The 576,716-nt window shown below is 40.4% G+C and overlaps 2 protein-coding genes and 2 long non-coding RNA genes across 18 annotated transcripts; 1 reads left to right on the forward strand and 3 right to left on the reverse strand.

Annotated features, from left to right (window-relative positions):
• Positions 1–14,923: 14,923 nt before the first annotated feature.
• LOC138110226 (uncharacterized) lies at positions 14,924–17,362 on the forward strand. 2 transcript variants are annotated; one of them, XR_011150830.1, is made up of 3 exons: positions 14,924–15,171; positions 15,911–15,986; positions 16,728–17,362. It is a non-coding gene; the product is annotated as an uncharacterized lncRNA (long non-coding RNA). The 2 variants fall into 2 exon arrangements; XR_011150831.1 differs by having other exon boundaries at positions 15,911–15,961.
• Positions 17,363–30,370: 13,008 nt separating this feature from the next.
• On the reverse strand, positions 30,371–476,674 carry AFF2 (ALF transcription elongation factor 2). 10 transcript variants are annotated; one of them, XM_069015464.1, is made up of 23 exons: positions 476,602–476,674; positions 403,512–403,730; positions 281,116–281,236; positions 273,677–274,567; positions 187,774–187,818; positions 165,715–165,801; positions 162,678–162,714; positions 162,375–162,426; positions 127,433–127,484; positions 111,519–111,556; positions 71,644–71,806; positions 70,108–71,127; positions 67,812–67,936; positions 61,815–62,049; positions 59,784–59,923; positions 59,176–59,239; positions 55,695–55,831; positions 52,390–52,461; positions 51,936–52,029; positions 49,154–49,201; positions 48,600–48,649; positions 44,074–44,288; positions 30,371–39,627 (listed from the first exon to the last, which is right to left on the reverse strand). In XM_069015464.1, the coding sequence occupies exons 2-23, from the start codon at positions 403,532–403,534 to the stop codon at positions 39,506–39,508; spliced, it is 3,831 nt and encodes a 1,276-aa protein (XP_068871565.1). In that variant the 5' UTR covers positions 403,535–403,730; positions 476,602–476,674; the 3' UTR covers positions 30,371–39,505. The 10 variants fall into 10 exon arrangements, with proteins under 10 accessions (XP_068871565.1, XP_068871564.1, XP_068871570.1 ...); XM_069015463.1 differs by lacking the exon at positions 476,602–476,674 and adding an exon at positions 476,408–476,591; XM_069015469.1 differs by lacking the exons at positions 403,512–403,730; positions 476,602–476,674 and adding exons at positions 384,798–384,923; positions 403,224–403,447.
• LOC138110494 (uncharacterized) lies at positions 433,796–450,542 on the reverse strand. Of its 2 annotated transcripts, none has more exons than XR_011150951.1 (4): positions 450,476–450,542; positions 440,504–440,582; positions 438,784–438,930; positions 433,796–437,753 (listed from the first exon to the last, which is right to left on the reverse strand). It is a non-coding gene; the product is annotated as an uncharacterized lncRNA (long non-coding RNA). The 2 variants fall into 2 exon arrangements; XR_011150952.1 differs by lacking the exon at positions 450,476–450,542 and adding an exon at positions 442,935–442,980.
• Positions 476,675–500,616: 23,942 nt separating the features above from the next.
• Positions 500,617–531,734, reverse strand: FMR1 (fragile X messenger ribonucleoprotein 1). Of its 4 annotated transcripts, XM_069015475.1 has the most exons (16): positions 531,533–531,734; positions 527,788–527,843; positions 523,324–523,376; positions 522,411–522,504; positions 521,325–521,396; positions 520,903–521,051; positions 519,816–519,909; positions 519,611–519,727; positions 516,051–516,221; positions 515,871–515,949; positions 513,416–513,525; positions 509,980–510,066; positions 506,887–507,082; positions 505,359–505,538; positions 504,317–504,399; positions 500,617–502,579 (listed from the first exon to the last, which is right to left on the reverse strand). In XM_069015475.1, exons 5-16 carry the CDS (start codon positions 521,337–521,339, stop codon positions 502,418–502,420), a joined length of 1,443 nt encoding a protein of 480 aa, XP_068871576.1. In that variant the 5' UTR covers positions 521,340–521,396; positions 522,411–522,504; positions 523,324–523,376; positions 527,788–527,843; positions 531,533–531,734; the 3' UTR covers positions 500,617–502,417. The 4 variants fall into 4 exon arrangements, with proteins under 4 accessions (XP_068871576.1, XP_068871574.1, XP_068871575.1 ...); XM_069015473.1 differs by lacking the exon at positions 527,788–527,843 and having other exon boundaries at positions 505,359–505,502; positions 531,533–531,670; XM_069015474.1 differs by lacking the exon at positions 527,788–527,843 and having other exon boundaries at positions 500,617–502,528; positions 531,533–531,670.
• Between the last annotated feature and the right edge of the window lie 44,982 nt (positions 531,735–576,716).

Below are 576,716 nucleotides of genomic sequence, written 5' to 3' on the forward strand. Positions count from 1 at the left end.
ATTCCCAGAATGTATGGAGTGTTTGTGATGAGTGCACATATCTCTGCCTGGGCACTGGAGCCTCCTCGGTTGGTGCAAAGGGAGCAAATGTGGAGTACAGCTCCATCTCCTGCTCACTGGATTGCTCTCTGCAAAGAGGTGATGCCTCTTTTTCTAGGAGGAGAGGCCTCCTAGAAACAGAGATTAGACAGGAGTAAGGGAATAAAAGAGGTGTTTATTTGAAAGGCCCTCAAAGGTACACCCTGGGGAGCCTGAAGCTATTCTCAAAAATGGACCCCAAGATGGATGACAGGTCACGAGTTCTTCCCCCTTTTATAGGTTTGGTTCATTTGCATAGCAGGGTTAGTTCTTCAATTAAAACTTCAGTTTTCCCCTCAGCTTATGCCCCCCCCAGAGGCTCTTTGGTTTATACTTTTGGCCTAGGACAGTCTTGGCGTCCTTGAAGAGCAGGCCCGGAGAGGCTTTGTTATGTCTACCCAGCACGAGAGAGCAGAAATTAACAGGATGCAAGAAACTTCACAGTCACACACCAAGCAGTACAGGACTTGAAAAATGTAAAGGTTAAAACCTAAGGCATCAGAGGGAATGATGGAAATGTGGTGTTACCACTCACATTGGATGCTTGCACCAGTAGCACTGTTTGGTAAAAAAGCCTCCTTTTGAAACATTCCCAGAACTCCTGATTTTGCAAACCTCCTGATGTCTGCCAACACACATGCACTTCTAGTCCCACAGAAGCCAGAAATCACTGAATCGTGCAGAGACATCTCTAGAGGATCATCTTTGGCATATAAATGTTCATACAGAATGTGAGAATGGGAAAAACAAATGTGGCACCCTCTTGAACGGGTTGATTTATGATAGCAGAGGAGTTGGGAAGTACAAAGCAGCCTTCCAGGACCAGCTAATTTCATGTTTTAGTTGCTTGTAAATAAGTGAGTTTCAGATAAATGCACCCATCTAGCTGACTGCACGTTTCATTACTGGGAGGATTAAGCCAGTTTAAAAGATTTAGGAGACTACTGCGCCAAGTTCATGTTTTTTAAGAGTGAGGACTGCCAAGCCCAGTGGGTGTAAGAGCTACTTTGGAAGCACTTTTATGAACTATTCCTGATGCATATCTTCAAAATATTTAAAGCAACACCTGTCATAGGCCGTTCTCCCTTTATCCTCTCCTCATGCCAAGTCATGGTGCCGCGTGGTTTCTACAACTGAAATAACTCTTGGAATACAACATCCTGCTGCTCAGTGTGCAGTATATGTTGGCAGGACTTCTCTTTTTCCTTTTTTTCCCCTCCAGGATTTCTACATATTGGGTATGAGTGCTAATAAACTGCTTGGGAGCCACCATTATTGTGTTAATCTGGATTTGGCATTGTAAGGATATTAAAGCTATTCCATTATCAGCCTTGTGAATATAAAATGCCATGGACTTTTAAATATTTACATTATTGCAAGGTTCAGGCCCAGAGGTATGAGGGGTTGTATTCAGGCCTCCCACGATGGAGTCTTGGGTGTAAAGAGGGATTTAGCTTCCTGACTATGCAGGATTATCACATCCTGTCTCCCTATATAATGAAGGGAGAATAAGCAATTGTGTTGGCTAAATTATGTGCTTATAGCAAATGATATTTTTTTCCCACTGGTTTTAGAGGGAAGTGGTGTCTGAACAATACGTTAGGCCCTTCTTGTTATTCTGAATGCAGCCACCTGAAAATCTTCTCACTTGGTATCCCTGAGTTCAGGTCTGTACCAAGGTCAGGCTGTGCAGAGCTTCAGTGTGGGGTCCCCTGAGCCCAGACTTCAGGCTGTTTTACCTGTTTTTCTCAAAGAGCACTTAAAATAAAAAAGGAAAGCTCTTCTGGGACAGTTGTTCATACCAACATCATGATGTTCTTTTAGGGCATGTCTAGGCATTTTATCCAAGAATTATTTTTGTTGCTCTCTGTACCTGGTGGTGCAGGCTGGGGGTTGCTGCCACAGCCCGACGTCGCTTTCCTGTGCTGTGCAGAACCTCAGAACACACTGCAGGCCATGTGAGCAGTAATATGTAAATCATCATTAGCAGATGTTTATTGTTTCTTTTCAGAAAATCAGATTTGACTAATCAGCCTAAGTGAAACATATGCTGAAATTAATTAAAGTTTGTTTTAAAATAATTTGCATGCTTATTGCTTTTAACTGATTGTAATTGGGGCTTTTGAATACTTTTTAACAGAGTCACCTAGGTTGAGCTTTTCAAAGCACTGACTGGCATGTCGCCATCCATCTTCCACTGCTGGCTAAATGATCTGTATTGCACTGAGTTCCCAATCCCACCGAATCACAGCGAAAAACAAGGAGCATGTCATTGTTTTCCATTTTGCTATGGTGGTTTTGTAATGAGTACAATTGCTGAGATATGTGTGCCATGATGAAAGATGTGATGATTACAGAGTAACTGAAGACAGCAGATCTTTTATGAATAATACACGGAGTTGACAGCATTGCTTGAGCATCGTGTGTGGTGGAAGTTCTCATTGTTTTGGCAAGATTGCTCACCTACAGACATAAATTCCAGCCACCTCTAGCATCCCCCCTGGACAGCACTGGGGATGTCAAGACTGTCAGAGATGCCCATGGTGCGGGGTGGCCCTACAGGTAAGTGCCCTGGCCAGCCAGGCTGTGCAGGAGCTGTCTGACACTCTTCTTTGGGCCTGGAGGGAGCCAGCTGGCTCTGCAGGCAGGGACATTTAGGGTGGGGAGGGACTGGCATCCTCTCAAGTTCTGCCCCAATACACAGCATGGCTCAACTGGCTCAACCCATTTGTCTCTGGGAACCCAGCAGAAGAGCCAAAGGCAGCAGCAGCCCTGCCAGAGCACGCTGGTGTCTCGCTTGCAGGCCTAGCCAACACGCCTAGGTTCTGTGTCTGGTGCTGCTGTTGACTTACTGCTGAGCACTGGGCAAGTCACTTCTGTTTTGCTCTCCATGCATTTTTAGCTGAAGGAAATAGCTGGGTCTGAGAACTGTCTCTTTGATAACAGCAGGTTATACAATAGGGCTCTGAACAGGACATGCTTTTAACTCTGGGCTTCTCACTGTGAGCCAATGAATCATGTGCTCCAGGTTTTACATGGGCTTCTTAATGGTCTCCAGGTGGAGATGAAGGTGTGGGTTATGACCTATAACTTCCTAAATAGCCTGGGGCTGGCCTGGCCGTGCCTTTCTCTGCATTGTGTCCTGCCATGGTAGGCAGAAATGTGCTCTGTAATGGAAATAACAAGGTCACCAGCAGTCTGCAGCCAGTCTTCAGGAAGGGGTCCCTTTTCCCCCACCTCCACTTCCTTGGTTTGAAATTATCAAGGAAGAAATTTTCAAGAATGGCCCTGAGAAAAAAAGTATTTGAGTGAATCTGTGGCTCTTAGGGGCAAAAGGCCACCTAGTCAACCAGGTGAGCTCCAGAGAAAGGCCTCTCAGTAAGGTGAAAGTTAAATTTATTTGCAGTTAAGTTTAATTGTATTTAATCTCGTACATCCAACTGCCCTCATCTGGAGAATCTAAGCAGACCTGGACTCGGGCTCCTGTATGCAAAGTGGGCCCGTCAGTGGAGCCATGTATCAGCATCCTGCCACTGATAAATACTGTTCATCCCAGCAGAGGATTTGTCTCACTAGCACTGCTTACCCTGCAGCAGAGCTTGCAGGATTAGTGCAGGACTTGGGTTGTTCTTTTCATTCATTAGCTCGCTTAGATCTTCCTCAGACCACACTGAAGACAAGAGGCACTTATTAAGAGCAGCAGTTTGTTTCAAGTGCTTTCTCATAAGTTTTCAAATCTTCCTGCTTTAATGTCACAGCATCACTGGCTCCTGTGATGGAGAATAACAGTGGTTCATTAAGCTCATAAATCCAAAAGGAAGAAAGACTCTCCTGGAGACATGAGTAGCTTTATAACAAACAGAGCAGCAGGAGAGCCTGCAAATTATCAGCCCAATGCTTTATAAGCATTTTATCATCAGTTGGGGGAAATTACAATAAAGAGCAATGAGTAAGTGAAACGTAAACTATGGCATAAACATGCCCCATGTTCCCTTCTGTCCACGTTTCATGTAAAACCTTATTTGAAGTCATAGCACCAGGGTGAGAATCCAGGACTGTGTCAGAAGCTCTTTCTCATCCAGAGATTAGCCCAGGCTGGAAATTACACAGGGTTATATGTTATGTGTACAAATTCTGCCAGAAGAGTGAAAATATATACAACATTTAACAATATCTCCCCCATAATTCCAATGCAAGTGCTGCATGACAATGAGCTTGATGATGTTTACACCCTATCCAACAGTTTTGTCACTACCACATTTTTAAGTGTGCAGCTTTGATTTATGACTAGTGATACTAGGATCCCAGCCTGTAAATTTTTACAGCAAGCAGACTTGAATTATGTGTTGAGTCTGCTGCACTGGATCAAAAATGTTCAAAATCCTCTCTGGGAAGATTTAAATGTATACAGTCTCTAAGCCATGAAAATATTGCTCTAATGTGCCTATGTGATTTTTAACAGGTTGTGAGTTCAAATCCATTTATCAGCTGATGTCTAATGAGTTTGGCAGGCCCCTACTACATTAAGTATACAAAAAACTATAAGCATAATGATGTAGACTGAGGAGAATTTAATGAACAAATGTGACCTTCATGTTTATGTGAGATAAAGATTTCATGCCAAATTTTGCATAATATACGCTGCAGATAATGGAGTATTTATTAGATTTCTTCTCTCCTTTATCCTCTTCTTTACACACTGTTTTTTGCACAGCAGACCTGTGTCACCCATGGTATGTGACAGGGAATAGTGCAGCTGGCCTGCAGAGGCTAAACCTTTTAATTCTACTTGGGGGAATCTGACTGGACAAAATAAAGAAGTAAGTCATCCAAGGCCTGTTTCAGGGTGGCAGCTCTTCTGGGGGTCAGCACATGGTTGCCACATGTCCTGGGGTTCACCTTGGTGCCTACACTGACATCACTGCTTGTCACTTCTGCAAAATCATGTCACCAATTTTGATGCTTGAGCATGTATTTAGGAGCTTAATTACAGGCATTTTTCTCTGAAAAATGCATCCCAGCATTCTGGCCTGAATCTCACAGTGTTTCCTGACAAGTGACCATTAGGGACTGGCTCCAGTGTCTTTGAAGAAAGGACTGTCCTTTGGATGAGGAAATCTTGAGCCTGAGGATGTACTTAAAGCTGGCTGATCTGGGCATTGTTTTTAGGGCTGCTTTGAATGATGAGGCTTGGAAGAGCAGGGTAAGGCTCCAAAGGTCTCCCCATCCTCCTGCCTTGCCATCTCTAGTTAAGCTCAACTGCTAACTGTTATTTAAAAGTTGCTTTCTCCCTTTAAATGTCATGCCCTGCATGGTAAGTTCCTGGATGTTGTGTCGCCCCAGGGCAGAGCACTGACTGCACAGGCTGCTGGACAGCAATGAAGGTGGCAGACCTGCGTGTCTGGGTGGTCCTTTGCAGTCCCTGCCCTAAGCCCACCACACACCCACTCATGGCAAGCACCTTCTGCATCCAGACCAGCTGTAGCTGTGCCTCCATCCACACTGCATGACTGCAGACCCAGCCACGGCCCTGTTTCCATACAGGTGGGTGGGTGAAATGCTGCTAGATCAATAGGTGCTGCCTCCACAGCTCATCCCATGTCCCATGGGAGCAGCTGGTGCTGTGTCTGTCCCAGTGCACTGACTGGAGACCAGCAAGCATGAAGGACAACCTGCACTTTTCCTTGCCTGGGCTTCTACCTTTCCACTAAAAGTGTCTGGTGTCTGCTGCCTGCCCATGGAAATCCTGACAAAGAGACCACTTACAACAGTCCTGCTTGTAACAGTGAGCTAGACTGGCAGAAAAAATACTTTGCTGTTTCTTGAGTCTGTGACATTGTACTTTCATTAAAAAGTAACCAATTCTGAGGATATTCCCACCAGAAGCAACGGGAGGTTTTGCTGAGGCAGTCCAACTTGGTGGAGAGAATCATAACCTGGTAATTAAAAAGGGAACCGGGCAGAGGGGCAGTGTTCTGAAACAAACGGATTGAGACAAGTGGTAGGAAAAAATGTATCTTATTTACCTTTCCCCCACCCCATCCTTGTTTTTGTTTATGCAGGAGCAGCAAAACCTGATTTCATTTTTCTAGTTGAAGTGATCCGTGGCTTTGCTGTGTGTCCTGTAACTCGGCAGGTATTACAAACTGTATTCCTAACTAATGAACTGAGTGAATAATTTATTTAATGTGTCAGACATGGCAGAAGGTGCTGCAGCCAGTCACTGCTCAAGAAGCTAATTGCTGCACTAAGAAAACAAATCTGTGCAAGTCCTCATTTCAGAGTTATTTCCGAACATTAACTCAAAAGTTATTTCAATAACGAGGCCTCTTAAAAGAAGCATCACTTTTCACAGCACATGGCACAGCTCTGCTGACCCTCAAGCACTGCTCAGCTGGGAGAAGCATAGTTCAAACAAAACTTCAACCATAAAACTTGGGCAAGAGGGAGGCTGTGTAAAGTCTGTGATTAATTAGCAGTTAGCAATATTGAAATGCAGTGAGAAGGGAAAGAATTGGTTCTGTGAAGAGATTTTGGAATCCCTGTTTGTGGTCTGGATGATAAGATATATGACAGGCAGAATTCCCCACTCTTTCTGTCCGATTTTTTTTAGATCTTACCAGATCTCTGCCTACTTAAAGTCACTCTTGGCTTATCCTGGAGAGGTTTTAGGGGTATTTCCCAAATCATTCCTTAACCTCCTACCTTGCTGAAAGGAATACATATGAAAGAGAAATCCTGGGTAAATTAATTTTTCCAGAAAACACCTAGGAGCAGATAGCAGGTAACTGGAAAATGATGAGCTGGTAGCCTGCTCCTGCTCACCATAGCTGTTCCTGGGAAGCACCACAGAGAGCTGAGGTTTGCCTCCCTTTGCTCTATGGCAAGGGATGTGTCAGCCTTGGTGTGAGTGAATGCAACTCCATTAATTTCCGTTTGCATTTAATTACACCAAGACTGAAGTTAGTCCATGGTGTTTTATTGTATTCCTTTATTTGATTTTATTTCATTTATTCTTCCCATACCATAGAGCTGACCAGTTGAAGCCCACAGCATTTAGCAATTTATGGTAAACTGTCCTTGTTCTGCTCTGTAATGGATGGAAACAATTCCAAAGTTAGTGGTATTAGTGAGGAAATACAGTCATTCTTACCCAATCTTGTAATGCCCTTTTGGAAAAATGATACTTAAGACTACTTTTATAATTCGATTTACAAGTCACAGATTTGTGCAAGAAACTTGACTTTAAGTCAGTCACACACCTTATAAACTGTGCAGGGCCAGTTCACAAATGGTTTTACAGCTCCATACACTCCCTGGAGGAGCCATCTCCTTCCTGCTGGCCAGACATGTTGCCTTGAAATGGCTGCCAACTTTTTAAGAGTTCCTTTTTGGCTATATTCTTCTTTCATAGCACCATTCATGGCCCCAGCCCAGGTTCATAAGGAACAAAGTGTAAAATTAATCAATGGATTGATGCACTGTTTAGAATAAAAACAGCCTGGTTTTGGCTACATTTTCTGCCCTTCCAGCCAAAAGAGTGCATGTGTATACATGAAATGTAATTTAGTTTTTCCTTTGCTGCCTGTTGATTTTCCCCTAATTCATTTTCCTTTTGCCTCTTATTGAGTCTCCTCTTGTCTGAGTAAGCTTAACCATGTAGTGCCTGGTGTGTAGAGCACAGAACAATCCAAGGGACCCTGTAGGTGGGCCCTGGGATGGTTACAGGCTTCATTAGCCCCTGGAAGGGATATGACAATATGCAGGAAAAGGGCCATGTGAACTCAGCAAGCCACAAGTGACGCCTTTGGTAGGTAAAATCTACCTGGAGTTTTAATGACTTGTAAAGCCCTGAGAAAACCTCTCACTTGGTATTTATTGCCTTGAATGTCTTCCAACTGAACTTTATCTAAAATGTAGCTCAGCCCTTTTGGAAGCGTGCATGGCTCGGTTGGAGCTGTTAACACACCAAGCAGTTCTGCCCTTCCATGGACAGAAACCACAGCCCAGCCACAACGGGATGTAACTGGAGACTCTGTGTTACAGGGCTTTAGTGCATAAACATGCACATTCACACTTTGAAATAACACTAGCAAATATTGATCAAACATCTTGAAGCAGAATGTAAGCCCATGTAGTGTCTGAAGCAGGAGGAGGGTTTGGGTGGGCTGATGGATAATTGCATACATCAAACAGACTCCAGTGAGCCCTTTGCAGCCAGGGGAAAGTTGACAACAGCTGTGTTGGTAACCTTAATTTCAGAAGTAGCTGGTCTGGGAAAAAGTTAATCATATTTTAGGCACTGCCTACCGCCACTCAATCTCATTTCTATCACTCTCAAAGTCATGTATTTTTAAAAATACCAAAAGCAATTTAAAAATACATCTAACAGTAATCACTTCATTGGAAACAACACAGTGCAATAACATAAAACAGCAGCTACTTTCCTGTGAAGATTTATGAGACAGACTAGTTTTCTCACGACTTATGTTATTCCTGCCTTATTGTTTTGTCAGCATTGGATATGGAAAGTGGATGATATGTGAACACTCTCCAGCACTAGAAAGCTTCAGAGTTTTGATTAGGTAACAAAATTGAAAAAGTGAGTTTGCTTTCCCTGTTCAATCTCTGTGATTTAAATTTCAGTCTAACAAAGATGCCTAAGCAGTGAGCTGCCCTCTCCCAAACTCTCACTGGCTCTCGCAGTTCCTATCCAGAGCCTGATTCTGAATTTCCACTGCTGGGTCTGGAAATCCAAAGGGATTTTAAATGTCAGTCAGACACTGACTCTGCAGTGCAATGAGAGGTAAAATGATAGCAATGGTGAACAAATGGATACATGAAGATATTTCAGGGCATGTAAAACCACATTGAGACAGACCTTGTGATCACATCAGCGTGTTCGGCTCATGCCATGCCCAAGGAGAATCTGTCCCATGTTTGTGATGGCTGGCTGCAGCTGTCCCCTAGAAATCAACAGTGTGAGATGACAGTGATGGGCCAGAAACGAGGAGCCTGCACACAAAAAGCTCAGTAGTTAATGGGGGAATTTACACCCTGTGAAAACCTGGAGAATTCAGTGCAGAGTCCATCGCTTTGGAGATGGAAGGGTGCTCAGTGAGACACAGGCTGCCAGCTTTCAAAGGGACAACAGAAACCTCTGGGTTCGTTCCCCCACCTATTGCACTGAACCAGAATGTCTGCCCTGCATGCAGATACCAGCCTCTGTTAGACACTCAGCACCCCCTTTTACAGACATGCTCTCATCACTTGCACCTTCTTACACCAAATGCCTGCTTCATCTGCAGCAGTAATGCAAAGAGACAGCTCTCTGTGGCTTTTAAATCTAGAACAGTCATAGAAGTGAAATTTTATTCATACATATATTATATATATATCTACAGAGAGAAAATGTATAACTAATAAAATGGGGCTTTCTATATGCAGTTTTGCACCCTGTACATATTACAGAGCACTTTTATTATAATCAAACTAGAGCCAATTACATGAAACAGCACTAGTCTGGTATTATTGCTCTTGGTTTCTCACACCTTTTAGTCTACTTCCCCAATGGCACTCCCAATGGCATCTTGTCTGTTGTGTTTGTAAATTAATTGTGAGATTCTGAAACAAAAATTTATTCTGGAATTGTCATAATTCAATGTATTCTCTACTGGCATGCTGCATGTCCCAAGTTCCTTGGGTAGATCTGCTGGCTGCACAGCTGGCTGACATCTACCAGACACACTTGCTGATGAGAAACCATTTTGTAGGCTCAGGCCATATATTCATTATAATTTGTAGCAATTCAATAAAAATAAGTTGTCTGTATTCCTAACAGAACAGCAATTAATGTATATTGAAATAGTGATTGCTTTGCTGTAGTTCATTAGGAAGTCAAATTTTAATTCCTATTTAATTACAATTCAGTTACTACCATTTATTACCAATAATTCTAATGAGGTAAAGTAAGAGGTGTACTGAGGACTAATGAAAATGTTACAAAGGTTCATTTGAAATTCACACAAAAATTCCAATTTAATTACAATGGAATTACTTCTGTTTCACTCACATGGAGGGGGATGTGGTGTGATTCTTGCTGGAGGATCAGCCTCTGCCAGTCATGGGTGTTTGTTCATGATCCTCTGGGCTTCTGCACACGGGGCTGTGTCTGCTGGATGTTGATGTGCCAGGATGCAGCAGGGTGGGAGGAAGGGCACCTGCTCTGCTCTGCCTCACACAGAATCTGCTTCTGCACTTTGGTGCTGTGCAGGGCTGCACGTGCCCAAAGCCCCTGTCCACCCACGGCGCTCTCTTCCAAGGCCACCAGCTTTTAGGCAGAGCTCTAAAGGCAGGGCTGTGGTCAGACTGAAGGAACTGCAGAGTCAGGAGGAGAGGTGCAGAGGAGGATGTGGTGGTAAGTTCCCTCTGCCTTGGGTCTTCTGCAAGGAGATGGAGGTCGGGAGATGAAATGGAGAACAGCCCTCCTGACCAGCATCCATGTGGGAAGCATTTCTGAGTCACAATGAGATGGGAGTGGTTGTATGTAATGGAGGAGAGACTGAGATGTGTGTAAGAGGGCACAGTGAATTCAACAGGGATGTAAAGCTGGACAAAAAGGTGGAAAAATGGTGTCTTTGATTTTGACCTGAGCCTGGCAGGGACTCCACATGGTAATGGGGCTGGTAATGAGGCTTTTCTCTGGTAAGAGCTCTGCTGTGCTCTGCCTTTGGAGGCACCAGGACTGCAGATCATGAGATGTTGAAGTGAATTGCCCACTGATCTCTTAAAAATTGTTTTCAGAGGAGGCTGGGATGTATTAAAAAACAAGCCTAACAAGGAAGGGTAACAAGCCCCAGGCAGGCTTCTGAAGCCTGGCTTTGAGGGTCTGCCTTTTGCTTTTTCAGAAATGGGGATGCTGTTCCATATGTAAAACCAAGAGAGTGCATGGGTTTTCTTCCTCTTCCCATCTCCAGGAAAGATAGGCTCCAGTCTAAGCTGAGACTCACCTTTTGTTAGAAAATTACAGGGTCATTTCTCATTTAGCAAAGCAAGGCAAACTGATAAAGGGGAATTTGAGGACAGTAATTTTTGCTTTGAGTTATACAGCCTGAAGTGTTTGTGGGAAGTTACCATGTGCTTCCCTTGCTGGCATTAAGGTTTGATATCTAAAATTCCCCTTAAAAGCAATGAACCAAGTCTGTCCCTGGTGTAAGCTGTTTGCTGCACTCATAGGCACTCCACCAGGGACTGATTTGGTCAGATGTGCCTGATGCCACAGTCCTAACTCAGCAAAAGTATTCCTGTTCTGTATTCATCCCAAGGCACAGGATATTTATAACACCCACTTACTTAGGCCCTCATATTTTCCCTCATTCTAATTTCCCCCTTCTCTGTACTTCTGTGTGTGTCTATCACCTTTTTTCATGTCTCTCCAGATACATTTCCCAGCATAAGATAATTGAAAGTCAGTGAACTGAGTTCCAGGTTATTTTGCTAAAAGATGCCTATTATTTTGATGAAGCAGGTGCACAGAATTAAAAAAAACCCTCCATAATTGCTACTTTACTATCAGGCTTCTGCTGCCTAATCTTCTTTGATGTTGGTAGAACAAGCTTTCCATCTCTTCTAGGATGATTACAGGGAACATTGCTCTGTTCCTCCTACAGAATCCAATCCTGATGGATATTAAAGCTAGGTTATCAATTAAAGTTTCTTTATGTGCCGAGTGATTAGAGTCAGGATTGTGTGTGATTTCTAGCATAAAGCAAGTTTGAAGTGATTTCTGCCATTAATATTAATTAATCACTGATATGCCCAGTGCTCACAAATGAATGCACAAGGTGAGCATGTGTAATTTAGCACAGTAACCTGGGATTGAAATAACAACTGAACTGCTCCAATTTTAAACATTTGGCAACAGTTTTTATAAAATCTTCTTGGTATAATTAACTAAAAAAAAAAAATTAAAAGGAGAAGCCAAATGAGTAACTGGGATGTTAAAAGTGTGGCTGTAGTACTGAATCTTACCAAAATGGCTGGCTCTTGCCCTCTTATGCTCTGCTCTCACTTATGGCTCTGGCAAGCTTCAAATCATTAATAAAATTTAGTAAAAAATTAGTAAAAAAAGTAGTAAAATTTTTTATGCTGGTTGCTAGCTTTTCTGTGTGCAAACAATACCCAAATAGATGCATGCTGAAAGTATTAAAATGCATGTGGTAAAGAGAGAAAGGGCTTGAGGGAGGGTACTTGAGACAGTGTATGTGTTTGTACAGATTCAGTTTTGGCAGAGTGAAAATCTAAAAAGCATCTAATCTCACATCACTCACATCTCAACCTCCCTATGGGACTGGGCTACCCCTGAACTTGCTGGGGACTTGCAGGTGGGCATGTCAAACATCACAGATGTGAAACAGCCTCAGAAATGGGCATCCATTGGCAATTTAGGCCCTCACTGTGTATGAGTAAATAGCTTGCTTGCATTGAGGGAGAGGGTAGTGGCTGCTTTTTCATCCAGGGTGAGACAGGCATGTTTACACGTATTGAAACAGCTCTTAATCTGCAGTGTCTGATTGCCTCCTAAAGGGCAATGAAATTGAGCAAGGAATCATTAAAGGTCTTTTCCAACCTAAATGATTCCATGATTATTCCTGTCTTGGAGATGGAAAAGATGAGGACAAAAAAGTTAAGTTACACCAAAAACCAAAAGCAAAGTTGGAATAAATAATCTCCTCAGTCAGTCCTACACTTTAGATGATCCTGAAGTCAAAAAGTGATAGGACCATATGATTGACATAATGGCAAACAGGCACAGCGATGACCATTGCACCTCTGACAGATGAAAAGCTGGCAAATGGGATTTCATTATCCCACAACACTAATCACACAGTCCATTCCCACTTTTACTCTTGGCAGGAGCATGAACAGTGCTGCCAGGCATTAAGGGCCTATTTTTTACCTCCAGGCATGTGATGTTCTTTGCACATACAACATCATCAGGTGCAGGTGGCAAAAGAACGTGCTACTGCTTAATCAGCTGCACAGCTGCACCCAGGGCATCTTCCAGATGCTGTCAGGGTCCTCTTTTCAGCTGTGAACTGTTAACATGACTCATCTCTAAGACCCAAATTTACTGCTAGAGCTGATGCAGTACCTTTGGCCTCCCTGGAGCTGTATGTATTTACACCAGCAGTGAGTATAGCCAAGTGCATGTGGTAACTTGTGGCTTTTGCAAACACTTTCGAATTTCTCCCAAGAAATGCATCTCCTAGTTGGCCACTTCCTCATTTGCATCAGCACATCTTAAATCTGAGTCTTGTTCAGCAAATGCCCAGTTTATTCGTTACTCACATTGTCATAAATCTTACAGAAAAGCAATTATGAGGAAATCATATTTCATACTTTTATGGAATTCCTTAAAGCTGATGAGAGCAGCCAGATGGTTATTTTCATCAATGAACCTTCGATAGAGCATTAGGAAACAGAGATGGTGTCTTTTAATAGACCATTATTACCTGCCTTGGGTGCAAGGAGCTCTCATGCATTCCAAAAGTATATTAATGGCAGAGTAAAACACGACTTAGGAATAATATCTCCAGAAAGGGCCTTATTTTCCCTCTTAAAATGATTTTAAATGTATTTAGCTTTCACTAGCTGCTGCACTCACGTTCAGCATGGGAGGCCTGTGAGGTGAAACTACATTTCCAGCCCCCTGATACAGAGTCATGGGGCTCCTGCCCTGCACATGAACCACTGCAGATACTCAGTGTAGGTGCCAAGCATAGCTCAGGGCTGTGCAGAGGTGAGGGCACTCAGAGCCCAAAGGGCAGACACAGATCCTCTCATAGCTGGAGCAGGCAATGACACAATAAACCAGCAGAGGACCCTTGGCAAAGTGTTTTGCCTCCCTCTCCAACTCCTTTCCCCTCCAGCTTTCCTGCCCCAGCTGTTGGGCTCCAAAGGGGAAAGATGGGAATGGAGTTATTTCCAGGACAATGAGGTAACAGACATTTGGGAAGCTATGAGTGCTACTGCAGAGCAGGTTTTGCTCTCACCTATTTCTGACCATACTGAGCTTACTTTATCCATCTCCCATGTGAGGGTGGACTAGGAGAGTGGGATGGGATGGGATGGGATGGGATGGGATGGGATGGGATGGGATGGATACTGTGTCCTGCTGGACTCAATTTTGAGTTCAGCAACTCCTGGATGGAGCACACAGGCAAAGGAGCACCTTCCAAAGAGCTTCCCTACAGCAAACAATGAGGAAATATTCTCCAGACACTGAAGCTGAGGGAGAAGAGGTTCAAGCAAGGGAATATTAAAAAAGGAATGTAATGGAGGTTAACTGGGATAATGGACAGGCACTTTTGGTTTTAAAGAAAGCTGCTGTCTATGGGAGATGCTGATTCCAGGGAAGGCCAAGACAAAAGCTTTGGGGAAACCCAAGACAAGATTTGGCTGCAGCAAGGGGTAAATGGGAAATTCTGTGCTGCTTCCACAGGGTGTTTGAAGGAAAGAGGTTGACAGAAAAATGGATTTCTCTGTTTTACGAGAGATAAAGCATAAATGTTTCAAAGTCTAAAGGAGGGAATGATGAGAAATGCTTACAGAAGTGCTTGCCATAGTTATGGAGCACGGTGTGCACAAGCACCCACGGTGGCTGTGCTGTGCTGTGCTCCTCCTGCAGCAGCAGAAGGGATCAGTCCAGCCACAGGGCTCCTCGGGGCCTTCACCTCCATCCATGGGCAAGCAGCAAGGAGGTGAGCAGCCTGTGATTCAGGAGATGAACCTGTGTCTGCCAACAAACATACATTAATGCCATTATCTCCCAAAACAGGAAGGCTGCAGTTTCCCAGCTTAGCAACAACAGGGCAACAGCTTCACCCAGGGTTGTGTCTGAGGCTTGTGCTGCTGCAGATCAGCCCCGGGTGCTGCCCCAGGAGCTCCTGCAGGCTCTGCTCCCCTGGCCCCAGGCACCTGTGTGCCCCAGTGACACCTCAGGGAGCAAAGCTGTGAGACACAGGGCATTTGGAGCAAATTAACAAAATCAACAGAATAATATTCACTCCCTTCCATCACTACTGATTGAAGGTAAATTAAGTTGAGCTCTAAACCAGTCTTAAAGCCTTTCCACATGTGACTCTTAATTAAAGTTATGAATTTTATAGGGTTGTTTTTTCTTTTGGCTGAATAACATGAATTCTTCCTCCTCCTTTCTGCTCAGGTAGCTTTTCCTTTAACAATCTTCACAGATCATCTTTAAGGAAAAGGAGAGCAAGCAATTAATAAAAGTGTGAACAGGTGGTTGCTCTGCTACTAAAAAAGATCAGCAGTGCAATAATTTCCTAATTATTATTATACCTTTTAAAGGGTTTTAGATACAGTATAATATATTTCCCCATTGCTTCTTCTGGCACCCCTCTTGCTCCTGGCATTATTTCTTATTCAGAATAATAATTAATGAGAATTGAGGTATCTAATATATATTTTATTCCTTTTGTTTCAGTCCCTTAAGTAACCATCTTGTCACATTTGTTATGCAAATTTTCACACATTGCTTGTAATTTCAGCAATATGTGAGAATGCCTCTCAAAAACGCCTTGAGTATTTTATTTCATATATTTGTAAAAAATTATTGGGTTTTTTTCTTGAAAGCAACATTTTTCCAGAGCTCTTGAGAGAAATGGGTGAAGCTTGCATAATTGCTCTTGCTTTATTGAAGTAAAGGAAAGCAAAGGAACATTTCTAAGCATAAGGTAGTGATAGCAACAACATGATAATGATAATGATGATGATGATGATGATGATAATATTTTGTTTTCTTTTTAAGAGAGCACCCTGGTCTTGCTTAAGGGCTGCAAAATGTACAACTATAAACAAAGTAAGTACAGTCTCCACTTGGATAGGTAAGTATTGTGCATGTTTTTAACTGAAGTTATTTAATGCAGATGATGGACCACATCAAAGACACAATGCTCTAGTGAGAGTGCAGCACATCCACTGTGCGTTTGTCAGCTTGGTCTGTTTGCTTCTAAAAGTTTTGTTGTCTAACAGAAATCATCCTCCCTGTGGGCTGAGTAAAGGGATATTTAGGCACAAAAATCCGGAGGGGCTAATGGAGCTTCTGAGTGATGGAGCAGCTTTTGGAGCAGAGCAAGGCACGGGAGCTTTGCTCAGCCCCCTTGCAGGTCACGGTGCAGGACACCAGTGTGGCAGGAGCCTGTCCATCCCTGGCCCTGGGCTCAGGCTCACAGCTGCTGGAGCTGGGGCTGTGTGAGGAGAGCCAGGCATGGCACCTGTGAGGGCAGACTGCAGCCTGCTGGCGCTGGCACAGTGCTTGAGGTTTGGCTGATAAGCCCTGCTTTCCTTCACAACTTCAGGTTTAGAGCTGGTCAGTTGAGGCAGGTGATATCCAGGCTTGGACTTAAGTGTTCAAATATCCCAAATATTCCTGGCTGAGCTGTGCAGATGCCCTGCAGATGCACTCCCTCTCTACTTCTCATCACCTAGGAAAAGGAAAGGCACTGACTGCCTGGTTTTACCTGCCCCATCTGTTCTTCCAACAACCACCTCAGGTAGGACTTTCTGCTGTGCTGATGATGGGTCTGTCCCAATGGACCAAATGATAGAATTCCCATTCCTTGCAGCAGGAGCAGGATGAAAACTCAGTGAACTTCTGAAAGCATTTCCTCACAGACTGTCCTGGACCAAGGATTACTTCAAACTTAGAGAACTGAAGAACAAGTGGTTGATCTGGGAATTCATCTCTCATGTAGTCCATGTAATTTATTTTCACTCATTCTGGATGTCCACCAGGCATGTCCACCACCCATTCCTTGGGATCTGCAGCTGTACCTGTGCACTTGAGATAGGAGTGTCCCAGGTTCAAAACATAGATGGATGGGCTCAAGCCAACCTGTTTTCCTGCTGAGTTCAGCTGTACTTTTCCTGCATGAAGCTACAGATGTCCCTGTTAAGTTGCAGATGTGCACAAAGCAGAGCACTCATCTATTAGGGCTGCATTTTGGATTTTGCAGCCAGCAAGTGTCCATCTGTGGGATGGCATAAGGTAATTTGTCCTGAGCCTGTTTAATTTTAAACATGTGTGGGCAGAAAAAATACTTTCCTGGATTAAACTACTGTATTGAGCACCTCACAGAATTGGTCCTTACTTGGAAAGACAGTGTAGATTCATGTGGGATATCTTAGCATACAGTCCAGAAGGGGAGAGGAACAGAAATCTCTTACCTGAGTGGCCAGTGGGACCCTGTGTGCATGCATGTATGAGGACTCAGACTTTCATTCCTGAAGGGAAGCCTTCCATGTGCTTGCGTTGCTTGCAGCCATGGAAAAATAAGGAAACTTGGGCTTCTTATGTGGCAGACTAATAGGGGTATTATGAATCTATCAGTGCTGTACAACTCAGTGAGCAGAATTTTTCCTTAAAGATTCCATATATTATCTTCCAAAAGGAGTCAGTAGGCCTGGAGTACTTACTGAATGTTTTCACTATGGTTTTATACTGGCAAGGATCCTGGGGTCATGCAACTCTCCCACCTGGGTCTCTCTTTTACCTTTAATCATATTTTTACAGTGTTGGATAGTGGCAGCCATTTGTCCACAGAGTCCCTTCAAGGCCTTGGCAATGTATTCCTGGTGACCTTTTCCATACTTTGTTGGAGATGTGGTCAATGCTAGCCTCAAATTAACCTATGAATAGAATGATTAATTAGGCAAATTTGAGGGAAAGTCAGATCTATTTTTAAACTGTTCCACCTTGCTGAAGAGTGGAAATTCTCTGTAGAAAAAGAGTGATTCCTTTCTATACCAAAATATCCAGGGTGGTTATATGGAATGAAAGCTGTGAAATGTGATATTTTCAGTGCTGTAATGGGTGGATATGGGGAGCTGAGGTTTGAGTTTGGGCTTTTGTGCCCTCTCTGCTCAAGTTCAAAACCATAATTTATTGTGAAATTAAAGATGACTTTGTTTTGGACAACTACAGAAAATGTCTTTCAACATTAACAATTTGGGTAGTGAGGGAGGGTGAAGGGTGGCATGACTGTGCATGTGTGTGCCAGCAGCAGTGGGAAGTAGCTCTTTTTCACCCTCCTGCAGTCTCCAAGCCTGGCATCCCTCAGGTGGCCCGAAATTACTCCAGCAGTCCATCCTGTGAAGGATGCTGAGTGCCACACACACCTTTGACTCCTGCCTCACACTGCCCTGCAGCCGGCCCGGTCTCTCTGGCACTTCAGAGGCAGCGCTGTCCCTGTCCACTCCAAGTTACTTGTGGTCAATGCCCAGTGCCTTTGAGGGCCAACATCAGGGATCAGTGACTCTTTTAGCACCACTGATAGATTTTCCTCCTGCAAAAGAGTGAGAAGTAGCAGGTCCTGAGCATCTGAATGCCAGCTTCTGCTGGGAACCATCACTGCCTCTGAAACAAGCCCTGGAGTCGCAACAGCTGAACTTGGAGCAGAGCCTGGTGTGGGATACTCTCATTTAAACTGGGAGAATCAGGAGGTGTAACTCTGGGACTTCTTAGTCTGGTGTTTTCTATGTAGGAAAAAAACCGAATATAGCAAACCACTTATTCCCAAAGATTCGAAAAGCTAATTGGGAGGGAGCTAAAACCAGCCTTGTATGTAAATAAGGAACGATAGTTTGCCCTCCCCATCCTAAAAAAGCCATGCAATAAAAATGTAAATATCTCCCTTAAAGGCTTTCTTAATAAACCCTGTAATTTCCTTAAAATTCTTTCTATAATATCAAAATCCTAAACCACTTTGAGATGAGCTATTTTAGACTGTAATTGGGCTATTCATTCCCTATGCATACAGTGATCCTAATCTAATATGTAACAAGAACTTAAAAGCTAATCAATAATGGAACACGATTCTCTATCAGTAGAGCTGCCTGTTGACTCCTGTGAGAGGGATCTTCACAAGACAGCTCAGCTCTGATGACAGCCTAATATTTATTTTAAACATGAAGTTGAAACATCATCTTTCTCTGTATTGTCACTTCCAATTATTTTTGGAACAAAAACACCAGGGGAAATGAGATCCTCATCCTGAAGAGTACATTCATATTTGATAAATAGCCACAGATTCTGGAGAATGTTTACTGAAATGTGGGCTTGGAATGCTTTCATGTACATTTTACTAGAGCCATTGAGTATCTGCTGCAACATGTGTCCAGGTAATTTTACCAAGCTGCCCCTTTCCTACGCCTTAGAGGTTAAGAAAGAAAAAGGGCTGATTATCCTGGTGTGGGCTTCCATGTTTTCCCTGAATAAAACTAAGGTAAAATTAGCATTGAGAGGAAATCGAAGTGAACTGTTCTTCAGTGGAAGTCAATAAGCTCTTTATACCCTCACGTACAAAAGACAAATTCCCACTTTTTATGTCTAGGCAGTGGTTTGAGATGGAGAGGGTGGAGGGAAGGGTTAAGTGAGTACACAGATGTGCCTAAACCATATCAATCATAGCATGAGAAATGCTGTCCTTTTAACAGGCAGACCGAACCAACCCGCACAGCTGGATTTTGAATTTTATAAGCTCCCTCAATAAAATGCAAGTGGAAGACATCTTGCATCATTCCCACAGCTCTGACCATTTGGGCATTGCACCACTTTCCCTCGGAGCCACCCTGGGGAGGGAGGAGCTGGAGCCCCACGGCTGGAGCCGTGTACAGCCCCCTTGCCGCTGTCTGGAGACAATTAACATGCACTGCAGAAATACAGGGCAGGGTTCTGATGTCACATACACTTCCACAAAGTCTGTGGGTTTAATCTGGAATTACTCAGGGTATGAGGGATCAGGAGCCGGCTGGGAAAGCTCCTCTCTAGAGGGTCCTAAATGCCAGCAATTTCACGTGATTATTTATTGAGCTTCATAATAGTGCATATATCCTCATGCACACCCTTTCTCCTACAAATTACCCTACAACTTTCCAGCTTTCATTACATTGTAGAGGTTAAAGCTTTCCTAAGTAATCAAAACATCCAGGAAGGAAAGCTTGCTAAATGCTGAGCTAAGCTTAAACACTGACCCTATCTCTTAACTGTAAAAAGAACTTTATGTACACCGTAAAAAGTAATAATTGCTGTGGTAACTGCTCGTTCATATTAACTGAAGGCGTAAATAGAGTTGTGTAACACAGACTGGGCTAATGTTGGGAGCACAAGGGATGTGTGCCCATTGAAAGGTTTAATTGATACGTGTCCTAAAGGAAAATTTGCTTTTTTACCCCCATAATAGGTATATTTAACGTCTTTAAGGCAGTTCTCTTTCATCCTGCTCCCACTCTTGCCTTGCAAACCCTTTGAGTATAGAAGGCAATTAGACAGTTGCAAGAAGATGACAAATCAAACATGAGCTGTGTTTACCCTTGTTTCACTCCTGGTTTTAACAGTGCAATAACTCAACCCTGTCCTTTTCTCAGGTGATGCCCCATATTTCAGCTGTGCCACACAGAGGGAGGGAGTTAAAGTATGAGTTCCTCCTTTTTGTGGTGGATTATTCCCAAGCTTGGACTCTGCTATCATTGATTCTTTGTCACATCCTTTTGCCAGTATTTTGATCACTTCCATAGTAAAAAATAATTTAATTTTAGGTGCCATGAGAGGTCTGTAGGAAACAACGCCAATGGAATGACTGGGAATTTTATACAAGCCAGCTCTGGACCTGCAACTACACTGGGCTGGGACAATGCATTTACCCCACCTGCTCAATGAGACACTATGGGTTAATTCCCCGGGCAGTTGGGAAAGTCACACCCTATGCATCCAGCCCAAGAAGCATAATGAATGTACTTAGATTGCAAAAGATATCTCCTATCTTTACACAAACACACTCTCCATAAGCCTTAGTTTAGAATTTTCCCTTTGCCTCACTGAAGCTCAGTCTGCACCTTGAATAATACATGTAAGTTTTTGATTGACATGCAGTTCTAAGCATTTAGCTATCTTGATGTCTTGTCAAGTCATCCTTTGATAAAAGCATTTTAGGTGCCATGAAATGTAATCACTTCACTGCAGCATTCTACATTGCAGATTCAAGTTTCTCTGCACATTTTTCAGCTGAAGATCTTGGCAACGTCAATAGATCTGTTCCATGGGCGATTTTGGATGGATCTATTAATATTGCCTCTAAGAGTAATAAGTCCCACTCCTTTACAAAGTGAATCATCTGTCTCTCCTGTGGACAAGTGAAATTCTCTCTCATTGGAGTCGTAGTCCACAAGTTGGCAGGGTTTCCTGTTTTGTTAATAGTCTTCATACAGCAATGAAGTCATTTCAAAAGATGTTCAGCCCAGTTTTGGGGCCAAGTAGTACGTCTTGGCTATTTGTTCTTCTAGACAGGCCATGTCACCATTAGTCATACTTCAGAGTGATGGTTTACTTTCATTATTCACTGACTGCACTGCTTCTGATTCAATGCTTTCCAACTCAGCAAGATTTTCCTGTGCTAATTCATCTGAATCATTTCTAGAAGAGTTTATATCAAAGGACACATTCTCAATGTTAATAAAGTGCAGTGGCTTTGAAACAGCTTGCAATTCTGGTTCTTTAAAAGTGTGCTTTTTAGGGATGTTTATGCTATGTGTGTGAGCACAGTGTGGGCCAGTAGGTGTCTTAACGTGATTGATAGTCCTTTCCCTTTTTATTTACGTTCTATTTGGGACCTCTAGCACACACTCACTGTGCAACCAGGACTGGGCTAACGTGGCTCCAGACTTAGCACTGAGGCTACTGCAGCAAAACCAGCAGCCCCAGACTGGTTTAGGACATGACTCCCAGAGGCCACCACTCACAAGACTCTAAACCTGGCCACCTGACAGGATTGTTTTACCTGATCACTCACTTCAAATGAGGATAACTGAGATCGCCTGGAATGGCTCAATACTGCAGATTTTTGGTAGGGCTCAAGTGCTTTGTGTGTGCTGATGTGGGCCCATCTCCTCTCAGTTTATTTGGGACAGACAGTTTCTATGGTACACATCTGGATCTATATACCTGGAACTCAGGACAGGGGCTTTCTTTTTTTGAAATAGTGTCATTTCTGAATGAGTTTTCATTCACTTGAGGGCTTCTTGGTTTGGTTGCCATTTCTGAACTTCCCCCACAAACAGAAGTCTATCAGGTTTCCTGTACTCTCACATTCCTGGGTTGACATCATCTGGTGTGTCCTACTTTACTGAAGCCATCTCAGAACTTAAGGAAACAGAATAAAGGACATGCTGTAACTCAGGCTGAAGTTTTCTGAGTGCTCTGGGGAGAACCTAGAGAAGTTACCCTAAAATTGGGGAACGTCTGTGGTCAGAGTGAAGAGAAGGAGAATTTTGACAATTGAGGGAAAAAAAAGTTGCTTTGGAACTAGAACAAGAGTTGCTCAAGTGTTCACAAGAAACAGAAATTCTGTTATTTTAAAATTTTCCAACTAATGCTAATTACCAAGAGTATGTTGAGCATGTGATTCCACGGCAGGCCCCAAAGACCCTTAGGACTGATGTTACCACACTAACTTAACCCTTTATAATCACATCCCTTGAATTTCTATAGAGTCAATGAAAAGAAAGGGGATGTAACATCTGGTCAATAATAGTTATTTTTAGGCCTGAGTATAGACTTGTATTCAGACTGCTTTGAGTGGCCTCTTATCTTGAAAAAAAAGCCAAACTCAAGTATCAGATTGGTTAGGGTGAAACAGATTCTCTGAAGTTGCCAAGTTTCTTCTCTTCGTGATCAGTGGAAGGACTCGTGCTTCCAGTCAATAAATTTGGGATGTTTTTCTGAATACCTGGACAGGTTTTGTCTTGAATTTGGAGGTGCCTGTTGATTTTAGATGCCTGGAGGCTTATGTGTGTTTGCAGGGTGGGAGGTCTGCTCAGCTCAGCAGCTTCAAAGAGAGAAAACACAAATCTCAGCTCTGCCCATCACTGCCCATCCTTGATAACCTGGCATTTTCCTCTGGTAATGCTTGAAACTGTGCCACTTTTCCCTCACCTTTCCATCTCCCCTCTCCCACCTCAGAACACTTTTTGGGTTTTCTGATTCCCATTTGGCATGGCTGACATCTGAGCCCTGGGATTACTGATTGTTCTTGTTGCTGTTCAGATCCCTTCAAGCTCCAAACCAGTACAAAGCTCTGGGCTTTCAGCCAATTTACTCACAGGTTTATCATATGCTGACATTGTTTCTCTATAAATAGGTCTACCTTTACTGACATTATGGATTCAACTGCCTCTCTTCTCACTAATTCTCTTTTTAATGTATCTAAACTGTCTTCGTATTTCACCTAATGAAAGGCTGAAGTCAGAGGGGTAGAGGTTGAAGAGGTTAAACTGTGAGCATAAAGGTCTTGGGCTTTAAAGTCAAAGTTTGCTATGGGAGACCCACAAGCTTGTCAGTGGAGCAAATCTGCAAGTCCAAGCTCTCTTTTCCCCTAGAAAATATAAGCCATCAAGTCAATTTCACATTTTATTACTAATAATCTGAAATAAAAGGAGATTATTTTGCAAACTGCTCCATCTGATACATTTATGTGTTAACAAAGACCCTAATCTGCCCATCTTTGGTAAGAAAGAGCAAATTATCCCTCAGAGATAGGAACACAACTCACTTGCTGTTTGTCTTGGAGTAAATCCAAATGAACAGACCAAACATGTAGTTGTGCTGCTTGTATATTAAATTCAGCTTTAATAGATCATTTGTGCATTTTCTATATATAGGGTTGGGTTTTTTGGTGACAGTTGTGGCACTGTCTGTATACAGCACAGCCCTCCAGTGCTGTGGCAGCAGAAGTGCTCAGCAGTGCATCATTCATGCAGGCAGCGGCACTGTCCTGCAAGGTGGAGGGACAGTGCTGCACCCTCACCACAGGGAAGGACCAGTGGCCCACCCGGGCAGCGTGGCAGCCACTGGGCCATGCATTGTGCCCTGCAGACAGCTGCAAGGCTGGAAATTCATTGCACCCTTGCAGAAAACAAGTTCTCCACAGGCAGGTCTTTGGAGACGGCAGCAGCAGCAGATCCCAGGCTGCAGAGCGGTGCTGAGTGCCCAGGGAGGTGCTGAGGGCCGGGATCAGGGCTGTGCAGGGAGGAGAAAGAGAAGGCTGAAGAATGAGATTGGTGTGGGGAAAAGTCCACTGGCACACAGGACTAAGAGCCATTCAAGATGAGCAAACATGGTAGCAGCTCTGCTGAGGGCTCCAGAAAGCTCCAGAGGTGCGGGGGAAGCTGCACTGACCCACAGCTGCACAGGCCTGACAGACCTCCAGGGACAGGGTCAACCTGAGGATGTGGCTGGCAGCTCAGCATCTTCACAGCACAGCTGTGTCCTGTCCTCACTGTGCATCCGTGCCAGGCTGGCAGAGCAAAAGCCCTCCTTTGCTTCCTGGTTGATCTTGTGACATTTGGGCTGCTGGACTCAGCTCTGGCATGGCTCACCCAGGCCACGGAGGCCACTGGCAGCCACCCCTTCCTCTGCCAGGCTGGGAGCCCTCGTTCTCCTGGTGGCACCTCGGAACTGCCTTCAGGCAAATGTCCTCAGCAGGGCAGGAGAGTGAATTAAACACTCCGGGCTGGCAAGGGAAGCTGCCAAGGCTGCCAGAACAATATGTCATCAAATTCCATACTGAAACCAAACAGCTTCTCCCTCCCCAAATAAATCATAAGAAAGAAGAAAATGTTTCACATTTTTAAAAGTTTAGACTATCTCTGACTTCAGACATGTTGCCATTAACCTAGGATTTAATCAGGGATTTTCATTTGCTCCTCGTTCTGAACTATAATGAGCCCTTTAACAGTGTAAATAAAAAGATCTAAAGATTCAATAAACTATAATGTCACAAACAGCAATCAGCTACATTGTGAGGCCTCAGTGTTAAAAAGCATCTCACAGCTGGAAACAAATGCTTCTATATAACATTGTAAATAACCTCTAAGCCCACTACTAATTAAACTGAAGCCTCTCTTCTCCTGGGCATTGAATATATGAACCAATTAAGAAAATATAATTTGTTTTTTGAGAGACCTGTGCTGTACCTCTTAAAAAAAAAAAAAGAGGAGGGGGAGAGATATGGAAAGACCCAGTGACAGAGAAAGAAAGGGAAAGGAAAGAGGGGAAAGAAAAGAAGAAAAGAGTTCCACAGGAGGGACCACACTGATGTGCTGGGGTTACAATAATGAGACATTTCTGCTTTAAGCAAATTTTGCACCTGTAACCTGCAGAAATATAGCCATAGCACTTGAAAAATTACTTCAATGCTGCACAGTGCCATGAAAATTTATCTTTGAGATGATTTTATTGCATGGTTACCCTAGGCAATTAAATCAATAAATCTTAACTGTCAGAGAGGTTGGCCCACTGCCAGGAATAAATGAAATGCGCCGAATCAGTAAATAAAAGGTTTCTGACAACTCATTCTAGGAATTATTTAGCAGTTGGGCTTTTTGTTGGTAGTGGTGTTGGTGTTCCTTTTGTCTCCAGCATTTATTGACATTCTCCATGAGAAATGATTATGCTAACATAAACAATGTAACCCAGGGGTGTAGATGGATGGGAGAGAAGAGTCAGGCTCTTCAGGGTAATAAATTACCCTCCTGGAATTGCACACAAACAGCAACTTTGGGGGGCTGATAGCACCGGCAGAGGCAATTAGAGAGCTGGGGCCTGAGCCATGGGCTGGCAACGCATCGGCAGCCCCAGTGCCAGGCACTGGGAGCTTTGTGTGCTGGCCCACGGCGGTGCCTCATTATTAACATAGATGTGCTCTTTTCATTGATTGATTCAGAGATGATTGAGATTGAAATGCCTCCTTGAGACACAGAGGTGACATTTCTGTTGATCCAGAGTCCAGTGTTCACCACAGGAGATGCCAGTTTTGACAGTGAAATCATAGTTACGCCTGTGTAAACCCTGAGTGGTCAATGCAGCTGCATTGTTTTTCATGCTGGTGTTATAAAACTGAAGGCCCAAGTCTGTTTTCACTTACCCTGGGATTTGACATTTTAAGTTAGTGTGGAATAACCTGTAGTTAGGCTTAGGCTCTCTCTCCCTGTGGTGAGATCAGGTGACCTGATATAAACAGATGGATTTTTAGTCACTGTGGTCATCTACTTCTAATACAAACAGGCCACCAAGTTCACCTGCTAAGTCCTGGTTCAATCTTCCTTTACTGGCTGAACAAGCCCACTCCTCCAGCAGGGCAGCAGCTGCTGGGATAATGATGGGGGCAGCCCTGGCCACAGGGGATCGGCATATTCCCAATGCCACTGGTGACAGGGACACCAATGTCAGAGCAATCTGCTGTGCTGAGCACTGAAGGAGGCCTTGCCTGCCTAGACTAGAACTAATTAGATGGTTTGCAGGGCCAGTCCCTCACCACCATCACATTGGGACAGTCTGGAGAATATGGGTCTTTCCTTGAGTCAACACCAGCTCTATGGATCCAGCCAAGGAGGGATTTATCTGAGTAGTGTGGAAAAGAGCCTGCTGTCAAAATGTCTGTATCCAGTCTCTGGACACCCAAGTGACCTTCAGTCATGGGAGCCCTTAGGGAGAAACTCATGTCTCTGCCTGAAGCTGGCAGAGGCTCACCGAAGCCTGGTCCAAGCCAGAGACATCATGTCATCTTGGCTGGGGAATATTTCATTTGAAAGTATTTCCTTCAAGGTCCTCTATGGTTCCTCAATGCCAATGTCAGAGTTTCCTGGCCATATTGCTCCACTGACATGTCCTGTCCAAGCCATGATTTTGCAGCCTTTGTGCTCTCCTGGGGCAAATTTGCTGCTTCCCACTGCGGGTGTGTGGAACCAGGCAGGAGGACACTGAGGAACAGCAGCTCAGCCTCAGGGCTTCAGCAGTGCTGGGTGGTGGCCGGGGCACTGGAAATGCCCTGGACACCCATCTGGAGGAGGCTTCTCTTGGCTTATCAGCTCCCAGACCATAAACAGCATGAGAGATCTGAGTGCTGTGCTTAAGTGAATGAGCTGCCTCCACTTCCAGGTACAGATAAAGCCAATGGAGTTTCACAAGGCTGATTGGCAAGCAGCTTCTCATTGCAGATAATTCCCTGCCAGCATATCCTGAACACACAGGTGATTACTCTTAAATTGATGGCTTAAAGCCTTTTTATTTAGCTCCTGCTTGATAGGCAGCAAATGTAGATTTGCAAGAAAAAAAACCCCAAACTACACACACACAAACCCCCGGCAAAAATCAAAAACCAAAACAAATCCTAAAAAGAAAAAAGTGCTGCAGAATTTGCTCTCTCCTACACCCAAGGATGAAATTACTTGGAGAGTTAAACAAAACTCCTGATGCTCCTCAAATCCTCGGATCAGCACTAAGGGGTACTCGGGACGTGCCGAGTTTTCCAGCAGCCCCTGTCACAGTTGGGAATTGCCCTTCAAACACAGCAGGCATTTGAGGGCTTCATTCTCCCAGCAGATTAGAGCTGGCATGCTGAGTCTGAGAGGGAAGCTGGCACCCTGGTACTCTGGCAGCATGACTCAGCTCTCTTAGCAGAAAATGGAGCATTTTTCATGTGGCTTCATCACTTCCAGCCGCACACATTTCTCACAGTACCCCTTGCCAAAAGGGTGAACCCCACATGCTTGGAGCTGGCTGAGAAATGGGGAACAACTGGTGGTGGTGGTAGTGGTGGCTGTTGGGTATTTGTTTTATTTTTTCACTCAAATTTGCCTTTTAAAATGTAAGTTCTTGAGCAAATAATCCTACAAATAGCTACAGTTGGATTCTGATGATCGTGATGGGTCCCTTCTAACTCAGCCTATTCTATGATTCTATGAGAGTGTCTTCTTCTGCAGTCCAGTTCCTGAGGTGTGATGTACTAACTCACGTCTTGTGTTAGCTGGTCTCATGTGCTCACAGGTGTACAGGTCCCTAAAAGAGAGAAGAACACGTCTCTTTCACAAGGCCACTCTACACATATGCCTAAAAAATATCAAGAGGGGCTCTTCTGTTGCTCATATGACCAGAACTTTTGCTCAACATTAACTTGATGTGTGGTTTGTTTGCTGAACACATTTACTTTAGCTATAATAAAGTCCTTCCAAACGTGTGGACGCAGTATGGAGGGAAAAAATCCCCCCATGCACATGTGCTTTTTTCAATAAAAAGCTATCTAAAATCACTTTGAAATGCAGCTGGTAAGTGAAATTCCTCCCTACTATGTAGAGCTGATGTTGCATTGCTTTCCTTCTGGACCATGTGTGTAGGAGGGGCAGAGGAGTCTCAGCATTTCAGTGACAGTATTTGGGCTGTGCTTTCTACTCCTTAGCTCTACAGACCACAGGAAGCTGCAGCCAGACTCTTCAGATATAAATAAGGCTTCACAAGCTCTTCATCTTTCGTGCTGGCAATGAAACATCCTGTGGTCTAGAGCAGCTTGTCATGGGCCAAACTCATCCCTGAGGGACTTGTGCAGTTAAATCATCTTAACTGGCTGCCAGACTGTAGTGCTTCCTTCTCTCACTTGAGCCTTTCGTAGCTCTTGTGAACATCCTACTCCATTGCCTCAGCCTCAGCCAGGGAGGGAGGGAAGATGTCTCCCTGGCTGTGGAACGGGCACACAGTACCTTGCCCAAGGTTGTTGTGAAATTGTGTATAAAAATGAGCGTCCAAATGCCCATCTTCCATTATCCCTGTCACTGCCACACTTGGAGGAGACGTTTCTCCCTCTTCTCAGCAGGGTGGCATCTTTTGCTCCTGTGGGAATCCCACATACTGGCTGTATGAAAAATTATCCCTTTTTTATTTCCAGAGGTTTTGGTTTTTTTTTTTCTGAATTGAGCAGTCACACTAACAGTGCTGTATAGCACAGGTTTATGTGGAGCCATTCATCATTCATAGCTGGGATCACAGAACACTTCACAGCTGATTACAAGGTTACACATGCAGGGAATGACATGAGCTGCCAGTCTGAAGTCAAGCTTCAAGCTGGTTTCTGGGCACACCCAGAGGATGAAAAGAACTCAGGGAGTGAATGGCACACGGGGCCTCAAACCTGCCCTCCCTCCTGCTGACCCAAAAGACATCTCTCTGACATAGCCACAGAAGATGTTTTCTGTCTCCCTGGACACAAAATGGGCACCCGTGACACACACTGTGCTCCAAACACCCCATTCGAGATTTCCTTCTGAAGTGACTTATGCCTAAGAAGCACTGGGGCTCCAGCACCCATTTTACAGGTAACCATTCACACAAGTGGGATGATGAACTGGAAAAGCTGTAACCTGGTCAGACCAGAGAGTTTTAAGCTGCTTCATGAGGTCAGAGTGGTGCTGAGAAGCTGGAAGCTATCACCTTCTGGCCCTTTGTTCTAAGGGGGACATTACTACAGATAGTCAGCCTCAAATCCAGACTAACACCTACTGGTGTGGCTCTCCAGGCATCCTTCTGTGACACCATCTGTACCCCGGGATGAGATGTCCCCGCCAGCCGCCGCCCAGCCGTGCCTTCCTGCAGCACCTCCGGCGCACGCAGCGCTCCAGACGGAGATGAAAATGTTTTCAGCAGGACTGTGAGCGTGAGGGGCCGCAGAGCAAACCACAGCGATGGCTTCTTTTGCTTGGAGACAGCGGCCCGAGACGGACTCTGTCGGGAGAGCCGCGCTCGTCTCTCCCCGCGGGCACCTCGACCTCAGCTGCTCCGCGAGCAGCGGCCCCGAGCGCTCCGCCCTGCGCTGGCACACGCGGCTCTGCACCTCCGGAGAGCCCTTCACATCTCCGCGGAGCTGCTACTCCTGGCACCGCCTCTCAGAGCTGTTCCTGCAGTGATGATATAAAACCTGGCGTTCCCAGTTTTGTCATGCCAGGAAGCCCCCGGGGACCGAGGCACCCCAGAGCGGGCAGCGGCGCTGAGCGGCAGCGCTGCAGCCACGCTGGGCTGCCTGTCCAAAAACCTGTCCAAAAACCTGTCCAAAAACCTGTCCAAAAACCCCCTCCTGGCAAGCCTGGCCCCTCTGCTCTCTGGGTTAGGTTTGGGACAGACAGGATTTAAGCTGCTGTCTTGCAGCTGAGGCCCCTCAGGGATGGGGAAAGCACATTATTGATCCCGTTACCTCACAGCTGGTATCAGCACTACATTATTTTCTAACATCAAGTCATTTTAAGTCGCCGCAATGACACAAACACATTGATTAAAAATTAAAACCAATGACAGCTCTCCCACAAACAGTACTTACTGTACCATACTTTTTGTATCCTGGGAGGAGAATGAGAAAATAGCAGAAGACAGAATAATTTATAATGATAAAATGGGTTACATTTTCATAAAAATTTTATTTTACTTTTTTTTTTTTTAAATAATTCAATGCACTGGCAGTATAATTAATCCCTCTATGAGAGACACGAATGTACCAGTTCAACCAATATTATTTATACAGAGACATTGTGTTTAAAAACAACAAAAGTACATTTAAAATGTTTGTACATAAAGTATTACTGTTATTTTTTTTTTCTGAAGAAGGAACAAATGTAAACAAAATGCATAATTGTGCAACACGTTGGAAATACAAAGCAAAACAGGCAAGATACAATTTTATACATATAAAGCAAAAGAAATCAAACTTTTGTAACTATACAACATTTCAGTAATTGCTTGACATTTTAACAGTTACCTTGGTCTGTACAAAACATCTTAACTTATACTTAAAACTTTACAAGAATAACATGCTTGTTCAGAACAAAGACACCTTGTGGAATTGTAATGATTATTGATATGATACTTGCACACATGAGGAAAAAAAAGAGGCTACTTCAATAGTAAATAAAAAGTAAGAACATAAGAACGTAAGGTAAAAGGCCATTTAGTAAACCATAATCTAATTCCAATAGCTAATTAAGTTGCACTGCAATGCAGAAATTAAATCTGACTTTTGCTGGAAGACCATAAGGTCATAATGTTGCTCTATTTCCAGGAACCAGAAGAAAGCATATATAAATTTTCCTGATATTTTGGTTAATTATACATGCGCACGCACACACACACACAAAAGAAAAAAAAGGAAAAAAAAATAGTATTTGCCACAACAGCCAGAAATGGTGGGTGAGAGAACCCACACACTAGACTACTCCCAACATGGCAGGGTTAAAAAACCACGACAGCTAGGGAGAGCAAACCCCCACTGAGTTTGCCAGGACTGCTTTTCCTGAACCTTAGTTGTATTTTGCTTTTTTCTTTCCCCAAAAGACAGGAAGAAACTTGAATTGAGTTGAGCCATTTCAAAAATTCTGGGAGTACCACAGCCAAGCCAAAACACAAACCAAAGGAGAGCTCAAAACCTAAGCAAAACATCACAAGATCTTTGACTTGTTTTCATATTCTGTGATGATATGTCCTAGACCTTTTGAATGTGGATTTTAAAAAAAACAGCATTTAAGATTCAGTAGAAGATATGCAATCCAGAGATGTCAAAAATACAGACAGGAATAAATTATACAATATTTTATGGAAATAAAAGGACTGTCAGCTTGGATAAAGTGTACATAATTTTTAAGTGTCCTCAAATGATACATATGGCTAAAATTAAACCCCTGATTGCAGCAACCTAACATATTCAGCGCCTGCGTCTGCAATCTGTGTGCTGAGCACCAATTCACAGTTACTTCTGTGGACTTCAGTGGAGCAACCTGCCGACCAGGCTGCTCAGGGGAAGAACAGCAGAATTGGGCCTAGATAAATATTTGCCATGACTTCTAAATGTACAGAACCCATTTGGCTTAGAAAACCCTCTTTAGCCTGCTGCAATGTCTTTGAACTAAAGTAACAGATTCCATCTCTAGACTGAGAGCATTTATGACATGTTTGACTTTATTTGCCATTTTTCTATGCAAGCTAATGCTGATGGCAGTAAATATTTAAACTGGGAGGTAATGAAATTGCAACATGCCTTTAGTTAAAACCAAAACATATGCAAGCCTAGACGGCAGGCAGAAATTACCCTCTGATTTTTTAGCAGGGATTATCTGGTGCTGAATCAGAATAGTTCAATATCCGCTCAGCCTCAGTGTGCATTTATAAAGCTGCATTAGGGCACGCAGCGCAGTATGAAAAGGGAGAGGACTGGTTTTTCAGCTGCTGTAAATCAGCACTGACATCCACAGAGCCACTTAGAGGCACATCAGCTGAAGCTCTGGCCCACAGTCATCAGAAAACATGCAGCCATCACTCAGTCTGGTTGAAAAACTCAAGTGTGGAAGTGCAGAGTGAGGTGTAATCGACATCAGATCCAAAGATGCTCTGTTAGTCTCATTCCTGATAACGCCTCTCCAGGCTGGGTGGTCTAAAGCAGTTTTGTGATGTGCTGTACACTGCATAGCTTTGCAAAGTACAGTATTTCCTCACAGGCAAGGATTATGGTACATTAATCATTTCAATGGCATGATCAGTAAAAAGGCATGACGATAAAAGCTTTGGGAGTTTATCTGCATAGAGATATATTGGCAAAAATTGGTCTGGGGTTAGAGGGTTTGCTCCTTGGTGTGTGCATATTGGATTAACTCCACTGAAACCAGTACTCCTATACCAGTTTACACCAGCTGAGGATCTTGTACTCTACCCTGTTATAAATAAAACATTTGTGTTGCTATCCACTATTCAGTTCTTTCATAATTCAAGGGTAAATGTCTCCTGCCAGTGTGTCAAAGCTTCTCCGTGTCCATAACGTGTTACTTGTCACTGAAGTCAATGGTGGTTTCCCTGAGCAAGGGCTGAGTCAACACATGGTCTGATCGAAGAGCAAATCTGCTTGCAGTTATTCCAGCTCTAGTCCAGAGACCTTCAACTACTTGCAGGAGATGAGTGCCCAGCCAGAACAAAAATGGATGGGATTCCAGTCAATTAATTGGGTTAATGCAACTGAAGTTCTGGCCTAATACACTTAACTCCAGTAAGACTATGTCATTTTTGTTATCCAGCTTCTCCTTCAATAAACAGTACTCAGCAAGCTCCCTAAGACTTGCACTACTGCCATGTGACAACAGAATTTGGTGCCATGAATTCCAACAGTTGAGCCAAGTTACTTTACATTTGCTTAGCTGAAATTTTGGTCCACTGTAGTTACTGTTGTTCAATAAAACAAATTCACCTCAGAATCTGACCTTCCTTTGAATTCTGAGAAGAAAATAACTGAGTGGAAATTAGGGCTATCTATACTTCAAGGGTCTTTCAACAGTATTACAACAGGGTGACACTCTGTGAGTGAACTTATATCCAGCACAGAGAGCTTACAGAACTTGCAGACAGAAGAACTCAGTTAAAATCAAAGAAGAAAACAAGTCTCAAACAGCTGCATTGTCCACTCATGTGACTTTTTAGACTGGTATCAGTGGGATTCAGTTGGAGTCCTGTAAGCATGAGTGGTCCTGTGGACACTACAGTTTAAATTCCAATTCTGTGTACAGTGGGTATTGACTGAGCCCTACACTGTCACCGTGTGCACGGCTTCTGTCAACTTGATTGGCATTTCCAGACGCAGTGCAAGTACGAGTGAGTGCTCAAATCCCAGTCCATCTGCAGCTGCAGAGGACCAAGACCTGAAAGCAATGCAGAGCCACATCTCTGCTCACCCAGGCGGTGGGGCTGGGGTCCCTCAATCCCCCTGGGCACAGCACTGGTCCCCCAGTGCAGTGGACAGGGCCATGTGGGGATTCACACCACACAGACCTGTAGCAGTCCACCACCCAGTGCAAGCTGAGGGCTCAGGAGCTCTGTGTGGCTCCACAGCCTGTGGGAGGCAACATCAGGTCACACAATGCTGCCTGAGGTGGCCACTGGGCCTTTGGGCTTGGCCCTTGCTCCTGTTGTAAAAATAATGTAAAAATATTGGTTTAACTGGATGGTGACTCGAGGACAGTGACAAGAATTAGCTCTCTGTGACATGAGGTGGCACTCTGAGGTGGACCGAAGAATTGGATGTGGTGGTGCTGTATTCTGATTTCACAGGATACCACGGTATAGGTATTATTTTGCAGGAATATCCAAGTAATGTCCCCTTTCCCAAGAAGCACACTCAGCTTAAATTCACAATGCCAGACCACAGCAGCTTGCCCCAGTTTCTTTAAACCACTCTTGACATCTTTACCATTGCCTAAGACAATTAGAGTGAGCTAGCTGCCTGATGTGTCATGACACACCCTGTGGTTCTGGGAACAGCATCTCCTTACAGTATTTCTGTTGTGGTGCCTCCTGATGAGGCCAGGTTTGATTCCCATCTGACACCAGTTTTATGCAGTAACTCATCTGCACCTGAACTTGCTCTTGTCTCTATAGAGTCACGTCCTCCCCCGAGCTGTACACAAAATCTGAACTCAATCTATCCTGACTTCAGCAGCCACCACAAGGGGTTTAAACTGGTGTGAGATGATCAGAATCACTGATCTTGGAAGACAAAACATCTCTGAAACAAAATGGCTTAAGTAAAGCTACCAAGTTCATCGGAAAGGCAGGTCTGACAAGGATACCAGGGAGAAGATGACTACTCTCTAAGTCAGGCAGGAACATTTTGCATTCAGTGGCAGAGAGGTTTCAATAATGAAGGAGACCCTAACGGCTTTTAGCCTATACATTTAGGCTAAATATCAAGTGATATAACCAAAATATGCCCCTATATAGACATATCTCATTAGACAATAGAGAATGCCTATATGCATTGGTGTGCTCTGGTTATATCATGGAAGTTCAGGAGGATTATTGGAAACAGGAATTGAGCTCTCCCAACATTAAGACTTGTTTTATTTGCATTTATAAAATAGCATGTAAAGTAAAGCTGGAAGATGTCATAAGGACAGTGGATTGGTTTCCCATCTTCATCCCCTTTGCCTCACTCCCAGTGCATTCAGGTGAGGTCAGGGAGATGCTGAGAGGGAAAGGCCTTTTGCAAAGACTCCTTGGTCTGCAGCCTGCCTACAGTTGGGACACTTCTACACTTGCTTCAGAATGACAACTGAATTTTTTTGGTGACTTGTTAAATATTTTGTCTTTCTTAAAACTTCAAGACACTGCTCTATGGCAAATGAGTTAACCTGAAAAACCGCACATGGACAGCACATTCTTACACTGACTTTAGGGACCACAGGACTAAGATGACAGAGTTGTTGCTACTTTCTGCCACACCTTCACTGTCTGCAGGAGGCAGCAGATGCAAACAGGACTATGCACAAACTACAGAAGAACACTTGAATAATGCCACTGCCACCAGCAGTGGTAGAAGTGTTTTCTGTTTACAGCTACCATATATTTTCTCCTGTGCTATGAAGTAATGAGCAGGGACTTTCTGCTGCAAATCCACACATAAATCCACACAGATGTGTACACACACTCACACTCATGGGCTTGCTTCAATGCTGCATGGAGTTTCTCCTGAACTCCAAGTAATGAAGTATGTTAATACTTAAGTCAGAATCCTTACCAGCCCCATTTTTGTTATCTGTTAAGTTACACTCACAAAACTAATAATTGGATTTAGACAGCATTAAATGCTGATTAAAAAAATCACTGAAAAAGTTTTTTCCAAAGTAACTAAAAACATCAGTGAATCTAAACTGTCATAATAGAAGAACATAATAAAATCTGTGAAATTAAAAAATGTATGGAAATTCCAGATTCAATTGTCTTATTTTGTTTCTATAGGAGGAATGAAGATCTCAAATCCTATTTTTTAAAACCCCCCACATAACTATCAACAGATCTGTCTCTACCTTTCAAAGGAGATAATTTATAAATGAGGCGATCTGTTCACAAAGAGAATACTTAAATAATTGAAAGTCCAAGGAACATGTAAGAAAAAGTAAAATTAAGCTGTAAGAAGCAAGTTGTAAAAGTTGCCACCAACACTATCACACAAAGGCTTTCCCTCTGCTCCCTGTTCTGAGCACCCAACACACATCACGTGGCTGGAGATGTTCACTGCACTCGGAGCTGGAAATTCTGCCTGCACATTGTCAAATACTTAAGACCTGCTGCAGCCCTTGAAGTGGAGGTTAAGTGCTATGTAAATGCCTCTCTTGGGCGTTTAGGACTTTGCTGCCCTTGTGTCTTGCACCCCAAATGCCTGAGTTTAGCTCTTTACTGGCCTGCTCTCTTCACTGCTGAACTCTTGGTATTGCTCCAAACCTCCTCAGGCATGGGTCACAAACAACAGTCTTGTCAGTTCTGGCAATGTTTTACGAAGCTTGGTGTCCTTCTTAAATCCCAGCTACAGAAGTCAAGAGACTACATCACTGTTCCAGTTTATCACTATTAAAAACAAATGCGCCAGTTCCAGCCCTTGGCATGCTTCTAAAATGCCTGAAAATGAGTCATGACATCAGTCCCAAAGCTCAGCATCCAGAAGGCAATACAAGAACCACCAAAGAGTTTATTTAAAAAAAAACCAAAACCAAACCAAACCACAATTTTAAGCCGATCTTGTAATTTTTGGTGCTTGGTTCATGAGTTTGAAAGCCTGAATGTGGCAGTTTTAAGTGCAGACATTGCAAACACCTAAGCACAGACATGCTGCTTCCCCATGGATTGAAACAAACAAACAATCTCATTTGATTAGCTCTGCTGGAAGTAATATTTTAAGGGGTAAAATGATTCCACAAAGAGGACATGTTGGCAACTGAAATGAGATGAATATAGTGCCTGTAAAAGTGCAATAATCCTTAATAACTAACCCAAAAGAAGCATCATCCCCAGGGATAAGACAGTAATTTACTCTCCATATTTAATTTGTTTCTAAGCCGCTTTTGAAACAAGACTGCTAAATAGTAAGTTGGCTTGTGATCCCAGACTTGACTGCTGGACTTATTATCATCATGCCATTGATTCAGCATACATTTCAACCTAAGTTACAGGATACAAAATCAGGTGGGCTAATTCCTTAAGCTGTTTAAGCATGAGGTTGTGAACATGGGGTAAATTTAGAGATAGGAGCCTGTTTACCACAAGCAACAGGGGAAAGATAAAACATGGGGATCACTGAGCGACTGCAGCTAACTCTGAGGAGTCCTGTGTCTGAAGACTGTCTTTTAAGACATGGCTATCCCTTGTAAATGCATGGAAGTCTTGGATTTCAATCTACATTAAAGGAGCAAGTGGTGAAAATGCACTTAATTAAACTGAATAGTTACTTGCAATAAGAATGGAAAACTCTGGCTTATGACAAAACCAGCCCAACCCTACTTCACCTGTTAAAAAAATCATTTCAAATGTTTCCTTTTCTTTTTCTTAAAAAAAACCCCCAACCACCACCTTTCATCTACATTTCTGAATAGTTCTCACTGCCCTGGTTTTATTCATTAGCTACTGGGGCCAGAGTTGGCGTGACTAATGTGTCAGATTCTGGTTTCAGCCGTGTTACTGAAACCTTCAGAGAACAGATAAGGGTGAATCGACCACTTCAGCAACAGGAATGTGCAGATAATACAGGATGTGCATGTTCTGCAAATGTCCTTTGCAGAAAACCCTACACTGGATGATTTCTCTAATGATGCACATTGGCTATGTTTACATTACAGTCTTGTGGAACAAAATGTTAGGAATTATTGATTTTTAAGAAAAGGTAGTACTACAGGGAGCTAATATACAACAGCTACAGAAATGTTTGTCTTAAATGTGCACTGGGCAGAGTCCTTAAACTGCTCTTATTGCAAATATCCAAGGCCTGCTCTAAAAATCTTAACAGTCTGAACCTTTTAAATGCAAATTTGTCCTATTTATCTGGTCACAACCCAGTGAGTAGAATCCAATAACTCACCAGATTAAAGAATATACAGGTTTATATAGCAGAAGGTAATTGCAATTAACTAATATCTGGGTGGCATTTAATACATATATTGTATTATTTCAATGAGATGAGACAGAATAATATTTACATTGCTATGAGCATTTTCTGTTTATAGAAATGGAATTTACAGCTCAGTAAGGTATGCAGGCGTTATATCAAGAATGAGATGAGACCATTTAAAGTCTTGTGAATTATTGATATAAATTCATTTTGTTTTGTTTCATGCACCAGCGCTTCTTGCAGTGGCACCAGAAGAGCAGTGCAGTTTATAACAGGGAAAAAAATAAGAGGAAAGAGCAAATGTGAAATGGTGCAATTTATTCACAATTGCTTTGAAATTCTATCTGAATTGTCTCATTATTATTCACGCATTAGAAGAATGGTCCAAAACATGACAGCATGGGTAAACAGATGCAGAGCTTGGAAAATAGGTAATCTGACTGAAGTATTCATGGCCATTATTAGACAAATGTTATATTGCTTTTGGGTAAATCTGGTGATTTTATTTAATTTGACATTGTTTTCAAGATAGCAAGATAATACTGTTCGTTTCTAATGCTCTGAAATGAACAAAACAGGTGAAAATTGATGCCACATGGAATTATAATGTTTCAACAGTAGCTGGTTAGTTAAACTTCTAGACAGTTCATGAAGAATCTGCATACACTTATTAATGGACTTTTACATACAATATCAATGCTTAGAGTGCAGCAGCCCTGTTAAAATCTGCTTTCAGTGAGTCACTATGCAAGGAGAGATTGTTCTATGAAGAAAAATCTTGGATAAGTATTTGCTTGAGACTAAACAGTAAAACAGAAAGAAAATTCACAGATTTAGTGCAGGAATGGTAGATAAGACTAAGAAAGCTAATATTTTGGAACTGCCTAAAAACTGCAATAAATTCTGCTGCCTACTGAAATTATTAAGCCAACAATAAACAGGAAGAATGGAATATCAAAACCTCATTGCATAGTGTGTCATCATTCTTTAATGAGGCATTCCTTCAACCTTTTACCTCTTAACACCTTTGGTGATCTTACATTAGGTACCTGTAAGATATTCAATGTTCTCTTTTAGAGATTTAACCTATAGGAAGTATGAAATCTTAGGAATGTACTGAGTCAGGTAATGATGCCAGAATTAAGCGTCGAAAAGCTTGGTTCAGGTTCAGAAGATGATTTTGAATGAATAGCTAAAACTTCTACTAATTTATTTCAGAAGGGACTTCTCATATATACCCTCAAATATTTAAGACGCTTTGTACTATTTCTCAGGAATCCATATCTTCTCAAAGTGCTTTTTTTGTTTTCACTTGAAGGCAGCATGGACTTAAAACAATACTGCAGGGAATGTACCGTTCCATAAAGCACATAAGGATGGCAGGATCCAGGAGACACAAGGCATAGAAAATTGTCAAAAATGATTAGATGGTACAACACATACTGCTCTTGAGTCATAAGTTTCATTTATGGTGACTTCTACTTCGAATAGATAGGATATTAAAAAAGGCAATAAAAATGAAGTTACATGAATAAACTTCCAAAAATGAGTGGAGTTCCACCAGTGATCGTCTCTGTGCTGGTAGAGGTAGAAGAATGGGGATGTCATGAACAGGGCAGCAGTCACTACAACAAATGAGCCTCAATGCGGAGCCAGTGGAGTCCCTGGCGAACGTAACGAACCAGATTGGTCATACTGCTGTGTTGTGTTAAGGGTCCCATCACTGAGTCCAGGTCTACAAAGAACTCTGCAATACACAAGAAACAGAAGCAATTGTTTCAGGCAATGGTACAGAAATACAGGTATTACCACGATTTCCCACTCGGAAGCAGCACAGTGCAGTTAGTGAGTTCTCAAGACAGTTGTGCACATGAGCTCATGGTCCGTAAGAAAGAATTTGAACAACAACAATATACTGAAACAAAACAAATTAGATTATCCATGCTGGAAGTCTACCACAGCATGGTATGAGTGGTTGCCAGTAGTCTTCCTTTAACTCCACTGTTGGTTTTTTGAGATTAGGTTTGCTGACTGTATGATTTAAATAGCTGGCAATTAAATCTTGCATTACTTTTCCATACTGTGCTCTCTCACAGACATGAAGGGCTAGACTGGATCTTTCCAGACTAGAAGACCTTTCTTGCTCTTTTCCCCACCCTCTAATTTCTCTTACTGCCATTGCAGCAGTTTTGGCCCTCTGCTCATCCTGCTGCCACTGCAGGCCCCAGAGGATAAGTGTGGGGTGGGAGGGGAAGAGGAAGAGGAGAGAGAACACAGCAGGAAAATAACACCTTGGAGATGGGAACCTATAAGTGGGAAAGAATCCCAACCCTGGGATTAAGGGTTAACAGGAGGTCACTAAACAGAGAGCCCCAGTTAGGAAGCGACATACCAGTTTACTTTACGTCATGTGTTAGATGCTCTCTGGGTGAAAGACTAATCCTGTTAGGGCCAACAGACCTCTCCTAATTGCTGTCAATGGAGAACTGAATTGTGCCCTGTATGCTCCCACAGCTCTTTATGCTCGCTGGGGCACAGGCATTCCCACATATACAACCCTTGCACTATATTTAGGCAAGTGGGAACCCGCTCTCAGTTAAAGCCCCTCAGAGCTCAGATAACAACCAACAATCACAGTAAGGAATGGCTGAGCCCTCACATTCTCACCCTGTCTGCAATCCAGTGCACCGAGCCAGCCAGCACTGCATTGGCTGCACTTCAGGAGAGCAGATGCTGGGTACAAAATCATTATCAGTACTTTCTTCAGCAAGTAAGTGCTGCTTTGAGGTCTTCTATCCAAGTATTGACAGCCTGACCCTGGTCAGCTTGGGAGCTACAGCAGTATCAGAGCACAAAATGATTTGGCTGGAGGCAAGCATAATGAGAGCTCAGGGCTAGCACCAGTGCTGTTCAGATGCTGCAGCCAGCAGCTACTTTTAATCTTCCTTCCTCTGTCTCTCATCCCCCTCCTCCAGTGTAAAATCAATACATTTAGAAATTAAATAATGCACTATCTTGCTTGCGTTCTAGAGATCTCGTTCTAGGCTCAAATAAACAATAATTTCTTTAAGCACTGAGAATTCACCTTAAAGCCTAATTTCAAGTTAATATTTCTTGAAAAAGCTACAAGCACTGAAGCCACTTAATAAATTTATGTGTGAGAGAACAGGTCTTGCTCCCTACAGAGCTGAGTTTTCTACTGTAGAGAAAAAGTCCTGCTTTCTTCAGAAGCATAAGAAAATGATCTGATCTTGTAAAGTCAGCTGAGAGTTTGATGTTACAGATGGTGAACAACACCACTTTAGGTGATCCAACACAAACCATCCCATGGGCTTTGGGAAATCTACAGTTTAGTTTGGCCTGCTACAGACACAGATTTATGCCAACTCCATCTATTCTCCCCCCACTCTCAACTCCACTGACCAGGGGAAATTCCACCAGAGGTACATGGCAGTATGTTCCTGCTTTCCTTTTCAAACCAGATCAGCTTGGCAGGTCACAGTTCTGCTGTTCTCCCTCTTGCTATGCATTTTTATTTTAATGGCACATCTTTTATCAGGCTGACAAAGAAAGGCTTCTGTCTGCTGCTCTGAGCCAGCTGGACATGAGTCAAGTCCAAACTGGGAGCATGCAGGCAGACTCAGGAGCACAAAGCTAAGCTGACAGCCGTGGACAAGGGGAGGCTGCACAGCTCCTACAGTGTGAAGGAAATTTCTTGTGACTACATGGGCATGACCTAAGAAACATTTATGACAGCAGTAGGACCCAGAGGTAATTGCTATTAGGCCACAGTTTTATACCCATCTCAGGACAGATCATCAAGGACATATTCTTATGCAAGACACACCCTGTGATTCAGAAGACAACAGAAATAATGAGAGCTGACCACAAAACCCCACAAAAATGACTGAATCTGGTTGGTTTTGTTTTCTTTTAGGAACTAAATTTTTATCTTAATCATGGTTTCTTGGCAGGTTTGTGGGGGTTTTTTTTGGTTTTGAGATCATTCTTATTTCAAGGGGAGAGGGGAAAATCTCATTTTTTATAATGAACTGATTGCCCAAGCTCCTGGGAGAGAGGCCAAGTGATGTGTCCTGTACCTGGGACTCACGGCAGAGTTTGGGGTTTGCACTGTCCTGTTTGCTGTCACGGGGCAGTTTTGAACCCCCATTCCACAGGTCAGTGCACCAGAGCTTGGGCAGTGCACAGAGCTGAGACAGCTGGCAAAGGTGGACTGGAGATCACTATGGAGAAAGGGGCGAGTCCTGTTCCAGCCAACAAGATAAAGGTGCTTTGAATTATTTGAGAGGTGCAGATGACATCTACTAAAACAATTACAACAAGGTTTCATGAAACACTGTAACCTTTCTCATATCAAAGTGTCTTGAATACATCCTTTTTTAAAGAGAATCCCTCATGTGGTATGATGAACACCTGCAGAATACCACAACAGTTCTCATATACTTTTTGCTACACCATGAATTTTTTCAAATTGCAGTTTGTGTTTAAGCATGCAACTTTAAATCAAGTACTTAATTAGAAATGAGGTATCTTTCCATACAAAATATAAAGATGTTATAGCATGTATGAAACTCTGATCTCTCTCCAGTGGTTTATAACACTTAAATGAAATTTGAAGTAACATGAACTTTGCATTCCCTGTAACATGTCTGCAGGTTGTGAAACAAGATATGAAAGAACAGGTCACAACCTTAAATGTCTTGCTCATGTGAGAAACCCTTATTCATGCATCTAGTCCCAGTAAAGTCAAAGGGACTGCTCATCTGAATAAAGAGTATTCCTATATGGCTTTGCAGAATTGGGTTTATTTGATCGTAAATCAAAATGAGAACAAAGAAGAGAGCAGGGAGGAAAATGCAGAAAGAGAGTCAGCAGGTTTTTTCTCATCCAGCTCTAGGACTGATAACAGCAGTGGCTGGGTACATTTTCTGTCTGCTGGCTGAATGCCTGAGCTATTTTGATTTAATACCAAGTAGAACATTTAACAACTCCACAACACACAGGGCTAATTACAAGATTATCGCCATCTCTTCCTCCTATCAGGGCATCCTTCTGCATTCCCACTGTAACATTCTGCATTACATTTGACAGGGAATCGCTTTCACATTTTGTGAAAATGGATGCAGCTATGGAAAAAATCCAAAATGACTGCACTGCTACTAAATTAATCAATGTGAACAAAGACAAGCAGCAGTGGGGAGGACTGGACAGAACTTCTATTATTGTTCCTCATCCAGGGATAGATCATTATGACCCACCATTCAGACATAAAACTCTATAAATCTCAAGCTCAGTTTCTCTAAATCAGTGGAAATTTGCCACTGACATTAATGGGAGTAAGATCAAACTGCATACAGCAAGCACATTTGTCAGGACAAGTCGGCCATCTGAAATCTCACTATAATTTAAGAGAATGAGCCAACTCATGATGAGAGTATTTCCTAGCTAGGCTCTGCACCTCTAGTGTCAAAGGAAGCTTTCTCAGTGATTTGTGTAAGCCCAAAGCTGGAATCTGAATAATTACATTGTCATGGGGAAGCTCACAGCTGGCCAGCAATAGGCCAAATTTGTCCCTTAGTTATATCTCAGCCACTCCACTATACTTGATATAACCCAGTCACAAACTGCTTGCCAAAACTCCTTTGAAATGACTGTGGTAAAGACTTACATTTTGTTGTTAGGAATAAACAAGCAGATTTCCAATCCAATCATAGGAGAGTCAAGGTCATGGCTTTCAGTGGACATCTCCTAATCGGACTTCCCGCATAAACATAACATCTAATGTTTGCTTATTATCCTAGCTAGCATTTTAATAGTCTTAAACCCGTTGACAGAGCAGTCTGAAAATAACCTCGGTGCTCTACGAGAGGCTGAAACTGCGAACGAATTTGCAGACTTAAAAGCTCCCATCACTTGGGGCTCGTGTTCGCTAAATTATTTGCCAGCTGCTCTGATAACCCCATGTTCAGCGTGTGTTACACATCCCCCTCTGTGCCTGACAAGAGAAGATACGCATTGGCTACAGCCACCAGCAAGCAGATTTGGTCTGTTTGCTCAAGCTGTCACAGTTGTGCTCTTAGATGCGGTGGTTCTGAGTCCAAATCCAGAGAGCACGGGGAAAGCTAAAGCTGGGGAGCCAAAGGGGACAAAGGAAAAGCAGAGAGTGGGGCACCTTTGTTCTCCTTGGTCAGCTTGTCAGCCATGTCCCAGTGCTCGTAGCTGCGCAGGACGTTGTTGGTGATGTTGACGTGGCTGGCAGCCATGTGGTGGATGCGCTGGGGGATGGTGATGGTCCCCGCCGAGGACGAGCCGGCGGTGCCCGTGCTGCTTCCAGCAGAGCTGACGGGGGACGGGCTCAGGGACATGGGCGAGGGGGTTTCTGTGCTCCTGCAAGAGGGAGAGAGAGAGAGTGAGGCCCCCTCACACCCCCCCACTTCACTGCCATCCTAAATGCACTTGAAAAGTTAACTCTGCACCCCAGTCAAGGGAGAATGTGCAGTGGTACCTCCTGACTTTATGAGAAAGGACAGCTTATAAACTGGGAATGACTGAAAATAAAAAGGGATTTAATTCTCCCTTTAAATGAACCTGTTATTTAAAAAAAAAATAAAAATCTATCATAAAAATTGAGCAATCTTTCAGAGAAAGAAGCATCTCACAGCTGTAATGATTTTTCTACCTGCTGCCAGAAGCTGCAGTGGCAGTTAGAAAACACTCAATGTGCAATATTGGCTTATTATCAAAGTATTTTCTGGAAACCACAATGACAGTTTGCTCCAAAAACAGTCACCACAATAAGTAAAGAGCAAGTCTTAAAAGCACCCTGCAGAGCAGTATTAGGACCTGAGGGTACTGTAGGATTATGAATATCTCCATAGGATTCTTTAAGGCTATGGAGATTTGTTCTAATTGCCTACAGTTCATCCACACAGTTCTGCACAGAGCAGTGTTTTAAGTTACCTACTTAGTGAGGCACTAATGTCCTAATATAGATTTTCCGTTAATTCTAACACCATCAATTAGGAATCACCTGCTGGCTGCAGGCAGTGTGGTGGTCAGCACAGCACGCTCTTGTTTAGAGCTGTGCAGTGCTGAATGCTCACAGAACAGCTATTCTCTTTAAAAATTTGTAGGATCATGGAACTGTTCAGGTTAGAAAACACCTTTAAGATCATTGAGTCAAAACAGTTAACCCAGAACTATCAAGTCTACCAGTAACCCACGTCCCCATGCACCATGTCTACACCAAGATACTTTTAAATACCGCCAGGGAAGGTGACTCAACCAAGTCCCTGGGCAGCCTATTCCAGTGTTTGACAACCCTTTTGGTGAAGAAATTATTCCTAATCTCCATCTAAGCCTCCCCTGGTGCAACTTGAGGCCATTTCCTCTTGCACTATCACTTGTTACTTGGGAGAAGTAAAAAGAGCCATCCTTCGGCACATCCACACTCTTGCCCAACTTGGTGTCATCCACAAACTGACTGAGGGTACCCCTGATCCCCTTCAAGATCAAGGGGGCTTCAGATCATCAGTAAAGATATGAAACAGTACCAAGCCCTAGGGAACACCACTGGCGCCCAGCCCCAGCTGGATGTAACTCCATTCAGCCATTTGGAAGCACTTGCCTGAACAAAAGCATTCTATTTGCTGTGGAATACACTTGAGATGCAGGGCCAAGGCATCTCCTGGCACTCTCTGCATGAAGCAAAGAGACCAAAACTCTCCAGACAGGGATGTTGCAATCCCTCCCTGGACATGCAGCTGTAGATGCCTCGTGCTGTGCAACAGCATCAAGCTCAGTCACTGTGTCTGATCCAAAGCCCAGGACAGAAGGGCTTGGCCTCTTGGGTTTAAAGGCCACTGTCAGTGGCCCTGCCTGGGCACAGACCTGCTGACACCTCAGAGGTGCTGCAGGACTGACACCACAGCACAGCCTTGGGCTGATATGCACCGATGGCAACAGCTTTTGCTGCACATTTTCCAGCAGTGCCCTGCTATTACCTGTGCTCAACAACAGGCTCATGTGATACGTTCTTTTTCCAGAGCTAGAAATCACATTGATTTGGCAGCTTGTAGCTTTTTACCCAGCTTATGGGTTAGAGTTTAAGCATGTCCTAATGCACAAACGCTTTATTTTTAAGTCTCAAAACATCCTGGTTACCTGACTTGCCACAGTGTCTTTAATGCACAGAAGAGCTGAACTATACTAGATTAGGTCTGGGAGCAGTTAAAAATGATAAGTATCTGAGGTGACCAAGAGTATTTTGTTAGAGCCACTTACTACCAGCTGACGCACTTCTGCCAAATAAAGCACATTGTTCATTGGATTTACCCTGTTGTGCACAGCCATTATTACTGTGGTGAGTCTACTAAATCTCTGTATTTTGTGCTTTCTGTCGCTAGAGGTGGGAAACATTTCTGTAATGAAACCAGGGAAAATTTGTTTCATTGCCAGGCTGGAACCCGGGCCAACTTTGTAGAGGTTCACAACCCTTTCAAACGAGTAGGCAGAAATTCCAGTAAGCCAAGCTGTGATTTTTGATGGATCTGAGATCCTGAGTAGACTACACTCCATGGCAATGGATAAACTCTGCTTTGTTAAAAAAAAAATCTTTGAGATTACCCCACTGCCTCCCCATCCTGCATCAGGCTACTGCTCCATCTCCAGTGGTGCCATACACTGGATGGTGTTTGGTCTTTTTTTCTGTGGGGTGTGAATTCTCTTCCCATCTGACACAAATTTCCAGGGGATTAAGAGAAAACCATAGAATGAATAGCCCTGGGGAAGGCAGAGCACAAGCTGCCAATAGCAGCACCAGGCCTGTGACAAACCTTGGAGCCACTGGGAGCTCCCAGAGATAGATGGCAGCTCTGAGCCAGCTGGAGAGAGATTTTCTTCTGAGACTCCACACAGAGGGGACACAAGACCTGAGTGTGGACTGTGGTCTTTGTGTGTTGGGTCACAGGTGTCACAATAATGCTGTTATAACAAGGCCTTGTCACTCAGTCACTCTCACATGTCAAGTGCTTCCTGCTCTGAATAAAAGACAGAGATGTGCACTTTCAGAGCTTTCCTTCCTTATCTCCAAAGTTAGTGGGAAGAGACTGATCAGCTGGGTGTTATGTTAGAAGTGATGCTGACCTGAAGGCTGGGTTTCTGCTGCCTACTTTGTGGCCAGACAAGAATTTTCTCCTCCAGTCAAAACCCACTTATTCTCAATCCTGGACACCTAATAGCTCCTTTAAATAGCGAGGGAGATGTCATCACCTGCAGAGCACACACTTCATAGGGGTCTATTATAGGACAGGAATAAAAGGATAACTTCTGCTCCATGAAATGTTTATGTACAAGCCCCTTCTTAAGGAACAAAAGAGATGTTATGCTCCAGTGGTCTATTTGATCACTAAAACTTTATGTTAACATTTATGTATTTTTATTACAATACAAGGTTTCACTGACATTTAAATGCCTGGAAAAACTGGCAGATAATGAATAATTTAATTTAGTAGTTGCTTTTCCAGTGTTACAATATCTTTTCAATTTTTATTTAAAGTGATTTCTTATTTCATCACTTTAGTTTCTGTTTATAATCTATACTTAAATAGCTCTATACATGCATACTCAAAATAACTTTGAGTATTTGGGGTGTGTATATATACCTATCTATACCCCAAAATATTTTGAATTATTTGACAATATTTCACTTCAAGAAAAATGTTGGACTATTGGTTCTGCACTGATGGAGAACAAAGTCTGTTTGAAAATTCCAGTTCTTTGTGTGCTAAACTTCAACCCATCCTACAGTTTTACAGCTTTGTTTCCTTGGCATGTCTAATAGTCATTTCTTCTTCTGAACCACCAGAAAAGAGACCATTAACAATAATAATTTTCAACTAGAATTTAACCTACTCATATAAAGATGAAAAAACCCCCTTTGTTTTACCTGTATCTGGCTGTGACCAGGACAAAAGACAAGGAGAAATGTCAGCTGGCAACAGCCATTGCAAGATAAATACAAGGATGCAGCAGCAATGCACCTCCACTGCACAGCAGATCATGACTGCATTACCCTGACTTCATATCTGAGGTGAGGGTGTTTTAACATTAATATGAAGCCACTGATAATTGGCTAAGTGCCCTCGCATTTTCACCACTATTATACCTTCAGTTTTATTAAACAGCACTTACCATATATCAATGAAATATTCATTGGTCTTTCATTGCTGAACGAATCATTGAAAAATCATTGCAATGAAGGTTAACTTTACTTTGGCTTCCTAAAGTGACATGGTACTTGCTAGCTAATTAACTGATATTTTTATGGCCTTCATTTGGCTTGAGAAGCAAACTGTCAAAGAATTCAGCACTGACCCACCGTGTCTGATTTTAGACTTAAGGAGGCTTTGCACAGAGGAAGGTGTGATTCAGCTCTTCCTTCCTACCCACACTGGGTGGCTCACATGGGGATCTGACTTAGTCCAGTGGGAGCCCCTCAGCCCCACATGCCCAAGGCAGCTGTATGATCAAATTTGTAGCCCAGAACAGTTTCTACCTGATACATACTTGAAATATACCTGTAGCTCCCAAAACACTCATCCCACGACCTGTTCTTTGCCTTTAGAGGCACAAAACCACTTCCCCTCTTCTTGGAACCACTTGTTCCCAGACAAAAGTACTCAGCAGTAAAATACTCACTTTCCATTGCCGCCCCAAGGTGAGGGGGCCTGTGAGGCTTTTGAAGAGTTCTGTAAGTACAAAACCAAAATGTAAATACAGGTGATGCAAGTACATGAATACTGATGACACAAGGCTCAACACTTCCCCTTTTCCTTGCAAGAGCTACAGTGCATGGAGCAGAACAGCTCTGCACATCGGTCCCATAATTAAGTGGCTGGTGGATGATTGGTAGGTTCCAACCAGTAGCTTGAAAATCAGTTGATGAAAGAGGGAATAAGTTCCAGTAAAAGCAGATATAGGTCACAAAGAAGTGGTTCAATTACCACTGAAACTTATTCTACAAAGTAAGTTCTTCAGAGTGCAAATGACTGCTTATCTTTAGGGGGACCTTCAATATTTTAATAAGAAACAAAAATAATTTGGCTTGATGCTTTAATGAAATTGATCCCTCCCAAGTTGCTAGGGAAGGTGGCTTGGGATTCAGACAGTAGTATAAATAAAATTTTTAGTAAGGATCTGCTTGAATGCCTTTGTTTTTATATATTTTAGTTGCACAAATTGACTTTCCTTACCTGCTTACTCATTCTGCCTTTCACGTCTGTGTAGCACCTTGTAAAACCCTGTACAAAAAGATTGCCGAGCAACAATAAAGCCCAGGTTTTTCCAGCCTTGCTCAGACTGAGTGGTATCTTAGTTCCCATACAAAGTGGCAGTATCACAGCTGAGGCTATCTATGTGTGCCCTCTGAAAACAATCACTCAGCTCCCTTGCTGAGAAGCACGCACAGTGAAAATTCAATCAAGTTTTACAAGTTCTCTGCAAAGTATTACCCACATTATTACAACACTCATCTGGTTACTGTAATCGCTGTTTTGCATGGGAGGCACACAGATTCAGTGGAGCACAGAGAGTGCCCTTGACTTCTAAACCACAGCTCACAGCCCAGCATTTCTGACCAAAGCAGAAAACATTGTCCAAACCATAGCACTGGCCTGGCCTGGGCATTCCTGCACAGCAGCCACTGCTTGTCACTGAGGATGTGAGCATGACTTGGGGTGTTTCACAGCACAGAGCATATGGAGTATGTATTTTTGCCAGCCACACATATGTAGGAAAGAGGGAGATCCTAAACTGCTCTGGAATGTCTTCAGAAATGGAGAAGCTTTCATTGTTAACTTCTCATGTCTGGGGATTGTTCCCAACAGTGTCTGAAGACAAATAATAGATCTGTCAAGATTAAGACAAGATCTCAATTGGAAGCAGTTACTTGATAATGAAAATATTTACCAAAAATATTTCATTGACTACTGACATTTTAAAAACCATATAAATCTTCCTCAAACTTTCAGATGAAATATATCACAGGATGTCACTTTTTCTAATCAAAAAAGGTTTGATTTCAATTTAAAAAAATTATCACTTTGGTGGTATTTTACTGCAAGTTGTCTCTAAATTTCAAAAATTCTTTCATGATTACATGGTTTTATTCGGGTTTGAAATGTCAAAAATGTAATTTTGAAGCTTTTAATTGGAAATTAATCAGAACCAGTTCTGTCTATAAATGGTTTCAATTTGGACAAAGTGGCATTTGTGAAGAAAAATATAAAGAACAATTTGGCCAAAAAATTCCTCCCCAGCTCTGCTGTAAACAGTGGGCTGCTTTTCACAGTTAAAATTGTGTAAAATTTTGAGTAACAACTCTATCCAGTTAATCTGTTTCATTTGTATTACAGATTCTTGCTAGTGAACACAGAGAACATGGTGCAGCAATAAAAACTAACACATAGATAACAGCTCCCATTCTTTTCTTCTCTTTTCTCCTCCTGTGCCTTTATTACAGAAAGAACCTGAACATATAATCTGTATACACTCAAACACTGCTTCTAGCAAACGAGCTACAGTGCCCATGGCACACACACTGTAACATCAACTGAAACACTTAGCTTCAACTGGATGCTTATGCCCAGCATTCCTGATTTGTCTATTTTATTGCATTTTTATTTTTTTAATCTTATTTTAATTTACATTTAAAGACATTTTCTTATGCTGGGAGTAGTAAATATGTTCTTCATTTTACCTACTTGCACAGCTAGAGAAAATAAAGTGGCTTTAAGGCAAGAGAATCTCCCCTGCTCCTGCCTCTTTTTTTTTTTAAGAAATCATTACTTTCTGCAGAAAAGCTTTATTTGACTAATAATCCTTTTTTAAAGATACAATCTACATTCATTCTGGATAAAATCTGAAGTGGGTGGAATACATTTCATGAAAATGCTGAGGTTACAAACGTGTGTAGTTCAAATTTAATTTGTTGTGCAAATCCCTGACTGAAAACTCCAAAAGCACAACAGAGGCACTCCTAATGGTACAAGAGAGCCTCCATTTAAGCACAAGATTAGGACTAACATTACTGAAGTTGCACAGAGACACACACAGAGGAGACATTGGTAGCCAGGACTACGGCTACTACCATGACAGTATTGGAGTCTTACAGCAGAAGGAACATTTTACACCATTTACATGAACATAGGAAAACTGCAGTGTTAGAGGTTTTTACTGGTTTGCAGTACCAGTATGTCAAAGCCTGGAACAAATTCACAGAGGCTGAAAACACCAACAAAAAAAGACTGATGGGCTGACAAGCCAGTATAATTACATAATTATAGAATAATACGTAGTAATAAAGTAAAAGAATTAATGTATGCTTCAAACAGCATTAACCAGTGAAATATAAATATCAAAACCTCAGCAGAGCTGAAGAAAGATTCTATTTCTCTCTTAATCTAGGAACAGTGAGGATTTGTCATTCTTACTCTGGGTAAACAGCATTTGACAAGGTAAAACAAAACATCCCCAAGTCATGACCATCGGATCTCCACTCAGTTTAAGGTAAAGACAAACCTTCAAGATGTAGATAAGGTAATTGGAAGTTCCACAGGAATAAAAGGAGAAATCTCTGAAACTGCAATAAGCTTCAGGAAATCTCACTGAATCTAAAATCTAAACTTAACTAACTATAACCTAAATAATTGCTTTATTATGGTTCATTGGGGGTCAGTTCATAATCACTTGCACATTGAAACCTTGAAAGAACCAGAAACTTGCATAAACATTACATGGTGTTGAGAATAATGTTATTTTAGTAGAATTACAGAGCATGGTCCTTTGAATCAAGTGACTAATCCAAAAATCCCCCAAATCACTTCTGTCCCCACTCCCTGGTAGCCATCCTGCCTCCATTTCCCAGGGGAGGGGTTAAATGTGGGACTTTTAAGTCATGCAGTTACACTTGTGAGAGCTCTCAGTGCTGGTATGAATTTCATTTCACATCAATAAATTAAACAGAACAAAGATTACCTTAAAATATTCCATCAGAGATCTGGAGTACTTCATAGCATGGTCCTTCTTTAGTTTAAACATTCTCAAGTAGAGAAGTGATAAGCATCGGTAGCTGTGGTAATTAGGAAAGGATTATGTTAATTCCATTGCTTAATGAAACCTATAAACTGGAAAAAAAAAAAAAAAAGCTGACCTATTTTTTGCAGTTCTGGTCTAAGGTTACATTTTGAAACATAAGCAAATGCAGAAAGAAAAAAAAACTGGTCAAAAGCATTAAAATCCCATCTTGATAAGAGTATAAATTAGAAGAATAAATGTTTAGTCAGCTGCTGAAGAAATCCATTAGTTATCCTTTAATAGTTTAATGGAAAACAAGAATAATGATCTTCTGTAAGCTGCTTAAGTAATTCAGTACTTTTAAAGTCCTCCTTAAGATTTTAGCTGCTTCTCTCATGGTCACAAAGGGACTTACCATAAAACTGCTAATTTCTTGTCCCCTTCTGTGGCAGAAGAGCCTGTGAAATTCTTGAGTCTCATTGCATACCTTGTCAGAAAGGTGAGAGATAAGAAACTGAGAGTTAAGATGTTTACAAAAATAACAGTAACACCAAAAAACAACAGCCACAGAGATATTCTTCTCCAACTGCATGAGTTAATGGTCACAGTGTTCTGTAATGAAGAGATCAATGTAAAATTCAACAGAAAGCATCACTTAAAACCTGAAGGCCTAAAGTAAATCACCAACCAATTTTTGGGCCAACATGGTGAACTATTCTTGGGCATATTAATGATATTATATCCAACCAATTAGGCTGAGTCATGCAAACATTTGGGATGTGTTGAACAGAAGCATAAGATCTTGGCCCTGTATGTACTGAAGTGTAAAGTAATATATAATAAGGTTTTACATATAATACTTTGGGCTTGAAAAATATCTTCAAGATCCTTCTCATAAATTCTTCTTCAAAGCTTTTAATATATTTTGTACAGAAAATGGTTTTAAATACAGGAAAGGTCACGTTCACAGCTTTCTTAATTCTCGAGTTCATTCATTTATGAGTCTTGTGTACTTGGTCTTCCCTCTCTATTTAATTGCTGCCATCCAGCATTTGGATGATCAAGGACTGAATATTCCTACCTCCTCTGTCTTTGTTTTCCTTTAACTGAGCACACTCCATTCTGTGCATTAGTTTCTTGAAAATCAATTCATCGCATAAAATCATTGTTCTGAGCCCTAATGCAATTTCACAGGTACTTGTGTTGGAATAAGTAATAGGGTTCAGCGTTGCGTAAGAAAGTTTTAAGGTATCCAGGCAATCTCGATGAGTTCTCATTTACAAGGAGGTAATGGAGTGCAGGCAGCTGTGCTGCTCTCCCCTGCCTCGCTCCCACCACCCATCCTGAGCCCCAGCCTGCAGCTGCACCACCCCACCTGGAGTCTTCCTCCATGTCCTGTCCCACCTGCTCTTGGGAACCGTGGTTCTAGTCAGACTGGATGAATGTGTTCAAGCACAAAGATCTATGTCTCTTTGGGATTTTACCATTACCATTAACTTAAAACAGATTTGACAGTCAGATCTCTGATATTCCCCATCTCTTTGATGCTCCACTTGCTTTCACAAATAGGTGTCTGATGCAGATAGTCAGGGCAGACACCACTAATGCAAAAGGGGAAAATTGTGCTTCTGATGAAGGGAGGAGTAAAAGTGAGAAAAATCTCCTTCTATTTGTTATCTCACAGTAAAAATCTATGTTAATATTAGCAGCTACACTGAGAAAGCGTTGTGCGCACAGTCACATACTTTGTACATCCAGCACCCACTGTAGCCCACAAGAACTGGTTTTTTGTCCATGGAGTTTTACTGAGCCTGTACCAGCCTGCTGCTCACCTGGGCAATCACCTTTTGTCCAGGTCTGGCCACTGACAGCAATTAAATGGACAAATCAGTCTCACTGGCTGCTACAGGATGCTGCATGCAACAATTGGTGAATTAAACTCTACCTCTGGTGGTAGGTGATGGAATTAATCTCACATGACTTAAGCTGTTTATATATTGGAGATCTACTATAACAAATTCTCCAGATTCTTCTACAGCCAAAAGCAGTTCCAGAAGGAGTTCAGCTGCTGCTTCCATGGCAAGATCTATTTGTCCCAGAGCCTGCAGCAGGACTGTGCCAGGAGCAGCAAGGCAGCAGGGCTGTTGATGCTCAGGACTGCCAGTCACTCCAGGACACAGCCGTGCCCTCACCTGACTCCTGCCCTTTTGTGAGCCACTCCTGGGGCTGCCGTTCCCTGATTGAAGTGGTTCACGTGTTGGGGCTCCTGGGTAAACAAGCTTTTTGGTCTGTGCACTCAGAACAGACAGACTGCTGGACTGAGCAGCAACACTTTCAACTGGGCTGTGTGATTTTCTTAAAAAATCAAAAACAAACTCAGGCTCCTGTGAAGAAGCGCTCCCCTCTTTACAGAATATTTCTTTAAATACAATTTATTCTGCCATGCAGCTGCAGCTGTGTAGTTCAGAAGACGCTGTCAGGCTGCAGGATGATTTGGGCACAGCAGAGCAGAGGCAGGTGGCTCCTTTTCCAAGTCCTCTGCTCTCCAGGGTTTAACATGGATCAAGTGTTGAGTGAACATAATTTTTTTCTTGAGTGATTTCTTTAGATTTTCTTCTTCTCTTTATGAAGTGTAGAATGTAAAAAACATGTTTTTAAATATTTAACAGGCATATTATTTACCTGAGAGTAAGAGCTTAAGATTTGATACATTTTATTATGCAAATACCTCAATATTCAAAATGTAAAACATGCATTATCTTGGCAGTCCCTAATAGCTAATCTGGCATGTTATAAAAACCACCGTTGACATATAAAAAACCAAATATTTAGAGCCTGATTTGCCTCTTCTTCTTTCTCTTGTGCAAACTGCCAGTAATTACACTGACATTAACAAGGATATTCCCAGCATACACTGGGGAAAGCAAAGGTGCATCACAGTGAAGAGGAAAAATCCTGTTCTACTTACAGGTAAATCTAATCCTGCTTGATTTCACTTTGATAATTTGCTCAAGTAAAGCAAACTTAGTTACTCAGGAGACTATTATTTCTATGGAGCCAACACCGAAACAGATATAAGGAACAGTAGCAGATTTTAGAATAATAACTCAGACATTTTATTAGTATGTAAAGGCTCTCTCATCCATATTCTAGCCTACGAACCTACTGTATTAAACTGTATTAAAATTAATTCAGCTGGTTCCCATCCCTTTAACATTAAAAATACATTGTTTTCAAGACAATATATGCAGAAGCTTCCTCTCTGGCTATGATCGTATGTCCCAAGTTTCAGCTTTTCTCTTTTTTAACAGCCAAGTTATAAACCTCTAAAACCAGGGTTTGTAATAGAAATCCTGATAGACTCCCTTTAATGTTTTGAATTATAAAACTACACCTTTTAAAAGACAAGTGTCATTGCCAAACAGTGAAATTACTATACTTTACTTCCACCCACTACATTTCAATTTTAATTTTATGAATATTGCAAATTATAACACTCACATTATAACCTCTAAAGGGGATAATTTATAAAAGCAGTGTCCATCAATTATAAATTTTCCATGACATTAATAAAATGGCAAGAACTAATTATGATGACTTCTGAGATGAAGATGCCTTGGACAAATCATTAATACGTTGAAATGGTATTTTTTAAAACATAGCAGGTTCTAATTATGACTGAAATGAGATGATGAAAACGATCACAGAAAGGACATTAACCTGATGAGTTCCACAGTCTCTGAGTACATGGTGTATGGAGATTTAGCTTCTAATGGATCTCGCTCCATAGCGTTCCCACACTCGATGAAGGAGAGGGCAGCATCAGCATAATTCACTGCTTTACCGAACTTCTCCAGCTGAAATGGGAATGACACTGTCAAAAAAATCCTTCAGCTTTGATTTCAAGGTAGGCAGATTATTCTACAAAGCAACACCAGCATCAGGATGAAAGCAAAGCGACACCGGTAGTTAAGAATGAATTCATACAGTAATTAAGGCAGGGACTCTGTTTTCACCAAATCTTTTCAGAGTAGTATGTGACTGGATGCTCCACAGAGGAAAGTCAGTGTATATCCACTGACAACAGGGATTTACACAGGCAAGAAAGAGTACCAAGCATGTTTGTGCACATCCATATTGCTCCTGACAGATGAACTAAGTTTGAATGTCACTATGCAAGGGTTAAGTAACAACCCCATGCCATTTGACTGATGTCATATTCTGTGTTAACTGTTGGTCAAAAAAAAAAATCTCATCACTTACATGATGAGTGAAAGAGCAGGAAAAAAAAAAGGGAGACAATATAGCACTGCTTAATATTTCATTTAACTGGGATTTTATTGCAAAAGGTTTTAGCCCTCATAATGGTTGTGATTAAACTGACTTAGACATACTGATTTCTTTTTTTATGTGTAATGAATATTATATATGACATTTTTATAGTACGTACTTTATAATAGTATTTAACATTTTCAGTTTTTGATAGCTGAATGTAAGAATTCTACTAATGTGGCATTTGCTATAGGACATCCAATATACTTTAAATAATTTTAAAATGTCTTTCTATGTCTCTATCAAAATATTTTTGATGCATCTGCATATGTTTCCATTCACAAAACAGAAGACTATTCTAGCAACATATTAAGCATAGCATTTATTATTAGTCCAAGATAACTGTATACTTATCTTTGTGGCTCCTTCTGAGCCATAACTAGTTCTCTCTGCACACACCTTTAATTTCAAGTTCTGCTCTTGTGCATTGATTACGTACAAAGCCTTTGTATAATTGACAGGTATTAACAGAAGGATCAGAAAAGGGGAAATGTTTCTGACTGCTCTCTCTCTGTTCCAGTGGCTGCTTCTCAGCATATTCTTCAAATTCCTTTTTTCACTTTGAAAGAATTTCCATTCATTTTGGAAGACAAAAAGTCTTCCAAAGATGACTTTTTGTGGTATGGAAAAAAGAATCTGGCTGCAAGCAGATTTAGTACAGACACAGAGTTTGAGCCAGCAATGGGATCCGATTCTCTGGAGTAGGTGGAATTATTCCAGCTCGTCACGTCTCAGACAGGGACACAGTGAGGTCTCCAAGATCTCTTCCATATGGTACAGCCAGTTGCCACTGCAGCAGCCCACCCAAATTAGCTGATCCCTTACTGCAGCTCCAGACAAGGAGAGGTTTCCATGGGGTCGCTCCCGTAAGACATGAAATGTCCTGCCCTTCACCAGAAATCTATTTTCTCTACAAGCTCAGGAACAGCGCTGCCACAAATCCCATTAACATTTGCTGACACATTTTGAGGTCACATGCATTATCTTTCTAGCCACTGCAACACATCTTTCAATGTTGCCTGTGCTCTGTCATGTCAGCACCAAGTAACTAGCAGCAATTGTTTCCATAGGACAAGTAACACTACAGGATTGCACACCAAATGTGTTACATGGAGATAATTTGTGTGCAGCTGCACTGGGTGGGAAAAAAAAAAAGACTTGAGATCTAAATAGCAGAAGGAAGAAGCAGATACTTTGTTCATGGATATTTATGCCTGCCAACAAGTTGATCACAGCGGATGGCCTCACATTGGGGCACTCGGGGTGTCAAATGGCAGGTGACAGGCAGGGCCTGCCCACGGCATCAGTGGGATGTGCTGTGCCTGCTCCTCTTAGTGCTGCTTGAGAAACACCCCTGATCCTGCAGGCACAGCCAAAGGTGAGAGCAGGGGAGATGGGACAACACCTTGTGAGTGTGTCCGGCTGCAGAGGGAGGGGAATTGACAGAGCGTGTTGAGATCATCGGGAGCCTGAGCCTGTAAATATTTGCTAGTGTGGAGCAGGTATCCCTGTGCCAGCACCATGTGTGTTTTGTTTAAATGTCACCCAGCTGTGGGAGGTGTTGTGAGCCTGCAGATGCCAGGCTGTGGCTGGATGTGCTCTGCCGAGCCGGCTGGAAGCCATCAGGCCACCTCCTGTAAATGGGCACATTGGGAGGGATGACTGTCACCTTGCTGACAGTCAGAACAGGTGCCAAAACCCTGAACCCCCCACACACAGAAAACACACACGGAAACACTGTGCCCTGAGCCAAAACAGAGCCAGGAGAGCTGAAGCAGACAGCTTGAAATGTCAGCTCTCCTTCAGCTCACCGATGGCAGAGACACTTTTTTGTTTGGCTAGTTTGCTTTTTTAAAACACAGCATGTGATTGTCTTGGGGTGGAATTTTTTTGGACAAACACAGATTTATAAGCACAAAATCTCTAATGTGGAATGACAGAATATACCTGCAAAATAATAAAGTTTGGAGGTGAATAATCACCCAGCTCTTTGAGGGGCAAAGTGAACGGCCACACTCCATTTTAGACATTTTAGTTAAATTAAGTTGAGGAGTCAAGTTCCACTAAGCCTGCCTAAATGAGCCACTGTTCTGCACCCTATGTAACATAGAGGAGCAAAGTCCCTACCTACAAAACAAATGTTTATTAAGGACACTTCAGAACTGGCAATAGTTTGTGCAGAACAAACCACGGTAGAATATAATCTGTCAGATTATGTAGTTTTATAAAAATAAAAACACTTGGCAAAATTAGGCCAACCTAACTGGAATTTCATCTGGGGTAAAGCCAGTGAAAAAGCTTTCCCAGCATTGAAATACCTCACTGCCAGATTTTTTGGGAATAAGTGTTTTGAGACTTTATCGGCCTAAAACCATGCAATAAAAATGAATGCACTACATAAAAATGAATTGTTTCAGATTTTAAACAATTGGATGGGAAATATCAAACAGTTTTACCACATGATAATGGGGTGTGGGGTGATTTGCCTGTCTTTCTGCTATGGAATATTTCAACACTTCTGTTTCAGGCTCAAAGTGAATAGGAAAAACCAATTTCAAATACACATCAACTTCAATAAAACCATCTTACATACTTCATAAACAGCATGATTGTTGCTCCCCCTTGGAAGAAACACCAGCTATTGTAAGCAGTTCTTTTTTTGGGAACTAAAACTTAAAAGTTAGGAATGGTGCTCAGGCTTTAACTTGTGCACAGTGTGTTTATGGAGCACAAACTGAAGCACATTTTAGTCAATAGCAGTGTTCCTCTTGGTTTGAGAGGCTTTAGATCATGGGCAGAATGCCCATTTTTTAACACAGAGTTCCACAGTGGAAAGAGACAAAAAAACCCAAAACCTGTGACAACCTACCAATGCATCTGCTTTATGCTTCAGCTTCTTAGCCTCTTGCATGTAATAATCTGCATTGTGAAGCCTAAAGAGACATAATCAATTAATTGAAGTCTTTGCTTTCATACAGTTGGAGAAAAACTTTTGAAAAAATTGCTGACTGCAAAAAAGAACAATTTTGACATATATGCCCCCTTATCTCTTTAAATCTTAACCTGATATCAATCTGAAGCTGCTGTATGCAGAGATATGATGGCTGACCAGAATGTAAAATAAGTAGCTATAGAAACTGGCCACCCAAAGGACCCATTAATGTGTGCTGAACAGAGGAAAAGGAAAAATATTTTAAACTAATTAAGTATAAGAAGTTTCCATTAGAGGAGCTAAATAAAAAAATGAAGAAGAATTACCATGAACCAACATTCATGATCTGAAAACATTTATCAACAGAATCTTCATTAATCAGTGACAACAGTTCATTTGCCAAGATTAAAACTGTGTGTGCCTTTGTGCAGCACTATCCACACAGGTGCCCAATGCCAGCACTGTAATCAAAGCTATTCTCTTTCACTGGGACCTCTGCTTGCACGAAAATCCCAATCACAGAGCACAAAGTCAATAAAACTTACACATCATCAAATGTTATTTTGGGTCTTCTGGGCTCAGAATTCCCATTGGAAAGCGTTGGCATTGCAGACCAGATGTCTGGTTCTAGATGGCTGGTGTCAAGAAGAGTGTTGGCTGTGGGTGTATTGTGAGATTCTTCCTCCTAGGAAACACAGGACTGTTACTCACAGTTCAACCAAACACCTTCCAACAATGTAAGTGCTCACCCTCCCTGCCAAAAACCCTTCCCAACAAGCACAAAGCAGCCCTCATCTATACCCATCTACATTCATGTCACCTCACCAAACCACCCTTCTTTTCTTTGTAACAGGAGGCTAAGAGATGAATTAGGGAGTGTGACTCCATTTCTGAGCTCTCACCTGAACTCAGTAACTCACAGTTTTACCTGTAAATTTTAGGTGTTACTGACTATAGATACTGGTTAAAGCAAGGGTGGGGAGATCTAATGTGCCAGGGCTAGATGCAAACTCAACTTCCTTCAAGGTGTATCACACTAATGAAACCTTTTTTTTCTACATTATTAGGAACTAACTGTTAATGTGACTGAAGAGTCTGTCTGGATTTCAGCAGGGAGCAATTTCCTTACTCTTGCTACAGAGAGAATGAAAAGCACAAGTCAGGAGTTGTGACTTTGCAACGATTAAAACCAGAAACATAACAGAAGATTTTAAATTGGGCACTTGAATTTGCATGCTTGGTCCCCAACCAGATAAACTAAATTACAGATGAACCAATGAACTAGGGAAAGAAGTCAAACATATTTTAGGGGAAAATATTTCATGTATCAAGATAATAGATCAACCAAGGATAAATCTGACTAGAGATGCTGGGATGAGAGGAAGAGACCCTGCTGTTTACATAGCACTGTTTATTTGCTGACATATGCAGTTCATTTTGGCATTGATTTCAGTTGAAGGCGTGTGTATTACTGGCGCAGCTTGAAGTGACACAATGATATCAGAAAGCAACAGGGATGAATGAATAAGGTGAAGTGATTTGTCACCTACAATCCAATGCAACTTGTGAGTTTTACTATTACAGTGCAGGGTAACAACCTCTCTCAAAGTGGTGAACTGTGAAAAATGGGGCTATGCATGGCCTTTTCTGTGGCAGAATTTTATACTTGCCTTTTAATTTTGACAGTGATACTGAGATACAGTTTGATACTATAAAAGTAAGGATGTGTTTGAAACTCCAGAGGAAGGACTATTTTTTAAAATGAGCCAAAACCCTGGAGTTTCCCTGTTTAACCTAAAAAGAGGATAACAAACTAATACGAAATTTTATGTTTTTTTTCAGTGAACTTGCTATGGAGTTTTGGCTATTTTTGTGTATTTTCAGCAAAAAACCCCACCTGAATCTGGTGAAAAGCAAGCAACAAAGAACTGTCTCTGTGAGAACTATTGATGGGGAGAGGGCCCTAACAGAGTGATAATTTTCTGGGGGGGGGGGAGGGAAATAAACCCTATTTACACAGTGTCTAAAAGCTTACACCTAATTAATGGAGCTTAGGTGTAAATAAACCTGACAGTTGTGAGCCTGCAAACCTAAGAGAAGTTATTAACATGCTGAGTGTACTATGGACAGGTAGTGTTTTGTTATATTGCTATTGTCTGTTTAGTTTAGGTCATAATATTCAGTATGACTACAGTGCTTAATTCTGGCTGAGAATTCGGGGCAGTTATTCAGGTGATACTCTGGAAGCTTTATTTTCAAAATGTGTATGTTGCAGCTACAGAGTTAAGGGACTAACTGCAGCTAGTTGGTGGCTGCAAAGGCTCTTCTCTGAGGCTCAGGGTCCAAGTGCTTTAGGGAATGATAGACAACACCAAGTAGATGCCTTATGCTGATCTAAAAATGGAGCTTGCAAGAGCTGTTTATGCCTGGCTCTGCAAAGATCCACTCCCCTTGAGTGGGGCTACATAAGCACTTAGGAATAGGTACTGTGTGGAAAAAAAAAACCCTAACAGAATAAAGCTGAATTAATTTCATTTTATCTTGTTCACCTCCACCAGCTGAGGCTGGTTACTTACACAGATTCCTTTGGGGTTTGAAGAAGATTTATTTTCATTTTTTCTGTGTTTAGACACAGAGGAGGAAGAGCTGCTGGTCTGTGAGGTGTTTGTGACAGTGGGCTCCTGGCTGAAGGAGCTGTTGTCACTGCTGTGCCGCCGGTGCACAGGCTCGTCCAAGAGTGGGGACAACGGAGGAGGGAACAGCTTCTCTTCTCTTTTCTTTGTCACCTTCTTCACCGAGCTACTGCTGCTCCTGGGACACAGAGATAAACCAGTTGCACTTCAAAAATATTGGTTAATCCCCCACAGCACAAAACTCTAGATTTTATTTACTGGGAAGCCAGCTCTGCCCTCCAATCTGTCCTGCAGTCCCGTGCCCTCCTTGGTAAGGCACAAGGGGACAGCAGTGAAAACAGAAGAGCTGCCTCTGCCTTTTCAATGACTGCAGAAACCTTCTGCTTTGGAGGACAACTTGCAGTCCATTAGTACAAATTGCACCCAATTTAAATGCTAATTTGAGTCAGTCTTTATTTGAGAGGTCATAGAGGTTCTGACTCAGCAAAGTGCTGGAAAGTTTTATGCACAGGGTTAGTTCCTTTGACATCAAGTATGACTATTTATGTGTTTAACATTAAGCATCTTTTTAAGAGGTGGATTAGGGCCCACATAAGCAACCTTTGCAAAAAAACCCAAACAGCACATGGCAGCATATGAACCAAAAACAGAATTTATAACAACTATAAAATGATAACCATAACAAGATAAAAATTATTTAACCTCTAGAATAAAACCAATGTTCAGCACTATATTAAAATGATACATTGTAGCTGGCAAAAGCCCTTGAGCAAATATTGGTTGATGAATTGAACGTGATTCAGAAAATGAATGTGGTTTTGACATGAAATCTCAAGTAATATGATAAACTATTGTCTGTTTTATGTACAGAAATTGTTAGCTGGCTAGAAACAGCAGCTGTGATGCACAGTAAAAACAGAAAAAAACCCTGGTAGACTTTTCTCCACTTAAATTCATCAAAAAAGAAAAAACCAAACCAAACACCTCACTGACTGCTTAATATGTTACTCTACTCATAGATTTTTATTTCAGGTTCTGTCCCAGCTCAGTCAATGAAGACAACCTGAATTTTAATCTTTTGTTAGACATCTAATATTGTACTACATGATCATTTACTTTTCATGATTATTGACTAAAATTTCAATAACAAATCAAGTCAACAAGAATTTATGTTTTGTTCCCACTTTCGGTCACTGTCAGGAATTATAGATCTACTTTGCCTCAAAGTAACCTGGGAAAGAGGAGAAGGCGACCCAGGTTTCCTTACTTCTCATTTTGGTGCTCTCTCTCATTTCAGTCTGGCCTTTTCTGCAGTTTCACTGACAGTATCAGTATCTACACCTTGGTCACTGCCCTACTTGGGACCTTTGATGATACAGAAATATTTTAGGGTTATCTGTGAAACCACAGAGTGAAATCAAACAAGCCCCTCATGTTTTAAAGCTCCTCTACCCAAAACTACTTTAATTCAGCTGAAGCAGAGTTAAAAATATCTTATTTGAAACCCACTGATATTAAAGATCTTAGACTGAAGAAATAAAACAAGCTCAAATTCATATTGCCTTACTAGGATGGATGCTGTCCTGCTTGGAAAACACATGGGTCTGAAGAAGATCAAAGACAAAGAACCATGTTGGAGTAGACTGGCAGTTCTTCAAGGAGATGGATTTTGTGCACATGTGGTCCTGCAATATGTCCTCCAAAAGGTCTCACTCAAAGCTCCATCTGTTCGCTTTCTGACCCCCAAAGGGCATTTTGGAACTCAGACAAGCTACCATAGTTATAGCACAGCAACACTCTGAACTTTTTCCAGAGGAAAGTTTTCCAGAGGAGGGTGAGCACTGCCCTGACAAAGCCTGCAAGTGTTCTCGGATTGTACAGCAGCAAAGACACAGTTAATGAAACACCTGGGAGCAGAACCCAAACCCTCTGCCTCCCAAGCACATGGCCTGCACAGGGCACCCTGAACATGCACTCAGGGGTGGGAACACAGAGCAAAGTGGTTTTCTGTGCCACTGTGCACGGAGCAGTTTGGAGCTCTTCACTGTTTTAAACTTCACCAGTTCACTTCATCTTTGGGCTCGGACATAAGATGGGGCAAACCAAGGAACAGGTGCAGCTACTCAACTCTGGCACATAAATCATTCTGTGGGTTGGAAGAATTAACCACAAAAGAAAAGGCACTGGAGGATATTTCTTCTATGTAACTTACATTTAACTCCACCCCCCCAACAATACAGTTTTAATTGTCTGTTGGTTTTTTCTTTCTTTTCTTCCCCTATCGGCCACTTAATCCTATGAGTTTTTGCAGGAATTAAGCCGATAATTTATTTAGCAATGTTACCTCCCTTAGATTTACGCTAAAGCATTTATGTTAACAATAACCTCCATGAAATAGGTTGTTACCAGCAGTTAACCAGATTGTCACTTTGCTTTGGGCTGTTAATGGCCTAAGAAACTGGTCTTTGATTGCAGGAATCGCTAATTTTGAATGAATTTATTGCAATAATTACTGAGACTCAATGGTTTAATTTGCTGACATGATTGTTAGTTAAAATATATTTAAAATCTAGGGAGAAACACAATAAAAGTGCACGGAAAAACTACAAGCAGAACTGATGGTCTTGTGGCTGCAGGGTTTAATTTTTTGTGTCTAAAAAAGGCCAATTATCAAAGAAGGAGAAGGTTCCCCATCTGCTTTTTTTTTCCCCCAGCCTGGTTTCTTTTAGGGTAGAAAGCAAGCAAGCAAGTAGGCAACAAGAGGTCAGTGCATGAAGAAGGGAGAATTTCCAGCTACTCTCATGTTTCAAGCTGCCTTTCTTTGCCCTTTCTTTATCCACTCCTTGTGGTATGCAGTGGTGTCTCTGGCCTGTTAGTGACACAAAGCCACTGTCTGTACCAGACACTTGGCTTTCCTTTGCCTCTACTCCCCTGGCCCACAATGAAATGCTGCACATTGATGGTGTATCTGACTTTCTGCACGGGGCTTGCAGGGAAAGGTCACTCCCACATTAGCCTGGACCATATGGCAGCACCTGAATGGAGCTAAAGTCATTGTCATAGATGTAAAGGCTGCCTGTGCCATGAAGGAACCCCAATGAATGCTGCTGTGGCTACCCAAGGGATCGACTTATACATATTGCCAAATAAGGTGCATCTTCAACTAAAGGTCAAACAAAAGGGAACAGGAAATTTCAAAAAACAGAAATGCAGAAATGCTTGTCTCAGACAGATTTCTAGCAGGCCTGCTAGATGGTGGGCATGTTTCACTGGTACGAGTCCAGTTTGACTCACAGTTTGCACCAGCAAACAACTCCCTGTGTTGTTACAAAAAGCCAAACACTGGTGGGTAGTGCTCTGTCTGGACTGGGTCTACCACTCAAATATTCAGATAGAAATGGTATTTAGCAGCACATCAAATTAGTGCTTAAATTAAAATTAGTCTGTCAAGCAAGTAAATAAAAGTAAGTAATCCTCTGTTGCAAAGCAGGCAGCTGATCTTGACAAAAATTCAGCTTCACAGATGTGTTTCAGCATATTCCTATGAAAACACTGAAACACCTATTCCTTCATTTGCTGTAAGCATCAGAAATAAGGGAAATACAGTGGCAATAGTTTGAATACTATATTTTAAGTGTCAGGTCAGATTTTGGGAAAGGCATCAGCCCCTGAGGATGTGAGGGAAGGAACAGAGAGGTAACTATGGCTTATACAATGACTACCTAATACAAACCTGCTCTCTGGTTGTGAAAGCGCTTTTTGAGTTCACAACTGACCATTTGAAATTTCTGAACTCAAACTGTACATGTAGTCATAGAAACTTGTGGAAATTAGGCATAGAACTGCCCTTATTAGACACTTGACCCTTTAAAGATTAACTGTGCATCTTTGCTTGCTTTATTGAGCCCATATATTTAGGGAAAGACGATGATAGAAATGTATCCAAATGCCTAAACTATAGCAAGGCAGACAATGGGAGCTGTGAAAGCACAGGTGTGACCTATCCCTCCCTGATTCCTCCAGACTCCTGAATGCCTCGAAATTTTGGCCCAGAGATCATCATCTTTCTGTCAAAACACTCTTGTACCTATAAAAGAGCCTAATAAAAATCTCAAGTTCCTGTCTTGGGGAACTTGGCTTAGTGGCACAGTGATCAAGTTCTACTGGGAGAGATCTACATTTCCTACGAAGTGACAACATCCACCATGAGACTTAACACCTTCTTAAGGGATGAAGATCATCATCACACCTGTAGCTGACTCACCCTCATTTCTCAAAGTCCTTATATAGAGTTCTAAAAGAAAACTTAGAACTTTTGGGAATAAAAGACCAAATGGCAAAGCCTGTCTTTCAACCTTTTACCCCTGAAGTTTTATTTTCCCCCATGCCCTAGAACAGTGGACTTTCTTCTGCCTCCCCTTAAAATTTTACTTAACTCTCTGGAGAACAGAACCACTCCTGACTGCTTAAAAATGAAAATTTTCAATTTCTAGAAATTTGTCTTCACACAGTTCATTCAGGTCCCTGATCTTTTGGGAAATACATTGATCTGTACTCAGTTGCATGTCTCTGGGAGTTGAAAACCTGAACTATTAAAAAGTATTGCAATTTTTTCAAGCAAACTCAGAAAACACTAGTAAAAAGTGCAGTGTGATCCAGGCCTCAGTTACCGCCGTGGAAAAGAAGTCAGAAAATTTTGTTTCAAAACTTCAGGCAGATGAGGGAAAAAGCCAGCATATGGAAATAACTATTGATGGACACAATTATGTTTTAAGAGAGAATACCAAAGGGTTGAAAGCTCTGAGGAATCAAATTAATGACCTGGAAAACAAGCTCAAATTAAGAAACATCAGGTTGGGGGGGATGCTTAGGGCCTGATGGTGACAAGAATAGAAAGATTTTTTTTTTAATGGATTGTGGAGGTGTTGGGGATAGATAATCCTTGATTCCCTCTGCAATATATCTCTGCTCATTGTATTTCTAGCAACGACAATCAGGCAACACCCATCACGATGTTTATCAAATGTGCAACATGTTACAGATCCCACTGCAACTTTTAACTCATCTTCTTTTTCCAGACTCCAACTCTGATTTTTCTCAGTGGCTGAATGAGGGGCTAGTCCACAGTCTGAAGTTACTGCATAATAACACCAGAATAAACAAAATGATGCTCAACCTTCTTTAGGGATTTTAAAATTAGTGTGCTATTTCATAAATTATTTCTGAACTTAATCTAAATTTTGCTATCCTCACAGTGTTTTCAGAAGCACATTGTGATTTTGATTCTTCACTTCTAGTGCAAAGCAGAAAGAAGTACTCATCTCAAAATCATAAAAGCACAAAATTGGTAACAGAAGGGAATTGGACTCTTCGGCTATTTATAGAATGTTAACCTTGTGACTCTGTAATCAGAATCAATATTTATGTGGCACCTGTTTGCTCAAGCATTATAGCCATCTCTGAAAGACACTCTGAAAGGCACAAACTATTGGATGGCGTGCCTGCTGAGACACAAAGCACATATCTAAGACACTTGGGATGGTTACCCCTGGCATTGCTCTGCACACAGTTAAAACAAAGAGGCAATGAACATGAGGCAAAGTCACTATTTTGTTCAATAAAACTGGGAACTGTCTGTTAGGCAAATGATTTAAAAAAAATAATTCCAGGCAATCAAATAAATCCCACTTTTAGCAGGATTCTCTATCCATAGAATTTAAAGGTGAGAGGCAAGAAAGAACATTGGAAGGGGGTTGAAGAGTACACCAGGATTGTGGTGGCATCCTGAAGTCCTGCAGTCCATCAGGAGGAATAATCTCCTCCAAAACCATTTGGATTCTCTTCCTGATGGATGGGAATACCAAACCCATCTGACTCTACAGACAAAGACATACAGAACAGCACTGTGAAATGCCTCAAGAATGTCAAAAATCCACTTACTCTTTAGTGCTGCTTATTCTGTGGTTCGGTATTGGAGAAATACAAGGTGGGAGCAGGCAGGAAGCCGGAGGGTCCTCCAGGCGCTGCTTCTTGCTTTCAACAAAGGTATCCAGGCTTTCCGTCTGCTTTAATAAAAAAGATGGAGAATAAAAGATCCAGCATTTATGCACAACTTCACTGGCCATTGAGAGGGCCTGAGGAATCTCAGTGTATTTCCTTTATAGCAGCAGCAGTTAAACTACTGATCGAAGAGAAGTGAAAGTCACCTGAAATCAGGGCTAAACGTGCTCCGAACACATGACATGAAGTTATGTAACAAGTAACATAGGAGATAATTAGGAAGCAAAATGTCTCATGTGCTGAAGCTATCTTCTCTACTGCACTGGAATTTAATTAATAATTCAGATGCAATGACTTGATAGCACCAAACCTTATTCAAGTAAATAGCTTTTACTCATTGACCTAATAGATGTTGATGGGAAAACTTCTCTGAGTAAGTATTCCTCACAGGACTAGGAGTAGAGGACTGAGCTGGGGTAGTCATTAACAGCAGTAGCTCATTTGAAATTTGCTTTGGAAGACTCCCTGATGCATGACTTTTGTGCCTGAACTAGGATGACACAAGCAAAGCTGATTATTGCTCTGTCGCTGGAACCTTCATATCAGCCTTCAAGCCCACCAGTAGATGGCTAAAATAAATCTTTTAATAGCATGATTTAGAAACACAAATTAGTCTCTCCCTACCCTGCTTTAACTCTTGGTATACCCTCAAGTTATCCTAACTGGCTTGTTTCCCCTTGGCTAGCGTGAACAATCACATTGCAACTGAAGGGGCTGATCAGAGTCCAGCTTATGCTTGCACAGGCCCAGAGCAAGATTCTGCATTTTGTTACTTTCTGAATCAAAGTCTCAGTTAAGGAAATTATGAGGCTCCAACTTTCATATAACCCCCCCCTTATTGTTTTTTCCCCTGGGAGCCCTCACTTTAGTTGCCAATACTACAGTTGTGTTTTAGTCAAGATTCCTTCTCCATGATACAGACACTCCACTAAGTTACCCAGCAACAATTATTTATATATAAATTTATATATCTATATCTATATATATTTATATATATTTATATTTATATTATTAATATATAGTTAATATGCACCCCGGTGTACTTATACATACACATAAGTATGGACATTTATACATCCCTCTCCTCTTTTTTTCTCCTTCCTTCTTGCGTCTCTGTAGTGTACAGCTAGAAGATATATTGAATAAAAACCTGCTGAGTTTACTCATGTGATTATTTCCACTTAATTCAACAGGGAAGGAGCCAGTGCAGTGACTCATTTAGGCAGGGGTGCAGACCCTGTGTCTGCCTGGCATCGTCTGTCATTGTCTTACATTAATTCTCTTGTACCATTGGACTGCTCAAACCCAGGATTTCAAGAAGTCCATCAGAACAGAGAGCTGAAGTCATATTCACAATGATTTATAAAATTTGGGGTATAAAAAAAATACATTTTGATGACTTCTCACAGGCAGACCAGAGTACAAGCATTTCAGCTGGAAAAACTGACTACAAAAATTCATTTAGGACATAAAACTTCAGTTTCTTTTCTGAAAACACATTTAGTTTGAAGTGCAATGTCATATCCCACAAGATAGGGTACCCTTGGGCATAAATAACATAAAACACATGATAAAACATAATGCCTTCAGTCAAAATATATTTGCTTTTTCAGGTAGCTGTGTAGAGAAAGCAGCTAGTTAAGTAAATTATATTTCTATGAATCACATTTGTTTTTACCACAAAACAATATAAAAACTAAATTCACCAGGAGCATAAGCAAGCACCATTCCATTGACTTTGATGAAGCCTGTTTAAACCAGCAGTGAAAATGCCTGAATTCTGCAGACAATAAACCCCTCCCTTCCAAACAGAAGCCACATTTTCTGAGTATGGCTGAAACTGTACCAATATGAAATCACCACTTTCTGCAGATTACAGAGCACTGGAAACTAACAGGCGAGAGAGCAAATACAGTGAAAAGGCTTGTAAGACAAATCTCAAAAAATACATTGTTTATTGATTTTGTCAGCTGGGGTTTGCTTTTTACTAGTTTCTGATGTTAATTTGGAGTGCACTTGTAAATGTCTGTCCTTTGTAAAACCAATAAAGCCTCAGTGCTGTGATGCCTCCCCATAGCCCAGCTGCAGGTGCAGTGATGAATCACTGCCTGTGGTCCTGACCTGCAGGGTGCACAGAAACTCAAGTGTTTTCCTTTAAATAATGAAAGTGACTTACCTTGTGTTTCCTTTTGGATTTTGTGGAGGGTTTTTCAGCTGCTGGGGTAGGGGACTCTCGAGATGGTCGCCTGTGTTTCACATTTGCCTCTCTTGGTTCACTTTTCACAGACGTGGTCTCAAAAGTTTCCTGTCCAGGTATCCTAGAGAGTAAACTAAGGTCTATTTTCACCCACAGAGATTTGAGTTCTTCATATTCTCTCAGTGGGGACAGAAGTTCATTTTGTACAATTGGGATAGGAGAAAAGAGCTGCTCCTCCAGGTCATTGCTGGTCTGGTCGATGGATGTGTTGCTGCCATTGCTCGTTAAGCTACTTACGCTGAGGATGTTACTGCCAGAGTCCTTCACTTTGACACCACTGCCAGACCCCGTGCAGGCTGGCAGCACCTTTGCCTGCAAGCTCTCCTCCTGGTCTGTGTTTGAGTCGGAAGTAGATGAATCCGTTTCAATGAATTCCCGGGACTTCGGAACAATTTTGCTGGGGCCTCTGTACTTTTTCTTCTCTGAAGTGAGACCTGTGCTAGTTCGTGGTTCTTTCCTTGGAGCTGTCTTCCCAACTGCTGCTTTAGTTCGAACCTTTGGCTGCTCGGGGGGTTCCTGTGTGTCTTTTTCTTTGGGAGTGTTGCTGGTATTATTTGGTTTGGGCCAGTTATACTCTTCTACACTGGAAGTCCTTTCTACCTTTTTGGGTTGCTTTTTCCCAGTAGTCCTTTGTGAAGCTGGCTCATTATGAGCTGGTGACTTCTGCTTGGAGCTTTTTGCCTCTGGGGTTTTCTGGGCAACCCGTGGTTTGGCTTTCTCTCGGATGGGACTGAGGATCGCCCGGTCTTTGGAATCGCTCGGGGGCAGGCTGCTGTTGAGCTTCCCTTTGTTTGGCCCTTCGGCCTGCTGGTTGCTCTGGGCCTGGGAGCTGCTCTCGCTGTGAGGCTCATTTTGATTGTTGATGATGGTCTTGTTGTGGGGGTTCACCTTATTTAGCCATTTATCCAGCTGCCATTTGTTTGTTGAGGGGGGTTCGGGCTGCAGATTGAAGGACGACAAGGAACAAATCTCAGACAGAAGCAGTGCTTTTCCCTTTAAAAGAGAACTTTTTTAATGTACCCTTTTATTTCAGTCAACTAGTGGTGACTGCTAGTTTTATGGGAGTATTTATGGAGTATTTATGGTTAATTAGGCTTCCTTATCTGGTTTACAATGTGGCCCTGGAGAAATTTAATACAACTGAAAAGTTTAGCTAGTCCCTGAAGACATAGTTTTGTCATGTTGCCTTTCCTTAGTCCCAGCTGAATACTGTGTCAATAAAATCTTCTCTAGCTACTGGCAAAAATCTAAATATTTCTTTAAAGCAATTCAAATGTAGGCCAGAAAGATTCTTCCAAAACCTAGAATGAGTATGTGGGCCACACATGTGAAACAGCAAAGGGAAAAGAAGTCAACAGCATCAAACAGCACAGAACTCCAACATCCCCCTAACAGGGAGCGGGACTTTGCTCCCCTCCACGCCTCCCCCTCTGGGGAGAGCCGCCATGGCCGTACCTCTGGCGTGGCACTGCGCGACTCCTCGTTGCACTCGCTGTCGCTGGAGCTGCTCTCGCTGTCGGAGTCGGACTCAGAGCTGCTCTCGGACTCGCTGGAGCTGCCGGAGCCGCCGCTGGAATGGGCCAAGCCGGTGGCGTGTGCCGCTGGCACGGGCAGGCTGCTGTGGGGACAAGAGCCTCTCTTAGTGAGCTCCTGGCTTTTTGCAAGTGCTGCCCTGGGGGAGCCACCCAGTGAACCCCGACTCACACTGAATGTCCTCAGTGTCACCTCCCTCTCCTGCAGTGCAGACCCAGGAGAGCTCCAGGGGCTGTGCCACCGTGGAGTCACCAGAGGAGCTGGTTTGGTTTGTGACTCATGGGACACATTGATTATGTTAATAACATTACCATCATCATCACCCTCCAGTAAGAAACACTTCAGTGTCACAAGCCTGAGCTTATTAGGCCAATGTATGCAAAAACTAACAATCACACTTAAATAATTCAATAATGGAATCATGGTTTCTTCATTTTTTGCCAGTTCATTTATAATTTATGACCAAAGGAAGGACATCAGGCAACTAATATTGGACAGGACATTTTAAAAATTAATTTTAATGAATACTTTTACACTGCAGTGTACAAAAACTAGGTACTTTTGACAAGCCTCCAGGGAGTGCCCAAGAATTTTTTATTTATAGCTTTTTTCCCTCTCATATTTATGATAATGCAGTGAGAAAATAGCCTTCATGCTGAAAATAAGCCTCTCTGTGAAACCTATTTTTCTGCGTGTTCAACTGTCCTCCAAGATGTATTTGTTAGCAGTGCACTGAGTGTCATTGTTTTTCTTCAGCATTTGTTTCTAATCTGAGGTCAGATGACCCCAGCTTTTAGCACTACAGAATTCTGCCAGTCTGAGTCTTTATAAACTCATCTTTAATTTCAACTTTTTTGTCAGAGAGATAACCATAAGGTTTTATGTCTCCTCAGCTGATCTATACAGGGACTTTTTGATGATTGATTTTAAATTTGTGAAGCTGACAAAGCAAAGTGTTTGAAAATTGACACCATTTGCTAGTACACCTTTATGGATATTCAATACTTCACCTTAATATATCATACACTGTGTGTGTCCCATACTGAGTGATCCATAGATGCCTACAAGATATAATACAGCTTTGCCTCTGTTTCTATCTGCTTTTCTATTTTCCTCCAAGAAGGATTCAACTAAGCCAAGTACACGCCTTCCTTCCCTTTTTAAACCAAGATGCTGTGTGCATCAAGATGCCCTCTTAAAAAACCACAGTAACCAAGAAACTGGAAAAGCCAGGAAAAAAAGAAAAAAACTGGAAAAGCCAGAACAAACTGATGCGTGACCCTGCTCTGCTAGAATCTTTACAAGCATTGCCATTGGCTTCTGTGACAATAATAGATGGACTTTAATTTTCTTCTTACACTAAGCTACTTTCTCTCCCTCCTTGTTGGTAAAACCTATCGCTTACACCGCAGTTGGTAACAAAACTGTCTCTTTGAGCCTTGCAATGGCCCTGCAGTGCCCATTGACAAAACAGCTTGGTGCTTTAGGGTGCATTAATGAAACAAAATTACTCACTTGGTAATTGCTACAGATCACTAACTTTGTTGCTCATTAAGTCCATACACTTTTTTATTTTTTTTTAATTCTTCTAGAGGCTCCTTACTCAACTGACTCAAGTAGAGCTCCTCAGAAAATTTCAACTGGAAGTAAAAAGCAATTCAAAGAACAGATGATGAAAACATATAGGTATTTCCAAAAGTATTACGGGAAACTAACGACTGCTGAATTAAAATGGATCTTACATTTTGTATTTAATGTAATTATTTCTGAAAACCATTTGTGCACTTGTATTTCTTCCTTTACCCCTCCTTTTCAGTGAAGCTTGAGAAAGTGTAAGAAAACACATTTTTCATGCAATTTTTTAACAGTAAACAAGGAAACAGAAAAGTGGAGAAATGTTTTTGTAAGGGTGTTTGCCTTTCACATCAGTATCTTGTAATTTTGGTCTTCTATTTTCTACTTGGAAAACTCTAATAATAGATGAAAACTGAGCTTTTCTATTTCATTGCAAATATTTCCAAGAAGAATAAAACAGAAAATACCACAAGGATACCCAAACTGAGGAGACAAACATGGCAATTCCATTCTATAATGCCAGAATGAAGCACCAGCCTTGAAAAAAAAGTGTTATTTATGGAATTATCAGAAGACTGAAGTTTTGATTTAAAAACAACTTCTCCCCTAAATCTGAGAGCTTCTCTGCAGTGGTTTGTGCCCAGGCGACCTCCACACAGAGGGGTGTGTGTGGGGCTGCTCACACATCTGTGCACATCTGCCTAAGGACATGCTCTGCTCTCAGGGCTGGCACGTCTGCTCTCATTAGGACAACTGATGTAAAGAATAACACCTCTTATATTAGATCAAAGAAGGCAAAGGCAGTGCCCCAGCCAGACCTTTCCAGCCTTTAAACACAACCTACTGGTTGTGCACGCTGGGACTAACATTGTAGCTGGGATGTGCTCACAAAACAACAGGAGTTGTTCTGGAGCAGACTGCAACTGTCTGACAAAGAACTCAAAGGGCAGAATAAAACCATGGAAATAGATAGCAGCTCCAATCTGGCCTTATTTTCTTTCTTTCTGCACACCAGCCTCAGAAAAAGCTACCGTGTGCCAAACATTACTGAGTAACACAGCTCAGCAAGCATGCAGGAACCAGACAGGCTCAAAATAATGTTTTTCATACAAAATACAATGAGGTCATATTTGTCTTTCATCTGGGATAATAAAATTATGCCTTGGCTACACTGGGCAGTTTCATGCTGAAGGCATCATTGCTGATCCTCATTACTAAAGTAGAAGCATTCATTTTCATCATGTGCTTTGGGTTGAGAGCAACTGTGTATGCTTTGCAAAACAATTAGATAAGACCCAAAATGCCTTTCCTAGCATCTCACCATACTAAAGATAGATCCTTGTACATAGATGCAAGCACAATCAACTTCTTACAATGCAGTTCAGCAGAGAAGAAAAGAAGTACACATACATTTCACAAACAAGTGCATGAAAAAAAAATCTTTGCTTCCAATAAAATGCATTTAGTAGATATTCTGGATTGCCTTTTGTGATTTTTTTTCCTTAAATAAAATGCATCTCTTAGTTCAAAAATACTTGGTTTGAACTCTTTCCAGAGATTTCTGCAGATTTAAAGTTTAATCATGCTTTGAAAGATGTTGGGCTAGATTCTGCAATTCAAGCAGCTGTTATACAAATAAACTGGGCTTCCTCACATAGATATCAACTACATGAACTGGGGGTTGCCTCTTGAAGAGACTTTCAAAGCAAGTTTTGTTACGTTGCTAAGATCCAGACAAGGAATGCCAGACCAGACAAGGTTTAAAACGGATTTAAAGCATTTTATCATCAGACACAAGTCCTCAAAGTGACTAAAGGGGGCAGGAAGGACTGGTATTTGGAACTATTGAATTTTTATTTCCCAGCAGGAGATGAGCACTCATATTGTTCCTCAGTGTTTGGGTGGACAATGTTTTTATTTCATGTAAACTGGAAAAAAAAATTAATAAAAACAATGCTGCACAATGGAACACAGCATTGTTTGGGTAAATAACACTTAGAAGAAAGCCAGTTCATTATTATCACTTGAGATTGGAGGCCCCTACTGCGACCAGTGACCTGCTGTGCTGGATCTGTGTAAATACATGATGAGGCACAGTCCTTGGGCCAAAGAGCTTGCAAGGCAAACACATAAAGCAAACAGCTGAGGTATTACAGCCATCCTCATACTCAGTGTGGGCCTGTCACATTCTCTAAGTGCAAGGCCTCTTTGCAGTTAATAGAAACATCAGTTTTGCCCTCCTTTTAAGTTTGTTCTCCTCATTTTCCAAGCCCTGTGCTCAGCACTTGAGCTGAGTCCTGCAGGGCAGTCAGACGAGCTCTGCCCTGGGCCAGAGCAGAGATGCGCAATGACTTGGCACGGAGACCCCCTGACTCAGGCCAGCTGGATCAGTGCCTGCTCACCCCTGTCCCGAGGAGCTCCTCCTGTGCTGTGGAGATGAGAGCCCTGGAGTGACACCCACACTGCAGGGGGAAGGGGAACGAGGCCTCTGTCCCTTGTGGAGGTCACCATGATGATGTCTCCAGCTGCCTGCAGACTGGTAAGCTGGGATCCTTTCTGACAGAGGAGACCTGCACATCTGGAAGCAATCTGGAAGGAAGCTCTTCTGCAGCACCTTCACCCATCTCCCTTCTTGTGCTTTCACAGAGCAAGTGTTTCCATTGTCCCTGATGATTGTGCACAGCATGGCCACAAAGTATGAGACAAAAAATGCCTTGAAGGAGGGGACAAACACCAGTACCACCAGTACCCAGAGCAGTTTTCAGCTCTTGCTGAGCTCAAGCTTCACTACAGAGCAGCTGAGACTTGCAGGTGTGCGGCTGCTGATGGCTCCTGGCGAGGAGCTGCACTGACCTCATCACATACCAACCATCTTTCTTTCACTGCACTTCACTGGTACGGGTGATCTGCCCAAATTCAAATGTCAGCCTGAAGCTCGTCTGTTTTTCAAGTCATGGGTTGTTTTTCCAAAGCCAATTAAAGCAGACATAGAATTATTATGTGTCTGGATCATTATGCTGCATAGAGAACCAAAGGCCTGATACACAGCTTATGCTTTTTTTGTTCTTGTTGTCATCTAGACCATTATATTGTTTTCAACATATAATTTACTCTACTGTTGTTATAAATGATCTTCAAAATTAAACCTGCTAGCTACAACAAAGATAATGTGAAATACTCAAGCTCATTAACCTCTAATAAGAAAAATAATAAACTTTTAACCTTGTAAATACAGATGTAAAAAAAAAAAAAAAAAAGAGGTATAATTCAGACTACTGCAGTAAAACTCATCAAGGAACAAAGGAACAAAACTTCCTAACAAGCCCTTAGCTATCTCCCTGAACCTTCTCCCGATTAGATGTAGTCATGTTAATTGCTGTGAGGAGAATCTGGCAAATAGATGCTGCTCTCCAACAATAGGTTTATTCATTCCAACCCTTCCTTTTTAGGGTAATGATGAATTGGCCACTTATTCCACTGCTCTACTCAGAAATCAAAATGTAAACTTAGAGAAAGCAGAGTGTTGCTGGGCAGTGGAAAATTGTAGATAGGAACTGACCAGTGAGTCAACAGTACATCCATGCTGGTAATGTATTTCCATTAGAAGCAGCACTCTACAAAGGTTGCTTTACTGCACAAGCCTGTATTTAGGGAAAATTCAACCAATGAAATCTGGAAAGGGCAAGGTCTATGCCAGAAAACTGACTACAGGCTTGACAGAGTGCCTGATCTTCCTGTTGAGGCACTGGATTGGGACTGAGATGAATTTTGCTTTGTGTCTGAGAAGAAAATATGTCTGTGCATCAGTTCCTGCTGAGTAAAAGAGAGGCTATGTGGCCTATCCTTAATCTGGCTTGCCTATTTAAAATGCAGATTCCTGAGAACAAAGAGTCTGATTACAAAGGGCACTGAAAATTGGGCACCCAGCTCTGATCAAGACTTTTGTGCACACAACCACACTGCAGCATCTACCAGAGCAGACAGCACTTGCTCTTGTTTGCATACTGTTGTAGTTCCACTCCCTACATTTTATTTGAAGAGACAGAAGAACAAACCCTCTCAAGCTGTTTAGAAGCCAGCCCTATCTCTCCTTTGGATCTATTTCTACAGAAAACCTGCAAATCTGATGGGCATTACTTGGGAGTTACGGGACTCACTGAATTCTGAATAAAAAAGGCTGTTTCATTATTCTAGCAGATAATAATAGAGCAGCACCTAGCAGATTAATATTTAGTGTCAGAATTTAATACCATAACTGTTCAATAACGAAGTTTTATTTCTCTTCTATTCTTACACCATTATCAGGAAGTAATATTCTCTTCTAATTTGAAAGCGAGCTGCCATTTTCTTTATAATGAATTGTTCATATCTTTATCTTCAAACTTATATACGACTGCCATTAGATTGCTTTTTAAAGAAAAGGATTGCTCTGGGTGATTTGTTCACTGCCTTTCCACTGGTTAGTATTAAATTATTTAACATCAGGCTGGTAGAATTCAAATCTAAACTTTCAAAGATTGGGTTGACACAGGAACTGAAAACCTGTATCAAGGCTTTTAAAATATTAATCAGCACCCAGGTCAATGAAATGAAATAAGGTGTGGAAATTGTTGCTTCAGCTAACATTAGCACATGTAGTAAGACATCACTTATGATGGCTCTCTCATGTCAAAACACATGGAAAGGGAAAACCTCTCTAATATGTTATTCAGGATGTGGCAGCTGATCTGCCTGTATCAATCCTGAGCACTGTAACGCAAGTAGCAGTTCTGATTTATTTTGAGGGGGAGGGTAATTTACAAGATGTTGTATGTAAAAAGCCACAGCCTCATTTTACTGTGTTCAAAAGTAACTGTTTTAATCAAAGACTGTTTATAACAAGGTTGATAGAGTTACTGAAACAGATTTTTTTCATATACATATAACCCTTTTATACTTCCAGCTTTAAAGACCATAAAAAAGGATAGTAAAGATGAAAGAAATAAAAAGAATGACAGAGCTAACTCCTATGAGCCACAATCTATGTCAAAGCAGAACTAAAGTGATTGACAGCTTGCATTAGTAATGAATAGAGTGGGGAAAAGCTGCCAAGAATCCGTAACAAGGTCAAAGCCTTCCAATAAAGAATTACATTAGCCACAAATCCTAGGTGGAACTGTGTATATACATCTGCAATGTGACTTTAACCAAGGCACTGTTTCTCCTATCCTATTCTGACTCTTTTCCAGGTTTTATTCCTGGTCTTCAGTAAGTTCTGACTCCATCACACCTGTGATAAAGAACAGGTGTAACATACCAAACTATGACATTATAAAAAACAAACAGAAGAGGAGGAATTTTAATGCCACATCTCTAATGGTGCACATAAAAAACTTTCTGAACTATTGGTATGGTAATCACTCTCCTTCCAATATCACAGCGCTGTTATACACACTTGATGTGGAAGAGAAGGGGATTTTGCATATTAAAAGCAATATTGTATCCATGATTCGTGCATGCATCACTCCACTCACCTCAGAGTTTAGAAACAATTTTGTGAGCACGATATTATTCAGGGAATGCAATGTATGTAGGCTTTTTGATGTACAATATTTTTGTGAATAGATTCAAGTGTCAGAGAGCATTATTTGTAGTGTGCCCTGATGTGCTACTGTTTGCCTGGCATCTGGAAGAACAAGAATATTCTCTCTTCCTGTGAGACTCCAAAGGGTCTCATTTGATGTAAATGGAACCACTTTATTATATCAATATTGCCCCACTGAATCAAGCTAGATATGAGGATTGATACACAGGAACTTCTTTATTTTCCGCAAAGGAAATCCTGGAATACTGCATCTTTCAGTACACTTTGTGAATCTTCTGTGGAAGTGTAGAAGCACATATTTGTCCCTCTACTGTTCACAATTTCAAGTTAACATAAAATGGTTTTTAATGAGTCAGTTATTTACACTTTGATTTTCTTTACTACAGCAGAAAGTCCAAGTGTGGTCACGATAAAAACCATCCAAAGAGAACCTCTAAAAGCAAAGTGTTGTGTTTTTTCTCATTCACGTATGGCAGAAACTTGGGCACGTAACATTCTAAAAGAACTACCCTTCTCATTTTAACTCAGTTCTGCTTCAGTTCTAACTGAAAACAGAATACAGCTTGCAGAGCCCAGTGGGAAGAGAACTGTGGGCTATGGCACCAAATCACACTGGTGCAGATGAATCCACATGACACCTCCAACTCTTCAACATTTCCAGTCTCATCTGTTATCTGAGGAAAGCTAATTTTACTATGCTGAGCAACCAAGGAGTAAGAAAACATTAGAAAGTAGGAGGTTTTCTTCTTTCCCCATGTAAAACAACTCCTCTGAGCTTGAAAAGGTGCCAAGAGGCATATCCTTATCTTCCAGATCTTTACAGCACACATGCAGTCATTTACACCTGTGCACTGAACAAGTGTCCTACATGAGCTCATGAAACCATTGGAGGATCTCCTCTCTAGGGGAATCCCTTGGGAGCAGATCAGCAGTACAACCAGTTTCAGACCAGAGCAAAGGGGAGGAATTGGGAACACAAGCCAGAGGAGGAAAAAAAGCCTGTTGCAGGATATTAATGCTGTCTTTATTTAGAAAAGACCCAAGATTGCTCCAACTGTGGTTATTGTCAGGAGCACGATGAGTAGAACAAGCAATACAGAAAGGGGCAGAGATAAAAACTGAGTACAATCAGAACAAATTGGGTAATATTCTACTCAATGAGCTTCAGCTGCTCACAAACTGGTAGCAATCTCCATGCATTATGCACTGTAGAAGGCATGAAACAGCAGGATTGGTGCTACAGGCATGAGTGGCTCATAGGCATGTACTCAAATGACTAAGGCACAAATAATCCACCTCTGTGGAGATGACTGCTGCACCTTTGTAAAGAGAGACAGCCCCGTGGTTATAGAACCAGTCCCACACTTCAGAATACTGGTTCAATTCCTGTGTCTCCCTGGGATTCAATGGGCAAAATAATTGAATTCCTGGCACTTTGCCCTGTTATTAATACATACAGTATTGTGAGACTCCAAGCATATTTACGTTCATCAGATTGAATTTGTAATAACAGGGACCACAGAAGTACACAGGCACTCATGAAAACCACAAGTAGACACTTCGTTTCACTGCTACTGCCATAACAGTAAAAAGGAATCATCATTATTAATAATGGGCAATTACTCTGAAATAGTTTTTGAAGAAGTATTCCTAAAGGCACATGATGAATTTATGGCACACCACCAGAGCCTTTCATGGATATAAAGATGTACTTCAGCACACATGACTTGTTTTTTGAACAAGGAGAAAGCTGTCTAGTAAAATATTAATAAAGCTGAATGCTGAAACATAGGTGTCTTCCTTAAAATTCATTGTAAAATAGGGTAAAAGTCTCCATTTGGAGTGAAAAATCTTAACCTTTTGTATATTTCTTTTTATATGATCTCCTTTTAATGCTGCTGATTTTAGCCAGTTACATAATACTTTGCTTTATAGACTTAAAAAAAGGTATCAAAGCTACTTAGGATTAAATATCATCTTGAAGGATGTTAAGCACAGAGCTAAATCTTTAAGCAGCATCCACCCTTAATTATGACATACATAGGTATTAAGGAAAAAAAGGTGCTTCTCTGAGTGATAAATGGACCTGAAAATCCTTCACAACATTCACTATAAATCACAAAAGACCATTAATAAACAGTCAGAAAAAAAATGACAGTTGCTACAAGTATCTGCTCTCATACTTTGCCTAATACTATCACTGTCATGTTTAAACCTGACATCTTAAATCTTTGACATGAAAACCCTTTAAGTCAAAAGGCTCATCTATTTTAAACAGAATTTTCTATGCTTGTTATTTTGAATGACAGCAAAAGGAAACAGAGAATCTTTAATTCTGTAACCTTATCTGGCTGAAAATCTTTCCTTTCCACCTTTTACATCAATCCCAAAATAAAAGGAAGTTCCTAATAGAGTCTGCACTTACTTGCTGGGATCTTGTGGGTAAACAGAGCTCCATGTCTGCCAGAGGGAGCTGGTGGTGCTCAGCACCACTTGACTCTGCAGAAGCCAAGCCAAAACAGTGCAAACACAGGGACTGCACTGCCTGTGTGCAGGATGAGGACAAGTTTGAAGCCAGCTTTCATTTAGACAGGAAAGAGCAACTGGGACTGCCAGAATTAACACTGGATGTCTTCCTGAAGTGTCACGCTGCCTTCTTTCTTAACCCAGGCTGAGAAACTGGGATGCCTGGCAGAGGCACTTAACATCTGCCTGGGAGGGTGCAAACACTGTATTCCCCAAGAGAGCTTCAGGAAAAGTGTGACCATAATCCTGAGCATAAAGTGGGTTCTGTCAAGGGAGTGCTGAAAAACATGACCTTTCAATATGGACAAAACTATTTAGATCTTTAGGATTAGTTATATTATTATTTCTTAAAAACCTTCCACCTAAGATGCTTTAAGATGCTTTCTTTCTGGACATTTATGTTCCTGAGTGACCAGAAATGGACTTTTCAACATTACCACCACCCATTTTCCCCAGACTCAGGAAGGGTTATTGAATCAGCAATGATTTGGTGAAGGTTTGCCAACAAGCAAAGGTCAGGAAAACCCAAACCCCTCACAGATACAGAGGTAAATAGGCAAAGTTCAATCACTCTTGCACTTTCTATTATTTTCTACTTGATAAGCATTCCTTTAGCAAGGTGCAAATGTGCTCTTCACACATCTGCCTAGACAGCCACAACCTCTTAATGTTCTAGTGTGGCATGGAGGTTACTGATTACATGAAACTCTTTTGCTCATTAATTACAAAAATCAGTAGCGAGATGTCACTCTACCAACAGGGAAGTGGAGAAGTAGTGACTAATTTTACACTTTAAAAAATACCCCACCCTCTAGAATTTTACCTGCACTATTTGGGATATCACAGACAATAAAGCTACATTAATGAAGGACAGTGTTCCAAAGTCAGCCCCTACAGCAGGTTGTAACAGAAATGGTCCAAGGTTGAGCACAACCAATTGCTTCAACAGCAAGGTCTGAGGTGAACATCATCAGTGCTTGCATCCCTGAAGAAACGCAGGGACAGACACAGACACTCTGGTCCAGGGCTAAAAAGCTCACCCTGAATTTCAGATCAGTACTAAGTTGGATCTTGCCCAGTAATAACACTGTTTGCCTGATCCCTCTTTTTTTGCAGAGCAAAATCTACAAGGCCAGTCAGTAAATTCAGATGATGCCTTCAAAATACGGGAGCAGTTCAGCTCCTATTCACTACTCCGTTTCCTCCTTTGCTTTTTAAGTGAAGCAATGTCCCTCAATGTTTTTATAAGTGATTTGTGCAGAGAATGCTGAGAGAAAGCATAGTGTGGCAGCATGTTCCTCCCACCACAGTCAGGCTGGATTCCTGCACCAACACACTGTCAATGGAGTTTGACATGGGCAAAGTTTTGAAGCTGAAAGCTCTACTTGCGAGTTTTGGAGAGGCTGTTATTTTTGAATCTGAATTCATACAACATCACTTAACGTCTAGGTTACAGATGGACTCAGGATCCCACACTTGGCTCCTGAGTGTAGATAACTCACACTGCATATCTGGGGTTTGGGTTCAAGCCCATCTTGAATGTAAGTTTAGAATGAAAGAAATACATGCAAATAGCAGGCAAATTATAAGGCACTGCCAGCTGTTTTCTTCCACTTACAAGGCTGTTTCTGAGAAAGCAAAGTATTTTTTTAAGTATAGGGTGGAATATGGGAGTGATGACAAGCTGGTATCCCTGAGTTCAATGTGAACCTGACATTCTCAGGTTTAGGGTGTCTCTTGTTTCTGACACATGCCTTCCTAGGCCTCTGAGGCTACATTCTTTATTAAATTTGTTGAGAAATGGAACAGTATGCTCACAACCCTTTTTTGGATCTCTCCTTGAGAAATATCTGTGTTCTATCTGTGCTTTAATAGACAGCCCTCTGCTCATTTTCCAAGAAAATCCATGCCAAAAGTCCGGATAACACTTAACTCACAGGCTGGTATACACAGAGCTGGCCTTGCAGGTCATGTTCCCAACTGAGTAATGGACTCATTATATTATCCCTGGCAAGTCTTGCAGGTTGGAATTTTCAAACAAAAGCAAACAAAATCAACTTTTGTTTTGTGATTTGATTATTTTTTAATGCCACAGCTTATTCATTTTGGTTTATTAATTTGTTGGTCCAATGGTTTTTATGTGCTGCAATTCAGAATAGGTCTCTCTCTAGTATCATGTTTTATATAGATATGGGAAATGAAATGTAAGTCTGATACAATTACGGTTGTATGCCATGCAAGACAATACTGTAAACACGACGACAGCCTGGAAAGCTGCTTAGCAAAATGATCTTAATATACAAGGCAGTGTGAAAATGTAAAAAGAATCTATAATGACAACAAAGATTAGCCATTTGCTCTCTAACCTTATTTACAGAAGCAATCAGAGGTATTCAGGTCGAGTTAATGACCCTGTCTCCAATTAATTCAATTGTCTACAAACAACACTGATGCAGTGGTTGTCTCAGAGTCTGCCACATAGTCTCTGAGGGAATACATAAGACTCCATTAAAAGTGACAATAATAATGCATTTATTACTGTAACACTATTGTATTATAAATAAATTCCTGATGTTAAATTATGCTCCACGCTTTAACAGAAATTCAATTACTGAAATAATAAAAAAGATGGTGTATTTGCCAAGTGCATGGACTATAATTTGGCTGCTTAGTTACCAGCAGTTGGCTGTTTTGCAATTTCTTGTTCATAGAGTATTTCTTTTGAATAAATGCCAGACTTTTTCATACAAATTTCATGAACAAGTTGCAAAATGAAATTTTGAGCTTTTGAATCCAATTATGAAAGACATAACTAAATCTATTATTGAAAAAATATTCTTGAAAGCCCTTCTTGCTGTTGTTCAGCTCTGTGTAGTAATTGAGGTAAGCACAGGTGCTGTTCATTATGGGCCATTGTGCACCATCTGAATTCTGGGAACTGAGGAATTCAGACAGTTTCAACTCTGTTTGTGTGAATAACAAACAGGCGTGATTCGGAGGTTGTTTGTACAAGCTTGCACATCGCTCTTCTGGGACTCCTAAGACACCTGCTTACCCTTTAGAAGCCAAAACAGTATCATTTATGTTCTGGCTATTCTTCCTACAGTGATTTTTGCAGAAGCAACATAATACCCCACCCCTCTTCCCTCAGGCTGCTGTCAATAGCGGAAGTAGGAACAAAAGAAAACAAAGGATGAAACCATTATGTAGTGGGGACAAGAAGCCTTAGAGAAGCTCTTTTGGGCTTGATGAGATTCAGGCAGAGAAAACCTTGTGAAAAAAGAACTGCTTCTCACAGTTAGCATCACTCCCCCTCTCAACCAGTTTCCTGTGGTAGGCTGTTAAGCATAAAATATAATTAATTATTTTCTCCTAAAACCAATCTGTATTCTCTCTTTGGGGTTTGGCCATGTATTTATCTTGCTAATGCCTCTCCCATTGTCTTCAGATGTTTTACAGGGAATACATGAAGAGATGCACGCACCTTGCAAATGAAAAACTGCTGACAGTCTTCTTACTGGATCCCACAGGTGCCTGCAGCCATATGGCAGTGTGTACGTGGGTCTGGGCTCTTCGAGGATGACAAACTCTCACCTCTGCATATTTCAAAACGTGCTGTCTCAACCATATATTTCTGGTGACAGTGATTATTTACTTTGCACTTTTATTTGTTGATATATTGCTAGTACTTATCAGCAGAGATGTTATCAAAACATCTGGGGATGGAGTACGTGGAGAGCAGCCGCCAGGCAGCCCAAAGGCTGGAAGGAAACATGGAAGGGAAGTTCCTCCAGTCTCAGTGTTAAAGGCACTTTTTTTTTACCCCCCCCCACCCCCACTGATTGCAGTGCAACTAAAAGTGCCTCAGTTCAAGTACTCCTGGGAATATATTGAGCTGTTAGGAGATGCTATCGGACTACACTTTGCAGAAGTCAGCAGGCACAAAAATCCCTTGAGCATGTCAAAGATTCAGCTATAATTCAACACCTGCAATATGATTTCTCAAAACTCACAGCAACCAAAGTTAGATTACTTATTCTCTGAATTAACCTCTGTCAAAAGCCATGTACAATTAAAACAGCAGATCTTACTGCCACCTGAAAGTCAAGTTAAGACCTGGGAAGAGGAAATAATCCTATACAACAAACAAAAAATTGAAGAAAGACAACTACTTTCCTGAACTTCAGCAAAAACAGACCTTCAAGAAAGGCTTGGGATTTCACTGGGCTGCAGGGCTGAGGGTTTTATTACATTAGAAACTGGCTGGAAACACTGAAGGGGACCATACTTACACAGGATAATCCTACAGACTTCTAAAGGGGGTTGAGCTCGCAGTGAGGGACAAAGTGGCATCCCATTCACAGTGTCTGACTTAGTGATGAATGGCAGAATCCTCCTCCCAGCCAGGGAACCCGAAGGAATCTGAGCAGAAGTAGATAATTTCTTCCAGATGTGTGGTCAATTAGCCACACATGGATAAAGGAAAAGGAGAAGGAAAAGGAGAAGAAGAAAGAGGAATAAAAGTAGAATAAGAAAAAAGGAAAAAAAAGGAAGAGGAAGAGGAAGAGGAGAATGATGAAGAAGTTGAAGGAAGTTGAGAGCACTTATCAGTCCAAATCCACTTCAGGAACTTGAGGTGAAGGCAATATTATCACAACAGATTACAGATGGAATTAAGTTCAACAGCAAAACAACATATGCAAGGATGAAGAACAAAAGGAGTTCTGCTGGGGAAGGTGGAGACCAAAATTATGCCGGCCTTCAAGCTCCAAGTCTAACATGGAGACCAGTTCCAAGAGCAACCACAAAGCTACAGAGTTTATATACAGGTACTGTGTTTCCCTGGGAGTCTTAATACACAGGTGTCAATTATTTGTTGAGGTTTGGGCTGCAACATGTAAGCAAGCAGTAAACTAAATTCCCAGAAAATGTATCAACTCTGAGATAAATAGTTCAAATCTCTGGGACTAGGTACAGTCCTGATTTTTGCTGTATTTTGTCTGACTTGTACAAACACGCACTTAGTGCAGCCATCCCTGCACTTCTGTACTGCAATAAAAGAGACTCAGGAGAAAGACATTTTCTGTGCATCTTGCTCAGCTTAGTCACTGCTGGTCACACCTGGGGGAGCTGCTCATCATCTGAAGAACAGATATTTAAGTGGGATAGGCAAGACAACTTGCCACTGCCATTTCTTTCTTCTCAGTAAAGCTGGCCAACATATGAGGGGAAATAGAATCTATGCTTTAAGAGAAGGGGAGTGTGAGCACTGGCTTGGTGTGGGTATGGGGTACCTTCCCAGCCTCTGTGGCACACCTCAAACCTGTGACAACAGTGCTCCAGTGCTGGGTTGTGCAAGACCCACGATGCTACATGTGGGGGGCATTGAACACAAAAAAGAGATCATTTTCAAGTGTGGCTTTAAGGAAGAATTCACAAGAGAAAAGAAAATGAGAGCTTAAGGAAGCAACTGATGAAAGGGGCAGTGAGACAAAGTCTGAAATAGGACAGAAAAATTGTGAGGTCTTGAGAGGAGAGCTGAGGACATAGAAGAACACAAGTAGCCACAGCCAGGGCAGGAGAAGTAGAGACTCAATTTGCCATTTTTGTTTGGATAGGAAGGAGTAGCCCAGAGTTTGTGGACTAAAGATGGCCTTACATTTTACATGGCACTTGACCACACGATTTTTTATAAGTATTACCATTAGGTAACACTATGAAAGGTATAAACATTTGGCCCAGCAAAAGCTATAGGAAGACTTACTAGGCCCTCAGATTCCTGCTAGGGACACTTAACAGGTCACTCTATCACTCCTTACTTCTGCTGAAGACTCTCCCTACTCTGCAGAAATTTAATTCACTGAAAATCTCAACGCAAGCAGAGGAAGCAATGTCTGACCATCATCATCTTTATGTCAGCATTATTCTATACAGTTCTTGGTAGAGCAGAGCTAGGACCACTGCATGACGGAGAGGATGAGTTATTTAAATGTTGGATCTAAAATAAGGCTTGAGATGCAGAGGGATAATGGGAGGAGGGTGACACTAACAGCAGTACAGGCAGATTATAATTACTTAAGTGGCAATTTGGCTGGGACACCAGGATTAACACCCTTCACTCAAATTCTTATGAGAAGGCAATGAAATCTTAAATGGGAGGACCTTTGCTTCATACCAAATCTGAAGCAGCAACTCTTAGGTCATTGTTTCAAAGGTGGCACAGGGACAGCAGCCACTTTGTCAGCCCCTACCAGCATCTGCAGAACCCGAGGCACCCCGAGGGTGCATCTTCCCCAGCCCTGCCAAACCCAGCTCTACACAGCCTCAGAAACAGGCTGGAGGAGAACAGCACAGGTGGGCATGGCTGGGGGCCAGCAGAGCATTTAGCTGTCATTATTCCTACAGCAGATTCCCATGTACTGCAAAGTAGGCCTAATGAGGGAATGTTAATTTATATCCACTCACAAGAGCATAATGGGGCTCACACACTGACCAATCGGGGGCCTACCAGGCTTTAAAACCTGGATACGCTGTGGGATCAGAGAAAGGTATAGACATGATAACGTCTAATAAATCAAATAAAAATGGATAGCAGCCAAAGTAAGTTCCTGCATGTCAGATATTAAATATGACTAATGTTGTTTGACAGTGTTCCACAGAATGTGCATTGGAGTCTCGCTTCTTCCTTATCATTATCACAGAAAGAGAAAGGTAAAGCACTGCAGGAATATAAATAATTTGAAAAGCCTCATAGACAATATTCTACTGTGCGCCTCATTTGCACTTAAAAAAACCTGCCCTACAGACCTTATGTACTTTTAAGATTCATCTGAAAGATACATGAAGAAGTCTTCCAGTCAAAAATGTACATATTTAATGGAATTAGATCTCTAGGCAAGAAAATGTCAGAAGAAAAGGAGAAATATTAAAGTGAATGCAGGGTGCTCCTTTCTAGTGCTTTCCTGCTTTGATAAATATCTTCTGGGATGTCATTTACTAGAAAGTCATGATTTAACAAAAAGAAAAACTGCAGTATAAAATATACTCTCTTTATTGCTGAAGTAAGTTGCTATTTTCATATTTTCCCTCTGTATTCAGCTTTTGTCAGCCAGAGGCCTTGATATTTGCTTTTATATCATCCCCATTGAAAATGCAGTGATTATTGCAAAATATTCAATTGCAGAGCTCTTCTGATTACATGGCAAGGGGAGATCACAGGAATCTGTACTGCCACAGCCCTTTCTCTGCCTTCCAGCCTCATGCAAGGGCAATCAAACTTAAAAAAAAAAGAAAAAGAAAAAGACCCTGATTGTAGTGTTCAGTAATCACCCCAGGCCCAATGGGCTAGAAAGAAATCCTCTTTATTCTGTCACATCAGCTCCAGCTGCCTGAGCTGAGCAGCAGCTGAGCATCTGCAGAGCTCCTCACCCTCCACTGCTGGCAAAGCGGAATCACCTGAAAGCTCTGCCCCAATTCCCAGCCTGGAAAGGCTCCTGGCCTGATCCTGTGTCACAGCCAGGGGTCCTGCCATCTTGGGAAGTACAATCCTAATTAGCTCTTCTATGGAAATCATAGCAGAGCTCTTAGAAATTCTCCCCCAGGATAACCTGACAAAAACAAATTCTCATTAAAATCAGAGTTACTACGCACAGGAAAATTTCAAACTCCCATCCAAAGTAATGCATTTCTATTGGGAAAATTCAAGTAAAATATTTTGAGTTAATTTCATCTGCAATGAAATATTTTGTTTCATTAAAATGACTGAAAATGTTTTATGTAATCAGTTAAGCCCAGAGTGCAGTCCCTGCTGAGAGCCTTAACTTGGCTGCATCCTGTCTGTGAGGGATGTCTTGTGCCGTGCAATGCAAAGCCAGTGGAACCTTTCGATCAATTTAATAAAAGTGTGTTGCTTTCAAGTCTGTCAAAATATTTGATTTCGTTGGAGATATTTATGAAAAAGCACTTAATATAGCTGAATTCATACGTTTCTGTTTCTTTTCTGTAAAAAGTTGTCAATTTTTCAGACTACACTAGAATTTTCCTCATTCTTATGCATGACCATGCATAGTTATAGGTTTTTTCACACACTTTCACAAGAAGACCAAGAGGAATCTGCTAAGAGTTTCTAGGCTCTTCTCTACATCTAGGTTTTGCAGTGATGTAACTATTCAAGAATTTTTCTTGTGCACACTGGCATGTCATGCAGAATGTATGTATTACTCATATATGAGAACACACTCATATATGAAGTCTTCAACAAAATGCTTTATTCCAAATTCCTTTGCATTTCCCACAAAATTCACCAAATCCCAAGTAAATATTTTAGTACTTCCTGTTTCTGTATGGATTTTTAGGATGTCTACATCTTGGCACACAGGCTGGAAAGTTCTGAATTGTCTGACCAATACTACAGAGATTATTGGGAAAAAAGGCAAGCATGGAAAATTAGGATTCTTATTTCAAGTATTGCTTGTAGGCCACTGGACTAGACTTTTCCAGTTTCTCCTACTTTGTAAATACAGAATGCTGCTGCAGTAAAATGCAACCAGGGACATCCAGGATACCATTTATATCTTGTTAAATGCCTGCACATGTTCCTCTCCAATTCTCCCACACATGTACCTACCATACTGATATTTCCCACAGATTTACTTCCCACAGCACAGGGGGAACTCACCCTAAAAATGCCCACACTATCTCCTGGAGAGATGTTCCCTCCTTTCTGGCCATGCAGACCAGGGTAACAGATGTTGATCCCTGAAACATCCCTGTCACCATCTCTATCAGCCCGCACTGCACTGCCCAGTATTGTTTGCCGCTCAGAGAAAAATGGTTTCAGGCTATTCACAACCCAGCCAGACACTTCTGTATCAGTTATACTCACTTCACATTTTAAAGACTTTTTTTAAGTGCTTAGTGAAGAGCTGCCTTTTGCAAAATGTGAAGTGTGAAGGTCCCGCCGTAGCTGCCTGGGATGTGTTCCATCACATTTGCTTGTTTCCACACAGAACTGAACTACAACTGCTTGTTGTGGAGGAACTGATCCAGCTCACATTAACTTGACTGAGGGCTGGAGCTGATCCCAAATCATACCCCCAAAGTGCTGCTGCTCTGAAGTACAAAACAGTAATGCAAAACCACCAAACTTCCACAACTTCATAGGGAAGCATCGGACCCTTGTTCTTTGTTTCAGTTCAGCTTTACTGGAAGTATTCACAGCTTTACGAGAAGATATCTCCAAATCCTTCTGGTGGCTGTAAAGTGGCTAACCTTTACCTCAAAACATGAACAACAGATTCATGTCATTGACACAGGCCCTTAGGCCCATTCCTCACTGTCAATACTGTCTCTAGAAGTCAATGTTAGTACTAAGAAGTTTATTTTTACTCAAGTCCTAACACTGAGTTAGAAATAAGCATTTTTTAAAATGTAATAGATATTTCCTTCACTAAACTTGAATTGTTTTGGATTATACCATCTTGACTCCTGTGACTCCTGGCCCTACTCTGAAAGTCTAATGCTATAAGCTTAGCTATGCGAGGCAAAATTTTATTTACATTAAATAAGTAGGATTAAAAACCCAAACCCTTTCATTGGAGAATTAGCTCACTTACCCCAAAGTCACAAACTGTCTGTCTTCTCTCTATGTCTTCTACCTCATGGCTTCAGCTGTTATTCCTTCTTATCATCTTGTCAGCTTTCTCTATTTTTAGAATGTTTTGGAGCAAAATTCTCTGCTGGGGCAACTCCAAAGAAATTAATAGAGATACACCAGAAACGGTTTTGATTCATGGGGCAAACCGTTAATTGGTGTAAAATGATGCTGACCTAAAGAAGGAAATGCATTAGATGTGTAATGACAGACCAACTATCAGTAGCAGCTGTGGTCCTTTGTGTCCAGCCTGTGGACAAGTTAAATAGTCAGGAGAATTTGCTGCTATTAAACACTGTGAACTTCTCTCACATGGTGGTTAGCCCAGGTGCAGCGTTGCACTGACCTTCGCCCTGATGTGGCCAACAGAGATTGAGTGTTCTGGCTCCCTAAAAACCAGGGCAAAGGATTTTCTAGTGGCATCTAAGGTTTCCTTTTTTTTCAGCCTGCAACAAGGGACACTGCTAGAAGTGGTAGCGATGATGCACACCAGCCTCCTGCTCATTAACATTCACTTGGGGAAAGGGATAATTTGCCTTTGTCTTTCTGAGCCATGTTGAGAAATTTATTTCAGTAGCATCAGTCACATAAGGTGATAAAAATGGTGCAAATCATGTAAAGGAAAAGAAGCTGCCTTAGCATGATTTGAGTGTATACGATGAATAAGGTTACTAATTAATTGGTAAAGTGCTATTTGTAATTGCTCCTCTCTGATAAATGGATCAGAACAGATGTTTTAATGTCATTTTTTTTTTCTCATTGCTTCAGACACAAAAATATGTGTAGAACTGAAATAAAAAAGTGGCGATGCAGAAAGCAGGCTCTTGGAGATAAATGGAGGGTTACGTAAGACAAAAAAATGCCACACTCGCTGGAACAGAAGTTGCCCAAAGAGCCCAATAACTTTCCCAGTATGTGCAGTAAATGATGACATAAATGAAATGCATTGTTCATAAACACAGATAAATAATGCCTAATCACTTCAAGCACTCATTCAGTGTTCTACAGCCCAGGACTTGAACTGCTGAGGAGTGAACAGCAGCAGCTCCTATAGGAAATCAGAAGCACAACTCTGTGTTATCCTGATCCCAGGGCAATACTTGTCCCACTGTGGAGCTGCTGGAGGCCTGTTCTGCCTCACGCCTGCTTCCTGCAGAGTCCCAGCATGGCAGCGACTGGGAATCTGCATGGAGAAGAGACTGGCAATGCCACACAGGGGCAGGCAGCAAAAACCTGTAGTGCTGCCACAACTGGGCAGCCACATGGTCTCCCAGAGCTGGTGAGCCGGGTGTCCTCGCTGTAGTGGCCATCCAGAAAGGAAGTGGAAAAGTGCAGCCTCTGTGGTTTTGTTCCATTGTAGAGATGGGAACTCTTCAGGACTGACATCACTTAAAACACTGCGGTCAGAACCTGATCCTGCATAACTGAATAATCCTTCATGATCTCCTGGATCATACTAGGCAGCACCGTGGCGACCATCCCTGGGCATGAGGCACACTCATGCACAGCCCCTTGCTCAGCCCAGCCCTGGCTTGCTCCCTGCCCTGGGCTCTGGGTTCTCCTGAGGTGGCAGCAGTGAGGAAAAGTGGAAGTGTCCCAGTCTGGCAGCATGTTATCCCTGCACCTCCAGTGCCCACAGCTCAGCACTGAGAGATCTCCCAGCGACACAGCACAGGGTGTCACAAAAGGGTAAAGGCATCTAATGGCCAGTGCATGGCCATCTGAAAAGAATCCTGCAATATCCATCCTTCTAATGGTATTAAAGGAGGCACCATTACTTTTCATTTGTACAAAGTAATCTGATTGAGTGCAACATAGCTAAAATTTCATTTCCTATATCTTCATTAAAGCAGTACCACTCTTTAAAGAGAAAGGTTAGCAGAAGAATAAACAGAAACTATTTTTATTGTCTAGGTTTTTTTTTTTTTTTTAAAGAAGAAAAGAAGAAGGTAGACTGGCTCCATATTAGCTTCTAATCAACCATGAATCATGAAGGCTTTTTAGAAAAATAGTAAAGGACTTGCCACTGCAATGTAATTAAGTTTTCAACCTTTGGGGGAATTTAAGTCTGACCTGAACCATTCTCAATGGCCAGGCCATCTGTTAGCTCTTACCAAAGGACAAAGATTATACATTAAGTCAAAGGGTGTGTACAAGACACTTGTAGAATTTACTGGGCGTGACAAAATTAGTTGTGGTTTTTTTTTGTTTTGTGACATATTACTTCCTCCAGTATGCTCTGCTTCTATTACCCTGCACTGAAACACAATCACCTTTTAAGAAATATGTAGTTTTGTGATACAAACATGTGTGAAACATGGTGGCATGCCCAGGTGGCATTTGCTCACAGAAACATTCCTTTTAATGCTTTCATTGGTGTCCTTACTGTGCATAAAGTATGAAAACTTCACTGAAGAAGTATTATGAGAATATAGGAAGGCAAGCCTCAAAAGATGCTCAGATTATTACTGACAAATGCCACTGTGTGACACCACCTTGTTCAGTAGTAAATGAACTAAAGAAGTGCTAATTGCATTGAAGTTAATGAAGACTATATTGCCTTTCAATAATTGGTGTTTGTTTAGCTACTATGATTATAGCTATCTCTTTCTCATTGAGCAATGTAAGATGGCAGAAGTTCCACCTTTTACAAGTCTTAAATCCCTGTAGAATTGACTGAAAAAGCTGTAACCACAAATTGGTTTGCAATTTTCCTCTTTCTTCCCAGCAAGCTCTGTATGGTTATATTATGAACCTAGCTTCAAACAAACTGCTTCTGACTTTTATGATCCTTTTGTGATCTAAATGGCTATCTCATAAGATATTCCACTGCAGCTTCTTTTTCAATTGCTTTTACTGTGAAATGGCATTCTGGAGATTTCTGGGGACCATTTCACACTCTTGTGGTATTGATTTGCTAAACCTGATGATAGGTTTATATTTAAGATGCAGTCTAGTATACGAACAAAGTGTAAAGCTTATGAAGAGGAGATTCAGGACTTTCAATAACCCCATTTTCTTGATGGGGTTTTCCTCTTTAAAGAAGGTTAGTGTTTTACCCCAAATTTCTGAAGGCAGGTTGCTGTATGGACTGTGTTTCTAATTGTCTTGGAATGTTTCCATTCCACTGAATTATGGTCACAGAAAAAGTATGGAGAAGATGACTGCCAGTAACTTGTAAATCTTCCCAACATAAGGTCAGAGCAAATATACAAAAGCACATGGGAACCTAAATGGAAAAATGTATGTGAGATTGTTCCCAGAGTTCCCACTTGAGAGGATGGCAGAGGATAGATTTACTCCTGGGGACACTAAAAAACTGATAACAAAACGAACTTCTTTGGGCTTTGGTGTTGGAGATACGCACTTTTCCTTAATAGTCTGATCATTGTAAAATGGTTACAGGCCAAGAAAAAACAGTCTTTGATGGAGTTACAGCATAAAAATGAGTCAGGAAGGCCTTTATGCACAGAAGGACAATTTTTTTGGGGGGCCAAACCACAAGCCCATGGCTCTACCTTTACTTTGACGAATGTTATGAATTTAAGACATGGACCCAGGTAACTCAGCCACAGCAAAATAAAACAATCAGGTATTCACAAATGTAGTGAGGAACACCCAGCGAGGAGGGAAGTGTTCCAATGAGAGTTCCAGGACATTTTGTTTAGAAGATGAAGCAAAATAAATGCTATAAATATGAACATCAGTGTACATATACCCAAGACAATGTCTGTTCCAGTTTTCCCCAAATGCAAGTGAACTTCCTGCAGGATGGCACAGAAGTAGGAGAATGAGGGTCTGCGACAGCTCTGGACTGGAGGCAGTATTTTAGGTCTCTATAGACTATGTGGCAAATTAGGGAGAGGAATTGAGAAATTCACAGCAGTGGAATGTACAGAACAGAGAGAGTGGGGAATCCTTCATCTTGTAGCCAAGACACTTAGAGCAGTGATTGGAGATCATTGCACTATAGCACCATCATATGCCAAAAAAAAGAATTAAATGGTCCCTTTTAAAAGAGAAGCTGGAGAACATATGCTGGAGTATATGTGTGGAACAACTCACTACATATATTATCAGATGCATGGCTTTATTATTGAAATGTGTGGACGTATTTTGTACTATGTGCCTGAGTGATGATATGATTGCATATGACTGCTGAGTGAAGTCTACATGAATTGCTTGTTGATATTAAACAAATGAAGAAATTCCTCTAGCAATATCTGGAATAAGTGAAGATAACACTAGTTAGAGCAGACCAGGGTCAGCTTTTGCTTACACAACAACAATCTTGCATGCTCATTTCTAAGTCTGGCCTAATGTCTGACTTCTTTCTCTCTGCTTCCCTTATTTATTTTTTTGCTTCTCTGCCCCTCAGCAGTGTAGGATCTGCACTAATCTCTTAAATGTCACGTAGACTAGAAATCTGGGATTTTTCTCAATACAATTTTCATGACAAAATAGGTACACATAAAACTAAAGAATTGCCAAGTGCTGCAAGAACATTGACAGTGGGCAGTATTTCATGAAATTCATATGTGGTAGGTTAGAAAACAGAGCTACAGAGCCTTTAATTGCTGGTGAGGGACTTTGAAATGTATTGCAGGGAGTCATTTGTGTATTTCTGCAGCTTGCTAAATGTAAGTTTCACATATGTGCAAAAAAGCTGAGAATTTCATACCCTCCAGGATCTTCAGACTTCCGTAAGAAGTCCTGTAAGATTTGCAGCCATTTCAAGAGTTTTAAGAGTTGATCCATTCCTGTAAACTTCCATTATAGAACACATAAATCACCCAAATCATCATCAGTATTATATCTCTTTGTTATTATAGATCTGGCAAGAAACATCTGCCAAGACTACAGCCTAGCTACTGCCACAGTAACTATACAATAAACATGAACATTTTAAAACACCATGAATAGTTTGCATGGGAGAACAGCTTGCTAAATTAGCAAATAACCATGTGAGAAGGTGTACAAATATTTTGGAGGATGGGTCAGAATATAAAAAGATCCTGATGAAGTGGAGCTGAGATCTAAAGAAACTGGGTAAAATTCAGTGTGGGCAAGCAGAAAACACAACAGTTTATCACAAAAATTCAACAGCAAAAATACAAGATAGGGAATGACCAGTGAGGTAGTTTTCTACCAAAAGATCAGATGGTTATAATGGATTACACACTACACATCAGTCAACAGTATCAGGTGGTTGCAGAAAAGGCAACATCCATCCTTTTGGCATGAATAAATAGAAAGTGTAGCTTCCAAAATCTGTGGTATAGTTCTTCTATCCGATAGCACAGGTATGGCTTAAGCTGAAGAACCTGTTTGCCTGGGAAATAAAACTAAATTTTGCCTCCCTGCTTGTAAAACAGAACCAGGTTCTGTTTTGGAGGTGGTACATGAAATCTGCCTCTGTGCAAAGATGGGAACTACTGTCCAGGGCAAGAAGATGCGTCCAGGTCTGTGCTATGGTATCCCCATAGATGCTGAGGAAGATTTCTGCTCAACCATAATTAGCAATTTTTCTTGTTAGCAGATAATATTTAATTCTTCATGTTTCTCCCATTTGCCTTGTTTTATCAAACAAAAAAAAAAAAAAAAGAAAAAAGAAAAAAGAAAAGAAAGAAAAAAGTCTTAGAAGAACACCTATATGCCCTAATGTCCCATTGGTCTGGCACACCTTTATCTAATACCCATATCTACCTGTCTGACTGACTGACTGCCCATCTGCTTGTCTATCTGGCTTTATAGAGATCTGTACAAAGCAGACCTATACAACTGGATACACTGGAAATAGCAGCGTACAGTGTTTCTGTAACACATCTAAAACTTTCACCTTACTCTTCATCTCAGACCTTTTTTCACCAGATTAAAATTCATAGTGCACTGAGATAATTTTTTTCCTTAATTTTCTTAATTTATTTTTTGCCCCAACAGTTTTTACTGATTTTTCATACAAAGCACCTTGGGCTGTGTGTAGTTAAAGATGTCTTTGTCCTGTGCAGATGCGAGTTGTGCACTACAGCACTGCTGAAGGCACATTTCAGAACAGGCATTAAGGTACTATATCCCCTGGGTCAGCTGAGAATAAACTCAAAGTAGAGTTGGCAAGAATTATTCCGTGATTTCCTCTGTGAAATATTTCAACATGGTCTTTAAAGACTCAACCAAACACTCCCAAAGCAAATTAAGCAGATGACATTATCCTTCCCTCTTGACTTCATGCCCTTAAACACTGAATGGAGACATTGCCAGGGTCAGATTCCCAGCTCCAGTGGAAATACAGTGACTGAAAAATCAGTGCTTGTCAGCAGAATAAGAATAAACAACACTCTATCAAGGAGGGACTCAACATCCTGGCTTTGAGAACACCACTTTACAAAGAATCACACTGTCTGTAACAGGAGGAAGGCAGTTTGGACAACCAACCTGCAAAATTTCTTCAAGCAAATTCGCATGTAAGAGTCTCTTTCATCGCAATGCCTTTGTCTGGATGTGCTGGCTGTCCTTATTTTAGGAAATCATACTCCAATTATGCTTCTTAAAATAACCAAAGACAGAGCATAAAAGCTTTACCTTTCAGATCAAAAAACTTTATGCAAATACACCAAGAGGAAACTGAACAACCCAAAATACACAATGTTAATTTTCTATGGCTATTCCAGATAAACATTAGCAATACATGGGCTACTTTTCAATGTTGGTATCAATATCAAAAGACTGGAAAATCTTAAAACACTGAAAGACCATCTGTGCATGCTAGCAACTGCCAAATTTGCAACTGTGGTTTCTTCCCTGCTAATTCCATATTTTCCTGATAGATTAATGGGCACCATTTATCCAGAATAAATAAATGTGGAAGGCCCGCCTTCCCCCTTCACTGTACCTCATCATATTACTGATTTCCCCCAGACCACTGAGCACATTAATGCAAGTAAGCCTCTGCCTGGATTCAGAAATTATCACATTTGGTAGAGAAGAAATGCTTGACATACCCAGTTTCTTTATGTTGAAGTTAAAAAGAAATACATTCAGAGAACTCCAGACTACAATCAACACAGATAAAGTGCAGTTGAAGGATTTTCCTTTCCATTCTCTAACTTAAATGTAACCTATGTGCAAGAAAGCATAGATACTTTACACATACAACTACTCCTGTTTCACCATGTGCATTTATCTTATTTCTTTTGAGAGGCACGTCAGACACGTATATTTAGACTCCTAGCTTGCTAATTTATGCCAGCTAGTGTAAAATTATACGGTAGAAAATAAAGTTGCAGAATCAAACCTTTATATGTGCTTTGAAGGAAAATTTTCTACTATATACAGTCAGACTTCCACAATCCATAATTTGCTAATCTTTCCACTTAGCAATTTGCATTCCTGCGTGCACACACACGCATTCACAAACATACATCCTTCACACAAGAGAATGGTATTTCAATGAGCTCTCACATTATTCAGACTACACTGATGCCTATAAAATGTATTACTGTAGCTGTGCCTCCTTACATCTAACAGCATGTTTAATCTACAAAAAGTCTGACTACATATATCTCACACATTATCTGTCACTTGGATGATTTCACTGTGTGTTCATGGGGTGATAATTGCAAATTTGGAATGCAAATAGTATATAACCTTGTTAAACACATTTCTTTTAAGAGGAAGAGATATGCCTTTGCTGTATGTCTGCTGTCCCCACTCACTGTAGCTCCAGGTTTTGCTAAGAGGTATAAGCTGATAAAGCCTGTTGGTGCATTTGCTGACATATCTTATCCTGAATGACATTATCATGACATATTATAACTAAAAAAAATAAATTGCAAAGGACTGGGCATCCCATTGGCAAGACACGAGCTTGCCACATGCCAAGAGCAGCATGCACTCCATGGATTTGTAGGAGCAAGGCAGAGCACTGCTGCTGTGCAAGCTCTGACAGGGATGTCTGTTGAAGTTCTTTGCTACCTTCATAACAGTCTCTGTCGTCTCTTGTTCCTTGTAAACACTTATTAGTTTAGAAACAAAGCCTGGAAATTCCTCCAAGTGAAGCACAAGTGAGGAGCCACACAAGCTCCCTAATCCTAAGAAAAGGAAGGTAGAGCAGCATAGGTTCACCTTCAGCCCAAAGAAATAGCAAATGAAATATTTTGGTTATATTTTCTACTAAGCAGTATTCCACTACACCACTCTCTAATATGCTAAATTAGCAGTACAAAGGTTAAATTACCCTAAAAGAAATTAATAAAATAATCAAGGGAAATCTCTCCAAGATGCTTTTCTCGACCTTATTTATTTTCCTAAAGATAGATGCAAGAAGAGGCAGTCTTATGCTTTCCAAATGGCTTTTGAAAGACTGGACTTCTCTGGAAACCTTTTGGTTTTTTATTCCATTGCATGAAACACTCTGTGTTAGATTTACTTGCTATTTGCTTAATTTTTGCATATATAAATTGATTTTTTCTGGATGCAATTTCTCTATATTTACATCAGCGTGATGAGCAAAGTCAATCACATATATCCATAAATTAATGAGAATATGAAATAGGAACTTTAATTATTACTTAAGTAATAAACTCTGATATTAGTTAAGTGAAAACTTAATGGGGCTTAGTGGGATTTAAGGAGATGATGAAGTATTTTTGAAACAGGGTTATTTCCTGTAGACCGTGCATGGCTTTTACAGCCCTGACTGGGTCTAAAGTGACAAGCACCAAGCTGTAACATTCAAAAAGTTGAAGAAATAATATATTCACAGCTTCAGAAACACTGACTGCACCTGCTTGTTCATGCACACAGTGGCAATGTCATCATTTTGAAGGGAACTGGTTATTCAGTTAAACAAATACACCAAGAACCAGGAAGAAGAAGAAAAAAATCCAACAACCCAGAAGGCAGTTTAAAAAAAATTAAAATCTGTCAAAAAAAATGGAAGTCCTCAGTTATAGCTTATCCAAGATTTTATGGAGGAAAGAAAGCTTGACTCCTTTGAGCCAATACTGTTTACAGTTGCTGCAATGAAAATTCTAATTTTGTGCTCTAATGAACACAAAACGATCCATAGTCAACCTTGGCAAAACTTATAATGACTGTGTAATTGAAGTGACTTTGTCACATTTAAAAAATATTTCACAAAATTATAGGAAACTGCCAAGAAATAAAACTCTGGGATGGGCAGTCTTGGGTATGTGACACAGGCAGCCATATCATCTTTGCTGCTTGGTACATGTTGGGATTATAAAGCTGTGAGGTATTTGTCTGCATTGCTCTTCTTACTGCATATTAAGACTAATTGTGAATTACAGCAAGTGCTTTGTGGTGAATGTGTGACCCAGAATTTTTTTTTTAAAGACACTGCTTGTGCTGTTCCACTCTCTGGCACAATTCACCTGCCTGGAACATGCTATAGGGAAAGCTGCCAGGTGAATCTTGATACACAAGTTGTGTGTGTGACACTGGTGGAGCTTGAAAGAATTCCTCCATTTTGTAAATTTACAGAGTAAGGGCAACAAAGAGATAATGGGGTCGGCCCATTAGGGGGAGTACAGCTTCAAGTCCTGGAATGGGCAGAACATTCTCCAAGACACCAGATTTCTCCAGAAATATCCCTGGCAGAAAAGGTGAAGACTTGTCTTGCAGGTTCATGCTCACCATGATGTGTGGTCTGGGCTTTTTACTCTTTGAATTCTTCCCACCCTTCTCCATACCCTGACCTCCAGCAGGGTCTATGCCTTCATCCTCCAGCAGGCAAAGCCCTTGGCTCCCTCCATCTGCCTGCAAGGACATCTCTCCACTGCCTGGGGATGGGCCAGAGCTGATGCAGAGAAGGTAAGGACTAGACAAACAGCAGTTCTGTGTTAGTGAAGCATGTTCATATTTAACAGATGCCATGCTGAAATACAGAGGGATCAATTAATATTTGAAGTCCAAATTATTCTCCTCTAATCTAACTCCACTTACACAGAACTTGGCATTAATTATCATAGTTTTGATTTCAAATACGACTGACCAAATATTTTCTATTTACTTATCATGACAACAACTTCAGCAAGCACCTGGGTAAATCCTGTGAAGCACTCACTCTAAGACCATCCCCAAATGCAATACTAAAGCCTTGTTTTTGAGTTTTCCTGAATGATCTGGGGATTGGGCACCTAAGCGTCTTTAGGAGAAATAAATAAAAAATCTCTCCCCATTTTCACTGTGGTAGGATTTTTTCCAGAGATCAGTATTTCAGAAGACTTTTTACAGCCCTCTTTCACTTGAAGGACAAATCTGACTCGACATGGAGTTCCATTACAAAGAAACTGCTACATGTGATGACACTGGTTATTGAAAATTGAAATGAAGCGAGAGGAAGCTAACACCAACTTGTATGAAATTCTGCTGTCTTTGAATGACACAGGGAACTCAATATATCTAATCATCAAAGTGAAACCCATTGGGAACCAAACTACAGTTGTATTGCAGGAGGTTGCTACTTGATTGCTAGACCCAAAAGCGCTAAGCCATATGCCACTTATTTCTGTGTCTAAATAGCTTACTGTGATTGATACTGAGAGTGGCTCTCCTCTTCACAGTGAAACAATCATGAAAACAACAGGAATTAGGGTACAGCGGATACAGATTATTTTTTACAATCCTAATTTTCAACTCTGTCGCTTCCCTGAGCTTAATGTAATTTATTCTTTAATAAATTCTAGCACATGCTCTGTATTTTCCCAGCAGAACACTAGCTTTTGCACAGACCTTAGTGTGCAAGCTGCATCCAGTATTTTTCTCTCTTGCTGCTGTTGGTGTGTGGCCAGATGAGCCTGATTATAAGGGTTCACTGTTGGCCTTGAGTGCAAAAAAATTTCCCTTCTTTCTTTAGAAAGATTTTTTTTTCCACTGTCCTTGTGCCAATCTCCTTGATTTTTCTTCCTCACTAATCTGTCTCACTGAATCAGCCTTTTCCCAGCGCTCCTGCAGCCTCCCCATGCTCAAAGTCGCTCCAAGGTCAGCGGCGGGCCCTGGTCCGCGGCGCTCCACGTGTCCCCGCTCCCAGCTGGAGGCAGAGCGCGCTCTGTTTACAATATGCTCACTTTCCACTTGACGAGGCCTGGGAGCTGCTGCACAGATCTGAACTCGGCTCCCATGGCCAGAGAGCGCCGTGCTGTCACGACACGGCCCTTCCACAGTGGCAGGGCTGCTGGAGGAGCTGCTGGAGGAGCTGCTGCTCCCATTACAGGGTAATCGGAGAGCTGTGCAGCGCAACAGCCCCGGCGCAGAACACAACGCCGAAATCAGCCCCGGCATCACAAGCAGCCCCGCTCCAGCTATGCTAATCTCTTCTTTCATCCATGATCTCTGCTAGACACATAGTGTTACAGCAAAGTGCTCTGCACTTAAAGGAATATCTGCAGCTTCCCTGCCACTATTAATAAAAATGTTTAATACTCGTGTTAGGAGGCGCAATTTGATTACCGAACTGTTATCCAACAAATCCTGAAAACAATTCAAAGTAAATTTCCCTAATATGTCTATTTTTCTATCCTGCCAGAAGGGTTGCTAATGAATTTGCTGCTTGAATGCACAGACAGATTGGGAACTATAACTGTGCTGGCCTGGGCAACATGGCACTGGCACCAAAAACCTATTTGTACCCATGCAAAGTTCTCTCTAGAGTATGTCTTTCATCCAGAGGTGATTTTCCAATAAAATCAGCCTCGATTATTGCAAGCGCAGGAGCAATCCCTGAGGGAGTATATCAGGCAATTCAATACTAGGAAATGTTGTACTAGGCAAAATTAACCTTGTAGCAGTGTTATTTCCTGAAACATTATCTAGCTTTGCCTTTCTTTCGTATTCATTGATCATAAATGACTGGAATTTTTTCTACTTCTTTCACTTAGCACAAGATCATTATTTTTTGTAGTTCTACTTAAAAAAAATTAAATGCTTGGAAGACACCTGTTTTTTCTTTTATTTCACTTCCTCACTGCCAAAGTAAAGGACCTTTTGCTGTATAACAGCATGTTTTTTGGGGCATATAAAAGGTGATAACAAGGAGGACCACGTTTACTCAGTCCTATTTTCTTGATCATGCTAAACAGAGGAACCCTACTAGATATATTACCATGAGGCCACAAGCCAGAAAGAAAAGGAAACTTCATTGTCCCCTCGCACACCAAGGAGAAGTAGGAGAAATGAAATTGGTAGAGTTTTACAGTCCAAAGGACAGCAGACACAGGCCCACAGATTTCAAAGATGCAGCTGGCAGCTTCAGTGAAATCCCACTGCACTGTACCTTTATCCACTGCTCTTACCAAGCTCTCCAAGGCAGGGATCTTCATCTGGAGAGTGTCTATAACACGCTTGACTCTAACTAAACCATATAGCCTTATACATACTCTAACACTGCTTACAGTTTTGCTATGGTTATTTCTCTTCCAGCAACACAAAAATGGTATGAAATCTGAATGCTGGTTCCTATGCTGGATTTACCAGCTGTACTGAAACCAGCAGCACAGGTTCTCCCAATTATACCAAGATCAGGACTTTCCTTCAGTTTTCCTAGCATTTGTTGATGGTTGCAAGATTGGAAGCACATTTTTAAAGCATTAATATAAAAAAGATCACAGGTAGTTAGAAAATAGTTGTTATTTGATGCAACGCCCAAAGCAAACACTTGGAATAATGGTTTGAATAAATGCTAAGTAACTTAAAATTAAAAATAATATCCAGGAAGGTATCTAAAATGATCAAAACCACAGGATGAGTGAGGAGGAACAAATAGGTACTCCTTTGATCAACAGCAGATACATGCTAAAACTGGAAAAAAAAATATTGACCTTAACTAATTTTTTTTTCTCATTAAAAAGAGTCAGGCAAAACAAGGTTTTGTTTGGCTCTAACTTTCATTTTTTCAGAACTTTTAAAAATGGACCTAAATTTAATTCTGACAAGCTGCATCACAATGAAGGTGTAAAAATGTTTTGAAAAATAACAAAAGTGACCCAGTTAAAATGAAAACACTTTTTTTTCCTCCAGCTGCAAGACTCCTGACAAACTTTACAGAAATGTGTGATTAGCCTTGATTTACTGGCATATACATGTCTCTGTAAATACAAAGATCCAAATATAACAATTCTCTAGGTGTCTGAAGTTCTGTGATGGCCACCCAGCGCCTTGGCAGCTGAGGGGCATCTCATGGCTGGATACAGCCAGTGGTGCTTGATATTGATGGTGTGCATTCAGGTTTGTAGGAGATGAGATGAATGAGCTCTCAGGGTCTGTCCATCTCATTGTCTTGTAAGCAAACGCTGTGCACTATGCAGGCCATGTGGTAATTTAACCATCCCCTATAAATTACACCATCAACTCGGAAGCGTTTCACCATAAAAGTGCATTGTGCCCATTTGAAAAACATGTGCTCTCTCCAGGTAGCTGTTGTGGTGGTAGCTGAAAACCTTAATAAAGCACTACCTGTTCTATATTTCAGGACTTAGCCAATGTGACTCATTTGTACAGTTTTAAGTCCAAACAAACTGCTAGTCAACTAAATTATAACTTATTACTACAGGCTACAGACTTTTAATACATTCTGTGGTTGGAACAGGACTGATTTACTGCTTTGGGCCCTGCCAGTAGTTATCATGCATCATTTCCCTAGAAATAAAAATAGCCCTACTGTGGTTATCCTTTGGACTGATAAAAATTTATCTAACAAGATGTGTCAGAGGAACAAATTCAGAAAATAAAGGTAAAATATTAAATAGACTTATTATTTTATGTCTAAAGTACTACATCTTCTAGCTGCTGTGATGACTTTGGAATAAAGCAAAAGGTACTGCAAAAAGGAAAAAAGATCTAAAGGAGCAATTGAGCTCTGATAAAACCACATGGGGACAGCTGAATTGTCAGAGCTTTGCAAGAGTCAAAATTTACATAAAAATCAGTATTTAGGGATTAATGCAATATCATAAAAAAAGATTTAATATGTGCGTTTCTTTGCAAACAGTTTAAAAGCAGGAGTTCTATAATCCATTTCTAACACTAACCTTTAACTTGTGAGAGTAAAGTAATCCTTTGCAACATTTCTAGAGTTCACATTCTGCTGAGGAAACGCAGCCCCTAAATAAAGCTGACTGGAGATCAGCAGCAGCCTGTGCCTCTTGGTTCCACAGCAACACTGCAGGTGCTGACCCTGCTGTGAGTGTGGTCGGTCTGCACAGACTCCACCACGGGGCCCAGCTGGCAAAGCCTGGGGCATTTGGGAGTTTTGTGAAATTTTGGAGGGGCTTTATTGCTGGTGCAATAAACTAATCCCATTGACCAATCACTGCACCTGTGCAGATGCTGAAGTGGACAGACTAGGAGGATCAGGGGCTAAAGAACATTGTCTATAATTGCCTGTAAGAGGCCTTTTTCCTGGATTTCTGCTGGGGATTTGAGTGCTTTTGCATGCTAGACTTAAAGTATTAAAACATAAATATGAATGGATTTCTTTGAGAAATGAATATGGGCAGGCAGTTTAGGCACTATGTTATAATGGATTTTTAGAACTAATTGAATTGGTGCTGTCTGATTTAGTAGTTCGCCAGAAATAGTCTGAGGAGAAATGTCAGGAAGGAAGGTTTAGAATCAGAGACAAACAGGTGGCACGTGGAAATTGCTTGGCAGTTTTACTGAGAATGAGTTATACCAGGTTTGGGTTTTTTGTTTCTTTAAAAGTGGTTTAAGTCCTTTAGCAAATGTCCTCTAGGTACATACAGACAAATGTCCATAGGTACCTATGGTCCACAGGTGCCTATGTATCCATGTATGTACATACATACACACAGAATGATGGAAGAGTTTGGGTTGGAAAGAACCTTTCAAAGGTCATCTGGTCCAACCCCCCTGCACTGAGCAGGGACATCTTCGACTAGATCAGGTTGCTCAGAACCCTGTCCAACCCTCCCTTGAATGCTTCCAGGGAAGGGGGATCCCCACGCCTCTGGGCAACATGTGCCCGCATTTCACAACCCTCATGTTAAAAACTTTTTCCTTATATTGAATTTAAACTGACCCTCTTTCACATACATATATGTGGCCAGCTTCCCATACAACGGGAGGCTTTTCAACCTCGTCATGACACACTTTTTTCATCCCTTTTTAAGCACAGGCCAGGAGATACCCTGCAGTGGAAGAGCTGCATGTGTACCAATAGTATGCTGCCTCTTCTCTATTTCTATTGGGTACAAGTGCCTGATCTGCCTCGTCAAAAAAACCCAACTTTCAGAGACAGCCCACTGGCCTTCATTTTTGCCAGTGGGAGCAGGAGATCTGTTTATGGTTACTGCTATTACTGCATACATTAACTGACCCTCGGAGCCTGACCTGCTCGCCCTCCTGCTTAGTGAGTCAATAAGAAAATCCTTTGGCTCTGCATGACTTGCTTAGACCTCAGACCTTCCATGCAGAATAAGGTCTAGCCAGGGAAGCAAAAACAAGGTGCCACTCCAGCTGGTAAAACAAAGATATTTTTAAAGTGCAGTCAGGAGAAACAGGCACTCCTATCCCATGTATAATCAAGGATGAAAAGGCCACGAAAAATACCACTGCGCTTTGCAAATGAGAGGTCAATTGAAATGTCAAGATATCAAATGTTAATGGATTGCATTTCCAGTGATGGTTGGGACAGAAAACCATACCAAGTCAAGTCAAGTCAGATGCCCTTCAGAGGATAAGATGAATTTTATGGCAGGAAAAGGCAATAAACACCAGAAATCTTGCTGGTTAACAAACTTGTGGCTCATGGAAAACAAATATATTTTGAAAATATAAAAAGCAGCGGGATTTTAACACAAGCTATAACCTCAAAACATGTATCTGGAAGTCATTAAAACTACAGCAAATTTAAGCATATGCAGGTGTTTGGGGAAAATGCCATTACTTTCTATCGAAGATTTTAAAAGGTACTATAAAAGAAGGGAGTATAAAGGACATTCAAGTAAGGCAATGTTTTCTTCCCTGAAGCAAGAAGTCACTTCCAATATTTTCACAGTTCTATAGAATTTCAGGGATTACATGACTACACTCCTAAAAGCTTTCATTTTCCATTTAAAAATTTTAATTTCTTTCTTACAAAACCCTGGTAATTTCATAGTGTTGGATGACATCAGGTTTTAACCAAATCATTCTTTCACCTGCCCACATATTCCCAAGGAATCCATCTGGCCATTTTCTTAAAGGACTGTAATCTGAGACATTTGTTTAGAGTGACATTATATCCAGTCCTTAGTCAGAAGGTCATTGCCATGCAAAGAACTCATCTCTTTGTATGGAAAACCTGAAAAGAACACGTTTATCTTCCTAACATTGTCTCTGCCCAACTGAGCAGACATAGAGCCTTCCTTTCTACTTGCATAGAGACTTGCCTTGTGTCTATATTAGCTCACTGGTGGGCTAATCCACATTATTAGTGGATCTGGAGTAGGAAGACTTCTTGGTCTATACAACAGAGGCATGTAATATCAGGAATAAGAACAGTGACTAATCATTTGCTCCTTTCTGAAAGAATAACTACTTGAGTGGATTCCAGAGAAAATATGAGGGGAAGTGTTTAAAACAAACAAAAGACTGTTTTTCCCCACACTATGGTGCTCAGTGTCACACGACGTTGTGGGGACAGGAGGTTTCTGGTAAACTGATTTCAGGAAAGACTTTGCAAGGACAGTAAGTCCATTGGTGCCTCCCAAACACAGGATGTGTGTTTCTGGAAGTGCAAAACGCTGTGTGCAGGAAGGTGGGAGGATACTCCCCATGCAGGACGCCTCTGTAATTGCTGTTCTTCGCCCCCCACCTTCTGCTGCTGGCAGAGAGAAAGCACTGTGCTGGTTGACCTCCAGCCCACGCTGATGTAGAAGCTGCCAAGCCAAGTGCATTTGTACTTGAGAGTGAGGACTACCCTGGATATGAGGGGATCCTGCAGCTCAACCCACCTATACAGGACAAGTGATGTGATCCAAGCCAACATGAACATGATTCCTCCAGGCTTTGTGTTGATGTGGGCTTCCATTGTCCACACAAGTTTTGAAAAAATCTGCATTTCAGAACAAAGCTATTGTGGGGTTTTAATGATACCACTGTTTTTTCCCTCTTGCATCAAATAATAGGGTGTATAAAAGATTAATTCCTCTGGATGTGCCCTAATTCAAAAACATCTCTCATGTAACAGCTCTTTAGAAATCATAAACCTTCCACAGAATGAAATTGTTTAAGTCATGTTACTTCTTTCAGATGCAGGGATAGGAACAGCTTGATAAGGACCAGCAAATAAATAAGCATGTAGGACTTTACATCCAAGAAATCCCTTTTGTACCACAGATTCTCAGTGTAAACATGGATAAAACCAATGGGAGAAAGCAAGTGCTCCTTACATAACAAGGTCAGGAGAGCATAAATCAGTTAAATGTCATGGATTCAGCAGTTATGGGGCCCACCTTGGTGTCACACACAGACAGAAAAGGGTCTTACGTTTTTGGGAAAGTTAACTACACTATTTCCACCAAAAAAAAAAAAAAAAAAAAAAATCAGTTCTGCAGACACAGAGATTTCTTAGCTATTTTCTGTGTGCTTATTTATAGTAATATTATGTCAGATGATGCTACCATTACATAAAGATGAGTTCTGAGGATGCCTTGTGCCTTCCAGTACTACAAACACCACGGAATTGAGACCAAGCCTTCTGAAGGAGCCAAGTGCCACTGCACCTACTTGGGCCATCAGGAAGTTCACACAAGATAGTCTGAGCACCAACACACACTTGGACATTAAGAAACCAGCTGCTTGGTTGCTTTACTGAACTGCAAAAAGAAAACTTCCTTGTTTTCCCCCTTTCCTTGTATTTCTCCCTTGTTTAATGCTGGAGGGATTCAAGAGAACATAAAGGAACAGTAAACTTCCTGCCAAACATTACAGCAGCAACATTAATGAACTGAGCAATGAAAAGTAAATAGACCATTCCTACAGAAATCTTCATCATGCTCCTAAACTAATACGTTAAATGGTGGCAGTATTAGGCTCTGTCCAAGGACTTTATATAACCTACAGTCTTTAAAAGGGAGTAATTTCTGCTTCCAGTTTTGGAACACAAGAACATGTCAGCATAATGTAAAAACAAGGAAATTTTTTATGCTAATGACAACTGCGAACATTTTATATATATATATTTATATATGTAAAAAAAAATATATATATTATAGCAGATGTCAAATGCAGTTAGATTCAACTCTACTTATTAGTGCATGGCTTTTAGCCAAAAGCAATTCACATTTGCAGAAGTGTACTATCACATATGTCTTAATAACAAAAATGTGTTTTTAAAAATGTATGTGATAAGTCACATATGGTAGAAGGAATCTGTACAGCTTTCAGCCCTTATGACAATGGAAGCTACTAACTTTATTTTGCATAGCTGAAGAACATTAAAATTCAAGTGAAATTCTTCTTGACATTTGAGAGCTACAAAAGCAGCAAGTAAAAGCTGGCCAAGCCGGAGCTGTACTAAGTGTGGCTCTGACACTTATATAAATGCAATCCAGGGCTACTACTGCTATCTTGAAGACACTGTTCTTTCTTTTGCCCTGAGAGCTTTCGCATACAATCATAATTGTATACAGGTACCTTAAATAGTTACATGTCACTGAACAAAACTAGGCAGATTTTTCAGCTGTTTTGTTATGCAGAGTGTAATTAATATGTATAATGGATCCCCTAGGGTACTAATTGAAGCTGCCACTATGAACATAGTCAAAGAGAAGTTAAACAACCAGTTGGGGGAAACATGACAGGGTGAAATACACACATGTAGGTGGAAAGAGCGAGACCGTCCATCTGGCCTTCTTCCATCTCAAAATGTTACACTTACTCAAGTCCTGTAAAAAACTACTTAACCTAAATCACCCTTTCCCCCCATCTCCCAAATCTTTCTGGTGGATTAATTTGGCATCAGTGTCACATACATGCTGTTTAATAACTGCAGTGCTCAATGTTTCTGTTATAAGTGGGAAGACACAATTCAGTTGAGTCGTTCTTGAGAATTTGACTCAAAATACATTAAAAAGTGGATGAATGATAAATGATTATTTTGGAGCTGTTCCCCAGGAATTTCATCACCGTGCAAGTCCTGGATCCTGTGTAATGTGAGGTGAAAACATAGCTCATTTCACTCTCTATTAAACAACCACCAGCTAACAATGACTTTAATTCAGCTTGCTCTGAATTTGAACTAGCCCTATAGGCAAGAAAGGTCCCTTGTCTTATTACAAGTTTCACATGCTATCAGGTCCCTGCTGGATCCTATTTCTAATTTTTATCAGACTGAATGAAACATAAAGAGAGAGTGATTTATGGTCATCTGACATACGGCCTAATCACTCCAAGGAGTGTTCATACACATTTTGTGTTCACTTTATAAGGTGTAAATGACTATACATGATGGAAGCCAAGTGAGAAATAGAACTGTACTCTTCTGTTATGTCTTATGCTAGAACACACTGGTCAGGGAGTCCTGTCAGTGCATGTTCTTATAAACACAAACCCATTCCAGTCTAAAAGTCAGCATGATCAGAAAACTACTATAAAAATAAGAACATTTCCTCTGTCTGTAACAGGAATATACAGTTACTGGGACGTAGTTAAACTGCTATGATCACCTACTGAAGTCAAAATACGTGTTTTTATTGGTACATAAGAGCCCATTAGGACTGGAGTGTTCATTATTTAAACAGAATAACTGATGCTGTTAGCTTCAACTGAAAATGCTTTTCCTCAAAGAGCCAAGACATCTATATAGCAACTTTCTTAATTCAATGATATATGGCTGAGTGTTGCTGCTAGTGTCCTAAGATTTAAGAACTTATCATAAAATGCCCTTGAAATTGCTCCCTGGTAGCTTGCTCATCCTTCACAAAGCCCTGCTGCAAAGAGCAGAAACATGCATGTGTGAATGGTGTGAGAGGCGCACGCACAGAGGGAGAAAGAGCTCTTAATCAACAGGATGGCAAAGCCTTGATACATAGGTGCAAAATATTCCCATGTGTCTAGAAATTATTTGGCACATTCCTAGTTATTTCCCCCCTGTCAGACCTTCTCGAGAATTGCAATTAAAAATCATAATCTTTTTAGCATGTACAAACCTCCTCAAGGCTAGGAGCACTATGTATTGAGTATGATTGTGATTATTTGGCAGCTATTCATAGACAACACATTAATTTATGGAAACTGGATGAAACTTGAGGAGTGCAGTCATTAGGGACACACGAGAAATCGAAAGCTTTCCTCAATGATACTGACCTTTTTATAGCTCTATGATTAGAGGCAACATGAATTCTATTATCTCCTTCATCACCCTTCTTACTGTCTTTTTAGTCATAGTATACAACCATGTCGTTAAACTTGCATTTTCAAAGGGATATAAAAATAACTTACTTTACAGGAATGTTTCTCAATTTTGTCTTTTCGGCAGCCTGTAAACACAAGAGGGGTGGGGGAAAAAAATCATTAAGCAAGAGCCACACCAAAGCAAGCAAACATTAGCTCATGGGAGCTCTTCATCAGTGACATCCCAGAGCTGGGGCATGGGCTGTAAGACCATTCAGAGAGATAGTGCTGGGTCTGAAATTTGTGGTATCAGTGGGGTTTGTTTATTTTAATGGCCACGAGTGTTTAGGAACTGCTTATTCAGGGCTGTGACTTCATTTCCCACTCCGAGGTCTGGCCCCTTTGTCACAAGCTATCTGTCCCTATCTGGAGCAAGAACAACATGAAAAAATAGAGGGAAGAACAGACTCCATTTCCAAAACTGTTTTTATTCACCAGCAACAGAAAAGGGCAAGAGATGACCAAATGTTCAGATCAATTTCCTCTTGTGAAACCTTTGAGAAAACACACTCCAAATCATCTAAATGAGTAAATCTTTGGGCCTCTCGGCCTGCACCACCTCAGACATGGAGCCTGGTTCCAGTTTATTGCTGAACCCATTGATCTGTGTACAGTCCATTTATCATTCATGAAAAGAGCCAGTGATCTTCACAGTATATTAGAAGAAACAACTCAGATCATCTGTCAACGGCCCTCTTATTTCTGTTTCCCTCTCCACGGGGATTTCATCTCCTTCGATTCTTCTTGAATTAAAATGTTGCTAAGCAACACAGCTGGGGGCACCGATGGCAGAGCTGCGCCAGTCTATCACACTGGTTAAGCCGCTCGAGATGTTAGTGGAGACTTTTCCCTTTAATGCTTCTCTGGCATAATTATGTAATCTGAACCGACCTTGCATCCCACTCTAGCTTTGTTCAGAATAGGTAAATAATATTTTAAAGGAAAAGGGCTGGAAATATCACTGGCAGAAAAAGCTAGTGTTGCAACATTTCAGAGAATTCCTCCTGGTGTTTGCAGAACAAGGCTGTAATAGATTTAAATGTGGAAAGCAGTCAGATGGTTGGTGAGATTACAAGCACAGAGAGCGGTGAAAGGCAGAATTAAGACAACTGATCCATAAACCCATTATAGAAAGGAAAGTTTTAGTGCCTAATTACCTCCATAGGTATTTTTACAAAGCCTGCCAACATTTAAGAGAAGGGTTTTGGTGAGGAACTTTAACCTCTGCTATACTTAGGGATGGAAATAAAATGGTTCCTACACAGGAAGTGCTAATATTAGTGGTTCAGAAAAATGCTCATACAAGCCCTTGACAAATTAAATCCTTTATGAAAGCTGATGAACTTTTGAAACCTCTGAGATCTGCACAACTGGGTTTCAAATCTTGCCAGAATGAATTTTCCCTTGGGCTCTATGATGGGGCTAGTTTTCAAAATACCTGCTGTTTTGGCACTTTTGCCTCCCATCATAGCAATATCTGTGTTTAAATCCATGGAAATCCCTAATAAAGAATTTAAAATTTGGGAGAAAGAATGAGAGCTTGTGAGAGCTTGCATGAGGGAACAGCAATCCTCAGGGCTGGCTCCCAGTGTGCAAAGAAAAATGTGCTTGTTTCATTTGGATTATATTTTCCATCTAAAGAATAAATCAACAAATGCATGATAGGAATCAATTATATTAATTGTACAGTAGGGGTGCTAGATAAAACACTTAAAACTCAGGAAATGCTTAATTTCAGATTGCACAAGTAATTGTGACAAACCCAAGCCTAATTATGCCTTCTCAAACAAGCCTATGATGAAATGGGGTCCCTGCCTCAACTGTGAGCTAATGTGATTATGTCTCTTTCCAATAGTTCTCTCCCAAATCTCCCTTTTTCAGTGGCCATATGCAAATGCAGAGTCAGAAGCATGCTATTAAGAAACTTTCTAAGTAATAAACCACACGTAACAACACAAAATGCTTCATTTAAAATGAACTGAAACACCATCAAAAATGACATTTCAGTTTCCCAAGCTTCCCACTAAATGCCAAGTTTCAGTCCCATCCTGCAGGAAAATAAAATTATTTTTAAAGCTCATAAACATTCTTCCACAATGTCAGATTTTTTTTTTGACTCTAGAGTGCTATTTTCCTTAACTCTTCTATATACCAAATAGCTGGGCTGTAACAATTCTGAGTTCAAGCACGTGAAGCCTGCAACTAAATCAAGGTTTTTTTCCTGAATTATTTAAAAATCACTACACAAAAACAGATATCAAATTACAGATATAGAAGAGGAAACAGCAGAGTGGAGAGTGTCTAGGATCACAAATAAATAATGATAATGCAGCTGATTTAATACAAAGCACAGCAGAACATATTCTGGAGAGCACGTGCGTGATGGTGTGAGCTAAACTGTTTACATGAAAGATTAAAGAAGATGAAGATATTTCAGAGAGTGAGAACTGGCAATGTCAAAGTCACAGAATATTAAAGAGCAGGGTCTCTAAACTGCATGTTTGATTTTTGACCACTTAGCTACGTCAATTGCAACTGTTTACCCTGAAAGAAATGTAGCAGCTTCAGGAAGAAAGAATTATAGATATATTTTGTTTTCTTGGACCATGAACATTCTAGTACATATCTTTTCCTAGAATTTTACATGGAGAATTTCCATATTTTTTTTTTGTTTTTCCTTTGTTACCAGAAAAAGGCACTCTCCTAATTCTTAAGGAAATGCACATGCTGGAAGAACAGTGTCCTTCACACATGTGCCTGCTTATACAAAACTGAAAAAAACCATTTCTAGTGCTCAGGTTAATCTACATACCAGCCCAGTTTAAAGTTGGATCATTAGACAACTGGTCATTTCCTATTACAAAGGATTCACTTTGAATGGGATCACAGGGATGTTAAACACAGCACACAATATGTCAGGGCTTCTGTCTGAGAAAGAAATGCAGGATCTGTCCTTCTGCTTTTATTTGTCTTGTAGGTATTGCTCATTCATTTTTCAAAGCGTATTTGTTGCGATATCATGAGCATGCCCAGTGGCAGAAGATAAAGGAAGGCAAAATCAAAGTGACATTGAGTAACTCTACACATTAAGCTTTGATGCAGAAACATATTGTTTGAAAATATTTGGTGTGCAGCAGGTCTGTCAATTAGAGCTAATTATTTTTCTCTGATCAGGAAGAATGCAATCTTGTTTTAGGCAGGTTTCTTTGAAATGTACGTCTTTTATAAACCTTCATTATAGGAAAATACTTCTTCCAAATTACTTCTTTTCTCGCCTGCTTAGCTATTGACTCAAATTGTCTGTGTTGAGTAGTTCTCTCTGCTTTGATAATTAACTTTTGATCATTACTGAATTTAGCAGCTCTAGTCAGATGTGTTCATAGCTATCCTCCTCAACTATTTCAGTGTTCATCGCCTTTAATCTTTGAACAAAATGATCTCATTGAGCCTCCATCAGCCTTGCTACTCAGTTAATAATTCCTGTTTCTCATCTTCATGACTGAGTTTGATTTGTTTTAGACTTGATGCAAGCTTTTGATTATTAATTTAAGATATTTCAAAGACAAACATGTTTTAAGAGTTATTTTTTGAATCTTATATTCCTAGGCCTTTACAATGTCCTGGGTTGCAGTGTATTCTATTACCATCCTCATGAGCTGTGGAAATCAGGTGGGGCAGTGTTTCCTTGCCTCCTCCCCCCAGACTATCTTGCTGTTCATGGCCCATCATTGTCCTGCCCATGACTCAGAGATAACTCCCTCCGGACTATCTTCTGTTAACGAGCCTAATCAACACTTGGCCTCATCACTCATTACCCCATTGTGAGATGCTCCACCCAGAGGGAGGAACCAAGCATCCCATCCTGGATATAATCTGCGATTCCGAACACCAGAGACACTCTTTCCACTGGATTTCCAGAGGACAGGAGCTACACAGCCACCACTGGACCTTCTGAGGAAGAGCAGACCTTTTTTACAGGATCACTGCTTCAACAGAACCACATCCACCACTTCAGGACTGCAGCCACCATTCTACCAGACTGCTACCGCCACCCTGACTAACAGGGTGTCAGGCTGTATCCTGACTCTGTCAGTTTGAACCAGTGTTTTCTTTTTTTTTCCTTTTCTTTTATTTCCCTATTAAATTGTTATTCTGACTTGGTGCCTCCCACTGGTTTGTTTTCAAACTAGTACAACAAGTAAGAAACTGGTTTTGACTTCACAATGATTCCTAAACTTCATGTATTAAAAGTATTACCTAGAAACAGAACAGGTGGGAGGTCCCTGAACCACCATGTATGTGCCCTGAGTGACAGATGCTGCTGCCAAAGATTGAAATGAAATTGGACTGGTATAATGTAATATTCAATGGGTGTTAGGAGAATTACATCATGGGACCTTTGCTAATTTTGAGCTTGAAAACATGCATTAAAATAATTTAGGATGATTAGAAAATGAAAGCCAGAGTGAACCAGACAATCATTCCACTTTAATTTGTAATTTTCTTCTGACTTTTTTTAAACAATTATGGCCTCTCCATAATTGTGCTTTTGCTCCCTAAGACCTTATTTCAACAGCTGACTCCAGTGTTGAATAAGAAAGAAGAAGATGAGGAATATGTGAAAAACAGTGAGACACAGAGGCTCATCCCTCAGAGAATTTTTGCCCAGAGATGTTTTACCCTGATTCTTGTAGCTATGAATGACTCTTACCTCTACACCTGATTTTGCTGCTAGTTGTTTTACCATTATCTGAAGAGGCACTTGCACCATGCTGTACTACACACTCTGTAGTGTGGATTTACCCATAAACTTACTGTGTTAGAAGGTATTTAATTATTACACAGAAGATTAAACATGGGAATAAGGACAAACTGCTTCTAGATTGTGCACAAGGACTGCAAAATGTGAAAATGATGCTTTTCTTCATCACTATCAATTACGTGACTGGCTTTTGGATTGAATGAACCAGAAAAAGTACTCCAGTCAGTACAACTTTCCTACATCACAAAGGAGAGGAGAATGAACTGACAAGAGCATAGCTCAAAAAATAACCAAGTAAAATAGTTGGCATCTGCAAAAGGCAAATTGTATTTCTGGTGAAGTGTTACAGGGGAAGTGTCTGCTATCCAAAGAAAAGATATATCTTCCATTGCATAACTGAAAATCCAGGATTTTCGTCGAGAAGTATTTGACTTTAAGAAAGTGAAATTAGATACAAAACTTCTCCCAAGAATGCCCCCTCACCCTCTTGACTCAGAAGTACTGGTGAGCCAGCTAAGAAGGCAATTGCTGAGCCTCAAAGCATCTCTTAGGGTGAGACAGATGACACTTCATGCCATCATATGTCTTGGCAGAAGAAGGCAGACCTTCATGCTCAAACTTTTCCCCTTTTTCCAGGAGCTGCTGCAACTCTAACTGAGGTTTATCTCTCAGTTTCTAACCAGCTTTGTCTGCTTGGGTGAACAGCCAAGTGGCTCTACACAAAAACGTTTACAACTCACCACACTCTTCTGTGCTGTAGGTATAGAAGAGACTCCTCAGAGACTCAATTCAACAGTACCGTAAAAACAAAGACACTTTCCACATTAGTTAAGTTATATATATATATAGCATTTATATCTCCTCCTAGATTATAATTTGCTTTGGAAGTTATGCCATGCTCTTATTTATACAGAATGCCTTCTCTATGATCCTCAGTAGTCAACTGAGAACCACGACTTATCGACTGTGCTGTGCTCTGATTTCTCCAGTTATATAGTTGGTGTTAAATACAACTTCCCGTGGAGGAGAACATGGTGTGCAGCAAACAAACCATCCAGGACTGTGCTGGGAATCTGAAAGCCAAACCCCAAGGCCTGAAGTATCAGTATGTGTATGTGTAAATATGTGTGTTGTGTTCCTTATTTTTTTTTTCTTTTTTACTTCACTGGTTACATTCTCCTCTACCTGTCCCCTAACGTCAGCAGAGGAGATTGTATTTCTTTCTTGCTAATTGCCTTTGACATGAAGTTGGCAACCTTGTATTTGAGATTCTGTGTGTGATGTTCCCAGTCAGTCTCACCTCGAGGACAAAAAGCCAGTGTTACTGTATCTAGGACCAAAAACAATGGAGAAGATACTGTCACAGTTTTAAAAATTAGTATTTTTCCTTCAGGATTCAAATGTGTGGAATGGATTAGCCAAAAACCATTTTTTGAAATATCAAGTCACCAAGCATGTGGTTATCTGCAAATCAGAATGGTTCATTGAGCCCTCGCTGTGTATGAACCACAGAGAGCTCCCATCATTGCTGTGAGCGATGCAGTAACCTTCACGGCTTCACAGAGGGATGCTCAGGAGTACTTGAAATACCACAAATTTCATTTCAATTGTTGCAGTGGAGGTTGGGTGAAACAAAACAAGTGTTTAAGTGACCAAATCTAAACCAGTCTGCCTTTGGTTTAGGAGTCACGCTCATCCTTGATGAAAGTGAACTGCTTTTAACTGAGATACAACACAGATGTATTTGGGCTTCTACTAGCAATTTTTTCCAAATCCCTGTTTTCCATCAGGCTAACAGTCGAAATCAAACTGAGAAAGTGTGCAATTAAAAAATGTGGCCACTTCCAATTCTTGAAGAACTATTCTATAATTTATATTTTTTTTAAAAGAGCTACACACACTGAGCACACACTGCACTCTGAGGAGTGCCTGGCTCTTGTGTAGACATATCTGAGCTGGCTTTAAATTAGCTGGTGTGGTTTCTGTGAACATTGTTGCTTTTGCCACACAGGTTTCAGTTTACTCAGTGTCTTTGGTGAACTTTACAATACAAACTGTTACAGCTATCTGTCAGTGAGCAGCCGTACTACAAAAATAACTCACATAACATGTTTGCTTATTTTAGGACTTCAGTTCTAATGTACCTAGACAAAAGAGGCTTGAAACAGTGTCTTCCTTTCCCATAAAAAATGCTCTTGATGGGAAGTCGCTACCTGTACTAATTTTGAGTCCTCAATCCAACAAAGGAGAAATTTTAACATGACATTACAAATTCTACTTATTCTGCTTTTGCAGCCCTATGAACCATTGTAACCTACCCCAGGTGACTCTGACTTCTCAGGGGAGTTGGACTCGGCCTCCTGAGATCTCTTCCAACCCTAACTATTCTGTGATCCTGAAATTCTGTGATTGTCAAGTTAATTTAAAAATGCTAACCAGTGTCTCACGAAACTCAGTAGATTTAAGTGTTCTGACAGCGCCAGTTGACTACAGGAGAGAACAGAACTCTATCTAGAGCTAGGCCTGATTTTTCATAAGAATTGTTTTATTTGGAGAACAACTATACATCCCTGGTGACAGAAGTTCAGAAAACTGTACTGAATGGTCCATTTTTAAGAAAAAAATTCCACACTGAAATTCTGGTTTGGAACATCCTTTCCTACCAAATAATTAGTTTCAAAATGATTACAAATGACCAAGGCTTAGTGGACGATAGTCCTATTGTGAAAATATAAAGGATCTACCTGTAACTAAAACTCAGTATTTACCATTGTCTTATTTACTGATGATTTTTCTAAAATGTGTGTTTGGTTCAACCCTCCAGAAGGGTAATAAATAATAAAAAAATCCATTCCTTGTTGGGTATACTCTATAGCTTCATCATGTTAATCACATGATTCAAAAATTGAGGAGGCAGAAGAAACATAGAAAAGGTCAAGAATCATTTATAAGAGAAATAAAAAGTCTTCCCTAAACTTCCTCCAAGGAATAAGCAGCAAAAGGCTTGTTTCAAAGAATATCCTGTGACCTTACTGTCCAGCTACAGACAGTCACCACGATCTGTGTATTCTTCAGTTTCCCAGTTCTAGCAGGAGAACCATCTTTTGTATCCCTGAAACTCATCTCAAGAGTGCTGATATTTTGTGGTCTATTGTTAAGGTCTCTCTCTGTACAAGCTGTAGTTTTAGAGTACAGTGCCTGATTGTTACTTTTGCAATGTTCACTTGCTCTGCCACAATGGACAGGCGGACACCTCAAGACACAGCCCCTTGTACTCCTGCTCATTTGCACTTCATGCCCTTAGGTTTTCCTTTGTGATAAAGGCCTTTATCTCATTCCTTTGGGAATCCAACCCACCCTTAGTCTTCTCCCTACTTTAAATAAATGAATAGTTCCCTAGACTTGAGAAGCAAAAGGGCAGAGTCACAGAGTACCAGCAGTGGCAGTAAATTGATGTTTCTGCTGTTCATGCTACCCATTTATTTCCTGTGTAGGACTAAAGACTTTGAGGATTTTAATTTATACTGAACATTACATCTATACTGAATGTTAAAGGTATTACAAACAGGCAGCAGACACAACAGAGGTAAAAACACACAAAATAACTCTTTGCTGACCTTGGTCTGGTTTAGTACATTGCTCAGATGACTTAGTTAATTACTAAATTGCACAGTTCCAAAAATTATACTTAATTGTATTGCCATGAAATTGGTAATTTTGCAAAGCAGGCACACTCTCCATGAGAACACCCTGCTCAAATAAATTGCACTGTCACACTGTGGTCCTGACCTGTCCCTGTGTGCAGGCAGATCTGTTCTGGGAAGATTCATCCTGCCAGCACAGAACAGAGCACCTACAACCCCAGCAAACCTTGCAGTGGCAGATGAATTCATCCTAAGAAAAATTAAGGTGTTTAGTTTTCATTACTGTTCTCTTTCTGGAATACCTCCAGGGGAGATCAAATTTCACTTCTCTCCTTATTCTGGCTGACAGAGGCTAATTACTGGATTTATCATGCCCTTTTCAGCACCCACTTTACACTTTTTCTGGCCACCTATGAGTCTCTCCTTCAGCCTTTTGCAACCCTGCCTGTCTCAAACCCAGAACTAGCACTATCCTCTATTGGTGTAAAAAACTCACAGGAATTCAGATTTTGAAGTTCATAGATGGTTACTTAGGCTTTTACAGAAGAGCAACTGCAGATGGCCAGTGTAAGAAAACCAGACACTTTCTTCACCAAAATGCTTCATGAGACATTCATGATAAAAATCACACTCTCCTTCTGAGGAGAAAAGGGAGATAAATGTGTCCTATGTGGTCAGATTAGTGAGTGTTGAGCACTGAGATGGCCTGCAGGTATCACAGACTTCAGATTTATTTTACAGGATAGTCTGGCTAAGTCTGGCTTTTCTCTTAGCAACAACAATGCTGGGGTTGATCAATTCTCTCACCTGCTGCTGCCTCTGCTTTGTTGCCAAAACACTACAGGGCTTTTGCATAAGTAGCATACATAGCAAGAGGCTCTGGGGAAATATATTTTCCTCTGTGCTTATAATAAAGACTCCTTTACAAAAAATTGTGCGTACAACCATGCACACACACACAGAGTACATGGCCTGTCCTGTGGACTGAAAGCCTCATCTCCCTCCTCTCTCCCAACCCAAAAAGGTTGGCAGATCTCCAGCATCAGGTTCTTATGGCTACACTGAGGAACAACCTCTATTTAACTAGTGACAAAGGCATCAGGGGTTCTAAAGCTTCTCCCTCACTTGAATGATGTCTTACAGAGCTTGGCAGCTTCAGGCTGGTGGCAGGAGAAGTGAATGCAGGAGCAGCCCCTCTTAAAGAGAGTTCTGGGGGATTATGGAGTGCTTGCTTACTTGTGGGGAAGAGAAGAGAGGGCTTCTTGAGGATGTATCATGTAAAACTTCTTTTCAACTACGGCATTTCATTCCCACTTTGTTAGGGCTGCCTAACAGGCATGTCAGCATTTCTTTTCCTCTGTTGTTTTCTCTACTGCAGTGGAGGGTGTTTGACACTGAGCTGCCAGTGTCAACCCTTGGAAACACTTGGAAAAGGTGAAGCAGTGGGAGGGATGGAGTTCCTCCAGCTCCTGTGCTGGTCTGGGCAGCTGCTGCCCCAGAGCCCAGGTAAGATCACAGCTGCAACCTGCAGGGGCAAAGTCCTTCTTTGATCTGTAGTCCTCTGCACTCTACAGCAACCATTTTTGCTGAGGGTTGTGTTAATCCCCTTCCTCACTGATGGATGACCTCCACAACAACAACATGTGTGAAAAAAAATTACATGTGATTCTGTGAATTTGAACAAGTTAAAAGCTTTTGATAACACAGTGTATTTTAGTTGTGTGCTATGCTCTTTGCAGAAAGCTCAGCCCAGATCTCAGGGTGGCTACTGAAAGCTTCTGCTGATAATAAACAAATGATATGAACCTATGTCATTGCCATGTGAATTAGAACCTTAGATATGTCAGTCATCAAATCTCTTAGAAGCAAAGCTTTGCCTAACAGAAACTGGAGTAATAATTTACACAGTTGATGATATATTGTTGTTTCAACCAGGGTTGTGCACAATAAAATAATTCAAATAACAATTAAAATGGACTGAGGTAGCAAGAAGGGACATATATCCATGACAGATTTTTCATGGTTAGAGGCTGACAAGGTTGGAGAATGACTGTATTATCCTAATAGCTTCTGTTTTCATTAATAGCTTAATGGAAACATTTCCCTACAATTATAAAGCATGACTGCAGATCTTAAACACTGCAATGTGTGTTCTTTATCAAACACATGCTGCTGTGGCTACAACTGATGCTGCACCACTCTGGGATTTCAGTGGAACCCAATGACAGATAAACTGTTTACATTAGAAGACTCTATCAAAGTTATTTTGCACCTAGTTTCATCCTAATCCATCTGATTTTTCTATAGCTTTGACAAGATGACCTCTCTCACTGTGTGTGCAGTATTGATGTCATTACTGAAGAGCTGTTCTTCAGCCTTTCTGCTGATAACAAAGTAAATGGAAATGTAGAGAAACCTTGGGGAGGTAAACAGCTTGTTCAGGATCTAGCTAAAAAATGGGAAAAATACAACAGGAAAGGATATCTATTGTTACAAGGAAAGTGATCACTGTTGCACTTTAAAAAGTGATTACATGATACGATGAAGGCATATTATGCCTTAGAACATCATAAACTTAAAAAAAATTAACTTGAATAAAGGCAATGAAAGCTCAGCATGTAGTATAAGAATTCAAGGCTCAGCCTATGGCTGATTACCTTTTTAGACTCAGCTAAAAAGTCAAACATTTTGAATTCCATTACCTTATACTGACCTATCAAAAAAGAATTATGTTTATGTAAAATACAAACAATAGAGTGGGGCCATGGATTACATGCATGTCTTGTGTTTCTAGAGTTTTCAGAGAAGTGGCAATCACTAAGGGGAGAAGAAAAAAAAATCAAATAGAAAAGAAAAACATCTTAGTGATTTGTTCTGCCAAAACCACTATATACATGAAATACTGAAAATGGAGCAGGTCTGTAACGAGTATCAAAGTTTCTTTGGTTCAAAAACACACAGAACACTACCAATGTGCTTTAAATTAAGTACACATTTAAAAGGTTAACGGGACTATTCCTTAGGCAGAAGAACAAAGAGGAGCTGGTTAAAGAAAATTGGGTACACTACAGCTACTTAAAGTACTGTATCCAGGCACAACTCATTTGGATGCCTTTGAGCTCAAAGCTAATTTGAATTATACAGAGGTGTTTCAGAGAACAAAAATACCAACCTGTGTTTTATCTCAGCTCTTTCAGCTGAACTGAGCTACTAATTAAAAATCTTCACTACTCTTCCTAATTTCTGATGTACTTTTTTAACAGAGTAATAAAGCCATCTAAAAAGCTGTGTCCTTCCTCAGAGAAGAGTGTTAACATTAGCATCTCTGAAATACCTTGTCATCTCCTGGTTTTACTAATAGCATGTCTGTCATCTGCCTTGATTGTACCTCTGGTAGCCAGTCTGAACATCCTGTGCCATACTGAATGCAATACTGATGCATGTGCCAATGTTGCTCTCAGTGGCAACACCAAAAGAGTTCACAATCCAGGCAATGCTTACATGTAACAGTACCTCTCAAATAATACATTAAACAGATGTGTACCTGATATTATAAATATGTGACATAAAAATCTATTGGGTTGGTCAGCGTGCATATTAAAAACCATTCAAGTAGGTCAAATTGTGGATAACTTAAAACTTTAAAGACAGCAATTTTAATAAAACTGTCAATACAATTTTCTTTGTAAAAACATTTGACACTGATTATGCTGCTTATATTGAAAGAGAAACACAAGGTCTATATCTTCAGATCTTTTATTGAACTGTGAGCGCAGCATCAATAACTGCTTCTCAGCTGTAAATGAAAATTGATTCCAGATCTAACCCACCATTTTCTGTGTGTCTTTAATCCCAAATCACCCACAAATGACATAAGAATCAGCATTTTTATCTATGGGACAAAGCATGTGTCACATGGGCAGCTCCACAGTGTCTGCACTGGAGGCACTGTGGTTGTGTTTACACGTGTAAGATGCAGGAGGTAAATGCAGCCTCTCCTTGCGAGGGCCAAAAGGTGGGACCAGGAGTTTGCAGCTGGGGTGGAGTCATTGTACCTTGCCTCATGCTCTACTGCAATGACCAACATGGTCCAAAGCTTTACAGATCTGAAATCTGAAGGGACCTACAGTGAATATCTCACTGGACCTCCTGCAGGTCACAGCCCAAAAAAATTCACTCAACAATTTCTGCACCAAGCCCACAGCTGCCAGAAGGCTAAATGGAAAAGAAACCCACAAAATTTCTATGCAATTTGCAGCAGTTTGGAACAAGTAGGTTGAATTTGCAGTCAGCTCTCACTTGCTGAAGCCTCTTAAGCCCTCTGGGGTGAAATTAAAGTGTACAGCCTCCTTCATCTTTTCTTGGTGATGTGTTGCTAGGCCATCAGCATGTGTGCCTTAACCAAAATAGACATTTCACTTCCATTAAGGAGGATTCTCCAAATCATATTTATAACTTTCAGGAGCAATTTCCACTTATTCAAAATTCTGTTTGAAAAGGCAATGCCAAAACTGGGCAGCACACTGTAACAGCCTTGCTGATGCTATCTGTAGAATAAATACCTTCCATTGACTTCAACCTGGTAGTTCCTATCCTATCCAGAAATGAAGGTCAACTTCTCAGTTACATGACTGACTGGAGCTATTGTGTGTTGTGCTCCTCCTCAGCAGTGGGGAGAAAAGGAAGGAGATCTGTAACACCTGAAACAGTACAAGGCCACAGACCCCTGAGTAAATGCAATCCAGTTCATAAATAAGGCTGCTTGGTCATAGGAGTGAGGGAGGAAAACAGAAGAGCTTTGTTTCTTGCAGCAAGTTTCTAACAATCTTCCACCATGACAAATGCACTACTGGTAGTCTCAGAAGATGGGCTGATAGATCAAACTCTCTCCACGTACTATAGACTTTCACTAAAAGTTGATATCCAAGTGCATTTATGGATCAGTGTCACTACTGTCCTGCCATGTAAAAACTGAAGGGTTCCTAGCAATTCCCAAAGGACAAATCCTAGGGCTCCCTATCATACCACTGATCTCAACAAATTTCCATTTCCTTGAAATTAGAGTAGAAATAAAGAAAAAACCCTTGGTTTTTACATTCTGTGTTGGGGTTTTTTGAATACAAATGAGTAAATGCCAGCTCATGCTTCACACTGGCTGCAGGCTTATAGAAGAAAAAATCATAAACACTGTAAAGACAATGATTCCATTTCCTTATAGAAATGCTGCATAAACTGCTAGAATGGTTTTGAGCTGAGAGTTTTAATCTTTTCCTGCCAGAATGAGCACATGTGTACACCTGAATAACAATCATCATTTGACTGCAAAATATTTAGGTTAAAAAAGCCCTTGAAGTTACTTTGTTGATGTTTATGTGTCTGACCAGTGGGCCAGATCAACCTTTCTTCCAATTTCCAATCCCCTCTCCTCAAAGAGATGTGGCAGAGGCTGCTGAAGTGTAATGAGTGAGAGATGCAGCAGAATCATGCTGCTCAGCATTGCAAGGCCTTAGCCTGCCAAAAATATAAAGGCAGACACTTACAGTCATTCATTCAGGTAACCTAAAAAGCTGTGAGCTGTATAATTTTGTCTATACCCTATTTGTAACACAAATAGAAGAGATGCAACCATACATATATGGGGTACACAGGAAAGCTGAAGGTTCCCTTGAAGTGCAGGGCATTTAAGAAATGTTCTCAGTGTGCCCCTGTGTCCAGTTACTTTACTTGGAATCCCTAAGGATACAGGTCAGTTTATAGATGACACCAAGTTGGGTGGTCAGTGGTGGGCTTGGTAGTGCTCAGTTTGAGTTGGACTTGATGATCTTAAGAGATATTTTCTAACTGAAATGATTGTATGAAAAAAGCCCAGAAATTTTCTAAGTAGTACAAAATTTTAAGAAACTACATGAATGGTCCCTATGGTGCTCTCTTGTTTGTCTGCAGCCTATGCTGTGAATGGTATCACTGAGAAGACATGTGGAACTTTGGTGCAGTCTGAGGCTTCCTGCAGCTCGGGCACATCCCCACCACAGAAGGGCCCAGGCTGCACCCCTGTCCTGGGAGCAGTGTGACACTGCTCACACACATGAGGCATATCCCACACTGACAGCAGTGACATTCCAGAGCTGTCAGTACCCTCTGTGCACTGTATTCTTTCCTGCTCAGGATTAACATCAGAGATGACATCTGCTCAAGTCAGTGAGGGCTTTTCATTTGATGTCAGCAAACACTGGTCCAGGCATTTGCTTCTTCATTCACCAGTGATAAGGGATTTCATCCTAGCAGTATAAACTGTGTAAACTCAGAATTCTGCAAATTCTACTTAAGTCACTAGGAAACTGTTACTGTGGGAAAACAACAGTAACTGCTACCTGACAATGTATTTCCATTCCTGTATTTTAGGCATCTCAGGATCACAGTGTCATTTTACAGGACCATTTGGGCCATCACCATATTTGCACAACACTGCATTGCACAAGCACAGGATTTCGACCCTTTGGCGTCAGAAGACAGCGCTAAAAAATACTGACTTGTATGACTAAGGGGTCAACTTTCACCAGAAGGTAAATCTTTCCTGGCATGATCCTAAAGGATGGATTAGGCAGGCTGAAGGAGAACATTTAGGTGGTTTAAAAATAAATAAGAAAGAACTATTGGCCTATAATTAACATTTCCCAGACTGAGCAGATGATCTTATGCTGAATTATAGCATCACCTTCCTCTCTATTGCAGACGTTTAAACATTTGAGCCTGCCGCATATATGAAGGAAAATGAAGGATGAATTTAACACAAAGTTTCATTTTTTTCCCTGATAAGAATGTTGGGAATATGAATTTCACCAGCTTTCTTTCCCAGCATTATCCATACATATTTATAAATGGGAAGGATAGAGAATGACATGAGCCAGTTTTCTGAAAATGATTCTTCATTAACATCCCAAGTACGTGGAGAAACTTTCAGTATTGATTTAGAGCTACATGCTGAGGGCTTTCCCTTTCACAAACGGGAATCACTGGATTACTGTGGACTCCCAGCCCTTCACTCTCTGACTGGAACAAAATATTACCAACAAAATTTTCTTGTGTGGGATTGTATAAATGGATTAAAAACTGGAAACCAACTCTGTAGTTGTGTTGGTGCTCTGATGTGGTCATTTTACACACACTTCCAAAAAGCTCATCAAGTCAGAAAATGGGTGCAAAGCAAGGGGAGGCTGTTCCACAGTTAGCTTGGTAGAATGGAGGACAGAGATTCAGACCACATTAGCTGTTCCTGAGTGATGCTCTGTGTGGTCTCTAATTCAAAGGTTAGTAAGTCATATTTTGGTTTAGTTTAATCCACTTCACAAAGTTAACCAACAAAACTGAAATGCATTCCTGTTTGAGAGTAAGTTTCCTCCAATGAGAAGGAAGCAAACAAGGTTTAAGCCAATGGATTCTGCAGCACACCAAAATGCTTTTCATGCAAATATAGTAAGTCAACACACAAACAGATCCAACCTATGAAAAACTTTGTCAGATGAAATGGTCTGTGCACTTATATCAGATGTATTTACCTGTTCATTGTCATCTTCATCACTGCTAAGTTTTAGATCATCCTCAAGCATTCTGAAAAAAAAAGAGAAACAATACAGAATGACATTTAATGAATTATCTTCATGTACAATGGGCCAAATCTACACCTCAGCAAAGTCAAAGGTAAAACTCTCTTTCAATTCAAAACAGCAAAATCAGACCTGAGGTAAGTAAACTGATGAATACTCCATATATGTATGTATTAGTGCTTCTTTGTGATGCTAGGGAAGAACAAATGACTTTCAGACTCATTCATCATGAAGTTTGGCAGCCAGCTGCTCTTTCATGTCCTCTTTTATTGTCTCACAGGGATTAGTCCATATACACCTACATGTATTTCTAAATCAGAAGAGAAATTCAGCTTCAAGACTGCTAAAAACTGAGAAAAAGTCATCCATGTTTCATTCTCAATCTGGGGCACCACCAATTTCCTTTCTGGTACCAATCCCTACCTTATCAAACTGAGAATGCAAAGTGGAAAACAGCAAGAAGAGGAGGTGCTTGTTTGAGGTTTGATGGGACCTCGCAGTTGTTAGTATCCAAAGGCAGAGCAAACCTTTTCCAATCTGGGAACTTGCCAGTTCATACCCCCATTTTTATGTATTTATTTTTTAATACAGGGAAATCCCACAGTTCTGTGAGATTTTCTGTGCCCTGCACTTGGTTAAAGGGGAAGGACACTCCTAAAAGATGTGGCTGGCCCTATACCTCCTTCCCTTCTTTTGGCAGAAGAGAGTTGAATTGCACATTACTATATTAACACCCATATGACTTCTTCTTCTTTTAATCCAAGACTTGGATATGGGAAAATTCATGGGGCAAGAAACCATGTTATTTGCTGCTGCAGAGACAGAAAAGGTCTCTTCTTTGGGGGTCTGTCTAATTAAAAAGATGAGCAGTCACCGAATACACTCCCATATAGTCACGCTTTTATCTGAGCTGATAATCATCTGGGCACACTTCTACCTCACACCCATCTTTTCACCTTGACAAGCTGTCTTATCCCAGGATGACGTATGAATGAATCAGCACATCTCCCTCCCATCTGCTGTGACAGCCACTAAAATTGCAGATCTTCCTTTCTGCCAGCCCCAGCTCCTTTACCCACGGCAGGAGGCATGCAAATTGCAATTATTGTTTCCTTTCTGCCTTGATAGAGACTGAAGTCTATGATTTTTTATTGTTAGCCTTTAAATAACTCTAGCAATCAATGGATGTTCTGTTTGGAAGGTTTTTTTTTTTTTTTTTTTTGTTTGAAGACTACCAGTAAATCATGGAAGCCTCCTGATACATGGAATTTTAGGGAGGGGACAATAATCCTAAATGTGCAAATATCAGAACATTCGAAGCCCTAATGGTGGCCTCAAAAAGAGAAAGTGAAGGAGATCTTTAAACTGGTTTGTGAGTCATCTGTCTTTCAGTGACCTCTGTCATCAGGCAACCCAGTGGTTACAAAGTATCTGGACACATAACTACCAGTCATTAGCATCCTGATAAATGGTGATGCCTCCCTGTAATACGTGAACCCATAAAAGTACGTCTGCAGCATGGATAAAAAAAAAAAATTCTTCTAAAAGTTAGGATTTGCGGTGGGTTGACCTTGGCTGGATGCCAGGTGCCCACTAAAGCTGCTCTATCTCTGCTCTCTTCATCTGGACAGGAGAGAGAAAATGTAACAGAAGGCTCGTGGGTCGAGAAAAGGACAGGGAGAGATCACTCAGCAATTACTGTCGTGGGCAAAACAGACTCGATTTGGGGAAATTAATTGGAAGTATTGCCAATGAAATCAGAGTAGGGCAATTAGAAATAAAACCAAATGATAAAACATCTTCCCCCCACCCTTCCCTTCTTCCTGGGCTGGACTTCACTTGCAGTTTTCTCTGCCTCCCCCTCACAGCGGTGCAGGGGGATGGGGAATGGGGGTTATGGTCAGTTCATTATATGCTGTCTCTGCAGGTTCCTCCTCCTCAGGGAGAGGACTCCTCCCATGCTTCCCCTCTTCTTCCAGCATGGGGTGCCTCCTGCAGGAGCCGGCCCCTCACAAACTTCTCCAACTCGAGCCCTTCCCACAGGCTGAACTTCTTGAGGAACTGTCCCAGAGTGGGTCCTTTCTGTGGGCACATCCTCCAGGCACAGGCTGCTCAAGCGTGGGTCCCCCAGGGGGTCACAAGTGCTGGCAGCAAACCTGCTCCAGCGTGGGCTCCTCTCTCTACAGGGACAAGGTCCTGCCAGTGCAGGCTTCCCATGGGGTCCCAGCCTCCTTCGGGCATCCCCCTGCTCTGGCCTGGGCTCCTCTCTGGGCTGCAGCTGCATCTCTGCTCCCCACGGAGCCCCTGGGCTGCAGGGGCACAGCTGCCTCTCCATGGGCAGCACCAGGGGCTCTCTGCTCGGGCACCTGGAGCACCTCCTGCCCCTCCTGCACTGACCTGGGTGTCTGCAGGGCTGTTCCTCTCACATATTCTCTCTCCTCTCTTCCAGCTGCTGTTGCACAGCAGTTTTTTTTCCCTTTTTCAAATCTGTTATGCCAGAGGCACTGCCACTGCCACTGCTGGGCTCAGCCTTGGCCAGTGGCAGTCCATCCTGGAGCTGAATGGTGTTGGCTGTGTTGGAAATGGGGGGAAGCTTCCAGCAGCTTCCCACAGAAGCCAACCCTGCAGCCCCCCTGCCACCAAAACCTTGCCATTCAAACCCAATACTCAATTTTTCAGGAATTATTAATCTTTAGAGGCCGGGACTCTGGTGATGAACAGAAACTTTTAATGCTGTTTATCTAGCAGACACATTCATTTGTTTCCCCAGAGCTATTACTTGCTGTGCCATTCTCAATGTATCGCTGTGCCTTGATCTATCCACAGTCCCTGATTGTTATCTGCAAGTCTCATTACACCAGAAGGACAATACCCCCAGGAAACCGAGACCATTTTCATACAGGACTATATCATTTTGACTCTTAACTCTAATTCAATCCTACACTCCTACTTTTAAACCTACATTTCACTTTAATGTGTAAATTATCCACTGCTTTAAAGAATCACTGCTAGATAATGCATTCTATTGTTATTTTTTAATGCAGATTTAAGTGGACATAATGCAAAGATCTTTTCATGAATGAAACCCAAAGGGTGGTATGGTTTTTTTTTCTTTCAGCTATTGGGTGGTTTGGTTTTTGGTTTTGGGGTTTTTTTTTCATTTGTTACATGTTAAATTCCTTTTTGACATACCCTGGTAGAAATAAACCAAAAGGACAAAAGAAATTCCACATTGGATAAATGGAAAGAACAAAGAAGAAAACATAAAAAAGATAAATGGATACACTTACTAAACTAACCCTACAGCCATCTGAAATGGCTGATTAATAACTGTCCTCATACAGCCTATACTGCAGATACTTCCTAGCAAGTACAGTAAGCGCAAGACATGTTTATTGAATATTGAAAAATATAAAATTGATATAAAACATGATTAGTAGGAAGGACAACTGTTAGAGTTGGTTTCAGAGAAACTAAATTTGCAGGATTTATGAATTCCCTTCATGAGACTAATAGATGTTTAGACGACTAGAGAGAGGAAACAAATTGGATTTTGGCATTTCTTCAGTAGTTCCAAGCTCATCACTTGGAGTATATAATTCTTTTCAGCCCGTTCTGCTAAATGAAGAATATGTCATCCCATTCAGTTCCAAAACTCAAAGCTGAAACAACTAAACCAACCAGCTTCTAAAATGCATCATGCTCTTCTGGCAGATGGAATAATTAAAGAGAAACTGAGTTAGTATCAACCAGAAATATATGGTAGCCAGAGAAGCAAGGAAATAAATTAAAAATACACAGTGTGTGCAAGTGTAGAATGCCGAACACTTCAAATAACATGCTCCCAGAGAATAATGGTTAGAAAAAGCAGTATTTTACAGAATGCAGAGGACTAGGTACCACAATTTAAAAACGTGCTTAATATTCTGAAGACATGGGTCACAGTAGCTTGTACTGTTTAATGTTTCTATTAACTCTCATTTATAAGCAAGTACCATCTGATTGCACTCAAAGCCCAACAAGGACTTTTTAGATTGCCAGAAACCTTAATTCAAGGTGACTATTTCACTATCACATCTAGAAAGGTATTTCAGCTTCAAAGCCCTGAGACAGAAGAGCTCTGTATCTTCAGCTCTCCAAAACACCGTCTGGATGGTGTGAACATGAAATTAGGCACTCTTGAGTGAAAGGTCCCTGGAAATACCCATATGATCTATTCTGCTCTGTGTAATTGCTCATCTCAGAAGCACCCAGACTGGAGATTACAGAGTATATTTGCTATTAAGATCAGGACAGCTATTAATAAAGGCCAATTTGGAGGCTATGTTAAAATTACAATGAATACTGTCAATGAGGGCAAATCAAAGAGAAAACTGCCTGTATCAGAAAGCTATCTCCAGGGGTGTTATGAATTCATTTTATTTCCTATTCTTCTCTGACCCAGCTGACATTATTATTGAATATACATGTACTTGTTTGTCTTTTCATCCATAGCTAATGCAAAACACCACTTTAGGGAAAGAACAGGATTAAGAAGGATTTTTTATTTCATTATTAGAGCAATGCCATTTACTCTAACAGTAGAAGTTGTGTCAGCACATTTATTATAATCTACAATTTTCAGAGGTTTATAATTTGGAATTTGAAATTACTGCAAAGCAGAAATGTTGGGACAAAGCAACACATTTATCTGCGGTGTAAGTAGGGGCAATCTCATTGACTGACTACAATATCCACTTCCTCCAGGGATGAATTTGCTCCCAAAGCAGATTGTTCCTACATTACAAATTTAGCTAGACAAATGGCTGAACAAGGGCTTTATTAGGATGAGTTCTCTAAAAGTCGCACTAGAAATAGTAAGAACATGATCACTGAAATGGGACTTGTAGCCCATCCTGACTTCTAAGTTCAGCAGATGTTTTGTGCACACCAGGCCTGCTGGTTTGGGATCCTGTCAACGAGCAAGTGAAGATTTGATTAGGAGACATGAGAGAATTCACCCCCTGAAAAAGCACTACCACAGTATCCCTCCATTTCAGTTATTTTTATAGAAGACTCTGAACTTCTTAAAGGAGGATTTTCATGGCATCCTTTTTTTTTGTTTGTTTGTTTAATGTATAACATATTTAAATGTTTTTAACAAATGAATAAGGTCCTGATTGCTGGTAGACATCTGGGAATGCTATGCATTTGTTCCTGATCTGGTTGTGGAGGGCTGGGATGGGAGTCTGCTGTGTTTATAGTAACATGTTTGGTGATACAGCTTCCTTAAGGAGGAGGCATTTAAAAGGCAGCATGGACAGGACAAGGTTCTGCATGTCTAATTTGCTCTGGGATCAGCTCACCACTGCACTGGGGCTCACTCCACTGTGAAAAAAGTCTTGTGAGAATGAAAAGGATGAAGGAAAGTGATGAGGGTGTTGCAAGCAGACAGCCAAGGGAATACTGGGCAATTCCCTGATCCTGAGCTGCCCAGAAAATTAACTCACTCACGTCAAACCACATCTGTACAAAATGCATATCCCATCTGAGTCACACCACAACAAACACAAGTGTTGCTTCTGCAGGAAGGAGGACAGGCAGTGGTGTTAACCAGACATACAGACATGCCGTTCTTTTCTTGCCAGGTTTGTCTCTGGTAAAATGGGAATACATGTAAGATTTCTGTGCTACTAGTTATTCCATTCAATATTAAAGAGACAGCTTAGACTGTTATAGCAAGTTTCAAACTTGTAAAACTTAATAAGACTTAATCCAGAACAGGCAGGAATCTAATAAATGTCTTTGAGGTTAAGAAAGTGGTACATTGCAGCCTGAGCTATGATGCCCTTGTCACTCCTGTTAGCAGCAATATTCCTGTGGAGGGAACACGGTCCATGCAAATATTGACTAGCACTGAGATGCAACCTTTTCTACATCTGCACTTGCATGGAAATAAGGCCATCAGTTCAACACAATCTCCGCTGGTTTACCCCATGGACTTCATACCCAACTTGTTTTTCATTTTCCTAGTGCATTTCTCTGTAGTATATAAGGCTTCTCCGAGAGTGGTAACTCAAAAGGTATCATGCAAATGACAAACTGTGTAATGGAATTCAGATGTATTTCAAGAATGTGTTGCACACACTGGAGCACAATTTTATCATTTATCAAGGGGGAAGAAGGGGGCCTATGTCTGTGAAAACATCTAACAATAGATTTCCCCAGAGAAGTTCATAATACAGTGAACAAAAAACTGAGGAAATGAAAATAAACGGTAGAGTAATTCCAAAGGAAAAAAGAGGATCTTTTGTTTTAAAACATCCCATCAATAAATCTTGAAACCTTATATTTATTCTTTTGCTGAAATGTGCAAGTCATCCTTACCTTATTTCCTCTGAGATACTGTAAGAGTTATGGTAAAAGGAAAATCTCAGAAGATTAAATGGAATTTACAAGCACCATTTACCTTAATAGTCAGGACCATTTGTCCAGCAATTTTATACATACTTAAATAAAATGTATTAATTTTTCCCTTCTCCTCATCCACCATTTTCTTTCACTGCATTTTTGTCAATGATGATGAAGTCAGTCTTGCAAACTGTTACTCACAGAAGTAACTTCTGCTCATTAACTCATAGTTTCAGTGGCCTGAATAGGGCTAATTTGCTGAAGGTATAGATCAACTCCTCAGTGTATGGCCTGAAATCACCTCCCCTTAGAAAGGACTGAAGTCGAGTTTTGTGTCTTCATTGCTAAACAACCTGTGAGCAATAAAGGTGCCTGTTCTCTTTCCTGCCACAGGGAAGGCACTCATTATCCTGCTGACATGGTCAGCCTCCCTCTGACCAGTGATGGAGAACGATGGCTTGCTAGGACACCCTCCATTGTGTGTTGTCACATGCAGCCTGCCTTAGTGTTCCTGGCACCATATCAGTAATTAGTGTAATTACAGCTGGTGAGAGAGAAGTAACCCCTGTGGTTTTCTATTAGGTACCTCACAATTAGAGAGTGCACTTCATTACTCATCTCTCTGTATCATCTCTTAATTTCAAAAGGATTAAGCAAAATTAATTCTTTCAGTAGAAGAATTTCTTTATCCAGCCATCCATTAATGTCTATGTACAAAAAGCTCTTCAAGGCAACTAAGATATTAAGTTGCTACTAACTGCATTGTAACTACTGCTCTGTTGACAGACATTTTGTGTTTCATTAAAGCTGAGACAAGAACTTTTGGAGGAAGGAGAAACTGGCTGCCAACTTTTATGGGAATCTGTATGTTTAGCACAAATAATAATACTCTATTATAATAATACTAATTAATAATACTAATAATACTAAATAATACTAATAATACAAATAATACTCTGGTATATCCAATAACTTCACAGCTCTATTGAGCTTCAATCCTGCTTGCAAACAATGCTTCCAACAGAATGGGATCAGAATGGGGTCAAAATATTTTAACAGTGTAATGGGAAGTGGCAAAAAAAAATCACAGAAAGCAGTAGCCTTTTGTTTCAAGTTGGTGAATTGATACTTCTGTCTTAAACACTAATACCACTGGGTTTGCCTTCTGCCTTAGCAAAGCTCCATCTCCTTCACCTTGTGTTTCCCTCACTGCACAGTGACTCTTTAGTACAATGCACATCTCTGTTTGCTAAGTTCAGAGTATGATGTATCACTGAAGCAAAAAGGGGGAAAAATGAGAGAAAAGAGAGGCAAGAACAAAGAAAAGTATGGGTCCAGGAAAAACACTGGGAGGGACTAATAGTTTCTAAAAATGCCAGTATAAAATGTGCATTCTTAAAGTTTGTGAAGAATAAAAATGAGTACCCCACTTTTTTTAGTGTGTTCAATTCTGACAGTGTGCACAAAGCTTTTACTATTTTCCCCTTGATAAACTGCAATGGCTGATATAATTCTGGGTTCTGCTATTTATCAAGAGCAATATATAGTCCAAGAGTCATTTCTGTGATACATACTCATTTCCAATACATTCCACATGAAAAACACCTGCTTACTCCAACGATATTTGATTAAAACTGTCTCCTAGCCAGAGCACCAGTATTTTCTCTGGTAAACAAGCCTTCAGCTGGCATATTTACACACAAGGGCTATAGGAACTTAGCACACAGTTAAACAATGATTGATAATTCTACCACCACTTGCAAAGGTGACTTTAAAAAATCATACCAGAAAATATAATAAAGAAATTTGTTCAACAAGGAATGAAATAACACAGGACTGGCTCATCTATCCAGTGCTCCACAGTGCATATGGAAGGACATTAGTTTTATTCATTGATGATATTCTTTTATCTTTCATTTTATTCCTTTTTTTAATCTGGCAAAAAAGTGAGTCCTTCAAGGAGCTGTTTGATGAGCTGCCAGTACTAACATGACATTCACAAATCTTTCTCTGTGCACTCTTTTCCCCTTACGTAGACCAATCTTGTATCTGAAGAGCAGAGTTCTTTTGTTTCTGCAGATTGGAAATCAGTTGTGTCTGGTAATCTGAAGCTTCACTAACCTGTTCCAGAGTGGAAGAAGCTTTTTTTGTTCATGAAAACCTTTCTACTGGTGTATTTTTGCATTTCTTTCTGCCATTTGAACTACTTGCCTCTAATTTCCACCTGCTGCCTGCAAAGTTCAGTGCCATGAAGAGAGACCACAATTCAGTGTTAGTGATGGGAATGACACTGAGACCTGAAGGCCCTTTGCAGAGGCAGCACAGACTGAGATGAACTCTGCTCTTCTGGCTTTAGGACTGTGTGGAGCTGGGCAGGGGGTGATGAGGAGAAGAAATTCCTCCATGCCTGCTGTGGAGTAAGGCAACACAGCAGCTCACCAGGTGACTGCAGGAATAGCAACAAAGACCCCCTGACAGTGTCCTGAGGCTGAGAGGTGTTTAAATCCCTGGAGTCAGTTAGTCCTTAAGAATGAATTGTTGGGGAGGAGTGGTCCTGTGACCCTGTGAGTGGGTCTGGCTTCTTCATTTCTGTGCAAAAGAACAACAACGTAATAAAACGGTAAAGTAATTCTTTACTTGTTCAAAAGGAAGACTCAAGATGTTTAATAAAGACTGGTAGAAGGAGGTCTTCCACAGGCAGATACTGAAAAGGCCACACAATGCAGTCATGACAGGGCTTTCAGTGATATGTTATGGAGAATGGGACCTTTAGCTTCAGAAACAGTCCTTGTGCATATGGAGGAAAGTGAAATTTGTCATGTCCGATTTTAAAGAAGGCTGTAAGCTTAGTGGCTGACTTACAGATTTTCTGGGGTGTGCATTACCAAAGCAGAATTCCAAGCAGGAATCCAAGTCCTCTGTTATGGCCTTCTGATGGTGTATGGTGAATAAAAAGCAGGGGTCAGCCATAGAGAAGATGAGCAAGTATCAGGGGCTTGTGTGTGCATGGGAGAACTGACCAGGCCTTTCAGGGCTGCAAAGGCACTACACCTCTACAAAAAGTACTGCTGGACCATGCTGGGTACACAGGGTAGTTCAGGGATGATCATCAGCAAAAATCCCCACAGAAAGCAAGCATAACGTGATCTTGGGGAAGGTGAGCTTCATTTTCACTGCCCTAATTTGTGATCAGTTTTTAAAGTTACTTTTGTACCTGCAAAATCCTACATCAAGAATCCACAGCTATCCCACTGATCTGATACAGACTTTGCAAAGAGAAATGCATCTTCAGTAAGACTGTTCACTTCTATCCCTAAATGAACATTCTGTTGATCAGTCTAAAAATGTATAAACAGATTAATCCAAGCAGTACTAAAACTAATGTAAATAGAGGGGATAAAACCAAGCAAGACTAAAACTAATATAAATAGATCGGATAAATGAAAAAAATACTTAAATGATTTCTGAATCTGGATGATTTATAAGGCACTGCATATGCATGAGAGAAATCAAGTACTAAGCACAGTCCTGAAAACACTGACTCATGCAAATAATCCTTGCTCCTGCAAGCACTATTTTTCAGGCTCAGATCCAAACACAATGCCTGACACTGTTTGCTCTGATAATCACTCTAAGATAAACAGATATGAATAACTGCAAATACTTCCAAGCATTTCCTCTCACTTATAATGTAAAAAGAAAAATTAGAGGATAAAATGAAAATGTATGTTTCCACTTCCAGATTTCATACATCATTAATTCTGTAAAAATATATTCATCTTCATGCTGATAGTTCTCTTTGCTTGGCAAGCTTGAAGAATGCAATATGCTAGATAACCTGATTGAAAATTTGATCCTATTGTTTAACAAAATGAAGATTGTTTCATAAGGGGCTCCACCATGTCTGTGCACATTTTCCCCTAAGTAACAGTGTAAGACTTGCATTTCCCCAGACAGCTGAACATTTACGTTGATGTACTTGGCTACAGATCCAATCTTGCTCTGGCTATAATACAGGAGAATTTTCCTCAGCATTTTGAATTATGGCACTGAAATAATTTAACAGTGCCTTCTGTGCATGTTACACAAGTTTTCTGATACAGTTAGCTCTTACTGAAAGTTTGCTTACCCTATAAATTGTGCCACATGGTTAAATCATTCTTTGTCCTGAAAATTGAGGGTATTTTTTTCAGTATCACTGCAAATGGTGTAACTCTGGAGAAGCCAGCATTTCCCCACAGCCATGCATACCCTTTGTACACACACCCTCCAATCTTTATATTCCCTAGGAAGCCCAGGTTACTTCTGAGCTCTCTGCTAATTCGTGCTTGCAGAGCCCTCTACAGTGTTGGAAGAATGAAGCTGTGAGGAACCAAGAAAGGAACATTCTGTGGTTGGTTCAAATGGAGGCATTAGAGATACTCACAGACATGATTTATGTCCAATTACAGAATCACAGATGGCTGGGGTGGGAAGTACCTCTGGGGATCATCTAGTTTAAACCCCCCTGCTAAAGCAGGTTCACCCAGAGCAGGTTGCACAGGATCACATCCAGACAGGTTTTGAATATCTCCAGTGAGGGAGGGAGACTCCACAACTTCTCTGGGCAGTCTGTTCCAATGTTCAGTCACCCTCACACTAAAATTTCTTCTCCTATTCAGATGGAATTTTCTGTGTTTCAGTTTGTATCCACTGTCCCTTGCCCTCTCTGCTTTAATATTTCTCTCCCAAATTCATCTTGAGACCACCCTGGTCTTCCTTTACCACAAAGCCTTTGAGGAACATCAGGGTTGATTCTCTGAGAGGTAGGTTAATTTTATTTTCATACCAAATTAGTTATGAGATGAAATACATGTTACCACTGGAAAAAAACTCAAAATATGGTTCTCAGTGCTAAAAACACTCTAAAAAAGAAAATTCAAGACTACCAATTTTTTGCCTTTCTTTTTGACCGTTTATATCATGTCTGGCACTTGATTTCTTTGTCCATGACCTCAGTACCTCAATGTTATTATCAGACAAATAAACAAGAAAATTAGTACATAAAATTGATAGATGGATACCCCATGTTTTTCTTCAAAGGGCAAAACTTAGGGATGATGCAGACTAAATTTAATTGATGAAGTCTAGTGACATCATGACTTTTACAAAGACAAACAATAGAATAATAACATGTCAAAATTGTCAGACTGGATCAGGTCCACGGTACATCTAGTTCTACATCTTGTCAGAGGAGGTTCTTCAATGGAACCATTTGTTAGTACTGAACTATTTTTCCTAATATAGCTGGAATGAGACACCGGTTCATTATGCTCCTGAAGCACATATGTCTCCCCAAATTCTTCATTACAATTTTTTTCAGAGCTTCTTTGAACCCTGGCTCCACTGTTGGCAGGAACCTGAGTCTTAACTTTCGGCTGTGTAAGAACCTATTTGTTTTTCCTGGCCTTTTTATCCAAAAAAATTAAATTATGAGAAAATAAATGGGAATTTCATAAGTTCTAAGTGAGTCTACGTGCTTGCCTCCCATCAAATTTCAAAACTTCATTTTCTGTCAGAATAGTTATAAGGACATAACACATCTTTTTTCCTTAGACTGTTCTTTTGTACTTTCTCATCTTACTCTACACATCTGCCATAGCAAAGTCTAAATCTTAGTGACAATGATCTTCTGAGGAACAAGTGTGTACATTCACCTTATGCCTGACTTGCAAGCTGCAAAGCCCTCCCCACGTTTGCTGAGTTTTGATGTTAGTTCCATTGAAAAAGGATGAGTCCCACCAAGAGGAAATTGCACAATACACCTTGTACTTGGTGCATGAGCTGCTAATCCACAGACTAATCCAGTTGATACATATGGTTAGGCAGTTGGGTAACTATCAGGGCACAACACCACCTTTCATCTCCTAAGGTAATGCAGAAGTTATATCTCAAATCCAATTTAAATTGGTACTCCCTTGAGCTCAAAGATAATTTCTCTCTAATCCTCTTCTGGTTGTCTATAGGGTAACCTTCAAAATCCCAGAAATGACACTGTAAAAAAATGATCAAGCCATAATTTTTTAGCACAAAACCTAGCTATTTTTCCTGGTAGCACTATGTCCCAGCTGTTATCAGATTCAAGAATTCTTCAACTGCCTTGAACTCTGCATTTATTTTACTTTTCCAGATTTTTGCCAATGAAAATACCTCAGCACTGCTTGAAGAGAAAATAATCTTGTCAGTTTTATTGTGCCATATCTGAGATGATGAAGGTCATGCTAACTACAAGTCTGTTCCAATTGCTACGGGGTTGGGTGAGGTGGGCTTTTTATTTTATTTTTGGTTTTCCCCTAGCTCCTACCACAAAGTAATAGGGATTTTCCCCTTTCATTCATCTTGCCTTTTGTTGTTTTTAATCGACCACCCATCAGTGCCGAATTGCCTTGTAACTGTCTGCTGAGCTTTCATTTGACAGAGATAGCTGCTATTGTTAGCAGGAGCCTTCACTTCAGCCCATTTAACTTTCCTCAGTTTGACAGCTTCACAATAGCCACCTTCCATCTAAAGAAAACTGTGATTTAGTAGAAAGGGAATGTGGGACAACAGCCTGATCTGTCACTCAGTCTCCAGTGAGTTCTCTTGGCATAAAGTTCCCCCACAAAGCTGGAGGATGAAATACTACATGAAAATAAGACGGTCATGAGACATGTTCTGTTATATATTCTGGCAAAATCTAAACAGCAATCACATTTAAAAATACAGCCCTTTCCTGTCATTAATACCCCACACTGGACAGCAAAATAAATATTTTGACTAATTCTAAATTTCCATTTTTTACTTACATTCCAGAGTAATACTTGACTTTCCCCCCCCCCTTTTATTCACCTAGTAATTGTTCTCAGATTGATCTACAACAGCTCTTAGTGGAAACAATATGTCACAAGTAAATTAAAGCTTTCATTGGACCAGTCGTTGGTCCTACTCCATGTAAGCCTACATGAAAAGATGTTGATGAATTAAGAGCCTGGATGTCCTCCCTTATTGACAATTTAAAAAGTCAAATTATATCTGCTTTAGCACAGCCTCTGAATACTTCCCAGCTCAGTTCCACACTCAGCTTTCCTTTCATATGCGCTGTGGAAATACATTTGTAGCTGATTTTTAGCTCTTGTGCATTTATGCCTAATGGCCTTATGCATTTAAGCTTAAATCTGGTTTTATCATCTGGCATAAATGACAAGCTGTAGATGTCCCACTATTAGATTTTCCAGTGCCATTTTTTTTCCTAGCCAGTTAAATAGCATTATTTTCTTGTCCAAAATCTCAGTTCCCAGTTTGATGAATGCTCTCTTGCTAAAAAAAAAAGTCTAGAAAATTGAATTTGATTACCATAAAGCATAATTTATTTCAGTCTATGTATATGTCTTTCTTTAACTCTCATTTAACTTCATCAGAAGAAGCAGGAGAAAACAGAGTTGGTAGAGCTGCATGCTGGAAAACGAACCCACTAAACTGAATTCCATATTCACCTGAGTTTAAGAATAATTTCCTGATATTTAAAATAAATAAGTTACTTTGGTAGTGGTGCCTAAACACTGAGCAACACAGGAAATTTTGTTTTGCCCCAGCCATTCAAAACTGCATGAAGACATTACCACAACTATATAGAAAGGTGTGTACAGAAATGGAGACAGCAAATCAGATAACAGATAAACTCCAGTAAAAAGACAGATAATAGTTACTAGAGAAGAATCTATTGCCCAGAGTTTACTTGTGAGAGTACCCACGAGGCTGCAACTCGGAAGAACACCAGACTGCTCCACTGTTTCTAATTAGAGAGGACATCCTTCATTTTATAGCTCCTGTGGTCTAATTTGTAGAGAGTCATATCCCCTAAAGCTTTCTGTAAACCAAATTAAAACTCATTCCATCAAGGAGTTCTAGCAATCTATGGTCTCTGATCACAATACATACTCATGGTCATGGAGCTGCTGCAGGCAGTCAGCTGGGGGGTGCTGTCTTTTTTTCTTTTTTTTTTTTAATTTTAATTTTTTTAAAGAAAACAACAAATTTCTTCTAGAAAAAAAAAACATTTTAAAGACCAGAGAATCTGGTTCTGTTTAAACAGTCATTCATGAGAAGGAACAGTACACACAGTCTCTCTGTACTGATTTTCCTGGTATTCTCTGACTTTTAATTAAAACATTTTTCTTCCTCCTTTTTTTACTCAAGACACCTCAAAGCTTCAGCTCAACAAACATTGCTAGCAATATTTTTTTCTCTAAATTAAAAAAAGTTAGCTTAGGGCATTTTGGAAGCCTTAAGACTCCATGAATGCTTTTGAAGTTTGCAGTCCCTTCTCAACCCAGAAAACATTCATATCATGTGCAGCAGTAACACAAACACCCTACTGGTCTTTAACCCAGCTCTGGACAGGGAGAGGAAATTCTGTCTTTATGTCCATTCAGCCTTTGGTCTCTATGCCACCACTATCAAGAGTGCCAATTAGCATTCCAGCTCGTGGATTTGGACGTGAGTTAGACTCCAAGAGAGAACTTCATTTCACAAAGACACTGACTAGCTCTGAGAGTGGGATTACTTTTGTTCCCTACAAACCTGCCTTGAATTTGAATGGGTAATCTGAAGGTGAAAGTATCCATCAGCCTTATCATCAGGGCAGCCCGTGCCAGCCAGAGTACCCTTTACACCAAGAATTTGGTGTCACTTGGTGGTTGAACTTCTTGGACACACACAATTCCCTGAAAACACACCCCTCTTCCATCCCTGTGGGATCTGATATAAGCACAGAAATTTATGTGCTTGTATCAATCAACACTGCAAACACCAAGATAGATGCTTGTTTCCTCCCACATGCAAAGGGACTGAGCTAAATTTCTTCAAGCAAGCTTTCAAGAAAGTATTTATCACAGCTGGTGTAATTACAGAATTACCTGTGAAAACCCACAAAGGCTGAGGGATCTAATGAATAAGTGGAAAACTACAGCATAATATCAAACAAAATGTCTACTGTCAAAATATTCCACTTGGTAAAGGTCACATACTCCCTGCCTTGAGGAACAGCAGAGCACACTTTGCATGCAGGCAGGTGAGAGCTTTGCCTATATTATGTGAAGAGATTTTGATAAACATTCCAACCTATTTTGACAACGGGTGGCCAATATGGCAAAGTGGTTCACTGTGGTTCACAGTAGCAGTTTGATATTAAGAACTGACCAGAAAGAAATTTGATAGGCTGGCCCAAAGTGCTGAGAGTTATTAACCTTGAGAAGCTTCTGGAAATGGGATGCCCTGGGCAGGCACCACTGCCAGGGAGAGTCCCCACATCCCCAGGAGGGGGCTGCTGACCACTCCACTCTGCCTGCTACACACAGCTCCTTTCTCCCCACTCTCTGTACTCGTCTCTTCCATAAGCCTTTATCTGCTCATTTCAAACAAAACAAATATATTCACTGTTGTTTAAAGGCTCATCTACATTTCCTGCGAGCTATTTTCATCAGCAGCACTCTATTAAAGTTATTTCAAAGTAAACTAGAGAGAGAGGGAGCAGAGACTGTGTAGCACTATATCATGTGTCTTCTCAAACCAGTTAAATCTCAGCAAGAAGTAAAAAAAAAAAAAAGAGATCTATTTAAAACTAGATTAAGCTCAAGCTGCTAAAGCATAATAAATTGCTCTATTTTAACTGACTGAACTGTGCACACTTAGAATACAAGGGCATATTTCATTTGGGTTTATGCAATTGTTCAGTCTACTTTTCTACCATTTCACCCATCACCAGATGAGAGAACTTGTCAGGTAAAATTGTAGTTAATGATGTTTAATGGTGGCTAAGCCCAATAGACTTGTTTATTTCTTTTCTTCTTTTTTGTTGCTTTACTCTCACAGAAATAATGAAAATATTACATGAAAAACTTCTATATTATTTGCAGGAAAAGCTTCCATTACCAATGCTAGGTAACATAAAGCTTTATCTGATTTATACAGCAATCTATATAAATCTACTTTTATGTTTTATTTGATTCCAGCCATTAGGCTGTGCTAGGAAGTAATTCTAAAATATATATCATAGTGGCAATTCACTGTACTATACCAAATTAATCTACATAAATCTATACCTGTGTGCAGGGAACCAGCATGGTAACATCACCAGTATGGAGGAGGAATGGATGCCAGTAATTCTACTTGTAGTCTTTCTAGGAAGTTCAAGCTTTCTTTAAGTACTGAGCAGAATATAAATGTCCCCCGTTGAAAAAATTCCTCCATCTAAATTAACTGTACCATCATTAACATAGCTCTTACATTCTAAATTTCAGAATATGAAACTGCATATTAGGAGAGGTATTTCCTCTTTATGACTGATCTGAAGTCAGAGAGCTGGAGCACGAATGGGCTGTTTGGAACAGCATATCCTTTTAAAAACCTGTATTCCTTACTGATTTAAGTTCCTTACATAGCTGAAGCCAGTGTGCTCTGCACAGCTGAATGAGGCCAGCTGGCAGAGTAGGAGCGTATCAGCTCTGACTGCTTTTCTTTTGTTTGAATATTACCTCAGTGGCCGCACACTAAACGATGTGAACTTGATGGGCTTGACTATGACCTCAGCTAAACTGAACAATATGAAGCTGGCACATCTGTAATCTCAGGCTTGCTATTTTTCAATTTATTTTTCACCTGATTTGTATTAAGATGTGGTTCAAATTTTAAAATAAAAATAAAAAGGGTCCTTCTGCATTCCAAATCAATCAGCAAATGCTGGCATGCCAGAAGGCAGGCTTCATCTGCCTCTTCACACCACATTTGGTGGATCCCTGACTTATGAGAGCTTGATTTCTAAATGTTTATGCAGAAAGAAATGCTTTACACATCCGCTCCTTCTCAGATAGCCTACAGGGATTTCTGGCAATACTTTTTTTTTTTTTTTCCCCTGCCTTCCAGGTTTTCTCCCTGTGGATACATAAAGACAGAGTGACAGCAGGAGTAGGCTCAACTTGCAGCGAGCAGCATCCGTGCTTATTATTGATATTGACTACATGAGATAAGCTGGACATCTGTCTTTACTTTTAGCAAGTTCTACAAGGATAAACATGAACATGAATGTGGGCTGCCCATGGACAGTGTACTGGTGCTCTTTTATACTCCCAACCCATCGCTGGGCTTCTGTCACTTTTGTCTGAGCTACATTACAGCCTCGGGTCACAAGAGTTCAAAACATAGTCAATTAATCAAATGGCTTCTATGAACATAACACTGCAGTTCAATAACTGTTTCCTATTCAACATAACCAAGGAAATGAAAGCAGGAGGTTAATGTGAAGATAGCTAGGTTACATGTGGAGCTTTAAGCAGCAATCCTTGATTAGCCATCATCAGACAGTGCATTTTATCGGAGCAGTTATTTTATGTGAGACAAAAGAACAAACCCAGAACGTTTATGGCCTGATCCTGCTCTCAATAAAGTCAAGTCAAGCTCTTCTGTTGACTTATGCCTACTAGTTCAGGATCTTTGATCTTGGCAATAAAATTAACACAGCAACAGAAAACAACAGAGAGAGACAGAAAAATTCTCTCTTAGAATGCTCTGTGTTTACACTAAGGAAGATAAAGGATTCAAGTCTGAGGTGAAATAACTGCTCCCAAGAGGAGAGGAACTGGATATGGGACATGGCAGTCAATATAATGAAGTGATGGGGACAAGGGTGTTACATCAGTGCAACAGGTTTACATGTGTTGTATCAGTTGTATGAGGTGGGGTTTGCAAAGCTGCTGATTCCAGTGGGTGAGAGTGGAAGGCCCAAATTCCTCAGTCTTTGCTGCCCAGACATGCCCTGTCAAATGGGGTGGGAAACAGTGTGCTTAGCCTGCCAGCCACCCCTTTAGGAGGGCTTTTCTCTGTCTCAGCTTTAGAAAAGTGCTGCAATTCTGCTTCGTATCGCCCAACTCTTCTAAAAAGGGGCTGAAAAAACCCCTCTAAGCAGTGTGAGAATTCTTTTTGATGCGATAAAAACCGTAAATATGTGTTTCTAACCACTGAAGACAGCAAGCTTTGGAGGGCTTAAATGGAAAAAGCTAGTTTAGATTGAGCCAATTCTGGGTATTGCCACACATGTCAAATAGCACTTCACTTGACAAATGGTCCCAAAGAAATCTATGGAGCTATTCAGGGGGTATGGTGATGTTTGGTATGAGTAAGAAGATTAGAATCTGGCCCTTGCTTTATTTTCAGAGAGATTTCAAACATGTGTTTGTTCTAATTTTCCCTTCCTTCTAGGATTGCTGGTATTCACTTGGCTTGGCTTTAGAGGCAGAGGGATGTGAAAAACAGCACCAGTAAAAAAAATTATAAACTCTCTAATATATGACCAAAATAGCTTTTTCCCCGGTAAAATATGTGGCATAAATGAATTCCATAATGATGCTATGTGTTATAAAATTTTTATTGGCACTCATTTGGGATTACCCGCATAACTCACTTGTGAGTTCACTACTCGTGGGTAATGCACTCATCCCAAATGCATGCTAAACCTCAGCTTATGTAAAAAGTCCTATTAGAGTTTAACAGAGATTAAACTAACAGATTTTTTTACAGAAGCCTCTTATAGTACAGAGGTCCACAGAAATTACAAAAATCTTAGTCTATAACAGGCAATGTTTTCATTAGGTTTATTCTAATCATCCTGTATTAAATTCTGTAAATTCTTAACCAGTGACATGCATATCCTCTCCGCAATTTTACATTTTTCCTCTCCCTGTGCACAACTTTGTGCAGTATCACACACACGTGACTGCATGGAGAGAGAAAACAGGCCCTGGTGCGAGGTCAGTACAAACACAGAGTACAGGAGTCCTTGCTCTAGAAACTCTGCTCTCTAAACTGAAAAGGCAGGGAATGAATGGGAAAAAACATTGTTCCTATTTACAGACTGAGAACAGAGACATAATTTCCTAAAGGTCATACAGGAAGTCCCTGTTAAAGCTGGAATGAAAATCAAATTCTCCTAAGCACCAATCTAATGCCTTAACAACAAATTCATCTTCCCCCAACATGTGTTTTTCTTCATCTACTGTATTCCATGCGCATTCCTGTACCATTTAAATGTCTCTCTCTAGCACTGAGACATCATTAGTGTCTGTTTTGACTCAAAGCATCACATATCCCCCCACACACCTGGACGAGCCACCTTGTGAGGAGCATGGATAAGGTTGTCAGGCAGTTGGTGCATCAGGAAACAACAGCTCAGTTTTGCACAATAACCATTACCAGGCACCTAAACTTGGTAACCTTAGCCTAGGGCAATTTCACAAAGAAAGCTGCAACAGAAACAGGAGCAGAGCTGATGCTGGCTGGGCACAGTTAAGCTGATTTTCCTGTTTTCTTTCCTGCTTTCCCGTTTTCTTCTTTGAACATCATCTGACTCATGATGACGCTTGTGAGGACTCTACAGGCAACATTCAAACCTCTTGTGCTGCCAAGGTCAACCTGAAATATAACCACCACCCAGAGCAGTTCCTCTGCATGCCTCCAACCACACATCCCTCTTGGACAAAATCAGGGAGAAATTTCTGTAATTAACCTGGGATTTCTTTTTTTTTTTTTTTTCCCTGAAATAAATGGAAAAAGGGGCATGAGGGCACCCAAAGTACTTAACTGCTTTCTCTAAGTAAATATTTCCTCTCAATATTTAGGTGTATGTTCTGTGACAATTTATGACCAAAAATAAAATTTTAGGCAATGTTTTATGGACAATATTTTTCTATTAACTCACATATGAGAGAACTCTAAAACTTGGTATGAATTAAGGTTAACCCTTAAAAGAAGCATCTGACATCATAGCAAAAGATTGAAATTAAAGAAAATGCCTTAGCAATTTGCTAGGCATATTGAGTATTAATGTGATATAATTATTTCCAAGGAAGGTGGAACTAGTAAATAAGGAAAAATACCTCTCCTTCTAATTTTTAGCATTATTTCCTACCTAAAGATACACATATCACTTGATTTTCAATCACTTCAGAGCAACTAGCTTTCTCTAAAACCTACAGAACGTACCTGCTATTAACAATCTCAGCAGTGCCTAATAAAAAACCACTTAAGCACAAACCGTACTTAATTTATATGATGAGTAGCTAAAATTTATCAACCCCAGAATCCTGTGCAGAAATTACATATTCAGTTTTTCTTTACTAACTCAAGCAGGATTTTTATCTCTCAGTTGTGCAAGCTTGACAGTGGGGGAAAATGAGTCAAGTCAATCTTCCAGCAAGAAACTGTATCATGGAAGGGTACTGGGAGGAGGTGAGATGCCGAGAAGTCAGAGAGGTAGAAAGTTTACAGACTTTCAGAGCATTCTCTGTTGTCAATACAAGAATAAACATGTCATCTGTTTTCATTGAACCCATCGGCAAAGCTATCAAATTGCTGAAAAGAAAAATTATTTTACTATTTTTAGCCTAGGCAAGCCCATTGCTGAAACGGATTAGAGCAGGAGTAGAAAGTGCCTGAATCAACAGAACAGATCTGATGTGCTGGATCAATGCTAAGTGAAAGCTGTAGGAAGGACAAACACACACATTCTGCTTAGAATACATTGAAAAAGAAACGTCAGAGGACTGGTCAGTGTGGGAAAGGGGATAGAAAGAAAGAAGGCAATAAAGCAAAAATCTCAGGTGCTGGTCTGGAATTACACAAAATCTGCAGTGTTTTGCAGGGATTTCAAAAAGCACATTTAGAAAATTTCTTAGGAATTAGGAGAGCAGGGTCAGTACAGTTAAACTCTGTCAATAATCACTCTGTAATATGTACAAGGATCTTCCGCCCCAGCGCCCAAGGGCTACCCCTGAACTTAGAACTGAACGTTTCAAATTTAAAAAGAATCATTTATCGTAGGCAGTCATTTGAGAAAATCTTATTATGGAAAAAGGCCTAAAAATAAAGCTGCTTTTTTAACACTCAGGACCAAAGCTCCCCCTCTTTCCTCCCTGAGACCCTCTATGAACCAAAGTTTGCCAAGAGGAGTATTTAATGAGAAGTTTTCAAGTCATTAGCCCAGCCATAACAGGGCCTGGCTGGGCGGCAGGGCCTGGGGAGGCTGGAGCTGGCCACACACGGAGTGACCAGGTTATCCAAACAGCGGGGCCAGCTCCGCGCTGCCGGGGCCGTGGGAGCAGCACCCACGGGTGGCCAGGGCAGGAGCAGGAATTGCTCTCCTGTACCAGGCCACCTTCACACCTCTGAGGCTGTAAGGCCGTGTCCCCAGCACGTCCTGGTGTGCCAAAAGGGTGTTTGTACCCGGTGCTGAGCACGCGGGGCCGGAGCACAGGCAGCCCAGAGCCTTGTCCCGCTCCCGGGGCTGCCGTGGGGACACACCAGCCCTGCCCTGGGAAGCTCTCATGCACAGGGACACCACAGCTCTGCCCACGGCTCTCATCCTCACGGGCACTTTGGGACAGCAGCCCAGCTGCAGAGGCTCAGCCACAAGCTTTAGGGATAACTTGGCATATGGCTTTCAGGAGGAGAGGGGATACAAAAATTCATTGCAAGCTTATGTTTTACTTGAGTTATTTACATAAAGCATGTGGCCAAAGTTAAAAAGCCCTCCACTTCTGTAATTCAGAACATTGTGGTAGTACAGGAGACTATTAATGCTGCCTTTATACAGATACCCACTGCCTGAGATTGTAGGCACTTGAATGGTGAAAATATCTAAGAGAAATAGTGGGAGTTATGTGCTACATAACATCAAAGAGCAAAACTGGCAATTTTTTTAAAGAGAACAACCTAAATCATGGATGTTTTTAAGAGGGCTATCTGGGCCTGAGAAGTGGATCTTGCTCTTTTTTTGCAGATGACATTCCAACAGTCTTTTGTTGTTAAATAGCTCCATGGTGCTAATCTGCAATGGTATGTTACCACAAAACAGAAAATGCCCAGAAGCACTTGATAAACGTGGTTCTTGAAAAGGACCTTCATGTCCTTCAGACGAATGACTCTGGTAAGTTCACTGAGTTGACTTTTATGACTAAGTGTACTGGAATCCTGCTGCACTGTTAATTCGTTCAGTTTATCCAGCAACACAGTTTATACTTGCAGCAGATTCAGCTTTTGGGTGTCACATATGAAAATACAAACTTGATTTCAAAAATTTCAGCTTTAACCACTGATTTCAGCCAGAATATACCACAAAGAAGTCATCCCTCATACCAAACAGAGTTTTGCTGTTGCTTTATACACAGCCTTCAGGAACTCAATCCTAAAGGCTCTTGCCACTGAAGTCCTTAACCTGGTCAGGCATGAGATCACGTGCACGTGAGGTTACAACCAAGAGGTGGCAAGCCAGCATACTTGAGTCTACCCTCACCCCTCCTTTTTTCTCAGCAGGAAATTTTGTTTTAGCACAATTTGAAGATTTTCTTGACAAAACACCACCAGGTCTCCTACAGGTGCATGCCTGTGAGTGCCAAAACACATTGGCACCATCTGGACTGAAGAGAATGCACTTGGGAACTGCTGCAGTACCCTGAGGGCTGTCCCGGGCAGGCACAGCAAATCCCAGCACACAGTAAATTAAGAAAATGTGCCCGTGTTTCTGCAAGGGAAACATGACAAACCTGTGACAAACCTACTGCACTCTACTGACAAACTCTGTGGGACTTGGTGCTCACAAGCGCTGAATAACCTGCAGCTGAAAACCTCGAATGCTTAATTCTGCACCCCTGCTTCTTTTGGCTTAGTTATGCTGTTCAAAACCCAGTGAAATCAACTGCAGTTTGAGTATCCAGATACTAAGTCTAAACATGGGGGTTTTTTCCTGAGTACAAGCTCTGAAGCTATAAATTATTAATATTAATAATGGGAAAAATCTGTTATGTATAAACAATGTAAGCAAACAGTAACAACCACTTAAATTTGTTAATCTGAGAATTTCTTTTCTCTAATTCTCTTTCATAAACAAAATATTTTTTTCATCAGGCAGTATTCATTATATTAATCCTTTGTGTAGTTACAAGGCAAAAAATGTGGATTATTGATGAAATAGATCATAATGACTCTTTCCAAGCCATTATCATTTATCATTTAAATGTGTATTCAATGAGCTTTAATCTGCAAATTTTTCACGTTTGGGAGACATTATGATTTAACAGATTCATTGTGTTTGCTCTATTCTTTTTTAATACAATGCATGGCACATGTTCTGCAGGCTACACATAGAGTAATTTTACCTATCAGAATGGACTTTTAAAAAACTTACCAGAGAACAGCAGCTGATTATTAAGGCCTCCAGTCTCCAAAAACACAGCAGTGCTGGAACACCGTATCATTATACTAATTAACGAGTCAGCAAAATCTTCATAACCCAGTATATTGGCCTTTCTTCTGAAAAGTCTCAGTCTCCCATTACTTCTAAGGACAGCACCTCAACCAATCACACCTGAGATTTCAACTGTATAAATTTTCTCTAATCTCTCAAACAGGTTATTTTTCCAGTGACTTAGATTAAGCAAACAAAATCAATGAATGCTCTCTCGTTGTTATTAATCAGTCTGAGTTGTGTATCATATATTGCCAGGGATCCAAGCAACATCAGTCCTTGTGTGGTTTTTTTTATACTCACAAGAGTCAATTAATAATAATAAGAATAGTGGGTAACACTTTGGCTGCAGCAAAAGAGCACGGAAAGTTCTGTCCTTTGGAGAAGGAAGGTGATATTGGATTTTTAGGTCAGTGTTTGCATAGCTGCACAAGTTACAAAACTGCAAGAAATGTCAGCAATTGGCAATACATGAGCTCTTACTGGGTTTTGGCTACAGCAGATTAATTCCATATCCAGATTGTATATAATTCACTTAACACCCTTTCTTACTCAAGTTTTGCAATTTCCTGAACAAAATCCCTCTGCAAGTGACCTGCACTCTCTCTGAGCAAACTCCCCTTGTCACCAGGAGCACTGTTATTTGCTTTGAAAGACACGATGGGTAAATGCAGGCAAGCTTATCAACCCACAGCTCAGACCATCCCCTGGTTGTGGTCTCCCGTTCCTTCTTGACATCATCCCTGCCCGCTAAGCGGTGGGAAGGCTTCCCAGCCAGGCACGAGGCAGGATGCCAGCAAGGGCTCAGAACTATTCCTGTAGCACAGCTTCCCTCATGCCTTTTCTATTTACAGCAGGCTGCTCTGAGCTGGTTCAGGCTTCTGACAAGGAGGCAAGTGATATGCACATGATTGACAGACGTGCCAAGATTAGCTGGAAACTGTGGCCTCCAAAACATCTGTAAGACACTGTGCTCCTGCTGGGGAAGCAGCCGAAGCCCTGCTGCCCTGGAGCAGCTGGGAGCTCACCAAGGCACCAGCAGGCTGGGGAGCGAGGAGGCTCTGCCTGCCCCAGGAGGGGAGCTCTGACCACCCTCAGGCCATGCCTGCAGGCAGCTGGAAGGAATGACAGTGCTGAAGGCTTTTCTCATTATCCCTCACAATACTGTAATTCCACAAAAAGCCAGTGGATAGCTGTGGTAGGACTGCTGCACTCTGCCCACGTGAGGTGTGCATGGGGGCACTTTCATTCCACCCTCAAGCACGGTTTGCCCCATGATCACATACTAATGAAGTATTCATAGATCTTCTGAGGACAGCTGACTTTTGCCTTAAACACAAGTATTTTCAAGTATTAAAACATAGGTACCTAAAAATAAAAAAGGAATCATCCATTGGGCTTAACACAAAATAATCTCACATAAAAGGAAGTATTTTTTAACAGCACACATCTACTTTATGGCACTGGTCTCTTAACTTCATGCTTATGAGTTAAGGAAACAGCCCCTTGGTGGATTACTTTTCATAGTTTGCTCAGTAATGTGTTTACAAAGCCATTGTTGCAACTAGATGCTTATATATTTTGATATACAGTCAGCACTACAACAGTACATCTTCAGAGATTTCATGCTTATTTCAAAAACCTATTTAAATGGTTCTTTACCTTCCCTCCCAGTAAAACACAAGTTTATTGCCAGATACTCCAGGGCTCCATAGTCCAGTCTGACAGTAATTAAGGCAGAATTAGTGGTGTTTTGCAGGAAATGGTAACAGTGGCAAGTGTAGAGCTGGATAGGCCAAATTAATCTCTGACAGCAACTCCTCTGGAATAACTAACTTACTGTAGGAATTAATTTGACACTTGAAATTTCAAATAATGGCCTCTATTTTTAACTGTCTGAAGTACATAACTCAGAGCCTGAGAAATGTTAAGTGGCTTTTACTTTATTTTGTTAGAAAACTGCTCATCTACTCACTTGCTTTCTACAGTGCATCCAGAAATGGGTGTTTTGTTAAGACAATATTGCATTATTTGTTAAGATAATACAGTGCATTATTTCAATGCATCCTGCACTTGCTTAATGCTTATCTGCCTTGATAATGGACACTATTAGTGATAAACATTATCTCTAAACCACGCAATGAACAACACAAACCACATTAGCAAAATTTTGTGTTTGTAAACATCTGCAACATTTCCTCTGATCCTATAATTCTGTGCTACACCAATACATAACAAATCCAATACTTAGGCAGTACAGTCTAAAGAAAACTAAAGGTAGTATTTTTCTGTGCATGCCTTCAACTTGAACTCAGACTCCAAACATGGTCTTGGGATTTTGCAGTAAGTGTGGATACTAGGCTTTGGCAAAGCTATCTCTTCCAAACTTTTACCCATAGCTGTTAAATTTTCACCTAGCTCTATGTCTATATTTCACCTGCAATCTAATCTGATTCTGCAGCAGTTATCTAACTCTACAGAACATCTAATCCAATTCAACACCATTTGTCCATTAAGAAACATCCTTTCTCTGACATGTAAAATCTACATTTTTATGGTTTTTTGGTGTGGGTTTTTTGTGAAGAAGCCAGCAATCCCTACCAGGACTCTAGAAAGATAGACTGCTAGGAGGCAGCATTCCCCTGTGTGATGTGGGCTAGTTCTGGTCCTTTGTGACTTTGGGAAGGTGAGCAGGGCCCTCAGAGCATCCTCAGGACCCAGGGGAGCGTGAGGAAAGCCACTGGTTCACATGAGATTGTGTTGCAAACTGATCTTCAAGATTACTTGATTTTGGGATGAGGGAGACTCCTGGATAAAGTGAAAAAGAACAGGAAATCCTTTAGGTGACCCTCAGCACCTCCTCCCTTCAGACTACAACTGCATTCTGCTCTCCATGGGGAAAAAAACAACTTAACCTCCTTTAGCAGTGAAGGACTTGCACCATTATCTCCCTCTGACTGTTGCATTGATTAGATTGGAAAATGAGTAACTTTTATCACACTTGATCTGAAATAGCACTATCTAGCTTATGTTTATCCCTTTCCATCTACAGAACAGATAATTGCACGGATCCTTGGAGTCAGACGAGACACTGTGATGTCTCTTTTGATCCCTTGTGTCAGGTTAAAGGAGAAGAAAATAGAAAGTTAACCTGTGCTTTAACACTGGCCACTGTCTGGCTCCTGCTGCCAGTCTGGTCTGGGGGGGTCAGACCTTTGCAAGTGCATGTCTGGCTCCCTTCTCATCATGCAGGCTCTCTTGCTGCCACCTCAAATGTCAGAGTCTGTTGGATTCAGCAGCATGAGCTCTGAATTGCAACAGATTTTTGCCTAAAAAAATCAAGTCACAATTTTTTCGGGTTTTGCCTGTTTGTTTGTTTTTTGCCTTCCATTTCTCTCTTCCTTATTATTTTATTTTTGGTACAGGGAGAGGCAGATTATTTCAATTAAGAGCCTGTCACTGACATTTGTAAGCAACCTTTCTTCAGTTCAGTGCAGCAGTTGCAGTTTTAAGTTTCTCCCTGCTTCTGTCAGGATCTAATTTTCAAGGCCCCGTTGCCATGGCAGCAAGTTGGAATTTTAATCCAGTACTAAAGGTCAAGACAGGTCACCAGTTTCAGTTCCTCTTCAATCTCCCCGTAAGGAGCCACAAAAAGAAGCTGAGATAAAGGTCTGACCTAACAAAAAATTCCAGTCTAGCACACAGCCAGACTTGAAGCTCTGTGATTTGTATAGGCTTTCGAATTTGTCTGGAACTACTGAAATTCATGCTAAATCAAATATGGGCAGCACTGATTCACATTCCTCTCTCTGCAAAAAAGCACATCTATGCCCTCAAAACACAGTTGCGTGCATTTAAGTAAGCAGGGACACCCAAAAAGCAAATACTTTGTAGAGTCTAACAGGTAAACAGCTGTGGAAGCAATGCCCTCATTACTGCAGACATTTACTGCCTCTGCAGACTCAGATGAGCCTGACAGCTACACTTACATCTTTCTTGACAATATGAGGTAGATGAGTCAATATCTTTCTTTCAAAACCTGTAAAGATATTTTTGTGAAGCATTTTGACTAAACAAGACTTTCCAGTAAGGGACAATTTCATTAAAGCTAAACCACCTCCTGCTGTGTTTCCACAACATGGATATTAATTAAACAATTGGTTTGTACCTACTGGAGTAAGGCTATAGATATCTCCCTCCTCCTCCTGGGCTACATAATTTTCTTGGAAGACTGCATTTGAAGCATTAGGAAAGTCTCAAAATGCATTTTTCTGAGATGTATGGACACAAGTGAGGGAAGCAGCTCTTCCTCTGGGAATTTAAAGCAATAATTAGCTCAGCAGTGGGGAATATTTTCCTTTTTCATCGTTTGAGAGGATGTATTTGTAAGGTACAACTATTCTGAATCTGTGGCTCCAAGGGCTATCCAAGACAGAGGATAATGCAGTGAGCGTGGCCTAGCCCCGTGGGGTGTTGTGAGAACTTCACTTCATAAAAAATAAGCCCTCTGGCCAGAAAATTGATAGGCTTTGGAGCCCTGCTGAGCCCTCTGCCCAAAGGATAATGGTAGCAATATAAGTTCCTCTGGATAGAGAATGTGAAGCTGAGAAACATGTGGTGGATTATTGGGATTGTCAGAGAGATTCAGAGGAAAGATGCAAAGGATTAAATTGGGATATTAGGAAAAGTGGCTGTTAGTCTTACCTAGGGTATTTAGGACACAAATTGGGAGTTTCAAGCCCACTCTGGTACTATGAATGCCAAGTTTCCTGGTAAAATCCATTCTTCTCTCAAACTTATCACCCATTTCTGATTATGACTATTTTGCAGCATGGTGCAGATGAATCTGGGTGACATTTTTCTCTGTCTCAGGCTACTAAAGTCTACAAAACCAGTAAACCATGACAGGAAGAATGAAAGGGACTGGAGCAAAGAGCATCAGGAAGAAAAAAGCCAGAGAGAAAAATGGCTTGGCTCTAGACCAGAAATTTACTGACAGATCAGAGTTAAGACAAAGGGAGCACAGTGAGGTCCAAATTATGGCAGCCAGAAAGCCAAGCAAGAAGTTTGTTTGTGTGTATTTTATCAGCAAGTGTGTGGGTCACAAAACAAACGGGTAGGAGAGGAACTGAGTGTGGTGGCTTCCTCTGCTCTATCCTGATTTACATTTTCAGATTTACTGAGTACATTTGTTTTTCCAAATGAATGTTTGAAGTCGCAGTGAAGTTCGGAAGTGACTCCATCCCACAGAAATGTAAATTGGGAGGTCAGTTTGAGACTGGCCTTAAGCCATAAAGGCACAACATATGCTGTTGCCTGTGAAAAAGCTCTTTAAATACAGGGAAACCTGTGGCAGATTTACAGTCTAACCAGTTTCCAAAATGGGAAGTGATATGTAGTGGACAGGGAAATACATCAGGAATCCAAACATGTTACTGTGTGTCGTTTACCTCTCTCTATTAATGCTGACATTTCAGTGGTCGCAGTTCAGTGCCTGCATGCACTTGGCAGTGACACAGTAGTGCATCCTGCTTGAGAACAAAGTATTTCCACTGCTACTCGTTAGTTAGGGCAAATAAATGTTGAATTTTTAATGGAGGGTTATACAGTATCAGAGGAAATTCAAATGGTTCAGTGCTCACTTGAGTCGCAATCAGCAATGCTGGCAAGAATGCAGTTGGGTAGCTTGTTTCAGGCAGCCTTTAAGGCATTAAGTCTCTGATAGGCAAGAAAAATTATTAAAAATTGATCAGCAAAATATCACAGAATTAATTTAGTTCTGTTCCCACAATTTTTTAAACTGATTTATAAACATGTCAGGAGAAAGAGATCATGGAAAAAAATGTATTAGGAAATAACTTTATTTTGACAGGGAGGTTAAACTGTATATGAGCCAGCTGAATAATGAAAACAAATTAAAAGTCTAATTTAGAAATTATTTTGAATAATGGGCTTATCTTCAAAGATACAGGGCTTTTAATTATGACACTGGATTTTCACATATTTCACATCAGCTGAGATATTTTGCAAGTTTGCTTCTATAGGCAACTGTCCACAGGAAACACTTGTGTATTTTATCCCAAATTACTTCATACTTTGCTTAAAAGGCAAAGCCTGCAGGAATGAGGAACAAAACAATACAGTCTTGACTGACTACCATTGCTTCAAACCCAAGAACTTACAAGGCATAAGGATTCAAAGAAAACTTCTAACTTACAAAACAAAACAGTAAATATGAAAGATGAGCGACATTTTCTCAAAAGAGACCCTTCTATTTTCATCTGCTATTTGTCCCTTTAATACAGTGCACCGGAGCTCTCTAAAGATTAATGGAGTTCCAATTACATGCCACTGTTGTTTCACTTATCATAATTTGTACGTGGCAGTGCGAGGCCCTTGTAGTCATGACTTTCCCAGTTTACCCAGAGGGAATATCTTTGGAACTTCCTCCTTCTAACAAACAGGCAGCACTTAGTGTAACGATTCAGGCTGGCCACGTGAAGGGAGGCTGTGACACAAAGCTGGCTGTCACCACTTCGGGATCAACTGCTGCTCTCACGCTTTATTCTGGTCGGCTAAAAACTGTAATTAGTAATAGGAGCATTTCAGCTTCTCCTGTGTATTACACCTGGGCTGCATTGTGACTGCAACACTGATAGAGAGTTGATACATAAATAGAAATATGCTTCCTACGCCAGTTGGAGATGAATTTTACATTTTTGATTCCTGGTACATTTTTGGAAATTATGCATGAACATTGAATGAATCCCTTTTTTTGCTGTTGTTGTTTTTTAAACTGATTTCTTTCCAGGTTAAGAATTCATCAGTGCTTCTTGATTTGAATGTTCTGAATAACAACATTACTTGTTGTCGCAATATCCAATGCTTGGTGTAAAATCCTCTTGATGTCTGATTACTCTTCATAAGGACCTCATGCTGATTCATTTCAAACCGTGAATTACCTTTAATTCATAGCTTGCACATGCTGCCAAATTTTGTTTTCTGTGTTCCCAGGTGGCTGTCCCTGACACAGTGGAGATCTTCCAAAAAGCCATTAGATACTTATGAAAAGTAATTAGATGTCGAGAAGCACATTTCCATTTTCAAATATGCTTCCATCAAGTATTATGATAATATTTGGGATTAGAAAAGTACTGGTATTTATTTGAATTTTTTTAGAACTGTGAAGAGAAATCCTGGCCCAACTGAAACCAGTGCTGAACACACTTAGGAAAATCCTTACTGAAATATCACAAGAATATTTTCAGCTGCTTGCTTAGTTTTGAGCTCACTGTATTTAGCTGCTCTCTAGTCCCCGCACAGGTTGTGTATCATTAAGTATGATGGATAACAAAAACTCCATAAAGATAAAACAAGTTGGTTTTGTCTGATCCATAAAAATTTGCTGCTCTAAGTTTTTAATGGTTTCCGGTAGTTCACTGAGCCCATGAGAAGGGCCTTTTAATACTGTATTAATACAGTAAGTATAGGAAGTAATTTTATGACAGGGGAAGAATACCATTATGATTACATTCTTCTTTTTAGCTAGGCTTTTATGGAAACTACCCAAGACTACTCTGCAGTATGATTTCAAAACACAGGATGTGCTTGATTAAAAAGGTTCTGGGTAGTTTCCAACTGGACAAAGGCCAAATGCTAACAACCAAAACAGAACAAAAAGACTGGATGTTTGAGGATGACATACTTGCAATGGCAATTATATAACAGAAACCCAAGTCATGAGCTGAATCCATCCCCTCAAATTCATGGAAGCTGACAGAAAATCCTTTGCAGTGCAATTGGTTGCACCTTATCTGTTCCTGCTTACCATGCTTCATAATAAACTAATCAGAGCAGACTGGCTGAAAACTGACCACACAATACCCAGTGGAGATTTACAGTGAATTTGAAATTAAAAAAAGGGAAGCCAAGTGCTGCAGTTTTACATAGCTTGATTTCAGCTGTAAAAATTCACCACAGTACACACACACACACGCATGCACATCGGTGTTCAAAATCTCATTTTCAAGATTTTTGAGTGTAAATTAGTATCTGAGGTTAGTTATATGTACATGTTCTCATGTACAACATAGGTGCAGAATTTAGGCACAAATCGTAACTACTCTGTCTTCTATTTTACCTGTTGCAGAACACTGGGGATTGGGTGTGGACATAACAAAGTATATTGAAGTATTATAAAAAGGATGGAATTTGTATTTCAGAAAGCTTTATTTGAACAAGAAGCCATGCATCTTGCATCCCCCTACACTAGCAGCACGTTGGTAAATTAATCTACCTTGCAGTATGTTGTCCTCATTTTTCCCCCAGAAGTGTGCACCTGAAAGGTTGTCTTGCAAAAATCATACATCCCTTAGATCTGATCTTCTGTGATGCCAATGTCCCTACACCTGAACTCTGTAACCACATACAGACAGTGTGGCTGCTGGAGCAGGATGCAGCATCATGAAGGTAAAGTATCTCTGTTCTGCATTCATCCCTCAACTAGTCATGGTATAAGCGAGCAATACGGTGAATGCAAGCACATTTCTACCAACCCCTATGGATCTCTAACAAAGCCAATGGAATCTACAGGACTGTCACTAGGACCAATGTAAACGGAAAAGATAATTTAAGTTTCACTTAGATTGCACATGTACTTAAAAAAATTGGGGAACAGCTAGAAACATACCAGGTTAAAAGGACTCTAACATATCATACAGATAAACAGAGTCAAATTCAGTCAGATTTGATCAAACTGAAATACGGACGACAGATCCTATTGACAAACTATGTAATTGGTAGGGGATACAGTTTTGAAGTCAGTAAGATCACACTGTGTGGCTGAGAGTGTAGCAACAGATGTTACTGGAGATAAGCTGGACTGTCATTTCACTCACACACTCCAATATCCCTGAAACTGACCAATGTTAGAAAGACTAAATCCTTCTTAATACAACTGCAATCTGATAAACACTCTATATTAAAATACACAATGGCTGCAGGAGCTGTCTACCTATCAGAATTTGTTTGGACTGCACTATCCAGCTCTGCTTGATACCATTACGTCTTTCTGCCCCACTCCTGGTTTAATTTCATTATGTGCTCAAGTACTGCAATTCCCCGTGAAGGTGGTGGTAACTGCACACACAGATCTAAAGAAACACATTGGCCTCGTAATACCAAGCCTCACAGCGGACTGCCTTCTAACCTCCCAAAGCCCTGTGGAAATTCTTAGAAGCTGCCTTAACAATTTTTCTGCAGTAAAAGAGAAAAAGTGATAGTAATGGGTTAGCTGATCTTCATTTGGAAGCTAAAAATAAAAGTAGCTTTATTGCAGCTCTGATCTCTCATGTGTAAAATCTATCACCTACCGTAAGAAGGCAGTTCATTGCAGCAGAAATCTGATTGATAGTACTGGAACTTTAGATCAAGCAGCAGAACAGAGAACAACTGGTTCATAAAATGTACTCAGTGTCTTTGGGTTTTATATCAGGCTTCCTATAGAGAGCTTTGGTCCCATTAAATGCACTATATACCACTGAGCTCTGAAGCACTGTTCTTTTGAAATTCAGCTTATAACTATAAACCATGATTGACAAGTCTATTACTGTTGGTTACAAACTATTGAAATATTGTATTTTATGGTATACTCACTAAAATATTTTTCAGAGTGGAATCCAAATACCCTTGCTTTAAGAGAAAAATAATTTTAAGAACAATAATATTTTTTCCTTTTTTTTATTTTTATTATTATTGAATGGTCCTGATGTTAGATTTGGATCACTTACATGTTCTGAAACATGGATGCACCCATTCTGTTACCAAGAACTGTGGGTATAGTTTGCTGGAGTCTTTACAATAAACCAAGTCATTACCGGAAACCAAACAGCAAAGGGCAAAAATTAATTTGTTACTAAGTTTAATAAATAAATGTTATTCATGCAAGTGAATCTAAATATCATTAGCATTCCTATCTGATTCTTATTTAATCTGGAAAAAAACCCCCAACTCTTTAAAATTGAATCATTGGCTCAGCCACAATTTTGTAAAGGTTTACTCAACCAACCATATTTGAATGAGTACTCCCATGACTGGAGTTTATGCGTAAAGAACGGGACCTTCAGAGCCTGCTGAGTACATCAATGGATTCAGCACCCACATCTGCTCTAGTCCTGTATCTCTCACAGTCACAGACACATCACTGAACTCCAACAAGTCCTTCTGTGTACACAAACTTGCACTAAGAATCAGTGTATTTAAATTCATTTTAAAAGCCTGTGTAGGTTATCTCCACACTGATTTTTCTTACCCTATAGGGATTTTTAAAATTGTGTCTTTAGCAGATTAAGGGCAACCACTAGAATAATTCTGAAGTAATTTTAAATGAACATATTTTATTTACACAACTGTCAGTCAAGCTAGTGCAGTACTGCATTCAGTGCTTTAAAACACTTAACACTAAAAAACTCAGCAGCTCTGAACTGAAATCAGACCCACACATTTTCATAACTATAAAACAACAGCCTACTTTTCAAAGTTGCTATTTAATTCCTGTTTGTAAATTCCTTTGAGAACCTGGGATAAAAGTAAAAAACAATTCAGTCTCCACTCACTGCTACACTACTGCAGCCTTACACCAGAGAAGCACCAAAGAAAAATGGTTTAGCACAATAGAGAATTAGCTCCTTCACAATTTTCAGCTGTCATATTTATAGATCATCTGTGATTTTCAGCTGTTTCAAAGTGTATGAAACTCAAGACCAGCTTTTCAACACCAGCTAGCAGAATCATTCCGTATGATGTGTTTTACTCTCTCTCACTGTATGAATGTTAAAATTCCTGCATCATCTGTTCATTGGGTTGCATTTTCTATTGTAAGAGGCTTAGTATCTGATGAGAGAAGCATAAAAGTGATTTAATTTTGGCAAGCTGTAGAACTAAAATCAGCATTATTTCTGCTTAATAAACTCATCTTTCACACATACCTCTGTTAGCTAATGCTTAAAAAGAAGAAACAGTAATAAGCACTGGAAACATAAAACTGGTTTGTGGCTAATTTTTAAGGACTACAGAGAACACCTGAACACCAGTACAATATTATGAGCAGAGCTAGGTTTTAGTTACCTTTGGAGAAATAAGCTCATTCTTTATGATAAATTTAAAATGAGATTTAAAGCTGGAAATAATAATACTTACGACTTTTGTGGCACTGACTTAGTTGCAACTTTCCCTGCTGGATCACTCCACTCTGCAAACAAAGGAAACACATTTTCAAATGTCAAAAGATTACTGTAGAATTAAAATGCACCCAAAGCTGTCAGCCCATCTAATTATACTTGGTTTCACAACATGCCACAATGCATAACATGTAATAAAAAATGGAACTGATCTGCTTTAGCACCACAGAAATTAATTTTTTTAGCCTTTGTTTTAATGATGTTAAGCAGACAAAAAAAATACCCAACCCTGACTGTTAGGACTAGGACGATAAAGACCTACTTTGTACATTGTATCCTGAGGTCAGATGTTGGGAGTCCTACAAAGAAGAACACACAAAATGTCAGCATTAGTTAAATAAGATGAAGAAGGTAAGATATATCTTGGCTTGCTAGATTAAGGGCACTGGCGTTACACAAACAGGGAAGGAGATGGCACAGGGAAGGGATCATGGGATTGTTAAGGCAGCACCAGTGACATTAGTTTAAAAAAGCATTAACTGTGGAGACAGAGCACCACTGAGGGACCCTTCAGAGCTCAGGCAAGAGCTTGTCCTCAGCTGCTGTAAATCTGCATCCCCCCTTTCTGGAGACACGGCACAGATTTACACCGGCAGCAGCCCAAGCCTTCCCCAGGCTTGGCCATGGATGTGTATATGAGCCATCCAGGATGCACAATTTAGAGCACAGCATGAATGCAGCTATGCATTAAATTCAGTGCCATTGCCTTTCTTTTGTTTGATCTCACTGACTGGAAATACAGTAATTTTTATTGATAGTCACTGTTTTTATTTGGACTGTGACACATAGGATTTGATAAAGACACGGGAAGTAGATCTTCACCTGATGGAAATTGGTCCAAATCCAATGAAATCAATGGAAGTACAACAACTTAAAACCAGCACAGAATCTGGCTTGCAACACTGAGCATGCTAATGCCAGGATTCTTGCTGGCTCACAATAACTAAGCTGCTTCCTTAATATCAGTGTTTTCTGGCTTAGTTTTTCTCTAGGCTCTATAGTTCACAGTGATTGTCATCAGCTTTCCTTCCAAGCAGTGTGATCAGTTGAAATTAAGGTGTTATTTACAACCTCATCTTACAGCCAGGCACTACTTTGCTGGAAGTGTTAGTTCTGTAGGATGTTAAAGTCATTAAAGCCCTCACTGCACTTCCTCTTAGGGCATTATTAGTTCCTAATATTATATTGTGCTGTCAGTCAGTCCCTTGTGAAGTAAATAATGCCCTAAGAGTAAACATGGCACTTTAAATTTGAATGTCAAAGGGATAAATTGTTTTGATAAGTTCCACCTCTTTTATCACACTTTTAAAATACATGTTTCTCATGAGAATACCTTTATTTTAATAGCTAAATTGAAAACTTCTAACAGTGCCTGTCTCTGGTTTATATGGCTGCACAACCTAGCCACATTATGTCCTAGATGTATAATTTGGCCAGCCATAATTGATTTAAAGTGATGTTCTGAAGAGACACTTCTGTTGTATTTTTTAAAGTAAGACTAAGAAGCATGGAAACATTTATGTGCTTGCCTATTTCCTGCAACGCTAGCTCAAAAAAAAAAAAATCTAATTTATATTTTGCATTGAAGTGATATGGTCAAGAATTTCAGGACCAACATTTAATGTGCCCAGAAATTAACTTTGATGTGGATCTTAAAAGTTCAAAGCCAATTTAATAGGAACAGAAAAGCAACCCAAAATTTTAGCTTCTCCAAAGCTATGCTTATACTGCTGCCAATGGAGAGAGCGTCAGTCTGCAGGACTCAAACCAGTTTCTGTAGGGGTCATCAGAAACAGAACACTAAATTAAGAGATGGTATAAATTAAAAAAAAACCCAGCTTCCAGCAGGTAAATACCTGTATTCACACATTCACCTTACAGGGTTCAACTGACTTTTACCCGATTTCCAATGAGGATTATGCTCTTGCAATTACAGGCCTACAAGAAAGAGGGAGAGGGGCTTTCTACAAGCACGTGCAGTGACAGGACAAGGGGAAATGGCTTCAGACTGAGAGTAGGGTTAAATTAGATATTAAGAAAAAATTCTGTACTGTGAGGGTGGTGAGTCACTGAACAGGCTGTCCAGAAAAGCTGTGGATGCCCCCTCCCTGGAAGTGTTCATGGCCAGGATGGATGGGGCTCTGAGCAACCTGGTCTACTGCAAGGTGTCCCTGCCCATGGCCCAGAACTAGATGAAACCAGATGATCTTTAAGGTGCCTTCCAACCCAGGCCATTCTCTGATTCAGTGACTTCTGATGCTTCACACTGCAGCAGGAAACTGCAGTAACAGTGGCAGTGCTAGACCAGTAACAATCACATTCCAATAAAGTAAGACATTCTGGGCACTGGCTTCTTTGGTTTTGTTTAAGTCACAGATACTGCTAATTTCATTTCTTTCCAACTAAGTATGGGAGCTATATTTCAGACAGGGGAAGTCAGTAAGAGGCAAATCACACTCCAGCTTCTAAACCAGGATATGACTGCTTGAACTATAATGTCAAGCAGTACCAGTTTTATAAGCTATTTTTCAAGATCCTGCCTCTAGAAAGAAACTTTTATGTAGCTCCATGATAGAATGGTATAAATTTCCCAGCCTGGGGAAGTTCTCCTCCCCAAACATCATCAGCTCAGTGTTGTTCAGGTCCCAGCATGAGATACCTCTGGCAGAACCTTTCCCAGGTATGGGCTTGATCTCTAGCAGTGCTACCAGAATCATAGCTAGAAGGCAATAATGGAATTTGGGCTAAAGGCATTTTCAAGTCATACAATTTAACAATTCAGTGTGTGTTACATGAACTCCAGGCCCTCTCTGGGCTAGTGCTGAGTGTGTGCCTTTAACAAGGCCAGCACTGAGGATCACATTGCCTGACTCTGTGGGGTGTGACACAGACAGATGCCATCACGCTCTTCACATGCAGGGACCTTTTTAGCCCCCATAATTTGACTATGCAGCCAAAACCTCACCATGCAATCAATCAGTAAGTGGGAAAAAAAGTCCTTTTCAAACCTTTTCATTGCACAAATAATAATGGAAGAAAACCAAACAAAATATGGTTTACTTGACGTAGAAAGACTCCTATAACAACAGAGATAGAAGTTCACTTGGCTTCCACTGGGTCCTCAGCAGCTTTAAATAAGCAGTTCTACTAGTAGCAACAGTCTGATTGGGAATTTCCAACTTAAAATAGTATCAGATTTTTTTTTTTAAGTGGGACCAATTACAAAAATAAACTCTCCAGCAAAGAGCACTCAACACAACAGAATGCTAATCAGGTCACTGGTAATAGCCTACTTGTACCTTGCTTGGAATAGAAAACTTGGTCTGCTCAGCCTTGCCAGGAGTGTGAATAGCAGTAAGAGGAGGAGGCCAGGAATGGGTCATCTCCTAGAGAAGAAAGAAAAAGTTTAGAAAACAAATTAATGTACATAAGGAAGAAAGAGAGCTAAAAATGGTCACATTGTTCCATTGAGCCTGGAGATGCTATTGCCCAAGGAAGCAACCCCACCACCCCACACCCTTAGGTTGCAGATGAGCACCTTAACAACCCCACAGGTAGCACTTCCTCAGAATGAGAAAGAGGACAGGTTTTACTCTTTAAAATTGTGACCATCCATGTCTTCATCAACTGAGGCCACCTCCATGGTCAGCCTGCCAAGCTGTATGAATAGAGCAGGATTTTACCTGCAAAGCCCAGGCAGGAAGGGGGCCCTCCTGTACAGCACTGGGTGCAACCCTGTAGGGGAGTGCATGGCGGCAGGATGCAGCCCTATTCAAGACTGCAGAGTGGGAAAATAAACAAGAGGCAGGTCTAGAAAAATCTGGAATGGGCTTGCAGCATGAGTGCCTGGAGTAGGAGAGAGCAGGGACAGTCTCCTGTGCACCACAGCATCTTCTCGTGGCACTGGCCACAGGCTCTTAATGTGGTAAGCAATGTCACAGCCTCAGAGCACTACTGATTCCACTTTAAAATGGGGGACTGAGAAATCAGGTGACTCACACAGAGTTACGCAGGAAGTCCGTACTTAACCAGGAAATCCAAGTCTCCAGTGAATCTGCCTACCAGACCATCTAAAGATGCAAGGCATCCATTTTCTGTATCAGTGTGTTTATTCATCATTTGTACACACATGCCCCAATTATCTTCAAAGAAACAACCTGGGTGCCCATGGCTATCAAACAGCAGCAGAAGAGCAGCACACACCTGCTCCTTCCCACTGCAGGGAACTGCTGCCCCAGCAAACTGACAGGAGCAGACTGGGGCTTGTGCTTGGAGCAGGGGGAAAATCACTAAAACCCAGGAACTGCACAAATGTTGGCTAAGGCAGAGCTTGTAAATGCTCTTCTAATGAGTGTGTTTTATGGGAGACATTGCTTCTTTCTCTCATCTTTGTTTTTAATTTAATAAATATGCAGGGAGGCAGTAATAGTTGTCTCTGGGATTCCGTTGTATCTTTGTCTTGCTTGTCTTTCTTTGCCTAAAAAGCTCAGAAAGAATTCTTTCTTGAGACAAGGCAGCCAAAGAGCAGAAGAGCATCCGATCTCAGAAATCTTCTGTGCTATGGCCTGACTGCAGTAAACTAAACTTCCCAGCTGCTATTACACACTGGTCAAACCCAGGGCTAGTCACAACAAAGCTTATAAACAGGCCAGTTTCTGTAGGTTAGATGACAACCACTGCAAATGCTCCACAAATAAAAACATAACATAATACAGTTAATTAAAGAAAATATAGGTGTTGTCAAAAGGGCACTGTGGTGGGTGCATTTTGGCTAAAGACATGCCCTGGGTGGCGACAGCTGATGGTAACGTGTAGTTCACTGAAGACAGAGCCAGCAAGTTTCAGATCTCCAGTTGTCCCTCCCAAATTATGTGTCATACAGAAGGTTAGGAAAGAGAAAGGAAAGCTGTGCACCATGGTCCTCAGTCAGTGGGACAGGCAGACATACAAACTTCCTTGGGCAGATGGGCCAGGAGCAGGGGAGGGCTTCTGCACACCTGGAAGAACTTCTGGGTATCTGCTGTAGAGCCCAGGGACTGTTTTCACTGCACAAAGCCCAAACAGTGACCATGAGGAGGAAAGGAGCAACTGTGGAATGGCTCATCCCTCCTGGTGTGTGAGGCAGTGGCAGCTCAGTGCCATGACAAGAAGAGCACTATTAAATGGCATTGACTGACCAACCTCCACACGGGGAAGGTGGAAAAAGACTTCAGCATCCCGAGAACTTTTCTGTGGGATAATATAATCCAAATCCTGCATGCCTCTGCCAAAGCCTATGCCATAGAGGTTGCTTTGTGGCAAATCTCTTCATAGCAAAATGATGAAACAGAGACTGTATCACATAATTAAAAGAGGGCTAGGCAGTCTGACTGAAGGCAGAAATGAAGAATATTCTAGAACTAAAATTATAGGCTTGACCTCAGTCTTTTCCTGCCCACACAGAAAATGCTGTACAGAGGGCCTGGGATTCATGGGGAGGTGATGCTGGCAAACATTTCAGAATATTGACTGTCAAAACACATGTAGTATCCACTGCCTACCTACTTGGCAGGATGAAGTGTAAGCAAACCTAGTCATCTCCCTGTTAGGGGACATGTGAACATAAAACAGTGGGAAAAAGAGCCTGATATTATTTGAGGAAATTCAATTACAAGGTAAGAAATCCTGACTCCACTGAGGTTAGGACTATCCAGTCTCTGTGTTTACAGAGTGACCTTGTGAGCACCAAAATCTCTTACAAAGGTACAACATAGCTACATTGAAGCATTTCACTTCAATTCTCACTGCAATGAAAATTATTGGACAGAAAATCCCAGATAGGATCACACACATAACAGCACAAACATCTAAAGCTCAGTGTATAGACAAACACTGCATGTGGAAGGAGTGAGAAAGTTTATAGTTACCTAAAGAAACATACCTACATCTACCTAAAGACAGGTGCCAGAGCACTGTTGACCAAAGAACCTCGAACGGTGGTAGAGAAAGTTTTGAGTTTACTCATCTGAAAAACATCACTTCAAAATGTCTGGGCAGCAACCCCACGCCGAGCACCACAGGGCTGCATGTTCCCCTCACACAGAGCTGAGCTACTGAAGGACATGCAAAAATGGCACTGCACTGCTGCCAGTGAAGGGTCAAAATCCCAACCCCACACCCTGCAGGGATGTGACTGCTTAGCTCGTTGCTACTCTGCTCCTTAAGCACAGATAGGTTACTCTGGAGCATCAGAAGAAAAGATGTCATTTGTTTAATCATCCACATGACTTCACCATTCTTTCTTAAGCCCCAATTTCTTTTGGAGGTCCCTCATCTTTAAGTACTTGCTAAGCTCTATTTTGTTTAGCTTGTGAAATCTGCTATATCTACCTTCTAATATGTTAAGACTATAAAGAACCACACAGACAGTGTGTGTGTGTTGTGTATGCATCCATTAAGACGTGTCTATAACCATCTTAGTTCATAAATACCTGGTAAAATAGACAGGGAATTGAATTAATATTTTTTTCCAGGAAACGTTAAAACACTAATCAATCCAAATTTGGAAGTATTTAGAAATTCCTGGAAGTAAAAATAATAAAAGAGAGCATATGAAACACTTTAAAGAGGAATTTAATGGCAACAAAGTAATCCCACAAAATTGAGTTAGGATTTATTTTCACATGGTTTGGACTTAAAATAATTCCAAAATCATGTTAACTGTTGGAGTGGGTAGATGACTGCTGTAGAAGCATGCATTTTTTTTATAGACCTGGAGATTAAATGAGAAAGTAAACCTGCACCATTTCTTGGCTTAGAAGTCACTGTGGTCCTCTGATGTAGTAACATCAAGCACTCTCCTTTCTGAAAATTATTTAAACATTGTTTTAATTGACTCCATGTGTTTTATTTATTAGAGTTAGACATGCTCGTCTCTTCAGCTAAGTCTGTTTTTTTTTTGCTATAAAAGCCCTCAGGTAAGTAACTAAGAAGGACACATGCAGATGCGATCTAATGAATCACCCAAAACACAAATACCCCAAGCAAACCTTCTAAGGGGTGCAGAGGTACAAGGCCAAGTAATGATTTAAATGGAAGGAGAGGACTGGGGAAGGATTTAAACTTGCAAGTTTCTAAGGAAAAGGTCAGAGCAAGAGAACTGAGAACAGGAGATATGGGACAGATGGTAAATAGCTTTACAAAATCAGTCCCTAAAATTAATAGCCACCCTCAAGATTTATTTCCTGTCTCTGTATTTCATTTTTCCATCATTTCCTTCTTGTTCAAAAGAAAGTGTGCCGTGTTTTTAAGTATAGATAAAAGCACTTAGCCAGGCTGTAAGAGGTCATTATGAAAAAAAGAAGCAGGATTGTGTACTCTGCATTCCTACAGAGGCAGCTTCCCTTCCTAGTGCTCTCTAAACTGCTTAGCCTGATCTAATTTGAAGTCTCTCAAGATACAAGGCTCATGCTACTTCCCTTGGGAGAACTGAGGGGAGACATAAGAACAGCCTTCAATTACAGAAAGAGCTGTTCCTAAAGGAGAGAATAATCTGTTCTCCAGTTTTATGGAGGATATGAACTTCAACTGCAGCCAGAAAAATTCCAGCTAGACATAAGAAAAAGCTCTTTAATGGTAAGGATCCTGCAGGACTGAAACAGATTGCTCGGAGGGCTACACAGACCCCATCTGTGGAGGAACATGCCTAAGAACAGATAAGCACACATCAGTCAGGCATGGCTCAGGCAGAGTTGATTCCTACATTGGGATGGGAATGTGTAGCAGATGATGAGATTTCTAAGACCTTTCCCAGCCCCTTTTCTTGTTCTGTAGTTTTGACAGAACGCAACTGGTTTGGCCAAGCCCTCCCCTTACTGCTTCTCTTGTCGATACATCCACAAAAAGGCAGAAGAGGAAAACAAACATTTTTTTCTTCTGTGGCCACAAAGGCAGTCTCAGGACCGACACTCATCACTAGAGGGCAGCCAGCAGAGCAGGAGAAGGACCAGCCCCACACATATCACCAGCAATAAATTCTATCTGAGGCCACTGCTGCTAAAGAGACCTTATCTGTGATATTCTGTCAAATGCCTCTCTCAGTCCTTTTAAATCTTATCTAAATCTGCTGCTTTAAACTTCCTCCAACTTTTGGAGAGAGAGTATGTTAAAGTTGCATTCAGAAAAAGTATGTGATGAATACATGTTCTAAGGTTATTATAAACTTGATGCTACAGCTGGTGCTAAGCAACCTACAGCCTTGATGGAATAAAGATAGCCAAGTGATTTACCATTTATTAAAGACTCTATTAATGATTTATTAATGTTTTATTAACTATTTATCAATGCAACCTTAGTAAAAAGCCTGTCTTGTTTCACAGCATCTTTCTGGTTTCTGCATTTATGCAAACCTGATCAAACTCTCTCTGCCAGACAGCCAGTAATGCATGAAGGGCAGCCACATTTTCTGTGTGTGATGCATACTGAATTAAAAACCATCTCAGCCTGTTTCATCTTTGGGGTAAAGGCTACGGAAAGAATGAATATATAGATATATATTTATACATGAAAATGACAAGCAAATGACACTAAAGCCTAAAGGAACCCAAAGACAATAAACCTACGGGTTGTTTTTATTCATACTCCTTATGAAGGAATGCAAAATTTGCACAAGCAGTTGGGAATATCTTGACCAGTAATCTGGCCTGCTTTATACTGGGTCAAAGGCTTCCTTAGGGAAGGGATTCTGATACATTGTTGGTATTGACATGGACATGAGAGACAAATTCATTAATACACATTTGATTATGTCTCAGCATTTAAAAAAAATCTCATCGTCAAAGGGATACCACACCTTTTTCCCTGTAAAAAAAAATCCAAAAGACTTCGGTGATGGCCTCCAAAGCAAGCTATTCTTCCTGATATAAATATTAAAACTGAAAACATTTTACTCATGCAACTGTTTAAGCAAATTTATTATGAGTGGCTAATGCCCAGCACATATATTTTGAAGAACAATGTGGTGGCATCTACAATGATGTCTTTGTCATACTAGAATTTATCTTGTTACTGTCCCAAAAACTGCTTGAAAGACAATTGGAAATACAGTGCATAAATGCCTGAGTTTATTATTGAAAAGCTAAAGTTTATGCTACAAAAAGCAACCATTTTTCTGACCACAGCCTAAACCACAGTGTTCACCTGTGGGCTTTATCAATGATGACTACTAAGTTCCCTTTGCCAGCTGGGAAATGGGATGCATTCCATATCATCCCATGGTAAATTAATATTTCTTTACATTTTAACAAGAAGGGGACAGACAAAAATTATATTCCATGAAAATGAATATAGAAATTGCTTTAGAAGCCAATTGTGGTTGACTATAAATTTTACAGCATATGTTTTCCTTTCCTACTTTGTTAACATTTGGAAATCCACAAAGAAATATGAGTATTTTCTTTTTCTCTTGAGTTTCTCAGTACTCTATGACTCCTGTGTACCTCAAACTTTTCAACATATTTTCCTCATCCTGTAGCTTTTATAAGTAATAACACTCATATTTGCTTAGAGCATTTACAAGACAATAAAAAAGAAAAGTAAAATCATGATTGATGCACTTAGTGCTCTAACCAAGCTTGTGTATGTGAAGAAAAACAATGCTCCATTACAGTGAGAAGCTATCTCAGCTCAAGAGGCTGTTTTAGGGGGAGAGTAATGAAGCCACACCACATGAACCCACCACTGGATTCAATTTCACAAGTCTGCCACAATCCCAAAGGAAACCATAGCCCATCTAACAATGTGTGTACCCTGTCAAAGGATTCAGCTCCCTGCTGGCTCAGGCCCCAAATGGCCCCTGCTGTGCATACAATAGCTCACTCCCGAGGATCCTCTGTGAAACAGGTTGAGTACTTTTCTCCAAAGTGGATCAAGATCATTTTCTTTAGGGTCCACCTCAAGAAGATTATATGGTGAAAAACTGACCTGGATGTCTTACTCTGACTAGGACAATCCTTCAGTTCAGTACCAAGCAGGTTTTGCTTCCTTCAGCACTTCTCTCATTCTCTTGGCATTTTTAGGAGCATGCAGCACAATCCTCTATGGACCCACTACAGAAACACCATTATAGTGAACTGCACAGAACCAGGGATCTGCAGCAGCTGTATCCCTATTCCTGCCAGGCTTAGGCTCCCTGTACGAGTAAAGTGCATGTACGACATGGGGAGTTCACAGAATATAATCAGCAAAAAAAAAAATCACACAGTGTAAAAAACAAAGCAGGACCTTAGAGCAAGCACACAGGACAGCTTTTTTGACAAGTTTTATGTGATGAGAGAATTGTGTTCAGTGGCAAATGGGGGCTTGGAACTCTATGAAGTCAAAGGTAGATACACTCTGCATGTAAGACAACCTTCCTGAACCATCATGTCTTTGTCTTACATTGTCTGAGCTTCCAGTCAAAGTCCAGGAGATGAGCAGGAGCCAGAGCTGTCTTTGTGACGAGTCACAAGCTTCCAAATGGTCCAAAGACAGGCATGTACTGACCAGGAATAACAACACTGACTGGAGTGGTAACTCTGCTTCCCTGCCAGGACAGGCAGGAGGAATCCTGTAAGCTGCAGGAATGTGGGGTTTGTTAAGGACAGGCCATATGGTTGTGTGCAAGGAGAGGATGACCAAAGTTTTGCCAGGCACATATGAGATGCTGGGCCACAGGAGGTATTTCTATTTCCATATAACTGTTCCTCTGCACAGACCTACTTAGGGGTCAGGGACATGAACTGTCAGAATGGGCCAGACTCGAGGTCCTGCTCCTCTGGGATGCTATGGACAGTGTTTGGTGCTGTGTCTTTCACAGAGCACTTCAGGAACACCACAGCAATCATGAGGGTAAAATCCTGATCCTCCATACTTAGGAATTCTCAGCTGTGCTGAGACCTTTTCTGTTTAATATGGCATCCAGAACTGGACATTCAGTTCACACCAGCTAACACCAGTTCTAGAGTTTTAGAAGTCAATGATATGCCCATAAATACTCAGGTACTTGCAGTCACATGTACCAAAGCCAATTCCAGAAGTGAGGCATCCTTCAGCTGTCACTACTAGTAAGTAACCTAATGGCTTTGCTGCCCAGTACACAGAACCAGAGCCCTGCTGTGGACAGTATGGCCAATGCAATTCCTCCTGTTCTTGGCAGCTTCTCATCCCCACTGAGATGCACAGCCATATCCCATTGATTTTATTTATTCAAAATAATACTTGTTGGTAACCATTTCCAGGGATGGCACATCTCATTTTCACGAGGGCCCCACGAGGTAGGAAGTATGCATTGAACTGTTAAATACAACATAACATCCTGGCACTACAACAGTATAGTATAAACAAAGGCACAATAAGTCATAAAAAGCTAATTCTTTCAAAAGTTACTAGTACCAACATATAATTTCATCTCTGCAATTTAAAAAACATTGGCAAAAAAACCATTCTCCAAGCAAATAAGCAACTGTGTTTTGAAACTATTCACTGCTGGCACTTGTTTAAGGGAATCTGGTAATTTGTTCCATCCATCCTGAGCTTCACAAGCAAGAAAGCATGTCTTGAATTGCCTGTTTTCTTCTCTGAAACTTAGGGTTCACACCAAGAGGAGAGTAGAACTATAATTTACAGTTACAAAACAAGACTACTCCTACCCTGAGGCACTCCACTGTGCACATTTATACAATACATTACATCATCTCCTTTACATTGCCAGATGTAATCAATTCATGGGTTTTTTCATACAAGTACAACAGGGAATTATATAGTCACAGGACAAGACCTTATCAATGGAATTTATTATAAAATGCATTAAATTTCTGGAGCAACTTATGGCAACACAGTGAAAAAACAAAATCTCCAAATTCAATATCAGGCAAAATTAGATTGCTAAACTACTAAACCTCTTGTTCTGTAAGCTTAGCACAGAAACTGTCTAAGTTTTATATTGTGCAATAATTTTTACACCCATGTAACCAGCTTATAACTTACATCCAGACAATATGATGAAACTGAGTCCAAAAATCATCAGGAATTTGAAAGCATTAACTTGTGCCAGCAAACACCGGCTTTGGCCTTAACAAAGGAACATTAATTATCTGAAATAGCATATAGGGGAAATTAAGAAACCAGGTTAGGCAACTTGTTTGAGTTTAAAGCCTAATTCTTTTGTTTAAGCCATGATTTGCTTTCATTAAGATTGGACTCTGAGTTGTTACTCATCAAATACAAAGAAATGAAGCTACCACACGCTGCTGTACAATACACATTGAAATCCTTTACAAAAGCTGTTTCTTTGCTTTCCAAACCAAGACTCTGCCAGATCTCTTATTCTGCTTACCACACAAGCAGTACTGCAGCAGGGTTTTCCTGCGTGGGTGTGCCAGGGTAGCATTTGTTTTTAATGTTGTTCTTACACAGTCTCATCAACACCTCCACTGTAATGCTGCTAAACCAGTGGTCTGAGGCTGAAGCAAAGGCACAGTGAAGTCCTAGAAAAGCTGAAACCTGCCCTTACAAAGCTGTCTTTTTTCACCATTCCTTTTCCTCGTCTATGGGATGCCCTCCCTGCCATGTGTCTCAGTTGAGAACTTGCTTCTTCCTTCATGTATGAAGAACTTACTTTCCCCTGAGAAGCATGGTTACCTTCCCAGTGCCTACTTCAGAGACTGTGAATACTCTGCAGGGCACAAACCATCTCATTTTTTGTCTTATGCAATGCCTAGGGAAGTGATGGAACTTCTGAATATCAGCTGGAAATTTGGAACAGAGATTGTGCACTGAAAGATCCAATGGATGTGTCCAAAATGTATGGACAACACAGCTTCATCAGTATTCAGCAAGCCCTAGATGTACAAAGAAACTCCAAACTTAAGCCTGATCATTGGTTCCTCTAATTTTGTCACCTTGGTTTCTTTTGTGAAGTTAAAAAGCTTAGCATGTTTTCCAAACAATACACTATGGGTCCTCATCTGTAAGAGAGAGGTGGAGTCCTTGCTGCCTCTCATGCTCAACCCTCTAATTCTATTCTCTTACAGTAAGACCTAAGCAGCCACCTGAAACCCTCTCATGCAACCTGGCATTTATTATAGTAATTTTAGCCTTAAGAAAAGAACAAACATTTCAGTCTGAATTTTCCTTTTCCTCACTTGTGCCTTGAAGCAGGTCTGTTCCTGCATCTGTGTGTCCTGTAAATCATGCCAACACTCCCCTTTGATCCACTCCTGCTAAGCTAACAGGTGTAGAAAAAAAAATGGATGTATGTTATAGAAGATGTTTTGATACAACATATACATTTTTGGCATGTCAGCCTTACCCAAATAAGCCAGCTTAATCAGTAAAGAAAACCGAAGCCAAAACATGCTGAGGTCTTTTTTGATCTCCTTTAAGGTATGGAGGCTTCAGAGTATTTCTGGTAGACAGATTCCCACTGTTGCATACATTTGATTCCTCATTTCCCAGCATGTTCTTTCTTACAAAGCTAGTTGGAGGCTGGAAACATTAAATACTCGGAACTGCCACTAAGACATACGACAGCTGAGGATGCCTGGTCCCACACAGAGCGGTCCTAGAGTCTGAAATCAGTGTGTTCTGACTGTGCACCAGATTGATAGAGCCTCCTGTGTCTGCATTTTTTAAAAACTTCTGACAGCAAACTACATTGAAACAAACTAACTCCTAAAAACAGGGCTGAAAAAGGGCAAAGTCCATAACCTTCCTGTCTCAAAGCACTACACTACTTTTTTTCCCACAGGAAAATCAATGAATAGGACACAAAAGCCACAGCACTGAAATGCTGTAAATTCAGTGATCCAGCATTTAAAAATCGTATCTCTACATTACTAGACGATGACATGTGTTGTCTTTTTTCCTTCTAGATGTCTGAAAAGGAATAGCAAACTGTTCATTAGTAATAGTTTATCAAGGATCTTGTGAGCAATTTGGAACAAACTTGGAGCAAGCCCAAGAAAAGACCACCCAGCAGACCCATGGCTGCCTAGTTAGCTCCGAGCAGTTTGAGCAAGTCACAGCTCCAGCTGGTGTCAAACACTGACAATTACCAGTTACCAAGCAAAGATGAACTGGAGTAAACCTGCCAAAGGATGGTTTTGGGGTTTTTTTTAAGTAAAAAGTGCAATGTATTGTTATTTTCGAGCAACTACCAAAAGGAGTTGTTGATCTCACTTTGCTGGAGACATACAAAGGCTGCATGCAGTAACATGGTATTCTTTTTGAAGGGTAACTTGTGCTGTAAGTGAACGACGCTAGAAAATGACAATGCTGCTGCAAAGTAGACAGAATGATACATTTAGTCAAATCCCCAGTCTAAGCCTTTTCAAAGAACACAAGCAGTTAGTGCAACATTCCTTAGGGTTCCTGTATCCTTTCAAACATCATAGCTTTCTTGTAGTTTACACTTATCATATTAAGAAAAATGGTAATGAGGAGATCATGACAACCTCTTTTAAAAGCAACAATGACTCAATTGCCAAGGAAAAAAAGGAGTGACAACTATTTTCATGGAAAGAAGCCTCCAGTGAACGCCTCACTGTTGAAGCTATGTTCTTTGTTTTTGTCTAAACTCAGGAATGACAAGGGGCTGCTCTTAAAAAAAATTCTGAGCATCAGTTTTCATTTGATTGGTACAACACTACTTTTTCAGATAAACTGGCAGTTCAGACCTCTTGTTGAAAAGATTAGGGACTCAAGAGGTTAGAAATGATAAAATACTGGAATAAGTGGGAAGGGATTAATTGGCTTTATTAAAAAAAAAAAAAATCACTACTGGGAATGTTCTCCTACAAATCAAACATGAAGTGTTTTTATCCTAAGGCTCAGAGTAGTATTTTTAAAGGTTACTGTACCTTGGTGTACACAACATATTCTTCAGTAGGATATACTCATGGCAAAGAAATTAACGGACTACAAAGCCCAAAGGGGCTTTTAACACTCAGCGCTTGCGCAATAAATGCCATCAGAAGATCTCAAAGAGTTCCTCACAAAAGATCAGAACCTGCCATTTTCCAGCTTGGCTCTACAGATGAAATCTGGTCCACACTTTAAACCCCTCAGTCAACCCACAGCAAACACAATGAATACTACTCTGCCCATTTTTTTTCCCTTTAACCACCCATGCCAGTCTCCTATGCCCTTGTGGGTTCATGTTGCTCCTGTTTCACCCTGCAAAGTACTAATAGGTTTTTCCACCTCCCCCAAGCAATATTTGCTTACACATTGTACAGAAATTTTGGAATAGAGAAAACACTTAAACAAGAGCTGTGAAGTGTTGATAACAGGGTTTCTAATGACAGCCACACCAGAGCCCTGGCCCCTGGAGCTCTGGAAGGCCATCCAGTAACACTTGCAGCAGGTAGAATACACAGGGTATGCAGAATGTTGAAAAAACAAATCTGGGCACTTGGGTCAGACCTTCAGATTCATGTTTGGAGACAGTTTTTCTCTCTTGCCTCTGAACAATGGTCAACAAACACCTCAATGCCTTGAACAAATAAAATAATCTTCATTTCTAATGCTAGAACCTGACATTTTCTTCATCTGACTTCTGCAAGACTTGTGCCTGTATGACTGCTTTTAAATCAAAAAGAAATGTGAGAAATTCCTTGAGAACAAAAAGAGAAAAAGAAAAAAGAAAATACAAAAACCATTCTGGTCAGATTTTCCATCTATCCAAAGAAATTGTTACACCACTGACAAATCAATGTGGCAGGATCTACTGGTTAATTAAACAAATGTGACAATTTTACTGTGACAATTTGAAAACACTCAAAAGTGCCACCTATCCCCAGTGTGCATTCTTCTCAAACGTATATTAAAACCCATGTAGTGTAATAAGAAATTGAAAGGAACTTACGTATTCAATAAAAACATAATTATAAGCATAATTTGAAATGTACAGCTAAAATAGATTAGAAGTTCATAAGGTTTCTCAGAACATTAAATTCAATGACACACTTTCTTTAAAGAAATGTTAGAAATTCAGATAAGCCACAGTATGTAGCATAATTTTAAATATCTGATTGAGCCTTGCTTTTGCCCAATTATCACACCAGTAATTCCAGCTGAGGACATCAATGCATTTTGCTAACAACTAATTTAACTTCTAACAACGGCAGCGTGGGTGAGGTTCTATTTCACCATTTCACAGAAGGAGACATAGTGGAGCAAAGGGGCATCTCAAGGTTATTCAGGAAGATTAAAGGTACGATGTTTTATCTGAGTCTAAGCATTCAAGCATTTATTGAGAGGGTGTTCAAAGACATGAGAAGATGAACCACACCAGTCTTTCACTTGCAGGTTTGAAGTGGTGTATTCAGAACACTCTGACAGCTGGAACAATCTCCACAGGTAAGAAGGAAAGACCTTCAGAAAAAGCAATGCTGACTATGGTGCATGACAGACCAAGGGCATGCAGCAAAGACATGAATTCTCCTCCCCAAAAGGCAGCTTCCAGAACTGTTCTCACTGCAGAATTGGAAGAACTTGAACGTAAGGCAGATGATGGCCACACGGCTGCCTGCCCATGTCAGGCTGCTTCCACAAACCTCATGGGGGCTGGCAAGTCTGACTGTGTGTCACCACATGATTCCTCCTAAGGAAAAGCCCACCTGCTTGTCCAAGGGGTCTCTCAGGAGGAAATAAAGTAAGTTTTGGTCCATACAGTTGGTGCCTGTATTCTTGCTTTAAGAAGAAATCAGGAGTGGCTTCAGTTACACTTAGACTGCAGTGCACTAAGGAAAATGTCAACAAGCATTCCTGGTATCTGCTGTAACAGAACACTTTCACCCATCTCCTCAGAGCCCAACAATGAGATTCAAAGATGAAACTTCAGGTTTGCTCCAGGTGTAAACTTTGACCTGTTCTCTTTACTTTACTTCGAGGACCACAAAGCAGTAAAGCATTAAAAGTTGCAACATGTGGGTGTTGATAAAGCATAAAGGGGGAAACTAAGCATGCCTCAAGTACCTGGTGTCTTTTTGGTCCATCACTTTAATTTCTCTAGTCCTTCCCTTACATATGTTTCTTTTAACCATCAACTATTTTTTGACTGTCATGGCCATTAACTTGAGAGGAAAATTTCAAAAAAGTAAGCTCTTGAAACTCGTTCTGAAGGTTTGTTTAGTTGCGTCTCCCAGTCCAGTCTTCCCTTGGACACTGCAAGTGTCCCAGCCTTTTCCTAGTTTATTTCTCCTGACTAATTGTGATTAGGCTAACTTATCCTTCATCAACCCCATGGGTCTCCTCAGCAGTGCTGACTTATGGGGAAGCTTTCTACCAGGATTTAAACCCTGCAACACTTTCCCCCAGGGCTGCAAAAATGGAGCTCTTCCCATTTGTGAGAGAAAGAGCCACAGAAGATGTTACAGATATTTCAAACCAGAATTGTTTCTAAAGCATGCATTCATTTCAAAAAGCCTCACTCAATTTTAATATGTTTTCACTGTCTTCATTCTGTGCCTAAAGCAATTTGTTATGTAGAGTACACATTATTAATCTATTTAAATGAAAGGTAACATTGCTAGCAGTTTAAACACTCAGTGGCCATATTTAACCATGTTTCACTTTGACAGGACAAGATGAAATAACAGAAATGATTAATCTGAAACCAGAGAAATATTCTCCTACCTATAGGAGAAATAGGACTAGATTTTTTTGCTTAATGCTCTGTCAGTAAGCTGTGTGAGTGGAGTATGGGAGCTTCAGATGACTCTTCTGCTTGGCCACACTTCAGACTGTGTCATTTTGGAATCAGCAGCAGCACTCTAGGACAGACACACAACAGGCTCTGAAGGTCTTAATCAGGTTTTTATACAACATAAACTCATGCAGCCCACAAGGACCTTAGGGGAGGATAGATGGTACAGCTAGAGCCAAACACTATAACACTGTAAGAGTGTTTAAATTTTTCCATCCAGTTTAGCACTTGGGGCCTTTTTCTGTTCATGGAGCATACAAAAGGTCAGAGTTGATCTTACATGCCAGATTCCTTGGGTCTGTTTTCTTTCGCACTTTCACTCCAAGATAAGGGAGTTACTCTTTATTTACAAGGATGAAAAGGGATGGGAATTCAGGTCCCATGGGTCTCCAAATCAGGAGTAGGAATCTTAGTTTTATGACATTCTCCACTCAACTGCAAGACTCCACCAAATTGTTTTCCCACATTTTTTGTCTCTTTCACTTATTCCTGGAACTGCAAAACTTAGTGGTATTTGGAAAAATAGTATCTAAAATAACCAATGCTTTTAAGTGCTGCAGAGAGTGCATCTGATCTTCCACAAGGGTTGCAAAACTTACTATCTTCTCTAAGACAATGGCTTTGCTTCAATTACTTTCTTGTTCGAACTGGCTTTAAAACAATTACTTTGTATAGTCTCATAAAAAGTAATTATTTTTATCATAACAGAGTACTTAATCAGAGTGAGGATGCTGAGCATGTAACATAGCAATACATAGTGGATTGCTTCTGAGCTGACTGTCTATGAGGGAGAGAAACTACAAGTGGTTGTTTTGGTGCAAAAGAGATGCTAAAGAGCTAGAAAGACAAACTTCACTTCTTCACTGGCAGTCATTCACTTATCATTTATCATGGGAGTACTTTGTTTCTCTTCAGGAGCAGCAGTACATGTCCGAACTCTTGTGATGTCAGCTCACTTTACAGTAATTTTAGTAGCAATGGTAAAGCTGGCAATGATGGCAGAACTATATAATACCACTGAAATCAGCAATATTTCAATTTGGCAGTACAAAAATATGTGTTAAAATGTTATGGTAAAGGAGATAAGAAAACAGAATTGAACAGTGAGTTTGAAATAGGTGCACAGCAATCTCTCTCACTTTTCCTGAATACCTTTTGTAATCTTTTTTTATTGTTACGGTGTAGACAGACTGCAATAGACCCACATAATGATCAGATTTTACATTTCAAAGTTCTTTGCTAAATAATTTATTTAATACTGCTATGAAAATAAAACCTTTATTTGATAAATGTACCTGCAAGCTGGAATCAGACCTTGCTTGTCTGTCCTGACAAAGGTCTAATCTTTTGCTGCATTACATCTTGAAGAGGCATTTATCCCTGTAACAGGCAGGTGCAGCACACCAGCTTTGGAATACAGGAAACTCTGCACACCCACGCGCATTTGTCAGATCAGGCAGTCAACCTTTCCTCCCCGTCACCTCCCCGGCAGCACGCAGTCTGCCTTGCCTTCAGCTGGCAGCACAAAGCAGATTTATACCACAGATCTACACCACAAGAGCATCACTCCCCTCACGTGTAACCCGTGCCGTGCCAGCCGTGCAACCCCCCGGGGCCCACAAAACATCTGCCTCAACCAAGCACTCGGCTTTGACTCGCGCCAGCTTCCCACTCTGCCTAAAGTTAGCTCTGAGCTTCAGATGTGATGCACCCTCAAGTTAATGCAGACACCTTTGGCATAGTGCTCCTGAGGTGCTTTTCTCATGGGTACCACCATAATGTTGTCACTGTAAAGGTGAATGGCCAAAAATTTGGATAATCCTGTTCTGCCACGGTCAGGTGCAGCACACGGGGCCGAGGGTGTGCTCTAGGCTGGGAAGACCTGAGAATGCCTTCTCCAGCTCCCAAGGAGCCTTTTGCACTCCAAGCTTATACCAGGCTGTCCTCAAATGACTCCAACTATTGATCTCATCCTTCCTGTGTGTATACTGGACAGTGCACAAAATGCTGGGAAAAGGCTTCCTTTGACCTTCCTGGAATTGTTGCTGAATGCTTATGGTGATAATGTGGTGATACTGAGACCAGAACTGAGCTGATCACCTACCAAACCAGGAAGGAGCTGTTCTCAAAGAAATACTCACCATTTCCATTTTCTGGAGCGAGACCACGTCTAGACAGTCATCAGAGCAAAGAACTGGTCTCTGCTTTTATGTATACCTAAAGTAATGCAGAGGTAACTCCTTTTTATTTAATAGCAGCAGCAACATAAGTGGAGCTGCTGCCAATTTATACCAGTGTGGGAGGAAGAAGAATTCAATGAACTCAAATGAGATCAGAGGTCAGTGGAATTACCCCTTGATTTATATTGATGTGAGAGCAGAAACTGGTTCTGCCTCCATTGAGAAAATGCTGATAAAAAGCTTGAAAATGCAATGGCTTAGAAATTGCTAAGAAATTAATTGTTTTTATCCATCCAAATCTTTGTGTACATAAACAAAGTCTGAAGGAAAAAAACAACTCTCAAAGCAGGCTATTACTCGTTCCTTGCACACTTTAAAAGGCTGCACACCAGAGCAGGGACAAAGGCCACAGATCCACATTTACACGTGGGTTAACTTTTCAATCCATTTTTTCATTTCAATAGAAATAATAAATCACCTTATCCAGGAGAAAGAAGCAGCTTGACACAAAACATACGGTGCTAGGCTATTTTTATAGCACACCTAAGACGTATAGGGATTCATTTATTTACTCAGCTATTTAAAAGTGGCTACTCTTACTCATTCTCTGGACAGCTAAATGCCAGGTTGCTAAGTTACTGTTACTTGACATCATCTCCTCCCCAACGTGTTCCCACATTTGACAGGTTTACATGATTTACTAGGCCAGTCAGCTCGTTATTCACTTGTCCAATGACATCTAGATAATCATTTTAAATTCACATCATGTCCTCCCCAGCAAGCCCCCAGACTCCACATGAAAATATTTAAACTACCCGTCAGCTACTAAGTGCATTTGTAACCACACTGGACAGCGTACCTGTATTTTTCAAATTACAATTATTATAATTAGGTTTAGCATCATTCTTCAATGTTGGTTTGTATTTTAGAAGAGAAAACAATTACTGAGGGGCAAATAATGGGCTGTATCTGTTACAGTCTAATTTTGCTATGTGAACAACTCACTTCAGCTCTGGGTGAGATATTAAATCTGTTAGTGCTTTCAATTGGCATGAGGAACGTGATTCTACACATAATTTGCAGAGTCAAGGGCATTTTCACCTGCTGATCAATTTACATATTCTCCAATGTCATTAGACAGGAGCTAGTCATCAGAAGACGACCATACAAATTACAGACTTTGCTCATTTAACTCCAGTCATTTTTACACTTACTACAATCTGAACTATATTTGGGATCTATTTTGCTTCCAGACTAGACAGCTTCTAATTAGTATCACAGCTGTCCACATAACATCAGAAGTCCATCTAGTTACTTGAAGCCTTCCTACAGTGAATATGCACGTACAAGAATTCTTTTGTTCCTCTAAGCAGGGACGGATTTCCAGACAGCAGTGCCTGCCCAGATGGTGACGACACAGCCACGAAAGCTGCAGTGCACAGACCAGGGCCTGGCTGCTGCTGGATTATGTCCAATGGATTGCCTGAACACCCAGCCCAAACATCCAATTTACACTGCAAGTCCTCCAGAAAATTTAGTTAAATAACATTTCCTTTCTCCCCTGTGCAATGTTGTGTGCTTATCAACTCTTTAGCCAGAGGTAAACCAATGCTAAGGAAGGTCCCTTCTGTGCTCTCCACAGATAGGAAAAGGAGCACTGCTTGTTCACCCTCAGTGTCACCTACACACCCCCTTTGCCTGGGCCAGCATATGGTTCACATCACATGCAGTGACAGCAAGGCACACTGATGTAAAGCACTGGTACAAGTGGCACAAGTAACAGCTTTGGAGACTGGTTTTAAATGTCAGCTCTCCCGCCCCATCTGCACTTTGGATCACAACATTTCAATGAACTCATTTTTCAATGGATGTACATAGCAAGTGACAACTTAATTTAAATCCATATTAATAAAATGTGAGTTACACACACATACTTTTAATTGCCTGTCTTCCATATTCCACACTTTCAAAACCATTGCATTGGCTTGAAAAAAAAAAAAAACCCAAACACATTTTGGAACAGAAGAAAGTGTTGACCACCAGGTATTTGCCTTTATCATTCAGTTTGGTATTAGCAACTTGTATTAAATGCAATCTGTGCTATCACTACTGCTTGGCCTCAGTTATATAAGAGATGATGATGATGATTATTACTATTATTTATTATTATTTTTCACAACCATCTCAGCCATCCTGGTTAGAAAAGTAAAATCAACAGGAGACCTTTGATTAACCTGCCATTAACCTTTGGCTGTAGTATTGGGAGCAGTCCTTAAAGCATTTACACAAGATGACATAAGTAGCTAAGTGTTTCAGGAAATCTAAAGGACTGTGAAATTTTGTCTCTGAAGACACAGGGGTCTGAATGGAGTCAAGACCTTTCCCCTCACTCAGTTGAAAATTTTAGAATATAAATTCAATTAAACCTTTTTTTTCCAAGATGGAAAAAAAAAAAAAAAAGACAGATTAGGAATTAGAATCCCCTACAATTACAGAAACCATTAATCAAGTTCAGTTTGAAAAAAGAGTGGTGTAAAATCAGAGGTCACAGATCTTTGCAGGAGTACCTCTTCCTTGTAAAGCCTAGCAAAGAAACCCTTGAGAGTAACTGTGTCTTTCTGGGGGATGGAACTGAATTAAATCACTAAATTCCCCAACTTAAAAAGCCAAAACGAATCAGAAACAAAAACAGAGAAAAAGGGCAAACTTCAAGGCATGCATTGGTCCAAGGGAGGGAGGCTGGCAGGCAGAGCACCCTTCCCCAGCCCTTTGGGGAGCACAGCTTGGCAGCAGACATGGCCCAGAGCAGAAACTGCCAGGGGTTGGCAGTGGTCTGGAGGGGCAAAATGCACAATTACAGCCCAGCTGTCCACCTTTGGGGCTTGACTCTCTTGGAATCCTTTGTGTTTACCTCTGTAACACCCCTGACAGGACAGAAATGTGAATAACCTGTTTTTTTTACTGAGGGAGCTGAGAGCCATACTCCCAAAAGTTAATCAGAGCCTATGTAAATGGCCCTGAAAGGCCAAAAAGTACCTGTCAGGGCTGGAAACTTAATCTAGATTCTCAAAGTGCAAATTTCTGCTGAAATCAAGGGTCATTCTTTCATGTGGAGCAGCCAGCCTTAATCCTCTGACATGGGGTTTCCATGGGGAGCCCAAAGACTGGATTTTGACCACTGCTGGGCATCACATTCTCTTATTTTCTCTCCATTGCCTGTCAAGTAGAATATGATACCCTGCATGCAGCGAAAACACATTTCCTGCTAGCTTGTTCTGCAGCATAAATTTGAGAAGAACAAAGTAAAACTCTGACAAAACCCAGGTACCTCTACTGCCAGGGGTGCTTCAGCACCACGTGCAGTTGGAATCCTGAGCTGCTGCCCTGAGGGCCTCCAGCTGGGGCTGGGGTCTGCTGGGTCTTTCTGGGCAGTCCCACAGCAGCTCTGTGGTTGCTGTGCTCACCCAGGCGGGGCTGTGCAGCCCAGTGCAGGCAGGTTACCAAAGGCTGCAGGCAGCCTGTGGCTACCCAGAACAGCCCAACTCCGCCCCAAGGGCACAGAGACCCCGTGAAGCAGCACCAAACCACCCTCCTGCACATGGGAGGGAGAACCCCAGGGGAACCACGGCTGAGGTCCACGTGCCAAGACTGTATCTGCACCCCACCACAGATGTCATGTGCTCAAGGTGCCTTCTGGCTATGCCAGTGGCTCTGGTGGACAGGTTTATTCCAGGCTGGGCACAGGGGATGCCTCTGGGCACCTGCAGCTATAGTCCAGGATGATCTGCTGGTTTGTATCCCTTCTTCCCATGCCCATTACATGTCTTGTGAGAGAGATCCCCAGAGACATGGAAACCTGCCAAATCCCTGCTCTCTCCACCCAAAGAGTGCCCCCAAGTTCAGTGGCCTACTGGTGCAGGATTCTGCAGTTCATCCCCATCCTCCAAAGGCTGAAAGTCCTGCTCCAATCTCGACAGGTTTCAAAAGGAAGCCCAGCATATTGTGCTTGTTTGTTGACTCAAATTACAGTCATGGGGTAGGAAATAGGGTCACCACTCTTGATTACAAAAAAGACATTTCTGTTTCCTGTGATTAATGCGCACTGTTCCCACATTAAAACTGTCACCTGGATGATTGATCCCTGAAATTCACCACATCACATTTTCTTTTGATGCTGTTTACTGAAAACAACTGCTTTCCCCAGCCAACAAGTCATTCATTCCAAATACAGTAATGAACCTAACTGAAATATATAAAGAGGGGAAGAAGACACTGAAAATGTACCAAGTATCTTGCACAGCCTTTCAACATTTCCTTTGCTCCCTTAGTGTTCTATAGGTAATAAACCTCTGCTCACTTTGAAGGTTGAAAGTAAATGTTATTTATTTCCTTGCATTCATTGCTCCTGTGTGCTTATGCAGGATCTTCTCCCTTACTGCAGGTCTGCACGAGCATGCCTGCCCACTGCCTCAACACACTTATGCCAACCCATAAGGACATCTAGAGCAGCCCAAGATAATGTGTGTACACAAAGCAGGAGCAAGTTTTCCAAACTATTTTACTCCAAATTGCAGTGAATAGTGAGAAGCTTATTTTACTTTATAAGGAAGAGTAAGTGTTTGCAAGCAAGTTGGCATGACTGTTACACATGATTTCAGGTCTGGGTAAGTCTGCAGCACTACCTCCCAGTTATAAGGACATGGCTGGCACAAATTCCCACTGAAATTTTTTCCCTTCTACATCTAAAACCAGCAGGCTGGCTGGCAATCCCAGGGAGGTAGCTCTGATAGATGGGAAACTCAACCCATAAGGACAGAAACCCAAATCTGAGAAAGGGACTGGTGGGTTGCAAAACTGCCCCCAGGAAAATCTCACTGCCAACAGGGAACCCCAAAGTTGGGGTGTCTGAAGAAAAGCCCATCTTACACCTGAAGTAAGGCATATAACTTGTGCACACTCCCTTTTTATTACATGATCTTGTTGCAATTAAGCCATTCTCAGTTTGGAGTTGCAATTTTCTGTATTCAATCACTGACCAAAGACCACAGAAAAAACTTCTGTAAGTCTTTAACAAAACCATGAATGATGAGCAATTGTAGTCTAGGGGAAGGAGGAAGACTGTAGGTCAGTTTGTGAGTGAGAGAATTAAGGCAACTCTACCTCAGGGTAGGAAACGTGTCCTGGATAGACTCAGAGACTGAGAGCTTGAAAAGAGCACGAACATGTGTAAATCCTGACTCAAACAAGCTGGCAGATGCAGAGTATTAGGTGAACTGATCTTAATAAGGAGCACCCTGGGCCTACCCCTTGTCTGTGTCTCTTAATACAGACCCATTGATATGTTATTATTTAACTACAGTGTTAAAGACAGCCCTATGAGGCCTCTCCTTGGAAGATGAAAATAACAGCACTACAATTATACAGGAGATAAAAAAGCAAAGGGTATTACTTACCCGCAGTATTTCTTCCACACAGCTGGAGTCATTGGGAAGGGCAACCTAGGTTTAAAGAAAAAAAAGAAATGTTTAGTCAGGTGCTGGATGCAAAGTTCAGTGACTACAACCACACAGGTGAACAGCTAACAAGCAACTGCCTCTGTTTGAAGACTGCTGTATCCATGCTTGCTGCCTACCAAATTTTCCAGTTCAGATCAACATAAATCATCAGCAGGACCCATTTTGTCAAAAGTTGTTTTTTTCTTCCACGCTGCTTTGTGTTACTAACGACAGTTTTGAAGCAATAAAGTACTCTGATTTCCTCACAGTTGAGAACTGGCAGTGGAATTGCCTGAAACTTCTGTAATTGAAGAAGATCCCACTGTTACTCCTATCGGCAGCCTTCAGAGAGAGGGCGAGGTTTGGTTTAACTTGCCACATGCTGCAGCGAAGGACAGAGGTGATAACAGTTAGGAGAAAGCTGTTATCATCAACTATCTTATCCTACAGCTTAATAGGCTAACAGCCCAGACAGCTCTTAAAACTTAAATACATACTGTAGTAAAATACTGGTTGGACTATAAGGGTGGTTGCTGATTTTGTTGTCCCTCACTCCATCAGCCTGTTGCAGGTTCAGTGTCCTCTGCAGCCTGCACAGCACACAGGTATTCACCTCAAGAGGCCTGACAGCTGCTCCTTCTCCCTTCAGAAAGATGATATTTACCTCTGCACCCAAGCACACCCACGCAGACACACGATGATGCTGCTAAAATATTCCAATTGAAAATACTTGTTAAATGGTACTTACAGCATCTGCCACAATCCCTTATTCCAAGGATACGAAAGAGCACAAAATCTTTAAACTGTGAACAATTACAGAAACAACAGGCAGATGTGACCTGTATATACAACCATTCTGTGGCACTTGTAGGTAGCTATGGTGGCTTTTATCACAGGGTAAAGGAGGAGAGGAAGAGACAATATTCAGGAAGGTACCAAAGCACAGGTAAGTCCTTTGTGCCATAAATATTCAGTGAGACTTTTCTGCCTGATTCTTCTACCTTATTGCCCTTAGTAACTAGTTTGGTGAAAGATACTCATGACTAAACTTAATCCCTGTCATCCTAATCTGCTATAGAGCTTGACCAAAAGCAGCGACCATGGCCTTCTGCCTGCATTTCAGCCAGCACTAAGCTTCAAGAATAAATCCACACAGCTACAAAAGTCAAAGACCACAGAGACCTCTTAGATCACCAAGCTCATGCTCTGCTAATGTAGCACATTTTCCCCGTATCTTCTAGTACTATGGTTAGTCTGACCCAAAAACTGTAGGGAAATGGGTCTCCCATCCCTTCCTTTAATAAAATTTGGAGTGTTGTAAACTACTTGGTACTTTCTTTAAAATGGTTAAAATTTTGTTTTCTGTGTCACCTCAGCTTTTTTGTAGAGCTCTTCCTACTACTGGAAGTAATTAATTACTTCCCTTCACATTTACACTATACAGAGACATGCAGAAATATACTCCATTTTTCTCAAATGCTGTATTTTCAACTTTTACCTTCTTTCCTGATAAACAAGATTTTCCTCCCCTTTGGCTTATTTCATCACTGTTCTCTGAATTCCCAACAGTTCATCAGTATCTTGGTAAAGGATTACACAAGTGAATATGACGACACCACAGGGGTATTAGTGATTTTTATCTATTATAGATTATAATTTTCCACAATATCACTTTAAAACTGCCAAACAACCAAAAAAGGAGCCTTACCTCTTGTTCCCAGTTCCTACTCAGCTCAAATTACCTAACAAGCCTGGCTCAGAACTGCCAGTGAGTGGTCAGCATGAACTGCAACAGGCATGCAGTCCATCCTTACACCACAGGACTTGGACTTCATGAGACTTCCTTCATCTCCCTCCTTTTCACTTAAATCACTGTTTTCCCTCTCAATACCTTTTAAGTTCTCTGCTAATCTGTTTTCCATTCCTCAGACCAGCTCCCCATTCAGTGAGGAATATGGTTAATCAAAAGGTTAGCAAGCAGGGGTATTACTGCACTGTGCAGTGGGACAGAACATGTGTCTCTAATACACGCCTCATTTTTCTCGTTGAAAAACTAATACGTTAGAATATGAGAAAACAAAACAAATAGTCCCCCAATAAGCTTACAGTGTACACATCAACCACAAAATTTCTCACCACAGAAACAGGAGCAGCCCAAAATCCAGCTCAGTGAGTCAGACTGGGAAGAGTGAGAGCAGCAGAGGTACAGAAGCTCTCTTTATTCAACACCCTTCCCTGCCATTACACATGCCAGCTGTAATGATTAGCCAAAGTACCACATGTATTTCTTTGTTTAGAGATGTGATGACTGTGTCCCTGACTATTAATACAGGACAGAGTATGTTCTTAGTTGTCTCACAGTCCTCTCCCAGTTCACAGTCCTGTTTAAGTTTATGTTACTTCAGAACTAATGATGATAATAACAATAAACATACCATTTTACTTTTAATGAAGCCCACTATATATTATGCAACCACAACCAGCTTCTGCTGGCACCACTTGCTAATAACTTTAAATGCTCATGCATCAATTTAATTGTGTTAATGGCAAAGAAGATTTTAATGGCTTGACAGAACTTTTGTTCCCTTTGGCACTGCTTTGTTTTGAATCACTGGTATTAAAGCACTGCAAGATGTCAAAGTGCTGTGATTGTCATATAGGGAGATCCAAGTAGGAGCAAGCACAAAGAGGAAAACATTTAGATTGATGCAAACATTAAAAGAATAATTATTACAACATGGCTATCAGAGAGAAGATCAATGTAAGAGTCTTTCAGTACATTACTATTAATGGATTTCTAAAGAAATGAGACCATTTTTCTAAATTCATGCTGCAGTTGCACATTCTAAGAGACTTAAAAGGCACAGATCTATTAGAAATTTAGTCTGTCTTGGAAAAAAAAAAGAAAGAACAACCTCTCAACCTTTCAAAATGTGAATTAAAAATTGCGAGTTTAATTGTCCATAAACTCTCGCGTTCAGCTAACAAGTGCGAGCGGGCCCACATGGCACACCATGGCATCCAAGCAGAGATTCACTGGGACAGAATGAAACTGAGCAGATACAATATTCATCACTTTCTCAAGTGCTAGCGCTACAGCAAATTGTTATTAGAATTGCCATTAATAAATTTCCACATTCCTCCTGTAGTTTAGTCAAGATTGGACATTCATCCCATACTACTACTCTCCTAATCTAATAAAAATCAAGCATTTTAGGACCCATTACGTGATTCTCCATCCCCTCTCTCTCCTCTTCAGCTTTTGTCACTAATCAGAGTCTAAAAAGGAGGGCACAGCTTGCACTTGTGCATGCTTTTGGTGCTTTTCTTCCTTTGTGAGCAGCATGGTCTAACTCAGCTGAAAGGACAGATTCCAGGAATTCGGCTTCCGCAAGACCGAGTGGTTGCAATTCACATCATGAGCTCTTCTCTCAGCCAGCAGTGCATTCACAAACCCCACACTGAAGAACAGTGAATGCTACACAAGCTGCAGACTGACGTCCTGAGGTAATAAAACTTCAATCAAAGCAAGAAGATTTCACAACAGCTACATGCTACACTGAACTCATCTTCCAATTTCCTTTTAATCTGGCAAAACTCTTTTGCATCAAAAAGCTTCATGTTTACTTTTAAATATTGCTTGCTAAAAAAAAAGAGAAAATAAAAAAGGAAAGGTCAGATGGTCAAAATATTCCACCTAACACAAGCCAGTATTCTACAGTTTTCTTCACTTTTTGGTCTCACAGGAGAGAGGAGAGAGCTTAAATGATGTGGAACCAAAGGTTTAATGTATGGCTTGGGTGGCTCAGTGCTGAACTTTAAAGGGAGGGAAGGAGGGCAGAAATCTAAGAGTGAGGGAATAGTAGCCTTTAATGTTATACAGATCAAATGACATTGGGTGAATGGTTACAATATCTGATGAGTCACGTTGGTCTAACCTTCCATTTATTCATTCTAAAGTTCCTTGACTACTCTTACCTCCTGGACAATTTTTAACCTGCATGAGATCAGATTTTGTTTTTGTGGCACAGAAATATCATATAAAGACTCTTTTCCCTGTAATTTACATCCAATAGCAGACATTTTTCAGAAATGTTAGCAACACAATCTTCCAACAGACTTGTGAGAATAGTTCTGAAAATTCAAATGTAGTGCCATAAAGCAGAAATACAGCATGAATAATGTCTTTGCCAGAACTGACCGACTACATTTTCATCTGGATAAACTGTTCATGAACAATCCCCCCGGTTTTATTGACATGCAATTGGCATTCAACAAGTAATCTCTTCTTCCTATCTTTGTTTTACTGAAAAGATAAGTGTAGCATGTAAAATGAATGTAGGAGCCCACTCATTTCTTGCACATGAGCACCTATGTGCTTATACATCAAGAGCTCAGCTTTCCTTGTCATCTCCTTTATCAAGGAATCCATTTTGACTCTGGGGAAATGAAACTCATGCTACTGTTTACTCCTTCGAACACAAATTGATTTTTCACTTGCCAGCATAAAAAGATCCAGCGCATGAGCCTTGATTGATCATTTCCAGTGTGCACCACACAGTGATAAGAGGAAAACACTTAGAAAACCAGAAACAGCAAAAAGAGGACAGTCAGCACAAGCCTTGTCCTCTGAGTGCCTCCAGCTCCTGCCAGGCTCCCCATTAACAGAGAATGCTTGGTTTTTCTGATTTTTTCTGATTAATATGAGTGGGAAATGGATGGGGCAGTACTACAAATAGCAGAGTTTCCAGATACAACACATTGGACTAGATGATCCTTGAACATCCCTCCAAACCTGTATGAACCTATGGTTCAATTCTTGCTACATGCTCATTATAAATCTAAGAACATGCAATACTTCACCTGCATGTGGAGCACGCACCCATGTCCTTCCATCACCATCTCTCCTTTGACTGCCATCAGTATTTTCTCGCACACTCAGGCTTCATTTCCCCACTTTAGTTGCTCCCAATGTTCCCCTCAGCTCCCATCTGACTACACATTTCTCCTCTTGAGAAGATTGTTCCACATTTACTTCAAGTAAAGTTCACACTGCTGCTCAGAGTCCACTGTTCAAACCTCCTTGGATTGTTTCACAGCTCATGATTCTGTTTCCTATCTCAATACTGTGTCCAAAAAATGTCACTCATGTTAAAGACACCTGGAATAGATGCCAACTAATCTCACTAGCTGGGAGGCTCTTGGCCCTTCCCTTACTAACTTTAGTGCAAATGTGTCAGAATGGGAGCAGCAAAAGAACAAGGAATGAATATTGCAACCTGACTGTAGTTTTTTTCTGGTGTATTTGATATTTGTGGAGATAACACCAACATACTTTAGGGCTGTATGTTTGCATTTTGGAGGAAACTGAATGAAGTCAAACATGGTGGTATTAAAAAAAAAAACACACCCAAAATTGCTCCCTTGGTATTCAAATACATACATGTGTTTTTCACAGGCTTATTCATTTTCAAGGGAGCCATTTGTGGCTCCTAAATAATGTATATCCACTGTTTTCTTTTAGTGCCTCCACCATCCTGGAACCAAAATACCATGAGAAGACTACATTTCCCATTATTTTAACCCCAGAAATATCTCCTGGGGCTGATTAAAATGTCTGTGGAAATATATGCTTTTTATATATATAAAAAATTAAGAGAGAAAGAAAAACTATTGCCTAAAACAAAATACAGAAAGCTGCTCCTCTGTTCTCCTTTAATACAAATACTGCAGAAGCTGTGTAAAATACACATTTACTGGAGAACCTGAAAACACAGAAGAATTTTAAGGAGCAAGTTAATTCATTTGTTAAGCTAAGGCAGCCTGGCCTGCAGTCAGAGCTGCGCTTCCAGTGGTGGCTACAGAAGTTTATGCCTTTTCCCCCAGGTAAAGCACCTTAGCTAGGAAAAACAACTTACTAGTGTGGTCCAAAACATGACTGAATCAGACTCACACTGATTTTAGTGACCTTCCCAAAAAGTCTCTAGTTCAGAAGCCAAAGCTGCCCACAGTGGGTACCTTTAGTTTCATACAAAAGCCAATGACTCTCGTATGCTCCTCTCCTGTGCAGTCACACCAGGAGTGTTGACTAACCCCACACTGAAAGGGATTCAGTTTCATCTCCCTACAAAGAACTCAGCTTACAACGACCTTTTTTACCAGTCTGAGCAAATCCAACTACAAGGACAATGTTTTTTCACTGGCATTTAGTTCTGCTACAGCAACTTTTAAACCAGACTGACATGGATGTGACAATTACACTTTTCTTGCTCTTCCCACTATGTGTTGTATTTAGTCCATTTTTTTTCTTTTTTCATTTCTTTGGTGTTTTCTTTTAACAATACCATTTCAGTCTTGATCAGCATAAAACATTCTCCTTGAAAGCACAATATGCTGATGTTCAATTTAAACTCAATGGTTCACCATTATTTTCATGCAGTAAATTGCCAAACTCTAATAGGGAGAGAAGACTGATAAAGTGATCTCTCACTTCAGGGTCTCCTGAGAGTTTCTTAATGTAGGTAAGGCTGCACATTTTACTTATGGAATATTTTGAATGTAGTATTTTAGACAAACACCATAGTGATAATACCAGAGTATCTGATAATGCCAGTATTGGGCCAGGCCCCAACAAAAGTGGCTTTTGCAGTACTTAATTTATGACCAAAACACATTGCATAAAGACTGTTCTAATAATTTAATACTGACAAAGAGTACGGAAATTTGGAATGTCAAACTTATTTTCCTTCCTTCCTCTCTTTCTGTTTCTCTTTCTCTAATAACGTCAAGTATTTATTTACTTACATAAAATAGATACATTTTCTTACGTGCCTTGGCATTTTCACCTTATTCTGGAAGACGTTACCTTATACATTTTCACTAAAGTGATGATAAAAGGCTCCCTGACCTAAAATGCCACCGTGCACTTGTCCACTTGAAACATTCAAGCCTGACAGACTGTGCAACCCTCTGCTGCGGTGAGATATGTGGTGTGGCACAAATAATGATCAAGTGTCTGTTTCTTTTCCTCCTTTTGCCAGTGTCAATGAAATTTAACTTCTCCTAAGACAATGAAGCAGTATAAAAGGCATGAAGGGAGCTTTGCTTACAAGTCCATTTGCCCTCAGTTAGGGGAATGTAAATTAGACACTGTATTTATTCTCAGTGTAACCCTTTGAGTAGAACCTCTTGGAAATCCTGCAAAATCCCTTTACTATACAGACACAGCTGTCTAAATTTAATATAAGTTTGAATTGGATCTCCTTTAAATCTATTTCACATTTGTGGAATGTGGTGTCTGTTCCCAGTATGTGCCACCACAAGAGCAGCATCAGACAAGAGTTGTGTAAATTCTGCTAAAATAGTAGCAAAGTCACCAGCTCAGACTGTGGCCTTTGCGACAGGACCAAAACTCCCCTGATGTCAGTGAGGTTGCACCAGTGTAACCTGAAGCATTATTTGACCCTGTGAATTCAGACTGTACCATTTCTTTGGAGGTTTTAAAGAGGAACCTTCTTAAATGTGTATTTACGTTTGGCAGTACCTCTCCTGTGACTACACAGATACAGTGGGTGGTTGTGTTGGTTACCTGTTTCACTCCTGCTTTTTAAAGCAGGTATATGAATGTCCTCACAGAAGAATGTACTCCTGGGTATAATTTGTATGGCAGTTTGCACAGCTGCAAGGCCAGTGCTGGGAAGCAAACTAATTGCTCAGAGCTTGTTTGCAAATTAGTTGTTTTCATACATCCTTCCACCACAGTCACAACGTGCAAGTCACAACCTCAGACTGTCTTCAAAATAGAAGGCCAGAATTCAAAGGGCAAGGACCTGTTCCTGCTCTGGGGGAAACAAATGTATTTTGAAATATCTTAGGGTTTAAACACCAACTCTACTTGTTAACGTAACTAGCCTACACAGATACATTTTTAACACAAACTTCAATCAAATTAAATTCTTATAGGAAATAAAAGATATTTTCCTTTTATTAATACAAACAAAGTAGTACAATTAATGAAGATGTTTTTATTGTGATTGCATCCAAACTCAAAATACATTAAGAATCAGATTTTATGCTCATTAAATAGTAAGACATGCAATTATCCCAACTGCCACTGAATGTCATGATCATCTACAAAAGGGGAGTGAAAATAACACTTTTTGGACAGTACAGAACTTAGAACAAGGAAAATCTGATTTTGAATGGGATCTTTATGGTCTCTCTTTTAGTTACATTTCTAATTAAAATGCTTTGATCTATTAATGCCAAGGGACACTGCTAAATGTATTCAATGCAGAAGTTGCATACTTTTCCTGAGCTCCCCAAATCTCTTAGATCTGTGTGCACTTATGCTGTGTGCAGTTAAACTGCTCACTAAAATGAAAAGATATCTAAGAATAACTCACTTCCATTAGATTTATAAATCACATTAATTAATTCTACATCTCCAGTGGTGTAGAGACCAAACTCTAATGCGAGATCTAATTAAAGAAAAGGGAAAAAAAATTGCAATTGAAACACAGAAGTAACTGTTTAGCCTCAAATTAATGAGGCGCTATGCTAAGCAAGAATGTCCATAAATCCCTAATGAGGATTTTAAACACATTAAAACTTCCTAATACAAAGTGTTTGCCTTCCTTTTATCCAATAACAAATAAGCCAATAATTTTCTGCCTCTAAATGACACTATTAACTGTCATGGCATGTTTTATTTGACAAACCCTCCATTCAAATACAGTAAAACCAATTAATTTGCCTGCTGTGAAATGTGTTTCTTGATAGCTTTTATGTGATTTTTCTTCTCAAAGAAATGTAAATAGGAAGTCAATGTAGGTGCCTGATTTTGCTTAAAAATACGAGGCAATAACTATAGATTTTCTAGTCAGTTTGCATTTCAAATGAATTGAAAGATAACCTCCATTTTCAGGTCATCAATCACATAATGGTCGCCTGATAAGTAAACAGTTACAGAGTAATAGTTTTATTACTAGGGAAACGGCCCCATATTTGAGCAGCGATAGTTGCAAAATTACCACTTTGTTCCTTTATAAATAATGGTTTGTAGTGGGGGCACTTGGCCTCTGCCACCCCTGGCACCCACCACAGGCAACACCGACGACCCTCCGGGTCCACACCGCAATTAAACCACACGTCTTGGAAGGGTGAAGATAGTGATGTATTACATTTTTTTTTGGTCAGAAAAATCTATAGAACAAATAAAAGATAATTCTGTGGTTTCAATGGTCCCCTGGGCCCCACTTAGCAGATCTCAGCAGAGCAAAGCAAGACCGTGTTATGACTGCCCCACATTAAGCAGTACCTGAATCTCTGAAGCTCTTCTAAGGTTTTGCAACTGGGAGAATCAGCCTGCTAAAAAGTACATGTTACACATCAGAAATAGACTTTTGTCTGTGCCCACTACATGAACTGAAGGCAAAGCAGAGGCTAATGCCCTGCTTTATGGGCCCTAACTGAATGCCAATTAATCTTTACAACATATGGACAGTCCCACCAGCTCTTGCACTGCATCATGATCACATGGAGACTGTGGTTTCTTTGCCTTAAGATGGAAACCCAACTAGAAAAAATCCCACAACACCCCACATACACACACACATACAAGGAACAAGGAATTAAATAAAACAAAGATTTACCAGTGCTGAACAGGACACAGCCACTCATTTATTTAATCATCTGTAATGGATTACCAAGCAGAACTGGGTAATTTATGTAGCATGCATGATGGCTGATTTTCAATTTGCACTGTCCTGGATGTGTTTCTTATTGAAACAAGCAAAGCAAATCTGCGACTTCACTTGTGGAGCAGGGCCAAGGCTGCCCGACATGTGAGGAGGGCTGGGGAGAAGCGGGGCTGGGATGGATCAAAAGCAGCAAAGGTGCTCTGGAGCTCTGTTAGCCACTGTCCCCATCACTGAGACACACAGCCCCAAGCCCTGATTTGCTCCTTTTCCCAACAGAAATTCCTGTTACTACTGCCACAAATTTTTGCATAGTGACCTTTCCACAGGGATGTCTGGAGAAGCAATTTATTTTTATACATTATCATCATATAAAATTATATAAGTATGTATTCAAATCAGAGAAAAATGCATTCTGCAAATATCCATATTTTGCTCCTTAACCACAATCCTATTTAATAAGATTAGGAATTGAATTGCAGCAGCTTCAAAAAGTAAATTGAAGAGACCTCTTGCCCTGCCTCAACAGTGGGAAAAACACAGTCTTTCTATACACTCTCAGCTAATAAAAATTCCCAAATTAAACTTTAAAAATATTTAAGTAAACTATCCTTGACACAGTCAAGTATCAGGAAATCAATTTCCAGTTGATTGAAATCAAGCTTTTGAGCTGAAGGTACCCCATATTGTAACCTGCATTTTGCTCACTTTGCAATCCAGTTTTCCTGAAGGATGAACTAAGCTCCAGCTCTCCCAAATGCAGCTATTTACATTTAATTTTGATGACAAAATGTAAATAAAAATATTTGTATTTTTGAAAATGATCTCATATGATACCCCGCATCAACAACTTCTACATCTACTTCTAAATCGAGACATTGAATTGGGCTAAGACCACCTGACATTATTTCACTTCTGACCTTTTCAACTGTCAAAGCAGACAGATTTTTATCCTACAAGATTCCAGCCAAAGCCTCAAAGGTGCAGTGCCAGAGCATTAATCCATTCCACTAGACAGTCATTGAAATTATAATTGAAAGTTCAACTTACTTTAGCATTTTATGCTGAAATACTTCTGGCAGCCCAGGGCAGAAAGTCGAAATCTGGTTTCCAATGGAGACCATTTCCAATGGTTTTTAAATGTTGGCAGTGAAATTCCTTATTGTCAAAGAGATCAGCAGATGCCAGCTTCCATTAATTTACCTTCAGTGACTGCTGCTCACTTCAGGAAGCCTTTCTTTACCTAAGGATGCTGACCTGCTGCCGAATCCCATCAGAAATGGACTAGGAAAGACACTGATTTATTAGGAGACTGGGGACATGCCAAAAAAATCCCCTACAGCAGCCAGGGCAGATCCTATCCTTCCATTTATTCTGACCAATGCCATAAGCAGAAAACCAAATCTGCATAGAAGACATGACACAGATCTGTAAAAGGTCCAAATTCCAGCTAAATAACCTGACCTATGTGCACCATGCTATAAAGAGTAACTCCAGAACCTGAAGGAACAGTAGACAGCTTTTCCTCTTCACCAAATGTTGTCATAAAGGCAAAAGGAATCTGAGATTTTGCATCTGAAAATAACATCACCATTTTAAGTAGTCAGTGGGCTGTAAATCCTTTCTTCTGGTATTCTGGAGCTGCCCAGAGGTCTCTGGCCAGGAAGTTCCATATAAAGAGCAGTTTATTATTCTTAGACTAATCTCAAAAACTATCTAAACAAGCATTTAAGTTAACTTAGAAGACATGTTTCATTAAGTCTAAACATTTTTTTTCTTTATTTTTGAAGTTGGGATTGACAAATAATTCTTGACATCTTATCCAGAGGCTAAAAAGCTTCCTACTGGGGAGCAGGAAGGGGGAAAAGGGAACATGTTCTAATACCTGTTATCCAATGATAGGTCATTTTATCAATGCTTTCAAGACTACTGTTGTATTTGCTCTATAAATTCTACTGTCTTTATCTGCACAAGGCCCCTTAAATCCTGAGTGCCAGGATATGAACCCGTTAATTCAAAGCACTGAGAAATAATTCTGCAGCAATACATGAGCAGTGGTAAGAAAACAGCCCTGCAGACCACATTTACTGGGGGTGTGCTGGGTCTCCTTGAGGAACAGTGATCTCAGCTCTCAAAGTCACACCATTAAGGCAATGAGAAAACAGACCAGGGCAATGCAAATCTCACAGAGGGCATCAGAGACAAATACCAGAATTGCAAGATACCTTTGGGACATCAGCAGTGACATTAGCAAACCTCCTGTACCCTTGGTGAGGGTGACTTGGCACTTCCTGCTTCAGCACCTTTAATTACTTTGCCGTTTCCAGCCTATATGAGGTGTCTCCTACTCTGCACGTGGGTGTTTGTGCATGTAACTGAGTGTGTATTTCTCTCTCCCTTTCCTCCCCCATCGATCCCAATGGCAAAGATCACCTATGGTTCTCTGGACTGCTGCTAGAGTTACTTCACACACACAGTGTGATGCTCCTGCAGCACTCTGTGTTCAGGTCCTGGATGCCACACAAGTAGCAACTGCTCTCTGGATCCCTGTCTAGGCTTACCTATTTTCCTGCACTGCACTCAATCCACAAATTGTCAATGACTCAATGCACAACTCCTGTGCCTGCAACAGAATCAGGACACAAGTGCTTTAACACTCACCTTTCAATGAAAACAGTTAATTTCAAACAGTTTTATTTCACAAAATTATTCTGACAAAATTTATTACAGTAAGAGATAAAAGAATTTTGAAGCCACAGAGAGATTTCAGGAGTTTTCATTTTGCTAGATGTGTACTGCAGCTTTGGGCAAGTTAATTAACTCTACGTTTCTATGTTTAGGTATCTGTAGAAACAAAAAAAGCAACAGATAACTTGCCATCACCCAGGTGTAGCAGGAAACAGTGGTTTGGAGATCCTCAGCAGGATGGTGTCATATAGGAGTGACATATATACACAAAGCTGTATACGACTGGAGATTCCTGACTGCTGTAAATGTCAATCCTCAACAAATGGTTTGACCTTTTTTATCTATTATTTCCATTTTATAACTGAAATCAGGTCTGACACACTGAGCATTTCAGGGGAATAAATGCAGCTTGGGGATGACTTTCAGCCTCGTGTCTCACATCACACCCTTGAAATGCATGATCTCCCCAGAAATACAATGCTGTCTTGGTACTTAAGCCCCAAGGACCTCCAGCATCCGTTTGCTGGCTGACCTAACAAGCCAATGAGCCCATTATCAGCATGTCTCTGTAAGCCAACGAGGTTTCTTTTAGTGGAACTGCTTAAAGCACATAGCAGCTTGATCTTAGAGAAGTTATTCTTTAGGCACTTAATTGAGATATTCCATGAGCAGAGTCACCTTCTGGGTGAACCCACGTCTGCACTGACTACAGAGAGAGGCCAGGGTCATCACGGTGCTTAACTGGGGAGTCTCAGCTAAAGACTGAAAGTTAGGTGAATTAAATATGGATCACAAGCCCCACAACTGCAGCAGGCTCATGTGCCAGGCTGAACTTGCAGTGTAGAAATGGAAACAGATGGGGGAAAATTTCCCCATCAGACAGTGACTTGGAGATCTGAATGCAAGATTGACACTCACGTTAAGCCACACAATGAGCAATTTGTTGCCTAATGATAATTTTTAATTGGAGGGAGGAAGGGGAATTGCTTTGATTTGGACTTAAAACAATATTTTAAAACCCTTACAGAAAGATGAAATTTTGAAATTATTTGATGATTTAAAAAAAAAACAAAACAAAATGGAGGGGTTTCCTACTGATTTCAACCTGTTAAACCATTTTCATGAAGGAAACAAAACAAAATAATGGCAGGAGCTCCAGAAAGAAACAACACAGAATTTGTTTTAGTAAATAAAAAAGCCAACTAAGAAAATGCCTAAATGTCTGATCCTGATTGTCACAAGTTCCTAGAACTTTTAAAACCTAATAAAATAAAACAATATTAAAAGAAGTGGCAGCACTGCTAAATTTGATCTTCCACTGTACAAACTGTGTCCCCCAAGTTGCAGAGCTGCAAGGCTCAATTTCAGGCTTTCCTCACCAACAACTTTGCCAGTGGGATAACAGAAAATCCAGTTTCCCTTCCACATACAACTCAGTTTATTAAAATCACAGCATTGTTGCAGGGCTAACTGTGTGGGTGGTGTTTTGACACAAATGCTTCTGTTTGTGTGCAACCAGTAAGCTCAACAAAATGAAACAGAAGAAACTCTCAGAAATTATTGAATTGCCAGATTTTTCTCATTGGCTTTTCCAGAGAACAGCCCTGCTTTAACTGGCTGAAGAGAAAAAGCTGTTGTGTCTGAAATGGCCAGAAGAGAGAAAAAGCTGGCAGAATGATGTCTTCCTAGGTGAGGATAGTCCAAGACTTAATTCCATGTGTCAGCTCAAGATAACACACAGTCATACACACATGATCTCATCAGCCCTTCAGCAGAGAGGATTTTACTTGATGTTTGCTAATATTATTTTAGAGACTTTCTTAATATGCTTGCAGAACACACAAACAAGGAAAAAATGCCATGTAAACCTCCATCTAGATACCACTTAAAGGGATATGCAATCATTATAATCAGAGTAACTGCAGTATTATTAATTATGACAGGGAAAACAAGGAAAAGACAATCAACCAGTAGGAATTCCATGTGTTGGCAGAAGCACTCACTGTCTATCACCGCTGTTCACATCTCTCCCAAACCTATCTGCACCCCCATGTTTATACATGAGCACCACCTGGGCCAGCAGCATACCCGACACATACCAGCTCTGTTATTCAACAAAACAGGGTGAAAAACCTTCCTGCTGCCACCCCTGCCCTGCCACCATGAGCTCCTCGGAGGGCTCGTGCCTGTCCACCCTCCTTCTGGCCTCCAGCAGCCAGGCAGGTCAGACATGTGTTGGTTCCTGGTGTAGCAGTGGGTTATGTTTTGCAAAAAGGCATTCCAGAGCTTTGTACCGACTCAAAGGGAATTCAGGGTCAGTTACTAGATCACTTCACATTTCTTGAGACACCGTAGGCATTTCCAGTGCTCCTGCCCTGAATGTCTCTCTGCAGGGACCCCAGGCAGGGGTTCCCCAGCAGCCTCAAGGCAAACCTGACCTGGTTTCTGTTGCCTTCCCCAGCTCCATCAGGGTTCACTGGTGCAGCAGCACAACCTGAGCTGAGCTGCCTCACATGAGTTGCCCTTTGGCTCCCGCTGGAGCAACCTGCCAGCCCTAAAATGCGTGAGCTGGACACACCAGCAAAAGGGGTCGTGCAGGTTTGGAAAGTCTTCTTTTAAACAACAAAAGCTAAAAACTTAGGAGCTGATTCTCTATTGTAACTTGACAGCTAGAAGGGAGGTAATAAAATTGTGCTGGCAGAAGTTCCCTTCTCAGAGATGGCCTGGCCAAGCTCACAGGAGCGCTGGCTGCCGGTCCCTGCTGAGCCATGTCCCCAGCATCCACAAAGAGGGACTCCCCTGAAAATTGCCACCCCTGCCCAGAGCCTGCTCAGGCCCCCACACACAGCCCAGTGCCACCCTCAGCCTGCCCTCAGCGGGGTCAGAATAACTAACAATCACAGCTTTCTTTTCAGCCATGAAAGCATAAACTCTGCAACATTTGACAGCAGCTTGTGCTCCCAGCAAAGCCATGAGCCTTTCCAAGCCTTAGGGAGGGACAGAGATACTTGTGGGATTTTATATATAAAGTCATACATTTGTGTAAATACTCAGATGATTTCCATATACGCCCACCAGCCACACAATGCAATAATAAATTATTTCAATAAATGGCATTACTCTAAGAAAGCAAGAAGGATAATATAATTGCACAAGGTTTAAACAGGATGTAAATCAGCGTTAAAAAAACCAAAAAACCCCAAGTTAACATGAAGCTGTTTACTCCTAGAGAATCTCCACTGCTCTAACATTTCAGCAATAGCCTCCAGTCGTGAGTGTGCTGCAGGAAGTAACAGAGAGCGGTTCAGCAGATGAAACAAAGAGGACCTAATTACCATGCGAAGCACAACATCCTTCAGATGTGATGAGAAACGTGACTGCATGAAAAACTGGTCCTGGGGAAATTTCAAAATATGACCACCCAAGCATAAAGAAGAGAGTGGTGAAAACCAGAAAAATTGCAACAAGAGGGTATAGTATTTCTATACAAAGAATATCAGTTTAAAAACATTTACATACAGATACTGTGCATATACACACATCCATATGCACACAGACCAATACAAGGAACTGTGTGATTGTAGATGAAAGCTATAAACATATAAAAGCTTTCTAACCACATGCTACATATTAATCAAAAAATCACATAAATTCTTCCTATGTTGATCCATGGAGATTCTTGACAGAAAAGCAAACAAACAGCCAAATGCATGAAAAACAACCAAGCAGCCTGACAATCCAGCACTATCCTTCCATTTCATCATATTTGATCATTTAATATTCATTTTTCCCCTACAATTCTACAGTGTGAATGTAAATAATTTATGAATATTGTCCATAAATTATTTTGGGGGGGTTATTATGTATGTGGTTTTGGTTTTGTTTTCCTAAAGAAGAGGAACATGGATGATAAGAACTGACATGATGCCACAAAGCCTTGATTCTCAGTTACAGGTAGAGGAGTCGTGTCATTTGCACAGAAGTTCAAGGAGGTATTTAAAGCCACAACAGAGAAAAGGCTGGCTTGTTCTGGGGCTGGGCCCAGCACAGGGGCCATGCTGTGGGCTCTGCAGGTCACCTCTGCCAGCCACACGCAGCTCACACGGGTTTGGCACCAGCGCGATGGGGGACACCAAGACCCCCAACACCAGCGTGATGTGAGGCTGTGCTGGGGAATGGTCATTACTCCCCTGCACCATTTCTGATTTTGACATACCAAAAGCATGTCCCTTTGGACAGGAAATTGCCAAAAAAATTATTATCTCCTGAATGCCCTTTTGCTAGAGAGCCAGAGCAAGGCAGATGTTAACCTGCTCATTTAGTGCCCCAGCCCAGGGGGTGTGGGGGCCGTGTGTGAAGCTGATGGTGCATCTTGAAATGCTGTTCAAAGTGTGCAAAAGCTGAGAAATAGAGTCTGCAAATTCCTTGGCACAATCAATACTGCTCTCCAGCTCCAGATTCCCTTTATCGATGACAGACTCTCTGGTTGCAGTGATTAGAGATTCTACATCTTTTAATCACAAAGAACATGACAACTACACCCTATCTATAGCTTTGTGATTTACAGCAATTGATGCACTATCATAATTGCATTAGTGCAATGATAGCTTTTGGGTGTTACCCAGGCAGCTGAATTTAAATATGGTTGTGTTTGTGACAAACTGACAAGGAAAATCTGATGTTTGAAGCCAGCACTGATTTTAACCCATTCAGCTTCCCTTGCCTCCCTCTGCCTGTTAGTGGCAGGGATGAACCATTCTTTTCCTGCCTTACTAATTCTAACCATAAAACAAGGGAAAGCTGACACATGGACTAAACAGAGGAGGTTGTCTTGTGTATGTGTTAACAGATATATAAGTTTAAGGAGCAACACCCCACTCTTCCAATAAAGTATCGACTCCTTTCGCTATGAGTGAGCAGATTTCAGCTTAGCCCTCTACAGGCCTTATTTTTCACCTTTTTAGACAATTCCTCAGTTTATACCATGAAGTCACCTGAACACTGATGCTTCTTTTTAATTTCAGGGAATATGTTTGTTTTATTTTTAGCCTGATTCCTGACACCCATGGATTGCAGTCATGGGAGTAAGAAATAATGCATGTGTTTATGCTCTCACACAAAAAGGGTGTTCAACTCACCCCTGCTGTCCAGCATCAAGGTCAAAAGATACAGAAACTCTTCAGAGTTTGAAAAGAAGGCAGTGGGGGAGAGGAGAAGGACCCTACTGCTGTCCCATTTCAGGAAAAGCTAATAAAGCTCCCCCTTTGTAAGATATCAGAGGATCCACATGAGAGAGAGACATTACAAGCCAGGCTTCATTAGCTCCTCTGCTCACAGAGTGACTTCTTTTTACAAGAGAACAGAAGACTTCAGTCTCCTGAGCTGAAAGAAAGCACAGGCTGGCAGGGAAGAATGAGACTAGATGAAAAGCAGGTTCTTCTTATCTCTTTCTAAATATTTTCATACAAAGTATTGGCTTGCATCCCCCCTGCAGTGTCCCACCTAACAGCACTCAAAACAATGAGCAAGTGCCAGAAGCTGGTGCCTGCTGCTTGCCGGCAATAGGAACCAATTCAGGGCAATCTACAGCTTTCCCCAAGGACTGCCCCAGTGCCTGAATGGCCGTACCAGGTGTCAGGGCTTCTCGGGAGACCCCAGCTTGCTGCTCTACCAGATGCTTCCCATGCAATCCAGGAGACTGCACTCCCTGTCTGACCCTCAGCTCCTCCCCAAAGGCCAGAACAATGGCACAGGGCATCTGGGAACACCACATCACATCTGACAGGGAAAAGCCATTTCAGGATTCCCTACAACAGCACCTTGGTTGCAGGCACAGAGCCAGTCACGGAGCATTTCCTTGTGAGAGCTTTGGCTTCACAGCAAGAACCCAAAAGCTGTAAGTCTAATGTGAGATTGAGGACACTCTTGGTGGCCTAGATGGCTGTAGCAGAAGTGTCCCAGCACAACCCTGCCTCACCTCCCAGCGTCTCTGTTTATGCAGTTAAGGGCTGGCAAGCGCAGCCCTGGCACCAGCTCCAGCACACTCAGCTCTTGTCAGAGCAATGGGCAGGGCTGGCACCGCTTCTCTGCTCACTTTGGACACAAAGGACAAAGCCCAGAGTGACCAGCCCAGTCACCAGACTCACAGCAGGGCAGAGGGGGAGGACACAGGGAGACTAATTTCCCTGGCTTGACATGAAGCCTCAGAACTAACCCACAACATTTTATTAAACTGTTAATTCACATCCAACGTCCTGGTAATGTTTCTGAATATTCTGAATGACTGGGGGTTATCAGCACCTCCAGATTTCAGGTAGGAGTCTATGAAGCAGAGACACCTGGTCTCTCCCTTCCTTGGCAGAGATCCTTAGCCAGTCTGTCCAGCCACCGTGGTCTCCTCAGCCGCTGCCTTCTAGGAAGGTCTACTGAGCAGGTGGTGGTAACAAGGTACCTGGGATCAGCCTCATGAGTCTGGCTGTAAACTTGGCTTTGCTGCTGGAGCTGATCATTTTCGCCTGATGACAGAGCACAGGAATGGAACTGAACTGTGTGTTTAGTTTGGGAATGTTTAAATAACTGGAAGGAGGATGCTCCGCCCCAGCGTGTGTAGAGTGGTCATTGTTCTAGATTGAAAGTCAATATATAAACACACATCTTTTAAAAAATCCACTCTTAAAGCTCTGAAAACACATCCAGGCTATTAAGTCTCGTCTCTGGGATAAAATCTGTTATGGCTGAATGCATGGCAGGAACATGGCAGTGCTGGAAAAGACTAATTTTATGTGCAGCTGTACCAGCCTTGTGCCTGCTCCTTCTGCATGGCCCGGGCTGCCACCTTGTTGCTCCCCAGGTACCCACTCAGAGGCACAGGGCTGTAACTGTGCTGTGACCCAGCTGCACTGTCTTGAGGCTCTCCTGACAAGTATCTATTGAGCCACTATGCAGAATTTTAACAAACTTGTTTTAGACAGCTGCTGGATATTCTGCTGGATACCCAGTTTGGATATTCTGCTTCTGGATACAGCTCCCTAGAATAAACAACTGTTGTAATCACAGTAAAATAAATACTTTCTTGCAGTTGAATAATGTTGGTTCTAATTACAGTATCATTGATGCATTTTCCTATTAGAGGAAGATTTCCACTTATTCTTTTCTATATTTATTTACCCAAAACATAATACTCAGTATGATGTTCGCAATTGGGCTGCTGCTGCTCTTTTTTCCTGCCAGTTTTACAGCTGGTTGTTAGGCAAAGTTGATCTCACATCCTTCCCAAAATCAAACAGGTAACAGCTTAGCCCAGGTAACAGTCTCAAAAAGGGCCTTTCCTATGCCTTCTGGGGGTTAAATCCCCTACAACTGCTCTAACATCTGATGGGAGTCTTTTCCAAGGAACTAAAAAGTCTTCTGCATCAGACCTAAAAGGCATTTAACATTTTTCTTAATGCTCAATTGGCTGTGTTAGGAAACTCAGGTTGATATTTTGGTACAACTGGCTCTTTTTTGCCAAGGAGATACCCTACGGATTAGCACTTAGTAGGAAGAGAAAATTGCTATGAGTATTGTTCGTTCAAGTTATTTTTTCCATTGGTGCTGCAGGGGAAAACTGCAACCACTTGAACATAGGCAAGGAGTTGAATGAGCCACAGCTTTATTTGAGTGTATGCTAAGGGTTACCTGCAAAATCCCAATAACGTGTGATTTAGCTCCAATAATATCATATATGCTGGTAGAGGTAAAAAACCAGCTGATACCCTTGTTTTTCCTTCCTAGTGGTGCTCTGCATCTAAGCTCCTACTGACTGCTCCTTCTCACCCCATTTGCATGTGTTTGGTGGTCTAGATGCTCTCCAAGGATGTGGGGCAGCCGAGATTATAACCTAAAACTTTTACAAATGCAGGTTTATAAATGTAAAGGCTCTGTCAGGAGTGGGTTATACAAGAAAACAGAGCAAGTGTTTCTACTTATTCAGGCAGTCTATCGTAAAACTAAGCTCAACAAGAACAGGATGATGCCAATAAAACTGGAAAGTGCAGTTTAACAACATAACTCCTTCAGCAATGACAACACCATACCATAACCTCAGCAAACAACTGCAGAAACAGATCAGGGAACCATTGTGCTACAGGGCCATCCCCGAAGCAGGCTCAAGACGTGTTTGTATAAGACTCAGGGTCTCTGGATAAGAAAAGGAGTTGGAAGGAGATAATTTATTGATCTCCATGGCTTTGAGAGCACACTCTCTATATGCTGGACTGACACATAGTCATTCAGAGAAAGCCTGAATGCCTTTCCCTCCTGATCCACCTTTCCTTGGAACCATTGCTACCAACAGCACCAAGATGTGAAGGGGCTTCCTGATGCACTGGAAGTAAAACACCTCCAAAGACTGTAAAAGTTTGCCTTGGGCTTGGACTTAATTCCAAGCAGGTGAGTTGGGATAGAGGGAGAGAATGGAGGCACAGGAATGCGACAAGTGCTGCTCCATGGAGAGGAGACAGCAACATATCCAGGGACCTGAGAGGAGCAAGAGTTTTCTGGAGGTTGAACGGGGAACTGGGAACCGAATGCAGGGTCTGAGACCTCCACTGGCAAAACTGTCAGTGACTTCAAACACCATTGACTTGTAACAGCTGCGACAATTTACAGGAGCTGAGGACCTACCCCCAGGAGTCCTGCCCATGCCCTCTGCTCTTACTGCTGGAGATCGATGACTCTTACAGGTCAGATTTTTTGTTTTGTTTTGTCAGGCTTAGATTGCTTCTTTGTACACTGCTGAGATCAAATCAATTACTTTCCACTCCAACCATCTGACCAAAGTAATTCTAATGGAGCAGAAAGCAGAAACTCAGATAAAAGAAGGGACAACATATTTTTCACTGTTATCTTTGTGCTGAGCATGATAAAGAAGGAATGAAGGCTGAAATAAAGATCATTCTTAATAATCCCCCCTCACATAAGAGTAATGATCTTAATTCCCACCCTTTGTCTTTGTTGTGGAGATTGGGGACATGAGTTTAGATGGAAGATGAACCCTGTAAGTCTTCAAACAAAGAACACTTATAACAGAAATCCTGTTTCCCTGATAATAATATCCAGGAAAACTATTATTTTGGAACATGATTGCATTTTTCAGCTACCTTAATACCATTTTTACTGTTCAGCTGCATGAAAAATTACCTAACCTGTTGGAATGGATTTCTTGACCCACACATAGCTACATTAAAGGGTGTAATTTAATGCAATCTAACTAAATTAGCACCAATTAGACAGGCTAAATTAAAGGGCATGTCACTAATAAATTTTATGCTAAACATATTACTGATAATAAGCTCACTAAAAATTGCATAATGAAATAAAGTATTCTTTTTAACACTGCTCAGTCTAAATATGAATATATAAAAAGTCATGAAATAATGAAATACAGTATGCTAATTCCCAGTTGCCTTTCAGGATAACATCACAGCAATATTAAAATGCATCAATTACAGTGGTGTTTAAAAACAATAGGTCAAATCCTAGAGGAAAGCAGAAAGCCAGGCCAAATTCCATGCAATACGTAGGATCCTGATCCTGCAAACATTTACATATCTATGCCCAGCTCCTTTGAACGCAGCAGGTCTGCTCCTGTACATGAAGTTGTTGGCTTGCTGCTGTGCCTGCTCAGAGAGCTGAACTGCAGCAGGGAGCAGGGTGTGATGGAGGGCTGCAGAAAGTGCCTGGATTTGCATCTGGATGCTTTTTATGGAGGATATTTCCCAAGTCCTAATTTCCAAAATACCATGTACCAAAGTTTTACAGTACACCCTTGCTAAGTATGCCAAGGTGTCCCACGGTACAAAAACTAAAACGAAGGAAGTTACTCAAAGCTTGCAGCCACCAGTCTTTGATCAGTGTGAGGAAGGTGGATTTCCCACATGTCTGAGTGTGCATCTGCCTGTCTCCTTCTCTGTGACTGGGCTCTCTAACAAATTATGAGAGCTGGGCTCATACCGTGTCCCTTTTCTCCACCTCGCTGGGCTCTCTCTTTCCTCGCTGACTGCTGCTCTTCACCATCCTGAGAGTGCTGCCATCTATTCCAAGTTTGGTGGAAGTTGGTCAAGAGGTTCTGGGTGGCAAAACCACAGAAACACCCCTCCCTCAAATGCATAATCCCCACTCCTACCAGCCAGTGGTGGAATTTGGTGACTCAGCCATGAGCATGGTTTGAGAAGTGCATGTTTAGCAGTCTGAACACACCGGTGTCCACGTTTTCAGCTATGCACCAGTGAGCAGCTGGGAGATAAACCATTTGTGACTCCATCCACTTCCATCCCCAAAACTCTCAGCTGTTCACTACCAATGAGCAAAGTTTTTGCTCTTCACTACCAATGGCTACTAAAGTACCAAATAAAGCCAGACAACATTGCTGCATCCCCACTTAATGCACCTGTTCTCTGCTGGGTAGACCCAGAGGTTTATGGCCCTTTTGCATCTTCTTTCTGATCAAAAGGCCAGACAAGCTCCGGCACTCTATGTACCATTAATCTATCAAATATTTCTTAATCATTAATAAAGTAAATTAGGGGTAGTAAAGTGGAAGTGACATCTTTATTAAGACAGGCCAACATGTCCTGAATAGTAACGAGAATGGGCTTCTGGAACACATGCTCTGCATTCACACATTCACTAATTAGGGCCCTCAGCATGGACCTTGCTTACAAGTTGTCTTTTCTCAAACTGGTAGTCTCAAGTTAACAGGCCCATTCATGTGAGTAACATCTGTAAAAGCATGTTCTAGACTCCTAGTCCCCATCTTCAGCTTCTCAAAAACCCCAAAATACTTTAGGCAGAAACAGAGGTGCTGTTTTAGTAAACATGAACAAATATGCAGAAAATCTGCAGTCCATCTGGACTTTAATGCAGATTTTAACTGGCTTCTTAACACGTCATGCACAGGTTGTAGCCAATGCTTGATGCAAAACTGAGCCTTAACCCAGAGAGGAAGAGCAGTAATGTACAAGTAAAACCACATGGGGAAGTTTTACAAGTTAAAAAATTAACATACATGGACATTCTCAGAGAAAAGGAATATTGCATATCAGAGCATGCTTCCCTCCCTCCATAAATACATCCTTCCTCTCTTATAAGAAAACAAATAGGATTTTCTGGATTCTGTACAGGCCATAGCAAAAAAAAAAAAAAAAAAGGTGTCATGACTTGTACAGTGTCCATTAAAATTCTGAAAAGTGCTAAAGGCACCTGCAAACTTGGCATTTCCTGTTCGGGTGCTTCCACTGTTCAGATTTTTAAAACTGCTAAGAAACCATGCCAAATGATTGCTGTTAATCAAAGACTCCTTTCAAATTGTATGAAAACAAACCAGCGTCAAAACGGCAAACTGCACACTTTATTACATGAGGAACTGAAAAATGAATGAACTCACATTGGTGCATATTTTGAGGAAAAATGTTGGCTTTGGAATAAAAGACATGTATTTGGGGCTTGTTAGGAGTGCTATGATCTTTTTTTTAAAATGAATTCCTGGTTTTTAGAGGGTCTTTTTCCCAGCCAGTCTTCAGATCAGCATCCATGTGGATGTGGACTGCCATCATTTTACTTACTTCAGATGAGCTCTAGGGGGTATTAGCCCTGCAGGATCTAGCCTGCTGGAGATGAGGATACCATTCCAGCACACTTCTGTGCATTGTGGACTGTGCAGCAGAGAGCCCCAGATGGTGACTGCCTCTCTGCAAAGTGTTCTTGCTAAATCAAAAGCAGCCCTCTCTAAACATACAGCTTCACTATCACTTCAAAAACAATACACAAGTGATTTATTCTCTTTAAAGAAATTATCAGTTTGGTTCATTAACCTATACCCGTACAAAAGCAGGAGTCAATTACATTGCCACATCAGATGTGTGTAAAGATAATTACCCTGAAAAGAAGATGTAAAGGTGTCCATAAAGGCAGTGAAATGTGACCTATTAAATCAAGCTGTAACCTATTATGGGTCAAAAAACACATTTGTAGGGCCAACAGGCTCATGGCAATGGCCAATCTAGCATGAATTCTGCAGGTGTCCTTTTCAAATAAACATGAAATCTATCCTTTTCGTTCCTGCCATGTTACTGTCTTCTTACCATCCACACACACCTTACTCGACACACGTATGCAAAGGACACACACAAAAGTCTCCTCAAAATTATGCAGAAGAGCACACCATATATGAGCAGTTAAATAGCAAATATGACACAAAATAAGAAAGAAAATCCAAGAAGAGCATCATTACCCTGCTGTTTTACTGGTCTTTTTATGATGTGATTAGTCTGTCATCTTACACAAAGTACCTGATGCTTAGTAGGGTAAATCTGCATTGGATGATCAAGATCTGACCCAGCTGTCTATACAGACAAATAAAAATCTTGTAAATGTTCTGAAGTTCTTTTTTTGTGACATTTTCTAACATTAGCGTGAAGTTATTAAACAGAAAATTAGCATGCAACTTTCGTCATCTGTGACTAACTTGTGAGTGATGTTCCTCTTGATTGATTTAAACCACTTCATTTTCAGTAAGCACCTCTAATACTTGAAGGACCTCATTGAACCAGTTTAGATTATATTTTGCCTCATTTGTACTCACTGCAACAAATGGGTTGAAAAATCTGCTTTATGTCACATGCTAAAACACACAGGTATCACAGAGGTTTCTCAGAATGCCTCTCCTTTTTGGCTCCTTAGGGATCACTCTGGATAACCTTTTAGGTTATACTGGGCTTGATTCTGCTTTCACTTGCACCAGAGGTCTACTCAGAAGTAATTACATGGAACTCACCAGAGCTCTTTCCTGGCAATCCCAGTAGGACTGAGCCTGTAATTAAACTTGCAAATTTTTAAACAGAAGTATTGCCTTCATACAGGTGTACAGAACTGAGGCAGAAACACTGATGCCTTGTAAACAGTTTCACCTCAGTGCTGAAGACTGTCCCAGTGTGGGAAGCAGATGCATTTCTGATTTATGCAGCTGCTGTGTCCAGGGTTCTAACTGCAGTCACTTCAACAGAGTTAAGCCCGATGACCACTGTGAAGGGTCTCACCCCTGAAGGGGGCACAGAAAAAAACTGCAACACAGGAATAAATAATGAGAAACCAGAGTTTCTAAGTCACCAGAGTTAATGGTGTAAAATCCACACATTTAGGTAAAGACACAGGGCCAAAGCATTTAATCTTTAAATATATTTACATTGTTAAAAATATGATTTGATTAAGGTATCCATCAGGGAAAGAGCAAACACTTTGAGAAAAAAAAATCTATATACAGATACTTTCTGGACTAGGCAGTTTTATGGGTAACAGACAAAGACCCACCTCTGTCTCCTTCAGAGTTATTACATTTTTATTCTTATATAACATACTCCATATTCCTTTATATCCTTCACGCTGCATAGCAGGCTTTTAACTGTTCTAAAAATAACAGTCATTAAAGGAGGCACAGAGATGTTCCAGTCTCTTTGCTGAATCTGAATTCATACCAGCACTGTCAAGGAAGGTTGGCCACAAACCTGTCTGCAGCAGGTGTGAGGCCGAGCTCCTTTTTGGAGAATTAGTCTCATCTATCATATAAATTTGTTTTGGGTTAACCGGTATGTTGCTCACAGCAAAAGAAATTGAGAAGCCTCCCACCCAGTGCAGGAGAAGTTTAAAGCATTGGTCAGTAAAGTGAAATGATTCTGCAGAGATATCTGCAGAGATAAATTGCCCACTTATCTACCTTAATTTGTAAGACACATCAGGTGTCATATAAGACATTATTCCTAAGGGAGTAAGTCACCTTCATAATCATCACAGAGGTGAGACTGTTGGGCAAACACTAAATCAAAACAAAAATAATTTTCTTAAAGGAAACAATTTGTGTAACTCAGAAGTCCAACAAACAAAGGCTTAACAAATCCAGTATCTATTGTTTGTTTCCCTATGCATATCTGTATCTGCATACATGGCTTTTAAGAAAAACGCACTTCAAATGGTTATGATGATAGCAACACTATCCTCTGTGTTCCTTCTTTTTCTTAAGCAATTCCAGAGAAGAAATTAGGTATTGATTCTCTCCCTACCTATGTCATCTTTTCTCCTTAATAGATTCATGGCTTTCAGGCTTTAGTTCCACAAACCAGTAGGTAGCATCTAAACAAGATTCACTTTTCTGAAAGGAGCCCTGATTGCTATTAATTCTTCTGCTTTTCTTTTTTTTTCTCAAAGTGTTGTTGAAGTGCCTTTCTAGAGAAGTTAAGAATCAAACATATTCAAGTTTCACAGAACAAAGCCAAGAGAGTTTCTCCTTCACATTCACACCAGACCAGTCATGATGCCAAAATAGTCTCTTACAAGTTGGGCAACTAATTTCAAATTTCCAGCCCCAGCTGACCTTTAATTATCCTGCACAGAGAAGAGCAGTTCCAACATGCTCGACAAACAGGTTCAAGCCTCTGAGTTGAATTCAAGAGATTTGGAGCACAAAGCTTTCCATCCATACCACAAGAGTGCTCAATTGCTGGATGGTTCCTCATCATCCTCTACCAAAATGGTGTCCCTGTTCTGCCCAAGCAGGGACATGTGTTACAGTGGCAATCCCTTGTACTTTTCTCCTGTTCAATGAATTCCTTCAAAAGAGCTCCTGTCAAGTTCTCCAGTTTACCTCTGCCTCAAGTCAGCTTCAACAGAGATGGGCTGATTTATGTCAGCTAAAGATCTGCCCTTGCTTCCATTCAAAAAAGACAAAACAGACTCTTCTTCTGATCAAGAAGTGAAATTTTATAATTTGCTTAATGAGGAAGAGCTAATGTCCATAGAGACACTGGTGTTTAATATCAGATGTGTCAATCAAAATCTATTAATGTTGAGTCCCTAATTTGATTTGTGAAATACTGTAACAAAGATTCATATAATTTATCCTTAAGGGATTTTAATTAGGTATTAAATTAACCTAGTGGATGTTTGTCCTGTTTTCCAACTAAAAAGAAATGTGTTCACAATAGTTTATTGTACGGGGCAAAGCCAGTGAGAGAGAGAAAGAGAAGAACGCTTTGGTTTAACATTTATGTTTGCTCTAGTTGTGTGTCATTTAAATTTGTCTTATCTTCCTCAGCTCTTTATAGAGTATCTTAAAATATGTGTTTGAGGCAAGGTTAATTTCAAGAGTCAACAAATAAGGGTTGTGCTTTAAAGAAAACTAGGCATTTAATAGACCATTCTGATCAATGAACTCTTGCTGGCCTAAGGACATCTGCATTTTGGGTCTCATCTGTAACCAGGCTCACACTTTAGAAAAATGCAAGATTACTGTTTCATCAGAATGATCCTCTTGTCTCTACTGTTCTGTTCTACACTAAAGACTTCACAATCACTCTAAATCTCTATTCAATGTAACAATAAAACACATTGAAAATTAACTGATTAGTTTCACAAGCAAGTCTACCTAGGCATAGACTTAACTCAAGTTTTATAGCTACAGTGAAGTTCTGTATTTGGGAAAAAATGTAGGGAAATGAGAATTGATTGAAAGAACAGCCCTTCGTCATGCAGCTGTATAAATTTACATGTGGCCATTTTTAGGCTTTGGACAAATAGTATATATGCAAGAATAAATTTTGGTTTTACACAGAAGAGCAGTGCCCAGACTATGCTTCACTGTGCCTGACAAAAGCCAGACTCAGAGAGCTAATACCACTGTGTATACTTTGAGCTGATCTCCAACAAACCATCCTATGGCATCAGCTGAATGAAATTCCTAGTTGCTAGATTATTTCCTTTAGCAAAGTGTTCTTCAAAAATTACCACAGCTCATATTTATCATTTAGGGACTACATTGTACAAACTCTGCACCAAGTGTCTTTGCACTCCCTGATTTAAGTAGGACACTCCCCAGGAGAAAAAGCACTAATTTACAGCAGTTATGGCAGCACAGGGCCCATAGAAATGCTACAGTTTATATTTGTTTTAGCCACAATGGTTATTTTTGTTACAGCTAACATAAAAAACTCCCTTCTCATTTATATTTGTCACTATTTTTTTTTTATGTAAAATAATAATCATTATAATAATAGTAATTCCAGATGTTCATGTAAAGGCAGCTCATTAAATCACAGTTGTGCACTCTTCCATGTTGTAATTTGCTCAGATAAATTCCCTTTTCTTTAAGCAGGTAATAAATACATAAAGCTTTTCTATCTATATATCTTTTAATCGACTGCAGTCATTTAACCTAGACCCTCTAACCAAATTAATAATAGAAAACGTGTCATAACAATTCCTTACCACAGGATGAATTATCATTATTGTTTTGGCATTGAAAATCCTTTCTGCTACCTCAAATTACCCTTCTTTTCAACAGTGCTCAATACATGAATCGCTTCCCTAATCCTACATGTTACTAAAAATCACATCCCAGTACAATAGAGCCATCTGACAAGCTACTTTCTGACAGCATGCTAAACTATTGTGGTGGTGAATTCCCAGAGACCCTCTGGATCTGTTTCATTAATAAAAGTTGCAAGTGAAAGCCAAAGGAGGAACTGCTCACAGCCTGAGAGAATCCACCCAAAGGCTGAACTTCACATCCCAGCTCTTCCCATCATCCTTAATGTCATGGAAACAGCTTCCCTTGTGCCAGGGAGGTGTTAAGCAGACAAACATCATTAGAGCTCCAGCTATACTTCTTTTGAAATGTAAAAATTTAAACATCTGGATTTTTTTTTTTACAGCTGGGGGCAATTATAGTGCTGTTTCCAAACACCATAAATGCGAGTCTATCCATAGTATTATATATACACAGGCTCTGATCCTCAGCTGCCTGTTAAATTAGTCACATTTGAGAATGTCAAGCGAGTCATATTGGATTTACAGCACCTGAGAACCCAGCCTTCCAATTTTCAACCATTCCTAAAAGGATGAGTGATCTGCAGAGCAAGGGTGTAGTTGAACACCGGTGAATTACAATTTTCAGTGTTGATTTTTGTTCTGATACTGACACCCTTCATGGCTTCAAGCTAGTTTGATTTTGCTTTTTTTTTTGTTTGTTTTTGTTTTTGTTTTTTGTTTGTTTGTTTGTTTTTTCTTGCAGCAACATACTTTCTTCCCTGGGACTTGGGGAGCAGGACTTAGGCCCTGCATCAAAAAAACCTGCACATTCAAAGATCTACAACACACTAGAATTAGTGTCGCCAAGTCTGTTTCTATTGTTTTTGAAAAAATAGTAAACCATCTGCCCTCTTTATGGTCTTCTAATCAGAATCAACTTGTGCTTCTACCAGACAAGTATTTAAACGACTTTTTATTGCAACAAACCAGCATTCATCAAAAGTGGTGTATTTTTAACACTAATTCTAATTATAACAAGCAGTGCATTTTGTGTGCTTTCCAATTATGCATGAGAAAAGTCAGTGTAAGTGTCCTCTCTTATCATAATTATCTGTTTCTAATTTCAATTTTGGCTATGACTTTGCACTCAGTGATGTAAATGTAAATGTTCCTGTCAGATAAAGATTAATTTGATTTAAGCCCTCTTTGTTCTAATTATATATTCTATTTCTGCTCACCATGCAAGTTTCATTTGAGGGCACATCTGTATTTTATCACAACAATGAAGAAATTCTTTGGTATTTAAAAAGGTAACTACAGGATTTCAGCTAGTCCTGTCAGGCACTGTTATGACAGTGTATGCTAGGACTGTGCCAAATGAATTAATATTTTAGATGACTAATGCATGAATTACTGCAATTATTACCTGACTATTAAAGTATGTGAACTTTTATCAAATGAAATAAAACTTGTTGCCCTAATTGCTCTCTGTACTCCTAAGGAAACATGACCTTTATGGGCTTTGAACCTGAGTACACCAAAAATACTGAATAGTACCTCGTAGGCAGAATAGGAGATTTAACAAGGACAGAAAAATCATTTTATCTCTGACTAACATGGAACAGATCTCCTTGATAATTTCCTGTCTGGAGTCAAGGTTTTAGGAACAGTCTAGAGAGATTTCTATCATTGAGCACATCCATGCTGTGTGGATGTCCCAGTAAGAAGGTAACAGAAATAGTGAGTGGGTAATTCTGCTGGATTAGTCCAGACTTGGAGCAAAGTCTCACCCTTACAAGCACCTAAAACTATTTAAATACTGAGTTTTGTGGGGCCTGCACTAAGGGAACACTTCAAAACCACAGACTAGTCCTGCGTTTGAGGAAAATGGGATGTGACCCACTGGCCATGTCTTCTGACAAAGCTCTTCTGGAGGCAGCAACAGAATATGTTTTGGCAAAGAGGTGATTCAAATATTGCCAAAGCCCACTGTGTCTAACCTTGCTTGCATTCACATCCTAGAATGACATGGGTTTCCACCAAAACCATCACAAGTGAGGGCTAGCTGGCTGCAGAGTCAGGTCTCTAGGCACAGCTCAGAAAGGTTTCTGACATGTCTAACATAAACTGTTCAAATTCCAGTGCTACTCCTTATAGGGCTGGTCTTTTACCCCACTGCTTTCACAAAACTGAGAGCAACCTTAACAGCATCCAACAGCTTCACTGACATTTGGGTGATACTGCCCCACAGAATCAAAGCCTTGATATCTAGAACACAACCACCCACGTGAACCTCTCCTTTCCTAACAAGTTTTACTAGCAAGACTTGAAGACTTTGAAGGCTACACTGAAGCATACACGTGTTGTAGCAGGTCCCGCTCTGCAGTTGCAGAAGTCTGGCTTTCCATGCAAAGTCTGTTTGTAGTTCATCCTACAAGCTGCTGTCTCCTCCCAGAACTCATTTCCCTTCCCTCTCCACAGGAAGACCTGTGCACACCTCTCTGCTGTACAACTCACAAAGAACAGATGATTGCATATAATTTTATAAACATAAAATTTCTAGGATTCATTAGAAAGCTAAAAAAATTAATTTTTGTTGAATACTAAAAAACACATTTAAAAATACTTATGGCAATTTTATAGTCACAGCCAAGACTCAACAATGCTGTTATCCAACAGCTCAGTGGTGCAACATCTCTTTGAACAGTTTTCTCCTGACATTTCTGTCCACTTCAAGGGGCAACCACTCAGATAAACAATCTAAAAACTTGAGAGATCGAGATTTAGACACTTACCACTCACTGACATTTAGACTTCCCACTTGATCTGTGCCAACTGCTGTCTTAGAGGCTGACTTCTGAACATGTCACAGCTGCAAATTGGCATGTAAGTACTTCTGACTGGCTACCGTCTTCAGAATATATTTACAGCTTCTTCTGGCTATTCTATGGCATAGAGAAAAACTAAGCCTAAGAGTGTTTTTATGAAACATCTCACCATTTCATACTATTTCATTTATAAATGAAAGAAAGGATGCACACAAAATATTGTTTGGGTTGGTGCTGGTATACAGTTTTTCAGTTGTTTTCATTTATAAGAATGTTGCTGCTTTACTTGCCAAAACAAAAATATACTGCTGTAATATTGCTGTGATCTCAGCACAGTGTTTCTGGACAGGGGGTGACCTTCTGTACCTTTTATCTGGAGGAATTTGGCCCAGAGAAGCAGAAATCAAACAACATGTGATTCAGAGTTGCTGCAGAACCCGTCACCTCTCATCAGCTTGTGATTTAGTGTAACCTGAACAGGGACAGCCCTGTTATTTTGTATAGGAACCAACATGACATTATCCAGAGCCAGGAGGTCATTGGTTTAAATCTCAACTAATCTGATGTGTCAGACCAAAGGCTCAGATTAGGCAGTTGGAGAAAATGGAAACATTCCTCTGCAATTTAATATCATAATTAACTACGGACAAAGGATACAACTACTTCAAAAGAAATAAAGCTTTAACAAGAAAAGATAATGGGTCAAATCCACTGTTGGCATAAAATGCCAGAACTATGCTGATCTCACAGATTTCTGTCAGCTTTCACTAGTGGCAAATTAGGCTACAATTAATGAATTTCAGTGATCAAACTCAAATTAATTGTTCATTGCTGCAATAATCCAGCTGGAGATGTGTGTGTGTGTGCAAACACTTTACAATATCACTGCAGCAGTACTTCTGTTATCAAACAACAACAGACAGTAAGAGGCACTGCAGCAACAGTTTGTAATAGCCAAATTTACCTACTAATTTTGGTCTAGTTAATATTTTAAAAACATCAGATACTTATTGCTACCAGAAAAATATTCTGCATACTGTGGAGACAGAAAGGATTTGGATTGTAAGGTTTTACCTAAAAGCCCAAATACTCCTAAATAAATGAATGACTTTTATTGAAATGGGCTGGACTGTATCCATCTGCAGATGAATATTGGCTGCATGTGCGTTCCTGGAGAGCATGCAATAAAGTGATTGAAGTGGTGATTAAAAGGAACACATTAGTAAAAATGTCTACCATAACTTTATAATGTACATTTTTACACTGAAATATCTCTGAATCATTATAAACATCATTAAAAAATGAGCAGTGGGAGCTGCTTCAGGATACTTGCTACCTTCTGCTGCAGACCTGATTAGCTGAGCTCTTGCCTGATCAGAATGGCCATTAGAATTTGTTGGGGCTTATCTGTTAGAAAATACATTATTTGGAAACAAGGTCTTGATTTAGGAAGGCATTTAAACACAAGCTTGAGTGCTCTTTCCAACAAATGTGGATTCTACATTAGGACCTTGATTTGGCAAGTACCTGTAGATGTCTAACAAAAACATAGTTCACTTGACTTCAATTCAACTGCTTGAATAGTCCAAGTTAAGCTTTTATGTCAAGTGTTTGATTGGATAGGGGGCTAACACACATTTTTTCATCTTGCAAATGTTTGGGCTTTGAGGACATGAACAGATTAATAATAACTGAAACTTCAGCAAATGCATTAGTCAATTTGTATGAAAAGATAAAATCTAGTGTTCTGTGGTGCTCTCTGTAAAGCCATAACTCAGCAGCCACTTCTGTTCAGGGGAGAACCTCTGGACTGATGCAAATGTAATGGGAAGAACACTGACATGCTGCCCCTACTTCCTAAATATATTTTGAGGGGAAAGAAAAACACACAACAAAAGTATCTGGGACTGACAAAGGTTGATTGCTTCTGAATGACCTTAAATGCCTCTTCCTAATTCTACAGCCTTGCCCCCTGCTCTGAACTACTGAGTTACCTCTTAAATTCATTCTTATTATTTGCAGTAGCAGTTTACTCGGGCAATTTATAACCACACTTAAAATTTACCCCATAGTGTGTAATTTTCTGTGCGAAAAGCATGGACTACAAAGCAACCACAGAGCTAAAACAAGTGAAATAGTTTCTACTCACAGTTTTTCCTGGAGAATTTAAAATACTGCCACCCTAAAGCAGCTTTTTAAAATAAAACAGAAGTAAACAATATTTACCATAAGTTCTGCATACAAAGAAATATAATTAAAAATGCATAGTATGAAAACTGTGGAAATGAATGAATTCCATCATTTTCCTATTTATTAAATCCTTATTATCCCAGGAGCAAAAAGTTAACTTCTCCACCACCTCCCTGATGTAAGCCAAACAAGATGGCAGAGCTACCCATTCCCTGAACTACCTTTTGTGGATTAATAGAAAAAAGGAGACTGTGCTTCCCAGGTAAACGTGTGACAGGACAATTGTTCTTGAGATGAATGATATTAACTGCAGCACAAGGCAAGGAAGAAAAAGTGGGTTTTAATGCTGTTGAAAATTATGGCCTTAAGAAATGTAGTGGATGACTAAAAGTCCTCTATTCAATGAAGAAATCATTGAGAAGTTCTTGGCAGGGTGTCAAAAACTGCATTTAAGAGGACAATTAAAACAGTATAATGCAAACGCTATAATTAGAACCATATCTGGTTGAGCAACATACTATTTGTCTTCCAGGCTGTTAGAAGAAAAAATCCCCATGAACTGCTGCCAGTATTTATTGGGGTATTTACAAAATAATACAGATTTGGCCAGAAGATGAATTTTGTTACCATAAAGATTAAGTGAAAAATTGCATCCACCTTTGTACCTTGAAAGGTTCTTCTCTGATATTCATTTACCTCCCACAAGTAACTTGACTCACATATCCATATATTTATGTTATTTTACAGGGACAATGACCAAGGCCCCCTTCCAATTATGCAAACTCAGGCCTGCTCCCGCTAAGGTGTCAGAGTTCTGTGCAGTTTAAGCCAGCACAGCTTAATTTGCACCAGTTGAGAAACAGCCTGGAATTTAAAGCAGAACATGGGAAACCTGCCAGAAGTGCTACAGGGAGCCCAAATTTCATCTACACATAACAAAATAGGGCATCCCTATCATGCACTGTAATGCAGAAACCTTGGAAGTAGTAAAATGCTACGAATTTGTCTCAAAAATAAAGTTCACACCTCCCAGTTAGTGAACGCAAACATTAAATGGCATTTTCATGATACAGGAAGACATGTGAGGAGAACATTTAAAACCAAATGCAAGCTACTTTCATGACAAACCTCTCTCTCAGGAGCAGTGAAGCCCAGATTCAGCACAGCACTGAGGAGTGAGCCAGGTGGTTGAGGCAGTAATGAAATTAGGGACTCCCAAATGTGAGCAGTGTCCCCGCTCAGGGAGGACCTTCCCACCTGCTCCTCTGAGCCATCCCTTGTGGGAGATGAGAGGAGCTGGTGCTGACAGGGAGCAGGGAGAGCCATCCATGGTCATCCCTGATGGAAACAAGCTGGGTTCTTCTCTCACACCCAGCACTGCCAGAGCCACCAGGACCTGCCCGGGGCACGGTGGCTCTCCCATTATTGCCAGGCCAGGCGGGAGATCTGTTCCACCCGCAATGTGTGAAGTACCTAGAGGAGCCCACAAGCCATTGAAGCTCCATGTGCTCTGGGGCATGACTAATAAGGGACTTCAAAGCTTTGAAAAAGCTGAATTTCTTGACGATTATCCGAACCAAATTTCAGAATCTTTTGAAGATGGTTTGTCTCCACTCAGGGGGTCCATTTTACGAGGCACTGGGAGAAGTTGCAATCGCTTAACCTCATTTTAGCATGCAGCAATTTTACAGTGTGCTTTCCTTTCCTAGTACTCTTGTTCCAAGCACAGAGGTTTGGGATCCCAGTGTGCTGGATATCTGAGTTGGGGGGAACATGAGAAACCACATGGAAACCATGAGGAGAGTCTAGTTTTCCATGCTGGGTCTGGGAATCCTGTAATTCAGATACACTGCCTTGTGTTCGATACTGCCTCTTTGTGGAAAAATGCTGTTATACATTGTAAAGTTTAATTGTTCAGAGAAGCTTTGGATCTGGTTTTGCAGGACAGTTTCTCTGAATTTAAAACAAAATCTCATGGAGGATCTCCTAATATGGAGTTTCATTTCCTGTGGGAACACTTCTGTGGAGGAACAGGCAGGGGAATACATAAGAACGAGATGTGAATTCCAGTGGTACAAATAATCATAATGTTCAGCACAGTGATTATGCTGAGCACGATGCAAACTCCAGCAGAGAAAACCCACACATATGCACTTCTACTGAAGAAAAACTAAGTGTAACATTGAGGCTTAATCCTTTCTGGTTTTCCTCTTTCTTGCACACTCTGGACTGCATAAATTCTACAGCATATTCTACTTCTCTTTATGGGTCCTGGTTGATCTAGGTGAGATAGAGGGATTTTTTTCCTAAGCCCAAGAAATCAGATGTTACTCGCAGCAGTAAAACATTACAGAATTAATTGACAGTATTAGGAATATATCCCCATAATAAAGAGTGCTACCCTACCACTCAGTCTGCAAAGAAAGCAAGCAACAAATTTCACAGTTACTGTAACCATCAAACTAAATAATAAGTCTATTATCTTCAGCAATGTATTGCCTTATACACATGAAATATAATAGGTATTAGTACAATACTTCTTTTGGTACATGACAGATTACTTCAGATTATTTCAGCATTATTGAGATCTCTGGAACATCGTATCAGTTATAAAAGAAAAAATATAGCCTAAATTTGTAAAGGTCAGCAAGTAATTGTTAACCTTGGAGGGGAAAGAAATCGGTACTTTTACTGACAGCACTCAGAGCCTCTTGTAAATCATATTCATATTCATATACTTAAGCATTAATTTACATAGTTAATTTCTGACAGGTTGACAACGGCAGTCCTTCTATCCTCTTGGTGTAAAGTAAGAAGTCAATTGTTATTCAGTGTATCAGTTACAGTGGTAGTGCCACTAACTGTATTTTATATAATGTGCTATCTGCAGAAAAGCAGATAAGAATTTGATTTAACATCCAATTAAAAGCCGTCATTGAAAAATTACTTCAAATAAGCCTTTTATTTTCTTTAATCAGTCCTCAATTCAAGCCTTCCTTGGACCTACTGAACCAAGCATCAGGACTCATGAATTTTGATTAAAAAATTTGAGCCCATTTCTAACTTAAGCAGATTTTTTTTTGTTGCACTGTTTGATAGAAATTTAATAAATCTATGAATCCTTGCCAGCGTCATTTATCATCTTTTTTTCCGCAAGACTGGCCTATTATGCCTCAGCAGTAAATTATGAGGAAGCCAGCAAACCAAAACTTTTCAGTCCGATACTGAAGAAGAGATATAATCACTTGCATTGAACCATATAATTATAGTAGAATATGAATCTCTGAAACATTAGGTCCTGTTTTGAATATGTAATGCCCATGCTTTGAGAGCCTACAAAGATTTCTAGCTGATCTAATATAGCTCAGTTTAGCATCATATTGAACAATTTGCTGTTAATGAAAATGACAGCAAAAGCCATAAACAACAAGCTGGGAGACTCAGTAAGAAGTATTAGGGAAATTTCCCTGTCTTTGGAAGAACAAATCAGGAAATCAAATTGCCACCTTTTAGGGTTCCAAGTCAACTAATTCTGTTCTAAATGATCACCAAGAGCTTACCCTGGGGCCACGTTACCAAAGCTTTGCTGGTTTAGGAACGAAGCTGGGATGTGACTGAGCCTCCCCACCTTCCCTAGAGTTGTAGGAAGAGAGAGGTCCCTCCTGGGAAGAATTTGGATAAGGAGTTGAATTAACTGCTCCAGTCCACACTGTAGAGATGCCTATCTCTGTTGATACTGATCTATGGCAGCAAAGGAGACTCTCCCTAATTTAGCCTCTAAATTAGAGGGTGGAGCTCAGCAATGCAAATGCCCCATCGCCAGCTGCCCTCATTTTGTGTTGGGATCCCTGAATCTACAGTGAAGGACACCTTGCCCAAGGAATACAAAGGGATCCATGTATGCACACCTGAACAGAGACACAAGACAGAAAAGAAATGGTGTTTAGGAAAAACATCCAGCCTGGGTTTTCCATTATTTTTGAATGGAGGTCCTTTCTTTGTTCAAAATACACTTTTTTTTCCAACCAGAACAAGTTGTTCCACAAGCTGTGGGACTGCCAAGGGCTGGGTTTGTGGCCCACAGTCCTTGCACAGCAGAACAGCCCAGCACCCCGCACTCATGCTGGGCAGACAGGGCCCGTGCAGTACCCCTGGCTAACACCAAATGTGTGCTACCAAAGACATCACACAACTGCTCCAGACTGTGAGGCTTTCCAGAGGGTCTGACAGCACCTCATCTATCCCTTAGGAAAATTAAGCAAAAAGAACTTTAATTTCTTCAGCCATCATAAAAGGGCTGCATTAGGTCCATTTTTCATCTTACCTAAACTGGTTCTTCCACCATCATTTGCAAACAGTATCCTCAGACTATTGTAAAACTGACTTGGTAGCATAATCTCAGTTGTCCAGGCTTAACAATTTTTTCCTAATATGAAAATAACCTGGACTCTAGTCTGGCTGATGCAATGAAACTCACTGTGTCAGAAGTGCTGTTCTCTGCTGTAAAGCAACATCAGTTTCTTATTTTACTTTCAAACCACATTGGAACTTCTGTGTGAGTCTGATGATATAAAGTATTCATTCAAAAAAAGAAAAAGTCTCAAAAAGAAAGGTTAGGCTGAGCTGTAAGAAACTCAAGTACCAATGCACAAACAAGGACAGATATTCAAAGAGGGAAAACAGAATTTTAAATGAAAAAGCCTGTCAAGTATTCAAGAATTAATTAAGAATAGATCTAAAGTACATGAATATTCTACTTGAGTGGCTGTAGTATCATCAAACTTTTGCTAATAAAGCAGCCATTTCTTCTGACATTATCTCCTAAAGATTGATATTTCTTACATTATAGCTCCTCTACCATTTCTTAATTGAAGAGGTATTTTGTGATCCTGCAGTTAGGGATGTGAAAATATGTGTTATTTTAGTACTGCCCTCTAACATAAAAGACACTGCTAAATATGATGCATTTCATTATAGCCTGGAGATGCTTCAGAGTTGCAGGAGAACCAAAAGGTCCCCATACAAAGCTCGTTTCACAAATTTGTATTATGACTTCTTTACATTCACATGTCAGGCTCCTGAACAGAGGACAGCAGGTATGAAGTTGGTTTGTAAATATATTGCTAATTGCAGGCAACCAAGTTAAGCATTGCAAAATCAGCTGGTGTATGGACACTGAGGGTAACCAGATCCAACCAATTTTATGGGACTCCTGACATGAATCACTCCAGCTACCAGGCACAGTTTATTTTACAGAACTTTCTGATCCCTCTCTATCAGATAGAGCTAGACACAACCACAGAGCCTCGGAGTATGTCTTAGGAAAACAGTCCAACAGCTCCAGATTTCACAAATACCTGTGCAGGAAAGTGTGCAAGTATCTGGCTGGCAGAAAGCTGCCAATCAGCTCTGCAGTTTAAATATTTTAAAAGCTTCTTAAAGTAAAAATAATGCATATTGCCTTTCCTCTGATCCATGGCAGGGAACAAAACTTTTTTTTTTTTTTTTTATAAGCTTGGTAAACGAAGTGTAACCATACCTGCTAAATTACCTAACTGATGATCTGCTGGCACAGAGAAGCATTTCTGTCTAATAAAAACAAAACTGCCCATTGTGGGACATTTTGCATTACACTCAGAGGAGCGCAGGGAGTAGAGTTTCCTGCCCTGATTTTGATGCTCTCTACAGGAATTGCCCTCTGGCCCCTTGGCAGGAACTCCATGACCCAGCTGAGCTTTCTACTGAATAGCTCAGCAGGGTGCAGGAGCCAGTTGCATGGCTTCACATGGTGCAGAAAGCTGTGGAGATTTTCTCCTGAACAGCACCTCGGCCATTTTGAAACATCTGCAATAGCTACTATTCAGGGGATGGAGGGAGAGGGGAAGAAATTCTCCAGCTGTTATGTCTCTGCTGAATTTTTCTTTATTCCTGTCTACTGCCCTCATGATGATTTTGAAGGACACCAAATGGTTTCCATTATTTAGAATGAAATAACATCTGCTCAACAAATATTGTTACTCCTTGGGAAGCACCTCATTCAAGCAGCAGCTTTCTTTACAACATTACTACACATTTTGTTTCATATTGTATTTAGAAGGCACAATCTCACAGACACACTATGGAAAGAAAGGGGGGAAAGTAGAAATAGCTGCAAACAAAAAAACTAAGATGGTGTTTGAAGAAATGATCTTGTTCTGTAGTTGAAGGGGGTGGATAGACCAGATTCCCCACTTGTAGGGTAAGAGGAAAAATGACCTCTCTTCACTGCACCAGCTCATACACAAGAGGGAAAACTGTCACAGGGAGGTGACCATGCTGAGAGAGGGTATGTGAGCAGATGGACATGAGGTCAGTAGCATGGAATAAGTCCAAAGAGATCAGTTTTGGGTTTTATTTTAGACTTGAACTGAAAGCTAAGGAAGAGAAATGGAAGTTACTGAGCCTCAGTTTCTTTGAGAAGAAAAAGAAATCAGCTCAGAGCACTGAATTGTAAAAATCAGACTTCACATTTCTGATAGACATGCTGCTACTGAAATCAAAATGTCGTTTTGGGCTGCTATGCCTTTCACAACACATTTTCTAGAGCAGACTAGCTTAATAATCCAAAAACTGGGTGGCATTTAACATAGAACCTTGGGTGCTGACAAACCAGAACCCAGATACTTGCTGGACTGTACCCCATGACCTGGTCAAACACATGTATCTATTTTAGCAGTTTAATTAAAATTATAAAAATCATATGAGGATATGCCTGCCTAGCATGTGGACACCTAGATCTATTTATTCTCATTTTGCTAATATCAGCATCATTTGGATGAGAAATTAAAGAAAAAAATATCATTATGTGAAAGAATAATCCAGCATTAAACTGATCTAGAGGCATACTTTTTAGCTTGGTAATTTCTTTTTGTTTAGGGGGCAAATGAATTTAGCAACATCACTGACATTTCAATTTACTGAAGCTCCACTAATCCTGCAGTTCCTCAGCACCTGTCAGAAGGGCACTGAAGGCTTCCCTGGACCTTCCTATGAAGACACAGTCATCAAATTACAAGAGAAAGCACAGACATCTGCACAGATGACCTCAGAAGAGATCTTTGTAACAGATAAACCCAGGAGTTATTTATTGTACTTCTGGTGAATAACTATTTGACCAGATTTAGGGTAACTTTTGGACTAGAGATAACATCTAGCTAGTGCTTATACCTATAATTTCTGTGTGATCTCAAGTTGTATCATTTGTACATATTTGTACAGTCATTATAAAGCTCGTGTGCTTCATGTTATCTGCACCTTCATGTAATGTGCCAGATGACGTAACCTGTAGGATTTAAAGACATCGTGACATGGAAAGGTCTATTTCCACAGCTATTAAAACTGTTTAGAGGCACATAAAGCAATATAGTCAGATTGTAAAAAAGAAGTCTTTCAAAGTTTATGTTTTTTAAATGTTGATTCTATAACACTGTGCCAATTCTTACAGATCTGGATTAGTGAACAGGGGACCACTAAGTTTTTTACTTGATAATTCATAGTGTTTACAGACTCAAAAGAAAAGCAGAAGACATTTTCAGCTGTTTGTAAACCACAAAATTCCTAACAGAGAGTTGAAAAGCATACCTTTAACAGTCACCTCTAGCTCTTGTTTTGTTTGCACATCTAAATTCTATTTTGAGGGAGGGGAAAAGCCTCAGATGCTATATGAATTTTTAAATAATACCTCAAAAATGTGGATTTTACATTTCTGCTAGCATTTCATAGTAATATTTTACTTCAGAATACATTAGAGCATATCTGTGGATTACATTATTTTAACATTACAACTGTGCTTAGAGGAATAGCTCAAAAATAATGTATTTAAGGATAGCTTACTGCAAAGGAAGAAACCTGGCCCTGTGAACACGTAACAAATTAGGCTGTTGGTAACCTCAAAGTCAACACCTAAAGCAGCTTGTTGGCTGCTCATAGCAGGAAGGGATGTGCCACTCTGGGCTCCAGCCTCTCCTCATGTAATGCATCCAACAGCAGAGGAACCTCATTAACAGCAAAACCTGGGGACGCTGTTGCCAAAGTTCATCCCATGGCTCCTGCGTGTGCCAGGACACAGCCTTTAAGTTGAGTACTGAAGATTTTTCATGGTCAATGAGTGTTTCAGGAGAAGACAAAACAGAAGAAACAATAACTGAAGCAAGGGCAGGAAACACAAAAGCCCCACAGAGCAGCAGGAGCAGCAGGCACAGCAGAGGTACCAAGAGACTGACGTTCAACTCTCCGAACCATTCAAATTAATGAGCTCTAGAAATGTGGGGTCCCACTGTACTTATACCCATTACATAACGTGCTTCCTCCCCCAGTAAATAGAGGATTCAGGATGCCTGGGGTATAGACAGTCTCTTACTGAAGATAATGGGCCCAAACTGATTTTAGACACAGGTCCCTTTCCCTGGAGACAGTTCCTAATGATCTTCAGTGTTACAAAGGCATGACAAAAATATAAAGCAGTCACATTAGCCCAGATAGATCTTTTACAATTACCTTGCCTCCTAAAAACAGTCCATCATATCTTTCTCACAAAATTTGTATTTTTCTCTGTTTGCACTTACACAGCTTTGGTTCATTGTGCTACAAATGGAATATACATTTATATTTCCTGGGTACACCAAAATGCCTTAAATAAAAGAAGCAAATGTTTCTCAAAGGCTGTTCTTAATTTTATTTTTCTTCCCTAATAGTTAATTGTACCATAAGTGTTTTAGCAAATTTTACTAATGGAAATTGCTAATATTACAAATGCATATTATAATGGATGTGGATTTTTTTTGAATACAGGTTCCAATCTGGTATTTACTCATGCTGTAAACTCTGGAAAGGCTTTCCTTCCTCTTTCACTTGTCTCCATTGCAAGTAGGTGAGGGTCTGTCCCAAAACAAATCAGTATTTTGTCAGCCCTACTGTCAAATTAAAACATTTCTTTATGCTTGTGAGACTGAAAGCCACAATTTTCAAACATTAATTACATTCACTGGTGGTAGCGAGTGCATACATACACACTGATACATTAAGAAGTTGGCAGCTTTCCAAAAATGCCTTGCAGCCCCAAAAAATCAAACATTTCTAATTTATAAAGAATGATTCCGAGTTTTAAGAAAATAATAACTTTTTGCTCAGCTGCATTTTTTAAACATAGCATGAATAAAAAAAACCCCTGCTTCCTGGCAAAATCTGCAGAGGGAAATGAGGCTCTTGAAACATCCAGGAGTACGCTGGTTTTGGTAGCCATCAGGAAACTATGGGTGTCTGATAAGAAGGAACACAACAAAGACATTATGTTTTCCTCTTAATGACCTTTCTCACCCCTGTGAAACTCAGCTGGAGCTTTGCCACCTACCATGGGGAAGCTGGTGATGTTGCCTGCAGGACATCCACTGTAGGACTTCATGGACAGGCATCCCCTGAGAAACCTCACGAGGAAGCTCACCCCAAAGCAAGGACCACAGGTTCCCTGTACCACATTACAGAGTACTCAGTCATGCCAAATGCAGCCAGGCAAGCAACCACCAGATCCTCCATCCTCACTCCTGGTTCCCTGCTTATGCCTGTACATTTTCCAACACCACTCAAATCCTGTTGAACCAGTACAGCCATGAGAGAAATAGGCAAAGGGGCCTGATGGTGATAGGAACAACGACAAAATATGTTATGCTCCTGCTGTTTTCCTAAAATATCTGGTAATGAAGTGTGTAAGGATGGTGAAAGAAATGAATAGAGTCACGGACATGGGGTCTATCTGCCCAAGGTAACAGGCCTGGGACATCTGACAAGCAGTAGAGGAAAACTTGCCTTTGGACAAGAGCAGCCAGTGTCCGGGTGTGCGAGGTGCCGGTGCTGTGCAGGTGGGAGTGTGGCTGCTGGATGCCCAGCTGCTTTCCCTCCTGCTTACAGCATCCTGGGCCAGGTAAGGCACACAGGGAATCCACAGTCATCACCCACTGTGGGTTGCAGCTCCACTGGATTTTGGTGTTGGCTGTCCGTGTTGAGGCAAAACCCACCACCAGCCAAGTGGTACCTACCACACCAGCGCTGGTGTCTGCATGGAATTAATCACTGCAGCAGTTAGTCCTGGCCTCTAATGACTATTTGATTGTAGGGCAGATCTGGATTCCCTGCTCAAGCCTGATTGAGTCAAAGGCATTAATATCAACACAAAAAGATTTGGCTGTATGTTTGTGTATTTTGCTCTAATAATGCTCCAGGACAAACTCAGATGAACAACATGTGCAATATTTACAGTGACAAAGTGCTAGCATAATGTGCCTCTCTTTGTGCTGAGCAATTTGTAAATGTCTCATTAAAATGAATTTTTTGTTTCTTCCCTCTTCACCTTAAACTGGTTCATCTCCTTGGTTTTCACCACTTCACGGGAGGAAATGTCAAATTACACAGTATCAAAACAGCCACTCTAGTTTGGTTTTTTTTTTGTTTTTAAGACATCTTTAGATACATTATTCTGATACATTTTGTGGTCAAATAAATGGTTTTGAAATTCACATGTTTAGAAAGATTTGATATTTCCATTTTGTTTATTTCTAGGACAGGCTGCTTGTAACAGCTACAGTTATCTATAATGACACAAACAAGATATAAATTAATATAACCAAATACTGTACCTACAGTTTGCTGTGATAACATACTCTATTACTACATGCTTACACTTAAAATGTGGGAATATAGGTGAAACACATTGTCAATCTATTTCAAAACAGTGAGAGGAAAAATTATGTCAGATGGAATCCAAACAAGCTCAGTGAGTAATTTAAAAAGCTATGGAGGAGAAACATACACGTCTGGTATTTGCATGTCCAGCAAATACCTTTAAATGGCTTTATTACTTGCCATCTGTTCTGCCATTTTCCCTTAGTGTTTATATACTTTTATAAAATTCTGGTTATATATATATATGCAACAGATTAGTTTTTACAGGAATGAATCAAATAATAGCAAAAGGTACTTTATTTTTATATGAAAGGTATGACCAGAAATAGAGTGTAAGAAAGGTAGGGATGCAGGACTGTTCTTGTCCATTGAATAATCCTCTTTATATGTCCAATAAATTGACCAAGGAAACTGAGCATGCCTCCAGCCAGGCAAAGTTTTACTGTTCTCCCATGAAACATCCACCCACTCTGTTCTGTTACATTTCTTTGCAGCTTCTGATTGCAGGAGAATATAAAAACTGTAACTAGGTAAGACTGAAATGAAGCAGGGATAGAGCAAGCCATAAAACTGGGATACAAACTTTCCCAAAGTTTGAAGGTGTTTGAACCACAGATTTTGGCTCAAAACCATCCTTAATTTGAAGCAGCATCTGGCAGGCCAAATGCTCTGCAAACGCTGGCACTTTGAAAGATGAAGCCTCATACGACACAGAATGCTGGAAGAAACACTTCCTGCACAGAGGAGGCCAGGTCACACAGCAAGGGTGAATGCAGGAAAGCTGGGATTTGCAGCTGCATGGAGGGACACAGCTCCCACCATGCCCTCACTGCTCACTTCCAAGGAGAAGAGACCTCCTGCTTGGGTTCATGTAGCATTTGTCCTCCCTGCTGATCCTCTTCTTCCCACCTTATTCCTTCAGGGACCGAAACAATGTCAGGGACACGACTGCCAAGGTCTGTGGCACTGAGGTCTGTGGCACTGCACTCCTGGCCCAGCTCCTCCCAAGCCAAGCGCTGTGTCCTGAGCCAGCAGGGCCCATTACAACATCCCAGGAGTCTTTCCACGCCTGATTTTCAAAAGCATTTAGGTGCCTAAGGATGCATAGGGATAAAAGAAATTTTAAACACACCCTGAGCCTGGTGTTCCCAGTGACTTGGAAAGTCTGGAGAGTTTCTGAAAACCTCACTCTTCCATATACGCAGAAGCTTGGTTCTTCTAGCCTTAAACTCACGATTTCCCACCCGAAACAGGTAGATGCTTTATCCTGGTATTTCTGCATTTAGTGTTAAATGATACTTAATTATAGTCGCAAAAGCTATCTGTGTATTTTAACAGCTTGGATGTGGCCAAAAATAAGTGGCTTATCAGCTGCTGTGAGGAACATTTCACAATAGGATCTGCATTTTTCTAGAACTCTGTAATTAAAGTATGCGCTAACGTGACCACAACGTTTTTAAACAGCTGGCACATGGAGCTGAAAAAATAATTAGTTTTCAATAAAAAAAGTTGCTTTTTATTAGCCAGGCAAAGTTCTCCAGTGACTTTTAAGGATCTGCCAAGTGAAATTCAAAAATGAAAATAGAGTCTCTATGCTGGCTGTTATCCAAGCTGAATGAAACACGAATATACCGATCTGTGCCAAGTATTAGACATGCTGAACTCAGGCAAAGTGGTTAAGTATCTCCCCAGGTTGAATGTTACACAAAACAGTGTATCTGCCCCCTGAAAAATGCTGTACTCGGTGGGGGGAGGGCACCGCTGTGGCTTTCACTCATTACAGCCTTCTTCTCCCAGCAGTCAGGAAATGAAAAAGCAGTTCAGGAAACAACCAAAATATTATCTACAAGAAGCTGAGGCCCTTGGCAGCAAACCCTATATATATGGGCTTAACTGTTACATAATTCAGGGTAGAGCAGAGCAAACACGGTGGCAAGGAGAGGTTGGCAGCAGCCAGGTGAGCACTGCCCTGAGCTCACCTGTGCCACACACCCACAGCCACAGCACAGCTTTGGCACCGAGGGCTGCAGGAGAAAGCCCCAAAGGCAGCACATCTCTGCTCCACCACCTTCACTTCGCTGATAAAAAGGGAACCTGGGAGACTTTCTATTTTATGTTATCAAATCTATGATCCCCACAGCTGTACCTGAGAATGAGCCTATAGATATTACCCACTCAGATAATGGCTTTTATGTGGTTCTTCCAGCAAACTTCATTTGCATTTATACTAATGATAATGTCTTTAAATACAGGCAACCTACACAGACTAAGGCAACCATGGCAAGTGACTTCACTGGTATGTGCTAAAACAAGAAACTCTGTAAGAAACTGAGACCTTTGGCAGAAAAACCTATATATTTGGTTTTAACAGTTACAGGCAGGGGAAAGCAAACCCAGTAAAAAATAAAAGATGGCACACTCAGACAAACAGGCACGTGAAAGCTACAGCAATTAATGGACATACTGAAAAACTTCCCAGACTTGCCAGGTGTTTTCACCTTCCTCATTGCTTGACAGAACATAAAATGACAAAAATTAAGGGAATTTGTAGTGTCTTCCCATCTCTCATTTTATCATAATTTAATTCCTAAAAATTTAAAGAAACAATCACTTGAAAGCTTATAATTTATTATTCACAGCTATCAGGAACTCACAGGGCCAGTTCTTCCAAGTTATATGGTGGAATTACAACTGGCAATTGAGTGCTTATCTGAGAGCACCAAATACTCCCTGATTCAAGCCAGGACCTAAAGGTACTTTGGCCGGCTCCATCCCACAGCTGCTGTAAGAGTTATTTTTATAGTACAGTTTGTCTACTGATTTACTACTATTGTTAAATGAATTCTAAAATTTGCTTAAACATTTGTGTTTGAAGTTGAGGGAAAAATAGCTTCGTTAGCAAAGGTTGAATCTAATAAAATGGAAATAGGCTGTCTGCTCCCCAACACCCCCACCTACGAGCTCTTAACAATTAGGCACACTGTGGTAGATGAGTTCCAAGGACAGGGGAAAAAGAGGCAGATTTGTATTTCATGCTCCAATAAGGATAATTACCATGCTATTGTTAATTTAATATATAAATAAAAGCAGAATGGAAATATATTTCAGAGTTAGAGTATTCTATAGGGTCCCCTTTCACAGCACAATGCTAAAGAAAGACAAACCTGGAACCAGTTATTTCAATATATATTTTAATTAAAACACATGGGCTATTTTCAGGTGGATAAAATCACAGTGGATTCAATGGCAAAGGACTGACTGAAGCTGCATTTGCACACTGAGCAAACCTGGTGTTAAATCATTGCAGCAAAGGTGCTCTGTCCAGAAGGCTTTCAAGTATCACAAGTAAAATAAGTCTGGGTTGCTTAAGTTCTTACAGCTGATCCCCTTTCATGGAAAAAGCCAATTACAGATCACAGATGTCTAGACTAATCCTTTTAAATATCACAGAGGCAGGAAATAATGTGAAAGTGCAATAAATGACAATTTGTATAGTTTGGGTAGGGGTGGAATAAGACGGCACATGAAAAACAAACACAAAAAGGCTCAAATGTACAAAGGAAAAATAAAGGCTTATATTAACATTCAAGCTCACTAGGCAAGACTGGAGACCATGGGCTAGATCCTGTTCTGATTTACAGCCTGTAAATCCCTTTCAACTGCATGCAGAAAAATTAAGCACAGAATGTCTGCCTGCTCTATTGAATTGCTTACTCCTCCTCCTTTCACCTCCTTCCCCTTTATTTCGACACTGCATTTTATTCTAACTTTTCTATAATTTCTGAAATTTATTTTAAACCAGAAAAAGGAAAATTCTGCTTTCTGATAGTGACTGCATCTTTCCAAGGCATATGTCTGGCAATTAGCATGGTGGGATCATTAGCATAAATATACAAAGAAATTTGATTTTAGAACACAAATACCATTTTTGCTACAGAGCAATATAGGACAGGTGACAGGCCCAGCTGGGAAACCTCTTTTTCATTTTTCTGTGACCACAAATCAGACATCTTGGGCTCACAGCAGGACAGGCTCTACTGGCAGTAATTGGCACCATCTGTAGCTGTCAGAGCAGTGCCTGGCATTCCAGCATTTCATCTTTCCAGTCAAGGCATTCATCACTAGTCCAAAACTCAGCCAGCTGACACTGAAAGATTAACTTGCATTGATTTGCTTGGATAAGCTCGCCTGTGCCTCAGTTGGTACTGAACGTTCCTGTTAAATAGCCATCACCATCACAAGATGTTTACAAGGTGATTGTCTACTTAGCTTTTTCCATTCCCTTCCTTGGTCCTAACGTGTTTTCAATTATTATAATTTAAGAGATAGTGAATTAAAAGAAAGTGAATGTAACCAGCAATCAGAGAGCACGACTTAATGAAAGGATTAGAAATTCACAGCAGTGGCTGTTTACTGTTCTTAAATGAGCAGTTTCTCCCACCCCTGTGTGTGTCATGAGAAAAAACTTGTTGATTTGGGGGTTCAGCAACAGACCGAGTCTCCTCCAGCTGTCAGTCTTGATGATAAAACTAAATGAAACTGTTATTATTTTCAAATGCAATTTTCCAGTACTCGGGTAATTTGGTTTGCATTTTCAAAAGGAAAAAGGAAAGCTTTATGGCAGCTACACCAGATGCAAAGTTCAACCTCTCTCTCTTAATCACCTAAAGCTATAGCTACTTACCACTGTTTTTAAGCCTCTGGTGTGTTCAAAGCCCAGAGCTTAATCTTTCACAGTCACACAAGGGTCATTACTATTTCAATTTAGAAATCTTACATATTCTGTAGAATGTTTTGGGGTGAACAAATTGGAATTTGAGAGTTGAAAATTCATGTCTATTTTAGCAAATGACACACAAATATATGGACCTCCCAGGGAAACCTAAGACAGTGAATATTTGTGAGTTTCACATAAATGACAATCCTCTTGCTTAAAAATGAAAGCAATAGTATTTTTGCGAGTAAATAAAGGGGATTATTGGGGGGGATTTTTAATCTCCTATTATAGCTCTATCAAAATCCTGCTCAGAAATCCTTATTATTGCTCTCTCCTAGGCATCTCCTCATTAATGACTTATTTCCCATAGCACAGGTGATATGTCACAGCCCACACAACATGTCCACATAGGGTTCATTGGTAGTTTTAGTGTTTTGGGGCCTTCTCTGTGTATCTATTTCAGGCCAAAATTCCAGCATGTCATGTTTCATCTTATACCCTTTATGGGATGAAACTGTAAGGGTTGACAGGTTGGAATTAACACTGAGAATCACCTGAGCTGTTAATGTGGTGTATCTACAGAGAGCCGTTAAAGAGGATGGAGAGGTACCTGCTAATGCCACCTGTGTGAACCAGCTCACTGGAGCAGCAGGCACATCAGCCCAGGCCAAACACAGGGCTCACACCCCTGTACAGCACCCAGCACCTCCCCTGGCCCCTGTCTGCATCAGGCACAGCTGGCTGACACTGAACTGGGCTGCACAGATGTGCCTCCAGGGTGTCCTGCTCAGCTGGGGGCACCTGTGGAAAGGAAAGTTAAAAAGCAGAGTGTTCACAGAGAGAAAGCACTGGGAGGGTGCACAAGCTACTGACATCAAGCTGTTAGAGGGCATCCAGAGGAGGCCACGAGGATGGTGCAGGGTCTGCAGGAGAAGCTGTGTGAGGAGCAGCTGAGGGCACTTGGTCAGTTCAGCCTGGAGAGAAGGAGACTGAGGGGAGACCTCACTGAGATTTTCAACATCCTCATGAGGGGAAGCCTCATGAAGTCCAGGAGCTGGACTCTGATGACCCTGATGGGTCCCTTCCAACTCAGCATATTCTATGATTCTATGATGAAAGAAAATAGGTCAGAAATGGCCACAGAGCCCGACTGCAAGATCCTGCAGGGGGGATGGAATAGCAGATCCATCTATTAAAGGCCAAGGTTTGGCTTTAGGGACGGGAATCCCATCTGGGCACGGGAACTCTGCAGGGCCAAGAACTACCAAAAGCAATTTCAACTTTGCATGAGGTACAAAACACACAAGAGAAGTTACAGAGCTGTGTTAACAGAGGTGTGTCAGGGAACATGAAAGCAGAACAAAACAGAGGCTCAGTCAGGGGCCTGTGGCTCCCACAGAGCTGAACTTGCGCTCCTGAAGGTGATTCATTTTGCCCCTGAAAACAGGGTATTTTAGATAAAAGGGAATATTGTGGCTATGATTAGTGGTGCCTGTCCCAGCTCTGACATGGACTGCCCTAAGAACATCTCCTAACCTTAGACACACATGTTAAACTAGGCTCATAACTTAGTGGGGTTTGTCCTTTTCGGCACACAAAAATAGCAATTTTCCCTCTTTTTCCAATGAAGACAGGATGTACAGCACTTCATCAAACAGAAATGAACTTAAATAGCTTATATAAATTACATCTATTTTCAACTATCTTTGCTAAAAACATTTCATCTACTACAGAACACTCATGAGTGTTTGCAACACATCTGTGGAATAAAAAAAAAAAGAGTTAAGCATAAAAGAGTATTAAGTCATCTGGTTTGGAGGGATTTTTGTATTAGATCTTGTTCATTTATTAAGTGTAATGTGATAGTGGCCAGATGATTAAAAAAGTGTTGTGGGAGTGATGTAACAGGAAAGATAAAAACGGATATCACGAGCAGAGAAGAGGACAGAGATGTGGAGGGGGTACATAGAGAAGGTTGGGATAAGGAGGTTAGTGTTTACAGTGTCTGAGTGTGACTGACTTCTTTTGGAATGGGCTTTAGGGAGGATTTACTCTTTTGGATGGTGATTATATTCCACAGGATTTCCCAAGGAAGGGAAGAGAGTACAGCTTTACTCTGCTTTGAGACAGTAACTACCCCCATCCCCAACATGTTCAAACCATTTTTCTGCATCTATGGGGAGGGAGATTTTGGTTGCCTCCACTTGTTTTGATCAGTTCCCACCAGGTGACCCCACTGTAAGCCTGGCAGGGACTCAGGGCAGAAAAGGCAGAAGTGATGTTCTCTGGATAAGAGAACTGCTAAGAAGGCAAAGACTGAGGGATTTGTAAAACCCTGCTATTAATTAATGAGCCCAGCTGCCTTCGGCAAGAAATACCTGGAGAGCAACCTTAGCTATCAACAGTATTGACTGACTAAGATCTAAAATGGTGGCATTTATGCAGAAAGTCTCACTGCTTTCAGACATGTATTCTACCATAGCTGTTGACCTCTCTCACATCTAACTGTATTTGGGATGGATCCTTTAACTGGCTTGAACCAGAAACTATAAAACTCAGTGCTTAACCAGGTGCTCTGTAGACAGTACTATGGAGTTCAGTTAACAGCTGTGCTCACACTGTGACCTGGGTCTGGACCACCTCAACCCCCTACCACAGAATGCCTCTACTGCAGGGCCTTCTCATAAGGGTCAGATTTGCAAACACATTCAGCATCAATCCATTTCACTGGTGATGCTGGGCAGATTTTCAAAGAAGGCCTGATTACCCAAGAACAGCTATACTGAGTACCTAAACCTGAGGGAAATGCAAAGGATTTTATAAGTTGACCAGATTGTTCAGTTGCAATTTTACAGTATGAACATGCCAATTCAGGTTGTGTAAGGTGATGTCAACACACCGGAGAAGCAAAGAAGAAAGGAGAGTGCTCAAGGTCAGCCATGGCCACACAGCACTGATGTGCTGAGATCCCACAGTTCTATCTCTAGTAAGCACACTTGACAGGTTTCTCCCAGAATGGCCAGGAACATGAAACCACTGCTGATTAGAAGGAAGATTTCCCTTCAGAGTGGTAACTGCTCAGGGGAATCAGATTTCTGTATTGACTTTTACATATACAGAAGGTGATGAAAGGCGTTAGGCCAGCCTGGATTGCTGCAAGGGGATAAACAGCCCCATGGTTAGATGGAAATGCATGTGGATTGTTCTACATCCTTCTCTTTCTAACCACTTTCACATACTATTAAAACAAAATGTACTTTTGTTTCCAAATAATGGCTGTCTCATTGCTACAATCACAGCTGGGCACAGACTCAAGGAGAAGGAAGACCCAGTGCCCTAAGTCCCCCCTGGTGCCACAACACACACACCATTCCATGCAGAACTCATTGCCTGAGCCAGAGCAGTGCAGGATGTCACCTAAGGAGAGCCACCAGCTGAAGGACAGCCATGGTCCTGCCCAGGGAGAAGCAGCAGAGCCCAAGCCAGGCTCTCTGGCCACAGCAGTGCAAGAGCCAGAAGCCAGCGGAGCTCAGCTCGCACTGACCCAGGAGAACCAAAGTGACCTGTGCTCTCTCTGATGTAGCTGGCACACCACTGGTAGCTCAAGACTTTTTACTGACTCAACTAGCAGTAATGAAGGCAGTAGGACAACAAAGCCTACACAGAGGAGAAATTCCAGACAGCATGGAGTGGTGGGAGCTGTCAGCATCTTACAGTCTTCACAAGGTCAGTAGGTATCTGTGGTGTGCCCCCTCTTGCATTACAACACCGAGGGCTCTGCTGCTTCTGCTCCCCTCTTCTGACCTTTCCAGATGCAATGAGGCAAAGCCAGGGCCATGTCCTTTATAGTTCATAAGCAGAGCTCAAGAGCAAAACTGCTACTGACAAAAAGTCAGAGTTATGTGGAATACTGGCATAATGGTCCTAAAAACAAAGCTCAGTGAGACACTGAGGAACCAAATGCAGGGTCTGGTTTTATGAACCTTAATATTTATAGCACTGGAAAGCTTTATACCCAGAATGTTTTTTTCCATTAAATTGCAGATTCTTTCCACACCTTCCTCTCCATGTACATGCATGTCCATTCCCTTTAGAACAGCTCAGTGTACAACACCTTTGAGTTACAGAGTAAAACAACAACGACGCTCATTAAGATTGAGGTAATCATAGAAAAAAAGATGCATTCTGAGACCCTTTACAAAACAAAACACCTTAGTTATGGAATCAAGCAGAATCTATTTGCTATCAGTTTGACTGCAGGAGTAAGGAACTTTATTTTTAAGATAGCAATGACATTCTTTTTTAAAGGTATTCACCTTCACCTAGAAAAAATTAGAATAAATCTACCAACTTTGAAGAAACAGAGATAGCCCACCAGATTTACACAGAGTTCTGAGACATTTGGTGTTTCACCTAAAGCCTAAGCTACTACATCATTTATTCACATGCAGAACACAGTTTCAATTTATTTAAGAGTTTTCTAGCTTACATAGTCCCAAAGAAAAGCTTCAGAATGTTATTCTTATTCGTTTGGAAACCAGAAAGCAAATAGGAGCACATAAGAACTTATTACATTTTAAAATGTCATGATAATGATGCCAGTCTCATGGTTTTTTAAGAAAGAACCCTTGTCTTGGGTTTTTTTCTTTTTCTTTTCTTTTTTCCCCCGTTTTTTTTCCAAGTGTGTGTCAGTGACAAAACCCAGTTTGATAAATGGTTGGTTGCAAAAGCAGTGTAGGATGACTGGCACTGCAAACCACATTTTCCAAAATTATTATTGGTCTGTGTGATTTAATTAGAGGAAGTCCAACTTTAATTTCAAAATTACTGAATGTTTTCTGTAAAACTGAAGCTCTTTTTATAATCCCTTAGATTGTTCCCTTGCCTCCCAAAATAAGCATTTGAAATTGTGCAGTGTACCCAAACACATGAGATAGAAGTGTGCATTAGGGTGGAGTACAGCTCTCAGTCACACAGCTCTGAAATTCTGGAAAAAAATAATACCAATACCAGTTGATTTCACCAATACCAGTTCCCTGGTATTGGGGAAATCAACTATTTCAGATGTATTCTGCAATAACAGCAGAATTTGCTTTTCTTCCAGCAGCAAGAGTCTACTGCTAAAAACTGTGGAAGGATAAATTAGGAAAACCCATAGCACAACCCTAATTTTTAAGAGATTAAGACTTTTCTGATTTTTAAGCACAGTAATAATGGTAAGAAAAATATGTGAAATCAAAAAGTCTGATATGGTGTTTTACGTGCTTCACATTGCATAACTTTTATTATGGAGTCCTGCCTGCTTTTCTCTCTACATCAATGTTGTCCTCATTAATGTCAAAAGGATTTATGTGTGCACATGGAAGCAAGAATGTATGCCTATGTGTTTGCAGTCTCACCTGTTATCTCTCTCTTGCCATTATCTAGCAACTTCCCTTTCAAAGGACAACATTTATAGCTCACTGGTAAATATAAGGCAGATAAATTTTATGTACTGAAGCAACATGAGTGTGAAGTTGGTCTGACTCAATTGCATCAAACCAGCTGAAACAGATATTGTGTACACAACAGACACATCTCTGGTTTCAAAGTTTTCATAAGGAAAAATTCCTCTGGGCAAAAGAAATCAAAACATTGGGATGAAATACATTGGATCTCAGGAATTTCCTTTGCAACTACGAGGACCTCCACAAAAATGAACCATTAAAAAGCAATCCCTATTTTCCAATCCTATCAGCTATAGCACATCATCAAGAGTTTACATAATTCTTAAAATCTGACACAAAATGTCAACAGACTGCAGCTGAATGCATTATGGATACAGAATACTCTTGCAGAGTTTTCATTAAGTCTAACATGATTTACAGGACTTAAGACACATTGCTTCAAGATTTTTATATCACTGCAGTAAGTACTCCAGGGATGTTTCGACCCACTCGAAATTGTTTTAGCTGTGCTATTACCTGGGTCAGAACTGATGGCAGCATATATCAATTAGACTGCAGCAGTTTAATACCTGCTCCTATGCATTTGGTCACTCAGAGATTCACATCTAAGATTTCCATACCCTAAAAAGAGTATTACAGCAGAGCCCCGGAATGGGCTAAGGTTACCTCATTTATTTAAGAAGCAGCCTTAAAGAAAAGACATCAGGAGGCTATACCCATCCACATTACAGATGTCCCTTCCATTCACCACAGAGACTGGTAATACTTTTTTTTTCTCATTACTCCTAATGTTTGCCTTGACCATTTTGTAGACTATGGTGCAGCACTGTATCTAATTGGGAATAGTGGACTGTAGACTTTTTGATAAACTCAACTAGTATCATTGACATTGATTGACTCCAGTTTAGGATCTGGATTCTTTATTATTTTTAACCCTATTAAAAAGAGAACATTTAAAAATTCAGTATTTTGTCATACCTAGAGTCAAAAATACATGGGTGTTACTTCTGTCCAGAGAGGTAACTAATTAATGACTGTGTCAGTGATGATCACTGTGTGTATTTTATATGACACGGCAGTAGTGTAGATCTACTTTGCTGAAAATTGTTAATAGACACTTTTATTGGCAGTGGATTTGTCCCTGAAACTTACTAAGTTTGAGGATAAGTGCCCCTGTGACATAATTTTATTATTCAAGAGCAGGTTTACCCACACCTTTTTTCACCTATGCAGCCCAACACAGTTACAGCTGCCTTTTTAGTAATACCTGAGAGGCTCAATCTCTCAGGTAAGGAATTTTGCCTGGTGCCAACAGGTGATGCATTTGAGAAACATCTGTTACTTCTCTGCTGTAATAGTGTGAAGTTTTTAGATTGCTGGAAACACTGGGTTTACCTGGTCTACACAGCAAGAGACAGTTTAGCCAAGTGAGTTCACATGACTCAGGGAAAAACCTAAGGGCACTAACACTGTTTGTGCTCATCTCCTTAAGATCTGTGTGCTGTTCTGCACCTGTTACTCCACAGAGGTGCCATTTTTAGCATGAAAAATCCAGGACATCAGCAAAAGACTGTAAAATCAGTCTCTACAGAGCTCTTCCCTGCCTCCTCTTTAAACACTCAGCATATCTATAACAGAGGGCCTTACTCTAGCAACACTAATATGAGCTTTCAAGACCTCTTGCTCTGTACCTGTGAGTGCCACGATGTGAAACAGGAACAAAGACAATTCAGAATAAACACTAAAAATATGGTTAGGCCTCACGATCAAGAAAAACATCAGGCTTAAAATATTCTGTTAGTGCAAAGCACTGCATGAATAAACCAACTCAAAATCTAACTTGCACTTTACCTGGCAGCATTTTGACAAAAAAGCTGTTAAGAGTTTAACAAAACCTTAATAAAAGATGAAACTAGGGCAAAAAAGACGAATTAAGGGTAAAAAGCTACACAATTTGCCCTCCAAACTTTCCAATGGGGGGAATCCATCTCTTCTAGCATAAATGTGTGCAGTTTTACAGTGGTCCTGCTTCTGCATGAATTTCAGAATACATTTACTAGAAAATTCATTACATGAAACATTTATCCCATGAATAAATTAGAGACTCTGAATTACAGTGCAATAAAACTTTTGCTGCTAGAAAGATTTTTATGGGTGAAATAATGTGAAAATTAGTAACATTAAATATGATTCTTCTTAACCCAGAATAGTCACCACACAATTATTTTGACATGTTCTGGCATACATCATCATAGATCTAGTCAAATAGTGTTATAGAACAGATTTGGAACCCTTTTATAAAGCATCAAGAAACATGCAGAAAAGGGCAATGGAGAGGCAAGTTTTCAATCCTGAATTGCTGAAGACAGCGATTTTTTCCAATACATTCCAGATAAGCAAGATGACTTTTTTACAAAAGGGTTTTGCTCAGTCCTTGATTGGATGAGTAAATAGTTTCATTTTTGTATCGGTTTTGCGTGTGTGTGATGCTCTAGGATGGGGTAAATGCACTGAGGGCAAGCCTCCCACGGCATTAAATGGGAAGTCTGCATGCTGTGCTGAGGCATAGGCTCACTTCTCTACTAAAGAATTCTAAATACATATACAGAGCTGCTCTGTGCCATTAGATCAAGCACAGACAAACCCACCAACAAAGTGTCAGTGCTTAGCTTCTTGGGGGCCAGATCCCACCAACCTTCTTCATGCAGAACAGGTATTGGCACTATTGATAGATACTACTGCTTCCTATGAATAAACTCACCTAAAACTTTAAACCCTTACTGGGAGGTATAGTACCAGGTCAGCGTACACTGAAATGTAGTCTCAAGCTACACTGACAACACAGGTGAGATCTTTCACCTACACTTCTCACCCTAAGAAAATCTAACCCTGGACAAAGTACTCCGTATTTTAAGTGACTAAAATCTGCTGGGATGAAGGACACTGCTAGAATTTAAATCTAACTTTACACAGCAGAGTTTCCTTAGCCTATGCTTTCCAGAGGCTGATGGAATTGCCACGTGTAACAGAGCTGCTATACTGTGCTCAGTTGCTTCCAAACACTTGTGCCAGGCTTGCAAGAGAAGTGTCTCTGCTTTGGAATGCTTGTTTGTGAAAGAAAATAGATTATTTTTGCTTCACTGTAGAAGGTATTTTAGAGGAAGAGAGACTGAATCCATGTATTTTCTTTGGGCATTTCCCTGTTCATAGATTTTTGTCTAGTTAGGTGGACCTTGGGTTTTGGCAGACTCACAGCAGACTTTGTTTATTGCCTATTCTGAAAAACAGACATTTGTGTGGAACTTTTCTGGAGGTGCCACTTTCCAGACTCAAATGATTAAATAGATGTTTATGAGTATTGAAGTATGCCTCTTTCTTAGGAGGGGAAAACCACTGATGCAACGGAAAGTGCAAGGCTACAGAGCACCCTGTGCACACCAGCCATTCCAACCCAGAGTGCATGAGCATGACTGTATTCAAAGGAGGTAAATCAGACACCCTTGAATGCTTTATCTCCCTTTCTCTCTGTTTGGTTTCCCACAGCATAACTTTACACATTACCTCATGACATCTTTATAGTGGTGGAGAAAATGATTAGACTCCAGTCCTTGAAAAATCGCAAACACAGACTCATTTGTAGCATTTGGCTGCTCTAATTAGCACATCACTAAGGGGTAATGAATAGAAGTCTGTGAAGAAACTTGAAAATTAGTACCACTAGCAATGTTAAAGTAAAAATCAGAACTGTGAGTAACAGTACTCAAAGGATTTGGGTAATTACTGGTTACTCCCAATATAAGGTCTGTCACTTGACCCTAAGGGACTCTAAGACTTCAACAAGCCCCAGAGGCCCAATATTCTACCCCAATAAATGAGGCTCACAAAGTTCACTCAGAGTTAAAGATAGCATCGCGAGTCTATTGTTCTTGTTTCCTTTTTTAAAGGTGGTTCTTAAACAGCATGGAATTAGAAAAGCTTCTTTTTTTGTATGTCAATCACTGGACTCCTCCATCTGTAATGAGATATTATAGCTTCCATGTGTGTGAAAGCATGGAAATTACATCACTCCAATAACCAAATGTGCAAGGCCACATGGACTCCTAAAGCCTGACAAACAGCTGCAGTATTTGTGCTAAGGTTCTTCAAACATTTCAATGGTCTCCAAGCAATTGAAAGGTGGGGAGGGAAATATTACTCTTCAGGGGATGGTGAGAGACCTTGACCATGTAAAGAAAGCCTTAAAGAAAGCCTTCACCTGCTCCTGCCTGAGCACTCAGGTCACCCATTCTACCAACCCATGAGCAGTGGCACAGAGGGGCAAAGGTGCTGCAAAACAGGTACACTACCCCTCCCAAAAAAGAATGACCACTGGCCAGGGTACACCAGCCCACACCAAGCAGTCCAGGGCAGCCTCCAGAAAAGACCAAGCTGGCTCGTCCCAGCTCTGGGAAGAGGTGCCAGCCTGGCACTTCAGAGAACTCTCCCTCAGCTAAGCAAGACCTTCCTCCTCCCCTGTGGTGGGAAGCTTTCAATTCTGACCCATTCTCAACCTGATGTAAAGGGGCTCCAGTCTGTATTTTATAACATGTATTTTAAAAAAGCCCCGTAGGATCAACAACTTTTATTGCAACTTTCAGCTGCACCGTGCTCTTGTAAAGCCAGATTAAGCTCGGGTTTAAATGTCACGACCCTTTCCTCTCCCTCCTCTCCACCTTCCATCATCTTTTTGTTTGTCTCTAAGTGATTTCACTCAAGATGAAATTAAAAAAAAAAAAGAAAAAAGAAAGAAGAAAAGAAAAGAAACAAGAACCAAATTCTGTATATAAACAATGGCAGCTTTCAGGCTTGCTTTTCATCCTGAACCAAATGGGCAAAGAGCATCCGTGCATTTGCAAGCTTTTCCAAGTGAGCCTAGAGGGGCCTGTTTACCAGAGATCGAATCTCTGGCAAACAGCTCATTGCAGCTCTTCAAACAAGCTGAAATTATGACCTTATGTTATTGTTTCTCAACAACCCAAACCTTTGATGTAAACTAATGTTGACCTTTCCAGCATAAATTTGACATGAAGCCACTTTTGTTTCAAACTCCCTATGAAAACTCAGCTACAGCCTTACTGGATAAAGCCTTTTTATGAGATAATAAATAATAGATAATAAAAAACTGGAGCCAATTTACTCATTGAAGTATTTTCTTTTCCTGACTGACTATCATAATGGAACTTTTCTACCTTGGCTTGTGTTGGGCTGTCTCACACCACACTGGGGGCCCATCCAACCTATGCTAAATCCTAGTGAAGTCAAAGTCCTCTCAAGAATTTCAGGTCCTCAGCTGCTGAGTGAAACCTAGATTAAGTGAAATTAAACTGCGTAACTCCTATGGATCTCTGTGGATTTTATATATTAGGAGACATTCCTACCACTCACTTTAGTGTTAGCTGGGTGTCCAGGGTAAGCTGGTGTCTCCAGAAATGAACTCATACAATTTGGGCAGAAAGGCTCCTAATTCATCCTCAGGAAGTGCTGACTTCTGTGAGTTACAGAAAGCATGGAGAGGTGAGTTCCCAATATAAGCACCTCTGATCTATTGAACTGGTGACTCTGTTTGCTCTTGTTTCACCATGCCCACCCCTGGTGATCTGCACATCTCCCCATGCTGCCCAGGAGACACTCATGACTGGGGCATGTAGGTATGTGCACACTATCTTCCTACTGCATATTTCATTTGCCATGACTAATCTCTATTCCTTATTGTTTTGCCTGTTAACTTTTAAAGTAGTAAAAGGGAATCAACAGACAAAAAGGAAGATAATTCTGCTAATTTTTCAAAGTGCTGCTATTAATATTTAATGCTCTCCTCATCAGCTTAGCAGTTTTAAAAACCAGAAATTCAGTTGGAGAATCCAGATAAAAAATGAGCAACCTTTATGTAGAGTCCATTAACTAATGCTAAATTAGAGTGGCATTGAAATGGAATTAGAGGGATGTGTATAAAAAAGAACACGTGACAAGCACATGGATACCACATGAATCCATTATGATAAGTATTCTTCCAGTAAGAGCAAATTAATTCATTCTGACCACACACTGAAAATGAAGCCAAGCCTGTTGGGTTTTTTTAATAAATGTCAAAGTATCATTTAACTGTTAAACTAAGCTTATCTTTTGCTGGGCCAAAAGACTCATAAGACAGTGCTTCAGTGCAAAAAAAAAAAAAAAAAAAAAAAAAAAAATCACTATGTATCATATAACTCACTGTACAATCACTATATATCAAATAGTAAAAACCTTGCTTTCTCCTACAGATTTTGCACTCCACATTGGGGATTCAACCCTTAGCTGAGCCTGTTACAGTGAATCTGCTTTGCTGTGTGACACGCACTTGAAGGGTCTGAATCCTGTTCAAGAAGCAGAGAGCTTCTTGTGCTGCTTCCCTCCACACCTGAGTAAATACAAGCTGCAAAACAAAGGTGATGAACACAAGTATTGCAGGTAAGCTCCACTGACAGCACCTCATTGCCTAACCTAATAACTACTTTCAGAGATCACCTGAAATAACTTTCTATTAATATTAGAAACATTAAGCCTTGTGTCTGCAGTCTAGTTTGGGGGCCAGACTAAGAGGCCATGCATTTTTTTGAGATATGAGATCCATGCAAATAAAACACACCCTTGTGAATTTTGCTTGTTAATCATAAAGCCAGTCCCATGCAAATCACAGAAACAGCAATGACAAATTTCATGGGTTGGTCATGGCAAAAATAGCAGATTTCACAGCATGACACTGATTAAAAGACACAGACAGGAAAATCACAAATAAAGACATTTAAGCTGCCAGGAAAAAGATGTTTTTAAGTACTGAATTATTTCTTTATTAATACAGCTATTCTGGATGGATATTCTCCAAAGCAGCAAAACTGTCACTAGACAAATGTGTAACCCAAAAATACTCCCAGTTTTAGGAACAGTTCAGTCTTCCTAATTCTTAGTTTAGATACTGCTGAATAATGAAGTGGACAAGAATCCAGGATGACACAGTGAACCTACAGAAATGTATTTTCTGAGCACAGGCTTCCCTGAGCTGGTGGCTCAAGTCTCTATGCCAACATCAGTATAAAGGGTGCATTATACCTCTCTGCACAAGAAGAAACCCCAAGGGATGCCAAGTGTCAGATCACAAGTATCAGATAAGGTCCCAACTCTCCCTTATGGACTAAGACTTCACATATATTTTTAGAGGCATTGACTCATCAGTCATTGCACTGATGTCCATGTCCAACTGCTTGTCCAAAATATAGGAAAAATTCAAAGCCACACATAACACAGCTGCTGTAGTGCTCAGGTCAGTGCAAAGCCACTCTGTTTTGGTGTGAGAATGGAGTTTTCATCTAACCTCAAAGATGAACCCAGGAACAAACAGTTAAAGCTCAAGCCTCTATTACAGCCCCGAGACTCTGGTGGGAAGCCAGACTTTGCACAAAGACAAGCAGTGGTCTCCTGCCCCATCCAGGTCCTTCTGCACCACTAACTCTTCCTGCTGTTCTCCAAACTGTGAAAGAGGGTGCAAAGGGAAAAGACAATTCTGGAGAAAAATAACCCAAACTGCTTCCTATGTCATCATTTTGTGCTCTACTGCTTCCTATGTCATCATTTTGTGCTCTGTGACTTGGTTAGGAACTACAATTTTGCTTTCAAATAAAAACAAAAAATCAGAAAGGGAAAAACATAGCCAAGATCAAAATAAAAATTCTCAGGAAACCATTGTAATGTCCATTAATATTATATATAAATTCACAACTACTATGATATTATGTTCCAGAAAAAGATTTAAGAACTAGAAATATTTCTATCTGAGAATTAAATGTGTTCTAGTTCAATCTGAAAAAAACCCAGTACATTCAATTTCAGTGGTTTACTCAACCACGTGTATTCCATTTCATTTATTTACTGTATCAGTTCTTAAGTTTTGGCCTTTCAGCCCCTCCAGCAGCTCTGTGTGACAAGCAGAGGGGAACACAGCTGCACAGTTCCAACAAGCACACCGAGAAGGAAGGCAGATCTCTGCACAGTACCACTCCAGGGTTCATGTGAACGTAGCCCTACACTGCAGGCTTCTTTTAGGACCAGAAAGGACGTGGTCTCCTATGAGAGCTCAGCGCTCCCCAGGACCATGAAGACAATGCAAAGAGAGTTTTGTGAGGGGAGCCTCAGGGATCTTTCCATTTCCTTATGAAGGATCCATATGTATCCTTTTAAAATAAACCTCTTATGGGGCATCTCTGAGCGAGGGAAACTCGGATGTTCTCCCCTCTCAGGAACGCGGCCTGATGCTCTCAGTTGAGGAACGTTAGTGCAGCATCTTTTGTAGAGAGAATTAACCTGAGGCTCTTCCCAGAAAAGTACAACACACAGTATGCTGGCTACTAGATTTTCATACAAGTTCTTTTTAATAAATAGTGGCAAAAGCCAAAGAAAGCTTCATAAAAATGAATGGTTCTAGCACTTCTGGATGAAACGTAGACAATCCTTCATGCAGATACAAAAAATGACCCCATCACTCATTTCTCAGAGGGAGGCAGCAATTTCACGGGGTAGTAGCCACACAAGGGACAAAAACTAAGGTCTTCTTCATTATTATCCACCTCCTAGTTCTGCTCATCTATATCTGATCAGACAGCAAAAGTGTTTAAATTTATTTAGAACTTTAAACCCCTGTTGAGGTTCAAGACTTTAAGCCAACAGTCTGTTGACCAAGAGTGAAAAGCTATACCTGAGCTCGTTTATGGTCAGGAGTGGGAAAAAAGCATACTCTCCTGGGGCTGAGTTTTCTCTAGTTTTTTTACACAAGAACAAAGATTAATTACTATCTATTTCAAATCATTATTTCATCTGTCAGTCTAATACTCTGACTTTTCCCACAATGGACCTTGGCCTCTAGCAAGGTGAACACAAAAATCACTTCCAAATACCAGCAGTACACAATATGGCATGATGGACATTTTTCAAAATCTACTGCACCCCTACATTTTTCTTGATTGCTCAACACATTGGTAGTCATTACTGTAGCAACTTATTTCAAGCCAAGAGATATAAATGTCTGTCTGTGCTGACTGGCAGGGTGCTGTAAAACAACGCTGCCAGCCAATCAAACACACACTCCCTCTTCCTCCTCGGGGTGACAGTATATATTTTCAGTGGTATAGCTGGGACTGATTGCCATCAATCAACACTTGGATTCCCAGTCTATCTCCACAGCACATACATGGTGAGTAAAAGGCCAGTCTAACTCAGTATCATTTGGTAAACTCCTGAAACTTTATTAGATTAACATTTTAGACAAAATAATAATCAGTTCATCAATGCAGGAAAAGAGCCCAAAAGTATAAATGCTTCCAAAATTGGATCTTCTCTGCTTTTAAAGGTAAGCAGATGGAAAACATTTGATTCTTATTTATTACCAGTTAAATTTATGTCCCTTATTTCACCATAAACTACAAGACTTCAGAAAAGTGTATCTTATTTCACTGATCTTTAATAACCTGAACACTAGTAACAGAAACCTGTAATGAAGCACCCCATATACTGTAAATTAAAAATAAATAAGAGACCTCAAAGAGGTTTTCTTCAAAAGCTGCTTCAGTTTAGTGTTTCATTTTATATATACACTAAGAGAGAGACATCTGTAAACATTTCTAAAGTATAATGCAAAGGAACTAGCTGTGCTATTATCTATTCTAAGCACATGGTTCAACATTTGTTTATGCAAACCATATAATTGGAAACTCTGTCCATTTTCTGCTTGTGCTAAATATTCTGTGTATAAATACTTTTCATAGTAGATAAATAAGGTTTTTATTTAGGTCTTATCACCTTCATATTACATATTCATTGATTTCTAAACTGCCTTAAACAGCTCTGTAGATGTGAAACATTATGAATTCAGTTTTGGCACCTTGGTATTAAATTTGCATATCAGGTCACGCACCGCTTGACATACATGCAAAATTGCACTGCGGCTATTTTATTACAACCCACAAAAGATATTCAGAAACTGCATGCAGCATCAAAATAAATTAAAATGGATAAAAGACCCAATAGTGAGCCACATTTTTTTTATTGTTTAGTAGTGCCTAAAGCCATTTATATGTTCTAGTCAATAAACAAAAGTTAGACTAAAACAATTTTTAGTCTTTCTGTTATTATATTTTAATTGCAGGGGTAAATATATGTTTTGTCCCCTTACCAGTTGTATCCTACTTAAGGCTTGAATTCTTTTAAATGGTATGCTATAAAAAGCAATGTATATGGATCACTGGCATGCCTTCATGTTTCTCTGCGTATGTCAGAATGTATATAGACACCGTGTATCAAAAGTCAGACATACAAAGCAATATATTTGTCTAGTTGATTTTGTAGCTGAAATGTTTTTGTAACTTACTGTGTATGCCAGGGCTGCATTTGCATGGAGACTGCATTTACACAAAGTTAAAAGTGCATCAGTCAATGCTGCTCAACCATTACAGTACCCTCAATATATACCAACTAACTACCTTCGGTGCTTCATCTACAAATTGCCCTCTCTATATCCAGTAAGCTGCAGCAAAGACATTAGAAAATTAAATAGTAGGGGACACATTTTCCAATTGCCCCTCACTAGGGCTCCATTTCAATGTCTCCAACACTTCAGGATAAATAATTTGGTATTTCTGTTCACTTGTTCCCAGGCCATGCTCACTTGGCTGCTAAGGAACCTCATCATGCCTGCAAATCAAGGACTCAGGTGTCCCACAGACTCTCCAGGGAACAGAAGGGTGCCCACAAGGAAGCTGTGCCAGCCCAGACGAATGTGGCCAGCCTGGCCCCTCTCCCAGCTCTGCTGCCCAGCCATGGGCAGTGTGAGCAGCTACTGTGCAGGTGGAAGGAGATCCCAAAGAGCCAGTCAAGGCTTGTGCTGGGACCCTCTGCAGCTCAGCACCCTGGCTGCCCTCATCACCCTTGGAGAAAACACAGTTCCCTTCCATGTAAAGTAGGCAGTGTAAGCATCCCCTTGCTCTGTTTTGGGTAACAAGTGTCTGTGAGCATGGGGACAAGCCTGTCTTCCTCAAACAGCCCAACCCTGGACCCTGAGCCAGAGCACTGCTGCATCCCCACAGACACACATGGGTTCAGGCAGGAACACCCTCCAAGACCGAGAGCTGTGCACACACCATTGCACTCCTGCTCCTCCCATGTGTGCCAGGGCACAGGTGACTTTTCCTACATCACTTGCTTTCAACCATTACTGACCCTTAACTTGGGAGATCCATTAGAAAAAAAAGGCTGGGGGGCAGTTGTTTAAGAGATTCTAAATGGAATCCTCCACCAAATCAGCCCAACAGCACAAGCGAGGGAAATCCTGTAATTAACACGCAACTAAATTTAGAGTGCATTTTACTGAGTTGAGTCTAGCTCAAACTAACATGGAAATTACATGACAGAGCACCCTTTAAGTCAGCAAACAACCTTTGGCCACACAAATGAAGCAGATGATGACTGCACCAGTCAGTATCTGCTCTTGGGCCCTCAACCAAAACTTCTGGCTTCTAAGTTTGCTCTGTTTCTTCTCAAAACATCACAAGAGAAACCTGAACATCTACATTCCACAAGAAAAACACTCACTGAACTCAGGGGAGAAGGATCAGGGCCTCATATGTAGTAGCTGGTGGAGGCAGACAGACCTCTTAAGAAACCTGCATGACTGCACTGAAAATCTAAGCTCATCAGCACTGCTATGTTTACAGCAGAAACCTTAAAAAATCGACATAATATAACAAATTGGTTCAAAGCATTGCTACAGACCACCATGCTAAATTCCCACATCCTTAGCAGTTTGTAAAAATGTTTAATTTATGTTTATGTATTCTTATTCAAAATGTTAGTTAACAGCCTGTAGGGACCTGGTAATAGGATCCTTTTTTCTTTTTTATGTTTATTAGCTACATTAATGACTGTTTCTGCAATTCTGCTACAAAGACTTGCGTTAATGAACGCCAATTAATTCTGAAATGATTTTAAACAAAGGGTGATGAGAATAACCAATCAACCATGACAGTGTAAAGAGCAAGCAAGCTGCTGTGACCTAATTTTTCTATGTTGATTCTTTGCTGTCACAGTGCATTGTTATTCATCAAGAACACCTATAGATTTTGCATATACATACTACAATATTATAATTTTGGAAATGCCCTGTTCCCTTTCAACATGGAAAATTACTTCATTTAAGGTACAGGTTTCAATAATATCAACTCACAAACTGCTAATACCTCGGAGGTCAGGCAGATCTTCACCAGCATTAGAAGGACCCCACCAATTTCAGCTTCTTAAAATTTAAGATACGAGGGCTGGCTCAAACACTTGGAACATTCAGCCTTTCAGTCAGAAACATAAAGAATCAACTCCCCTCCCTGATTCAACCTGTTTAATTAGAGGCATAATATCCATCAATCTGTTTGTTTACTGTCCACAATAAATTAATCTTTTAGCCATTTAACGCAATTCACAAGGACCTGAGTATAAAAGAATTCCCTGAAACCAGCAACAAGTTGAGTGATTACACTGCTGAAATAACACATACATGTGTCAAATCTGACCTAAAAAGTAAATAGACCATGCAGGCAGATATAACTTACATGCCTATTGTGTGAACAAACATTTAAAAAGCTATCCAAAACTGTTCTAAATGAACTGAAATTGAGAAATGTCTTTTGCTTTTTCACCTGGTACCTGGCACGTGCTTCTACCACAAGAGCCTTGCTAATAACAAAAGACTGATATTTTAAAGGTAAAATTTCTATAAATAATAGAGTGTATGAACAGACCAGATTCTATAATTCCATTTTGTAATGGACATACAGCAGAGAATGGACTTTCCTTATGAACATTCATAAATGTCCCCTTTTGTCCAACATAGTAAGTGACACAAAATTTATCACACAGCAGAAATTCATTTTATTGGTGGTTTTTCAACTGAAAGTAATGCCTTCGGTTGAAAAACCACCACTGCCTCACAAAGATGCAGAAAATCATTAAGCCTACAAACAGAAAAGGCCTCTACCAAAGAAATTATATGACCAGTCCTATGGGATCATACTAGAGAACACAGAAGACTATGGCACAGGTTACAAAAGGTACTACTAAATGACAAAGAAGTAGACAGAAAAAGCTCAGCAGTAAAAGCATTTTTTTTTTTTTTTTTTTAGTTTACTAGCTGGTGTCATGGACAGACTGTAAAACAGAATTAGTGGAGGTGCAGAAAGGGAGCTCCATCTCCTAAGGACAACATAAACTATGTGATTACTGGCAAGTGTTTATCTGTGGTACTAATTACCAGAGGCAGCATTTGCACCATGTCTATCACCTGTGTTATTTATGCCCTGTTACAGGCAGGATCCACAGCCACACTCTCTCTCCACTCCACCTGTGTAGTCACATCTTTTGTGAGCTTGTGTTTGCATCTCCAGCCATGCTGGCACCCCTCCTGGACTTGTAACAGGTACTCCTCCAAAGATGGACCTCCAAAAGTCTGAATTCTGACAAGACCTAAGTCAGTGCAAATATTTAAATTCCTTAAGGACTTAGCTTTGGTGTTGAAGCTGAGGCAACTGTTCTTTCCATCCCTTATCTCAGGGAAAAGAGGAGGGAAATGTATTTGTGACTATACATGAGGTTCTGCTCTCAGACAGCTACACCTGGAAGGATTCTTCATGTGTCCACTAACCTACTCCAAATCCAAATCTCAGATCCGCATTTAGCCTTCTCTGAGCAACAGCAGATGCTCTCAGTTTACCATGGGGATGCCTTTTATCCCTCAGAGAAGCACAGCTGAAGCAACTTCCTTGAAAAAAAAAAGGGCAGGAAAATAATGAGACAAGAAGCTCTGGCACACAAATCATTTTGTTCAGTTCTCTATATGCAATCCAGAGACTGCTATTCTCAGCACAGTATGAAAAACATTCTCCTGAAAGAGAGCACAAAGGGCTGTATCAATTTTACTGGGAGACACTCATTTTTATTGCAGTAGGCTTTACTTGAGTAAAGACAGAGGGCTGGATCCCTGATGCCACAGAGGCACAAACTGAGATGGGCTTTGGTGCCTGTATGAAATACAGGCACAGACTGGGGCTACGTTTAGAGGACAGCAATTCAGCCTTCTGCCTTCCAAACACAGCAGTGCCAGCCACTCCTGGCCAAGGGTGCTGCCTGATCCATGAGCAGCATTCCTCCCTCAACCAACCAATCATGTTCTCCACTTGTATCACCCTAGCAAACGTTTTGGTGGCATGATGTCAGGGCTTTGAGAGCCACAGTGCCATCATTCAGGTTTTCCCAGGTCCATTTACTGAAGTCACTCCATATTGTTGCTGACGGATTCGTATTTATAATGATAGAAGTTTTGCATTAACATCTAGCCCTCCACAAAGGGTTTATTACTGAAATGCCAATTCAACCATAGCTGTAATGACCCTATTTTATAAGGCACACATTTCAGGCACTTTTGCAAATGGTTTAAAAAAATGGAGCAGTTAAATTATGCTGCTAACATAAAATGAATGTGTCATCACACCCTATCAACCAATTTCATATCAAACAAGGATGTGATATGGAATTTTGCTGTTACGATGCAAAAGAAGGAACTTGGAGAAAAAAGTGGAGTATTAGTACAGTGACACCCTTCTCCACCTTACATTCAGCAACCTGTAGTGTCTTTCAGTTATGAGACAGTCTAGGACAGCTGAAAGAAAAAGTTGGGCTGACATCTTTTTAGATTTTTGTTTGGTTTGTAAATATTAAATGGAGGGTCTCAAATTCACCACGTGATTTCAACCAGAAAAACTGTGTGAAACAACAGATATTTCAGCCCTAACGAAGCTGTATTTTCAAACTGAGTCTTCAGGCCTTTCATCATCATATTTCTGCATGTATTATACCACTAACGATGCAATACACAAAGAGGACAAAATGTCAGCCCTCGATGGAAATGAACTCCCCACCCTTCAACATTCAACGATCAGACCCTGCTTAATTTAAATGTGTTAGATCAGCAGTCTATTATTCTTCCAGCTTTTTATAATGATTTCTAACACTGGCCAGACATTGTACACCTGGCTGGAAAATGTTTCTTTTTAAACAATGCAAGAACTAACCAATATGTAAACCCAATAATTAAATTACATTTAGCTGCTGGCCATTGTTATCCTGCACTCCTTTCCCACCGAGGGAGCTATAGTGATCCGATTTAAACAGCAATCTAGCAGAACACTTTTCATTGCCCATGATTGTTGTGCAGAGTAAATTGGCTCACATCAGATTTGACTCTAATTTGGGTTTCAGAACAGTTAATTTGAACTTAAGCACTTATGGAAGGGCTGTTAACAAGACATGCCTGCACTGGAATTCTTCTCATTGCAGTGCTGTTATAATCCAGATCCTTACAGATCACATGTGCATGCTTTCTGGCACTCCACTTGCAATGTTACACATGTCAGAAAACAACTTATCAGATATTTAACAATGTCAGAGGAAAATAGCACTGATGCACACAATAGATTCTTGCCACATAAATGGCAGACAGAAGTAAATCTGTTTCTTTTCAATGACACAGCTACCTTGTGACTTAATCATCCCAGGATTAAATCTACCTTAGTCCTTTATTGTGGTGTTTCGGTGTTTCAGCAAAGCAAGTAGGGTCAAGCTCTGCTCACTCATAAGTTACCAAGAGATCCATGGAAGTACCTAAGGGCTGAATTTTATCATCATTAGCTATTACATTAATAGCACTAATGTCTTAAATCTTAATATTCTGGCTCATTAGCTTAGGTAAAAGACTATTAATAAAAAAGGTGTATTTTAGCCAATCAACAAAATTTATAAAGGCTTTTGTTTTGTTTTATAACATTGTCTCTCTTGCAGTATGAGTGGTTAGTACAGACTTTAGATCATAATAACTCTATAATTAATAATGAAAATATGATCTAACAATATAAATACAAGGTCTACTATCACTTTGGCTCAGAGCTTAATTTTACTCTATCATAAATCAAATGTGTTACCCCTATCCATACCTAATTAGTTGATGAACTTTTTTTTTCCCCTAGCAAAAGTACAATACATTTAGAAGGGGCTGAAGGGAATCTGAGTTTTGGGTTTGGATTTGCCTGTTTTCTAGCATATATCAAGAAACAAATAATTCTAAGATAGGCTCAGAAACTGGTCTTTTAAGTGACAATGCTGCCTACAGAAAGCAAAATTAAAAGTGTACAGAACATATCTTAGCCACCAAGATAGTCCAGTGGGCAAAGGCAGACTCCTGATATTTTGGCATCTCATTAGAAGTCTCCTTCTATCTCTGGTGCCTAAATGTGATCACAAACAAGCAGCACTGCACAAACTTAACCAGAAACTTGCAAACACTGTCAGAAAGGAGAGTCCATTATGACAAGTCTGGCTCACTGATACAAAGTAAACCAGAGTCAGGGCCTACACTCTAAACCCAAATGTAAATTCTATATGGGTATGCATAGAGAACACCACTGATCATGATGGGATTGAAAATCTGCAAATGCCCTTTCAAGAAGATTCTGATTACAAAGTCAAGCATCATTAGAGCATCAGTTACTGCCTGGATCCAAGTGCTGCTTGTGCAGTTTGGAGGGGGCTATTTTCTGTTGTTCTGTTCACAATGAAGAGACAAAATGTCTCAAGTCCAAAGTTGTACTTGAGTGAGTGTAGAAATGCATTTAACAAATAGGTACTTAATTTTGTTTGAGTATTACCCTTTTGCATCCTGCATTGAATTATGAACTGTATTTTTAAGTTCAGATGTAATTAAAATAATTAGCAATAGCAACACCAACTATTTATTATACAATTACAATACGTTCTACACTGTTCTTCATGTGTACTTGTTCATTTCCTCCAGACATAAGTAATGTGTAGACAGATACATTGTTTATTTACGACCCCAGTGACAGTAAATGTGGCATATGTGCCTACAATGTTTGACAGATAAAATGAGTTATTTACAGAAGCTGGGTTTATTATGTATGAATACTGAAACAGTGATAGTATTTGGAAACTTCTCCATTTATTTTCCCAAGAGCTTGTTTCAGTGGAAATTGTGTTTTGAAGTGCTACATAAGAGGATAGCATAAATAGTCCAGTCCACTCTGTAATGCAGTCATCATTGGTATGTGCTAATTTTAGAATGGTCCTTTCTGAATTTATTTTTACAGGTCTTGATTCAACCACTACTGAACACAATGACAAGTTTTCTGTAAGCAACTGTGGGTTTGTAATTTGGTACTTATAAATAATATCTTTGCAGAAGAGTAGGTTCATTGCTGGATCTCACTGTTTGGCATAATATGGGGAAGGTATAGATGTAAGAGAGGAGGGAAATGGAGAACACTTTTTTATCTATTAACCTTATGTATGAGAGTGGGGAACATGCAGAATACTTTTGATCTATTAAGCTTAACTCTAAAGGGCTAAAAGTTGTTTTCAAAAATTGTTTCCATGAAGCCAAAAATAAAAATTACACTGACTTTGGCAGGAAGACAAACAGATCCTCCAGGAGAAAATGCATTAATTTTTCCTTTTTGGTAAAACTAATATGCTTAGACACCAGATTTTGAAATAAATACTTGTATCTCTTTTACTTGTGCAAGACTGATACGTAGTGGGTTATTTTTCTCCTTTTTCCCCGGCAGTCTCCTTTACTCCATTTTCTACCCTTAGTGGTGGAATGGCTCAGAGCATTCTCACAAAACACTGCAGCCAATGTCAGTGGCAGTGAGTGCTGCCCTGGCTCTAAACCTGCTCCTGTGAAGTGGTGCTTGTTGTGCAAGTGTGTTATGCAAGATGCAGCAACTTGGAGAGCCCAGTGACAAAGGTAATCCCTATGGAGCCTTGCATAACAGCCACATGCAAAATGACACTGGTGGCTTTTCATTGTTTCTGGATGTGGGTTGTTTTCTTTTTTCTTGTTGTTGTAGATTGATGTTTTGTCTTTTCAAATGAATTCTGCAATTTACCAATTTTTTTTCTCAAAATCTCAACAGAGCTGTGTGCATATTTTGTTTAATTTTCAAGTACCTTTATACACATCCTATATGGCACATCTTTTTAAATACACAAACTCCTGCCATAGCTATCCAGGCCTTGAAACTTTTGGAATCCTTTCAAGGAATATTTGTGCTGTCTATTGTGGGCAGACCTGAGTTATGTCAGTCTGTGTTTCAGGCTAGAAAAAATAAAGTGTAAGCCTGAGCTGAGGCTCTCAGCACAGTTTATTAGCTCAGACACAAAGCTGTGGTAAATGCAGTCCTGTGGCTTTTTTTTTCCTCCCTTTCTCAGAGCAGAGAGAAAGAATCATTCATGAAGGAAAACTGTTCCAAAATATCTGCTATGTTCTTTGCCCAATGTGACAGTCAATCCAAGGTGAGACTTTGCTACAAGGATGTAGGATTACAATAATCCATATGCAAAGTCCAGCCATCACCACTGTAAAAATACACGACAAATGGTGGGAGAACACATTTGAATACCTTCTCTTATGCACATAAATACAGAAGCTTTGGCTCCACACCTCATACACATGTATTATAATCACCTCAAGGTTTAAGAGCAGCTTGTTCACTCAAAGCTTCCTAACAAGATATTAGATTGCTTCTCAGGTACAAAGCACTCACTTAAAATTTTCAGACTTTTCTATGACAACAGCATACATGTTGTGCTGCTGTCACAACACCCCAGCTATTTGCAATCTGCATCTGATGGTATGTAAGAGTGAAACAGGGGAAACAGTAAGTCCCAAGAGTAATGGGACATCGACATTGTGGGCAAAGGGGATCTTGCCTTGTTTGGAAAGGGACTAAGTAGGAAAGTAGTTGTGGGAACAAAGAAGAATTTAAGAAGTAACTGTATGATCCCACTCAGCAAGGGACAGGCAAGCAATGCCAGTAAATTTAAGCATTGAACAGAACAGAGAACATTCAGCTGAAAACTGCTTCCCTTGGGTCTAATTTCTGGTGGAAGGACCAGAAATGACAATTGTTAGGGCCTGTGATATTGGTCTATTCAGGGCCAAAACCAGAAACCAGATGCAGTGAAGATCTCCATGTTGCTCCATGTCACAGGAGACAAAGCAACAAAATCTGTAATTCCTTCCCACTTTTATCATGTGTGATCTGTTGTGAAACCATAGCACTGTACCAGGAAAAACCTTTCAAACCTCTGTATTTTAAGTGTAGATGTAGATCTAAGTGCTCACCTGACTGTCTATGTACTGCTTATCTATAATTTTGGACTTACACATATGCACAAAGAGAACACAAATTTGTGAATCACTGCCAGAAAAATAATCCTCTATGAAGCCCACAAAAGCTCAAGTTAATACAGTGCAGAAGACAATTTTACTTCCAGTACTTCGAAGAAACAGGTGCCCACAATCACATCTCATCATGTAGCACCCCATGTTAGCTAATAGGAAACCAAATGAAATACAAGGCCTTTCCACAGGGTCCCAAATGAACTCGGCTTCGTTAAAGGACAGTCCTTACAGTGGTTCATCTGGGAACAGTATTTCCTAAGTATTTGATACCAACAGCCTTTTCTTCAGCATCAGAGCTGCTTGTCTTATTTCAGCTATTTGTTCTTGAACAAACATATTTATTGTGGCTAATAAAGGGGAAATCCCTCTCTCTGTTCCCTTCTATCCTTCAGTGACCTGCCATCTGCCTTGCCCTAGAAATTAAAATGACTGGAGCAGCCAAAAACACAGAGAATTGTTCTGAGCACCCACTTCTGAAACCCCATCTGAGATTTGTCATGGAAAATCTTCCATGCTTGGCTGTAAAGATCAGTTCCCTTTGAAGGTGCTTAGTTTTGGAAGCTGCCTTTAGCACTCACAGAAGTTGTCCCTTCTCAAAGAGCTGGAGAGTGCAGGCCATGGTGAGGAGAAGGCAGGGTCCTCTCCATTCCTGTCACCTGCTGATACAGGCATTTATGGTTCTTACAGGGAAGCTGTAGGAGTCAGGTGCCCTTTCTCTACTACAAGGACAAGTAATTTATCCCAAGACACTCACTACCTGTTACAGGGCCAGAGAAGGAAGCTGCATCACCACTAGTAAGAAATGCAGCATGGCAGAAGTCAATCTGAGGAGAGAGTCGGTGCCAAGAAGCCAGAGAACACAGGGTGCATGTCTTGGGGGAAAGGAGGAGGGAGAAGGGGCTGTGTGGCACTAGTGTGACTTCTCCTGAGCACCAGAGAGCAGCTGGAGCATGTTATTGGCATCCCTGCAGAACATCTCTTGTTTTCCTTTCAATCAAAAGAACTTTATTTCACATATTCAGAGACCACTCCTCAATGAACCAAAAACCAGCAACTGGGGAAGCTCAGATTTGTTTGCAAAGTGTGCTCCTCAGAAAAACTAAAATGCTAACAGAAAGGCAGTATTTTTCTTTCTAGCACCTGGCTCTTGCAACCAAGCAAAGTCAATAGTAATAGGATATTCCCAATTTAGTTAAATCATTTAGCATCTGAAAGCTGGTTGCTTATCTGGTCTTCAGTAGAGCTGAAACACTGGCTCTGAAAAAGGGGGATGAAAATTTTAAGTAAACAGGCCATCTCTCACAAAATCTGATACTTGGGATTAGGGACTTACAGCATGTAGAATTCTAATAAAAGCAGAAAAAACCCCATTATTATCAGAATAAATCAAATATATTCAATATATCAAAGTATATTAAAAACTGTAGCAAACAATTTTCTTGATGAAATGCAGGTGCAGTTACATCTTAATAAAACGTGTTTACGAAAACAGCATTTGCAAATTTTAATTTTTCTTCTCCTCTGAAGAGCAATAATTCTCTACATCCTACTCTTGCTTTCAGTCCTAAATAAGTCGTATTCAGACTGATCATTTATGGTCCAATTTAACTACCTCTAATCAAAACTGGAAAACCTTAGTCCTCATATGGAATTGCTGGGATTACCCACAGCAATACCTTCACAAAAGGGCAGGACAGGTCTAGCCTGGCTGTATTTCACCATCACCTCGACACCCCACAGAGAAGGATCTGCTTCTCAGTCTGGTTTATTTTCTTTAGCTTTAGCACAGTGAATTGGGTATTTTATGTGTCAAGGAACTGACAAGAACCAGTTTATCACTACATGGAAGGGAAAAAGCAATAGCACTTGTATGTAAAATATAGTGGGATTTAAACATACTTCTTTGTATTCAGTATGCAGAAACTGGCTGAATGCAGCCCTGCCTCCATTCCACTCTGCTCAGTCATTTTCTATCTGGTAGTGAAAGAAATAATTTATGACAACGAAAAAATGTTACCCATTGGCACAGGCAATGTATATCCCCTTACTGGCTATTGTCACTCCACAGACTTCAGGAAACTTTAATGGTCAAGATTTGCTCTCAGAAATACTGGCAAAGCTCGAAATTCCTGATTTCCAAACTTTGGATCTGCAAACCATTTGTGGTCCATGACACCACAGTGAGTGGTGCTTGCCATAAACCCATGTTAAATGGTGACCTTCGTGATCACGGGACTGTGGAGCAAATGATGTGGCTGCTAGGATAATTGTTTTGAATAAAAAGTACCCTTTTTAGTATTTCCCTAGCTAAATTTGTGCCATATTTCATGTCAATGTGTAATTGCATGTGTTGGCGGGAAGGAAAGATGTTACAATCTCTCTTTATTCCAATGCAAAATAAACTGTGAAGTTTTTCTTCACAAGGAAGCCGCTCAAGACAGCTACTCCTGGATGCAAAGAGAGGTTCAAAATTAACCATGTTCAAGTGTAAGTAGCATATGCTAGTACAAATTATATTTTTAGGGGAAGTTTCTAGTTTCTGGTGACATGAAAGTTAGATTTCTTGACATCAATAACGATTAAACTGAGTTAAGGTTACTGACCAGGATGTGAAGCCTTCATTCAGAGTGAACTTGTAAGTAAGAAAATCCAAATCCTGATCCCCCCAGGCCACCTGAGGATCCTTATGATTTTCTAAATTTACAAAGTATATATTAGTGTTCTAACATATTTAAGAAAGAACTATCTCAATGTTTATATTTAAAATACTGGCAAATATAAATGGATGCCTGGGTATTTACAAACAGCAGAAGTAATTTCCAGCTTGTCTTGTGGATTTAAGCATCACAGCTTGCAGTTCAGTGAAATATAACCCAATGAGTTTACACATCTGGGGGATATAACAAAGGGAAATTATTCTGACGTGTGCAAGGGAAAGCAGCATGTATCAACTGAAATATGTTTAGACTGGCAGTATTAATTGGCAGTATTAATGGGGATTGAGGCTTAGACCTATGATCACTGACTTCTCTCAGAGATCGTTGTGAATCCAAGCAAAAATAGGCTCATTAGCCTGGAAAGTGACGGGATCTGCACTTTCCTTGCCTTTTCCTCCCTCAGCTCCCCAAGACCTTTTCTTTAAGCTCAGTGTTACAGGACAAATAGCTAGTTGAGCAGCACCCATAGAAAAAATGAAAATCACCACATACCTTTTTTAACTTCCCTGCACTGCACATACACAAAATCATCCACACTAATGGGACTGTGGGCGATCAAACCTAAAATGCAACTCCAAGAAACCTGTTGGAGGTGGTTTCTATTTGCTCTTTTGTCGTGAAAAAGAACAGTCATTCCCTCCCTAGGAAAAGAAATGGATATTCTGTGGGCCAACCATGGCCTCTTATCATCAGTTAGGAGTTTGGTATCTATAATGATATAATAGGTTTCTCTACCTGCCTTGTGTGTACTAATTTAATAGTATGAATACTGTTTGTTCCATTTACATACTTACCTAAATTTATGCTATTCTGCTGCTCTTAACTCAGTATGAGAGAATGGAAAACAAACTTTGCAATGACCCAGCAGGAAGAGAAAGGCAGAAGTGAATTTCTCTGCTCACAACAGGAGACCTGGTGTTGGTATTTGCTACATCACACTGATTTTCAAAGGAGAGATTTTAAAACTTCCTTTGGCCTGAGATGAAACTCTTAGCATTTCTAAACTGTTTTTCTCTCGCTTTATTATATGAGGGAACAATCCAATGTTTCTTTTAAAATGGGAAATGGTATCTCTCTGCCATAACAAAAGCCTGCTTTAGATTGGTTCATTGCCCAATTTTTAAATGCACATTGCTACAGTGTTTCAGAGGAGTGTATTTACATTTACCTTTCTAAAACACACAGTATATTATGTTGCAATTAAAAACCCACAAACTCAATCTGATATTTCTTCACTAATTTATTCCCAAGCCAATATGTATTTTAATGTTCCAAACTGTTGCTAATTAACACATGGAAATATTTTAACATGGATTTTGATTAATTCCATTTAACAGTCTAACCAGTGCTAAAGCATATGTGGTGTGTCATTTCTTTCTTTTGAGGAAGGCACTGGCATTAAATCTTTCAATCTTCCTGAGCACCAAATGCTAATTTCAGGAAGATTAAATAACAGACTGCAGCTACAGTTTCCTTTCTTTACTTCCCAGAAGGTGAAATGAACATATTTATGTGGGAGGAATTTCTTTACTGCACAAGCCAAAATACAGAAATTAGATTTTTTCCCCAGCATTGCTAATACACCAGCAATCGCCTGCCAACTAAATAACTTTAACCTATATCTGCAGTTCATGGAGCATTGCCAAGTTTTATGTTCAACTTTCTTTCACTGTGGTTTTTTTTTTATTAAAGTATTCCCATATGATGTTTTCACTTGCAGCTCCTAAATGCTTTTCCATACTTGAATCAGAGACTACAGCTTATAGTGGGGTGGCTCTGGCCGTAACACCAGAAATGCTCATGTAAGACCTCCTCTGATTTTCACATTTTGAAGGTATGTTATAAAAATGATTCATGTTGTGTTGTTGCAATGGTTTAAAATCAGAGTGTAATTCTGCATGTCAACAAAGTGAAGCACAGAAACACCCTGAGGTGTGCATGTGAGTAAGCACCTCACACCTGTGAGAATGCGGGAGACAAAGCAGGACAGGCTGCCTGGGACCAGGGATCAGTGACCTGAGTATTGATCCAGCTTTTCATGAGATGGAGTCTGATCAGCTTAAGAGCAGTTAAGCACTTCTGTTCTTGTGATCTCCATCAGAAAGGTGACCACACCTGAGTACTGTAGCTCCTCTCTCCCATAGGGTGAGTCCAGTTTCGCTGTGCTTACACCCACTGTACCTCCTCTGCTCTGTGGTCAGCATGTTCCTACTGAAAGACAAATCAGAATGCACTGTATGTTCACATCACACCTACACCTCCTTTGTGTCCTCCTCACCCAAGTAACTATTTCTTCTGATTATTTTCCTAGGTTTTATTTTATGTGTTGCAATATTTTCTGTAAATCTTCACTCAGCTTCTAATATATGGTGCTGTCCCTCCTCCTTTGCCTTTCGCTAGCTGTATTTCTGTCTCAACTGCTCATGTAACATTTGAAGTGTTTTATGTTTGATTTCCTACTCTGTCTACGATACCCAATCACATTCTACACCATTCAGCTGTCCGGATTCCTGGCATTTGCAAGAGAGCATTCCAGTTGTTCCTTACTGATCTGCACCTACCAGATACAACAGTCTAATTTTCTACTTGACTAACATTTTCATCAGGATTAAAACTTTCTTCTCCAAGTCTGCATTTACACCCACTGATTTTCTTTATGCTTGTTTTTACACATTTAACAGGTGTGTCTTGGATGCAATGTTATCATCATATTCACCAAATGAGTGGCACTGGGAGAAAGTAAATTATAGCTTCTAGGGAGAGTCCCTGCTCTTGTTCAAGAAGCAGAGGCTGTCCTGAGAAGCCCCAGGTTCAGTCCCAGTAATGACTCACAACAGCTGTCACTGCCCATGCAGAAATGTGTGCACACTCTCCTGCCTGCACTTGAAAAAACATGTGACTTCTGTGTTCTCAGGCTATCTAAAACCTTAGTTTCTCTATGAAGAATAAAGGCTTGTGAAAAAAATATCTGAAAGTTATGACAGGAATGAGCCGTGAATATGTAGGTAGGTTTTTTCAAACTAGCTGTGTGTTACTTTAGAGGTTGCATCAGATAAAATAAAATTTAACATAGATTAAGGTAAAGTATACCAATGGCCATTCATTGTAGTACAGAAGGCCAAATGCTGATACCTGAATATCTGCCCATCCTGTTCTCAGAAAGAAGCATGCATGCTGTTCACTCAAGGGCTGATCACAGCCCAGAGTGAAAACACACATCATGAAACATTCAAATACATGAAAATGGCATTTTTCCATCTTTTCTTACACGAGCATTGTTTATTTCACTGTTCAGAGAGAGTTTTTTTATTAAAGTAGGTTATGTTCCAGAAAAGTATTAAAAAAATAGTGCAAAGGCTTCAACTTTGTTCCACCTGCTAGGTTGGTCCTAAAAGAATGTCCTTGTTAGCTGACAACTAAGCAGACTACCAAGATCCAAGAACATCCTTCCTTATATGCATTTGCATGCCAGATGGATGGATACAAGGTGCTGAAAAATTAGTTCTACCAACTCCTGGTTATTATTCAAAAGGTACATTAACAGTCAACATTAAGATAACACAAGACTTAATGCTGGTTTTACACAGCTTGTGATATTTTCCTTAAAAAAGTGACTCTTCCATAGTCATACACCAAATTTATTACCAAAGTTATGAATATGACACCCTACAGTCCCCCTACAGCCTTTGAATGATGCCTTCACATCTTTGCTCAAGCCAAACAAGTACTTCTACTGCTCTCCCCAAAGCCTTTGAGGTCATTTTACTTTGTGACATTTCATAAGACACCAAATGAGACAAGCAATTACTCTGGTACTGGGAATTTCAAAAAGGTTTTTAAAAAAATAAATCACTCTTCAAGATACCACAGGTCTGACTCTTCACAGAGTTAACTCTAACTTCACTCAGACTTTTTTTCTTCCTCACAGCAAGTCAAAATTAGGAGTCGCTTACAAAACAAAAACCCACTAACAAATGCACAATGGGAAAGAAGCAACCTAACCCTTCTTTCTCCAAACCAAACACACATGGTCAGTTCTTTTAGCCACACTTATTCAGGCGACTCTAAGTGCCCTGTTCTGAAATGCAAACATCCCACTGGTCACAGTGGTTCAAGATCAGGCCCTAAATATGCTTATTTATGTTTGATTTAAAATAGACAAGCTGTCCTCCTGCTGTCCCTGCAAAACAGCTTTGCTAGCTGTTGTCCAGACCATTGGACAGTAGCCTTCAAAAGGCCACAATAAGAGGTCTTCAGTCGAGTGGTGTCATATGGTCTTCATTTAGAAGTATCATAAGAACATTACTTCTCACAGTATTTACAAATTAAAAACATATGGCTGTAACCTCTAATACTGCAAGAAATACTGCTCTTTGGGTTTGTTTCTGGCCTCAGACGTTTGAAATATGAACCAAGCAAAGGGATTTCATCTTAATGCGTGATTCAGTCCATTCTTCTTCCAAGCTCAAAGTCTGGGGGACAGCTGAAGCTGGCATTTGAAAAAAGTGATTTGCCCAGAACTATGGTAATGTACTACAGTTGGCAACTAGAGCAGCATGTATATCAAAAAGGGGTGGGGCTGGTTAAAGGCATCTACTTTCTATTTAATTTAAAAAAAAAAAAAGATATTATGCTGGCTTTGGTTCCTCCAAAGAGTTTTATAAGTCATATATAAACCTCTTGCATTTACTATTTAGGTTCAATCAATATGGTTATCTACCTGTCAATTTTTCTTGCTCTTTAATGCAGAAGGAGAACAGCCTTTTTTATAGCTAGCTCAGAAAGCACCGAGCAAATCAATACATGCAGCGATAACAGAATGATTTGAAACACGTAACAGAAGCTTATCACTTTGCAGTATACTGAACCCGTCAAAATATTTTCCTAGAAGTAAAGTGAAAATAGAAGTTCTCAATTTTTTATTCCTTAAGTGGGTGGTGACATAGATGTCGTAGGCCTTTTGGCTTTGCTCCTAGCTTTGTATTTTTGGGAAAATTTCATACATGAGCATTTGCTACTTTGCAGGAACATGAGGCCAATTCTGTAGTGAGATTTAAAAACTTTGCCTTGAGAATCAAAAATCATCTCAATTGCTCTTGATTCCCCATCCCTAAACATTTATTGGAAATCCATGCATTGTTCTGGGGAACTGGGCATAAGGTTTTCCAGGAATGCAGCTCCTGATGTTCCCACAGACCTTAAAACCCTCTGCTTTATTCAGTGCTCTCAGTAATTTGTGCTTGAGCCCAGTCTGAAAAGCACAGGCTTGCTTTCAGCTGTCACCTGCTGCGCTAGTAAATTTGAAATAATTTGTAAGCATCTGATTCCTAGAGGTTTAAATATACATACATGTATCAAGATTCTGGATTTTAAAGCAGCAGAGAGAGGATCAGCTGTTATTGTGGTCTCTAACATCTACTTTTTTTAAGAAATGCATAGGATTTAACTATGCAGCTCTCTTCGAGTAAGTAACAATCATCTGCCATCATAGGATTTAAGTAGGTGGAATTCTGCATAATACAAAAGCTCTGTGAAATATTCCAGACTTGCCACAATTTATCATGTTAAATGCAATCTCAAAATTAACATATACATGTGTGTATGTAAGTATGCATGTAACACATACCGAAGAGAAGAGAGTTAATAGGAAGGGAACAGGAAATAACATTTGCAGCTTGAGGCTTTCTACCATTTTCTCTCCCAGTTTTAGCTCCAAGGCCATTGCTATCAACTCTATGTCATGAGATCTGGTGCATTTCTTCATGTGCCTCAGGAACTCACACAATAGCCCTATGGCTTCCCAGTTCATAAAGATCTGCTCCACAACTTCTGAACCTCAGGGGCTGCCAGGCCTGGGCACTACTGGTTACACTGGGTTTTGCTCAAGGCACTGAACCATGAAATGTTTTACCTTCACCCTTAGAAAACAGTACTGATATGAAAAACAAAGCAAAAAGGTAAAAGAAATCAATAGGATCACAAAATCACAAAGAAAACCTTCTATGATATAACTAAAAATCTACAGAAACTCTGCTACTTCTCTTTCTCTACCAAAAATGGCCACGCATGGTGCACTCAGGTCTGCACACACTCTGAGGGGGTGAGCCAAGGTCTGGAAATCACACAGCAGCACCCACTCAGGAGGCAAGGATTAGTCCACAGGTGTATAAGAGCTGCTAACTCTACCTCCTGACCCAACCCGGTGGGTCTCTGTGAACTTACTGTGAATCTCTATGACCTCGGAAATCACTAACCCACGATCCATCGCCCGGCAGAGACACCCCAGCAGCGAGGCATTAACAATGTTGTCTGCTGCAGAGGAGCTGAAAGATGGATGGGCACCTCTGATGGCAGAATTGGGCCCAGCAAATGAGCAAAGATTCTTAGAGCAACACCTCAAGTGACACAAATTATGTTATAAAATTGATCACTTCCTTACACATGGCAGAATGCTTCCAGGGCACTCAACATCCAATTCCATTAAGCCGTGATAAATGACACCGTATTTCCACATCAGTCTGAGCACTTCTTTTAAATCTGCTTCTTCAAATATTTGGTTACTTATTCCACTCTCTCTCCATAAGATAGCAAGAACTGTCTTTTTCTTTTCCAACACTGCATGCCCTAATGGGTGCCATTATTGCAGGACCATCACCTAAGAATTTTATTTCTTTACAGAATTCTTCATTTTAAGAACAAGCAAAATTTTGAGAGAATCACTATAAACCTTTTGGTGTGCCATTTATCTGCATGCACTCAGCAACTTGAAAAAATGGACTCAGATATACAGGAAAACCACAGAACAAATCATGGAGAAATGCCCCAAAAAAGTAACACTCCTACTGCTAGCTTTGAGAAGATCACCACCAGCACCTGGAACAGTGTTAAGCTGGAAACCTGTGGAGTAGGAGCAAAATTGTTTCAAGCAGATCACTATGGCTCGAAGTGGCTTGGGAAGGTTCATAAATTGATAAGCACCACCAAAGGATCATAAGCCTCCACATCAATTGTATAAAGATTACAACAGAGCCACTCACTGCAGTCATTCTGAAAAGGTTATGGGTTTCACAGGTGTGCACTGTCAGTTCTGATTAAGCTTAAACTAAACCAGTTATCTATAATGTTGGATTGGAAGGAGTTTTATAGCTGAATGCAAGGTAAATCAAATTCAGGATACACATCTGTGGAGAAACACAGAGGGCCAAAGTTCACACTCCTGACACGGGCAAAAAAATCCAACCCTCCAAACTCAGGAAGAGATTTGCCTGTAAAAGATCCATCAGTCTGGCTATTGTCCTGTGCTCTGTCTCAGAAAGGAAAGTTATTTTGTCAAAGCTTTGGGTTTTCTTTCCCTCTTCAAATTATTATTCACTCTCAAAATGCAGACTGCTTTAAGATTATTATCTATGTTCATTTCTAAATTGCCTAGAGTTTACTGTTTATCTGAATATAAATGAAATTAATTATACACCTATACTTTTCACTACACAGGACATAAACTGAAGTAGCAACAAATTCATAATGCAGTTTTTCATCTTTGCAAACTAGGAATCTTTCCAAGCACAACCGTTCACATCAGAGGTTCCTAGAGGTATGCAAGAAGAGTGTGGGTGAAATTCTGTGCCCAAACAACACTGCTAACAACGCAATTGATTTCATAGTGCCAGGATTTCACTCAAAAAAAAAAAAAATTAAAAATGCATTCTTAACAGTTGACACAAACTGCAAAAGGTGCATTTTATTTCCAAAAATACTTTGCATTAATGCTGCAGTTTAAAGTGCCTCTATTGACTCACAGCATTAATAGATGGCAAGAGTGAAAAAAAGTATTTGCTTTTGCAACATCATTATTTCCTTTGCATGCAATTATTTACTTGCCAAACAATGCTAGCAACAAATCGCAGCAGACTCTGAAGTCATCTACACCAGCAGATTTTTAACCCAAGGTAAAAATAAACAGAAACATCTGTAAAGTAATCTTGCAGAAAGCTACGTTTATTAACAAATACATTTTCTAATAAAACACCATCTGCAAGCAACCCTCAGCTTCCACTTGATATAAATAGGCCTTTTACTGTTTTCAGATGCGGTTCCCAGAAAATTATTCCAAGCTCTACTGCAAAACACATCAGTCTTTGTTGCTGCCTGGAATGTTAATAAATAACATCAAGTTTTTAAATAGTCAAACAAATTATTGGCTTGAAACAATTATTCCAATAGAAAAAGCTGACCTTTTCTAATAAAGTGGTTTAAGAATGCATTGCTCCTCATTCCTAGGACAAAAATATTACCAAGCAGGGAAATATTTTTGGGAAAAGAGAAAGCTACAAAAAACACATCCTGCAATTCTGCTCATATGTGCACTGTACACCTACCTTGCAAAGGTTACTGGTTTAGAGAAACTCAGGCTAAGAGAAAAAATATATAGAGTACAAATAGTTCAATCTGTATCCTTATTATACATTTGTGCTTGGAATGGACACAAATATGAACCAACTAAAATGTTCCTCACAGGACTACTGTACTGACCAGCAATACAAAATTCAACAGCTTAAACTGTTGGTTGCAGAGATTGGGACTGAATCCCAGTATTAAGAGCTCTTCAAAATGCATAAAAGCTTCAATGGGACACATTTTCATAAGCATTATTCACAATTTAAGTCACATTAATTCCAATAAAAAGAAAAAAAAAAGAATTTAGCAAACCTTGCAAATAAACTCCTTACTGGCAGTATGGTTTAGTACCACTGAAATTTGAACACTGCCATTTTTCCTTAGAGTTTAAAACAGCAATCTGTCTATCAAACTACCTCCTAACTGAGAATTCAAGAGTGAAAATTGCAGATGAACTGAGATATTAAGAGTTCCCTGTCCAGAACCGGTATAGCTGGTATACATATATTACACCCAACAGAGATCTAGTCTTTTAATATTAATCATAAACCAGAAATGTTAGTGTTCCAAACTGTGCTTTAAAAACTACTTTAAATATCGCTACTGGGACTATCACAACAAACTGCTGAAAGAAGTCATGCACATTCTAGAAGAAGAAATGTTTTACACTGTAATTCCAGGGAATGCAACTGCGTATTTCCAGAGAAAAATATTTAGTGAATGTAATACTCAAGCAGTACTAGAGAGAAGATATTTTAAACCACTTACTTCACTAACAGGAGGAATGTTGAGCTTTGGTACTTTGTTCTTCGAACTAGGTGTGTTCACTTTTCCTTCCAGCAGTGTTCCAAAGGACTGATTTCCATATCCACTCTCAATTTCTATTGGGGGTTTCAGTTCAGGTGAGTCATTGGGTACCTGGTCCTGACCGTCCATAGGCCTGACATAAGCTGTAGGCTTTTGCTGGACCATACTGTTTTTACAGTGAAGTCCTGGTGGGAAATTCTGAGTCGAAAGACCATTGTTTGCAGTTAACAAAGAAGTGGAAGGAAGTGGAGATCCCGGACCATGGCCTACAAACTCAAGCTCTGTGGGTGACTTCGAATGACTGTTTTCTTTGTAAGTGTGTTCTCCAGGTGCTGACTTTGCATGAGTGTGCCTCCTTGAATGTGAAGATGTTGCCATAGGATTTGCTTCCTCAGTTCCCCCACTTTTATGCTGCTCACTCTGGCAATTATAGAGATCTTCATACCTGCCCTGTGACGGGTCATGAGAAGAGCTGTGCTTTGTCCGACTCTGCTGACCACTGGATTGGCTTGGCTGGGCCCCACTGGAGTTGTGACCACTGCGTGACCAGTCTGTCCTCGACTTCCTGCTGCTCTGGTGACTGTGTAGCAAAGTAGAATTAGATGACAATGAAGAAGGCGGAGGCATTGATGTTGATGAGTTACCGCTGATCTGATGAGATGGGATCATCCTGTTTCTTGGTTCTGGGAAAAAGTTCTGTTCATTTTTGTCAATGGGTGTCTGTGGGACAGAATTCTTTGGGATTCCTACAAGGTGGCTCTGGTTGGAGTGGTTGGTTAACAGATCTTTCATCTCATCATAATTTCCCAATGTGTTCTGGACACGGTTTGCAAGGGCGTCGCCTTTATTTGTCTAAAATATCAAAAAAAAAAGACAAGAAAAGCGTGAGTAAATTCCTGATTTACAAGTTACTGCTCAGAATAGTTGTCTTAGAAGATGGCAAATGTTAGCTGTTTAATGGTGTCATGCTGACATTTAATTAAATTTCAATTACATTTTGCATATGTTATGTAAGACAAACCTATCAATAACTGTGTTCAAAGAACCTCTTGAAACAGGCTTGCATCAGTAACACTTGTCTACTGCTTCCCATTTTCTTAAATATGCTCTCAGAGAAGTGTTTAAATTGCATCAGTTATGGATGTTAGGCGCAAAATAAGCTGGGTTTATGTCTGAGATGTTGGGCTTTTACATTTCATATTGTGCAAAACACGAATGTACAATTACTGGCTACTGAGCATTTGAATTGCAATCACACAAGTTGATATAAGTATGTTATTGCTCTATCAGCCCCTTGACCCACAGTCATAAATAGAAGCTGGGTAGTCTGTAAGAGCACCAAACTCTTCACTCCAGTTTAACTTCAATTACTTTTCCACAGAAAGTACAGTTTGACCTGAAGTATCTACCATCTGAATCCAGAGAAGAAAAAGCTTCTACCAAATGCTATGATAGGTTCAAGTAAAAGATCATACAAAAATGTTTTCTCATAGAACATAAACAGACATGATTGCCACATTCTTAAGCATCGGGACTCTTCCGCTGTCTGTAGGCTGGTTGTATTTCTTAATCCTGCTTTTCTTTGATTTCCAGTAATTATTAAATAAATACTGACTCATCTTTGTTTCACTGCTATTATACTTTTCCTTTTGAAGCATGAAGTTTCTTTTTCCTTTTCCCTTTCACTTGTAAAAAGCTGGACAAATAAGCTGGAAGCTATAATTAATACACAGCTGATTTCCTCTCTCCTCCTATTCTAACTCACCCCACAGAGACCCAAAACACCAGCCTTCCTACTGACCTTTCTGTTCCACTGAAATGACCAGCAGAGAACTAAAACATCTTATTCCCCATGCTTACGGCTTTACAAGACTCCAAGGATAAAAACAAAGCCAAACTACAGTTCCTGTTCAAGCAGATGGTTCGCTTCTACAGTCTGGAATTAAACGACAAAGTTATGTCATGATACAGCCAACTCTACTTCTGTTTGGAGGTGTTTTTTCACTCAATAAAACAAAGAGTGCCACAGTCCAATGGCACCTTAACACCATGCCATAAAGACAGGGAAAATTAGCATTATGAGCTTGTGCTTGGTTAGAGAGCGTCACAGTCCTTGGTGAGGGATCCTACTAGGCCCCTGATCCCATTTTCCTCAAGTATTAAGGAGAAGTTTGAGTGATGAAAAAAATTCATGCATGGATTTCTCCTGAAATATCTACTTATATTACCCACTGCTGAACTAGTCAGAGGATGAGAAGAGTACTGAACATGCCATAAAAAATGGTAAAAAAAAAAGAAGATAATAAATGCAAATTTCCTTTTGCTCATTCTCAGGGATTGTAACATATATTAGCACTGCACTGAGGCACTGATTTAAAAATTAACTGTTCAATGTTGTTCCCGTCTCTATACATTTTGCCTGTGCTCCTAACTGACACAGTTAATAATCCCAGTTGTGGAGAACCACGAATCACTTTTGCTCACTAACTAAGTCCCTAGGTTGGTCATTTTAGTGGCAAAAATTATATTCTAGCTAAGCCAAGAATAAGCTCTTTGTATATGAGCAGTCTCCTTCAACTGAGTTGCACAATGAGCTGTTTGGGCAGCAGCCAAAACCAGGCTCTCTCTGTTCAACCCCCAAATTTAAAACAAGGAGATTCCATTGTGCTTAAGGGCCCAGCAGGAATTATGATTCGAAGTCTAAACACTTACATACTTGTTCTGTTTCCTCCTTGCCCAAACACTTTAACTCCTCATGGGATAGAACATGGGAAATAACAGTATCAAAAAGAGCCTGACCACCAACCTTCACCTCTGTGGTTCAGCTGCACTTCCAGGGTGCATTTAGCTTACTTTCCAGAATGCACAAGTTAAAAAAAAAAAAAGGTACTGACAACAAATCATCACTGTAACACCAGCATCCCAGCACACTACATGGCTTGTCTAGATCCTCACAGAGAAAATATTTTAATTTGAAAGTAGATCTTTTCAATAGTTTTATGTTGGAGATGCCTAATTCTTTCAATTTATTTTCTTTTACATGTCACATGATGATAAATATAACCTTGCTTGATATTAACTCTTTTTTATGCCTAATGTTCACATCCTAGGGATAAAAGATATTGTATAAATGTTAGGTATTATTATCCATAGTCTTTTACCGAGAACATTAATAAAAATATATTTACTGAAAACCACGGAGATTAAATTATTTTAAACATCCTTAGTGTATTTTAAGTACACTAAAGCTCATATCCAATGGCTATTGAAGTCAATGGAAGGATAATTACCCTTTTCAGCAGCCTTTGGACCAGACTGCAAAGCAAAAAAACCATTATGAATGGTAATTTCGCTTACGCTTAAATAAAACTAGAGCACACACAACTAAGACCAGACTTGGGCATTACAACCTGAATGAGCTCAGGCATGCAGTGCACTGTTCTATCTGCATTTAAGACATAAGGCATAACATTAATGTTTTTACTTTATTTCCACAACAAATTCAGGGCTTTCACGAGAAGCACAGAATTCTTGACAAGCCTGGATCCCAACAAGAGAAACACAAAATCCAGTCATAATTTCTGCTTGCTCTTTGTTACTTCCAGACTGGGGACAATTTCTACCTTCATATTCCGGATAATTGGCTGATTTCTTAAAGAAAGCTGCTGTACATCTTATTTTTTGAACAGCATGCTGAATCACAATTTTGTTGCTATCAAGGAAATGCAGCATTTTGCGTATTCCGAGGCATAAATTATATGCCTGGTTTATGACTCATGGCTAGTAGCATTCCCCCTCATTCTCAGCTTCTGTTAATTTAGGAAATGCACATCTTCCTGCATTTGCTTCTATTTCTTTCAAAAGCTATCTGTAATAGAATCCTACTGGAAGACTAATTTGCTAGCTAGCTATTGCATTATAGTTTTTCAAAGAAAAGAACTAAAGCACTCAAACTTATAGGCCCCATTTACAAGTGTTTTGTGAAAATTTGTGTGAAACTTGAGGTTTCATAATTCATTCACTTCCTTATGCCTCATAGTTAAACTAACCTCCACAGATTAGAAGCTGAGATCTTTTTCATGCTAAGCTTGAAAAGCATGGAGGGGCTTTACCTGAAAAACTATTTAATGTTCACCAAAGGCTCTGCAATGGAAATGATGCCCATTGGGTTCTCTTTCTTAAGTTGAACTCCTCTGAGGCAATTCCTTTGAAAAGTAGCAAAAATACTCCTACTGTTTTCTTTTAAAATACTCATCTCTGAAACTCTTAACTAATTCAAAACATTAAAAGATATCAACAATTCAGTAGTAAAATTACAGTTTCTCTCAGGAAAACTCCAACATTGCTTTTTCAAATGTCTGTTGCTGTTACACTGCAGGCCCTTCTCTGATCCCTTCTGCAAAATCAAGCATGAGCAGGTTGCACCAGGGATTGAAGGCAGGACCTGCAACCCACATGCATTAAAAAGCAACACAGCCCTTGCTGCCTGACCTTCCCAAAATAATGCTGGGTGTCATCGCTTTGTCAAAGGTGTTGTCTTCCTACATGAGACAGTGGAGCTTCAAAAGGAGATGTTTATCTTTTAACAAGCATGGAAAAATATATTTTATACACCCACAGAAATAAGTATCTCTTTTCATGTAAGTGCACACATACATAAACTACAAAGAATCAATGTAGAAACACACATTTGTCCACAACTATAATGAACACCTCTGTTTTATCTGACAGAGGGAAAGAAAGAGGCTGTAACAGCTAGGCTAGAGCAGAGAAATGACAGAAGAAGGCAGATACTCCACACATCTCATGGTACACAATGGCAGTATCTGAGCTCCTGTCTTTGTATAACTTTTAATATCCCCAACCTTAGTGCAATCTTCAAACAGCTGCCAATTGTTCAGTCTTTAAAACTTCAATAACAGCAGTGGTGGTATTCCCTACCCTGACAGTCCCTCCTCTGGATACTGCTGAAGCAAATGAGGAAGAAATGATAAACAAGTAAGGACAGTAGGTCTGGGAATAAAAGAAAGAAAAAGAGATGTTTCTGATTTCCTGAGACCTGCTATTCCCAACCTTTTCTTTGTCACTGCAGTCTCCATGCTAGCTCATGCCCCCAGATCTTTCAGAAATGTACCAGCTGTACCGAGAGCTGATGCTCATTAGCAGAGCCAGCCCAGTGAGGATGTGGACCTTGAGCCCATCACAGGCCAAAACACTTTGCTGGGCAGTGTTTTACCTCACTCTGCTCCCCCTGACTGTGACCAGAAGAAACAAGTTCAGCTTCTTGTGCGCACAAGGCCTTGAGTCTCATGAACACAGAAACATCTGTTCGTCTCAAAATAGAGAAGAAATTCAAACTGCACGTGCAGGATATTTGTTCTCACGTCAGGGTCTCTTCATTTTGTTTTAGAATAAATGCAAACAAAACCCTAAATTTAGTTTTGCACTTATTTAAGAATACAAATCACTACATATCCACTAAGAGTTAGATTCAGCTTTTATTAGTGCCTAGGAAGCTATACTGGGGCTGGGTCTTAGCAATGCAGAACTTAACAAGGAAATAGTGGCCTATCACTTTATCCCTTTTTTTGTCACAGTGTAAAGTGTAGGCAAGACCTAGCTTTCCTATTCAGTTTTGCTTCTACCTGTTTTTTCAAATTTAAGACAGATTTAACTACTAGCTATTTAACTACTTTTGCATACAATTTCGTCTCAATTTTTATCTTTCACAATTTATAATTATAATGCTTTTTTTATGGAGGTAATGTACTATGTTTTGCTTAATCACACAAAGTTTACAAACTTCTCTGCCAAGTAGGTGAAAAGCAATTAAAAGAAAATGTCCCAGAAAGACCACCAGGATAATTTTTTGCCCTTTAGTTCTTCAATTTTTGAAAGAAAAAAAACAACACATGCTCTGTGTACACTTGGTGCAAATACATACACACTAACCAGATCTAAAATCAGATACTGTCATTCTTATTATACAATAGATATTGGATGATTTTAGTTCTTGACACAAAATTTTGCACTGTTTTGCATACTGGTCTACTTCCTGAAATCCAAATGACCACTTGCATTAGTCTAATAGAATTATTCATACAATATTATTTACAATAATATTGAGTACCTACATGGACTGGTAATGTTCCACAGAATTAATTCATCATGGTATCAATCCCTTACCAACTATCTGTAATGGGTTAGGGATCTTTCTGCCTTGGGTAAGGAAGGAATCTTGATCCCTGAGAAGCATCCCTGCTCAAGCAGAGGGCCATGTGGGGTGCAGTCCAGCTGCACTTCAGGGAGAGACCAAACTGGGCCCATCCAGTGGCAGTATTTACAGGGTAAAGTAGTTGGCTGCTATTCAATATAATAGACAAGATGGATGTCTTCACTTTAGCTTTGATATCTTGTTCTGTTCTTTGGTTCTCTTCTGCTTTTGGGTTTCAAAACCACCTTTTAAAATACTTGTCAAGATACCTTCACTCCCTTGAACATGAGCCAGGGGCTTTCCAGCTGGCAAGTTCACGCCAAGGAAGAAAGGCCTGTTGCTCCCCAGCCAGCCTGAACCAAAGTACAGCCTGAAGTCGAGTGCATCCGTCACAATTTTGTGGTCTACAATTATTAGACACCATTTGATAATAATGACAGTCTTTTCTCCTCCTTTTTGGGTGATTTTCAAAGAGCCCTCATCCTCCCTTACAGCTGCTAACAATGTAAAATGGAAAGATGAAGTGGTGGCCTTTCAATGGATGTCACTGATTGGGAGGAGAAAGAGATATGGAAATTTACATTCTGATGAATTCTTTAGGGAATGTCTTACTGAAAATCAAAGCAGCAGAAATCATAAAGGGGGACATCCCTTGGTGATGAAAATCTCAGGCAGCAAAGCTCCTTAGAGAGAATAGGACTTGTAACAAAAGTCCCTTTCATAACCTCGTTATGCTCCCCAAAGATTCAGTCTCCCAAAAGACTTCTTCGGATGGTTATGATTGCACAAGAGAGATTATGGACTCTTTATTTATAGAGAGGACATTGGTTTTAACAACTCAGATATATTTTCTTCTTAAAAATAAAATAACTGAGTGCTAGCTTTGTAGGTACAAACCCACTTGCAGAAATATCAGCTGCACATACTTCTACTGCAGGACTTTGCTGTGTGTTTAGAGGAAGAAATCTTAAACTGGACTGTAACCAAAATTCCTGATTCTGCCAAAGCAACCTGGGCAGCACATTCAGTTTGGTCTGGTGCCGTATGCTGATTTGGATAATCAGGGGATTCAAGAGTGTAAGTACCAAGGCAGATGCAATACTTCCATTTCTTAGAGGTGATGAGAAGCTTTATTTATATTTGTATAAGACATTCTGAAAATGCAGAACATAACAATGTAATTTACCTTGTAGGGTTCCCCAAAGAGGTTAAAACCTGAAGCAAAGAGATCTTCATCTTGCTGGACTTCCTGGTTTCTCCTCTCCCATTCCTTCCTCTTAAGTGCACTCCGGTCTTGCTCATAGTGACTGAAGAAAGATAAAAATGACAACACATTATTTTCCCCATAATTTTGTTACACGTTTATTACTATCAGTAATGGCAACAAAACATCAGAAATAATGCAACTCCCGAGGACAATTCTGAAAGAAACAGCCACTGAATAATTTTCCCCAATTTAAATATGGAACCATAAAACTACACAAAATTGGGCAGTAGGACATGCCCAATGGAAAGTGTTTCAATTAAACAATGCAAATATTGTTTACAAATTAACAGAGCATTATGCAGAAGAATAAAATACATTTTGACATCCTTGTACTAACAGTCTGTAAACACCTGTGCACCTGCACACGAATGCACACACGTGTGCCCACAAAGTGTGTGTCTGTGCAGGGAAAGCAAATGTGAAGGCAAGGAAGCACAGCAACATCTACAAATCCATTACACTAAACATCCATCCCAGTTCAGCCTTGTGTGATTTAGACCACCTAATTCTGTCCCACTTCTTGTTAAAATTTATGTATGGCTTCATTGTAGATGTCAAGGAGGGGTTAAGAAGTGTTTTTGTAGCAGCAGGCTGCTGGAAGAGATTTTAGGATGGTTGATTCCAGTATCAGATAACTCTACACACAAACACAGAAAAGGATCTAGCATCTCAGGGTAGCAATGGTGAGTGGCACTTATCTGTGTGTCAGCTTACTTTGTGCACCTGCCAGACCTAGATGACAGGCTGAGAGACCACATTCACTTCTCCCCTGAATAGCACTGAAGTACTTTGGTCTCTTGGCTCTGCAAACTACCTCCTGCTCCTCTGAGGGAAGAGATATAATTAAAACCCTGAAGGAGAGGGAAAAATAGCAAAGGAAAGAGGAAAGGAAAAGATGCATACTTCAACTTGCACTGACAACCTCTCATGTGACAAGCATTAAGGGACACTTCTGTGCTTTCAACCCGCATCTGATTTGTTATGAGGCTTTTGGCTCTGCTTTGTGTCAGTTAATTAGCTCCCGAATTCCAGATGACAATTTGAATAGCAGATTCGGTGCATGCCCTGATGTCATCTGCAGTAAGCACTATCTCCCTGATAGATCCTGGCCATACATGCACACATCCTACACACAGCCTGTATGTACAGATGCCTACATACAAACACACATATTACGGCTGTAACAAAGAACAGTTAATTCTCCTATCTCTGGCAAGAATGAATTAAATCTCCATAGAGCTCCACTGCACTTGGAAGATAACCAAATATCTACAACTTTTGCCTTTTTAGCTCAGCATGATGTTGTATTGAAAGCTTCACACCGAGAGATATAATGAGGAATGAACTGCACAGTGATGAGGCTTTAACAGTGTATAAAGTCACTGATTTCTGAGTGAAACCACAATTACTAATTTGAAGCACCAGCTAATTAAAACCACAGCTATGTATTTAGCCTCTTGTTATACCTACTGCAGTTTATAATTATGAGGACCTCTTTATCTACTCAATTAAAGTTCTTATGATTCAGGCAGGTTGTGTTTGAACCTGTAAGCCCTGTGGAGAGCACAGGAAAGCATATGTCTGTTGCCTGATGACTTCATGTAGCCTTACACTTATACATTTGTTTTCGTACAGGGAAGGAAAGAAAAAAAAAAAAGACATGCCACAATGAGATTTTTAAATAAAAAATATGAATTAATAATTGGTTTAAGCAATTCAAGACCACTCAGACTTGGATTGAATAAGGCTTGATTATGGCTTGTAAACTTTGAATGCAAAGCCACCTACATAGGCTGAGCTGAATTATTTCCATCTACATTTTCCTTCTACAAATCAGAAGGCTGAAAATACACCATGTTTTGTTTTATTTAATTTACTTGTTTATAACACCTCCTGATGTACTGACATCACTAACACCAAAAGCAAGCTCCAGAACACTGTTATAATCAATGCTGTATTTCTGCAGAAGGTATAGCACTGTTTCCTGGATTCCTGAGGGAGACACAAGAGAAATTGTTGTAAGGACAGTCACTTTACTATTCTACACATGACCACATTGCTGACATAACACTGTAAATCACAGGCAACCTGTTCACTAAAAGGTGAAGGGGGGAATGAGTATCCCTTCCTTTCATATCCTAAATCAAGATTATAATCCACAAGTATGGGAGTAAGTGAATGCAAACTGTCTCCCAAACTGGTACCCAAAGATGAGGCCAAGGTTGATTCCACCTCTCTCCACAGCTTTGCTGGAGTCAGGGGTGGGGTTAACCCAGAAATAATCCAGCCCAGGAGCAGTAGGAACACACTGTATTTATATTTATCCCTCTCATGGGGGATCTTTCCAGAGATTTCTTTGGCAGTTTGACCCATAGACTGTTCAGCAAGATTGGGTCATGGTGAACTTATAAGCCCAGTCTCATGGATCTAGTCTAAGCAAGATTTTATATCCTGCATAAGTAATCTTTGCTATGGGAGCAGTCCCATCTCAGGACTGCCAGCATTCAGTTCGGAAAGAATTATTCAAGAAAGTTAGAGCTGTGTTTTACAGCTTCCCAATGGCCTCCTCGGCCTGGGGTTTCAGGGTGAAATCCTGGGCACATTCAAATCAAACTGAATCTGCCCACTGAACACAGAGATCAGAGAGTACAGCACACAACACATCTCACCCTTCATGTGAGGTTCCAGAATTTTGTTATCTAAAAGCCAGCTAAGGTCACAAGCATGCAAAGTATTTAGGAAACCAAGTGAAGCATTATACCATATCCTATCTGAGAAAAAGCAGCAAAGACCCTATGACTACTAAGATATGCTTTATGACACATTACAAAACCACAAATTCAAAAATTATGAAAACAGTATTGGCATAATCACTTTAAAAGGCAGTAACTTAACACAGTGTTTAGAATGTTAACATTAAAAGTTTGAAAATACAGTATTTTCCAACACAACATAGTGAAGGTATTTCTCTTTTACTGTGTGTATGAAAGATTTCTATTTCAGGCACCCAAGAGGTGAGTGCAAAGGCACACCTCAAGCCCTAGACCCCAACTATGTTTACAGACTACAAAACAGTGAGAATTCATGTTACAACACAAGCAAAACCCTAAGTAAATTGCTACCTCTGCTTCAATCCAAATCTCACTCTCATATATTCTCTTGTGAGAACACAAAAGAGAATAAATTAAAGCTGCATTCTGCATTTCAAACTTTCCACTGGCAGAGTCACATGGCAAAGCAAAGGAAGTATCTATGCAAAAGGAAGTGGTTGTTCATCCTGTCAGGTCCATTACCTGGCTTCTTTCTCTGCAAATGTACTTTTGCTATGAGAATGCTTGACATGGCACTGATTGTGGCTATGGGAAGTCAAATATTGTAAGATTGTACATAGATTAGGATAACAATTTATTCTAAGAGAGATGCTGTAATTCAAAGAGAGATGCTGATTAGATCTTGAGGCTGCAGTGCACTGAGGATCTAATGGGATGCTCTCCAGAAATTTTTAATGTGGCCACAATGCAATCTCTGGGACTTATGTTTAATTTTCAGCTTAACTAATGTTCTGTGAAATACAGATATGTGATTAGTGGTGAAGGTGTCAGTGAAAACTGTAGTCAGATACTGTGAGGAACACCAGAGTTCAGTCTCTCTCACTAGCATGAAAAATACTTCCTATGACTCCTCTAAAGCCAGGAGAGCAGGATATCACAATACAGACTTTTGTAAACATTTTTAAAAAAGAGATTTAGAAGAAAACAGCTGTAGGTCACGATATTCACTATATCTGAGAGGACATTTCCCTAGACACAACTGTTACATGACAACGTGGTTTGGATACATGAGCTTGATTGTTTTGTTACCACCTATTAGATTAATAATTGAACTTGAATGGGGAAGTCCATACATGGATCTGAGAAAATCAGGAATGGCGAGCAGTAAGAATAGTACAGGAGCACATGAGACCACCAACCTACAAACTACCAGTGTGCTGCATATGGCAGAAAGAATAGCAACTACAACTGTATTGTTGTTTTGGTATGTTAACATTGGGGGCAGGCTGCAAATGCATTTTCCGTAACAGCATTTGGTATTTAATGCTTTTCAATCAGAGCAACATACATCCATTTGTCATTCTTCTCAGCTACAGGCACCCTAAGGGACAGTGGTGAGCTGATGCCCTGTGACAGGCCAGGTGCTCAGGCCACAGCGTGAGCCTGCAGGGTGTCAGTGCGGACGGCAGAGCTGCACCTTCACCCCCGCTGCAGCCCACAACGGCTGCAGGGACAATCCAGCCCAGTCCCTGGAGAACAGAGAAGAGGAGGAGGTGGCTGAGGCAGGAGGTTGTATCAAGGCAAAAGATAACAGACATGCACGTAGGTTTTGGACTGGAAGCTAAAAATGTGGATCTGGCGATAGGAGATGAAAGTCAGATGAGAGCTGGCTACAAAAAGGAGAGCTAGAGGGAGAATAGAATTTGGGGCACTGGAAAGTACAGTGCAGTCATCTGTGGTGAAAATGAGAGGATGCGGTGCAAAAGATCTGGAGGAAAAGGAAAAAACCTTTTAGGACAGACTGAAACAAAGTAAGAGGTTATAGGGAAGAGTTAAAGGAAAGCTGATGAAATGAGAGCAACAGCTAAAGGCTGAGCCCTAGCGTTTGGGGTTTATTTTCAAAGTTGTGCTAACTAAAGTCACGGCAGTCTCCCAAAGTGCGGAAGACTAGGAAAGAGCCTGAAAGACTGAAGAAGGAGCAGAAGAAAGAAGTCAGACCAGACAAGTTTCAAGGAGTAGTCTCTGTGATATTAAGAAAAAGTCGAAGAGAGAAAAATGATCAAACACCTCATGTTGCAGACAAATCATGAATGAGAACAGAATGCAGCTCTGTTGATTCAGTCAAAACAAGAGCCTGATAGGGAAAGAATCAATAAAAAAGCAGGAACAGAGAGACTTTATAGCAGTGACAGAATACATCCACGAGGATAAATGAATGACATTCAAAAAAGCCAGCATTTATCCTCAAGTTAAGGAAGAAGTAGTTGCTGTTCTCAGTAACATGTCTCAATTCACAAAAACACACACTACGATCAAATGAAACATTTCCCTGCACTAGTTCCACCCCCCTTAAAATATCAGATATGCTTAAATGATGAAAGACGTTCTCAAACTGAAATGTTTGTAATTTGTGGAAGCAAGAAATAAACACGAGCTTCTAAATTAAGACACGGTGGATATAAAATTATACAAATTTGAGAACTGAAAGTCCTTTCCCAAGGTTGTTGCTTCATAGTTTTCACTTTGCCCCACAAGCACTCAGGAAGCTGGAGAAGTAAACTCAGAAACTGGGCTTCCTTGAAAACCAACTCATATGCCTGCCTGCACAAGGTATTAAACATCCCAAATCAAAACCCACTCATGAGTATATTTAACTTACATGAGAAATCCAACTCAGGTCAACAAGGATATCCCCCATGATTAAAACACATACTTGCTTTTCCACACCTGTGCAGTTCTCCTTTAAAAAGTAAGGCATAAAAAGCATTTCACCTGGCAATCAAACTAGGTGAAAGACCTCTAACAAATACATTACAATGGGAGCTCACCGCTACATAACTCCAGTTTTATCTCACTGTAACTCCACTGATTTCATGTAAAAGCAGAGTACCACAGCACTGTACAAAGGAAGAAAAACTGCCTTCCTTCATCTATGCAGATTCTCCCAGTATAAACACTGGTATTTTAATGCATTTATTCCAAATGAAAAAAAAAAAAAAAAAAAAAGAGAGAGAGAGAGAAAAGGAAAAAGCAGCCTCAGGTCTTAAATTTCATCGCAGGTCATAAAATGTATTAAGTAAATGAGAGGAATTTCAAAATCTCATATTTAAGCAGAAATATGGCCAACTTAACATATCCTCCCTGCTGATCTGAAGTCTTTCTTTCACTAATGATAAACAATATAAGCACTACCACACTTAAAATAGCAAAATTCCTCTTCCTCTGTTTATCACCACTGAGCTTACATCTTTGTCCTGGTAATTTTCCCACTTGACAGGGAAAAATCAAGCCATGATAGAATAGCTTTACAAGTTCTTAGTATCTTTCATATTTAACATTTACTTTAATGTTGTCTTCCTTTTCATAGCATGAATAGTTACTGAGAGTATCTTGCACAGAACAGATCTATCATTGCACTTCAAGATAAATGATTTATTTTAAAATACAGAATATTCTGACTTTGATGTTCAACAGTTCTGCAGAGAAACACTTGAGATGGTCAGTGGTTATCTATCCATGTAACCTAAATCTCTTCACAATTTGCATTAAAAACAATGCCATTCCTGTAGCCCATTTAATAGAGAATACAGAAGATGGAAGCCTCCAAAGAAAATAACTCCCAAGAGACCCCTGGGTGAATTATGGAAATGTAAGCCAAGGGTTTGGCTAGTATTTGTCATATTCCTCATTCTTTTTAGTTATTCCCACACATACCAAGTCCCTAGAAAATGTTATTTTTGCACCAATTTTCTCCTGTTTTTAGTATTGTGCAGCCCCAAACCTTTCCTGAACATGAATTTGGAAGGAACGATTGTGGGGGAATGGATGGCAGAGATAAGCTCCTGAATAGTAAGCATATAAAGAACGGATGAGGTTTCAAAGGGGAGCATTTATTGTTTCCTGTATCGTAGCACATTGTCTTTCAATATGATTAGTTATCAGTCTGAGTTATCAAAAACTGGGATGAAATAAAGCGCTTACGCAGTTATGCTTCATTGATGTCAGCTAGGGGAGCATGAAAATCTCCATGAAGTTGGGTAATTGATGTGTAAATCAGAGCTCAATCACTCTGTAATAGAAATGGTCCCACTGAAAGTACGGTTGTTGAACTGTATTGCAGAGGGGTGGGGAAGAAAAGAGAAACAGAGTCAAGACTTATTTATTAAAAAATATAATAACCGGCAATTTACACAATTTTCTCTTCAAGGGAGAAGTGCTGTCAAAGACATTTAAATGCAAGCTGCAGATCACTATATTTGGGTACCCTTATTTGGCAATAATTAACTGTTTCTGTTTTATTAAAATGCTTGGGGACACTGTTATGGATATTTAAAAAGCAAATTAAATGAACATGTTCATCCTTTGAAAGGCAACACGTGTAAATGACATCAGCAATTGTAATTTGCTTAACAGTGTGTGTTCAAGGTATGTTTTGGAGTCCTATTACAGTCTTCTTGTCAGTTCAAATTTGTGGTATGAGAAACAAAAGCAAAACTGAAAGAAAAAGAAGGGGAAAAAAGGAACCTAAAGAGAAAAATGGTTATAACCACATCTTCAGAAGGACATAAAAGACAAACAGTCATTAGAACATCAGTCACATAAAATAGCTTTCCAACATGTGGTATTTCTCTGAGTAAACATCGGATTCATAAAGAAAAGAGCTAGTTAAGATAACATTATGGGGTTATTTTTGTTGTAATTTTTTTCTTTAAATAAATGAATGCACATTAAGGTGTTGATATCAACTTTCCAGAAACACCTGGAATCCACTAATCCACTATTCTAATTATGACTTGCAATAAACCACTGATAAACTCTAACAAACTTACATAAATGTGAAATTAAAGAGCATTTTTGGCATCAAATGAATTACATTCAGGACACTAGGGCTGGATTAGGAAGGTTTATTAGATGGGTAATGTGCTGTGACTGTAAGAGGACTGATTACTACAAAGGGGTTGAATAGGAAAGAAAATAGGAAACCTTAACTCTCAATTTCATTGCCTGAGTTTAACAGAATATAACAGATTTCTAAATGTTTTTTGGATTGGGGGTTTTGTTATGATTTCACTGAAGGCAGTGAAGCCATTAAGCCTTTGCCAAAGCATGGACTGTATTTCAGAGATATCTCCTAACAACTTCCTAGCTGCCATCATACTTCACATGCCCATCAGCACCAGCACTCTGTATTAATGTACTACAGATGAATACAGTTGTGTTTAGTTGCATGCTGTGCATTATTCTTCACACATATTAATAGCAAATGTGGCATAATACTGCTACAAAGAGTATATTTTACATATATTACTCCCAAGACATAACATTAGTTTGAATCAATAAAAATCTTCTGACAGTGCTTGTTACAGTCTGTTTTTCCTTCACCTGAACACCTCAAATTGTGAAACATTTCTTGAAAATGCCCATTTATTTTTATACATGTACCATTTTCAAAGATTAAAATGCATTTTAATATCTAGAAACTCAAAATCTTTAACTTAACACTTAATATGTACAGATTGCATTCTTACACCTGAGCTGAAAACCATTTTGGAACTCTAGTTTTGTCTTTATCTTTTCTTGTAAATATAATTTTTTTAAATTTTAATACTGCAATTCAAAACTTCCTGGGGACCTGTAGGATGCTTCCTTAAAAATGGAATCTACACGTTTGTATTTGCTTGAAACTTTGGCAATGATATGCAAGAGATGGCAGAATAGACAGAAATAAAGTCTTTTAAAAGAGTCAGAAAACAATCACTGATTAACACAACCTTTGGGTACAGATGAATCAGCAGAATCAACTGCTTGGGTATTTTATTGCAGAAATGCTTCTGTGTGCTGCTACAGCTCTAATAAATGCATTCATTTACTAGCAGGCACCTCTGCTCCCTTGAGTATTTTCACATGCTGTGCAGCTCTTTAACCACATGTTCTTAAACTTAACATGTGCTGAAGAATACCACCACAGGAAAATTAAGAATTCAGTAGGATGACTATTTCATTCATCAGTTTTAGACTGAGGGAGAAGTTCATACAGGTCTTGGTGTGCAGTGCACACATACAGGCTGATTGAGGCTGCAGTGCACAAAAAATAGTACTGTAAGTCTAATATAATTTAATTGCTTGTTATTTAGACATTATCTGGCCAAAGAAATTATCTTTTACATAAATTATTCTTCTCTCAGTTGAAACCCTATATAATTGCCTCCATGTGTTTTAGTAGAACCAGAGGAAAGGACAGAGATGATCAAATAAATGCAAGGTGCTCTCAATTTAAATTCAAGTCCACCTCCATCCCCTTTTCAATGCTGTTGTGAAATATATTGCTCATCTTGGGCACTACCAAACTGCAGGAGATGCAGTGATCTTTCAGCCTCACAAGACCTAGTGCTCATCAGGATGGAAAGAACCTAGAACATTTCAAACTCCGAATTTTCAACCTTCTTCCGCCAAACCTTAAAAAGCTTCACAGAAACAAAGTGCCTGTTATACATTGCTGCTGCCTGTTCTGAGCTTCCCCTACCCTCCCCAAGACACTTGCCTCTGCCATGTGCTCAGAACCCCTTTGTTCCAAGAGGGCAAAACCAAATGTAACTCAAACTCTTTAGCAGTGTCTGACTGGCTGCTCACCCCGGGTCCGCCCCCAGCCCTCCCCTTTCCCCTTCTCCCAATAAAAGAAGGACCCGAGAGGGGGCTTGCCCTCTTTGGCTTTGCACTCTTTCTGCAAACGTCTCTTGTCATCTGTTTCTTTTTGAAAGCTTCTAATTACGGGAAATTAGGCAAGCTGAGAGCTGTATTTCTCCCTCTTTGCTTCTGCTGGTGGTATTAGATTTGCAGCTACCATTTTGCCACTTTCAGAGCTACTGAAATGCTGGATTGCCCGTGCTACCTCTCTAGGCTGCCCGAGGCTTTCTAAGGCATTGAACTACGAGCCTAGCCGGTAAAAAGCTGTGCGTATACTTCCTCAATATGTAGCTTAAAAGAGAATAATAATACTTTGTGCTCATTTTTCCTAACGATATTCAGAGTCAGCAGGTCAATGGATTATCATCATCCTTGGCTTCTAGTGAGGGAGATAATCTATAACAAATACTGTTCATGCCTTCAGCAAACATATAATGTTTATTCCTCATTTATAAACACTGGATGCAGTACGACAAAATAATTTAACCAAACCAGCACAAAGTTCATCAGCACTGCTGAGGTTTACATCCTCTCTAAGGGCATAGTTCAACTGATGCTACTGGCAATTTTCCCAGGGAATTCAATGAGGGCTGGATGGGACCAAACCATTTAATAATGACAAAAAAGCCAGGTCTCAAAACACAGCCAGCTCTAAGCCGCAGCCACTTCTTGGTATAAACTAGATTTTCTGTTACATTCCTCATGCTAAACAGAGATTTTTTTATCCACTGTCAAGAGTTTAAAGACTCCTAAGTACAAATCAGCACATGCCAGAGCTACAGAACTCCTATGGTCATTGCGTACAATAGATATTGACGGCAGAGATTTCCTGGTTGACAAAGATAAATAAATGAAATTTGAGAATTTCTTTAAAAAAAAAAAAAATCAAGTGAGATACCAAATAAGTTTCCTAATCTACCCCACAAACCATTATCACCTTGAACTAAAGAGCAATTATATACACATGTACATATTTGTTTTGTTTTAGTGGTGTCACAGATTGTGCACATGAAACCTCAACTAAGTGACAGGGGAATAATCAAATTTGCCTCGATACCACAATAAGCACTGACACAGACACACACCAAGCAGCAGATCACAGACCCTGTCACAGAGAAAAAGTAAACCAAATGTAACATGCTCCCTGAAAAAAACAACACCCTTAAATTTAACTCGACAAGGGAATGCTGTGTAATTGGGGATATGGCATGTAGGTGTTACACAAGTTTGAAATACGCTCTGGGAGTTGCAAGCTAAAAATGAGCACTTAATATTGTAAAATACTTCTTTAGACAGAGTAAAATCATAACAAAAATGTTATTTAGACTGGCTAAAACTACAACCTCATGTCTGAAATTACTTGAATTTTTAAGGTGGGTGTGATGCAAATGATTATCCCAGTACCGCAGCTCCCCAGAGCCAAGCAGAAACTGTATCTGTTTCCCCCATTATGTTTTCAATGTGTTTGAAACCTCACATCTATAACTGACTTCATGAATGACTGAAATATCACAACGAAGAAAACAAGGCCACTTAAGGCCAGACTCCCAGAAGGAGGTCAGACCAAAGCTCTGTTTAACCCATCCTGCCTCTGACAACAGGCACCAGGCCCGGTAAAGCCCCTGGGAACAGGGCAAAGCACTCCCCAAAATACTGCCATGGCCCCGAGAAAATCTGGGCACATGAAGCTGTGTGTTAAGTACAGAGGACCTGGAATATTTATATTTAGCACTTCTAGAAGACTCTTCTCCAAAGAATGCTCTCAAACAGAATATGCTGTGGCACGGAGTTGCACAACTCATCTGAAAATTACTGCCTTAACTCAAAGGAGGTTTACTACTGTCATCAGGTCCAAAAATGTCACTGATTAAAAAAGATCAGAGAAGAGAATTCACAGGTATTTTTGGGGGGCACCACAGGCAAATAGAGAGGAAGCTCCTGTGCTCTTTAGTCTCTGGAGAATCCCAGGTGCACATTCCCCAGCACTAACAATACCCTGCACTTTTAAGAGCAGACACAGGGGTTACTGCATCCTAAATTACAGTTATTTGCACTCCAAAAACCTATTTCTGTCCCTTCTGCTGTCAATCAGCAAATGAGTATCACTTATTTTTACAACATGGACACAATGGGATACTTAACAAAAGTGCATCCTTTTTTAATTCACTACCATCAACCATTTGTCTAATAGAAATATTGTACTATGTAACATGCACAGATTAAAATGCAATGTAAGTTGAATCATATTCATTGGAGGCTGGCCAACTCCAGCACATTTCACTATTTAATAATAAAATAGTCTAGTGTAAAAATATGTAAACTAGCTTCCATCCTGCTTTAATATTCACTTAACATGAGAAGAAAGGGAAGCAATTTTGTTTAAATATTAAACATTACATTTCTTCTTTTGATTATTAAAGTATTATTAAAGTTAAATGAAAATGTGTTTGCAACCTCCTTCCTCTGAAGTCTTACAGGTCACTGTTATCACTAATATTTTGTCCCTGCAGCTGGTTTCTTTGGGGATCTTAAAGCACTTTAGGAATCAGATCAAGCCATGCCCAATTACACCTCTGGGATGGAGCAACTACTGTCAAGCAAAACAACTGAGGGAATGAAAGTTTAAGCGAGGTGATGACAGTCATTCAAGAAGAGATGGCTAAGGAAAGAAAACTGAGGAGTCCCAGCTCTCAGACATTAAACTTTACCCTAAGACCAGCTGTAACTTGCAACCATTCATCCACCTCTGAGCTCTGAGATGACAACTACCAAGTTGAAATTTAAGACTATCTAACACCACCACATAGCACGGAGGAATTATCTTTATGTGCCTTTCCAGAACACTGGGTCATACACCGTGAGACAAGTTTTCTCCTGCTGAATGTCACTGGGAGAGGTCAGAAAGGATGTTCTTATTACATTTGCTGGAAGGATGGAGTATATCAAATGATTTAATTTTGTGTAGTGCCCCACTTACTTTGACAAACTGATACTGCACAGGGCATAATGTCATTAGGTGATTAAAGTACAAGAGCACTCAGCTTCCCACCTCCTTTCATAACAAGGGCCTGCGAGAGCTACTACAGCAGGCTCAGGATTGGGAAAAGTTGTGGTTGGGAAGGCAATACAGGACCACAGAACACCAAACTCCTCCTCTCAGCACCAGAAATAAGCTTCATAGTCCTCCTGAGAGATCCCACCTTCCCCTCGGGCTCTTGCAGCACTTTCAGCCCTGGCAGGAGCCCAAACCCATGAGACCTTCAAGCATCCTGTGCCCGGCCCTCTGATCCCAGCAGCAAAAGGACTCCAAGTTCAGCTGTATTGACAGCAAATGACATGATACAATCACAAGGATAGGATGTACTTCAATTTTCAGCTGGTATTGCCTTTGAAAATAACAAATGTTGAGTTCTCCTCATTATGCCAAATGTATTAAAACCTCAGAACCCATGGTAGGAAATGTGTGTTTTGTCACACACGCCCTTTAAATTTATGTTTTCTTTCATACAAATATCTAATGGGGTTTGAATAAAATAAAATCTGCACATTGCCATGTGGAAATTAATTTTAAAGAACTGTTTATCAATTTAATTTCACTGATAGTAACAGACAGATTTATGAGGCAATTAACTAAATATTTGTTTTTTTTCACATTTCAATTCATTATAGTAAACTAACAATTTTCCACTTGAAAGTCTTGCATTGCTACACCGAAAGCCTAAAAAAAAAAAAGTGTTTTTCTGTCGGTCTAGGAAGGATTCTCTCATTTTCACAATGTGGATTATTCTCCTCACATTAACTTAACACACTGTATATGTAATTCAACCCCCTTCATTTCTATATTACCACAGAACCTGTCATTCTTTAAATGCCAGTTTCAAGCAACCAGACATAAATAAAGAATAATTACAGCTCTAAAGCCAGTGTAACATCTGCTCAAGAAAACAATCCTACAGAGTGGATTTTATAGCCATGTAACACCCACCAGTTGTTCAGACAATCCCAAGAGACACAACCAAGGGCTCTGACAGATCCAGCCTGACCCTGAGCCATGATGCCAACATCAGACCACGAGCCCTGACAGAGCTGAGGAAAGGAGCAGAATGAACTGAGCCTAATGTGAAGTCAAACACCAGCTAGAAAGTTCACTCTTTCCTCTAAGGGGAATGTATAGCCTCATTTCCCATCTACCTTTGCTTATTCTGATGATTTAAACATCTGAATTAATTATTTCAGCTTCTAGGAGGTCATCTGGCTGCAGCCGTGTGGATTTCTTCACTATTGCTGGCCAGATATTAAACACATTAAGGAGCAGTCATAAGACAGAAATACAGCTTTATGTTCTTTTAACTGGTATTGTACCAAATTAATATCAGGAAGAATATACTCTATAAATATAAAAGCATCTGCTCATATGGCTCCTTGGATTCTTTTCTCCCATGCGTCAGTGCTTCACTACCTGAACAGAAATAGTCTTGGTCCCTCCATATCTCAGTTGCCCTTATGGAGAGCAAGGTGTATCAATTCTTACTGATCTCATGGGTTTCTGTCAGGTCAGCTCATCAAGGATAAACCCTCTTAAGGAAACTGTACCAACTACACTCCTCAACTCTGCACAGATTCTGGTCGAGTATTTCCCTGAATAAAACATAGCTTACTTTTTAAAAATCATCCTGTTAATTCACTGGATTACAACACAATCACATCAGAGTATTAGTCTAAATAGGATTTTTGAGTCAGATCTGATCTAGAAGATTTAATATTTTACAGTCCTCCATCTCATAATGCTGACAGAAATCATCAGGCAAAGGGAGAAACTGGGACTGTGTGTCACACCAAACGATGGAAACCAAACCTGGAAGCTGTCAGATAAATCCCCCATTTTTTTCCATTGTTAATATGTACAAATTTGGCAACAAGCAGTTGCCAATGGCAGTTAAGTGCCATTAGCAACAAGCATTGAGAAACTGAGGCATGGAGAAATTAAAGGGCTGGTTCATGGCCACAGGATTCATCAGTGGCAGCAGCAGGATTGGAACCATTTCCCATTGTCCATGTCTTAGTCCTGGTACCTACAGCTCAATTAACCTCCCTTTTCAATGATAAGGAGTTGCTATTACAGCATCTCTATTTGCAATACCTACCAGAAAACATAACCCCCCTCTTCATGTTGCAAGGGTTTAAACATAAACTGAATGTTCCCATAAATACTCTATTTAGTGGTTTTCACTTTTTAGTTGCATTATCACCAACAGCAAAGTAACACTTCAATTTTAGCACTCAGGAGGCTAATAAATATCAAATTAATGAAATACTAACAAATGCAAAAGTACTCCGAGTGGCTAGAAGAGAGGCATTAATTCTGGATAAATGGTCCATACATTATTATTATTAGTCAAGTTTTTAAGCACTGCTTAGTACATCATCAGTCTACCAGGTTAAAACAGATTAAATAAATATAAGCACAGTATCTGAGCATCGTTAAAAACACAGAGAGCAAATTGGTAATGCTTTTTATCTTTTTCTCTTAAAAACAAAAAGGAAATTGAACAGTCAAAAATATTAAAAAGAAAAAAAATCAGTAAATCAGTGATCTGATTTACAAGGCATTTTCTGGAGACTAATGATGGGCTGGGATAGATGGCCCTCACTTCTACTTTAGGTTATCAACTCCTCCCACACAATCATTAATTCCCCAGGAAATGCCTTTTGCTTCAATAACTTTTGCTTAAATAGATCACCAGTGAGAGGAAAGAAGTCACGCCATTAGAAATGAACTACTGTAGATCCTCTGAGCTGCACCTGCCATAATTTGCACATAAAGATTTTACAGGTGACTTGCAAAGGCCATTTTAATTGTATTTCCAACTCCTCCTTGTTACACTGAGCATGATAATAAAAGCAGCCCGAGACCAGATTTGTGAAGCTCACTATAAGTTTGCTGAGAATGTCTGGAAATGTTAAGATGCTTTCACTGAGTTCTCATCCATTAAAAGGTGCAGGATACTGAGCCTTAATTAAGAGCTTCTTTCTAACAGTGGCTATTTCTGATAGATGAAACAGCATTAGGCCCCTTAACTGGAAGGGAGGGGAAAGATAGGAGAGAAAGAGAAAACAAGGTTTCAACCTCTACTTAAGTAACAAACCAGCTCCTAAAACCGCGTATGACCAACTCCTTAATCTATTTGCAAGAGATGTTTAGTACCAGGATGCTGTGGAGAGGCCCTGCATCACTCAAGTTTCATTATCATTACAAAATATAGCAGAATGCCTTATTTACAAGTTTATTATCATAAATAATTAAAACAAAACTATCCTTATGGTACAAAATAAATGAACGAAGTACATTATAGGGTGCATTTGTTCTGTGTTTTATAGCTGTTTCCAGGCTCCCTACATCAGAAAATTCTTGAATTTGCAATCACTCTCCTGCTCATTAATCCAAATCAGGAAAATTTTACTGCAGCTGGCTCAAATGACTTGTTCTGTCAAAAGCAGGACCCTAAGTGCTCTTTACTAGTTGCATATGCAACATACATTTTTTGTGATAAATCAGAGTATATGATATGCAGAATGTTAAAAGAAAATCAAAGCATAGGATTGATTGCTGAGAAAAAGAAAAGAGAGAAAAAGAAATTCAACCTCTAAATTTGACTGTCTGATTTCTAATTACAAAAACATGCTAAGGTAGAGATGAAATTATTAAATCTCTGCAATACTCACGCTAACAGTTTGTTCTCATAAGCTTGAAAGTGTTGGGCACACTCGTGGTCTTTGAAGTTTTGCTTTGTTCCTTTGACTTATTTTATGCAGGTCAAAGATCACCATCACGGCACATATCTGTCACTGAAGGATAATAACACTACAACTCAGCTTGGAATCAGGCTAGGCTGGCATGTTAAACCAGCAACAGATACATCAATCTTGATGCTCCTGAAGACTGCGAGTTCAGCACTGGGAGGGTTGAACTCCCAGCTAATGATAGTTACTGGTTTCTGCATCTTGATGCACCAGGTTAGGTCTCTCTTCTTTTGAGCAGTCTGTCCTCACGGACAAGAAAAACATGCCAGGAAAGCAAATTATCCCGGTAATCCAGCAAACACTGACAGAATCCTACTGGAGAGCAGCAGGATTGCAGGGAAGCATGCAGAGACCTATGGCAGCAAAAAAGAGCTTTCCAGGGAAGACTAAGAAAACAGAACAGTCATCAGCAGTTGGGTAATAATCATAATTGGTGAGAACTGGAAGTAGTATTATTATTTGTGCAGTAGCATACAACATGAAATACTGGAGCTTCCCTGCTGTCTGCCAAGTAACTGATCAGCACAACCAACATGCAGGTCAGAATGTAATCCCTCACTCATCAACTGGAAGTAAGTTTTCTTATCTTTTACTTGACCATGATAGAGTAGAATAGTTTTTATTTTTACCTAAGAAACCAGCATGCAATATGAATACTTAATGCATTTGCCTGCCAGTCCTTTGCATACTGCAAGTCCAATTAAACAAATTGAGGGAGATTTGGCCCCTGATGAAATTCCAGTCTCTGTTTTACACCTATAAATAAATGAGATCAATGCACACCTGTAGCAAAAAGGAGCCATAACCTTGCCCCAAAATCAAACTCGCCTACCATGCCAAACAGAACAATTTTATATATTAAAACAATGGCATTTCTGTGTGCCAAAAGCAAGGGAAGGAGAGGTAATGTTTATGTACAGTGTTCATACCTTCACTTGTCAACACAAGGCTTGGTATAAAATACCAAAGAGGATGTCTTTGCTGAGAGTGTTTTTGGTTCATCTGAGCCAAATTTCTAAGCAGGTATATATGTGAAGATGTGTTTACACTGCACCAGTTCCTTGAGAGCCCTCACACTTCCCACTTCCCACCACAAAGGCTACCAAAGGGGAAAATTTAGAAGAAACATAGCATGTAAAGATCATACATGCAAGTGCTTGAGAAACCCAGGAAGCAAACAGGGATCTTTTGTATTGGAACTGGTGCAGCATTTTAAAGCAAGGAGGAAAAAGCAGCTCAAAGATTAAGCAGTGAGTATAATGGGCTACAACTTTCTCATATAACATAGGAATTGAAATGGCAAAAATGGCAAGAATGTATTTGTTTCCAGTTCCATTGGGTCATCATCTCCAGGTGCCTAAAGGCAAGTACCACATTCCAGCGTGCAGTTTCTGTTCTTTCTATCCCAAGCACAGCTGAACAGTCTTGTGGATCAGCTATTCCTCTTTGTGCATCAGAACCAAATCCCTCAAAAATGAAGTGGGAGCTCTCTGTTGACCTCAGCAAACACTAAATCGGGCCCTACTGCAGTCAAAGGATGGCTTTATTTTGCAAAGAGACAGTACTTATCAAAATCACACCAAAATACAAACTGTTACACAGAAGAATAAATGATTTTTAATCAAACAAACCCAGATATGTCTTACCTTCTTTACACAGATATTTCCACTGAATCATTATTGAGAAGGGAGGTGAGGGGAATCTCTTCACCCTCAAAACTCCCATGTACTACTGTTCCCTTGAGAAATTCTGCTCAGAGAAGTACTCTAGGGAGCCAACTATAGCTGTGTAACGAAAGAGAAATAGCTACTATACCTTCCTATTTACAATAAAAAACTTTGCACTTAAAATGCAGAACTAGAAGGGAGGAAAATATTAATACATGTAGGATTTTTTTTTAATGGGAAACTCTGAACAGAGCCATCACCAGCTACACTGTAACCACATAATGGCTAAAAATTGTTACTGATGCTGCAGAAATGAAAAAAAAAATTAAAAATTGAGAAATAACACTGAAATTATTAAAGCAAGTTTGATGCCAGTAATAGAGCTGACCTCAGAATCAAACTGGTACGTTAGGGCAGAAGATGAAATACCCTTCAGGAGTTTAAATTCCAATCCTAGCTCAGGAGTTTCTCTTAATATCAAAGTAGCTTCTTAGGAAAGCAAATGAAGTACATTACCTCTGGTAATGGTAACCATTTACTCCTTGAAAAGCCTTGAGAGAGCTCTCACGCAGGATAGCCTATGTTTTATTAAATCCTTTTGCATACTTTTATTTTCAGGTCATATAATCTGAAGGACAAAGTATTCACTTAAACTTTTTAAAGTATTCTGATTTTATCAAGGATTAGTTGTTCTGATTCTTCAATAATTCAAGCTTCATCCTAACTATGTACCATGGTTAAATGTGAGCAGCATTAAATCAGAACACCATCACTCCATATTTCCATCGAATCCCAAATGCTCAGCACAAACAAACCACTGGCAAGACAATCAACATGAAGACCTCACTAAGATCTTCAATTATTCACATTTGTTGTTTATGCTGATGAACATTATATGATAAAAGTATTATTAAAAATTATTTAATTGTATGGCATGAGGATATAGCCACATCTGCCTACAGGCAGTTATTTTTTTATTTAGAAAATGTGAATCAGAAAAGGGAATTGGATATTCCCTCAACTCAGTGGTTTACAGCTATATCAAATTATATATATTATATATACTATTATTTGGTACAGTAGTTGCGCCCTAAAGTTGTACAGAAAAGCCCTATTAATAAACCAGATAAGCTATGCATAAAGAGGCTTTATTTTACAAAAGCAGATAGGGTGTCTATTACATATATTTAAAGTAACAAATAATACATATTATTTTAAAATAACCCTTAAAAAATTTAAACTGTGCAATTATAAAGATGCTTCTACTGGGAACCTCTCACAGTCATTTTAGTGCTAATTTTGGCATTATACAAAGCATGGAAACTTTACCCCAGACATCAGAGGACATGAGACCTTATCCACACAGTTTAAAACTGGAGCATGATGGCAAATATGTATGACTGAGGCACCAAGAAGGAAAAGCAACTACAGTTTAGCTCGAATTTCTGCTAATGACTGAGAAGACAGGGCTGCTTAGAAAAGCGATGCTTGACAGAGAGCCACGGATTCCCCTCCATTTGCCAAATGAAACATGCTGCTTTGTTTTCCTTCTTCGTCGTGATGTACCTCTCAATCTTCTCAATAGGACCGAACAATTCCTTACACCGACCTGCTCAATCAAACAAAAGTGGGCCTCCCCTGCTTAGCTGGTTTATTCCTTACCTCCTCTAACACTTGGAAAGGATTCAGACAAGAGCTACAAGAGCGATTAGAGCGCCTGGAAAAACTTGCCTTACAAGGAGAGACTACAGCTCAGCCTATTTGGTTCATAAAGGAGAAGGTTAAGAGGCAACCTGATCACAGACTATGAATACTTACACAGGAAAGAGATTGCAGAGAGCAGATGGGTATTTAATCTAGCAGAAAAGGGTGTAATGAGATCCAGTGCTTGGAAGCTGAAGCCAGTCAAATTCAAACTAGTTTATGCAGCATCAATTTTCAATGATAACAAAATAATAACAATTTTAACAACTTAACTAAAAAGTAGGGGATTCACAGCCATGTGCAGATTTTAAACAGGCATTGGAAATCTTTCTTAAAGGTACATTACAACACAGAGGGTTTGGCACAGGCCCGGGTAGAAAGGATGAAATATGAAGCCTCAAGCCAAGCAGCCCCAAGGATGCACTCCTGGCCTGACCTGCAGAGAAACTCAGACTTGTTTATAAATGGCCTCATCAAACTCCTCAACAACATCACAGAAACACAACAAAACCACCAGACCAGAAGTTTCCAGCATACATTGACAGTGACATTCACAAACTTGTGCACAGGAAGATGCTGAAGTTCTAAGCCATGATACAGAAGGAGATTTGGAAAGGATCTTAGGTAAAAAAAAAAACCAAACACATAAAACAGCCTAGCAGACACAAAAGATACAAAATGATGCACTTGAATCTACCACTACCATATTAATCTACAAGACAGCAGTTATTCATATAGGTATAATATAATCCACCAAAATATAGATTGGGCCATTCCACTGCCTTTCCCCAGGCAGCCCCTTCTGCAAAACCAGCAGGTGCCCATCTGCAACTGGGCCACGGCGCTGGTGCATGAGGCCCTGTGGAAAAGCTTTGCACAGCACCACATCTTCCTCAGTTAGGACTGGAATGACTTGTTTCAGACAGCAATGCAATAGTTAAATTTTACTGAGTTGCTAGGAAAAATACCATCAAACCAGTTTATATCTTACCATATTTCCGCTCCATTCAAACTGTATTATGCTGCATACCATTTCATCACTTCACAATGCCACAAACTACCTTTTAATGCAAAACAAAGCTTTTCAATGTAAAGCCCCATATTGTAATCCAGAAGAACTTTCCTTATCTATTTCGACAGCAAATCTTTAGTGGCAACCACATGTTATTGTGTTTTAGGGATTGAGACTTTTGTATGAACATGCTGATTGTCTCCTTGAGACATATATAATCAGCATTTTGTGCCAAGAAACACTTAAGCCAACAGAGTCTTATACCATTCAGAAATGCTGTTGGAATTGAAAATGTATATTTTGGCTTATTTCCTTAAGCCTGCGATAGCAAGAATTTCTTGGGGTTTTTTTTATTATTTTATTTTAACTTCATTCTCTTCTCAAACTCTCAGAGATTGAGCAAAAAGTCAAAACACATGTTCTGAAAGAAAGCAGCTATGCCAGTAAAATAATTCATTCTGATACACCAGCGCTACCTAATACAGATCCCTCCTGGCACCTTGGAAACTCTTTGGTCACCTCTGCCTCTGTCCATGGCTGAAGAGCTGTGCCTCTACTCACTTGCAGGTAGCTGGGAAAGTGGAGAGGAATGCACTTTTTAGAAAAGTGAGTGGGTATGAATCTTATCCAGGAACAGAGCAAACACCAAAGCAAACAAGTGTCTGTTGGTGTGTTTCAGCAGCTCCCAAATGTCAGTTTACAGCTCGAAGGAGTTGCAGGAGTAACGTGTTCAGTATTCAGAGAGCATCCAGCACATTTGCTGCAACAGATATTTTTAACTCCCGTTTGCTCCATATGTAGAATGTGCAAATACACAAAAGAATGTCTTAATTGGTCCTGCTTTATATAAATGAATAATGGGCTAAATGGGTTGAAGTGAATGTCATATTTATCTCTCCACTGAGGAAAGACATGATGATTCAGAAACAGCGAAGCCAAGAGGATTCAGAGCTGTACTCACATGTGGAATATATATCTCCTGTCAATACATTATGTATTCCATTTCTACTACAGCCCCCTAAAGGCACAAATAGAAAAAGAGAAGCAAAATCTAAATGTTTCATTTCTGCTCAACATACATTCATGGATGTGGGAGGTTTTTATACTTGCTTTCAGGACTTAGGAATCAAATCTCTGGAGCTCTTTATTTTACTGAGTTTTTGTAAATACTAAACTCTCCAGTGTTAGTTTCATCATTTGAAATTACCATTGCCAAAAGACATTTTATATTCCTAGGAAGCAGAGGCACAAGCAACAAAAAAGAGACCTGAACTTGCCCTGGCTCACTTGTGCTATCCCACTCAAGCCAACAGCTCTAGTCTGCAGCACCTTTCCAGTTAAGCAGAGACACTTCCTACCAGGCATTGGAAAGCATGTCAGGAATAACAAAAACCCTTAAAGATTTGGGATTTTTTTCCTGCTTACAAGCTTCCACACACAACTACTGATTAAAAATCTATGTAGGGAACATATGTGTTTTATGTCCTCCTCTTAAAAATACAAGCATCACCAAAGAGCTCCAAGAAAAATAAAAAGCAGGGTGTGCAAGACTGGGCTGATATTTTGATTCTGATGATTCTGGAAACTGGTATTTTCAAGTGCTGCTGCTCTGGTTGGATTCAATAATTATACTGAGCAGAAAGCAAGTCTCTGCACTCACCCCGCCAAGCAGGGAATCACTTTTAGGGCTGCTGGAAAAGTGGAACATCTCATTTCCATTAATCTGGCTCATAGCTTCAGATTCATAGATGGCATTAGCAGAGCACCACTTTCAGCCAGAGTGGAAGTTCAGCCTCGTGTTTAACTCTGCATTAACTTGAGCATGACAGAGTGAAAATGCAGGAAAGATGGCAAAAAAAAAATCTGGTAATATATTTTCAGCAGAAGAAAAAGCTTTACAAAATGTATAGGTTCAGTTATTCCCACAGCAGTGTTTTGTTAGTAGCATAGTTGTGCATACAGTGCCATGGCTGGAGAATCTGCCTTGCCCACGGCAAGTAAGGTAAAGCCTCAGGCACATGTAATTTAAAATTCATTTTTACTCTAGCAGACAGCTTCAGACCAGCACCTATGTTTATTTTATAAATACAGCACTCTCAATTTGCATTCCTGTAGTCCCTAGGAGCTAACACCAAAACCATCTTATGTTTGAGATATGTTTCAGAAAATAATGCACAATTGTGTCTTTAAAATCCATCAGCACAGGTTGCAAAGGATCCCTCTGCAGTCCAAGCCTGCAGTAATTTCCTTCTGGACACTATGGAGCACCACCCATTAGGAAGTGACACTGCTGGCAGAATATTTGTCAGATTGTGCCCAAGGCAATAAAACACGTCCCTCACACTGTTTTATTTTAAACATTGTTTCTTAATTAAAAGGAAAAAAAGGCTCCCCAAACTTCAGTAGTTTTTGACTTGTCAGTTACTGAAGGTGAGTGAGGTGTGGTATCTGGGACTGCCACATAAAAATGGTGGGCAAATACCTTACTGTTGCACTTCCCTCCTCCTTCTCCATTTCCTTATCCCAGTACTCACAATATCCAATACTTAAAAACAGGAGACTGTCATGAATGACTGCTCTTGAAAAATTAAACTATCTGTTTCTTTTAGGAGTTAAATTCAGAGGGGGGGTTGGTTATCAAGCTGACTTACTTACATCTTACTCCTGCTAAAACAAGAGACCACAAGCTGCCCTCAGTCACCTGTGGGCACGTACTGCAGTAACAAAGGAATACCAAGTATACCAGATAACAGAATTTTGTCCTGAATACTATTGTCCTGATCAAGTGATTAGTTCATTTTATACATTACATCATTCGAATACAGCTGAAGGCCCTCAAATCCTACCAACTTCCCTATAAAGACAATTAGATGTTTTACCTCACTGTGACTTACAGGTGGGAACTGTAAGTTACTTCTTACAGTAACTATAAGTAACTGAAAGAAGCAAAGAAATGGTCAACTCTAATGATCTGCTTATTCAATTTAGTATAATATCAGTCATTAATAGTTTTGTTGACATTTCAGTATTCTTCTTTTTAAAATATAAATCTTGGACAAAAAGATACAGTAGTGTCACCTATTGATTGCTCTATAACAGGTTAGTAAGGAGAGTTAGTAAGCATAAAAGGTACCATTTTCCAAACACCATTTACAAATGACTCTCAATTTCTAAATGAGAGGAAACGCCTGACATGCCACAGTTATATACATTATCCACCAGATCGCCCCAGTTGGGTTCTTAACCATAAATAGTCGGACGGCACGAACAAAGGTCAATGGGTGAATTTACTGCTGGATGACTCCATAAATTGCTAATTCAGAACACCTAAAGCCCAAACTATACCTGCAGGCATTTGAGACAGAGTATCAGGGTCTCAGTAACAAGGGAAGACAAATGAAACCTGGTCTGCTTGAGTGTTTGACAGAGACGATTCATTTTTTGAAAACATATAGAATAAATACTATTGCAGGATGAAAATTTTCAGTTACTGCATCAGGGAATAATTAAAGATATTTTGTGAACTACTGCAAAACTATTTAGGACAATTAGTCACAGGTAAACACCTCAAAGAGCTCAAAAACTAATTTTGATTTTTGTTTGAACAGATGGTCTTAGAAACTATGAATCAGTTTTTCAGGGAGTAAGCTCATGCATCTAACATCTACTAGAAGCTGGCTTGCTGTATGAAGGAAAATAATATAAATGAAAAGGACAGGTATCAATTAAGTTATTGTGTCCCAAGGACTTGGGAGTGACAGTGCAGACTTGGCTAAGTCCCTAATGGGTTTATTCAGCCATAGCTCAGACACTGAACAGTTTCAACTGCACCTCATATGCTCATGTTCTTACCAAGATGCACAAGCCTGAGATATCTTCGACATCCAAAAAACCCTGGATACTAACCCAAGACCAGGAGTGCTCAGCATTCAACGATTACAAGGATTTAAAAGCATCTTTTTTTTTTTTTTCTTTCTTTCTACAGCTATGTATTTGCTGGAGGTGAGGCAACAGTTTATCAGTTTTAATCCAATTTAATTCCCCTGCCTCCATGAAAGCTGAGATCAAATTCACAGGGTATCGGTCAAATTTCCTTACTTCTGAAGAACATGGCAGGAGAGCTCAGATTGAAAGAGGAAGACAAAAAGAGGAACCAGGAGACGCAAGATTCAGCCAAGGGTGGTGTACAGCAAAGAAACTATTCAAACTCCCAGAATAATATTTGGTTATTAACTATACTTAAATTATAATAAAAGACATTATGTATGCTGATGGGAGTTAAGATCCCTTATAAACCCTTGGAAAGCAACTCTTTCTTTCTCCAGCTCTGGCAAGAAAAGAAGATATAAGCAATAGGATAAGCCTGGCTTGTGCTCTGGCACTCTGTGCAATATTTGCTTCCACTTTTCCACCAGCAGTTAATAGTGCATTCAACTTCATTAGTTCATTAGAAATACATTCAAGAAATGAGGTGGCAGCAGTCTACACTAAACACACAGGTTTCCCTTGCACTAAACAAAGGGGGGACCCCAAAGGTGAATCATTTCAGCCTGAAATGCATCTAATTGCCTATATTCTTCCATGGAGAGAGTTCACAGGATCAGACAATATAAATTCAGCAAGAGGAGCCATGTCCTAAGTCTGAGGAGAAATTTACTCAAAGACATAGAAGAAAATGCTCATTTTGGAATATCCTCCTGTAAAGAGCTCTCTATGTTCCCATGTCCATAAACACATCCAGGTCCCTGTGTGGTGTGACAAATTACCACACCAACCATTTGTTTCAGCAGTTGGTGGAATCAAAGGTTTTAAACCACTCAAAATGCAAACAGACAGTGATGCACTCAATTTATATCCCTCACTGTGTGAAATTCAGGCATTTGTCTCATTCTTTGCTCTGGCTTCATCAGGCCATATTTTTGTGTACACTCCAAGCACATCCATACACAGCCAAACGAAAGGTTTTTCCTAAGCAGGACTGGCTCTCCATGAATTAATTCCCATGCTGGGAAGCAGTGCTGCAGGTCTGTTTCAAACAGAACGACATTTGCAGCAGAGTCCAGCTGCCGCAATCTACCCCGTGCAGATGGACTAATACATTCCTTCATGGGTATTATCTGAGCTGCGGGGCCAGAAAGCAGGGGAATGTGTAACAGACTGAGCTCTTGCCACATTGTGAGAAAAGGTAAATTGTCAACAAACATTTCCTACATCTGATATCTTTTGTATGGAGAGCTACGCTTTTAATAAAGAAGCAGCTGCCACTGCTGAACGATTAATCAATACTGGTAAGCTGACATCTTAAGAACTTGCTGAACTAAAGCTTTTCTTTTCCTCCTGCATTTACAAATAAAGTGCTCACTATTTGACTAAAGCCTGTCTACTTGACTGGAAAATATCAGAGTCCTATTTAAATGACATTTGCAGAGAATGAGATTTTATCCTGGTCGCTGCTCCTTATCGCTAATAATAACATCAGATTAGTGGATTTAGGCCAGCCGAGTAGCAATGCCTTTTCTGATCCCTTCTTAAAGCAGCTCTTTCCATCTGTCTAGCCAAGCTTTCCTCTGCTTGTATGGGCCAACGATTAAGTCTTAAATGGAGCTTCAATTGATACCATGTGGGATATCTATACAGAGGTTCATTGTGTTGCTAAATTCCAGCCAAGACATTTATCAACTCTGACTACTGCTTACTTCAAAAGGGCAAAACACCTGGATATTTACAGGTACAAACATTCCTACACTCTGTTACCTTCTTGAGTAAATACAATAATTAGACAATCCAATTTCAAAAATGCACTTTTTGCTGTAAGATCTTCCAAATAAGATACAGGATCAGACACTCATGTCAGGTAGTGTGACTCCACTGAGTACTGCAGAGTACCAGCTGCACAACTTTGTGCACATTCAGAATTCATCCCACAGCCTACCAATTAATGGGTGACTTACACTTAAGCACAGTATGGCTTGTCAGCAACAGTGGTTTTCAATCAGGGCTTCAGAGGTCATGACTGAGCAATGTGGACACTGGCAGAAAATAAACTGCACACACAACCCCTCCAGACACTCACAGCACAGTACAACTTTTTTAAAGAATTATTATTGGTTTTGTCATCATTGCTTTTAATATTAGCCAAGTTTAGTAGCATAAGCAAGACGTAATATCCAAATGCCAAACACTCTCAATAAAAATTACTAAAGCCAATTAGAAAGTAAATCTGTTTTATTTTCCCTCCTCTTTTTTGTGGTTTTTAGTTTAAAGGTCATTTTGTATTCCTAGTGAGGCCACTTAATAAAAATGTTAATAACTGACATTTCCTCTTCTAACATATAATGCAGGCCTGACAACTGCTGTGCACTAAAGATAAGATGTGAAACCAATAGTTCTCATAAGAAACCAGTGTTTCTAGATCATGCAAATCTCCTAACTCCAGTGCTTGTTTAGTTTTTAACAAGGTCTTGCTCATTCCTAACCTTGATCAAAAAAGTGTTTCCACATGGCAGTCAGACTCATGCCAAGTATAGCTACACACAGAAAGTTGCCTGACTTAATCAAGCAATGCTGGAGACATGAAATGAATATTTAGCAAGGTCAAAGTCAGACTGCTCTTTGAGAAGCAGCAATTGCTGACAGTTGAATGAACAGCACACAAATCTGGGATCCTATTTTAATACCTACATATTTTCACTATTTGTCATCCTGTTAACAAAACTGCATTAAAACACAATATTAGAAATCTAAGAACATTTTTATGGAAAGGATAAAATCTACTGTATATTTATGCATGTCATAAAGCCCATAATGTATCTTGCATGAAACCATTTATCTTCATTTCATAGGGTCACAACAAGTACACACTACTTTTCCTTCAGGAAGCCTGTGGCATGTTGAGCCAGGCATCAGTCATAATAAGAAAGACAAACTTATTTCATTAAAAAATCGTGCATGAAGTAAAATGAAAAACTCCAAATTTTTTAATTAACAGGATTGTGAGCATCGCTTATCTTCGAAAATAGCAAATTGGAATTAATCACATTTCCAGACCAAGTTAATATTCTCTCTCTCTTCTACAAAATGACGGTGATTGATCTAAATCTAGTTATTTCACGCAAAACTAGGTTAAATACTGTAGATCTTTATGACCACACAGAAAGCACTACCATGACAGACAATGCTATTGTATTTCTGTAGCTGGGTAAGCTGCAGTAAGCCCAACCGCAAGCGATCGAAACAAGGAAAAATCTCCAAGCCTTCAGAACAAAATGTTTGCCCGGTAACTTTTCTACAGAAACAAATTACTGACTTGCCTGGGCATCCAGGTCCAGTAACAATGTCATCCACCACGTCCCCTTCTCTCCTTGGCGTACATGGAGAGCAACAGCAGCCCACCTCACCTGCTCCAGGTACGGCCAGGATCAGTAGGCATGTTTCTCCATGAGGGGAGAGGCTAATCTTTAGGAGATACCTGAAGTCTCCAAGTCTGGGCAACTCTGCTCATGTGCACAGAACTATCAGAAATAATGCCATCTTCATATATATATTTATTTATTTACTATCTGTGGATTACCATGTACTGAAACATGCTAGTATTTCAGTACAGCTATAAACCACTCTAGCTCTGTGACCATGCAAAACACTCTTAACATGTCAGTAATTGGGGATAATGAGGACCAATAACATAGTAATAAATTACAACAAACATAACTGTAAACATTTTTTTGATTCGTATGTTCTTTTGTGCACATACATAAAACAAAGCTTCTTTATAGCTTATCTACCCATATTTAACATCACAGTTCAATTGCCAGAGTTCAGGTTTTATCTGAAGCCAATGTGACCAAAGGCCAGATTTGTTTGCACATCAAAAAAGAGCTACGTACCGTTAAAAGAGAGATCTATACAACATCCAAAGAACAGGCAGCGAACGCTGGTTTTACTGAGAAAAGCTGCTGACTTGATATTTCCAAGATGTAAATGACTTCTGATTTGGTGAGTCTTCCAGCTAGATGCTGAGAGTGTAGCTCACCATTTCTCTCCTCAGACTCTGGCAAGATTTCCCACCCCTTCAATTCAGTTTTGTATAAAATCTTACGGAACTTCCTGCTAGCAAGAAGGCAATCGCAGGGATGTGGTTGTATGAAGATAATCAGACTCCTGAGGGAGCAAAGGTCCTCATTTATTTTTTTTTAAATCCTCAGGGGAGTGATTTTCTCCTAACACACACATCCCCCTACCCTATTGTGTCTTACTGCTTAATTAGCTACCGGATGAGATGTAGTTCTGTTTGCACCAACTTTATGTCTGCTGTAATTGCCCTGAGTTGCAGTTCCAAGAAGAAAAATTGATCAAATAACTACATATTTTGTTTGATTAATAATGAAAAAATCATTAAGGGATTAAAGTGAAACCATTTCACTCCTGTTGATCATGTTCAGCAATTTGAAATTATTTTATGATCCTGATCAATGTAATTAATGAGAATGGCTGTTAATTAGTTACACTAGCAGGTGGGCCACGTAAAGCATATTCTCTTAATGCCATAGAATATCATGCAATTAGAATTTGGATTGAATCTGTAGCATTCACAGAATAAAAGTTTAAAAAACCGCACAGGACCACGGTCTGGATTTTCTGCACACACATCACACAGACACACACACTCAGCCACGCAAAATGACTGTCATAAAGGCACCACAGACACACAGTTATTTGGAGATTTAGGACCATAATCAAACATTCTTCTTTTTGCAATTGTCATCTTTATGACAAGTCCCTATACTCTCTCATAGCAAACCCTCCTCCTGGTTCACAGGAACAAACCAGGTTTCAGAGTAACTTGGGGCTTCACTCTCAGCATCTTGTTAATTCAGTCACTCTCATCTGGTCCTTTCTGGTCTCCCCTAAGGAGAGGGCTTTTTTCAAGAGAAATAACCTCTTGGGTGTGAGCTTGAAACAGACAATAAAAGTGTTAACTGCTTAGCAGTGCTGTGTAGCTAATTAGCAGTATTATGAGTTTAAGGGTGGTTTTGATAATCATGGGGCCTGTGAGGGTTCCCCATCCCCTAGGAACACAGGCAGAGTAATACTTTTTCTTTCTTTGAGGAAAAAAAAAGCAACAAACTGAATTGTGGAAAAATGCATGTATTTATAGGGTGGGATACAGTTCAGGCAGTAAAAAATTACTCAAAATGAGGGAGGAACAGCTCCTAGAATTCCTCTCCAGCCAACTTATGGACTGGGTCTAAACTCTGCAGCATCTGGAGAGAACACACAGTCTCACAAAGGCAGAAGCCACTTCTGAAGCACACTGGTCTATTGGAAAGGCAAGTCAGAGCAAGGGAGGTCTGGGCACATTAACAGACTGGGGCAGGACAAAGGCAAGAAGAGGGGATCCACCACAGCTGAGCACAAAACTTCTGCCCCACTTTTTCCAAGAAGAACTCAGTGAGAGTCAATGATAGCCCTCCTTGCTCTGCAGCCTGGTTTGTTTAACATCTGCAAAGGTTTTTCCCCTTCTTCTCTCCTGTGCTAGTATCTACATGAGCCTATGTACAGAATCTCAATATGACACACATTTGGCTATACCTTGTAGTCACACAGAACCACATTGCTGTACTAAGATGTAACTACATCTGATAACCATTAAACTTTAAATACTTCTTTAAAAAACATATGGCCTTGAGATTAAAAAAAAACCCACAGTCAATCAAGCCATCACAAGTCATCCTTAAATATCAAAATGACAAGTGCACTAGAAATAAAGATTTGAACTTACTCTTTGCATATTAAGAATATCCAAGATTAGAGACTCCAAAGGCAGAAGTGATTAACAGCCACACAACTAAACATGCAGCCAAGCTGCGTTTGCTGTGGGCAGGGAAACTCCAGGTGAGCCTGAGCTCCTGACGAATCCCTGACATACTGGGTCAGTCCATGGCTCTGAACTACACTGTTTGCAGAAGGCTTTTTTCACTATCACCATCAGAAAGAAGGCAAGAGCTGTCTCCCTTTGAAAGAGGCTGACATATCAGTGAAGGAAGAGACAGCAGAGCAAAACTGCTGTGATAAACCTTAGGGGTGAGCAATCCCACAAGAGCCTGGTTCTAGCAAGACTCAGGTTTAACAAGCTCTTCAATGACTATGACCCCTCATCACCAGGGACACTGGGTATAAGAGGAAGGGCTGTGTTTTAGAGAAAGTTATCCCCAACAAAAAGAACAATTCCCTATTTATAAAAGAAGAGTAAAAAAAAAAAATACAGAGCAAACATCATCATTGTTTCTATAAGGTCTTCATGGTAATCTCAATGGACTGGATCCAGATTCTGTGGAATTAGCCTCAGTCTCACCTGCTGGTTCCTACACTAAATATTACATGTACATAACTGTCGGCTTGAGCCAGTGTATATTGGCCTCTTCAGATGAAAGAAAATTGGTGTCAGCAGCCTCCTGAGCACATTTTAATAATCAGCCTGATCATGGGTGCATGGCAGCTGCTCGATTGATGGTGTTAGACAGCGAATAAAGAAAGATGCCAGCAGTGCCCTCAGATCTGACATAACGAGGGAAACATCAGTCATTTGGCTAAAAGGCTCATAAAGGCTCCATCAGCTGTGACACAGGAGTCTGTCTTATGCAAAGCTAATGAGGAAATGTGGCAGCGTTAGCATTCTCTTTAGACAGTAACAAGTTGTGAGTGAGCTGCATTTTAGATGAAAAACTCAGTTGAAAACAGGGCAGTTTTCATGATCTTTGCCTAGATAATATCCTGATGTCTGGGACAGACTATTAGAAATGAAAAGATTTTGAAAAGGTTTTAGGACAGCCATTGCCAATTCCAGTAGCCTGTATATTGATTCCCAATTGATACTGTGTGTACATAAGGATTAGCACTTCTGACTAGATTTTGACCACCCTCACCATGGATCTCAGACTCATATAGGCTGCTCTTCCTCCCTTTAATGCTGGGAACCTCTAGGTGTCCATTGGTCACCAATTAGCAAGGACTGGGCACAAACAGGGCTCTCTAATTGATCGATGCAGACCTGAACAGGAAGCAGTGAAGACACAGCTGCACAACCCAGCCCTGCACTGGCGGCTGCTTTGTGCCCCTCAGGGCTTGGGAAGCAGCGGTTTGGAGTCATTTGAGAACACAGCCCATGTCTCCTGTGTGAATATTTTAAAGCAGTCCTTCTTCAGGAGGGTACAAGCAGCTCATCCTGCCCATGGATTGGGTTGCAGATCGAGCCTGTGAGAACAGCATACGCTGGAGCTGTCAGAAAGGTTGCTTTGGAGGTAAGGTAACAGTAGGGAAATGGGGAAGAAGAGATTCACAGATGAACTTTCGCTTTCAGTCAAATTTCCATTTCTAACAACTTCTCCCATTTCAGTTTCCCAGCATGTTGATATATTACACTAATTATAAGAACGACCTTCTCCCCTTCTACATTTTTTTCTTCCTTCCACTGCTCCAGTCAATAGATTTACAGTCTAATGTTATTTCTGTGTATGTCATGAGAGCCATTCCAACAGCAACTGGGCATTATGAAAAAAGCAGTCAAAAGGTAATTAGAAATCTTGCTGAAATGTTATGTTTGTTATGTGACGATTACAATGAATGATTCAATGAGCCTCAAAGTTCATCCTTAACATTGATAAGTAGGTTTCTGCCAAGAAATGCACAGCTGGTGACAGCAGGGATTCAGAGTTTGGGAGGGACATACACTTCTAAGGTGAAATTGGAGACAGGGATTAGAATCAGAGAAAACAAAGGAGGTCTTTATTCCTGGAAATGTTAAAGTCATTTTTCAGTGGCAAAGGAAATGCCATTTTTATAGCACATACCTAATCTTTCCCCTAGTTTTGATAGCAGATGTTTGGTTACATTGGTACAAAGTAGTATTCCAGAGCTAGAACAAAAAAAATGGCCATCAGGTTTTCTGACTTTGTTCTTCATCCACAAGAGTACCACATCACATTGTGCCTCGTATGTGTCATGTTGTCTACCTGTACTCTAGCTCCACATTAACAAAGCATCTAGAAAAATATAATATTGATAGGCAGGGTTAAGTTGTCAAAAAAGAGATCCCAGCACTCTGGAACTGCAGATGTGCAGAAGTTACCCACAGGTTCTAACATTCTATTCCAGACCGTTCCTGCCCAAAGTTGCTAATTGCAACAGGAATATTCAATGCAGCCTGCCTGAAAAGGCAATCTGCTGAAATAACAACTCCTGTGAGGTTGTTCCCAAGCACTCTCAATTGCTCTAAGTAATGTTTCATTTTTCTTAGCGGTCCATCTCAACTGCATTTCTTCAGTCCTCTGAATGACCATTTACAACACATTTCAAAATAACACCCATGGACTGCAGCTGCTATTAAGGTTAATTAATTAATTAATGTTTCTGAATACTGTTGAGGTTCTCGAGTGAAAGGTTACACACTGTATATCAGTGCTTCACTGGTGTTAGAGGAGGCAAAAAATACATGTTTTTCTTGTGAAAATTAATTCTCTGGCCTCTTTTCAGACCTCTGTACTGTAAACTAACTTTGTCTAGCTGCTTTCTATGTAGTAATGACTTACAGACCGTAATATGTTTCCTGGGAAGAGACTTCAAAATTGCACCAGCACTTTGGAGCACCCTGTCAGCATCAGAGTTACACTGCAAATGGTTTAAGCACATAGTTTTCTAACAATAGGGCTTTATTTCTGCTGAAAGTTAACATCACTGAGGTATTTCACTATTATCTAACTCCATTTGCACTTATATTTGCTTGGCAATGTAGCTTTGCCAAGTTATACTAATATAAATTATAGATTATTGTTTTGGGATATACTCTTTTTTCAGTTGTATTTTAGAGCTGCACAATTTGTATGTGGTATTCTTTGCAGTTTCCTTCCTACAATGCATGTGGTATAACCACACTGCCATTTAGTATAACGTATTAGGTTAAGGGTATATACTGCCTAGTTTGTGAGACGCCAGAGAAATTTTCCTGAGAAATAAATGCATGCCCTAAAGCCATTTCTGCAAAATACTAAATGGTAAACAATTACAATGCTTATGCTAAGCTCCGTGTTAACAGCTGCATGTATTACAGACTGACACACCGAACATTGATACAGCAGGGGCTGCACAGAACGTATTTAAAACCATATTTCAAAACTTGTAACATGCCAACATGCAAATTAATAAATTTTTCTTTCCAAATGTCACCGGCGTGGTGATTTCCTGCCAGCCTGAGTGTCGTTCTCCTGAAGCAGTAAAAGTAACACAGTCAATCTCCTCTGAATCCTATCTCCCCTGCTTCCTGCAGGGTCCCTGGGAGTTTATGATTCATATTCCAAAAGCTGAACGCAGTAGCCCTTTGGGGATATATATTAATGAAGAAATTTTCTCACGCCAGAGCTGCCTCTTTATTGGAGTACGAAGGGTACAGTCTGTTCTGAGCGGCTTTTTAATTTCTCATAATTAACCCTGCCAGAATTAACATCAGTGGCATCACTGACAGCAAATTAAAGAAGCCACATCAGCAGAGTTAAAGCTTTTTCTGCCTTCCCCTCTCCCTCCTCCCCTTTTCAGCCCCCCCATTTTCTGTGTGTTTAAAGAAGAAAGTTCTCAAAGTCTGACAAGACGATCATCCTGTCATTGCACTAAGAGCCCTGCTGGGAGAGGTATGATTAGAGCATTTCCAGACTTCCCTGCCGTTAATACCAACCTATTTCAGCTCTTAACTGGCCTCGTGCCATGTAGATATGTGGCAAAGAACCATGGTTTCAGTTTCTTTCACTCTATGAGGTACAGTGGCTCACCTGATCTCCTCTGTGAGCTGATGGAACCAAGATCTAAAGCCCTCTGCAGCATTCAGACAGCTTCTTCTACTGACAATGTATTAAAAGCCAGATCAGCTGTGCTTTGAGTCTCTTTAATCTAGCTTCATACCAGCCCCTTTTACACAATTCTGGGCAGAAGATGAAAACATACTAGGAACACCAAGATACCCAAACAAACACATTTTTTCTTCTGTTAAGCCAGAAACAAATGTGTTAAGTCTTGATATTCCTGCAGCCATATCCACTTAAATGTAGAATTTCAGAGAACGAGAAAAGGGATGGACTATAAGTGTCCTACCTGATTTTCTCCACTGCATGTCTGAGAGGAGAGAGGGATCCTGGAGAAAGCCCAAGATGGTGAACGTCATTATAAGAGTTTCAGTTCAAGCCCCCTGTCCCGTTTGAGTGCTCTGATCATCAAAGCCATAAAGGTCAAAACTAGATTGGCTTATACAATTATTTACCCCGTTGTTTGATCTTTTGCTGAAAACTGACAAATTATGAAGTTGAAAGGTCTACCAAAGGCAAGATATTATAAGACTGCTGCTGTTACAGTCATATACGAAGGAACAGTGGATAAACTAAAAAACAGTCCTCTTCATTCATCTACCTATCAATTTCTGTGGAAATCATATTTATTGATCCTCTTATTCTCTCTCTATAATCATAGCCTTTCTTTAGCAATGAATGAAAGCTGTGGTCACGGTCACTTTGCTTTCTGCAGAGGAGAACCTAAGGTACTCACATTTTTCCATATAATCATGCTAGGAGACAGTGATTTAAAAGCCACAAGGAGAATTTCCAGTACTACCCTGCTACTCTGCACTTGCCTTGTTTCATACTGCCTTCTTCCACGAGCCTGGCATTGCATCCCACTTAGAATTTCCAAGTGTTAAAACATTTGCCTGGACTTCAAAATATCTATGTAGGTACAGGATGAAAATTTTGCATGATACTGTATGTGAAGTATCTTCCATTACCTGGTATGATGTCATTGTAAACATCAGTCTAAAAACCCCAAATCCACAAAGCTCATATTTTCAAAGAGCTGATGGCTTAAGACCAAGAATAGGGATTTCCATCAGCAGGGGCTAGAAGTCAGGGAGAACACAATGGCTCTGAGCAGGCATGTGACAGCAAACAGAGGTGCACAGACACTTTCCTCAACAAACCACAGACTGCACTGCAAAACACTGCAGTTGGTGTAGCACTGGAAATGTGCCAGTGCAACCAGAACTGCTTCCTGCATTGTCATCTCACTTGATAGGCACTGTTCGAACACAATCTGTGAGCAATTTCAGTGTGCCACAGAGCCCACCAGAGGGAAAGGATCTGATTTACATTCAGTGGTCTGAAAGGTCACAGCAATGATGGTGCTGCAGATTACTTGCAGATATGACAGCAGCATCAATTTCTTGAGACTATAATATTAAGTGTTTGTGTGTGTCTCTGTATATAAAAATATATGTATAGTTCTGCGAGGAGAAACTAAACTGCTAAATAACTTTCTGCATTAAAATCAGGAGACAGTTGGATTTTTGTGGAAGTTGTCATGAACTTAGACTTCTTCTATGACTGGGGAAGCAAAACAACTCCATGACGGAAAGAGTTTAGGACAGTACTGGTTCCATGAACGTCTCAGTTCACAATGGAAGAAGGAAGGTATGTAGCACCAAAATACTGGACTCCTACCTGAAAGGCAGCAAAAAAATAAGGAGAGCTAAACATGCTGTGAAGACAAGCTCTTCAGGTGGTTATAATTCCCATGTAACTTGAGCTAGGAGTTTTATGGGAATGTCAGTTTTAGTCACCAGTAAATTGTCCTGCATGCAGCCACAGTCCTGGACCACATTCTTGTTCTCCTTTAACTTCTCTCATCTCTCTAAAAGTCTCAGCATTTTAATTAACTCCCTGTGACTCTTCCCAACAAAGACTACAGCTGAGAAGATTACCAACTGCAGGGGATTTCTGGGGTTGAGTCATGGCAGTCCTGGGGGAATTACAAGAGGATTCCAATAGGTAGCTGATATCCAACCCTTCTGAGTTGGTCCTCTTGATTTTATTACAGTTGCTATTACTAACATACATCTCTTTAAAGGTCTACAGGTGGACAACTTAGCTGGGAGTGCTGTAGCATAATAAGCCAGGAAAGGGGGAATACACATGAAAAGAAACAGGCAAAGAGTGCTCAGAGCAACTGGGAAGGTATTTAGAGCTTAGTGTAGAAAAATCTCTGAAGCCATTTGTTCTGTGTATGGCTGCAGTAAAAGAAACAGCAACAAGGACACAGAAATGCACCAACCAAGGGCTGCAATACAAATCATAGAAAGCAAGGTGATTTCTCTAATAACTACTTCACAACTGGAATACTGTCCACAATTTTAAGCATCACACAGATAAGTTAATTTTACTGTAGAGGGGTTGCAACTTCAGAAACCTTGACTAACCTTGGGTACTTAAAGACCTCACGTCAAGACAGGCCAAAGTGATTGAATTTATTCTTGCTAGGAAAGAGATAACTTTGAAACCCCTGAACGGAAATATTTCATTTCAGATTAGGAAAAATTTTCATATAGCACAGAGATGTGGGAGAGGGGGAGAACCTGTTCATTACCAGTTAAAATAAAATAAGGCCAAAACTGTGGCCATCATTTCAAATTTGGAAATAAAGAGCCAGTATCTGCTATCAGTGACAGCTATAGAAGTCTCATTGATTTCAATGAAAGCTGCAAGTGTGCATCTAATTGAGGAATCTGGATCACAAAATGTAAAGAAAAATCATTTTGCTTAGAGAGTAATGAACATGCCATATTATGCTGCCAAGTAATATTATTGCCACAAAGTCTCAATGAGTTTATGAAACAGATTGATATCTTTATTAGTAGAGAGTAGATTGAAAGAGAGCGACAAAACAAAATGAGGATGAAAAAAGGTAAAAGAAAGCAGGCTTACTGGGCCAAATGGCTTTTTCATGTCCATAAATTGCTAAGTGTATTTCTAATTAATTTCCCAATTCAAACAGCCAGAAATAAAAAACAGGCTTTTGAGTGTGCTGTGAACTCAGGAGAGACTCTGTAGACTTGGGCAAATAATAGTATAAAATGGTTTATGAAAGCAGAGGGTTTATGGTCTATAAATAACTTCCATGTATTTTTATTCTTTACACGTACAATATTACTGAGGACTGGATGATAGCTTTTCACTGCTGCCTGGTTGACTTCTTCCACATACACACCCAAGGTAATGACGATATTGATCCTGAAGAGACATTTTTTGAAACAGATAAAAAAGCCACACAACTGAACTAATAGAAAGGGCCTAGCAACTTTACTGGTAAAGCTGTGGTCCTTTAAGTGAACAGCAATTGGCCATACAGTTTAAAACCTACATCCTAATAACTTCAGGGGTCTAGGATGAAAAGAAAAAAAAAAAAAAAGAAGAAGAAAAGAGTAAGCCATCTAAAAGATGACTTATGGCAGTTAGTGCCTTTAACAGCCCTTTACATAGCTACCATATAATTTTTAGGAATCCAAATATTATTTAAATCAAAAAATACATAAGATACATGTATTTGTCAGTGTAAACAAGAGACTCACTGAGAAAATGCTTCTGGATCTTCAGATTTACAGCATGCTCTTTTTTGGCTAAATGTGCAATTCAAAACGTGCCTAATTCCTAAAATCCATATATGTGACACTGCCTGGGTTTCCATGACTACTGCTCTGAAAACCATATTAATTATTCAAGAGGTCCATGCCATTCTCCCTGTGTTCCATAAGGAATGCTGGGAAGCACTGTCTGCCTTTATAGAGCAATACGGATATTTAAAAGGACTGCATCGCTGGCTCTAAATACCACAGATATTTTCTTACAGCACTATGACATCTGCATGATAGGTCCCATAAATATTATCCAAACACTCCAGTGCATCAGTACAAAAAGAAAAAAACAAAACAAAACAAAACCCCCAAACCAGAAAAACTCTCCTCTGCTTTTTTTCTTCTCTGTTTCCGTAATCTTCAAAAAGGTGCTTTAATTCTAGTCCCTGTTTATCATCCTGATATAATCCTATTTTAAACAAAGTCAACTAGCTTGCATGCAGGAGGGATTAATCGCCTGTGTTTTTCTAGAGGATATAGTTTCAAATGGTGAGACTTACATTAAATCAAATTTCTCACATCAGCTGTGACTAAGCAGCTGTTTGCCGTATCTGTTGATCTCTGTATATTTTAATAACCATAATCAGTGCAAGGAACATTCTTTACAGATAACATTATCAAAATTCCCTGTAACAAAGTGAGGAATGTCAGTGCTGGAGCAGTACATACCACCGCCGACGTCCTGTCACAGCGGAGCGATCAGTGCCAATCACACCACAGCAGCACTGGCGCATTACAGGGCCAATTACCCAGAGGCAGAGAAGAAAGTGGGCCAGATCCTCTTCTAGTGGGAGCAGAACAATGGAGTTACCCCAGATTTATACCTGTGTGACTGAAAGCATAATCTGGCCCAGCATCAATCTTGCCGACACAGTCGCCTGGGATCTCCGATTGGCATATATGTAAGACCCAGGCAGCCCTTATGGAAAAAGTCCATAGGATGTAAGAGAAAATGAGGGCTTTTCTGCAGAGTTTTGTAAGTCAAACCACTATAGAAAATGAGACTGCCGAGATACATTCTAGATTTCAATTAAACACTCCCTATTCCTTCCATATTTTAGCTGCAAAAACAATGTTCTTTTTTAATGATTATATGCTCAAGGAATATTTTTCTGCAAAAGAAAATGCATTTATTTTTTCTTTCCAGAACCTTCAAGTTCAGCTCTATTACATTCTCCAGTAACATCTACAGCATCTCTGCTGCACATGCTGCTGCTCTTTTACCTAAAGTGGGGATTTAACTGGTAAGGTAAATCTGAATTTCCCCAAAGCACAGATACAGCCTTCTTTTAGCCCTGTCACCACATAAAAAAGTGAAGTGAACAACAGGGAAAACAAAGCTCCAGAGTCAAAGCCTATCGAGGTCACAACACCATGAACACATCCCTGACTGACACTCCCTGAGCATGATCAAATACACAATAGTAAACAAACCAAGAAGTGCAGAAATATTTTCAAGTCTCGGAATCACAGGAACACCCACCATGCCTGAGCCTACCTCTCCCCCATGTCCTGTATCTTTACAGTTCATCTTTACAGCCCATCCCATTGTCCAGGCTGGTCAGCATCCTGACGTGGGCCACAGCACAGTGGAGGTGCAGGAGCAGGACCCAAGACTGAGACGGCAGTTTTGTCTGAGATCTCTCACATACTCTGCCTACCTACTCACCCTCTCTCCACGTCTGCTCACGTTTGCTGGATGAAGATCTCTCCCCCTCAGGCTGTGTACAGCACCGAGCACAATCCTCACCCCTCCCTCAGTTCAGCTCTGGCATCAAGACATTGTTATGATACAGCCACTACACTACTACATACAATGATCATTTCCAGTTGCCTGTTTTCAGGGGTTTGTTTTAAATCTTCCTCCCAAACACATTTCACTAACAGGGCACCATCATTACTACTATTATTTACTATTCAGATTGCAGCTCTAGCGCCCACAGTGAGCTTTCTTTATTACTCCCAAGTTCTCACTTGCCATATAAAGTGCTCCATCCAAATACAGATAAAAAGTAATTTCCTCAAGAGCAAGGTGTGAACTGAGCATACTTAATTGTGCACTGTTATATCAACTGTATAATGTTGCAATAAAATTCCAAAACAATGTGATTAAAAATTATACCAAATGAGGATACCTAGGTGCCATAGCCAGTCAAAGCGCATTTATCCAATCTAAATTATATGCTAAGCAAATAAAATAAACATGCAATTTGCTAATTAAAGTGCACTCTCATGTATCCTGTAACCACCATAAATTATACAGCAACATTTAATTTTTTGACTGTTTAGCAATGTTTATGACTGCTTTACTAAATTAAACACAGAACGAAGGGGGCAAAGTAGTAGCAAAGCACTGCTTCTCCCCATTTCCTTTCAGATTTATTTTTTCCATAGCTTTGTTGTTCTGTTTTTTTAATAAATTCAGCTTCCTATTAACAGCATGTTACTTTTACTGTGGACTTTCTTCATTTCTACTTCCAAAGTTTATGTTCTACTCTATTCCGTAACAGCTACTCACTTTTGCCAATTCTCTCCAGTATGGAAGTCAATTTATCTTATTTGAATAATCCTTTCATAAAAACCCTATGCTCAAAGTCCCTGCATTTGGACAATGACAAGAATGATGGGTTTTCCCCCTCAAATAAGACAACGATATTTCAATCCTTTCATTTCACCCAAAACCTACAGCCCAAATCGCAATGACTGGGTTCCAGTCGAAGCTGTGAGCCTTCCATCATCTGGAGTCCAATGCTGAAGGCATTCCTGGACTCCACTCGAGGGGAACTGTGAGCAGTTGGGGTTTGTTTTCTTTTAAAGTGTAAGAAAAGTCTCAGACTCTGCCTCGCAGCCAGGTCAGCTGTGTTTTAGACTTCTCACAAACAAGTTTTTATTCCAATGTATAGTCAGGTAAACAGAAGGAGGAGGCGGGGATGGAAGCCACTGTTCAATCACTTAGTCTACTGTTTTCTACAATGGAAATAGTTAAGGGATCTGACCCTTGTCCCAGTTTCTTGCTTCCCCATTTACCACCCCTCCTCCTCCCTTTGCACTTGTACGGAAGGCAAAATTTCAATAATTCAGAACTATGGATGCAAAGTGGCTCATTCTCAAATCCGCTCTCAACACCCAAATATTAGAATTCCTTAAAATTTTCTATCTGAACTTTAGAGACTATCTATGACTAATATGCTCTTGTACGTTAAAATGAAAGCATCAGATCACAGGGCAACCTTTGCAGTTGGCCATTACCTTGAGCAACAGAAGATACTGTTCAGTGTTATTAGCACTGGACCTGACCTTCTGCACCCAAGAGTTACCTGCAGACTCCCCCAAACCCTACATCCCACCAGCATACTATACTCTCTAGCAATATGCAGTTCATCACAGACTGTCTGGCCTTCCTGGGTAGCAGCACTCCTGAGACAGTTTGGCAGGTTCTGATGCATTCAGAAATGTAATTCCAAACCAATACACAACTGCCAATACATTGAAACAGTTTTATGCAACTTTAAAGATGATTAAGGGCAAGAAAATCTTTCAGCTGATGCCACGGATCACTCCAGGAAGCCCCAGATGGCTGTATCCAAACAGGGTACAGAAACTGCTACTGAGAAAACCTCCTTACAGAGGTCAAAGTGCTTTGCTGGAAATCCACAGTGTTAACATCCTAATGTCAGTCAATTAATCCAAAAGTTAGAATCTTTGCTGAGCCATTTTTTCTAGAATATCCTAGAAGTGAATGCTATGAGAAACTGGTCAGCAGATACTCTGCACAGATTAGGGCTTCTTACAACAAAGCAACCAAGGAACACTTTCTCCAAACCTTTTAGCTGCACTTGAGAATAATAATATTGTTTCATACATGTCTTCCTTTCACAGCAACTGAGATGAGTGAATCTGTACTTTGTTCGTTACAGATGCCTTTTTAATTGGCATTACTTTGCTGGGAGGATCAATGAGTTACCTCAGTGCTGCCCAATTTGCAGTTTTGCTGCAAGACCTTTTCCCTTAGAAATACGCCTAAATTCCTGTCTTCAATGAAAACTGCCTCTCACTAGAACAAGGAAATAATTTTGCTATCTAATCTGCCTCCTGAAACCTTGCCTAAAGACAGCTCCTGCCTCATTGGTAATTTATTTTTGGGAAATGGGAGGAAAATGCATTTCTTCTTGTCTTTCAGGCCATCCTTTTTCTAATTTTTCCTGCCGACTGGCGTTTAATAATATTGCTTCTGCAATGAACAGAAAGCACTGGATTCTCTTGAAAACAAAATGTTGCAATTTAGGGGGAAAAAAAAAAAAGACAATTTCTTCTTATACATCCACAGAAATATGTTAGCTAGAAAATATCCATTATGCCTTGCCCATGGCGGGGGGTATGACACCATCTCTCAAACCTCTGCTTTTGCCATGTGATGTAAAATAATTTTAAGTACTAGACAGAAACAGTCCCTGCAACCCTGCAGGTTTAAGGATGAATCATAGTTCTTGCTCTCTGAATTATGTCTCCATCTGCTTTGATTTTGGGGATTGGAACTCAATCTTGGACAAAGAAAGTTGATGCCAACAGCTCGTGAAGGCAGTGCCCATCAAAGAGATGTGCTGGCTTTAAACTGAATGGCCCATGTCAGTAAATATTGTGAGGCCGAACGCTCCAGTGCAGGGACACCATATGTGAACTGAAAGGACTCAGCAAATGCCGAATTCAGGGGTTATAAAATGGATTTACTTAGCATTGTTGGGGTTCTAGACTCAGTAATATTTGGTCCAGCTGTTTATCAAACACAGCACATTTACATATGACCTTCTTCAATCCCTTCTCCCCTCCTGCCCAGCTGAGAAAAATCAATAGTGCTTTGTTGTAGGGTTGTGAGAAATTCCAGAAGTGCAAGATAAGCTACTCTCCCAGTTCAACCCTAATAGCCAATGGAGCTCAAGGGAACTCACAATTACCACGGCTACAGCTCACTATTTCTGTGCTATAATGACTTAAGAATATTTTAATGCTGGAAAAAAATAGTTGCCATCATTTCCAAATTTCTTTCTGCAAGATACTTACATATGATGTCCTGACCTTCTTATGAGGCCTGAACTTTTGGATAAATGGAATCAGAAGGTCTCTCACCCTTCTCCTTCTTCTCCCAACAGGCAAAAGCAAACTTAGTTTAAAGTAAAAAATACTAGTAGAAAGTATTTTTAATTAATTCCCAAATTATTTAGAAGAGCCCATTTTATAGGAAAAAATAGCAACTGAGTTACAATAGAATTCAAGCATCTTATTTGTAGAGCAGGCTTCACCTCTATTTCACCACTGTGAAGCCAAAGTAGCACCACAGGGCTGAATTGTATTAGACCAGACTTCCCAAAAATAAAGAATATCACAGCCCTGCCTGTCAACCTTTGCAGGATTTTTGCCTAAGTGATCATTGCAAGATAAAGCCCTTTGACATAAAGAGGAATGAAACTGAATTTTAAAAGAAAAACGTGTAACAGAAAATGCAAGGCAATTATCTGATTACTAATAGGAAGAGGTACAGAGCCACCAAGTATAATGTTCAAGGGATTATCCAGCTTTGAACAATGCTTGCTTAACAGCTGCTACCGAACTGTGGTTTGTGTACTTGGCAGAGAGTTTCATTAATGATAATCTACAGTGTTTACAGCCCATAGGCCTCTAAATATGTTAAAAACCTTTTTTATTTGTATTTTATAATCCTTTTCCCTTATGTTTTATGTTTTTCTTGATATTTTTGAGATCTGAGGGGGTTTATGTTTCAAAATGATTCATTCTGCTCTGACAACTGCAGAGCAAGATTGCAGTAAATGTTCCCTTGTTATCAAGACCATGTATTTATAAACAGAAAGGAAAACCATCGAAATTCATACTAGGATTTGGATCGCCACCAGCTAATACATTCAGATGCCAATATACAGTGCTCCATTGTTTAAATGCGAAAGTAGATGTCAAACAGAGGTGTCTTTGCCAGTTACTAGATATTCCTCAGTCACTCCTTGGATCTGTCAGGTTACAGCAAATTGAAACTGTATTATTTTTGACATTGCATGTGACCTGAACTTCATTTAGAGGAATCCTGCAATTATTTTAAAGGTACAGTATTGATTAAGATCTAGATTTGCTTTAAAATTTGGTTTTCAAATGCTTCCCTGATCTGTTCTCTATGGCAACACTTAGATAACATCAGGAAAACAGAACATAATTAAGAATATAATTTTGTTGTGGAGGGCATTATGTATTATGCAGTACACTAGGAAGATCATCACGATTTAAATGCCAAGTCACTGAGTCCTGGCTGCAATGCTGTGAACACATGCTATTTCAGTGGCCATGATTCTGTCACGACAAAACCAAAGGAGATTATTACTTCAAAGCAATTAGCATAGTTAATTCTGACCCAGGGCAGCACATTTCTCCTTCAGTCTTTCCCCCTCTTTTGTCCTCTCCCCCTCGTTGTGATGGGATTCGTGCGAGTTCAGTGGCAGCGGCCGCGCTCAGCTCCAGAGCCTCCTGCCAGGCTGCACTCCCTGGGGACATGGCACTGCAAAGGCTCCCTGCACCCACTCAGTGCCAGCCAGGGCTCCCAGAGATGTGTGATCCCCGTTCCAGCTGGGTCCACAGGCCCAGGGACACCACATCACAACCCACAGGAGCTCTGGGGTTTTCACACTGGCCCTCCTGAGCGCTGAGCTGCTGAGCCAGCCTCACTAAAATGTACACTTGAAAGAAATCCTCTCCCCTCCTGATCACTATTGGTTTCTATAGAAACAAGAAGGAACCTCTGTTCTTCTCTAAATTTTTCCCCTAATGCTTTTTGCAGACTGTGTGAAACCAATTTTTTCTAAGTTTTTTTTTTTTATTTTTTAGACTCTACAGCCCTCCATTTCTAACCTAATTCATCCAATTAAAGAACAAGAGATTAGATAAAAAATGGGCACGAGGTTTAAATTTTAAGCAACTCAATCCTATGCATTAACTATCTGTGGTCAATCCATCTCTCCTGGGTCATTTTATGACTCAAGCATTTCAAAGTAAATAGTTTAAAACAACGGTACATCACAAGAGTTAAAAGGGGTCAAGAGGATATTTACTTAACCACTAGTTGACTTTTTAACTTAGAAATATTTCAGCAGTTACTGTATTTAAATGAAATCCATCTCCTCAGCATCCCCATAAATTACTCTGAAACTCCAGGGTTCCCATCCACGTTGTGAGTCACCGCCCCAATGCCTGAAACTTCTTATTTAGAGAACTGTGATGTTTGCTTGCTTTGTTATTGCACCCTTCTCTGGAGACTGCATTTGCACAGGAATTGCTACGGCTTGTAAATATTCTATCTGCCTTGTTGCAATCATTACACAAATATACTTGCAGTCAGTCATATAAAAAAAAATAAGGGCTGTTGAGCCATGAAAAATTGCTCTAACACAGGTTTGACTTTAAAAAATTAGAGAAGAAAATCTTTACAACAAATAGACAACAGTAGCCAGAAGTGAAAGGAGTAATACAAAGATGTTATTTGGGATCTACTGTTCTCTCCTATCACAAAATAAAGGAAGCAATAATCATTATTCACACCATGATGATACAATTTAATGCTGTTTTATAAAAACAACAATGAGCACTCATTTTCAGTGCACACAAATAACTTTCTTTTATTGTCAATTCATATTTACTCACACGTTTACTTGGGAAGCTTAGTATTCATGCACATACAAATCACTTACTGTAGGTAGCAAGTGGAGCTAAACAGAATAGAGGTTGATTATATCAGGCAATTGCAGATGGGACCAAATTTATTCCTGATGTCGTACTAACACAGTAAAGTGACACCCAGGACAGCTTCTGTCCATAGGTCTGAAGGAAGAATTCAGTACAAATACTGGGATTTGTGACTGTTGCTACCACACCAGCACTGTCAGATTATCAGCAAAGATAAGAATGGGACAATCGTGGAGTTGCAATCTCTGAAGTATTATTTGTTTTACAATCCCTATGTTAGCCTCTTTTGCTTTAAATGAATTAAAATCCTTCTGCAGGTGCTAAGAATATTATGAGAGTTGTAAACTGAACAAAGTGCTGTGTCAGATTCCTCCCTACTTAAACTCTAAGTCAGCACACAATCCTCATACCACTATATATAATGTTAGGACTTTCAGCATCAGCTTTGAGAGTCTAGCACAACAATGTGCAGGGCTGAAGTCACCTCAAAGCCCTTGGCGGGTCCTGTTAAGGCTATTACTCAAAAAGATGTTTTTTCTCAAGGAAAAAGAAAAAAAATGCACTTATGTTACTGTTTCTTTCAGTAAATAACTTGTCTCATGTTTTTTAATCTATTTTTTCTTGTTAGATTCAACATGGCAGCTACAAATGCAAAACTAATTCAACACAGAAGTAATGAATAAAAAAAACATGCCAATGTTATATTTTTTGCAAAACAGTCTATCATAGAAACAGCTGTTCAATATTAATTGTTTCACATTGCCAGAGAACTTGCCCCATAACTAACATTTTCAATTTCTTGGAAAAACAATTATGAAGTGTTTGCTCCAAAGGCACTAATCACACTAGAAGTCATAAATTTGCAGAGGTTTTCTTCCATTTCACCATAGAAAAATGTTCTGTGTCTATAAAGAACCATTTTCAGCATTCATTCCACTTAGTAATATTTATGACCAAAAAAAAAAAAAAAGGAAGAGAAAAAAACAAAGCCAAAAATCAAACAAAAAAACCCAACAGTCCCAGCACAGACTTGCAATTCTCAAAGGTTAACATAAGAAAATAAGGATATGACTGGATTGCTTTTTCCAGCACTCAGCAGTCCATCAATGATACACTGATATTAATAAGAATGGAAATATCGAATGCCTGGTGATCTGCCAAAAAATTGCATGGTACCTACTATGCATTTTCTCCTTCTGTCTCTCCAAGAGAAACAGCTCTGTAGAGCTTCCTGCACAGACACTTATTTTAAGGGATATATTGGTCAAAAGGGGGGGGGAGGCTGAAAATTTCATGCCAAGGACCAGAAGAAACATGTGCCACAGCTAACTATTACTGTCATACCTAGAAAGAATTTAATATATGCTAAACTCAAAGTGAACAGATACAGGGTGTGGAAGAGTACAAGACTTGTGTTAGTAACTAATTGTTAGTTCAGAAATCTCTGTGAAAGTATAGAAACTCTCTTTGCCAACATTAGACTATACTGAGGCCTACACGTCCTTAATACGGCAGTGGGGGAAGAAAAGCCACCTTATTGAAATTATACAACTTCTAGAAGGAGAAAAAAATATCAACATAAAAATCCCAAAAACTTTAGAAGCAGATGCAGTGATATACTTTGTTTTGGGAACAGCAGAACATGCCTTCCTTCTTTACTTTTCTCCTGGTGTACCCTACATACAACTCCAGGCTGCACCTGTGCGTGGCTACCTCCAGCTCTCGTGACAGAACCCTCTGCCTGTTTGCTGTGGCTGCTATTACAAGATTATGTAGCAAAACAAGAATATCCAGTTGTTGGTCATTGATTTATCTATAAAACAGTAACTGTAAAAATGATAAAAGAGGTTTTGTACTAGACAGTCTTGTGAAACAGTTTATTACTTAAGCATTAATGACCCGTTTAGAGGTCTTTACTGGTCAGGTAATGACCAGCTAAAGGAGTTAAGGGCCCGAGGCAAAGCACTCTAATAAAACCCTGCATACAGCATGTGTTTGGTTCCTCCAAATTCTATTAGGAAAGAGAAGCGTAAAGGGTAATGAAAGACATGTCCAAGAGGCACTCATATCAGCCCTCTCATTTTATATTTGGCATAACACACATGGCCTTATTCCAGCGGCACAAATCATTCCTTGTTTATACTACCACCTATCACGGAGAAGAGCAGTAACTACAGCCGAAAATGGCCAGCCATGATGTTAAGGACCCTGTTGCTTTGGGCAAATAAACCTTCCTCCAACCAACAGAACCCATCCTGCTACTGGAACACCCACTGTCCTTTGCACCTACAGAGAATGTGTGCTCCAAAGGAGACGGGAGCCAATATGTGCTGCCAGGCAGCTCAGCCAGCCCTGCCAGTCTTAAATTCTACTCTAGTAGTATTAAGGGTGGAGGGATTAAGTGCTTTCTGTATTCCTATGCAATTCTACTTGAATATGAATGCCCACTTGCTTTTTACTGTTTGCATTACGAGAAAAGGCAGATTAAAACAGGAGTTTAATATTGATATCGCCACTCTGAGACAGAACAGCTGTATATATATACTTGCCAGTAAATTAGAAGCCAAGGGTTGGAACACTACCCAGGGCCTCACTCTTGGCTTCAGAGGCAGGTAAAACACTCAGGCCCACACAACCGCATCTTGCTATTACAACCCCACAGCAGCATTGATTTTGGTCCTGATTTACAGCATCATTTGTTCTTGATAAGAGCCACTTGCCAGCACTACTCAGAAAAAAAGTAAAATACAATCTAGGAGTGGAAATTAGAAACAAGAGAGGATAAGAGGCTAAGAACTGCTAGAAAAAATGTGTCAAGATTTCTGTATTTGCAGGACAACACGTTCTAGGTACAAGCAAGTTTATTTACTCAGCATTTATTACTGTCTTCTCAACAGTAAAATAAGGATAAAGAGCATTCTGATGACTTAGTCAAAAAGTTACTTAATTTCACTGTCACTTCTTTGCCTATAGTGTATTTCAGTGTTTATTTTAAAAACCACTCTGCAGTGTTTACATAACTAATTATAATAGCTTCTGTAGAGAATTTCTAATTTTTTTTTGCGTGTAAACAGCCTTTTAAGCCATGATCAAGGCTTATTTCAGACCTTAACAATCCTTCAGAGCCACTGCAGATAATCATATAAACACACATTAAGCCAAATTTAACTCATCTACTCAGTAGTGAAATGGTGGCTTAACACTTGCACCTTCCAGCTTTCAAGGTTAAATATCTCAGCGTTTTATTTCAGACCATCTGAAGTGATCACAACACAATCTAGGCATTTACTAAAATTAAGTTCTCCATCAGAAGTGGGCAGAGTGGAAAACACACACAATGTTAAACAGATATGATTATTTCTACAGCTATACACTTCGGAGAGCTAAGGATACAAAAATAAAATTCAGGCCCTAACTAGAAGTTGATTCAGTGCATGTAGCACAAGGCCTGAATTCAAACCAGATGACTTCTTCACTTTTTAGAGCCAAATTACAAATTTTTGCAACACAGGGTTAACAGCAAAAGTGCTGACACAACACTAAGTGTATAGTGGCGCCTGGAAGCAGCGCTATAATTAATCTAAGTGTACTGTCATTACACTAAACACTGCTTCTGCAGGATCATTCCAAACTGTGAGGCTCTTTCTCTGTTTCTCAGATAACACGCAGTTTATTTCCAATCATGTACATTTCCAGTCGTGGCATGATTTGCTAAAGTAACATTAGGTCTTGAAGCAATATCTTAATCAAATCAGAATCTTCTTCTGTAAAACAAATCTTTGGCTCTTGGAGAATTAGTAACATCTAATGCCTTAGGATAGAGATGTGAAACTGTGAGCTGAAAAATGCACTGCTGGAGACCATACTCAGCCTCCTTGCTTCTAGCCATTTACAAGTACATCCATCTAACCTCCTACCTACACACCTCCACTTTATATGGTCATAAACCACCAATGCAATATCTAAATTATACCCTGAAAACTCCAGGTTTGAAATGGGTTGTATGAAAATTCACCTCATGTGGTTTATTCATTTCTGCAAGAATACAAGGCTCTGATTCCTTTTGGACGGAACTCATTTAAACAAAGCCCAACAGCAAACACCCATAAATTAAAGCATTATTGGTATTTATGAAGAGACACATGTAAACTGAGTGAATTTTGTGTAAAAGACTTAAAAAAAGGAAGGAAGTGGAATCTTGCATGTAAAACACTAACTGCATTCACAAAGTTATTAAGTACTTTGTGAATTAATACTTTGAAATACGCATTACAAGAAAAGAAAAAAATGCATCCTGTCTGGAAACCTGTTTATTCACATGCATTTCAGATTTCTCTCCTAATGCCTCCCACAACCAATGAAGTTATAATGTCTTAATAAACTAAGGAAATATGGGAACAGAAGGAATTTAAGTATTTCACAATATCTGTCTGAAGCTACTAATTTATAATGGATATAAATTTATCCAGAATATATTCACTTTACTTCAACAAAAGCTGTATTTGAAGCAATTGTCTGCTTCAGTAAGCAAGCCACTATGAATATGTTTACCAAATTAAAATATATATACCAGAATTACTTATTCTTTACTTTTCATATGCAGGTCACTGATTAAAGACCAGTCAGAATTCTACAGCAGGATTTCTATAGTTGTGACTTTAACATGGAACTGGTATGATAAATTCATGTAGATCACTTTGGAGAACTCTTAGACTCTTCAGTGTAGAGCTGGGTAAATTTATTTTAAATGTATTTTTGAAAAAATACAGAGTAAAAGTCAATGACCAGATGAGAAGCTGTGGCCACTGAGTTGTTCTGCACCTTCACCCTTTGCACAGTTGCAACAGCGAGAATTAGACAAAACATCTTCAGAAGCACATGTGTTTAAAAGACACAAACACCACCAAGCAATCATTCACACTAAAGGTTGATGTGCTGTAGAGTCAAGTTATATTTTTCCATCAATAAATGTATTTCAGCCAGTAAACAAAGACGACTGCAGTACACATCCACATACGTACATACTGAGAGAAGCCACAAAACATGCCTGATAACTGTTCTACATTTCAAGAATGAATAATGATTACAGGCATATGGTCCTAACCCACAGTGTGTCAAAACCTAGAGCAAAGTAATATTAACAAAGTAATCATACTTATTCTTTCATATCTAAAGATGGCAGTCCAGAAACATTTTAATTTAGCAACAATTTTGCTCCCCTCCTTGTGTTGGCAGTGGCATTCATGCAACTGCACAGGCAGATAGACCAGGAAATTAATCTGGCTGCAAAGCAATTTCCCTCCCTCCCATTCCCACCCCCACAAAAGAGAATGAGCAGGACCATTCAGCTGATCTGATTCACAACATGACATCCCAAAGCCAGTAGCAGCACAAGGCAGACAGAACAAATGCATGGCTGGGGTAACACCAGAAGGCAGGACAGCATTTGTCATGTATGTGTCAGATGTAAAGTCAATGAACAAACACATCTACAATTGACAGTGTCCAGGCTGTGATATTTTATAAATGCTTACATGTATATCCAAGGTTCATTATTCCCTTTGTCTTTTCAAGCTTTCCAACTCTCACCTTTGGAAATCCAAACTACCTCTGGCTCAGACAACCACATATAAAATCACTGTAACAGCTACCAACATGACCATGTCCTCTGTGCCAGGCAGCAGCAGCACATCAGGCTATTGCTACTGAACTGGAATGGTCAAACTCTGCCAGCTCTGTTACAGCCTGTAGGCACACCTGTAGTTAGGAAAATTAAATTTAACACCCACAGTACAGACACAGAGTCCACCAATTTGCCTGGTGGGGTAATCCTCTGAAGTCTAGACCACCAGAAAGCTGCTGAGAAAGAACATCCTTTGAGAATGAGAAAGGCCAATGTCCTAAAACATTCAGAAAGAAGTGACCAAGGGTGTGCTGTCCCCTGTTGACTGAAAAAAGACGTCAGCAGCAAAAGACAAGGTGGTTAAATTGTGTGCCAGGTGATACTCCATCACTAGCCACACCTGGTTAACCCTCCACATCACCAGGTCACAAGTGTGCCTGAGAGGACAGGTGAGCAGAGCAGGTTTTGACAGCCAGAGATAGGTCCTCAGCTAATGCCTCCACATCTACTTAATCCACTTCACATTTCTAACATTCTTTCCTCAGCAGCATGAAAGATCTGCTAAAACCAAAAGCAGCCAATGACAATGGGAAGCAATGAGTGCTTGGGACACAAAGCACCCCACCATGGTGTGGAAGCCATGGTCACCCAGGTCCTGTTGCCCCTCAGTGGCAATCTGTTCACTCCCACGGCACAACAGCAGATCACATCTGTCAGCCAAGACAAGAAGTAGGAATCCTGGTTATTTTGTCCCATTCCTACCAGCCAGAAAACACAAACACTTCCGACCAAAGACCCAACCACCCTCCCCAGGTGAATCCCAGGCCACAAAGCTACAGGATCAGACTTACTTCTGGTGCTGTGACTGCTGCATTTTTGGTTGTGTTGTAGCTCATCTTCAGGCAGGTGCATAGAGGCCGGTTCCTCCAGGATACCCTCTCGCTGGCGAGAGCAGCAGCCTCTGTCCTCTCAGGGTGCCGAGAGTCCCAAAGTCATGCTTTCTCTGTCACCAGGTTATTACAGTAAAGCCACAAAGTACTATTATGGCAGCAACGTTTTTTGAAGGTTTTGCTGCCTTCAAGGAGACAAGATGGGCTCAGATATCTCACATCAGAAGAGGGCTGTAGGCACCAGATCATTAGTGGGCAGATACAACCCTGAGTCAGAGCCGTATGCCAGCCCTAAAAGGCAGGAGCTCAGACATCATCGTGTATCCTGCATTTGCTAGTGGCTAAATCTAGTGATTAGTCAGCACCGAGAGCTGCTGAATCACTCTTCAAAGGCACCTATCTCCCTGCTGACATCAGCGAGGCAGCCACGCACTCCACTGAAATAGCCTGGGCTGCTCAGCTGCGGACTTTTACTAAGCTTGCACAAGGCCTGAACTATGGTTCAGAAATCTGATCCCTGACCTGCCACAATACACAATAATAATATTCACATACATAGCAAAAAGATGCATATAATCTTGTATTAGTTGTTCATAAAATTTTTTTGATAACATAATTTGAGATGTAATGCAATATTTACATTCAGTCTTAAAAATTATTGATTTATTTTAAAGTCTTCTAAAGTTCTTTTAAATTCAGATTCTATCTCTCATTATTAATTGTTTGGGTATTAATTATTTTAGATTAAATGGATGTAGGCATTGATATTCATAGAAGACAAATGACATACTAAGCAGATGAGACAATTAGCATGAATTACTTCAATAAGCGTGAACTCCCCAAAAATCTCTTTTTTGATTAAAAAAAAAAACAAATTCACAAGATTAATATCATATTTTATTACAGTGATTCTTTAACATTTTACTGACCGTGACAGACTTCACCTGGTTAAATCTGAATTCTGTCAATTCTCATAGTAACAAAACCCAGTCTTAGAGATAAGGTGCTCTCCACAGGGGCCAAACAAAAGCTAATCAATATTTTCTAGCTTTAGGACAATCTTTGAGTCAAGCTCTGTGCAAGGAAAATCTTTAGCCAATTCTTAGAGGAAACCAACTACTTAGAAATACATAATAAGCAATTAAACTTATTGCTTCAGAATTTAACAGGAGCTCTAAAGAGTGGTAATTATTTTTGCATGCTAGTGGATGAAAATAAGTGTAAACAGCACTAAAAATGATGCATGAGACAGAAAATATTTGTGACATAAATCGGAAAAACTAATAAAGTAAAACTCCTGCTCCTCAGCGATAAAACCGAACAAAAGGCATGTTAGTGTACAGGGGCTTTGTTCATGACAGAATTTTGGTATTGTTCTAACATCTACTTTGACAGAAAATGGCTGTTAAGCCCTCTGTAAAGAATACATTTAAAATTTTTCTTCTTCTCTGTTTCTTTTTTATATCTGAAATCAATTAAACAATAATTAAAAATTGATTTTGGAATGCTTAATCCTGTACATTTGTGCAATTCTTTTTTTAAGTAGGCTTTTGTTCCTTCTGGGGAGACTTAAATATCATTGAATAAAATCCTCAGGACTTTTCTTACCAAACAGTGGGATTTATAACAGAGAGGTAAATCCTCCTCTCCTTTTTTTCGAGGAGTGCTCCTGTCAAAGTCAACGACACTGCAACATCCTTGAAAAGCAACAGAGCTCACACTGTATCACCCACTGGAGTCAACAGGAGTGCCAGCAGGATGATAAACGGAGCTATGTTTCAGAAGCACTTTAACACCTAAACAGAGACAAATTAGAAACGCTTAGGGGAGGTGTGTACAAGAGAGGTTAATACAATTCCACGGAATGTTGCAGCTCGGTTCACATCTCCAATCTGTCCACTCACGGTGTGGCAAAAAGTCAATATATGTATTTCAAGAACTATCAGTAACTTCCCCACTAAATCCTGGTTGTACTATGACCATGGGAGGCTTCCAAAAGATGCAAGTTACATCAAACAGACACATCTAATATGTCTGTGCTTGAAGGCTGTGAGAAGGGCCCCATCTGACCACGAGAGGGAGAATTGAATCATACACATTGTTTATTCACACACATTTCTATCTCAAACCAAGTTCACAAGTGTCATACATGAAATCCCTATTTGTGCTTGGTCTTTGCATATTAAGTGCCTTAATTAATTTGAGCTTAATATTTTTAAATTGAATGTTAAAATCAATCCATCAGTCCAGGTACACTAATCAAGTTTTTAATGGTCTTCCTGTGTTTACTGTATACCTTTACAAGTGTTTTAAGATGTGTTGGATGTATTTTTATGTTTTACTTGTATCTTGGTTTCAAGGCAGATTTTAAAAAAACCCCAGTTGCAACAAACAGCCCAGCCCCCCATAAGCACATGACCCTTATCTCAACTAATATCACCCCTCTGACCAGGAGGAGCCATTGGTGGACAGAGGTGGTCTGTCAAGGGGAAAACACCAACCGCCTTGAACCAGGGGGGTGGACTGTGGGTGGGCTGTGGGCGGACTGTGGGCGGAGCAAAAGCTATAAAAGGAATCCAAAAGACACGCCCATTCTCATTCTCCCTTCCTCTCCAGCTTGCTAAGGCAGTGCTGGAGAAGCCTACCCCTTTCTAGGGGCTTTTAGAAATAGATTTCTTTTTGACCAGCCTAAACTGCAAGTTTATTTTTTTCTCTACCTGAGGTTCAGAGCTGTCTTAAGCCTAAAGCTCCTGAATCCCTGCGCTCCTGGGGCATATCTCTCGAGCCATCTGGATCCCAAATTTTTATATTTTGTTAGTTTTTTTTTTGCAATTTTTCAATTTTTCTGTTTTAATAAATTGTTTTAATTTCTAAAAAGAGTTGTCTCATTCCTCACAACTCTTTTGGGGACTCGTCCGGGATCCTATTTTTGCCCTAAAATCCAGGTATTTTGGTTAATTTTACTATTTTTGAATTTTTGCGATTTTTTTGATTTTTCTCCTTGGATTTTCTGGGCTCCCACAAGGATTACTGCAGCAGAGAAAGGACACCTCCGGTGGAGAAAGACTTGTGGTAAGGCTTGAACCCTTCTTAAAGGGAACTTAGTTAGGGACTTACCCTTTTTAAGGGCTATTAGTTTTTGGGGAACCTCCGAGTGGAATTCCTTTTGTGAGAGAGTGTGTGGGGGGGTTGGCCGCCCCCAGTGTGTGTGTGAGTGTGCTTGAAAGGGTTCATTTTTAAGGGCACCACGAGGGATCACCCCTTTAGAGACACAGAGGGGAAGATCGAGTGTGGTGATCAGCCTTTCTGGGGGGAGGTTTCCACGTTTTAGGGGTGTGCGCAGCCCCAAATTCATTTTTATTAGTGTCTCAGTCTCCTCGGGTCTAGAACTGAGGAGAAACCTCATTTTAAACCCCTCTCTTTTTCTTTTCGCCGCGTGGTCGGCGGCCATTTTGAAATTTCGGGCTGCCGCGTGGTCGGCGGCCATTTTGAAATTTCGGGCTGCCGCGTGGTCGGCCGCCATTTTGAAATTTCGGGCTGCCGCGTGGTCGGCCGCCATTTTGAAATTTCGCGCCGCCGCGTGGTCGGCCGCCATTTTGAAATTTCGGGCTGCCGCGTGGTCGGCCGCCATTTTGAAATTTCGCGCCGCCGCGTGGTCGGCCGCCATTTTGAAATTTCGGGTTTCCACGTGGTCGGCCGCCATTTTGAAATTTCGGGCCGCCACGTGGTCGGCCGCCATTTTGTGTCCTTTTAATTTGAACTGCACCCCTTTGCTGCTCTAAGTGCATGTGGGAACTTGTTTTAGCTGCACTCTTGTGGTCAGTGCTATCTAGCACCTTTATACTTCCTGTTAGTTTGGAGTGTTTGGGTTATTGGATTGTAGTTGTAATTTGCTTTATCTGCTTTAATCATAAGACACTACTTTGATATTTTGAATTACTGTTTGTGTTATTCATTATAATCTTTTTCCTTTAATTTGGTTATAAATATTTTAAATTTATCTCTCCTTTGCTAATAAAGACAACTCCTGTTTCTTAAGTATTATATGTATAAAGCTATCTAAATTTCAGTTATACTTTAAACAATTTAAATATTCACTAATTATTCTTTTTATAATTAAAACTAATATTTTCTTGCAACATATTTGTTTCTCACCAGCCTACCATATTTAATTTTCCCACAGATTCGCCATCATTCATTCCCTTATATATCTACTAACCTTGCTTGCTTTTCTCTACATTAGTTGTATTGTATTTTATGCTTATAACTTTATTATCATTTTTTTATTGTGATAGTGTATTGAATTTAGGTTATTTTGTAACATTATTTCCTTATGCAATATTTTAATTGTTTTATATAATACAATACTTTGGTTTATTTAATTAATTAAAAAAAAAAAAAAAAAAAAAAAAAAAAAAAAAAAAAAAAAAAAGGAAATTTTTTTTTCTTCTGCACTAGCTACTTGTTTGCTTCCCAGTAACAAAATGGGACAAGCGAATAGCAAAAAGAAAGACCTAATGAAGAAATACAAAATCTTCCCAGACAGTCCGTTAGGGCAAATGCTCCTAAAGTGGGAAGAAAATCTTTTAACTAAAGAAAAAGACCAGTGTCAAATGATTAGGTACTGTGTTTTTAAGTGGCCAAAACATAAAATTAACAAAGATGGTCTCAAATGGCCCAAGTATGGGTCTTCTGAAAAATGGCTTTGTGAGGCTTTGCATTCTTATGTACATTACAAAGCTCCAAAACATTCTGATGAATTAGACTATGCTAAAATTTGGTTAAATTATTGGCAAAAACAAAATGAAGACCAAAGAAAAAAATTAGAATTGGAAGAGGAAACTAAATCTAATTCAATTGGACTTAATAAAAATTCAAACCAAATTTTTTCCATTGCAGAAGAACACAAACAGAAAGAAAAACAAAAACCTAAATTAAATAAACCAAAGTGGGACCCCCTAGACTACCTTCCTCCAGTAACTCCTCCAGAAAGGAGGGTCCAAATTGAACAAGAAAGGGTCCTTCCTTCATCAAGCCACCCAATCGAAAGGGACTCAGAAAATGAGAATGAAAGTGAAAAAGAAAATTCTGTTCCTTCCTGCTCTCACAAAAAGACAACCGGACAAAGGATTTCTTCTAGCCAGGATGGCCCAGCATCTTGCACTAGAAAGAAATCATTTAAAACACCTGACTGTCCCACCTGCCTTAGCACTCCCCATGAGTCTAAAATTTTACCTCTTAGGGAGGTACCCATGGGAAATGCTCAAGGAGGAATTGGTTATGTAGTTGTACCTCTAGCTTCATCTGAGGTACGGGAATTTAAAAAAGAAATGAAAAGCCTGATGGCTGACCCCATTGGTCTAGCTGACCAATTTGATCAATTCCTCGGCCCTAATATTTATAATTGGGGAGAGATACAATCCATCCTTCACTCCTTATTCACCATTGAGGAAAGAAAATTGATTAGAGCTGCAGGAGTGACAGTCTGGGACAGAGAAAATAATTCTAATCAAGGCCCAATTGGAGAACAAAAATTACCACTGACAGACCCTGAATGGAACCCAAATTCAGAAGAGGGCAGGAGGAACATGAAGGACTACAGAAATTTAATTATAAAAGGGATTAGAGAAGCTGTTCCTCGAGTTAATAATATGAAAAAAGCATTTTGTGGGGAACAGGAAAAGGATGAGTCCCCAACAGCTTGGATGGCTCGGTTAAGGAATAACATTCAACTTTATTCTGTCATTGACTTAGACAGTGAGGGAGGCAAAACTATGCTAAAGGTACATTTTGTACTTCACTCCTGGCCTGACATCAGGAAAAAATTGGAAAAATTGGAAAAATGGCCAGAGAAGGAACTAGATGAATTACTGGAGGAAGCCCAAAAAGTCTTTGTTAGGAGGGATGAAGAGAGGATGAAGGCTAAAAGCCGAATAATGAATAACAGTACTAATGCTCCAATCCACAACCCTCCTACACAAAGAACTTCCCAAAGGGGCATCCCACAACAGCAAACCCAAATCTGCCCTCAGCAACAGCCACAGGTTTGTGTTTGCAATAAACAACCTAACCCAATTGTTCAAAGACCTGAGAGGTTAATTTGCACATACTGTAATAAACCAGGCCACGGGCAGTGGTACTGTTTTAAAAAGCAGAGAGATCAAGGAGTCCTTCAAATGGAGGGACAAATTTTGAACAACTGAAGGGGTCAGGGGCTTTATTCTCTGGGGCAAAAACATCTTAAAGAGCCCTTGATAAAATTAGAAGCTGGACCCCAGAGACAACAAGTGGAGTTTTTAGTGGACACAGGTGCTGAAAGAACCTGTGTCACTGAAACACCTCCAGGATGTTTTATTTCTCAAGATACATTAGATATATATGGTGCTAATGGTGAAAGCTTTGCTGTTCCTGTAATTAAAAATGTAACCCTTTCCATACAAGGACGTACCCATACAGGGGATGTGCTATACCTACCTCAAGCTGGGATCAATCTTTTAGGACGTGACTTCCAAATACCTCTGAGGGTTGGGGTGGTACCGCAGGGTGGAAAAATGACCACTAAATTGTTTGTTTTATCTTTAGTAGATGAGCAACACATTGACCCGGTAGTGTGGGCCAAACCTGGCAACCGGGGAAAAATGGACATCACACCTCTAACAATTGAGTTGCTCCCAAATAGCCAGCCAGTACGTGTACCACAATATCCCCTCTCCAAGGACAAAAGAAAGGGCCTGAAGCCTGTTATCATGGACTTATTACAAGATGGAATTCTTGAGACCTGCAAATCCAGTTACAACACTCCAATTTTGGCTGTCCAGAAACCAGATAAGTCATTCCGGCTTGTACAAGATCTGCGTGAGGTCAATAAGAGAGTCCAAACCAGGTACCCACTGGTGCAGGACCCCTATACACTCCTGAGTCGGGTACCCCCAGCACATGCCTGGTTCTCTGTTATTGACCTTAAAGATGCTTTCTGGTCATGTCCTCTAGATTCTCATTGCAGAGACATCTTTGCATTTACCTGGGAGGATCCGGACACTGGACGGAGGCAGCAGCTGCGCTGGACTCGCCTGCCTCAAGGTTACACCGAGTCACCCACACTCTTTGGCCAAGCGCTAGAAGATTTGCTAAGTTCCTTTTCTCCACCCGAAGGGATTCAGGTAACTCAGTACGTAGACGACCTGCTCCTCTCTGGGGAACAGGAGTCTACGGTAAGAACTGCTACAATTCAGTTACTGAATTTTCTAGGGAGGAACGGGCTGAGGGTGTCAAAACCTAAATTACAATTTGTGCTACAGGAGGTGAAGTATTTGGGACATCTAATTGGCCATGGCACAAAAAAACTCAGTGCTGAAAGAGTAGAAGGAATCCTAAATCTACCACCTCCAACTTCAAAACGAGAAATCCGGCAATTATTAGGCCTATTTGGATACTGCAGACTGTGGATTGATCAGTATTCACAATCTGCCAAATTTTTATATGAAAAACTAATAGAAGAAGAACCTTTTAATTGGACTAATTCAGACACACAAAAATTACAAAATCTGAAAGAGAAATTAACAAAAGCACCTGTTTTAAGCCTTCCTTCACTAGAAAAACCCTTCGATCTATTTGTTAATGTGGAGAAGGGAATTGCCTATGGCGTCTTGACCCAGGAGTGGGGAGGAGTCAGGAAGCCAGTGGCTTTTCTTTCCAAATTACTGGATCCAGTGTCCAGAGGATGGCCCGTCTGCATCCAGTCCATCGCCGCAGCAGCTGTTCTGGTCTCGGAGAGTCAAAAACTCATTTTTGGTGGAGACTTGACAGTGCATACACCACACTCAATCAAAACCATTTTAGCTCACAGGGCTGCAGAGTGGTTAACTGATCCAAGAATAGTCAAATATGAAGCCATTCTCATGCACTCAGACCACCTGAGGTTAGTTGTGTGTACACACCAAAATCCAGCTCAATTTCTTTATGGGACCCCATCAGAAAAAGAAATTGAACACAATTGCATTGAAATAATTGACATCCAAACAAAAGTCAGAGAGGACCTGGTGGACTGTCCTCTCAATGAAGGGGAAATCCTCTTCATTGACGGGTCATCTCGAGTGGTGGATGGAAAACGATGCTCTGGCTATTCAGTGGTCGATGGACACCAAATGTGTGTGCTAGAAAAGGGCAGATTGCCACCGACCTGGTCAGCTCAGGTCTGTGAGCTCTATGCCCTAGAAAAAGCACTCCACCGACTAGCAGGAAGCATCGGGACCATTTACACTGACTCCAGATACGCTTATGGCGTAGTCCACACCTTTGGAAAAATCTGGTCCGAAAGGGGGTTCCTAAACACCAAAGGGAAAGATATCCTACATAAGGAATTAATCCTAAAAATTCTAAAAGCACTGCAACTGCCTCAGGTGATCTCAGTGGTGCATATTCCAGGTCATCAATCGGGAACCACAAAAGAAGCTCGGGGGAACAACCTAGCAGACTTGGCAGCAAAAGAAGCAGCAGTGGAAGAAGAGGTAAAAGTGATGGAAGTAAACCAACTTCCAACTAACACCACCACATCTGACACTATTCCACAAACTAACATTTTACCCACGCCCATTTTTACTGATCAGGAAAAACAGAAATTAGTTTTAATTGGTGCCAATGAGGATTCTCAAGGTCGCTGGTACTTACCAGATAAACGCCAAATTTTAAACAAAAATTTAACCCGAGAAATTCTACAAAATATTCACCAAAGCAATCATTGGGGTTCAAAGGCTCTGGCGGATCACTATCTCAGAACCTTTGGATGCACTGGTGTTTATGAAATAGCCAACCAAATAACCCGGGACTGTGTAATCTGTCAAAAGGTTAACAAAAAGGTAATGAAAAAGAACACTGGCGGAGGAATTGAATTAGCAATCAGGCCTTTCCAAAACATTCAAATTGACTTTACAGAAATGCCTCCTGTCCAGAGGTGGAAATACCTATTGGTAATCGTTGATCACCTTACCCACTGGGTGGAAGCTATTCCAACTGTCAATGCAACAGCCCAGACAGTGAGTAAGGTGATCCTCGAGCAAATTATCCCCCGGTATGGGATAGTCCACCGCATAGATTCAGATCGAGGTACTCATTTTACCTCCCAAATTGTACAACAATTGGCTCAGCAATTAGGAACAAATTGGAGATTACACACCCCGTGGCATCCACAGAGCTCTGGGAGAGTGGAACGGATGAACCAGACAATCAAGAACACCCTCACAAAATTAATGCTGGAAACAAAATGGACCTGGGTAAAATGCCTTCCACTTGCTCTTCTTAGAATTAGGACACAGCCAAGATCTGATTTGGGTTGTTCACCATATGAGATGTTGTATGGATTACCCTACCTTGCTACACCACAAGAGTTGAATGTGAAAGAGTGTGGAAACACCAATGTACAACAATATGTACAGATAATTGCCAAAAATCTAGAGTTGCTAAGGGAAAGAGGTTTTCTACCACAAACTCCCCCACTTGATTTTAATTTACATCACATCAATCCAGGTGACTGGGTGTTAATAAAATCCTGGAAAGAAAAGTCATTAACCCCATCCTGGGAAGGTCCATTTCAGGTCCAGCTAACCACTGAAACAGCTGTCCGGACATTTGAAAAGGGCTGGACGCATGTCAAGAGGGTGAAGGGTCCGGTGACACCACCAATTGAAGAGAAGAAACCTCCAGACAAACCATCAAACTAAACACCCTGTTTGAAAGCTCCACTCAGCATCCCTCACTCCAAGTTAATAAAATCCTGTACTCCCAGTTCTTCCCCAGTTATACCTCAGTAATAAGTGCTAGCTACAAGTTGTTAAACTAAGTTGAAAATATTTTGCTGTTAATTCTGTTCTTTGTTATTCCCTTTTACAGATTCTGCCTTCACACAACCATATTGTCACATCAACTGTATAGTAAGGCTCCATTTGAAGCCAGCATTCTCTTCCAATAACAGTCCAATCAGACTCCAAAATTATGGGCACGATAACTCTAACCTTTGACAAGGCCAACCCTAAAATAACCATGAGCTTCCAGAAGCCTGAGGTCACTGAAGAACCATCTGAAGGTGAGATGCCTAAAGAAAGGACGAAAGAAGCAAAGATGACAACCCCCACCAGCAGAGGCAACCCAAATGCTGACAGCTCCTCTCGGGTATGCCTAAAGGGGAAAGTGAGCAACATCCTGCTACTGAGTGTCATCTGTCTCTGGGTCCTCTGGCCTCCCTTTACACAAGCAGCCGACAGCCGCTGTAACAGATGTTACAAGACTGTGTACCAGGCAGAAAGAGGCTCATTTCAAATTCGACACTTTTTCCGAGCACATACTTATGTTAATCCATCTTGTTACAACATAACAAGGTTGAGTATCTGCTCAGAAAAAGGTCACAAGTACTGGATTGGCAAAAACATTGGCACCCAAATACATAAGCAGAAGGGAGAGTGCCCCTCCCAAGACGATTGGCTCTGTTTCAATTTTAGATACATAACCAAGACAGAAGATTTGTTAAAAAGAAAGACCTATGACACTGACCTGATCCAAGAGGTGGTCATAGAAGAAAAGGAAAAACAAAAAGAAAACAATCCTTTGATGTCAAGGAAAAACTTGTTTATTGACCTGGCAGAAAGGATTGGACAACAGCTAAATTTAACAAATTGCTGGGTGTGCGGAGGAACTTTAGAATCGGAGAGTTGGCCTTGGCGGGGAGTCAGTCTTGGACCCCCCGATTTACTCCGACTGAGTAATCTCTCCCCCACAACCCGACATGACAATGAAACCTGGCTGCTAAGCAATACTGTTATTGGAGAAGAATGCATCTGGAGGAAAGGAAGAAAATTTTTAAAAGAAGTTGGTGAGACAATATGCAAAAGGTACCTGGTAACTGATGGGCAAAAACATTGGTGGATACCTCAAGAACCAGATGTATTCTGGTCTGCAGAAAAGGTTAAAAACAAAAATTGCATTTTGAATCCTGTTAAAAAACTCTGGCAGTGCTGGGATCAAGGAAATCCATATTCTGTCCTGCCACAAATTTCCAAGTACTGGATTACAGCAGCAAGTATACAACCCCACTTCTGGGAAGCACCACAAGACCTTTATTGGATCTGTGGTAACCGAGCTTATTCCAACTTACCACCTCGCTGGAAAGGGAGCTGCACTCTTGGAGCCATTCAACCAAACTTCTTCCTACTTGCTGAAAACGCTGGAGCCCACCTTGGAATCTCCCTTTATGATGAACTTTTCCGTACTAAGAGACATGTAATAGGAGGGACCCAGAGATGGGGAGAAGAAGAGTGGCCACCTGAGAGGATCCTAGAGACTTATGGACCTGCAACATGGGCACAGGATGGGAGCTGGGGGTACCGAACTCCCATCTACATGCTAAACCGGATCATCAGACTGCAAGCACTAATTGAGGTAATCACTAATGAGACCTCTCTTGCTCTTGAACTACTTAACACACAGCAAGGGCAAACTCGAGCAGCCGTGTACCAAAATAGGCTGGCATTGGACTATTTACTAGCTGAAGAAGGTGGAGTATGTGGCAAGTTTAACACCTCAGACTGCTGCATCCATATTGATGATCACGGCGAAGCCATCACCAAGATTACCCAAAACATCAGGAAACTAGCCCATGTTCCAGTGCAGAAATGGCAGCCCTTGATCACTTCTGAATGGTGGGAAAATATTTTCCAAGGACAATGGTGGAAGAAAGCTTTAATTATTGTTGGACTTTCCCTTACAGGACTTATTTTTCTCCCTTGTTTAATCCCTTGTTTCATCCGTCTAATCACCACTGTCGTCCAAAGCATGCCACTGATCCAGGATCTTCAAGGACAACAGCAGCGTCCACCATTCGCTCAAAAGATTATGCATATCAATAATAGTAACAATAAGAAAACTAGAAAGGAGAGAAAAATTGCCCAGCAAGTGTGGGACAGTTTTAAAGAGCTTGAATCTATCCCTGAAGAGTTATCCACCTCCACTTAAATGCAAAGACCAAAGATGTGAGCATAAGAGAAAAAGGGGGGACTTGTCATACATGAAATCCCTATTTGTGCTTGGTCTTTGCATATTAAGTGCCTTAATTAATTTGAGCTTAATATTTTTAAATTGAATGTTAAAATCAATCCATCAGTCCAGGTACACTAATCAAGTTTTTAATGGTCTTCCTGTGTTTACTGTATACCTTTACAAGTGTTTTAAGATGTGTTGGATGTATTTTTATGTTTTACTTGTATCTTGGTTTCAAGGCAGATTTTAAAAAAACCCCAGTTGCAACAAACAGCCCAGCCCCCCATAAGCACATGACCCTTATCTCAACTAATATCACCCCTCTGACCAGGAGGAGCCATTGGTGGACAGAGGTGGTCTGTCAAGGGGAAAACACCAACCGCCTTGAACCAGGGGGGTGGACTGTGGGTGGGCTGTGGGCGGACTGTGGGCGGAGCAAAAGCTATAAAAGGAATCCAAAAGACACGCCCACTCTCTTTCCCTTCCTCTCCAGCTTGCTAAGGCAGTGCTGGAGAAGCCTACCCCTTTCTAGGGGCTTTTAGAAATAGATTTCTTTTTGACCAGCCTAAACTGCAAGTTTATTTTTTTCTCTACCTGAGGTTCAGAGCTGTCTTAAGCCTAAAGCTCCTGAATCCCTGCGCTCCTGGGGCATATCTCTCGAGCCATCTGGATCCCAAATTTTTATATTTTGTTAGTTTTTTTTTTGCAATTTTTCAATTTTTCTGTTTTAATAAATTGTTTTAATTTCTAAAAAGAGTTGTCTCATTCCTCACAACAAGGAGTGCAGTTCATAACTTCAGTATACTCGGGGGACTCAGGGCACAGCACTGAGATCCCTGCTTGGATACGCTTAAGGGAAGAGGGAAGAAAACCAAACCCCAGAATCTCCCTTTTATCAAAGGATGCTGAAGCACAGTCAGGAATGGTGGGGGTCAATAGGAAAACACCACTTGAACATACAGGGTATGAGTTTCCCTAAGGATCTTAGGAAAGACTCAGGAAAGCTGACACAGATTTTTTTCAGATGCAGCCATGCTTTGTGGTTTCCACCTCAAAATAGATACTGGTGTTTCTCTCCTGGGACTACCTATTTCCGAAGTGCCGCTGATGTTCCAGTCTGTATGGGTGGCTGGCTAATTTTGATATAGGCTTTTAGACGCTGGGTTTAGCTCCTAAAACTTCTGCTTGTTTGGATTTTGTCAGTCCTATTCCTCATTAGGAAGACAGCAACGATTATGATCAGAGTCTCCCAAAAACTTCAAAGATCCTGATGACAGTATTTTCCACGAAGAACGTGGACATTGAAACCTGATCTTTTCCTCAAGTCTATAGACCCAGAGTTTGCTGATAACCCCTTTTCGGGCCCCCTGCAAAGTTCATCTATTTTCTGGCTGCTGGAGAAGTCACAGATTGAGGAATGTATGAAGCTGTCATGAGAGGTTTATGTTTATTACATTTATTGCTGCTGATAGCAATAACTAAGAACAGTCCCCACTGTACAGGACTTTGCAGATCTGCAATAAGTTCTTGTGTTCTGGTCGAGTTTCAGTGCTTGGAGAAGTGCAGAGTAATGGATGCAAATAAATAAATAACAACATGTGGGGTTTTTTACCCAGCTTCAAAACACACTCCCATTCCTCATTTTTCAGGATCAACCATTCCTCACACTCACTCCTGAGGATTTGCTTTATTTACAAAAGAACTCATAACCATATGACAAAGTCTATCTCAAAGCTTGCCGGGGTTATTTGTGACTGGAATTATCACAGACCAGTTATGAGAAATTTGAGGCAGTATTAACTATAGAGCATGTTTTGTTTGTTGGCCAGGATGTCTGGACCTTTTACTGTACTCAAATATATTATGTAAATCTCCAGCCAGCAAAAGGAGATGGGAAGAAAAGCAAAGCACATCACAGCAGATGTGACTGGGTCTCAAACTGTACTTGTCAGCAGACAGATCTGGAAACCCCATCCCAAGCCAACAGTAGTTTTTTAACCTACTCATGTTTAATGAACATCTACTTATCTTCAAAACAACAATTCATGATTTACATTCTCCTGCTTTGGAGGCATGCAGCTCATTTTTCTCCATTGGATTTTTTTTTTTTTCAGAACACAGCTAAAATCTAATCCTACTCACAAAAGCCAGCCTATATCTGACATGCAACAGCAATATGGGAACACCTGAGCCACATTTCCTATGCCACTGCAGCTGCAACAAAATTAATGAGCTGACCTATCTCAGAAGGGAGCAAAAACAAACTTTTCCTTCACAATAGCAAAAGCTTTGTTCAGAAATAGGCCTACTTGCATTATTTCATGTTACAGAGTTATATATACTTAAGCATAGGAGAGGGCATTTTGAAATCCAAGACACAGAAAACCAACTGCTGCTAAATTACTATGCCATGGCTATACTGAAGCTTGGAAAACCACAGATCACCAGCCCATTTTCCAGTTGTGTGGAGAAAGCAGCTGCAACTCCATCATCCTGTGTGATGCTGCAAAGAAGCATCTTAAGAACATACAGATATACTGTGCACACATGATATAATAATATACATGCCCTACACCATGCATATGTATACATAATGCATATATGGATATTATCATACAGCACACAAACTATACCAGCAGCTACAAGGTGTGTGCACACATTTACAGAGCTATACACAACATCTCTAAAGCCCAAGAACGCTCCCTAGCACACACTCGGGGCCTGTTTATGGACAGTGTATCCCAGATAAAAGTGCAGCACGTCCCCAGAGTTATGGGGCAGGGAATGGCATGGGGCTGGCACATGCCTCTCCATGTCCCTGGAGCAGGGCTTGCAGGACAGGGCTGGAGGGCACAACCACCGATCCATGACCCTGATCAAAGGGTTTCTTCAGAGGCAGAAGGGGGGAGGTCCTGCCCCCAGGGACTGCCAGCACTGACACAGCAGAATCAGTTTATTTAGGTGGGTATTTTTTGGAAGTTCAAAAATCTGCAAAGAAGTTTTAGTGAGTTTTGCAAGTCCTACTGAAAGCAGAGGTTCTCAATGGACCAGCAAAGTTGGCCAGTGATACCAGAAAATACCAATGCCAGCACTTCTGATAAGCAGGTTAGCCTGCAATGCTTCAGCTGCTATCCTTGGTGTCACTAACTGCTTCATCCTCAGTGTAATTGACTCCAGGGGAAAACAAAAGAGGGGATTTTGTTTTGTTTTGACAAATCCACTGCAAGGCACCACACTAAGGTGCCAAAGGCTACTTTGTATTTACAATGCTGATGATACGCACAACTCAGAAGTTTCCTGACCTCAAGTACAAACACAACATGAAAGGTGATATATCAAACTGACACTATCACAGCTAGGAAAAAAAAAAAGAAAAGCAAAGAAAAACACCTCAGATTTATACCAGGCTTGCCTGCCTAGCATAAATACTAACATCAAGCTTGCAGGCTTTGTTATACCACTGTTAGAAATTGTGTGATACAGCACAAGGGCAAAACAATCCAAAGCCGAACAGAAAGTGTTTCCAAGCATAAACTTAGAGGAACAAGAGGAAGAAATTTGCTGAACCTGGAAAGGAACTTTCAAGTTCACAGAAGTAACAGCACATTCAGGCCTCCAGTACCCTCCCCCTTTGTCTTCATGCCTCATCTTACCTCCAACCTGCAGGCTGTGGCATCTGTGTTTATTGCTCCCACACTTTTTCCACTGTACCCTTGTGCATGTGCAAGTCTAGCCCTACAACAAAGGGTTTCAAGCAAGCCCTTAAAACACACACCTCCCAGAAAGTCCCTGTACCTCAGGCTTCTTCAAATTGAGGCATTAATAAAACCACTACTGGAAAGCCCAAAACAAGCTTTTTTCTGTCCCCAGAGAAAAAGTTCTTGTTATCTTATCTGGAATCAAATAGAGTGATCCCATACTCAGACTGGCACTCACTCCCTCTGTACATTTGGGGCATTTTAATTTTTAAGAAAGAGCACTCATGGATTTTGAGCTGTCTCTCAATCAGGTCCAACAGCACAGGCCAGAAGCTGCTCCACTGTGCTCCAGGATGCTCCAGTACAACTGAAGCAAAAGGGAATTTTTTTTAATAAGAAAGTAGGGATAGATAAAAATAGCACTACACTGCATCTAAATGAAAGTAATAACGAACAGAAAAATTTGCAGTTGTAATTGTATTTAATGTCTAAATGACCCATTTGGAGAGAGACATTAAAATAAGTCACTCATTTTATAAAAGATAAAATAAAAGCATCGATCATAAGTGCGAACATAGTAAAAGCAGACATTTATAAAATTTTTTAGTGCTTTATATAACCTTTCACGCAGACTAGACTAATTGTGGATATTTTGAAAATATTAATGTTAATAACATGGTGATAGTGTTGCATTTCCTCCAAAGAACATACCTTTGAATGACAATATTTATAATATGAGCTCTGTATTGTAATTTAATTTAACCATGAAACCAATTTCTGCCTTCAACATTTTATGTTTTACAGTATGAAACAGAACATTATTTGCTGTAATGTAGTTTATTTAACCTTAACCTGATGTGGTGCAACAGTGAATACAGATACACTCGAAATGTTAATAATATGACACACTGAGCTGATTAAAATTTCAATTGTGTTTCCTCCATCTCCTTTGGAAAGTTAATGAATTAATGAATCTTTAAAGGACAGTCAGGGAGGCCTTAAAAAGAAGATGCCTTTTTGAGTAAGGAGAGAAAGTGGCAGATTACAACTTAATGGCTTCAGAATAATGGTAATTTCCCTATTTTCTTCACTTGCCTTAGCTCAGCTAATGGCTTCATTAGTGTCCACACTCTCAAACGAATAATAGAGGACCATGTCACATCCATCTTAGTCACATCACAATAAAACCGTTAAATACAATTCAGCTACCTGCCTTCTGCCAGTCTGGGCTACGAGGCAGAATTAGCAGCACAATCAATACGGAATCCTGTTATTAGATTCTTTTTCCTTTAAAAAAGAAGTGTATCATCAGGTATAATCATGCAGTGCTATTTAACTGCAGTGCACATTTTATGCTGATTAGATAAGTAGAATTACTCAAAATGGGCATAAAATGAAGGGGGGAAAAAATACTGCTTACTTTACACCTATACATCAAAAAAAAAACCCCAAATTCTGGCTCTTTATTTGATAAAACTGATGGGTTACCTCAAAATCACCACAGATGTATCACATTTTTCATGACATCCCCTCTACCAAACCATTTCACAAACCAGGCCAATTAAGCAGCTAAAATCCTCCTTAGCTTTAGCTACCTCTATCTTGGGAGAAGAAATTCCATTCAGCCAATTAAAATTTTTGGAAAAAATTCAGTGTAACTGAATATAGCTCCATCAAAAGATATCAAGCCTGACGCAACAAGTTCACAAACTGATCTTAGCACTGTAAAAACAAATGGGAATTATAACTTTTTAAAGACATGTTAAAGGCTTTTAATTTTCAAAGTAGTTGAATTTAAATTATTTTGTGATCATTAATTTTAAACTGGATTTAAGCAGCACCATGCTTTTTTTACTCATTATATGGTTTGGCCACTCTGTGCAAAATGAAATCTCTGTTCAAGCATATTTTCCTCACTATAAACATATTTTTTACAACAAATAATATGCAGGCTCTTTAATAACAGTGGTTGAAACATGCACACTTGGCAAAGCCTAATGTGCAAGTACTACTATTCTCTACTTTTTATCTGTGGAACCCAAAGGAGCAAGCTCCAACTTCTACCTTGCTGAACTGCAGCTGGCAGCAACACACAAGTAACAGGGGGAGGAAAATGGGCCGTTTAATATACAAGGAAAATCTCAAATGCTTCAGGCAAGATTCTGTTCTCAGATCCATGCCACAGATCCTGACTCCAGTGCTGTGCCCCTTCCTGACCCCAGTATCTAACGCTACCAGAAACTGCTACGGACATGTAGAGGCAGAGCTTTATTGGATCATACCAATCTAAGGCAGGATTTTGCACAAAAGGATTCCTGGACTGATTCCCCAATTCTCTACATAACCCTGCCATAACCACATCCAACTGACGTCCAGGAAGAAACTGCTTTGTAAATCTCCGCACACACGATGTGCTGGGCATCCGCACTTGTCAGCGGAATAAATTTTTCTGACAACATAAATCTGATCCCACTGAGAAACCTTTTTAAAAATACATTATTGACTAAAAATATTTATATGCACCACTTTTCCTGTTAGCAAAGGTAATATATTAACTGCTTTGCCATTACCACAAGTAACTGTAGGCCTAAGAGAAAATAATTCTGTATGCATGCTACATATCCATTTCGAATTAAAACACAATGCCAATATTATACTAAATCACAGCAGAAGTCTCAGTCCTAAACAGATCTTGAGTGATACCTGTATTCTAATTTTTTTTTTTTTATGAGCAGTTTGTCAATGATGAGACTTTAATGAGAAGTACTGCTTTCAAAATATGCAGCTATGGGTAAACATGAAATATCCTCTATTTATCATTTCAGTTCTTAGTTGTTATTTTACAAAGAATTAAGTGAATTCCAACAGACAGAAAGAAGGGGTACAGAAGATCATCTGCTTCTTGTCTACCTTAGGATACGAAAACCTTATGTATAAAAACCAACTCATAAAACAACCACAACCCAAAAGCTGTAAGAGACAGCTACCACTGTATTTCTCAGATAAGTTCATAGCTCACTGGGGAAGGATTTACTCCCACTGTCCAGGTGTGCCGCCTTGGCCTAAGCAAATTCCCAGCAGAATAAAGGAGGAAAACTCCAAAAAATACGTCTGCCTGTCAGACCTCAGAATGTACTTGTTGCAGGCTGCAATTTCTCTAATACATGTTAGGGCCCTAATTAGTTCTATGACTGGGATAGAGAACAGGGCAAAACCAATGGATATTAACTCCAGATGCTGTTCTAGCATCAGCATTATAACATCACCAGGCCCAGGCAATCCAGGTATCACTATCACACTTATTACCTAACATTAAATGGACACAGAATTGCCTATGCTTTAAATAAAAAAAAAACAAAAACAAAAACAAACACATAATTGATACAGAGCATTTATAATATGCAACAGTAATTTTAATATTTACTTTTATAGGCATCCTTAGGAGTTCCATGTGAACTTTTTCCTACTCACTGCCCCTTTAAGTTTTCTGCATCGCCCCCTCTTTCATTTAATTGCCTGTAGGAAGAATATTTACTGCAGTTAAAAGATGCAGGAGGGAGATTACAATTTGTAGGTAAGTTAGGCAAGGAAGATGCATTTACAACTTTCCTGCTTAAACTACCGCAGAAACCAGTTTTACACAGAGTAGAGGTCCCCTCAGAGTAAGCTTGCTTAGCATGCAAGTACACTATCTGCCTAAACTCTGCTTTTCTGATTAAAGTTTTGTATTTAATTAAAATTGTCTTTAATTAAAATGCAAATATTCTAGGACTTTAACAATAAATTGTTTACACTAGACTGAGAAACAGCCCTCAAAGGCTTTGGAAAAAAAATAGTTTCAATTGCAAGCTGTATATTCAAACTTCACTGCTCAGTGAAAATGGGTAAAGATTCTTTTTTCTCCTATTGGCTTAATCTTTTTTAAACAAATGGAAAGATATTCCAATTTGTATCTAGAATTCACATAGAAAACAATTCCCAAAGTTATTGGCTGTTGAGTAAGTAATTAGGCCAGTTCAAAACATCTATTGTCTTTGAAACAATTCCTTTAGCCAATTTTCCTAGGAAATGATACTGACTCCACAAAAGAATTGCCAGTTAAATGAACAGCCCCTTCCCCGAGTGATAAACACGGAGTGCGCCTGTGTGCACGCAAGGATCCATCTGCATTATCCCTTCACCAGAAACATCCTGCTCAGGGTTCAAAAATAGCCACTCTGTTTACAAAAGGGCACGGTTTAGATACAGCAGATATATAGCCTGCTCATTTCGTTCTTTAAACAGAGAAAGACTCTGCCCCCCAGGTTTTGATTTAGCACAAGGTAGACTATGTGCTCTGCAGCATCAACAGTCCTTTTCTGTATGAAGTATTGTGACTCGCAGGTGAATTATCCTTATAACCGCTTCATAACCGTCCTCCACTGGGAATAAAATCGAGCCTTCATATTTAATCAGACTTAATATCCCAAAATACATTTTTGAGAACTTTAGTTCTTGTCCAGAGAAACTTCAAACTGAGCTGTTAGCACTCTAGTGCAGTAACAAAAACTACACTTATGCAGGGCTTGGAAAGAAATTTACCAAAGTCCAAACCTTCCACCAAAAAAAAAAAAAAGTAAACAGAACTTGGAAGGTTTTATGGTTCATTAGCAAAATACTGCATTATGCTCATCACCATATCCCTGTTCAAACACTGAAGAGCAGTGATATAAGTTAAATGAGGTAGTAACATTTAAAGTTTGAAAAATTCACTTCCAGAAGCCAGTGGAACAAATCATACATGGGAATTTTCTAACTGGAAGTACCAGCTAGAATAATGGTATGAATATGACCTCTATGGAAGTACCATAAAGCATCCTCATGCTTGCAGAGGAATTCTTACAAAGACCCACTTGCTATAAATTTGAATTTCCTAAATTCATTGCAGATTTGAGAAAGCAAAATGAAATAAATTACCAGTTTGACACTAACTCCTTCATCACAGTCATTCCAGATTTCAGTATAAAAGCCATTACTTAACTCGCACACCATAATTTACACACTCTTTTACACAATAATTTTTGATCCAAGAAAAGATTCATTTTCCTTTTGTAATTATCTCGTGTCAAAGTCTTTAACCTTTTCACTGACAAGCCAGAGCTGGATTCTTTCTGGAAACATATGCCCCGAGTTCAGCTCCTCTCTTCATGCCACCGCAGGAAGAGGCTGGACATCACCAGAGAGCAAGGAGAGCAGCCAGGAGCAGTGGTCCACAAACCAGGGCACCCACACCCAAGTACCACCAACAGCTGCTTTCCAAACACTCTACAGCAAAACCATTTATTGTCGTGAATAAAACCTGTGTCAGCCCAACATGAAGCTGTAAGTACAGCACGAGAACCACCTAAACCACAGCGGTGCACAACTGCTGATTTGCATAATTTATACAAATTAATGTAGATTCAACAATTAGCATTTCAAGAGGGTTTCCTGGTGCCCAGGGAAGGCTGTTGTGAGCCTGGGCAGCCTCACCTGACATGGCGCCTGTGCCATGGGGTCTGTCCACACACCGGCACCCAAATCCTGTCCTTCCCACAACGTGCGGTCAAGGTACTTTGTTCTGGTGCTTCTCCAACGTTATAAAGATAGAGCAATATTCCATCTTACTAAAATTTAGAGAACTTAACCGGATCCATACACACTTGCCTTTTCACAATAGCACTTTACAGTCATGGGCAGGAAGCCTGGGCTGGATCCAGCAACCGTGGGCACAGTTTGGGGTAGGCAGCAAACAAGCCCCCCAAAAACGCAGGTTTCCTGAAAAAGAGCTGCTCCATCTCCACCCACATTCAGCTCCCCAGTGGACTCCTGCCCCGCTAAGGCATCCGCATCATCATTCTTCATCACACAGACCTGGCTGCACCCACATTTCACATTTCCTTTACTTCAGGAACACACATTTCTGTACCAAGGGCAAGAGGCCACTGTATATGACTCTGTGGTCTGTGTGGACTTGCTTCCACCTCAAGTTGTCGGGTAAAATGAAAAAAAAAAAATTATTTTAAGTGATACAGCAATTATGTTCTCCATTCCTAAAAAACACGCCATTCTGTTTCAGGGCCAGCATTAGCTCTTACTTCAGGCACCTCTGCTGCCTCAGGAACAGACTGCTCATTTTAGCCTGTTTCCAATTTACCCGCTGGCAGAGGTGCGCAAGAAGTCTCTAGCAATGAAGTTGCAAACCCACGTCAGTATAAATTTCCTTTTTGAGAAGTTTCAGTCTTGTTTTATCAGAGACCAGCGCCTGTGCTGAGGAAAGCCTATAATGATTTCTCTTTTTCAGGCTTATTCTAGAATTGCATCTATTTTGGGGTTTTGTTTAGATCTGTCACAGCTTTCATACCGTTGATCATGTTGTTTTTCTAACCCGCCCTGAACATCTGTTGGCTCTTTTCTGAGGCTGCATAATCCTGGTTTTTTTCTTTCTCTTATGTATTCCACTGCTATCAGCTGGCTGTTATTCTTGTTTTTTATTTTTCAGAGTACATTTTATTTCTTTTAGTTTGGAAAAAAAATAAGGTTTTAAAAGCACTGATTCTTTCTGGCCTCACCTTATCCTGCACAACAAATTCATACCTGCCACAGCTTTTGTTTTGTTCTGCTGGTTTGTTGGGTTTCTTGTTTTTATAAAAAAATGCATCAATATAAAAAAATCAGGTTGCAGCAGACCTAAAGGTGGAGTGAGAAGACGATGAAGGATCTTGTTTTCATAATGATAAAAATCAGTACTCATAAAAGATACGGGGCTGGCAGCCCTGCAGAAAACAGAGCGAACACCGTTTAACCACAAACCAGACACACACACACTCAGCAGGACCACTGCAAGCACTGAAAGGGGAAACAACAGTCAAGCCTTGGCCTCCTCACCGGGGCTGCCAGTGAGGGCAATAATTAGTGCCAAGCGTGGGGGTGGGTTTTTCTTGACGCTGACATTGGGAACTGTTTGGAGACTACAATTATTTTGCATAGCCTAACAAACAGTTATCTGATGGCAACAGCTTCTGGTCACTACCAGGCTGGACTGCATTCAAGCCTAAAAGAGACATGTATCTCCTCAGCCAGCAAGTCTCCCTACCCAGTGATTACAAAACAAATAAGATTTTGAGGTTGACAAGAGCCCCTTTTAGCAGCATTTGGATTATAAAATTGCTCTGACTCACTGCAGCCTATTGCTCCCTCTTAATTAACAGAGCTGAACTTTGTACATGTCTAGACTTCCTCCTGCAGAATGGCAGATTTTGGCCTTCATGAATATCATTTGAAGTCATATTATTTACAGAGCCTTTATTCATTTCAGTCATTTGTTTCAAACATATTTTCCACAGAAAGAAAAAATGCACCAACTGCTGGGCCATTTAATCCAAACTTAACAGTTAAGATGTTTTATTCAGCATTTTAAAAAGGATTGTCTTAGGGAATTTTATGTGCTGCATTTCTAATGTTAACTTTACAGATTGTAAAGTGCCTTGGGATGCACTAGCATGAAAGGCATTAAGGTATTGCAGGATTTAACCAAATGTGCATTGCACTAAAAAGAACCTTTTATGAAAGCACATACAGATAAAAACCACAGTAAAGCTAGTGTTTATTAAGAGATGCTCAGATTTATTTCTTAAAGCAAAACTATTTTCCTCCTCCACTGGCAAAAATGATCCTTTTCTAAATTAAAAAAATTTCCACCAGTACTGACATAAAATTGCTGAAATTTTATACTTTGCCGAAGAATGTATTTTCCCATATAAATGTTCAGTCTTAAAAAAACCCAACTGGATTCACATAAAAAAAGGCACTTTTTTTTTTTTAAGTAGGACTTCTGGTTTGTGGGTGGTCGGTTTTTTTCTACTAGTTATTCTGAACAAATTAATTAACTATATTAATTAGCTTGGCTATTGTTACAGGATTTTATGGGTACAAAGAAGGATGAATCATACATTTTGATCCATGCTTCCTATTACTATCAAAAAGTTGCATTTCAAATACAAGAAAAAGCTTGTACAGCTAAATCCCTTGACACGCCTGGAAATCACAGAGTAGGCTTGTACACCAATCACTTATGAGAGAGGATTTAATGTCAGTGGGTGAAGTTCAACACGGTGAGAAGGAGCAGCATTAACACAGCCAGAGCAGCCTTATCAAGGAGAGGTGGGGTACTGTATCAGGCTTTATCTCCACCCTTTAAATGGGAGGGTGGATTTGATCTTCACCACCTCCCTCCCAGTATTCCACCTTTGTAACACCCAAGTGCTCAAGCGCTGTGGTCTCAATCCAGAGACTATTACAGCCTGTTAAAAAAGTATCAGTTGATTTTAAAAGGCTACAGATAAAGCCCAAAGAAAGTGTCACAGATTTCAACTCGTAGGACTAAACACAAGATCAAAGTTTAAGTGCAGAATATATATAATATTATTCAAAAAAAAAAGTAACACTGCTGGAACTCCTATCACTCTGACATCAGAAGAGAAGCAACAAACAACCACTTTATAATGCCAGATCCACCTTTTCATTAAAATTACATTAAAAATAAAACACAGTGAAGAAAGTTAAAAAGCAGCATATGACTTCTACCAAAGAGGGAAGGATTAGTTGTCCTTTGCATTTTAAGTTTGAAAGTTAATATGACAGTCACAATACCTACTCAGAGCTTCAGATCTTTTTTGAATGATAAGAACATTTTCTCAAAGCCTTTCAGGTACAAAATAGCCCTCAAACAGATTTGTTTCTCTAGAGCACCTGTAATTCAAAAACATTTCTGACAAATAAAGCTGAAAACATTAATTTTATTTGTAAGTGAAAAATTTCAGATGACTACCCTGAAATCCAATAATATTTTCCTGTTTCAAGAGACACAGTGGAGCTGTGTCCTCTAATTACAGTGGGTCACAAAACTCAATTAAAGGAAGAAGATACTGTTTTAGCTTATGATGCTTTTTAACTACCTTTCTCTCATGCCTTTCAAGTACTACAGCATTTTCAGTTACATATTTGCCACATTTTGTTTTCACACAACTGCTTTTTCCACTCAAGTTCAAAGGAAGATCAACCCATATAACTTAATTTATACTTTCACTGTAGGCATCGAACACCCATCTCAGCCTGTTCCTCACAGATGCATTTCCTTGTGAAGAAAATCCAGACAATGTATGTCAGCAGACTATCTCTTGCCAAGCCACAAAGACCATATCTCAGTAACTCTACAATGGAAATACTACTGTCTAAAGTATTTTACACCTGGATTCACTCATATTTCTCCAGTGCTTTGTCCATGCATTATCGAAAAGACAACCAGTTTTATTGAGCAACAAGCTACACAGCAGATTGAAACATTCAATTGTTCTTCCTGTGATGGACTTCAAACTGGGAGACCTGCACCTTCCAACTCTTGGCTGCTCCCATAAACTACACTTTAAGCCCTGTCGAGATCCTGTTGCAGATCTGGGTCTTCCCAGATATACAGTTATCCATGTTTCTACTATTTCCTATCTAACAAAGATGTCAGCCAAAAAAGGCTGATGGAGATATTTCCCCTGCCACTGGACAGGTGCTGACACCCCTGTTTGCTGGGCTGCCTATCGAGGCATGACTGCAGTTAGTTTTACTCTGATGTGGTGTAACGTACAGTTGTTACTACAAATACAGCCCCTTTCTTAAGCCCAGTTTTTTGCAAACTGTGCACCTGTGTAAGTACAGAGGAGCAAATCTGGGGACTCCATGACAAGCAGTCCTGACTCCCAGACCCAATCTGAGTATCACATTCAGATATCACTAACTGAAACTACAGCCACATACAGCACCTTTCACCACAACCTCTCTATGTGATAATTTTACACTAATCACTAAAATATCACAGCACAAAGTGTTATGTTATCTCTGTATCTATCTCAATATCTATAATTACTTTCTCTTTTGCAAAAACTAGGACAGGGAGTTGTAGCCCTCAAAGATTACAGACACCCATCTTCCTAAGCCTGACTAAGCCTAAACACACAACAATTATAAGATGGTAAACAGCAGTAATTGTACACTAAATGTCTTTTTAAAGAGCCAAATGTGCACTTAAAGTTTAACTCCCACTCACTGCTGCTCTAGAACAAACAGTAAATTAGTGAATACAAAACTAAAAACTTAAAAAAAAAAAAGGCAAAAAAAAAAAAAAAAGCCCTGCAGCATGTTCCTCAGACAGGAAATAATTATATTTCCCCCCCTCTTTTTTTCAACCTTTGTAGACATAATGCAGGATAGTTTCAATAAAGCACTGCCTGCAATGAAAGCATGTGATGATCTTGCAATCCAAACTAAAGTGTGATAATTACCCTGCATTAATAGAGAAGGGGACACACAGAGAAATAAACGACCCTCACCCCCGCAAAGAAGTGCAGCTGCATTCTAATTTATCAGCAGTCAATTTATTACCTTATGTACTTTCAAATAGGGGGTTATTTGCACCTGTATGTTTCAGTAAAGAGCAGCTAGTTTCATGACCATTAGAAGCAGTTAAGGCTTCCTCTTTTCACTGGAACAGGTGGCATGCAGGGGCAGAAAACCACTCAGCTATTTTTATCCCACGTGCATCAAAATCAACTCTGAGGTACCACTCCAGCCCCATTCTCAGTGAGATTACAGAGTCCTAAGACACTGCACAAGTCTCATGATCCATTTGCCTTTTGCTGGGTGTGTGGAAGATTGCTTTGGGAGTGTTTTGGGAAGGAAAATATTATCTAGCAAGAATGAATACAGAAGTCAGTCCCTAGAAGCATGATTGAGATAACAGTGGGTGTCAAGTAAAGGAAAAAGGGATTCCCCAGCTTCCTTCTGGAAGTGGCCAGACCTGAGCACAGAGGAAGAACCTTGTTCTGCCAGGGCCACTTGATAGGCAGAGGACACCAGTTTCCAGAGCCACTTGCATTACACATGAACATGCGTAGGGAGAAGGGGGAAAAGAATTAAAACATCTTACAAAGTAATAAAATGTAGCTGTGAAATGATAAAAGCTGATTGTTCCTGCAGTGTGTTACTGTGCGACAGCTTTCCTGACAATTAAAATGAAGAGGTTGTGTGTACTAATGGCAATGTCTAATTATGGTATACATAAAATATACCATAAATATTCCAGCATTCCCAAGGATGTCTGTGACATTTGTCACTAAGAGGTATCATGTTTGCTTCTTCCATGTCCGTTTCCATGTCTCCACTTGTAATACTGAGCACTTAAACAGTGAATTCCCTCCTCCCAGGTAAAGGAAGAATGCTTTAATGCTGATACAGTTTTGCTTGGACATATGAAAGCTCTTTGAAAGGTCTTTATGTAGCTTCACAACTACAAGCTCCTAAAGGGCCTCTAAAGCCAAGCAGTACACTACAGTGCCCATTTTGCAAACATGTAGAGTGAAGCAGAGAGAGATGATCTGCCCAAAATGTTCTACCCAAAGCAGGGCACCCTCTGCCTAGAACTCCACATCTACCCTACAGCCATCACACTGGTTGTTGTTGCTATTCATTTTCCAGCATTTACTACTGTAATAATGTTAGGAAACAAACAGGCCACACTATTCTATGCCATGCAAACACGAAAAATGGCTACAGAGGGATTTCACTGCAGTACAAAAACTCTAAGAACTGACTGTCCTCACATAAAGCTTAACATGACAGGGAAGGAATGCAGAAGATATTCTGGAAACCAAGTTTTTCTATTTTAGGAGTAAAACCTGAACATTTTAAGCTTCCCCAAAATTCAAGAGTTAGAATACAGATATTTATTTTGTTTTGAAGCTTGCCATCACTCGGAACATAGCACTTAAGCAAATCAGCACCTGTCAAGTCTACTGAACTATTCTCTATTTAACCAGAATTTACATTTAGTTCAGTCAATTAATATAAGCTTTATCAGGTTCATGATAATTAGCACACTTATTAAGAGAAGTAACAGCAGTAGAAATGGTGTCAAAAAAGAGCTTTGTTGTACTTCAGTTGTTACCACCAGAGACTCCTATCTGATCTCACCTAGTGATCTGCTTGCTCTTGTACTGCCAAGGAGACCCACTTACTCTGCTCTTAAACCAGACAAATTACTGTGACAAGAAGCAGACTTAGGGTAGCTTCCATTCACAGATCACTTTAGGTACTTCACAGGTCGTGTGCTATTAAACTACTTGCTTTACCAACTTCTTTTGGCTTATCCAAGGCTAAACTGTTTTAATCGTAGGAGGAGGATTTTTTTTTTTGCGTGTTTTGCTTTGCCTTTTTTTTTTTTATTCTTCCCTGTTTATTTTTACCATGAATAGTTAAGGGCTGTTGGACCAAAAATAATTTTAATCAACAAGGGGAAAAAAAAAACCAAAACCACACTTTTGCTTTCCTTTGCTTCAAAGATATCGCTGAAATGTACTTTAACACATGGAGACTTCTTTAAGCAAGTATGACTTGGAGCAGTCAGTAAGGCCATTTTTTGGTAATTTGTTTTAAGGTAGTCCTTTAATAGCATTAATGGACAGGTAAAATTTAGACTCTTCACACAGAAGATGCCCTCTTGCCAGGCATTCATAACAAGAATTGTCAAATTCCAGATCACTGTATATACACATACACAATTGTTTTGTGACCCTCTTGAGCTGCAGGGTCATAAGGATATAATTTACAGTGCAGAGTAGTGTTTTAAGAAAATAGTAACTCAAACCATAATTGCTGGGGTTTTTTTCCCCCAACTTGAACTGAGCATTTTCCTTTTCTCTTAAACTCATAACCATGAAGCCACATCATTAGTCCAAATTATTCTGAGAATAAGGCTAAAAGTTAATATACTTTGACAAAATTAGCCACTGCTTTAACAATAAAGGGAGTATTGTGCTATCCTTCACTTATCACTGTTCTTAACTATTCAATATTAGATAAGACCTGGAGAAAAATGAAATCCATAAATTGCACTGTGTGGCATATTCTACAGGCAGGCAAGAGACTTTATAGAAGGTGAGACAGTGCTATAAACCAAGAGTCAAATCAGAAACTGAACCTTAATTTTAGATTCCTGGGCTTTTTAACATTCAAGGTAGACTGTAAACATTAGTTTAACATTCTCTGTTTTTGTAAGAGTACCCTACAGAAGCAGAGACAATTTAATACAAGCTGAGTTGAACTGTAGTGAAGGTGTTTCTAGGCTATGTTTTTGAGAACATACCTGAAAGACTGGCAGAACAATCCAGTGCTCTGGTATTTTCACAAATTCAAAACAATGAGATACTTAAGACTCTATTCACACACAAAAAAAAATAGAAAAGAAAAAATGAACAGAGGAAAAATGGAGAGTTAAATGTCTGTAAGTGGAAGAAACATTTCCCATTTCAACTTTAGCACTTTACTACTGACATACAATGAAAAAAGTGCTTGTATATAACCCAGCCATGTCAGCAGCTAAATGAATCTTCCAGGCTGTGCAATGATCTAAGAAAATCTGAATGGGCATATGGGAACAGCTCATTTTGCAAGACCTCCGATACCAACCTACTGATGAACACCGGAGGGTGCCTGACTGCCTGAATACTCACATGCTTATTTGTTGTTATTCTTATTCATTACTGAGTCATTATTATTATTTAAGTGCCGACAATGCACTTGTGAACCAGAACAGATGCAAAATATCCTGTGCTAATGAGAAAATCAAAGCCTTTCTTATATTGGCAATTTCATATTATAGGATCTCTTTATTTTTGCCAATAAAGCACAAAAGTAATTAATACAGCAATATTTTCTTATTGTTCATGAGTAAAGCAAGTAAAACTGCTCAGATTCCGCTTTGGCTCTCACCCCTACCAGCACAAAATACAATAAATACTATTGAAGAATTCCTATTAAGACAGCTGCCAAATAAAATACAACAAAAATCTCTTATAAAAGGCTGTTGTCTGTTTATTAGAGATACAGTCAGTACTCCTCACTGAAAATGAACAGTGTGGCACTGCTCTTTCGTATTTAAATACTTAAGCTGTGTCTTATTGCTGTAACCATCTCACAGGATAATTTTTTTATCTCACAGGATAATTAAGATGACATTTGTCCTCAATGTGGGTCCAGACTGTGGGTCCAGCATCAGCTCCCATTCTTGAATAACAACTAGAACAATACATAACCAGCACATGCTTTTCACCCCTAAAATTATGCTACTACATACATGAGGAAGCTGACAAATACTTCCATATAAAATAGTTTTGCACACAGAAGGTGCCAGGTTTGGACATTCTCTGACAGCAGCAACGGATGTGGACTCCAGCCATGTCCAGCTCCAGGATGACACCTCCAGCAGTCCAGGTTTGATGTGAAGGAGTGTGGGGGTGGAAGGCTTCCTGCAATGTCAATTTTCCCTAGAGCTGCTGGAGCTGTGTCTGCTTCTCATGACAACCCAGTTTTAAAGCAATGTCACAGATACTAGAGCTGCTTCACATGTGTAGGTAAACCTGCAGCAGAGGACATTAACATTTAGCTAAGAAAGTTTCCATTTGGGTAAAGTGTCCCCTATCTTGCCCTCAGCAAACTAACCTGTGCACACTCCCCAGACTGGGCTCCAGAAACTCTCCACCTCAGCAAACATTACTGCCCTTCTCAGGGCCATTCTGCATCGTGGGAACGCAGCATGACCAAAATCGCTTCCGTGAGAAGTACGGGGCTTTTCCCCTCAATTTCAGTAACGAACATGATTTAAGCACAAAATGACTCAGCTGTGACTGCAGGACTCAACAGTGAGCACAGCACTGCTGCAGAGACAATGGCCAGTGTGGAGCAGAGCTAAGCCCCGCTGTCATTGCTCCTAAAACGAAGCATGATGAACAATATGTGAGTCCTAAAGTCTTGTTCAAGAAGCTTGCTGGAGTCAGAGACAGGCCCAGTCCTTCACTGGGAGTCAAATGTGTATAGTTCTGTGTTAACTCTTTGGCAGCCCAAAGGCTGCTGCGAGGGCAGAGTCCAGCATGAGCCCCCTGCCTGCCCCAGGGCTCCTGCTGCATCTGCAACCAAAGCTCGCAGGAGGATCCCTGACCTAGAGGGAGCCTGAACACACGTTTTGTATCAAAATACTCCTACCAAATCGAAGTATGTGGGCAAAGAAGCCAAGATTTAAATGCCAAAGCCAGTAAAACTAAAAGTGTATCAATAAATGAAAATGTGAATGAAGACGTTTCATCCTCAGCAAGTCCTCAGAAGGGGGAATTGAGATCCTCAGAATCTGCCTTGACTAAAAAGACAGTTGAAAGAACTGGATAGTACCTTCTGTTCAACATCAGAATCCAAGACAACCTCATGTTCAGAAGACCAAGTCTGGCCCTAAACACTTAACAGGATTAAATAAAAATGGCAAGATCCTTAAATACAAATAAGAAAACATCTATGAAAAGATCATCTACTGATACTACTTTTTGAAGGTCTACATGGAAACAACTGCTAGTTCTAACAGCAGCATCCTGTCAGCGACACACATTTAAAGAAAGGAAAAAAAATACACAAACAATAAACCAACCCCCCCAGCAACAATGGATAAAAAAATGCCTAGATTTGTAACTTTCCATTAAACACTAACTTAATAAAACCAACAACCATGCATCTGAACTAGAAGAGTGTTTTTAAAACCAGTGGAAGTGTGACAGATGAATGACAGTTGATCACAAGCGACAATTCACATTTAAGTCCAGAGGAATGCCCAGCCTTCACGTCCTCTTCAATCAGCCTTAAGTCAACACCCGCTCATCGTTAAGCACACGCTCGGTGCCCACTGGCACAGGCACACCCTCAGTGAAGGGCTGTGCCTACTCGAGTACCTGCTGAATTCTGCCACACACACATGTGGCCATGCTGCTACAAGCCATCACTTTCAGATTTTTGACAGTCACCCTTTGCTCACATCCCCATTGATCCTGGCTGGGTATGTTCTTGGCCAGAACATTTACAGCCCCTGGTATTATCCCTCCAAAGCTGTGACACATTCTTAACCACAACTTTGAGAACACACTGACATTATAATATACAAACATGTACAGAAGATATACACACTCAGACACACCAGGGGATAAAACAGACTGGGAGGAAACGAGGAACTTTATGTTACTGTCTTTTCTAATGAGATAGAAAGTGGCAGATGTAAAGATTTCATTCAACCGACAATCTCTTTTATGATATGAATAAACTACTAAAACAGATTTAATCCTTTATAAAATCAGATTATAAGCAGCAGACAAAATCACAACTTTATTCAATACGCCATCTTATCCAGTGTGACTAATGCATTATTTGTATGAAGTTAAAGTGGAGCATTGGAAAGCTACGAAATAAATCAAATGCTCTACTTTATGTAATCTTAACAGACAGATCCCATTAGGATTCTACTATGCATAGCTGTTGGTTAAAATCATTGACCAGCATCCTTATAAATTAATCAACTGAGGTAATGCTGGCTTGGCTGTCATCATTTGTTCCTAATCTACATTTAGAATTCACTTCAACTTTTCAAGCCCTTTAGAACAGGTTTATCTATTCTCTCGCACCCTTGCTTCAGACATCCACCTAACCATTAATTGTTTACAAAAGACCCAGTACAATGGAACTGTATCTTTTTATGTCCCTTTTCTTTCCACAGATATCAGAGCATATATTGACACTGCGTTATAATTAGTTAGAAAGATATTAAATCTTAACCAAACATTCTAGCCTGCCTCAATTTTTTGATGAGACCTTTTATCATTGAAGTTGAATTTGCAGGCAGATTGTGTGAGTTTACACAAGCGAGAATCATTAAAAAATCTAAAATAACCCTGATCTGGTTGAAAGGCAGCTAGCAGAATATTTTTGGTTATAGATATATGGGAGGAAAAAAGCCTCCTAGATATCAGGTTATTTGTGGAGCTCTAATGTGTTTTCAAACATGTAACTTCTGTGTTATGTCTGTGTATTTTATGCAGTTTCTACTCATGTTTGTTAGATGTCTGCATGTCATGTACTGCAAGATTCATGAGCAGTCTACAACCAGGCAAAATTCTCACACAACAGCTTGTCTTGGGCAATGGGGAAAGACAGCAGAGTGAAGTGACAGGGAAGAGTATTATTCATTAACCTGATGAGGGTAACACCTAGTCATGGTCTACGATCCAAACATGCTCAGTGTCCTGCTGATGGAGCTTATGATTCTGAATGAGCACACAGGTGTTTCCCTACACACATATCAAAACTCTCTTTAATTATATTCCCTATCTATGATCCCTCCGCAGGCAAACTAAAAAACAGTCAGTTTGGGCAAGGGCTTTTTAAAGAGAAGGAAAGACTGAGCAGTAACAAAAACATAGCAATAGATTGCATAATATTCCTGGAGCTCTACCACAGAGTAGGTAAAGGTCATCTGCTCCCAAAATGGAATGAGAAAGAAAGGGAAGCTGTGGCTAAGTATGGTTTAGAGTTTACTAAATCAATGAAAAACTTCAACCAGCTGCAGTGCCCTCCAGCTCAGCCCTCTAGTGCAAATTTACTGGCCCACAGACAACTGTCAAAGCCACAAAGACAATGCATCCAAATATGTACAGCACTAATCATCTCCCTAATTGCCTAAAAATGATACACAGGATTTCATAAAAATTCATTCCCTTCTTCAAAGGCACATTGTTAATTTCAAAACCAAATTCCCCCAACATAGTCTATTAAAACACATATATAAAAATACCTCCTACTTTTCAGGGACATAAAAATAAAGACCATTAATTGTTTTCGCTGCCTGTTTTCCCTTGAACCTTGAAAGAAAGGACCTCAGAATAAAATTTTGCCCTGTATTCTTTTTTTTTTTTCCAATCACAAGGATGTACTCTTCCTCGTGCTTGCTGAACGCAACACAGTAATTTGTATCCCCAAGTGGTATAAATAGAAAATACGCTCAGTCTAATAACATATGTGAAGAAAACTCATGCCCAGGGTTAACCAACAAAGCAGCAGCGATCTGCTGGAAACAAAGGCAGCTGGCTCAAAGAGCAACAATGCTTCTGAAAAACTGTGGATGTACTATTCAGTGAACCATCCAAGATACGACGTTTACTTAAGCTACAGCTTAAGTAACAAGATCTGGTAAATGACAAGTCTTCTGGAGTAACAAGATGGTTCTGTCTCCAAAAGGTCTGCAGCCTTCACTGTTCAGCTATACTAGCTGGGCAAATTACCTGAAGTATACACACTGTAAATAAATTCTGCCCTTCAGAAGAGTTTCTCTCCTTTGATTACCTTCTCTTGCAGATATGCTCTGCCCAAATCTCACCATTTCTCTTTACAGGCTTGCCTTTCCCCTACTAATATATCTGCCTAGGTTTCTGTCTTCCTCTATCACTGTAAACATTCATAAACATTAAGGGACTTAACCTCATCACACCCCCACGGAATAGGAAAATATGCCCATCAGAGTTGGCAAGCAGTGAAGTGGAACTCAACTGCATTCCTGACCAACGACAAGTCCTTCTGCAAGTCACTTCTCTCTTCCCATTCCTCACTGAATAAGAAGGTGTAATGACAATGACTTCTCTGAAAAAATACCTCAGTCTACCAGTAAAAATCGGAGATGTTATGCTTCTCACTTCACAAAAGGAGGTAAAGCAGAGACATAAAATCAATATTGGTTGAAGTGTCTGTGGTTAGAAATATCACCCCATTCTTCTAAACATGTGTCTGATATCATCAGCACAAATGTTGCATCCAACACAAGGATCTCTGTGCATCAGCTATGCCATGGAAAACAACGTTTTACTTTTCTTGTGGGTAATGCTGTACAAGCAAGCTAGTGAAGGACTATATAGCTAGACTGAAGTTCAGAGTAGAGAAAATGTCAAAAGCAGTTCCCAGCTGACACCCACGAAGATGAAAAAGTGAGCAGAAAGACCAGATAAAGGTAACTACACAGCTGGCCCTTCTCTCTCATGCTTTGCACCTGAACAAAAAAAAAAAAAAAAAAAAAAAGGCAAATTACCACAGAAGTAAATACCATTGCTTCACTTTGACAGACACCCAAGTGACTTTCCAAAGGCAGTAAAGTGGCTAGCCACAGCATGAGTGAGAGAATCCATGTTCTATTCCTAAAAATATATATTCACCCTGATTTCACAAACTTGAAAATGACAACAACTCTTTCAAGTATTACGAAAAAAAGCAATGCAACTTAGTTCCTTCTCCAAGCAACTGCTACCCATCAGCCACTGGCCAATGCCTCAATCACTTCACCTACCCCTCTTCAAAGGCTTGGTGAAGACAAATGGGCTTTCCAATGTGCAACCAAGCAGAAAGCCATGAAAATCAAAGGGCTGCTTTTTGAGTAAATATGAGCTCCAAAGCCATTGTCCTCTCCCACAGAGGAGATCTATGAAAATGCTTACTATAGCATATGCACAGTATTCTTTACAGCTCTGCCTCCCTGCTGACCACCAGCCCCAGGGCCCAGTCCGCTTCCCATTACAATTGCCTTCACCACACCCACTGACTTGTATTGGAACTCTTTCAGGGACCCTAACTAATGAGTTTTTAAACACTTGTAGACAGAGAAGATAATTCCTCATCATTATTCTTCATAGGAAACACCAGGAAGAATGTCACTCCATTGTTCTACAGGAAAGAAACTGGAAGAAAAATCACTCCCACATTCAAAAGAGCAGCCCAAAGTTTTCATACATGAACTGGCTGCCCCCCAAGCTATGGGGGTCTCACCTGAGAGTTCAGGACAGGGACCCAAAGCATGTGCAACCTTCTGAAAACATCTCTGGCTCTGGCATCTATGCAGACAAAGAGGTCCATAGCCAACAGACATACATTGTTCCAAGGCAGGATTCTCAAATACAAGCATGGCTACCGACAGCAGCATAGAAACAGACTCACCTAAATGCTGTATTACTGCAGGATCTCAGTTTCCCTCATGACATGAGGCTGAAATAAATAGGAACCGGAAACCTTAATGATAGTTTGTATTTAAAGCTTTACATTTGCTTTCTCTACTGACAGTTGTATGCTTTTTTCCTCACAAGAGAAATCTTGACCTAAACCAGTAATAAAGGACAAAAAAAAGAACAAGTAGACTTACGTAATATACTTTTACCCTCAGACATAAAAATATTTTAAATAAAAAACATTCCATTATGAAGCCACCTTCTCAGCATGGATCATAAGCCACCAAGGACTGCTCTGCTTTTACCCAGTGTCACTTTCAGGTGTCTATCACTTTGCAGGATGCAAATACCATCACCTATCAAAAGAGCCTACACCTGGATGTCTGAGAAAACTTCTGAGCTACAACTGAATCCTGACAACAGTCCATGTAAATAAAGTGCCAAATGGAAAAAGCACTAGTCTCAGTAGTTAAGTCATCTGCAGGTTTGAGCCCGAGGCACTGGCAATGTAGAGCTACAGAATTTACTCATTCCACAACACCATGTACACCCACAGCATACAAAAATAGCTATTATAATACTTGTCAAAGGAACAACTGAGTGATTTTTAACTTGGTGCTCTATCTTGTTTTCTTCTTTGCTGGTTGTTAATACCCCACCCCTATAACTACATATAATTATGAGTGGGCTATTCATGTCTTACTATAACTGGTAGCACCATGCAGCATGTGAGTCAGGAATCTGAACTGCTGACTACAGCTCCTCACTAAACAAGTCTTACACACCACACATAGTAAATGGCATTCCCTATTCTCTTCTCCACCTACAAGGAAAATCAGTTTCCAGTTGTGGTGTCATCTCCAGCTCTCCTTAAAACTCGCCATAACCAAATCACATGAAATACAGCCTCAATGATAATCCCAAGTAAAAAGACACAGATCAACAGCTGAGGTCACAAGGAAAACATTTCCCAGGTAAGAGTTTTCTTCTCTCAGTGGCTTGGTTTGAATACATTCATAAAATGTTATTAAAGCGTGACATAACATTTTTCTGAAGAAACTACTGACTAGACCTTTGTTTAAAAGTCGTAACAATTTATGTTGTTGATCTGCCATGTACAAGTTGAGAAATAGTCTCTTCATGATAAAACAGTTTGTAACAACTGGGAAGTTAACTGCAGGAAGTTTTGGGTTATTCCCTCACCTCAGCTCTCTAGCTCCACATTACTTTTTCAGCACTATAAGCCCAACCTTATAAACCCATCAAACTGATTGCACTCAACAGCAGTCCTGTTGAAATTCAGGAGCAATATACAATTTTTATAAAGTTTCTGTGAGACTGGACTCCAGGACAGTGTATTTGAAAACAAGCCTGCCAGCTCATTCCCTCACAATTTCCTCACAAATGAAGATTTAACATCATATGCCTTCATGAGAATCTTTGGTCAAACAACTGTCTCATCAGAAGTTATTCAAGATGGATCTTAAAATCTACTGACACACACACTGCTATCCTTCCTCTCATTTTTTAATCTCTACAGTTGTCCATTAGTCAGGAGTAATGTACCTTCTGACCTCCGACCAAAGCTATTAGAACAATTTAAATAAATATTTTGGTTACAAAGCATCAACACAGAACATTCAGTAACAATAAAAGGATGAAAGAGCTGTCTTTTAGAGTCACTGTTGTAACTTCCTGACCATGTTATATTATGAGTGGTCTGGAAGATTATACTAACTTGATATCTTACTTGGTTTACTGTCTTCTTTTTCAATGCTTAAGAAAGAATTTGCAACACTGCAAACCCAAGAATTGTGGCACATTTTCAGTTTTCAGTGTTAATAGATGTTTGATGGCTTTAGAAAATCCATTCTGTTAACTGCAATAAAGAGAAGAGATTCAAGCTTTCCTCTCCACTTTTCTTTCCTTTCTGTAAAAGAAAGGCCATAAATTTGAATTGGACAGGTTCAGAATTGGGCTCTGAGGAGTTTTTCCATATGCATAGCATTAGGCATGTGCAGAGTGCCTTGCTGATCCTGGTTATTAGAGAGTTGCTCCACTTTTAAAGAAGTCTGCCTTTTGGCCAAAATGGGCAAATCAGGGACCCTCTCAGGTCAACTGGGAGCAGCTCCACTGGCATCACTGGCTACTGACTCAGGCCCAAGCTGGAGGAAGACATGGGTCCTGTATGGTATTTATTGACTATATACATTTAACAGGCATCCAGGATCCAAACCCTTCAAGTCCTTGACACAAAAAAAATTCCATTACCTCAAACTAAAGGCACAGGGAAAATACAGGATAGGGTCTGTCTGTTTAGATGCTTATTCTAAGCACTTCATGGGTTTAAGGTATAAAATGTTTTCTATAATTCCTCTAGATTTTTTTAAAAATGAGATTTATTATTTGTATTCTTTCTGGCTGCCCAGTTATTTGTGAAATCACATAAACATGCTATAGATTTCAGGGAAATGGATGTGTACTATACAGTCAAAAATAACATCAGCTTTCGTTACCAAATATATCAAAAACTGGGGTTTAGTCATTAGTAAAACACATTGAGCATTTTGGGAGTGATCAAAAACCCAGTTTGATGAAACTTAACTTGAAATCAGAGTTTTTTTAATGGGACCACTTGTGTGCTTAAAACTACATAACTGTCTAAAGGCCCTGCTAAATTAAGGCCCACGTGCTTTTTCTAAGTTTAGAGCAAATTTTATCCCATCTCACTATGTTGGGCATTTTTCTTTACCCATATAAAAACAGACTTTGGGCCTCATAACACAAAAAGCATCACAACACCCCTTCCACAATGCTAGAGCATATTGTCTCATTCCTCAGAAGCACAAAAAGACCAGCAGTGTCCATCCATTTTTTCAAAAACCATTTAGTATATCTAACTTAATACTTTACAGAATGTCACATTTTCCACTTAAATTATTTAGTAAATTCCAGGTTGCAGAAGTACTCTTGTCAGACAAAAGGAATAATTTTGCTTTACTGAAGGACCTGCATCATAGTACCATCTTTTACTAGAAAAGAAAAGCCCAAACAATATAATTGGCATTCATGTACAAACTGCTTAAATGCTCTTAAGTTCTGCCTGGCTTCAGAATAGCTGAACAGTATCTGAAGTATCTACTCTCCATCCCAATTTGTATATTTTAAAAGTCATTAAATTCTTGAATGAATCATTAGGAAAACAATTCAAATGCTGTTAAACTGATAGTAATTTTGCCTCATAGGATAGATGTGAGCTTAATGTTTGCAAACAGCCAAATTCTTTTAAGATTTACACTCCATGGAGTTCAATATCAGCCAGGGAAGAATTACTAAATCAGGATGTACTTCAAGTACAGGTTTTGGCCCAAGACTATTTTTGGTCTTCTTCAGCTGGTTGTTTTGACAGCATCTAATCCCCCTCACACACCCACCAGCAGCCACACAATCTATCCATTTACACTTTCAAAGCAAATTGAAAATGAAACATTCGCAAATAATTACTCGCGGATGTCTGTAATACAAATCCAAAAAGTAACTGCAATTCAACTGTAATACTTCTTAGGGAGAAGAAAGGGAGGGGAGAAAAACCTTACAGAAATCCATTCAAAATGCGACTTCATCCTACACTAATGCTCCCACCATCACCTCCTAAAAAATTTAAAATAAAAAATAAAAATTAAATCTAACTCCTAAAGACCCTATCTACTCTATTTCACACATTCCCATCAGAAACGCAACACACGTTCAGAAGATTTTTCATTTAGTGAATTATTACAGACCCTGGTGAAGGAATAGTAACTGAGAAGGTCTTCTGCAGGGGCACAAGGCAAAGAGGGAAGCGGGAAGGTGGGTGAAGAGGGGGAAATAGCCAGAGCTGGAACTGAAACAGTCCACCTTTGTCTGGAGAGCAGGATCACACCCTCCAGGTTGAGGACAATGCTGAAAGAGCATGCTGCTGTGGCATGCAGTGTGTTTCTGCATTCACACAGGAGAGGAACCTGGCCCACAGATGGCCTGTTCTCAGCTTTGTCAGCCACAAACAGACCTTTGAACTTTCTATTTATATAACAGTTTAGTGAGTTTAAGCCTCTTCCTGTATAACTGGCAGTTTGCTGGTTTTGCTGTAATTAGGCTACTTGTGATACATAGTATAAAGAAGAGAAAATCCAAGAGGCTTGTTTCTCTGCAGGGAGAAGTCTTCCTCATCACAACCACACAGCTAAGATGATACTGTTACCTGCTCATCTTATTTCCCTTTGCCAGGTTTTGATTTACATACCTCAATATGCATTTCTCCTCTAAGTATTTTCTCAATTTCCACTTTTTTAAAGATTGGAGGACTTAAAAATATTAATATCTATGACAATAAATACAACATAAACCAAGAATTTCTCTGCCTTTGTGCCAGTGAGGAGTACATATTCGGGGTGGTTGGGTCTTTGTTGGTTGTGTTGTTTCCCAGCTGCTGATTAATGACACCACCTTACTCCATAAGCAGGTTCAAATCTAGCCACATGGTCCCAGGACACAGCAAGATTTCATTTACTTGGTTACCACAGACAAGCATGGAAAGTGATTTAAAAGATGAAATTTGATTTTTAACAGCAAGTGGTCCCCTTGGTGCACACAGGCATTCAAGCTTTTCATTATATCCATCTCCCTTCCTTTCTCCCTCATAGAATGGCTCATATTAAATGCAAGCCCAGGTGAACACTTCTTATTCATCCAGGAATCATAGCAGACTTCAGCTTTGGCCCTTTCATCTCATCCTGAGTTTACATTCATTTAAATTGTTTTGGGTATTTTTCAGTTTTTTCAAGTCTGGCAAAACATCCACAGGGATATTCATGGCCTTATTTTACACATTCTACCCCAGTGTTAACAAAAAACCCAACAACTCCCAGCTACCCTCCTAATCACATTCTTGATGAAGGTTCAATGAAGCACCTCATTCTTGTACTACTGTGATCTCTCCTAACATGAGAAACTAAAGGGCTGATTCTGTAGTTCGTATCAAGACAAAGCTCCCACTAATCATCCAGAAGACCAGGAGAGAATTTCAGCACATGTGTAGTGGCACTGCACGCTGTAACAATCACAGCTCTTGATAAAATATGTTTCAAGAAGTGACACAAAAATGTACCTCCACTGGAGGTGGGGGAAATTAACCATATTTTTCCCATCAACCAAAAACTTTTGCAAAGTCATTTCCTGGTATAAAGGCAAGGTAGAGAAAGTTTACCTTTACACCTTTTCATCAGATTAAAAAAAAAATTCTGCTCAAGCTATAAATATTTTTTTAATATATTTCTCAGGCTAACGATGTTTCTGTTGTACTTTGCATACAGATAATACAAACACCCACACACACAGTAGGCCTGAGCTTGCCTTCTTGGCAATTACAGCACAGATTAGCAGAAGTTTTGGGTTTGCAAGGAATGCAGAAGAGGGTCCCTAATTGCCTTATAAATGCTTGTGAAACACGTTTTACAAAGGCCAGCTTACAGGCAGAAGGAGGGCAGCTTCAAAATACGAAGCAGCAATTCACACATCATGTTATATATACCTATTTGCAAATATTATGAAGCAACCACACCATATTGGATACACAGACAAAATAAATAAATCTTGATGGATGAGCATGCATATTTCTGGGTGTGTAGTGATGATGCATGTGTAACATATTACATACATACACATGTTTGTGGACAGATGAGCTAAATTCAACTCTCTGCAAGCTACGCAACTACTTGTCAAAGACAAAAATATTTACACGTATAATAAAATACATGTCACATTTGTGTAGACAAGTAGATTATGTACCCACATATTATATATGCACTCGCATATACTAATTGGACTATTAAAAGGTAAATGCAACTTGATCTCTGCAGTGTGTGTGAATGCCTGTGCCACATAGAGTTTGAGCAGATATCAAACTGTTTGAAACAGTCAAAGTAAAAATGTTCTCTCCTCATGACCCCTAGAAGCACTAAAAACAATACATTTCACAGTACAAAAAAAAGCAAATGGAATTTCTAGAATGAGGGGCAACACGCTCATATTTTATGGAAAAACTGAGGCAAAAGAATTCCCTTCTTTCTGATGCCCATCTCTAAATCCACATAAAACCATAGTCAAATGAACGTAAGTTATTAAGCAAACACTAAAACTCAATACCTATAATGTCCTTAGTATTTGAACTACACCCACATATTGGGTTGTAACAGCTTCTATTAAATTAATGATGTTACCCACATTATAAATTAGGCAAATTGTATGCAAATATTATTTGAGTGGTAATACGGTGGTTATCAGTTGTCTGCAAAATAAATTAGTGTAGCAGAGTAAAGATAGTGTGGTAGAAGCATAATATTTAATTGAGCACTAATTTTATTGTGATTATTACTTTTAAATAACAACAGCATGATTATTAAAAAGATGTAATACAATGGATTATGCAGAGCTGATAAAACAAGCACATGATCCAAAACGCCTGCTTACAGATTAATATTGATATAGTGTAATTTATGGTTGCAAGGATTTACTCCCAATTGCTGTAAAACGGAACGTGACAGGTATTTGGTTCTGATTACCATGGATTTGCAAGTATAGCTGTTAGACCGTGTTTGGCAAAATGATAGTTATTAACAAGATATATTACCCTATTCCTAGACATACTTTTATATTATCAACAAAGTAAAGTAAACCCTCTGCAAAACACGAAGTCCAAATGCTCATGCATACACATATCTGTGTGGCATTTAGAGATTAGGATCACAAAATACAGTATTTTAGTCTCTTTCTTCCTTGGCAAACTGCACTCCAGCCTAAAAGCATTTAACAAAGCAGTACCCAACCCCTGAATTTCCCCATGCACAGTTAAGGAATTATATTCGCTAAATTGAAAAGTAAAGAAAGAACCAATAAAACCAGCCAAAGAATAAGCATAATCTCATTAACCAGCCAGGGAAGTGACTAAATACCTACCCAAATTCTAACTTTCCTAGCTACTTATCACCCATCAAAAATTCCTTAACGTTCACTTTGATAACTAGTTTACAATGCACTTAAACAGATGCACCAACCTTTTTAAGGTGCACCTATTTGCAGAGCAACATAAACCTAAAATTCCACTCTTAAAAGAAATGGAAAGAAAGAAAAGAAAAATGATGCAGAGACGGGCAGGAAAAAAAGACCTGTTATAATATCACGGGTACTGATCTTCCCACTTCCAAAACTAACTTCAATAACGCTTCATCTAGAATAGGAAACCAGCAATACCAGCAACAGAAGCCCCCACACCGATCTGGGCTACAGCCGAACTGTGCCACACAGCAAAACTACAGTTGCGGTTCTCCCCGTGAAAGGAACATTGTCAGTGACAGCAGTAAACACAACATAAGCAAAGCCGCGATCCCGGGGAACATCGCCGCCCCTGCTCGGGAGGGGGCTGCCGCCGCTGATCGCAGCCGGCACCCGGCACCTCTCGGCGTTCCCCTGCGGGCCAACTTCGCCCCCCGCCGCCGCGCTCCGAGCGCTGCTCCCCAGCCGGGGCCGGCGGCGCGGCCGCGGAGCGTGGCTGGAGCCGGCCGGCACCGGCGGCGGCTGCCCCGGCCGGCCCCGCTGCCCGCGGGCACCGGCTGCTTCGCCCCTCAACAAAGGCTACGGCACCGGGGGAGCGAGCAGGGAAGGGTAGGAAGGAGGCAGCTGGAAGAAGGAGAGGGGTGGAGAGACGGGGGGGGGGGGGGGGGGGGGAAGGTGGGGGGGAAGAAACCAAAACCAAAAAAAAAAAAAAAAAAAAAAAGCACCCGAAAAAACCTACCACTGCTGCTCTAAGTCCCAGTCCCTGAAAAAGTCGAATAGGTCCATAACGATGTGGTGGGGAGACTCAGAGAAGTGATGCCCCCTCCCCGCCCCGCAGAGCCGAGCCGAGCCGGCGCGGCTATTGCTGCCCGGCCCGCATGGGCAGCGGCGCCGCGGGGAGCGGCGGCCGCCGCGGGGCCGCGCGGAGCCGCCCGGGGTGGCGGAGCGCCGCCGCCGCCGCCAGCAGCGCGGCGCGGCTGTGCCCGGCTGGGAGAGGCAGCACGGCGGCGGCGGCGGCCCGGCGCACACACACACAGACGGGCGGGCAGGCTGCCTCGCACACCGCGAGGGGAGGAGCCGGGGCGGCCCGAAGCCGCGGCATGGAGCCGCCGCGGCAGCACCGCCGGGATCCGGCGGAGCCGCGAGCTCCCGCCGGGAGCGCGGGGAAGTTTAGCTGGAAGGAGGAACAGCGGGGACGCGCGGAGCGGCGCGGCTTCGCGCCTGCGAGAGACCTGGAGAGGCCTGGCTGGGGTCGGAGAGGGGGAAAGAGATGAGGGAATAGGGGAGCAAGTTAAAAAAAAAATAAATAAAAAATAATCGCAAGAACCTATAATCCTATAATTTAATTGCCAGAGCCAGCTCCTGCGTGTGGACAAACCTGCCTGCACGGACTTGGCACGGCCAGAGCTCCGGGTCAGCTGCGCTGGGAGATCCAGAATGGCAGGGAAGGGTCAGAGCAGAGTCAGGCCCGGGCAGCCAGGGAGGGCTGGATAAAAAAGGCCCTCCCGAGCCTCGTGAGGTCTGGATCCAGGGGAGCACCCTGCTATCCCGCTGGGATGATGACCCTTCGTGCTCCCCACCTGCTTAAAGAATGATGGGTAGTGGCACAGCTGACTTGCAGGCATCAGTGAGGACAGGGGCATCCCAGAGCCCCCTGCAGAGCCCTCCCCACTCCCCCATCAGGGAAAAGCAAAGCTCAAGTCACAGGCTGCCCCATACCCAGAAGTAGAAAGGGGCCCACTGCTCCCTCCATCTCCTAAATGAAATTATTATTCTCTACCCAGATTCACACTTTCATATCCAAACTGCTTTCCAAACAGTAACCAATATCTTATGATTTTTCACACCCATTTTATATTTATAAAATCCCAAATACATATACCCACTGAGCAAACAAGTGCATACATTGCTATTGCAAAGACAAGACCAAAGCCATCTTCATTTTTACTCCAGTTTTCCACAGAACCAGTCACAGCCTGAACTTCCCTGCACGCCAGCAAGTCTTGAGGACCTGGTGAAGTTTGAAATGACCCTTACTTTGGTGGGGTCCCATCTCCTCAGCCGTGTCCAGCCCCAGGAGACTCATGCAGCTGGTCCCAGCAGCCAGCTCTGCCACTAAAGACAAGGCTCCAATGAATTGTCTAGCAAAAACAGCTTTATGGGCTTCCTGAGAATTAAGAAACAAATCTAAGATTATAAATTACATCACTAGCAGAGCAGCTAATGTACTCCACAATTTTTTGCTTTCTTAAGGAGTACTCAATTGTTTCATAAGTGCTGTTGGGTTAAAAACATTACTGAGGAAAAGCTGTGGCACTGTTATCAGTGGAAGTCAAACATGACAGACTTCATCTTGATTTGGGCTTCACTGCAAGATTCCTATTTGTGTCATGTGTCGTGTGGGCCCCCAAAGGGAGGGAGCTCAGGCAAGGCTGTGCTGCTCACAGTCCACGCTCACACCCAGCAAACCCCAAAACACTGCTCCTCTCCCTGCCAGGGCACGCAGGTGCACACAGCATTTCCTTTCTTGCATCTCTGTTTTCACCACTGACTCAAACACACTACTCTGGCCCTCAAGCTTTAAAGCATCATGAGTTGGGCCCCTCTCTTCTCTGTCTCTTATTTTAGCATCATTGTTGGTTATAAAGGCCCCATTCAAAATCATAATTTGTGGCCAATACCAATAGACCAACAGGGGAGGTGGAGTCACATTTTCACAATGTTTCTCCAGATACAGGTACAGAGAGGGGTTTTTAACAAACAATTGCTATTAACAAAAGTAAAAGCCCCAGTTGGTCATCTAATCACTTTAGTTCAATATCTTGCCTATTTTCAGCACCTTGACCTTCAACCATTAAAGTCAAACAACGTACTAAAAGCACTGGGACTTGCGGAAGGTGGCAGTTCTGCTTCCCGTTTTCTCAGAGGGTCTTTTGGCTGCCAGCCAGTCACCCCTGCACCAAAGCAGTCCGCAACAGCCCAAGGGCTCTTACCTAGCAGAAAGAAAAATCACTTCCCAGGTATAATCACCTTCACTTTCTTAAAGCAAACCCTTTTCAATTCTTCAGAAACTAGCAAAAGATGCACAAAATAGACCTTTAAAGGGCTTTCAGAAATCATTCCAGCAAAGGGGTGGGAGGTCCTTCATCACCAAGCAAATTTGCTGTCCCCATGAAGTGCAATAGCAGAGGTAACGCATCTCCTCAAGGAGTTGCGTGTTTGGTACTTGGAGCTCCCCAAGCACTCTGTGCCCTCAGCTGTGTGACAAAGTTTGTGAATGAAGCAGCTTTTTACAGTCAGTTTCAAATAGCTTTTTGCAGTTGGTTTCAAACCCCCAAGGATGCACCTGAATGCCACCACTGTGGACACCCAGCCCACGCTCCACTGGAGCCCTGTGCCGGACACACATCTGTTGCCGTAGGGCTGGAGGGACAGTGCTTTCCGCAGCCCTGTCCCCAGGGACACAGCAGCACTGCTGCCAGAGGCCACGCTTGGCTACACATGACCTGGACACACAGCAGTGGAGCTCGAGCTGGCCCTGCTCACCGAGGCCTGGCCCACAGGAGCGAAGGGCTGCGGGGACCTGTCGGGCTGTAATGTTCCGCCGGTGCCCGCCGGCTGGCACAGGGATCCAGCACCCCGTACCAGGCCCCAGCTCAGGGGCGAGCACGAGCGTGCGGCTGCCCCAGCTGCGGCGCCACACAGCAAAGGGTTCATTTACCCGAACTGCCAGGAATAGAAAATTCAGCTGCCCTCGGCGTGACCTCTTTTACAGTTATAGTGGAAAATACAACCGCGGTTCCCAGCACCTGCAACAGCTCAGAATGGGGATAATAAGATCAGCAAGGCCTCCTGGCCCTGTGCACTGCGGCCCGGCCCCGCAGCGTACTACAAAGGGGAATGCTGGCTCAGCACGGGCCAGGCCCGGGTTCTGCCGACGAGGCTGCAGGCGGGAGACCTGCTGCCATTCCACCGGCCTGGCCCCGGCCCTGCCCCTGCCCGGCCTGCTCGACAAGCCCAGAGCCGGCTTCCCGGCGAGCTGCTCCCCGCGGGTGGCTTGGGCGGTTGTCCCCATTGAGGGTCAGAGGAGAAGGAGGAGTCCTTGCCGGAGTGTCCCTCTGATGAAGGCACAAATGCCTAGACCCCTCTGGTGGCTGCTGCGGCCGAGGCATGGGTGGACTCACAACACTGTGCAGCTATCGGAGCTGCTGGGGTTGCACCAAAACAGCCAAGACTTCCCACTTGCTTCAGCAGGTTCAGCAGCAAATAGTGGGGAAGAGGGTTTGAAGCAGGGAAGGGACATCCCAGCCTCATCCTTTCTCTTTCAAACCTACCTACATCGCTCGATAATCTCATTACCCAAAGTACATTTGTACTCTGTATGCAAAGGAACATACAAAGGCAGCGAGGAAAATGTCAGCTAGTAACAAGGGCCTGTACAGTGCTCCAAAGGCTGGGGTGCAGCTGCCACCACCCAATGTCTCTGCTCCTAAAAGAGGAGAGATAAGACTGTCCATGGTGGGTCAGGTGAAACAGGCTGAGGCCAGCAGTCCACAGCCTCAGAGGCAAAAGTTAAGTGAACTGCACCCCTTGTGAGACAGCACGGAAACCTTTTCTGCTGAGGACACTCCATTTGATCCAAAGAAAACCTTATTTTCCCCCAAAACAAGAATAATGAAATCACAGTTTTCTAGCCAGAAAATGTTAATGGAAAATTTGTGCCCAGCTATGAATACAGATTGGAGATATTTGGATTTCTGAGGAAAGGAAGGTCAAGTCATTTTCACAGTGTGAAAAATGAAACTAACAGAGTTCATATTTCTCTGTGAAGCAATGATTGATTTTTCTTTCTGTGCCTCATTCATACAGCACTAAACATGTAGAGAGAACAAACTTACACCTTAGATAAAGCACACAGATTACATTAATACATTGGAAATTAAGTTAACATTAGCATCTGTTTGAAGGTAGGCACAAGAACATTTAGCTCCACTCTGTGAGAACAGGCAGGAGTTGGCATAAATCTTATGTATCCTAAAGCTGCTATATCACAAAAAAAAATCATCATTGCAATGTGCAGATATAAAGTAGGAACCCATCATGTTCTACCTCTATGGCTACATTTTGTCTTTGGAAGTACATAAGGATTTTAGTTACTGAAAGCATGTTGTTGCTCAATTTCAAGGGTGTATGTATAGGCAATCTTTATTTTCCTGCCAACTTAATTGTAATTATCAACTCCGTACTGCCTGAGTGATTTAACTGCGCAGAACTATTCTTATTAGAGTTGCTACTCCTATTTTATGAAACAAGATTAATTTAAGCCAATAATAACTTCTAGAAATATATTGATAATGTATTCTTACTGTAAGAAGGGGGAATGTTTTCATGTCCTGCTGAATAATCCTTCCTTCAGTAAGTTTCTCCAGACTTCATTGGGAAACGTGGCATTTTGGCATTTTTGTTATAGTGGCGTTCACAATGGCAAGCTCTTACATATGTTAGGATGTGTCCACGGCTACCTGCCAGGACACACTGAGTTTCACCACAGTGACTCTATAAGGCTCACAGTGGATATTATAAGGTCCCACAATGATTGGATGTGAATTGGCCATCGGGGTTTTCAATTCCCTCTACTGGTACCTCTCCATTTCTTGACCACATGTCACCAAAAGCCCCAGAAACACCGTTCAGGTGGTGAGAAAGTCTTCCCTGATACAGGTTGCAAACTAATGCTTTCAGGAGATGCACATTGATAACTCAGCAGTCCTGCTAGAAGCATTGTGGTGCTTGGACTATGACACTATGTGACCCTACCTGACCAAGGCACAGCTCCACTTGATGTTTTGCCACCGTCGAAAAAATGAAGAGGAAAAAAGGCAACAATAATGAGATTCCTATTTATTACTGTCACATTAGCTAGGCAGCTCCTAAAACAGTCAGGATAGTCTAAACTTTCAAAACTAGTCAAGATAGAGACTGTAGTCAAAAGCTACAATAAAGTAATTTCAGAAACAAGTAACCAAAAAGATCTACTGAAAAGCAGATGCAAATCACTGTGAAAAGCAAAAGAGATAATCACAGAACCTGGAATTTGGAGGCCACTGCTGGCCAAAAGTACAGAGGCTTTATGATAAAAAAAAAATCAAAACCACCTTGACTTTCAAGTAGACATTTCATTAATTAATTAGAATCATCACAGTTAGATCTTTCTCGGCCATCCATCCCCCACCCTTTTCATTTCTTTTTTTCTTGTTTTGAAGTTCATGAGCAATGCTTTGTTTTGAAGAATTTAAAGCAGCTATCTTCTTCTAAGATTTAAGGAACAAAACTTTATTTCATGCTTACCAACTGATAGTGAACGATGGGTCATAGGGAGTAGTTGAAGAGTTGGCCATGTGTTGCAATCCTTCCCTTTAACCAAACCAATTACTTAGAGCTTTAGCATGGCCCTCACCATCCCCTAACCTGGCACACAGAAGCAATCCCTGTAGTAGCTTTTTAACCAATTGCATGACCACATGTTCCTTATGAGTGGAGCTAAAAGTAACACACAGTGTAAAACAAAACCAACTTTGAAACACAAACACAGCCAGAGAATTGAAGTGCAAAAGCATGGTAAAAAGGCTTTTCACATCAAGTTTCCTGCTTTCTGCCATGTTGCTTTCAAAAGGCAGAAGCACTTTAGAGCAATGATGTCTATATATAAGCTGCTGAAGTACTGTCTTGTCGTCAGTGATTTTTATGATGATATTCTCTAATGCACTTTACAGAAACATAACACTAGGCAAAGCTTCCTTTTTATGAAGGAAACAAAAAGAATAATATATGGAACATAGCATTAGCACAGAGGTGGAATATCAGACAACAAAAGCTGATCTCTTGTTTCCTTTCTCTTTCCCCCGTTTCTTTTGTTATTCTGATAAGATCACTGTTATGTTCATCCCTTTCAATCTCAGTTTTGTCACCCTGTATTAGGAAAATAAGACTTTCTTGTCTTCTACTAACATTAGAACATGGTATCTCTAGCAAACATGTTCAGAGCAGATCCTGTAGCTGTTTGGGATTAACAGTGAGGGACAAACATAATTCAAGTAACAGCTTGGGTATTTGTCTAGATGTTTAATACCAAACAAATGAATTTGATGATAAATACAAAGCACTAAAAAGGGCAAATACTATCCACATATATAAAATAGTCCGTGTGTACAGTGAAGAGGTCAGACAAAACTGAAACTCGTAAGAAAAGACTTTCCCCCAAGAAGAGTTAGATAAGTACTTACTAAATGTTTTGGTTCTAGTAAAAAAGCATTAATAAATTATGTCAAATTAATTGCAGGATCCTTGTGTTTTCACAAATACATACCTGCTTGTTTTGTTCACAAATTTGATCAATTTCGCGGTATTTTGGGAGCATTTTACAGGTGCATTGGGGGGCAGGGGGGAGGCAATAGACTTGAGTCAGCTGCGAGAAAAACAGAAGCATCAGCTTTCCATGGGCAGACACAGCCAGTCCTCCAAATACTTTGGCCATGAATGGATAGATCCTATAGACATATTACATCCTAGTTTGCTGTGATGTGACAAATGTTATGGAATAGAATACACCTTTAGGCTATCTGCCCACATAGCCATTTGACAAACTCAAACACTGCATGATCAGCAGTGGGTTTGGTGTTCATACCCTCCCAACTTCTTACAAGAAACAAAACCCAGTTCTGATTAAAGAAGACATTCAGGCCCACTTGGAAGACAAGAGCAGAGAACTCCCGATTTGCACTCCTTGTGAGCCCTGGAGGACCTGGTGAAACTGGTACTCAATACAGAAATAGCATCAGGATTGGAGCATCTGAGATGGTCTGTCAAAGGCCTTTGACAGATCTTGGAAAGGTTCTGCTGAGAACAGTGTAAAACCATTGCAGCAATTTCTTTTCATTCAAGAGATGAATGTCTGGCATATTTATTTCATAAAGTGAGAACCAGTATCCCAAACAAATAGCTAGAATGAGTATTATTCAGTCTTTTTCCTGGCAACCAGCTTAAACGACCGTGTCTTGCTTTTCTGGGAAACCTGCCAGGTGAGCTTTGAAAGGATTGTAGTGCTGACGGCAGAGTCTGGAGGGTTCGTTCCATGCACTAACCAGAGGTCTGCTAAAATAATCAGGAGGAGGAGGCAAGGCCTTCATCCTGCACAGGAGAAGAGGGCTGGAGCATAATGGCATTGCCGGGGGGAAACCAAGAAGGCCATTAAGCTCACTGGGGCATGGACGGTCTTTTACCATGTGTTTGCACAGCTCTAGCACTGAGGCACCCCAGAGTAAAGTCTTTAAAAGTGGTTAAATGACTTATGCTCTTAAAATCTATTTCCAAAAGTGAGTAGTATAACTTCCATTTACTCCCTTCACTGGGCCTGGGGTGCAATTCCACTCCCACTTGCCTTTTTTTTTTTTTTTTCTCTCATTCCTGATGAAAAAATTATTGCCTAGTCACTTACCTTGTTCACTTGTGATTCTGCTGCTTACAGTGACTGCGCCTCATGAAATTATCTCCACGAAGATAATTTCATAGAAGAGGGAGGTGGCACCAAATGATGTTTTGCCATTTTGTGATGTCACCACATCTATTGAAAATTAAGTTTTGAGGAAAAAAGTGAATAACCAAACAGAATTCTTAAATCAGAATTAATCCAAGCTACATAATGAAGAGCTGCCAAGTGAAAAATTTGCTACCGTGACTTACATATTGAACTGATTTAAATGACCTAATTTAGGAAAATGCATTTTAGAATGTCATTCTGTCAGTGTGGAAAACTGGTGCTGTAAGTCAGTAATCATCATCCTTGTGATAGTATTAATGTGAATTTTCCTATTATATAGTATAGATTATTAGCTGTTTCATCCCTAAGGAAAACACTGATATTGACAAAGGGAGAATTTCACTTTGAGTGAAAAAGCCACACTTGGCAAGGAGTTTAAAAGCAGAATAGTATTTATGTAAATATAATGACAAGATTATAGCTGATCTCCTTGACATTATTCTTCCATGAAATGATGGAAACATTAGGAAGTTATCTGAACTATGCTAAAATAGCTAAATATTGAAAGGAAACCTTACAGCCAGCTACACTGAGGCAACATCTTAAAAGCCTATTGTCCACTCCTGTTAGGAGTAGATGACTCACATTACAGGTGACTAAAACTAAACGGAGCCTGTTACAGGTAACAGTGCAAACCACCACAGAGCAGCTGATAGAAGAATTGACCTAAGTGATCACAGACCTTTATGTTGCTTGTTCACTCTGTTTGAGTTTTAAAGACCCAGAAATAAAAATTGAGGCAAATGATGTATATCTTTAATGCAACTGAAACATGGTATTCATGAGTATACCATATTTATGTTTCTTTTAAAAGGTAGAAGAACAATATTGCACCACTACACCCAGTTACAAGAGCAAGTCACCATGTCAATGGTCATACTTGTGAATTAGTTTCAGGCTCCTGGTAGACATCATTAAAAAAAAAGTCAATCAAGAGCAGAACTGCCAACTACAGCATTAGGGTATTAAAAATATAGAACAATATCTATCACCCCAATTGCAACCTTAAAACTGCCTAACAGATCATTGTTGGGAGGAAAAAAAAGTCAACCACAGACTAGTGTAATCAAGAGACTGATTATTTGACTGAGGAAAAAATTAGTATCCTGTGCATAGAGAGGTTTCTTTTTGGATTACAGTGACAAATGCTTCCTGATCTTTCTAAGACCTGTACACATTTGCTGATGGTTCATTCAACAGCCCTTACAAGAGGCAAAGATTTTCTTAAGTAGGTGCTTGAAACTGCATTGGCATTTTTAGAGGAAAATCAAAACAGTTCCTTTGGTCCTGGTTTGTGAATGTAGTTTCAAGAATGTAGTTTCAAGCATAAAAGTTTTAAAAATCAGTGCAGGAGCCTTTGGGAACAGTATACAAAAAAGAGACACAATACGGTAAGCAGACACAAGTAACTAAACAAATTAAAACATGCTTGGGTCAGGACAGCTGCTATAGTTTTCTACATGTTATTTTAAAAAATCTTTATTTTAGATATTTTTCCTGATAAAAGTACTTTATACCTTTCACATTTCCTATAGTAGCAAAGCCAAACACTACTGGGTACTACTGCTACTATGCAGGAAGAGAATCATTTCAGAGGTCTTCAATTTCTGAAATCCAGTTTTATTACATACATTTCCTGACAACTGGGTTCCATTTTCCTCTGTCACAATATAGAATTATTTGAACATATTTTAAAGTTAGTTATGCTAACCTGTACTTCAAGAGCAGTCACAGTGTTAAATGATACATACCCATTAGAAGGAACAAGTTGAAGTCATTGAATCCTTTATACAACATTTTTGTAAAAATTTAAACATCATTTTGAGAAGCAGGAAACGTACCAGTCCAGTGATATCTGTCATTACTCATTTTTCACATACTCGACATGATTATTCATTACTCAAAAATGACATAGTTAAATGCTAACTCTTGCTAAAATATTGATCATAATATGTGGGGGCATATAATTTATCTGAATCAAGTGAAATATGTTTTCCTCAGCAAGATGATGAAAGCTTGTCTCATTACAGCATCATTTCTACTGAAGTTTCCACCATCAGTTAGTTTAATGACTCTGGGAACATTTTAATTGAGAAGATCCCTGTGTAAGTTGCTCATTCAAGACACATGGATGGGTTTGGATTTGAGAATGAGAGAAACGTGCAGTCAGCTGTGCTCAGCCTGGGAGTACAGGCAGAAGGCAGAGAACCAGGTGCAACAAAATACCCAGATCAGGAGAGGCAGGAGAATTTGGAGAGGAAAAGGAGAGGTGTTGCAAGCCAGGCGATGTTAAAGGAAGCAACTGGCAAATAAGAATACTCAGGCTGACAATGTGGTGTACAAATGTGGTTTGTTTAAATTGTTCTCACCTCCTGAAAAAAAAAATGCACTGAAGCCAGTGGAAAACTACACTGCCCTTTGAAAGTCAAACCTGATAAGAAAAGGTACACGTGGCTATGACCAGCCCTGGTTTCACTCTGAATATGTACTTCATAAAGGAGAACAAATTAGCCCACACTCTTGCATCATCCCCTGCCTGCACATGATTCACAGACATTCAAAGAAAAACTCAGAGTAAACCACTATTTAATATCAGCTGCATGTAGCTGGTCAGCAGATCTGTTCAAGTGGTGCTCTGCTCTCCTCTGTGGGGATATGAGCTGGGTCTTTAGATTTCCATGAAGTCTGGGATTGCTGTAAGGAGTGCCAAAGTGCTGGCACCAAAATAACTTGTGGCTATCTTGTCCTTGTGTTACTACTGTAGACTATGTTCCCTGTGTGTAACTGGAAGTTACTGGAAGTTACTGGAAGTCCCACATACTTCTCTGAAAATAGAGTAATCTAGGAGGAAAATGGATACAAGTAATGTCCTTATATAATCAGAAAAGTATCCTGTGGATGGTGACTTTTATTTCTAACTCCTAGCTACTGAAACAAAAGCTAAAAAGAACTTGAGTGATTTGCCTGAAATCACAACGTTCTACGTATTTCAGTCTGAACATCAGATCAAGCAATAGGGCAAGGAGAAAGAGCCTCAGGTTGTGCCAGGAGAGGTGTTAGACTGGCTATTAGGAAAGATTTCTTCACTGAAAGGGCTGTCAAGCCTTGAACAGGCTGCCCAGGGAAGTGGTGGAATCACTGGTGGTATTTACAAGATGTGTAGATGTGGCCCTTGGGGACATGGTTTAGTGGTGGGCTTGGCAGTGTTTGGGTAACATTCGGACTCAATGATCCTAAAGGTCTTTTTCAACCTAAACAAATCTATGATTCAGCTACATGGAAGCATTGCTGCCACAGTGCATCTCACATCTATAAATAGAAGGAGCAGAGAAAAGCACAGCAGTTTAAAAATGTCATTTCTATTAGGAAAAAAATGGAAGGGGATGAATCTCTGAATATTTCTCAGAATGCCATTTTATTTAATGCATCTAAACCTGGAAATCTTAAGCCTAGAAAAGAAAAAAATTAAAACTAATAGGATTCATTCTAAACAATCTCACATTCTACATAAAGAAAATGAAGTGTGTGACATAAACACTTCATAAGCAAGATGATTTACATTATTTTCACTTTGTTTCAGATTATTTGATATAAAAATATACAACCCTGCATTCATTTCTAACTTGTTCTTTAGAACCTTTGCTGAACCTTTCTATGAAATCATGCACATGCAGTATCAAAACAGAGATGGGAAGTAGAATGTGCTTCATTATGGCAAGTACAGCTCATATCCTCCTCCACAACACAATTTATTAGTATCTAATAGAATTGTAATGTTTCTCATTCTACATTTTTACAGCTGCATCAAAATATTAAAGTGTGAATTGCAATTAAACTCACACAGTGCTCTTAGCATAATTTCCCTTGTATTAATACTTAGCAAACCAAGTTATTGGCGTAATATTACTCTTGATACTGGTTGTCATAAAGGGATAAAGCCTCCAAATAGTAATAAAGTATATTTTACTGGAGAGAGAGCAGCAGTACAAAAAAACATTATGCTACTGGAGTTGTTAATTTCTGTGGAAGGGGGTGGGGAGAGAAAGGCTTTTGACTCCTTAAATTATAGTTTGCAGGTTAGTACATCAACTCACTTTAATCTCACTAAACAGGTAATTTACTTGCTTTCTGAAAGCACCCATGTGCAAGGAAATGCTAGTGCACTCCAGGGATGATTCTAAGATTGATTGCTTGGCTCTAGTCACCAATAATGGTATGAATTCTGCTAAGCTCCATTTTAAATGTATCTGAAATGTTGGAAGATTTTAGAGGGGCAAAAATGGAGAGGCAATATTTGTTTCCTGTAACCTCAATTTATGCATGTGTGGTCTGCTTGACTAAAGAATTTTGAATCAGAAGGGCTGAACTACAACTTGCAAATGGCAATATGTACACTGACTTGGGACAGAACAATTGCAGGTGTGATATCCCTGCTTATGTTATCCCTCAGGAAATTCAGAAGTTATTTTGTATTTCCCAGCTGCTCCTTAGATTTTCAGTTGGCTGTAGCTTTTTGTGGTTTATAGTTTGGAATTGAACTCTGCAAAAACGTGCTTATAGGAGAAATGGAGAGCTTTAGTATTTTCTTATGGAGGGAAGAAAGTGGCTAAATTAAATGCCATTAAGTGGACATGACTTTGATAACATTGTCTGGGCTAGATAGTTCTCTAAAAGCATCTGGAAGTAGAACTTAAATGTCAAGAATTAAATTTTTCCTGCTTCATTTAGGAACACACCAGGTAAAACAAACTATCTCCTGTTCTAAGTGCTGACCCATAGTGTAATCAGAAGTGGAGCTGCAGTATGGGCTCGTATGCTTGATCAGGCTGTGCCTGCTTCCCAAGAGCTGGAAGCAATGAGGACTTGGCCATGCAGGCTGCAACCAAAAACCCAGTGAGGTTGTGCAGTTTTCCCTGTAAATCATGTCATGAAAACAAAAGACCATTTTATTAAGTTAACAATAAAATCCCAGTCTCAGGGTGATGCTGAAGGAGGTTTTGAAAGATTATCTTGACTTATTTCAGATAGGGTTGTGGTTTTGCAAACATCCAGTATGTGTTATTGATAAAGGACCCTCTTATAGTTGTTTCCTTCCAACTTGCAAAGCTGTTTCTGTCAGTGGAGATTTCTCTCCCTTATAGAGAGAAATCCCTTTGCACCATGATTAAATACCACTGGTTAGGAGAGGTGAATCTGAACAGATCCCCAGATTCAGGTCCATGCAGTTTCACACATCATGGACCAAAATACAAATAAAACAAACCTTCCAAAACTGCTGCAAGCTCCAATCCTACCTTGCATTGATGTTAGACTGTTTTTAACAGATTTGGCTTGTCTGTGACTATTACTGATGATAGATGCTCTGATCTGGGTAGGCTGAACATGAGGAGTCTGTATCACAGCCCACAGAATCAACACTGTGGTGTCTGGGATTTGCTGTGTCATTCATGAACTGCCAAGATAACTACATCATTGCAATGTGTCACACATTTCATATTTTTCCTCCCCTTTTCTTCTCCTTCCCTTGTATTTTATCTCCCAGAAATTTAATCTCTCCTGCCTAAGCCACCAGCTACCAGAATAGACCAAAGCACTTGAATATGATGAAAAGGCCATTAATTGCCACCAGCCTGACCTCCCATCAGAGGCTGCCTCCCTCCTCACTCGGTGTGGGGAGGTTAATCTCCAAACTCTGTGCTGCTGTACCCAACACAATAATCACTCCTGAACTGCAGCAGTGGTGACATTATTCTGTTGGTGAGGCTATGAGAACATGGGGAGCTGAAGACCACAAAAGTAGTATGGTGACAGTCTATATTAAAAAAAAATTAAGTATCCAAGGGTCTAACCCAAAGTTTATTTAAATTCAGTAGAAGTTTCAAACGTGGCCCCTAATATCTTCAGCGCATCTTAGAAGAACCTTGAGCACCCAGGGCTGTGGCCAAGTTTACCCATCTAAGTTTGGCTGAAACTAAAATTCTCCATTCCTTCTCCTCTATTCCTCATGGCATGTTTCCTAATAGTATAATTTACAGAAAAATGATCAAAATATCATTAAGAAATGTCGGTACTCTCAGCCAAGCTCCTTTCAGACATATAAGCAGTGTGTGGCAGGCATAATAAAGTCATGATTAGGAGTGTCCTTTAAATCACAGGAAAGGGAGGCAGAGTAGATGCAGCCTGTTCCATCTCTGAACAGGCTCTTTGCGTGTCTGTGTACAAATACATCACCAGCAAATGCCTGGGCATAACTCAATACTTTCATGCCTGTAAAGATATTAATACTTCTGCACTACCCAGCAATAGCAGTAACATCATCATTTTCTCCCTGGACATCAAGAACCATGGACAAACCAGTCCAGAAGCTGCTTCCCTGCTCAGCCCAGTGTTGGGGCCAAGGAGAGGCAAAGCAGCAGCTGAACCACAGAGAATGAGAACAGAGGCTGACGGGATCCTGGACATTAGCAATGGACACAGTTACCTCAGAGTTAGATGAAGAAGGGGCAAAGGACCTAGAAGAGTCATAGTACTAAAGAATGTGTTCTGCATGAGCACCACCAGTTCTCAGTCTTCTCCCAGCCCTGTTTCTGCTAACAAGCCCATACACACAAACCAAGGCAGACATGCATGTGAGAAGTGATCCATTTGTCCCACAATAACATTACTCTAATTAGTCATTTATCTTTAGCACTTAGAACTACATCTGAAAAGGAAAATACATTCTTCACTCCCTGTTCTTTTCCTACAAAGAAATAACAGTATGGCCTCTGTGGAAAACACACTCAATAAGTGAGTTTGGGTAACACCAGGAGCTTTGTGAAACAGTGTTCAATAGTGAGTCCAAGAGAAACTGAGAAGAGACTGCATGCTAATATAATCAAGAACATATCTATGTGTAGTGCTAGGTTTGTGTTGACTGCTTCACATTTTGAAGAAAGAACCCATGAGACAACAGAAAGGGGTGAGCCCTCAGAGCTTTATTCCAGGGAGTTATTCCTGGCTAACTTCCAGAAAGGATACTCCCAGGGTGGATATTTCTATTCTAGGACACAAATACCTCATTTTGGATTGCTTTAGTCTTTTTAGAAACAATAGCTCACCTGTTATATTTGGCAGATTGTGCCAAATCCTCTTCCCTGGGTAGATACCCTCTTTATTGTAAGGAGCCTATTCTTAGGTCCAGATAAAATATTACATGACCAATCTAGACATGGATTAAAGGAAAATGTGTGCATGAAGTATTTAATATATATAGCACCTGTCTGGAATGCTGTGGAGTTCTAGATCTTAACTGTAGCTCCAGCCTAGGACCAGGGGATGGGCAATGCAGAGGCTTCAGTTCACTTGTGGCAACATTGCCATGGATATGCCTGTGTCACTGTCAGTCACAAAACAGGTACCCCAGGAGTGTGTTGGACAAGGAAGCTCCTGATCCTCAGACACTGTAAAGCAGTGGGGTCAAGCTTATCAAAGGGTTCTCTGTGAGCCTGTTCCTCTCTCAAAACAAGTCCTTCAAATCCTAAATCCACCTATGTCTAGGTTGCCAGATTTGAAGCAGATACCAGATTATTTTACTTCCTAAGTTTGGACACAGCAAACAAAAAAAAAAAACCCAAACCAACCCAAACCCACAAAGAAATACAGATGGGAGATGTGAGCTTTTCTTAAAGCTGAAATGATTCTTTCATAAAACAAAATATTTCTTTTAGCCGACTCTTGGTGTAAATATAATCAGTGCCAAAAGGTACACTGGCTTTCCTAGCCTCATTTGTCCATCTTAGTCATAAAATGGTAAAGAGGCTAAAGCCTAGATGCCAGCTAAAACTGTGGCAAAGCCACAGGTGAAGACTAGATTGTACTGTTCTGGTGTAAAGAGTGAATAAAGGTACCAAAAAGGGATTTGACTTATAGACAAGGTGACAGCATTTCTGAAATAAAAGATTGGAATATTTTCGCGGTGACTTTTTTAGGGTCGTAAAGAAGACAAAATGCCCATTTACCAAGGATGCGTGCTGGTGGTGTTATTGCCAGCCTGCAAGGCAATAGTGACACTTGCATATCACTTCCAGTGTAGGTTTATTTCCAGATACTCCATGTTCTGGAGACATTTATCATATGCTGCCAAACTAACGTTAACATCCACTTTGAGCAAAGGAACAGATTTAAATGTCTCTGCTGACCTGACTTTTTCTCTCTTCTGTTCAGCAGACACATCACTTGTTCTGCTGGACTGTTTATTCTTGGCAAACAGGGAACAAATTCTTCTCAGCCTTGGAAAACAAGCAGCTTGAAGTTATTAAGACAGAAAGAGAAGCAAAAGAAGGAAACCGGGTCACTGAGATGTCAGGAAAAAAAGAAATTGCTGGGATATCATGACAGAAAAAAAAAAAAAATTAAGATTGTCCCAAGTTTTGTTATAAAAGAGACAAGCAGGAAGGATCTTCAAAAGAAGGTAAGGATCAGATTGGTGCTAATACTGTGACTTCTCCCAGCTACCACAGGGATGGCAAATCCAATAGCTCATGACCAGAAATAAAGAGCAATTTTAGCTGGGCAAAGGAAAATTGATAGCTTTAAATGTATAATCTCTTGTGCTGGTGCCTCCCAGCAAAGAACAGAAGCTGGACTGGTGGGTTTCCAATGTAAACTTATGGCATCCTGCTTAATTCCACTTTTATTTAATGCCTCTGTCCTTTATGTGGCAGTAACTTTAATGTAATATTGAAGGCTTTGGGTTTTTTTAATAGCATCATAAGTGTAAATGTAATAGTTATATAACAATAATAATAAATCAAGAATGTACTCGAGTCATTGCAATAACTAATAATAACATTAAGACACAGTTTATGATGTATCTAAAGTTCAGTACCTTAGAGAGTTAATTAAGTCCTAAGTTAATTGGCAATGATCTTATTTCTAGACAGGAAATGTAGCCGATTAGCTTGTTTATGCTTAAACAAGTAACTGAGGTCACGACAAGACTTTTTGGGGTGTTATTGATTGATTTGTAATTTGTTAATTAATTTTGATTGACTTTACAAGTAACCTGCTTAATTCTTTGCTTCTAGGGAGAGGAAGCTACTGACACGACTGGTGGCAATGCAAAGTCACAGTCACCATTTTCACGGTACAAAATGTGTCGTTTTCATGATCCCACTTGTAAGATGCCACACTTACAAAGAAAAAGCTTTTGTGACAAAGTGCAAATCACCTTACTGCTTTTATAACTTCATGCCTACCTTTACCCATCATAGAGTGCACAGAACCAGCAGAGATGCCAAATTGTATTTAACCATTATGACAAGTACTGCTGTGTCACTTTCTGTTGTTAATTGCACAAACATTACCATCTTATTGCTCTAGGAAATTATTACACTGAAAAATAGTTAATGGATAAATATATGAAAACCAAACCCAGGTAATATTTTCCAGATTAGAATTTTAGGGAAGAAAACCAATCTTTTGCAAGGTGACTTGTTTACATTGCAGCAACATCTTGAAGCTTTTTTAATTGCAAGTGGCTTCTCCCCACATAGCCTTATCCAGATCCAATCCATCAGTTATTGCACAGATTAAAAAATACCAAGCATAGTGTTAAAATTCAGCTCATGGCAAAGGAGGAGCTCAAAAGGACCTTTAGCTCGTGGCATCTCCAGTGAAGAAATTCTTTAGCTGCACAATCACATAACATGGGATAAAATTAACAACTCGTTTACGTTGCCTTCTGCCATTTGGGACCAGAATAGAGGCACAGAGTAGTAAAATGCCAGCGGTGGGTGACAGTGCATGGGTGTGCATCTGCCTGGGACAGGCAGAGTGGGGTGAATTGGGCAGAAAAGCTGCTGCTGCAAATTCCTGTGTCCTGTGGGAGAGCCCCTCACCTGCACGGCTCAGGCACCTCCTGCCTGCAGTGCCCCAAGGGACCAGCAACACAAACAGATTTTCTGCTCCATGCAGACTGGGCTGGGTAACAGAGATGGCCTCCCTTCACGAGGCAGATTAACCCAGGGATAATTAGAGGCCACAAATTATATGCAAGAAATTTGTATCTAACACTACAGAATCAGAGGGGACAAATCAGTTCCAGAAGGACAAAGAGTTTGACTGAGAAAAAGTAACAAGACTTTTTTTAAGATCAGAAGCATCAATTGGAATTCTAACACTTTATAAAAGACCAAAGAAGCACAGATATGACTGTATTTGAACTACTACTGCCCAGGCAACAAACAGCAAATGGTATAAAATTGAAACTACTTCTCTGCTGTAGATACAGAGCAGTTCCACAGTGATAAAAATACTTTCCTTCCTTATCCTCATTCTGTCTTCAAGTTCAGTCCCTTTTTTTTCCTCATTAAAAATCCCATAGTTCAGGAATTAATTGACAAACCAGGAGGTTTTTTCCCCCCCTTTGTTAATGGGCCTGTTCTCACTTAAAATATTGTGGCAATTTAGAAATTATTCTTTACATCAACACAGCACTCTTCTACTTAGTTATGTTTTATTTAATTGCTGGAGTTTTCTACTTCCTTCAAGTCCCACTTCGGTATCCCCTGAGTACCACTATTTCACACTAGTCTGATTTTGGGCCGTACAATTCATAGCAAATCATTAATTTTCAGTTTTATCCTATATTCAGTGTTGAACACAACCAAACACTCCACCCTGACTCCCTCTGTAGCTGTGTCAGTGCTCCTCCAGCATGATCAACTCTCCAGTAGTGAAAGGTAGAAGTTATCCTTTGGATAAACACTTTCTTTGTAAGAATGATATCAACTGATTTACTGCACTTGTCTCCTCCCACAGAGCTAGCACCAACTTCCTAGACCAAACTGCTTCCAAAACTTGCAGAATTTTGGAGGCAGTCACCCCAACACTGAGGGAGGACATTTATTCACATATGCTGAGACTTAGTCCAAGGCTTCATTTGTGTTACAGGTCGATTTATTTCCTAAGAGTTATTGGACCAGTTCTAGTTTGAAACGTGCCTTTTTTAGCACTCTCTTATCCAGAAAGCAAGTCCATCCATTTAGGAAATTAAACCAAGGTATGATGTCCCCAGTATTACTGTGGGAGGGTTCAGGAATAAATGAGCATTTTAGAAGGAAAAGCTATGGGGTTTTTGTCCTGCTTATTATAATTTTCCCTACTCTTATGGTATGTCTGTCACAATTGCATCCTTGAACCTTAAGACTCTGCTGTGAGCACTTATCCTTTATTTCCACACTTGCAGCCTAATTTTTAAACTATTAGGGTGAATTTTTATTTCACTGGAGAGAGAGAGTTTGTGCTTTCTTGCTTATCTTTCAGCTTTTGTGGTACAAACACCTTCCACCTAGCAATCTTCTCCCTCCACCTGATACAGGGGAAATCCCCTACACCCAGAGATAAGGTCAGCCCTCTCCTCACCTCACCAGGAATTTTGCTTTTCCTATAATCCAAAGCAAACATAACAAGAGCCAATGTTTTGGGGTGGCCCTATCTGTAATTTTATTTTATACTGTATGAGACAACCAAACCTCTTTTTTGTAGGATGGAAAATGCAATCATCTAAAACTCTCATGGTTTAAAAACCAAAATTACTCAGTCAAGTACAGTTGTAAAAATAAAAGACACTTTTAAAAGTAATAAGAGTAGTGTCTTCATGCTATATAAGACCAAGAATGCAGATAACAAATGGTTATCAAGATTTTATTTTTAAATATATTGATACAAAAGTTCAATATGCCACATATTTAACTCTCTTTGAGCAGACTGAAATAGTTCCTTAAGCAGAATGACTAGAGAGAAATCCTTCACAAGTTTATTCACAGGGGTAAAGCCTGACCTCAGATGTACTTGCACCATGCAATGCACATCAAAGTAGAGGAGCCCAGACTGGCACAGGGAACCCTGATCCAGGGGGATGAGCCACGTGTGTGAGGTGTCTCATCAGTGCTCATTAAAGTTTATCAGCTGTGACAAAGCACTCTGGCAGCACAGTCCCGTGGGGCTAGTGTTTCACTGCTGGAGCTGGGGCTGGGGCTGGGTTTGGCCCAGTGACTCCACACACCTTTGGATCAGGGTTAATTGAAGTTGCTCTTGCCTCCCATACACCATTTAAAGGATATTCATATTTCTATATTCTTGAAGGCAGGGGCCAGCACAAGGTGCTACTGCTGAGGAACAAACTAAAGCACTAAGACAAAAGACAAAGTGCTGGCAAATTCTTCTGGGCAGCTTTGCTCTCCATGCCAGGCCAGGGCTTACACTGCTTTCTTTGGAACAGCCCGAGCAAGACCATGCAGTAGAAACTTTTGCTTTTATGATCCTGCCCTGAATTTTATGTTCTACTTCAAAATGTATCTACGTTACAAAACTGTTATGCCACCAATTTTTCTCTTTTCCTGGTCTATGCTCTTTGGAGACAAGACTGCCTGTAGCATTTCTGCAAACCTCTCTCTTCTTGCCTAGTCAACATATACTCAATTAAAAATATATTAATAGCCACAATCCTCAGATGAACTCAATTCACATGAAAAGAGGGCCAAATGGTACCTAGTCTTCTGTGCCACCTTTTTTTGAACAGATACAAAATGCCTGGAGAGCACTGTAAAGATTTGGTTGTTACTTCAACAGTAGTGCCTGCACTGATGCTGTTTCTAGTTAGTTTGCTCCCATTCTTCTTAATTACAAATGGGACTTCAAATAAAACAAATGAAATTCTGATGAGGTATGCAACTCTTAACAAAACTAATACCCTGCTCACAAATGCCATGCAATTTATGAGTAGCATTCTCCAGATAACAACCAAGACAAAATGCAGAGCTACAGACACATGAGAAGTTAAAGCAGATTGGCTTAAATTTGATTCTGGGGTTTTGGTTGTGTTTTTTTTTTTTTTTTTTTTTTTTTTTTTTTTTTTTTTTTTTTTTTTTGTGTGTGTGTGTGTGGGGTGGTTTTTTTTTTGTTTTGTTAGTTTGGTTTGTTTTGTTGTTTGTTTTTTTTTAATTCTGAGTGGTTTCAATAACTGTGACTAATCATTGGCCTTTGTATATTCATGTGAAGAAAAGGCAGGATTATCAGGGTGATCTTACTTCATGAACACAAAAATATATAGGTCAACTTCATCAAATACAGTCAGTCCGCAGAAATCATCATTTTATGAACTGTTGCAGCAATCTCATTTTACCAGTCATTTACTTGTGTTGCTGGTGATGGGGACATGAGCAGCACATGCTCATTCTGCCAGAAATAAGTGTTACTCCTTTCTCCAGCCCTGCCTTAGCCAATTCTCCCCTCCCTTCCCTCTCTTGGTTATTGTTTGATTTTTTAATTTCAGAAGTTTGTTTCATTGAAGATTTTTGGTTGGGTTTTTCTTTTGAGGGGGTGAAGGAGAGGTGGAGAAAAGTTCAGTTTATAAACTAATGATCTTGTTATCCAAGCCATTTCACCTGTCCTGTTTTCAGTTGTTACAGTCATATACAGCTGCCCTCTGCAAATTAATATTACCATTGCTATGCTTCAATGCTTTGTATTTCCAGCCCCTTTAAAACCCCTTACTTCAGAACAGTGTTGTACAATAACATATTGAATAAATGAGTAACCACTTCATACTGCTCTTGTATTTATGAATAGCCAGAGAAATTTCTTTTTTGACAGTGAAAGAGAAATTAGATGTACTTTAAAGGCTTCTAAAGTGTATTTTCAGTTGCTACCAGATGAAATCAAAGAGACAAAATTACTTTTTCCTACTTAAATATTTCACTGATTTTTCTTAGAACACCGTCCTCCCCTCTTCTCTCTCCAAGGCATGCATGATGATTCCCTGGCTATACCATAAGGCAACCTTTACAGACCTAGACCTGATCAGAGTATTTATAAAGAATGACCCACGGTAATGTTAAATGCATTTTAATGCACATATTTCTACCGGTATAGACTACTGACTAGGAACTTCATAACAGAAGAACTGAATTTGAGTCTCTGCCTGACAGGCTTGTCTATGAGAGCTGTGTCTGCAGTGCTAAATTACTCCCATATTCTGGCTGCTCGTGGCTTCACACACCCCATGCACATTAATTGTCATAACCAGAAAAAAAAATTGAGAAAGGCATGTGGGACTGTGCCTGAAAGGGGGGCACACTTATTGAAATTCATGTATTGCTCTGCTTGATTCCCCGAGCCACACGTGGGAACACTCAGCCACAGGCAGCTGCATCACTGTCCTGGGGAGGAGGAGGAGCCGGGGCAGAACAGTTCCACTGTGTGGTTTCACTGTTGGTCACCGCTTTTCAGCCACGCAAGGCAGAAGCCAAGAACCTGCCCTGTTGGGTTTCAGTACCTGCAAACACAGAATGAAATTTACGTGGAGCTACTGTGGCAATTGTGCACCAATTGATGTGCAGTTAATCGGACCCCAGCTATTTTCGAAAAGTAAAAAGCAAAGCCTTGCAAGTTCTCATCACATAAAAGCAAAATAAGCTTATGCATTCCTCCAAACTGAGATCAAACTGTGTCCCTCAGATGTGCCAACAACCTGCCCAGCATTTTAGTGACAAACTTCTTTAGTCTCTCCAACACAGCAAAACACAGCATTCTCAAATAAAAAAAAGAAATTTCCTACTGCACAGAAAGACCACACACAAGTACAGCAGCACCCATGTAAGTCTGCATGTGTGCTTTGGCTCTCACCAAAGCCTTGCACAGCCCTTTGCTGGTGCTGCTGCCTTAGAAGCACTGGTTATTTCAGCAGGAAACTCTGCACAGGGGCCATCCCTACCTCAGAGTGGGCTTGAAAAGAAAGATTCTTTGATTTCAACAGCCCATTTCTTAATTCTTAGCAACTGGTGTAAATCAGGAGTTCCATTCCAGTTGCTCCAGTGTAAAACCACTTTAGAGGGCAGATCCAAGTCTAGTCTTTCAACTTGCAGAAGCACCTGGACTCTGTCCAGGCTGGACTGGTTGGCTTTTTGCAGTTTGGAGCTGAAACAAGGAGAGAGCTGCATTTCACACAGTTCCACTGCTCATCTCTCTGAACCTGACAGAATACAGCCCTCAGGGAGGGTTACAAGCACACTTTTTTTTTTTCTGGTTAGATTGAGTTTTGCAAGTGCAGATAACTTTTTAATATTTTAAAATACATTTTGAATTACAATTGTAATTAAGCAAGGAGATTTTTTCCCCATAATCACATGAAATGGCCCAAGCAATTTAGTGTTCTAATTTTTATATTCATAGAGCAAATATTAGACTGTCCAGTTACATTACTGAACAATAGATAACAACCCTAGGTCACACTGTATGTTCTTTTTAAGAAAATATATTTAAAAATTATTCTTCTAAAATTACAGGGGTTTTCATATAATTTTTCCTCTGGCTTCAAATTGTAACTCTAACAGGAGAATAAGCCAAATTATTTCTCAACACTTTCAAACCACTGCTTGCAGGACGCAGCAACCCTGAGCTGAGAAAACCACATATCTTCAAAGTAGTCACTTAATAATATTTTTCTATTTATGCCAGACCCCTATGAACTCTTTAGTCCAAAACTAGAGGCATGGTGCAAAATTATGCATGAGTGTCATCACTAATTGAAAAAATGAAGCTAATTAAATATATTTGTTCACCACAAGTTAGGAAAAATACCATTCTGACACTCCTATTTCAGAACCCATTGCATAAGCAGTCCTTACAAACATCTACTTTGTGATAAATCATGTTTTTGAAGATCCCAAAACCCCACATTTTCCATAAATATGTTTCCTTGAGCACTCTGCATCAGTTCTGTGTTCATACTTGACTGGATCCTATCATACCACATTCTTCAGGAAAGCAGCTGCTTTTCTGTCTTTGGTGTTTTAAAAAAATTAAAATGAGACTTAACACTTTTAATTAGATGTTTAATTCATGCTTTTGTGAGCTATTTCCTTCCAATCTGAATTTTGTCACACAACTATAACAGTCTTTCCACTGCCAAATTTTTTTTTAAATGCTAACTCAGTGTCTCAAAGAATGTGTATTGCACAATTTGGTAAAGAATTTGAAAGTCTCATTTGTGAGTAAAGTAGGAACGCCTAGTAACTGGCACAAGCTGTGGCTGTAAAAATATGCAATGTTAAGAACAAAAACCCCTCCAAAACCAAGGGAACAGTTTAAACACATTTCATAGGGCATGCAGTAAATACTAAGTTTTAGGGACTAGTTGAAAGAGCAAATTGAGCAGAATATGGCTCTTACTGATGAGATACAAGTATTTTACTACTTTTGTGGTTTTACTTTTAAAGAAGCAAATGCAGAAATACTCCTCAAAAACCAAATGAAATGTGAGTCAGCCATTTGAAGAAGGTGGCAAAGAGGAGCCCAGTTTTCAGAAGGAGCTTCCTCTTTGCACCCTCGCTGGCACTCAGCACATTCACAGCATTGCTTTCCAAATCCTTCAGGAGCAGCTGAGTGTCACTCAGCCAAGTGATGTTCCCATTAAGAATGCAGCACATACCATGCCTTTTTCTCTGCTGTCAGTTATTGTTTCTGATCACAAGATGAGGGTGAGCAGGATTTGGCCTGTCCTCAGGACAGTATAATGGATTATCATTACTGGTAATAACAACACATGTTCTGTAGGCCAAGAGTCCTCCTTTTGCTTCACCTGGTGTTCATGGCCCAAAACGAGCAGCCCTCTTGAATCCTCTTGTTAATCCCCTTGCTACCCTGGTGATCCTGCTCACACTTTTCTGAGCTTGTTGTACCCGTACATCCCCCACTGTGCAGACTTGGGTGAGTCTTTTCAAACTGCAGACTTCAACTGTGCTCAACAGCAAACCCCATGGCTTGCCAAGACACAGGCCCTGGGCTGAAGGCAGCTTCCATTCCACAATGGAGACAGAATTTTGAGGACTTTCCTGAGATACTTAAGGTTGTTTAAAACTGTTGGTTCTGCTTGGACACTACCACTCTCCTTCAGAAAAAGTATTTCTATATATATACCCATATAAGCAGATTACCTTTGGATAGGTTGGCTGAGAGTTTTTGCATGCTTTTAAAAAGTGACCTTAACATTTAAAATCCAGGCAAGCCAAGAAAAGTACAGTTCTGCCCGCAAAATATGCAGTGTCCCAGTGCAGTTTGAGACTCTGAAAGCTCCATCAAAACAACAGTGATCCAAAAGTTGTGCTCACAGCCTGGCTCTACCAGAAGTGTGTTGACCAGCAAAAGTTGGTGACTATGCTTTGTCACCATTCCTCCTTGTGTAGAGACCCTGTCATGTGTACTTCAGCTGGCAGTTTCTCAGCCTGCATTCAGATGTAAAATTGTGAACTATTATTGCTTGTGCTGCAGAACTGAGAAAACAGGCAAGAACTGCAGCAAAAACCCCACTCTGTCTTACACCAAAGCACGTGGCAGGACAGGGACATTGCTGCTGAAAATTACCTAGCCTTGGATGCTAGTAAATATTGCCCAAATAACTACCAAGTGCTATTTATCAGTGTGGACACTCACAGAGGGTGTCATGATTTTATCAGCATCACTAACAGAAGGCAGGAGAAATGTGACAGTGAAGCCTGGACAGCCTGAGAACACACAGGTCTAATCACCTCCTCTCCTTGAATCAAGGTAAGTGGGTCACTACCTGAGTGGCCTTGTTTGCATTGCTTCAGGTCACACCTTAGGTCACGATTTGAAAACACCCACAAAAATCTGTATCACAATCAAACCCTTAAATAACCAGGATCTTCATTTCACTCCAGGTAACTGTGCAAAGACCTGATGCATCAATAATATATTTGCTTGCATATTTACTTCAGTCAAATTCATGGCAAAGGTCAGAACCTAAGCAGACAGTGGGGGATATGCTTCAGAGCCCCCAGTAGTGACACACACACACAGAGGTTGGCAATCAACCCCTCACTGCAGCTGGTGACTGTGGGCTTGTGAGGGCACACTGTGCACACTCACAAACGGCTTTAAATTTGGCTTTCTCATCTGGGTGGCTGAGCTCAGAAAACCACTCCAGACACCTCTCAAAGTGTTTTCTCAACTGGGAGCCTAGTTAAGTCACTTCAGGGGGAATTGAAATCAAAGATGGTTTTCTGCATCCAGCTGAAATGGATTGTGCAGTGATTACAGAAATACAACCCTTCAAGAGGGCTCGGGGTTCTGTGGAGGGGTGGAAAGGCTGGGAGCAGTCTGCATGAAAGAGAGTAAATAGTTTTGCGGGGGGAAAGGCACTTTTCTCTTTTAGCACAGCTACTAATGAAATAGCAAGAGTGGCTTACAAGAAAAACATGCAAACATTCGACTGCTGTGAATTATACTGTTTGGTAAGAGATAAAATAATAATCAGCTCACCATCAAGACCAAATCCCCAAGCTGCTTGTAGGTTCATGATCGGAACGGTGTTGAGTCATCTCCTTTGCATACCTCTGGGAACGCGGCATTCCCAGCATACCAGAGCAGCAGCCACAGCACTGGCAGCGCAGCCCGGCGGGGCAGGCAGAGGTGGTCCCCACGCCAGCCCACCGCCACTTGGAAGGCACATTTGGAATGATCCACAGCTTCTCCCACTCCTGGCTCCCGGCCACCTCTTCTTCCTTTATCTCCTCAGGACGCACTTCCCTCCCTCCCTCCCTCTCACACCTGTGAAAAGCTGAGGCTTTCATCAGCGATGGGATGGTTCACGGCCAGCTGGGCTTTAATTTGTGGGTATAGGGAGGTGTCATTGACTCGAGGAGCCCTCCCTGGCTGAGTGTATTTAAGGAGCTGTTGCAGCAGTTCTAGACTGCTTGATAACCTCGTTGTCACCTCCCCAGGTGGCTGTAGTAAAAGTGGTGCAATTTTCTTTAGAAGGGCAGGAACCTGCAAAATAATTAAATATGTCAAGTCAGTCCAGTGTGTGGAGACCCCAGGGTAATTTGCTTCCTTTTATAAACCCGAACTTGATTTGCTTAATTTCTTTCTAGATGAACCTGAACAGTGGCTTTCAATTCTCATGGCCTCTTATTTATTATTTTTTAGACAGTTCATCTCTCCAGACACATATCATAATTACCAGAGACTGGAGGGGAAGAGCCCAATTCAAACGAATACGTACGTACGTATGTGTGTGTGCACATATATATTAAACTGCTGCCTGTCAAAGCTGGAGGGAAGCTTTTAAATAAAGTCGTGGAGAATGTCAAGCAATGTGAAGCAACCTAGTTAAACGCTAAAAAATCTGTCCTCCCTTTTGTTTGGCTCCTGATTTATGTCAAGCTGGAATAAATGATAATAACACAAGGTTATTAGATTTTTTTTTATTATATAAATACGAAGTGCATGCATTTAGTAACCTTCAGACTGTAAAACACGGATAAAAGTACATCCAGAAGTTCCAAGCCACCTCATTTAAAACTTATGCAAAGCACACCAAAAAGAGAAAGCATGAGAAAAAGACTCAAGTGTCACTACTCCCCCTGAAGCACAAATTTTCCCTGTGAGCCATATAAGCACAAAACTGTTTGAAGGCAGGCACCGGCCAGTTACAAAAACGTCAAGCTCACGCTTAATGTTCAACAGATTTTAAGCAAAACCTCCTGCACACGGATGAGTTTTACAGCTGTGAGACCGCATAAGCGCAGCAGGACGCGGGCAGCCTCTGTGAGGGACGGGGAACCCTCCGGCATCGCAGCGCCCACCGCGCTCCTGAGCCGGGCCCGGGGGAGCGGTGCCACGCGCGGACAGCCTTGCGAGGAAGCACCGCGGGGCTGACACGGCCCCAGCATCCCGCCAGCGCTTTTTGACTCGCCCACGTCCTGCGCACACGCGCGGGTGTCGGGGTTGCCCTGGGGGCACAGTGTCTGTCTGGCCGGGTAGTTTCCTAATCATTCTCCTCATTTTCTCGGGTGGCATATCGCTGTAAAAAACTTCTCTCAACATACCTACACAACATAAATTTCCAGGAAAGTGGCAATGCTGTTCGTAGTTCTGACTTTTCTCAATCTCTTTTGCAGCAGAGAAGTCTAATAGTGAATGTATTTGACTATAAATAATAATGAACTTTACAGAAAGGAAATTAGTGTTTTTATACAGCTCAGTTCAACAGATTCCAGTTTAATTCTAAGCCCTTCATTTGAGAAATCAGTTGTGAGGTTCATTATATTTCAAAATATCCAAGCCAATGAATCATCTGCCCAGGGAGGTGGTGGAGTCACCATCCCTGGACATGTTTAAAAAAGACTGGACGTGGCACTCAGTCGGGGTTTAGTTGATGAGGAGGTGTTAGGTCATGGGTTGGACTTGATGACCTCAAAGGTCTTTTCCAATCTAGGTCATTCAGTGATTTTGTGATTCCGTAATGTTGGTGCTATTTCAAGATCAAGTAGAAAGTGTGATTTAAAGAGTTAAGGCCAGTGAAGAACAGAACATTTGAATATTACCTTCTACAGGTGACTTAAGATCTAATTGCTGTTAGTAAAAGCAAACCCTTTGTGTCATAAAGAGTGCTTACTTCAGTGGCTGCAGATTAAAACACTCTAGTTACTTCTTTTTATATTCAGGAAAAAAATTAGCCTATAAATTCTTTTATACTTTCAGTGAAGATATTTTTGGAACTGCAATAAATTTCTCATTACATGCAATACACTACTGTCTGATTATTTTTTTTTTTTATTATTTTTACCTCAAAATTATGTCTGAATGGGACAGTCCAATTATGTCTGATTTAATGTTCTAATGTAATCCTGGGTGATTACAAGAAAGGTCTCGGGTTATTTAACAAGCGACATTTTGGATTTATCACAAAAGCGATATTGGAAATACAGGACCTGTAGGGAGCCAATTAAACTTTCCTGGACATCATCTGCTTGGCAGTGTCCTCCTTCCACCAGTATGCCCCCTTGCCTAGAGAAATAACCAACATGCTGTGCAGTGGCTGGGAAACTGGGGTTTAGTTCAGGGCTGGATCCTTTCAGAGAGCACCAGAAGAAGACTAAAGATAGATTTTGGTTGTTCCCATTATTGACCCAGTCAAAATGATCACCTCATGGAAATAGTGGTCTCTTTGTCTGTGGTATCTCAAAGAGTCAATGCCAAGGAGAGACTGGGCCTGAACAAATATGTAAGTGAATAAATCTTAAAAGCCAAAGAATTGAAGCACCTGAAGCAGGTTTACTCCCTTTTGTACAAAACTGATGTGAAAGATGAGATTGTGCCCCATCCATTCTCACTAATTCAGTGCCTCTGTGTGCGAATCCATTTAAGGCAGGGCAGAATGCAACTTGGAAGGTCATTGTGGCTGGAAAGGATGTGTGAAGAAGGCTGACCCTGGCTGGGATGGGTAGAGAGCTACTATAGCTGGCAACTAGAAAAGCTAAATTTTAATTGCAAATGAAGAATATTTGTTCAGTGATAGACATGGAACTGTGTGATGACTCTGTTACAAAATCGTTCTCAGGAGCAGAACTTGCACTTGAAAATGGATTTATTAGAAATTTTATAGCTCTATTTCTCATCATGAGATATTGATTTTTTCAGCTAGATATAAATGAGTTAAAATAAAGGGGAAAAATCCTAAACTTTATCCTAGTGACCAAAGGGATGTCTGCTATGGAAGCCTTTTGCTCATACAGGCAAACTACAGTTGCTCAGCCCTGGCACAACAGTCTTCATGTGGCCAAGCAACACAAGGAAAGTTTCATATCACTCCAGTAAAGCCACTTGCAGAAGTAGAATAGGATAGGCTTCCTAGAAGAAGTGCAATTTTAGCAGAATAATTCTGTTTATATAGCAGCTTTCACTGGTGCAATTATGATGACTAGATATTACACTCCTCTCTCTCTGCACCTGAGAGCATTCATTCCTGTGCCAACAAAACCTTCAGACCAGGCCAGAAGCAAAAGTTGAGTTAATTAGAATACAGATGAGCACTTTATGACTTACCTCTGTTTTGCCACTCTTATTACACAAGCAAAATGAAAGTCATCTCATTATGCTAAAACTGTACCAGCACTCAGCTTCCTGCTACTGGTTTCTAGCTGGAAACCAGCTACCTTGATGGATGTAGTGAAGAATAGACAGGTACAGACAAGGAGAGATCCAGGGAGTGGCCAATCATCACAGGAAATATTATAATCATTTGATCTCTTGCTGTATCCAAATAATTTCAACATTGCAACTGAGAACAACAGTATCATATGAAAACTCTGCCCTGATGTGCCTTGCAACCATTTTTACCTTCTCCTTCAGCCCTCAGAAGTCTTATGCCCATGTTATTTCTTTATTGCTTGTTTGTTTTTCTCTCCTTCACTGCAGCCCAGCTCTGGCTGTATCAGGCATAAAGCAGAGTGCACGATACACTTTTTCAAGGCATTCAAGCATGAACTATTTTTCACTCTGGATTCCCTCTGCCCTGTTTTGCTCCATAACTTTTCCCAGTGCAGTGATCAACCCGTCCTCCAATCAGCTTTACAACCTCACCAACAATACTGCTCCATAGATCAGCTCAGGTTGCTGCAGGATCATGATGGTTTTATGCCTCCAGCCTGCCACTTCCCACTGCCCCTAACTACCCAGCGAGTGGAAGTCCCAAGGTTGTTTGTAAGCTGGTGTGCATAATACAGCCAGCAGGCTGGCCTGGGTTGTAAATTTGATGTATTTCATACTTAAGTAGGACTGTCAACTGTTAAATCCATTCCTTGCTAAAAATAAAAGCTACATAATAAGCCTGATACTGTAGATCACTTTAAACCAGATACTGTAATCCCCACTTGAGACAGATACATGACCTATTAAATTAAACATAGATTCCCTGAAATTACATGCAGAACCTCTCTCAGATCAGACCGACTCCATTACTTTACCCTGTAAATAGAAATATTGAACTTGTGTATATTTTCAGACATGATGTATATAGTCACTTATCAGCTTTTGTATATGCATGCTGCATTAGCAGAGGTGTGCCTTGAAACAAAAACAACGTTGACAACATTTTCAAAGTAAAATACCTGATACCATCTTTCTAAATATGTACTTAATTTTGTTGACAAAATAGGTCTTTATTTTCTGAACAGGTGACATCAATGCCAGCTGAGGAAAAATAAAACCATCTATATTAAGGTGCTGATAAATTATTTTGGAGACCAACATTTCAAAACAGATTTTAACAACTGAAAAAAAACCAAAAACCAGAGCAGAAAACCTTGGAAATGCTCTTATATTTGAACAATTCCACTGAGTTGTTTTGTTTTGTTTTTTTTTTTTTTTTCTGGTAAAATGCATATTTCTGTAGAATTTGCAGCTCAATAAACTGTGTTGTTGTAGTTTTATTTTACAACTTTCTAGCTGTCTTCACTCTGTTACTGAAGGGTAGCTTTGGTGATCTGTGAGATGGCAATGTTGAGAAGAGCACCAGGAAAGGACACAGCCCTGTGACCTGGTGCAGAGAGAGGTTCTGATCACACCAAGACTTCAGCCTTACCTTCCCATGGCTCCCGAGATGGACAGAAGAATGAATACTGTCTTCATGTGGATTAGTGCAGAAGGAAAGAAACAGGTTATGCATATTTTGTGCCTGTGTGGCACCTACTTAGTGTGCTTTAGCACTGGACACTGCATTATATCATTATGTACAGGGTTAAACCAGATTACTGCTGAGTACCCACACCCAGCATTTCACAGCTGCTCTCTTGCTTTGGCACACAATCAGGGCTTTCTTCCAACATAGCTCAGCAAAACTGCTACCTCCGTGTCTTGCAGCAACTCTCATTTATTTATTCAGATTTATCACCACACCTATCAAGCCCTTTGCTTTTACATGTTTTCTTTCTCTCCTTTTTTCCTTCTCAAACTTCACTGCCTCAGCTGTTTTTCTGAGGACACACTACAAAACTGGGAGCTTTTCTACTCTTTTGGAGTGCAGGAGCAACTCTGATATTTCCATATAAAGCTCCAAATTGGGAATGTCAAATGGAATCAACTGCATCTGAAACACAACCAACCAAACAAATGAACAAGCAAAAACTAAGCAGGTTATGTGAGGCCACCATTCAGGTGGATGCAAAAAAATAACACTTGTGCTTCTAGAATGAGGATAAATCAAGATGCTGCAGTCTGTAGCAATTTTAGAGGGGTAGTATTTTCCCACACAATAAAATGAAGTTCTCTTGAGCAATTCCTGCAGTGGATGAGTCACTGGCTGTCTTGGCTGGTTTATTCAAAATTATTTCTGTTCAGCAGGAATGGAGGAGAAATCTTATTCTCCCCTGTCTGTGAGCCCTCAGATTTGCCAGACCTGTGCTGATGCAATACAGCATTTCATTCCACAGCCCCACTCCAGGTTCAGTCCGATGCCTCAGTGAGTCTGTAGTTTCCCAAGCAGCCTGTCCACGTTGGAAGCAAGGAAGCAGAATGTAATCTGGTTTTTTTTTGCAGGAAGCCCTGCTCCTGAGCACCGAGGCTGTTCAGGCAGGAGCAGCAGTTCTGTGAATGGGGAACAGCAGCTGATGGCAGTGGGATGTGTGATGCCTTTCTCAGAGGTCACAGCTTTGGGGAGTAGCTGTGACTGGGAGGAGCTGAAGCCATTCTTCTATGAGAAAGTGTAAAGCCAGCCTGTATATTGGTGAAGCCACTCCAGGGATATGCTTCAGCAGAAAGACATGACAAGCTGTGAATTACAGTGCATTAATTCAAGCCTAACATATTGTCAAGTATGGGGCCAAAGGGCTAAGAGCCATCCATACAGCTAGGTGTGAATTAATTCACACTAGTTCACACACTGAAGTGTCTTATTGTGATAATAGATTTAATACTCCTAAAATGTTATTTTAAAATATCTATATATTATTAATTAAAGTGTAAGACTTATGCCTCCTGAACACTGAATTATATCTCAATGAAACCATTGCTCAAAATTCTTATTAACCCAGAAGGTCACTCAATTTCTCCTGCCCATTTCATAATAATAAATAGTATAAACTGTTCAGACCATTCCATCTCTTTGTTACAGGAACTATCACCATCAAAAGGGAAATCCCTCTTCCTGTATGTAAAATTAATGCTCAAGTATGTGGTTGGGTAAATGTTTCCTGCATGTAGATGTTCAGCCATATGTTTCTGGATTTCTCTTTGATAAGTAAGTGCTGGTTACCACTGAGTGATTATGTGCAAAACCTGTACCAGGAGGAAAGGTGCCTGTACACAAGTGCTAATCAATGAACTTTGCTACCCATCAATTCATATTTCCAAAGTGCTTGCATTGAAATGAAAGTCATTATGGCTATGCCAATTAGTATGAAAAATACGCTGGGCTTTTGTCTCTTGCCAGAGGAGGTCAAGGTACTCTAATTTTAACAGGATCTCATCCAGAGAGGAGCTGAAAAACAGATTAGGTGGAGCCCAGCCCTGAGGAAAGTTTAGTAAAGCTGATGGGAACTGCTCAGAGTAGGTCAAACTCATTCACTTCTATCAGGAATGAGTTTGGTCCCCAGGGAACAGTTAAATATTAAATCCATTTCTGGTTTTTGTTTTGTTTTGTTTTTAACCGAGTCTTGGCTTCTGAGCTGTTTATAAGAGAAAATGATATAGTAAATTATGTAAGATAAATGATACAGTCTGGCAGTGTGAGAAATCTACTATTTGTAACTAATTCTAATTTTTTAAGCTACTGTATGTCATAGCTAAAGCAGCACATGCTATCACTGAGCTGTCTTTGAGATTTACTACTTGTGTTAGTGTTTCATCTGTGGTTTGTTTAAAATATTTGGGGGGCTTGAGACTGTGGTGCTGTGCTGAGGCTGTGAGCTGCATGTAAAAGGCTGAAAGTGCCCTTCTGCACGTGGGTGGGTGAGTGGAGAGGTCTGCTGTGGAGGCAAATTGAAGTAAATGACCAACAGTCAGTTAAATGCTTCTGTATCAAAGAGAGCTCTGTCAGGGTGTGACACTGGAAGACCTTGGCATGGGTGAAGACAAGCTTTTGTGGACCTGAAGGGAGCAAAGGCAGCCAGATCTGAGGCTCGGTACAAAGGCAGCCATGAGAACACGCGCCCTCCGCACCCCGGCTAAGCAGACCTCTCTCCTCTTAAGACAGAAGGCTTCCCAGTAAAGGTTTTTACATTTTATTGATCTTTGTCTTTTATCTTCCTCTGCAGCAAACCTTTCCAACAGCACAAACATTTTATTAGATAGTTACAGTGTTGTGGCTGCTGTGTGTTCCTTCCAGAGCACACCTTTTCTATGCCGTGCTGGTTTTCCCTTACAAAGCAAGTTAATAAATTGTACAGTGATGAGCTTTGATTGCTTCACGTTCAAACTGCTCTTTCCCAGAGGCTGTGTTACCCAAGATATTAGCAGAGAGAGCTGCTCTGACCTCGTTTAGTGGGCAGGCAGGAGCAGTGCCGAGGTGCAGCCCCTGGAGCATAGTGAAACCATTGTCTCCTTCCAGGACAAGCCATGGAGCCTGAACCACAGGAGCATAACCTTGGATGTCCCTTGGCATTGCAAGCTGTGTTACCCAGTGAAAGGAGACTGTATCTGAGCATCTGGGAGAAAAGTCTATGACAGGTTTATTTGATATTTTTACTGGAGACCATACAATTACTGGAATACCTGGATTTATTTGAATGGAAGTATTATAGAAATATTCTCTCCAGTGGTTTCCTGCATGGAGAGGAAATTTCATTTTGCAGCCAAAATTTTGTCAGAGGGTCACAACCTCTTTCTCAATGCTGAAAAACTGTTGGAACTCACCCTGTAATAAAATGAAAGTCTTCCAAAGAGATTAACCCCCCTCAGCCTATGATGGAGGGTCCCTCCACACTGATGCTGCCAGAGGCTGGTACAACATGTTGGGCACTTTCTTATTGAAAAAGGCCCTGAGAAGGGCAGCAACCTCACCAGGATCTGCTCTGGGGTTTGATGCAGGGCTAGACGGGCACAAAAGGTAAAAACAAACACAAAATGTATGTTAAGCCCATTTCTGAAGGCAGCAAACTCCTGATGAGAGAATATTTCTCTAACTCCAGTCCTGGCAGACTCTGCGGGCTTCAGCAAAAGAGCATCACAGCTACAGGTGAGGAAAAGGGGCACAGGATCTTGACTTGAGCAAAATGCAGTCAGGGTTTGTTTTCTCATGGAATTACTTCTGGTTGCTGTCTTCTGAGCAAAACCTTTTAAACATGCAAAACATGTGGCCAAAAGGGGAATTCAGAAGTACTGGTCTGCACACTTTGAAGTGAAACTGAAAGTTTTGGGTTGGAAATCTCAATGACCTGGCACAGCTTTACTCTGCCCCCTTTCCCTTCCGTGGAAGCAGCTGCCGTGGCCATCTCTGTGCTCGTGTGAATAAAAAACACAAGCTAGGGACAGAACAAGCCTGTCTCCTTCTTTTTTTTTTTATTTCCCAGCATCTGAATTGCTAGATGAGATCAGAGCTAGAGTCCACCTAGTCTGGTTTCCTGTCTCTGATAGCAGCCAGAACCAGATCCCTTGGATAAAGCCATAAGAAATCTCAGTTCTGGCAAAAAGAGAACAATTAAGTCCCCCCCAATGGGCTCATCTTAATCTCTACGAGTGGGAAAGTGTTTGAAACTTTGAGGTATGAGCTTTTACAACCTTTCTACGACTCTCTTAGCATTAATTATCATAACTCTGGCACCTCTAAAAACTTGTTGTAACATTTGGCACTGTGTCGAGAGTAAGGCATGTTGAAAGAAGAGAACAGGACTTCTAAAAACGCTGAGGCACTGCTGGGATTATTGACTCAAGGACCTCAGTGAGGGAACATAACACAGGGTCATGTTTCCCAGTAATAACATGGGTGGTTGACTTCCCAGCATAAGGAAAAACTGGAAAAAATTGAAACTCATGTTGTTTTGGATAGAGCCCAAGAAGTTACTGGAGATTTACAATTAGATCATGCAGAAACCGTGGGCTGATTTGGTTTCATTTTTTCAAACAGATGTTGGAAAGGTCGCACAAGAGGTGGTGTGGAGGGTGCTATATTAGTAACTGAAATAAGTGTAGCTAATTCCAATTTAATACCGTATTTTATGCGTTACAATCACTTTCCTAAGTGTAAATACCGAGAATATTAATTATTGCATGGTAATTTTCTAGCCCTATAATTAAGTCGTTTTCCTTCAAAAGAACCTATAGAGTCGTGGTGCAGATTTTCAGCAGGCGTCTCTCCTATTGCTGCTGGTATTGGCAGCAACATAATCTATCCCATTGTCATTGATGAGCTCTTCTGACTAAGAGGGAAAGTGACAGTAACATCTATAGCAGATCATCTGGAATGGGCCAACTGCACATTGCATTAAAATATGAAGTTGAGAGCAGTCCTGTGGGGCCAAGGTTAACAGTTCCTTTCCATCTGTAATTCCTGTCATTCCTGAGTGCAGTCTGTAAGCTCTCACATAGCACAAGCATTTGTGGAGGATACACAGATTACCAAAACTGACCACAGCAAGACAAATACAAGCTGTTCTGGGACTATTGGTCAGTGTGGGTTTGTACAATAGAATTTAATTCTCTTCTGTGACACTGGAGACTGTCTTGGGGTCGGGATGTCACGTGGAATGGTATCTGATAGACTTTCTCAGATTGTTCATCTTGTTTGCTGTCTCAGCTGGTCATTTCTGCTTTCCTGTGCTTTTGTACTGATGCTACCAGTCTGGCTTTACCCAATCATCTTTAAGGACAAATATTTTGTGTCATTGTATTCTTAATTATATCATACAGTACCTAGGAATCAACCATGCTATTTTCTCTGCTCTCCACTATTAAGAAAAACCCATATCACCACCAGCACTAAGCACTGCAGTCAGAAATCATATTACTTAGGAAACAATCTCATTTTCTTTTTCCTAAAAAAACCCACACAGAACGAAACCAAAGCATGGTTTTGATGTTCTCTAGTGTTTATTCTCTAAATACTGGAGGACACAGAGAGCCCTAACAAGCAAAAACCTCATCTGGACAAGCAGCCCCACAAAGAGCTCTTTCTGAATTCCCTGGATGTTCTGCACGCAGAGCACAGACCAAGCATATCCCGCTGTGGCTGACCCTCTCTTCTTGTACAGGCACCTACCAAGAATATGTTACCCCCACGCTTCTGGCAGAGCACAAATAAGCTTCCAGAAGTTTTGCAGTGGTATCCATGTCCTCTCTAAATATAGAGCTTCATCTCTTACTGAGTGGAACACGAGGAAGCCATCAGCACCTGAGGGCTGGCCAGCCTGCTGACGTGGTTTTCCTTCCATACTCTGCACTGAAGATTAGCCAACCCTTTCATTCCTCCATTAATCACCCCTCATATTTAGAAGATAGTAACCACAAAATAAGCAACCTGGTGACTCTTGCAGCAGTTTGGAATTTCTGTACTTCCTAGGAAGGCTGTTAATATTTGTATTTCCAAAGCAAAGGACGTAGGGGCTCCTGACACATTCTTCCTGTCCCACCCCACCGGGGTGCCATGTAGTGCCCACTATCTGGAGATGAGTGAGGGTCGTGCTGCAGCAGCTCTGGTTCACTTTTATAAAGTTCACTGGGAGCTGAATGTACTCACAGCCTTGAGGCTGGGGCTCAAAACATCTGAGCTAACCTTTAGGCACCTGTGAAAGTCAGCTCGGGTATGTATTTAGTGAAGTGAAATGAAGACTATAGAGTAATCAATCCATCTGTACTGTGACAGGTCAATTGCTTATTTTAGAACTGTCTTGGCTGGTTGATTATTTAATTTCCTTGAAAGCAAGAAAAATAATCATTGTGAAAGTTACTAATGTACTCCAGGTGAAATGCAACTAAACCATTCATTCCAATATTCACATTAGCCAAAATACGCTTGCAGTTTTATATTTTGACCCTTTGCTCCTTCCATGTCACAAAATAATTATAAAAATGATTAAATGATTTTAAGATATTGAATTCTAATTTTTTAAAATGATTGACTTGACATTTCAATTCATTAGCTTTCAACCTGAATTGAAACTTGTTCCACAGTTCTTTATTTAAGTTCCAACTTTTCTGTTTATATGATTGTCACTAAATTAAGAAATCATTAACCAATGCTTTAATTCAATGTCATGCTTTGTATGCAGTGAACTACAATAAGACTGTCTGTATTCAGGATAAAACGATCAAAACATAGAATTTGACTTTTCTTTCTCTTCCAAATTTCAATACAATTTGGGATTTTTATAAAGCTTTTTTTGTAAAAGCACAGGTTCATATGCGCTTAAATAATGTTGATGGAATCATAAAGGGAAGCTGTAATTATACTGTCAATTTTATTTTATTCTTTGTGTGCATTTCTAGCAATATTTAGAGCTGCTCTGTGTTTCTACTACCAGATAAGCCTGATTTGATTGCAAACTCTGTAAATTAAATAATCAGTTACTTTCTTCATGCTGTGTCCTTTCACAGCTTCTGAGCTCACTTGTACTGTGGTACAAGCACCAGTTGCCCCTTGGTGCTACTCTAGGGGATGATTTGGGGTCAGTTATATTCAGGCCCCTAAATATAAACCTTACATGCTTTCACCACACAGCTGTTGAGGGGGAATGTAATGTCCACTTGGGCTCCACTGGGAAAGCTCTCCACTGCCAGCAATGCCTCAGTCTTCCCAGAGGTGAATAAACTTGTGTTTTTCCATTCCCTAAACCTCCCTGGGATGCACAAAGCAGATGCTCTCTCTGGCTCTCTTGCAGGGAACATCCCATGCCGTGCCATGCCATGCCATACTACATCGTACCAGTGTTCTCAGGACAGACAGAAAAAAGGCCAGGCAGCCCATATTTTCTGCCATTTGGGTAGAGTAATGGACAAGATGAGCTCTGAGGGTTATCTCGAGACCTCTACTGATGATAAATATACACAGGAGTAAAAAACACCCATGAGCAAGGGTGAACATAACTCCCTGAGCATGTTGCTGGACTGGTCATCGGTGGAGTGGAGAGATCCAAGCTTTGCTCTTCACTGCTTTGTTTTTTTAAACCATTGGCCCTGTATTTCTAGCACAGCTGTGCAGCCATCTAATTACACACAAAGCAGATTTTATTCGACTCTTCTTACATTCAAGTGTTTCCTTTACCTGTGGGTTGAAACAGGCAGGTATTTTTCAGCCCATGACTGCAGTAATGTTCCTGCAGCACAGTGTACAAGGGCTGAGTTATTCAAAAACAGGGGTATGGCTGTGGAAAGGATCCAAGCTAATCAACTGGAAGAAATTTCAATTATATAATCAAACAGCTATATTTTAATTATAATTGTTGCCACAGGGCAGCCCCGGATTACTTTGTGTGAACTTCTACTTAAATGTTTGTTTCTGAAGAAAAACATTATAAGGTATCTATGGCAATTTCATAATTATTAAGAAATTAAAAAGAATCTATAGTTAGCTAAGGGACCAGTACAATTACCTACATCATCTTTCAGAACAGCCACAATGAGAAACTGGAGCCTTAGAAATGAATCAGATGGCACTAAAAGAGATTCACTGACAGGGAGCTCAGGGCTTACTGAGCTGTTATTTATCGCAGGGCTAGATTTTTTAAGCTACACTAGTGAAAATAGAACAACAAAAAATATTGCAGCAGAATTAATTGTACAGATTCACTCTTCAAGCCAAAATAGACTATCAGGAAGTAGTCTTAAAATGAAGTAAGGTATACAGAGAGTTTAATTCATCTCCCTAAATCTCCAGGGAAAACATTGTTTCTCTGACAGAGGGTTGAGCATGACTCAAATCTCCCTCCTCTTTACAATCCACATCCCACCCTCTTCTCTCCACCCCTCTGGATGGGTAGGGAAGCTCTTCTGGAGTCCTCTGACCTCTGCTCCTACCAGCACTGGGTAAGTATGCTTTGAGGGGTATCCACCTTCAAGTGTTCTGATACATAAGACATGGATTTTGACTTTTAACAAGACCTTTGAGTAAAAGGACAACCAATCCATTACCACTGCAATTCAAGTGGACAACAATTTGAATATAGAAGGGAAGTGCATTTAATTTGATTTTAGACTTTTGATGGAGTTTTGTGATCAGGAGGGAGCAGGGTTCAGGCCTTCTGCCTTCACCCCATTTCCACACTTGGTGCAGCCAATGTGGGTTATCAACAGGTGCCTTTAAGGATGGGGGCCATGGGCACTGACTTTCCTGGATACTCTGAAAACCTCCCCATATTCCCTATTCCATCACATCAGTCTGCAAAAAACCCAGGCCTTCATAAATTGTGCATGATGACAGAGAGGAAACTGCAAGAATGCACCCCATGTCTTGCAGAGGACCTTTTTACCTCTTTGTGCTCCACAGATGATAAGGAACAAAACAACTGTGGCCAACACCTAAAGAAATTATATGTTTTCTGAACAAGGGGTTCAGAAATCGGGAAAGACTGGGAAACTAAAACTGAACTGGAGAATGTAGAAAAAGGAGAGGTTTTATTCAGTAGCAACACATTTACTTTGTTTTGGATAGGAACAGCAGAATAAACCTCTTGAGAAAGTTTTTAGTTTATATTTAGTGTTGCTCTTTGGGAATAAAATTGGATTAGAGAATAGTTCATTCTTCATTTCTTAACCCAAATTGTCATCACTCCCTACACACTTTTGCATCAGCAGCATGATTTGGCTGTACTTTGGTCAGCCCTTGCTCAACCCCAGTGACTCATCTCTAGAACTGACCCATCACTGAGAGGCTTTGGGCCTCGGGGAAAACCTTTCATCTCTGTCCTTGGACTGGAACAGAATTTTCCACTGATTCAGACCTTCAGAACCTTCAGAACAGTACTTTATTTCTATACCCAGATTTTTTCAAAATAATGATCCAATGGTGTTGGAAATCATGTCAATATTTCAGGGTGGCAAAAGAAGCATAGTTACAAATAATAAAAAAACAAACAAACAAAAAAAATGTAAAAAGAAAGAAAAAAATTGGAAGACTCAGTTGGATGCAATATTTACTGGAAAGGAAACAAAAGGAAATATAATATGCATTCTTAATGTAAATTGTACTTGCTTTCTGCAGTAAGTAAAAATTAGAAACCACCCAAAAATGCTCTATTGGCAGGTTGAGGCCAGTCCTTGAACATCTCATTGCCCTGAGAAAATTTACATTTTGTGTTAAAAAGTAATTGCTAGCCTGGATCTTAACATGTCTTGGTCTGTAGACTAACCTATGCAAGTGCTTCTGCTATTGCTGCTGCAAAAGAAAAAAACTAATTCCAGGAGGGCTTTGGAAAAATTGCAGATGGAGAAGGAATTTCCTGATGGATTTTAATATCTTATTGACACTCCTCAACCACTATATCTAACACATCAGCTTCTGAAGTTTACTCACACTGAACATGCTGTTTTGCCTCTTATGAAATTGCTATTAGCTTTACAGCTATTGTTTTTCCTTGAACACAGACACTCAGATGTTTCATGTTTATAATATAATTTAGTTTTGAAAAGTATTTCTTGCCTGAAACACTGCCAAATAGCTGATAGTTTCACTTTACAGTTTCATTTAACATTGGCTTTATATTATAGAAGGCACACAGAAAAAAGTGCATGGAAGTTTTATTGCAAGATTTTGCTCACCTTCTTCATTTACAAGCTTACATTAATCCAGGACAATCCAGCTTTGGAAATCTACCATATGCAATAGCATCATTTAATTACCAGATAATTACTGCCTTCGATGAGAACCTTTTCTGAACAAGATCTGCTCAGCCTGGAGGCCTGGGGGAATAGCACAAACCAGTTACAGTTTCCCCATTTCATATAGCAGTCTGTGCCAGGCCCAGAGCAAACCTTGCAATGATTTAAGAAAGAGTTGCTGTTGCCTCATTTCTGCCATCCTACCCTGAGAGCCAGCTCTCAGTCTTTCTGTTCCACCTCTTTTCCCCAAACAGCCTTCCCAAATATCTTCTGTGCATAGAGCCAGCTGCAGGAACCTGGTTTTAAAAGGATTTGAAAATGTCCCTATTCGAATATTGTGTGTTTCCCCTTGTCCTGGTGGCCTTGTGGTGTTTCCAAAGCCAGTTTTGCTGTCACTGTCCCAACATTATTGCTATGAATAGTGCCACAACATATGGCTATAATGCTGTGCATCTCCTGAGCTTCTAGAACAACACACAGAGCTTTGCAGATAGTCCTTAAAGGCATTCTTGTGTGCAAACTCTCAGTCAGACATGACCTTTCCTCTGAAAATAATGCCTCAAACCACTCACTCTCCATGCAGGCAAAACAGGCATAGCCAGTTCATTTACATAACCTCAGCAGATGCTCTCTTCCCAACGTTTGCATCAGACCATGTACAGCATGTTTTCAGGATATAATCAGACCATATGCAGCATAGGAACTATAGCCCTCCATAGGGAGGCTGCATTACTACATTGGCCATACCCAAATATGTAATTTGTTTTGGCTAGAGGTGTTCTGGTAAATCCACCCATGGTTTGGTGCAGGGGTGGCCACCAGGACTGTCAGTCATCTGCCACTCTGCAATTTCTCTAACCACAGTCAGGGCACAGATCATTTCAGCACTGTAGTGACAGCAAAGTTTTAGATGGACAGATGCTTAACTCTGTCTAAAAGTTGCCTCCCTTTTGAGTGTCTTAGGTTAGGATCTTTAAACCAATAACTTGGTTTAGATACTTTAACTACTTTATGCCCATTGAGTAATTTTTAAATTTTATATATTTTGTAGCACTTGTATCAGATTTACAATTTTTATGTAAGTCACATTAAAATGAGAAAAGGGACAAGTCATCAGCTCTATTTTATGTCCCCTGATTTCACTGACTGGGGTTGGAGGAGATCTTTGGTGTCCCAGAAGTCCTGTTTTACCACTTACATTATGATCCCCTCACCAATAAAAGCTGAGTCAGCTTTGATGTTCTGGTGTTAATTGTTACAGTACATTGTGTCCCACAAGACAGAATAAGGCACAACGGGTACATAATGAAAAGAAAAACACCAGGACACTTGAAGGACATGTTGATACAATAAAAGGGAAAGCAGGCAGGCAAGCCATATCTGCTCCTGACGTTTGGATTAGCTGATTAGTGATTAATACATACAATAGGTTTGGAATAGAGCTTGAATAAACAGATAATTGAACAATAGTCCATCCAAAAGTGCAAGGCACAAATTTAGTCTGGCTAACCAATAGGGTTAGGGCTGGAACACATCACAAGGCACCTGATTTTTTCAGTGTTTTCTTTCCAATATTTCCCATGTCACAGGTTTCAAATAAATCCCTCAAATGGGATGAAAAGTTTAATTGCCAGAATTTTTTGCTAACTGAAAACCATAAAGCTGGTACAGGTTAATTCAATATTTTGGTTTCAGTCTTTTTCTGTTACTCCATTCTACTTCAGTTTAAGTCAATCCCTCAGATTTCACAGTAGAAGGTCTTCAGTAGTAGGGATATATTTTGGCAGGAATGTTTTGAGTTCTGAAATTCCATAAAACTGGATTTCTTTCCAAAACATTTTGGATTTGATAGATTGGCCTCTCTCAAGGATGTGAAATGAAATAAAATGCTTCTTGCAAATCATCTACCTGTACAGTCCCCCATAAAGCAGAGAACAGCATCTGTGGGACCATGATTCTCCTGCACAGGGATGCACAGTGCAGACACCACCCCAGCCCTTGTCCAAAACACCAGGAGACAATAGCAGAGGTTACAGGGTAGGAGGGAGATAAACAGCAGTGTATTCAGCTAAATAGAAATTTTGCTCACATTTTTTTTTTTTCTAGGTGATATATTGACTCATGCCCACCCTCTCTGAGGATCTTCCTAATCACTTTACAGGTTTAAGCTCATTTCTGATGAGAACTGGAAATATCCATGTGCATGGCCCATTTGCACCTTTACCCACACAGGCCATGCCCTGTGAACCAGCTCAAGCACCAGCCCAAACGTGGTGCTGCTGTGCCTCACAGCCCCCACATGCAACAGCCCCGTGTCCCACAGGTCTTTTATCCACCCTCAGCCACGTGCCACCTTTTTCAGCCAAATTCTTCACCTACAGCTTAAAAAAAATCATAAAAGAAGACATCTGCAATAGCTTAGCCTACCTGGCATGACACAATCAGTAATGGCCACTGGCTCCTAACTCGTCAGAGCACACTCCATTTCCATGTAATTGAGAAGCAGAGTAAGTTTGCACAGATTATATGGCTGGTTTAATGAAGTTTAGTAAAATGAGCTCATTAATGCAGCTTTCAAAGGAACTTCCATTTTCTACATCGCAAGGCATGATTTTACAATCTTTCAGCACTAACATTAAAATCTCTCCGATTCTGCCATGCTGCCAAATCACAAAGTGCACGTGGAAACTCCAGAAGTTCCTCTAATTGCTTGTAAAATGCAATTACCATCCCCTGCTTATGTGAGATGGGGCTGCAACTGGCATTTCCCTAATTGTGGATGGGATCTGTTGTTCTTGCTCCCATTTGTTCCAGAATACAATGAGGAATGCAGAACTTTAAAAAAAATCAGGAAGGTATCCAAATAGTTTCTAATGATACCATGTACATACACACAGACCTCCATGGTTTTTCAAGCACCCCTAGTTGGGTACTTGGGGTATGATTTCTAATTTCTATCCCACAGTTGTTTTATCACAGCATTTGAAATCTCCCAAGGTGCTTTTGAAAAGAGGTGTTTTCTTAGACTGTCAGCACAGCACTTCAGAAATGCAAGCAGGTGCTGCTGTGGAGGGGAGCACACAAACCACACACTGGAGTAAAATATCAAGCACAAAGATTTCTCATGACTCTCTAAGATACCCAGAAGTCAATTAACCTGCTTATTATTATTGTCGTACTAAACCCCAATCCATTGTTTTGATCAGAATCAAATTAATTTTTTCATCACTCTCAGTGGCATGATGGCACTTGTGAAGTTGTTTGTTATCAGGACAGGAAATGCCCGTTGGAATGATAAAATGTGCCATCAGATCACTGGCCCAGGTATCTGCCATATTTTATTTGAAGCATGAAGCCAGCTGGAGGTGGCTAAATCTCTCCAGACAGCTGTTTTAAAATAAAGCCCACCTAACTGCATGTAATGTAAATCAAGATAAGGCAGGGAGCTCAACAGTTTTGGAGATAGCCATTGTAGGGCCTCACATCATGTCAATATGGAAAACAACAAAGGAAAAGAATGAGGAAAAAGAAAAGGATTGTATGTGAGAGGAGTTTATTTTCTTGCCGACAGCAGGCAACAGATGGGCAGAGATGGTGGCAGAAAGCTTGCCCATAATCTTCTTCTCATTCCTTCTTGCCATAAAATTGAGACATTAACACACCTGTGCATTAATGAAAAAAATAAATCCAACAATGGAAATGGAAAAGAGGCTTAATGAGGTTTCTTTGTAGGAGTTGCTAATGCTCAACTTTAAAAAAAATTTGAAAGCCATTTGTAAGGACATTCCATGTGCAGTCTCTGTCTGCCCTCATAGCCAACCAACACATGGCAGAAGCACCAGACATCACATGGGATCTTCCTTCTCTCCCCTCTTGAAAGGTGACCAGTCTCTACACAGATCTTCCTTCACCTTAAGAAGGTATCATCCTGAAGCACCTTCTCCTTCTGTTGTGTCTGACAGGAGCCAGGAAACCCACCTGGCAGGGGGAAGGAGTCTTGTCCTCAGGAGCAAAGCTTACCCAAGACAAGAACAAAAAAGAGCACTTTTCCTTTTGCATTAAAAAAGAACTGTACTCCCTGCAATGTTCTTTGGCTAAAATACTGGGGTCAAAGGGATAGCCAGTTCACTTTGGAAAAGGTAGTAATTATCTTTAGCTCTCCAAATAAGCATCAATCACTGCTTAATTAAGGCCACAAAGTAAATGGGCAGCACTAGACTTCTCTAGAGAGGAAAAGCTCATGTTGTGTATAGTTATTTCCTTTTTCTAACATGTGCTTTGGTTTACATCCACATACAGGGGCTTGGGGTGACAAATAACATCATTACTGGAAAAGAGTAAACAGCTCACAGAGAATAATTTACATGATTTAATACAGCTTCACTTTCTGTTCATAGTGCATATGTAAACAGACTGATTTTCTCCAATTATTCAATTGAATTAACTTGACAATATGTGTATATATTAACTTGTTTACAATGTTTTATTTTGAGGATCAGCAGTGAAACACAATATCTAAGATTTAAACTTTGTTGGTCTGTTGGTCATTTTAATCATAAGAAAGTATTTCTATTTCCTCTTTAGATAATCCCATAATAAAGGATGAAGAATCATCTTTCCCACATTTGTTCAGCATCCCAAGCAATTCAGTTCCAGTTCTCCCTAGAACATGTGCATACAGCCATACCTCGAATTTATGAGGACAACCATGGAACTCCTATGAATTTGAATTCCACAGTATCCTGGCATTATGGCATGGATCTATGACCATAAGAAGAGTTACAAAGCAAACAGTAGGAATACACTGAACACGGAAAGGAGTCAATGCCTCTAATATTCATACTCCTCTTTATTGGTTAAAAGGAATTAAATGTGGCATTGTTGTTGGAAAAAAATACAGAATTTCTCATAAAGAGCCATTCAGTCACTGAAAACCATGTAACAGTAAGCCATCATAAAACAAAATAGATTTTAAATTATTCTCCAGTGACCAAGACAACTAGCATTTTATTTCTTGAAACATCTTTGACATTACTGCTTGTTTCTTAGAACTTAGAAATGAAACTATTTCTCTAATATTTTTTTCTGATCTCAAATTTCAGAGTCATGAAAGGAAAGAGTTGCCCAGCTATCTTAGGTTCTCTTAGGTTTCTGCCAATGGCAGAAAAATGATGAGGATTGAAAGCATAGTGCTAAAGATGATCCCCCCCTCCCTTTGCATCAACACCTCCAAAAAACATAGAGAATTCTCCTGTATAACCTTGTGTTTGTTACTCTCCCTGCTTTTGCTTAAGATCTTTGAATAAATGGTGGAGGAGAAATCAAGAGAGAAAACAGACTCTACAGTGCTGATGGCATTAAGCCTCAGAGATTAGTTAGAGTTTATCTCAGCACAGATGGTGATCCCCCAGAGGAGCCTTGGACCTTGGTGCCTCTAAGTGTTATGCAAACACAGCAGAGAGATGGTGGCTGTCCCACAGGGCTTCTGAGTAATCGCTTTCTGTACAATTACCCTCATTCAAGTTCATTTGTAGCTTAAAGCATTGTTCAGTGTGAACTGGAACATCAGCCTGAACTTCCACAAAGTGAGAACACAGCTCTTAGTCTGATGATTACATTATTACTATTATTATTATTATTATTATTTCACTAGACTGAAAAGACTAAAGGACATGGGGGTTGGTGGGAAGGTCACCCTTGATTTGGATGTTCCCAGCCCCAATTCAGCCCAAGCAGGCTACTGCCATAGTTGAAGGCAACAATGTTCAGGAACAGTAGAGAGCGGGTAAAAATGCACTGTGAATGACCATTTCCAGATGGAAAACTTGAGCTGGGCATTTGTGGTTGGATTATAACTGCTTCATTCCAAACAGTGGGTGAAGATTGCTTGTGACCTCGCCGTGACCATAGCCCCTCTTTCCACTGAATTGGGAAACTCCCTTCCTTGCACAATATAAAACTTACTGGAGAGCAGGTTCCAAGTTTTCACCTCATTAGCTATTCTGGTGGAAAGCAGCTGTATAAAGAAATATATATGAAATCCAGGTGTGAAGTATTTCAGTGTCACAAGGCAGTTTCTAACTAGGCATTCATCGTGCATAAAAATTGTAATTTCAAGATCAGTACCAAACCAAACAAAAAGGAACATCTTTGAGTGTGTGCATTTTAATAGCCCACACTTGTAGAGAATGTTGGTAATGATTTTGAGAGAATGGACAATTTTCTTTAAGTCATTGGTTTCTCCTCTCTCTCAGCTGCTTCTTCTATTGCTCTCTTTCTCTTCACCACCAATTTGCTGATTTGCAATCCCCAAAGACATGTGTTTTCTCTTCTTATTTTACTCCAATTTTGGCTGGACCTCAAACCAAAGCCTGTGTGTTCTCTGCTCAGAGATTCATTATTAAGTACAGTCTAGTGGTTCTTGCATCCTGCCTTTTATTTTCCCAGGCCTAAATCCACAGAGGGACTAATAAGCCTGAAGTGGAACATGCGTGGAATTTAGGCACTTATGTAGAAGAGCATAATTCCTAAAACGTCCTACATAAAGCCTAGCTGGAGTCCCCAGATATCTAAATTTGCATTTCTAAAGTCTGTAGGCATTTAACTTGCCTGTCAAGAAGTGTTGCCCTCCCAGAAGAGCAGAGTAAGTTGGTGCCTCGTCTGCTCAGGGGCTCTCCAACTTGGACTGTCAGATCACAGTCCAAATCACTGCAGGAGCTGGAGCCAGACACCCAACCCAAGCTGAGTGTGCACAGGTGCAAATGAGTTGCACACAAAAGCCCAGCAGAGAGGGCAGCTCTCCTTCAGCTGGGTGGTGGTGTCCCTCTTGCCTACACTGGTTCTGCTCAGCCTCTGCATGGCGTGCAGGAGGTCCAGACTAAACAGCCTTTCAGGAAATAGTTTCTCTTCTGGCCTCTGGGACCCCCCACTCTTAAAACTGAACTTGCACCTCTGTGCAGGAAAACATTTCCAATTCCCTGTTCCAAAAGAAGAAAACTGAAACATACGTGACTCAGATACCTTAAACAGGGGGAGGACTTTTAGTCTGCACTCCCAACATCCTTCAGACATTTTACATTAGATTGGTTTTGGAAAGGATAGAATAATAAAATTATATAGGACTTGCTTGAAGCATAGAATGCCTTCCACCACCTTGGGGAGCTCAGATACATTCTTGATGGTCTCAGTTGAGGGCTGACATAAGGAACTTTTGCTCAGTGAACACCCTTCTGAGGTGCCCATCTTTGCCTTTACAAAGCATTATTAAGACTTCAGTTCAGATCCCCAGCTTCCACAGAGGATCAGGCCCTCTAAGGCTATGTGCAGTCACAACAAGCATCCAAGATGGAAAACATTTATAAGGATGAGGTTCAGTACCATTTCCTTCTCCAGGTGAGCAGTGATTTTAGTATTCTCAATCTACAAATCAGAAAGGAAAGTGTAAATGAACTCCCTAGTGCATGGCATAAGATGGACAGGAGTCTCCCTCAAAAAAGAGCAGGCACTCTTTGTCTACCACCAGATGAGCAGGCACATCTGGTTCCTGAGGGCAGATGTTTTGGGGTGCAGGTATTTGGAGCAGATGCCTGCCTGACCTATATGTTCTGGTGACTGGGAAACTGAGCTGTACTCCATGCATCCCAGCAGATAAGGGTAGATACAACCTGGATATTCATTAATGCTTCCTCTGAGAACATGACATAAAATAGGAAATTAGTAAATTGCCCTCTGACACAGTATAAAAGTCTAAGTATTCAATCCACACATTTCAGGAGCTTGTTGACAAGCTAGAAATGATCCAGAAACATTTTTGCAAAGATTTCAGGACTGCAGAACCCATCCTGCTGTTGGGTACTCCAGAAACTCTGTTTGTTTAGGTAATGCCACAGAAGGTCACTGGATGATTCACTCATGCTCTCTAAGTAAGGAAGAATAATCCTTATTAGGGAAAAAAACTTTAATGGAAATACAGAAATTAGGTTTTCATGTCGAGAGGAAAGAAGTTTTTATAATTTTGGTAATAAATAGTGACAATGAAGAGATATGGCTGTATATCCACAGCTGGAATGAATTCCTCAGCATTTGAATTCTGTAAGTATATCTGTTCTGGGATGTGCTGTCAGACAATATGAGAGCAAAGAGTGGACACAGAAATGAATGGGGGCAAGTCTATGACTCTGTGGTGCCAGTAATCTTAAGGTCATCACAGTAATTCAAGCTATTTTTAAGAACCTATGCATCTTTTGGGAGAAATCCTCAATTATTTGCACCACTGTGCAGTATTTTTTCTGTCACAGTTTCACTTTGAATCTTTCAGCAAAACATATGATTTTCCATCTTGTTCTCCAAGACTGTCTTTTTGGCAGGGATTTTCAGAGTTTTTTATCCTCTAAGGATGTCAGAAGGTTCTGCATTTTGTCAAACTTTGTGGTAAATAACTCAAACGTTTACTTTCCTGTTTCGCTGGCTGCTTCACAGATAGAGTGCAGGACCTTTTCTCCAAGCCAGTATATCATGTCCTGCTTCTGCAAGGCAGTACTAGGAATAATTTGAATGGTTTCTATGGCAGTGAACAAGACATAATTTCAAAGAGTAAGACTGGTAAACTCATTAGTGGCTGTGCAGAGACAGTATGGTGGTCAAACCCTCACCCTGAGGATTTCTGTTCTGCTGCCCATCTCAGGTGCAGGCACATCCTCGTGCCATGCTCAGGCAGCCACCAGGTCTCACATCTGTCACCCTCTCTCTGGCAGTGTCACACCTGCTGCCTCTGTCACACAGGTTGCACACACGTGGTTCAGCTGTGTAATACAGATCATACACACAAACTGCAAACCACAAGTGTGGCAACTGGAGGGGACACCACACTTTTTAGTGGCCACTAAAAAGAAGATAGAACTCTGTGTAGTAACATACATCATTTGTTCTCAGAATTTCTGTTCCAGAGCCACAAGTGCAAATACCAATGCATCAGGCCCTGAACAAGAACCAATGCACTTTCAGATAACTCTGCAAAGCAGTAACGAAGATAAAATTTAATTTATTTCAATTAAGAAGGTTTATGAGTTATTACTTACAAGCTTTGTTAGCAGCCATAAGAGTGATTGCCACTATCTGAGGCTTTTTTTGAACTCCAGCTGAGCCACAGAAGCAGAGAGTTATGAAAAGCTACCTGACTTATGTGTTGAGCTCCTGGATTTCTACCATGCTAGGACTGAGTGATCTTACAGCTTAGTAATGACAGGAATGATTACCTCTCAGGATGGATGTAATGCTACATTTCAGGGCTTAGGTGCATAACTGCTTTCCTCTTATTATATCTCCCTTCTGTGCTCCATGTATTCTAGTCAATGGCACTGCAATTTCCCAAGCAACTCCTGCTTTCATAAGGAGCCCTGCTAATGATTCTGCCTTGCCTCATTTTCTCCCCAACAAAATGAATAGCTCCCCTGCCCTAACCAAAACCTGTTTTTACTTTCCCTCCTTTATATTTGTGCTTTCTGTGGTGGACCTTAAAGATATGGCTATTTTCAAAATTTGGTGAATTCTGTGCTGAGGAAAAGCTCCACTCCATCAGCCTGGGCTGCCAGAGTACCACAGGTACCTGTAGGACCCTGGTGCTGGCCCCAGGCTCTGCTCTCTGCAGCAGAGTGTCCCAGCAGTGACCAGCTATTACTGGGGAGCACCAGGCAGCACGAAGGTGGATAATTGCAGCATGAGGGTGGATAACTGCAGCACAAAGGTGGGTAAGTGCAGCATGTTGTGGGGACTTAAATCAGAGCCTTGGACATGTGGGCCCTAGGGAATGAAGGAGCTCTAATCTGCACACCTTGGTAAACTGAGGCGGGTGAGCTACAGAGTACAGTCACCAACCCAAAATTTAGCTGTGTAAATCTGTAGTCATGTCAGCCTTGGATCTGTCACTTGGCATAAAACACCCTTTACCTCAGCCATCCTACAGTGTCAGATATTCCAAATACACTGATACTGCTGCCTCACTTTTTCCCGTTTGTTATTTTGAATGCTCTCCGTGAGGCTTCAGGAAGCAGTTCCCATGCTGATTCCCCACAGATATTTATCAGACACAAAATGCAGCATCAGATCTCAAAGTGCTGACAGGTCCCTCTGTAGCAAGCTTTGCCCTTGTTTGGGAAGGTAAATAGGGTTTATTCCTCGAGCCACTTGTTACAGAAGGCAGGTATTGAGAGGCAGTGAGCATTCCTGGATACGTTCATGGTGATGAGGGAGATCTCCCAAGTCATAGGATCATCAAGGTTGGAAGAGACCTTCAAGATCATTCAGTCCAACCATCCATCCAGCAGCACCCCTGTAACACCTAAACCACATCACCCAGAGCCAGATGGAGACACCTTGTACACACCTCCACCATCTACCTGAGCAACCTATTCCAATACCTGACCACCCAAACCAAATTTTTTTTCTAATATCTAATCTGAATCTCCCCCATCTCGGCTTAAGGCCACAGGACTCCCACGGTGGAAACCAAGTACTTTGTTCACTTTACTCCTAGTATTTCTCCTCTATTTTACAATACTTCATTATTTTCTCTCTTCCTCTACTCCAGAAATCCATGGAATGTGATAGCTGCTATTTTCTTTCCCTGTTCTCCTCCACTGATGGCTATTCCCTTCCAGTAAGTATATTTTCAAAATGCTAGTATTTGTTTAGTATTTAGTGGCTTTTTCTTTTTTCAACATATGTCCGAATAAAAAAGCTGACAATATAAATGACACTTGCACAACCTCATTTTTGCATTCACTTCATGCAGAAAATATTCATACTCACGGCACACTTACTAAAGCACAATATCCCTTTAAATCACTCTGAACATAATATCTTTAAAGCACTGATTAAGTAGTTGCCCCTTTCAATGTAACTACTGCCTGCTAAGTGTGCTGTTAAATCAGCAGCTCATCAAATGGCCTGATGCTAGGATGTAACAAATTTCTGATGGAGTTGTGCTCCTTCAAAGAACAAGCATTTTTTTCATCACCCTCTTAGTCACCTAATTTGACTGAGATCTAAGATCCTAATGCATCAATCTTCTTAATTCTCTTGCCAGTACATAAGAAATTGAAGCAATAAGCCACAACCTGTTTGTAGTGGTGTTAACATTGTTATGTAGTACACCAGCTGACAGGAGCACCGCTTTCCCACTAAACTTCAGCCAATACAGCAAGCCTGTAGCTCTTGGGAGTGTCTATCTCATCGTGCCTTTTTCTTCTCTTCTTTCCAAACCACTGATGACTCACACAATCTGCTGACCCTTTACTCAGTGCTGAGTTTTGTATCGTAAAACACTGACACGGTCTCTCATTTCTGTTGTACTTTCTCTTTGAGTGATGCTATCATCTGTGTATCACTAATGTTGAGACTCCAATTCAAACCAGCAGGTGCTAAATGTTCCAGGAGAATGGTCAAAAAATTTCTAATGGGGTCAAAAAATATTTTTCCTCTAATCTGACTCCTCTAAGTGGTTGAGCCTTTTTTTTTTGTTTAAGCATTTTTAAAAAAGGAAACAACTCAGGGAAATAGCATCTGCTTCAAAATGTCAGCCATAAAGCTGAAGTTTGGCAAAGTTGTATTTACAACTAAAAATATAACACAGCATATGATAGCATGCAGTGTTGATGAACTGTAGCAGCTCACCCTTGACAAACCAGCTTCATCATAAAGAAAGAGGTTCAATCTCAAAATTGGACACAAAAACTAATGTAAGCAAAGTGCCCTGTAAAAGCCTCAATGAAAAGTATATGGAATGAAAACTATAAGACAGGGCTTTAAGGGAAGCTTTGTCTGAGCAAAGGCTACAGTACTCCAGCTCTTGGTAGTCAGGGTGGTGCTGATGGATGGGAAAAGGGAGAGAGGAAATTCTGAGGGCTTTCTGTTTTTTACTTTTTACATTTGGGGCAAATGTTATGTTTTTTTCATCATTTCTGCAACCTGGTTTTCCCATCCTTAATTATAGTGTATTGTTTCCTCACAGAAAGAAACTACACCCTTCTTCATTTGCCAGAACATGCATATTCCCCATTGGTGGTTGTTAGAGATACCCTACTAGCATATAACTTTCCATGTGAGGGCTGCCATGGTAACACAATTTACTGTATACCAGGGTTAATATGTGCATAGACACAGAATAATGTGCAGACACACAAATTACTGCTTCCCTATGGACTGCTTCTTCTGGCACTGATTTTGCTGCTGTTGTTGGACACATGCTTTATACATTAGAGAGAGAAAAAATCTTTTTTACATTCGATCTTGTATGCTGAATGTTGGGATGTATAACAGAGATGTGTTCCTTACTCTTGGAGGGGGGAAGAGGTTGCAAAATCACACATGCATTTGTGCTTCTGAAAATGCTACATGCAAGTGAAGTAAATTCAGAGCTGAGCCCAGGCATTTTTACATATGTCAAACTAACTGCTTTTTAAAGGTCTAGTCTACTCACAATGGCAACAAAAAAAGTTCTTTTTTCTAAATAAGGAAAGTATCATTTTGAAAAATAAATGAATGAAGCAAAACAAAAGCTTTGCAAAATATCAATGGGATTTCCTACTCTGCAGCTGTGTGCTATTACCAGCTATAGTATATCACTCAAATGCTGCTTTTAGAGGGGTAACTGTCAGCCTACAGGGATTAAGATTGAGAATTTGCAATTCATCATCTTTATTTGGAAGTCTGGTAGCTTGCCTGCCCAAATTAAATACTTTCTCTATCACAAGTATACTTTTCAATTAGTTAGAAACACGGACTGCATTTGATTTCAATAAATAAACAAATTATAAACTCTTGAATCTTCATTAATTTAAATCAACAGTTTAAAATTCAGTCTTGCAAAGTACATGACACTCTCAGATATCTTAATATAATTATGCCAACCTATTTTTCCGATTGTCAGAATCTCAAACATTAGCTCAATTGCTTCAAATACAGCACACTTGATGCAGACTGTTGGCATCGAGCTGCTTTAGAATTTTGCCACAGAAATTTTGCTAAGGGTGACACTGAAAACAAAATCAGACCTACATATTTTTACACTCTTCCTTTTCTGTCTCCGGAGTGCAGATTTGCACTTAGGAGAAACATTATTTATCTGTTTAAAAGACTCCCAGTAATTTGCAGAAGTGGATTTTCAACCAGTGTAATTTAAACTCTTACCGCTGTTTTCAGCACTGTTTACAGCATTCAGGCAAGTCAGGTTGGGGTGGATGAATTAACAAACTACTGCTTTTATCATGGGTTGGCTGACCTATGCATAGGCAGGGAAACAAAAATCCATCCAGCAGAGACTGAAGAGGTTGGAGCCTGTTGTTTAAATTACAGCCACTGGTGCTGAAATTCTGGCTGGGCTGTTTGCACTGTTTAACACAGCCTCGTGTGTGCCATGTGTGACTGTGGATGCACACAGAGCGGTCATTTGCACAGGCACAGAGGTGTGTTCATGCAGGTCCTGGGCTGCACAGAGCAGGTTTAGCAGCAGTAGGTGCCCCACATCCCCGTGGACAACGTGCTCCCTGGAAAGGCTTGGGAACGTACAGAAAGGAGCACTGTCCTAGGTTTGATTAAGCACCACGTTTCTGAGATAGTTATTGATTATTGTGTCACTAGTGTGGATAATAAAATCTGATACAGTGCAAACCTCTGCTCATCTGACTGCATGTGTGAGAGTATGAGTATGGCAGTCCCAGGAACCTTTGGAAATTTTGGGTTGCAGTTTCCATGGACTTTACAAGAGGTTGTAAGATTCCCAAGAGTGCAAGATAACACAGCATGCATCCTCACAATCCTTGTGGATGAGCCACTGATGGGTGCTTGGAAGCTTTGTAGCTGTGGGTGCTCAGTGTCAGCTCAAGGCACACGAATTCAGGGTCAATGTCATGCTGCCAAAGCTGCATGGATTTCCTGGCAGATAGAGCCTTAAAAGTATAAATACCTCTTGCTTTGAGTAGGATCTAGTGTTTCTGGAACCCCTGATTTTTACCTCATGGTCATACAGACCCACTTCCAGCCCTTGGGCTAGACAACAGTTCCTACAAATTCCTGCATGAAGCCCTCTGCTATCTCGAAATTCTCCCAGCCCCTAAGGAGATCACAGGCCCCTTTTGTATTCAGTACTGGATTCTCCATTAAAGCCATGAACACTTACAGCTTGAATGCCAGTTAATGAAACATAACCACACAACTGAAGGTATTCAGCTATCAGAACAGAAGAGAGAAGGAATAAATCCAGATAAAATAAATAAGTGCTATATTGCAGCAGTTAAATGACTAAACCAGCAAGGAGTAACTGCACATCAGGCTGTTCTTCCTTTAGTGAAAGGAAGTGTGTGGAGAGGAAATCTCCTTTGGTAACCATAAACACAGAGTAAAAGCACACATAGGACACAACGTATTATTCACCAGCTATAATTGCCTCCTGTCAAAAATGGACAAACAGACCAAAGTCATTAATCTGACTTATCCCTGGGTTTTATGGAGGAGAGAGAAACTTAATGTGAGAGGTCAAGCATGAGGAACTCCAACCTACGCAAGGAAACAGGCAAAACAGGAGCCAGCTCCAGCCTGGCATTCTTCCAGGAGGTTCAGCCTCTCAGGTTCACATGAGTGACTCTGTGCTGCACTGGCAGCACTCGGTGTGACACAAACCACACCCCAAGGTGACACTGCAGTGGTCTTTCAGTGGGTGGCTCTTTGGGTCAGGCCACACCAGTGACCCCAGTTCACAGCCCCTCAGTGCAGCCCAGCTGCCAGGGCAGGATTTTCTGTGCAGTGGTGGGTTCAGAGGTACAAACCAGCTGCCAGTTCTGGCATGTGGATTTACAGCAGTTTGGGAATACTGGTAATCTAACCCACATACAAACAGTTTTGTCCTTTGTAGGTCTCCAAATTTTGGAGAATTTAGTGTTGATAAAAGACCACCAGTGATTTAGCCATGCCTTTGTAAGTTATGTAACTTGTGTAACAAATACACAACTTTTTCTCTTATTATTGTGTGTAACATGACATGGTACTCATCTTCAAATAAGGAAAAAGAGCAATGTCATGCATGGTTTTATAAAATGCCAATTTTCCTTTGTCTGATACCAACCCCCAGAACCCAAACCAACAAGCTGACAAATGAGTCCAAACTTGTCCTATTTTTGTGTCCTAATCATTAATCCAGTTGAAAACTTATAAATACTACAGAGAAAGCAGATTCATTCTTCCTTTTTAGTGCTATAGAAAAATAATATGGTGGCTCCATTTAATTAATTACAAAAATAATTGAAAAGTGTGTGCTTTCTGTATTTTATTACACAGGAGAAATAGACTCAAATCCATTAAGAAGCCCTGCATATGATGAATAGTTCTGGACTGAAATTTTTTATTGGCATGATCCAACATTCTCTAGGCATTTCAAGAGAGATTTCCCACTGGCCTTACTTGGCAGGGGCTGATGTCATGTTTTTGCCCAAGTTGTGCCAACTTCTCCTCTGGTGTCCCTGAGGAACATCAGTAGCCATGCTGGGGGTTCTGGTGCTGATCCTTTTAATGACCATGTTCAAAACTGACAGAAATTGGCCAATTTGTATTTTTAATTCAATATGTGTTTTTTAATTAATTCGTAATTTGTTTTCCTCCTAGTGAGTTTTTTCAAACTGTTTCCGGTAGTTTCTCTGGGATTTATGAAATACTGGAATAAGAATGGAGGCTTTCCAGGACAGTTCTGCTCTGTTGGGTACCTGCAGACACATCACTGAGTGGTTCACTTAAAAACTGAGACAAATGCATCAAACACATTTCAGATTAAACACGATTATTCATTTTCCCCTTTCTCTATCTTCACAGAGTTCTTCCTAAAACAAACACCTCATCATCTTTCACCAGTATAAGAGCAGCTTTCTCCTGAAAAGTCATGATCCAACAAACTTGAGGATGACTTAGGTGCTGTTTAGGTCAAGGTTAGGAAATGACATGCAGTACCTGAGTTTTTGCTCTGATGTTTACAATCTCAGAGAGATATCTGAAAGTAACTCTTTCTGCAGCTGCAAAGCCTAATAACAGAGAAATGCTTTCACAACGCAGGCAAGTGACTTCAAAATAAAAATCAAATTCAAAATTCATTAAACCCAGGACCAGTTTCTAGGAAAAAAAAATAAAAAGAATACATTGTCTCTACTATGTGGGCATTGTACTTGTTCATCCAATTTTCGAGTGCTATAAAATTGGTTTAAATATAACATTACAGGTTACATTTCCAAGCTGTGTTTCAGGAAAGGCCTTTTCAATGTGTCCTCATGGGAAAATCATGCTGCAGTTTAAGTGGTGACATTTCAGAAGGCAGAGAAGTTGCACAGTATGAAATTGTCTGACTGTGGAAGAGATGAATATGCTATTTATTACGATAAGTACCAGTTATGTCCAATCACTCAGAATTTACTCTTTAATGCGTGCAAGGGGAATGCAAGGTACTTAGGTTGCAATTAAATGCACCTTGGGCTATTGAAGTGATGAAGAAAGAGTAGGAGAAACAAAAGAAATCTTACAAGTGAGCTATGAGAGGGGCAAAAATCAGCTCTTAATTTTTTTGACAGGCTTAACAAAAAAAAGCACAGACACATTGCAGGCCTCGGGTTCTGAAATAATAAGGTAAAGAACTAAATATCAGCAAACAGACTGGTCAATATTATATGCAGAAGTTTACCCTAAACTCTCACAATTTCTTCTAGGACTGCAGAGAAGAGACCAAAGTCCAGTTTTAGGCTGATTCTAACAAAACCCTTCTCATGCAAAATTTGACTCACTTTCTCAGAAAAATTAAATGTGGCATTACAGTATGTATGTTTAAAGGGCAACTCTGTCTGGATACCACCAGGACTGTACTCCCTCATGTAAATCTCAGAGGCCAGCAGGGAAGTTTGCACAGAAAGCAGAAGCTGCAAAGAGCATGTCAATGGAAAGAAGAAGCACTTGAGCAGCATTTCCTGGCTCTTACAGCTATTTACCCATTTACAAAGGGAAAACAATCACATTTACTGACTGCACCAAAATAAAGATTACAAGAAACTCCACTTAGAAGTGTGGAGATCTTCCCAAAAACCATGTTGGAAGAAATGAAAGTTTCAGGTTTTGGTTTAAATATATACATTTGCAAACTTGCCACACTCACAGCCAGTGATTCTCCAGATGTTCACTCTTTTACAGAAAGGTGCAAGACATGCTAAGTCAAGGAAAATAAGCTTGTCTATGACTCTCCACTCTGCTGCATGGGTATAAAATCCTCAGAACGTGAATAAATAACATCACTTCAGGGTTATGCTGAGTCCAGGTAGATGAATTTTTTCAAGCAGACCTGGTTTACATTATTTTTAATGACTGTACTGGAATTAATTTCAACTGTTTGCAAAGGAAGCCTATCTGTGGATTTCAGAGAATGCTAAAAGCAGGGAGTGGGACTGCTCAGGTGTCTATGCCATTCATGTCCTCTCACCTGCTTGAATCTTCTACAGACATGGGCAGAGGGCAGGAGTGACAATGTGTTCCTAAGCTTCAGTGGTGCTTAGTTTTACACCATCCTTAAACCTTTCCTGCTCTATGCAGTTGGACTATCTCACTGGTGACCCAAGTATAGCATTTGTGATTATTGCATTTGGACTTCCTGAAGAAGCCAGAGCAGCTTCCCTTAAACCTGTATATCTGAACTCCTGTATAAAGATCAGATTCCTGTTTCAGTGTGCCTGAATTTAAATGGTGCCAAATATTCTGTTTTGGCATAACAACACAGTCGAGAACTTTGAGAAATTCACTTTCCAAGCTATGCTCTATTTCCAGTAGTAGCTGGAAGTTATGCATCTCATCTCCACAAATCTTCAGGATAAAAACTGAGAACATAGTCTCTGTGTAAAACAGAGGACACAGCCTGATCACAGATTAAAATAAAGAAGGGTGATTAAAACACCAGCAGAATGTAGGGCTTTTCCTTATTCACTACTACATGATGTAAACCGGAAGCATCCAAGTACTGCACGGTCGTCAATAATAAATAATGATGAGAGGTTCAGTTTTCAAGTTGTAGATAATACTGAAAATTTGGCTAATAATTTTGCACCTGTGTACTATAATTACATGTTTCCTCTTAAATTTTAATGAAATTAATTAACATCTGATTAGCATATTTTTATTTAAGGAATTGAAGAAAGGTTACATACTGCTTCTTTTGGAGTGGGAGAAGATGCACTTTACTATGAAGCAGGATTTCTGTCGAACACTCATGGAAAATTACTGTCTATATCCCAACTGGTTCAAAAAGAAAGTGAGATTTTTCACAGGTACCGCTCCAGTGACAACTAGTATCAAGACTTCCATTATTTTTGTCTAATCAGTGAATATATGGTTACAAATTATTCATATACCTGCAACTATATTCATAAAGCTTCAGAAGACACTCACTATTTTCCAACAACAGTTTAGATTGCTTAGAATAAATTATAAATGTAACAGTCATTAGTTAACACAGCTTCCCAGTAACGTCACCACCAGCAGTGTTAAAAGAAACGTCACAAAGTTCCATAATGAGGTACAGAGATGAGCATTTCATTACCAACTGAAAAACTGTTGAAATATAAGGGATAAATTTGTCAAGGTTGCATGCCAGAAATAGTCTTCTCATTTATTTATTTCGTTTAGCTATATTTAATGGTTCCAGTAAAGAGAAGTTGAGTGGCATTTCAAAAGAAGGAGGGATCATTAGGAATAATAAGTTGCACTTCAGATACTGGTGGAAGCTTGCATTCAAGCTTAATTTGTAAAAGCATTTAAGAGACTGGATGGGACTTAGAAACAAAGGCAAAAGTACATCAGTGTCCAGAAGCTGAATGCAGTGGAGACAGTCATTTAAAAAGCCCAACTATTCTTCCTGGCTGAGCTGATAAGCAGAAGAAATACTGCAGTATCATACACTCCTAAAATGCTGGTTGTAGATCTGTAAATCCAAACGTTTAGCTTCTGAAGCTCAGGACAAAAAGAAAGAGGAGTGTATTTGAAAGGCTCCTGCTGAGTGTAGCACCTCCCACAAAGGACCTCTCTGCTCTTGCCTATGTATTTCATGTGTTCTGCTTCAGTTTGAGAATTGATAAACAGATGGTGGAAACTGTTGTTCAGGGACAGGTTGCTTCTGCAATCATCTCTTTCTCTATGTATTTCTATTTTTTTTCTACAGTATCCTGCTCCTTTCCACTTACTCTGTTCCATTTGTTTAATCTACAAAGGTAAGAAAAAGAATGAAGACAACACATGACCAGCAGTGGTTTGTTGAGAAAAATGTGTCAAAGAAGAGAATAATCAAAAAGAAATTGGGTTATATTTTTCAATATATTGAAATTCATGATCATATTTTTCTCTCTCTAGCAAGTATTCCAAAGGTTTGGCCATTTCTCAGGAAAACTCCCTCATGTGCTCATGAATTTGTGGCTATTTTTGAAGACTTCAATGCCCAGTGGAATGCAGATACCCTAGAAAATCATGACTAGAGAGGAGGAGACAGGCACTCTTTCAATCTACTCAGAGTTACTTTCTTGAGAGACTGAATTAATTTTTCCTCTGTAACAACAAAGATGCAGTAAAAGAAGAGCACATGAAATTTGCTGGAACTCATTCAAGACATGCAGTTCCATTCCTAGGCCATATGCCCTGAAAATCACTTAGGCAACTTTCTCATATATAATAGGAGTTGAATTAAACCAATCTTTCCCCCAAAGACATTATGAGGCTAAACACAATATTACTTTAATTTTAGGAATACATTGTGCAGTGAGAAAATGTTGTTCTTTCCTACAAAATACTGTATTTCTAATGGGACCACGAGTCCTTAAAAAAAAAAAAAAAAAGACTAGTGCTACAGGAATAATCTTCTATTGATAATTGTGCTTATCCCATAAAATTTCATGAGTAACACTTTTCTCCTTGATTAATATAGCCCCAAAGGCCTTTGTTTCAAATATTATTTCTAATTATTCATGGTTTGTAAATGCAATTACAAATAAAGATGAGAGGAAAGCAGGCTCACGGTTTAATGAATTGGATGGAAACACTGAACTTTAAAGATGTATAGAAATTCATATGAACACTCATACCTCCAGTCTAACAATTAGATTTTGTCAGAGGTAGGATTTTCTTTTTCATGGTAATAAATTTGTGTAAATAGCTTTACACACATGGCCTTCGCTCACAGTGAACCGAATACAAGATTAACGAGAAAAGTGCAGTGAAAAACAGAGGTTAAAGTGCTTACTTTTTATTGACTTTTCCTACTAATTCTGTACAGGATGAGTGCTCACCAGCAACCCAGTGAGGTCTGGGAGGGTGAAATCCAGACTAGGTCTTGGGTTACAGCTGCTACTGGGTATTTGCACTGCAGCAGAGCAGGTCCAGTTTTCCTCTAGGTGAAGAATAAAAGGCCAGTTAAATCCCTGGCCTTTCTCACATACAGAATGAAATGTGCCATTTCAGACACCCTGTGCCCAAATTCCACAATGCAAGAGAATAGATAAAGTCAGGACAGAGTGACCTTCTATTGTGAAGATGAAGAAACTCCAGATACTAATCACCCAAAATCCCACTGGTCCAAAACACAAAGGAATGGGTATCCAAAACTGGGTAGACTCTTAACCCCACTGTTGTGGCACCATTCTGCAGATATCTGATCAGACTTGATGGAGTGAGGTACTGACAAGCAAGGCAGTAAGAATTCAATCAGTGTATGAGGACATTTACATCATCACAGCCTGGTTCTTCAGTTTACAGAAAAAAACCCCTGGCACCTGGGGTTAGAGCACAACACACTATTTCAGACACAGCCCTCTGCAAGGTGATTGCTAACCCAGAAACATGGTGGTGTGATCTAACTCAGGTTCATTGGAGGATGGAACAGCATCGAGGATTTTCCTTCTGTTCATCTACAATGCATGAAACAAGGAAGGTTTTGTATGGAAAACTTGTCCAATTTTCCTGTACTGGAGAATTTTTTAAAAATTTAAAAAATAAAGAGCTGTTTTCCTCCAAATCTTACCCTGCCTGTGTCCTTAGACCATCATAGCTGTAATTTGTGTAATGTGCATGTGTTTCACATGTTCTTTAAAGTGGACCACTTTCTGAAAGTATCTGCAGTCCAGGACTCCCTGTGCAACCAGCGGCTTGTCAGGATTTAGCCTCACATTAACATCATCACACTTCCCTCAGCTTTCAGTGTGGCAAAAAGAAAAACAGCCACATGAAGCAAAGGCTGAAGGAAGTGCCAGGCAGCATCTTCAGAGATACCTCAGGGAGATCTGCTACATGAGGGTCCTGCCAACAGAGAACCACAGCAACAGCCACATAAATTTACAACATGAAAGGCATTTCAGTTCTGAAGCACAGCTGAAGCCTCAGCTCCTAAGTTACTCCAACAAGTTTTACACCAGAGCAAGTGCATCTGCTTCTGGATTACCCACACGTTTGTCAGAACATGATCTGGTCCTGAAATGCACAGAGAGGTTAAACAATACACGGTGGAGAGGAACACCCAGACAGCCAACACCTCCACAACTGCCTTTGAATTCTGAACAATGCACAGCAGAAGCTAGAATATTCTGTGTTTGTCTTTAATCACCAAACACCACTTTTTAAAATTTAAATTTATGCCTTTGAGTCAGTTTTTGTTGCCAAAAGCAACAGGTCTTAACAGATACAGTGTGAAACCTATTGTTTAGAACTGGCACTAACTGTTCTTCCTCCCTCTGTAGCAGTAGGGAGTTTTTCCAGGTATGTGGGAGGCAAGCTGCTTGGAGCCATTATATTGCTTGTTCTCTGCATGATCTCCTTCATTAAATAATCTTTTAATGCAACATTAATAGTAATTGCAAGATTACAGTTCAAAATATTTGATAACATCACACTATGCAGCTGAAAATCTACGGATCTCCTCTCTAAAGCTGGCTGTGGGGGGCGAGCCTACTGTGAAACACCATCGGTACCTTGAACTGAAAGTGTCGCAATTCCCTTTATTATTTCTGTTCCAGATCTGGATGTCTCACAGGTGATAAGTGGTACAGCCTAGCAACAGAGAGCAGAAGCAAGGAAAACAACTGGTTAATTCATTTTTTACTTGGTACTTTTTAAATACATGACTATAGAGTTTTTTTTAATTGATTCACAAAGTGGAGAGCTGTCGATCACCTATTAGAGATGATATTTATGTACCAATACTTGCATTTATAATTTTTGACTACCCATAGGTATTTCAGAAATGTAAAATTATTCCATTTTTATCTATGTTGAGTCATCTGCTTCTTCTGCATATTTTTCATATATATAAAAATTTACTATTAAGGAGTTATTTAACATTAGATTCTAAGAAGCATTAACAAAAAAATGCTTAAACCTACTATTCTCTCTGAGTCAAATATCCTTCCTGCAGTGATTAGTATTGACTTCTTTTGACTTCCTTCAGAAGAAAGAATAAATTGTAAGCCATCGCTTACACCAAATATTTAGGTGTACTTAAACTCTATTTCTTCCATTCTCTCCCATCTAAGTATCCATCACTGTTCTCAAAATCAGTCACCTACAGAACTGAAAAAAAAAAAGGTCCTTTTCCTATTCCTCCTGAATATTAATCTTCAATATGAAGCTTTATGTTGATTCTAACTTTGAATATCAGTAGCAGTACCTCTAACAATAAAAACATTTCCTATCTACAGACCTAGTCTGAATCAGAGTTAAAAGAAAAATCTTTCAGCTCGTTGCTTCTTATTTTTGTTGTATATAAATTCTTTAACACTGGACTCTCAACTGTCCTTAAGGTGAAATAATCAAAAACTTTGCATCAGGGAGTATGACAAGACAAGAGGGAAGGGGCACACAGAGCAAACCACAATTTTCATTTACGCCAGGTGTTGAGAAGGGTTCTAGCAAGAGCTTCACAACAGAGCAGAGTTAACCAGCACTGGAGAAAGGCCTAAATCCCAGACTTTGAATGAATGATGGCATTAGTCCAGGTGAAATATTCAAGAGTCACCAGAAACTCAGGCTGAGGATTACAGCTTGTCTTCTCTTTAAATGGGAAGAAACATTCAGAAACTGCATTAAAAAACCCCTGCCTAAATTGGCTTAATACAACATAACTCGTTCAGCACAAACAATGCTTTGTTCAACATAACTGATACAACTGGAATAACATTTCAAGAGCAGCTTGATCTTGGAGCAAGGTAACCAAACTCCTTAAACTCAGCAGGCAAAAACAAGGACAAAAACTCTGAAGAGACCATGGAACACGGTTTGTTCTGGATGAACATCATTGCTGCCTCCCATTTCTGTTAGGTGTTCAGTCTTAAATTTTGGAAAAAAAGCATTTTAGAAGCTGTTTCATGATAGAGATTATTTGTGATGACTTCCTCTCAGCAGGACAAAGCTGCTCTTTCACCACTAACCTACCACTTATCTGCAGCAGGCTTTCACAAAAATAGCTGAACTATGGCTTTGTTTTCTCATTCCTTGTCTCGAACCAAAAACGGGTGAAAACAGGTATGTCCCAAATTTTCAGAAAGTGGGGATTTGGCAGTGTAGCCAGACTCTCCCTATACATATATATATATATAAACACTCATGGTTAGCATAACAAAACCTGCCACCTGCAACGTGTGAGAACACAGACACAGGGGCTGACACGTGCAAGGCATTCCAACCAGTTTTTTGGCATTGGAAAGAATGTGAAAAAGCCAAAAACACAGATATGAGTCCAGCATGGAATTACCAGACAAAATTGGATCAGAACAAGCAGTTCCATGAACCTGGAGGAAGTGCCATTAGTATCAGGAGTCTGCCAATATGGAATGGGTTTCTTATCCACAGGACAGAGGGGTGCAACAAAGACAGTTCAGTAAAGATGCAGAGGTACAAACTCCAACCTCTGTTGCATGACAAAGCCTAACCCGAGTCAACATGGTCATATTAAAGTACTTCTCCCCTCAGACTGTGAGGTGAGAGCCCCATCACACTCCCTGAGCTGCTGTTGACCATAAACTCTCCATGCCTACACCACATTGGCCCTGCTAATCCATAAACACCAAACATTGCCAGGCATAGGCAGGTTGTTAACATTAGTATGGCAGGTGAATGCATTCCAATAATTGACTTAGTAAGTTCCAAACATAGACAAAGAAGTCTTATCACTGCCATTAATATTGCTATGAAATGGCATAATTTAAATAAAACCCTGAAATAACTGAAAAATGAACAGCAAGGTTCATTACTGAAAGAAAAAAAAAAAAGAAAATTCAAATCAGAAGTAGCCAACCACCCATATCCCAGGGAACTTGTAATAACAGTGTTTTCTGCAGGACATATTAGTTAGAAATTCAGAAAAAAAAAGTAAAATATTTTATAATTTATATGGTATATACATACCGCTGAGTATGAGGAATTCTTTCTGCATGAAAAGCCAGCAAGTGGCACCTCATTAAACAGGACCTAGACTTAATCTAAGTTGGAACAGATAAAAAAGAAAGGATTCATATGAAGCTATCCTGCCTGGGGGTTTAATCTCAAAGCTTTCGAGTATAATGAATGAATTAAGTAGGGCAAGTGATTAACAACAAAGAAGCGATCACATAATAAAAACAGAAATAGTACTGAATTTAGAGCAATGTTTCCATTGTTTATGGACAAGATCCTGCTGTGCTATTTTTATTGTTTTAACTCTTAAAGAATAGGCAAACCATATGACAGCATGTGTTCTCCAGGTCTGGATGGAAAGATGTGGGAAAATGCCACAAGCCGAATACCTAATGGTGCATAAACAACAGACTCTTCGGATATCAATATTTGGATCATTATGAGAATAAAACCAGTCTGCAGGACTCGCCAGTGTTTTAGAACCTATTTCTCTTAATGATGTAAGAACGGGATAAACACCATCAGAATTATGATGCTTTCCATTCCGGGGTTGCTACAGCTGGTTTGCCCATCAGCCGGAGCAGCAGGAGGCACGGATAGAACAATGTGTCAGAGCTCAGCATCTGAACCTCCAGCAGCCCCCCGTGCTGCCAGAGCTGAGGCAGGGCTGCCCTACCTTGCAAACTTCCTGACTCAACCAGGGACAAGAACACACCAACACATCGCAGGGCTGTGTTGGGGCTTGTGCTTTAAGGCTGGTGTAACTCAAAGTGACTGCCAAATAATGCAAGCCAATTCTCATCAGGTTAGATATGAGGTGCAGACAGGTGCAAAGCAGTGCCCACCTTCCCTCAGCTACAGCCTAAGCTAAACCACGAGACCCTGTGCATTGTCCAGGCTGTCAGTCCTACTCAGTTACCTTGACTGCTCTGCTCTAGACAGTTTGTTGCATTGTTTTCTTTACCCCTGCTCTGACATTATTAATGCTCTGGCGTTTCTCAGTCTTTCCTAAAACATTTCACTGATAGCAAATCACATGCTGTAGTTTAGGGAGATCCTGAAAGAAACCCCCTGAGCAGAGGTCAGGAGGACTCAGGGTCAACAGTGAGAAGACTCTTCCTGGCATAGCAAACTCCAAAGCCAGCTGACGTGACATGAAGGACTAATTAATATCCCTTGAACTGCCACAGGCACAGGTAACTGCTCCTGAGTGAGCAGGCAGCACTCAGTCAGCACTTTACCACCTTTCTTTACCCACACAGGACCAACATTCTTGAAGCAAGAGGGCTTAATAGCTTTTAATAATTTTTTCTGGGTCATGAATTCTTCTCATAGAGTGTGTTGAGCAATATAACATCTCCAGGTCCCACACAACATAGACAAAACAGTGGCCAGCAGAGATGGAGGCTTGTGATCTTTTAAATGCCAAAGTGAAACTTGAGAATGCACAACAACCAAATTGATGCATTTTCTTCTACTAAATGAAGGTTCCAGTCCAAATAATTCTTCGGGGTCTAACAAGTATCAAATGAATTGCATACAATCCTTCTCTCATGGTATTAAGTGACAAGAAAGAGTATGTTTTTCAGTGTTTTTTCTTCTATTACCTTCACAAGCAAATCTAGTGTATACTGAATTATGTCTAACAGAGGGAAATAAACACTAGCGGCTTGAATTTTGAGATTTCAAGATAGAGATCACTAGGGGAAAACCCACATTTTCTCAAGACACTTGATTGGCTCATAAATTTTGCTTTCCATTCACTAAAGCTTTCAGGAAAGAGAATGAGAGGATAAAGGCTGTAATTGATGGTACAATGCCCACAGGCCTCAACAGATGTGATCCCTCGTAATGAAGCATGTGGGCCTAATTTGGCATTACTTACTACCAGGAGGATCTTATGCAGGGTATCTTTCTAAATCTATGTTTGGTTGGCACCTGTGCCTTGTTGAAACTGGCATAGCACCTTCTGAGTGGGCACAATGCCATTCTAGCAGATGGGCAAGAGAGCAGATAGATGCCAGAGATCCAGTACTGCATTTGCAACAAGCTAAAAGTAGCAAGGTCTGAGGTCTCATCACAGGACAGCTGAGGTGGGAAGACACCTCGGGAGATCAACCAGTCCCACCTGCTGTTCAGAGTGGGATCAGCTAGAGCAGGCTGTGTCCAGTTGGGTTTTGAGTATCTCCAATGATGGAGACTCTGCATTTTCTCTGAGCAATCTGTTCTGTGTGTCTGACCACCCCCACAATAAAAAAGTTTTGCTTATGTTCAGATGGAATATCCTGTGCTCCTATTTGTGCCCATTTCCTCTTGTCCTGTCACTGGGCACCGCTGAGAAGAATCTGGTTCTGGTTTCTTTACTCCACCATCAGGCATTCCCACAGACTGGTAAGTTCCTCCTGATCTTCCTCTTCTCCAAGATGCAGGACCAGCTCTTTTGGCCTCTCCTCCTATGACAGATGCTCCAATCCCTTAATCATCTTCGTGGTCCTTTGCTGGGTCAGTCCAGTGTGTCTTGTACTGGGGAGGACAGACCTGGACACAGCACTCCAGACGTGGCCTTGCCAGGGCTGAGTACATGGGAAGATCATCTCCCTGGAGCTGCTGGCATTGCTCTGCCTTGTGCAGTCCAGGCCATTGCTCTTGGCCTTCCTTGCCACAAGGATGTGTTTCTGGGTCATCCCAGCGTAATGAACACGAAGTGCACACCTATACAATTCTTAGGCCTAAAGTAACTCTGAAAATATGAAAAGTATCCTCTGTGTTTGGGAGATCATGGTCCTACCAGCAGGGAAGATGAATCATGGCAAGAATGGTGAGCCAGAGAGACTCACACTGAGCTCAACCCCCAGAATGAGAGACGTAGAGGAGAAAGGAGATGGCAGAACTCAGCCACTTTCCCAGCTAAATACATTTCATTTGAGAGCCATGAGCTACACCCCAAACTGAAAAAAGTGGTAACGGAAACATTTCTAAACAGTAGAACTGCAACCTGTAGATCAGACATCACTGAAAAAAAATAACTCAGCTAATGCCAATTTACAAGAGCTGACAACTAGGTCCAGTGCTTTGAAATAGCTTATTGCTTTCCTCTGGTCCTTCAGACCATTAACTGATTAGCTGTCAGGTGCAATGGCACCTCCCCATAGTGCCCGTAAAAGCAGTTTAGTCTACTGGGAAAAGAAATACCAGACATGAGCAGAATTTTTATGCTAGATATGCATTTCTACCAACACACAATAACTTTGCTGTGTTTAGTAGAGTGATGCAAGATGTGGACCCAGTCCTCATTCTCATATTACTGCTCAACTTCCTGAATATGTGAGCAGAGAGCATTAGATTTGACTCTCTTTCCTTGTGTCAGTGTTTGGTCACAGTACAAGCACCTGCTGAAGCAAAGGAAGACCACTGGAGCTCATTCTATCATCTTTGGGTTATTTGCTCTTTGCTTTTTCTTAACTAGTCCTTGCTGCAAAAGATGCTCCTCTAACAGAAATTCATCACCCAAAAGAGGAAATAATGCATCCTAGGTGCCAAAATGGTTTATGAATAGTATTTTTATAAAATATTGCACCAGACACACAAATTACAAAAACCACATGGATTGAAGTGCCCCTGTATCTTGAAGTATGCAGAGTGATTTGTGTGATGTTCATTGCATTGAGGTTGAAAACATTATTAACATCTTTGCTCTAAACCTAACAGACCAATTTATTCTAACTGGCACTAATAAAAAGTATCATTAGCAAACAGGGGTCAGTGGAAAACACAGCACAGAGAACATGCAGATGAATAACAGATAGCTCAAGAAAAAGGATTAAGTCTACTTCAAGCTGACACTGTACAAGTGGCTCATCAGAACATTATTCTAACAAATGATATACCACAATCATAGTCATCTATTATGCTCAGCATTAAAGCAAAATAGTACTTAAAGAAAGTGATGCAGAAAAAATGTATTAGCTTCTTGGATCATCTTTAATGATACCAAATTTAAAGTATGATATTTGGTGCTCATCTTCTTATCTACTAAAAATATTCCAATTAAACTTGCAAATTTTAAATCTGTATTTTGATTTATTACAATTTTTGTATTCAAGAGTCCAATTATTACCACTTATTTTCAGCAGGATAAGTTGATTTGGCTGCCTTTTCCCTGATGTCTTTAGTTATTTATGTTTAAAACTAACCTGCAACGTTGACAATTCCTGAAAGACAGAGGTTACAGTGTACTTTGTTATTGTGCTGTCATGGTCTTTCTGTTGGATCCAAGTCTTTCAGAACCTTCAGTGGTTTTTTAAGCCTCTCATTGTGCCATAAAGAAAAAGATAAGCCACTTCCCAATTAAACGCATACAGACAAACCCACACAACATAGGGAGATCAAAGAGGAAAAAAAGTTGAACATTCTGCAAGAAGTCCTTGGACAGACTGGGAGCAGAGCCTTAGCTGGCTGTGTCTCAACACACAGCACTATTTCTTCCTCCAGACCTCCATGAACACCCTACTCATCTTCCCATTAAACTCTGGTTTTCACATTGCAAAGACACAAATATTCTAAGCTGTTGGGATTTCTAGCCTTTTACAGACATTTAGAACTATTTCATACAAAGAAATCCAAACTGTCTCCAAGGATAGGATCCAAAGATATTATCAGCATTAATTTTATTGAATGAAGGGTTTTGTGTGGCGTATCTGGGAGGAAGCAAAGCTCTTGCAGATGGTATTGAATAAATGAACATTCAAGCACAATAAAGAATACTGAATGAGCCTGGTTTTCCTGTACAGGTGCAGAAGTAAAATATTAGATGCTGTTTTTCTCTCTTCATGTAGCACAAGTGTATTTAGTCCATTCTTGCACACTTTCTGTGTACTAACATTTGATACTGAACACAGTCCTTAAAAAGGTTTGCCTTTAATACTCCAAACCTTTGGATAATTTTTCAAACTCATAAGGAAACATACAATGAAAACAGAATGTGTAAGAGTTATAAGGCATCGGCAGTCTGCAACATGCACTATAAAGCCAGAGAGACAGCAACATTTTGAAAATAGCAATCTCCATTAGGATAATCAATTTAAACTCTATGATAATTGTACAAAATATGGCAATTTCAGCCTCTAACTCTGTGTTGTAAACACCCTTTGAATGCTATGAAATGGAGAGAAAGTCAGTGAATTTAATCCACTGTGAGAAAAATGTCTGCTCTTACAATACTTGGCAAAAATCTGGTACTGGATGAAAACATGTGAGACTTCAGTTCAGCGTGGCTAAGGCAGAGGTAATGCTGGTTGGCAGAGGAAAGTGTTTTGAAGAATTGGCAAGGTCTAAGAGTACTCCTTTGGCTGAGAGCATCTGCTAACCCATGGTGAAAGCACTTTATAATCTCAGAGTTTCACTCTTCCTTGCTTTGGGGCTCCAGGTAGTAAAAAGGATCAATCAACCACTGCTCTATCTTTCTATAATCAACACGTTGTATCTTTGCCCCTCAGATTCAACCCCTGTCCATTTTATCTGTTGCCATTTTTGCCTCAAACTGGACTTCTAGCTCTTGGCTGTGGTTCAGTCCTACCAATAGACTTTGGCAGGAGCATGTCAGTGCTGCTCCCTGGGAACAAGACATCCAGCTGAACACAAAGCTACACCTGCGTTCCCTCCTCCCCGCCCCTGCACCCAGTAAAGCAACATTTGCACCACTATTCGCAACCAAGAAACAAAACCCAGCAGAAGTGCAATAAAAACAAGCAGCTGTTTAGCTTTAGATCCCTTTGAAGTTTACACCCAGGCCTGCAGCAGGATGCTCTGGCTCCTGGGGGATCTGTCTTCCCCTCTGTTCTCTCTCCCAAGGGCTGTTTCTCTCTCCTCAGCCTTCCTTGCACTGACCCATGGACCTGCTGTTTCTACTTCTGAGAAAGGCTTGGACATAAATGTTTAGCCCTTGTCAGGTTCACACCTTTGAGGAGTTCATTCACTCCCACTGGGCCCCTCAGACTCCCAACACCCAATGCAGACTGTGCAGAGAATACCACATAATAGCAGGTATTTAGTAAAAACATATATATTTTAGGTGAACTATGCATGCTTTAAGTAATTTTGACCTAGATAGAAGCTGCTTTTATTAAGTTGCCACATCTATTACCAAGGAGAATGAGTCAAGTAGGCTATAGTATTCCATGGGTTTCTTTTTACAAGCTTTGCTCTTAAAGGGGAACTTTTGAAACATTGTTCTCTCTCATCAAAGAAGATGAGAAAGAATAGGATTAAGGTGAAGAGAAGGATTTCTTTGAATAGGGAAGATATAGTTACACATTTTCCATGACACATGCTGAAAAATGTAATATTGGATAATGCAAGTAACCTCAAATTTTTCATTGTATTTTAATAGAGAAGTCTCTTTTAAGATTTTTATATTATATAGAGTATATAGTTATAGGTATAGGCACTTCTCTCACATAAAAGAGATTGAAAAAGAATCAAACAAGAATAAACTCTTCCTCCCTAACCACTAAGGAAGCATGATAAAGAAGGACAATATCAGATTAGCTACAAAATTTCCATCTCATTGTTTCCTGAAAAATAAAATTTTATAATGAACATACTCCATACAAGCTGTGCAGAGCAACTATCTCTTCCAAAAATGCACAGAGCAGTAGTAAAAATCAAGCATGGACTCAACGACATCTGTTGTGGCATTGTTATCAAATGCCATCTTTTTTACACAAATCTGCAACAGTCACTACTTTTTTTTTGTGTGGAAATATTAGTTTGTATGCGGCATCTAAAAGCTGGCACACAAGGACTGACAGATGCTTTGGTTTTACCTCATCTTCAACTTACTTGGCTTCTCATTACACTAGCTACAGCTCGGCAAATTATTCCTCTGCTTTGGAAAGCCGACAAAATGCCATCTGTCTCTGCATGGTTATCAAAACTAATACTGTAACGTGAAAAAACTATGATCTGAAATTGTACCTGGCAACTACATGGTGAGGTCGAGTATCCTGTTAGATTACTCATAGACACAAATTTCTGTTAGTGGACACCCACCTATCCCACTGTGTGCTCGGCTGCAGGAACAGCCAGTCTCTGACCTTTCTTGCTTGTAGCTGTTTCTCATGCCATTGACATTGACTGACACTAATTATGGCTTAGAATGCAAAATGAGGTAGCTTCTCACCAACTGAGACTCCAAGGTCACTATGATTAGAGTATGAGCAGCTTTTGGTTTTTCTTATAAAAATGAGAGGCTGAATGCATGGAGGAAAGAGGTGGAAAGGTCAAGGAAAGAGAAAGAGCAAGATTACATCAGCGTGGTTCAGCATGTAATCACATCGGTCCAACAGCTACAAGATTCATCACTAAAGCTTTAGGGAAGGGAAAACATGAGCATGGTGTCATTAGATAAAACAGAAAAGAACCAAAAGGTATGAAAAGGCCTGACAGTCCTGCCCTTAAGCTGACAGAGAAGTCATCCTCAGAGCTTCTCTTCCTTTCTAAATACCATGGATAATTTCTCCACCAGCTGGTGAAGTAGAGCCCAGAATAAATACCTTGTACAGACACAAAGCTGGCATTTGTACACTGCAGAAATGCTCCAATGCCACTTCCAGAGTTAGCTCCAACCAAACATGTGCTAGAGACAAACCTGAGGTGAGGATCCTGTGGAACAGCAAAGGAGAGGTGATCATAATCCAGGTTAGTAGACACTGTCCTCTTCTGTGGAGTTTCTAAGCTGTACACTGTTAAAAATGAGAGTAGAGCAGTTGTTCTCATCCTCCTCCTAAGCATCCCCTGCTGCTTGTGGTCAGAGATAGGTAAGCTTTTTGGTCTGCAGCAAAACCCTGTCATATTTTGTTGCAAAGAGAAGAGGTGAGGGTTGCACAAACAAGTCCACTGCTCTGTGTCTGTATTCAGCAAAATGAGTATCAGATCCCGGCATACTCCAGGATCAAAAGACTACTCCTGGATACTCTCTGGTTAAAAAACCATCCCTTGGCCAACCTTAGTCACACAACTGAGCAAATAAACTCAGAGCAGATTGCACAGAGCAGACAATCCTAATTCTTATTTCCTCTTTAAAGCACTACAGAAAGTGCATTTCCATCCACTCCTCTCCTTCCTCCATCTGAGATGCATTGAACTGAATATGAATTCTTTCTCAAATTGCATAAACATATTTATATTCAATATGGGAAAACTGACCCCCAAATCTCTTGCTCCTTATGTATTTTCAGGCTGAAGTCACTCCTATCTTGCACTAAGGTATGATAACAATGAAGTTCACTCCTGATAAAAACGTGGGTTTATTTAAAGCTATCCAAGGTAGGAGAACACTTGTGAGGAAAAAATGCTTTAGATAAATCACTTTATTTTGTTGTTTGTTTTTAATACTTTTGCAAGTTTGGCTCAACAAAATCAACATCTTGAGTTTCTACTGCTTTCCTCTATCACGACCACTCCTTTATATCTTAAGATGAAGTTTGTGCAGATTACACACCACCTTCCATGCAGTTCTGGCAATAGAGGCTCCTTACAGGGATCCACTGTGCGCTGTAGTGAGCAGTCCTATGGTGCATGCCTTGAGAATGATGTCCCTTTAAGTTGTGCTCTGCTACCCCTTTGAACCAGCACCCTAATGCAGGACTGAGAAATCATTATATCCCATTGGAATCCCTGTCTGCAGAAGAGGCAGTGTGCATTGCCTATCAGTTACATTCACACCTCATCTAAATGAGTAGAAAAGAACAGAAAGATGGAGAAGGCCCAGAGCTTCCTCTCTTCCTTCAAGGCTTGCTTTTTTCCTTCTATACACCATTCTCCTTTGTGTTCTTGGCTACGCTGCATTATCATGAGCTCCTTGGGAAAAGACCTCTTCTCTCTATCTACAAAGAAATCATTAAAAAACAGTAATGTCTTGGCTTCACTATGTAGTTAGTTTCTCCTTGTATGTTCTTGCTCCCAGCAGTGTTAAGTCCATGTGTAGCTCTTATTCACAGGAAATCCTTTTAGTCTTACAATGAGGTCTTTGTAGCAAGTCTTTGGTGTTATTCTTCTGTATTTGCAAGGACTCTTGAATACCGAGCTGCCTGGGACACAGTATCTAGGGGAATAACTAATATAGGCTAAACGTAAACTAATTTTGGGGAACAAAAGCAGCCTTCAAGCTATATGCAAAGTTACTAAAGGCTGTTTTTTCAATGAGGGTGAGTGGAAGTGACAATTCTTTTGCACTAATGAGCCAGAGTAGCAGAGATTAGAGAAACCCTCTAAATTATTTGGCTGTTGAATAAAAATCCAATTTAAATCTAGTGGAAAGTAAGAGCTTTGGTTCAGCTGTAGAATCAGGGTGCATAGGCAAGGAAAATAAGCAGTCTTTTTAGATCCAGTCCCTAAACTAGTAACAGTTTATTATATAAAAGCCAAGCACAGATAATGAGAAAAAGAATATGTTAAGAGTAAAGAAAAAAAGAAATCCTTGGGAGACTAAGAGGTTTGCTCAATGTTATTAACTATTCTATACAAAACAGTAGCCTTTCTAGAGAAACTGATATGCCTTCCTTTCACACTCCCTTGGGTCAGGGCCTCGGAGGAGACAGCAGTTCACAGTAAGGCCAGCATGGCAGCATCTGATGACATTTCTGCTTATTGGTGTTGCTCAGCAGTGCCCATTAAAACATTCCAAGCACCTAAAAGATACTCTGTGAGGACTTGGAATAAAATCTGCTCTGCAAGGGAGTGAAAGCAGCAGAACAGCGATAGAAGAGCTAAGGAAAGGTTTAAAAGGTTTACAGTGTGGAAAACTTCAGTCAAGTATCCTCAACCCTTTTCATCTTGGAAAGTCCCACTTCTGCATCAGCCAGGGAAAAAATTTCATTTCTTGTTTTGTTCACAAGAAGAAACTGTAACTTGGCAGTGGTCCATTGCAAACAATAAACACCAACAGAACCTTGCCAGTTTCCATAGTGGTTATACAGCTTGGAGCCCATCCTTTCCTCTTTACTTTGCTGTCTCTGCAGGCTGCAAGGATTGTCTACTACAATGATGACCACGCATGTCTGCTCAGTGAAATGGAATCAAAAGCCACATGTATGAATAGATACTGACTTTTGGCCTTCTTGAAAACTATGACTCCCTAAATGACAACCTAGTCTTAAAAAATGAAAAAAATACAAGCTCTTTTCTTAACACAGCAAAGAAAAATAACACATGTGCAACCTTCCTAAAGAGTGCTGTAACTGTTCCTTTAGCAGAGCTAAAGCCAGCTGGCTTCCTGTGGATTTGTCATCTTAGGTAGACATAAACTGTAACTAAAACAATCTCATAGAGGAATGGGGCATTCACATGCTGCTTCTTTCTGGAAAATGTGTCATTGAAACCCAGAATCCGGGTCCTGTTTTAAGTGGGATAATCATCATGGTCTTCTTCACTATGTACTTTCATTAAACTTGTAACCATGGCTCAGGGAGATCGCTGATTTTCTATTCTGCTTCATTAAAATAATCAATAAAACCAGATAATAGAAGGGGGATAGAAGGGGAATTCTACTACATGGTCACATCACCTCATTTCTAAAACAAATAAGGCTTAAAAATCATAAACCCCAAACAAAGTAAGAGGGTGGAGTTAGCTCACACTACAACTGATGAAGCTTCAAAAGACAGCTGAGCTAATCTAATGCCCAGATGAGTCCACAACACCCTCTAGCTCATTATTAAATACAAATCTACAGAGCACATCTCTGTATTCAGCCCTCAGAAGATAGGTCTTTATGGTGACACTAAAATTCTCATTAGGCTACTGGGATTATCTCTTCCCCTTATCTTATTTGTTTGGCTCTACAAATGCTGAAGAAAAGACATGATGAATCAATGAATGATTCAGATTTTGCCTTCAGTCTTTATCATCAGGATTTTAACTACTTTTTGTCTCTGGAGTTTTTTGTCCTGCAGCAAATTTATTGTAGTGCCTCTGAGTGATTTTTTTTCTTTTCCTTCCCCTCCCTTCCCCCAATGCTCTATTGATTTTCTCATTTTTACAAATAAGCACAGCAATAAATAAAATTACAAAAGCTCAGGACAGAATCGTAGCTGAATAAATACACTCATCAAGAATAAAAAATTGTTGGCTAGACTGGGAAAATTACAGCTCCCTCACGTACATTCTTTATTATGAAGTGAAAATGCAATTAGTAAAGCAGAAGAATCTCAGAGTCAGGCTTTTATTTCCCATTTTGCTACTGATGCACTGTGGTCACAGGTGGCATATTTTAAAGTAATTGGGCAGTGTTGCCTAAGGTGGGGGTGAAATAAAGGTGTCCTAACTCCACTGGCACCACTGCTAGACAAGGAGGTCATTGCACCACCTTTCTGTCACCATCACAGCTGCTTGCAAGATCAGTGTAATAAACAGTCACCTCTCAGGCCAGCTGGGAGATGTCTAAATGGAATGCTGGCAAGCTGGTTTTTAACTTCTTGGATTGAAAAGTCCAGTTATACAGCACATCCAGGAACAATGGATCAATATCTTTCTGAATATTCTACAGACTTCGGGATACTAAATTCTTGTTCCAAAGTATTATGGAATTATTTTGTGGCCTTAGGCATATACAAGGTCGCAGAATTCTACTTAGGTGTGATGGAAGGGCTGCTTTGCAGAGTAAGAGAAGATCCAGCTCAATATTCTCTATTAGGTTTCTGTTTTCTACAGATAGGTTTATATTAGTACAAATAGTCTCCTAATGCTTGAAAAAAAGAATAAGGCACCAAATATACAATAAATTTTTCCTGAAAGAAACTGATTAGATAAGTTTCACAGTCAGTTAAGGTGCTGCACACTCTCACTAAGGTTTAGAAAGGTTTAAAGATTCATCCTTTTGGAAACAAACAAATAAACAAACAAACAAATAAACAACCCCCCTGTCACTTCACCAACTCTGAAAACTGGTTATGAGAAATATTTTCAAGCACAGTATCTAATACATCACCTGCTCTTTTTCTGCATGAAGAGTAAGAAAACTTGATTTGAAAAGCGCCGGTAGCCCCTTTCCCGGGATGTTCCCGGGACGTTCCCGGGTTCAGCACCTCGGCCAGCTCCGCGCACCGCCCGGGCGGCGGGGACGCCGCGCAATCCTCCCGTGCTCCGGGGCCAGCCCCGCTCCCGGCCAAGGCCGTGCCACCGCCACCAGCCCTGCCCTGCGAGGGCACAGGGCGAGCCCAAGGCCGTGCCACCGCCACCAGCCCTGCCCTGAAAGGGCCACGGGGCGAGCCCAAGGCCGTGCCACCGCCACCAGCCCTGCCCTGAAAGGGCCACGGGGCGAGCCCAAGGCCGTGCCACCGCCACCAGCCCTGCCCTGCAATGGCCACGGGGCGAGCCCAAGGCCGTGCCACCGCCGCCAGCCCTGCCCTGCGAGGGCCTCCCTGCGAGGGCCACGGGGCGAGCCCAAGCTGTGCCACCGCCACCAGCCCTGCCCGCACAAGCCTCCCTGCGAGGGCACGGGGCGAGGCCAAGGCCGTGCCACCGCCACCAGCCCTGCCCTGCAATGGCCACGGGGCGAGCCCAAGGCCGTGCCACCGCCACCAGCCCTGCCCGCACAATCCACCTTGCAAGGGCCACGGGGCGAGGCCAAGGCCGTGCCACCGCCGCCAGCCCTGCCCTGCAATGGCCACGGGGCGAGCCCAAGGCCGTGCCACCGCCACCAGCCCTGCCCTGCAAGGGCCTCCCTGCGAGGGCCACGGGGCGAGCCCAAGCTGTGCCACCGCCACCAGCCCTGCCCACACAAGCCTCCCTGCGAGGGCACGGGGCGAGGCCAAGGCCGTGCCACCGCCACCAGCCCTGCCCTGCCCGCACAATCCTCCCTGCGAGGGCCACGGGGCGAGCCCAAGCTGTGCCACCGCCACCAGCCCTGCCCACACAAGCCTCCCTGCGAGGGCACGGGGCGAGGCCAAGGCCGTGCCACCGCCACCAGCCCTGCCCTGCCCGCACAATCCTCCCTGCGAGGGCCACGGGGCGAGCCCAAGCTGTGCCACCGCCACCAGCCCTGCCCACACAAGCCTCCCTGCGAGGGCACGGGGCGAGGCCAAGGCCGTGCCACCGCCACCAGCCCTGCCCTGCCCGCACAATCCTCCCTGCGAGGGCCACAGGGCCAGCCCAAGGCCGTGCCACCGCCGCCAGCCCTGCCCTGCCCGGGCCACGGGGCGAGCCCAAGGCCGTGCCACCGCCACCAGCCCTGCCCTGCAATCCTCCCCTGCAAGGGCCACGGGGCGAGCCGGAGCAGAGGAGAAGGATGGGCAATAATTGGGCCGCGCTCCTGCGTGTTCAGTGGTTCAGGCGGTGTCTGCACAGAAGGGTTCAGCTGCGGCCTTGCTCAGAAAACGCATTTTTCATTCCTGTCATGAGACACGTTTGGAAAAATTAAAATACTGAGCAACACAGGGGAAAAATGAGCCACAAAGAGAAAGAAACATCAGGGAGGCAAAAATGAAGGGGAATATAAAATGAAAGTTAATACTTGAGCTCTTTTCCTGCTTGTCACTCTAACACAAGAGCCATAATACAGTTTGTGCCTTTTTTAGAGGAAGTAACAGTAGGATATAGTGACAAGCCACAAGACAGCTGGAGGCAAAGTACCCTAGTACCTCATTGCAAGATGGACTTGATGAAAAAAAATAAAATCTATGATCTCAGTGGAAAACAGGGCAAGCTGTGGTTGAGAAATTAACAGTGCTGGACAGCACAACAAGTAAATGAAAGCTCCATATGGATCAGGTTGACACTAAAATAGGCTGGAACAGAGTCTGGCAAGCTGACTAAACTAAGCAAAGCTCCCAAGAAAAATATTACAAAAAAATCTGAGGAAAAAAAATAGTAGAAGAATTAGTAAATTTGGAGAATACAGAGACTGTGGGGCATGAGGGTGGTTTGCATCCCTGGCATAAGAAAGAAGTACAGGAATTACATAAATGGAAGAAGAATTCATTTTGCATAAAGACTACCTAAAACCTAAATGTTGAAAGAACTCCAAAGGAGATTAATATTGCAGAAGTTGCTCATGCAAAGCTGTGTGGGATGATGACAGAAACAACACCGTAAGTGACCTCATCTAGCATCAAAGAAGCTGCCTCTGGCACAGGAAATAAAGCAATTGCCTCTGAACACAGGCCTCATTTGCTCCTGATAAATCTTAACGAGATGAACAAACCAGGGGAACTTAATGGTATCTTCAAATAAGGGTTCCTACCTCCATATCTACATTTCAGGAAAGTTAACAGACTTGATATTTACTACTATAAAAACATACTTGATTTAAGTGTGCTGCATGTGGCAGGAAAACATTACTATTGCTAGAGCAGTTACTTGTAGAGTCTAGAGAGCAAGTGTCACTTATTTTATAATCCAAGCATAGAGAAATTTTACTTCTTCACAGTCAGCCAATTGCAAAAAAAGAATTAAACATTACGTAACTAATTTCTAAATTCTGTATTTTAATTCAGTGCGGTCTTTAATTTGCTTGACAGATTTCTATCTTTGCAAAGATGGCCCAGTGTATGGCATAGAAAACTGCATCAAGAATTTCCAGGCCTCTGCCCCAAAAAATGACAAAAAGTTAAAAGCAAAGGAGGTCATTTGGAAGGTTAAAAAGAAAAAAAAAAAACCACAAAATTCTAGTAGTACAGAAGAAAGGCAGTCCTACCCAAATTTGATTAAAGCTTTCAGCAAAGACTATTCAGTACATATTCCACCTTCAAGGCAAAAATAAAGTTCTTCACTTCAATCAGCGATACAGGATAAGTTGAAATAAATTTCATTAATTGGATGAATTTGAAAAGGTCATTTCAAAATCACCACAAAGTGGATGGCACCACTTGGGCCTAATCCTGCCTTCATGGAAAGCAATGGTGTTCCTAAGCTGCCTCAGCCCTCAAAAAGAAAAAATTAGTGTAATTAAGGAGGGTCACAATATGTGTTGGCAGGTCAGAACAGACTATAGCCAGAGTTAAGTTTGAACCCTGGATTCCTTTCCTAGATGGAAAATACTAAATACTAAATTTTTCTCTTTTTTCCCCCCTTTCTTTTTATCTCTGAGTACAAAACTGTATTCAACACAGTAGTAGCTGAGAACTGATAAAACAGAGTCCCTTTCCATTAAAAAACCCTTTCAAATCTGTGAGAGTAAAACATGCTCAGTCATGTATGAGCAATAAACACTCTGCTTCTCTATACTACTTCAAGAATCTTTTCTGATTTACTTGCACATCTACCTGGGACAAACATGAGAAATCTTTCCAGCATACCCATTCCAGTAGTGCAAATGTACACAGAATAACAGCAAAATTCAGCCTTATCCTCCACATCAAGAAAAAAACATTCTGGGGAAGGTATTACACCTGCTCACAATGCTTGGTCCAATGTATACCAGTCTGAAACAGAAACCAGTAGCTCAGTTAACTTCCGTATAGACAGCTCTTCCTACTGCAGGGGACCTGAACTTTTGTTAATTATGATGAGTCTGCTTGCAAGAGGAATGCATGGACTGGGACATCCTCCCCTCCCCATCTTCTCTCCTGGACACCTGTAAATATAAAGACATCTCTTGTGTTCTGTACTTGCTATTGCCTTAAATGATCTATTTCTCTGGGAATGGATAGTTTCTTATTTTCCTCTGTAAGAAGCCATGTGGGATGTATTCCAGGCTAAATAGCAAATTTACTCCTAAGAACAGAAACAGCAGTTTTTCCTGGCAAGGCGACTCCTAATGTGAGGACAGGACTCTGAGCTAAGTCAGAGCTTGCCACCTCTGTGCCACTGCCTCTCTTGTAAACTTTGCTAAGTCCATTAACCTCACTGGATTCCCAGTTTCTCCTTTTTTTTTTGTGCAAAGCTTTCTTGCCTCTGCGGGACACTGGGAAGACAAATTCATTAATCTGCAAAATGCTGAGAGGTCTGTTTACCATTGGTTTCAGAGAAGAATCTCCATGAGAGTACATTCACTAGAATGGGAAGAGCATTGTTTGGTTTGGATTCCACTTAAAGAATCTGAATTAACAGCAGTGATGAAGGACAAACCCCTCCAGTGGAACAGAGGAAGCTGCAGGAGGGAAATACCTGCTGAACTGACCCAGAAAGAGTTAATTGTCTAATGGAAAAATCCCTACGGGTTTGAACTTAACGTGCAGTGACAATGAGGAAATCCATCTGGATGTAAAGCTGCAAGAAATATGAGGCATCAAGAAAGGCAGCATTCATGCTTTCTGTGAGTTAGGAGTTATTGTATCCAGCATTTGTCATGATACCTTAGATAACACATAATTGTTCTCCAAAGGGTTCTCCATAGAGCTTGCATAATGAAGCGGGTTTCAAAAATGCTTAGTGGGAAGAGAGAAGGGTGTCTCATGACAAACATAAATGTTCCTTGTATTTCAAAAGGAGCCAGTTTCCGTAATTGAAATAAATTCTTCACACTGGTAACAGGCATGTGAACAGACCAGATTGTATTTAAGTTCAGGAAGATAATCAGAGCTCCCATCCTGCCTTATTTTAACTCCGGGGTGCTGCTCCGAGATTTGCAGACAGCCATGTCCAGCAGGAGCTTAGCAGGGCCAGCCATAGCTCATTTATGGAAGAGCTGGGACTTAACAGCAGATGAGTCAAGAATCCAAAGTAAATTATTAAAACCAGTATGGAGTCAGGTCAAGAACAGCAAAAATGAGGAAGAAGTTCATTTTACTTGCAAACATGTTTTTGGCAGTTGATTTTGTATCTCTGTGGTTTTGGGAACAAAAAGGACTATTCCTTCTTTGCTTGCTTCCAGAATGCACCTGTTTGCAGGAAAGGGGATGGGAGCCATCAAATCATCAGCCAGACCCAGCAAAGCACATTTTTGTAAGACTGGAAAAAAAAGAGGATAAACGAGCACAACTCAGTGAGAGCAGAAAAATGCAAATGACATTGTAGGAAATGGAAAACACTCTATTTAATAGATATTCATGCCAAGGTGATGAACTGATTATGAGGCAAACTCGGGAGACAGTTCAGCTGGACACACTGGAGGACTCTGGCAAGTCATTTAGTCAGCATTGTCCTCACCTGTCTAAGGGAAATAATTTTCTAGTGTTTCAAAGACACAGTGAACTACCTGACTTATATGTTGATAGTTGACATGCTGTGAAACTCTATAATGTGCTTATTACCTTAACCTTTAATCAGGTATTTTATTAAACGCGTTTTTAAATAGTGTATTTTAGAGGGGAAAATTAACAAGTAAATAAAGTAGAAAATCAAAGTCAAAATCAGAACAAGCAACACACACTGGTTATTCCTTGAGGCTGCTCATGTTTTAAACACCCCCTCTCAGGGCTGCTCAGTACTTTCCGCTGAACACGGCAGCGTCCACTGGTGATTGACACTCAGCCATTACACAGTGCAGTTTTGTCAGCAGGAACTCAAGGAAAAAGTGAAGCTGAACACCTTTGGATAAGTGTGCACTCCTGAAAATGGCCATAATTTACTCAAGCCTCTTCCATTGATGCTGATAGGAGTAACATTTTAAGATAAGCCTGTAGAAAAAAACTGTAATTTTCTGGTTTCATAAAAAATCCTTGTTTCTTTCCCTACTGCTTTTGTGGGAAGAGGAAGCCCCAGGCATCTGACTGCAAGCTCTCAGTCACCCAGTGACTCTGACCTACAGAGCATAATACAGAGCAATCACACCTCCATGGGGTAGCTATTCAGAGACATTCAAGCCTATACAGGTGAACTGGGTTCCTTGCATTTTTGGGTTGGATTTTTTTTTTTTTTCCTCCCCTGTCTTTTCATCTCTGAATTCCTCAGTCTGGGCAGATTTTCTTTTCTCTTGTTCTTTATTTTATTTCATTTTTATTATTTCACCTCCTCTTTGCCTTTGCCCCCCCTCAAAAGAACATCAATCACCGCTACCAGTTTGAGCTGGGAAAGGAAGGCTACTTCAAGGTTACTGTGTAAAAAGCCCTAATGCTTTTCAGTGAAAGGGAAGGGAAAAGAGGCCGTAAGTGGCTTCCTGTTTCTATTCATTGTTTAGGGAAACTCCTTAGGAAGGAAGGAGAAAGTATGCATGTGGGGAACGCTGTATGGCCAGAGGAAGGGGGAAGGGCCATACACAAAAGGGCAGTCCTTAAAGATAATATCCCTCAAAGAGGAAAAACTGATTGGCATGCAAAGAGATGAGTGTGAGTTGGAGAGAGATGAAGGAAACAGATGCAATTCCCCAGAGACAAGCAGCTCCCTTGAGGCCAATTGCCCGTGAAAGGGGCTGGCCATCGTTTACAAGGACAGATATTACAGAAGGGAAGTGAGGAAACTGCTACAGTAAATCCAGCATGTGTTCCTTCCTGGATTTTCTCCATGCTGCCAGAGGAGCAGGCTGCATGGAGCAGCTGTGCTTCTGCTCAGACCTGACACGATCTCTCAAGATAACCAATGCTTCTGCTCACACTGTTCAGGTGTGAGGAAAAGGAGCACGGACATAGAGGAAAAGGAGCACGGACCATGGCAGAAACCTCCTAACTGCCTTCCCCTTCCTTCTCTGCTTTCCTCCCAGTTGCATGTTAGTGACCTGCAAAGGAGATGCTGACCCCAAAGGGGTACAGGCAGCAGAGGAGCTGACTGCCTTCAGCCACAGGCACATCCCTGAGCAGGGGATGGACATCCCAGTCCACTGCCCCATCCCCAAAACTGTTTCTGTTATCCAGCCCCCTGAACAGCAATTTCTGCCACCACCCTTGGGTTTACATGCACTATTTCTAGTCCATATTTAAAATAAAACGATGCTGAACACACTTCAGTGTTGTTTTACAAGTCAGGAAGTGTCACATTCAGCCTTAACTGAGGGCTGGATTAAGATGCGCATACACAAGGATAAAGCCAAGTTACTACACACTATTTCTTGTTAGCAGAATATTGTGTAACGCTGTTTCCCTAGGTTTAGGGTTTTATGTTTTCTTTGACTATGTGGGCACAGGAGAGGCAAGAGAAGTGTCATATTTTTTATTTTTATATTGTTTACCAACTACAGACTTGCAATAGAGCTGTTATATATCATCTTTCAAAACACATTTTGAGTACTGTGGCTGTTGAAATATTAGTTTTCAATACCTATTCAACTACAGTCACTTACAATGACACTATTGTTCTAGGTACCTTACTAGTACAGAATAAAAGGCAATCTCTATCTCCAAGAATTTATATTCTACCGATTACACATAACATTTAGGCAAATCTTTTCAAATAGATATTCTTATTTTATTGCTGGAGAATTTAGATATAAGTATTTTTTCCTCAAATGAAATTCTCATACAGGAATTCCTAACAGTGCTGTTAAGAGGAAACTGTTAAAAGAATACACTTATTTTTTTAATGTGAATATTCATGCACAGCTGTAGAAAATAGAGATTGTTTATGTCACAGAGAGAAACAATGCAAGTGATTAATAATGTGGACATTACTGAACTTTCATTTCCTCTTGAGTGCTGTGATGCTTGCCTTCTGATTCCAAAGTATTCCTACATTATGCTGCAGCAATAAGCCTCTCATCTTTAATTATCAATTCCCTCACAAAACCAGAGAGGTAAAACGTATCCGAGTCAAACAATGCCCGCCAACTGCCCTATTGCACTGTATTTCAGGGAGTCTGTGGAGAGATTGCAACACAACAAGAGAGCTAAAAAAAGCCAACCCTGGAACCTGAGATAAGGAAGCACTGAGAAAAACAGCAACCACAAGTTCTCATGGGATGAGGCTTGGCTGACGCTGGAGCAAGAAATACATGAAAGAAACAAGTGAACCGCACCCATGAAGTGACAGCTTCTGTTCAGTGATAAAGACCCAGATAGGCTCTTGCAAGCTGGGTCTCTGCCTTGGCTATTTATATCATTCAAATAGGAAAACCAAGTAATATATATAAACAAGAATTCTGGAGTCAAATGGTTGGTGATTAACTGTTTAATCCTCTGTTATAGATTTTTTAAAAATGGCATACCAAGCACATTCTGTAAAAAAAAAAACTATGATGAAACCATTTTCTGTCTAAAGGCTAATAAGCACAGTAGTGCAAGATTATGGACACAGTTCAGATATATAAAATTTTTAGTGTATCTGTGCCTCAGCAGTACTTTTGGCAGTAAGACAAAAAGGTCTTGCCACCTCAAGTTTGTATCAATTTAACACAGACAAAAACCTAAGCACTGTACATCCTTGGTATACAGTAATAAAGTAAAAAATGATGGCAGGGATAAATGTTGAATTGTGATTCAACCTGAAACCAAAGCCAGCTTAGTTCCCTTAACTTTTGTGTTCTCTTTCCATTATAACTGTGCTCTTTTAGAACTTCTCTTCATTACCCCCTTTAAATCAAGCCACTTCCCAAGTGGGCTTCCTAGAAACCTGCAAAAATAAGTGAATAACACAGTTCAACACATCTCTAATCTATGCTGTTCCTCAAACTGGTGCACTGGGGTTCTATAGACAACCAAAGCACAAATCAAACTCTTATTTGGGATTGATTTCCCTTACCATTTCAACATCACCAAGTCTGTGAATAAAAGGTGCTGACCTCACTTTATCCCACCAAGTCTTGCAAACACAGCTGTGCAGGGCTCCTCATCAGGCCATACACACCTCCCATGGCTTTAAGGACTAAATGATTCCAGGTAAATGAAGTTGTGTTATCAGTAAGTTTTTATGCCTAGAAAGATTCCACATGGGCCTATTGATGTCTGGTGGAGTTGAAAGCAAGCTGAACTTTGTTGGAGAGTTCTTAAAAGGCTGTGATGAAAGGAGCTGACTTGGATTAGACATTTGGAAGGATGGGTCATGCTTCTTTGTTCCTACACTAATGACTGTACACAGGACACACCTACTCTTTCATCTCTCCAGAGACAGGTGTTGACACTGCATTCGGCTCTGCTCTTACACGCTTTCTTCTGCTGAACCACCTGACCAGCCACATATGAACCTCTCAGTCATGCCCTGATTTCTGTTTTGAACATGTAAGAGGCTTATGTGAAAAGACTGAACTGCACTTGAGCTTCACGGGCTTGCTCTGCCCTGTGCAGGGAGCAGGTGGGTTAAGTAGAGCCCTGCACTTCCATACCCATGATTCATGGGAGAGAGCAGGAGAGCTCATCCCCATCTGGCACAAGACGTCCATCCATGCAACCACAAGAAAAGTGCACAAGAAGTGAGGTTCAGTCTTAAGAGAGTGGGAACCTAACAAAAAAAAAAAAAAATCCAACAAAAATAAATCCAGATCTGTTTAGATCCAGTTCCAGGCACACAAGCATACTTTCTGTACATCACAAGCAGATCTTTCTCTGGATATGGCTAGGTATGCTGCTGCTCCTGCCTCCAGAAAAACTCCACTCAGGAGTTAGAGATTTTGGAGATCTGCCTTTAACAGCTGCATATGTTTGCTGGATAACGCAGTAAAATTAGAGCATTGACTGTCTTATAGGGTGAAACAACAAAACAAGACAAACAAGACAGGATTTGAAGACAGGCCCTTACAGCACAAAAAATACCCCCCAAAAATCCAAAACCCCCAAGGCCAAAAAACCCAAAAAACTAGTGTAACTAGAAGGCATGGTCCAAAAAATGATGAAAACTGCAAGATGAACAGAATTGCAATGATGACATGATTTAGCATGTAGATTAATGCCTTCTAAACAGGATAGGATTGAAAGTCAATAATTCAGTTTATTGATTTTGGCAATGATTCTCATTTCTTACATCTTTCAGCCGTATGAGTGAAATACTCTGTAGGATGCTACTGATGAAAAACAGACTTCATGTTTGTAACTTGAAAACTATTAAAAACAATGTAAACAAATTGAAATGAAGGCAACAACAATGTCCTACACACTGTTCATCAAGGAAAGTTTCAAGCTCAGAAACTAAGGAAAACCATGAACCACAAATACTATTTACAGCAGATCTGCTTTTGAACCAGGTAAGGCAAAGACAGAAATGTTACCTCCAGTCACACCTTTAAAATTCAAACTGTAAAGAACACTATCACTTCTTCCTTCACTTTATACTATATACAAGTTTTTCAAATGTTTGCTCTTTAAAGACCAAATTGGCAAAAATAAGCAACTTTTACAAATACACATGATGTATGCTTAAAAATTAAGAAGTTTAATTCTTCAAGATGTATTATATGGATGGCTCAACCATGGTATTTTCTTCATGCAATGTCTGATATTAATTCTAATCTCAGACTGCTCTCTACTGGTAATAAATTATGTTAAAACTCATTAAATATCTGCAATTCCAGAGACATATAAAGAACTGCAGTTGGCACATATTCTGTCTTTGAATTGATGCAGGAATGGGGGGGCTTGAGAAGGCAACATGAATCTGAAATAAAGAGTAAAATGCAAATGTTTAAGCCAAAAGCTTTTTATTGACCCATCATGCCCTTAATCCTGCTCCCACTGAACTTGGGACACAAACACAGAGCTGTCCCAGACTATTGAGTAGGGGCTTGGCCTTTTGAATGGAGATGATTCTTTCTGCACTCATGCAGGATGGGACTTGCAAGAGGCAAAGCATGCAGGCTGCAAGTGGAGAACAGGGACAATTCAGTCCTTGTGCTACTTCAGCTTTTCTTGAGTGTCAAAATGTCTTTATGATAGCTTTGCTACAACTACTGGGTGCAAAGTAATTAATTGTTTTCTTCTCATAATTTCATACCTTAACAAGTTGTCCCATAACACTGGGAGGCACCAGTCTAAACGTGCAACAGAGGCCAGGTACCCCATACTGCAGCACTGCCATTTCCCTATGCCATACGTATCATGCTTGATAATAACAGTAAAATACACATTCTGATCTTGCTTCTTTAAGGTAGTGAAACTCCTCTTAAGACCTCTGTGAGGTGCACATGCACTGAACCTCAGGGAGAGAAAACTGGACACTGTGGTTTGTTTTTCTTTACAAGTAGTCAGACTTCAGGCTGTGCTGAGGTCCCAGCTTTGAACCTCACTAGTTCCTGAGGCAAGAGCTCTTGACACACACCAGGCACAAATGCCAGCTGCTCTGGTTCTCATTTTCTCAGACCAGCCTCCCAGAAAAAACCCAAACTCACAAACCAAAAACAAACCCCAATTACTATTGTGGGACAAGTTGAAGTCCTTTCCCTTTGTCTCTACTTCCCACTTACTCTTCAGAGTTTTACCATATCACCCTGCCCCTCTTTCAAACACCTTTTTCTTTCCTAGCACAGATTTACATGGGAAGAGAAAGAAGTTAATGCCAGGGATTAGTCACCCTGTTCAGTGCAGCATGTGAGAGCATTGGCCCAGATACCTCTGTTGTTCCTCTTTGTGTCCTGTGCCACCTGTTGCTTATTTTCTTTTCCACATGTTCTTCAATAACTTCCCAGACTTAACTCTGCTCTTGATAGAGTCATAATTTACCTTCAGTATTGTGGTTCCACCCATCTCCCCCAGCCCCATTTTTTTTTGCTAGGATGGTTCATTAACCAGTTTTTAACATTGGTACGTGCAATATATTTTGTTTTGTTCATCCTTAAAGCCTGAATCTATTGTAGTCATTAAGAGGAACTGAAATCTAGGATTGGAAACAAAATTTAAAAAACTAAAAAAAGAAAAGCAAATATAGCAGGTCAAAAAATAGAGTTCTACACAATCTGGGGCATAATGGAAGTAATGATCTGTTGCCAGCTTCTGTGTCAAATTATTCAAGTGTGATAATTGTTTGCAAACATAAGGAACGCATGAAGAAAACTCTTGTAGAATTGCAGAGTTCAAAAGTATCTCTCATATCAGGATCTTGCTTCCATTGAATTGAATTGGATTCAATTCATTTCATAGTCTAGCAAGAATGTTAATGAACAAAATCTGAGTTGTTCCATGACTTTAGAATAATTTAGACAGTGTCTGGGACCTTCTAAATCTGTGAAAGCTTCCCTCCAAACACCACAGCATTGCATGTAACAACCCTTTCCAGCAATACTGTTAGAAGGATGATACCAAAGGAGCCCCCTACAGCTGGCAATCTCCAGAGCTGTGCTGCAGGACCCCTTGGGCCATGGACCATGACCCCACAGTGGGACTCTTGTCTGTGTTCAGAGGCCCAGAGTCAAGGCAAGGTCTTACTACAGACCTGAAATGAGCTTCCTGAAAGGGAAATCATGAAATTATAGAAAAGTTTGCATTGGAAGGGACCTTAAAGATCACCTTGTTCTAACCCTCTTGCTGTGCACACCTTCTGCTATCCCAGAGCTCAGAGCTCCATGCAGCCTGGCCTTGAACACTACCAGGGATGGGGCAGCCACAGCTTCTCTGGGCAACCTGTGCCACCCTCACAAAAAGTACTTTTTTCTTAATATCTAATCTAAACCTACTCTCTGTTCAGTTTGAAGCTGTTCCCCCTTGTCCTGTTGCTTCATGCTTTGTAAATAGTCCCTTTCCATCTTGTAGTCTCCCTTCAGGTACTGGGAGGCCACAATTTATGTTTCTGGCCACTGAGTTTTAGAGGATGGATATACAGCAGCTATCACCCTGCCAAAGCAGCTTGTCCCAAAGCCCTTCCTCTAGTGTCAATGTGGGAAATTGATGGTTATTTCAAATTTCATAGACAATGCAACATTATTTACTGAGCTGCTCAGGAAACATGGCAGTGTAGAACATTCATCTCAGCACAGAGTCACACAGCAACCTATCACAATTCCAATGAAAAAGAATGCACTGATGAAAAGAGTTAAAAACAAAATAAACCCTCAAAATAAAACCAAACTAAAAAAACCCCAAAGCCAAAAAAAAAAAAAAATCCCCACAAAAAATAAAAGGAAGTAAAAGATGAAACCCAAAAAACCTCTAAGCAAACTCCAACTTCCCCCACCCCCCAAACAGGCATTGTTCCAACCATCAGCCAAACAACTCAGGTTGGAGAATTTACTGCCCAATTATTACGTGACCAGTTATTGGATAGAGTTGACAAATATTTCCTCCGCTTTCCTTTGCTTCAGAGTTGGCACTGCTCTTCTGCCTTTTGGAAGAACTGGAGCTCTTGCCAGACTGCTTGGCACTGCTCTAATTGACAATTTTAGGGCAGTAAATTAGAAGGGTTTTTCATGTTGTTTTACTTCTAATTTTAATCAGACATAGAACCACTTGGCACACCAAGCTGCACACTCTTCCGTGCAAGTTCACAGTGCCTCCATAAAAATACCCTCATTGAAATGTAACTTAACTTTAAAAGAGTCACACAAAAGCAATGTGCTGACTAAATGCGCTAGTACGGTGCATTGAGAGACTGTGAATTCCAATTTCAGCCATGCCAGTCATTTGGCATTAAAATATGCACCAGCTGTGAGTGTTTGGATCTCGATAAGTCAGAGTGTGCTGGAAAGCTGACAAGATACTGCTGTGAAAATGTTTCCAGCCCCTAATCTCGGCTGTCTCCTCTTTTTCATATTTTGCTACCCGTGTTGGTGTATAATATAGGGAGAAAAAAAAAGCAAAATCCAAGGAAGATGTGCATGGGGTGACACCAATATTTATAGAATTTGTAAGATAGTGCTGCCACTCACACAACTCTGGACTCCTCTTTGATGAGTGGTCTCTGGTCAGCCTTTCTAAATTGCTAATTTATTTTCCTTATGTGAGAAAGAGCCCTGCATTAGGAAACTGGGATATGTAACATTGCTGGGACAGGGAGGAATAGTGGGACTGAAATCCACAGAGAGCCTTTCAAATTGGGACACTAGCTGCTGTCAAAGGAGCTGAAAAATGAGTCTCGACAAGGAGGTATTTTTGGACTGATTTATCAGTAGAGCATATCATTCTGTAAACTCCTTTTTGAGCAAATATTTCTTTCACTTCTCTCTATTATTTATTCATATCCACATTAAATCTCATACACAAGCCACCAGATTCTAACCTGCTGAGGAGGGCAAAGCAGTATGCTTCCCATCTGTTCTACTCAGCCTACAAGATGCTCTGGATCTTATCCTGCCTTTCTAGAAGGAAAATCTTCCCCCTTTCTTGCAATCATCTTCCCAGCCACAAAACAGGGGTAAGTAAGGGTGAGGAAGGCTGTAAATTCACTTCAGAGTCTGAACTTTCTGTAGCAGAAAGCTGAAAAAGGACAGCCTGAAGGCAACAATCCATTGCTGGGTTTCAGCAGTCGCAGCTGCTCTGAGGCGGAGCTCGGCGCTCTGGAGCTGTCACCACACCATCCTCCTCCTCCTCACTTCCCTGCTGGCTTCAATGGATAAAAGAGAGGACAACACACAGAACTGGGCAGCTGGCAGAGAGCAGGAACCCCTCAGCCTGCACCCCGACCTCCCTCCCCTGCTGCTTTGCAGGTGTCAGGTGTGAAGGAAAGGTGAGGGCTGGTGAGGAGAAGGGCTGGGACAGCCCTGCCCGGACCAGGGACATTCCTGCTCCAGCCACAGGGGAGGAACAACCTGCAGAAGGGCAGGGGGCTGGCACAGGAGCTACAGGGCTTCTCTGTGCCTATGTAACACACATTTTTTACTATCTAGATCAAATTCTCAAAAGCTATCAGGATTCTAGCTTTAGCTCAAGGATGTTTTAGCAATGTAAAGTCCTCATAAACCCTCTAGCCTGGGGAGAGTTTCATCCATTAAAGCAAGACAGAGGAGTATCAGAATCACACATTTATCCAAAGGTGCAACTACAGTCCCCCTGCAGAGCCATCCCCTGGTACTGCCATGAACGCAGCTTCAGCTGGGAACACCCCCAGCCCTACACACACATGGTATTTAATATCAATTAATGTTTTATCAAAATCGTGAGTAAGTAGAAGGAAGATACTAATTACAGAACCTGGTATTAAAGAGAAACTGCTGCAGTAGATCCTTTTTCCCCAAATGAGGTCTTCAGGGGAATAATATAATTAAGGTACATGCAAAAAAGCCTGTGAGCTAGCCAAAGCAGTGTTTTATAATCAAAATACCATTCCACAAATGCAAAGGTCACCTTACCTAAAACTGAGCAAAACTGAAAAGAAATAATTTGATAAATCAAATAAAGTAGTGTTTTGTTTTTTTTAACTCCTTCTCAAAGAAATAAAAAAAAAAAATAACATACATGTCTTACAGCCAATGTCTGAAAGTAAAAAAGCAATCAGGTGCAATAGTTAAATCCAAAGGAGTTTCCCATTTCAAGTCAAGCTCACTGCAGGGAAAACAGAGCAAACTAATTATGATGTAAATCCACAATGAATGATGCAGAAATAGTATGCAGTGTAAACAATAATTTTGAAACTCCCAGTTTATATCAGCACTGATCTGTTTTATACACTCCAGAAGTGTAACTCAGAAAAGATATTTTTGCACTAATGAGAGACTTCTACTTTTTAATCAAAGAATAAATTAAAGCATTTTCAAAAGCATGCCAGCCTCATTAATTAGTTCCATTAAAATGTAAAAGATGAGTACATACATGTGCCTCACTTTGTGCTTGCATCTCTTTACCTTAAATATCCTATCATGTGTTATTACAAGCTTGGCTGGAAATAATATCTATTATTAATATTCCTTGATACCTCTCATTAGAAGATCCTGCATTCAATTGTTTACAATTTATCTCAATTATAGCTATTTGGGCTGAAGTTTTCACAGTGGGCATTTTAGAGAATTTCAGCCAAAGCACTGCATTTTCCAAGGATGAAATAAGGGGAAATAAACAATTTAACCTGTAAAAAATCTAGCAATTTCTTCTTCAACATAAAAAAAAAATTCCAAATGAAGCCACTTCAGCAAACACATTTTGGATAAGGTTTGGAATCTAAGAGAAGGCTGCTTTGTGCTGTCCCTATGAAAATCCACTGGCTTTTAGGAAGTTGTAATCCGCTCTGCTTTTCACAAACCAGTTTATTCATCAAAGGATAGTGAAGTCTTTCAGCTTCATTCCTTGATTGCACCAATCTAAAAGTGAGAAAGAACCAGGATGGGGACTCTGCTGAGTGTCCACCCAGATCTAGTGACTTCCCCTATGGGCTCCTGCATCCACCAGGTTAAAAGCTCCATTTGCTCGTGACAAAGCTCCTATCTCCCCCAATATGTACCCATGCAGAAGGTGATAAACACCATCTGGGCAGCTTCCCTTAGCTGGAGTGTGGGAGATCTCTGTGGATTTAGGCATTTCAGCACTTTTAAGCACCTTGCACCTCCAGCAGGTATTAGGACAATGCCTCAGGAGAGAATTGCTTTATATTCAATTCTCTTTCAAAAGCTGGAAAATCACCCAAATCAAATACCCACACACCATTTTCAGAAATGTTTTTGGATGGCCACACTTATCACTCAAGAGTGAGGAAATGCTAAATAAAAAGCTTCTTTCTGCAACTGTAAGTCATTCCTCTTTTTGCAAGAATTATCCTTGTCTTTCTATTTTCCCCACAGGGCCAATTTCATCCAGTGCACAGCAGGAATCACGTTCACTAAATGAGCAACGATTCAATAATTTCTCCTTCCGTCACTGTTCATTACTGGTCTAGACCCTTACTTTTTGCATACTATTTAGTCCAAGTTCTAAAGCAGCATTGTTTCTGTATTTGCCAGTGCAGTGTCAGACCATTTCCAATACACCAATTGACTTATTTTCCCAATTTCCCTGCAAGATAAGGGGGTTTATTTTCTCATCTAGACATGGAAAATGGAGTCCTTTTGTGTGTGGCATAAGCTGAAGGTGGAGTTTCAAAGTAAAAGCCAAGTGAGTACAGGGGAAAAAAAGCCTGTTTTACTCCTGAGAATGCTCACAAATTGGAGAATTGGATCCATGTCTAACAACTGACTGAACCTGCAAAGATGCAAGCCCATTACTGCAGACACAAGATGCCAAGAGCCTGCTTTGCAAAGCTCTGCCAAACTGTAAGGACACTGCTCACTGGCAGCAGGGGAATGTACTGATGCTCCTAAGGGGCAGAATACAGAAAATTGCACAAGGTCTACTACAGCCTGAGAGACAGCATTCGCCAGCAAACAGCCCTTTGCACCCAAAGCCCTCAGCTGAGCTTCCAAACAAAGGGCACCAGGGTGGTTTGGTCAATGCTCAGTAGCCTGGCCTAGTTGTAGGTGCATGTTCCAATTAAGGTCACTTTTGAAGGCAGCCCTGGATGCTTAGAACAAGCCCTGCTGCAGCTCCAGAGCCCCCTGGAGCAGCTGTGGCTTTCACGAGAGGCAATTCCATTAAACAGCTGTGAACAGAACAAGAATTTACTCTGCTGTGACTTTATTTTCTGTGATTTTATCTACTTATCTTTACTGAATAAAGCAATTTGGGTCTGATTTTATTGTCTCATCGGTCAGATTAACAGGTGTCCCAGTCGAAAGAGTTATAAATAGATGCATGTTTCCTCTAAAACTGAAGGAATGACTTTTTGGTTCTGTACCAAACAAAGGGACTCTTTAGAGAGGAAGAATCAGCAAATACATGTTTGTTTAACACAGTATTAGCACTAGACATTAACATATAAGAGTGGCAAACCCAGCCCACTGTTATTGTAAATGTAGAAAGCACGTGAAAATGGAATTTCTCTGAGTGAGTGTACCAAACAGCCTCCTTGTGATACTAAGCCCTATTCTGTGTGAGCTGACAGTACTGCCACATTCACTGCATGCTGACAGCTGAGTTAAGAAGTGTAACAGTATGATACAGAGGTGTCAAGATTGCTGAAATTAATACTGGGATGTGCAGTGTTCAGCTTGTTGACTCAGCTAACTTAGGTGTGGTGGAGAAGCAGTATCATATGACAGTACAGGCACTGCAATTTAGCATAAAGTAAAGCTATTTCTTTTTGGAAAGATTTCTGATGCTTTCTTAGAAAATGTATATTTTATACTAGACTTTTAGCTGAAGATATCAGTTTCCTGCATAGGCATATGTCTGTTATTACAAATGGGGAAAACGTAGCAGAGATGGAGCAACTCAGAAGGAGAGCAGCCAAGTGCATGATTTAGGATTCTGAATTACAGTGCTCTATCCCCTTTTCCCCCACTCTAACCAAGAGACTCCAATCCTTGGAAGACAAAGGTTTTTTACTCTTGCAATAAGCAGTATTCTTTCAGATCCCACTTGTGCCACTGAGCTGTACAACGACATCACTCAGAACCAGGCTGTAAGGCTGGGGAGAGGTTCCAGACCCCCCTTTATCACATGTCTGCTGCCTGTTCAAGGCAGAGGCTGCTCAACACAAACAATTGAGGACATGGTTTCTAGTTGAGCAGTTCCAACACCATCCAGCAAACAGCGGCTCTCTGCCACACGCTGTCAAATCCCTTGCAATGGGGATTGCAACAACCCCTTACATACCCTGTTCATCTCTCCTCAAGTATCAAAGTCCTTTCACCCTTAATCTTTATAGGGTATTTTCTCTCTTTCCTTTTTATAATTTAACTTAGTCTGATGTGGGAGACTACTGGAGTATCTTGAAGTCAGTAAACACACCTGAGTAATAAATCTGTTGCTCTGAACCACATGGCAAAGACAAAGCTGTCTTCTACTGAAATTGTTCCAATATAGGAGAATCAAAATTCAGATCTAGAATTTCATATTATTCTTTTTGAGAAGAGAGGGACATTTCTTGTTTTACCCAGAGAGCTGCTATATGCTTTGCATCTGCTTCACTTTGGGGACCTTGAAATCAGCCCAAATCTTGGGAGGTTACCAGAAAGCTCAGACATCATGACAATGAGCACACTGAGACACTGACATGGATACCACGACTTCCTGTGTAAACAGTGGTCCCTCACATCCAAGAACACTAAATTCTTACTGACTCAGCCTTGTAGTAGGCTATATTTTAGCAACACTACCACTAATCCTGACCCCACTGCAATGAACTCTGGTATTTCCTCACTGGATTGTGAGCACAGCTGTGCAAATGACAGATTTCCCTAGAACACCCATAGTTTGGAACACCCTGGTGGGGGGTGAATCACCTCAGGCTGAGAAAGAACTGGATGCTAATCTCTCATAGTCTAGGTATGTGCTCTGCCCAGAACCTCTGCTTCTGGATCAAACAGGGGAAGGGGGGAAACAGCCTGTTCTCAGGCTTCATCACTACCCACTGATCTCTGGACAGCTCACCCAGAATTCATGGAGTAAATGTCAACCTTTCCTTAGTCCCAGCAGCATTAATGTAGTCTTTGTTCAGTGGTGGTGTAACCTCTGCAGCTCGTTGCTGCTCCAAAACAAGGCCCTTGCTCCCTGATCTTGTATGCACCAGAGCTGATGACAGCACTCCCTTTAGCCACCCAGGGGCACACTAAATCATTGTGCAAGCTCTATATTTAGGGTGTCCATGGAACAGGATTCCACTGGAACAAGCAGCAGAGGGCTACACAAGTGCAAGCCATAAGAGATGTGCCTTGCTGCTGCCACTCAGGGGAGTGTTGTGCCAAAACAACACGAGAGCTTTTGAAGAAGAACTGGAACCATAATTTTTTCAAAATAATTCCATTTTTGCCACTTTTCTTTCTTACTCTATGGAGAGAATACATTCCACTGAGAAACTCTGAGAATGGCCTCCAGAATATGTATTCCATCAGTCATATTTCTCCGGCTAAGCTTAAGTCAAGGATGTAACCACCAGAGAAAGATCAGTAGGGCTGGTTTCTATTAAAATTAGAGGCTTACTTAGCCTGACCAGGTACATCACAAATGATAATGCAGACTTGATGAAGACAACACATTAACACAGGGAAGTTTTAAAGTTAATGTGACATGAAGAAGGTGTTTGGATTCTTGTTTCTTCTCTAGACAGTTAAAGACAGTATACCTTTATATCCATCTATGTTCATGTTCAGCTTGAATTTTTCTTATTGGTTTAAAATATTTCACTGGGATACCAGTTACAGCAGCAAAAGGAAAATTACCAAATATTTTAGGCAGCCACATACTTAAGCTCATTGTAACATGTGTACAGATATTTACATTCCAGGCTCTACAACGGTCACTTTATGGTTTTAAGTGCATATTTCCTACAGACAAAGAAATTTGAGGTCATCAGTTATTACATTCATGTTACCTGAACATCTTGCATTTTAGTAAAGTTTCCATGCACAAGCAATATTAACATCTGTTTCAAGGATCTCTGCTGGAATTGTAGCTTCACACAGCCAAATTGCCTATGCTTCCACCAGGGAAATGGCTATTTATTTTATGCAGCCATCTGGGCTCTAAATACTATGTTTTTTTGTTTGTGGTCTTATTTTCCAGCGTTTCTTATATGAAAGTTGATTTCTTCATAACTTATTTCTTCTGTAAATGATATCTTTTTAGTAATCAAACTTGTGAATGAATGGTTCATTAGAGACTTACAACACCAGTGTCAATTCATAAATATTTTGGATTGAGAGCCAAACCCTAATTGCAGCAGCTTTGATGGTCTACATTTTTTTTCCTGTGGAATCATATGTAAATATAATCTTGACAAGCCCATCTCCCAGTTAGATGAAGGACATAGGTTGTTGCAGAATTTAATACTTCAGAATGATAGTGGTCAAGTTGTTTGAACACAGACCCTTGTGGTCTCAGAGCCCAGACCCCATCATTTTTTAAACAGAGAAGTTGATGGTAACGACTAACAGCACTAACAGATTTTCACAAACCTCTATCTACTAAGTATTATTTTTGCTTGGATTATGATAGAAGTACAAATACTTCTTCCTGTCCTCATATTACACCTTTCAGATGTCCTCTTAATAGATTTTAGTACCACATCACAATCAAGAAAGTACCAGCTGCCTTGGAAAGCCATTTAGAGAAACTGTAAGAAACCCTGGGTCAGATGAAAACAGCTGACTTTTCCAGTCCTGGTTTGCTGTAGATCACAAACTGGTTTGTGATCCATCACAGAGCTCACTAACTGACAAAAGGGAACCAAGAGCAGGACTCCAAGCCCCCTCAAATCTGCTCACTGCTCTCTAGATGCACAACCAGCACTCTCTTTTTAGCCATAAGAGAGCTCTCTATAAGGTAGACTGAATGCTCCACCCTTCCACACAAGCAAGCCAAGAGAACTCCCCTGCACAAGAGCCAATCCAACAGCAGCCCACCTTCTGTCATCCACATGCACCTCTTCCCCAGACACATCCTCCACCAAGGGGGGGGTTCTCTCACTCTTCCCTCGGTTGCCTACTCTGTCTAGGAGGCCACACAAACCAGCTGGCACTAACCAAGCTGCCCCTTCCTCTCTGGGAAAGGGATAAAGCAAGCACCAAGCTACCACCACAAGGAATAAAGCCATCAGAAGGAAGTGCATGGCTAAGCCAAGCAATATAAGCTCACTCAGTTTACTCTCCTTCCCCACCCTCCCACTCTAATCACTGAGCAAAAGAACCAGCTCTAGTCTCACTGCTGGGACCACAGCTCCTTCCCAGTCCAGCGGCAGCTCCAGTGACCCAACAGGTCCCCTCTTAACTCCCCCACACTCGCAGTCACACCAGGTTTCCTTACCAGCTCGACCCCAGGGTTCCCATAGCAGAGTCTCAGATGTCTCATTCCATAAAGCAATTTATTCACAGTGCAGCAACACAGAAACAGCTCACCTCAAGCTACCTGCACTAAATGCATTCCTCAACACTGTCACCTTTTATTATTTGTCTCACCTTACCCTCCCTGTACAATCCATGCTGTTTCTGCTCTCCTACCTTGTTTTTTTGCCTTCCTTTCACCCAGGTGCAGTGGCCTAATAATCAACTTTATCATCTTCACCTGGATCAGTCATCAAATGGCTGCTGGCAAACACCTTCCAGGCAGCAATCTCAATCTCTTCCTCCAAACTATTTCTTAAAACCTCTTCTTCCAAGAATACTTTTATATAACATACTTTTATATAACAAACCTTCTGAGACAAGGAGGAGCCCATCACAAACAGAAATCTACTAATAATAGGTTTTGCCTACACTGCTGTCAACAGGTGCATAGCATTTGTAAGGAGACAATCAAATCTGAAAGGACCTGAAACCCTTTTCAGCTGGTTGTTTGATTGAATGAAGAAATAATTACTCTTTCCTCTGAGGCTAAACTCAGGCTGACTGACAGAATTGTCTCCTTTCTCAACAGCAGTAAATATGAGTAAAACAGGTCTAAGAGCTTTGACCCTTCAGGAGCCTTGTCTGTAGAGGAAGCTCTACCTCCCTTCACTTTAGCCTGTGACATAAACCCCTGGCCTGAGTACTTTCATTCCCCTGGAGTCACTGAGCCCAGGAAGTGACAGCTAGGAGGAGGCCAATGCAGGGTCAAGATCTAGTTCACGCCCTGGAAGACAATTACCAGCCAGGTGTGGATGGGAAAGGCCCTGGCTGGAGGGATGTTTGATGTGTGCCAGCATGAGACCTGGCTCAGGCACGTCCCATCCCCACTAACGGGGAAGCATGAGCAAAATTTCCTTAAAATAAAGAAGTAGAGAAGCAAATTATGAGACTCTGAAGCTGACTGCATATGGAACTTCATATGCAGGTATCTGGTAGGACCAGATAACACCTTCCCTACCCTGTAATGATGAGTAACCCCAAATTTCAGTACAGATTACAGGGGCTTACTAAAGCAGTCTGACTACCTGATGTACTCAGAATAATTATGATCTACCCATCTTGTTCATAGTGGTCATTAAGTTGCTATATCTGTAACTGGCTTAATAACAAGGTGAAGACTGAATGGGGGAGAAAAAGTCATTTACTTGTCTCATTGGTCATTGTTTCCTACACGACTGGGATGTCTATGTGGGGAGGAACAAAAATGGAGAGAGAATTCCAGCACAGAAGACTATATTTAAATAAGGGGAAGCGAGGTCTGTCCTTGTACTACACTAATGCAATGGTCTCCTAAGTGGGGTGCATGCACTCAAGGGGGTACACAAGACAGTTCGCTGGAAGGGAGAAAATGGTTTTTACACCATTAAAATGAAAAGAAAAACAATCCCCAGTGTTTATTCCATTTTTATCTCATCCTTTTTTAATTTTGTGTATTTTATAAGGTATATAATACATTTATAATTCAGAGGGTGTAGTAGTGTGGGTGCATGCTCAAAAACATTTTCCTGATAGGGGCACATGATCAAAAGGTTTGGAAACCCAAAGGACTGGTCTTGCAGGTAGCACCAGATCAGCTCTAAAACTAGAAGTAGTGCTGAAACAGCAAAGCAGCTGGGGCAGGTAAGGGTCAGGGGAGCTGCACTACTCACAATACTTGTGCTAGGACCTGAACATCCTGCCCTGAACATCAGCCTGTGAAAAGATCACACTAAACTGAACAATCCTCTGGATGGTAAAGATACAATCACAAAACAAGGAAAATTCAGTTATTTGTTAATGCATCTTGCTGCTGTTCCAAATAATTGCATAAATGTGAGATTCATGCTGTAAGAACTCTAACCCATCTACAGATGATGTTTTAAACCTACCACAGTATTTTCTGCAGACTTTCCTAACTCAAAGCATGTCATTCAGTATGGGCTGTATGCTTCTTATTAACAGCATTAAGCAAATAGAAAAGCAATTGTTCTAAGAAAAAAAAGTTTGTTGAAGTATAAGAATATGAAAATTGCTGCAGTAGGTAACAATAATTCCTTAGGGTTTATCCTGGCGTTCTTTACAGTATATATTACTTAACTGATAGATCATAACAGCTAATTTAGAGCTGTTAGGTCTATTGGATAAATATGTGGTCAATAGCACTTTAATGCACACCACTGTTACTTCAGACCATAACAGCTGCTTTGGAGCTGTCAGCCTAGTTTGTCACCATCTATTTTAATCTGGAAAAAAAAAAAAAAAAAATCCTGATTACTTTGTAGTTGCTAATGCACAATTTAAATTGATTGTTTGGTGCCGTAGCTGAGCATTATTTGAGCAGGGGAGGTGAAATACTATAAAGAACAGGTATCACTACCATCAGACAAATCACAGGAGACTCAAACTCAGAGTTAATAACAGAGATGCCTACCACGTGTGTACAGAGGACAAACAACGAGAAAAGAGAGGATGTGAGACAGATTATTTCTTTGTTTAACTCTGTACTCTGCTACTTTAAAAACCTAAGAGGAGCCATTAAAGCTATGTTTATCGTTAAAAAGCAATATCTGCTTGCTACCCCACTTCCCAGCTCAACTCCCTGCTGCCAGCCAGCTGGGAAAGCTCTGCTGGGAAAGGGGGTGCAGCCCAGCTCCTCCAGTGTAGAACATGTTTGGATCTAACTGGCACAGTGAGAGCTTCCAGCAGAGGCATTCAGTGGAAAGAGCCACCTTTTCCTGTCTTCTGGCCATTTGGCACATTACATTCCTGCTCTGCCCATAAGCACGGACAAGTGGTTGAAAAGGTCAGAGAGGCACCCAGCCTTAGAGATATGAAATGTAGGGGTTCAGCTGTTTTTAAGCACAGGCAGAGGCCAATATAAATGCTCAAAAAACCCAGCTGTCTGTCTCTACCAGTCTCTGCTCAGAATGTGATTCTCTATAATCATGTCATTCAAAGAGACTTTTGCTAAGTACTGAGGGAAAAGTGGCATCCTTTGGTGAGGGGAGGAAAATGCCTGTTGCTGCAAGCTATCCATCATCTTCAAAAAGTCCAAGATGTATTAAAGCTCCCTAAATTTTTATTCCCAACAGAGCAGGATAAGTTCAGTGTTTTCTTGACAGGCAGTCCTCCCATGTCAAAATCTACTTCCCAGTACAGTTTTGGAGGGATTCACATGCCTGGTAGGTTGCATAATAAATAAACACCCATCATGTCTTTATCTGAGAAATATTTTCTTGCTGCTTTTTTCTATTTTTTTTTTCCTTGCACATTTGGGGAAAGCTATCCTCACACCCCCCATTCTCCCCTCCACCCCCAGCCAGGAAATAGTCATTTTGAGGCAAGACCTTAAAATTGATGATTTTGAAAGTTTTCCCTGTTGCCATGCTGTTCTGCTCCTGCATTCCTGTGGTGCCAACAGATGAAGTTGTAAGCCTGTTCGCCTCCCTGCATCTAATCCTGATACTACTTAGCAGCAGGGAAGGTGGGCAAATGTTCACTAGCAGTTGTTGGCAAAGAAACACAGCAGGATTTAAACTGGATGATGCCACTGCATGTGTAAAACAACCATTTGAGCAAATGCTGCTATAGCAGCATCTTTAACCAGTAAAACAGAATTTGCTGTTAACCTTTTGTTTTCTAGCTAGCTGTGCTGATGAGTTATGATTAATTGTAGTTATGTTTACAAAAAACCTCCAAACCAAAACGAATAACCAATTAAGCTTATAGATTGAAAAATAAGATAAATGCTTGTAGCAGTTGCTGTGACAGACTTTTGGTAAGTTCATATATATCTAAAATAAATTGCAAAGGGAAAATATGAATAATATTCTGTTGCATTCTAGTGAAAGGTTCCATTCTATTTTTCACAAGGTCATTTTTCCCATGAACTTCCTTCTCTTCCTTTCCAGCTTGCACAGCCTGGTCTTTCGCTGATGTGCCCCAACCCCAGATTTTCATGGTTTAAGCATACTCATTATATCAATCTAGGACTGCTCTGAATGAGGATCACCATTACAGTTTCATGCCATGCTTATCCACTACTCAAAAGCTTGACCTGGGTCACTTACTGTGACATCAAAACAATGGGTCAAGAGCACCCCAATTACTGCTTTTCCCCAGGCTCTCAAGTTTCCTTGCTTCTGACAGTTTTTCATAGATACCATAAGAGCTCCTTCCTTCAAATTGAGCTCTGTCATTATTTAAAGTTACCACTTTGGTATCTGAGAAATATAAGTTGAAATATCAGCTGTCAATGCACCCCGTGTTAGAACCAGGAATTAACTTTTCCCTGTCCTTCCTTGAAGATCAGGGGAAAAGACACACCACACAGCCAAACACAATGGGCTTCTGCAGTTCATAAGGCCATGTTTAATTGAAGAAATTGTTTTGGCAATATTTCTGCCTACCTGGGGCATTTAACTGAAGCAGGGCTTTCCCATTAGGAAATGTATGCAAGAGCATTTTATATCTGTGCATTATCTTGCTGGATCTCCCAGCTGTGCCCCAAGTCCTGAGCACTGGTTCTGTCCTTTGTGCTTGCTTAGATTTTCCATCCCTCATTTGCCACACACATCTTGTGTCTTAGAGCTGGATCAATTACCTTGAATACAAAAATGTTTAAAGCTTGGAGAGTCAGTACAAGCCTTAAGAGGAGCCTGGGCAAGAGTGCAGTGCTAAATGGCAGGCCCAGCACATGCATCAGAAGATTCCTTTGTAAAGGAAAGTTGTTTTAATAATTTCATTTTGACTCAGCTGATGATCCACACTAGGTGGGATATTGAACAGCTGTAGCCTAACAGACTGAAAAATCCCCCCCTTGAAAAGCAGGGAGATGGATGCAGCAGGAGCAGAGCACCTGTAGCCACAGTCCCCCGTAGAGGGAGCTCCCTGGAGAATTGCCATCCTCCTTCCCAGGTTGCCGGAGTGTCAGCTGGCACAGCCAAACCTTCAGAGCCACCAGGACAGAGGTGGTGGTTGATGCTACAGAGAAACAGCTGCTGCAGAGTGAAGCTCTATTGCACTTACCTGGACACAGAACAAAACACACACATGTGCTCAGAGATTTATCCCCTCAGATGGGAGATACACGCAGTGAATTCTGTGAGGAAGCAGTGCAGAAAGAAACATGGCTTTTGTGAAGGGACTTGGAAGCAGTACAGTGAAACTTAGAAGGTTAAAGCAGTACAGCTGTGGACAGTTTTCCCCTTTCATCTGGCAGAAACCATTTTTTCCCAGTGTTTTGTTAGAACAAAAAAGTTTTGGGGCACAAACATCAGAAGCAAAATTGAATTAGACAGAACCAGTTGCTCCTGTGGGACCTCACAGGAGAACATAAAACACCTTTTCCAGGGAGACCTTTACACTGCATTTTAGCTGTGCATCCAAGCCTAGGCCAGCAAGATCGTAGCAACCATAACATTTAAAAATTACATCCCTTACATGGAAACATGCTGGGAAAATATTTGTTGAGTAAAGAAGTATATTCTTCTCCTATATCTGCACTACCTGGCATTGCATGAATCTCAGCTGGGTAAAACAGGCCTCAGAACTGAACTTCAAGCCTTCAAAAATACAAGCTCCCCAGTCACAGAGATTTTGCTTAAAGACAATTCTCTTTTTGGCCTTGGATTTTTGAGCTTTACAGTTCAAACCTATTCTCTCATTCCATTGTATTTATTTTTTAAGTTCAGTTCTCATGACTTTGAAAGCTTTCTAAAGGTCAGAACAGAGAAGTACCAGATATTGCCACAATCACCCAGAGTGTAATGCAGTCATTTCATATTGCTTTAAAGCTTTCAAAAAAACATTGTGACTTTTCATCTCAGGGAATGTGGCTAAAGGGGTGGGTCAGTTTCAGAGGGAACAGAAAGCCAAATCCTTTGCCATTAGACATGGTGCAGGCTCTGGGTGATGAGATGAAAGAGCTGTCCTGCTGTTGAAGCCCTATCATAGCTCCCATCTCAGCATCCACTCCTGGACACAGCTATTGAGCACTGGGCCAAGTTGTTTAGCCTTGTATTTATTTAATCTTCGTGAGGATAAAGAGGGATGTTCCACTGTGAGCTCTTTTGTTTCACTCTCTATCAGTTCAATAGGAGAGAGAGCAGAGCTAAAGCCACAAGCAATGGTTTGTATATCTTGTAAGTCTTCTAAAGCCTTGTCATCATATGCTGTATTATGTTGTCTTTTTTACTGAGTGACCATTGCTCTATTGTACACCATCTGCCTTTTTGTGACTTGATGAACCACATAGTAAAAGGCAGAAATCAATAAAGTTCTCCAGAACCCAAAACCTTGGAGGGAAAAATGTTTTCCTGCAGCACCATCTTGTGGTCCCTGATTTTAGTACTGAAGATGTCCCTCCCTCTCCCTGGGCCTGGAAGGTCTTTCTGCAGACCTGGGAACCACACCCAGCTTTCAGCAGCTTCTTTTCTAGCCACAGAGGTACTCTGAAGAGCCTGGCAAAAATGATTGTGCCCTCTTGTAGCTGGTCTGGACCCTCATCGAATTCTTGGAAGGGATAGAAGGGAAAAAGGAAAATTGAATTTGGCTCAGCAACATTCAGCTTGATATACATGGTACAATCAGCAGCTTAGGCACTGGGGAAAAGACACGTGTCAGTTAGATGTGGGGTAACCCCCATGTTGAAATTGTTCTGTAATATGTTTAGGTCCAGGAGCACAAAAAAAAGCAAACAAAAAAATATTATGCAAGGTGTCTGAATATTGAGTGGAAGCAAGCAGCCAATCAGCTGATCAAAGCACCCACCTTTTTGTGACATTGTCAGTACAGTTTGCATCACACACAGACCTGTGAATAAATATCTGTGCTTTGACCCTAACGTGGCAATCTTGGCCTTCAACAGTAATGAAATAGCTATTATGACATCTTAGGCACAGATAGCAGTTATTTAAGCAATACCCATGGCTTGACAGCTACTGATCCAATGCACTGTCAAGCTAATAGAGAAATGAAAACGTAAAATCAGAACTTTTGTCTTTTCCAGCTGAAAAGCAAAACTTCCAGCTTTTTAGAACACCTTTGCAGCAAAGCTGCTGCATGGAGAAGGATGGGCCCCACGTTCATGCACTGTGCTCTCGACTGCTGTCCCACTAAGGGGAACACAACCCTGGTTGTGACTTTTTCTCACCTCTCCCTCTAACACAACATTTTGCTTATGCTCCTCTTGTTCTGGTGCTGCCAGACACAGTTACTGCAGATGCACTGATTGCTCACCCTTAAATACAGTTGTTTTATCAGAGCATGTCCCTTGTCAGGATGTTATGTGACATTGGAACCACTTGTGCTTCCAATGACATGGAAACTGGAGGAATTTATTGCCCTTCAAATCAAAATCATGAAGACCCACATGAAAGCCTAACTTTCTCTGGAGCACAACTCGCTCTCTGTAATCACTGGCCATGAGGATTTCTCTGGTTTGTCACGTGCACAGTTCAGCTGTGACAGTGCCTCAGAATTCACGTAGCAGGAAACTGCTTTTTCTTTGTCAAAATGTCTACATACATACTTCACCTTCCATAAAAATAGTATCAAAAAAGAGCAAATACACATCAGATTTAGAAGGCAAACAGTGCCCTATTCAGTTTCCATTGTTCTGCTGCTCCACATCAAAAATAGTGTAATACTTTTGATTGCAAAATTTTAACCAAGTCATCTGTAACATAACGCTTGTGGCAATGGTTGCAATGTCAGGCTTTAAAGCATATAGTTACATCTGATCATCAGCAAGCACTCCAACAACTTCCTGAGATTGCCCATATGCATATTCCACCCACATTACACTTGGATTTTAAGTGATCCCTTTTTTAGGACTTTAGGAAACTAAGAAAAATGTTTTAAACGGGGAATCTGAAAGTACAGTTTCTAAGAATCCCTCATAATATTTACACTCCAGCTTAGGACCAAGTCTCCCTTCCTGCCAGTTGTAGCTCTTGGAAATTCTGCTACATGGACTTCACAGTTCCAAAGAAATAAGACAAGTGATTGCGTTACTATGGGTGATACTGACTTCTACTGACATCATTTTACCTACTCACTCTGCACTCAGCTGTTGAAAAGTGTTACACATTTGTTTCTTTTATTTCTGTTACACTATGGGGAAATGGAAGAGAAATTGCATTTTGGAATCACCTACTTTGGGAGACAGGTCATCCTAAGATCAAAAAAAGCTGTGTGGTGCAGCGATACCCAGCGGAGAGAACAACTCCAGAGACAACACTCCCGCAGTTTCCTTAAGTACTTTGCATTTTTGCCAAGCATATCTTTAAAGCGATTGCCCAACAACAGATTTCCAAATCCTCTGTAGCCTGGTAAAGAACTAGCTGTTCTCCTCAGCAAGAGTAGCACTACTGTACTATGGGGCCATCCAATACAGAACCAGAGCAAGCTTCCTCTCACCAATTTAATGAGTGACAACACTCCCTTAATCTTTTTCTAAGACTGACCCCTAAGCTGAGTTTGGCACATAACTGGTGTCTTTATATCCCTCCACAGGGATGCTTTACTATTGACTTTACTATTCAGGGGTTGCCATAAGCAGTTTGCCTTTCAGTGTTACCAGTGGTTTTTTTGTACAGGAGGTATGGAACGAGTGCAAGAAACTAGAATGAAAAACTTTTACTGCAAAATCAATAGTATTATCAAGGGTTAACAACTTTGTATTACTTCAATGCTAAAACAAAACGTGTCATTTTGTGGGAGATAGTCAAATAATCCTGGTGTCTTCTGTTTGATCTTCAGGATCAGGTGGATGTTCCTATACACCAAAGGGAGAAAAAAAATCCCAAACATGAGTATAACTTGATTTAGGGACACCTTTACATTTCGGCCAGATCAATACTATCCCTGAAATATTTCCTTGTTGTCTAATGACCTCCCTGACACTTTTTTATTTCATTGTGACCTTCAGTGGGCTCTAGTTTGGCATGGTCACATGAAGTAAATAGCATTTCACTCTCAAATTACATTTATTTCAGTAGTCAATTGCTCTTCAGCATTCAGGAAGAATGCCAAGAATGCCAAGATGTGGAGCTGTGGGAATGCTTCAGCTAAAAAGCACCCCTATCCATACAGAAAGACAGGCTGTTCAGTGTCTGTAAATGGACCTGCCTCTCCTGAAAGCAGCAAACCCATTGCTTTTCCACTTTCTCATGCAACAATTTGCATATGACATAAGGAACACTGAAGTGGCAGAGGGCTTTAACCTCAGACTGTCCATGGCTCTGCTGTCAGCTGGCAGCCCAGGACAGCAATCAAATTCTTGCAAACTCATTACTTCTCCCACAACAGAAAGGTGATCCCTGAAGGTGATCCCTGACAAGCAGTGCCTTTGGACAATGTCTACTGCACTGGCAGGCAGCAGGTATTTGGTAGTGCATATCTTTAGTATTCTACACAGACTCAACAGAACAACCCTAAACTTAGAACAAAAGAATACCCCAAAGTTAGTTTACCTTTTTTTTTTGTCCTTTTGATTCTTTCTTAAGTCAGTCCAGTAAATGGCGATGAATCTCTTCATCATGAGTCTTTTTCCCACGTGCTCTTTTTTCCCGTGCAAGTCTCTGTACTTTTTTGCTTATCCTTTGTAAAGGATTGATACACGGACTGCAACATATTAAAACAGCTGAAATTGGTTGACTTCCAACGTAGGAATTTAGAGAAGGTCACCTAGACTTCAGCCATGAAATCCTAGCTCCAGTGAAAAAACTCACAAAGCTATAGTTGACTTCAGGGACCATCATAAGACTCATCACCAGAAGAAAGATTAAGGTGAGGAAAAACATTTCAGTGCTTTTCCCATTTCTTTCATTTCCTTCATGAATTTCACCTTCTGATTCATGGAATAATTTGGGATTGAAAAGACCTTTAAGAACATCAATCCCAGCCATTAACCCAGCACTGCCCAGTCCACACAAGGCACACACAGGCCTGGGGCTCCCCTGCTGCCCAGCTCTTCCTGGGAGAGGATCTCCTGTGCAGGGCTGCTTGTCCCATCCCCAGCAGGCAAGGATGGGGAGACAGTGCAACCACGACCAGAAGTTTCCCCAGTAAGAACTCAACAAAATTCTGTGGGCTGCTTCCCACAGCTGTACCTAGGGATTGGGCAGGAATGAACACTTTTCTAATTCTATTTTTTAAATCTAGGCAATATTATTCAAAAGTAGTGCTATTTAAGTGCACCTGCATTTTTCTAACCTTTAGTGTTTTAACCTACCTGTCCTTGCATGTGGTTCTTAAAGCAGACTAACAAAACTGAGAGGAATAAGGTAGACTGGCACATTTAAGGACACAGCAAAGGTATCAGAACACAGCTCTAGACAGGAGATGCTGTGTTGATAGCTCACAAGGGAAATTGCCAATTGGCAGGGCACAGACGTGTAGATTCTGCTTCCTGCATGAAAAACACCATTGGAAGGAGGCAAACAGTTTGTCCATGGGGATGTGGAAAGTAACAAAGCCTCATTGGCTTGGGAAATTACTAGAGTTGATCAAGTGTGGCAAGGAGAGGAGTACTCAGCTCCCTCTATCAATTTTACAGGAATTCCATCCTCCTACATTTTCTTTGTTCAGCCATGGTATAGAAACCTTGCAATTTACTTTAGAAGAGGCAATGTGGAGTTAAACAATTATCCCAAATTTTCATCAGCAAAAGTTCTCTTATTTTTTTTCATAACTCTAGAGAGCAATTTTTACTTTTGTGCACACCAGTTGCAGTACAGATTTGGCACTGTACATAGGACTCTCTCAACGATGACTGTATAATATTGAAAACAAAAGAATTTGTATCCAAAGAGAAGGTTTTTGGCTTATTAAAGGAATGTTTTTCAAAGCTCTATCAACTGTCTCTAAAACTGTTAAAACTCAAAGTTACAGTGAGATTGGTTTGCACCTTTCCCAGAACTCAAATATATGATGTTGGAAATCTAAACCATTTAGCATCTGGTTAATTACTGCATTAAAAAACAAAGCAAAAAACCAAGTCATAGCAGAGGAGCAAAATTCCTAGTTTCACTGGCTATGAAAAAACACAGAAATGATCATTTAAACATTAATGTGAATTCTCCCAAAACGAACACATATTAATTCATTTTCCAGAAAATTTATGATAATTTCATGTTGATTCTTTGCCTCCTGTTTTCAGAGTCACTGATGACTCAGTGCAGCTATCTGTATGCTGAGCATCAGCTGTTGAGCACAGTGTAAGATGTAATGTGGAGATTTTCACAGCAGGTTTTGTCAAAATGTGGGACTCCACAGCAAACAGCCATCTGCTAAGCAGCCTCATTAGTAAAGTCTACGTGTATGTGTATACATGCAAGTATATGATCCCACACAGACTACTATGTCTTAGCAGAGCAAAAGTTTAACACTTGGAGGAAAAAATCTTCACTAAAAAGACAATTCTGTCATATTAACCCAGTTGTAGCACCAGCCATTCAATGTGAACTACTACCCAAGCAGAATAAAGCATAGTTATGTTAATTCATTCCATCAGTTTAATGACCTTGATGTTGTGGAGTTTCCATTTTCCCTGTATCCTGAGAACACATACACATGCTGAAACTCTTCACAGTATCAAACACTAAACTGCTTGCAGCTCACAGGCTGTAATGTGTCCTATTCATTAAAAACCCCACACTGCATGTTAGAAGCATTAGAGATAATTAATTCCCAACTCCCAGCTCATCTCTCTTACTCTGTTCAGGTCTCATACTTTGTTCTTCCCTTCCTTGTCTTACTGCAGAACTCCAGGTTTTCCTGGAGGGCTCTGCTTTCGTGTTTGACATGCAACTTCCCAAGCAAGTGAAGTAAGATTAAGTCCAAGTCTTTTATATCCAGGTCTTTAGAAAGAGTACTGGGGCATTAAATAACCTTTTTTTTTTCCTTAAGCCAAATTGACTCTCTGTTTTATGTAGCTTCAAAACAGAAGGACTCATCTTTTATGTTTGAACATTAGTTTCCTGCCCTTTTTTTCCCCAATCTTTTCTCCCGTCATCTACTTCAAAGATGTCTGTCAGTTCTCCATATTTTCACCATTTAGAAACAGTACTTCATAAATTTGGTCTGCTCTAACACTTACCTTCTCTGCAAAAAGGCACAGCAACAGATTGGTAGAAACCCCAAAATCAAAAATCCTCCTCCGGCAAGCAAAACCACTCGAATGGCCAGCTGCACATCTGTAGAGGCAGCAGAAGTTTGCATTAGTTCGGAATAATTCTGATACAGGCACTGAGGGTCAGGTGACAGAATCAGCCTCTAAGACAGACATCTTTACTGCCATGAAGTCACAGCCATGTTGTTACTTAGCTCAGACAGAAGATTTGTCTGACAGCAAAGCTCTGACAGCACTCACACCTTGAGACACTCATACCTGAAGACTTTAGTAAATGCCAAGGAAAATTGCCATCTCTCAGATGAATTTAAATTTGGACTCAATGATCACAAGGGTCTTTTCTTACCTAAATGATTCCATAATTCAGCAGCAAGAGGGCAAAAAAGTAGGTGTTAGAAATGAGTTCAGATGAGAAAGAACCGGTCTCAAATTTCACTTGAGTTTGAAAAGCAGAAGTGTTTGTTTAGTTTAGAGGCAACCAGGGTTTGAGTGAGCCCAGGACACAGGGCAGGGTTGAGTGGGGGTAATAAATAACAGTTAAGAAAAACAATCAAAGTCCCTTAGAAGCTGCTTTAAGAATGGAGACAAAATCTTTCAAATGAATTCTATTTATCTACTTCAGTTCATAACTTTTCCAGCATTTTCTTAAGGCCTTATTTTATTCCTAGTGAAATTCAAGACAAACCTGCCAACGAGAAGAGCCATTCAGTATGCAGCCTGTGACCAGCTTACAAGCACAACTGCCATGAGTCTAATATCTGCTAAGTGCTTCTGTTTTGTCAACAGATTGCTACAAGGCAAACAGTAAGTGTTTGCATTTTCTTTGGACATATGCTGTACATCCAGGAGCATTCAAGGAGCTCATTAATCTATGAACAAATAATTGTGTAAAATAGTCAGCCCTTGATATTGATGTCCAACCAATCAAAGCCTAACTGGAATGAGGAATCAAGCAGTCACAGCTGAGTAAGCATATTTAATTTTAAAATTTGTTTGAGTATGTATCTTAAAAAAATGAGCAGACGAGCTATAATTTTCACTGTACAGCTTTTCTTCTTGCTGTAGTGAAGTGTCTTTTATACATAATATAAAGTCCCAAGCTGGGAATGAATGTTATTAAAACATTTAATTTCTGTCATACGCCCCTAACTAACAAACAGATTCTGATGGCATCACACTGGATAATACTTTCTTCAATCAAAAATTATCTAGCTAGTAGCAGCTACACGTGCCCCAGCACTGGAATGTGGAGCTGCTCAAGCACAAGAAAAATTTCAAAGTCTTATCCTGACCTCAGCTTGCTCCTGAAGAAGCACAAACAAGAGAAAGTGAATTCATGTTAGCTGAACATGTAACCTTGGGGTTTCATATTTGTATTAAGTTCTCTCTTGCTAAAAATTGAGGTATCACCTCTGAAATCAATGGAACTTTGCTGAATTATACCAGGAAGAACTAAATAATTAAATTCTACATTATGGTTTCTTTTTACTAACTTAACATCCATGTTTGGCAAGACTGCTTGTGTCTGAAAACTCTTCCTACATTGTTGGTTGTTTGTCCTTGGAGAAATTCAAAATTTGACTGGACACAGTCCCTGGCAAACCTGTTGCAGCTGATTTTGATAGAACAGGGAGGATTAACTCTATGGTTGTGAGAGGTCCTTTCCACACCCAATTATTCTCTCTCCAATAGAACATCTCTAAATTATTTGCTTTTTTCAGTTTGTTGAAGCAACCTCACCATGAAAAGAAAAAACTGTTTCTAGAAAGCTATACAAACAGGAAAAATTTATGATAAAAATTGAGGTTTGATAGAACTCTTTCAGTAGACCAAAGACAACCATGGAGTTATAAGCAAAGATAGGTCTACAAAAATACTTTTTTGCATTCTTTCATATGAGAACAAAAAATCATGCCCACCAAGCTGATGCTTAAAGGAAAAGAAGGAGGTAAAATGTAATGTTAAGGCTGTAATTTGATAACACAGAACCGCTGACATTTTGGTTGTAAGAGACTTCCACAGGTCAAGCAGATGAATCTTCCACTTGAAGCATGGCTACTCCCAATATGAGATCAAGTGAGTTGTGTTCTGTTATATCCAAGTCTTGAAAACCTCCAAGGTTGGAGACTTCATCACCTTTCTGATGAACTTTTTTCCCCTAATGTCTGAACTAAATTTCCCAAGCATCAGTCAGTGGCAATTCCCACTTGTTAGATCATCTGTTTCTTCCAGGAAGAATTTGTGACTCTCATCTTAGTAACTTCTCTTCTACACAGTTCAGCAGCTATTAAATAGCCAATCAGCCTCCTCTTCACCATGTAAAGTACATCCAGTTCCTTAACTTTTCTTCACAGCACTTTAATGGAGTTACTACTTTGGATTAACTCCCGCTTTCCACAAACAAAGCCTTTACTTCATTCTTTGTACTGACATACGTGACTGTATTTATTCATATGGCACTTGTTCTTTGCTTGCCAAGATATCCAGAAAATTTTCTACCAATTAATTGATTCCTTTATTACTATAGATGAAGAAATGCATGCAAGCTTACAATTACTTTAAAGAGAGGGGTGTCCTGAAAAGCTGAAGGTATAAACAGCAGCAAGAACTGTATTGTGTGACCAGGAGCAGGATTTGTCATGAGGCAGTAGCCCAGAGCAGCACACTCACCATCTCTCACTGGCATGTAGCACTGCTCATCCTGCCCAATTTTGAAAGGACAGCAGTGATTTTTTGAGCATTCAGACATGTTCTGGCCTGCTACAGGACACGGAGTTAAGAGTCGCTCGTTGCTGAGGCGGCAAGCTTTAAAAAGAAAGAAAATGAATAAATTAGGTAAGGTGTCTATCCTGGGAGCAACGTGAAACAGAAGGAAGTCATCACTTTGGTGTCTCTGGCATGTTTTGATTAATTAAATCTGCCAGAAAACAGCATCACCGACGTTCACGTATGTTCTTTCCCAAAACCTAACCAATTTTTATATTGAAATTAGCAGAAGAGCTAAATCATGTCATAGAAAATCTTTAGTAATTTGCTTTTTTTCTGTAAGAATCTATTACAAAGCTGAATCTAAACACCATTGTGCCACTTTATTGTACTTAGGTTTGTAAAGTAAGTGAAAAAGACAAACTAAATTTTCTGACTGTACTGTTTCTAATTAAAAAAACACCAGAAATTTAAGGCTCTTTTTTTTTTTTCTGAAGGACTGTATTGCAATTAACCATCTTTGTTTGACAGTTCTTATTTGTTTCTACAAGCAGCTGAAAATCAGCTGGAAAAACCCCCATGACATCCAATCCAGTTATTGAACAATGTATTTAAGCAATTTTTGAGATTTTCTATTTAATAGCAGATTTATTGATAATCATGAGATACTCTGTGGGAATATTCGGCTTAAATGTGTAGGATAGTTATAAACAGTAGATGTCTCTGAATATTTAATTCCTATAAAACATCATATCACATCCCTTATGTTATACAGCAACTGCAAAGCATTGTTTGGTTCCAACAATGCCCCCAGGACTGGCGGTCTTGTCAGTCTTACATTTATCAGAGACATTACTGGTAGCCAAACTGAGTTTGTTAAATGGGGGGATCAGGATCTTCACCAGTCCTTTGTGTTTACTTAGGGCTACATGTGAGCAATAGTGGTGGAGGCACACTGATATTAATGCAGAAACATATCAAGTGAAAAGTAGCATTTCTGCTTCTCCTTCCTATTGGTCTGTGGTCTGGTTATGGAACCAGGCTGGCAGTTTTTATAAATAACAAATCTTTTCTGTACTCATAAATATTATCTTTCTTTTTGATATTAGCAAATTAGTGTTGTGATTTCCATCTCAATAATTTTATGAAATAATGTAGTTCTTGTAATTTAACTTCAGCAGTCCAAAGGTGAGTGGATCATTCTAAACTAACAGGCCTGAAGCCTTCCTTAGCCAGTAGAAGTGGGAGAGACACCCATGTGGGACAAAATCCTTCTCTCATTTAGGCTGTGCCAAATTCTCTTTTCTCTCTGTGTGTATGTGGGAAGACTAGAAAACTCAGTCAGATGAGATACAACAAAGCTAAGCATGATGGATCTTATGTCAAACTTTCAGCATAATTTCAGCATTTCCAGCACAGTCACATCACTGGTGATGGAGGGTTTTGCAGGAGGATAGGAATGCAAACAAATCTTTGATTGTTCCAAAGAGGCACTTAGCAATCCCATTTTCAAGAGCTCTAGTGATTTTTACAGTATTAGACCGAGGGTTTTAAACACATTAAATGCTGACAGGTAGGGGAGGGAGGGTGGACTGGAAATGAGGCAGAAGTGGGAAGGGAAGGGAAGAGAGAAACAATGCTGCAGTGGTGAAGTGACACTTACTCATTGGCCTGAAGAAGCTTAAGAAAGATTCAAATACACCTTTCATTGTCATGTTAGGTTTGCTGGGTGCCTCTCCACTCTGTTCTGAACCAGTCTGAATCGGTGCTGCAAGAACTGAAGGTTCATAATGATTAGCTCATTACCATCAAAACTATCCATAATTAATTAAAGCAATGACATTTTCATACTGATTATCACGCATTAGGAAGGCATTTACAGTCATCAGGAACTGTGTCTACTGATGGCTAGCAAGGTTAAGCACAGATGTCTTTCTGTTGTATTCACTTATATTGCTTTAAATTGCTTCATGAACCACAATGAGTAAAGAACTAAAGCTGTAAAATTTAAATTAAAGAATCCATTCAGGTGGAAATTGTCAAGGATAAAAAGCCCTGCTGCTCACCTATGAGGTGCAGGTGACATGAAAATGCTTTGCTGTATCTATAGTTATGTTTCTCCTATGCACACAAGCAGAACTTTCAGCTTTTTAGATAAAGATCAGACCCCAGTTAAAACACAGAAACATGGTGAAAGGCACCTTTATCAGACACATGCACACAAACATGCATCTATCCCAGCATCTTATTTCAGACAGTGACCTACTGCAGTTGCATAGAAAAGAGCAAAACAGCCCTAAATATAGAGGTACTGCACTGTTTACAAAAAAGCTACTGATTTCTTACTCTGGGACTTCCCAATCACCTTTCATTTATACTATTCTAAAAAAATATAGCATCAGTAAACCTTTCTGCCTCCCTACATCTCTTTTTCATTAAACCAAAAGTGCAAATCACAGTAGGACTCCACTGGCAATCAACCACTCTCCAAGGAGGGGGAAAAAAGAGACCCAGTATTCCCACCTGCTTGCCTTTTTTCCCTCCGTGAGAGAAATTTACACCATCACCACTTTAATAGCTTTCAGTGATGGAGTCTGCTGAAAGCCATTTCGTGGTGTTAGAGTTCCTTGTGAAGAGAAGTGAGATCACAGCCTAACCAAAAACTAAGGTATTGAACAGCTTCAATCTTTTGGATAACTCTTCAGCTAACAGCATCAGGAGCATAAATTCCCTGCTTGTCCTGGGCACAACTTGCCTCTTCTGTGCCATACAAAACTCCCTCGGGAAAAAGAAGAACAGAGTAGAGAGAACTGAAGGTAATGTCAAAATAGAGAATCTGAAACTGTCCTGTGACAGAAATGTGACCACCAAAGCTCACACTGACAGCTATGTCATGGGGCCTCTCTCCCTGCTGGTAAACGAGAGAGAACAGAAAATTTTGAAGACTTTGTAATGACTTCATAGGAAGTTCATGAGATGGGGTTTCCAACATTCAGTTTGGTAAGATTTATCTGAAAACCATGGCTGCCCGACACATTACTCTCTCATATGAGGGTTTAAAGACACAAGAGTCATGTACCCAGGTTTAATGGCCATTGCTGTACTCACATGTTTGTATCTATGTCAGAGCTCACACCCACCCTGGAAGCCTTTTGCAACAACACAGCAACTGCCAGCCTTTCACTAAGAGATGAAAAGGCTCAGAGGTCTGGTTTCTCAATGCATTAAGGATCAAGTGCAAACATGTTTGGACTGATCCTTTATACATGTGTCAGATGACCAAACAACTTCTGTTGTGAGTGCAAGTTATCAGATAAAAACCTTTCTAATTACTTTGAGTCATCTGCTGTAGTAAGCAAATACATCAATTCTCAACAGACTGTAAGAACACCTTTAATGGAATGCTGAAAAAGAAGTTCAAGTGGAGGAAAAAAAGGAGAACCTATAATTGGGGAAAAAAATCGAAAAATCTATCATCAACTGTAAAATAAAAGCAAGTTGCACTGCCAGGGATGAAATAAACAGCATGTATTTCTTGTACAGATGCACAGAGGGAAATGGGAACTACAGCTGTAGGAAAAAATTTTTTTGCCCTATTTAAGTCTCAGAACTGAGCAATCCAATCTGAAGTAATTGCTTGTAATATTTCTCTGTATTTTCCAGTCCAAGACAACAAAACCTGCAAATTTCTTGCTAGTAAATGTACTGGCTCCTTCTTTGACAATGCTTTTGTCCTTGCAATACTCACGTGAATGGATGCTACAAAGCAGGAGCAGGACCATGAAGACCCACGCTCGACGGGTGCCAAAGGGCAGCATTACTGCAATAAAACCAAGAGCAATAATGGGTACAGGGTCCTGCATAAAACAAATTATTCATCTTAACTTCATATTTATGGGTTGGAGCAAACCTCAGAGTTGATTGCTGCACAGAGCAGGACTGCCTTTTTTGCAAGAAAGAGGAGGCCAAAACCCATTGAAAATATATGCGTATATATTGGCAATAAATGATATTGAAGAAATTACTCATTTAAAGAAAGTTTAAAGGAAGGCATCTTGTTAACAGAGACTAACCAAAAATTATCTTTCTGAAGAGTCCCAGAGCTGGACATCTGGAACTTAAAAAAGACAATTTTTAGCTAAAAATTTTAATCCAAGTTTAATGAACAAAATCAAGAGTGAAGAATGAATCATTTTTGAAAGCTTAAAACTGAATTCTAGTTTAGCTCATTAAATTCTTCACTCTTTTTACAATTGGAGCACATGAAGTGCTTTGGATAACATTTTCAAAAGGTGGTTCAAAATGCTATTATGGATGAAATACTTCTAGAAATCCCCATGTGATTCATAGTATTTTAACAGCAGGTTTAAGCTGAGTTTTGTACCCCCAAGCAGCCCCTGAGGACTGCTTTGCCAGATGCTGTATTTGACTTTGCCTGCCCCTCCTGTTTTATCCTAAAAGGTCTTTTTTTGATTTTTACTTAGTTGTAAAGACAGCTTAAACCTAGAGACAATTTGTTAGTGTTGGTGAGGGGACAACCCCATTTTTTGTAGTGCTGTACAGGGAAAAGACTGACAGCATTTCACACGGACATTGCCCTTTTAAGGGTCAGCTCTTCCTGCACTCCTGCTGCTCAGTGAGGAAATCTTCCCTGCCCTTGGATGCACCCGTGCTATAGAGGAATATACACACATGTTCTGTCCCATGGAGAAAGTACTTTGGTAATGTGAAATTATTTCTTAAGAGGACAGGAATCAGGTTTTCAAAGAGACTTACTAAAATCTAATACCACTCATGATAAATTGGGAAAACAAGGGAGAAGGAAAATAAGATAAAGAGAAAATTCTTGTTCTTGCCATTACTTACTTCTTTTGCTGCCTCCTCCAGCCCTGTTGGAGCAGGGCACGGAGCAGCTCCCCAGGGTGCAGCAACCGCAGACTGCCCCAACAGCCGTGGAACCAACGCGCGTCACAGCGACCACCCCGCGTTCAGGTGCGTGGAACAGGATGGATCAACAGAGGGGCCAGAAAAAACTCAAATGTGTCTGGGGAAAAATCAGCCCCTGCTGAGACTGTTGGAAAGCCTCTCAAGTCTTCTAATTGGCCAAGTTAAAAACAAGTTTATACTCTTACCAATCACACTCCAGGGTGCAATACAGAAACATCACCTAATTGTGCAAACTGGGTAGTAGATAAGAGATCAAAATGCACTCCTCCCAAATAAAAGTTTGGTCAGAATGCTTAAGTTAGAGCTTCTCACTAAGCTGAATTAATTAGGTAAGAGCATCACACCATTGCTTCACCAAATATTTGCACACTTGAAACACAAATCTGACGCAGATCTTTCCTAGACCTGGAAAGCCAACCCCATCCTGGGCTGCATCAAAAGGAACATGGCCACCAGGTCATGGGAGGTCATTCTGCCCCTCTGCAACCAGCTCTGGAGATCTGGCCTGATTTCAGCTGGGATAGAGTTAAATTTTCTTCTTTGTAGCTGGCACAGTGCTGTGCCTTGGACTTAGGATGAGAATATTGTTGAAAACACACTGATGTTCAGTTGCTAAGCAGTTCTTGCTCTCAATCAAGGACTTTTGAGTTCCCATGCTCTGGCAGGGGGCAGGTGCACCAGAAGCCAGGAGGGAATATGGCCAGGACAGCCAACCTGGACTGGCCAGAGAGATATTCCACACCATGGCACATCATGCCCAGTATATAAACTGCAGGAGCTGGCAGATGCCAAACACTGCCCAGGGATGGGCTGAGCATTGGTCAGTGTATTGAGCAATTGTATTCTGCATCTCTTGTTCCTCTTGGATTTCATCTCACTTGCTCCTTTTCATTACTGTTACTGTATTCTACTGTCTTTCAATTACTAAACTATTCTTGTATCAACCCACAATTTTTACTCTTTTGTTTCCCCTGATTCCCATCCCCACTGGGAGGGTGGAAGGGGAAGAGGGCACCGAGTGAGCAGCTATGTGGTGTTGCTGGCTGGAGTTAAACCGTAAGTTCCCTCATATGATGGACATGAACCTTTTCAAGCTTGTCCAGAGGCCCATCAAGGTGACCAGATGCCTGGAACAGCTCTGCTGTGAAGAAGCTGCGAGACCTGGGGTTGTTCAGCCTCGAGAAGGCTCTGGGGACACATTGAGGCCCCTTCCAGTACCTAAAGGGGCTACACGAGAAAGATAGGGAAGACTTTTTAGCAGGGCCTGTGCAGAAGGACAAAGGGTAACAGTTTCAAACTGAAGAGACTTTCAATTTAGACTAGATAAAAAGATGAAGTTTTTTACAATGAAGGTGGTGAGGCCCTGGCACAGGTTGCCCAGAGAAGCTGTAGATGCCCTGTGCCTGGAAGCATTCCAGGCCAGGCTGGATAGAGCTCTGGGCAACTTGGTCTATAAGGTGTCACTGCCCAAGGCAGAGGTTGGAACTAGAGGATCTTTAAGGTCCCTTCCAACCCAGACCTTCTAGGATTCTACCACTTCCATTCCGTTTATTAAGGAAAGGCTCTGAATAGACTGGGAGCAGCGTTTTTAAAATATACAGAAGCCTAAAGTGCAGATGCCATCAAATCAGCAGTTCTCCAAATGGATGGGCTGCCTAAAGCAGTTGCAGTTTGCTAGAACAGCCATCTGAACTGACAAGTGAGCCTGAAAAAACTAATATTCACATGCATGTTTTTTTCCCCTCATTTCAGTTAATTGCATAAGTTTAAAAGGTGGCTCTCTTTAACCTCATTTGTATGCAGCATTAGCTTGCTAAAATAAGCAGTAATACACAGTATCCTCAGTTTCATTGTTTCATTCTATACCCAGACTAGACTCAGTCACTCTCAGCAGTACCAATGAGGAGATACTTGGAAATGTCTAATCCACAAGCCTTCCTTTTCTGAAGCATAACACTTCCATGAGAGTGAGATTTTCCATGCTGATTTATCTCATGGAACACTCCAGACAGTGTGATGCATTTCTGACGTGGGACTTTTCAGACTGCTAAGTCACAGAAAATTGTCCCCTCCCCCCAATTTTAAATAGAGAACTTACTGATTTTACTGCATTTAGGATTGTTGACTCCCCTTGCTGTAGCTGCAATCTACACCTGAGGCTTGGCCTGAATCCATCAGGCAAAAAGGCACACCCAAATCCCAAACCACCCCAAATGTTTGCCATACCACTTCTGCAACAGTCCAGTTCTTAGCATTTATAGACTACATACATGTGATCATTTTTTTGCTTTAAATTAACTGCTTTTATTGGAAACCAGTTTCTTAAATTCAGTGCAAAACCGTAAGAAAACATCTCCTCCTACTGAATTTTCAGTAGATACACAAAATTACCTATGATTGTTGCTCTTTCTTATTATCCAATTCCATACAGTACTCAAAGCACACAAAAATTACTGCTTTAAAGTCTATTGTAAAGCAATTTTTAAACAATGTAAAAAAAAGAGTAATTATGGCAACTGACTCATCTGGGTTTAACAGCAATTATTTCTCTCTATCAAACTGGTTGAGATGAATGACCTTTGTAACTGTGAAAGCACAAGTGACAGATGCGCAATGCATTTTAAAAAATTGTTTGTAGAAAACCAGATTCATCCCCTGATGCAGGCAAAAGATCACAGTCCTCTGTCAAAGACTCCCAAGAGTAAAGAGCTGTTTCTGTAAATCACAGTATAAAAATATGATGTGAAACCCACATCGCGTTTAAGTCTAATGAACCTCTGGCACGGAAAACCTTGTGATCAAACTGGAATCTATTCAGAACACTAAGCTCAGGAGGTCTAACCTCACTTTTCCTAACATATATTGAACTGCCTTAATATCTTAACAGTGTAAACGTCCTAGTCACCCCAATTTTTATGGGTTTGAGTATGCCTGGAAAAGACTCTTTGACTACCATCTTTGTTAAGTTCAAGTGAACGACGAGCAGGCTCAGGACACACTACTGTGGAAACAACAAGCTCAGCCTTGTTGCTTTTTAAAAAATAATTTTAAGCAGCCACCAGAACCAACAACATATCTCCCCCTCCCCTTAACACAGGTATTCCACTGCAAGTCTTGCTGCTTCTGGAAATACACAAAACCTTAAAAAATACACAGGATAAAAATATTTGAGACTCACGTTCTCTTGCACATTAGCAGAGAACTTAGGAGAACTATGCAGCAGGGTTCCTGAAGTGACTGAAGAATACTCACTGGAAGCTTTTCTCTTTTAATATTCAAAACTGAAGGGTTTTGCAGGGAAACATACTGCAGTTCAGGAAAATAAGCTGCCTTTCACAGTAAGTGCTTGTAGGAAGAAGCAGGGTCTACACTCAGTACCATACTCACAGCACTCAGTGTCCCTCCTGGACTGGGGAAATAAAGCACGGCACACAGTATTTGATATCAGAGACAAAAAATGGCTGAAAAAGCTCATCACTAACTGATTCAAATAGCTTCTGTGTTCGAGAAACTAAACCTAGTACCTTCTTGAACTCATGAGTGCTCATAAAGAGATTTTTATCTGCTTCAAAAAAGCTGAATAAAGTGATTTTTTCCTTGCCGAAGTTTTAATAACAACTCTGAAAATCTTAACTCCCCACCATCATTAACAAAAATGCATTCAGTGAACAATAGAAAAACAAACTCCATATTTGTTAATTCAAAGGCTTTGAGCTTAACCCTACTGAATTTAGACTTTGGCATGATTCACAAATACCTCTCACTCTTTCAAAGAACTTTATTTTAAAAATAATTTTAATTCATTAGACCATACTTTATAATAGTTACCAATAGGACGGACCTGAACTCAAGCATCAGACATTTTTTGCACTTTCAAGTTTTGTAACAACATGACTTTTCAAAATAAAAGTGTACATTTAGATTCACAGTTTAATTTGTTGAAACTTAGTAACATTTAAAACCACTGGAATACGAACTGAAAGGGATATATGTTAAGTACACAAATACTGCAAAAGGTCATAACCCCCAAACCCACTTGGAAATGGAATGTGGCCAATTAGAGTGTGGTTTAGTGATTTCACATTTACCCAGGTTAGCACCTCAGTGAACTCAAGCACTGATTGTGAGAAATGAGTGCATGAAGTGTGACCACTCAACAGGTACTGTACCATTCCATGAGGAGACTGTGTCTTCTTGAGCATTATGTGCCGTGTTTTTGAAAACTGGTAATATTTGAGACTTTTCTAAAATGTGTAAATAAACAATGGCTACAGTTAAAGTCTAAACAAAGAAATACTTTCTACTTTCTGTCAGCTGAGATTTTTTAAAGCAATCATTCATAAAGATTGCATCAACATCAGTTAGCAGAGGAAGATCAAACTTTATTGAAACTGCTTGCATACAAAATATATTGCACTATAACCAAACAAATGTCAACATAAAATCCAATCTGTTGTAGCTAATATGTACAGAGAATATTGCCCAAGAGCAGTTACATTACAAGGTCAGTCTACCTTGGTTAATTATCTACAGTATTTTAAACCAAACAGCTTACAGATGATGTGTGCAAGGTACCAATTTCTGTTTTCAAATACTATACATTCCCAAAATAAATAACTAGAAATCAACATTAATGTTTGGCAATACTTTTTAAGACATTTTTATATTTGTTAAATCCTGTGCAGTTCGTTGCCAGTTTTAGTATGCTCACCTGTATGCAAGGAAAAAAAAGAATGAAGAAAGCAAAGAAACAAAACTCACAAAATACATCAGAGGCAAGGTCAAGTTTGTACAATTCTGTACATAAACAGTGGCTCTCCTTCTGGAGTAATCTGAATAAAAATGGACAAAAATGAAGGTCCTTATGCAGTTGTGCCCAGTAAGTTTAATGTGTGATTAGAAATGAAAGAAAGCACAGCTCCTCCCACCACTTCCCACCCTTCCCTGGTGTACAGCTGTACTTTGGATCAAATTCTGTGACACCTTCATATTGGCTGGTAATTAGGACCTTGCAGCTCAAAATATGAAGAACTTTTGTTTTAATCTTCAATAGTTTTGACTACTGTATCTGTACTTGCCAGAGCATGACATGTGGTGACTTTCTTCCTACCTCTCCTGAAATAGCCCCTAAATTAAAATAAGCAATTCAAAATTTTGGGAGGATGAAAACCATCAATGCTTTAGGCTGGTCATCTGGCCAAACAGCAGGCACACATTACTAGCTTGTGAACATGTTACACTTGTTCCCTCAGTAACAATGAGTTTTTTAGTTTTCCACAATGGAAAGTTTTTTTTTTTTTAAATTTTTTTTTTTTAAAAAAAAAGCTTTTGTACTGCCTACAAAGAAAAAAATTACACCCCTTTTTCAATAACACTATTTGCCAAATCTTCAGTGCAAAATAAATTTCCTATTCTTATAACTGCCTAACTGAATGTTTATGTAAGGAAAAAATTATGGAAAGCATGCACTTGTCTATAAAGTACTAACGTCTGACAAGGATTGCTACATATATTTTACATTTAGTGTTACCAACTCATCTTCCCTGATTTCTGCATCCAAATATAATATTCCTACCTGCCAAGATATAAAAAAGGCACAGATCATACAACTTTTTTGCTAATGAAAATGACAATTGTTACATCACACAGATTTCAGGGTCCACCAAAATATTGAAAAAGGTGGACCAGAATGTGAACTGACACAGGACATAAAACGACATAGCATTTCATGAAGAACTGGTAAGTTAGATTGAAAACAGAAGCCAATTTGATTACTGCAAACACTATTTATTCTGAAAATTGAAATTGAGCAGTGAATTTGACCCGATGTGTTAAAATGGTACAACGGAACAGAAAGTTTACCAATGCACAGCTCAGTATTTTTAAAACAAACAAAAAAGAATCTTTCATCGTTTGAACTGCAATATGTACTTGGAAGCGATTTTCGCAAGTTCAGGTATTTTTATGCAAATATTTGAATAACTTCTTATTCTGAAAACAACTGCATACTGTTGATGTTAAAAAAGGCTAACAGAGAACATATGTTCATTTCATGCCCTGCGCCATCTTGCCTACTATTTGTCTTTGGCCTAACAAGTTTCTCTAACATGGAATAGGAATTACTGAAACAGTATAGGAAATATGACTTCAGAGTTATGCAGTTTAGGGGACTCCGTTCACCAGCGGCTGTTGAGCGTCTGCGCTGTCCGTCTTCTCCTTCTTCGGGTTCCGCTCCTTGCCCGCGCGCAGCCGGCTGCCTTCGCTCGAGGTATTCTGTAAGGTTTTAGTGTGGACACTCCTTTCATTATTGCAGTCAATTCTGATCTGGAACAATTCAGAGTTATATAAAGCATTCTCCTCCTTTCCTCCACCCCTGGGAGTTTGCTACCTTGGTCATCTTGGAGGAAAATAGTGCCAGCCCCTCATGGCTTTGTTAAATGTATCCAGTTCCAATGGAGGGTGTAAATTCCTTTCTGTTCAAAAATGCCACAAACTTGTGACCCAAAAAATCCTCTCTCCGTCTTACCTTGGAAGCTAAGAGAAAACCTTCCAGTGTGTTTGTGCACGAAAGAGCTGAATTAATATCAGATGGATCTCTGAAACATCATTTCAACTTCTAGTAATTTGACTTCCTACTTTGTATGCAAAAAGGCCCCAAAAGACATAGTGTCATTTCCTGGCAGCTTTTCTGAATCTCAAAAAAATCTACTCAGTCCTTTTTTGAATCTGGAAAAAAAGATCCATTTAATATACCCAAAAAGACTTCTGCAGCCTTTTTAAGTGGTCATAAAAAATTTCAAGAAAGCATGTTGTAAGCAAATTTTAATGCTTGTAAAGGGGGTGAGTGCTTATTCCTTGATATGTAACAAGATTTTTACAACTTGATCAGACAAATTTCAACAACATGCAAGTGCTTATTTTCTTGTAACATGTCATCACATCCAAATCTTGGAGCAACAGATAAAATCCCCCAAGACTTAAGTGCCTTACAGTCTTTTTTTCAGCACCACAATTCCTCACTGCCTACTTCAAACTTTTAAAGTTAATTACTAATTAATTATGAGACTCACATGGCCATAATTTATTTTTTGTTCTGCCGTGTTAATTGTTTACATGGCAGATGCATATTCAATTACTACACCTTTAAGTTCAGCACTCCCACTTGAAAAACTAAGCATCTGGCCACTTGTTCCATTTTGTCCCTTTCTTAACCAGGCTTCCTAAAAAGCGAGCCAAAAGTCATCTCTATGTCCCACTGGAACCACAACTCCTGGTACCACCACACAGAGGCAGCAGCTTGCAGCTGCTCATTGTTTCTTCCTCCCAACATAACTCATCCTATGTGGCAAGAGATAGTAGAAGGTTTGCAAGTTATCGTTTGAAACAAGAACAGTATCCATGTGGGGAAACTTAACATAGATACATAAAGTATCAGACTGATAACTTTATGAAACAAAACATTTGAAAAAAAAGTAGAAATATCTTTTTATAAAGCTTAAAAATATTTAAGGTTACAAGATATTTCAAATCTGTTACTTGAAAAGTTTCTTGATGTGCACTTTTAACTTACTTTCTAGACTGAACAGCCTTCAATTGCAAATGTTTCATTTAGTAGTGAAGGTAGTTTCTGAAGTTTAGTCTTTCTTACTCTGAGGATTCTGGCTACAACACACTCTTTATATAGTGTTAAAGATTTTTTTCCCCTCAGGTACATAGAATATGGACAACAATACACAACACAGCAAGAAATAGAAGCTAAAACCAAAACACTAGTAAGAACAAAGACTGAAACCAAGCTGATTAGTAAATTCTTGGGACTTGTAACCAGTTTTTCACCAGAAAGAGCTAAACAGCATTAGAAAGTTGCATCTTTACACAGCTTGATATATTTAGAGTCCTGAGCACCTGTGTCATTTTGTAACACAACTGTTGTAGATGTGATGAGGGAGTTAATATGGAATTACAAGGCTACTGTGTCACTTGCAACCTTGAATATACTACATTATTATATGACACTAAAGCAATTTTAACAGTACAGACTTCCCATATGAGAAAAGTTACCTCAAGAGATCCGTCTGCTGTTCTCCCTTTTGCCTCTCTTGAGTTACGCTGACGGTTATCTGTTCGCGACTGTTCATCATTGCCTGGAAGAAGAATTAATCAACTAAGCTGTTCAACAAAGACATGACCTTCTTCCACTTAAATTTCACACAAGTACAGTAGGGAATTACTCCATAATTTTCTGTCTCATGAACAAATATTACTAACATATAACAACAGTTCTTAAAACTAGGGGCCAAGAATCACTAAAGAAAAAGTTCTCAGCTGGTAACGTAGACAAAACCTCAGAGTTTAAAACCACCACAGTTTAAAAAAGACTGACTGCTGACTGAAGAAAAAACACTTCTCAAAATGATTAACCAAAGAAGAGAAGTACACAATCAGTACTGTTTAATATCTTTACATTTTTAATGCCCTATAAGCTTCCTAAATTACACATTACCTTCTTACAAGAAAATCTTAAAAAGCAGCACCTAAACTTTGAAAAAAACATTTCAAGAAAAAAGCAGAGCAGTAGATGAAAGCATTTAAATAAATATAATGAAACACCATATGTTTGAATATATATATATTTTTAACTTTTTAAAGTTCTCCCATCTTGCTTTTGCCTGGTCCTTTTCACTGAACACATAAATTGCAATATTATCCTGTTCCATGAAAATCAGATACAAGAAGATGTGAATATGGACGGCTGAATGAGCAATACAGATTTTAAAAGATTTTTCTGTATCTACAGACAAACTGGAATTTGATTCCTTGATGTCCATGTGTGATGATGGCACAGATCACAAACTTGAGTCAAGAGGCATTTTAAGAAAACAAGTGATAGAGGAAACTCCCCCAAAATAAAGCAGGTCAAAAAGAATTATTCCCCTCTGCTCAACATTCAACGCATCTGAAACAAAATTCTCCATTTAAAAGACTGACAAAGTGAAGAGAAGTCAGGAGAGGCCAGCAGGTGGGGAGGTTGGAGCAGATGAGGAAAGGAGCAGCTGGCACAAGCGGGTTTGCTTTAGGATTTCCAAAGGGAGCCTCCATTTACCTTTGAATCCTCCGCGGCCCCTCCCGCCTTGGCCTCTGGCGCCGCCGCCGCGCCTCCGCCCGTCCCCCCTGCGCAGGTAATTGTCCCGCTCCTCCTCTGCCGGGGCCGCCGACCAATCGCTCAGCTCGTCTCTGTGATCAGACTCTGTTTCAGAAGCATTTGATGCTTCAGAATTAGTTCCTATCAAGAGGATGAAAAAAATCCAAACACGCCAGTGTAGCTTAGCATGAAATTACTAGAGTATAATGCAAAATGTATGTATTTAAAATTTTTCTTCTTTTTTTGTTAATAAACAGTTCCGCGATTTTTCTGCCTCCCAACCTCTATAACATACATTATACAGAAAGGTGCATAATATATATTACTTCAAAATTCAAGACAGACTAATAAAAGTTAGTTGTGTGTTTAAGGCTAAATAATTAAGTGTGCCACATGCTTAAAATTGGTGTTATCAGTACATCAACAGATTATTCAGCATACTATAAGATGTAATAAAAGTCTATTAAAATACAAATGTAATAGACTAGACTCCTTCATATTTCTAAAACTGAAAGTTCTGAATATAACCTGTCCTGTCTCCTCTCATCACTGCAACTCATCTATGAAAAGAAAAAAATTCCATCATGAAACAGCCTGTAACAGACTACAAAAGCAGAGAACAAGGTCAAAATGCTAAAAATGTATCAAATCAAATAAATGGCCAGTACAATTTTTCCAATTAACAGATCACCTTTATTGACAAAAGCGGGTTCTTTCCCCATTTTTCCCCCCACAACCCATACTATTAGGAAAATGAGTTCACATCTTCTAAAAATAGTAAACATAACAAAAACATTAATTTTGTATTATGCAGAATGTAAGCTAAGATTTTCTTATAAAGCTCACACTACAGGCCTTTCAGTCAGGACAAACACCAGCTGACCTACATTATGGATAATATATATATTTTTATATATTATATATAGTGTATATATATTATATAAGTAATAGATTGCTCTGAAGAAGCACAATCTGGAAAACTATTCATTAATGAATTATCCAAGGTTTCAAAGAGGAACACACTATTTTGGTGACTATGGTCTTCTAGTAAAAACATAAAAGTTCAATTTAATATGACGAAAATAGCTTTTCTGTAAATTGAGCTACACAGTATTTTCACCTACAAATATTTGTATTAGGATAGACTCACACAGGCTTAAATGAAAACGGAGACTTCATTGATAGGAATTGTTCGAAATATAGATAGAGTAACAATCCTTGCCCTAAGGAGTTAGGGAATAACTAGATATGCTCCGTAATGTAGAAGAGAGAAGCATGCTGTAAGAAGGAACTGCATGGAACAAAGTGTAGATTACAGGAAAGCACTACACTTTGGAGTATTTTCTACACCATAAAGCTCTAGATAATCTTCAAATATTAATACTCAATACTGACTGCATTTTTAACAGCTCTAAGTCCAGTCTTTTTCAAGAAATCACGAGACCTCGAGGCCACTGTGAGAACTCCAAGTGTCCTTGCAGGTACCTACCTGAAGCATAGCCCGGCCCACGCCGGCTGTGCCCGCGGTTTCTGTAGGGCCGGCTGCCACGGCCGAGGCCCGGCCCATCGTCGGTCATGTACCCTTTGTCCTTGTCCGTGCGGTTTGGGGGGGGCCTGGAAGTGGCTCCAATCTGTCGCAGTTGCTCATCAATTTGCAATCTTTCCAAACGCAGCTGGTCCACTTCCTGTGCAAACACAAGCCCAGCAAGTCATGTACAACCACTATTTAACCATCTGCACGTGCAGACGTGCAGGTCTCAGAAAGAAAATACATTGAAGTATTGCAACTGATCATCTATTTAATACTCAAACAGCAATTCAGCTTTGAGAATAACTTGTTTAACAGAGACTTTCAAATGTTCTAATCTGTGTGCTACCAACACAATTCTCCCTGTGGCACAGTTGACAAGTTGAGGTTTGTTTCAAACATTTATCAAGAAAAAGCACTCAGATGGGAACACAAGCTCCTTACACTGCTGCACATAACGAATACCAAAGTTATTAAGCAATTCTGATGTAACAGAATTGTTTCATAAAAAGGCACTCAGCTGTTATACTCTACATAATGATAATGAACAGTATGAGGGATGGGAGGAAGCATAGAAACAGAAAGCAAAGTCTTGTAACTCAGGCATAGAGGCACCAGCACACAGCACTCTCACCATACACAACTAGGTAAAAGAGATACAGTAACTCATATTCATGGACTACCTTTACCAGTTTCAGATGTTATCTAGCTCACATCAGAGCGGCAATCACCTTTTCTTTTTTTTTTTCAATTGGGGAGAAAACTATTGATGGAAGTTTCACTGTGATACTGGGGTCCCCTGCAGGTCACCTAGATAAGCTAGGACTTTGGTAAGATGCTGTAGCACTCAGGGATGCATTCCATCAGGTCCCACTAACTTGGTGTATATCCCTTCTCTCCCCCTTAAGACGTTCCCAAACTCAATCTTCCTTTAGAAAGACTAAGTCTTTGTTCCTCCACACTCTCCTACTGGTATCAGGGAGCTGCTGTTCCTTAGGACAAATCTTTAAATAAAGAAACCAAAACCGAGGATGACATTCAGTACCTCATCCTTCTCGTTTGTGAGCAGGTTCCATCCTCCATCCAGCAGCAGGCCTGCGTTTTCTTTGGTATTCCTTTTGCTGCCAATATACCTGTAGAAGCCCTTCCTGTTTCCCTTCACATCCCTTGTCATATTCAACTCCAGATGGACTTCAGCTTTCCCAAACTCATCCTTGCACACTCAAATTGTGTCTTTATACTCCTCCTGAGTCACCTGTCCTTACTTTGCTCCTTGTACCCTTTTTTTTTTTTCTGTATTAGTTTAGCCACAGGCTCCTTGTTGATCCCTGAAGGCCTCCTGTTACTTTTTTGTGACCACCTGCATATCAAGATGGACTATTCTTGAGCTTGGAAAAGGTGATGCTTTAAGAGCCAGCTCTTACAAACCTGTTTTTCTTACAGGAACGTATGCTATGGGATTCTTCCAAGCAGATTCCTGAGCAGGCCAAAGTCCACCTTCCAGCAGTCTGGGACTGTGAATCCTGGTATTAGTCTTTTCTCTCAAGATCCTGAAAATTCACTACAGTCACTCCAGCCAAGTCTGCTTTCTTTGCTTTACAGAGAAATTCATGACTCTGAGCTGACACAGTACATTTGATGGTGATGCACTATTATGTATCTTTTACAAAAAGCTTCCTTAATAATCTTTGCCTGGAGGCATAAAAACATGAACATCTTAGAGGAACAAGTCTGTCCCACTTCTTCTCAGTGAAGGACATAATTCTGAATAATAATGCAACAGGCCACAAAGATAACATTTTGTGTGTTTATGTTTAATGGGATGAGAAGGCCAAGATAAAACCTCCAAGATACGAATCTATTGAGTAGTTATCACATAGACTGATGAACACTTGTTCGTGACCTCCTGCTCTGGAAGGCTGGAGAGCACTAAGACAAAGTGACCATAGGTGACGATGAACTGATCAATCTGAATTAAAATTGCTGGGCTATTCAACACTTTCAACTACCATGTCAATACTCATTTAAGTACTGACTAACATGCAAGTACCCATTTTAGGCAGGCAAGGAAGTTTAAACCAGAAATATCTTCTCAAATCATAGTGAGCATGCAAGAAAGGAACTTGATTTTTAGTGCTAGTTTTCACCTGGTCCTTCTCTGCCTCTACCTTGTGACAGCTGCAGAGCTGATGTACCTCTGCTCCAGAGGAGTGACAAAAGCAGGATTAAAAGGTGAAGTGACTGAGTAGGTCAGAAAACAAGTTGTTTCTTCTCCTAACTTCTATGACTACCTGTACTGAGAAGTTTAACAAAGTATAGAAATTTCAGCATTCTAAAAGATTCACTGATAGGTACTGCACTGACTGGATATGTATCAAATCATGCATGGTCTGAAGGCTTCAAAAGAGATGCAAGACTTTATTTGATTGAATGAACTCAAAGCTGTCCCTACAGTTAGATCTGGCCCTGCCATCAAAGATTGGGCACCTAGCCACAACCACCACAGGCAAAAGTAACTATAAGCAAAAAGGTGGGATATTTTTTGCTCCCTATACACATCCACATGCATCACCACGCATCCCAGACTACTGGGGAAGTTACAGAGCAGAGAGGCAAACACAACATATAAAGCTGAGCTGCCTACAAACATACTAAGGTATGAAATGTCAATTCACCACAGAAAAAGTAGTTTAGTGTTTTTGCATTTAAAAAAATGCTCACTCTATATAATATTGTGCATGGAAGGCTGTTTACTTTGCAGCTGCATAAAGGACTGACAACTCCCTCGTATGTAAAGTTAGCAGCACATTTTGGGATAGATTTTTTAACATTTTCTTACTCTTGTAATTTGCGTTCTGAAAAAAGTTGTTTGTCATACCATCCTTCAGACAAATTATTCTTTTATTAAAAATATTCCATTTTTAGACAGAAAACCTGTTATAATACCAATTTTTCAACAGCCTCAGGGCCTGAACAGATTATCATCATCATACCGTTACCATCTTAAGAATTAATAGAATAAAATCAGTGGTAAAGCAGCATCATTATCCTCACCTTTAAATAATTAAGATGATAATCCAGAAGAACAGTTGCATTAGTGATGCTATCCTTGGTTCCTACAAACACAAATGGTACCATGCCCTAAAACACAGAAAGAATAGTCCTTGGTTATTGATTAGGCATTGAATTATGAAGAGAACCGAACTTATTACTGTAAAACTTGAAAACAATTCTTACACGGTGCATAAGCATAAATTAAAAAGTGAGAAAACAGTATATTTAAATTCTGATATTGACAACATCACATAGTCCAATTCCCTTTATGCAAAGACCTTTTTTCAATAAGCAGATTTAGATCATTTGCATCACAAAGCCAACATTTATTTTTCTGAACAAGTGAAAAAGAGTCAATTTAGAACACTTTACGTTTTCTCCCTTCAAAATAATACCACCTTTGCTGATCGCATCCATTCTCTAACACCAGCTGCTTTTGGTCTATCTTTGATCTTTTAAAAAAGTAAATCAAATTAACATTGTGTCATAAAACAAAACCTGATCCTTCTTGACAACCTCTACAGTTGTAAAGACAAAGCCAAAAAATATTCAAGACAGAGTTAGTACTTCAGGCGATGATTTCTAACGTACAGTTCTTCTACCCTTCAAGCATGTTAAGCAATTCAACAAATATGAGGAAAATATAAATCTGGAAATTCTAAAGTCTGAAATTAGGACGTGGAGAAAAACACCTAAAGATTAACTTAGGGAGCCAAAGCAGGTGAAAAAAAAAAAAAAATCTATCTAAAAGGGCCTCACTGAGTGTGGAAAGCAAAGGAAATCATAGCAATACAAGGACAATTTCCACACCAAAACTTCTGACAGTAAGACAGGTCCATGCAGCATTTCAGAGGTGTGAGTGCAGCCACACAGGCCCAAGGAGTGGACTGCTCCAGCAGCTGCAGCCTCACCCTGGCAGGAGAAGCTTCACTGTGGACTGCAGAAGTTAACCTGAGCATCTCCAACTCTCAGCTGCTGAAGCCCATGCCACTGCAGCCCAGAGCCTGCCACACCTACTGGATTATCTCAAATATTGTTTTTCTGTCTCATCATTAAAGAAGCCTTTAATTTTAACTGTACACACACCCTTTACAAAACTGCATTCCCAAGGAAGGTTTGCTGCACAAGTGAAATGATTTGAGATACAAATGTCTTAAAAAATAAAAGCATAGTATGCCGAGGTTCCCCAAGAATGGCCAGTCTCTAATTTGTCTCCACTTTTAAAGTCTTCTTTTGGTTTTTTTTTTTCTTCCCCCCTCCCTTTCTTTTACATACAAAAACCTTACACATCTACATTAAGTAACCAGGAAAAATAAAATATACACTCTAGTCCTAAGGCACCTCAACATTAACACTAACTTTCATGAGCATTAGAAATTCTTTAGCCACAGGCATTGTTGACTGAAATGTTTTATTATCTGGGGTATTTTAAGTTTCATAAATATTTTATACAACCTGATAAAGAGCAGTGAAATTTCTACTAAACTGGCATTAACTGGCTCATGGTATCAATTATTAAACGATGACAAGACAAATGATTTAAAGGGCATTTAAGGAAATGGCTTGCTGTTGCTTTTGGCAGTGGATTCAAGGTATGTAATGCCAGCTATTAAGGATATGAGCTGGTAACTATGTCAGCCACACAAAAGCACCAAAGCGCTTATTTATTGAATCTTATTTTTGTCTTCAAAGCAAAAGTACCTATGTTCAATTTGGCTGCAGTGGGGAATTCTGAGCAGACCATACATGCATAAATAAAATCAGAGATAAAAATAATACGTATTACTGTAACAAACAGTACCTATCTCATTTTAAAAATATGAAAAGCCTGAAGATCACCTGCTATAAAATTATGGGATGTAGAAAACTGCACTTGAAACTAATGGGCAGTATTCTAACGTCGCAGACAAATAAAAACAACCAAATGCTGTATTAAAATTTAACTGAACTACTGTACACGAAAAAGGGCTGCAATATCCAAATTCACATATGAGAAGATTATTTGCATTTCATAGCTGAAATAAAGCTGCATTCAGTTTACAAGTACTAACTCTTACCTGTTAAAGTCCGATCTCAGGTTTCTGTATTGCACCTGGTATGACAACTAACACATCAAGCAGTGCAAGCAATGCTAGTATTAGAAATGTCATTAACAGGTAAAACAGAAGTATGACTGCAGAGCTTGACAGGTAAAAAAGATCTTTCAAGATAATCCTTAAAAGCTGCATTTTGGACAGAAAAATGTAAGCAAATCAGCTTTTTCAAGTCAGAATTAAAAAAAAAAGAAAGCCAGACATACTCCCTGCAGCCATGAGTACTGGCTTTTACCCTTCTGCGATTCTCTAGCCTGCAGCAATAGCAGCACCCTCTTGCTTATTAAACTAATTCTGTTTTGTGCTGCAGTAATTTAGCATTAGAAATGAAATGCAATAGACCACCAAGACCTTTAAGTCTAAATATTGACCATTTTACCTTTTCAGACAGATGTAAAACTACTAAAATAGTAAAAAGCCCTTACTTAATTGCTTAGCCACTCTTTACAGAAAGATAGAAATTGGATTGTGCGTTTTCATTAAGTCTTAAAGTGAAAAACAGAAGAGGAAACTACTACTCAAGCATAAACATAAGGCTTCCAGAAACCATATTTCTTATCTTACCCAAAGTAGCAAAGGTTCTTAACTGGTACGTATTTGGATTTTGAGGTAAATTAAAGGCAGTTCAGTTTACTTTAAGCACATTTCATGTCTGAAACCACAGGGAGTTTTTTTGCACTGAGATGTTGTTAAAACCTTCATGCTTCATGTCTTTTTCTGTACCTGCAACCTTGCCCCTCAATGCAGCCCCACACAGAAGTGCCTCAAATTACTATGCTTGAGACTTTGTTCAGTCCCTTTACAAGGCTGACAGCCTTCCTGTGCAAATCTGGAGTTTTACAATGTTCATGCTTGTTTTTTCTTTAGGTTACAATTTACAGGCTATTGTGAACCTAGGTGGTAATTTTTAAAAAGAGAGATTTAACATAAAGCACGAGTTTTTCATTTCAGAAAAGAAATTGCTAATGAAAAATTAAACCTGGTAATAACTTAAGAAATCAAACTCAAAGCTGATCAATGAATGAAACCAGCAAGTTTCATATCTATGGATTTACAGCCTAGCACATGCTGGGAAATGTCATTGCTTCCAACAGGAACAACGTGAAATCTCTAAGAAGGTGCACCACCAATAAATTTCACAAAGCATTTTTCTAAAACAGTTAAGTCAAATTTATATAAAAGTGCCCCTCAGCATTAATAGGAAAAGACAGAATCCATCAGGAAACACACATTAATCAACACTTTATCTCACCACTACAAAGATACAAGGAGGAATTTATTTTATCACTTGGTAGAATATAACCAATTAACATAAAGAAAAATTATCATAACTGAAAACATACCTCTTCTTGTGGAATATTTTTATCATTTTCAGCCTCAATTCTCACTCTTACAACGCCGGATTTGTCCACTATTTCCTGAATCAGTTTTCCATTTTTTCCTATTACTTTTCCTGCAGAAAGAACATACAGAACATTCCACCTTTATGATTTTCCCCCAAACCTGAGAGCATTGCTATAGTCTAATTAGACAAGACTATTTAAGGACCAGTGCAAGAACTTGTCCAAAATGCCTTAATCCTCTACAACAAAGATTTCGTTCACAAGCCACAAACTAAAATGCCCACAAAGCTCGTGGTGTTAACTTACACCACACACTGATAACAGAGATATTCAGTACCTTGAATTCTTATTTGGCTCTGCTTTGGTAGGTTTAAAATAACTTCAGTGAATTACAAACATTGCTGTTTGCATTTAAAACATCCAACCAAAACCCAAAAATATCCTTTTATAGTGCCCTAACATTTGCTGTAACTACTTCTTGGGTAACCAAAACTTAGTTAATTTACAAAATTTTAGTTGATCAAATACTAACAAAGGTACTGTTTCAGGCAGATGTAAAATTCTCTAAAACTGAATTTTTTAGACATTTTTACTGGTAGTTTATAATTCACTAAAAAGTCAAAGATAAAAATGGAAATAAATTATACTCCAGTGCCAGTAATGCAGACATGTATCTTCTGAAGCAGACATACTAGTGTGAGACAAGGAAAATGAAAATTTAGGTCTCTCCAATCTCAGCGAAACAACATGCTGTCTGCAAACTGGCAGGAAAACCAAGCTGCTTGGGACGTGATGCGGTAGAGCCATATCCTTCAATCACAGCTTTCAAAAAAAGCTTAAAAGAGTGATGTCAAAGATGTTTTCTGCATGTAACAAAACAAAGTATTTTCATTTAACAAACTGCTGGAAAGCTTAAAACGTGATTTTTTTTTCATAGGCATATCATTAAAACAAAGGTAAAAAACCCCACACACATAACAGCTACTGTTTGTTTGATACAACTAATCCATGGAGAACAAATGAAATGCCACTTTTAGTCACAACAGACTCCTATTGGTTCTATCATTCACAGCTAAATAAATTTTCATTTCTGTGTTTCAACTTTTCTAACATGAATATCCACAGAAAACATGACAAAATATGGCCAGTAAGTTCCTCCTCAATAACAAAAGCTGTTCTGAGTATCAAAAACTACTTCTGAGTACTTTATTTCATACTCTATTACTGACAAATGGAACAGCAGCTTACCAATAAATGTAAAAAAGCCTTGGTAGTGATTTAAAAAAGTCAAGTAAATCAAACAAAACCCCCAAAACCTCCACAACTTACATCAGTTACTCCAATCGAAATTTTTTTTAGGATTTAGCAGCACATACAAATATTTTAAAATAAAAATTTCCATACAGTCTTTAAAAAATATGAAACATCTTGGGTGGGTTTCTTTGTTTGGAGTTTTTTTGTTCAGTTTGAATTTTTTAAAAATATAATTAAATAGAAAAAAACAGTTGTTTTCATAGATTAAAAAAAAAATCAGTACATATATATATGCCTGCATTTTTAAAGCAAATTATTAGGAATTTTAAAAGCCAAATTATTAAACATAGCTTATTTCAGACATAACATAGGGTTCAGCCAAAGTTATATTTTAAAGGATCCAGGTCAAGAATTAAGAGCAGAAATGAAAACCTGCCAAAAAAATATAATTGCTAAGTTCTAAAGAGAAACAGACTTTTAAGACCTCAAACTAAAATAATGATGGCAGCTTATCATTTTCACTTATCACCATTAGAACCAGGAGGGAGAAGGGAAGGGAAAACTACTGCTTTTAATCAATTCCAGAGCTGAGCTGCCACTTTTCTTAGTACTTGTCCCACTGCAGAATTTCACACTGCTTCAACACCAGCTTTCATACACTACTTGACAACCTATTAAAGCATTTGCTGTTAGGGCTATGTTATACCATAAAGTATTTTCTCTGCTTTTTTCTACTGAATGAAATAATGTATTTTTATTTTGCTTTGTAGCATCAGAAGTTCATTAAAAGTTTTCTCCACATACACAAGGGCTGCATGTGTTCTTAAGCACTTTTTTCGGTGTTTGGCAATGGAACTATTTTAGATTTTCTTTGAGCTATTTCCTTCATCATGATACCTAACTCCTAGTTCATCCCACAGTGCTGCTTCTAAACATACCTTAAAAGGACAGGGGAAAAAAGACAAACGTAAGTGAAAGAAATTATTTAAAATATACTAGGAAAATATGAGACTGCAGATTCATCTGTTGTATAGCTGAACTAATGTCTGGACATGTTTGGAGGAAGTAATTAATCCTCTGGTTTAATCCATACACTATTCTACCTTGTACTTCAACATCAGCACATTGCTTCTAGTTTAGGGCAGTTCTCAGAAGGCATTTTTCCTTACTATCACAGAGGTAGCCTCCAAAACAGACATACCTACTAAATTCCTTGGGACTTGAATGACGTCTTCAGCAAATTCAAGGTAACTTCTTGCCTTTTTCACCGCATCTTGATCCTACAATAGAAAGATGTATGAGAAACAAGATTCATTTCCCCAGGTTTTTGTTTGCTTGTTTCTTTCAGGTATTTTCTGAAACAATAAAGGAGGGAACTCACCTCTCCATAAATATGGAATGTACAAGTATCTTCATCAAGATCAATGGCAGTCACTCCAGGGACTTTTCTGGCTTGTTGGATATTAGCACCATGAGTGCCAATGGCCAAACCCATTAGGTCTTCACGTACAACAAACTGTTCATGGAACCGGGATGCAAGTTGCCTAGAACTCTGAAGAAAAATCTCATGTCAGCTCACTTTGATTGTCAGTACACTGGAAAGAGAAATCAACATAACTTTCAAGCCTATTTTTCAATCAGGTGCTCAGCCTACTTTTTATTTAATCAATCCTTTTAATGCACTTTTTTTAGCTTCAAAAACACTGAAGAGTCTCCTTCACAAGTCTTTTAAATACTAACATAAGGCTGGCCTCTAGCTGTGTTGACACCTCTATTTTGAATTACCTTTTAATAGCTACAGCTATCAGTATTACTAGGCAAGACATACTCATAAGGTAGTAAAATAGGAACTGTGGTGATTATTAAGGCAAACCTTATGATCTCTGAGAAAAAAAGGCACCAATTTCAACAGGTGGGAGAAACACTAATAACTCAACAGTCAATAACTCATTGACACAAAATTACATATAAAACAGAGCAACTGTGGATATCTACTGCACTTAAATAAAATGAAGAATCCGTGCCTATGCATGACAATACAAAATCTGCTTTAATTCAGAGAACAAATATGTTCAGAATTTCATCCACCACATCTACCAAGACAGAAGGGTCATACTGAGCACTGACAAGAGTGAGCATAACAGAACACAAGAAAGGAACAATAGTTTAACGCATTGTGGGAAGATAGAGAATTTCCAACTGCGATAATCTATTAAGGAAAGTGCTTTGCAAGGAAGAAACAAGATAAAAGCCAAGATATATAATCCTACCCGTTTCTGCATTGCAATCAAAGCTGTAACTACTGTCAACACATATGCAGACACACGTTAAATTAGCAGTTTAATGTCAGCAAAATGAGACCCTACTGATGTTGAGAAAACATCAAGGAAATGCCCACAAGCCCTATATTGTCCCAGCTAAACTGGTACTGCTTTCTGACCTGCTCCTGCTTAAAGCTGTTGATAAATATCCTGTGCTAAATCACTGTTTCAAAGAAATGGTTATAGTAGACAGTGATGTGAAGTATCCACGTGTTATGAAATACTTCCGATACTCTTTCTGTCAAGCACTTCAGTAGCTACATTACAAGACAACTTGCAAAGCAAAACTTATTTTTAACTGTTCACATTTCTACATTCTAACAGACAATCCAAATGCTGATTTACTAGTTGACATCTTTTATAAACAGCCAAATAAGAGAACAGGATGACCAAGACAATGATCAGTTGTTAACTATCTACGATTTGTGGAAAAGATGAAGCTACATCATCGAGTACCTCAAACCAGTTTTACTGCTTGCACTAAAACATCATTAGCTTTTCTGCAAATTATTACAAAGTGTGTTCTATTTAAACATTGGAAATTCTGTATTCTACTTCTCTTCAATACATTAATAAGAAACATCTATGCAAGTAATGTATTAATATCTACAGAGCAGCCAGAACTGAATTCTAGATACAGTGAAATATAAACCAGAATGCAAAACACTTGTAAATTCAGGCTTTTTAGTATGTGAAAGACACTCAAAACAGCTAAGTCACACCCGCTGGGAAAGAACGTAAACAAAAAATAATCGGTTATTTTACTTGATGTTCTAAAAACCACATTTGAGAAGTGGAGCCATGCAAGTCAAGAAGCTAATATGCAGAAAAGGAGGTACAACAAATAGGAAGAAAAAAACTCCAATGAACAAAAGAAGCTGGTCTAGTGATAATGACTCAGAAAACAGAATAGGTAAAACTGCTAGAAGAAAAGAAGTGGTAGACTTTTAAAGTTCAGTGAGTATGAGACACATAGAAAGGTTTATTTGATAGAAAAAGTCAACTGTTATTAATAATGCAGTAAAGCCCAAAGTATTCACTAAATATTTTTTCTGCAGATGGACATGTGCAGTCTGTTGGTATGTCAGAGTCTCAACAGAAATCATGAACATGATTTTTATTATCTGAAGCTTTTCCTTTCAACTTTGGATGAAACTGATTTTATATTTATTCTAACAACAAGAAACACAAATGCCAAAATAGCAGTCAACTTTTGTCACACAAATTTTAATTGTATATATTCATCTCACAAACTTTATTTAAGTACTGCCTAGGTAGAAACTGAAGTTTAACAATTGTTTTCTAGTGAGAACCAAATGAAGTTTGAGACCTTCACAGCAGCAAAAAGCCTCCGTGTTAGAATATCGAGAAGAATCCCAGATTAGTTTGGGAAAGGAAGCAATGACAACAGTTGTTGGTGCATGCATTTGTGGGGGCATGTAAAGAGAATTAGCTCCAAAGCGGCTGTTGTTCTTCCCACCTCCAAAATAATACTTTGCACTTCAAGAGGTAAACTGCCCACACAATTGTCAGTTCTGGAGGAAGATAAAGAGGAATGATTACTGAAGAGCTACAGTGGGGTGCTCAGTAAGGAACACCAAGGAGGAAAAATTGGTCCATCCCTCATCTTGAGAAAAATCAAAACCCAAACAAACTTGGATTTCAGCTCTGAAACACAGAAATCAAGATACTAAAGAGAGAACAACAGAAGTGAGAACTTCTTGTAGCAGTGAACATACCCACTGGACACAAGAAGCCTGAACTACTACATGACATCCCACTTCAAATACAGGTAACCGTTGGCATAGGGAATGAAACCTCGCTCTGCAGAAACACTGCTGGTACACACCCGTGTCAAACTGAATTACAGTAGCTTAAGTGGTACCTCTGGTTCTTGACAGTGTATCTAAGAAGTTTTCTGAAATGTTGCTATTTTTTCTAATTTGTAGATTGGAGAAAAACCATGAAGAAATGTTAATTCTGATGTATAAAGAACCCCTTATTTCCTAGCCTACTCTTTTTCTTTTCTTTTTTTTTCCTTTTACCCATGGACAAGTATGACTCAAGCTTCTTGCCAGTCAACGCCCACTCACCAGTCACAGGAATATCAGAAGCTGTATCTGCTGTAAGATTATTTCCTAACATTTTATCTATAGACAAACCTAGCTCTTCATACATTCTACCAACATCAGTTTCACCCCTTCCATCTCATTTTTGCTGTATTATTTTGCTAGCTCCAGTTCTAGTCCCATCAGTATCATGACATATTCACTTGCACCTATTTTTAAAGCTACCAAATATGTGACATTAGTTGTGCAATGATGGCTAATTATTTTATGCTTCAAAATATGAAAGAAATACACGCGTACGTGTGTCTACATATTTGTATTTAATCCTCCACAAAATCCTGCTGGTAAAAATGAGCCTTTGAAAGAATAGGCCCTATAAGTGTAAACATCTTTGTTGGATGACACTTCCATCTGCCTTTTTTACCACCTAGGCTATTATCAGCACATCATTACTTTCACCCCAATGCAAGTCCTACCAGCTAAGAAACGCACGAGGGATTTTTTTATTATCTGTTTTACTCAAATTACTTCAGGGAAAATAACCAACATACCTCCAGCTGTTTGCTGGCTTCTTCATTTCTCAGTATCAGGGATAACTTGGTGCGAAGACTCCGAAAGTGCATATCAATCAGCATGTTCGCCCGCTTTGTGGTTACATCGTTGATTGACTGAATTATTTAGAAAGAGAACAGTGGTTTACACATGGACTCATGAAACAAACCACTGCCAACGATACTGTAAGACATTTGTACTTACTAAAATAATAAGCTGGTGGTTTTCAGAATCATATGTTACAGAAAAAGCTCCAACTGCCTTTTTGAAGTCCTTATGTGCAGATTCTTTGGCACACCTAGGAATAAAAATGTTATATAGTTAAAAATAGTAACCACTGCATTTAAGGTTAACAGCCAAAAAGAATAATTCCTAAGTAAAAGAATGTAAATAAAGACTTCCAGGCTGTCCCTTTCAAGGCAGGTGTTATTTTATTCTGTTATCATTTATTTTACTGATTTTTCTTTCAATTGTTTTCACAAGAGTAGGATTAGAAATATTTCAGAAAATGTATGTGTAACTGTGAAATGACAAGTTAAACAAAACTACATTAAAAAGCTATAATCAGCAAGTTCAAGATTTCAAACACATCATGAACCAGTAAAATGTGTGATTTCATTGTAACCCCTGCAGCATTCTAAGAACGTTAAGCTCATCTCATGCTGTGCTTGGCTTCTCTAGGTTTCCTTTGTCCACTCACCACCAACTGAACTTGTGTATACTGTAACACTAACTTCAGAAAGTTTTAGTCTAACCTGAATTTATAACTCATTGCAGACTGAGTCAATGACATGCATCTGAAGAAAAGTATAAAGTGACCTGAATGTAAACCAGGGGAGTGAGTATTAATCTGACTTTTAGAGCCATATCCATATGGGAACAACACGCCCATGGTCTAGGAGAAAACTAGCTGGCTTTGTATCAGACTCTGGGAGGTTTCATTATTGTTCAGCTATTTCCAGAGACATCATCAAATAATAAGCTGACCAAGAATGGATTCAGATTAACCTGTGCACATCACTGAACAGCTGTAAAACTAAAAATCTTAATCTGTACCACACACAAACCTTAACATTTTGCAGAAAGTGCTTCCTCCTCCAGGACTAAACTGCAATTTAAAAATCATCTTTTCTATTTTTGAAGTATGACCATATCACTATTTGTAATTTTTACATTCTTATATTTCAGAAGGTTACTTTAGAGCAGTAAAAAGCATTTTTATTCGTCTTGTCTCAGGCTTAAGAAATTACCCACATTCTGAAACAAGTTATAAAGAAACGCTTGTACTTACATTTGCCTTAAATCTTCAGGAACTGCCAGTTTGATTTTATGAAAAGTATCTTTTGTTGCGGGTTTATTGGGGTTCACAGATCTCAAACGCTCAATTGTGACAATTTCGTTGTATGTAGCATCACAGGCTGCATATTCTATTACGTAGAACTGATATAAAAATAATAAAATCATCCAAGCCACATATTTTATGACATGAGTGAGCATTACACTATTAAAGAAAAGTTACTTTTGTTAACTGTACAAGTCAAATTTGACTTCTCAGGCTGAAGTTAATGGTAATTGCAACTGTCCTAATCAAGAAACTTAAAAAATGAAGAGAGATTAGTTCAAACCACAGTGCACATCAACATATAAACAGGAAAGAAAGAAAAAGAAGTAAGTAAATATAAAATATATATATGTATATATGCATACTCCTACCTCACCCTTTATCATTCTCACTTTAGCCAACCACCAACAGCAGGGTTCTTTCTCATTTGCCCTGGAATAAACCTAAACAAAATACATATATTATGTTCTTAAAAGACATCACAAAAGCTGACACTAATATGATCAGGAACTCCGTAAGAACTAAATCCAGCAAAACATCTTAGTACATGAATTCTCTGAGCACAACATAGAAAGCATGTAACAGCAAGACTGTATAGATAAATAATAATAAATAATACAGTACCCAATCTACTGGTATTTAGCTGCTTCAGTCTTGCATAGAGTCAAAAGAGATAATTCAAACTTTTACACCGGTTAATATTTAATCAACAGTATTTCTAATTGTGTCTAGGTCTGATGAGGTCCTACCAGTGACTGAGAGAGCACACACATCTATGCTTCTTTAGCACATATATGGTATTAGCCACATCCACATTACAGAAGTTTTGCCATTTTCTTATCTTTCAAATTAAAAACTTACAGAGCATGCAAGCAAAATGAAAATCTTAAAAGTTCTCTTTCTTTAAATTAATTATAAAAATAAACAGATATTGCAATTTTATAAATTAAGGAGGTTTTAGGAAGGTGCTGCTTTAAAGTCTCTATATACACAAGTATTTACACATACACATATATTTCCATGTTTTATGTATACACACATACAATGCAAATTATCTGATTCAGCTTGAAGCTTTGGTAACAGAGACATTATTACCTTACAGCTTAAGAACTAGAGTTCATCACCTATTTATGAATTAATCCAGTTCTAATAAAGGACTGATCTGTAATCAATGCAACACTGATCACGTTTGTAAATCAGCATATTTGTAACTCAGCATGGAGGACACGGTACATGGACTTTACATGGCCTTTTGTGGCACATGGAATTTGCATGGTTTACAACTGTCAGACTCTGAGTTTGGTGATGTGCCTGACACCGTGCTTTCTGTAGTACTTAGAATCAAAAAAGGTGACAGCACCTAACACGGAAGCAAACCTTCCAGTGGCTTGGCTATCACTTTTCACAGTGAGTTCTCTCACTTCTCAAGACAAGAGCTGTTAATGGAGCATACACACCTCTACTTCATCGCTTTCATTTATATCTTTATTATAGCCTGCAGGTGGTGGGAACCTCACATCATGGAATGGGATTTGTCTCTCTGGTTGCCAGCTACAAACAGAAACACAGTGAGTGGTCTAAACATTTTCATCTTGTTTGTAAAGAGAAATCAAACATTCCTAATCCATTAATTTTACATTTTCAAATTCTGTGGAGCTTTAGGTCATATATGCATTAAAGGTAATGTGATCCAATGTATACATAAGAAAAAACACATCTAAATAACATCTGAGGTGAAACGCTGATGTCACCTGCAGTCTTTTGAATCTTTCAGCAGAAGTTCTCCCTCTATATACAGTTACAGGTTTTAACCTCGACATTAGAAACACAGATTAAAAAACATTTCATAACACTTCCTTCAAAACAAGCCTGTATCTTCCTTTTCTTTGGTTCTACTACAGGTTATGAAAACTTGATCAGTATCCAGTCTAAATACAGTTTTAATTTTCAGTTTCTTTAATGAACACTGGATAAATTTGGTTTCTAAATTAGAAAACTGGTATTCATCACTTATCTACAGAACAAATTTTGTAATACTGTAATCTTCTAAAACTAAGGCAAGACATTCACATGAGAAAGTCATGAGACTTACTGAAACAAGGGTTGTCATCATGTAAATTCAGTAACAACATGATTATCTTCCCAGCAAAACCCATGTTACTATAGTTTTGCACTTAAAAGTATTTAAACCATTAAAAGCATTTATATAGAAATGCACAAAATAGTAGATACTGAATACAACTTTAAAACATGCCAGCAGCAAGTTTAGTGTATCTAAAAACGCTTCTCTGCACTAAGCCATATTTAGGTTAATCACATGCAAGGTTGATACTCTGTCATTTACAGGTACAACACCAGCAATACACTTACTTGTTTTCAAATGAAACTGTTATTGAATCTTCATGCACATCCTTTACAAATGCCTGTGGAGGAAACCAAGTATAATTATGGTATGCTTCTGGACATTTTGACAAATAATTTTAAACCTGTAAAACACCTCCTTTTCACAAATATTGATGAATCTCACAATGTAAGTATGTTTTAAAGTCAGCCTTTTAAATTTTGCAGTAGACTTACATAAAACACACCCTGAAAGCTGATAACCTCCTTGGGTTCCTGACTGCCAGTGCACTGATACACAAACAGAATGCCCAAGCTATGAAGGCATTATTCCTACTTTATAGAAGTAACACCAGAGATTAGTAGAAAATGACAGGATCATTCAGGAGTTAAAAATGTTTGATTTTATAATCACATGTAATGTACAGACAGGTAAAGAAATTAAACATCAGTATTCCCTAAAAAACAAATGAAACCAAAGCCCACAAAACCTCCAAGTCCTGTCTCTTCTCTCTTTTACCTCAAAGTACATTTGAACACTGCACTAGCAAAAGTCATCTATATCAAGTTCAACAGAATCTTCCCCATATTTACTTTATCACACTTTAATTCTGTAGAGCACAAACTTTAGATAAATGCCCTGCAGAATTCCTTCCCTTTTTTCCTGGGGAATGGACAGCAGTTGTGCTCTCCCATGCCACCATGAAGCAGAGGACAGAACCAGAATTCAGCACTGAGGGCTTCTCCTGCCTTATGCACTCAATTGACTGATGTTTGTTTGATCAATGTTTAGCTTAAAGCCCCAAAGGTTTCCCCCCCCACTCCCCATCTACAAAACAGCAAGACCAATACTCAAAGAACTTTGGGATTTACCAGTGAAAATATTTTTATTAGCCTCAAACGATGGAGATCACAGGTTAACCAGGGATGAAAAGATTGTGGGGTCTTTTTTCTTTATTTTTTAAAGTACCTCTATGAACTTCTGAAACAAGTTGCTGAAGTGCTGAGTATTCCACTAACATTAGTCCACACATAGTATCACTGCAAGGTAGGTAGATAAAAGCCCATGAGCAAGAAAGAATAGAGAAGTTCGTTCTCCTAATGGAGATCCACCTTAGTAGATCAAAAAATTCTCAGGAAATTGAAAATAATTTAGCAGCAACTACAACTTCTGTAGAAGAATTAGTTAATGAAGTATGGAACATTTTATTATTCTCCATTTTATTATTCTTGCCCTTGCAAGTTTCTAAGACAAGAAGAGATCTTATCTCTTACAAGAAAGTAAGCTTCTCTTATATGGAACCTAAAGGGTTTTTAAAAAATTACTTTGCTATTTTTGCTTTATAAAGTGTTCCAAAGTATTTCCTGAGTTGCAGCAGTATCTCAGTATCAAAGAAGAGCAACACCTGATGATTGATACAGAGTTCCAAGAACTGGCTATACTAAAATTAAGTGGTACATGCACATGAACATCATCACTCAGAGTCATTCAGTACAAGGAAGAAAACATCCTCCAAGTTGATAACTGAAACATAACCAACGCCACTGTGAATAGAAGTCAAAGAAAGCCACAGTGACAACAGCAAAAAATTATTTTACACCTTGTTCACCTCTCAATAATCTTAAAAACAAGACTATTACTGCTAGCAAGCCAAGGAGACTTAAAAAAGTCACCAAAAGTATTTGCATAATTACGTATTTCAAAATTCCATATTCCTCCAAAGAGGATTACAAGCACAGCTGATGTTTTTCAATGACATGGTGTAAAGAAGACTTAAGACCATATCTCAAGATCATGTTGATAGCAGTACAGAAATGGTATTTACATAAAGAGGCAACAGAGCTCTCAGTTGATCATTATGGATACTGAACATTTAGCTTATGTTTCATATTACGGTGTATTCTGTAAGAAGATTCCAGAACTGGATATGCATTTGAACAATACAATGGTAGTCCTGACACATTTCACAACATTACACATATCACCTTCAAAGGCTTCACCCACATTTCTTCCAATGGCTGTCATGTGCAACTTAGAAGCACCTATTCTTACAGAGGCAGCTGAAATGATGCCTTTAATACCTGAAAAACACTATGATCACTACCAGAGATTAGGTATGGCTCCTTTGTGCCACAAAGTGGACAAGGATTAACAGTAATACTTGAGTATGTAAAAGCAGAGATTATTTTACAAAGCAAATTCAACAGAAATGATACCAGCAACACTTAATAGCCTTCAGGAAAACAGGTAAGAGTAACACAAGCCATGCCCTAAGAAAGAATTTGTTGATACTTAATTTTCCTCATATTTATAAAGTGTCAAAAAAATCACCTTTCCTTGTATGAAAGATACTTTGGGAGAAGTTATCACCTGTGGTGATGAAAACACCAAAAGGTGTCCTAAACAGAACTCTGAAAAAATGACAGGAAATGGCAGAAAAATTCACAAGCATAGCAGCAAAGAGCAAGACTACATCTCATATCCAGAGAGAGATGGAAGAGAGCTCCTAACATCCAACTCATCTTGAGCAGAATCCTAGGGACTACAGCAACATACCTAATTAAAGGTAATAATGCTAAAACCTACCATTAATAAGTAAACCAGGATGTGCAACAAATAAATTTAAGTTAAGCTGAAGACTAGCCTGGACCTTCAAACAGTTTAGCAATTAGGTTATATGGAAAAAGTAAAACTTGAGACACACAGCTGGCTGAAAGAGGAATGAACTACGCTGTCTTGTTTAAACTCTCCTTAAACAGTTCTTCCACATTGCTTTGGTCACAACCCAGAAACCTGAGGGAACCTGAACCAGGAACATAGGTTAAAACGTTGACCTAACACAAGTAGCATCAATACAGACACTGTCAGGGAAAATTACAAATCTGAATTTCTTTAGCTTACACCAAGTTCAGAAGAGTCAACCACAGAAACAGATGAATACCTGTTTTTTACTTCAGCCTGGCCAAAAACACTGATGTCATAACACTGTGGTTTGTCTTTTAGAGTCTTGCAAAATTACAAAAGTTCATTGGAATAAGCTTTTAATTAATTAGAAAGTGAACAACGCCTTGCCAAATATCTAACTGCAAGTATGCAATATATGAAACACTTCTGCACACCTCCCTGTAATATTTATCCTTAAAAACAACCATTCAAAATAAAATAATGACTATTAATAGTCCTTAATATTTGGTTGTCTAATCCTATCTATCCAGAGAAAGGGGTTTTCCTTGTTTTTCAGTTACTTATGACACAGAAAAATGTCACATACTTATCACATCAGTTTACCCTTGTCTGTACCACACCATTATCTCAATTTTCCTCCAATATAAATACTTAAACAGATCTGTGGTACAAAAATGTATTTGGACTCTCTAGCACTATATATTTCAATTTGTACAATTCCAAGAAGAAACAGAAAAGGTCTGAAACATTTCTAAGTTTTACTTAAAAATCTAGTATTTAAGCAGGAATGCCTTTGGAAAACCAAAATTAATGCTTATCAGAACTGCTTGGTTGTCTTGTTTTTGCAATACCTGTGAAATTACAGGTGACTCTAAAAAGAAATGAAGCCTGTAACACCATAATCCAAATTCACAGACACAGGACAAGCCAGCCCCAGATGTCAATAAGGTAGAGAAGAGGCTCTTGTCTCACACAAAGTATCACAAGAAATACAATAATCATTCATCAGCCTTTTTTAGATAAAGAGCATAAGTAGGCATGGAAATTCAAACATAAAGGTGCACATGTGTGAGTTTAAAATGCACCCCCCCCATGAAGGGACGGAACAGTGGCTCTGATGAATTTAGACACAAAGATGAGATGTCTTAAAAACAAAGTGAAACTGGATGGAAGCAAAATGAGGTAGGAGGACATTGAAAGACTGCAGCAGCTGAGATACCACTATTGCTAACAGAAGAAATACCAAGAAAGAGTACACAAAAAATTATCTGTGAACAGAAGCACATTTTAGAATGGCAAAGGTTGATTCTTCTCTAATGTGGAAAAAAAAAATCACATGTGATAAGTTTTCTACACCAAATTTGACTCTGAGTCACATAAACCATCTCAGTTCTCTCCATGCTTGAGATATAATTAAGTAAAAAAGTTTACAGCATGGCATTTCTCAAACACATAAGCATTCATGTTTTAAGAATGGTTACATGCTGAATATATGGTCTAAATTTTACAAATTATTTGTTAAAAAAAGAATTATTGGAAACACCAGCATATATTTTATTTTTATGCTAAATGGAATGACAGACACTTCAAAGGAAAAAATAAAGGCTTCAGCTGCCATGAAATTTTGTTGCTTTTTTAAAAGTCTGCTCACATCATCAGATGTGAGCATTGTCAACCATTTTAATAAAGGAGGATAATTAACTGTAAGAAGGTAAAGTAGGGAAAATACGCTTTTTAACATAAAAAAAACTATGTTGATAACAAACGTGCATCTACTGTTAGTGTAACAGTTCTGTAACATTTCATACCTGTTGGAAGGAGAATGTCAAAAGGGAACTCGGTGGATAATCAAGTCTGAGAAAGGCTGGACATACAAAGGAACAGAATAGGGAAAGAAAAATAGTCACAGAAATGGTCACCAGACGAGGAAAAAGGGTACAGGCAGTCACCTTCAGAAGGGCTGGGCAGACAGGCTTATGAATGTACAGAGACTGGAGATACTGGCTGAGGGTGTCTGTATGGAACAGTGAAAGAAAAAAATGGATACAGAGGGCCACAGGAACAGTTGCTAACAGTGAAACCTGGAGTAATAAAGTAGTAAGAAAGATGAATTATTTTATCAGTTGTAGCTTCAACGAAGTTATCTATAAAACCAAGCAAACAACAGCAAGGCGCTGAAACTATTGGGATAAAAAGTGGAAGATTTTCACAAGGTTATAGAGCAAGAAGTGGCAAAAATTGGGTTACAGACAACATATAGATGTTAACAATATACACTATTCCAAAACTGTCTGCCTCATAAACAGGATGGTTTCCATCTTTAGCAGAGGACACAAGAGAGACTCACTCCCAAACTGGAGAAAAAAAAAAAATCAATCCCATGTTGGAAAGGCATCCAGCATGTCCCCTTTTAGAGGCAAATACCTAAAGCTAATCCCAAAAAGATAAGACAAAGGCTGTCTACTAGTCCTCTGTGAATGAGACAAGAACTTCAAAACCCAATTTACTACTCCTATACAAGAAAAGATATGAGCAGATATGCCCTAATACTGCACACCTTCTAGATTTAGTTACTTGGCAGTGAGCTGCAAAAAGGCAGTTCCCACCCCTTGGATTCATAGTCCTGGTGGTTTGTTGGACCAGTCTTCATAACATAAATAAGGAAATCTAACATTTTCTTTCCAAGGATTCTGGGCCCAACCACATAGCAAGTCATGACTAAGCATCTCTAGGTACCAGATTGTCAATTATCCCTGAATCATGCCCATTGACTGCACTGTGCTTTCCACTGAATAATTCATTTTAGGCAAGGAGGAAAAAAATCATTTAAGTACAAAGTATTCACTAAGCAGCATTTAAATTCCATTCAAAAGAACTAGCCTCCACTACAGCAGTCACATCAACACTCTCCAGTATTCCAGTGCACCTGACCAGGATGAAATTTTAATTAAAATCTTACAGCTGGGTATGAAGGCATCCTCAAACCATCTCCTATGTTTTGTGCAGAACATGAATCCTCTGGATATATCTCAGAAAACACTGGTTTATTACTTTTAGCAGGGCTTAGATGGGCAGTTTTGTACCGTCAACATCCAGATGCTGCTGGGTACAGTCAAAAATGCTCAGGTCCTCCAAGAGACCTGCAAGCAGGATATAAGAACCTGAAGCCACAATTAGGTGCCTACTTGAGCCACGTAGTCCCATCCTGACTATAACAGCCACATACTCCTCCCCTTCCATGTCTTAGTATCAAGAGAGGAGTATTTTCCCAAAAATTTACATATTCTCATTAAGATCTTCAGAATTATTCAAAGCCAAAGAAATCTTCACCAGGTATCAGTAAACCATGAGACTGAATAAAATAACTGTTTTGGTTTTGATGTGTTTGAAACATTACTTCTGTTGTAAATCACTTCTCAGGAGGCTGCTTAAAGAAACTTTTTAAATGAAAAAAGTAAAAGCATCTTGCAATTAAATTCACACTTGACATCACTGCACACTTCTTGTTATGCTGGGTCAACATTCATTTTTTACAACCAAACTGCCCTCCTATAAGATCGGCATAAAACTCGCAAGAAAATATTTTGATTAATTACTTTGTAACAGAGTGATACTCAGACATTATGATGAAAGAAAAATCTGTAACTAGAATTCAAGTAATTCAAACTACAGGAAAACTAGAGGAACACTGATGGTTTACACTTAACACTATCGCATGAGGGTGTAAAACAACTCCCACTTTTTTATTCTTTTTTAAAAAAAATGTTGCATTTATCTTAAGTGTGATGCTCCATCTAAAGAGGTAGTTTAGGTGAAGGCAGATAAATCCATATGCCCATTTTTCCCTTCAGACAATTTAACCAAGTCTTCTTGCTTAGCGATTAAGAGGAAACAAAAAAAATTCCTGTCAAAATTTCTAAAAGTTAAAGGACAAACATAACATACAGCTTGGGGTAATGTCTGAGTTAAAACTTGGTTACACTAAATCATGAATAAGCTTCCATGAACATATGCTCAAATGAAGCTTTCACCTACACGCAAGGATGAAAGGGCCCCATGGTATCAACTTGAACATAAACAATGTAAGTTCCAGAAGCTTTCAATTCTCCCAGGTTTCTTCGGTAATATGTATGACTAAAGAATGCACCATGTCATTATTAACATCATCTTTCACATCAGTGTGTAACTACTCTAATTTGATAACAACCTCATTAAAAATTCCCCTGTGCAATGTATTTACTCCTTCTGCTTCTTTCTGACCAAATACTGTACCTTTAAAAATGTAAACCCGATTTTTAAAAGTGCTAGATTATTTAATTCCAGGAATATACAGATCTAGAACTCTGACTACAACACTGTGAGCTCACAGGATGCTTACTTGCCACTAATTTGTATCATACATACTTTAAAAAAATATATATTATTTCCAGAATAAGATACTAGCACATGTATTTTAAAAATAACCTTTTAAGAGGTCTTTTTTTCTTAGAAAAACTCAGAGGTGTTGGAACTGTATCATTTGGATATCTACCTGGCTTACCCCAGGAACATGTGAGTGTGAAACTCTACCCGGTCCTTCATTGCTAACATAAATATTGGATGTCGCACAATAACTAGGCCCAATTTTTAAAGTCCTAGGAACATTTAAACCATGGGAGACTTGCAGAAACTGATCCATGGCTGTTCCTGGTGTGCTGATAACAGATCAATGCTAGTAGGCCCAAACCCACCATATCTGAATTTTACTTTCTGTAAAACTACAAATGATTCCATATTTACAAGCTGATTAATACAACCCAACTCATGCAAAGCCACACAATACTACACGGTATTAATAAAACATATTCAGCGCTCAGAAAATATGTTCAAATCTCAGTGATGGCTTTATTAAGCACAAGGGCTTGGAAACAAACATGGAATGCCACTAAGTAATTTCAGTAAGAAGTACATTTGATAACTACGTGAATTTAGCGACTCAGCACAGATATATTTGGCCAAGCAATGCTCTCTTTATTAACACTAGGCAGCTTCCCCTGGCATGGCATTAGGAGCAAGAATCCACCACAGCATTTTATCAGGAATGTGTATTAACGAGGGCTCCCCTCCTCCCCGCCTTGCAGGCCGTGCTCATGCAGTGCGGCTCTCCTGGAAACCCGGACGGCGAGAGAGACTTTCCTTAAGTAGCGACAAAAGCTGAGGATTTAGCAATTAATGCCCCATCCCAGCGCTGATCCTCGCTCAGCGCCGGGACAAGGCGGCCCCGGGCGCCCCTTCCCACAAAGGAGGAAGGCCCGAGGCCTCCCCGCTCTCCCTCCTTATCGGGCCTCGAGTCCCCTCAGCCCCGGCGGCCCCCGGCTCGCTCTCCACGGCCACCGCGAGGGACCCTCCGCGGCCTCCACCCCTGCCCGGTTCTCTCTCCTCCTTCCTGCCCCGGGGCCTCCGCTCTCCCTCAGCGCGGGGAGGAGGAGGAGGAGCCGCCGCCGCCTCCTCCTCCTCCCGTTGCCGTCCCCGCTCCCTCCTCTGGGGCCCGGCCCGGCCGCGAGCACCCGGTACCTTGTAGAAGGCCCCGTTGGAGCCCCGCACCTCCACCACCAGCTCCTCCATGTTGAGCGCGGTGCGGGAGACCCAGGCCCGGCGCCGCCTCCCTTCCCTTTCTCTGTGCCGGCGCAGGCGGGGGAGGAGCGGTGTGTGTGTGCGGGGCGGGGGCGCTCGGTTCACGCCGAGCCCGGGGGTGTGGCCGCCCTGGACGGGAGGAAGGGGGGGGGGCGGGGGGGGGGCAACGCCGAGGGCTCCGCTCGGCGCCGCCGCTCCGGGCCCGGGGCCGCCGGAAATGAAACCGAAACGGCGGCGGGCGGCGCGCGGGGGGCGCGCGCGGGGCGCCCGGTTCGCACGCGAGCGCTCGAGGCCCGCGTCACGTGACCGCGGGAGGGGCGGGGCGGGAGCGGGAGCGGGACCGGGGCCGGCGCGCGCCGCTCGCTCGCCCACCCGCCGCCGCCGCCGCCGCCGCCTCTAACGGCCCCGCGCGCGCGCAGCCGCAGTGGCGCGGGGCGCGCGCGAACCCGGCAGTTGCGGGGCCGAGGTCCCGCCTCTCCCCCCCGCCCCGCCCGGCGCGCGCCGGAGTGACCGCCCTGACGGCCAATCGGGTCGCGTGGTGCCGCGCCGCGCGCCTGAGTGACCGGCGCTGCTGGCCAATCAGATCGCGCGGCCTGGCCGGCGCTGGTCGGGATGCGCGGCGCCCTCAGCCAAGCCCGTGTGGCGGCGGGTGTGTGTCTGTCTGTGTCCGCGTCCCCGTGTCCCTGTGCCCGGACCGGCCCGGCCCGGGGCCGCGCTCAGGCAGGGGCGGCACGGGTGGTGCGGAGGCCCCAAACAGCGCCGAGTAACGGCCCCGGGGAGCGATGGTCGTGCAGAGCCCGGGGAGAGGCGAAGGGAATGACGGGCCGAGCAGCGCGGGGGCTGCTGGGATGGAGTGGGACATGGCGGCTGGGGTCTTGGGGCCTGGGGTAGTCCCTGAGGGGCTGCCTTGGCGGACGGAAGGCTCAGCCGTGCAGTGGGCTCTGCCTGCCTGGCCATGGCCAGGAGTTAACAAAAAATGTGAATTGAACACACACCTTGGGTCCTTTGTGCAGTTTTGGGCACCACAGTGTAAGAAAGAGCTAGAGCTGTTACTGTCCAAAGGAGGCCACGAGGATGGTGAAGGACCTTGAGGGGAAGCCGTGTGAGGAGCGGCTGAGGGCACTTGGTGTGTTCAGCCTGGAGGAGACTGTGGGGAGAGCCGATCGCAGTCTGCAGCCTCCTCACGAGGGACAGGCACTGCTCTCGGTGGTGACTAGTGACAGGATCTGAGGGAATGGCCTGAGGCTGAATCAAGGAAGGTTGCGGTTGGATATCAGGAAAAGGTTCTTCACCCAGAGGGTGATCGAGCACTGGACAGGCTCTCCAGGGCAGTGGTCACAGCGCCAAGGCTACTAGAGCTCAAGAAGTGTTTGTACAATGCATGGGGTGGGGTTCTTGGGGCTATCCTGTACAGGGCCAGAAGTTGGACTTTGGTGATCTTTGTGAGTCCCTTCCAACTCAGGACATTCTGTGATTCTGTGAATTGCGACTCTGCATTAGGAATGGTCCTGCTCCTGCTGTGGTGGTTTTGCTGAAGACGTGAACACCTCCCAAGGGGTCTGGCACCAGAGGAGCTTAGCTGAAGGGGATCATTCCTCCACCTCGCCCTGCAGCAGTTCCTTTGTTCAGCACACAAGTTCCCTGTGTAACACATAATGTTATTTTAGGACTGTAGATTCAATAATGGAAAAGACCACCAAGATCATCAACTGCAGCCTTCAGCTGCATTTAAACCCTCACTGATGTCTCAGGATGACATTGAATGTACAGTTCACTGTAGAACCTGGTGGTTAATAAAGAGCTCCGATATGATGGAACATCTACAGCTTAAAGTGCACTGGCACAAAAGCTGCATGTTCAGCCTTACATTAGACCTGCACAAACATTGACATCTTCATGTTTTCTAACATAATCACAAAGAATCAGAGAAGGAAAAAAATCCCAACCGTTTCAGCTTTACACTCAAAAATCACAATGTATTACTGTGGCTGTGATTTCTCTGAATATATGTGTGATGCTCTCCTTACATGAGTCATGTGGTGAAATTCTGCACCCACTGCACTCATTAGATGGACAGTCACAGGATTGACCTGCTTGGGGATGGCAGAGGGTCCAAGAGGAACTGAAGAAAGAAAAATTTAAAGATGAGGAGCAGAGGAGCAATGACACAAGTTTTTTGTATGGATAAAACCCCACCAGACAGAGATTAGATCTTACAGACTCTCCATGAAGAAATTTAGATACAATGGATCACTCTTGTGACTTGGTTCATGTTGGAATACTTTTTTTTTAAAGCTAGAAACTATATAAATGGTTCAACTCAATGTTTCAACAGTCTGCCAGGAGTGATGATGCCCAGCTCTGAAAGTTAGCTGAAGTTTTGTCTTTTTTTTTTTTTGCATTCATTGTTTGTCATAATTATTCTCTTTTTAATCAAATAGGTTGCTGTCATGAAGACAATCTCTGAGCAGACAGAATATAAAGGTGTCTAATTTAGCTCTGTCTTCCAGTGATGATTTCACTACTCTCCCCAAGATAAAAGCTGCTGTACTGTATGATCTTCCCTAATGCTTAACTTAAATTTTCATTGCTGTTGCTTAAATTTAAAATTTTTTGTTTTGACCTGACTAATGGGTGTTCTAATCCTTGTCTACCTAATGAGAGCATGCATTTATCTCCAGAGCACACTCTCTAGTTTTTCTGCTCATTTACTCCTAACCTTTCCTCTTGATTTTCAAATTACTTGTTTTTCCTATTTTACTTTGATTTTTACTTTGAACTATTTTCAGATTGAACTGTCCATGTCTTCTGCAATGTGTTCACAAATTAAGTATCTAGTTCTTAGATAGACTTACAGTAAACTAAATCTTTTCCAATGTGTCTTTATTTCAAATGCAGTGACGCTATGAAAGTACATCTCAGTAATTCCATTAAAGTCTTTTACTAAAGAAGTAAAGGTAAAATGTTATTTAATTGAAATACTAGACTTCAGTTGTATATAATCATAAAATCACAGAAGGTTTAGGGTTGGAAGGGACCTGAAAGATCATCTCGTTTCAACCTTGATGTGTGCAGTGACTTTTATAATTCAACCAAAATTTCCAGCGCCTTCATCTCCTTGAATTCTTTCATATTTTCCAATAATCTCTACTGACCTGTTCCAAGTCCTGGGTCTGGTCCTAAGGATAGAAGAGAAACCCAGTGCTTCTATTTCTTACTCAGATTTACACAGCTTGGTGCTTGCAGGCTGAGCTGCTGTCTGGATTTGTGGCACACTGATTTGAAATACCTCTTTTCATCATCCAAATAATTAAAAGGCAAAATAAAACAACTTTGACTTTTATTCGCTAATTGATTTACTCAAATGGGTTCTTAAGTAGTTATAGAGGATATAAGAAAAAGGTCCCTTCCCATCTCCTTAGGAAAGCTGAAGGACAGAAAGTGCAGGTAAATGACACTCCTTGATCATATCATAGTCCTTAATCCTTGATCATTGGTACCAGTTTAGCTAATACTTTTTTCTGAGGATTCGTGTCTTAGATGTTCCAGTTGTTCATGGACCTTCACCAGGAAATGCCAGTTTTGATTCCATACAGTGAAGGAGTTAAGAATTTAAAATGTAGCCATCAGTGCCAACCTTTCAGAACAGCAGCAACCGTCAGAGCCTTCCCCAACATCCTGATCTGTGAAACACCCTTCCTATAGACACTGGGATATGAGTGACAGGAACTACTGAGTATTTTCCTCACCTGGTGAGATTTACCTACAGGGATGGTCAGGAACTACAGATAAGTTACTCATGAGACATTCTTTTAAAAAGATGATAATCCAATTAAATATCAAAGTCTCTTAATGGAATTTTATACAGTTCTCCTTATTTTGGGCTTCAGTCTTGACAAGATTCATAGAGATTTTAACTCAACCTTGCAAATTTCTATCTGCTGATTTTCCTTGTGCATCACTTCACATGGGAGCCTCTCCTGGGCTGACTCCTTGTCCCCTCCATTATGATTTCCAGCATTGTAGTAACGATATATGTATCTTATTTCTGACACTGTGATACTAAGGGACTTTGCATTCATGTGGGATACATAGGATTTTGAGTTGTTTCATTAGACTAAACAATTCAGACTGCTGTCCTGTCAGTTTAAAGCTGTAGCCAGAAGTTTCAGGGGCAGAAGACTATTACACTCTTGTAAAGATGGTCAGATGCTCTTTTCTTGTTAGTTCACATGATATTCTCAATAAAGGCTTTTCAATAACCTCACTGAAATGGTGATGTTATAATAACCAGCACTTGGAAGAAGCAGTTACAGTTAATAGAGATATGAAGATGAAAAACTTCTTAGGCATTGCTTTATGAATAATCAATAATAGCTGAAGGTTAAATATAACCAAAGTCTTGCAGTTTTATTAGCTTGTCCTTGACTGAAGTGATACACAGAAATGACAGATATCCCAGTCAGGGTGTAGAGCAGTGGACATTCCCAGGACTCCTGAAGACAAGCTGAACTAAACCAGGGATGATTTGGAGAGTTACTGTGTGTGGGCAAGAAATCAGATTATGCTATGCCTGTTTGTTCAGTTCTTTGAATAGTTAATGTGAACTTTATCTGGGAGTGCTAATAAAATACTCTATTAAGGCAGTGTTCACATGGAGAGGCAAGAAAAGTATGACAATTGCAAAAAGACAAACCTGAATACTGCAAAATGATTAAACCCAAACCCCCTTCATTACATGTATTAGGATGGTGGATAATCTTTAACCTTGTAAAAATATATTAGTGAGAAGAGCCAACTGGTCTATTGATTTTCTCTTAATTACTTAAGCTGACCTTCAAAGAAACTTGACTGTTTCTCTGTTTCTTTTATAAGTCATTAGTTCACCTCTGCCTCCAAATATGTAGCCAGGGAGTAGGTAGCCATCCAAGGTTCATTTTTGCCACAGATTCTACTTTAGTGTAGATATATGTTTCCACTAGTGGTTTTCAGTTTCTACAGTATACTGTGTCTTCCTGACCTGAATATGGAAGGAAGGCTGAGGGATTTAAGACTACTTTGTGCCTGGAGTATGTAAACCTCCGAGTTTCACAGAGGCAAATCAAAGAAGTAAACACTGGAATCTGGACTTCAGGAGGTTATTGAAATTTGTAGCTTACACAGACATAATATTCTAAAAAGAATGTGTTTTTAAAAAACTGCCTATTAAACTATCAAGCTCTAGCTCAGTTTGCTTATTCAAAAAACAACACTGTCATTCAACTCACCTGTGAAATAATTGTCTGGGTGGGTAACCTCTTTCTTATTTGCTCCATGTTACGTTATTTGTTGGAATAACAGGTGTCATTTAAAATTAATAGTAATTTCTACATTCTTCCAGAACAATGACTGTATATCCTGTTGTTGGTCCACAACTCTCAGTGGCAGATTGCCTTTTTTCTTTTTGCATGTCAGTGAATTTGAAAATGTACCATGTAGCATTTTGCTGCTTAATTATTCGGTTTCACTTTCCACTCATGAGTTTCCATCCACTTCTCTTTGTAACCCCACAAATGAATTTATCATTATATTAAACCTGCATGTTATTTCCTCTGCAGAAGCATATTGGTATTGTAAACAGTCCTTTTTAATAGACTACACTCACATGGAAAATTTTCATATGGAGAACTTCGTGTTAGTTTCTTCAGCTAATTTTTTTTTAATCACTAACCAAATAACATGAGATGAAAGTGAAAAGATTCCCTGAATTATGTCCTGAAAATGGATGAATTTAAACTGAAAAAGCCCTCCATAACACCTGGGATACAACTGGTTAGAATGCAACAGGAGAGAAATGTTCTGTTGTTTTCACGTGGTCGGACACACCCGTAGGCGCCCCTTGCAGAGGCCCTGTGTGCATGCTGGGTCACACAGCAGCCCTCAGTCAGGTCAGGGAGTTCTAGTATGAGCATACAGCCTTTGAAGAAGAGCTTTTATCTCTGGGTACTAGAAACTTAATGTTCTTTGATCATCATGAATATAGGCATTGATGCAGTGATTAGAAAAGGAAAGATTGGTGCATTAAGAGTTAATCTACCTGGGGTGGCTTTCGTCCACAGAATTAAGAATTGTGTCCAAAAGTTACTGGCATCAAAATGGCTCTGATTCTCTTGGCTATCTTGAGAGGGAGGCAAGTGCAGCCATACATTGCAGTGGCTGTAAGCAGAACCTTGGATAGTGATGCCGATGGAGATGGCTGCGCTGTGGTCAGCCACACTTCGATGGATTCCACAAGGGTCTTCACTGACTTTTCAACCAGCCCCTGTGTATGTGTTAAAGGGCAACATTCCTCAGTGTACTGGGTTGGCGTGGCCAGGTTTTGGTGGAGTGTGTGGGGAGGGGATCACAGGGATGGCAGGTGAGAAGCTGCCAGAAGCTTCCCCCATGTCTGACAGGGCCAATGACAGCTGGCTCCAGGGTGGAGCTGCCACTGGTGCCAAGGCAAAGCCCATCTTTAACATGTAAGGAATGTTAATAATGCTTCTGTGATAACATATTTAAGGAGGGGAAAAAAATACTGGGGTGGAAATATTGTGGCCAGAGAAGAGAGAAGTGAGAATATGTGAGAGGAACAGCCCTGCAGACACCCAGGTCAGTGCAGGAGGGGCAGGAGGTGCTCCAGGTGCCCGAGCAGAGATTCCCCTGCAGCCCCTGGTGCTGCCCATGGAGAGGCAGCCCAAGGGGTCTGTGGGGAGCAGAGATGCAGCTGCAGACCAGGGAGGAGCGAACACCGGAGCAGGGGGATGCGCAAAGGAGGCTCTGACCCCATGGGATGACTGTGCTGGAGCAGGCTCGTGGCAGGGATCTGGCCCCATGGAGAGAGAAGCCCATGCTGGAGCACGTTTGCCAGCAGGACTTGTGACCCCACAGGGGACCCACTCTGGAGCAGCCTGTGCCTGGAGGATGTTCCCTGTGGGAGGGACTCACGCTGGAGAAGTTGATGGAGTGCTGTCTCCCGTAGGAGGGAGCCCATGCTGGAGCAGGGGAAGTTCTCCTGCTGTGGGTGGGGAGAGCAGCAGCAGGAACCTCAAGTGAGGAACTGACCGTAACCCCCTTTCCCTGGTCCTCAGCATCTTTGGGGCAGGAGATAGAGAATCGGGAATAACGTTAAAGCCCATGAAGGAAAGAGGGGTGGGGGGAAAGTGTTTTTAGGATTTTTGTTACTTCTCATTTTACTGCTTTGATTGGTAATAAATTCAACTAATTTACCTAAGTTGAGTCTGCAGATTGAGCAGCAACGTCAAAGATGGAACTTGTGAGCTTAGAGAGTCTACATTTCTAGTCCATCTAAACTAGAAAATTATCTGTACAATAAATGGACATTTCTAGAATACTCACCTGCGTGCGTTACACAGAACACGGACATGTTTTTCTAGCACCCATTGTAAATCAACTGAGCGACCATCAGGCTTTTGTTTTGCTGTGCACAGGAACAGGAGGCTTTAATCTGAAGCTGATACAGAGATTTATGAAGGTTGATGACTGCCTCTCTTGAACATACTGCACTTTTAGCTGAGATTAATATGAAAACATCACATGACTCTTTCCAATCCATAGCAGAATTCCCAGTGATGTCGAGGAGCAATAAATCTGTATTTCAAAGGCTGTATATGCCAGTACATTTATACGGCCTTAACGTTATTTGTATTGACCCTGATGGGAACTGCTATGGAACCACTATATAAAAGGTCATTCTCCTGACAGACTGTGGTATTTAACTTCCTGTTAGAAGCATATATAACTTAAATGATTTGTATTTTCCCACTAAATTGTTATAGAAAACAATGCTGTAATCTTACGCTGTAGCAACAGATAAATAGTGTGAAAAAAAAAAAAAAAAACAAGCAAAAGAAAAAAAAACCCTACAGTAATAGTCTTTTAGTTATGGTTTTTGTTGTAGTTGGTTTTTGGGGTTTTTTTTTTGTTTTTTTTTGGCTTACATAACTGACATTTTTGTCCCAGTAGCTAATGTTTTATTCTTTACTAGTTCTAAACACAGTCTTTGACATACCGTTTATAGATTTATACCCTGGACATAGCTATGCTTTCACCTTTTCCTTTTCCCTGTGTCTTTCAACAATCAGTTCATATTAAGTGTCGTTTTCTGTCCGGTCTAAACCTGCGGAAAAGGCGCGGTGTTTGCGGCCCCGCGGTGCGAGGCTGCCGGAGCGCGCAGGTGGCCGCTGCAGTGCCAGGGTGCGGCCACAGGAGGGCCCCCCAGGACAAGGCGTGTTTCATCTAACCCAGGAGAATTACTGGAAACAAACACTAAGAGCCTGTAATACCTTTCGTTTTTGTTTTTGTTAATAGTGAATTTAGACTCTTATAAAGGTTTTTTTTTTTTTTTATTATGCTGAATGAATGAATTTTAATTTTGAGAGCTAGCTTATATATCATGACCTAGAGTGTTCTTCCATTACTTTCAGGCACTCAGAAGACTGTCAAGCACTTTGTGCAGTACATGTGTCAAAGCCTGAAGTTCCCTTATGAACCCTTTAACTGGAATAAACCTGTTTTACTTTAATGGTCCTGTTCCTTTCAGCTTAGAGTTCTTTTTCATTTTCACAGCCTCTCAAAGAAAATCATATGTACTGAAAATGGAGAGGGAGGTTGTGCTCTCTTGGGTTGTAATGAAGAGTCAACTAAATATTCTCATTCTGCAGGAAGAACTTTGGTGCTGTACTCTTTACTCTTGGAAAGGCTCCACTTCAATAATGTATTGGTTAACCAAATCAAATGATATTTTCAGCAAAATCATCATAATATTAAAGGGAAGGTTGCTAAAGTAGAGCTTTGGCAGAACTCATTTGTCTCCCCGTTCTATACATCTTCTGCTTTTGTTAATATTATTGCCAAAATATCTAGTCCTGTACTAGATGTTAGTAGTAGTTAGATGAACAATTCACACCTTTACAAAAGATTTGGCAGAACTCCAATGTTTTGATGTCAGTTGTGATTATTGATTTGCATTTTGAAGAGGTGTGATTCACTCGATGTATCAGCTTTCCTTTTGTACACCTAACATTTTTCAGAAGAGACAAAAAACAAGACCAGTGTATTTATTTTATGAGTGCTCTCTGAATCTCTTGGAATAAGAAAAATTGTGTAGCCTGGAAGCTGGTTTTTTAGGAATGTTTTAACTGTGGAAGGAAAACTTCAGATTTCAGCGGGTGAAAGACAGGGTTCCTCTTGCAGAGGTGTTGTGCCTCTGCAGCAGCTTCAGTGGCTGTTTTCCTGTTGACTGCCTGAGTGTGGGCAGCTTGGCATCCCCTGGTCAGCAAAACAAAAGCTTGGGCTGGTGACAAAAGTCATCACTAGGAATCCCAGGTTATTTTCTTGCTCTAGAGTCACCAGCTACACCTCACCAGCAATACTGAAGTCCTGTGACAAGCTTGTTTTGGTGCAGGGCTCTGCTGAGCAGAAGTACCCCAGAGCTTTGCTACTGTTCCAGTGAGGTCAAGGTTCCTCCTGTCATCTCCTGCTTCAGTCTGCAGGATCTAAGCTGCCCAGCTAAGAACAGAGTTGCACTGCATGACCTTCAGACATGCCTTCCAATATAAATTATTCTGTGATTCTCTAATGGTGCAGTAATTCTGCATTTCAAGCATGTTCAGATATTCATACTATTTGATGGAACAAGAAGTGATGTCCATGTCCGGTTTTCATGAAATATTAAAATGTCACATCTGTGGTTAAAAATAACGCTTAAGAGGCACTATTTTTCTTCTTTTTTGACTCTTTCAGTGCCTTGTTAAAACTCATCTGCTGAGTACATTGCAGCACATGTCTGAGTTGGAAACTGTACTAAAGTAAGGTTGGAGTGTGGCAAAACAGGTTTTGCCACACAGGATTTATAGGGATGTCAGGTATTGCCAAAAAGCAGCTGATGAACATGGAAGGATAAAATAACAGAAGACACAGTTAACCAACTGCTGAGAAAAGCATCTCTGAACAAAAGAAAAATGTCTTTGAAATGTCTGTCTAACATTTCCCAGGAAGAGACAAGAATTATCAGTCAGAATCACAAGAGATCAATTGTTCTTATGTGACATTATCATGATAGGCATCCTGCTCCCTGAAGGAATTTGTCTTAATGAAGTAGTGTGGCAGTTTCATGTAAAACAGCTTCCGAGTAGTATAAACACAAATTGTTGTACCAAAATTCATACAAACAAAATACTTCCTATAGTAAACTGTAAATTCTATCAAAGCCTTCAGTTATGTCGCTCATAAAAGGGAAGAAAATGAAGGAAGTCAAAGCTTTTGGCCCATTGGAAACTCATTATGTACTTTACAACAGCCTGAGGAAGAACAGCAGGACTGTGGTTACTTGGGGATAGGAAATGAAATAATATTGCTCATCATGTAGTCTCTCAACTATTTGTTATTGATTGGACAAAGAAGAAATAAATCTCAGCCTCTGGGCTAAAGCATTAGGGAATATGACTCTATTACCAAAATGATAGAAAGAGTTTTATAGACAAGACAGAAAAAACTCTGGATGAGGCAATTGAGAGGAGGATTAAAGGCCAAAGAGAAGGTGTCACTGAAAGAGATGAAAATCTGGTTCTGTAAATGAAAAGAATTGTGTACTGGTGACCAAGCAGCTGTATGAGCAAACAGTTTGTTGATGGTGAAGCTGTATGAAATGAAAAAGTCACAATACTCACTGAAAAGAGAAATGGCATAGAGTCTATTTCCCCATCTTCCCTTCCCCACGTCCTGTAAGAGTGTTGGGGAGGACAGCAGGAAAAGGCACCAAGTGTGGTCCTGCTGGAGGACAGCAGGGATGGGCAGCCTGTGGGCAAAGCATCTTTCTGACTGATCTCTGAGGTCTGTCTTAGTTAAGCACTCCAGTAAGACAAATATCAACTAAGAATGATTCCTAGTAAAGTCAAGAACAGTTTTGTTTGTTACCTGAGTAGGAGCAGAGTAGACCTAACAATGTTCTTGTGCATGAAACAGGTCTTTCAAACCTCAGCACTGCTTGGGTGAGTAGTAATTAGCTATTGCTGATATATTCACTTGCTTTGATTTTAACTTTGACAGCTTCCCAACATGAAAAGGAGTTATTAATAAGTCATTCAGAGATTCTGTTTACTGAAAAAAGGTGATTGAGAAGCTGTACGTGTCCCTGTGGTTGACAAAATTGTACATCAGGATCAAGAATTACCCGAGGAGAAAAGTGAGGGTCTATGTTTAGATAAAAATTACACAGGGCATTAGGAAGACAAAGAAGGAATCACAAGTGAGATCTCTCTTTTCAGTCTGTTTTCAGTCTAAATTAAGTAAACAGTGATCAGACTAACATCCTTCTTGGGCCTTCTACCAGTGAGAGACATTTCCAGCTCTCTCAGAAGCACATGCTGTGAAAATCATTTGACCCTCTCAACAGCTACACATCTTCTTTGGTTTCTACAGACACGAAGACAAGTTTCCCAGTGATTTTGATGAAAACTAGAAAGACACAGAGGGAAAAAAGGTAGAAAAATACTCAAAATTTACCACGTAAAATAACAGAACTTAGACTGCTAGGGTTAGGGGGGGATGTTTTTTTTTCCAGGATATGAATCTATATAGATTGCAGAAAATCAGTAGGATGTTCTTCAGTAGCTATTCTTTAGGGAGATACATGTTAATAAAAATCTGAACTCCTTAAAAATGTACTCTGCTTGGTCTATGTCAAATTAATGACCGTTAAGAACTTGTCCAAACTGATTAAATTTAAAACAGTGTGTCTGTCAAAACATAAAGCCTTGGTTCCTAACCTGTATTCTTGGTCTCTTGGAAAATGGGTGCTTATCAGATGACAGTGTTAATAAAACAATAATAAGTACTCATTTTTAACTCTACAGCTACTATACAGAAGACTAAAAATATGATTTTCCCAGGAAAGCATTTGCATTACAGTTGTTTGCTATCTCCTAGAACTGCTTGCTTGACCAGCTATTCTTGTGCAAAGAGAAAAAGAAAAGCTTTTTCAGCTAGAAAAAAAGATTAAATTTTCTTTTTGGTCAGTACTATGAAAGAGAACAGCTTACATTAGTTCCCATTTTCCCTTATCACACCGTAGTTTCAGATGCACCATAGTGTAAAAACATTGGGCTTCCTATCTCAGTGTGAAAGCCTGTCATTAACAAGTGATTATTCAATTTATTTTTTTCCTTTTTTTCCCCCTAAAATAAGGCATGAGCCTTCTAATATTTCAGTCACATAAAATAGAATAATTATAGCACTGCTGAAGGTATTTTGTCCTGTTTGATAGGCTAGGGGTGATTGACACTTGGAGGTTTGGGGATTTTTTTTTAGAAGTTGGATTAATTTATGGATTTTTGGTCACTTTCCACTGTGAGCTTTGATAATAGAGGCTAAACACAGAAAGGTTTTATCCCTGTTAGAACTAAAAAATGTAAAACAGATTTTTTCTTTTTATTAGAGTTTGTCTCCTAAAGCCGGAGGCTACAGTAATAACAATAAGTGAGATAATTTTGTAAGCATTATCTGTAGGAAATGTAATAAAATAGCTACAAGAGGAAATGTGTTTGGAATTATCTTGTTGAAAATATTATTCAATATGTTAGAGATTAGAAACAATAACATCTTGTTTCCTGTGGTAAAAATGTGCTAATAAGAATGGTTATATTAATAGCATTGTTGCAGGCAGCCTGTATTGTTGGAGTTTGACATCCACCAAAAAAGCCTGGCTTTTTTAGACTACTTATATTTAGATTTTGCCAGTGGAAGAAATAATCAAGATTTCTTCCTTTTTATCCTAAGTTTTCTTTGCAGTTGGTTTTGAGAGCCATAAAGTTTGAGATTTCACTTTGCAGACTGCATCTGTAGCTGAAATTCTTTTAAGGGCAGTGTTGGTTGATCTGTTTGATCCCACCTGAAGGCTTCAGGCTGCTGTCACTCCTATGGAGTACACAGGAGACTGGATGGGTCTGGGTGGGGGTCCTTTGCTGTGCTGATAACACCAAAATAATTCATTGCACCAGACACCAACTTGGTTTTCTGAGTGCATGGTTGAGGTTGTGGCTTATAGAAGAGAAAGATGAGCTCAGGGTAAAACAACAAGCCCTGCTTGGTAGAAAGAACGTAAAAGCCAAAGAAATAAAATAATTGGAGGAATCAAAGAAATAGAAATGATCAGTACTGGAGTGCATCTAGAATACTGTGAGAATATGAAGTATTCAGCAAATACTTCTGGTTTAACATACTGACTTCCCAGATCTCTTTGTCAGGTTCTTGATTTCTGCTGCTTTCTTTGGTTTATCATTCCATATTTCCTTTCCTGTTAGGTTTTCTATTTCTGTTTTCTCTTTCAGACTTCTTTTAAACTTAGCTGCAAAATATATTACCTTTATTTTTTGTTTTGTTCTTCCTGGTAACCAGCTTCTCAGACATTCCCTGCATTTTCCTCTTACTACATGTGCTGCCTTATTGCGTCGGGGAGAGCCTGGAGTGGGAGCTCACTTGGCTGGCATAGTAAAGTTAGAGTGTGTTTGTCCTTGCTCCAAATCATTGACAATAGGAGGCAAAATGATTTTAGAGAAAGGGTATAGGGCATATGCAATGTAAGCTACATGATTTCTGCATCTATTTAATTTATGCCATAACTTGGAAAGAAGGAGTTCTGAGTAAGTGTGTTAAGTTACGTTAAATAGAAAGTGGGGGGGGAAAAGGAGCTGCTAAAGGAGGCAGATAATAGAAAACCTTTTTATCAATTTTCACAGTTGTAGAGATTAAAGTCTTTGAGACAGCAAGGCATTCAGAGACTTTGAGGCTGAGTATGGTACTTGTGGAAATTGTTGAGTAGAAGCATGATATTTCACCAGGAAGGACAAATGGAAAAGAATGAAAACTGCCAACCACCTTAATGCTTTGCACACAGTGTTCACTAAGGCAGTATTCAGTGTTTTCTGGACAGAAGGACATAGGTAGACAGAGACATTGGTAGGCTTGTGTCTCTGTTTTGAAGTTTGTAGTGAATAATGAGGCCAAGTTTAGGGCATATGGAGTAAAAATTTTAAGGTGCTCTCAACACCTTAGGCTCCAATTTCAGGTAGTTATTGGCGGTGTCACAATGATTACAGTACAGGCGTATTAATTTGAGCAGTCCAAGACCTGTTTAACCATAATAGAGAATTTCTCATGGATAACCTAAAATACATACTGGAAAGTGAGGGCTAGAACTCACCTACTGTTACTGTTTTGCCACGTAGCTCTAGGTCCTACATCTCCCCTGTATTAGGTTTCCTGTTTGTGTGGAAGCAAATCAGAGAGATAGAAAAACTAAGAACTCCTCAGCTCATATGTGGTAGGGAGGAAAACAGATGCAGTGTAAGCATTCTAATCCATGAGATCAAAACCCCCTGAGTTTTCTTAAACTATAATTGCAGCTGCTTCTAGTTTAAACATACAGGCTGTCATCAAGTACTGCAGGTTGCAGGTAGTGGTACAACATAGCAGGTAGCAAGACTGACAGCAGAACTGGTCTTGTTGCTAAATGGTGCTGTAGATTTAAAGCCAATGAGTGGCATAACAAATTAAGAAGTCTGTTAGATATTCTGTTTGTGAAAACCCAAATTTAAAAATAACTAGTCTGAGCATCAGCTTGTTTCTTGGGCTGAGTGACATGTTTTGAAATTTCCTCTGTACGCAGAAAATAGAAAAAGCTGACTAAAGAGTTCCTATTGACCTATAATGCAGAGATGTTTCAGGCACTAAATGGCTTGCTTATCTGCAAATCCAAAATAACTTCTACTGCATGAATTTTTGAGCTTGTCCTAGAAGGCAGAAAGTAGCAACGTGTTCAGAAGTGTAAAGTTAAATAGGTCTTATAGATTGGCTGCCACACCATGTGGAACAAATGTGCAGCTCTCTTTTTGAAGGCAGTAGGGGCATTTTGGACTTCAGGGTGATCCAAGCTAAAGATGTTTATCCAGGCTTTATGTACATGGTTTTGTGCATACAAATTGCATATCATCCTGAATTTCCTGCTGGGTTTTAGTTTCCTCCAAGGAAAGAGAGCTAAGGCTATTAATTTTTGTCAGTGTGCATTGCTCCTTCTGATTATTCACTGTAGGGCTAGGTGATTATTGAAAAGAACCTCTTTCTAATTCCCTTCCTAATATGAGCAGGCTTTGGGATTCAGACACCTCTAGAATTCAGAAAGACTCTTTTTAGTAGCATTAATCCTTATATTCATTACAACAGCTATTTACATGAATTGCAGTCTTCTAACACGACTACACACAGAGATGTGTGAAAAGAGCACCAAAAATCACTGTACTGTTTCACTTTTTATTGCATGCTTCTCTCTACCTTGCTTCCAAAGCCAGTATTATTCACAGCCAATGGATTTTTATATAAGCACGTGCCAGAAGCAAGCAGCAGTTCCCTGCTAGGCTCTTTATGCTTCCCCTCCCAATTTTGACATCTCTCAGTTCAAAATTGTGCCTTCTGGGGGTGCTGTGCCACCTAAAATAAATTGCATTGCATTACACTCTGAAAGGCCTCTATAGATCAGAATAATATAGTGACACATATCTGAAGACATTTCCTTTCCTTCCCCCCAACCACCCTTCAGCATATTCTGTTCTTTTATTTCCCACAGGATTCTAAGAGCAACTCTACAACTGAGTTTCTCTTCTGCCAAAGAAATCTTCAAATAAAAAATAGATTTTTCTTTTCAGAATAAAGTAGCACCTTTCTATATGTAAGTGAAAAACTTCCCCAGATGAAAAAAGGAGAAATGTATACTTCAAGAAATGGACTTTTCTAAATCATACCAAGATAGTTTTAACAGATTTCAGAGAACTTACTAAAGAGTTAAATCTACTTGTGTGATTAGCATCCAGCTCTACAAGAAACCCAAAGCTAGCTTTGATGGTACCTATTTAGTACAGTATTTGAGGTATTTTCCCCATCTTTTTCCAAGTCACCAACAGTCTTCTTCTGTTCAAGTGATAATTCAGAAGGAGTAAGTCACACTAACAATTTCTAGGTCACTTTTACTTCTTAAAGGCACCGAAAAGTATCTGTGTAACATCGATTTTCCTCCCATGACAAGGACAAGATGCAAGTATGCTATGGACCTTAAAAACACAAGCAGATACTTCAGTGACAATATTTATCTGTTTTTAATTTATGTGCCAGTCAAGAGTGTGCTCATGCTTGGAGCTGGAGAGCTCTATTGATTTAGGAACTATATTTTTTGTATTCAAGAAATGTGCAGTAAAGTCTTTGTCTATTCTTTCACTTGAACCTTCTAGTTTTCTTGAAATCTTCCCATTTGAGGCTGAACTTTAAATGCCAGGGTGAATTCATTTGAAGTCTCAAAAAAATAATTTACATGCTTTGGAATAGCAAAACAGAAAGCAGGTTTTATATTTAGAGGAAAATGAGGTTGTGTAAGGCTTTGTACAACTGTCACTCACTTTTCTGTTGTTTACTGCTAACCTCAGATTGGCAGAAAAAAAAATTCCAGGGTTGCTATTTAGTTAGTAATTGCTTTTTGAATTTAGGAAGAGAAATCTGTGCTTCATTCAAAGCACTTCCTAAGATTTTAAACAGAAAATAATATCTTGCTGCTTCTGTCATGGCTCAAGGGCTTCCTTTACATTCTCCCTCAGCTGCCTGAGAGAAAAGCTGCTGGCTTCAGGTTGCTACTGTGAAATGTAAAGACCTTATTCAAAGCAATAAAACAATGTCCTGAAGAAATTCCTCAGCTTCACTGAGAAAAACATGCAAATAGAAGGAATATGTTTTGCAATAAGAACTGTCTTTTAGAAAATATAGGAGTGAAGCATTTTAAGTTTTTAAAACATACAATTTTGAAAATCTGGTATTAACATAAACTGGAAAATGCTTTTGTCCATTTTCCAGGCAGAATTATTTACTGAATTGAATTGGAATTCATAAATAATTTTGATCCCTCAAACTCCAGTAGCATAGGACCACAAGGTATTTTAGGCAGGAAAGGATCTCAGGAACTCATCTAATCCAACCTCCTGCTGAAAGCAGGGTCAGTTCTTAGGTCAGACCATGCTGCTCAGAGCAAATCAAAATCAGCCAAACCTGAGGTCAGATTCCTCCATATCAGTAGATTTACTGTGTATCGAGACATAACTAAATGAATCTGAATCTACCTGATACCATTGAGCTTTGGAGCTAAACTCTCAACACAGCTCAGCTAAAGAGCATCTGTAGTTGGGGAGTTGTGTCAAGGAGCACTTCTGAGGCAACACACAGAAATTAACCCAGCCTGTTTATTTAATGCAACCTGTGCCCAGCCTTTCAGGTGCCTTTTGTCTGTGCTGGGTTGTGGGCTCCTCACTGCACTCCAGGCTGTAGACTGGGTTAGCTCTGTGCTTCCATCGTTCCCAGTGTTTGATGTGCAGCTATCAACACATCCTGTAAAGTTGTTACTTTCATAACCACCCAAATTTACTGAGAAATTTTACACGTGAGTGCACATTCCCTTCATTTTTAATGGAAACAGACATTCAGACTAGAAATAAGCAATCACCTGTCTCAGCAGAGTGTGAGTCCAGTGACTGTGTGCCCATGAAGGAGAGTACAGTGAAAAACAACAGCCATGGCAGGGTGGAAACCAAGCAGGTATGAAGGAGCAAGTTATAGTGTCTGTAGTGCTTTACCTGGGAGCTGATAAGTAGCAACAAAGCAGATATAACCTCACTCAGAGCCTTTGCATCATTTCTGCTGTGTGCAGGTCTGGTCTGTGACCAGAAGCCCTGGTAACCAGCACAATACAAACTGGGTTTGGCTCTTCTCTCAGCAGCTCAAGGGCCACTTGAGCAGTCAAATGAAGTTTCAACATGTAGGCTGAAAAGCAGATTTTGTTTAGGGAGGTATTACCTGTACCCTCTAAAACTCATTTCTACTTCTCAGACTTTAAGTTTACTGTATTTTGAGTGCCTGTTGTAAGTCTTTGTAATGTACTTTAATGGAAAAAAATTATTTCCTTGCTTTCTTAGATTGTCCAGGAATTAAATGTCCTGCAAGACCGGCCCTTTTTGTTTTTATTTTTTTTTTCCTGGACAACGTGTGCTACTTTTACTATCTAACAGTAAATTTACTAAAAAGATATTATTAAGAGAAACACCACTGGAATGGTAAAAAGCTTAGAAAAAGGAACAAAATTAATCCTTCCTGTAAGACAAACTTAGAGCTTTTAGGAATCAATTTTTCTACCTTAAAATTCAGTTTCTCAGTCTGCTACAGCACTTTGCCCTGCCAGAACTTGACATTACCTGGAAGCCCAGGTACCTGTGTTTATTTAGCTGCAGGTGGCAACAACTCCACAAGTGCTTGACCCACAGGCATTTTACTTTGAGAAGAGCTAATGAGCATCACCATATGATCCTTCCTTTTCTTTTCTGTTCTGTGAAAGAGCTGGTGATGCACACATTCGAGAAAATCACGGTGTGGAATTGCCCCTCATTAATGGAGCAGGCTCCATTAAGATAGGGGAATCCAAATCACCTGATGCTCTGATTTTTCATTTAGGGCCTCAGTGACCCTCCCACTAAAGTAAAAACCATTGCTGCATAGGATTCCAATAGGTGGTTGTGAAAGTAAGAAAAAGGTACCCTGAAAGCAGAGTGAATGCAAATGAATATTATTAGGTTTACATCTCTCAAAAAAGAAGAAGAATGAACATAAGTATAGACAGTCACACACCAAACCACAGAAGCACTGAAGAATTCCCATGGAAGGATGTGGATTTTAACCTCAGAAAAATCTACAACCTTTTTGAGAAGCACTGCTATAAATTAAAGATGTTTTTTTTTTCCTAGAAATGAAGAATCTCCCTTTGCTCCATTGCAAATTCATCACTTCTGCAATAGAGCTGATAAAGTCCGAGGAAAATGTATCAGTGTTTTTTTGTGTGTCAAGCAGCAATGTTCACAAGCCTCTCAAATCCAGTTATTCGTAAAACAATACCTCGTGCTTCTTCCAAACATTGGTATAACCATAAAAGACTCTGCATTTAGTGTTTTTAAAACAGCCCATAGAAAATACTTATCACTGAAAGCCCTCAGATGCTTATCTTTGTCTGCAAAAGCTCAACATGGGAATTTTGTTATTTACTTCTTTACTTCTTTCATTCCTTATCTCTTTTTCTTAATCCACTATCTCTTTCACTGAAAAATGCTATCTTTTTTTTTTTTTTTTTTTTTTTTTGTGGAGTACCTGCAGAGAATGAGAAATATTTTGCACTTAGTATTTAGTGATCCAACCATTGCTTCTTTTGTTAACAAGGCAGGTTTTGTTAACAGAAAACACACAGAAGTTTCTTCCAGCTGCCCTTTATGCTACTAAGCAGCTTTTCCTTTGCCTGTGGAAAGTTTGTTTTGGGGGAGCTGAGGCAGATAGGATGAGTTGTTCAGTATTTTATTCCTTTCTACGTGCTTGTTAGGAACAGAGTGTTAATTGTACCGAGATAAATACTGCATTCAGTTTGTCTCCTGCCCTTCCTTCAGCAGTGATAGATGCAGACCTCTACCCCGTAAGCCCTTAGATGTCATGGGGGAGACAGAGGAAGGGTTTTTCTGGATTCTGCCTCCCTGTGTGACCAGCCTGGTTCTGGAGCACCCAGAGGAGACTTCAGAGTGAATTTTGTTAGCGTGATTCTCCAGGTTTCCCAAAGCACTGTAGCACTACAAAAAGGGACAAGGTTAGCTGGGCTTCCTCTGAGGGCCAGGCAGGGCTCCACAGCCTTGGAGAGAGATCAGTTAGCACAGTGCAAAGTGAGATAGCAGAACCACAGAGGTGCAGTGCTGGAGATGGGCTCTGGTGGTTATCACTACTGCTACTTATTACCCGACCAACTCAAGCCAAATAATTGCCTGAATGAGTACTTAAACTGTGAGTTTTGCTTTTAAGCAGTTTAAAACCAAGAGCCTGATGTAGTTTTTTATGGCAGTAAACCTTTGGAAGTTTCCAAACACAGGTAATCACAATAACCATTCCTCAGGGCTTCCTAAAAGATGGACTAGTATATTTATTAACTTTCCCCATGACCACAGTCTCATATTCGTAGAATGTGTAGATGTATCAAAGTTGGAATACTCTCAGATCAAGAGACTTGACTTGTTTTAGTGCTGTTGAAAGTCACCACTTCAGCAAAAAGACAAAGTAGCAAAGCAGGAGAGATTCTGTATGTAGCAGCTATTCATCTGGCAATTCTCTCAGACTGAGAAGTTATTTTTGTCCAAAGAAACAGAGTTCAATACAGCACTTACATTATAAGTGGCACATATTCTATCAAGCATTCATGACTTCTGAGTAGTTTCATAGGTAAAAAGATCAGGCTTCTTTTCTTTCTCTCCTGCCAATGCAGCTTTTGCATTGTTGAGCTTTAGTACTGCAAACACATCCTAGACTTTACAACCCTGAGCAATCCCAAAAGAATAGTTTTTGAAACTATTCTCTTTTGCTCAGCATACATCAGCTGCTCTTGGTCAGGTTCTGCAACTGAGGGTCAGGTAAGACAACACTTTCCTTCCTACAAATGCTGAATGTCTGTCTCAGCCATGCTTTTCTCTGGGACTAAATCACATTTTCCCTGCCCTACCCTTGTGCACTGACTCAGTTCATGTGCACACTACAGTCCTCAGTGTTTTCATGAGAGTGAGGGGCACTGAGCTCATGACACTCCACCTCCCATTCCAGCAGCAGGTTGTTTCCCAGTATATAAGTAAGATACCAGAGCACATAAATGGTCTGTAAGGAGGAATGAAAGAAAAGTTAAAATTCAGATCAACTTGAAAGAGTTTTGGATGAAGATATTGTCAGACCAATAAAGTTTTGGGATTTGTATTTTATTTTAAAAAGTTGATTCATACATGAAGGTTTAAAGAAGTGCTAAAACTCCCCAAAAACTCTCCAAAACAAGATCTGTCAGGTCAAACAGTTCAGAACCTTCTTCTTCATTCTTCATGCCCCGGGTCAGTTATTTGCACAGATCTGATTTCTTTATTTACAGAGATTTGTATTCTTACAGCTCCTTCAGATTCTGTGTTATCTCAGTTATATACATTATATATATAAAAAACCCTGGAGTTTATCTGTGTCTTGTCTGTCTTTATTTAACCAGCAATTTAGGGACGGTTCAATATTAAGATATAATCAGGCTAACAGCCTCTGCTCATGCAAAGAGTTCCTTATCTCTGGAGAAGAACTTGCTGACATGAAATCTGCATTTCTGTGTTTATATATTTAGTCTTCATAGAGGAAAATCTTTTGCAGTGAAGCAGATGGTAGGAGATACTGTGAAATTTACCATTGAACAAAGTGCATGAACATTTTATCATCAAAACTTTGGAGAGAAAATAGCTTTTAATAGGGTGGAAAGTTTTATGAAAAAAACCTCAACGTCTGGGATAGAGGCTGACAAACAAGACAGAACAATTTTTCCGCTGTCTTTGGCAATAAATTTTTTGTGGGTTTTTTGACTGCTGAAGGCACAAGAAAATTTGCTTTCTAGTAACTTGATAAAGACCTCCAAACATACTGGGAAAAGTTCAAATAATTGAAAAAAAAAAGAAAAGTAAAAAAAAGAGGCAAAAGTAATTTGTTTTCAGAGCAAAAAACCATCCAGGCTTTCCCAAATCAGTGCAACCCTGTATATTAGGCTCTCCTTCCTTAGGAGAGCAGCTCTCAGAATTTGGTAAGGCTGTGTGTTGGCGAGACTTGGGACAGCTCCCAGGGTGCAGTGTGCTCACGCCTGTTCCTGGGGGTTGCTCTGAGGAGGTGATTGGTAAATGCCCCCACATGGACCTGTTACAAGCAGCATCCCAGCCCTGTTGTAGAGCTGGCTGTGCCCAATCAGAGCAAGCTGCAGTATGGACATAATAGGCTCCCCTTGGCTTGTCCTACCTCATAACTGTCTGCCATCTCTCATCCCCATCAAAGCTGTTATGACTGATCTTCTTACCCTGGCACAAATAAGGAATAATCCAGGTGAGAGCTGTCACAGGCCTGGATGGCTACAGCCAACGCTCTGCAGGACAGCAAAGGGCAGATTTACCAGTCACTGATTAATGTGTTTTCTTTTCTTACAATTAGTTCACCACCCTAAAGAGGGAGATAAGAAGCTGATGGCTTTGGATGTCCTTTTTATCCCCAAAGTTATGCTTCAGCTGAACCCCCAGCTTGCACTCTGAGCTGAAAAAAGCTGGGATTTTTGTACCTAAACTGGTGCTTAAGATAAAATTTCCATCCCTCCTAAATGGAGGTCATAAACTTAACCATGAATTATCATGGGCAGAAAAGCTAGACATCAGTCTTTTACTGACATGGAGCAGAACTAAACCACCTAAGGGAACAAATACCTTCTAAGAAAGCATCAGGGGATAGCAGGGGCTGGCTGCTCCATGCAGGATGGGGAGCTGGTGAAACACAGAGCTGGCAGGGCAGCACCCACCCCAGAGTACCTGAGAGGGTGTGGCCAGGGTGGGCCCAGAGTCAAGACCATCAGACAAGTCCCTGATGATCAGGCAGGCCTGAAGTCACAGCACAGAGCCAGCCTGCAGGTTGGCAGCAGGTCTGAAGCTGAAGGAACCAGACCCAGCTGTGCTGGAGACCAGCTCTATTCCAGCAGAGCTCCAGGTGGGATTACATATAACCAAGATTAGTGGTCCCAGGTACAGAATCCTGCACTTGCTCTCATTAAATTTCATACAGGTGGTGATTGCACAGCCCTCTGGTCTATCCAGATCTCTCTGTATGGCCTTTCTACCCTCAAAGGAGTCCACAGCTTCTCCTTGTTTGGTATTGTTATAAAACTTAGCCAGTGTACATTCAATTCCTGCATCCAGATCATTTATAAAAGCACCAGCCCTCCTGAGGAAGCCCACTGGTGCCTGGCTGCCAGCCACTTACTCTAACCTTGAGCCTGACCACTCAGGCCATCATTTTATACCATTAAAGTTGTCTGTGGCAGCCTCCCGTGTATCCAAACATGCAAAGCATGCAGCTGGGTACTGACACTCTTCTCTGATCTTCAAAACACTCCTGGATTTTTTTACAGGCCTTTTACTTTGTTGCATTTTACCATGAGTGAAAAGCATGGCCCTTGATCACACAACAAGGGAGCTGTGCTACACACCAATGCCAGTCCCTCAGATGTCAGGAACACTGGCCAGTGCCTGGGGATCTTCAACTTTATTGAAAATGACAAGTTTGGCAAGTGTTTTAGTTCAAAACTGAACCTGAGTAGACAAACTTTTCATGCCCAAGGATTTGGGGCTCAAGCTTTTGAGATGAACAGGCAAAGGTACAAATGGATGCTGAATTTGTTAATCTGTTCTTTAATAGGAATATTTTATTGGTTTTGTGTCACACCTTTGTGTTGCATTCCATCAGCCCTAATAACCAGAGCTGGACCACAGGAAGCCCAAGCAGACCAGTTCTTACTGTTCTTTGGTGCACAGTTTAGTGGCAGGGAAGTGATGAGACAGACATAGTCCTGTCAGTGAAGGGGCATGTAGGAAAAGGAGAAGTGGCATAAATGAACCTTAGTCAGCATTTCTGCAGTTCTCAGGTTGCTTCACAAATTCTATGTAATTAAGCCTTCTGGCACGGCAGTGAGGTACTTATTAGAACTGTGTGAATACCTCATTTTGCTTTGGTGACTTAACTGAAAAATTAGCAGTAATTTTCAGAACAGTGAACTGACCCAAAATGAAATGCATTCCTTTTGTTTAACCAAAATAATTTTTTTGATTTACATGAAAAAATCTTAGTGTTAGTACTAGTAATAAAAAACCATAAAGCCAGAGGTTTAAAACAAGAGGCAGAAAGGTTCTCTAAACCGATGTAGTTACAGCATTCTCAATGGACATGGGCATGTTAGTGCTTTACATAGTAACCTGTGATCCACACTGGGAGAGTTCACAAACGTGGATCAAATCAGAAAGATTTTGACAATGATTGAGAATGGGTGAAAAAGCATGTTATGTCTTTCTAGAAGTTCATAAAAAGCTACATTTTATGAGCCTTTCAAAGGAAACTAGCAATAGAAGTTTCTCTAATTCCTTTTTTATGGTGTTTCTAGCAGCACTATTACTTAATTTGCACAGAAGGTCTTGTGCACCTGAATTCCTTGTGGTGGCAGATTCATGCAGGTAAAGAAGGAGGAGAATGGGAAGCTCCTGTCTGTAGGAAATAGCAGCAGCAGCCAATGCAAGACTGCTCAGCAGGGTGAAACCAGCTGGGAGTTGTGCTGATTCTGCTGGTGACAATGCCTGCAGGATCCAAGCAGCATCTCCAAGTTCTCCTCCTATCTGGGACTGAACCCTTTCTCCTGTGCAGCAGTCCCTGACCTGCAGAGAAATGTGACTTTTATCACACTGCACCCCTCCTTGTAGGTATGGCCCAAAACACAAGCTTGGAAAAACACAACTCAGACTTCTTAGTGATAAAAGCTTCTTACTCCACTGAAAGTCAGAAGATGTGCCAGAAAGTTGCAACATAACATAATACATGGGTAGCAAAACTTTTCAACATTAATGCAAAATGATCTGACATGCCAGAACAATTAGAGCAGCTCAGCTCCTGAAGGTAGACTGGCAGAACAGACTCCTCTCGGATGGTGTTGGTGCTGTTAAACAAATGCACTGTTTTATGAAGACATGACATGAGATATTAAGTTTAGCTTTATATTTGTCATTGTGCTTTAAAATTATTTGAGGACTAACAAGAAACCTTTATAAAAAGTATTTCTAATGTTCAAGCTTAATAATTCACAGTGAATCCATTAAACTTACAAAGGTGCTTTAACAGCATCAAGGAACCACTCCTAAAACACAAGAGAATAAAAATTGCATGTAAAAAAAGCACTAATAGGATATAGGAAATGATGAAGGTTTAAGGTTTTTTTAGTTACATTTTAATGTTTTTGGCCCTGTTATGACTAGTGTAAAACTTGCATGAAATTATAACATTTTTAAACACAGCATGAAAGAGGTTTGAGATTCATTTCAAGTGAGAAAGGGGAAGTGGAGAAACAGGAAGTTGATACTGGTCTGAATATCCCATTTAGCTTTGTGACTTTTGATAGCTCTTTTAGAAATAAGAAGGTTTTATTATTGGTCAGAATACTTTGCGTGTATGTATGTGCATAGTCGTAAATTCCCAGTGTATGATGCAAAATTTCTTCATTTGAAATTTCTAAAGCAGAATGCTTCAATGGATGTGTGGGAAGGCCACTCTAAACCAGACAGAACACTACATTTTACCTTGTCATTTTATCCATGTTCCCTGGCTTCAAGTTTGAAATCAACCTTCTTGTTCCCCTCAATCTACATACAGAGCTTTATTCATAGTGCTCGCCTCAGCCAAGAAATGAATCTCAAACAGCACACGTGAGACTGCTGGGTTCACTGACCAGGTATAAACTGCTGTCAGTGGGTTTAAGAGATGGGAAAAGAGGCTGAAGAGGTAAAGAGCAGAGTGACAGAGGCTATTAGCATTTCCTTTTACAAGACCCACATCCTCACGTTCCAATTAAGCAGAGCAGAAGCTTGCTGCTCTGAGATTTCCCCACAGCAGGTAATTTTGCCCAGATTCACTGTGGCACAGGGTGTTTGTTTTGCGTGCTGAGGCTGCCCTGGTGAGCCCTGCAGACGAGGCCAGCAGAGGTGCTCAGGGCTGGGCATGAGATGCGCTGCCAGAGCTGCACTCGCGCCTCTCCGTATTCAGGGCACGTGCCTGTGTTATGCCTCCCTCCTGCCAGGGCACTTTGGTTTCCGTGAGTAAAGCAGCACATTCAGCTATCAAAGGGAAAGGGTGAAGGCAAAGAAAAGGCCAGGAAGTTCCAATGTTTAATGAACCTTTCATTCAGTATGTACAGCTTCTCACGTAAACCGAGTGTGTGGAGGGATCCCATGGAATTCAGACTAGGCAGTGGGGGGGCTAAATCGCTGAACAGGAAAGTAAGCAAAGAGTGTAAAAGCCTTATTTAGTTATCAAATTCAGTCCTTGTTATTTTGGGCAATCCTATTCTATAATACAACTCATAAAATGATGTATGATTCACAACAATTTTGTTGTGAAAAAGAGAACGGGGGAGAATTAACCTGTTCTAATTTTCTGTATGACCTTAGAATTTGGCATGAAGGATGAAAAAGAGGATGATGACTACCACTCCTTTCCTTCACCATAAAGTTGCATGAAGTAGGATGTAATTGTTCATCAGTATAGACTTCTAAAAGCCTGAAGAATAATGATGGTCACTATGAAACAGTGTATTACTAGCATGGTTCTTCATTTTTCCCCTATGCTGTGTAGAAGAATGTAACAGATATCTATCTTCTGAGTCTCACTGGGCTTTGAACTGTGTAAGAATCTTTGGTTCCATAAAACTGAAATGCCAGTGTTCTGTATTTTTCCTTACATCCAAGTTGAACAAGCAGAACTTTTGTCCCTTTGCAGTATAAGAGTTAGTGAGAACTCAGAGTCACTACATTATTTATACACTCCGTGTGTTCTCTGAGGATACAGCTGTGAGATGGTACCTAGATTACAGAAATTGTGTAGTATTATTCATTCTGTGTTGGATCATGTAACAGAAGCTCTTGCCATGAGTAGGTGATCTGATTCAAAGTGAGGGGGATGTGGGCCAGTGCCTTGCTTCTTGCTTTCTCACCATGGCACTGAAAATGAGCTGGTTCCCATGCCCGTGGCTGGGTAGAGCATATCCCCTGTCTAGGATAAGGACATAGCACATTGCCAGAAGAGGCACAAGCAAAGGCATAATTACAGCTCTGTGTCTGTGCCAGTGCAGCCAGGCTGGTGAGAACCAAGCAGCCAAGGCCCAGCATTGCATTCTCCATCATCTGACAGGGCTGCCAGAATAAGTGGCCTGTGCTGATCTGCCTCATCTAGCTGGCACTGAAGCCACAGTTTCCATGACTTCATTGTCAGGGGTGGGCACGGAGGGAAGGAGAGGATGCTCAAATGTGCCTGTCCAGGCTGCAGCAAATGCTCTGTGGTGCACAGACAAATCTACAGCTACCCTCACCCTTAGCAGAGGCTCAATATGACACCCACTCCTCCTTAACTCTTAATTCCTAAACTAGGTTTTACACAGGATTTGAGCAGCCCACACAAGGTTTTGCTGGTTCTCTTCTTAGGGTGCATTTTGCTTATGCTGGATATATATATAGGAAAGTTATTGACCCTGTTATTACTAAGGTAAAACACTTTCTAAACCCAAATTGGTCTTTATAAATATTCAACAGGAGATTTGCTTATGATTGATAGTTTTACATATGACATAGGTAGGTGTTTTTGCTTTATATTTTACAGCAGCATAAACAGAACACTGCATGTAGTACATGCTCTGTATGAATATATAAGTAGTGCAGCAAGCTCTGTGCAAGAGCCAAATGCCATGCAGAGACGAGACGTGACGTACAGTTATCAAAACCAGGAAAGAGAGCAAATTTCAGCATGTTGGACAAACTGTACTTGCCTAAAAGGTGAGCTTTTCTATCCCACACTATCATACCTCTTTAATAACCTGCTGTAATAAAAGCTAATAATGAGGCACATTATGATTAAATTAACTCTGCTGAACAAATGAAAATGTGGAATTGCTGTGAATTCCAAAGAGTAAATTCAGGTGTGCATAGTGGCAGTTGACACCCCACCCCTTGGACTGTGAGTGGGTACTTGATCTTCACGTCTGGGAAGCAGGTTGGCCTTGTGCCACTCCTCAGAACTGCAGTGGCTGGGCAAGTGTGTGATTAAAACAAGTCCATCACAGAACCTCAGAAAATTAGTTTGCCAGGCTATAGCCCGAAGGCTTAGATTAACAACCTATGTCTAAGCAACAGACTTTAGATCTTCAAAGGCTGTGGAATCCTCCCCATAGGAGGCTCCAGAGCTCCACTGTTTTTATCAGTCTGATAAAATCACCCTGCTTAGACTGTGGGTGAGATTGAATTTATATCCAGAAATGAACTGATTCAATCTGTAACATTTAAAATGAATAATGAAAATATCTTCCTGGTTAAAAAAAAAAGCAGTGGGTTTTGTTTCTCAAAAATGCATACTGTGCTGATCATTAGCTTCATCCTTCTCTAAGGTGTGCCAGCTTTGTGACGAGATCCACAAGAATGCCTAATTACTTGCAGATGATTTGTGGCTAGTGTTGCAAGCGTATGTCAATGAAATACAAGGTCTGTTTTATAATACCAAGGCACTAATCCTACCCTCTTTGATAATTAAATGGAATTACACAAGTCAAAATTAAGCTGTATTTGGCAGTTGTGAGAAAGTTTTGGGGTTTTTTTTTGCCTACATAGGACATATTACACAGGACCCATATTGTACTTTCATTTCACCTACAGTATTGGACTGACTTCTGCTATAGAAGTGTGTTCTATACCTGTGGCTGGAGTGCTTTCCCATGTTGGTGGAAGATCTCACCTCTGGTTACTGACCCAATATCCTGGGCATTCTGTGTGAAGTAAAACTGAAGTAAATTGGTGCAAGGGCTTAACATGCTGACCTTTGACAACCTTTGTGCATGCTGTTGTGAATACCTGTTAAAGAATTCTTGACGGAGGCAGCAATTCATTGTAGCAGTGTGTGCAGTCATCACAGAGGTCAAGAATGGCTTTGTTAAGGCTTGACAGGGAAGAGGGTCCAACCCTTGACCTGAATCTTTGCAAAAAATACTGCCAGAGGAACCAGGTGCAAACCAATGGGTAGTGCTCATGGTGATGGGATGTAATGAGAGCCACCCATGCTCAAAGGGAGGTGGAGGTCTCCCTTTTCACAGGATCATGTAATGCACCAGAGCCTCAGTTTGTTTGTTTACAGGCACTCTTAGGTACATGCCCAGCATTCCTTACCCAGGTCCCCCTGCCGTGGCTGCATTCAGGGCTGTGAACAAGCTGGGAACAGGTACAAGTCATGAAAAAGTGCAGCACAAGTATTCCTGGTGTCCAGATGTTCCTTCCCAAGGCTGAAGCATTAGGGACTGGGTGAGCTATACATAAGTTATAACAAGATTTCTCAATTTTAGATTTGGCAGTTTGCACTGTTTATTTCTCTCTTATATTTGCTTGTAGCATTTAAACTAAGCAGTGTTTTCAGGTAATTGAGACTCTTGGGAAAACTGGTATTAACAAAATCTATTTTTCTGTGTAAAGCATTTGGCAGAAAATGACAAGCTTTCAAGTGCTCTTTCCTTTTTAAAATGCTTTTGGCTGTTATAAGGGAGGGTTAAAAAAACCTCCAGTGTGAACAACTGGCCATTCAACCAGCACAGAATGACTATGGCTGTGTTAGCCTCTGCCCCTGGGGAGAGCTGCAAAGCCTTGGTGACAATATCACAGGAGTTTTAGCAAGTACAAATAAAAGGAGAAGGCAAAAATTGTAAAGAAGGCTTCTGCCCAAAGATAAACTTGAAACTACTGTCACTGCTGTAACAGGAGCTACTCCTGAGTGCTTCCCCAGCCTGCTGACAGGAGGGATATGGAATCACTGAGGGCTTTATGCTATTGCTCTGTTGTGAGTCTGGGGACAATCCAGCAAAATTTCACTTCCATCTTCTTTTTTTCCAACAAAGTGCAATCTGATGATTTTCTGTTCTGTTTAGGAAGTATTTGTGATTGGATGGAATAAAGAAAACCCAAATGATAAATGGCTTTGAAATAAACAGATCCTGGAAGTGAAGGAAGGGTGGGTGCCTGGAGGACTGAAAAAGATCTGGAAGTCTAGTAGAGCTGACCAGATTCCAGCCTGGCTTCTGCCTCATTTCCCTACAGAGCCTGTGTTATTTCCTTGTATATTGGATCCCCAAACAAAAAGGCATTTGTGCCTTGTAGCACTGCCCTCCCAACCCTGCATGCCCTGTTCCACTGGGGAGGTCACAGTGCTAATTTAGCTGAATCTCATCTCCAGCCTGGGGGTGGACGTTGTTCTCCACGGGGTTTCATAGCAGATGGAGTAGATCTCAGGGAATAGGAAGTGTCAGAGAGAGAGAGAATATGGAAAAGTCTGTATTTAGCTTCCATGTCTATTTAGAGCTGCAGCAGAGCTCAAAGGCTGAACTTTATGTGTAGACAATTATTTTGTTCTCCTTTTGTTTGAATATGTGTTTATTTGGTGGGAGGCCTCTATCTCAGGTGTTCCTGGGATTAAGGGTGTCTGCAGTGGCAGTTTCTACATCCAGGAGAGTCCTTCCTCCAGGGTGATATTCTGGATGAAAGCCTCCATTCTTACTGAAATGAGGCCAAGGAAGAAAGAATTACAGCTCAAAAAAAGAAAGCCCAAACAAACAAACAAAACCCAACACCAAAAATACCCAGGTATTCAGCCAGGTTCCCTGCTGTTCCTGAAGTATCCCTGGGACTGTCTCTTGGAAGACCTAACATGCAGGTGTCCCAGTGATGAGAGAGGAAAGCCCAAACCTTTCTTAAGCTCCTGAGACCATTTCTCCACCCAAATCCATGACTCTCTTGTTCCCTGAGTTGCCTTCAATTCCGCTACTCATCCTGCAAGTGGCGTCAGACTGCACTGAGCAGCTGCAGGACTCAGCAGCCACTCTTCTACTTCCATGACTTAGAAGTCTCCAATGGAGACTTACTAAAGGAAGCCACATTAAAAAAAAAAGAAAAAGAACAACTCATGTCCTTGCTTTTGTTGGATATCTGGAAGATTCAGTAGGATTTGGGAACCCAGCATGACATCAACCCCTGTCTGTTTAAAGTGAGTTTCAAGTCTGACTCTGATCTTTTTCAGCAGAGCATATATATTGCTTTCTTAATGTACTATGCTGCCTTTCCCCCAAGGAGCAGCACTTATTGATGGGCCATCAGATACTGGCAGAGGAACCTTTTCACCCATCTGACTTAGACATTTCTTTGTGTATTTAACAACTGGATGCATTTTTTAGCATTGTGAGATATTTCATTAATATAAGCAAAACAGAAACATCAGCCACCATTTACTGAAGGCACTCTGAGGCATACTTTATGAATCTCTCATGGATCTGACTTAACATGTAGCAGGAATTAGGTGAAGCAGTCCAACTTCTTTCAAGGACTACTTCATGGCACACCTTGATTACAGATTCATTTTCTTGCTCAAAATAATCAAATGTTTCTAAGACAGCTGAAAACATGAGTCAGCACTGACTCAATTTAGCAAGATGAATGCAATAAAAACTGTGTCTTGTGGGTTAGCCCACCCAGTAGACAGCTCAGCCCCACACAACCGCTCACTCATTCCCCTCCACCAGGATGGTGGAGAGAAATGGAAGAGAAAAGTGAGAAAATTTGTGGGTGAAGATAACAGAAAAGGCCTTCATGCTGTTCAGTAATAGCCAAAACATTGGTATGTTATCAACACTGTTGTGGTCACAATTACAAACCGTGGCACTCTACAAGCTGCTATGAAGAAAATTAACTCCATCCCAGCCTGAGCTGTTACACTGCTGAAAAGTTTTTGTTACTAATTTAATTGCGAATTCAGAAATACAAAATAATTTCTCAACTTGTAGAGTTATTTCTGTGCATGGGTAATTTCTAATATGTTGATTATAGGCTGTTTTAATAACTATATGACAGGTCTTCAAAGCCAATTTTAACAGGAGAGGGAAATCATCATACATTACCTCAAGACTATTTGGTAGCTTAATATGTTTTAAAAATGGTGACAGATGTAAATAGCTGCTGTATTTCACCGCTGGAAGCAGTGACCCGGGCAGACTGGCATAGGCTGATGCTCCCTTGGTGCTGTTTCCAGTTGGCAAATGGTTCCTGCTCTGTACTTCTTACTGTATTGCCCCTTCATTATTCTAGACTCTCTGTTTTTCAAAGCTACAGTTGAATTTCAAGGGACACATGTTCTTAACATATTTCACCGACTACTCTCCTATTTGGGAAAGTGCTCTGGAACATTGACTGCACTTGTAAGATTTTAGAGGAGTTCATTATTGTGCTTCAAGCACTTAGACCCATTCCCATGGCATATTGGTTGACATCAGTCTGTTCTATCACCAGTTCTAAAGCTTATCTTCAGGAGGAAAGAAGGCTTAAGCAAATAGGCCATCTGTATATCTGTTTGTGTTTCCTCTCCCTCACAGTAATATTTTTAACCCATGAGTAAATTTCAGCTGAATTTGTCAGAGTGATACAGGTCCATATAATCATAATTCCACTGGTTTTGTCAGAGTAGAGGATTAAATAGAGAATATGGGTCACAGAAGTGACCAAACAAAGATAAAGTCTGCAGGATGATTATTATTAGACAGCAGAGAATCAACATAAACAGCTCCTAATGCCTCCCTTGCATAGAAATGTTTCAAAACAAATATTGATGGTGGTGTCTAATAAATCTGATCAAGCATATGATAAAGTGTATGTTCATCTAAAACCACATCTCATTCTTTAAAATATTTGTTTTTGTAAATAAATAAAAGACAGAAAGTATAGAAAAGTTGTCTGACTTAATGATCTGTCTGCGTGGTCACAATGTCTTTATTTCTGAAGGATATGGAGCCAATAATATGACTATTCACAAATCCAAATTCTGTAACTGACACTGAGCAAGTTAAAACTGGAGAGCTGTTGGATGGGTTTTATTTCTGACTCACTGGGTCTTTACATTTTGTAGGATTAGATATGATAAGATCTCAATGTTGTGTTTTCAGTTCCCCATGAATCAGAAAATCTTCAAAGAATTTTTTTTTAAACACTGACACCAGGTGTTTTGAAAAGGACACGCAGTTCTTGTGTCTTGCACTTTCTGGTTGACAATTATGTTGTTTCCAGTTTCCCTACTGGTTTTGCCAGTGGCCACAAAAATGTTTGGAATTTGGGAATCCTCAGTAGCAGAGATCCCAGCGGCCTCACAAGGGCTGGCCCACACAGCTGGGCTGTCTCTCCTGGAGCCACATTTCACCTCTCAGAGAGAGCTGTGGCAGCAGCATGGTCAGCACAGCTGTGGAGCCTGGGGAACACCTGCCCATGGAGAGGTGCAGCCCCTGGGGTGGGTGTAATCTACAGAACACTGGAACTCAGGAGTTGGTGCAGGCACTGAATGTGTTGGCAGAGCTATAAAGTCTCTTCAGAATCGACTCTTGGGTTTACTGCAGTCACTATCCATAATTTTCTAATACCTGAACTGAAGCCCTGAATGCTGGCAGCTGGACCAGGTCTTGCAAACTCGAGTATCAGAAACAAAAGCTTAATTAACACTGGAGCATGACTAATTCAACAGAAAACCTCACCTAATTTTGTTACCCACTGGCTTTCTGCCTACTTGCATACTGCCAATGTTGCCACCAATAAAATTCCTGTTAGCATTGTAAATCTGTTTTGCTCTCTACTGCATATGCTTTGGGAATATCTAGTAATTCAAAGCATCAAGGAAAAATGTTAATTATTGAGTACAAACTATTTGAGGTGCTACACTGCCGTGAGATTCTGCCTCCTATCCCAGATTTTCTGTTTATTATAGGCCTTTTATATCCATAAGTGAGCAACAAGGAGGTGGGTGGGTATTTTGCAACTTACTCTTGGCTAAGGTGTTCATCCTTATGTACTGAAATAATTCGGTTTTCTCCTAGTCTCTAAACTGAGAAGCTGGGAGGAAGTACACCTTTTTCAGGGCTTTTTTTTTTTTTTAATTCACATAGAATCTATCAAAGTCCACAAAGCTTTTGTAAACTACTGAAGATTACCAAGCCCACCAGTGGGCTCTTAATTGCTTGAATTTCAGTGCACAATCAAGTACTTTGCTGGATGTGTGTCTGGAGTTCTGACCCAGGGCTCTTTGGGCAGAGGTTCTCGGGCAATTCCTCTTTCCTTACTGACTTTCTTTGTCTGAATGGAATAAAGAAATTGATCACACAAGCAAGGCCACTAGGTTTCAATCCTTTATGTGAAGTTAGAACACTGTGTAAAATTTGCAGAAAATAGTAACTGTTTTGGCTTGGAAGTGTTCATTGGTGAATCTCTTCCAAAGGTGCTGTCTGCAAGGAGCTGTGCACAGGGCACAGGTAGGAGTGAAAGGATGGGCCCATCTATACAGATACATATCTATGCCTCTACCTATGCAGGCTTACACAGGGATTCTATTGTCATTCACATCATTGTAACTTTGCCCATGGTGAGTCTTCACTTGGAGAAATTATGCTGTGAAAGACCTTATGAAATACTTCCATGTGTCCCTGAGCTCCATGATTTTGTCATCACTATGCCAATTTCCTATCAGACTTGGGGGCTTGATTTTGGAAAAGAAATCTCAGTGTGTAAACCAGATAGGTGAGCAAGCAGTGCTGTTCAGAAGCACCTGACTTAAGGACCAGGTGAGACTTCCCAGTCTGTGTTGTCACAGCCACATACCTGCCCAGTTCACAGTCTCACTTCTCACACAGTTTCTCATTATCTCTTACGTTCCCGTTAATGTAGAGCCATGTTTCAGTCCAGTCACTTAGAGACAGCACTGTTGGAAGCAAACCAATGATTTGTAAGAAGGAATTAATAATTGGCAATTATCTCTCTAGAATATGATTCTTAATGCTTGTGGACAGCAGTTATAGGAAGTATTATTTGAACACAGATTAATAAATCAAAAAATTGAAAATCCTGATAAGGGATTCCAATAATACACTTAAGTGCAGAAATTCCGTTTTCCTCCTGCACGGTCACTGTGCCTTTTATTATGCTTAGTGTGTTTATGTGTATATAAGCAAACTTTTAGCACCCCAGAAATCACATGTAAGTCCTGTCAGATAGCATTTGATGCTTCAGATGAAAAGCTGGGCCAGAAGTGACATGTTACTCATTGAAATGAAGGACACGTCATACACAATTTCCTTTTCATGTCAGGTTGAGTCACTTTGCCCCACCGTCTGGCATGTGAGATGTGTCAATGGCAGTGGTTCCTATTTCATGCTCAACATCTGTCTGTAGCTTGCTGGTTAGATGAGCAAGTCCCCACATCATCCCTGCCAGCTGTCTTCTGTACTATTTCAAACTGCTATGAAACATGAGTTTAACTATAATATGGGACATGTCACAGGCTCTGCTCATTTGGCTTTGCTCAGCTGAACCTTTGACATTGCCTGGAATTCCTCATTGTGGCTTGCCCTGGTTCTGCTGTGGGTTAGGCTGTGTCTCAAGTAGGATTCTTTCAGAATAAGGGAGGGATGTTCTACCACTCTTGCTTTCCTAACATGAACAGATGTGAAAATTGGCATGATGCTGAGATGGGGCTTATAAAAAACAAATAGAAATTTGCATCAAACTTTGGCTTGGCAATAATTTTGGGAGTGTAATTTTAATCTAGTCTAATTAGACTAATTTCTGTGACTACGGAGTTTTCAGCATATGTGTCTAAAGAACCATATTTAGGAAAACAGTAGCAAAACTTGCAGTTGTGAGAGCAGATGCAGCACCAGTTCATCTAAATAGGGGAAATGGTAGATTCTGAATTTGATAGCACTTTTGGAGAAAAAAGATTATGGAATAAACAGCAAATATACTGACATAAACCCTTGCATTATGTTTGTCCTTTATGAGGTGAAGCCAAGGATTATTCTTAGATGTAAGCAGGATATAAGCCTTGTCTCTGTCTGAGATTCAGCATTTTTTCAGCACCATTGTGGATGGGGATCAATTACTTGTGTTTTCCTTAGCTTATGAGGCCCAAGATGATATAATACTCCAGCTAGACTAGAAATCTCCCCATCCCGCTGTTCTTCACTGCTAGAAAGATGCTTTGGGAAATGTAATTCAAGAGTCTGAAGTTTTGTGAGTCCTGGGTAAGAGATCCATGAGAGCTCTTACCTATGAAATTTGCTTTCCCTGCTCCCAGATAGGTTCTGAATGTGATGATTGCCCAGGGGCACTACATGGTATTCCTGGGACAGATTGCGAAGGATTTGGTAGTGAGATACATCAGTTCAGCTCAAGTTCCTTGTGATGTGAGTTTTGTAAAAACATCCAGAAAGGATGATGGGTATATTTAATAAACTCTGAAATATATAAAAAAATAAAAATAATCATCAGAAATGCCTGAAATATTAAAGAACATTGATAAATAAATTACAACATTTTCAACTTGGGCCCCTTTATGAAACATGTTTTAAAAATAGCTGTAAATAGCTGCAACTATATTCTGACTCAAGGACTGTTGGTGGATTTAATCTATAATTTAATTTGCCTCAGAAAAACATAACAGCAATGAGAAAGAATTGGTCAATCAACGGGTGACATGATATTGTATCAATGCTAGTGATCAATCCAGTTCTTCACAGGCACATACATCACTGTAACACTGGTGAATTCTGTAACTTCATTTACATTACCCCTGGTTGCACAGTCACAAGTGAAAGAATATTAGATCTTCTAATTTGTCCTCCTGCGCTTGCTCAAAACACCTGCACCTCTCATTCAAGGTTTTGTTGTGCAAGGATGGAAAAGAAACCCCCAGGCTTTGGCGAAGGGAATAAATAACTCTGTCATCTGTGAATATAAGTGAGAAGACAACTTGAAATGTCACCTGGGAATTATTATGCAAAATAGAAGGAATGCAGAAGGCAAAACAATGTTAAAATTTAATTTGTATATTTTAACATTATCATCTTTTTATGTTTTAAAGGCACAATATAAAAATAAATATGACAAAAGGATAAATGAATGTAGCATAATTAGCACGAAAATTACACCTCTTTTTTTTTCTGGATATTGCTTTGTCTGTATTATAAATGGCATGTGGATACAGTAGAAAGTGAAATAACTCAGAATATTAAATTCTTTTAAGATTGTGCCATGGGGGCCTTAATGTCTTGTTCCATTCCTGTCTCTAATTTAGTGTTCTTGTGTTGTCAGCAATAACCCTTGCACGAAAATGTCTCTCTGTCTCTCTGCTGCAGCTCTGGGCTCTGCTGGTTTCTAGAGCGGGGTCTGCAGTGAAGGCTGATGGGGGGAGGGTGGTTTACAGTGTGCAAATCAGGCTCCTGCACTGCAGTGTTCCCAGGTAGGAGCTGGGACAGAGCCCATTCCTTTACTTTCTGAAATGCCAGCAGACATTCACACACTGGGAGCTGTAAGAACCCCGTGCTTTCTAATGAGCTGTGCTGGAGTTCACGACGACATGAGCTTTGATAAAAGCCTGAAAAGAAAATTTGGTCAACTGTGTGATATTTGGGTATTATCTATCCAAATTGGTAGCTGGGCATTACTCAGGACAGTGTTTGCTTGTCCAAGGTAGTGTGTAGAGACATGTTTTCATAAACATCAATTTAACACCAGAAATAATGATTCACTAGAGGCTCTCTGATACAGGTCAAAATCTAAGGGTCTTTTTAAGTTTTAGGACTGCTCTGCCCAAACCTACCTGTTACAGGGACTGCAGATGGCAGATTGGGAAAGATTGGTGAGATACATCAGTTCAGCTTAAGTTCCTTGTGGTATTGGTTTTGTAGAATCACCCAGAGAGGATGATGGGCATAAAACTCTCCTAGAGACCTTGAGAAATCATTGAGTCCATCTCTTCTCCCTTAGGCAGAATGAACTATACCTAAAGAATTGTCAAGAGTAATTTATCATTCTAAGCTGTTCTTAAAAACCTAAAATGGTGGTAAGGCTATAACTTTACAGTCTGATCTCATTCTTGATATTCTTAGCATTACAACATTTTTCTTATGTTCAACTTGAATCTTCTCTGTAGCATTCCAAGTCCATTGGTTTTGTCCTATGCACAGTGGGCAAGAATACAATGGAGCTCTTCCCATCTTCTGGCTGAGGGTGCTCAAGCTGTCTGCAAGCTTTTATGAACTCTAAAATAATTTTATTCAGCATATGCTGATCTCATAGTGCTAGATTTTTACCATGGTATCTAGACACTCTAGGTAATTACCATTTTTACTTATTAATAGGAATCAAGGAGCCACACAAACCTGAGAAGGTATTTTATTCTTTTAAGCCTAGAGCTCGATAATAGCTTGTCTCTGCAAATGGTGTTGTGTTAGCTAACATGGATTTCCATGTTTCCTGTAATATGGCACTAACCTTGCTGCAGAGGCATCTTGTGAACTCTTGGGGACTTCCAACAAGGAATCCTTTGAAGTCGCTGAAAATTTTGTCTTTTTTCTTTGGCTCCTTTTCCGCCCATGACTGGATAAATATCTGAGCAAGCCAGGGAACATCTTTTGCAGGTTTTACATGTCACCAGCTGGCATTGGCTCTATGAAGTGAGAAGTAAGTAATGTGAGGGAAATGGATTTGAAATATCAGGAATGCTATCTGGATGTAGCCTTAGCTTAGCACAGTATCCCTCCAGTTTCATTAATGATTCCCCTTTTGTTAAATGTGACTAACATATCTGCTCAGTGCATGAATACTCAAAGCCTCAGATAACTCATTTGTTACAAAAATCCAAACTCATTATTTTTAAGAAATTAAGCTGGATAATGAAATTATAATGTCGACGTTATTATCGTCCAACATCATAATTTTAGAATTGAACATAAAGTCTACTCCAATTAAAATTGTTGCATGGAACATAAAACCAGAATGCTGTGATACTGGAAACATTTAGACATGCACATAAGCTTTTAAAAAAGTTCCCAGGCACAAGAACAAAGCTTTTATTCATTCCAAGGATAAGTCAGCTGAAGTGACTTATACATTAAAATTACTGGTTGCACATTGTGCTAAAGAGGACACACTCATCACAGGAGGCTGAGCAAAATAAACCAGAGAATGATCAGGCTTGAAAGAAAATGTAGTAGCATTTTAATAAGAAACAGTTGTCTTATGAGGCCAAAATGCTAAATAAGTTAGCAGTGAGATTTCATGCGAATGTTAAATCAGGAACAAAGACTGAGATGAGAAGCATCTATATACCAATACTACATACAAATTTCACTCTGTTCTCTGAAGTCGTACTTGTTGTGGAATAGTAAAGACCAACATCATCCCCAAATTACAAACATTATGAAAGACAGCATTTCCCACTGGAACTTGCTCTCACTAAGAATAAAGTTTTATAGCAGAATCCTGGTTCCAGTCTTACATTTTCAAAGGGAAACAGTGAGAAATCCTTGTCCAAGTCATACAGCCTTTAATTTCCCTAGGAAGAGCATTTTACAGAATAGAACATGTGGGGTTTTATCTCCCTTTAAAATGAATCCTTCATTTGCATCTTATCCACTGGAAAACCAATCCACAGGATGACATCAGGTTACTAACCCACTTATTTGAAGTGGGAGCAAGAACATCAGTCACCTGCAGGTGAGAGAGAAAGGTGGGAATGAAAAATCAACTGAATGAACAATCCTTTGGTGTGTTCAAGGACAGGATCTGTCTGTCCATACTCCTCATTCCCCTTCTGTCTGGCACTTAGCAGGATCAAACCCTCTCAGTGTCTCTGCCAAGCAGGAACTGGGAGCAGCTGAGGGAATGTGGTTGCCAGCACAGAAACTTCTTCTTCTCTTGACGGCTCTCCTCTGCTCTGGGAGAGAGCAGACTGCTCTCCCTGCTCCTTGATGTGTTAAAAGCAAGCAGATCAAATTATAATTGGCTACTGAACTTTTTATTAGAAAGGCAGTGAATTTATCTCATGTAGTCACTTTGGAATATCAGATTTCTTGGTTTCCAGACTGAGTTGATGGCAAGCCTTAGCTGACTCCGAGGAGTAGCTCCAAGAGCTCCAGTCAGGTACAGGGAGAGGCCAGCACCAGCCACAGGAAAGCACCAGTTCTCCAGGGAAAAGTTCTCCTTTGGAATGTTGGAGCACCCCACAGAGAGCATGTGAGAGCACTTTGAGGTGCTTTGTTGCAGCACACCTCAGCTCTAATCCTTGCTACAGTTATGAGCTGCTTCACCCCTCCCAAAAATTCCTCACCATGCTCAGTGTGTGCCAGAGAAGGCATCAGAGCAGAAGTAGTGCTCGGTTCCTCCTTAACTGATTTCTTCCCCCAAGCAGAAGTTCTGAGTGAAATTTGAGATGCCTTCTTGCAGAACCCCCATGGGTAGTTGTTGAAGCACTAGTTGGCAAATTTTCTAAGTACTTTTGTTTTCTAAATAAGTATTTCCTTTTGCTTTATGGGCACTGTTTGCAAACCTAATGGTAGTGTTCTTTCTGTCAGTTAAGAGCACTGCTGTAGTCCACCTTAGAGAAAGAAAAGTATGTCAGGCAGCACGTGTTTAAGCAGGTTTTAGCTGTGTTTCAAGTTCCACACAGGGTTGTGGAGCTGGTTGTGGTACGTAAACAAAAGCTAGAGCAGGATGTTTTGACTTCACTCACTGTGGCAGCAGTCAGATACAAAATCTGCCTTCAGATGTTGTAGCCCGGAGTAAATAATGAGACTCACCAAGAACCTGACATCTATTTTTTTAAGAACCCTTTTCGACGAGACAATAACTCAGACACGTGAGGGTCTATTTCACCTAATGTTTTGAATAAATTGGCAGCAGAAGCCAATGGCTTTGACAATTGTTTGTCACAGAGGTGTGCACTGCATCAGTATTTGTAATAATTAATCTTTAGATTTCAAAACATCCCAGCAACTACAAAGGAAATCCCATTAAAAAGAAGGACAGCTATACTCCTGACTGGATCTTCAATGAAAATATTCCTTCCTCCCTGTCTCCCATACCTGATTACCTTTGGTTGCCAGAAAATCCTTGGCATTTTGCAGAATCCTAGAACCCCTCCGTGGGGAGGTTGAAATCATTGATGCTGACTTGTTTGGCACGTGGGCATATTTGGGAAATATGGTTGAAAAATACAATGGATCCCTAAAAGCAAAAGACTCAGAGAAGGAATGGTCTGCTTTTCTGCTTTGAGAAAATAATGTTTGGCAGCATGCACAGCAGTTAGTGGAAGGTACTACTGCTTATTTGCTGTCTAACATTTGCTTCTTTAAAGGAGTTTTATCTGTGTGCTCCCTCTCATTGTTTTTTTTCATAGTGAAGCTTCTGCATAGTGCATGAAATCTGTGCAAGAGCTTAGCTCCCCATGACCACAAGAGCAGGACCAAGCCGATTAATTCTGCTTATGCAAAATACTCTCTCAGACTGAAGGTTTTATTCAGGAAAATGTATGAGTGGCTGGGTGAGACACAGCTGTTTCCCCACATCCACACTGCCCAGAAAGGCAATTATTCAAAGAACACACGTTAGGGTACCAGTCACACTATCTTTGCTTCTGAAGCCAGAGGTACAGGAGAGGGTAAGGAAAGAACACACATATGTAGTGAGAAAATGTTTTCAGCTATTATCAGGAGTTGAGCAAACTGAAAAGCCTTTGGCAGAAGAGGGGCTATTATGAGTTTCCAGATCTCAAGCTGTGTGTCTCAGGGGCTGTCCGGAGCACACGATGGGATGCCTGCCCTTGCCCCAGGAGAGCTCCCTGGGCCAGGGAGGCAGTGGCTGCTGATGGACAGCCAGGGCACAGAGGAGAAGCAAGGATAAGCAGGGGCTTCAGCTTCACAGCCCAGCTGAGGATTCTCTCTGATCCAGTATTAACTGAAAATTCACAGGCAGAGCAGAGTGGCAGAAGCTCTTCTGGCTGCAGCTCTGCCTGAGTGGGAGAGGAATTTGGGGTTTCTGCAGGAGCAATGCTGAGGACTCTAGTTCAGGCAGAGATAAATTCTTGTCTTCCCCCTGCAAACCTTGGGGGTTTGTGTTCATGGCAAGTTGAATATGAGTCAATAGTGTGACCTGGCAGCCAGAATTCTTAGTTCTATGATTCTATGTTGTTTCCCTTTAGGAAGGCAGGATGGCTAACTTCCCTAGACTCTTTTGGGACATCCCATAGCCCTGTGATCCTTTGTACCTGCCTCTTCTTTCATGGCTCTCTGCTCATGCATCACTCTTCCTTTCATTAGCCTCATCGTTCCTTTCATTATCCAGAAATCATTAACCTCTCAGGTTATAGAAGCTCAGTCCTGCCAAATCACCTGGAAAGGTACTACAGGCAGACAAACCCAGAAGCAAATCAGCTACAAAATTTAAAAAATAAGCTACCTGTTCCTCCAAAAGCAATACAGGGAAGAAAAATGAAAACACACAAATGTAGAGAGGGATAGAGGGATGAAATCAGTTTGTATTCACTTGAAATAATTTCATGTTAATATAAAGGTGATCACATATTTTTAGATTTCTTCAGGTTACTTTTTTTAAAAAATTTGATAGAATAAAACCGAATCTGCTGCATGGAAATACCACCGAAATATCTTGGAAGTCTGGTGAATAATGAATTTCTGCAATAGCAATAGCAAAGAAAAATACTTAACTGAATCTTTTTTAAGCCTAACTTCCGTCCTTTTCTTTGGGTTTTGCAAGCTCTAAGAAAGAAGTTTTCTGAGGTGTGCTGCTCTCAGTCTATTAAGGAACACATACATAAATGCACCTAGCAGTAAAACAGAAAGTGAACGTGATTCAGTTACAATACAATTTAAGCTTAATTTTCATGTGGTTACCAAGTTTTCAGCTGCAATTCTTTTAATAACAAACAGAGGAACCTCACTCTTAGTGAGTACTACTTTTTTATAAAGGGAACTGGACACATTTAGGGACCAAAGCTGAAGTTAAAGATGCAGGATTGTTTCTTGTCTGTGGTAGTGATTTATTTCTTATTTTTTCACTTCTTCAAGTAACAGAATGAAATTTCACTCTCCTCTGGGAGTGGTAGAGACAAAATACTTAAAAATTATTGAAGCGGCCAAAGTGTGTTCATATGTAACTTTATAGTAGTGAAATTCACTGGAAATTGCAGCTGTTGCCTTCAGGGTGAGTTTCTGATCACCTGCCAATGAACACTGCAGCCTGTGGCCTCAGGCAGACCTGCAGGACTTGGGTATGAGAGGGAGGTTGGGTGTTGCCAGTCCATGGGGCCGCTCAGGGACAGCACTATAAGCACAGACTGTGCTCTCTTGTGTCTGTAGATTTCTCTGAATTTCTTCACGTGAAAAGGTGCAGGGAGCAAGTGCTTTACACAGTGTTCTGCCAATTGACAGGGGCGACTTGAAGAACACAGACACCAATGGAAAGAATGCTCTTATTTTGCTATGAATATAAAGACAACACAAAAGTAAAACGATACACCCGATAAAGCTACGTTCTTGGCTTTAGCAACAAGCAAAAATAAGCAAGGTAATGTACCTAATCATTACTATATGAGAGAAAGGATAGTGGTTGAGAAAGATACATCACTAATTGCTTAAATATGTCATCATCATCACCATCCACAGTCACTGGGGAGCCCCATTTCGCAGCGAGGACCTGGAGAACCCTTCCCAGCAACTGGGAAAATCCTATGCTGTGCATCCACCCACAGGTGAGGTCTCCAATGGGCCCAAAAGTGGGTCCAGCTTTTATAGGCACAAATCAGAAAGTCAAAGTGACTTGATTATTTTTTTAGCACAGAAACTCCTGGATCTGATGGCCCACTTCCCAACCAGCCAGGGCCAGGGCTTCGCCAGAGCCCAGGCCTCGGCTAGGGGGGTTTTCCCCTAAAATATCCTACAAACAAGCTCCTATTCATGTCAGTTGAGAAAGTTTCTTAAAATGATACATTTCTTGCAGATAGCTACACAAGGTTATACAGAGCTAGCATGAGTGTCTTTGTCATCTAATTTTAGCCAAATAATACTGATGGTGTTAATCACACAGTGCCAAGGATTCATCTTGTACGTCAGCTCTGGCTGAGGCCTGCTGCTCAGGCCACAGCACCTCACACAGCCAGACTGAATCACAGTGAGACATTTCCTTTTCAGCAGAGAGGTAGTTTCCACTTTCCAGCATTAAGGCACCAGCTGGAGAAAGCATTAACTTAACTAGGAGCCCACTAGACATCTGTGGGATTAGTTCAAAGGAGAGAGAGTTCAATGGCATGACAAAGAATTACATGCTCATGACCATGGAAAAACCATATTGATAGAGCTGAAATATGGAAATAAAATGCAATACATTAAGGTCTTTATGCACAGCTCCCACCTGCAGACTTGTCTGGTGCCAGCCTGTGAGTCTGAATGAGAAGAATTCAGATTCCTCCTACCCTTCCCCTTTCCAAAACATATAGGAAAGAACCTATGTAAGATGTAAAGCAAAGACCATTGTTCATACTGAGAAAGAGCAGGACTGGAGTTTTCTTTAAAAGCCCTTGCCAGGCTGGGAAGGGAATCGTGATTTAGGATCCTGCCACCTATCCCAACTTGTAATGGATGAGTGGAATGCAACTCACTCAAAGAAAAGAAGCAACAGTATCTTTTATTGAGGTAAAATAATAATTTGTCATAGTTCAATTAATTATCTGGAATTTAACACAGTTTAACCGTGGTTTGACAAGATTTAATAAGTGTGATGGCAAAGTTCACTTTATTAATTACTGCATGAAAATTGAGTTAGAATGGTTCAACTGAGACCAGAGATGCTAAAGATAAGGAAGACCTTCACACTGAATCATGAGTTTCAGACAGGATCCCCTAAAACTTCTAGAATCCTTATGGAGCCTGGATGCAGCTGGATCCAATCTTGGACAATGGTTTACAGACTTTTGTCTGTACAAAGTTTGTAATTAATGTTGATGCAGTCCAAAAATAGCTAAAATAGCCTGAAATGGAATTAATTTGGTAAAAAACCTGAGAAGTTGACTGTCTTCAAAAGGCGTAAGAGTGACTTTTGGGCTGCTAACACCTGGTTCGTGCCTGAGCAATTACCAAAGGCAGGTTGGGGGTGGCAGCAGTGTCCTTCCAGCCTTTGGTGCTTCTCTGGTGGAGCCTCACTCCTGTGAAACAGAGACGTTTCTGAGAGGGAGAGGCTGTGTCTGGTTCCACAAACAATGAGAGCTATAGCACACTGACATGGAGCTTTGGGATATGTCCTCCTTCTTCCACCAGAAACATAAAATTGGTTGGAAAAGAAAAAAAGGAAAGGCAATATTTTAAGGCTGATGGAAGCAATTAAAGTTCATGTCTGTTAAAATCCTGTGACACACATGGTCAAAACATTTGCTGATGGTACACCTGAGTCTGACTGTGCTTAACTCAGCTTGCACAGAAATTTGGGAACAGGCTATC

Source organism: Aphelocoma coerulescens, chromosome 4A (assembly GCF_041296385.1).
Source record: "Aphelocoma coerulescens isolate FSJ_1873_10779 chromosome 4A, UR_Acoe_1.0, whole genome shotgun sequence".
Taxonomy (NCBI): domain Eukaryota; kingdom Metazoa; phylum Chordata; class Aves; order Passeriformes; family Corvidae; genus Aphelocoma; species Aphelocoma coerulescens.

Bases quoted from the DNA above. Each gene is read 5' to 3' on its own strand.
- FMR1 (XM_069015472.1), bottom strand. From the start codon at position 531,583: ATGGAGGAGCTGGTGGTGGAGGTGCGGGGCTCCAACGGGGCCTTCTAC. The intron at 521,397-522,410 runs GTGTGTATGCTC...TATTTTGTTTAG, and splicing joins ATGAAAGCGATGAAGTAGAG to GTTTATTCCAGGGCAAATGA. The intron at 515,950-516,050 runs GTGAGTTCCCTC...TTTCTATTGTAG, and splicing joins CATTCCATATTTATGGAGAG to GATCAAGATGCGGTGAAAAA.
- AFF2 (XM_069015459.1), bottom strand. From the start codon at position 377,089: ATGGACCTATTCGACTTTTTCAGGGACTGGGACTTAGAGCAGCAGTG. The intron at 67,937-70,107 runs GTAAGTCACTTT...TTTTTATTAAAG, and splicing joins AATCCAAAAGGAAACACAAG to CAGACGGAAAGCCTGGATAC. The intron at 59,240-59,783 runs GTAAGTTTTATT...ATGTCTCTTTAG, and splicing joins AAAATAACATTTGATGATGT to GCTTCACAATGCAGATTATT.